The sequence below is a fragment of the Taudactylus pleione genome, unplaced genomic scaffold (assembly GCF_031769625.1).
Source record: "Taudactylus pleione unplaced genomic scaffold, aTauple2 ptg000434l, whole genome shotgun sequence".
Taxonomy (NCBI): domain Eukaryota; kingdom Metazoa; phylum Chordata; class Amphibia; order Anura; family Myobatrachidae; genus Taudactylus; species Taudactylus pleione.
In genome coordinates, this window is record NW_028284836.1 from 5,452,243 (window position 1) to 5,950,846 (window position 498,604).

Sequence of the window (498,604 nt, forward strand, 5' to 3'; positions counted from 1 at the left end):
TTATTATTACTATCCAGTATATATAAAGTGCTGTCCCTGTACTCTTATTACTACTATCCAGTATATGTAAAGTGCTGTCCCTGCACTCTTATTATTACTATCCAGTATATATAAAGTGCTGTCCCTGTACTCTTATTATTACTATCCAGTATGTATAAAGTGCTGTCCCTGTACTCTTATTATTACTATCCAGTATATATAAAGTGCCGCTCCTGTACACTTATAATTACTATCCAGTATATATAAAGTGCCACTCCTGTATGCTTATTTCTATCCAGTATATATAAAGTGCTGTGACTGTACTCTTATTATTACTATCCAGTATATATAAAGTGCTGTCCCTGTACTCTTATTATTACTATCCAGTATGTATAAAGTGCTGTCCCTGTACTCTTATTATTACTATCCAGTATATATAGAGTCCCGCTCCTGCACTCTTATTATTACTATCCAGTATATATAAAGTGCCACTCCTGTATGCTTATTTCTATCCAGTATATATAAAGTGCTGTGACTGTATTCTTATTATTACTATCCAGTATGTATAAAGTGCTGTCCCTGTGCTCTTATTATTACTATCCAGTATGTATAAAGTGCTGTCCCTGTACTCTTATTTTTACTATCCAGTATATATAGAGACCCGCTCCTGCACTCTTATTATTACTATCCAGTATATATAAAGTGCCACTCCTGTACGCTTATTACTATCCAGTATATATAAAGTGCTGTGACTGTATTCTTATTATTACTATCCAGTATATATAAAATGCCACTCCCGTACGCTTATTACTATCCAGTATATATAAAGTGCTGTGACTGTATTCTTATTATTACTATCCAGTATATATAAAGTGCTGTCCCTGCACTCTTATTATTACTATCCAGTATATATAAAGTGCTGTGCCTGTATTCTTATTATTACTATCCAGTATATATAAAGTGCCGCTCCTGTATGCTTATTATTACTATCCAGTATATATAAAGTGCTGTGCCTGTTCTCTTATTATTACTATCCAGTATATATAAAGTGCTGTCCCTGCACTCTTATTATTACTATCCAGTATATATAAAGTGCCGCTCCTGTATGCTTATTATTACTATCCAGTATATATAAAGTGCTTTGCCTGTACTCTTATTATTACTATCCAGTATATATAAAGTGATGTCCCCGCACTCTTATTATTACTATCCGGTATGTATAAAGTGCTGTCCCTGCACTCTTATTATTACTATCCAGTATATATAAAGTGCCGCTCCTCTACTCTTATTATTACTATCCAGTATATATATAAAGTGCTGTCCCTGTACTCTTATTATTACTATCCAGAATATATAAAGTGCCGCTCCTGTACGCTTATTATTACTATCCAGTATATATAAAGTGCTGTGCCTGTACTCTTATTATTACTATCCAGTATATATAAAGTGCTGTCCCTGCACTCTTATTATTACTATCCAGAATATATAAAGTGCCGCTCCTGTATGCTTATTATTACTATCCAGTGTATATACAGTGCTGACCTTGTAGTCTTATTATTACTATCCAGTATGTATAAAGTGCTGTCCCTGCACTCTTATTATTACTATCCAGTATTAATAAAGTGCCGCTCCTCTACTCTTATTATTACTATCCAGTATATATATAAAGTGCTGTCCCTGTACTCTTATTATTACTATCCAGTATATATAAAGTGCTGTCCCTGCACTCCTATTATTACTATCCAGTATATATAAAGTGCTGTCCCTGCACTCTTATCATTTCTATCCAGTATATATAAAGTGCTGTCCCTGCACTCTTATTATTACTATCCAGTATGTATAAAGTGCTGTCCCTGTATCCTTATTATTACTATCCAGTTTATATAAAGTGCTGTGCCTGTACTCTTATTATTACTATCCTTTATATATAAAGTGCTGTCCCTGCACTCTTATTATTACTATCCCATATGTATAAAGTGCTGTCCCTGCACTCTTATTATTACTATCCAGTATATATAAAGTGCTGTCCCTGCACTCTTATTATTACTATCCAGTATATATAAAGTGCTGTCCCTGTATGCTTATTATTACTATCCAGTATGTATAAAGTGCTGTGCCTGTACTCTTATTATTACTATCCAGTATATATAAAGTGCTGTCCCTGTACTCTTATTATTACTATCCAGTATATATAAAGTGCTGTCCCTGCACTCTTATTATTACTATCCAGTATATATAAAGTGATATCCCTGCACTCTTATTATTACTATCCAGTATGTATAAAGTGCTGTCCCTGTACTCTTATTATTACTATCCAGTATATATAAAGTGCTGTCCCTGCACTCTTATTATTACTATCCAGTATATATAAAGTGCCGCTCCTGTATGCATATTCTAACTATCCAGTGTATATACAGTGCTGATCCTGTACTCTTATCATTACTATCCAGTATATATAAAGTGATGTCCCCGCACTCTTATTATTACTATCCGGTATGTATAAAGTGCTGTCCCTGCACTCTTATTATTACTATCCAGTATATATAAAGTGCCGCTCCTCTACTCTTATTATTACTATCCAGTATATATATAAAGTGCTGTCCCTGTACTCTTTTTTTATTACTATCCAGTATATATAAAGTGCTGTCCCTGCACTCTTATTATTACTATCCAGTATATATAAAGTGCTGTGCCTGCACTCTTATTATTACTATCCAGTATATATAAAGTACTGACCCTGTACTCTTATTATTACTATCCAGTATATACAAAGTTCTGTGCCTGTACTCTTATTATTACTATCCAGTATATATAAAGTGCTGTCCCTGTACTCTTATTACTACTATCCAGTATATGTAAAGTGCTGTCCCTGCACTCTTATTATTACTATCCAGTATATATAAAGTGCTGTCCCTGTACTCTTATTATTACTATCCAGTATGTATAAAGTGCTGTCCCTGTACTCTTATTATTACTATCCAGTATATATAAAGTGCCGCTCCTGTACGCTTATAATTACTATCCAGTATATATAAAGTGCCACTCCTGTATGCTTATTTCTATCCAGTATATATAAAGTGCTGTGACTGTACTCTTATTATTACTTTCCAGTATATATAAAGTGCTGTCCCTGTACTCTTATTATTACTATCCAGTATGTATAAAGTGCTGTCCCTGTACTCTTATTATTACTATCCAGTATATATAGAGTCCCGCTCCTGCACTCTTATTATTACTATCCAGTATATATAAAGTGCCACTCCTGTATGCTTATTTCTATCCAGTATATATAAAGTGCTGTGACTGTATTCTTATTATTACTATCCAGTATGTATAAAGTGCTGTCCCTGTGCTCTTATTATTACTATCCAGTATGTATAAAGTGCTGTCCCTGTACTCTTATTATTACTATCCAGTATATATAGAGTCCCACTCCTGCACTCTTATTATTACTATCCAGTATATATAAAGTGCCACTCCTGTACACTTATTACTATCCAGTATATATAAAGTGCTGTGACTGTATTCTTATTATTACTATCCAGTATATATAAAGTGCCACTCCCGTACGCTTATTACTATCCAGTATATATAAAGTGCTGTGACTGTATTCTTATTATTACTATCCAGTATATATAAAGTGCTGTCCCTGCACTCTTATTATTACTATCCAGTATATATAAAGTGCTGTGCCTGTATTCTTATTATTACTATCCAGTATATATAAAGTGCCGCTCCTGTATGCTTATTATTACTATCCAGTATATATAAAGTGCTGTGCCTGTTCTCTTATTATTACTATCCAGTATATATAAAGTGCTGTCCCTGCACTCTTATTATTACTATCCAGTATATATAAAGTGCCGCTCCTGTATGCTTATTATTACTATCCAGTATATATAAAGTGCTTTGCCTGTACTCTTATTATTACTATCCAGTATATATAAAGTGATGTCCCCGCACTCTTATTATTACTATCCGGTATGTATAAAGTGCTGTCCCTGCACTCTTATTATTACTATCCAGTATATATAAAGTGCCGCTCCTCTACTCTTATTATTACTATCCAGTATATATATAAAGTGCTGTCCCTGTACTCTTATTATTACTATCCAGAATATATAAAGTGCCGCTCCTGTACGCTTATTATTACTATCCAGTATATATAAAGTGCTGTCCCTGTACTCTTATTACTACTATCCAGTATATGTAAAGTGCTGTCCCTGCACTCTTATTATTACTATCCAGTATATATAAAGTGCTGTCCCTGTACTCTTATTATTACTATCCAGTATGTATAAAGTGCTGTCCCTGTACTCTTATTATTACTATCCAGTATATCTAAAGTGCCGCTCCTGTACGCTTATAATTACTATCCAGTATATATAAAGTGCCACTCCTGTATGCTTATTTCTATCCAGTATATATAAAGTGCTGTGACTGTACTCTTATTATTACTATCCAGTATATATAAAGTGCTGTCCCTGTACTCTTATTATTACTATCCAGTATGTATAAAGTTCTGTCCCTGTACTCTTATTATTACTATCCAGTATATATAGAGTCCCGCTCCTGCACTCTTATTATTACTATCCAGTATATATAAAGTGCCACTCCTGTATGCTTATTTCTATCCAGTATATATAAAGTGCTGTGACTGTATTCTTATTATTACTATCCAGTATGTATAAAGTGCTGTCCCTGTGCTCTTATTATTACTATCCAGTATGTATAAAGTGCTGTCCCTGTACTCTTATTATTACTATCCAGTATATATAGAGTCCCGCTCCTGCACTCTTATTATTACTATCCAGTATATATAAAGTGCCACTCCTGTACGCTTATTACTATCCAGTATATATAAAGTGCTGTGACTGTATTCTTATTATTACTATCCAGTATATATAAAGTGCCACTCCCGTACGCTTATTACTATCCAGTATATATAAAGTGCTGTGACTGTATTCTTATTATTACTATCCAGTATATATAAAGTGCTGTCCCTGCACTCTTATTATTACTATCCAGTATATATAAAGTGCTGTGCCTGTATTCTTATTATTACTATCCAGTATATATAAAGTGCCGCTCCTGTATGCTTATTATTACTATCCAGTATATATAAAGTGCTGTGCCTGTTCTCTTATTATTACTATCCAGTATATATAAAGTGCTGTCCCTGCACTCTTATTATTACTATCCAGTATATATAAAGTGCCGCTCCTGTATGCTTATTATTACTATCCAGTATATATAAAGTGCTTTGCCTGTACTCTTATTATTACTATCCAGTATATATAAAGTGATGTCCCCGCACTCTTATTATTACTATCCGGTATGTATAAAGTGCTGTCCCTGCACTCTTATTATTACTATCCAGTATATATAAAGTGCCGCTCCTCTACTCTTATTATTACTATCCAGTATATATATAAAGTGCTGTCCCTGTACTCTTATTATTACTATCCAGAATATATAAAGTGCCACTCCTGTACGCTTATTATTACTATCCAGTATATATAAAGTGCTGTGCCTGTACTCTTATTATTACTATCCAGTATATATAAAGTGCTGTCCCTGCACTCTTATTATTACTATCCAGAATATATAAAGTGCCGCTCCTGTATGCTTATTATTACTATCCAGTGTATATACAGTGCTGACCTTGTAGTCTTATTATTACTATCCAGTATGTATAAAGTGCTGTCCCTGCACTCTTATTATTACTATCCAGTATTAATAAAGTGCCGCTCCTCTACTCTTATTATTACTATCCAGTATATATATAAAGTGCTGTCCCTGTACTCTTATTATTACTATCCAGTATATATAAAGTGCTGTCCCTGCACTCCTATTATTACTATCCAGTATATATAAAGTGCTGTCCCTGCACTCTTATCATTTCTATCCAGTATATATAAAGTGCTGTCCCTGCACTCTTATTATTTCTATCCAGTATGTATAAAGTGCTGTCCCTGTATCCTTATTATTACTATCCAGTTTATATAAAGTGCTGTGCCTGTACTCTTATTAATACTATCCTTTATATATAAAGTGCTGTCCCTGCACTCTTATTATTACTATCCAATATGTATAAAGTGCTGTCCCTGCACTCTTATTATTACTATCCAGTATATAAAGTGCTGTCCCTGCACTCTTATTATTACTATCCAGTATATATAAAGTGCTGTCCCTGCACTCTTATTATTATTTTTCCAATATGTATAAAGTGCTATCCCTGCACTCTTATTATTACTATCCAGTATGTATAAAGTGCTGTCCCTGTACTTTTATTATTACTATCCAGTATATATAAAGTGCCACTCCTGTACGCTTATTTCTATCCAGTATATATAAAGTGCTGTGACTGTACTCTTATTATTACTATCCAGTATGTATAAAGTGCTGTCCCTGTACTCTGATTATTACTATCCAGTATGTATAAAGTGCTGTCCCTGTACTCTTATTATTACTATCCAGTATATATAGAGTCCCGCTCCTGCACTCTTATTATTACTATCCAGTATATATAAAGTGCCACTCCTGTACGCTTATTACTATCCAGTATATATAAAGTGCTGTGACTGTATTCTTATTATTACTATCCAGTATATATAAAGTGCCACTCCTGTACGCTTATTACTATCCAGTATATATAAAGTGCTGTGACTGTATTCTTATTATTACTATCCAGTATATATAAAGTGCTGTCCCTGCACTCTTATTATTACTATCCAGTATATATAAAGTGCTGTGCTTGTATTCTTATTATTACTATCCAGTATATATAAAGTGCCGCTCCTGTACGCTTATTATTACTATCCAGTATATATAAAGTGCTGTGCCTGTACTCTTATTATTACTATCCAGTATATATAAAGTGCCGCTCCTGTACGCTTATTATTACTATCCAGTATATATAAAGTGCTTTGCCTGTACTCTTATTATTACTATCCAGTATATATAAAGTGCTGTCCCTGCACTCTTATTATTACTATCCAGAATATATAAAGTGCCGCTCCTGTATGCTTATTATTACTATCCAGTGTATATACAGTGCTGATCTTGTAGTCTTATTATTACTATCCAGTATGTATAAAGTGCTGTCCCTGCACTCTTATTATTACTATCCAGTATTAATAAAGTGCCGCTCCTCTACTCTTATTATTACTATCCAGTATATATATAAAGTGCTGTCCCTGTACTCTTATTATTACTATCCAGTATATATAAAGTGCTTTCCCTGCACTCCTATTATTACTATCCAGTGTATATAAAGTGCTCTCCCTGTACTCTTATTATTACTATCCAGTATATATAAAGTTCTGTCCCTGCACTCTTATTATTACTATCCAGTATGTATAAAGTGCTGTCCCTGTATGCTTATTATTACTATCCAGTATATATAAAGTGCTGTGCCTGTTCTCTTATTATTACTATCCTTTATATATAAAGTTCTGTCCCTGCACTCTTATTATTACTATCCAATATGTATAAAGTGCTGTCCCTGCACTCTTATTATTACTATCCAGTATGTATAAAGTGCTGTCCCTGTACTCTTATTATTTCTATCCAGTATATATAAAGTGCTGTCCCTGCACTCTTATTATTACTATCCAGTATATATAAAGTGCTGTCCCTGCACTCTTATTATTACTATCCAATATGTATAAAGTGCTATCCCTGCACTCTTATTATTACTATCCAGTATGTATAAAGTGCTGTCCCTGTACTTTTATTATTACTATCCAGTATATATAAAGTGCTGTCCCTGTACTCTTATTATTACTATCCAGAATATATAAAGTGCCGCTCCTCTACTCTTATTATTACTATCCAGTATATATATAAAGTGCTGTCCCTGTACTCTTATTATTACTATCCAGAATATATAAAGTGCCGCTCCTGTACGCTTATTATTACTATCCAGTATATATAAAGTGCTGTGCCTGTACTCTTATTATTACTATCCAGTATATATAAAGTGCTGTCCCTGCACTCTTATTATTACTATCCAGAATATATAAAGTGCCGCTCCTGTATGCTTATTATTACTATCCAGTGTATATACAGTGCTGACCTTGTAGTCTTATTATTACTATCCAGTATGTATAAAGTGCTGTCCCTGCACTCTTATTATTACTATCCAGTATTAATAAAGTGCCGCTCCTCTACTCTTATTATTACTATCCAGTATATATATAAAGTGCTGTCCCTGTACTCTTATTATTACTATCCAGTATATATAAAGTGCTGTCCCTGCACTCCTATTATTACTATCCAGTATATATAAAGTGCTGTCCCTGCACTCTTATCATTTCTATCCAGTATATATAAAGTGCTGTCCCTGCACTCTTATTATTACTATCCAGTATGTATAAAGTGCTGTCCCTGTATCCTTATTATTACTATCCAGTTTATATAAAGTGCTGTGCCTGTACTCTTATTATTACTATCCTTTATATATAAAGTGCTGTCCCTGCACTCTTATTATTACTATCCCATATGTATAAAGTGCTGTCCCTGCACTCTTATTATTACTATCCAGTATATATAAAGTGCTGTCCCTGCACTCTTATTATTACTATCCAGTATATATAAAGTGCTGTCCCTGTATGCTTATTATTACTATCCAGTATGTATAAAGTGCTGTGCCTGTACTCTTATTATTACTATCCAGTATATATAAAGTGCTGTCCCTGTACTCTTATTATTACTATCCAGTATATATAAAGTGCTGTCCCTGCACTCTTATTATTACTATCCAGTATATATAAAGTGATATCCCTGCACTCTTATTATTACTATCCAGTATGTATAAAGTGCTGTCCCTGTACTCTTATTATTACTATCCAGTATATATAAAGTGCTGTCCCTGCACTCTTATTATTACTATCCAGTATATATAAAGTGCCGCTCCTGTATGCATATTCTAACTATCCAGTGTATATACAGTGCTGATCCTGTACTCTTATCATTACTATCCAGTATATATAAAGTGATGTCCCCGCACTCTTATTATTACTATCCGGTATGTATAAAGTGCTGTCCCTGCACTCTTATTATTACTATCCAGTATATATAAAGTGCCGCTCCTCTACTCTTATTATTACTATCCAGTATATATATAAAGTGCTGTCCCTGTACTCTTTTTTTATTACTATCCAGTATATATAAAGTGCTGTCCCTGCACTCTTATTATTACTATCCAGTATATATAAAGTGCTGTGCCTGCACTCTTATTATTACTATCCAGTATATATAAAGTACTGACCCTGTACTCTTATTATTACTATCCAGTATATACAAAGTTCTGTGCCTGTACTCTTATTATTACTATCCAGTATATATAAAGTGCTGTCCCTGTACTCTTATTACTACTATCCAGTATATGTAAAGTGCTGTCCCTGCACTCTTATTATTACTATCCAGTATATATAAAGTGCTGTCCCTGTACTCTTATTATTACTATCCAGTATGTATAAAGTGCTGTCCCTGTACTCTTATTATTACTATCCAGTATATATAAAGTGCCGCTCCTGTACGCTTATAATTACTATCCAGTATATATAAAGTGCCACTCCTGTATGCTTATTTCTATCCAGTATATATAAAGTGCTGTGACTGTACTCTTATTATTACTTTCCAGTATATATAAAGTGCTGTCCCTGTACTCTTATTATTACTATCCAGTATGTATAAAGTGCTGTCCCTGTACTCTTATTATTACTATCCAGTATATATAGAGTCCCGCTCCTGCACTCTTATTATTACTATCCAGTATATATAAAGTGCCACTCCTGTATGCTTATTTCTATCCAGTATATATAAAGTGCTGTGACTGTATTCTTATTATTACTATCCAGTATGTATAAAGTGCTGTCCCTGTGCTCTTATTATTACTATCCAGTATGTATAAAGTGCTGTCCCTGTACTCTTATTATTACTATCCAGTATATATAGAGTCCCACTCCTGCACTCTTATTATTACTATCCAGTATATATAAAGTGCCACTCCTGTACACTTATTACTATCCAGTATATATAAAGTGCTGTGACTGTATTCTTATTATTACTATCCAGTATATATAAAGTGCCACTCCCGTACGCTTATTACTATCCAGTATATATAAAGTGCTGTGACTGTATTCTTATTATTACTATCCAGTATATATAAAGTGCTGTCCCTGCACTCTTATTATTACTATCCAGTATATATAAAGTGCTGTGCCTGTATTCTTATTATTACTATCCAGTATATATAAAGTGCCGCTCCTGTATGCTTATTATTACTATCCAGTATATATAAAGTGCTGTGCCTGTTCTCTTATTATTACTATCCAGTATATATAAAGTGCTGTCCCTGCACTCTTATTATTACTATCCAGTATATATAAAGTGCCGCTCCTGTATGCTTATTATTACTATCCAGTATATATAAAGTGCTTTGCCTGTACTCTTATTATTACTATCCAGTATATATAAAGTGATGTCCCCGCACTCTTATTATTACTATCCGGTATGTATAAAGTGCTGTCCCTGCACTCTTATTATTACTATCCAGTATATATAAAGTGCCGCTCCTCTACTCTTATTATTACTATCCAGTATATATATAAAGTGCTGTCCCTGTACTCTTATTATTACTATCCAGAATATATAAAGTGCCGCTCCTGTACGCTTATTATTACTATCCAGTATATATAAAGTGCTGTCCCTGTACTCTTATTACTACTATCCAGTATATGTAAAGTGCTGTCCCTGCACTCTTATTATTACTATCCAGTATATATAAAGTGCTGTCCCTGTACTCTTATTATTACTATCCAGTATGTATAAAGTGCTGTCCCTGTACTCTTATTATTACTATCCAGTATATCTAAAGTGCCGCTCCTGTACGCTTATAATTACTATCCAGTATATATAAAGTGCCACTCCTGTATGCTTATTTCTATCCAGTATATATAAAGTGCTGTGACTGTACTCTTATTATTACTATCCAGTATATATAAAGTGCTGTCCCTGTACTCTTATTATTACTATCCAGTATGTATAAAGTTCTGTCCCTGTACTCTTATTATTACTATCCAGTATATATAGAGTCCCGCTCCTGCACTCTTATTATTACTATCCAGTATATATAAAGTGCCACTCCTGTATGCTTATTTCTATCCAGTATATATAAAGTGCTGTGACTGTATTCTTATTATTACTATCCAGTATGTATAAAGTGCTGTCCCTGTGCTCTTATTATTACTATCCAGTATGTATAAAGTGCTGTCCCTGTACTCTTATTATTACTATCCAGTATATATAGAGTCCCGCTCCTGCACTCTTATTATTACTATCCAGTATATATAAAGTGCCACTCCTGTACGCTTATTACTATCCAGTATATATAAAGTGCTGTGACTGTATTCTTATTATTACTATCCAGTATATATAAAGTGCCACTCCCGTACGCTTATTACTATCCAGTATATATAAAGTGCTGTGACTGTATTCTTATTATTACTATCCAGTATATATAAAGTGCTGTCCCTGCACTCTTATTATTACTATCCAGTATATATAAAGTGCTGTGCCTGTATTCTTATTATTACTATCCAGTATATATAAAGTGCCGCTCCTGTATGCTTATTATTACTATCCAGTATATATAAAGTGCTGTGCCTGTTCTCTTATTATTACTATCCAGTATATATAAAGTGCTGTCCCTGCACTCTTATTATTACTATCCAGTATATATAAAGTGCCGCTCCTGTATGCTTATTATTACTATCCAGTATATATAAAGTGCTTTGCCTGTACTCTTATTATTACTATCCAGTATATATAAAGTGATGTCCCCGCACTCTTATTATTACTATCCGGTATGTATAAAGTGCTGTCCCTGCACTCTTATTATTACTATCCAGTATATATAAAGTGCCGCTCCTCTACTCTTATTATTACTATCCAGTATATATATAAAGTGCTGTCCCTGTACTCTTATTATTACTATCCAGAATATATAAAGTGCCACTCCTGTACGCTTATTATTACTATCCAGTATATATAAAGTGCTGTGCCTGTACTCTTATTATTACTATCCAGTATATATAAAGTGCTGTCCCTGCACTCTTATTATTACTATCCAGAATATATAAAGTGCCGCTCCTGTATGCTTATTATTACTATCCAGTGTATATACAGTGCTGACCTTGTAGTCTTATTATTACTATCCAGTATGTATAAAGTGCTGTCCCTGCACTCTTATTATTACTATCCAGTATTAATAAAGTGCCGCTCCTCTACTCTTATTATTACTATCCAGTATATATATAAAGTGCTGTCCCTGTACTCTTATTATTACTATCCAGTATATATAAAGTGCTGTCCCTGCACTCCTATTATTACTATCCAGTATATATAAAGTGCTGTCCCTGCACTCTTATCATTTCTATCCAGTATATATAAAGTGCTGTCCCTGCACTCTTATTATTTCTATCCAGTATGTATAAAGTGCTGTCCCTGTATCCTTATTATTACTATCCAGTTTATATAAAGTGCTGTGCCTGTACTCTTATTAATACTATCCTTTATATATAAAGTGCTGTCCCTGCACTCTTATTATTACTATCCAATATGTATAAAGTGCTGTCCCTGCACTCTTATTATTACTATCCAGTATATAAAGTGCTGTCCCTGCACTCTTATTATTACTATCCAGTATATATAAAGTGCTGTCCCTGCACTCTTATTATTATTTTTCCAATATGTATAAAGTGCTATCCCTGCACTCTTATTATTACTATCCAGTATGTATAAAGTGCTGTCCCTGTACTTTTATTATTACTATCCAGTATATATAAAGTGCCACTCCTGTACGCTTATTTCTATCCAGTATATATAAAGTGCTGTGACTGTACTCTTATTATTACTATCCAGTATGTATAAAGTGCTGTCCCTGTACTCTGATTATTACTATCCAGTATGTATAAAGTGCTGTCCCTGTACTCTTATTATTACTATCCAGTATATATAGAGTCCCGCTCCTGCACTCTTATTATTACTATCCAGTATATATAAAGTGCCACTCCTGTACGCTTATTACTATCCAGTATATATAAAGTGCTGTGACTGTATTCTTATTATTACTATCCAGTATATATAAAGTGCCACTCCTGTACGCTTATTACTATCCAGTATATATAAAGTGCTGTGACTGTATTCTTATTATTACTATCCAGTATATATAAAGTGCTGTCCCTGCACTCTTATTATTACTATCCAGTATATATAAAGTGCTGTGCTTGTATTCTTATTATTACTATCCAGTATATATAAAGTGCCGCTCCTGTACGCTTATTATTACTATCCAGTATATATAAAGTGCTGTGCCTGTACTCTTATTATTACTATCCAGTATATATAAAGTGCCGCTCCTGTACGCTTATTATTACTATCCAGTATATATAAAGTGCTTTGCCTGTACTCTTATTATTACTATCCAGTATATATAAAGTGCTGTCCCTGCACTCTTATTATTACTATCCAGAATATATAAAGTGCCGCTCCTGTATGCTTATTATTACTATCCAGTGTATATACAGTGCTGATCTTGTAGTCTTATTATTACTATCCAGTATGTATAAAGTGCTGTCCCTGCACTCTTATTATTACTATCCAGTATTAATAAAGTGCCGCTCCTCTACTCTTATTATTACTATCCAGTATATATATAAAGTGCTGTCCCTGTACTCTTATTATTACTATCCAGTATATATAAAGTGCTTTCCCTGCACTCCTATTATTACTATCCAGTGTATATAAAGTGCTCTCCCTGTACTCTTATTATTACTATCCAGTATATATAAAGTTCTGTCCCTGCACTCTTATTATTACTATCCAGTATGTATAAAGTGCTGTCCCTGTATGCTTATTATTACTATCCAGTATATATAAAGTGCTGTGCCTGTTCTCTTATTATTACTATCCTTTATATATAAAGTTCTGTCCCTGCACTCTTATTATTACTATCCAATATGTATAAAGTGCTGTCCCTGCACTCTTATTATTACTATCCAGTATGTATAAAGTGCTGTCCCTGTACTCTTATTATTTCTATCCAGTATATATAAAGTGCTGTCCCTGCACTCTTATTATTACTATCCAGTATATATAAAGTGCTGTCCCTGCACTCTTATTATTACTATCCAATATGTATAAAGTGCTATCCCTGCACTCTTATTATTACTATCCAGTATGTATAAAGTGCTGTCCCTGTACTTTTATTATTACTATCCAGTATATATAAAGTGCTGTCCCTGTACTCTTATTATTACTATTCAGTATGTATAAAGTGCTGTCCCTGTACTCTTATTATTACTATCCAGTATATATATAAAGTGCCGCTCCTGTACTCTTATTATTACTATCCAGTATATATAAAGTGCCGCTCCTGTACGCTTATTATTACTATCCAGTATATATAAAGTGCTGTGCCTGTACTCTTATTATTACTACCCAGTATATATATAAAGTGCTGTCCCTACACTCTTATTATTACTATCCAGTATATATAAAGTGCCGCTCCTGTATGCTTATTATTACTATCCAGTATATATAAAGTGCTGTGCCTGTACTCTTATTATTACTATCCAGTATATATAAAGTGCTGTCCCTGTATGCTTATTATTACTATCCAGTATATATAAAGTGCTGTGCCTGTACTCTTATTATTACTGTCCAGTATATATAAAGTGCTGTCCCTGTACTCTTATTATTACTATCCAGTATATATAAAGTCATGTCCCTGCACTCTTATTATTACTATCCAGTATATATAAAGTGATGTCCCTGCACTCTTATTATTGCTATCCAGTATGTATAAAGTGCTGTCCCTGTACTCTTATTATTACTATCCAGTATATATAAAGTGCTGTCCCTGCACTTTTATTATTACTATCCAGTATATATAAAGTGCCGCTCCTGTACTCTTATTATTACTATCCAGTATATATAAAGTGCCGCTCCTGTACGCTTATTATTACTATCCAGTATATATAAAGTGCTGTGCCTATACTCTTATTATTACTATCCAGTATATATAAAAAGTGCTGTCCCTGCATTCTTATTATTACTATCCAGTATATATAAAGTGCCGCTCCTGTATGCTTATTATTACTATCCAGTATATATAAAGTGCTGTGCCTGTACTCTTATTATTACTATCCAGTATATATAAAGTGATGTCCCTGTATGCTTATTATTACTATCCAGTATCAATAAAGTGCTGTGCCTGTACTCTTATTATTACTATCCAGTATATATAAAGTGCTGTCCCTGTACTCTTATTATTACTATCCAGTATATATTAAGTTCTGTCCCTGCACTCTTATTATTACTATCCAGTATATATAAAGTGATGTCCCTGCACTCTTATTATTACTATCCAGTATGTATTAAGTGCTGTCCCTGTACTCTTATTATTACTATCCAGTATATATAAAGTGCTGTCCCTGCACTCTTATTATTACTATCCAGTATATATAAAGTGCCGCTCCTGTACGCTTATTATTACTATCCAGTATATATAAAGTGCTGTCCCTGCACACTTATTATTACTATCCAGTATATATAAAGTACTGAGCCTGTACTCTTATTATTACTATCCAGTATATACAAAAGTGCTGTCCCCGTACTCTTAATATTACTATCCAGTATATACAAAGTGCTGTGCCTGTACTCTTATTATTACTATCCAGTATATATAAAGTGCTGTCCCTGTACTCTTATTACTACTATCCAGTATATGTAAAGTGCTGTCCCTGCACTCTTATTATTACTATCCAGTATATATAAAGTGCTGTCCCTGTACTCTTATTATTACTATCCAGTATGTATAAAGTGCTGTCCCTGTACTCTTATTATTACTATCCAGTATATATAAAGTGCCGCTCCTGTACACTTATAATTACTATCCAGTATATATAAAGTGCCACTCCTGTATGCTTATTTCTATCCAGTATATATAAAGTGCTGTGACTGTACTCTTATTATTACTATCCAGTATATATAAAGTGCTGTCCCTGTACTCTTATTATTACTATCCAGTATGTATAAAGTGCTGTCCCTGTACTCTTATTATTACTATCCAGTATATATAGAGTCCCGCTCCTGCACTCTTATTATTACTATCCAGTATATATAAAGTGCCACTCCTGTATGCTTATTTCTATCCAGTATATATAAAGTGCTGTGACTGTATTCTTATTATTACTATCCAGTATGTATAAAGTGCTGTCCCTGTGCTCTTATTATTACTATCCAGTATGCATAAAGTGCTGTCCCTGTACTCTTATTTTTACTATCCAGTATATATAGAGACCCGCTCCTGCACTCTTATTATTACTATCCAGTATATATAAAGTGCCACTCCTGTACGCTTATTACTATCCAGTATATATAAAGTGCTGTGACTGTATTCTTATTATTACTATCCAGTATATATAAAATGCCACTCCCGTACGCTTATTACTATCCAGTATATATAAAGTGCTGTGACTGTATTCTTATTATTACTATCCAGTATATATAAAGTGCTGTCCCTGCACTCTTATTATTACTATCCAGTATATATAAAGTGCTGTGCCTGTATTCTTATTATTACTATCCAGTATATATAAAGTGCCGCTCCTGTATGCTTATTATTACTATCCAGTATATATAAAGTGCTGTGCCTGTTCTCTTATTATTACTATCCAGTATATATAAAGTGCTGTCCCTGCACTCTTATTATTACTATCCAGTATATATAAAGTGCCGCTCCTGTATGCTTATTATTACTATCCAGTATATATAAAGTGCTTTGCCTGTACTCTTATTATTACTATCCAGTATATATAAAGTGATGTCCCCGCACTCTTATTATTACTATCCGGTATGTATAAAGTGCTGTCCCTGCACTCTTATTATTACTATCCAGTATATATAAAGTGCCGCTCCTCTACTCTTATTATTACTATCCAGTATATATATAAAGTGCTGTCCCTGTACTCTTATTATTACTATCCAGAATATATAAAGTGCCGCTCCTGTACGCTTATTATTACTATCCAGTATATATAAAGTGCTGTGCCTGTACTCTTATTATTACTATCCAGTATATATAAAGTGCTGTCCCTGCACTCTTATTATTACTATCCAGAATATATAAAGTGCCGCTCCTGTATGCTTATTATTACTATCCAGTGTATATACAGTGCTGACCTTGTAGTCTTATTATTACTATCCAGTATGTATAAAGTGCTGTCCCTGCACTCTTATTATTACTATCCAGTATTAATAAAGTGCCGCTCCTCTACTCTTATTATTACTATCCAGTATATATATAAAGTGCTGTCCCTGTACTCTTATTATTACTATCCAGTATATATAAAGTGCTGTCCCTGCACTCCTATTATTACTATCCAGTATATATAAAGTGCTGTCCCTGCACTCTTATCATTTCTATCCAGTATATATAAAGTGCTGTCCCTGCACTCTTATTATTACTATCCAGTATGTATAAAGTGCTGTCCCTGTATCCTTATTATTACTATCCAGTTTATATAAAGTGCTGTGCCTGTACTCTTATTATTACTATCCTTTATATATAAAGTGCTGTCCCTGCACTCTTATTATTACTATCCCATATGTATAAAGTGCTGTCCCTGCACTCTTATTATTACTATCCAGTATATATAAAGTGCTGTCCCTGCACTCTTATTATTACTATCCAGTATATATAAAGTGCTGTCCCTGCACTCTTATTATTATTTTTCCAATATGTATAAAGTGCTATACCTGCACTCTTATTATTACTATCCAGTATGTATAAAGTGCTGTCCCTGTACTTTTATTATTACTATCCAGTATATATAAAGTGCCACTCCTGTACGCTTATTTCTATCCAGTATATATAAAGTGCTGTGACTGTACTCTTATTATTACTATCCAGTATGTATAAAGTGCTGTCCCTGTACTCTGATTATTACTATCCAGTATGTATAAAGTGCTGTCCCTGTACTCTTATTATTACTATCCAGTATATATAGAGTCCCGCTCCTGCACTCTTATTATTACTATCCAGTATATATAAAGTGCCACTCCTGTACGCTTATTACTATCCAGTATATATAAAGTGCTGTGACTGTATTCTTATTATTACTATCCAGTATATATAAAGTGCCACTCCTGTACGCTTATTACTATCCAGTATATATAAAGTGCTGTGACTGTATTCTTATATTACTATCCAGTATATATAAAGTGCTGTCCCTGCACTCTTATTATTACTATCCAGTATATATAAAGTGCTGTGCTTGTATTCTTATTATTACTATCCAGTATATATAAAGTGCCGCTCCTGTGCGCTTATTATTACTATCCAGTATATATAAAGTGCTGTGCCTGTACTCTTATTATTACTATCCAGTATATATAAAGTGCCGCTCCTGTACGCTTATTATTACTATCCAGTATATATAAAGTGCTTTGCCTGTACTCTTATTATTACTATCCAGTATATATAAAGTACTGTCCCTGCACTCTTATTATTACTATCCAGAATATATAAAGTGCCGCTCCTGTATGCTTATTACTACTTTCCAGTATATATAAAGTGCTGTGTCTGTACTCTTATTATTACTATCCAGTATATATAAAGTGCTGTCCCTGTATGCTTATTATTACTATCCAGTATATATAAAGTGCTGTGCCTGTACTATTATTATTACTATCCAGTATATATAAAATGCTGTCCCTGTACTCTTATTATTACTATCCAGTATATATAAAGTCATGTCCCTGCACTCTTATTATTACTATCCAGTATATATAAAGTGATGTCCCTGCACTCTTATTATTTCTATCCAGTATGTGTAAAGTGCTGTCCTTGTACTCTTATTATTACTATCCAGTATATATAAAGTGCTGTCCCTGCACTCTTATTATTACTATCCAGTATATATAAAGTGCCGCTCCTGTACTCTTATTATTACTATCCAGTATATATAAAGTGCCGCTCCTGTACGCTTATTATTACTATCCAGTATATATAAAGTGCTGTGCCTGTACTCTTATTATTACTACCCAGTATATATATAAAGTGCTGTCCCTACACTCTTATTATTACTATCCAGTATATATAAAGTGCCGCTCCTGTATGCTTATTATTACTATCCAGTATATATAAAGTGCTGTGCCTGTACTCTTATTATTACTATCCAGTATATATAAAGTGCTGTCCCTGTATGCTTATTATTACTATCCAGTATATATAAAGTGCTGTGCCTGTACTCTTATTATTACTGTCCAGTATATATAAAGTGCTGTCCCTGTACTCTTATTATTACTATCCAGTATATATAAAGTCATTTCCCTGCACTCTTATTATTACTATCCAGTATATATAAAGTGATGTCCCTGCACTCTTATTATTGCTATCCAGTATGTATAAAGTGCTGTCCCTGTACTCTTATTATTACTATCCAGTATATATAAAGTGCTGTCCCTGCACTTTTATTATTACTATCCAGTATATATAAAGTGCCGCTCCTGTACTCTTATTATTACTATCCAGTATATATAAAGTGCCGCTCCTGTACGCTTATTATTACTATCCAGTATATATAAAGTGCTGTGCCTATACTCTTATTATTACTATCCAGTATATATAAAAAGTGCTGTCCCTGCATTCTTATTATTACTATCCAGTATATATAAAGTGCCACTCCTGTATGCTTATTATTACTATCCAGTATATATAAAATGCTGTGCCTGTACTCTTATTATTACTATCCAGTATATATAAAGTGATGTCCCTGTATGCTTATTATTACTATCCAGTATCAATAAAGTGCTGTGCCTGTACTCTTATTATTACTATCCAGTATATATAAAGTGCTGTCCCTGTACTCTTATTATTACTTTCCAGTATATATAAAGTTCTGTCCATGCACTCTTATTATTACTATCCAGTATATATAAAGTGATGTCCCTGCACTCTTATTATTACTATCCAGTATGTATAAAGTGCTGTCCCTGTACTCTTATTATTACTATCCAGTATATATAAAGTGCTGTCCCTGCACTCTTATTATTACTATCCAGTATATATAAAGTGCCGCTCCTGTACGCTTATTATTACTATCCAGTATATATAAAGTGCTGTCCCTGCACTCTTATTATTACTATCCAGTATATATAAAGTACTGAGCCTGTACTCTTATTATTACTATCCAGTATATACAAAGTGCTGTCCCCGTACTCTTAATATTACTATCCAGTATATATAAAGTGCTGTGCCTGTACTCTTATTATTACTATCCAGTATATATAAAGTGCTATCCCTGTACTCATATTACTACTATCCAGTATATATAATGTGCTGTCCCTGCACTCTTATTATTACTATCCAGTATATATAAAGTGCCGCTCCTGTACGCATATTCTAACTATCCTGTATATATACAGTGCTGATCCTGTACTCTTATTATTACTATCCTGTATATATAAAGTGATGTCCCCGCACTCTTATTATTACTATCTGGTAAGTATAAAGTGCTGTCCCTGCACGTTTATTATTACTATCCAGTATATATAAAGTGCCGCTCCTCTACTCTTATTATTACTATCCAGTATATATATAAAGTGCTGTCCCTGTACTCTTATTATTACTATCCAGTATATATAAAGTGCTGTCCCTGCACTCTTATTATTACTATCCAGTATATATAAAGTGCTGTGCCTGTACTCTTATTATTACTATCCAGTATATATAAAGTACTGACCCTGTACTCTTATTATTACTATCCAGTATATACAAAGTGCTGTTCCTGTACTCTTATTATTACTATCCAGTATATATAAAGTGCTGTCCCTGCACTCTTATTATTACTATCCAGTATATATAAAGTGCCGCTCCTGTACACTTATAATTACTATCCAGTATATATAAAGTGCCACTCCTGTATGCTTATTTCTATCCAGTATATATAAAGTGCTGTGACTGTACTCTTATTATTACTATCCAGTATATATAAAGTGCTGTCCCTGTACTCTTATTATTACTATCCAGTATGTATAAAGTGCTGTCCCTGTACTCTTATTATTACTATCCAGTATATATAGAGTCCCGCTCCTGCACTCTTATTATTACTATCCAGTATATATAAAGTGCCACTCCTGTATGCTTATTTATATCCAGTATATATAAAGTGCTGTGACTGTATTCTTATTATTACTATCCAGTATGTATAAAGTGCTGTCCCTGTGCTCTTATTATTACTATCCAGTATGCATAAAGTGCTGTCCCTGTACTCTTATTTTTACTATCCAGTATATATAGAGACCCGCTCCTGCACTCTTATTATTACTATCCAGTATATATAAAGTGCCACTCCTGTACGCTTATTACTATCCAGTATATATAAAGTGCTGTGACTGTATTCTTATTATTACTATCCAGTATATATAAAATGCCACTCCCGTACGCTTATTACTATCCAGTATATATAAAGTGCTGTGACTGTATTCTTATTATTACTATCCAGTATATATAAAGTGCTGTCCCTGCACTCTTATTATTACTATCCAGTATATATAAAGTGCTGTGCCTGTATTCTTATTATTACTATCCAGTATATATAAAGTGCCGCTCCTGTATGCTTATTATTACTATCCAGTATATATAAAGTGCTGTGCCTGTTCTCTTATTATTACTATCCAGTATATATAAAGTGCTGTCCCTGCACTCTTATTATTACTATCCAGTATATATAAAGTGCCGCTCCTGTATGCTTATTATTACTATCCAGTATATATAAAGTGCTTTGCCTGTACTCTTATTATTACTATCCAGTATATATAAAGTGATGTCCCCGCACTCTTATTATTACTATCCGGTATGTATAAAGTGCTGTCCCTGCACTCTTATTATTACTATCCAGTATATATAAAGTGCCGCTCCTCTACTCTTATTATTACTATCCAGTATATATATAAAGTGCTGTCCCTGTACTCTTATTATTACTATCCAGAATATATAAAGTGCCGCTCCTGTATGCTTATTATTACTATCCAGTATATATAAAGTGCTGTGCCTGTACTCTTATTATTACTATCCAGTATATATAAAGTGCTGTCCCTGCACTCTTATTATTACTATCCAGAATATATAAAGTGCCGCTCCTGTATGCTTATTATTACTATCCAGTGTATATACAGTGCTGACCTTGTAGTCTTATTATTACTATCCAGTATGTATAAAGTGCTGTCCCTGCACTCTTATTATTACTATCCAGTATTAATAAAGTGCCGCTCCTCTACTCTTATTATTACTATCCAGTATATATATAAAGTGCTGTCCCTGTACTCTTATTATTACTATCCAGTATATATAAAGTGCTGTCCCTGCACTCCTATTATTACTATCCAGTATATATAAAGTGCTGTCCCTGCACTCTTATCATTTCTATCCAGTATATATAAAGTGCTGTCCCTGCACTCTTATTATTACTATCCAGTATGTATAAAGTGCTGTCCCTGTATCCTTATTATTACTATCCAGTTTATATAAAGTGCTGTGCCTGTACTCTTATTATTACTATCCTTTATATATAAAGTGCTGTCCCTGAACTCTTATTATTACTATCCCATATGTATAAAGTGCTGTCCCTGCACTCTTATTATTACTATCCAGTATATATAAAGTGCTGTCCCTGCACTCTTATTATTACTATCCAGTATATATAAAGTGCTGTCCCTGCACTCTTATTATTATTTTTCCAATATGTATAAAGTGCTATACCTGCACTCTTATTATTACTATCCAGTATGTATAAAGTGCTGTCCCTGTACTTTTATTATTACTATCCAGTATATATAAAGTGCCACTCCTGTACGCTTATTTCTATCCAGTATATATAAAGTGCTGTGACTGTACTCTTATTATTACTATCCAGTATGTATAAAGTGCTGTCCCTGTACTCTGATTATTACTATCCAGTATGTATAAAGTGCTGTCCCTGTACTCTTATTATTACTATCCAGTATATATAGAGTCCCGCTCCTGCACTCTTATTATTACTATCCAGTATATATAAAGTGCCACTCCTGTACGCTTATTACTATCCAGTATATATAAAGTGCTGTGACTGTATTCTTATTATTACTATCCAGTATATATAAAGTGCCACTCCTGTACGCTTATTACTATCCAGTATATATAAAGTGCTGTGACTGTATTCTTATATTACTATCCAGTATATATAAAGTGCTGTCCCTGCACTCTTATTATTACTATCCAGTATATATAAAGTGCTGTGCTTGTATTCTTATTATTACTATCCAGTATATATAAAGTGCCGCTCCTGTGCGCTTATTATTACTATCCAGTATATATAAAGTGCTGTGCCTGTACTCTTATTATTACTATCCAGTATATATAAAGTGCTGCTCCTGTACGCTTATTATTACTATCCAGTATATATAAAGTGCTTTGCCTGTACTCTTATTATTACTATCCAGTATATATAAAGTACTGTCCCTGCACTCTTATTATTACTATCCAGAATATATAAAGTGCCGCTCCTGTATGCTTATTACTACTTTCCAGTATATATAAAGTGCTGTGTCTGTACTCTTATTATTACTATCCAGTATATATAAAGTGCTGTCCCTGTATGCTTATTATTACTATCCAGTATATATAAAGTGCTGTGCCTGTACTATTATTATTACTATCCAGTATATATAAAATGCTGTCCCTGTACTCTTATTATTACTATCCAGTATATATAAAGTCATGTCCCTGCACTCTTATTATTACTATCCAGTATATATAAAGTGATGTCCCTGCACTCTTATTATTTCTATCCAGTATGTGTAAAGTGCTGTCCTTGTACTCTTATTATTACTATCCAGTATATATAAAGTGCTGTCCCTGCACTCTTATTATTACTATCCAGTATATATAAAGTGCCGCTCCTGTACTCTTATTATTACTATCCAGTATATATAAAGTGCCGCTCCTGTACGCTTATTATTACTATCCAGTATATATAAAGTGCTGTGCCTGTACTCTTATTATTACTACCCAGTATATATATAAAGTGCTGTCCCTACACTCTTATTATTACTATCCAGTATATATAAAGTGCCGCTCCTGTATGCTTATTATTACTATCCAGTATATATAAAGTGCTGTGCCTGTACTCTTATTATTACTATCCAGTATATATAAAGTGCTGTCCCTGTATGCTTATTATTACTATCCAGTATATATAAAGTGCTGTGCCTGTACTCTTATTATTACTGTCCAGTATATATAAAGTGCTGTCCCTGTACTCTTATTATTACTATCCAGTATATATAAAGTCATTTCCCTGCACTCTTATTATTACTATCCAGTATATATAAAGTGATGTCCCTGCACTCTTATTATTGCTATCCAGTATGTATAAAGTGCTGTCCCTGTACTCTTATTATTACTATCCAGTATATATAAAGTGCTGTCCCTGCACTTTTATTATTACTATCCAGTATATATAAAGTGCCGCTCCTGTACTCTTATTATTACTATCCAGTATATATAAAGTGCCGCTCCTGTACGCTTATTATTACTATCCAGTATATATAAAGTGCTGTGCCTATACTCTTATTATTACTATCCAGTATATATAAAAAGTGCTGTCCCTGCATTCTTATTATTACTATCCAGTATATATAAAGTGCCACTCCTGTATGCTTATTATTACTATCCAGTATATATAAAATGCTGTGCCTGTACTCTTATTATTACTATCCAGTATATATAAAGTGATGTCCCTGTATGCTTATTATTACTATCCAGTATCAATAAAGTGCTGTGCCTGTACTCTTATTATTACTATCCAGTATATATAAAGTGCTGTCCCTGTACTCTTATTATTACTTTCCAGTATATATAAAGTTCTGTCCATGCACTCTTATTATTACTATCCAGTATATATAAAGTGATGTCCCTGCACTCTTATTATTACTATCCAGTATGTATAAAGTGCTGTCCCTGTACTCTTATTATTACTATCCAGTATATATAAAGTGCTGTCCCTGCACTCTTATTATTACTATCCAGTATATATAAAGTGCCGCTCCTGTACGCTTATTATTACTATCCAGTATATATAAAGTGCTGTCCCTGCACTCTTATTATTACTATCCAGTATATATAAAGTACTGAGCCTGTACTCTTATTATTACTATCCAGTATATACAAAGTGCTGTCCCCGTACTCTTAATATTACTATCCAGTATATATAAAGTGCTGTGCCTGTACTCTTATTATTACTATCCAGTATATATAAAGTGCTATCCCTGTACTCATATTACTACTATCCAGTATATATAATGTGCTGTCCCTGCACTCTTATTATTACTATCCAGTATATATAAAGTGCCGCTCCTGTACGCATATTCTAACTATCCTGTATATATACAGTGCTGATCCTGTACTCTTATTATTACTATCCTGTATATATAAAGTGATGTCCCCGCACTCTTATTATTACTATCTGGTAAGTATAAAGTGCTGTCCCTGCACGTTTATTATTACTATCCAGTATATATAAAGTGCCGCTCCTCTACTCTTATTATTACTATCCAGTATATATATAAAGTGCTGTCCCTGTACTCTTATTATTACTATCCAGTATATATAAAGTGCTGTCCCTGCACTCTTATTATTACTATCCAGTATATATAAAGTGCTGTGCCTGTACTCTTATTATTACTATCCAGTATATATAAAGTACTGACCCTGTACTCTTATTATTACTATCCAGTATATACAAAGTGCTGTTCCTGTACTCTTATTATTACTATCCAGTATATATAAAGTGCTGTCCCTGCACTCTTATTATTACTATCCAGTATATATAAAGTGCCGCTCCTGTACGCTTATAATTACTATCCAGTATATATAAAGTGCCACTCCTGTACGCTTATTTCTATCCAGTATATATAAAGTGCTGTGACTGTACTCTTATTATTACTATCCAGTATGTATAAAGTGCTGTCCCTGTACTCTTATTATTACTATCCAGTATATATAGAGTCCCGCTCCTGCACTCTTATTATTACTATCCAGTATATATAAAGTGCCACTCCTGTACGCTTATTACTATCCAGTATACATAAAGTGCTGTGACTGTATTCTTATTATTACTATCCAGTATATATAAAGTGCCACTCCTGTACGTTTATTACTATCCAGTATATATAAAGTGCTGTGACTGTATTCTTATTATTACTATCCAGTATATATAAAGTGCTGTCCCTGCACTCTTATTATTACTATCCAGTATATATAAAGTGCTGTGCTTGTATTCTTATTATTACTATCCAGTATATATAAAGTGCCGCTCCTGTCCGCTTATTATTACTATCCAGTATATATAAAGTGCTGTGCCTGTACTCTTATTATTACTATCCAGTATATATAAAGTGCTGTCCCTGCACTCTTATTATTACTATCCAGTATATATAAAGTGCCACTCCTGTACGCTTATTATTACTATCCAGTATATATAAAGTGCTGTGCCTGTACTATTATTATTACTATCCAGTATATATAAAATGCTGTCCCTGTACTCTTATTATTACTATCCAGTATATATAAAGTCATGTCCCTGCACTGTTATTATTACTATCCAGTATATATAAAGTGATGTCCCTGCACTCTTATTATTGCTATCCAGTATGTATAAAGTGCTGTCCCTGTACTCTTATTATTACTATCCAGTATATATAAAGTGTTGTCCCTGCACTCTTATTATTACTAGCCAGTATATATAAAGTGCCGCTCCTGTACTCTTATTATTACTATCCAGTATATATAAAGTGCCGCTCCTGTACGCTTATTATTACTATCCAGTATATATAAAGTGCTGTGCCTGTACTCTTATTATTACTACCCAGTATATATATAAAGTGCTGTCCCTACACTCTTATAATTACTATCCAGTATATATAAAGTGCCGCTCCTGTATGCTTATTATTACTATCCAGTATATATAAAGTGCGTGCCTGTACTCTTATTATTACTATCCAGTATATATAAAGTGATGTCCCTGTATGCTTATTATTACTATCCAGTATATATAAAGTGATGTGCCTGTACTCTTATTATTACTGTCCAGTATATATAAAGTGCTGTCCCTGTACTCTTATTATTACTATCCAGTATATATAAAGTCATGTCCCTGTACTCTTATTATTAATATCCAGAATATATAAAGTGCTGTCCCTGCACTCTTATTATTACTATCCAGTATATATAAAGTGCTGTCCCTGCACTCTTATTATTACTATCCAGTATATATAAAGTGCTGTGCCTGTACTCTTATTATTACTATCCAGTATATATAAAGTGCTGTCCCTGTACTCTTATTACTACTATCCAGTATATACAAAGTGCTGTCCTTGCACTCTTATTATTACTATCCAGTATATATAAAGTGCTGTCCCTGTTCTCTTACTATTACTATCCAGTATATATAAAGTGCTGTCCCTGCACTCTTATTATTACTATCCAGTATATATAAAGTGCTGTGCCTGTACTCTTATTATTACTATCCAGTATATATAAAGTACTGACCCTGTACTCTTATTATTACTATCCAGTATATACAAAGTGCTGTGCCTGTACTCTTATTATTACTATCCAGAATATATAAAGTGCTGTCCCTGTACTCTTATTACTACTATCCAGTATATATAAAGTGCTGTCCCTGCACTCTTATTATTACTATCCAGTATATATAAAGTGCCGCTCCTGTACGCTTATAATTACTATCCAGTATATATAAAGTGCCACTCCTGTACGCTTATTTCTATCCAGTATATATAAAGTGCTGTGACTGTACTCTTATTATTACTATCCAGTATGTATAAAGTGCTGTCCCTGTACTCTTATTATTACTATCCAGTATGTATAAAGTGCTGTCCCTGTACTCTTATTATTACTATCCAGTATATATAGAGTCCCGCTCCTGCACTCTTATTATTACTATCCAGTATATATAAAGTGCCACTCCTGTACGCTTATTACTATCCAGTATACATAAAGTGCTGTGACTGTATTCTTATTATTACTATCCAGTATATATAAAGTGCCACTCCTGTACGTTTATTACTATCCAGTATACATAAAGTGCTGTGACTGTATTCTTATTATTACTATCCAGTATATATAAAGTGCCACTCCTGTACGTTTATTACTATCCAGTATATATAAAGTGCTGTGACTGTATTCTTATTATTACTATCCAGTATATATAAAGTGCTGTCCCTGCACTCTTATTATTACTATCCAGTATATATAAAGTGCTGTGCCTGTATTCTTATTATTACTATCCAGTATATATAAAGTGCCACTCCTGTACGCTTATTATTACTATCCAGTATATATAAAGTGCTGTGCCTGTACTATTATTATTACTATCCAGTATATATAAAATGCTGTCCCTGTACTCTTATTATTACTATCCAGTATATATAAAGTCATGTCCCTGCACTGTTATTATTACTATCCAGTATATATAAAGTGATGTCCCTGCACTCTTATTATTGCTATCCAGTATGTATAAAGTGCTGTCCCTGTACTCTTATTATTACTATCCAGTATATATAAAGTTCTGTCCCTGCACTCTTATTATTACTAGCCAGTATATATAAAGTGCCGCTCCTGTACTCTTATTATTACTATCCAGTATATATAAAGTGCCGCTCCTGTTCGCTTATTATTACTATCCAGTATATATAAAGTGCTGTGCCTGTACTCTTATTATTACTACCCAGTATATATATAAAGTGCTGTCCCTACACTCTTATAATTACTATCCAGTATATATAAAGTGCCGCTCCTGTATGCTTATTATTACTATCCAGTATATATAAAGTGCTGTGCCTGTACTCTTATTATTACTATCCAGTATATATAAAGTGATGTCCCTGTATGCTTATTATTACTATCCAGTATATATAAAGTGCTGTGCCTGTACTCTTATTATTACTGTCCAGTATATATAAAGTGCTGTCCCTGTACTCTTATTATTACTATCCAGTATATATAAAGTCATGTCCCTGTACTCTTATTATTAATATCCAGAATATATAAAGTGCCACTCCTGTACGCTTATTATTACTATCCAGTATATATAAAGTGCTGTGCCTGTACTATTATTATTACTATCCAGTATATATAAAATGCTGTCCCTGTACTCTTATTATTACTATCCAGTATATATAAAGTGCTGTCCCTGTACTCTTATTACTACTATCCAGTATATACAAAGTGCTGTCCTTGCACTCTTATTATTACTATCCAGTATATATAAAGTGCTGTCCCTGTTCTCTTATTATTACTATCCAGTATATATAAAGTGCTGTCCCTGCACTCTTATTATTACTATCCAGTATGTGCAACGAACGGTGACTGATGGAAAGTATAACAGGATAATGGTGGACAGAGACAGGGCTGACTAAAGCTTATCTGCAAAGCAGAGCATTTAGAGCCTGACTCAGCAAGGATTGCAGTTGCTAATATGCACACAAACGGGCGATTGTTGCGTACTGCGCATGCGTACGTTTGAATGCAGTCACAGGGGCGTGCATAAATGATCCACTGCGATGCCATACACAGCCTGAGGCCTGATAGCGTGCGTGGAAGTTAGCAATTTCTCAGTAAGGTCAGAGCTTGTGCAAGCGTGCGTGAGGCTGCGATGGTACTCGATTTCGCAGTCTTGCTAAACATTACGGATGTGTGTAAGGTAAAGTGGTCGTCCTAATGTAGTGCTGCGGCGGCGGCATAGCGATCGCAGTGGATTAGCATACTGTCGTAGTTGAACTGTGTGCGTGATCGCTGTTGCATTCGCAGTTGCGTTCTGTAGTGAATCAGGCCCTTAGTTATCGGAGAGAATATGGGGACAGTCTGCAGTGAGGGTGTATTGCCGAGATGTGCGCCGACCATCTGTATCATACATAGCTACCCTCCCGGAAGTCGCCAGAGGCTCCCCCCCCGCATCCCTGGTAGAGTAGGCATTTCTCCCGCATTCCTGCTCACTGCCTAGTGAAGTGGGTAGAATGGGGAGAATTTCCGCTGCGATCGCGGGTTCCCGTGTAGGGGGCGGGGCTTAACGATTAATTGTCTCCACTCCCTTTTTAAATTTGCACGTATCGTGGAAATTTACCGTGAGGGGGTGGGGCTTAATGTTGCTGACCGTCATGTCCCGCCCCTTCATTGCCATCCAGCTTTTTTCTCCCGGGGAGGAGAAAAAAATAGTCAGCAAGTATGTTCTGTATCTGCTTCCAGGTTTTAGATCTGGATTTGGTTTTGCCTTGCCCTTGCCTGTTTTGGTTTTGGATCTGGATTTGGTTTTGCCTTGCCCTTGCCTGTTTTGGTTTTGGATCTGGATTTGGTTTTGCCTTGCCCTTGCCTGTTTGGTTTTGGATCGGGATTTGGTTTTGCCTTGCCCTTGCCTGTTTGGTTTTGGATCTGGATTTGGTTTTGCCTTGCCCTTGCCTGTTTTGGTTTTGGATCTGGATTTGGTTTTGCCTTGCCCTTGCCTGTTTGGTTTTGGATCTGGATTTGGTTTTGCCTTGCCCTTGCCTGTTTGGTTTTGGATCTGGATTTAGTTTTGCCTTACCCTTGCATGTTTTGGTTTTGGATCTGTGTTTTCTTCAATCTTTTATAAAATCAGCAAAAATCACATAATTTGGGCCTGTTTTTGCTCCTGCAGTGTTGTATTATTAACCTCAATAACATTAATTTCCAGCCATTTCCAGTCAATTTTGATCACTTCACAGCTCACAATTTAGTTCACCAACATAGGCCAAAGGCTGGCCGGCTAAACTAAGCAACCAACAGGGCAGCGGCACCAACACACAGCAGTTATTAATGTATTAGCAATAACCAATCACAATAACTCACAAGTACCTTCAATAGAAAACAACATAGAAATGTACTAATAATCGTACGTGGAATATCCTTGCTCAAAACAAGTAGTTGTAGTTAACAAGCAGCAAACAAAAAACAAAACCCTGTATAAATAGCAGAAGCTACACCTTTCCTTTTTGCTTCAGTTGGCATGAGATGCCAGCACGGCTAAGAGGCACCACGACAAGTAGCAATTACATAGATCCCAATTTTTTTTTTCCTGCAAAACTATTTGTATTAAGTATCAGATTAAAGTAGCAAATTTTAAGAAAATCACAAAGCGTAGCTAATTCACAGGTTTAAAGGCATGGCACATATGGCTAGATATTAGGAAAGGTGTATGTGGACACATCTGTATATAGATAGATAGATAGATAGATAGATAGATAGATAGATAGATAGATAGATAGATAGATATGAGGTAGATATGAGATAGATAGATAGATAGATAGATAGATAGATATGAGGTAGATATGAGATAGATAGATAGATAGATAGATAGATAGATAGATAGATAGATAGATAGATAGATAGATAGATATGAGATAGATAGATAGATAGATATCCAGTATATATATGCTCCGGGGACAGTGGCAGGTGGGGAGTTTGACTGGGGCGTTACACCTGTCAAACCGTAACGCAGGAGTCCTAAGGCGAGCTCAGGGAGGACAGAAACCTCCCGTGGAGCAGAAGGGCAGATAGATAGATAGATAGATAGATAGATAGATAGATAGATAGATAGATAGATAGAGAGCTAGATAGATAGATATGAGACAGATAGATACAACAGATAGATACTGTAGATATAAGATAGATAGGTAGATAGATAGATAGATAGATAGATAGATAGATAGATAGATAGATAGATATGAGGTAGATAGATACTGTAGATATGAGATAGATAGATAGATATGAGATAGATAGATATGAGATAGAGAGATAGATATAAGACAGATAGATACTGTAGATATGAGATAGTTAGATAGATAGATAGATAGATAGATATATAGATATGAGATAGAAAGATATACAGCTAGATATGAGACAGATAGATACTGTAGATATGGAATTGATAGATAGATAGATAGATAGATAGATATGAGACAGATAGATAGATAGATAGATAGATAGATAGATATGAGATAGATAGATATGAGACAGATAGATACGACAAATAGATACTGTAGATATAAGATAGATAGATAGATAGATAGATAGATAGATAGATAGATAGATAGATAGATAGATAGATAGATAGATAGATATGAGATAGATAGATAGATAGATAGATAGATAGATAGATATGAGGTAGATAGATACTGTAGATATGAGATAGACAGATATGAGATAGAGAGATAGATATAAGACAGATACTGTAGATATGAGATAGATAGATAGATAGATAGATAGATAGATAGATATGAGATAGAAAGATATACAGCTAGATATGAGACAGATAGATACTGTAGATATGAGACAGATAGATACTGTAGATATGGGATTGATAGATAGATAGATAGATAGATAGATAGATAGATATGAGACAGAGATAGATAGATAGATAGATAGATAGATAGATAGATAGATAGATAGATAGATAGATAGATAGATAGATATGAGATAGATAGATAGATAGATAGATAGATACTGTAGATATGAGATAGATAGATATTGTAGATATGAGATAGATAGATAGATAGATAGATAGATAGATAGATAGATAGATAGATAGATAGATAGATAGATAGATAGATAGATAGATAGGTAGATATTAGATAGATAGATATGAGATAGATAGATAGATAGATAGATAGATAGATATGAGGTAGATAGATACTGTAGATATGAGATAGATAGATATGAGATGGATAGATAGATAGATATGAGATAGAGAGATAGATAGATATAAGACAGATAGATACTGTAGATATGAGACAGATAGGTATGAGATAGAAAGATATACAGCTAGATATGAGACAGATAGATACTGTAGATATGAGAGATAGATACTGTAGATATGGGATTGATAGATAGATAGATAGATAGATAGATAGATAGATAGATAGATAGATAGATACTGTAGATATGAGATAGATAGATAGATAGATATTGTAGATATGAGATAGATAGATATTAGATAGATGATAGATAGATAGATAGATAGATAGATAGATAGATAGATAGATAGATAGATGGATAGATAGATAGATATGAGACAGATAGATACTGTAGATATGAGATAGATAGATATGAGATAGATAGATAGATATTGTAGATATGAGATAGATAGATATTAGATAGATGATAGATAGATAGATAGATAGATATGAGACAGATAGATATTGTAGATATGAGATAGATAGATATTAGATAGATGATAGATAGATAGATAGATAGATATGAGACAGATAGATACTATATATATGAGATAGATAGATAGAGTCTGTTCCGAATGCAGGAACAGTGGGCACCGGGCAGCTCGCTCTAACGGCTCCCACTATTAGACAGACCTAGCACTGCAGGACCCAGCCGACCACCAGGGGTAGGTATGGGAGCAGGGGACGGGAAGGAGCAGAATGGGATGGGGGTGAGCAGCAGTTAGAGCTGCAGAAAGAAAGGGGTGGGTGGGGATAGAGCGAGGGGCGGGGCCAGTGAAGACCAGGTCCTTTTACTAGTATGGTTGAATAAGATGGGATGGTAAGGATGGCATCTGACGGGCACAGAGTAATATTACTGTGCAGCTGATTAATCCTGAGAAAGGGACAAATCTTTACAACCTGGAATTGTGCAAAGACATTAGGGAGAGTCGGTAACTATGGATTATGACCACGTTATATTTCTGAGTTAATTACTGCTTAAACATAGATATAAGTAAAATAAGTGCTGGGTTTGTTGTGTATAAATTCACCAAAAGGAAAGTGCAAATCTCCTCAGCTGCTGATACCAGAGGATGTAAATATTTTGCACATTGATGACGCCATACAGGCCAGCCATCTGGACCACCTAAGCCGCTGGTTTCCCAACGCTCCGGGAAGTAGCGCAGGACGTGTTTGGCAGGAGAATTTAGTGAACGGGTATATGAATTATTCTACTGTCTAATCATTGACAGTCCCTTAACATTGTCATTAATTTAAGGCCGTAATGGGCTCATAGGTTTATGTACGTACATTATGCACCCATACCCCAAGCTGGGGCAAGCAGACGAGGCAGCTGGCTTGGGTATCAGGGAACTTTAGGCCACAGACCTAGCAATGTCAACGCTGAAATATCCTGCTTTTCTAATGTAATATCTAGGTGTCAGATCACAGTAAGGAATCTATGAAATGTTCATAAAAATGTCAGTGTTTTAGATTACATTTAATTAAATTGAGTTGGGAAATTCAAAAATGTTCATTCAGTTCGTAATGTCGACCTGAGAATGTCGACATTATCGTAATGTCGACAGTGAACATGTTCATAATGCCAACAATGTCTACTTGAGGTAAGTCTAACTCCCATGCTAAGCCCTAAAGCGAAGCCTAAATGCTGATGTAAACACTTTCACTGTCGGCATTTCATATGCCGATATCCTGCCCATGTCAACATTTTCCAGGTGTGATCATTGCCATGTCGACAGCATAACTGGTAACAATCTGGTGTTGACATTATGAATGTCGACATAAGAACCGTCAACTAGATGACTGCATGCCATCTCAATCTCTTTGCGGGATAATTTTCCCCTCCCTTTTTTTTATGACTTTAGGTTGGGTTTTTGGCTATTTTGTGCCCGAAAAAGATGGGAGAGCAACGGCCCGGGTGCACTTGGTCTGTTTTTGGGTGCACTCACCTTGATTGAAGTCTGAACGGCCGCGCAGTGGGACAGCACCACCATCGTACTTGGTGGATTGTTATAATGCAAGGTTGTGCTGGATGCCCTTCGTTTGTGGTGAAGGCGCCCATAGGGCGATCTCTGCCCGTAATGCATGTGTTGGTTAGTGCATTGGTGCTCTGCTCTGATTACTGGCCGTCCTTCCTATGCCACCATTAAGGTTTACCATTTGTCAATCAATTCAATAAATAGCTGGCCTTTTAATGCCATTTCTATATATCTCTCATTACTTTAAATTTAAAAAAAATATATGACTTACACACAAGACACACATCAGCCATTAGTAGGTTTAAAGCCAAAACCAACCTGGAATTCCCTTTTAATTTATTGCCGCTTTAAGAATACAGGCTAAATTGACAAAATGGCGCCCCTGCCTGAAACTCATGGGCTGTTAAATAAGAGCCTAAATAAGAATCATTAATTTCCACTGACTGAAGATCAACAGTCTAATCAATATTAGCATAAGGTACTAGATTAGGTCTGTAAACATTTTATGAACAGTGGTGTAATTACCTGAATCACCCACGTTAATGAGTCCTCCAGGTACCCTGTTAAATAGATAACCCCGCACTCCTGAATAATGATTTACATTTCAAAGCGTCATAAACTCATTAAACGTCCTATCACTCATTCAGTTCATTGAAAATGCATTCCCAGAGTTATTATTTTGCATTTGTAAAAGATTAATTATGTTGTATATTCTATTATTTGGCCAACTTTCCCATCCCCTATAACTTTTGAGTGGGGCTCAAAGATTGTTTGATTGGCTATTGTTAATTACTTAAAATATCGGTACCACTTATTCAGCAAAAGTAAGATGACCTTTTATTGATCTATGGTCAGGCAATTATATATATATACTGTATATATATATATATATATATATATATATATGTGTGTGTATGTATGTATATATATATATGTGTGTATATATATATATATATGTGTGTGTATATATATGTGTGTATATATATATATATATAGTGTTCCCTCTAGCTCCGGTGGCAGGCAGGGTGCCGGAGCTAGAGAGGGCAATGTTGTGCGTGCGCCGAAGGCGCGCGCGCGCCCGAAAAGGGGGCGTGATCATGAAAAGGGGGCATGTCTATAAGACACGTCCCCTTTTCGTCATACTTGGGGGCGTGCCCGGCGCTTACGGACATGCCGGGCAGCCCCCAAGCACTGCAGAAAGGGAGAATAGACGCCAGGCGCATGCGCCCGGCGTCTATTCTCCGGCGGTGACCGGGTCACCGCATGTTTGTCCACCCGCAGGACACTGCGTCCCGCGGGTGAGAACGGCTCCCGCAGGCTGTTAGGGCAGGGCGCTTTTTGCCCTCCTCCTGCAGGGCAGGGTGCTTTTTGCCCTCCAGAAGGAGGGCAGGGCGCCGCGCCCCGCTAAAACAGCCTAGCGGGAACGCTATATATATATATATATATATATATATTGATAAATCAACAGTTTTATATTTTAATTAATCTCCTTTAAATGGAAGGAATCCTTGTAATGGTACATTGGTACAAAAGAAAAATCTACTGGGTGCAATAACATTATCAGTAATATAGCTCATACAAGAGTGAAAATGTATCCAAAACAGCAAATGTTTTAACCATGCAGTTCGGGAAGAATTAAGTTAAAAATATTGAATCTTTTTGGGCAATAGATACATTTTGGAATCCTTTCTGGAGAAAAATATGTCAATAGTTATTTTCCTGTGAGTTGGCTTCAACAATCTGGCATATAATTACATATCCCAATATTAAAATATGCAACACCAGGACTAAGTAAGAACCACCCCAGTTCTGATCCCAATCTGCATAAAACTTTGGGTGAAGCACTACTCTCTCTAATATGTGCTGCTCCCCACTATCTTCTCAGTTCTATGCAGGTAGAATTCAAACCCTAAAGCTGCCCGTCCACTAGCAGACTTGTCTTTGAAAGATGAAAGATCAAAAGATCTTCACAAATCGTTCATCAATTTATTGTTCATGTGCATGAACGATTTGTGAACGGTTGCACAAAACGACCAAAGACCATAGACCAACAATTTTCATACCAGTTGTTGGGCTGAAATTTTGATTTAAATCTATATATGTTTATATGCTAGGTCGTTGGTCTTTGGTCGTTGGTCGTTCCGGCATTGAAAATGTGAGAGATTGAACGATAACGATGTCCAATAATGACGGATTGACGGGCAAAACAGGACGACTGGAACGACCGTCGTGATCGCGCATCGCTGGTCGTTTAGGGCATTGTACTACACGATTTGCACAGGATTTTCAAGCGATTGAGCGATTACGACTGTCGTTATCGCTCTATCGCTAGGTTTAATCGCCTAGTGGATGGGCAGCATAACTGGTGATTATGTCACAAGGGAAGGACAGATACTATTTAGCTGTTAGGAGAATGAGTCAACCTGCCGAGAACGCCTAAATATCACGGGCAACTTAAACACTAACTGAATGATATATTGGGGTTTGTTTGCTGTGGTTATTACAACATCATTGACATCAACAAGCCCCCCACCCCAAAAAAAAAGAAAGACAATATTTAAATAGCAAAATATGTAAAAAACAAATACAAGTTGCATGTATGAACTTCACTTATATACTGGCCACAGATCCTATCTTTTATTATCTCCTCCATCGCTGTGATACAGTAAGTATAATTTTTTTCCATTGATATCATTGGTCAAACAAACTTTTGTCCAAAGGGTTTTGATGGGTGTTATAACTTGTAAGCATATTTTGTTATGCTGAATCCAAATAAGCAATCAGAATTTTCCTATTGGGCTTAGTTTTGGCGCCATGCTTGTTTTCCTCATTTAGAATAATCAGGGGATAAAACCATATTCATATATTTTAATTATTTGAATAATAATCAGAATTTGCAGAATTTATAATGCTGGCAGGATAGGATGTTAATGCAGTCATGGGGGCTCTTAGTCAAAAACACAATGTTTATAATGGAAATAAATTACCTTCTGTACTTAGAATCATTCGTCAACATGAAAGAGTCGTACGTCAGTATGAATCTGCTTTTATTAAAGGTTCAGTATCAGAAATATAAGTGGAATATCTGTGGTGATCTAAAGGTCATTGCAGTGTTGCTAAGATTGCTGCTTGGTTACACTAAGTATTGTTGTTCAGTTTGCTAAGGATTGGCCACAACTCAGCTCACTTCCTCCAGGTAAGAAACATGTTGTGAACCGTTCACTTGCTGACCCTGATGAAGTCCACCTTCCTTCTATGGGGTGTGGATTGAAAGATCCACAGTAAACAGGTAGACAATGTCTAGATAGACACCAGATGTTAGACAGTCAATAGGTCAACAGGTACAAAAGGTCAACAGGGCCAAAAGGTCAACACACTAAAGGTCGACTTGTAGGAAGGTCGACAGGTACAATGGTCGACCGGGTCAAAAGGTCGACATGAAAAAAGTAAACAAAAATGGTCGACACGTTTTTGTTTTTGTTTCTAACTCTAATCTTCACCCTACCCCTCCCCTTGGTGCCTAACCCTAACCCTCCCTCCTGGTGCCTAACCATCAGGGTAGGTGACTGACCCTAACCATCCCTTCTAGTGCCTAACCTTCCCTCCTGGTGCCTAACCGTCAGGGTAAGTGCCTAACCCTAACCATTGGGGTAAGTGCCTAAACCTAACCCTCTGGTAAGTACCTAACCCTAAACCTAACCGTAAACTTAACCCTTAAAAAAAAAAAGTGTTGACCTTTAGTGCGTCGACCTTTCGTCCCTGTCGACCTATTGACGGTCTAACATCTGTTGTCTATCTAGACATTGTCTACCTTTTTACTGTAGATCTTTAGACAGGATCCCCCTTATATGCACATCAAGCTTGGACTTGAAAAAACTTTTTGAAACTGATGGATAACACACAAACTGGATTATTTACTTGAAAAATAAGTTTCCCCCGATCGGTGATGCCAAGATTAAAGAAGGTGATTCTGTAGGCCAGAAAATTGTTCATTAAGAGATGAGAGATGTGAAGGAGAAGCTGAATGAAGATGAGAGAGCTGCGTGGCGGAGTTTCAAAAGTGTCTGCCAAATTGTTGTTGGAATCATAAGGCTGGAACCTATTCTGAAATAGTGGGTGACCCTTTTACAGCTTACAATGGATGGGGTGTAATAAGTCATTAAACTGTCACTTGAGGAGAAATGCATCAATCCTTTGCCAGAGACAAGGTGGAGCAGTTGTCCATAGCAACTCTACGATCTGTCAGTTATCGAGCACAGCCTGTAAAATGACAGTAAGAAGCCGATTGGTTGCTATCTCTCTCCCAAGGATTGATACATCTTCTCTTGGACTTTTTTGTTTCGGTAAAAAGTGTTTGCGGTGAGGGATGAACATGGTGATCGTTTTCAACAGGACATTTCTATCATAGAAAAGGGTTACAAAGGCAAGCACAGCCCCAATGTGCTGGCTGACTACTGCTGAGGCAAAGTACAGCAGCAGAAAACCAAACAAAGATACTTTTTATAACTACAAGTTTTTGTTTTTGATAAAAATATAATAAGTACGAAACTATATGGGCTTTAAAAAAAAAAAAAAACTACATGTTGCTCAAAAAACTTACCTGATTGTGACATTTCTCTAACATATTTGAATTTAGCATAAAAAAAAATTTCTAGGCTATAAGATTCAGGTCTTTTCACTCTTGGGACACAAACCATTTCGATGCATAGGACGTGTGATCCTGAGCCTTATTACCGTGGAAAAATACAATTTTCCCCGGCAATAGAGCTCTTCAACCTCCTGTAAAAAGGACCTGATTCAGACCCGGTCGCTATGAGCGTACGCTCGCTCGATGCGTATGCAAATATTTGAAAGTGACGCAGCAGGGAGCGATCGCTCGCCAAGGCATAAGCACGCCCATCTGACCTGTATGAGCTTTCGCTTTGTGTATGCAGACTCCCCTTAGCGAATGCAGTGACGCCCACTGCCCCATGTCATCGCCTTGTGAAAACATTGGTACATCGACCACTATCGGGTGTGAGCGCAGCGCTTGTGGTAGCTTTTTTCTACCGCAACAATTGCGAGGGAAACAGAGTAAAAAAATGGCTGGTGACGTGTACTATGACGCTGCCTGTTAATTATGCACGCCTCTAAAACGGCGTTGAAACAGTCAGGCACGCCTGCGTTCGCACCTCCACTCCCCTGTTTTTACTGGCCTGCCCCTGTTACCACCCACAAACGGCCTCTCCTGTCACTCACTCTGCTGCTCTGGCTGTGTTGTGCGAGCGAGGGATCTGCGAACGCACTGTGTAGTTTGCCCACGCGCTCTGCGATGCATACGCATGCGCAGATTAGCGACCATCGGCAATAGCGAGCACAGTGCGGATAGCGTCCGGGTCTGAATCAGGCCCAAAGACCTCAGTACCACCAGTGCTGGCTGCTGCTTTGGTTGGCCACACTACTCCTTACACTTTGACTTATTTATGTTACCTATAACTGTTGATGTCTTCAGGTCTACTAGTTATTTGTGGTGTTCCACAGCCATGAATATTGCTTACTACATGGGGGCTTGCATGCACTAGTGTCATATGCTGAGCTTCGCTAGACACAGGGAAGACAGTGTAAAAATATAGGCCCTGATCCAGAGCCGTTCGTAAGCGGCCACTCGTTCGTTCTGACCGATGTTCGCACATCTGCGCATGCGTACGGATTTTAATACGCATGCGCGAACCAGTCAGTGCGGCCGAAAATCGTTTGTTCGCTATATAGCGAATGCCTGCTATTTTGAGTGACAGAAGGAGGCGTATGTGGGTGGTAACAGGGGAAGGTGCTTGAAAACGGGGGTGTGGAATTCGAACGCAGGCGTGCTTAAAGGTCAAAACGGGCGTTTTAAGGGAGTGCATAATTAATACAGCAGCGTCACTGACCAGGTCACTTGTTTTTTTTTTACTCAGAACTGCTCGCAAAATAGCGGTTGAAAAAACCAGCCACAAGAATAGCGAGCAGTTCATACGCTGTTCGATGTACTCGATTAATCTAATAAATAGCGGACATGACGTATGCTGCGAGCGGCAAGGGGGCGTATTTTTCAAAATTACAACCGCAAGTTTTGCTCGCTCGTTCAGACTTAGAGGCATGAACAGACCGCAATTAGCGAACGGTTCATTTGAATAGCCACCCCTTGTTTTAGAACGAACGACCGCAAATAGCAAGCGGCTCTGAATGAGGGCCATAGATCCCTAACACCTGTGCTGAGCACAGTCATATAACCTCATGAACTGAACTCTGACAATACATAAACTACTCTATTCCAAACTGAAGTTTAATTGTGTATTTTCTTGTGCAGTCGCTTCAGTTTTGGCAGTCTGTGCATATTCTGTATTTAACGGACCATGAAACCCTAAAACTGTAATTTTCAGATAGAAAGAGGTAAAAAATTTGTGTATAATTTACACCTGAAATTTAACTTCGGCTCCGCTGAAAAGCAAAGTGTTACCACCCCACACGTTTATAGACTGCTGAAGCTCCTCCCACATATTTGGAAAAGGGTCCTGACGGGGTTTCATTTAAAAAGAAAAAAAAAAGCTTTCTTGAGAAGTGAGTTGTTCTGACAACATTATTGGCCCCACCCCCTGTAAATGAATCCACCAATCCACGCAGAGTATTTTTTACGCAGCAAGTCCACAAAACTGCCACGCAATCATCGCCTGCTCTGCTGGAGAAGCACCTTCCTTGTAACACTGTAACTTGCAGCAGAGATAGCATGGCAGACATACAGTATTTAGTTAAACATAGACAGGATTGTTTAACTCAGTGATACATGGACTTATATATTAATTTTATGTCAAATTAGACTGTACCTTTAGCTATGTGTATAGTGATGGCCATTATCAACGTGACTATAGAAATTGCTTTCAAATGTCAGCAAATATCGACTACGTCAAATGTTCATTATACAACAGATTCTGCCTTTCTCGATGGAGACCAATGGCAGCATTTTGTCATAGCGTTCCTTATCGGATGGTAACACAGACAGGTGCATTATATTATCTGTGACTTATTCCCCGGCACAGGCACGGATACAATATATCAGCCTCTTTGTCAGTTCTTTGTACAGGACCTCTCTGGTGAGTCGTTACCTTCAGAAATATTTTGCTTTTGTAGCAACTTCAAGAACGTTTTATAGGTCATCCATCATTTTTACTAACAGCCATAATACGACACTCGGCGCATAATCAACATCTATAGTCATGTTAAGTTATATAGTGATGATCTTTAGGTTTCCATCGGACCTTAGGAGCTCATTCAGACCCGCTCGCTAGATGCGTTCGCTCGCACTGAGCGTATGCAAATATGTGAAGGCAGAAGATCGCCTGGCAAGGCATTAGCACGCCCACTATGTCCTGGCGTGCGATCGCTTTGTGTATGCAGACGCCCACCAACCAGTCTTAAGATGCCCACTTGTGCACATCATGTTCAGGAAGTGAATGCAACCATCGGTACATCGGGTAACATCGTATGCGATCGCAGCGCTTGTAGTTGACTATACCCTGCCGCAAACACTTCAGTGTAAAATCCAGCCAGGTGACGTGTACTATGACGTTGGCTCTAAATTATGCACACCTCTGAAACTGCGTGAAGACGCTCAGGCACGCCTGCATTCGCACCTCCACTCCCCCGTTTCTACCGGCCAGCCCGTCACCACCCACAAACGGCTTCTCCTGTCACTCACTCTGCTGGGCAGTCTATGCGCAGTGAGTGAACGCTTCCCGATCTCTCGCAGTGGTTCATACGCATGCACAGATTGCGACAATCGGCCAGCTACGAGCGAACGCATCCTAGCGAGCGGGTCTGAATCAGGTCCTTATTTCGAACTCCAGCACCTTTACAAGGCAGTCATTTTACTACTGAAGTCACCTTATTCCTGTGACTTATAGGGGCTCAGTCACACGCTAAAGCTCACACAGCAGCGTCTATTGGCGGTCACCTTTCTGCGAGCTTACACAGATGCCACTACAGGCTCCTTCCCTTTTTGTGTATATCTGTTCGGCTGAATGTATAAGATCAGAGACATCCACTGTACTGGTCCGTGCACGCTGTAATACCAATTGGCACATCCTTATATGGAACGTTGGGAAAAGTTGGGGGGAGCAATCTCATAGCAGGGCAGCGGGTGAATAGATGCCATCTTCACAGCGTGGGGAAAGCCTGGGGGCAGCTTAGCATCTCCAGGAGTGGTGGGCATGTGCGATGGAAACGGGGGCATGCCACAAGACCAGGCTCTCTTCCCACGAGGCCACATCCCCTTTTTGTGCCAAAGGCGCACAGGGTCCCAAATTTTACTTCCATATGTTGAGAGGTATATATATGATATATCGTTTTATCATTATATTATACCAAATTGGAACCTAATAATGAAAATAATAAAACTGGGAGTGGAGGGGGCCGCCATTAATGACATGTCTAGAGACGGCCTGACCCCTAAATCCGTCCCTGCCTTTGTACAACGTATTCTGTGTAATCCATACACCGTTGGGGTTTTCATCGCATGCGCCATGGCGAAAAAATTGCTCAACTACGTGAACATCAGAGCGTAGATTTCACATGGCTCTTAATCGGGCCCATAAATAGAGTTTTAGGGTTTTCAGTCTTTATTATTTTAGTGATCTTTTTTTATTATAACTGTTTTGTTTTAGTTTTTTTTCATGTGCAAAAAATTTGTGTAATTCAGTGTTAATGGTTCATTCTCTATTAATATTGCTAAAAGTCAGAATTGTCCTGTAGGTCCTATTAGAGTCTGGGGGTTACCCACTGAAATTGTACCTATTATGGCTATAAGTATGAAGTGATTTTAGAGTCCTCACTGATTGTGTTCAGCGTCACTCGGTGACCTTATATGTTGTTTGTATACGAGGGGCTTTCCGCTTGTGCTTGCTAATTTGTGGTCCTTTAATGAATCTCCTGTTTGTGGCTGGGACGGGTGTATGGTTTAAACACACGAGCGTGCTCTGAAAACTAGGTGAATTCCGTTCCCAGGGTGTAGCACGTATTGTGGGATATCTAGCACGAGCCATACTAATAGAAAAAATAAATAAATGTTTCGAAGAATAAGTATCCTGTAACAATTCCAGAAAACGTCCCTGTTTATATTTCACCAATGCCTGAAAGAGTCTTTCTTATTTCCCATTTTTTCATAGGAATGTGTCCTCCTGCATTGTTGCTGCAGTCGCGGCAAACAGCCCCTCTCGGCGCCACTTTTTCGCCCCAAAAATGCGTCTTAGGCCGAGTACACATTAATCGATATATTGGACAATACTGTATGTTGTATTGCGGCAAATTGGAACGACATGTCATACACATCGCATAGTGTGTACGCTCAATCACGCGTTCACGTGCGTCGTTTCATCGCATGGGAAAATGTTGTGAACTATGTGATGCACATTGTGCAGTATGTACGCTCAACCGGAAGACCACAAGATACATTGGTCCACTCTTTCCTCCAAAGTCATCACCTGATCTGCCAGTGATCTATACAGTAATCGCATAGTGTGTACAGGAGAAAAGATTCACTGGACACAATGCTCTGACATGATATATCATGCAGTCATTCGGAAGATTGCACAGTATGTACACTCTATATCAGGTGTTGTGGGACGAAGGAAATTAGAACAACCATCTTGTCTTTTGAACGTTGTTCTGAAGTGTACCCGGCCTTAGTTGCAATGTGATGTGACTAAGAACATCAGAACGACGTGTATCCTAGCTGAAGGATATATCAGGCGGTTGTACATACTGCGCGATCTGGTGTACGACCTCGCAATATAACCTTCCATCCCCCATGCACCTGCATGCCGTCATCAACGTGGTTGGCCCATCTGACATACATACAGTACACCAGACGGGATGACCCCGCTGACGAGGCCCGTGAACGTGAGACTGAGAGTAAACTTGAGCAATATGGACAATATGTAATTCCAATTTGCCTCAAAAGGACATATCATCCAATATATCACTTGTCTTTTCTCCTTATCATCACAGAAAACCAAACTCCAAACAGGGCTGTGAAGTCGGTGCTCAAAACCTTCAACTTTCACTCCTCTATTTTAATTCTGTCCGACGACTTAAAAAATGGCAAATGTACAGTAATGTATATTAATAAATAATAACACATTGCAGCTAGTTTTTTTTTTCCCCTGTTTTGAACAAAACTTTATTGCTTTTAGAAAAGCGAGCAAACATTGCTGTGCTGGTCTTTGTGTTTTTTTGTCTTGATAAACAACACTTTATTGGCTTTCTCCTCTAGCCATTTACAAGACAAGTATTGTAGGACTGATCTGGAGGAGGACCTGGGAAATGGGGAATGATTAGTCATAGGTGTCTGTACATGCGTTAATGTGATCACTGATATTTATATCTATTATATAATCAAGTGTGGTGTCTGTCTTGCTCAAAGTAGTAGGCACCATACACACAGAGGCCCTTTGGTGGTGAAGGCTAAAGAAAAGAGAGACCACACAACCTGTAGTGATACACCACAATTGCTGGCGCTGTTGTTGTGTGTATATATATATATATATATATATATATATATTATATATATGGACAGCACAGACGGTGTAATGGTTAGCGTTACTGCTTCATAGCACTGAGGAAGTTGGTTCGATTCCCACCACAGCCCTAACTGTGTGGAGTTTTTATATTCTCCCTGTGCTTGTGTGGGTTTCCTCCCACACTCCAATAATATATTAGTAGGTTCATTGGCTCCAAACATAAATTAACCCTAGTGTGTATGTGTGAGCATGTGTTAGGGAATACAGAATGTAAGCTCCACTGGGGCAGGGACTGATGTGAATCCAAATATTCTCTGTAAAGCGCTGCGGAATATGTGTGAGCTATATAAATAACTGGTAATAATAATTATATATATATATATATATAATATAAACTTGATTAATACCTGCTACAAGTGGTATTATGGTCTAGTTAGGACACATAAAATACGAAAATCTCCAAAAGCAATGAAAAAACAATGGCCCTCATTCAGAGCCGTTCGCTATTTGCGGTCGTTCGTTCAAAAACAAGGGGTGGCTATTCAAATGATCCGTTCGCACATTGTGGTCTGTTCACACCTCTAAGTCTGAACGAGCGAGCAAAACATACGCTCGTTTTTTTGTTAAAAACGCCCCCTTGCCGCTCGCATCATACGTCATGTCCGCTATTTATTAGATTAATCGAGTACATCGAACAGTGTCTGAACTGCTCGCTATTCTTGTGGTTGGTTTTTTCATCCGCTATTTTGCGAGCAGTTCTGAGTTAAAAAAAAACAAGTGACGTGGTCAATGACGCTGCTGTATTAATTATGCACTCCCTTAAAACGCCCGTTTTGACCTTTAAGCACGCCTTCGTTCGAATTCCACACCCCCGTTTTCAAACACCTTCCCCTGAAACCACCCACATACGCCTCCTCCTGTCATTCAAAATAGCAGGCACTCGCTATATAGCGTACAAACGATTTTCGTCCGCACTGACTGGTTCGCGCATGCGTACTAAAAACCGTACGCATGCGCAGATGTGCGAACATCGCTCGGAACGAGCGTACTGCCGCTAACGAGCGGCTCTGAATCAGGGCCAATAATCACTGCACTGGTAATAACTATTCACTACTTAGTAAATATTTGCAATTCGTTTGATGGATGTTTTGCTCTCTATTATATAAACAGGAGGCTTATTTAATCATACCAAACATAGGTTTTATTTAAAAACGTAAATATATATCTCAATAAAGATAAAACTCACACAAATAGTAGCAATAATCTCTTTGAACAATAATACCCAATTACATAAAAATAAAAATATATATAGACGCTTAAGACACTGTAAAAATTTATTAAGCTATCCAGAATCATGTGTCACATCAGGTCACTGTAATTAGTAACAAATCTGCAACATGGTTGTTAATTTGTCTGGTTAGTAAACATGTAGAAGATATGTTGCTTATTTAAAAGAATTTCATCAAGCGAATCAGACAAGCCGGCCAATTGTTAGTAGCTGTTAGGCGCAGAGTCTGTTAAGTACTGGCGTCCCAGAACATATGGTTTAGTTTAGGTGTCCAATAGATCTCTTTACACACAGTTAATTACCTCTCTCGTAAGCCAAATACACTCATGTGCCCTTTATGGTACTACAGTCCGCTGTAGTTGGGTGGCCACACTGCTCCGCGGGAAGTTTCTGTCCTCCCTGAGCTCGCCTTAGGAAACCTGCGTTACGGTATGACAGGTGTACCGCCCCAGGTGTACTCCTGTCCCTGCAGGGAGCGATGGCTGGAAGCAGTCACAAAACTGATGGTGAATTATGGTAGCTGCCACAAGCCGTTCCTTTGCGCCGGAGGTCAATGATACAGGGAGTGGCCGGAGCCGTTCATTTGTGCAGGACAGTAGGGTGCGGCGATCTCACCGAGGTAAATGACACAGCAAGTGACCGGAGCTGGAGTATATTTGGAGGGGTTTAAAGGTCAACGTGTTTCGTCCCGTGGAATGCCGGGACTTTCTCAAGATTGATTCTGGATAGCTTAATGAGTTATATTTACAGTGTCTTTAGCTTCTATATTTATTTCATATACTGTATATTTTTATACCATTAGGTATTATTGTTCAACGACATTATTGCTGCTATTTGTGTGAATTTTCTCTTTATTGAGATATAAATCTATGTTTATAAATAAAACCTATATTTGTTATGCGTAAATAAGCCTCTTGTTTATATAACCGTCTCACCACCGCCCTGTTATCACCCGATGCATCCATATCAAGGAAAGTGCGGTCCATCGACGGACGGATCAATCCATTCGCATAAGTGATCTCCGTCAATGAGAGCGCACGGGTGTTCCTGCAGTCTCCGATTTCCCTTTGTCTTAGGCTAAGATGCGTCTGTATCTGCGGATACGTCCGACTCTGAATCAGGGTGAACATTGACCATTCCATAGGTATAAATGGAACGAGACAGCTACACAGAGAGCTTACCTCCCCCAACGCTCTGCAGCACCAGTCACACACCTCTGCTACTCTGACTCTGAGCTTCAGCTGGGACCAGTGGCGTAACGAGAGTGGGGAAAGCAGGGCAAGTGCCCTGGGTGCCAATGCAAAGGGGGGCACCGACACAGGGACCTAGTTATGCCACCATAGGAGAAGACACAAGCAGTTGCCAGGTGCACAGCTCAGGGCTGTAGCCTGTAACCACATGTCTGCGCTAAGAACATTCTTCACAGGACCTCCGCTAGTGATGCAACATGATGTACTTGGCATCTCATTCATTCAGTGAGCCCACAATTGGGGGCAGGACCGGCGCTTCCATTAGGCAGCTACCTAGGGTGCCAATACATGTGGTGCGCTGATGACCACATAAGTTAAGGATGTCTCTGACATCCATGTCCTAAATAAAAGCTGTGGCTTGGATTATCTGACAAGCCTCCCCTGGCACCGCACTTGCACTCTCGCCTGTCAGATCAGTCAGTGCTTAGAGCCGCACAGGCAGTGTGGTCGCTACACCCCTTCCCTCCTGTTCTCTCCTTCACTCAGATTCCAAGTACCGCAAAACCCAAGACTACATGAGGTAGAGACAGACATCGGAAGCCCAGCGTCAAATGGTTGCCAGGCTTTTGAAATCTAAATGTGTAACGCGATGGTTACTAGCCATTTCATCATAATCATACACTGGTATAGCCATCGATGCTTATATTGTGCGCACATGCACATCAGCTGAGCTGCAGACATCTCCGGGTGCAGGCAACTGATTTTAAACAGTCAGCCACCAGATGGACATCGGAAGCAGCATCCGATGTCTGGCAACCATCGCAAACCCAACAGTGAAAGGCATCAGCTCCCCTGGACCAGGGGAGACGAGGTCAATTATTTGAGGGGAGTGGCTACACCCGCCGCCGCTGAGGAAAATAAGTGGGGATCATCTTTTGCAGTCTAACTGATATTGGGAGGATGAGCCCCACGTTATACCCCAACCTGCTTTTCCCATCACACTAGACTGTTTATTTAAATTCTCCTTTCCACAACAGTGTGGGGCGTGGTACTCATTACTGTCATACCCTAACCTGTGCTTCCATTGTGTGTTTAGTTAAGTGCCAATAACTAAAGGGCAGGCATTTCTGGATTTCCCCAGGGCGCAATCAACCCTAGTTACGTATCTGGTTGGGACCAGAATGTTCTCTTATAATCGGGATGTAGTTGATATCCCGACTGTCGGGATGCCAGGGCTCAGAATGCCAGCAACAGAATCCCGACACCAGTCAGATTCCCGGCGCCAACATCCCGACCAATGGCATCCCGACAGTGTAGGGTTACGATTAGGCACTAGAGGGAGAGTTACAGTTAAGAACTAGGGGGGGTAGGTTAGGTTTAGGGTGCAGGGGGGATAGGTTTAGGCTGTGAGGAGGGTGGGTTACATTTAGGATACTTACCGACAGGTGTCGGTATCCTAATCCTGTCAAGATGCCGTCATCCGGATTCTGAACGCCAGCATCCCGTACCCAACACTTCTAATCATGCTGCCTGGCTCAACCTATGGAATCGTGCTACATTGAGCAAGGCCCTCAGCAGAAGGTCCGATGTTATATTGTGACTGATTCCCATACAGAGATTAGAACACAATGATTGACAGACACAGTACAACCCCTAACTCCCCCCCTCCAAAAATCAGCATCTACGGTCCACCACCACCACCAACCTGTAACCACCACCACCATCAGCAACTGTAACCACCACCAACTGTAACCACCACCATCAGCAACTGTGACCACCACCAACTGTAACCACCACCATCAGCAACTGTAACCACCACCAACTGTAACCACCACCATCAGCAACTGTAACCACCACCACCACCACCTGTAACCACCACCATCAGCAACTGTAACCACCACCACCACCAACTGTAACCACCACCATCAGCAACTGTAACCACCACCACCACCAACTGTAACCACCACCATCAGCAAAAGGTAACCACCACCACCAACAACTGTAACCACCACCATCAGTAACTGTAGACCCCCCCCAGCTGTGAATTGATAGGCACGGGTTGCGCCCACCTCATTGTGGATTGGCAGCCACTAGCGGTTCATACTGAAAAAAATAAGTGATCATAGCGTCCAGGCCTCACCTTGCTGGTGTACTACCTTTATACCCCTGATGGCGTCCCTGACACTGGGCACAATAGTTAGTGACACTGTGAACGATGGGTCCAAAATACTAGTAATATTATATGTTTTTTATTTTGAAGCTATATAAACAATAATAATTTATTTTTGAATGGGTAACGATGCTTAAATTGTACTTGTTAACGAGTTTGCAGAACATTGACAGTTCCATCATGCTCAGCACTGACCTGCTCTGCAACAGTTTCCTGTGTACGCATGTATATATATATATATATATATATATATATATGCGGAAAAAGTTTGCATTCGATCTGTTCTGTGCCAGTTTATAGCACCAGTGCAGCTCAAACAGAACCGCAGTCACTGGTAGAAACCGAAGCGGCGCGCTTGAACCTCCGGTTTTCCTTGTTAATGTAAAGGCATGAACCAGAGGCTTAAATGGGTGCAGGGTGTGCGGTGCATACAGGCCCCTGAGACTGGGGGGTGGTCCACACTGCACACTCTGCACCCATTTATTCAATATTTACCTTTCCGGTAAGTGGGGTTCGTCTTTTGTAGCTGCAGCCATTTTTCCAGCATTTTGCGCATGCGCAGTAGGGAAATCATTGTGAAAATGGCTGCCGCGCCATTTTCCTGGTGGCCAGCACATGCGCAGTAGACTCTGGCACAGACTAGTACCCAAAGTCTACTGCTGCCGACTGTTTAGGTAGCATGAACCTGGTAAGGTTGGAGAAGGGCGAGTTCTCGAAATGGGAGGGTGGTCTGGCATAGGACCCCCATGGCTCTGCTAGTTGTTGCTGAAGGTGGACGTCATTTCAGTGGAAGTTATCGTGTGTGGAGTTTTTTCTTTAGGACGTGAAATGAGCCGCTGCAGTTTTCCATTAGTTGAGGGAAGCAGATTTTTGTTGCTCGGTACGACGCTCACGAGGTGTCTTCAGATGGGTTTTTTTTCTCTTCACACTTTCAGTTAAAAGTATAAGTGTGAAACTAGTTAATTTCAAAGTAGGGCAGCCATGCAGACATGCTCCAAGCAGCGCAGCACTCAGGGGTCTTCTTTAATTTAGGTTTGTAATCAAATTCCTCTGTAGAACATCTGTCTTTTTCTTCTCGCTAACAGGATTTGAGTTCGGGGAAATAGCCTTATTTTACACACGACGGTCGTCGCTTTTTAGTACCTATACGTTTTTTTTCTCTTCAAAACAGTCGTCACCATCTTGCCCGGCCGAGGATGTAGGCCGATATTTTAGATAGGAGTTAAATTGCCCCCCAAATTACTTTCTTGCGCATCTTGTGTACTGGTCCAAGAATGTAGTCTAACATACTATTTATTAATTATCAGATGGCTAACGGGGGGGACTGTAACAGATATCTCTAAGAAGTAATGGTGCGTATCCACTACGCGATATTGATGGACAACTGAATGATAACGACATCGTTATCGTTCAGTCGTCCATTAATCGTGCACAACAATGTCGGAAACGACCAGCGATGCGCACTCCCGCTGGTGGTTTCCGACATCAATCATCGGCTGAACATGTCGGTCAATCTGCCGATAACGACAGATTGACCATGTTCAGGGATGACGGAGGGTGCCTACACTGAACGACTAATTGGGGAACGACAGTACGATTACGATGTCGGTAACATCGACGCAGATCGGGCAGCCATCCAGCATATGCGGTAAGTCTGACCTGTCTCAAACACAGCGTCTCTCCTCACACGCAGAGAGCTCTCATGCTGCGAAGGAGATTGCACTGGCTAATTTATGCACGCGTTTAAACAGCCAGACCCGCCTGCGTTTGCCTAACCACCCCCCCGTTACCTTCCCCAAACACTGACTACCTGTCACTCACTTTGCGAATGAATCCTCTGTGCGAGCGTAATTGCAAATCAACTGCTGTGCGTGCGGTGTACACACATGGCTTACAATTGTTCGTCGTTGTGCGTAAATATCGCTTTGTGCCCATTTTTTAATCAGGCCCACAGATTACAGCAAAAATATTTCTAATACCTTTTTATTTTATTTATTCTGTTTTTATTTTAATGGGGGTTTTTTGTAATAAATGGAATGGTGCATGCATTACATTAACTCTGACCACTTTGGGCTATGGGCCTGATTCAGAGCCGGACACAATTAGCGCTCGCTCATCCAGAAAATAGGGGTGGCTATTCAAATCAACCGTTCGCTCTTTGCGGTCTGTTCACGTCTCTAGGTCTGAACGAGCAAACAAAACTTGCGGACGTTTTTTGAAAAAATACGCCCCCTGGCCGCTCGCATCCTACGTCATGTCCGCTATTTATTAGATTAATCGAGTACATCGACCAGGGTATGAACTGCTCGCTATTCTTGGGGTTGGTTTTTGCTACCACAATTTTGCGAGCAGCTCTGGCTATAAAATAACCCAGTGACGTGCACAATGACGCTGCTGTTTTAATTATGCACACCCATAAAACGCCCGTTTTGACCATTTGGCACGCCAGCGTTCGGATCTCCACTCCCCGTTTTCAAGCACCTTCCCCTGTTACCACCCACATACGCCTAATCCTGTCACTCAAATTATCAGGCATTCGCTATTTTGCGAGCACATGAATTTCGGCCGCACTGACTGGTTCGCGCATGCGTATAACGATCCGTACGCATGCGCAGTTGGGCAAACATCGCTCGGAGCGAACGAGCGGCCGCTTGCGAGCGGCTCTGAATCAGGCCCTATTTTTTTTTATATGTTGATATCATTGATATTGCCGCTTTTTAATGAATAAGTCCTGGCATAAGAACTAGTCCAAGAGCTGTGGCACTTTTTAAGCCTTTAGTTATTCCCTGCCTTATCCCTAATATGCTCTCACACCCTAATTTAATCAGTGTAACTGAAAATGTTCTAAAAATATATATATATATTACCAGTTATTTGTATAGCACCCACATATTCCGTGGCGTTTTGCAGATATATATATTATTTGAAGATCAACCTGCGTTCTGTTATGGTAGGATCCAATGACTTCAGATGTCATGTTTTCCTGGCCTCTAATGCTGGGTACACACTGGCCGATATATCTGCTGGCCGTCGGCCAGTTCACAGACATATTGCATTGGCTGTGCTGCAGATACAGTATATCTGCAGACATATCTGTCCATCGGCAAGTGTGTACGGGCGTTCTACAGACCGCCCGTACACACACAGCGGCAGCTGCGGGGAGGGGGGCGGTAGCCGCGGGGAGGGGACGGCCCCGCCCTCTACCCGCCTCCCTGCCAGCGGCACTTGCGGCTGCCGGATAGATGATGGCCGTTCAGTGTGCATGAACGACCATCATCTAAAGATATATCTGCAGCTCACTCGATCTGTAGATATATCTTTCAGGTGTGTACCCACCATAAGACCCTCTCGGTGGTATCGGCTCTGCCGCCACGTCTCCGGCAAGCATGGGGAACATGTGTCCAGCAGCGAGCAGCAATAGTACGTTGGACATTAAACAAAGATGGCCGTTTAGTGGACTGCTCATCTGACATGACTGATGCAATATTGGCACACTAAGGCTGCGATTACGCATGCACTCTCACTGCGATGATATGCTAATCCATTGTGATCGCTATGCCCCAGCACTACATAAGGATGCCCACCTTACCTTACACGCATCCATAATGTTTAGCAAGACTGCGATGCAGTCATATTGCTGGTGGACGGAATGCTGGGCGTCGGCCCAAATCCCGCCGCCCGGCAATATGCCGATATCCCGAAAGTGAACAGGATATCGATATCGGCAACTCGATGCGATGGAATCCCGATTGTCCGGACGGGTAAGTAACTGCTCTGTCCCCGGTGAAGGGGAGCTTAGGTTTAGCCAACCTTGGGGGGAGATTAGGGTTAGGCACTCCCCGGGGAGGGTTAGAGTTATTCTAGGGAAAGGAGGGGTTAAGGTTAGGCACCACTGGGGGGAGGTTTGGGTTAGGCACCCCCCGGGAGGGTTAGGTTTAGGATGCGGGAAGGGGCGGTTAGGGTTAGGCACCACTGGGGGGAGGTTAGGGTTAGGTACTCCCCGGGGAGGGTTAGGCTAGGTGAAGGGGCGGTTAGGGTTAGGCACCACTGGGGGGAGGTTAGGGTTAGGCACCACTGGGGGGAGGTTAGGGTTAGGCACCCCCCGGGAGGGTTAGGTTTAGGATGCGGGAAGGGGCGGTTAGGGTTAGGCACCACTGGGTGGAGGTTAGGGTTAGGCACTCCCCGGGGAGGGTTAGGCTAGGTGAAGGGGCCGTTAGGGTTAGGCACCACTGGGGGGAGGTTAGGGTTAGGCACCCACCGGGAGGGTTAGGTTTAGGGTGCGGGGAGTGGGGGTTAGGGTTAGGCACCACCAGGGAGAGGTTATGGCATCGCAGTGCCTAATTTATGCATGCCCCTGCAACGGCATTGAAACGCACTGGCACGCCTGCGTTTTGCTGACCTCCCCCCGTCACCACCCCCTTCCTGTCAATCACTCTGCGATGTGTCTGCGTAGTCACTGCGATCGCCGTCCCGATCGCATTGGCTGGTTCGTGCACTGTGATGCATATGCATGCGCAGAACGCAATAATCGGCTTAATGCGTGCGTAATGGCAGGTGCGGTCCTTGCTGAATCAGGCCCATAGGACTGGCCTGTCTGATACATTTCTCCTATTAACTTTTCTCACTAAGTGGATGTAATTTATAATCTCTTTACAATTTGTATATATATATTAGATATAACTCAGAGGATGCGCATAGAACATATACTGTATTGTGAACAATGAGTCTCACTTGAGTCCAGCAATGAAACTGAAAATGTCAGTATCCAATTTTCTTTAAAAAACACACCAGGTCCTAGTTCATTTGTATAAGGATCGCAGTTCTCCTTTACCAAAAGACCGGATTCCAGGTCCAAAGCAATCTGTCAGAATATAATAGAAAGAGAGCGCTCCATGGTACAGATAAAAAACACTTTTTAATAACACATAAAGATAGTTGCAGACACTTATCATCGGAGGTGCTGCTCGTACCGTGTGGGCTGGTTACCACGTGGTGTAAACAAGAATACTCCACCGGACAATCTCCGACTCGCGCACCAGGATCCGTCGGGTGCACACACCCCGCCGCTGGACGCTGGCAACAGGCCGCCGCTGCTCGGACCACGTCAGTCCTGGACACGCTGCCAGGGAAGCCGGGGATCAGTTCCATACGCGTCACGAAGCCCCGCCCTAACGCGTTTCATCGTAGACTTCATCAGAGGGCCCTCTGGTGAAGTCTATGACGAAACGCGTCAGAACGGGGCTTCGTGACGCGTACGGAACTGATCTGCGGCTTCACTGGCAGCGTGTCTATGACGAAACGCGTTAGGGCGGGGCTTCGTGACGCGTACGGAACTGATCCCCGGCTTCCCAGGCAGCGTGTCCAGGACTGATGTGGTCCGAGCAGTGGCGGCCTGTTGCCAGTGTCCAGCGGCGGGGTGTGTGCACCTGACGGATCCTGGTGCGCGAGTCGGAGATTGTCCGATGGAGTATTCTTGTTTACACCACGTGGTAACCAGCCCACACGGTACGAGCAGCACCTCAGATGATAAGTGTCTGCAACTATCTTTATGTGTTATTAAAAAGTGTTTTTTATCTGCACCATGGAGCGCTCTCTTTCTATTATATTCTGATACAGTATATATATATATATATATCTCTCTATACAATATACGTCAGATAGCGTATTTAGAAAGAATTTATCAGGACAGAAACAACAGATTGCAGAATAACTTGGTATCAAGTCAAAAGGAGCTTAAGCTTTTTGCAGGGGAGCAATTCGCTTGCTTGAGCGATTGTCTTGAGAAAAACAGCCCCATCTCCCCGACACACAGGAGAAGAATCAGAAATAGCCATGTTTTCACTCAGCGCAAAGCGTGCTTCCTATTAGCTGCCAAATGCAGGAAAATGGTTATTCCAAGAACCTCTATTAATCTGAACGCACCAGGGCTCTATATTCTAGGAAAGCAAATTATATTTCCAAGTGGTAGGAATTAGGACAGTTCTTGGAAAACCTATACACACAATACAGATATATATATTAGGGGTGTGCACCGGCCACTTTTCGTGTTTTGTGTTTTGGTTTTGGATCTGGATCTTTCTTCGTATTTTGGATCTGGATTGGTTTTGCCAAAACCACCCTTCTGTGTTTTGGGTTCTGGGTTTTGTGTTTTGGATCTGTTTTTCTTTTTTAAAAAAGCATAAAAACAGCTAAAATCTCAGAATGTGTTGGTTTTTCTGCTCCTATGCTATTATTAACCTCAATAACCTTAATTTCCACTAATTTCCAGTCTATTCTGAACACCTCACACCTCACAATAGTGTTTTTATGTCCAAAAGGTTGCACCGAGGTAGCTGGATGACTATGCTAAGCGACACGAGTGGGCGGCACAAACACGTGACCCATCTAGGAGTGACACTGCAGTGGCAGACAGGATGGCAGTTTCAAAAACTAGGCCCCAAACTGTACATAATGCAAAGAAAAAAAAGAGGTGCAAAATGGAATTGTCCTTGGGCCCTCCCACCCACCCTTATGTTGTATAAACAGGACATGCACACTTTAACAAACCAATCATTTCAGCGCCAGGGTCTGCCACACAACTGTGGCTGAAATGATTGGTTTGTTTGGGCCCCCACAAAACAAGCTGGCAATTAATCTGTCCCTGCACAAACTGGCTCTACGGAGGCAAGATGTCGTCCTCATCCACCGATTCCTCACCCTCTTCAGTGTTGTGTACATCCTCATCCTCACAGAGTATTAACTCATCCCCACTGGAATCCACCACCACAGGTTCCTCTGTACGTTCTGGAGGCTGGTCTCCCTGGAAGAGTTGATAATTCATTTTTATGAACATCATCTTCTCCACATTTTGTGGAAGCAACCTCCTACGCCTTTCGCTGACAAGGTTCCCGGCTGCACTAAACACTCTTTCGGAGTACACACTGGAGGGGGGGCAACTCAGGTAAAATAGAGCCAGTTTGTACAGGGGCCTCCAAATTGCCTCTTTTTCCTGCCAGTACAGGTATGGACTGTCTGACATGCCTACTTGGATGCTGTCACCGATGTAATACTCCACCATTCTGTCAATGGTGACAGTATCATATGTAGTGACAGTAGACATGTCAGAAATTGTTGCCAGGTCCTTCAGTCCGGACCAGATGTCCAAACTTGGTCCTGCCTGCCCTGCATCACCGCCAGCGGGTTGCTTAGGATACCTAAGTTTTTTCCTGGCAGCCCCATTTACGGGAGAAAATGAAGAAGGAGCTGTTGACGTGTCAAGTTCTGCTTCAGCTGACAGTGTGTTCACCAGCAGGTCTTTGTACCTCTGCAGGCTTGTGTCAGCCGGAAAGAGAGATACCACATAGGCTTTAAACCTAGGATCGAGCACAGTGGCCAAAATGTAGTGGTCTGATTTCAACAGATTGACCACCCTGGAATCCTGGCAAAGCGAATGAAGGGCTTCATCCACAAGTCCCACATGCCGAGCGGAATCGCTCTGTCTTAGCTTCTCCTTCACTTTCTCCAGCTGCTTTTGCAAAAGCCTGATGAGGGGAATGACCTGACTCAAGCTGGCAGTGTCTGAACTGACTTCACATGTGGCAAGTTCGAAGGGCTGGAGAACCTTGCACAACATGGAAATCATTCTCCACTGCGCTTGAGTCAGGTGCATACACCCTCCTTTGCCTATGTCATAGGTGGATGTATAGGCTTGAATGGCCTTTTGCTGCTCCTCCATCCTCTGAAGCATATAGAGGGTTGAGTTCCACCGCGTCACAACCTCTTGCTTCAGGTGATGGCGGGGCAGGTTCAAGAGTGTTTGCTGGCGCTCCAGTCTTCGGCACGCAGTCGCTGAATGGCGAAAGTGGCAAGAAATTTTTCGGGCCACCCAAAGAGTCTTCTGCACGCCCCTGTCGCTTTTCAGAAAATTCTGCACCACCAGGTTTATTGTGTGAGCAAAACATGGGACGTGCTGGAATTTGCCCAGATGTAATGCCCGCACAATATTGGTGGCGTTGTCAGATATCACAAATCCCCAGGAGAGTCTAAGTGGGGTAAGCCACTGGGCGATGATTTCCCTCAGTTTCTCTAAGAGGTTGTCGGCGGTGTGCCTCTTACTGAAACTGGTGATACACAGCGTAGCCTGCCTTGGAACGAGCTGGCGTTTCTGAGATGCTGCTACTGGTGACGTTGCTGCTGTTGCTGCGTAAGGTGATACATCTACCCAGTGGGCTGTCACAGTCATATAGTCCTTAGTCTGCCCTGTTCCACTTGTCCACATGTCCGTGGTTAAGTGGACATAGGGTACAACGGCATTTTTCAGAACACTGAGGACACTTTTTCTGACGTTTCTGTACAGTCTCGGTATCGCCTGCCTAGTGAAGTGGAATCTAGACAGGATTTGGAACCGGGGACACACTACCTCCATCAATTGTCTAAATCCCACTGCACTAATGGCGGATACCGGACGCACATCTAACACCAACATAGCAGTCAAGGCCTCAGTTATATGTTTTGCTTCAGGATGACTGCTGTCGTAATTCATCCTCCTCGCTAAGGACTGTTGGAGGGTCAATTGTTTAGTAAAAGTAGTGGTGTTCCTACTTCCTCCCTATTTATTTCATCTTTACATATGGTACATATGGCAAGACAGTTGTTGTCCGGATTTGGATAGAAATATTGCCAGACCAAAGAGGTGGAATGTTTGGTCTTCTGCCCAGGCATGACCGTGATGGGCTTTTTCATCCCACGGACAACAACTGTCTCCCCCGGAGCCTGATTTAAACAAACCACATCACCATCAGAATCCTCCTCGCCAACTTCCTCCTCAGCGCCAGCTACACCAGTATCCTCATCCTGTTGTACTTCAACTGTGACATCTTCAATTTGCATATCAGCAAGTGGACTGTGGGTACTCCTTTCAGCACTTGCAGGGGGCGTGCAAATGGTGGAAAGAGCCACCTCTTCCCGTCCAGTACTGGGAAGGTCAGGCATCGCAACCACCACCACACTTGGACTCTCCTTGGGGATTTGTGATATCTTCTTAGAACGCACAGTTCTTCGCTGTGCTTTTGCCAGCTTAACTCTTATGATTTTTTTAGCGGGAGGAGGGCTTCCATCGTCATGTGAAGCTGAACCACTAGTCATGAACATACTAGGGATCGACCTTAGCCATTCCTTGCCACTCCGTGTCGTAAATGGCATATTGGCAAGTTTACGTTTCTCTTCAGATGATTTAAATGTTTTTTACAAGGTCATTTTCCTGAACTTTGCCATTTGGGATGTATGTGCCCTCTACTATGACATTGGGCATCGGCCTTGGCAGACGACGTTGATGGCATGTTATCGTCTATGTCATGACTAGTGGCAGCAGCTTCAGCACTAGGAGGAAGTGGTTCTTGATCTTTCCCTATTTTATTTTTATCGGAGAAAGTTTGGTCCTCCATTTATGTTATATTGATATATATACGTGCGGCTAAGGCGCACACAAACACAGAAAATAATTTTTTATTTTTGTTGGAGACTAGTGCACTTTGTGGGTTACACCAACCTTTAAGAAATGAGCCAGTCGGCCCTTTACTTATGGGACACAGGCGCACGCTTGGCGCTGCTCCTTTGTTGATGCACGTGCAGCCACAGTGCACACAATTCACAAACACAGAAAATATTTTTTTATTTTGTTTGGAGTGTACTTTGGGGGTTACAGCACCCTTTAACGGTCAAGCCAGCCGGCCCTTTACTTATGACACAGGCGCACGCTTGGCACTACTTTGTTGATGCACGTGCGGCTACTCCGCACACAATTCACAAACACAGAAAATATTTTTTTATTTTGTTTGGAGTGTACTTTGGGGGTTACAGCACCCTTTAACGGTCAAGCCAGCCGGCCCTTTACTTATGACACAGGCGCACGCTTGGCACTACTTTGTTGATGCACGTGCGGCTACTGTGCACACAATTCACAAACACAGAAAATATTTTTTTATTTTGTTTGGAGTGTACTTTGGGGGTTACAGCACCCTTTAACGGACAAGCCAGCCGGCCCTTTACTTATGACACAGGCGCACGCTTGGCACTACTTTGTTGATGCACGTGCGGCTACTCCGCACACAATTCACAAACACAGAAAATATTTTTTTATTTTGTTTGGAGTGTACTTTGGGGGTTACAGCACCCTTTAACGGTCAAGCCAGCCGGCCCTTTACTTATGACACAGGCGCACGCTTGACACTACTTTGTTGATGCACGTGCGGCTACTGCGCACACAATTCACAAACACAGAAAATATTTTTTTATTTTGTTTGGAGTGTACTTTGGGGGTTACAGCACCCTTTAACGGTCAAGCCAGCTGGCCCTTTACTTATGACACAGGCGCACGCTTGGCACTACTTTGTTGATGCACGTGCGGCTACTCCGCACACAATTCACAAACACAGAAAATATTTTTTTATTTTGTTTGGAGTGTACTTTGGGGGTTACAGCACCCTTTAACGGACAAGCCAGCCGGCCCTTTACTTATGACACAGGCGCACGCTTGGCACTACTTTGTTGATGCACGTGCGGCTACTGCGCACACAATTCACAAACACAGAAAATATTTTTTTATTTTGTTTGGAGTGTACTTTGGGGGTTACAGCACCCTTTAACGGTCAAGCCAGCTGGCCCTTTACTTATGACACAGGCGCACGCTTGGCACTACTTTGTTGATGCACGTGCGGCTACTCCGCACACAATTCACAAACACAGAAAATATTTTTTTATTTTGTTTGGAGTGTACTTTGGGGGTTACAGCACCCTTTAACGGACAAGCCAGCCGGCCCTTTACTTATGACACAGGCGCACGCTTGGCACTACTTTGTTGATGCACGTGCGGCTACTCCGCACACAATTCACAAACACAGAAAATATTTTTTTATTTTGTTTGGAGTGTACTTTGGGGGTTACAGCACCCTTTAACGGTCAAGCCAGCCGGCCCTTTACTTATGACACAGGCGCACGCTTGACACTACTTTGTTGATGCACGTGCGGCTACTGCGCACACAATTCACAAACACAGAAAATATTTTTTTATTTTGTTTGGAGTGTACTTTGGGGGTTACAGCACCCTTTAACGGTCAAGCCAGCTGGCCCTTTACTTATGACACAGGCGCACGCTTGGCACTACTTTGTTGATGCACGTGCGGCTACTCCGCACACAATTCACAAACACAGAAAATATTTTTTTATTTTGTTTGGAGTGTACTTTGGGGGTTACAGCACCCTTTAGCGGTCAAGCCAGCCGGCCCTTTACTTATGACACAGGCGCACGCTTGGCACTACTTTGTTGATGCACATGCGGCTACTGTGCACACAATTCACAAACACAGAAAATATTTTTTTATTTTGTCTGGAGTGTACTTTGGGGGTTACAGCACCCTTTAACGGTCAAGCCAGCCGGCCCTTTACTTATGACACAGGCGCACGCTTGGCACTACTTTGTTGATGCACGTGCGGCTACTCCGCACACAATTCACAAACACAGAAAATATTTTTTTATTTTGTTTGGAGTGTACTTTGGGGGTTACAGCACCCTTTAATGGTCAAGCCAGCCGGCCCTTTACTTATGACACAGGCGCACGCTTGGCACTACTTTGTTGATGCACGTGCGGCTACTGCGCACACAATTCACAAACACAGAAAATATTTTTTTATTTTGTTTAGAGTGTACTTTGGGGGTTACAGAACCCTTTAACGGTCAAGCCAGCCGGCCCTTTACTTATGACACAGGCGCACGCTTGGCACTACTTTGTTGATGCACGTGCGGCTACTGCGCACACAATTCACAAACACAGAAAATATTTTTTTATTTTGTTTAGAGTGTACTTTGGGGGTTACAGAACCCTTTAACGGTCAAGCCAGCCAGCCCTTTACTTATGACACAGGCGCACGCTTGGCACTACTTTGTTGATGCACGTGCGGCTACTGCGCACACAATTCACAAACACAGAAAATATTTTTTTATTTTGTTTGGAGTGTACTTTGGGGGTTACAGCACCCTTTAACGGTCAAGTCAGCTGGCCCTTTACTTATGACACAGGCGCACGCTTGGCACTACTTTGTTGATGCACGTGTGGCTACTGCGCACACAATTCACAAACACAGAAAATATTTTTTTATTTTGTTTGGAGTGTACTTTGGGGGTTACAGCACCCTTTAACGGACTAGCCAGCCGGCCTTTTACTTATGGGACACAGGCGCACCCTTGGCGCTGCTCCTTCGTTGATGCACGTGCAGCCACAGTGCACACAATTCACAAACACAGAAAATATTTTTTTATTTTGTTTGGAGTGACCTTTGGGGGTTACAGCACCCTTTAATGGACTAGCCAGCCGGCCTTTTACTTATGGGACACAGGCGCACGCTTGGCACTACTTTGTAGATGCATGTGCGGCTACTGCGCACACAATTCACAAACACAAAAAAATATATTTTTTTATTTTGTTTGGAGTGCCCTTTGGGGGTTACAGCACCCTTTAGCGGTCAATCCAGCCGGCCCTTTATTTATGGGACACAGGCGCACGCTTGGCACTACTTTGTTGATGCACGTGCGGTTGCTGCGCACACAATTCACAAACACAAAAAAATATATTTTTTTATTTTGTTTGGAGTGCCCTTTTGGAGTTACAGCACCCTTTAACGGACAAGCCAGACGGCCTTTTACTTATGGGACACAGGCGCACGCTTGGTGCTGCTCCTTTGTTGATGCACGTGCAGCCACAGTGCACACAATTCACAAACACAGAAATTTTTTTCTTTTTTTAGCACTTGGGGGGAGCACCCCTGACGGACAGAGCACCCCCTGGGCAACACTACAGCACCCCTTTAGTACTGGGACACTGCACAGGACTTTGGAGTGGACACAGCCCCTATGGACAACTGACTGCACAACACAGTCCAGCCAGCCCCTATGGACTTTGAAGTAGTGGACACAGCCCCTATAGACAACAGCGCAGCGCAGCACAGCACAACACTGCACTACACTACACTACAACACTACACTACACAGCCCAGCCAGCCCTAACTCCCACCCTCCCTCTTCACTGTCCACAGCCGAGTGAGAAAATGGCGCCGACGCGGGTACCTTATATAGGATCCAAAACCCGCGAGACCCAAAAGGCGGGATGATGACGTTTTGCCTCGATTTCAGATCCGAGTCAGGCGGGAAAAGTCGAGCCTGACTCGGATCGGCCTCGGATCGGGGGGGCTCGAGGGGGGTTCGGATTTCAGAAATCCGAACCTGCTCACCCCTAATTAATATATATTATATACACAAGGTCCAAAGTAGGTCCGCACTCACATTATGTTTAAAACCTTTTGCTGGGGTGACCAACCAATATAGGACATTGGACCTCATTCAGAGTCGGTCGAAGCGGTCGCACGGTCGTACGCCACCGTTGTTCGTTATACTGCACATGCATAAAGTTCGCAATGCGCGTGCGCAAACTAGCCGCTACGATCAGAAATTTCTCTCTCCTTGAACACAGCCAGGTCGGTAGTTTGAGTGACAGAATGAGGCATTTGTGGGTGGTAACAGGGGAAGGTGCTTGAAAACGGGGGAGTGGAGATCCAAACGCAGGCGTGCCTCATTATGCGAACTGCGTTTTATGGGAGTGCATACGGATTATGGGAGTGCATAATTAACAAAGTAGCGTCATGGCACATGTGACATGGGAGGTTTTTACACTGACATGATCGTAGAGCTTAAGAGAGGGTATGGTCAACCTTAAGCTCTACAACCAGTTCCGATGGTCTCGATTAATCTTTATGTGCCCGGAGATGACGTGCAATGCGTACGAGAAGGGGGCGTATTTTTTTGGCTTCCGACCGCTTCCTCCCCTTGGTCGGTCAGCTACCGATCCGAACTTAGGGACGCAACTTGCGAGGGAATCATTTGCATATCCGGCCCCTTTTCCCGTACGACCGTGCGGCCGCTTCGACCGACTCTGAATGAGGTCCATAGTCCCATTCTCTCTTATAAATCATGTATATATATATATATATATATATATATATATACACACATAGTATATATATATATTTTTTTTTTTTTATTGTGACACAGTCAGGATAGGGGACCCTCTCCTCGGGTAGATGGGTTCCCTCGTTAAAAACATACGGCAGCCATAGAAACAGGACACAAGTCTGGGGTTCTCGTACAAACTGGTCGGCGACAGTCTTTATTGTGCCAAATGAATATAAACATAAACAAAACATAAACATAAGTCCTAGCCCGGCTCGGCACTAGCTACACAGCAGATTCCCACTCTATAATAATGGCAGGGCCTATTGCCCTCACCATCAACAAAACACATGCACAGTACTTACAAGGAAAGTAGCCAAGTGTCTCTGAACAGGCTAGTCTGCCTGTTCTCCCAGGTGTGAGACACTCAGCCACAAACAAACCCATCTTATATTAGCCATTTCCAGCTGTAAGCCCTAATAAGCATGTTACCAGGTTGAAAGGCCCAAATGCTGGAGTGGCCTGTGGATGGAGCCCTCCCTCTCCTCACATCCACACCCCCAGGACCCAAACCGGCTTTTCTCTAAAGCCGACATTTCTAGTCTGTTTTTCCCAAACAGACTTCTCCTGGGGGTTTCAGAACACGTATGACAGGAACCTAGGACATACATAGAAGCCATTTCACACTTCTCCAGTGCTTCTATCACATATCCCCCCCTTTGTTTCGAACTGTGGGGCGGAACAACTGCAGCCCCCAAACAATGGACACGTGACAAAGCATCTGCATTGGCCAGCTGGCTTCCTGGCCTGTGTTCTACCGTAAATGTAAAGGTTTGTAATGCCAAGAACCATCTCGTTATACTGGCATTACTGTCCTTGTTTTCTGACATCCACTTCAGAGGAGCATGGTAAGTGATCAATCTGAACTTTCTTCCCACCAAGTAGTACCTGAGAGTTTCTAATGCCCACTTTATGGCCAACGCTTCTTTCTCGACCGTAGCATAGTTCTTACATGTACATTTAATTTCTGGCTTAAGAAAAAAATCGGGTGTTCTTCACCCTCTTTGCTTTGGGACATGACCGCTCTGATGCCTACATCTGATGCATCGGTTTGTACAACAAACTCTCTGTCAAAATTAGGGGTCATCAGAACTGGTTGGGTACATAACGCCATTTTTAACTCCTGGAAAGCCTTCTGTGCTTCAGGACCTCATTCCACCATGACTTTCTGTTTGCCTTTGGTAAGGGCAGTCAGTGGGACTGCAATGGTGGCAAAATTGGGTATAAATCTCCTATAATACCCAGTAATCCCTAAGAAGGCTCTCACCTGCTTCTTATTCAGGGGTCGTGGCCAGTTTTGGATTGCCTCAATCTTATTGAGCTGTGGCTTTATCAAACCTCTGCCAATGATGTACCCAAGATATTTTACTTCTTCCATCCCCAAACAACACTTTTTTGGGTTGGCTGTCAAACCTGCCTTATAGATGGAGTCCAACACTGCTTGTACTCTGGGCAAGTGAGACTGCCAATCAGGGCTATGAATGACCACATCATCCAGATAAGCAGCAGCATACTGTCTATGGGGCCTTAGAATCCTATCCATCATTCTTTGAAAGGTAGCAGGTGCCCCATGTAGCCCAAAGGGCAACTTTTTGTTATGAAACAGCCCCTCTGGTGCAGAAAAAGCTGTCTTTTCTGTGGCATTCTCAGTTAACGGCACTTGCCAATACCCTTTGGTTAAGTCAAGAGTAGTTAAATATCTGGCTGTCCCCAGCCTTTCAATTAGTTCGTCCACCCTAGGCATAGGGTAGGCATCGAACTTTTACACACTGTTCAATTTACGCAAGTCATTCCAGAATCGCACACTCCCATCGGGCTTAGGAATGAGCACAATGGGACTTGACCACTCACTATGCGATTCTTCAATTACACCCAACTGTAACATTTTTTTAATTTCCTTCGACACTGATTCTCTTTGGGCTTCTGGTAACCTATAGGGTTTTAGATTAACCTTAACCCCTGGGTCAGTGATTATGTCATGTTTGATGCCCGTGGTTTTCCCTGGTAGGTCAGAAAAGAGAAATTCCTTAACTTCCTGCTGTTGACTGGCTGACAGGGTTTTTGCCACTGTCACTTCGGGTGCCATGGGCCCTGGGTTTACTGGAGGGGCTGGGACGGCTGACAGTGCTGCTCTATCCTTCCAGGGTTTTATAAGATTTACATGGTATATCTGTTCTGGCTTTCTTTTCCCCGGCTGGTAAACTTTATAATTGACCTGCCCCACTTTTTCTAAGATGTCAAAGGGTCCTTGCCACTTAGCCAAAAGTTTACTTTCTACTGTGAGAACCAACACCAACACTCTGTCCCCAGGAGCAAAGTTGCGTAACTGAGCATTGCGGTTGTATACCCTCTGATGTGCCTGTTGGGCCTGTTCCAAGTGCTCTCTCAGTATCGGCACCACAGCAGCGATTCTTTTTTGAATTTGAGAAACATGCTCAATAACGGACTGGACTGCCCCTCCCATGTCTCTTTGGCAATGTCAAGTAATTCCCTTGAATGTCTCCCGTACAATAAATCAAAGGGGAAAACCCTGTGGAGGATTGGGGAACCTCTCTTATGGCCAACAGCAAATAAGGTAACAAGTAATCCCAATCTCTACCATCTTTGTCCACTACTTTCCTTAGCATGTGTTTTATGACCTGACGGGTTTCCTCGATGGTGACTTGTTGTTGCCTCTGGGCTGCCTCCAAGGCCAATAGTTGCACCTGGGTGGATTCCTGCTGAGCCCTGGTAGCTTCCTGCTGAGCCCTGGTAGCTTCTTGCTGAGCCCTGGTAGCTTCCTGCTGAGCCCTGGTAGCTTCTTGTTGAGCCCTGGTAGCTTCTTGCTGAATTTTGTTTGTTTCCTGCTGAGCTGCCGTAGCTTGGAGCAAGGCTTTAACAATGTCCTCCATTTTGTCCTGGGGTGTAGGTTGGAAGCAGAATCTGGCTTCCTTAAGCATCTACGGATGCCACCTCCATGGACTTCAAAGGACACAACTTTATATCCACACTGACGAATTGGTGTCTGTCCCTTTAAATTTGAAACGGAAAATTTTTCCTTGCTGCAATTTCAGTGTGTGATTGCCCGCATTCTCCACCAAATGTGACACAGTCAGGATAGGGGTCCCTCTCCTGGGGTAGATGGACTCCCTCTTTACACACACAGCAGCCATAGAAACAGGACACAAGTCTGGGGTTCTCGTACAAACTGGTCGGCGCCAGTCTTTATTGTGCCAAATGAATATAAACATAAACAAAACATAAACATGTGTCCCAGCTGGCTGGGCACTAGCTACACAGCAGATTCCCTCTCTAATAATGGTAGGGCCTATTGCCCTCACCATCAACAAGCCACGTGCACAGAACTTACAAGGAAAGTAACCAAGTGTCTCTGAACAGGCTAGTCTGCCTGCTCTCCCAGGTGTGAGACACTCAGCCACAAACAATCCCAGCTTATATTAGCCATTTCCAGCTGCAAGCCCTAATGATCCTGTTACCAGGCTGAAAGGCCGAAAACCTGGAGTGGCCTGTGGAAGGAGCTCTCCCTCTCCTCACATCCACACTCCCAGGACCCAAACTGGCTTTTCTCTAAAGCTGACATTTCTAATCTGTTTATCCCAAACAGACTTCTCCTGGGGGTTTCAGAACACATATGACAGGAACCTAGGACAAACATAGAAACCATACCACACTTCTCCAGTGCTTCTATCACAATATCTATATATATATATATATATATATATACATGACTCATCTAAATAATCTAGTGCCGTGGCTTGATGAAAGCACCTAGGGCTGGCTTCCATGTGGCACGTTGCAAACAAGTGTATTTCATCTACAAGAAACATTTGAAGAATTCGCTGCACCTGAAAGATTCCACTTTGTAGAGCAGCCTAATAAAGTTAGTAAAAGCCATTACAGATGGAGATAACATTATGAGTCACATTTGCACAGTGTTCTCTAGATAAGCTAATGACTCATGAAGGAGCCAGTGCTGCACAATAAGATGAGAATAAATGGTTTGCTTGTGAAATGGCATATAGCTTAGTGGGAGAAGTGCTTTTAATGACAAGATAATAGTAACGTCCTTTCATATTAATGGATAAATGCATGCAGCACATTCCACTCGAGCAGTCGGCTTCCAGTATGTGCTGCTCAGAGCACAAGGCCACCAGCAGAGGCCCGGCATTGCCTTAGCACTGGATGAAAAAGAGTTTTGTTAGCTGTAATGGTGAATTCAGAGGGGACATAAAAGGAGAGATTTATCAAACCGTCTAAAAAGGAGGTGTTGGCCCGTAGCAACCAATCAGATGTCAACCATCATTTTATAGAATGTACTAGATAAATGACAGCTATAATCTGATTGGCAGCGATAGGATACGCCTCCGTTAGTCCTCTCCAGAAGGTTTGACACATCTCAAGAGTTATTTCGAAAAGTGCAAGCGTGCAGTACATTTTAAGGTCATCACATGGTGGTCTTCTAAGTAGCGCAGTGTTCGTTTCGTGGCAGGGAGGGGGGCAGCAACGGCCTCCGTTTCTCAATACGGAGGAGTGTCGTCGCTTTTTTTGGGGGGGGGGGTGGAGAGGCCAGGGTCTCTGTCGGCTGATGGAGATTTCCTGGCCTCTTTTCAGCATCTGCAGTGGCCGGCTTGAGAGACCCCAAGGTCACTCAGCCGGCCGATGGACATGCAGATGATCTGATGTGACGATGCATTGCCATATTATTATTATTATCATTTATTTATATGGCGCCACAAACAGAGCCGGCCCTAGCCACTTTGGTGCCCTAGGCAAAATTTGGACTGGTGCCCCCTAGCAGATAATCCCACCAGCAAACTTATGTCGGGTACACACTAGACCAGGGATGGGGAACCTTAGGCCCGGGGGCCGTAAAAGGCCCCGTAACCATTGGTCTGGCCCTCGGAGCTTTTTTCTAGAATGGCCCCCTGCAGCCAGAATCTATGCAGCAGTGCCACCTGGAGCACTATTAGGACGCTTCAGACGGTCACACCGCTGCCCTTACAGCTCCCCGTAGCATCCTCAGGATGATCCGGGCATTGCTGTAATCACTGTCAATTAAGGCCTAGCCCCCATGTGACTTTCCACGGAGGGGTGTGGTCTGCACTAGGCCCGTGAATAATGTTATATATATATCAAAATGTCCCTCGGCAGAAAAAAGGTTCCCCACCCCTGCACTAGACGATGTCTAGTATACCCGACCTAGTCAGCTACTGGACCCCGTGGGGGAGCCGGCATCGCCAAGTGCAATACACACTTGCAGATGCCGGCAGGCCCTGATGGAGGATGTCTCTGATGACATATGGCTATAAAATACATATAAACAAAATCTATTATGGAAGGTGTTGTGGCTCTGTGTCAGGCTCCTTAGGAAATTGCACCCCGGACGTTGGACAAGTATACGGAATGCCAATCAACAATTTGTGTGTATACAGTTTATATATATATATATACACACATGCACACACACACACACATATATATATATATATATATACATACATATACACATATATATATTCATACATACATGCACATATATATATATATTATATATATATAAACATGCACATAAATAAATATATATATATATATACACACATATATATACTTGCACACATATATATATACACATGCACACATATATATAATATATATATATATATATATATATATATACACACAACACACACACACATATATATACACATACACATATATATATATATTCATACATACATGCACACACACACATATATATATATATACACATATACATATAAACATGCACATAAATATATATATATATATATATACACACACATATATATATATAAACACATATACACATACCCTACCACGGCCATCTTGTAGGGTCCTCCTGTAGCCTAGACAGAATGAGCTTCTGTGTAGAAGCTCATTCTGACCTGGCTCACGCTGCGCTGCCCGATCGGAGCTGATCTGAGCTCCGATCGCGGCAGAGGCAGGTGAGGGGCAGCTGCCACCGGCCGTGGGAGGTATTGAAAAGCATCACGCTATAAAGGAGCAGTGGCAGGCAGGGGGGCTGGGTAGCTGCAGAGCCTGGATGCCCCCTAGGCATTCAAGTAGCCCCTAGGCATTGGCTTATTATGCCTATGCCTAGGGCCGTCTCTGGCCACAAATGTTCCGCAGCGCCTTACAAAGTACATAAACAAGTTGTAGGCAAGCGACTTACAGAACAATACAATACAGGACCAGGACATGGATAATATATATTGCTACATTAGCGACCATAACACCCACATAAGCAGCCAAGTGTTAGGTGCCCTAGTGGGGAGTAAGAAGTAGATGAAATTAAAGTATGGAGAAGCACAAGAGGGTAGAGGCATAGTTGCCGACATTCAGCTCCCTCCTTCCGGGAGGGAGCTGAATGCCTGAACACAGCGGGGGGCGTAGCCGGGCACTGACTCTGCATGGGGGTGGGGCCAAAGGCGTGAGAGCACGATCATGTCATCATGGCCCCACCCCCTCTCTTCACATTGCCAGAAAAAAAGGCATTGTGAAGCGGGGGACGGAGCCACGATTTTGTGCGAAACGCGTCATCGTGCCCCCCCACTGGGTTTCTAGTTGTGGTCGGGGGGGGGCCTGACAGCAGCCAGGAGGCTTGCCTGTCTTTCCACGGGGTCAGGAGCGGCACCTGAAATTCGGGAGGCTCCTGACCAAATCGGGAGGGTAGGCAAGCCTGGGTAGAGGGCCCTGCTCGTAAGAGCTTACATTATATTACAGTTATTGCAGCTGCTAATACAGTATGTTAGCAGCTGCAATAGTAACTCCCTCCTGATGCTGAATCACCCCCAGGGTCAGTATCACCTCATTTGTATGGATAATATAGGCAAATAAATTAGGCAAAATTTTAGGTTACAAAAAAAAGGGGAAAATCTATCTGAAATAAATGGTTCCGCTGTACATTGGTAGAAGGCAGGACTACCTGAACTTTTGCATAGTGACTCACTGGAGATATTTCCTCCTTTGCACACCTGGATGCACTTTTAGTGGTGTTCTGCGGGGTGCTACTTTACGTAACACCTTAACCTGTAAGCTTTAGTTCTACCTTAAAGTATGAAGTTCTGTGTCGCCTTCTGGAAGGTCTAGCTGGGGGATGGGGTGGTCTGTCAACAAAATGGCATAATATTAGGCATTGTGCTGTGGGTACTGGGGTCATAATGACGCGGTTCGCCACTTTTCATGTCGTTGAGCCCCAGGATGGCTCACCTCACTCGGGCAGAGGACAGACTTCAGGAGGCTGCTTTACACACTTGGGAGAGCGGAGTGTCTCCCCGAAATACAGGAGTATGCAAGCATGGAAGACATTGGAATCTTTTCATTAAAATCATATTTATATACATGGGAAATAGTTAATGTGTAGTTTAGTGAATGAGGCACGAGAGTAAATACAGTTATGTAAGAAAATAAATTACCGCAGAGTGGTGGATGATACCCCTCGGCCTTGGCACATGGGAACCCGACAAGAAAAGTCGAGGTTTACTGAATCCATTAGAACCAAAACATTCCTTACCTCGCATTACATGATAAATAAATCAGCTGTTATATACTGTCACATACGTATACAAACTGCAGATTTGATCTCTATAGTTACAGCAGTTGGCAGGATTTTTATTTCAGAGAAAAACTCATTTTTGCAGAGCATTTTACCTATACGTGCCGCCCTAGAGAGGAACAAACCTGCAACCAAATAACTCAACTTTGAAGACATGCAAAGTTCCGGTGATGCAGTCTTTTAGGCAGGGATGAAGTTAGGCTTTTGTCACCCAGCAAAGACTCAACTCAGTGCCTTCCCTCCCTCCCTCCCTACAGATATTAGTCATCCACTACCTATATATCCACCATATAATGCAGAGAACATCAGAGTGGCCACCATACAATACAGAGAGCATCACAGTGACCGCAATATAATGCAGAGAAATCACAGTGACCATCATATGATACAGAGAATATCACAATGACTGCCATGTACTAAATAGAGGATCGCAGTGTTCACCACATAATACCGAAAGTATCACAGTGACCACCATACAATACATAGAGCATCACAATGACCGCAATATAATGCAGAGAAGATCACAGTGACCACCATATGATACAGAGAATATCACAGTGACTGCCATGTACTACATAGAGGATCGTACATAGAGCATTGTAGTGAGCATCACAGTGACTGCAATATAAAACAGAGAACATCACAGTGACCGCCTTATAAGTTATAATAGATATAATATCACAGTGACTGCCATATAATACAGATAATATCACAGTGAGAGTAATAAAATCTAAAGTGTTACTCTTTGTTAATTGGAGACCCGAATTTAAGGAGAATATGGAGGACATTTGTTTTAGTCTTATAAATCAAGTATGATGAGTTTTTTTAAAGTGTAAAAGCCCTGCTAATGTCTGTGACCCATGACCTGGAAGTTCATCAGACTAAGGGTATATAAGAGGATCCTTTGGAGCAATGTCACACTGCCTCGAGGAAGGGAGCTGCTGTCTCTCGAAACGCGTTGGGTTAGTGTGACAGGGGATACCCGGAGATTCACTTGGACAAGAACTGTGGATGAGGTTTCCGGAGACCTCCATCAGATTACAAACTACAGGCCCTTTTCAAAGAGACTTCCGGTAATTCTCCTACTTTATAATCCATGTGGAATTTGCTCATATCTAAAGTTTTTTCTTCAGTCAGCTGCTATTTTTGTGTCGGTTGTGCCCGGGGTACGCCAGCATTTTTTCTTATAGAGAGTTAGATTAAGTTTAGGGATAGTTGGAAAATAGTGTTCAACATGCCAGTGTTGACAATTGACACGTCAACGTCCCTTCCACCTTGACATTCTGAATGTCGTCATTCAGACCATATGAACATTTCTGGTGTCGATATTCTGACTGTCGACTTTCTGTTAAAGATGAGCGGCTTTGCTAAAAACCGAACACACCCGAACTTTCGGGTTCCGTGTTGAACGGAGTTCCAGCTCTGATCACTTTGGGGTTCCGAGTATTACCAAGTCCTGACTCGTGTCTTCTCACCAAGTTTGGAACTCGGGTCTAAAAACTGGTTCTTGCGTGTTTTGGATTACATGTAAGTCCCTCCCTGGTGATTTCAGGCGCCATTTCCCACAGGACAGTGCATGGAGAGGGTGTGGGCTGTAGTTCATGCTGCAATACTATATATCAGGGACGTAACTAGGGGTTGCGAGCAGTGCGACCGCACAGAGCACAACGCTCTGTAGGCGGCACCGCCACTCACCCACAGCTCCTGCATCTGGCTGGCAGGGTGCCTGTAACAGCCACAATCTCTGCAGCACTGCTGCCTTGAGTGTCCTGATGATGCTGCGGACATTGCTGTAGTCACCCGCTCCCGGGAGCAGGCAACACCCCATCCGAGTGACGTCATACGGAGGGGCGTGGCTTGTGACGGGCGCCGGTTGCGGTAGCTACGGCATTGCTACATACTAATCACCATTAGAGAGAGCTGGGGGTAGATGGAGTGGTTGGGAAGCGTGTAATAGACTGCAGGTATCTTTGTCACTGTGTACGTCTGTTTGTCAGACACTCGCTAGCACCTGCAACAAAGGGAAAGCAGGCTCTTGTGTATGCTTGTTAGACTTGAACTTCAAGTGAGCTGCACTTACTTACAATTGTTTTTCATAGAAGTGCTAAATTCTTTTATACTACCATGATTGTGCTGCCGCTCTATCGCTTAGTTTAGACAGCCAGCTCGTTGCAGTAAGGATGGCTGTCGATGGACTGCCTATCGATTTTCACCGTCGATGGTTCCTTCTGGGTTTGCCGTCGATGGCACAAAACCATCTGCGATGCACCATCTATGGCTTACACACCACTCGATGGTCACCACTGGGGGGGCACGGCAGGCCAATCAGCATTGGGGTCCAGTCTTAGCGGGCCACAGGGGGATGGGGCTAAACTCTCTGCTGTTGGGTTTAGAAAATACCATCGGTTCACAGTTAACCATCAACGCCGGAGAACTATTCGATCTATGCCATCGATGGCAAAATCATCAACCATCGGTAGTTAACCATTGATGGTTCTTAACTATTAATGGTCAATGGCCATCCCTAGGCTGCAGCCTTTGGACAATATTGGTGAAAACAATATTGTGACATGGTCAAATATGACAGGAAATGAATGGTATTGATTTTAATAATACTTTAGGAACACAGGGGGTCATTCAGACCCACTCGCGAGCGGCAGTACGCTCGCAAGTGGGTCGATGTTCCCCACTGCGCATGCGCACGACGGAGGGAGCTCCGTCGTGCGCATGCGCGAGACCCGGCGAGCGACGGGCTTTCCATCGCTCGGGGTCTCGCACCAAAGGGGGCGTGCTGTCGATGTTGATTGACAGCACGCCCCCTTTGGTGGGCGTGCCTGCCAGACGGAGGCGTTCCCTTGGGAACGCCTACTGTCTGAAGCCGGCCCCACTGACATCACTAGTGATATCAGTGGGAGTGATTTTGGCTCTGATAGAGCCAAAATCACTCCTGGGCTTGCGGCTGGAAAACCCGACCGCAGGGTTTCCCTCGCAAGTCCGACCATCTTATTGCACGCTCGTATATGCTGTGGGTGGTGACCCACAGCTATACGAGCGTCCAAGAGGACGCTCCATTTTAATGGAGGAGGGCCCTGATTCAGAGCGAGCGCTCTGGTCAGAGCATCCGGCTCTGAATCAGGGCCACACACAGGTCCAAGTTACATGATTTTAGCTGTTTTTATCCATTTTTAAGGAAATCCGGTTCCAAACCGAAATCTAAACACTTCAGGGTGGTTTTGCCAAAACCAAAAAACATTGATTTAAAACAAAATCAAAATACGGAGATCTGCGCACATCTCTACTTTTTGTATCACATCCATAAAAAGACTGGCTAAATATTCATGCAGCTTACACAGACTTTTGTCATTTTGTATACTAGAATGAAATCTAGGGCAGCAGGGCCACAGTATGTTAGTTATATAGTTATTTCATCTTGGATGTCATCTCGCCACCTGAAACTTAATATTTCTAAAACAGAATTAATTATATTTCCACCGGCCAACAACAGTTACCAACCTGATCTCTCTATCACTGTTGATAACGCGACAATCCACCCTGCCCCACAAGCTCGCTGCCTTGGTGTCATCCTTGACTCTGAACTGTCCTTTGTTCCCCACATTCAATCTGTCTCAAAATCATGTTACATACATCTAAAAAACATATCCAAAATTCAACCATATCTCACACAAGACACTGCAAAAACTCTAATCCATGCACTTATTATTTCCCGCATTGACTATTGCAATAGTCTCCTTACTGGTCTTCCCAAAAACAGGCTATCGCCATTACAATCCATTATGAATGCAGCTGCGAGGCTTATCTTCCTTGCCAAACGTTCATCGTCTGCTGCCCCGCTCTGTCAGTCCCTCCATTGGTTGCCAGTTTTCTACCGTATTCAATACAAAATACTCTTACTTACACATAAGGCCATTAACCAAACCACACCAACATACATCTCTTCACTCATCTCAAAATATCTCCCTACCCGACCTCTCCGCTCAGCATAAGATCTGCGTCTCTCATCCCTATGCATTACTTGCTCCCACTCACGGTTACAGGACTTTCTTCGGGCTGCACCCACTCTATGGAATGCCTTACCACGCACAATACGACTTTCCTCTAGTCTCCAATCCTTCAAGCGATCCCTGAAAACTCACCTCTTCAGGCAAGCTTATCAGATCCCAGAACCGCCCACATAACCTTCATAGTTTCCATATCTAATTACATCCTCTTCACAGTCCACACACAACATCACACATCGTCTTTCTCTCACATCCTCATGACATTTGGCTGACTTTCCAGGTGTGAATGGATCATGCAGCCCACCAAGTAACTGTGCATTGTAGCTGGACCAAAATGCAATATATAGCACCTATCCTTGTGTATCAATGCCTATTTTCCTATAGATTGTAAGCTTGCGAGCAGGGCCTTCCTACCTATATATCTGTCTGTTATTACCCAGTTTTGTTCTATTAATGTTTACAATTGTAAAGCGCAACGGAATATGCTGCGCTATATAAGAAACTGTTAATAAATAAATAAATTATATAGGTGGCATGTAGTTGTCAGACTGGCGGACGGCATGCCGACACTATGGGCCAAATGTAATAGGGTGAGAATTTAGAAAATGTGAGAGTTTAGCAGTAAAACTCTGACACTAATACATTGATCGAGTTGTAAATTCAAAACGGGAAACACCTGGATGAGAGTTTAAATCTTGAGAGTTTTTTGAGTCTGAAAAACATATGTTATAGGACTTTGGGGCTTATTCATCATGTTTAACTTTCACAAAAGCAGGTGATAATTAGGGATGTGCGCCGGACCATTTTTGCCGGATTTGGATTTGGATTTGGTTCTAATTCGTCACTTTGGATTTGGATTTGCCAAACTGCGGTGACTGGCTTTGGATTTGGATTTGGATTTGGATTTTTTTACAAAAATTGACAAAAAAAGCTAAAATCACATAAATTGGTCTTTTTTTTCTTCCTAGAGTATTATTAACCTCAATAACATTAATTTCCAGTCAATTTAGACCATATCACAGCTTATAATATTGTTTTCAACATTATTGGCCAAAGGTTGCAGTGAGCTGACTGGTTACTAAGCGACAAAGCAGCGGCCCAACGACACAGACACCACAGTATAAAGCACATCTATGACACATTGCCACACAGCAGTGGCAGAAATGAAAAGTAGTGCACCCACCCAGTGGGGTATGGCCAGCAGAATCACAGTAGTTTACATAGTGGGCTACGGCCCAAGGAGTCACAGTGCACAATCTTATTCACATTACACCGCACATAGGGCCTGATTCACATTACACCATAAAGTAGTGTCTCTTATTTATGTTACGACACACAGTAGTGCCCCTTTTACACAATGCCCACAGTAGTGACCCTTTTACACAATGCCCACAGTAGTGCCCCTTGTACCCAATGCCCACAGTAGCGGTGTCCCTTACACAATGCCCCCAGCAGTGGTGCCCCCTATGCAGTCCCCTTAGTAGTAGGGTCCCCTATGCAGTGCCACCCAGTAGAATGCCCCCCAGTAGTATGCCCCCCATTAGCAGGCCCCCCCAGTAGTATGCCCCCCATTAGCATGCCACCCAGTAGTATGCCCCCCATTAGCAGGCCCCCCCAGTAGTATGCCCCCCATTAGCAGCCCCCCCAGTAGTATGCCCCCCAGTAGTAGGCTGCCCAAGTAGCAGGCCCACCCAGTAGTAGGCTGCCCAAGTAGTAGCCCCCCCTGTAGTATGGCCCCCCCAGTAGCAGCCCCCCCCAGTAGTAGTAAGCCCCCCTGTAGTATGCCCCCTCCTGTAGTAGTAAGCCCCTCTGTAGTATGGCCCCCCCAGTAGTAGGCTGCCCCAGTAGCAGCCCCCCCAGTAGTAGCCCCCCCCAGTAGTAGTAAGCCCCCCCAGTAGTATGCCCCCCCCAGTAGTATAGGCCCCTCAGTAGTATGGCCCCCCCAGTAGCAGACCCCCCCAGTAGTATAGCCCCCCCCAGTAGCAGGCCCCTCAGTAGTATGGCCCCCCCAGTAGCAGGCCCCTCAGTAGTATGGCCCCCCCAGTAGCAGACCCCCCCCAGTAGTATAGAACCCCCCAGTAGTATAGCCCCCCCCAGTAGCAGGCCCCCCCCAGTAGTATGGCCCCCCGCACCACCAGTAGCAGACCCCCCCAGTAGCAGGCCCCTCAGTAGTAAGGCCCCCCCAGTAGCGCCCCCGGCCCTTGCACAAGTAACAAAAATAAAAACTTACCTGATTCCCCGCTCCCGCGCCGTCCGCTCTGCTGTCACACGCTGAGGAGGGAGCCAGAAGACGGAGCTCATGTGTGAGCTCCAGCCGGCTCCCTCCGTGCAGCAGCCAATGAGAGTCTGTGTGACTCTCATTGGCTGCTGTAACAAACACACAGCTGCCGCTGGCGGCTGTGTGTTCGTGTCTGTGTAGGGCAGAGTGCTATCACAGCGGTCTGCCCTACACAATAGGAGCCCTGATGTCGGATTCTCTAGTGAGAATCCGACATCAGGCGGCCGCCGTTCGGCCCCGAACGGGGATCCGAGTCAGGCGGTGAACACCCGAACAGGGTTCGGGTGGAAACGGATCCCCAATGTTCGGAGCGGTTCGGATTCCACAGAATCTGAACCACTCATCTCTAGTGATAATGCACATTTTCATCTGCAATTGTAAAAATGAAGTTATGGGTCCATTCATCAAGAAGGTAAAGCAGGAGATATCACAGATATACACCTCACACACTAGTATCACAGATATCTCCTGCTTAACTTTCTCTCGCGGAATGTCCCGCTGTCCCCATACACTAGTATCACAGATACCTCCTGCTTACCTTTCTCTCCCGGAATGGCCTGCTGTCCCCATACACTAGTATCACAGATATCTCTTGCTTACCTTCCTCTCCCGGAATGGCTGGTGTCCCCATAGACTAGTATCACAGATACCTCCTGCCTACCTTTCTCTCCCGGAATGGCCTGCTGTCCCCATACACTAGTATCACAGATACCTCCTGCTTACCTTTCTCTCCCGGAATGGACTGCTGTCCTCATACACTAGTATCACAGATATCTCCTGCTTACCTTCCTCTCCCGGAATGTCCCGCTGTCATCATACACTAGTATCACAGATATCTCCTACTTACCTTCCTCTCCCGGAATGGCCCGCTGTCCCCATACACTAGTATCACAGATATCTCCTGCTTACCTTCCTCTCCCGGATGGCCGCTGTCCCCATACACTAGTATCACAGATATCTCCTGCTTACCTTTCTCTCGCGGAATGGCCCGCTGTCCCCATACACTAGTATCACAGATATCTCCTGCTTACCTTTCTCTCGCGGAATGGCCCGCTGTCATCATACACTAGTATCACAGATATCTCCTGCTTACCTTCCTCTCCCGGATGGCCGCTGTCCCCATACACTAGTATCACAGATATCTCCTGCTTACCTTTCTCTCGCGGAATGTCCCGCTGTCCCCATACACTAGTATCACAGATATCTCCTGCTTACCTTCCTCTCCCGGAATGGCCTGCTGTCCCCATACACTAGTATCACAGATATCTCCTACTTACCTTCCTCTCCCGGAATGGCCCGCTGTCCCCATACACTAGTATCACAGATATCTCCTACTTACCTTCCTCTCCCGGAATGGCCCACTGTCCCCATACACTAGTATCACAGATATCTCCTGCTTACCTTCCTCTCCCGGAATGGCCCGCTGTCCCCCTACACTAGTATCACAGATATCTCCTACTTACCTTTCTCTCCCGTAATGACCGCTGTCCCCATACACTAGTATCACAGATATCTCCTACTTACCTTCCTCTCCCGGAATGGCCCGCTGTCCCCATACACTAGTATCACAGATATCTCCTGCTTACCTTCCTCTCCCGGAATGGCCCGCTGTCCCCATACACTAGTATCACAGATATCTCCTACTTACCTTCCTCTCCCGGAATGGCCCGCTGTCCCCATACACTAGTATCACAGATATCTCCTGCTTACCTTCCTCTCCCGGAATGGCCTGCTGTCCCCATACACTAGTATCACAGATATCTCCTACTTACCTTCCTTTCACGGAATGGCCCGCTGTCCCCATACACTAGTATCACAGATATCTCCTGCTTACCTTTCTTTCGCGGAATGGCCCGCTGTCCCCCTACACTAGTATCACAGATATCTCCTACTTACCTTTCTCTCCCGTAATGACCGCTGTCCCCACACACTAGTATCACAGATATCTCCTGCTTACCTTCCTCTCCCGGAATGGCCCGCTGTCCCCATACACTAGTATCACAGATTTCTCCTGCTTACCCTCCTCTCCCGGAATGACCCGCTGTCCCCATACACTAGTATCACAGATATCTCCTGCTTACCTTCCTCTCCCGGAATGGCCCGCTGTCCCCATACACTAGTATCACAGATATCTCCTGCTTACCTTTCTCTCCCGGTATGGCCCGCTGTCCCCATACACTAGTATCACAGATATCTCCTGCTTACCTTCCTCTCCCGGAATGGCCCGCTGTCCCCATACACTAGTATCACAGATATCTCCTGCTTACCTTCCTCTCCCGGAATGGCCCGCTGTCCCCATACACTAGTATCACAGATATCTCCTGCTTACCTTCCTCTCCCGGAATGGCCCGCTGTCCCCATACACTAGTATCACAGAAATCTCCTGCTTACCTTTCTCTCCCGGAATGGCCCGCTGTCCCCATACACTAGTATCACAGATATCTCCTGCTTACCTTTCTCTCCCGATATGGCCCGCTGTCCCCATACACTAGTATCACAGATATCTCCTGCTTACCTTCCTCTCCCGGAATGGCCCGCTGTCCCCATACACTAGTATCACAGATATCTCCTGCTTACCTTCCTCTCCCGGAATGGCCCGCTGTCCCCATACACTAGTATCACAGATATCTCCTGCTTACCTTCCTCTCCCGGAATGGCCCGCTGTTCCCATACACTAGTATCACAGATATCTCCTGCTTACCTTTCTCTCCCGGAATGGCCCGCTGTCCCCATACACTAGTATCACAGATATCTCCTACTTACCTTCCTCTCCCGGAATGGCCCGCTGTCCCCATACACTAGTATCACAGATATCTCCTGCTTACCTTCCTCTCCCGGAATGGCCCGCTGTCCCCATACACTAGTATCACAGATATCTCCTACTTACCTTCCTCTCCCGGAATGGTCCGCTGTCCCCATATACTAGTATCATAGATATCTCCTACTTACCTTCCTCTCCCGGAATGGCCCGTTGTCCCCATATACTAGTATCATGGATATCTCCTACTTACCTTCCTCTCCCGGAATGGCCCGCTGTCCCCATACACTAGTTTCACAGATATCTCCTACTTACCTTCCTCTCCCGGAATGGCCCGCTGTCCCCATACACTAGTATCACAGATATCTCCTACTTACCTTCCTCTCCCGGAATGGCCCGCTGTCCCCATACACTAGTATCACAGATATCTCCTACTTACCTTCCTCTCCCGGAATGGCCCGCTGTCCCCATACACTAGTATCACAGATATCTCCTACTTACCTTCCTCTCCCGGAATGGCCCGCTGTCCCCTTACACTAGTATCACAGATATCTCCTACTTACCTTCCTCTCCCGGAATGGCCCGCTGTCCCCATACACTAGTATCACAGATATCTCCTGCTTACCTTTCTCTCCCGGAATGGCCCGCTGTCCCCATACACTAGTATCACAGATATCTCCTACTTACCTTCCTCTCCCGGAATGGCCCGCTGTCCCCATACACTAGTTTCACAGATATCTCCTACTTACCTTCCTCTCCCGGAATGGCCCGCTGTCCCCATACACTAGTATCACAGATATCTCCTACTTACCTTCCTCTACCGGAATGGCCCGCTGTCCCCATACACTAGTATCACAGATATCTCCTACTTACCTTCCTCTCCCGGAATGGCCCGCTGTCCCCATACACTAGTATCACAGATATCTCCTACTTACCTTCCTCTCCCGGAATGGCCCGCTGTCCCCTTACACTAGTATCACAGATATCTCCTACTTACCTTCCTCTCCCGGAATGGCCCGCTGTCCCCATACACTAGTATCACAGATATCTCCTACTTACCTTCCTCTCCCGGAATGGTCCGCTGTCCCCATATACTAGTATCATAGATATCTCCTACTTACCTTCCTCTCCCGGAATGGCCCGCTGTCCCCATACACTAGTATCACAGATATCTCCTACTTACCTTCCTCTCCCGGAATGGCCCGCTGTCTCCCTACACTAGTATCACAGATATCTCCTACTTACCTTTCTCTCCCGTAATGACCGCTGTCCCCATACACTAGTATCACAGATATCTCCTACTTACCTTCCTCTCCCGGAATGGCCCGCTGTCCCCATACACTAGTATCACAGATATCTCCTACTTACCTTCCTCTCCCGGAATGGCCCGCTGTCCCCATACACTAGTATCACAGATATCTCCTGCTTACCTTCCTCTCCTGGAATGGCCTGCTGTCCCCATACACTAGTATCACAGATATCTCCTACTTACCTTCCTCTCCCGAATGGCCCGCTGTCCCCATACACTAGTATAACAGATATCTCCTGCTTACCTTTCTCTCGCGGAATGGCCCGCTGTCCCCCTACACTAGTATCACAGATATCTCCTACTTACCTTTCTCTCCCGTAATGACCGCTGTCCCCACACACTAGTATCACAGATATCTCCTACTTACCTTCCTCTCCCGGAATGGCCCGCTGTCCCCATACACTAGTATCACAGATATCTCCTACTTACCTTCCTCTCCCAGAATGGCCCGCTGTCCCCATACACTAGTATCACAGATATCTCCTACTTACCTTCCTCTCCCGGAATAGCCCGCTGTCCCCATACACTAGTATCACAGATATCTCCTACTTACCTTCCTCTCCCGGAATGGCCCGCTGTCCCCATACACTAGTATCATAGATATCTCCTACTTACCTTCCTCTCCCGGAATGGCCCGCTGTCCCCATACACTAGTATCACAGATATTTCCTACTTACCTTCCTCTCCCGGAATGGCCCGCTGTCCCCATACACTAGTATCACAGATATCTCCTACTTACCTTCCTCTCCCGGAATGGCCCACTGTCCCCATACACTAGTATCACAGATATCTCCTACTTACCTTCCTCTCCCGGAATGGCCCGCTGTCCCCATACACTAGTATCACAGATATCTCCTACTTACCTACCTCTCCCGGAATGGTCCGCTGTCCCCATATACTAGTATCATAGATATCTCCTACTTACCTTCCTCTCCCGGAATGGCCCGCTGTCCCCATACACTAGTATCACAGATATCTCCTACTTACCTTCCTCTCCCAGAATGGCCCGCTGCCCCCATACACTAGTATCACAGATATCTCCTACTTACCTTCCTCTCCCGGAATGGCCCGCTGTCCCCATACACTAGTATCACAGATATCTCATACTTACCTTTCTCTCCCGGAATGGTCCGCGATCCCCATATACTAGTATCACAGATATCTCCTACTTACCTTCCTCTCCCGGAATGGCCCGCTGTCCCCATACACTAGTATGACAGATATCTCCTACTTACCTTCCTCTCCCGGAATGGCCCGCTGTCCCCACACACTAGTATCACAGATATCTCCTACTTACCTTCCTCTCCCGGAATGGCCCGCTGTCCCCATACACTAGTATCACAGATATCTCCTACTTACCTTCCTCTCCCGGAATGGCCCGCTGTCCCCATACACTAGTATCACAGATATTTCCTACTTACCTTCCTCTCCCGGAATGGCCCGCTGTCCCCATACACTAGTATCACAGATATCTCCTACTTACCTTCCTCTCCCGGAATGGCCCACTGTCCCCATACACTAGTATCACAGATATCTCCTACTTACCTTCCTCTCCCGGAATGGCCCGCTGTCCCCATACACTAGTATCACAGATATCTCCTACTTACCTACCTCTCCCGGAATGGTCCGCTGTCCCCATATACTAGTATCATAGATATCTCCTACTTACCTTCCTCTCCCGGAATGGCCCGCTGTCCCCATACACTAGTATCACAGATATCTCCTACTTACCTTCCTCTCCCAGAATGGCCCGCTGCCCCCATACACTAGTATCACAGATATCTCCTACTTACCTTCCTCTCCCGGAATGGCCCGCTGTCCCCATACACTAGTATCACAGATATCTCATACTTACCTTTCTCTCCCGGAATGGTCCGCGATCCCCATATACTAGTATCACAGATATCTCCTACTTACCTTCCTCTCCCGGAATGGCCCGCTGTCCCCATACACTAGTATGACAGATATCTCCTACTTACCTTCCTCTCCCGGAATGGCCCGCTGTCCCCACACACTAGTATCACAGATATCTCCTACTTACCTTCCTCTCCCGGAATGGCCCGCTGTCCCCATACACTAGTATCACAGATATCTCCTACTTACCTTCCTCTCCCGGAATGGCCGCTGTCCTCATATACTAGTATCACAGATATCTCCTACTTACCTTTCTCTGTCCGGCTCCTTCCGCCTGATGTCGGGGCTCTTGTGCGCATGCGTGACCTGTAGGTCGTCCATGCGCACTCCTGTCACTGCTCCGACAGGAAAGGATTCACTGCTCTGAAAAGGAGCAGTGAAGCCGCTCGCGGGAGCAGCGGCGAGTTACAATGTTGATTATTGGGGTCCGTTTGGACCCCGATAATTAACATGATGAATAGGCCCCGATATTACATTGACTGAGTTTTCTCTCACATTTTATAAACTCTCACCCTATTTATTACATTTGGCCCTAAAAGTTCGTTACGGGACTTAAGACAGGCGTCGAAATACCAACGCCTATCTTAATCCCGATGCCGGAATCCAGAAGGACGGCAGCCCGAACAAGGTAAGTCCGGGGCGGACTTAGCTGTCAGCCCCGGGGGGAGGTTAGGTTTAGACAGTGTAGCGGTGTTAGGGTTACGTGTTGGGGGGAGGTTAGGGTTAGGCACGCCTAGGGGGGAGACTTAGGTTTAGGCACTAACGGGGAGGGTTATGATGCATGGTGGGGAGGGTTAGGGTTAGGCTACAAGAAGGGAGGGTTAGTGGGAGATAAGTATACTTACCCGACCTCTGTTGGGATACCAACCATCAGGATGCCGCTGTCTGTATTTTGGAAGGAGGCATCCCGCCAGCCGACATTACATACCCATTCCCTATAGGTTACCGTTTACACCCCTTTGTTTTTCAATCCAATTCAATGAAGAAAAACAAATGCAAATTCCAGTTCAGTACTGCTGGCAATAAGAGGGTTAATATATTACTTCTGAAGCAGAATTTACGCTGTAATACATGTACAATAAGCTGCCAGAATAGGATAATATTAATCAGCTGTGTGAGTAATAGCTGGGATGGAAGTAATGGCCAAGTTGTCTCTGTTTTATGATCCAGCTTTTATGTTATTTTACATTTGCAAAAAAAATATTTAAGGAAAAATATTATCATCGCAATCAATGAATCAACCCAGATGAATTAGAAGGAACAGTCATTTTGCCTCACAGGCAGGGGAGTAACTACAGAGGATGCAGGGGGTGCTGCTGCTATGGGGCCTGGAGGTATTGGGGACACTCTACCCCCTCCTCACTGGACGCTGTTTGTGGGGTGACTCAGCTTAGTATGGAATTGCAAAGCTGTATGCAGGCAGCTCTGCAATTCCGTCCTTGCAAATATGCAAATGGAGCAGGAGGTGTCTGACACCCCCTGTCTGACACCCCCTATATGACACCCCCTGTCTGACACCCCCTGTCTGACACCTCCTGTCTGACACCCCCTGTCTGACACCGCCTGTCTGACACCCCCTGTCTGACACCTCCTATATGACACCCCCTGTCTGACACCCCCTGTCTGACACCTCCTGTCTGACACCCCCTGTCTGACACCTCCTGTCTGACACCTCCTGTCAGACAACCCCTGTCTGACACCTCCTGTCTGACACCCCCTGTCTGACACCCCCTGTATGACACCTCCTGTCTGACACCCCCTGTATGACATCCACTGTCTGACACCCACTGATGCATTTGTGATCGAGGTCGAAGGCAGGGATAACCATCGCGACCATCGGAATGGTGGACAGCGCCAGGCCACCGGCCATCTGAGTAAGCCTCAGCAGTCAGGCCGGCTTGCAAGGCCAGGAAACTGCGTCCCCGCACCGCCCCCTTAAATGCCTCAGACAGCAGCATAGCAGTGGCTGCGTGCGACCACGCAGCACCCGTTCTGCACATTCGCAGAACGGGTCCTGTGCATGCGCAGATTCACGATAATCAGAAAAATCCCCGATTAGCAAATTTATTGCTTTTATATTTATCGGTAGTGAAACATTCCAATTATAGGGCGTGGTTCAGAGATGCACGCAGTGTCGATGCTGCTCGACGGACGAAATCCCGACCGCCGGCTTCACGACTGTCTAATCCCGGCAAGGTACTAATGACAGGCATCGAAATCCTGATGCCTGTCATTAGACCTACGCCAGAAGCCCGACACCCAGCATACCGATCGAAGGTAAGCCGGGTTCCGGGAGCGGACAGCCGGGGGGAGTAGGGTTAAGGTTAGGGGTTCCCGGGGGGGGCTTAGGGTTAGGCACTCCCACAGGAGGGTTAGGTTTAGGCTAGGGGAAGGGAGGGTTAGGGTTAGGCACTCCCGGGGGGAGGTTAGGGTTAGGCACCTCCCCGGGAGACTTGGGGTTAGGTAGCGGTAAAGGGGGGTTAGGTTTAGGCACTTACAGGGGGGGTTAGGGTTAGGCACTTGGGGGGTTAGGTTTAGGCACTTAGAGGGGGGTTATGGTTAGGCACTTTGTGGGGAGGTTAGGGTTAGGCACCCCTAAAGGAGGGTTAGGACAGGGAACTAGGGCCCTCATTCAGAGCCGTACGCTCTGAGCAGAGCGCACGCTCTGAATGAGGGCCGCCCTCCATAATTATGGAGCGTCCTCCTGGACGCTCGTATAGCTGTGGGTCACCACCCACAGCCTATACGAGCGTGCAGTTTGATGGCCGCGATGGTCGTGACCATCGCGACCATCGCCACTGCGAGCCGGAGCCTGCGGTTGAGGTTTTCAACCGCAAGGCCCGGAGTGATTTTGGCTCTATCAGAGCCAAAATCACTCCCACTGACATCACTAGTGATGTCAGTGGGCCGGCTTTTGACGGTAGACGTTCCCTTGGGAACGCCCCCTTCAGGGAGGCACGCCCCCGGCACGCCCACCAAAGGGGGCGTGCTGTCAATCAACATCGACAGCACGCCCCCTTTGATCAGACACAACGAGCAAATGAAAGTCCTTCGCTCGTTGCGTCTGGCGCATGCGCACGACGGAGCTCCCTCCGTAGTGCGCATGCTCAGTGCAGACCAACGACCCACTTGCGAGCGGACAGCCGCTTGCGAGTGGGTCTGAATCAGGCCCTAGGTTAGCTATACTTGCCAGAATGAACGATCGGGATCTCGGGCTGCCGCTGCCGGGATTGGAACCGCCAGCCATGCAGCTTCCGGGTTTAGAACCCGGGAGTCCATCTACGCATGTGCAGAGTGACGCGGCGGCCGCGGGGCATGCTGGGAGGATCCCTCATACCAGACCCATAGGCTTCTATAGGGTAACGCCAACAAAAGCTGGCGTTACCCTCCGCATCGGAACCCCGGCGGCCAGGCCAATAGTGCATATGGAAAATGCGGTAAAACCCCGGAAACGGGGGTTATATTGCATTTTTCACTTAGTGCATCTCGCCCAGGGGCTGATTGGTTGGTATCTCATCTCCATCCATTTTATCTCCCTCCAAGGCTTAGTACATAGACCCCTAAATCCTTAGTTGCAGTAACTGCATTTTCAAACAGTATAGAGGGCCTGATTCAGAGCCGCTCGTAAGCGGCCGCTCGTTCGCTCCGAGCGATGTTCGCACAACTGCGCATGCGTATGGGTTGTAATACGCATTGCGGTCGGAAATTGTGTGCTCGCAAAATAGCGAATGCCTGCTAATTTGAGTGACAGGATGAGGCGTTTGTGGGTGGTAACAGGGGAAGGTGCTTGAAAACGGGGAGTGGTGATCCGAACGCAGGCGTGCCAAACGGTCAAAACGGGCGTTTTAAGGGTGTGCATAATTAACAAAGCAGCGTCATCGACCACGTCACTTGGTTCTCTTTTAGCCTGAACTGCTCGCATCATTGCGGTAGGAAAATCCAACCACAAGCACTGCGAGCAGTTCATACGCCTTTCGATGTACTCGATTAATCTAATAAATAGCGGAGATGACGTAGGATGCGAGTGGCCAGGGGGCATTTTTTACAAAATAGCGAGCGCATGTTTCGTTCGCTCGTTCAGACGTAGAGGCGTCAACAGACCGCAAAGAGCGAGCGATTTATTTAAATATCCGGCCCCTTTTTCTGAACGAGCGAGCGCAAATAGCGTCCGGCTCTGAATCAGGCCCAGAGTTACCAGATGCCGGATTTGCTCCTTCACCAAAAAGAGAAGGAACCTGGGACAGACTGAAAGCTGCGGCTTCCGGAACACTCATCGAGGGCACATAGAGGTTAGGCAGGCCGGCCAGGAGCCACGCTGGGCCCTGGTAAAAAAAAGGGGCGTGGCCTTATTGCGGAAGGTGTGGCCATGACCCCTTAGATTAAAAAAAAAAAACAGTTTTGCAGCGCCGCTGCGCTGTGAGCCCCCTCAGCCCGGCGCATAACCAGTGGGGGGCGCCATCAGCTTGATTGTTCCCCCCACAGGCATAGGAGACTGCTGTGGCTGTGTCTTAGCAGCTGCTGGGCAGTCTCCCAGTGCAGCCCAGCACACAGCAGCGTGTGCTGGGCTGCTGTGATGTAATGATGTAAGACGGGGCGGGGGGGTGTGGTTGCCCCCGCCGGGCCCTCCAGCAAGCCCGGGCCCGGGTAATGAGTACCCGCTCCCCCCCCCCTATCTGCGCCCCTGAGGTTAGGTTCACATTGAGGACACTGGTTAAACCCTAGAGCAAAAATGGTGTAGTCAGTTCCTGGGCCCGCACCCAGCCTTTATATTAGGCTCAGGCTTACTATGGGTTTCTTCATTGGTGATTAGATCCATATTATTTTTATCAGAGAGATTCTGTATGTGACTATACAGAAGACGCTTTTCACATGGATAATGACAGGTTCGATCTGTAGCACGGAAACGTCTAGTTTTGGGGTTACAAGAACATCATACAAGGCCGGGTTCAGATTTGGATCAATTCATGGCTTGGACAACTGTCTGTATGAAGAGCCACCTCGTAGAAGCAACATTTACCCATACAGTACATAACTTTTCCTGGCAATGTCCTCTGTAATCCTAAAACTGATTCTAACCTTTCCCCTGCCCTGCAGCCTATCTCTAACCCTCCTCCTAGTGCCTAACCCTAACCATCCCACCCGTAGCCCAAACCAAACCTCCCCACAGACTAACCCTTCCCCTGCCCTGCAGCCAATCTCTAACCCTCCTCCTAGTGCCTAACCCTAACCATCCCACCCGTAGCCCAAACCAAACCTCCCCACAGACTAACCCTTCCCCTGCCCTGCAGCCAATCTCTAACCCTCCTCCTAGTGCCTAACCCTAACCATCCCACCCGTAGCCCAAATCAAACCTCCCCGCAGCCTAACCCTTCCCCTGCCCTGCAGCCTATCTCTAACCCTCCTCCTAGTGCCTAACCCTAACCATCCCACCCGTAGCCCAAACCAAACCTCCCGGCAGACTAACCCTAACCCTTCCCCTGCCCTGCAGCCAATCTCTAACCCTCCTCCTAGTGCCTAACCCTTAACCCTCTCCCTAACTCCAATACTTACTATCGGGATGCCGACCATCAGGATGCCAGCACCTGGGAAGCCAGCACCGGGATTCTGGCTGGACTGGTGTCTGGATGCCGGCTCTCAGAATGCAGCCGCCGGAATCACGACATTTACAGCCGGGATAGTAACTACATTCCCCAGGGGCAGAACGTTGCATCGCCTGGTCCTATACAAACTTGCAGGGATCACACATGCACAATGAAAGACCCAAATAGAGCTTAACAGTGCATGCGCCAGGCTGGCACATGTGTAGTAGAGGCCACAGCATCTGCCCCAGGAGGGTGGTAGCAGAATTGAGTTAGGCAAAAGTTGACCTTTGATTGGGAAAGTTGTTCTGGCATTCATCTTGCAGATGACTACTGTACAGCATATGTAAAATATAATATATAAATGGCAAACACATACTGTAACAATTGTCCAGACCATGGGAATGCTCTGTCCTTGCCACCGTTGGCCAGAAATGGCTGTAGATTAGCTCAAGGGATTTAACCCCCTTTAAAAATGTAATTTCACCAAATCTTCACCCCAATAATAGCACATTGTTGGGGGGTCTCTCCCATATGACCGCTGCCAAGCAGTGAGGGTCCAATGCACCAGGATCCCTGTTGATCACCTTTAGATCTTTTCTACTCAGTGGAGAGAGAGAGAGAGAGTGAGAGAGGGACAAGCAGAATGACAGGGGTCCCTGCAATATGGGGGTGCTAGGACCCTGTTACATGCAATGAATAGTTTTATGTGACTGTGGAGGGACCCCACAAAAGTAATATTAATGGGAAAGGGGGATATATAGTAAATCTGATCTTCCTTCTTTGAATAGAAAGCCCTTTACACACAGTCAGTGCTTGCTTACGGTGCTTTCTGTTGTATTCACTCCCTAAATCTTCAGTTCATCTCTATGTACAGAAAGCTGTGACCTGCACAAACACAATGAACTTTAAATCGCTATAGAGTTGTGTGTTCTCATGTATCGCTTATTACAGCCAGACTGTGAAACCTTATAATAATAGTATTCATGCAAATTACAGTTTGTCGATTCATCTCAAAATTAATCTGTTCTGTTCACGCCCATAGCGTCTCTACGTGCTGCAATCGATTTGGAATAATGAATTTAATTAATTATTGTCAGAGAAAATCGGGTACTTTTTTTTTTTTAATGCGGCAGCATCCGTGACATTACTGCACAACAGCAACATAACAAGTTCCGATCGGTCATTAAAAGGCATCTCTCGTCTCATGGTATAATTTCCGACGCTTTTATTTGACAATTATTCAGCCACAGGAAATTTGAAAAGGGGGCAGTCGGTGTCAGTGAGGTGGCTCCAGGCCGTCCGGTCACATGACACCTTCACCCAAAATGGTACCCCCCCTCCTTTTCAAACTTTCCTTGACCCAATTGTTGTCAAATTCGGCATTCAGACTCTGCACTGATTAAGGGGTAGAAATTCTTTAAAGTAGTGCCGTAGTTCACCCCTGAGTCCCCTCTTGCAGCGATTAGCCGTCTGTACTACATATTATGGCGTGTTTAGCAGGAAAATGTGTGCTGTACATTGCATAAATACATAACTCTCTGATGTGTTATTAGAACTTGCAGTAACCTGTGGAGTGACCCCTCGTACCCCGGATTATGCCATCCTAGCACGTGTAATTGTTTAATTTAATTGGACTCTTTTTTTTTATAACTAGAAAAGTGCGGCTCATCCTATTTCTCCTAATTTCCTCCCATAGATCTCAGTAATTGATGCAATACCTCCTGCCACAAGATTTCTATTAGAGCCTGTCGATAGGAGATCAATGAACCTCTTTCCTGCTGCTATACGGTCTCACCTCCTCCCTGCAAGTCAATTAGCCGACCAGAGTTTTTCCCATGAAGCCAGCTTCGGCTCCTCAGTGCTAGAGGTACGTCTCCAGGTCTGTGGGCTGCTGGGAAGTTGATATGTTTTGGCCTCATTTGTGCATTGAAAAATAAAATAAAATAGAGAGAGGCACGTGTGATTATTGAGCAAACCGTCAGCAGAAAAAAAAATAATAATTTAAATTTAAAAAAAAAAAAAAATTCTATAATTGGAAATAAAATACGGTGATGATATCGTAATAAATCAGGCTGTTTACTGTTTACTCTGTGGGGAAACATTGTTTGACTTTTATCGCTATTATCTGCATTGGAAATATGACCCGCTACACGATACATAAATCACAAAACAACGACAACATATTGATCGCGTTTTCATTTTCTCTTTTTACATCACAGCGAAGATGGTTTTGTTCTCGGAAACAAAAAATGTGTTTTAGGCAGGGACGGATTGTAATTACGTTCTAGCGGCACGACAGCGAGAATTGGGGACCGTTTGCAAGCTGCATGCTCCGATCTTCTTGCATCTTAGATTTGTGCGAGTAGTTTTCAGGAGCGGATTTACACCGTTCTATGTTATTATTTTCATTGTTTGGTTATAATACCTCATTTGGCGATTACCAGTTTAATATAATATAATTACAAAAAAAAGGAAGGCATGAGATAGGACTTATTTTTATTTTTTTATTATTATTTTAAGAAAAGGCTCTTATCAGGACAGCAGGCCTCAAGTGGAGTCTGTCCCAGCGAAGAGCTTACTGTGCCCGCCCTGATGCTGTGCATGCCCAACCACTGGGGATTATGAGGAAGGTGGATAATTCGCCTAACACAGTAAATATCTGTTATCAGAGATGTACAGTAGCAAATCTTATAAGGGGGTCTATTTACTAAGCAGTGTTAGGAGACAGAGTGAAAAGTGATAAGGTACCAGCCAATCAGCTCCTAACTGCCATCTCACAGGCTGTGTTTGAAAAATGACAGTTGGGAGCTGATTGGCTGGTACCTTATCACTTTTCACTCTGTCTCCTAACACTGCTTAGTAACTAGATCCCTAAGGGGTGAAGTTGCCTGTAACAACCAATCAGCTCCTACCTAGTATTTTACTGACTGTACTTGATAAATGCTAACACAAAGTTGATTGGTTGCTATGGGCAACTTCCCCTGCCCTGGTCCTCTTCTCCAGTCTTTTCACTGCTTCATACTGTACATCAACTAATCTTTTTTTATCCCACTGTGAGGAGAAGCAGTCATAATACAGGTTCCCGCATGCAGCTTTAATAACCAGTTCGGTAGCCGAGATGACACAGGTGAAGTGGTGCGAGACATGTATAGGTGCCAGAAGATGGCCGCCAGACCAGTTCACTCTGACTGTCAAATTGTATTTGCATCCCCTAAAGCAGCTTGTAGCGTTGCAGCATCGCAAGTCCAAACGCCTCTTAGTGGCGATAACAGATTGCGCTCGCTCGCATTAAAGTCTCTCAGGGCTCCTATAGCAACAGGCACTAAGCCGCTATCTCTATGGTGTCCGACTCTCAGCCACATTTCACACTCAGACTGCCCAGGACTGTCTGTTTCTCCTGAGCTGCCCTATCAGTCCTGGGGTAGTGTTTCCGAGCTGTCACTGTCACAGTCTCGGGGGCTCTCTCTCTCTCTCGTGCCTCAGAGACGTCTCTTTCATGTGGTTACACCGGGTCAGCTGCGCTCTGCAATTCCAGGCACCATGAACTTATGCTGGGTACACAGTGGACGATATATAAAAATCGCCCATGCCGTCAGCCGGGGAGTACACACGGGATGTAGTTAGGAAGCCGTCGGTCAAAATGCTGACCGTCGTCTTCCCGATTGTGAAATCCCAGAGTGGGACTAATGATAGGCGTCTAAATATTGGTGCCTATCATTAGACCCTCGCCGAAATCCCAATGCCCGGCATACTGATCATAGCTAAGCCAGGCGTTGGGAGCGCTTAGCCGTGGGGGGGAGGATTAGGGACTCCCGGGGGAAGTTAGGGTTAGGCACCCCCCCGGGAGGGTTAGGATCAGGCTAGGGGAAGGGGGTTTAGGATCAGGCACCACCAGGGGGAGGTTAGGTTTAGGCGCCCCCCGGGAGGGTTAGGTTTAGGGTGCGGGGAGGGGGGGTTAGGTTTAAGCACTAGGGGGGTAGGTTAGGGTTAGGCACCCCTAAGGGAGGGTTAGAGTTAGGGGGGAGAGGGGTAGGGATAGCCTACTTACCTCCCCTGTCGGAATCTTCAGCTGCCGGCACAGCCGCATTCTTGCCGAATCGGTCGGTCAGTCGACTCTCCCTCATCAAACTGCGAACCCCACAAAACTCTGTTTGGATCACGTCACTCTACTGCCACGTGCGGGAATCCCACCTGCTCATATGGGGCTTTCGCACTTTAGCGCTGTGACAGTGTAGGCGCGTCCCTTAGCAGGACGATACTTCTGTCTTCCTTGCCCTTGTGGTGGCTCTCCCCTGTGTGTCACCAGAAAGAGGGGCCTAGAGCTGCGTTTCTCATAATCGGCCCTAAGGACCCCAACACTTGATGTTTTCCAGACCACCGGTGGCTCTTTAGAATGTGTCAGATGCACCATATCTTTCAAAATGTGGCATTTAGTGATGAATACACCTGTGCACCAGCTAGGCAGACTGAAATAGCGTGAAATAGCGTGAACACTGGCCTAGACCTACAATGTGATGGGTTGTTACCTTTATTTATAAATGATAATCATTATTATTATTACTAGTTATTAATATAGCGCACACATATTCCACAGCGCTTTTACCGAGAATATTTGGCCATTCACATCAGTCCCTATCCCAGTGGAGCTTACACTCTATGGGCTGTATTCAGAGGCGGTTGTACGGTCTACGACCGCACGGCCGCCTTGATGTTTGTCTAGTGCGCATGCACACGAGGGAGCCGGCTCCTTCGTGCGCATGCGTGAGACCCGCTACGACCGACAGCGCTGGTCGTAGTGGGTCTCTTTCCAAAGGGGGCGAGCTGTCGATGTTGATTGACAGCTCGCCCCGTTTGGAAGGCGGGCCGGGGGGGTGGCAGCCCAAACAGAGGCGTTCCCATGGGAACGCCTGCCGTTTGGGGGAGGCCCCACTGACATCACTAGTGATGTCAGTGGAGAGCTTCCGGCTCTGACAGAGCCAGAAGCTCTCCGGGGCTTACGACAAGTGAGACCCTACCCTAGGGTCTCGTCGTAAGCCCCGATGGTCGCGATGGTCAATGTCCATCGCGACCATCACCCTAGCGGTCGTTAGAGCTGTGGGTGTTTCTGAGCGACCGCTTGCATCCTCCGACCGCTTCTGAAGGAGGCCCAATATTCCCTATCACATGTACATGCACACATATGCAGTACAATCTGACATATCTTATTAGAATTACAGATATATGAAATTGCATTTACATTTGCTGTGTAAGTGAATGTCGCTATCGTTCTTGGGTATATCAGCAGTGTTTGGATAAAGGAGGCTTAAAGGGGCTTAATGTGACAGAAAGTCGTCTGTATGTAACAAAATTATGATCAGAACTTTTCCTGCAAAATTTCCATCAGTGTGATTTACCTGTTTAAGCAACCGAGCGCCGTAATCTCAGCCTAACCTGTGTTTGCTTTGTGCCTATTAAAGTTTATGGTTAATGAAAATAAACAGCGGAATGTCAGCTATTTCTATAAATACCCTGCAGGTTTGTATAGAGCTTGCAAATTTACTATGAGAATTCAGCCATGTATATATCACAGTCTTGAGGCCTGTACCAGCCTGACTGTGCCACCAATATTATATTATAATACATGAGTAACCAGGGATCATGGTCACTATGGTGGAGGTAATTGGGCGGATAGGACATCAGAACCGCCATAATGGCGTCTCACACCAGCACAGCCTCTGGAGAGCAGAGTGTCCGCATCACATGTATATTGTATGGAGCAGTGGAGGGTCTGGAGTATTCCTCTCTAGAGCACATTTATGCTGGTGAGGTATATCCAGAGCCACTGGTTATCTATGGGGACCAGTTACCAGGGGGCATAGCAAAGCATATGGGGGCATGACCACACTGTTGTGAATAAATGAGCCCCCTTTGCAATGCTGACAAGTGAGTGGCCATGCTGTGCAGCGTACCCTTATCTGTGCAATGGGTGGAGGGTGGATGGTGAGGTTCCTCATGTAACTGACTGGCACTGTGAGTACCGTTGTGCAGTTATGCCTAGCCACAGGGATGTTTCTGTGTAATTGATGGCTGGCGCTGGAGGGAGGGGGGAGTGATTATGCTTATTATACAAAAAATCACATATCGCTGCTATTTAATAAGAATACTTTTCATAAAGTCATGCCCAAATGCCCCAGCGTCACTGGCCTCAAGTTGTAAGCGTTAACGTATCACTGTGCCTGGCCGGTGGGCCTGATTCAGAGATAGACGCAATGACAATGTTTTATCGGTAATCTGCGCACGTATATGAGTCACACTGTGCATGTGTCAAGTTTAATTTCCGTTGTCACTCGCAGGGTCGACCCAATTAACCGCAATGTACTCGCGGGTGCGAGTGATCATAGCAACTGAATTTGCACAAAACCTACAGGGGTGCGAGCTAATTGGTGCGAATTCGGGCTGAGAGTGGGCCGCGAATCACGCGAGATGCAGTGCCGTTGAACGTCATTGTAACGGCAACTCACACCCAATTTGCACGCCTCACAGCTAATTGGATTTACCTCAGTGATTGACAGACAGGGACTGTTTGTCATTTGGGAGGTGGCGACTGAAACGCCGGCGTGTCTTGACCATTGCGGGGAAAGCCTGCAACTGCGATCCCATACGCAGTGAAAATGGCTCCAGCGTCTCAGCTCCTGCGGCCATTCTGCATTACCATAGGGTCAGTCAGAAGTCCGATAATCGTCTGATCTGCGAGCGATGCTCCGTCTTTGTACGCAATCGCTTGGATTTGCGAAGCCGCCGGGTGGGTGTCTCAATCCAAATCTTAGCGGCTGCGACGTTTGCATATTTTTGCACAGTCGCTGCGTACAAATTCACCGCTGCGGCAGCGCCATTAGCGGCCATCTCTGAATCAGACCCTGTGTCTCCAATTATGGGCATGCGCACCAAGGCTTGAGAGTTTTGGGCTTTTAAATAAAAAAAAAAAAAAAAGAGATACAGACAGGATAAAAAGATGAAAAAAATGTTTGAGAATATTGCGTTAGTGACCGGAGGGGCCCAAGATGGCTCCTCTAGGCTTCAAGATGGCATTTCTAGCACCCTGCATGCTGGTGCCACAGCAACGGGGGAGTAATGGTACCTCCCCCTAGGCGCTGCGCACTGGGCAGAGACACCTCTCATCCACCACTAGTCACGGCTCTGGTATTTTGCTCCTTCAAAATTGTGCCCTTTAATACCCACAATACTGCAGAAAATAACTAGGAGTCCATGACAGGCGGTGGTTCAAAAGGAGCCTCGATCTCCCAAACCTGGCTCCTGCTGCATACAGTATATTCCCTCTGCATACTGCATATCTGCCAAATACAAGGTAGGATTTGGGTTGTGCGTAGCTACAATGTCGGACATTGATGATGGAATGAGACCAGCTCGAAAAGTTCCAGAATAGACGCCTCACGTTGCTGAGAAATGGCCTCAGCAGCAAAGGGCTTAAATAATAATGATCAATAATTGTTCATTATTTATTGTGTAACTGACCTTTATGAAAGGAATCTCACCCGTCAGTTATTCATAAGTGGTTGGATGCAGGTTTTCCAAATATAAACGTACAGAAGTTGTGCGTTTCCCCCAAGCTGGCAGAAAGAGGAAGAGCAGATTCACCAAACTCCTCTCACATCCTTCCCCTCTGCAAGCAAATCGCCAGATGGCCAATGCAAACGTACACAAATAGCAGTGACACAAACCACAGTTATAAAAGGCACTAACATGTGTGTAAGGTGTAATCTCAAAACCTGTGGCTGTCCATTTACACCTCCCCTCGGGCTCTCTTATCTACTTATTATTTCAATATAATAGCTGAAATAATGTTTACTCATTTCCAGGGAGACTAAAAATTTATATTACACCTCTGCACAGTGCAGGCGGCCATTTTATAGATTAAAACAATAGCCTTGATAATGAAGCCTAGCTACGATCAAATCACTAGAAAATAGTGCTATCACTTACTGTAGGCTATTACATAGTACACTAGTGCTATCACTTACTGTAGGCTATTATATAGTACACTAGTGCCATCACTTACTGTAGGCTATTATATAGTACATTAGTGCTTTCACTTACTGTAGGCTATTATATAGTACACTAGTGCCATCACTTACTGTAGGTTATTATATAGAACACTAGTGCCATCACTTACTGTAGGTTATTATATAGTACACTAGTGCCATCACTTACTGTAGGTTATTATATAGTACACTAGTGCCATCACTTACTGTAGGTTATTATATAGTACACTAGTGCCATCACTTACTGTAGGCTATTATATAGTACACTAGTGTCATCACTTACTGTAGGCTATTATATAGTAAACTAGTGCCATCACTTACTGTAGGCTATTATATAGTACACTAGTGCCATCACTTACTGTAGGCTATTATATAGAACACTAGTGCCATCACTTACTGTAGGCTATTATAAAGTACACTAGTGCCATCACTTACTGTAGGTTATTATATAGTACACTAGTGCCATCACTTACTGTAGGTTATTATATAGTACACTAGTGCCATCACTTACTGTAGGCTATTATATAGTACACTAGTGTCATCACTTACTGTAGGCTATTATATAGTACACTAGTGTCATCACTTACTGTAGGCTATTATATAGTACGCTAGTGCCATCACTTACTGTAGGCTATTATATAGTACACTAGTGCTATCACTTACTGTAGGCTATTATATAGTACACTAGTGCCATCACTTACTGTAAGCTATTATATAGTACACTAGTGGCATCACTTACTGTAGGTTATTATATAGTACACTAGTGCCATCACTTACTGTAGGCTATTATATAGTACACTAGTGTCATCACTTACTGTAGGCTATTATATAGTACACTAGTGTCATCACTTACTGTAGGTTATTATATAGTACACTAGTGCCATCACTTACTGTAGGCTATTATATAGTACACTAGTGCTATCACTTTCTGTAGGCTATTATATAGTACACTAGTGCCATCACTGAGGCTGTTATATAGTACACTACTGTCATACCGGAGGCTGTTATATAAAACACTAGTGTAATTACAGAGGCTGTTATATAATACACTAGTCATCTCTGAGGATGTTATATAATATAATACACTACTGTCATACCGGAGGCTGTTATATAAAACACTAGTGTCATCACTGAGGATGTTATATAATACACTAGTGTAATCACTGAAGAATCGGATGTTATATAATACACTAGTGTCATCACTGAGGATGTTATATAGTACACTACTGTCATATTAATATAATACAATAGTGTAATCACTGAGGCTGTAATATAATACACTAGTGTCATCATAGAGGCTGTTATATAGTACACTACTGTCATATTAATATAATACAATAGTGTAATCACTGAGGCTGTAATATAATACACTAGTGTCATCATTGAGGCTGGTATATAGTACACTACTGTCATACCGGAGGTTGTTAATATAATACAATAGTGTCATGACTGAGGATGTTATATAATACACTAGTGTCATCACTGAGGATGTTATATAGTACACTACTGTCATCACTGAGGCTGTTATTTAATACACTAGTGTCATCATAGAGGCTGTTATATAGTACACTACTGTCATATTAATATAATACAATAGTGTAATCACTGAGGCTGTAATATAATACACTAGTGTCATCATTGAGGCTGGTATATAGTACACTACTGTCATACCGGAGGCTGTTAATATAATACAATAGTGTAATGACTGAGGATGTTATATAATACACTAGTGTAATCACTGAGGATGTTATATAATACACTGGTGTCATCACTGAGGCTGTTATTTAATACACTAGTGTCATCATTGAGGCTATTATATAGTACACTACTGTCATACGGAGGCTGTTAATATAATACAATAGTGTAATGACTGAGGATGTTATATATTGCACTAGTGTAATCACTGAGGCTGTTATATAATACACTAGTATAATCACTGAGGATGTTATATAATACACTAATGTAATCACTGAGAATGTTATATAACACACTAGTGTAATCACTGAGTATGTTATATAATACACTAGTGTAATCACTGAGGATGTTATATAATACACTAGTGTAATCACTGAGGCTGTTATATAATACACTAGTGTAATCACTGAGGCTGTTATATAATACACTAGTGTAATCACTGAGGATGTTATATAATAGACTAATGTAATCACTGAGGATGTTATATAACACACTAGTGTAATCACTGAAGTTGTAATATAATACACTAGTGTCATCATTGAGGCTGTTATATAATACACTACTGTCATACCGGAGGCTGTTAATATAATACACTAGTGTAATCACTGAGGCTGTTATATAACACACTAGTGTAATCACTGAAGTTGTAATATAATACACTAGTGTCATCATTGAGGCTGTTATATAATACACTACTGTCATACCGGAGGCTGTTAATATAATACACTAGTGTAATCACTGAGGCTGTTATATAATACACTAGTGTAATCACTGAGGATGTTATATAATACACTAGTGTAATCACTGAAGTTGTAATATAATACACTAGTGTCATCATTGAGGCTGTTATATTGTACACTACTGTCATACCGGAGGCTGTTATATAATACACTAGTGTAATCACTGAGGCTGTTATATAATACACTAGTGTATCACTAAGGATGTTATATAATACACTATTGTAATCACTGAGGCTGTTATATAAAACGCTAGTGTCATCACTGAGGATGTTATATAATACACTAGTGTAATCACTGAAGAATCGGATGTTATATAATACACTAGTGTCATCACTGAGGATGTTATATAGTACACTACTGTCATCACTGAGGCTGTTATTTAATACACTAGTGTCATCATAGAGGCTGTTATATAGTACACTACTGTCATACCGAAGGCTGTTAATATAATACAATAGTGTAATCACTGAGGCTGTAATATAATACACTAGTGTCATCATTGAGGCTGGTATATAGTACACTACTGTCATACCGGAGGCTGTTAATATAATACAATAGTGTAATGACTGAGGATGTTATATAATACACTAGTGTAATCACTGAGGATGTTATAGAATACACTAGTGTCATCACTGAGGCTGTTATTTAATACACTAGTGTCATCATTGAGGCTATTATATAGTACACTACTGTCATACGGAGGCTGTTAATATAATACAATAGTGTAATGACTGAGGATGTTATATAATGCACTAGTGTAATCACTGAGGCTGTTATATAATACACTAGTGTAATCACTGAGGATGTTATATAATACACTAATGTAATCACTGAGAATGTTATATAACACACTAGTGTAATCACTGAGGATGTTATATAATACACTAGTGTAATCACTGAGAATGTTATATAATACACTAGTGTAATCACTGAGGATGTTATATAATATACTAGTGTAATCACTGAGGCTGTTATATAATACACTAGTGTAATCACTGAGGATGTTATATAATACACTAGTGTAATCACTGAGGATGTTATATAATACACTAATGTAATCACTGAGGATGTTATATAATACACTAGTGTAATCACTGAAGTTGTAATATAATACACTAGTGTCATCATTGAGGCTGTTATATAGTACACTACTGTCATACCGGAGGCTGTTATATAACACACTAGTGTAATCACTGAGGCTGTTATATAATACACTAGTGTATCACTAAGGATGTTATATAATACACTATTGTAATCACTGAGGCTGTTATATAATACACTAGTGTAATCACTGAGGATGTTATATAATACACTAGTGTAATCACTGAGGATGTTATATAATACACTATTGTCACCACTGAATCTGTTATCCTAGAGGGACGGGCCACTTTCTGCCTTATGCTTTAGAAATGTCATGAGTTTCTAGTAAATTGAATATCTACTCAGCCCACAAAATGGCTGCCTCTGTGCAGGTGACTGACCCACTTTAAAGTGGAATAAACTTTACACCGAACAGTCAAAACTCCTTTAGAAATGTGGCTTCGTTGCTAATACTAACCAACCTATCGCTTAATGGACCACCAAACTCAGTCTGGTTCTTTGGGAATGATTTGCTTCTTGGTGGGTTGAGCTGTGCTGAGTATAGAATATGTACTATGTACTTTAATTCAAATGTCTCTCTTTGGTGACGGTCCCATGGTCTTGTTTTAGGGTCTTAACAGATAATCTGAAAGCAATGTCGATTGTAAAAGGAAGAGGTGGGCGAATGTGGGTCTGAAGCCCACCATGGTCATTCTGTGAAGGTCGCGGTGTGGAAGGCCGTGGTATGTCCTGTGTGGTGGGCCAATACCGAACAGTGTAATGGACGTGCCACACTTCTACTAAACTGCGAGGAGTTGGACTTCACCACCACTGTGTGGGTAAATTAGAGTAATAAAGATAAAACAGAGGATTACTTTGGGCTGTACCTGAGAACTGATTAACTAACGAGTCTCCTTTTCTTCTAATCATTGTCCCATCCGTCTCTAGTGTCAGTGAACAATCCAACGCAGTCCCTATTCAATCATTTAAAGCTGGACTACCACCTAGTAAACAATGGGGGGAGATGCATCAAACCTTCTAAAGGGTGGAGAAGTGGAGATATTGGCCTAATATCAACCATAACAGCTTCTACCCATCATTTTATAGAATAAACTTGATAAATGCTAGCTAAAAGCTAATTGGTTGTTATGGACAATTTGTCCACCTCTCCACCCATTAGAAGGTGTAATACATTTCCGCCCATTATATTACTAAGGTGCCCCTCCAACTCGCCAGACCTCGGGGGCTGCTCAGTGCAGATGTTCTTCTCCGAGGCTTCTCCTTTCCTCTTATAGCCCTTTTGGGAAAACTGTGGTGGGGTCGGTGGTTTTGAGCCTGAAGAACTAATCACAAGCGTCAGTCATTGCTGTGGTGGATTAACAATTGCTGCACATCTCATCACCGCCACCACCACCAACCCCAGCTGAATGCAGAGGTGGTATTGCAGCAAATGAGGTTCTGAGGTAATAAAATGGTTGGAGCACCGTCATTGCCACCTTTATTATATTGAATAGTGTGTCGACCTCACTGTAATCCAACTGTCCTCTGAAGGTGGAGGGACCATCTCTATGGTCGGATAGTTTGGTTGATTAACCAGTACACCTCCATGGGGTGCGAGGGAAAAGCAGAGAACATGGGTGGTTACGTGGTGCACTCAGCGACTGTTCTGGTGGCGCTACGTGGCCAATGCAGACAATTGAGTGCTCACTGTAAGGTTGTGCCCCACTGTAATCTGTTGTCTATAGACACATTCCTAGTTGGTCAGGTCTGCCTCTAGTAAATCTCGGGAGGGAATATATTAAGTTGAATAATTGAAAAGAGCATTTGTCACATTGCTGTAAGTTACTATTTATTGTTTTGATAACGCTAAAAGGAGAATAACGTGTGTCCCGCTTACCAGATACATTCAGTGCATAACTGTGTACTCTCCTGATCTGCGTTTATATACAGTACACTCCCTCGGAAAACCTGTCGATCCGGTTACAAAGGTGAAAATGCAGCTCGCCGTCTACTGTTTGTTACTTTATTTAGTCACCTATGTCCTGTATTCGCACTGTCTTGCTTGTGGCCCTCTCTGTACAACATCCTATGTTACCGTGTTGTCGTTGCAGGTAGTTTTCCATAGCACGAGGATCATTTTCAATAACAGTCAAATAAAATTCATCTGACAGTATACAGTAGCTAGGGGAAGAAATATATAAGCAAGTACTGTAAGAACCCACCACCATCAATACCAGACCTTCTATATCCTCCTACTGAGGGAATTTGTGGCTGAAACGCTGAATTCAAAAATACTGCTAGTCATCTGTACTGTATTTGGTGCTTGTAATTCTTGTGTACGAATTGTTGTAAAACCATAAAAACTATGGGCACCATTTAATAGCGAGTGATAAGGCTATGGGAGCCTGGGGCAATAATTAATGTGTGTTTGTTTTTCTATGGCGACTATTGTATTTTATTTATTTTTTACTGTGAGGGCCAATGTGTTTTATTTGTATTTTTCTTTGAGGGCTAGTGTGTTTTAATTTTATTTCCCTGGGGGACAATGTCTTTGTTTTTGTTTTTATTTCCTTTGGAAACCAATGTTTTTTATAAATATTTTCTTTTGTGGGATCAATGTGTGTTTTTTTTTGTTGTTGTTTATCTGAGAGGTCCATTGTGTTGTATTTTTAACGTGGCAGCCAGTGTGTTTTATTTTTTTTTCTGTGGGGGCCAATGTGTTGGGGTTTTTTTTGGTTTGTTTGTTTTTTGTTTGTATTTCTGTGGGCCCAGCATGTTTCAGTTTTCTACAGTGTATTTTATTTCTTTTATTTACTTTGAGGCCAATGTTACTTTGTTTTATTATTTTTTCTGCCAGGTCAATGTGTTTTTTTTTTTTTTTCTGTGGAAGCTAATGTCTTTGTTTTCTTTCTGTGGGGTCAATGTTTTTTTATTTATTTTTTTCTGAGGAGGCCATGGTTTTTTTTTTTATGTGGATGCCAATGTGTTTTCTTTTTTTTACTGTGGGGGCCAATGATTCTTTGTTTTGTTTTTTTCTGTGTGGGACAATGGAGCTCATTCAGACCCGCTGGCAAGTTGCGGTCGCTCGCTGTCAAAAAGGGGCCGGTTATTTAAATGAAGTGCTCGCACTGCGTCGCGTAAGGATGCCCACTATGTTTTAGTGAGCTACGACAAAGTGCGCTCGCAAGTGTATGAAGACGCCCCCTTGCCACTTGCAACACACGTCATCTACGGGAAATTAAGGATTAATCGGGACCATCGTGAGCCATCGGAGTTGCTCGCAGCCCTTGGGGTTGCCTTAACCTGCCGCAAGCACTGCGATCAGTGGTGGCTGAAATACATGCAGGTGACATGTACAATGACGCTACTTTGCTAATTATGCATGCCCTTTAATCGGCATTTTGGCGGCCTGACACGCCTGTGTTCGCACATCCACTCCCCCGTTCACAAGCACCTTTCCCTGTTACCTCCCACAAACTGCACTATCTGTCACTCAAATCAGCGACCTGATAGTGGCTTACGAGTATCCAAAATGAGATCGTAACGAATGGCTTGCGCATGCGCAGATGGGCAAAAAATCGCTCAGAGCGAGCGATCGCGCCTTAGTCTGAATCAGGTCCAATGTCTTTGTTCTTTTTTCTGTTTAGGCCAATGTTTTATTTTTTTAACTGTGGGGGCCAATGGGTGTGTTTTAATGGCTGGCTACTCGCCACTGGTCGGATGGCAAGCGACTGTCCACTCCATATAAGTGGGCCTCTGTGATTGCATTCCCTTGGTGTGCCCTTTATGCCCCAGTCCAACACTGCCTATGTCCAGGCTCGGACTGGGGGGCCGGAGAGCCGGGTAATTCCCCGGTGGGCCCCACTGCTTCAAGACTCCACACTCTTGGTGAGGAGGCGGAGCATAGCGGTCCACGATTGGTGGGGAGTGTAACACAGTCCAGCATGTTCTGGCTGTCCACTTCCCCATAGGCTTACCAATGAGTCACATGACTATTGTCATGATCTGCGCTGGCCACTACTGACTGTCTCTGTCTCTGCTTCTACCATTGCCGTAAACTCCGCCCCTTCTCCTCCGTGAGCCTCCGCCCCTTTCTTCCCTGTCTCTGTCCTCCTCCTCTAGCCGCCTCCTGTAGTCCTTGCCCCATCCTCTCCTCTACCTGCCAGGTCCTGGTGTATCCTCCTCCTGCTCCTCCTTCGGACCTCTGCAGTGTGCAGCTTTCTTCGTGGTGATGTAAGTGCATGAGGAGGGTAATGGGTAAATGAATGCAATAAGGGGGTGGGGGGATTGATGTTATTGTCATCTGGCGGCTTGTTTATGTTAATGGGATTGGGGGGGTGTATTAATATTATAAAGGTATTTTGTTATCAGGGTGCATATTGAAGCTGTTTTGGGGGTATAGTAATACTCAGTGTGGGTAATAAGGGTGTAGTAGTGGGATCAGCTGCAGATGTGGTAAGGTATTAATGTTTTCTATATAATGTTTCCCGCGGCACCCCCAGCACTGCAGTGCAGCTCCAGGTAGCCGCGGCTCTGTCCCCCAGTGTCCTGATCACTGTGGCCACAGTGCTGCACTGGAGCCACGGCTACCTCTGCCCCCAGTAGCCCTCTGGCACTGCCAGTCCCCCACCCAGCTCAGCCTGCCCCCCTCCATCCCGTCCCCCCTTGCTCTATTCCGCCCATTTACCCCACCACTAATACAGTAAATAATTTAGTTTTTTTAAACTGTAAAATAATTTTTTTTAATTGTCCCCAAAATTCTCATTTTTTCTTCTTTATCACATTATGTAAATAATAGATATTTAAACTTGATTTAGCATAAAAAAAAAAATTATGTTGAATCAGGTTTAGCTATTGTTTACATAATTTGATAATAATAATAAAAAATCGACAATTTTGGGGACATTTCTGGAAAAATATTAGCCAGTTAAGTGGTTAAATAACTATTTTTTTTGCTATGTACTGTATGAAAATTGCCTTATTAAGAATCTAAATATAATTCTCCAAGTTTTATGGATATTACTTGAAGTGCTGGTCTTTTGACATCATGTTGGATGCATTTATATGTTGCATGTGTGCGTATATAAAATAAGTAAGATGAAACCTCCAGTATTGCACTATATACTGTACTAAAAGAGTTGTAACTAAGAAGTGCAACTTGTACCACTGCCAAGGGTCACTATTGCCATTAGCAAATTTGTGTGTGTGGGTGGCGGTGTGTGTGTGTGTGTGGGGGCTCCGGTGTGGTCTCTCGTCTAGGGCAGTAAAATGTTTAGTTACAGATTTGTAACCGTAATCTTCTGTATCCCAGTTGTATGTTTTAACTGTATAATACTAGAATTGTTCATTTTTGTATTTATATTATTTATATTAACGTACGAACTCCACATACACGAAACCCACACCCCATAACCGTTTACGTCGGTGAACGACATATCGCGTCGGCCCTGCAGCGCAGTCAGTGCCCGATAAATGTGCAGATATATCTGCACATACGGCTGTGTGCACTGGCAGTCCTCCAAGTCGGTGTTTGGGCTGTGTGTTTATCTTCATTTTTGTATGTTGTGTGGTGCAATGGGTCAGTGGTACACAGATGCCAGTGCATCCTACCCAGTGCTGTGTCTGCATATCTGAGACTGCATAGTATTATTCCGTATTCTTTGTTTGATGGCTGCACTCAGTGGCTGGCCACGCCCCCTCAGCGGGCCCCTGCTACTGCATTCCCCTGGTGGGCCCTTCATGCCCCAGTCCGACACTGCTTATGACTAACTTTAAATCAGCGCCAAACTCGTATAAATACAGCCACTCATGTAGCCATCAGTTTGCTGGAGAGCTGCAGCCATTTTCTTGTAGCACACATCCTCCTTTATAATTCTCCCCACTATTTCCTCCGTGGTGGGGGGGGGAGAGTGGTGGCATCATCGTTGTGCTTAGGGATGGACATCGGAAGCCCAGCATCGAATGGTTCCTGGGTTTCCGACATCAAATCATGCAATGCTATAGCAGAAAGATATCGGATCGCAACAATTCGACGGGTGTGGATTAAAAGATAGACAGTAAAAAAGGTAGACATGTCCATATAGACACCAGATTTAGACAGTCAATAGGTCGACATGGACACAATGACGACAGGGACACAATGTCGACACACTAAAGGTTGACGTGTAAGAATGTTGGCAGGTACAAATGGTCAACAGTGTCAACAGGTCAACATACAATGGTTGACTTTGTTTTCCCTAATCTTAACCTTAACCCTGCTCTTGGGGCATAACCCTCCCTCCTGGTGTCTAACCCTACCTGTCGGGGTAGGTGCCTGACTCTAACCATCCTTTCTAGTGCTTAACCGTAACCCTTCGGAAAGTGCCTAACCCTAACCCTCCCTCCTGGTGCCTAACCCTAACTGTTGGGGTAAGAGCCTAGTCATAACAGTTGGGGTAAGTGCCCAACTCTCCAGTAAATGCCTAACCCCCCAAAAAAGTGTTGACCATTTTTTTTATCAACCATTTTCATGTCGACATTTTGACCCTGCCAACCATTTGTACCTGTCGCCCTTCTTACATGTCGACCTTTAGTGTGTCAACCTGTTGTCCCTGTCAACCTTTTGTCCCTTTCGAACTTTTGACTGTCTAATATCTTGTGTCTATCTAGACATTGTCGACCTTTTTGCTGTCTATCTATAGACTGGATCCCCAATTGGACAGTATAACCATCACTATGGTTATAGTACGACACAAAAAGGGACGGGCCTGTGGGAAGGGGGTAGAGCTTTGTGGCACCCCTGCCAACGCACTGTGGGTGCGTGCCCATCACTCTCCGAGATGCTGGGCTGCCCCTAGGCTCTCCCTACACTGTGTGTGCGCACGCCATCTATTCTCATCCTGCTCACCCGCTGCTGTGCTATGCAGAGCAGCGGTGTGTGCTCCCCCCTCCACAGCCAGCCATCGGATGGGCATCGGAAAGTTGCATCCGATGGCTGGCGCCCATCGAATTCCTGGCATTCGATAGAGAAAGTATTTCCATCAAATCGGAAACATTGATGGTTGCCAACCATCGGCTTCCGATGTCCATCCCTAGGTGTGTTTTTCTCCCCCAGCCTGGCCTCAGGGAGATTGCTAGACTTCTCAGGATGTTGGGGAGATTACTACTATTTCAGGGAGAGTTTACAAAGTAACATAGGAAACAAATATATATATATATTTTCATGTTACACAGCTTCTGCATTCTTCATAACAGAATGAATTTGCTGCCTGTCAGGACACAGCTTCATAAAACCATTTTAGTCAGTGAGGAAGGGTTGAGGCTGAGGACAACGCTGATATTGATTGTGGAAATTGGATTAGTATCTGGAAGAAGCATTCATTTTTATCTATCCAAGCGCCCATCCGTCTCCTGAGATGCACAGCAGTATGTTAATGCATGCTTCCATTCCGGCCGGCACAAGCTAAGTGATCCAGAGATCCTTGATGTCAGAGACGGAATCGGTGTACACAGGGCCTCAGGGTCAAGCCACTTACAGCCCCTTCACCGGATTGGAGACATAAGGGCCGGGCTAAAAGCACAACTGCGTTGTTTATTTACGAGCAGCGATATATGCCAACACGCAGCGCTCTATGTTTTAGGCTCGTGCACCCAAATCTCCGCTTTCGGAAGGCACCCTTCTTTCAGTTCAGCTATTTAATTGTTTTCCCCTAGAATACACATTTTGGGGTTAATCCATTTAGGTGCGAATTGCGAGAAGCGAGTTTGTTTCGACTTCGCACGAATGCGCGCTCCAGAAAATTCTACAATGTAATTAAAAATACCTACTCGCAGCGGAGGTTTGCGATTTGACCGCTAAATGCCATGTGAGAGAAGTGCATGAAAAAGTTATGAGACCATCCTGGACCCCCCCTCCCCCCAAATCGATAATTTCATTAGCAGGCCCACAAATAGAAGACTGTTTGTGGGCTTTAGGAAAGTACTGAAGGTTTTTAATTGTGTCACATGGCTGATTAGTGTTTTTTTTTTAAATGCAAAAAAATTATAAAAAAAAACTGTTTTCGTTTAATCTCAAACTAATTAAACAAACATATATATATATATATTGTTGTTTGTTTGTTTGTTTAATTAGTTTGAGATTCTATATTTTTTTTTATTTTTTTTAAATTTGTAATTAATTTTGGGTTGCCTAAACTATTTACAAAAATAAATAAATTTGATTTTGGGGTAATTTGAGGGCAAGAAAAATGACATGTAATTATTGGACTACTTAAACTAATTGGAATCTTCTTATTGTTTAATTAATCATTAGAGGCGGTGTACAAGGTGTTCAGCACAGTGTCCCGACATTTTAACCTTAAAATAATGATTTTCCTCTCCATCTCTCACCCTCAGGGAGGTGCGAATGGAAAAATGCGAATTCACGCGAATTCACTCGCACCTAATTGTATTAACCCCTTTGTGCGTGTCAACAGCATGGCGTCTATAGAGAGAGTGAGAGATGATACAAAGCTACAAAAGATTTATGTATTACGTAAAGTACATTCCAGTTATCACATCCAGCAATCACCACCAGTATTCAAGCACCTGCATGTTGGCTCTTTATAACTAATGAATAATACTATTCTCAGGGCCTGATTCAGCAAGGAACGCACTCTAGCAGACGCATGCACCCGGCCGCTGCGAGAATATGCTAATCAATGCACACGCACGGCGACGGCAGCACAAGAAGCAGACACCCAGCAAAACATATAGCCGCCCACTTATGCCGTGATTGTCAGCGTAAACATCGGGAACATCGAGTGCCATCGAAGCTGCGTGTAAGCTAAGGGTAGACCTGATCCTGCCGCAGAAATTGAGAGCCGTAATGGCGCCTGCGTTCGGCCAACCACCCCCCTGTCACCACCCACAAACGGCACTTCCCGTCAATCAACATCGGAGGTCTCTGCGGGCTCCCTGCGTACTCGGAGAGAGCCCTTACTCAGCAACCTGTTCGCGCACGTGCGATGCATATCGCAAACATCGGCTCACACCGTGCGTTCTCTCACTTGCGTTGCTTGCTGAATCAGCCCCTCAGTCAGCCCTGCCTTATAGAAGGGCACAGACGAGTTTTGTATACATTTCTGGGACTTTACTATAATAAGTAAGTGAGAAAGTTGCTCTGTTTAGTATTTTGTGCTGTGTGTCTGCATTTTATACAGGGAGTACAAATGGACATTGACATTAACTTTGTATCCATTGGATAAATAAATGTAAGATATATACATTGTTACGTATTTCAGACATCGCATCGCCTGTAATGCTATTATGGGGTCTGGAATAATGAGCGGATCTATTGGGAAGAACGTGATTTAATAGCAATATATTATCTAGTAACGGCAACCTGTGGCGTTTTCAGGGAAGTGTATAATGAGGGTCTCATCCTCCCAGACTTCCACTGGGTCTCCCTAAACTTGTTATCTAATCCCAGGACAGACAAGGGCCGGCTGCTGAAAGCCAATCACAGCTCACGGGGGGAGGAATTCTCCCTGCAACCGAAATGCTGATACTGTATATTTTAGTTTATTTTATCTATACAAGGCAAACAGACCAAGGGCCCGATTCAGCAAGGAACACAGGGGGTCATTCAGACCCGCTCGCGAGCGCAGGACGCTCGCAAGCGGGTCGATGTTGCCCCACTGCGCATGCACACGACGGAAGGAGCTCCGTCGTGCGCATGCACGAGACCCGGATAGTGACGGTCTCTCCGTCGCTCTGGGTCTCGCACCAAAGGTGGGCGTGCCGAGGGCGTGGCTGCCAGGCGGAGGCGTTCCCATGGGAACGCCTACCGTCTGAAGCCGGCCCCACTGACATCACTCTGATAGAGCCAAAATCACTCCAGGGCTTGCGGCAGCGAGACCCTACCGCAGGGTCTCCGTCGCAAGCCCGATGGTCGCGATGGTCTTGACCATCGCGACCATCATCATGGACGCTCCATTTTCATGGAGGAGCGTTCGGCTCTGAATAAGGCCCACAGTTGCTAATGCGCACGCAAACGGTCGATTGTTGCGTACTGCGCATGCGTATGTATCGCAGTGCGCGCGTGCGCGTACTAGCAATTGCGTTCGGAACTGCGATTTCAGAGGCTATGCAGACCCAGAGCAGAGTGATTGACAGGAAGTGCCATTTGTGGGTGGTGACAGGGTGGGGGCGGGCGAACGAAGGCGTGCCGGTGCGTTGCAACACCGTTGCAGGGGGGTGCATAAATTATCTGCTGCGTGGCCATAAGCATGGATGTGAGCGATTTCTGAGTAAGGTCAGGGCTTGTGCAAGTGTGCGTATGGGTCCAATGTGATCGCAATGCGAATGCAAACATTTAAGTAGCACCGTTAATATTAGCAACTGCGGTGCGTGCGTTTAAGCAGATTTGCGATCCGTAGTAAATCAGGCCCCAAAGCCGCTGTCAGTCATTCTTTATAGATAGAAAGAAAACAAAGTCCCAATATAGGAGTATCCCCTGGAGATCTGCAAACTGCGCATGTGGCGTAGAAAGGAATCACAGACTTTGCATGCGCCCACATCAAGCATGCGCACATGGACGGAGACTGAAAGAGCGCGCAGTCTTATCCGTCTGTTGACAGATGACTCTTTGGTGGGAATTCAATTAGGCTCGGGGTTGTTGCACGGGGAAAAGCACCCGATGCAATTCGATTCATCTGCAATTTCCCCGCCTGGCAAACCATGGGTTGATGCACGCTAACCCATCGCTTCCCATGGAGCACAAGTTCCGCGCTCTTTTGGAGCATACGGATACACATGGTCGGTCTGTGGGGGTCATTCAGACGTGCTCGCGAGCGCAGGACGCTCGCAAGCAGGTCGATGGCGCCGAAAACGCGCATGCGCAATTCGGGAGCTCCGTCGTGCGCATGCGCGTGACCCGAATAACGACGGCCAAGCCGTCATTATGGGTCTCGCGCCAAAGGGGGCGTGCTGTCGATGGTGAGTGATGGGCGTGCCGGGGGCGTGGCTGCCAGACGGAGGCGTTCCCATGGGAACGCCTACCGTTGAGTCCGGCCGCACTGACATCACTAGTGATGTCAGTGGGAGTGATTTTGGCTCTGAGAGAGCCAAAATCTCTCCAGGGCTTGCGGTCACCGAGACCCTACCGCAGGGTCTCGTCGCAAGCCCGATGGTCTTGATGGTCTTGACCATCGCGACCATCATCATGGACACTCGCTATAGCTGTGGGTGGTAACCCACAGCTATGCGAGCGTCCATGAGGCTGCTCCAAGTTGAGGGAGGAGGGCCCTGATTCAGAGCGAGCGCTCTGGTCAGAGCGTCCGGCTCTGAAACAGGCCCTGTGTCCTTTGCACCCAGCATTGGGTGGGTATAAGCGCCAATACTAATGATGATGGCTGCTGCTACAGACGGGAAAACAATGGGCAGGCCGCCATCCGCATGAAGACTGACGGATAATCAGCAGGTGAATTCTCACATTAGAATAACATAGCGAGCAGCCAGCCGTGCCCGGACGGAAAGGTGGCCGCAGGCGCCTCCGACTCAGGATCAGGCCCAAAGTATACACTCAGGGAGCGCGTAGCTAATCAGCGACTGAAACGGCGCCTCGCTCATCACTTTCATCATTGTTAGAGTCACCGGGAGCCGGCAAAATAATCGTTCAAACTTTGGTAGCAAGAAAAAGTACATTCTTATTTTGTTTTTGCTTTTACTTTTGTCCAAGGCAGCCGCCTGTGTCATAAGCTCTCTTATACCCCTTTTACACCAGAGCAAAAACCTGGGTTTTTGCTGGGTCTACCCGGGTCGCAGCTCAGTGTAAAAGGGTCCCTGAAAAATAACCTGGGTCAAGTGACCCTGCAATCCAACCCAGGTAGCTACCAGGGTTGGACCCAGGATGGACCCAGGTAATGGTGCAGTGTAAACGGTGCAACCCGGGTTATCTGACCTGGATCATGCCTAAAATTAGCGGATTGGTGGTTGTGGAGCATTCACCTCCCACTTTTTATGACCTCACAGGTTTAACAGGGCAGACCTGAGTTCAGTGTGAACAGGGCTGACCTGGGAGTAACCCAGATCAAAGGTGCAGTGTAAATGGGTCTGACCTGGGTCTGACCAGGGTTGGAACCATGTCCAAAAACCCAGGTCGGACCTGGGTTTTTGGTGGAAAAGAGGTATTATCCTCACTACGTTCCTGATGTGTCCCTGAGAAGGCTAAAAGTAGGTGGATAGATAATTAGAAGACTGAGGGCCTGACTCAGTAAGAATCGCTACTGCGACTGCAACGCCGTAATCGCACGCAGGACTGCTGCGAAAATATGCTAATGAATGCTATCGTACTGCCAGCATAGAGACGCCCACTGCCTCCCACTACCACTATCCCACATCCGTAATACCTCGCAAACATCCACAAACATCGGTAACATCGAGTACCATTGGTCCCTCAGAATTACAGCAGTCCTGCCCTTATTTAGAAATTGCTAACCTCATTGCACGCAGTGAGTACTCAAGCTGCGTACGCAATCGCAATGGCTAATTTATGCACGCCCACGCAATGGAGAGATAACGCCTGCGTTTCTCCAACAACCCCCCATCACCACCCCCAAATGCTCACCGCCTGTCCTTCACTCTGCGATTGCTCTGAGTGGTCTGTTTGATTGTAGTGCTACCACAGTGGTCCTTTCACGCACGCGCGCTGCGATGCCTACACATGCGCAGTACCCAACAATCGGCCAACTGCGAGCGCTGTTGCGATCCTTAATGTATCAGGGCCCTGACTTTGCAGTTTTGACTACAGTGCTTAAGATTATTTAAAAAAAAATAAAGTTTTCTATCTTTTAATAGACTTTACAATTTGGAAGGACAACATCCTATATTACACTAACCCGTGCTTGTTAATTATTTGCGTGATCTAATTACTCTCTGTCTGCACCTGTGTTCCCCTTGTGGCCAATTAAGGAAGTTCCCTGGTAATTTAAACCTCCCAGTCTCACACTACCCTCTCTGTGCGACAGGTTACTGTGCTGAGCAAACAAGCAGAAAAATATTTCCCTGCCACCCAAATATAGCTAAAGTTGAACAGGAGCTGAACATAGCATCGCGGGACCCCATAGTAATATTGAGGAGACTCCAGGGTTAAAGCTCTCCCAAGTTCGGGCTCCACTCTCTCTTCTGTATTTTGAGCCTCTAGCAGCCAAACCTCCAAAAAGTGGCAGTAATCCTGCTACCGGCAGCACAGTGGGTAGCATTGTTGCCTCACAGCACTCGACACTGGCTCGATTCTGACCAGGGTCCATTATGTGTGTAGTTTGTATGTTCTCCCTATGTTTTCATAGGTTTCCTCCAGGCACCCCCGTTTCCTCCCACAATTAAAAGACAGGTTGTTAGATAATTGGCCGGTGACATACCTAGTAACCAGAGGTACTAATTACATGGGCTTGTTCTAAGGAACTTATTCAGACCCGCTCGCTAGATGCGTTCGTTCGCACCCAGCATATGCAAATCCTGCGCACGCCCAGCAAGGCAGGCCATCGCATGGCAAGGCATTAGCACGCCCACTATGTCTTGGCGTGCGATCACTTTGTGTATGCAGACGCCCACCAGCCTTTCATAAGACGTCCACTTGTGCAGGTTATCTCCTGGAAGTGCTTGAAACCATTGGTACATCGAGCACCATCGGATGTGATTGCAGCGCTTGAGGTCAACTATACTCTTCCGCAAGCACTTCAGTGTGAAATACAACCAGGTGACGTGTACAATGACGCTGTCTGTTATTATGCACGCTTCTGAAACGGCGATGAGACGCTCAGGCACGCCTGCGTTCACACCTCCACTCCCCCGTTTCTATTGGCCCTGCCCCTGTTACCACCCACAAATGGCCTCTCCTGTCACTCATTCAGATGGGCTGTCTATGCTAGGCGAGTGAGCGCTTCCCGATCTTTCATACGCATGCGCACACTGCAAACCATCGGTAGCTGCGAGCGAATGCTACTTAGCGAGCTGGTCTGAATCAGCTCCTAAGGGCCGTGCCAGCTGTTTAGCTGTCATTATGTGCATGTATAATGGACAGATTTCTGTGTGATTGCGCTAGTTCATGGTTCTTCTGCCCAGAATATGTTGTTGTTAGTAAGTAAGGCCTACATTTCACCTGTCCCCCTATTATTTCACTTCTGCTTTTCTCCCTAAAGACTACATGTATGATCTTTCATATATAAGAGTCACTTATGTATCATAAAAAATCCATATCCATATGGGATCGGTATGAACTACCGCCGGACCCATGTCCATCGGTTCAAATCCAGACGCTGGTAGACCGGCAGCAGTGAAGATCCCGACAGGGAATTAAGGTAAGTAACACTAACCTTATTCCCCCTCTAACCCTAACCCTAACCCCCTCTTAGGGGTGCCTAACCCTAACCTCCCCCCTAGTACTTAACCCATACCCCCCCATAAGTCCCCCCCGAGAGTCCTTAACCTAGCCCTCCCCCCCCTGCACAGGTGTCCGCGCCCGTTGCCCGGCTTACCTTTGTTCGATATGCCAGGCGTCGGGCTCCCAGCGTAAGGATAATGATAGGGGTCAGGATTTCGATGCCTATCATTAGTCCCCTGTCGGGATTGCACAGTCGGGAAGCCGGCGGTCGGCATTTCGGCCATCGGCTTCCTGACTGCATCCCATCCATTCTACTGCTGTATTTGTGCAAGTGCTCCTACTTGTCCACTAACGCGTTTCACCCAGAATCGCCAACTTCCTCAGATGGTAGGTATGACAGTCTAATAACTACCCTCTGAGGAAGCGATGATGCTGGGACAGCTTTAATGTGTTTCCCCGTAATCACCGGTGAAATACATTAAGGTTGTCCTGCATCACATGATCTGTTACTTGCTACACGCTGGTGTCCATCATACACCATCCGCTAATTACCATTATTTTGCGGAACGGATCGGCTCTTTGCCTGCACCTTTCAGACCGGCGGTAGTATAAATATCTGTCATGCGACACTGCAGCCGGAATCTGTGCACGGTTAGTTCACATCCAGGACTCAGGCGTCCACTGTCATCATCTGATTTCATTTATTGCAAGAACTACACTGGGGTTCCCCCCATAAGGAGTGGTGAGCTTATATTGGGGGAGATGTATTAAGCCTTGTAAAAAGTGAAGAAGTGGGCAGGTGGAGACGTTGCCCATAGCAACCAATCAGCTTCTACCTATCATTTTGAAGAATGTACTTAATAAATGCTACCTCATAGCTGATTGGCTACTGTGGGCAACTTCTCTACGGCTTCACTCTTTAGGAGACCTTACAGGCACTCTTCCATAGGGAACACAGGTGACCTGTACTTTACTGGAGGGAATCCATTCACTGAACCATATAGTTTCTTTGGTGTCAGACACGGCTATAAACTTTATTGCCATTTACAGCTATGGCAGTCTGGACTGGCAGTGCCAAGGGAGTAAACACCTCCCCCTGGTACTGCCTGTTCAGCTGTGATTAGCAGGGAGCTATTCCAATGGAATGTCACTGCCACTGCAAGGCGGTCCCTGATCTGACTAAGCATGGTCGCCGAGGGCAAGAATTTCGGCAACCCCCAGCCTCTCCCAGCACTAAACGGGCACAGAGCCCCTGAATTCACCCACTATCCGCTGGAATTGGGATGTTTGGGGGGTATGTAAATGCCTTAACACCAGACATGGAAGAGAATATAGCGTCATAACTCTATAGAGGAAAGACAAGCTCAGCAACCCCGTGCCACTAAAGGGCCTCAGCGACCGTGCTCATTCACCACGCCAAGGGTCGCATACGCCATGCCCATCCAACCAACCAGCCACCAGATGCTCTGTCCCAATGCAAGACATAATACCAGGGAGTAATGACCCATTTTGTGGGACGGGAGCCCCTCTTCATAGACCCATAATTCACCCACTGCCCCGTCCCTGTTAGCTCTCAGCTGCATCTAAAGTCTTGTTCTTTGCTTCAATAGGAAAATATCCATTTACTATGTTGGGATCAATGTATAAAAATTGATATATTCTTTACTTGTTGCCCTAGAATTGCCTCCTTCTGCGGGGTTTGCTGTCATCCATTTTCTCACATACAGTACCTCCCGGTTGTCCCTATTATGTTCAGACGGTCCTGAATCTCGAACCTCAAAATGAAATGAGGTCCAAGAAATGAAAATGTGAGCTATCACCCAAAATATGGCGTTCGGGGTGTGAGCGGATCCAGGCCGAGGCTTATTTCTCCCTGCAATGTCTCATCGCTGGGCGCTATGAAGGTAACCATACACCAATGGTACAGCTTTCTGCAGAATTACTTCCCCTGCATGTGGCTGAGCCAGTGGCGTAAGTCCAGACGCCCGGAGGCAAGTTATAATTTGGTGCCCCCCCCCTGTCACAGCCGCTGGCACTGTAGTCTAGTAATTTGCATGAAGACAGGCTATAGATAGATGAAGGCAGCAGCTGATGGTCTGACATGGAGCTCTCCACTAGTGTATGGTGGCTTCTCAGGTGCCGGGAAGGGGTGCCATGTATTGGGCGGCCATGACGGTACACTCTGGGTACATAGTTACAGCCCTAAGTGAGGTGAATATGTTGTGGACAATGGAGGAGGTGCCCCTTCAGAGCTGGAGCCCGGCGGCAGGCGCCTCCATTGTCTCCCATAGTCCTGCCCCTGGGCTGAGGCTCTGGTGCTGTACATTATTATTCTAGAAAAGAAAACAAATGTAATCTAAATAACAGAATTATCCATGCTGGCAGTAGTGTTCCCTATGTGGCTTTAATAATAACGAGTGATGATGGCGGCTGCACCCGCAGGGAATTCAGATCACCAAAACCGCTGCCGCAGGGGGAGGTGTCTCAAAGCTTCCAGTAGAGATAATGTGGAGAAGTTGCCGTAGCAGCCAATCAGCTTCTGTCATTTATCTAGCACAGTTTATACAATGACAGTTAGAAGCTGATTGGAGCTTTGGGCAACTTCTGCAGTTTATTTCTCTCCAAGGCTTGATACAACACCCCCACAATGTTTTTAAAGTCACCTTACACTGCTCTGCACAAATAACGAAGGCAGCAAATATTTTTAAGTGTTTTTATGGGGCAAAGGAGCCGCAGCTACAGACTTGCGCATGCGACCGCCTCGATTAGGTCGTAAAAAAAAAAAAAAAATTTACTTTTTTTGGGAAGTAAAATTCTGCGTTCTCGGTGGCGTCGGGCTGTGAATAAGTCCCTTAATGATCATCCTTAATGCCTTTCAAGTGTACTAACGCTCTCCAGCCCCCGCCGCCTTTATACCACGCGGCCCCCTCGTTAATATATTCAGGTTATTGACAGATTTTGTCTGAAATCAGCCCAAGAGCCTCAGTGAGAAGGGCATGACATGAGTCTGAGCTGGTCCTGGCTGATCCTCGCTACACCCTTACCATGTAGAAAGATGCAGACAATGGCCCTCATTCAGAGCCGTACGCTCTGAGCAGAGCGCACGCTCTGAATGAGGGCCGGGCTCCATGAAAATGGAGCGTCCTCCTGGACGCTCGTATAGCTGTGGGTCACCACCCACAGGCTATACGAGCGTGCATTGTGATGGCCGCGATGGTCGTGACCATCGCGACCATCGAAATTGCGAGCCGGAGCCTGCGGTTGAGGTTTTCAACCGCAAGCTCCGGAGTGATTTTGGCTCTATCAGAGCCAAAATCACTCCCACTGACATCACTAGTGATGTCAGTGGGCCGGCTTTTGACGGGAGGCGTTCCCGTGGGAACGCCCCCGTCAGGGAGGCACGCCCCCGGCACGCCCACCAAAGGGGGCGTGCTGTCAATCAACATTGACAGCACGCCCCCTTTGATCGGACACAACGAGCGAAGGACTTTCCCTCGCTCGTCGCGTCTGGCGCATGCGCACGACGGAGCTCCCTCCGTCGTGCGCATGCTCAGTCCATAACATCGACCCACTTGCGAGCGGACAGCCGCTCGCGAGTGGGTCTAAATCAGGCCCAATGGCTTTTATTGTACCTGTTTGTGTTGTAGCAATTAATTAGCATTAACATAAACCTATGCTATGCGCTGTTGCGAGGAAAGAGCATTAATGTAATAAGGACAGCGTGTGTTTTCCTTCAACAGTTTCTCATTTGTCATTGTCCCCCGGAGACTGGCTGCTCAGCCTTATGGGTAATCTTTCAACGGCACAATATACGCGGCTTAATGTGATTCATATCTGCAGCGACCACGTTACGTGGCTGCTCCGTGAGATGTACACTGTAACTGGAGCTAAGCTGAGGCTTCACTTCTCCTAACTTCCATCCTTACCCTGCACACATTATAAATACACGATGATAATCTGGCAAAATCAAAAGTCCAGGAATTCCAGGGGAGAGCGGTGACTATGGGGCCTATTTATCCCAAAGCGCACATGGGATGAGATCAATTTGACACACAACAAAAATGAATATTTTCACTTGAATGTAGAAAACTTTTCTTGCCAGTAACAGGCTCCGATAAGAGCTGGAAGCAGCCGCTATCGCTATCGTGTTGCTTTTGGTATCGGACCCTGTGAGCATAGAGCGCATGTGCGGCGGTCAGGCTGCAGAGGCATCAGTGGGGGCAGACAGGGAAGGATACAAAGTATCCCTCTATCGTAACAAATGGGTAATAGAAGCCCATAGGCTGCTATGTGCTATACCATCAGAAGATGGCGTTTGTTACTGGGGCAAAGCTAGGCTGCTATAGGTTATGCCATCAGAAGATGGCATTAGTTACTGGGGCAAAGCTAGGCTGTTATGGGTTATGCCATCGGAAGATGGAGTTAGTTACTGGGGCAAAGCTAGGCTGCTATAGGTTATGCCATCAGAAGATGGCATTAGTTACTGGGGCAAAGCTAGGCTGCTATGGGTTATGCCATCGGAAGATAGCGTTAGTTACTGGGGCAAAGCTAGGCTGCTATGCGTTATGCCATCAGAAGATGGCGTTAGTTACAGGGGCAAAGCTAGGCTGTTATGGGTTATGCCATCGGAAGATGGAGTTAGTTACTGGGGCAAAGCTAGGCTGCTATGCGTTATGCCATCAGAAGATGGCGTTAGTTACAGGGGCAAAGCTAGGCTGTTATGGGTTATGCCATCGGAAGATGGAGTTAGTTACTGGAGCAAAGCTAGGCTGCTATTGGTTATACCATCGGAAGATGGCGTTAGTTACTGGGGCAAAGCTAGGCTGCTATGGGTTATGCCATCAGAAGATGGAGTTAGTTACTAGGGAAAAGCTAGGCTGCTATGGGTTATGCCATCGGAAGATGACGTTAGTTACTAGGGCAAAGCTAGGCTGCTATGGGTTATGCCATCAGAAGATGGAGTTAGTTACTGGGGCAAAGCTAGGCTGCTATGGGTTATGCCATCAGAAGATAGCGTTAGTTACTGGGGCAAAGCTAGGCTGTTATGGGTTATGCCATCAGAAGATGGCATTAGTTACTGGGGCAAAGCTAGGCTGCTATGGGTTATGCCATCGGAAGATGATGTTAGTTACTGGGGCAAAGCTAGGCTGCTATGGGTTATGCCATCAGAAGATGGAGTTATTATTATACAGCGCGTATATGGACTGTATATGGTCACTGGATCTCACTCATCCATACCAACTGTTGTAGGGATAACAAGGCTGCTTCAGTATCATTACTACCATTTGGCTTGTTCTAGCCCCAGGATAGATGCTGGCAACCCTCACAAGGCCCTATTACTCATGGCGAAAGGAGACATTGCATTTGTAATGGATGCGTCCGCCTCGTCCACGCATGAAACGCTCCATGCCACAAGCTGTTATGTAACATTAAGCTGATTTATGTCTTTAAGCTGTAGAATTATCACCAAATTCCTGCCTACCATGTGTTTGTTATATGAATGGAATAAGTGGTTACCGTGACAACCGGAGTGCAATAGAAGAGCAACGACTGGGCTCATAGCGACCGTCATGTGCTCTCCTTCTTAGCTCACTTCATCTGCAAATAAATATATGTCTTATGTTTATTTAGTGAGCGAGTCTGCAAACAGCTGTCACCTCTCTAGCTGACCCTCAGATGTTGTAGGATCCGCGCGCATTGACTTTGGAGCGTTTCTGTGATTTCATACTTTACATACAGTGTGCTTCTAATACGCCAATCCATTAACGTGATTGGGAATCTGGAAACAGGAATAAAATATAAAAACGCTCCTAATACACCTGTCTGTGTGGAATTCTGGGGAAAAAATTGTACATTCTCCCGGACATCAATCGTCTGAATCACGTGAATTTGCACTCCGCATGCTAAGAAAATTAGCGCACGCAAGAACGATATTGCAGACTCAGAGCCACATGTACTAAGCTCTGGAACATGATAAAGTGGAGAGTGATAAACTACCAAATAGTCAGCTCCCAATTGTCATTTTTCAAACACAGTCTGTAACATGACAGTTAGGAGCTGAGTGGTTGGTCGTTTATCAATTTATCACTTTCCAGAGCTTAGTACATCTCCCCCTCAAGCATTTTCTGATAGCATCTCAGTTTATGACAAGAGTGGCGGAAGGAGGGTGTGAAGGAGCGGTCTCACCTACGCAAAGTTCACTTACGCCGCGCCATGCAGACCAGTGTAGTGTGCAAGCAGATATGTACACCTGGTAGGACTTAGGAGACGCATACCTCCCAACTGTCCCGCATTTAGCGGGACAGTCCCGTTTTTCTGGGACTGTCCCGCCCGCGGGCCGCATTGTCCCGCGGTGGGGGGGAAGTTGGATGAAGCATTCACGCTGCTCTGTTATGCATAGCAGCATGTATGCAGAGCTAGAATAGACGCTGTGCGCATGCGCGCAGCATCTATTCAGAGTACGGGGGGAAGCCCGGTGGCTGCCCAGCATCTCGGAGATGCTGGGCACGCCCCATTAGTGATGTAAACGGGGGGTGTCATCAGACCACGCCCCCTGTATGCTTAGCCCACGCCCCCTTTTCGGGCGCGCGCGCCTTCGGCGCACACAAGTCCCGACTCCCTCCCAACAAATGTTGGGAGGTATGGAGACGTGTCTTTTGCACCCAGTATAGAGGTGAGGGTAACCGACCAGCGATACTCACCAGGAGCTTACCGGATCCCCCTGACTAGGTAAAAGCTTGCTGTGCCTTAAACTCTCTCTATATTGTGCATTATTTTGGCGGTGGACTTTATGGGTTTGGTGTAAAAGATCTACAGTGAAAAGATAGACAATGTCTAGATAGACCCCAAATGGTAGACAGCCAATAGGTAGCAGGGAGAAAAGGTTGACGGGGACAAAAGGCCGATACACAAAAGGTCGACGGATGAATATGGACAGGTAGAAAAGGTCGAAAGGATCAATAGGTCAGCACTGAAATGCTCGACACAAATATAGTCTCTAACCCTAATCTTCACCCTAACGTCCCTCCTAGTGCCTAATCCTAAACATCAGGGTAAGTGCCTAACCCTAATCTTCCCTCCTAGTGCCTAACCCTAACCGTCGGGGGAAGTGCCTAACCCTAACCATCCCCCTAGAGCCTAACCCTAACAGTCCCTCCTAGTGCCTAACCCTTATCGTCCCTCCTAGTGCCTAACCCTAACCGTCCCTCCTAGTGCCTAACCCTTATCGTCCCTCATAGTGCCTAACCCTAACTGTCCCTCTAGATAGACCCCAAATGGTAGACAGTCAATAGGTAGCAGGGACAAAAGGCCAATACACAAAAGGTCGACATGGATGAATATGGACAGGTACAAAAGGTCATAAGGATCAATAGGTCAGCACTGAAATGCTCGACACAAATCTAGTCGAAACGTAGGTTTTTTTCTCTAACCCTAATCTTCACCCTAACTCTCCCCTTGCTGCCTAACCCTAACCATCAGGGTAAGTGCCTAACCCTAATCTTCTCTCCTAGTGCCTAACCCTAACCGTCCCTCCTAGTGCCTAACCCTAACCGTCCCCCCTAGTGCCTAACCCTAATTGTCCCTCCTAGTGCCTAACCCTAACCGTACCTCCTAGTTTCTAACCCTAATGTCCCTCCTAGTGCCTAACCCTAATGTCCCTCCTAGTGCCTAACCCTAATCGTCCCTCCTAGTGCCCAACCCTAAGCGTCCCTCCTAGTGCCTAACCCTAATCGTCCCTCCTAGTGCCTAACCCTACTCGTCCCTCCTAGTGTCTAACCCTAACCGTTCCTCCTAGTGCCTAACCCTAACCATCGGGGGAAGTGCCTAACCCTAACCATCCCCCTAGAGCCTAGCCCTAACCGTCCCTCCTAGTGCCTAACTCTAACCGTCCCTCCTAGTGCCTAACCCTAACCGTCCCTCCTAGTGCCTAACCCTACTCGTCCCTCCTAGTGCCTAACCCTAACCGTCTCTCCTAGTGCCTAACCCTAACTGTCCCTACTAGTGCCTAACCCTAATCGTCCTTCCTAGTGTCTAACCCTAAACGTCAGGGGAAGTGCCTAACCCTAACCATCCCCCTAGAGCCTAACCCTAACCGTCCCTCCTAGTGCCTAACCCTCACCGTCCCTACTAGTGCCTAACCCTAACTGTCCCTCCTAGTGCCTAACCCTCACCGTCCCTACTAGTGCCTAACCCTAACTGTCCCTCCTAGTGCCTAACCGTCCCTACTAGTGCCTAACCCTAATCGTCCCTCCTAGTGCCTAACCGTCGGGGTAAGTGCCTAACCTGCGGTCATGCATGTGCAAAGCCGCCGGGAAGGTATCAAGGAGGCGGCGGATGGATCCCTCTTCGCATCCCCGGAACTCCTTCCCATAGGAAGGAGGGGGGATCCGAGAACAAGCGCCGTCTGAAAACTTTCAGTTTTCGGAGTTTGCTGAATATCAGGTGGTCCTAATTGGACCACCAGTAACCTAAATATGCGTTTCCGCATGGTTATTGGGCCATTTATCGTTTGATGAATAGGCCCCTTTGACCCTCATTTGTCAACAAGTGATAAAACTCGTTGCGTATGATAAATGGCGCTTCAATCAATGCCTAACTGTCATTTTTCAAACCGATGACAGTTTGGAGCCGATCGGCTGGAGCACTATTATCATACTCAACAAATGTTATCACTCGTTGTGAATGATAAAACTCATTGATAAATGAGGCTCCTAGGGGCCTATTCATTAAACCTAAAAATTCTCTGGAGATAATTAGCTTTAGAACTCTCATGGAGTTCTAGCTAATTATAGGTGGAATTCATCATTCCACCTCTCCATAAGTATCTATTCCGAAAAGCTGTCATTTTTGCGATGACAGCTTTTCGGGAAATAGATACTTTTCCCTGTCTACACTAACTTATCGCATCTGGAAACAGTGCTACGCATGCGCTGTTACATCTGTAAAACCAGCGCATGCGCAGCACTGCCTACAGATGCGTTAAGTTTGTGTACCCCCCCCCGACCCCCCCACCCCCTCCGCTCACCTCCCCCCCCGACTTACCTGTCCGCGCAGCAGCCTCCGGCTCCGTCCTGCTGGTCTGTCATGTGGTTTCCCAGCAGACCACATGACAGATTAGAAAAAAAAAAAAACTTTTTTTTTTTGTCTAAACTTTCTTGTGCTCTGCTGGGGAGCACACATGACAGACCAGCCTCCGGAGCCTGAGGACGGAGCAGAGCGCCGGAGGGACTCGTCGGGGGACCTGCACACGATGATACAGGTAAGTTTCACCTGCTATTCGCCACCTCACAGTGGCGAATAGTAACTACATCAAATTCCGAAAATTGATAATTTTCGGAATTTGATAAATACCATAATTTCCACATCCCCATACTAATGTACTAATGTACTAATGTATGGGGAGTGTGGAAATTAACGCAGGGGATCTTAGCAAGGCGATATCTGTGATATCTCCTGTGCTAAGTGGCTACATGAATACCAAAATAACATTATTTAAGGAAAATGTCCTTAAAAACGTTATTTTAGTGTTGATGAATAGGCCCAAGTTATCACGATCTGCACCTCAGAGGCGGATGTGATGAGATAAATTTGGCAGGATTCACAATGCAATATTTCAAGGATGAAATACCGCGTGCAGGGACAGAGCTTGCGGCAAAGCTGCGTCCCCGCGAATCCTCTCCGAACACTTCTTAGGGTATTTTTTCACAAATATATACAGAGCATGATTGTGCGCAAGTGCAGCGGCTCACCTGAATCCCCCTGCCCCACCCCCGCCCCATCGGGAGTCTGTCTTACTCTACCCATAAATGTCCTGATGCCGTGTGAGTCCTATACTAGTTGCTGTAGGTTATCTTTATATAATTTGAGTACAGTAACCACATTTTTGCGCACTTGCAAGCAGATGCAGACCGAGACAAGTGCGCATTTACGCCTGAGATATTATTATCAATTGTGGCACCTCAGGGACAGGGCTGGTAAAGATGGAATGTAAATATATATATACAGTAATAGCCACTTACTTAAGAATGACTGTGTTCCTCAATTAATGATGCTATCTAAGCTATACCTGTATGTCTATTGGAAGACTCTGAATTTAAATTTAGACACGCAGATATTTATCTTATGCAGCATCCAGACATGCGGCTCGATCCAATTAGAGGCGAAAAGTCGGAAAAGTTTCGCCTGTCCAACTTTCCGCCTCTTTCGCCTGTTTCAGAGGCGAAAACTTTTCGTGCGCGTCCCCGCTTTTCACCCTATCCAATTCCAAAACAGGCAAAGACGGAAACCGGCGAATGCGGAACAGGCGGAAAGTGCTGTCGGAAGTGGGGAAATCAGTCTGTACCCCCCAAAAAAGATGCACTAACATATGGAATCAATGTAGATGTGTACTAATAGCCCTAATAAATGTGTTTGGGGTACTTAAGTAGTTTAAATTTCTTCTTATTAGCGTCTTTTAAAAAGTGGTGAAGAATGGCGTAAAGCTGTATTTTTTTGTAGAAATAAGCAGTCCAGTCAAATTTGGGGTACTTGAAAATGGGTACTAGCATATCTCTATGGGGTCTATTTACTAAGCAGTGTTAGGAGACAGAGTGAAAAGTGATAAGAAAGTGATAAGGTGCCAGCCAATCAGCTCTCAACTGTCATCTCACAGGCTGTGTTTGAAAAATGACAGTTGGGAGCTGATTGGCTGGCACTTTATCACTTTCTTATCACTTTTCACTCTGTCTCCTAACACTGCTTAGTAAATAGACCCCTATGTCTTTAAAGTGAACTTTTATAAAACGTCAAAAACGCACCTGCGGCATGCACCTGACATTCTTGACCATCGCGACCATCGGACTTGTGATGGAAACCCTGCGGTAGGGTTTCCCAGCCACAAGCCCTGGAGTGATTTTGGCTCTATCAGAGCCAAAATCACTCCCACTGACATCACTAGTGATGTCAGTGGGGCCGGCTTCAGACGGTAGGCGTTCCCATGGGAACGCCTCCGTCTGGCAGGCACGCTCCCGGCACGCCCACCAAAGGGGGCATGCTGTCACTTTCCATCGACAGCACACCCCCTTTGGTGCGAGACCCGGAGCGACAGCTTGGCTGTTGCAGTCCGGGTCTCGCGCATGCGCACGACGGAGCTCCCTCCGTCGTGCGCATGCGCAGAGGGGAACATCGACCCACTTGCGAGCGTACTGCCGCTTGCAAGTGGGTCTGAATGACCCCCTGAGTTTCCGCTTAGGCAAAATCGTCCTGGAATTTAATATGGAGATACTTTAAAAACAGACGGAAAGTCCGAGTCCGCAAAAACTTTTTCGCCAGACGGCACTAATTGAATATGGCCCATAAGGTCTGATGCTGAATAGAGCACAAATGCAATAAAAAAAAAAATCCTCTATAATACAGCAGGTATAATCTTCCTTCTCGTGTATGAATGAAAGTAGCAAAAGAATTCAGGCCCTGATTCAGAGCCGGACCCTCTGACCAGAGCGCTCGCTCTGAATCAGGGCCATCCTAGTTCAATTTGGAGTGGCCTTTTGGACGCTCGCATAGCTGTGGGTTACCACCCACAGCTTCTGCGAGCATCCATGATGATGGTCGCGATGGTCAAGACCATCGCGACCATCGGGCTTGCGACGAGAACCTGCGGTAGGGTCTCGCTGCCGCAAGCCCTGGAGTGATCACTAGTGATGTCAGTGGGGCCGGACCCAGACGGTAGGCGTTCCCATGGGAATGCCTCCGTCTGGCAGCCACGCCACCGGCATGCCCACCAAAGGGGGCGTGCTGTCACTCACCATCGACAGCACGCCCCCTTTGGTGCGAGACCCGGAGCGACAGCTTGGCTGTCGCTATCCGGGTCTCACGCATGCGCACAACGGAGCTCCCTCCGTCGTGCGCATGTGCATTTGGGTACCATCGACCCGCTTGCGAGCGTCCTGTGCTCGCGAGCGGGTCTGAATGAGACCCTCAATTTTAAATATGCCGACAAAGACGTGATATCGGCACAAGCAGTGAAGAAAGCCCTATCAACTTCAGAGATGATTCCGCAATCGGCCAATCAGAAACAGCTATCTAGTTCTGTCGCCGCCATCATCATGAATGCGTATTCGCAATAGGCCCCCTCAAGTGACACTGTTACCGACAGGAGTATATGCGTCTCTGTGCGGGTCTGCTTCAGTCGGAAATTGCGCAAGTGTGCCATTACTTTGCTCAGACTGCGTTTGCATTTTTACCCTCAATCGTACCGTAGCATTACCCCCCGTCCCCGTCCCCGTAGCGTAAAAAGGCGCAAGTATCAAATTTGCATGTGGACATAGGTGTACGCCTATTTTTCTAGGGAGCACGCGCAGTTCACATTTGCATATTTTACGCTATGTAAACAGGTGTATGACCAAATCAGCATGAGCCCCACAATTATTTAGTTCCTGTACTGCAGATAACCCCATCACTGTATGTACTGCGCATGTTAGTGTACAGCTAACTCCTTTAGAGAATGAGCCCTCACCTTCTCTATGCTATCCATCAATACACGCAATTTTTTCCGTCATTTTTATTTCTTGCTCTATTTTCAGAAAATACGTAACATAAAACAACGATGGCACCTTGAAAATAAAAATAGTAATCAGCGCACCCCACTCACACGTCAAACATGACACCACCAATATTCCATAAAGCGAGGAGAGGTAACGGTATACGGCTGTAAGTTACGTACCAGGCCTCCAAATGTAGCTCTGAATAATTATCTGGATGCCTCCCCGATGGAATGTTGGCTGCCAATTAATTAACACAGTATCAAAATGCAGCCTTGTCTAATAATAGAAGGGAGCGCAGTGGCAGCTGGTGGCACTCTAATAGGCGGGCTGCAGACTGCCCAGACTCAGAGGGTTTAAGTAGGGGGCATGTAAGCCACACGAGACAGCTCCGCACCTTGGCAGCCCCCAAACCTCTCACGTTGGTCACGTGTGGGGAGCAGTAACTGGGGTACTAAATATGTTGCCTAACAGAACAAAAGTCTTTCTAATAGGGACATTCCATGTAAATATGTCATTGTTCCCATGTGTGTGCAGTGATTTTACTCTCCAGTAGGGACAGCACGCACTTGATGTCTGCGACAAATTGAGCTCATGCTAAATAGGAGGAAATTGGCATCGGACTCAAGAGCGCCAAATGCGTTCTGAGAATAGGCACATTTTGAGCGGCTTCTTGAGCAGTAAACGCAAGACGCAGCCAGCTCAGCACGACCAGCTCTAACTTTACGCCTGCAGATAACATGACTGCAGAATAGGGATGCCCATTTATAGCCGATGTCGAATACTTTTACCATCAATGGGGGAGAACCAGATGGTTTCCCTCCATCGATGACACAGCATAACCGAATGGGTTTTTTTTACAAGGTGCCCTGATACAAAGCATAGCTCCGCCCCTGACACTCACAAAGCCCCACCCACAGGTTCTGATTGGCCCACGGACCAGTCAGTTGAAGAACAGGTATGATCATTGGTTGGTGAAAAACATCGTTGGTCATCCATTGCATAGTTGGTAACCATTGATGGCCACTTGCTATATCACCATCGATGGTAACCACACCGATATCCGTCCCTACAGCGGAACAGATGCTCATTTTACTGTGATCCTGCAGCAATATTTTTCAGACATTAGCATATATATGGGAGGAACAGCCAATCAGACATGGTCGCTTCCCTGCATACAGTAACTCTGCTGCGAATGACCTAACCCTCATTGATGAGTGCAGACAGAGGTGGGGCTTACATGAAAGTGGGTGGGGAAGTGAACCTGTTGGGGTGCAGCAGGAGGGGAAGTTTTGCATTAAATAGGGGCACATGTTGCATGGAATGGGGACGGGTGTGAATTATTTTGTGTGGGTAAATGTTGGGAGCTATGGTCTTTGGCTGCACAGGCTGCCATGGCATGCTGGGATTTGCAGTTCCACAATAAGTGTAGCTCCTCAATAATCCTACTTACTGACCAGGTCGGTGCAGCAGGGAGGGCGGGGGCGGTTTAGGCAGTTACATAATGCCGATATTGCCGGAAATGATAAAGCAGGGGGCGGTGCTACGGTGACACGATTCAGCGAGAATCGCGTCATCGCACCCCGGGACCGCCCACTTTTTATTGTATCTCTGCAATAAAAAATTATCACTATCCCCGCTTCTTAAATAAGCCCCTTAATTACCTATTTCCCTCTACTAAGAAAGATTGCAGGAGGGTTACTGTCATATTAAATACAGTCCTGCATCACCAAGGCTTTGATCTGCCTCCGGGCATACCACAGCGTCCCGGTCATGCTTGCCTTAAGTTACAGTTAGAAGCGGTGTAAAACGATTCCACCAAGCCGCCGCGTCCCTGACCGCATAGCATTATCATAATAGACCAGGCGGTGGGTTTCCACGCTTGAGAAAGTTACAGGTCGTCACGTATTGCAGGGAAGAGACATTAACGTCTCAATAGTGTTTATTTTTCCCCGTCACATAAAGTTCAGAGAAGCGCTGTAACTGTGATACGATGCTGCCAGCAGTTACATGGGGTTAATAGGAGCCTGTACAGTCAGTGTACAGTGAGCAGTCTCCTCCCTCCCTGGCTGTACTGCGCTGTTCCCAGCTCCGCTCACCCCCCCTCCTCCGCCCCATGTCACTGTGATGCGTCTGCTCTCTGCCCTGTGGCGGTTTGTTGTGTAATAGATACTGTAAGCAGTATTTGTATTATCTAATCTTATGTAACATTTCTCAGGCTCGGCGTGCTGTTAAATATAGTACTTGGGCTGCGTTAGTGCTCCGTCTTGGAGACGGGCAATGTTGGACTCGGCTTTTACACGACACGTTTTGTTTTGCAAGGATTAATACGCTAATAGTTCAGTCGTGTTCTTGGATTTTGCAAAACCTTTTCCTTTAATATTATGATGCAAATCATTCGGATGCATTTTTGAGGCGTAAATAAAAAAAAAAGAAAATTACTTTTAAAAGACTGTTAGCCTGAAATCCAGTGGGGGTGTATTTACCAAACGGCGGGGATCGCAAAGCAGCCGATTATTGGGGGTTTTGGCAGCTGAATTCAACACAGCAATTGTATTAAAATGCTAAATCAGGCTTGTTATTGCTACTGCTTAGTAAATATATCCCCTGGTCTTAAAGCCCCCATATATCAGAGATTGGTTGCAGCAATCGTGCAGTTTGCAATCGATTGTGTATAAAAATCTTTCCCTTTTTTAATCGATTCTCCAATTCTCCAATCTGCAATCGATTGAAAAAGGGAAAGATTATTATACACAATCGATTGCAAATTGCACGATTGCTGCAACCAATTGCTGATGTATTGGGGCCTTCAGTGTAAAATACCATCTAACATGATTCACAAAGTTTGTGGGCTCTATTCATCGTGTTAATTATTGGGGACGCCGATAATTAGCATTCCATCTCAACGCAAGCGCCGGAGCAATTCATCATTGGTATCCGGTGGTGGGGGCGCAGTCGCTTCCCGCATATAGGACCTCATTCAGAGACGCTCGCAAGATGCGAGCGCTCGCTCTGAATGAAGGCGGACGCTTTTTTTTTTTCAAAAGCCGGCCTCCTGGACGCTCGCTAAGCTGTGGGTGACCACCCACAGCTTTTGCGAGTGGCCAGGTGATGGTCGCGACCATCGGGCTTGCGACGAGACCCTTGTGGTAGGGTCTCATCTGCCGCAAGCCCCAGTGAGCTTCCGGCACTAATAGAGCCAGAAGCTCACTACTGACATCACTGGTGATGTCAGTAGGGCCGCCCACCAATGGCAAGCTTTCCTTCAGGAACACCTCCGTTTGTCCAGCCACCCCCCCTCCCCGCCTACAAAATGGGGCGAGCTGTTGATCAACATTGACAGCCGCCCCGTTTGGAGCGAGCCCCGGAGCGAGTGAATTTTTCACTCGCTACGGGGCTTGCTTATTGCGCACGCCGCGCGTGCGCAATGCACAACCATCGACCCGCTTGCGAGCGGCTCTGAATCAGGCCCATAATACAGGGACATAATACAGGGACAGCGTGACAGCAGCATGTGTGGTCGGCTGGGGAGAGAGATTGCAGCAGCAGCAGTCAGTCCTCTCTCTCCCTGCCTGAACTTAAGTAGTGGCGGTGGCAGGATGCAGGAACCGGGCCCCCGCCAGGCCCCTCCAACAGGCTCTGTAGTGAAGTAGTAAAGTGAAGTAACTTGTGCTGACCTGTCATCCTAAGGGTCAGTTATGTGGTGGGTGACAGGTTTGGACAGGTTTGCACTTCTGTTATTCCACATATTTACATTACATTGACCATAAATAATTTGATTTGGTGCTGGACCACCAACCTGAGGCACCCCTGCAAGTGTCCCGACTCGAGGTACCCCAGGGTGCCGAGGCGCACAGTTTGGGAACCACTGCCTTAGTGTGCTAATGAGTGGGCTTGGCACACCACATGTCGCAAGCAGGGACGTGCAGTCAGGGTAGGCATACTCCCTCCCCTATCATTTTTCCTGTCATGCTCCAGAGTTTAGACATAAAAACGGTGTTTCTATAACACGTGTGCCTCCCCAGCCATTGTGCTCACCACACGTCACTGGTCGCCAGGCCCGTTAGAGTAGTGTGGCCATACGTGGGCACCGCCCCCATAGGGAGCGCAGTGTGACCGCTGAACTTCTGACCCGCTTGAACCTCTGTCTAGCCTGGGCCGCGCTGGGCTCATCTACAGACGCGGCCCAGGCCAAAACCCACCATTGACTTGGCTGGGTGACCTCGATGAAGTCAAGCATGGCACTGAGAGTGAGGAGGGTGGGTAGCGGCACAGTACAGACAGCCAGTTGCTGACGCCCGCTGCTGCCCTGGAGAAACTTCTGTTCCTCTCCTACGATCTTCTGATCAAAGTGACATTTTCAGCAGCGGCACCTGCAGCCTTCGGAAGATGCCAGCCTCCCACCTCCGTTGCAGACCCATCAGAACCTCTAACATGACCCCTTCCATCATGTACACAATGCTCGGCTCCTGGGCTTCCCTCTTGGGGGGAGATGTATTAACGGCAAAAATGCGGTTTTGCCGCATCCCCCTTAAGGGCCCGTTTCAGGCCTGCTCGCAAGCGCATAGCCCCACGCGGTTTTACCGCATCCCCTTTAAGGGCCCGTTTCAGGCCCGCTCGCGAGCGCATAGCCCCGCGCGAGCCCCGGAGCAATTGAGAACTTCACTCTCTCCGGGGCTCGCTACAAAACGGGGCAGCTGTCGATGTTGATTGACAGCTCGCCCCGTTTTGTAGGCGGGGAGGAGGGGTGGCTGGACAAACGGAGGCGTTCCTGAAGGAACGCCTGCCGTTTGTGGGCGACCCTACTGACATCATTCGTAATGGCAGTAGTGAACTATCTGCTCTATTAGAGCAGAAAGTTCACTCGGAAATCGAGACCCTACCACAAGGGTCTCGTCGCAAGCCTGATGATAATCGCGACCATCACCAGGCCGCTCGCAAAAGCTGTGGGTGGTCACCCACAGCTATGCGAGCGGCCTGGAGGCGGATTTTTTTTTTTTTAAATCCGCCCTCTTTCAGAGCAAATAGTAAGCGCCTCTGAATCAGACCCTAAGTTCCAATAGCGAATTGAATCTGCCCCTATGTATGTGGGGGTGTTTTCTGTAGGGGGCATATTCCTTTGATAGTATGTACACATAGACTCTTGCGAGTAGATTTGGAGCCGGCCCTGACCTGTCACACATATGCTCTGTCAGTATATGAAATCCTAAACATTTGGTTTTTAATGGGTATAAGAGTTCTGGACATACAGAACCGTTTATGTGGTACATCCAAGTCACGGGTCTATGGGCTCCATGTAGCAACGATCCTTATTACCGGCAGTATAATACGCTTAGTATCACAGTTATACTAACGAATATGCCGCCGGTATTTAATATAACTTACCTCTCCGGCGAGGTCCCACGGTGTCCTACACTCATACTTGCCTACTATTAAGTTGTCCTCCCTGGAGAAAGAAGCCCGGGGAGGACAAGCAGGTGGGCGGCGTTGGGGGCAGGGCCTGACGGTTCGTGTCATTAAGTCCCGCCCCTTCGCTGCAAATTGCCACGAATATCGCATAATAGGGTTCAGGGTCAATTGATGCGATTCTTGAAGAATCATGCCATTGAGCTCCGCCCCCTACTCCGGGACCCCCGATCTCTGTGGAAATTCTCCCCATTATGCCCACTTCACTAGGAAGTGGGCAGGAGTGCGGTTGAAGTGCCTACTCTACCGGGGGTGCGGGGGGTTACTCGAATAATGGTGAGCCTCCCAGCGACTTCCGATAGAGTAGGCATATATGCCTACATTGTGTCGCCAGCAACCTATCCCTGCCGGTGACGGGTAGCAGAGCTAAACGCATGTGCGATGGCCGGCTGTGCATACCCATTACTCTTTCACTCGGCGGAGACTAGGCAAAGCCTCGAAGGCTTCCCTGAAGCCAGACAATGCCGACCATGGGGACTGTACCACTATGGCCATCTATGGATGGTGTCAGATAAAGGCTGTTTGCTAAGAACATAAGAGCTCATGACTGCATCCAGTGCACTTTATACAGTAGCTCAGTTCTGCAGAATTCTGGGAGACCCTGCCATGAGGCCGCCACAGTTTCTGTGGACCAGCCTCCCGAGTCCTACCTGCTTCCCCACCTTCATGCCATACCTCCGGTAATCAGTGCCTGGGACCCTGCCATTTGAGAACAGTAACTGCAGCAACCAAGCAAGAACTAGCTTTCACTGATAAAGTGCAAGACCGCCAATGGAAGCAAATATCTGATTGGTCGCTGCGAGTTATGACGCATTTCGACTTCGCTAACAAATAATCACCGTGAAAACACTGTGTTTATTATTTAAATTGATCATCGAGACTAGTAAGGACAATCAGCAAATAAGATCAGCGGAATGAGGGACCGGGGAATAACATAAGTGCAGCCAGCGTGCGTGTTGCTCTGCGCCATGTGCACAGGAAGACGGAAGGCGCTCGGCCTGGCGTGCATGATTTCGGTGTGTGTCCGTGTCCAGCTCACTGTGAGTAGCAGCTGCCATGTCCTGTAAAGCTGCTCAGGGAATTAGTAACGCTTGGCCGAGTCCAGCTCACACGTGAGCCCCTGCTAAACGCATTGTATATAGTAGGGGTCCCAAGACAGAGAGAATTTACTTTCAAGTTTATTTAACAGTGGAATGGCCCTTTAAATTGTATAGTGTTGCTGCATGTAATACAGTCCTTATTATATTGAAGAGATTCTTACTGTGTGAGCCCTGGCACAGTACTGCCTACACCCCAAGGGGCGATGGGTTCAAGCCCAGCCTTGGAGGGGATGTTGTGTTGCAGACTCTCCCTGTGCTCCCTTCAGGTTTATTCCCACGGTCAGAAGTCGTGCGGGTCGGTCAGTCGAATAAATTGACCAGCGTTGGTTTCTGAAAGGAAATTAAATTGTAAGCTCTGATGTTGAACACGTCGGCCCGGAATGAATAAAGGACTTTAATAAATCAAGGGTGGCGGCTACTGAACGTCCCTAGAGGCCGAAAAACATCTCCAGAGTTTCCCCCCTATTAATAAGGGTTTATTTATTTCTCTCGTTCGACTCCTTTTAAAGCTTTCCAGTAAACCCGTTCATCTCATGGAAAGGAGTTTGCAGAGGTTTATTTTCTGTTTGAAGTGCTCCAAGGCTCCATTCACCTCCTGTCCATGTGTTTACCTTCCCGTCACTCGCACTCGCAGGCGCCTTTTAGTAGCAAAAACATTTCTGAACAAATTGTTTTTGTCGTGCGGCTCAAACAGCTCAACGTTAGCTCCTGGAATTCAGCAGAAATGCCGACTTTTATCCCACTTGTCAGAAGAAAAAAAAGTGACGAAAGTCTTTCACCTCTCTTCATTCCACCCTCATATATCTCAGGAGCTTGTAGAATAAAGTTACGGTGGGCCTGATTCATTACGGATCGCAACTGCGATGACGCACGCAGACGGGTGATTGTTGCACTCTGCGCACGCGTATGCATCGCAGTGCGCGAAGGCAAGATCGCAGTGACCACGCAGACCTGTCGCAGAGTGAATGACAGGATGTGAGCGTATGGGGCATGCATGCCTACTCTCCCGATTTGGCCGGGAGCCTCCCGAAAATCGGGTGCCGCTCCCGGCCCCCCGGAAAAGTAGGCAGTTCTCCCGACTTCTTCAGTCCCCCTGCAATGTAGCGCTAAACCCCCGCTGCGGAGGGGCTGATGACGCGATTCGCGTCATCATAACCCCACCCCCTGCCTTGCAACATACATGCCTACCCTCCCGGTTTTCGCGGGAGGCTCCCGATTTTTCGGGTAACCCCCCGCACCCCCGGAAGGGTAGGCATTTCTCCTGCATTCTGCCCACTTCCTAGTGAAGTGGGCAGAATTAGGAGAATACCCAAGGCAATCGCGGGTCTCCGTGAAGGGGGCGGGGCTTAAGCTGTGATTCTGCATGAATCACAGCATTTTGCCCCGCCCCCTATGTAAATTGTGCCCAATCGCGGCAATTTGACCGCGAGGGGCTTAATGACGCCAATCGTCAAGTCCCGCCCCCATCGGCCCCCTGCTGCATCTCTTATTCGGGCTTCTCCCGGGAAGAGAATGTTAAAGGTAGGCAACCCTGCCTTGCAATGCCGGAAATATCGGCATTGTGTAGCGGGGGCGGAGCCTAAATGACGCGATCGTGTGGCTCGGCCCCCAACCCCGCCCTAAACACTGGTAATGTGTCCGGCCACGCTCCCTCTATACAGGCCCCGCCCCCCCTGCTAAACCGACCTGGCTGCTTCCTCCCGGAGGAAGCAGCCAGGATGTAGGCAAGTATGGTATGGGGGTGTTGATGGGGGAAACGCAGTCGTGTCAGTGCGTTTGAACGCCGTTACCAGGGGTGTTTCTAGAGAAGAGGGGGCCCGTGTGCAGTCTCCAACACAGGCCCCCTCCTCGGCGGCCGGCAGCGCACTGAGCTGTGTGCGGCCAGCGCCGGAGTTATAGACTCTGGGCACTAGAGTGTGCCCAGAGTCTATAGTGTATGCACAGGTCACCGGGAAAATGGCCACGGCAGCCAATTTCCCTGTACTGCACATGCCGCCGCTGCCATTTTCCAGTCGTTTTACAGCACCGGACCCTGTGTCAACGTGGGACTCCGGAGAGGTAAGTAATATTATGGGTGCAGGGTGTGCAGCGCGGGCCCCCCCTGGACCCAGGGGCCCGTGTTGCCCGCACACCCTGCACCCATTATAGATACGCCCCTGGCCGTTACAGGGGCGTGCATAAATTATTCACTGCGATGGCGTACACAGCTTGAGCTCCAACTGCGTGCGACGAGGTTAGCAATTGCCGAGTAAGGAAAGTACTCGATGTTACCAATGGTTTTGCAGACTTGCCCAGTATTACAGATGTGTATAAGGTATGGTGGGCGTCTTTATGTTGGCCTGCGACGGCATTGTGTTTGCAAACATTATCAAATTTTCGCAATAGCAATCCGTAATGAATCAGGTCCTGGATTGCAAATCCGCATACATGTGGCTTTGCAATTTTCGTCTTTGCTAAAATGCAAATGTGGCAGGAGAGGGGGTCTGATGCCTCCTGCTGCATCTGCGATCCCAGTGCTGCAACCGAGGTCGCAGACTTGGATCACCATCGCGACGTTGGACGGCGCCAGCAGAGTAAGCCTGAGTAAGCCTCAGTTTACGCAGGCTTGCCAGCATACAAGGCCCGGAATCTGTCTCCATGAACGCAGATCCTGGCCCTGCCACTCCCAGAAAAAGGGGACGGCACGCCCTCGTTTCTGGGAACATAGGCCGCCCCCCCCAACCGCTCTGTAAACGCCTCTGCCTGCATACGGGGTTCCTACGTGCAATCAAGCAGGGCCCATGCACAGAACGGGTCCTGTGCATGCGCAGATTCCCTATAATCGTAAGTGTACAGGCCCAGAGAACTACCGACATAATAACACGTTTAGGGCTCTATTTACTAAGCAGTGTTAGGAGACAGAGTGAAATGAGATAAGGTACCAGCCAATCAGCTCCTAACTGCCATCTCACAGGCTGTGTTTGAAAAATGACAGTTGGGAGCTGATTGGCTGGCACCTTATCACTTTTCACTCTGGCCCTGATTCAGAGCCGGACGCTCTGACAGAGCGCTCGCTCTGAATCAGGGCCGTCCCTCCTGGCCGCTCGTATAGCTGTGGGTGACCACCCACAGCTATAGCGACCGGCCAGGAAGATGGTCGCGATGGTGAAGACCATCGCGACCATCGGGCTTGCGACGAGACCCTTGTGGTAGGGTCTTGTTGCCGCAAGCCCTGAAGTGCTTTCGGCTCTATCAGAGCCGAGAGCACTCCCACTGACATCACTTGTGATCTCAGTGGGGCCGGCCCCAGATGGTAGGTGTTCCCATGGGAACGCATCCGTCTGGGCAGCCACGCCCCTGGCACGCCAACCAAAGGGGGCGTGCTGTCACTCACCATCAACAGCACGCCCCATTTGTAGCGAGACCTATAGCGACGGCTTGCCTGTCGCTATGCGGGTGTCGCGCATGCGCGCGACGGAGCCGGGTCCGCCATGCGCATGCGCACTGGGCCAACATCGACCCGCTTGCGAGCGCTCAGCGCTCGCGAACGGGTCTGAAATAGGCCTTCTGTCTCCTAACACTGCTTAGTAAATAAACCCCTTAGTGTTAGTAATAGTGGGGTCTATTTATCAAGCAGTGACAAGCATGGAGAAGTGGACCAGTGGAGAAGTTGCCCATAGCAACCAATCAGCTCCTACCTATTATTTGATAGACTGTACTTGATAAATGCCACTTGAAAGCTGATTGGTTGCTATGGGCAACTTCTCCACTAGTCCACTTCTCCACGCTTTTCACTGCTTGATAAATAGTATACCATACATTTACAACCAATAATACCAGCCTATACTTAGGGGTCAATTCAATTAGACGTGACTTATTCATGGCCGCGAGTAAGTGCAGCTATGTGACCAAATACAGTTATTCATTAGTTTTGTTACAGTAGTGGAACCAAATGACTTTTCAGATCAGCGACAAGTAAATCTCCCACCAGGCGCGTATGCTTAACATGCATGTTTTGGCTACAAACGACATTATAACTAAATATATATAGACAGCCAACGTGATATGTGGTAATGTATAATCAGAATGCGTTATGTTGTGATATATAAACCACCGTGCAGCACACCTTCATCTGTTTTGTTGACAAAGTAAAGTTGCATCAAGTTTAAACCGACCAGTAAAAGCTGTAAAAAAGTCGTAGATGACAAAATGTATATTACTCCCTGGTTTCACTTTCTACCACACATTATTATTGCTCATTTCATCAGGGATTTGTGCATAACGAATTTACATTACAGCATACCTATAACGTTCAACAAAATAATAGTAGGTCCTATATTAGAGCGAAAACAGGACACCCTCCTCTCTCTCTCCCCATTCCCTCATTCACCCTTCTCTCTCACGTGTCACCCTCTCTCCTCTGTGGCTGGGTCAGACCGCCCTTCCTACACTCAGTGCCAATAGGGCTATTACTGGGAACTTACCTACTTTATTCAGCTCCTCTCCAGGAGAAGCCCGGGGCCGCAGCTGGTTACTTCGGGGGGGCAGGGAGCTCGCTTCATTAGGCCCCGCCCCACAATAGCAAAATGCCGCGATTCGAGGGGAGGGGGCGGGGCTAGCTTATGCAGTGTCACGTCATTTTAGCCCTGTCCCCTCCATACGGACAGCAATTCCCATTTTCTATCTACTCCATACTACCCAGGTTACTAGGAAGAGGACGGGATGCGGGAGATCCGGCCACACTTCTGGGAGTGCGGGGGACTACCAGAAAAAATCGGGAGCCTCCTGCAACTTCCAGGAGAGTAGGTATGTACTGTATGTATTAATGTAATATGGGGCTGGGGGGGTTATATGATTTAGTGGCTTCTAATGCAGTGTGGGGTGTCTGTACTACATATTACATTATATTAATTTGATCAACGCATTGAAAGGATTAACTGGGTGTGGCCCACAAACCAGCCTCTGTATAGATGTTACCCTCTATACCTGAGGGGTTAGTCAGGGCCGAAACTAGGATTTTTGTCACCCGGGGCAAGACAGTAATTTGTCGCCCCCCCTGGTAATTCCTCCATAGTAATGCCCCTTGTAGTAGTGCCCCTATAGTAATGCCCCCTTCAGCAGTGCACCTATAGTAATGCCCCCTGAGGTAATGCCCCTGTAGTAGTAGTGCCCATATAGTAATGCCCCTGTAGTGGTGCCCATATAGTAATGCCCCTATAGTAGTGCCCATATGGTAATGCCCCATAGTAATGTCCCTGTAGTAGTGCCCATATGGCAATGCCCCCATAGTAATGCACCTGTAGTAGTGCCCATATGGTAATGACCCCATAGTAATGCCCCTGTAGTAGTGCCCACATAGTAATGCCCATATGGTAATGCCCCCATAGTAATGCACCTGTAGTAGTGTCCATATGGTAATGACCCCATAGTAATGCCCCTGTAGTAGTGCCCATATAGTAATGCCCCCATAGTAATGCCTCTATAGTAGTGCCCATATGGTAATGCCCCCATAGTAATGCCCCTGTAGTAGTGCTCGTATGGTAATGACCCCATAGTAATGCCCCTGTAGTGCCCATATAGTAATGCCCACAAAGTAATGCACCTGTAGTAGTGCCCATATGGTAATGCCCCTGTAGTGTCACTTACACAAAAAACCCCAATACTTACCTTAAACCCCGCTCCTCGGAACTATGGCAGAGATGTCATGACGTCTCTCCCATAGTGCCCGTGGGGAGAGCCGGAAACTGGAGTTCAGGAGAGAACTCCAGCCTCCGGCTACCGCAGCGCTGCAGGGAAGGAACCGGTCGCCCGCTGGTAATAAAATCTCAGCGGGCGTCCGGCTTGGAGCCCCCCTGCGGACACTCCAGCACCCCCACTAGTTGCAGCCCTGGGTTAGTGCATTTAACGCTACTTTCGGGAGGGAGCAGTCAGGTCGGCATAACGGGGGGGGGTGGCGCGGCATATGAGGGGAGTGGCCGAGGACATTACCCGGCATTAGGTGCTCATGCCGCTACACATTGCCATGATCGCCTGCATTGTGAAGCAGGGGGCGGGACGTGATTACGCGTTTCAACGCAATTCATGTCATCACCACCCCTTCCCCACTGCTGCAGGTGTACGGGGGGGGGTGTCCTGGGGTACACGTCCGGCAGGGTGACTAGCTCGCTTTTCCAGACGGCCGGGAGCACCACATGATTTTTGGGAGCCTCCTGGCCGTTCCAGGAGAGTACTGTAGGTAAGTATGTTTTAACTGCACTGTAATAGTGTGTTGGACATACTGTATATGCTGGTGTAGGACTTGCAGGGAGCTGGGTTCCCTTGACGAAGAGCTGCAAGATTAAATGTTTTTGATCAAAATAAGAACAAAACCCCCATTTGCTTTTATTTAGCTAAGTACACCCAGATTTGTAATACACTAATGTTAGCTCTAATAACACAAGTCTTTCTGTTCTGTATACATATATAGCATTAATATTGCCATGCAGCTGGTACAATACGGGTAACACAGAGTGTGGGCATATTTATTTTCTGTTATATTCATTTCATGTCTGGGCTACTGATTCAATGTCTGTGATGAGGACGGGTAGGTGGCCAATCTAGAATATAGTCTCTCTCCTATTATTATTGAAGTATCCGAAAAACAAATACCAACATGAATACACCAAAAAATATAGCCGTAAATGTCACATAGGGCGCCGATGTGCTCCAAAAACACTGCGGGATCAATTCAATTAGTGGTGTTGGGCGGGCGATGTACGTGCTGTGCTGTTGGAGCACCTTACCTTGTCCCAAATTCATTGAAAAATCACCCATAGGGCTGCTATAGAAAATGCGCAATTTCGAGGCTAGCGCATACTGCGCGTCACCCGTACATTGCGCATCACGCCCATTGCACGCATCACACGTAAGTGAATTGACCCCTGTGAATTGTATCCTTATTAAATATATTGCACAGTTTTCGCAATATAAATGTATTCATTTTCATTTCGTACAGCCCATTGAAACTAATATTCTATTGTAAAGCTGGTCAGTTTCCTTTAGCTGGGCATGCAATCTATAGCGATAATCATTGAGGAAGTTCCCTTCTCGAAGTTGCTTCTCTGTTGTGTATTTGGGGTTGATAAAAATTCTGCACAGCAGCTCACGTCCACGGTTCCACCTCTACCCTCTGATTGGGGGCCGCAGACACACCCCTGCTAAACGCTGATCTGCTGAATAGTGCCCGTTCCCCGCATTCCTCTCTTATTTACAGTAACTCAGGATGACTTGCAGCCCCTCTGAACACGCTTTCAGGCCCAGAGTAACCTAAAACCATCATTTCATTTCATTTATTTGCAAATGAAATGTACAGTAGTTCCCAGAGCTGGGATGTGAAATGCTCGTAGTGTCAGGTAATGTACAGTAAACACGTCTTTGTTTCGGCTCGACGCCGGCTGGGAAACGATGAGATAACAGGGGTAGACTTGATCATCGCAGTCTGTTTATAAATATAAAGGCGAGTTATGGCTGTAAGACGTCTGCATACGTATAACGGGGAGGAAATCTGAATATAATGGGCCTATTTACTGTGTCAACCTTTACAGCCACTTAAGTCCTGCACGGAAACAGCAGTGATTTTAGCATCTCAGTTTTTTACGAACGGCTAAACCCAGGACCTTTCAAAGTTACGATACGAGTGAGCCGCGTCGTGCGCCGCGCCACAAATCTGTGTGGTTAATCCGAGACTTTAAACCAATAATCCTAAATTCAGGACCGCAACGAGGTCTCTGAGAGACCTGAGCCGGCTCCGCCCCCTTTGCGCATGATGTCATAATGACTGGAGCCACCAGAACCCAGGAACTGCAACAGTGTCTTGAAGACACTACCGTAAGTAAATAAGCACCTATAAGCGACTTTGGATGCATTCATATGCAGACAGCACGTTCCACAGTGTAAATCGCAGGAACACACTAAGGGGTCTAGTTACTAAGCAGTGTTAGGAGAGTGAAAAGTGATAAGGTACCAGTCAATCAGCTCCTAACTCGTACTTGCCGACATTCAGCTCTTTCCTTCCGGGAGGGAGCTGAATGTCTGTGCACAGCGGGGGGTATGGCCGGACGCTGTTTTAGGGGCCGAGCCAGGGCGGGGCCACGCGATAGCGTCATTGTGGCTCCGCCCCCTCTTCACAATGCCAATAATATTGGCTTTGTGAAGCAGGGGGCGGAGCCACGATGACGCGACACAGCGCGAATCGCGTCATCGGGCCCCCCGCTGTGAGGCTTTCTTGTAATAGTTGGGGGGGGGGCGGTGGCAGCCTGGAGGCTCGTCTGCCTTTCCGGGTGGTCAGGAGCGGCACCCGATATTCGGGAGGCTCCCGACCAAATCGGGAGGGTAGGCAAGCCTGTCCTAACTGCCATCTCACAGGCTGTGTTTCAAAAATGACAGTTGGGAGCTGATTGGCTGGCACCTTATCACTTTTCACTCTGTCTCCTAACACTGCTTAGTAAGTAGACCCCTTAACCCGATACACTATTGCATTCGCAGTTGCGGTCGCAAATAATGTGCGAAAATATATAATGCCTACTTACTTATTCCTCGAGTAAGTCCTGGGCTCCGCAGATTCTTGGTCAACTTTATCTCTAAAATTGGCCTCTGAGACTGTGTTTCTGCGATTGGGACCGCATCTGCGAACGCCGACACATCCCCGGCCTCTTTTTTGCGAACACTTTCGGACAACTCCCCGAAGGGTCTCCTTAGGACCTTGCAGCCACTGAGAACTTGCGAATTCCGCGTAAAACCACACCTGGCGATTGCGCAGTGACACTTTCCTCTGCATTTCGTACATGAGCAGAAGCAGGAAAATCGCTCTACTGCGCGGACATGGGCATAGCGTACAATGCTGAGCCAGGCCCTAGCCGCAGTACAGTCATGCGACACGTAGAGTCCATGTGTGTTTGGAATGACATGGCTGATCAGTAAAACATCTCCCAAGTTGGCCGATTTATCATGAAGACGCGAGAGTCAAATCCTACCCTAGGACCCCTTACCCAGCCAGTCCCCTGCTCAGGCATCTGCATTAAAGGAGGTGCCCACAATCCACTGATGGCACATTTTTGCACAAAGAACCACCACGTCACTTGTATGGCTCATGGCCAGGTCGCCCATATTTGGGAATCCCATTCATCGTCTCGTTAACTTAACTGGTCAATAAAACTTGTGCAACTGCAAAAGAGCATATCAACCAATCAAACACAGGGTTTTACTGTGCAGGGCGCAGAAGCTGAGAGACTGATCATTAGGTTAACAAATAGCCAACAGTGGGACTGATTCAGAAATGTATATTCATCCAACGATGAACGTTATCTCCGATTGTTAGGGGTCTGTGTCTGCCCGTTTCCCGGGGAGGGACGAGGCCAGGGTTTTTACGTAGCCATCACCCGGTCAGGTTGCGGGAAGATTCAGCACCTGCAGCCTGACCAAAGAAGCAGCCATCGCGACTATTAGTCCGATGGTGATCCCAGCCTGCCATGTTGGTCGCGGTGTTGGGATTGCAAATGCAGCAAGGCGGTGTCTGACACCTCCTGTATTTGTATCAGAGAGGGATGGATTAGCACAGCCGCTTGTGTGCGCCTCTGCAAATCCGTCCATCCCTGTATACAGTGCTTAAAGTGGTCCTGGAGAGGTGGTGGAACTCATCTCCCACGCCATCTACTCGCTTGATTCTTTCCTTACCTATATGCTGGTTTCTCTGAAATGAGAGACCCCTAAAGACATTGAGACTCCCTAGGCAGACAGAGAGTGGCTCTCTGGCCCTGATTCAGAGCCGGACGCTCTGACCAGAGCGCTCGCTCTGAATCAGGGCCGTCCTATTTAAATGTGGAGCGGCCTTTTGGACGCTCGCATAGCTATGGGTTACCACCCACAGCTTATGCGGGCGTCCATGATGATGGTCGCGATGGTCAAGACCATCGCGACCATCGGGCTTGCGACGAGACCCTGCGGTAGGGTCTCGTGGCCGCAAGCCCTGGAGTGATTTTGGCTCTATCAAAGCCAAAATCACTCCCACTGACATCACTAGTGATGTCAGTGGGGCCGGACCATGGGAACGCCTCCATCTGGCAACCACGCCCCCCGGTACGCCCATCAAAGGGGGCGTGCTGTCAGTCTCCATCGACAGCACGCCCCCTTTGGTGCGAGACCCGGAGCGACAGCTTGGCTGTCGCTGTCTGGGTCTCGCGCATGCGCACGACGGAGCTCCCTCCATCGTGCGCATGTGCATTGGGGGTACCATCGACCCACTTGCGAGCGTCCTGCGCTCGCGAGCGGGTCTGATTGAGACCCTCTGTCTGTGGGACTTTTGTGCAGGGACTTGGTGGAGGTGGAACTAGTTCCACCTACCATTAGAGGTGACGGAACTCAGTTCCACCCCGTTCCTGCCCACTTTAACCCCTGTCTGTATACGCCCATCTCTGGTCTATAGAATTAACAGCCTTCCAGTAAACAAAATATTATACATGTGTGATGCCCGGCAGTTGCATTTTAAAATAAAGATGATTTAAAAAAGTTGGAGGAGTGACAGTTGGAGCTGTGAAGCAGCCGAGAGGCTGATAAAAAAAATATAAGAGTGGCTGGGACTTGCAGTGCCACAGAAAGCCAAAGCTAAGTGTTCTGTCCAATTATTTGCTGTGGCTACATTATCATTTGGAGGGTAAAGATGGGTACAAACTACAATATATTGTCCGTTCTGTCGACCGAACGATATATCGTTTGCAGATCGGCATGTGTGTACTGACGATATGTCTGTGAAGGACATCGTTCACAGACATATCGCATTGGCCCTGCAGCACAGCCAATGCTCGAACTATCTGCAGATGTATTGGCGTATCTTCCTGTGTGTATGGGTGACCCGCTGACCGCCTGTACACTTGCTGCAGGCACCGCCGGTGATTGACACCTCAACTGGGCGTGTAAATTCAAATGCCCGCCCAGTTGAGCTGTCAGCGCAGACACACCGAATGGCCGATCAGTAAGTGTGTATAGCTTGCCTGATTGGTCGCTGTGTTGGCGCGATGGCGTGTCGGCAGATAGTTCTGCCAGGAGTGTGACCACCATAGGTCGCATCCTGATTTAGGCTCTCAGATTTGGTGAGAGAAACACTTTAAGGGCCCCACCGTGTGCGCAAAGAGTTAACCAGAACCCGAGATCATTATCAATGATAATGATATCTCGTCTGTATTAGTTCATTGGGAGTTTCTACTAATGTGTAAAGGACTTTGCTCATTTAGTATAGGGAATAGTAAATTAGAAAAACTATGATAGCTTTTGGTATTGCAATTTATGTGATTAACTGTGTGTTTATTGAAGCAAACCTATTATTCTATAACAGTGACCCGTTCCAGTAAGCTTTGGGTTACTAGAAATAAATGTAGATTGCATTCGCATAAGTTTTGTCTCCCATTGTCTATGTCTGGTTGGGGAACCCTTGCCTCTCTGCTGGGTGTGGACTGAGGGCCTGATTCAGCAAGGAACTTATAAATATGCAATCGGCCGATTAATTCGCACTGCGCGTACATATGCATCGCAGTGCGCAAGTCAGACACTGCGAGCGGGAAAGCGATCGCAGAGAATACGCAGACCGATGGCAGAGTGATTGACAGGAAGCACCGTTTGTGGGTGGTGACGGTGGGGGTGGTCGGGCGAACACAGGCGTGCCATAGCGTTTCAACGGCGTTGCAGGGGCGTGCATAGATTAGCCACTGCAATACCATACGCAGCCTGAGGCCTAATAGCATGCGCTGAAGTTAGCAATTCCTGAGTGAGGTCTGACCTGCCTTACCTGTGCGTATGGGTCCGATGTTACTTGATGTTACCGATTGTTTCACTATGTAGCGTAAGTATACGGATGTGAGTAAGGGGAAGTGGGTGTCCTTATGTCAGGCTGTGATCGCACTGCAAATGCAAACATTTACACATCACCGCTGATATTAGCAACTGCGTTGCATGCGTGTAAGCAGAAGAGCGATCCGTAGTTAGGAATTGCCATCAGCACCACACCATATGTACATAGATATGTGTGTGTGTGTATGTATATATATATATATATATATATTGTGACACAGTTAGGTTAGGGGGTCCCTCTCCTGGGTAGAAGGACTCCTTTCTTACACACACACAGCAGCTGGGAAACAGTACGCCAGACTGGATGCAAGTACAAGCTGGTCGGCGCCAGTCTTTATTGTACAATGTCCGAAACAAACATAAAGAAAACATAAACATAAATCCTAGCCCTGTCGGGGCACTAACTTCACAGGTAGTTCCCTCACTACCAGAACCTGGCAGGGCCTAATGCCCTCACCAGCAACCAAGGCACAGCACAACACTTACAGTTAGGTTTTCAAGTGTCTCTGAGCAAACTCCCTGCCTGCTCTCCCAGGTGAGACAATCAGCCCTCAACACACTAGGCTTATATTGGCCACTCTCAGGTGGAAACCCTAACAAGCCTGTTACCAGGCTAAGAGAACCAAAACCTGGAGTGGCCGTGGGTGGAGCCCTCCCTCTCCTCTCACCCACAACCCCCAGGTCCCAAACCGGCTTTTCAAAAAGCCGAGACTGAAGGCTGCTACACTGCAGACTTTCTCCTGGGGGTTTAAAACACATAAGACAGGAATCTGGGACAAATGTACCTGTCACAGACCACTTTACCAATGATCCTATCACAATATATATATATATATATATATATATATATATATATACACACGTGTGTGTATATATGTGTATACATATATATATCAGTTTGCAGCTGTTTAATAATCATGTTACAGCTCCAGAATATCCCTGATGCAGAGCTTTCTCGCTGCTCTTACACTGTACAGCTCCCAGGGACAATCCAGTTATTTCCTCAGCCCAGGTAATGGGAGCAGAGCCTCTAACCCTGTTATATAAGAACACTTAACCTCATTAACTGTGTGCAGCAGCTGCCAAAGGTGGAAGGAGAAGGGTCTTATAACACAGGAGCATTTGTAACAGCAACAATATTCCTCTCACTCAGGGATCTGCCCATTCTCTTATATTCACTTTTTATGTATTTGTGGTACGGCAGCATCTGGTAGATTATTATTATTATTATTATTATTATTATTATTATCTGTTACATATATGGCCTACACCAGGGTTCTGTAACGCCGCATACCCAACAAAATGACATCCTGTAAGTGCATTAGAAAGTTGCAGACAGAAATGTAGAAGTGTATAATAATTATATCACCCATAATTACATAAAGGAGTCAGTAGGTGAGAGGACCCTGCTCGTGAGAGATTACATACTTCTCTAACAGGGGAGGGGGGGATTGGAGGTGGACAAAAAGAGAACGAGGGTACAGATTTGGGGAATGCGGAAGACAGAGTAAGAGCGAGGGGTGCTAGGTTTGTCCCTCTCCTCCCCTCGCCCACCTCTGGCTGGGAGACTGGATGAGGAAGGACATTCTACAGGGTGAGGGCAACATTGGAGTAATCTTGAAGGCAGGGATGGGGAGAGGTAATTGGGAGGACACAATTGGAGAGATGTATTATAGCGCCACACGCCACACATCATGCCGCTACAGCACTTCCGGCTTCGCCTCTTTACCGAGGAGCAGCAGGAAGCCCTACCGATGAGGTGTAAGAACATCTCGTCTGCCAGAGTGGGGGAGTGAAATCTCCCTCCTCCGGCGATCCCTGCCTGAGCGCCTAGTGCTGTCGCCCTGTGTCTCACCTCCCGGCCGACTTTACTGGGCATGTGCGAGATCTCCCGTGCAGTCCTGCAGCTGCCGCAGCCAGGGCCGGCGCACGATTGGGGGGATAAAAGAGAGAGCAGAGACTTCCATGACATCCAGGCAGCGGGATCAGAGGAGGGGGCGGTGGTGTCGTCATAGAGAGGGGACCCTGACATTAAAGGGTCATTTTATTCATAAATGATATCTGTAATAAAGATATTGGGCCTGATTCAGAGCCGGACGCAATTAGCGCTCGCTCGTCCAGAAAATAGGGGTGGCTATTCAAATGAACCGTTCGCTCTTTGCGGTCTGTTCATGCCTCTAGGTCTGAACGAGTGAACAAAACTTGCGGTCGTTTTTTGGAAAAATACGCCCCCTGGCCGCTCGCATCCTACGTCATGTCCGCTATTTATTAGATTATTCCAGTACATCGACCAGCGTATGAACTGCTCGCTATTCTTATGGTTGGTTTTTGCTACCACAATCTTGCGAGGTTCTGGCTATAAAATAACCCAGTGACGTGGTCAATGATGCTCCTGTATTAATTATGCACACCCTTAAAACGCCCGTTTTGACCTTTAAGCACGCCTGCGTTCGGATCTCCACTCCCCGTTTTCAAGCACCTTCCCCCGTTTCCACCCACATACGCCTCCTCCTGTCACTCAAAATAGCAGGCATTCGCTGTTTAGCGAACAAACGAATTTCGGCCGCACTGACTGGTTCGCGCATGCGTATAACGATCTGTACGCATGCGCAGTTGGGCAAACATCGCTCGGAGCGAACGACCGGCCGCTTACGAGCGGCTCTGAATCAGGCCCATTGTCCCAAGTTTCCATGTCTGTGTTTTATTCCTGTGAGCTTCTGTGAATACCTGTCAAAGTGATACATTGCAGGACGGTGTTCCCAATATAGCCTTCAGTGTGGTTCTAAGGATGTAACAATTTGTGGGGAGTATTCATCAAACGATGAAGAGCCTGCTGTTACCAATGGAACTTGTTATCACTTTATAAAAATGGGTTTCTGCCAGCCTAAATAATTATGGTGGTGGTACTTGTATACCGGCAATACCTGTCCTGTTATCACCATTTCTGGTTGGCCATGATAATAAATATTGAAAAAGTCCTTTTTCTAGCATTTCTATGCACAGTATGTCTAATAGCAAGCACAGTCACACCGCCATTGCCTGTCAGCTCCAGTCACTATAATGGAGCAGGCGTTACCAAGGAAGCGGACGCTCTCAGCCTATCAGCGGGTGCTGTCATCAGCCAATCAGCGGCCAATGTCCATGAAAACCGGCCGCTGATTGGCTGATGGCAGCGGTCGCTGAATGGCTGAGACCGGCCTCTTCCATGGTAACGCCTGCTCCATTATAGTGGATGGAGCTGACTGTCAATGACCTTTTTCATTTCGGGTGGCAGCGGGCTTTCTCGTATTCTAAGAAATATTATTTTTTAATTATTTCCATCTATTATTATCACCATCCTGAGATGGCCCATAGCAGAAGAAATATTGCAAAATGAATTATTAAATAGGTTATTATAGGTTAAATAGGTTTTCCCATGTAAAAGTGGTGACCGTTTTGGCTGAAAAGGGGGGGGGGTGGCCTTATGGCATAGGGCATGGCATAATGGGGAAAGCTGAACCCACCAGCCACACCCTCGTTTTCTGCATGCCCAGCGCTCCGACTCTGGGCCTGTTTCAGAGCCGGACGCTCTGACCAGAGCGCTCGCTCTGAATCAGGGCCCTCAACTTGGAGCGGCCTCATGGACGCTTGCATAGCTGTGGGTTACCACCCACAGCTATAGCGAGCGTCCATGATGATAGTCGCGATGGTCTTGGGCTTGGGACGAGACCCTGTGGTAGGGTCTTGGTGACCGCAAGCCCTATAGTGATTTTAGCTCTATCAGAGCCAAAATCACTCCCACTGACATCACTACTGATGTCAGTGGGGCCGGACTCAGACAGTAGGCGTTCCCATGGGAACGCCTCCGTCTGGCAGCCACGCCCCCGGCACGCCCACCAAAGGGGGCGTGCTGTCACTCACCATCGACAGCACACCCCCTTTGGTGCGAGACCCATAACGACGGCTTGGCCGTCGTTATTCGGGTCTCGCGCATGCGCAATTCGGCACCATCGACCCGCTTGCGAGCGTCCTGTGCTCGCGAGCGGGTCTGAATGACCCCCTCTGTACGCAAACACTCGCTGCTGGAATACAGTATGTGGTAAGAGATTCATCTGACCCAGAACCAGGCAGATTGTACTCTAACATGTATCATAAATGAAGGGGTTGCCGTCCTCAGAAAGCTTGTATGTGACCGTCTGCGGATTCAGGGGAATCCTCAGCCATATATTTCTATCAGTCAACACTCTTTGACTTAAGGTGGGTATACATATACACCATACAATGGAGCGACACAGCAAAGGTACGATGCGATGGAACGACACGCCGTACAAACCGCGCAATGTATTGTGCACCGCGTCGTTTATTGCATTGTCCCGTCTGACGTGAACGACGGGTCAGGCGTACACCTTATACAATGAGTAAAATATATCGTTCCGCTCCATGACGGATGGTATAGTGTGTACTCAGCTTTAGTTACTCCTGGAAACAACACGTTCTCCTGCTCTCTCTGCCCTGGATATAATCGTGTCATAAAGAGAGCAACCTTGTGCTGTAATGCAAACCGCTCTGCCAGCCTATATAAGTGTGAATAGAGGAGAGATAGATAAAATGGCGAATAGAGAAGGGAAGGGGAACGATTTGGGTTCAGGCCTGCACCCTCAGTGTTGGCTGGGAGGTTGTTTATGCTGCACGTGGACATTAGGATATGATGCATACATATAACAGCTGTAAAAGCAAATCTGCTGTGTCGCATGCTACAGTGGAAGGGTATTGATGCAAGTCATTGACTTTAGATGTGTGTGTGGGACATTTGCAGATATTTACCAGTGTGCAGTGAGCACCTAGTTAATAACTTTCTGAGTAAACGGAGACATTTTCCGAACAGGCCCTCCCTATCTGCAACACATTATTCAGGATTAATTCCGCTGTAAATAGCACTGCACAATTTGTCAGATACTTTATACCAAGATAATAGCCCTACTGTAAGTCAGTTATCGCAAGGTGACTCCGCGGTGGCTGTAATAGCATGCATGTCACTTGATGAATGCCAGAAATATGTTGGTTATTTGCAGTGTGATCCCCTGAAGCTGCTATTTTGACATCGGATCAATCATTAAAAATAAATACGTTTTTGAAGTGATTGATGGCAGTAATCAATCATCCCAAATACATTTAGAAAAATATTTTTGCATGATCACTGACTATCTAGGAAAATGTCCTTCCCCTCTCCCACCAGTCCAGTGCTGGCCCGTGCTTAGGCCATGGTCAGTCCTTTTGAAACTTTAAATAAGATTTTTGCCTGAAATTGTCTGCTTAGAACCGAGAAACACACTGGCAGCAAAAAACATTTACAATAATTACTATGCAGTTGGGTTTCTAATAGAGCGCTCCTCACTGCTGCTGCACCTGACACCTGCACCTATCAGCCAGATGCTTAGATTAAAACATAAAACAAAGTAACAACTTCTGTGTCATATAGCAGCGCTGCGTGTGTGATGTTCAAAAAAGAGGCAAACAACTTCAGTATATGCTGTTCTTCCTGAACAGAGGGTCTGATTCAGACCCGCTCGCGACCGCTGAGCGCTCGCAAGTGGGTCGATGTTGGGCCAGTTTGCATGCGCACGACGGACCCGGCTCCGTCGTGCACATGCGCGAGACCCGGATAGCGACGGGCAAGCCGTCGCTATGGGTCTCACTACAAAGGGGGCGTGCTGTCGATGGTGAGTGACAGCACGCCCCCTTTGGTGGGCGTGCCGTGGGCGTGGCTGGCCAGACGGAGGCGTTCCCGTGGGAACGCCTACCGTCTGGGGCCGGCCCCACTGACATCACAAGTGATATTAGTGGGAGTGCTTTTGGCTCTATCTACCACAAGGGTCTCGTCACAGCCACCATGTTTTTGGCCGCTCACTATAGCTGTGGGTGGTCACCCACAGCTATGCGAGCGGCCAGGGGGGCGCTCTTAAATTCAGAGGGACGGCCCTGATTCAGAGCGAGCGCTCTGTCAGAGCGTCCGGCTCTGAATCAGGCCCAAAATGCGATGGTGCTTCTCAAAGAAATATATATTGGATAATATAAAAAGTCTATAAATGTGATGGTAATACTAGCCAAAGGCCAAAGTCTCAAAGATGCTGTTATTCAAACAAAATATATATATATAAAAAATTGGTTACAATCTCTTTAAAAAATACGGTCTCCTCCAAAAAGGAACTTTTTATATATTCCACGATGTAAAATCTGTACATGCAAAAACAGATTGGCTTACCGGACCTGCAGGGACCCCACAGGCTTGGCACAGTGTGTATTAAACAGGTAAGTGTTAGTCCTGAAGAAATCCTATACCTGGAAAAACCAGGATGGTATATCTCCCAGACGATGGATGTAATATAGGGTTCGGCTCTCACCCGAGACCTGCCCGAACCTTCAAGCACTTACTCCTGCGTACTCGTGACTCTCACTCACGGATACTCACGGCTCTCACCTGCGGCTAGTAGTACGTGTGCAATCAATAATGTAAGGGTCCCACTTGTCAAGGCATAGCTGACCTGAAACCTTTTACGTTCCCTACAGATCCGGTATACGGTACATGTTCCCAATACCTTATACAAATATAGGGGGTCATTCAGACCCACTCGCGAGCGGCAGTACGCTCGCAAGTTGGTCGATGTTCCCCACTGCGCATGTGCACGACGGAGGGAGCTCCGTCGTGCGCATGCGCGAGACCCGGCGAGCGACGGGCTTACCATCGCTCGGGGTCTCGCACCAAAGGGGGCGTGCTGTCGATGTTGATTGACAGCACGCTCCCTTTGGTGGGCGTGCCGGGGGCGTGCCTGCCAGACGGAGGCGTTCCCATGGGAACGCCTACCATCTGAAGCCGGCCCCACTGACATCACTAGTGATGTCAGTGGGAGTGATTTTGGCTCTGATAGAGCCAAAATCACTCCTGGCCTTGCGGCTGGGAAACCCGACCACAGGGTTTCCCTCGCAAGTCCGATGGTCGCGATGGTCTTGACCATCGCGACCATCTTTTTGCACGCTCGTATATGCTGTGGGTGGTGACCCACAGCTATACGAGCGTCCAGGAGGACGCTCCATTTTAATGGAGGAGGGCCCTGATTCAGAGCGAGCGCTCTGGTCACAGCGTCCGGCTCTGAATCAGGACCTTACACATTCCAGGGAAATGATCTTACTATAAAAACAGCATTCTCATAATAAAACTGTGCATGATATTTATACAAATGACACTTGCATGAAACAACTACAATAAATCAATTTCTAACCTGCAATAGTAGCAACATTGTATATGTAATGTAGCTGTAATAAACAATATGTTGGTAGATCTAGTCGTCCCTTTAAGATCCGAATGTCAGAGCATCTGAGACATGTACGTAAGGGCTTATGGAGCATACACACGGTCAGATATGTCAGATTTTCCTTCAGATATGAACGACTGAACGATTTTTAAATCGTTATCGTTCAGATCTGAAGGAAAAATCTGACCGTGTGTATGCACCATTAGAGACCCATCATAGGGCATCACATTTTAAAGATATACACAGCTGCTCTATTGAAAATATAGTAAGTTTTAAAGTAATTGAAAGTGTGGGAAAAAAAAGTTGACACAAGGTGATCCAAAAACCACATTAGCTAAAGCTGAGATGAAATGGATCCATGAACTCAGAACCTAGAGGGCTTAATGGAGATTTTGAGACCAAATGGTTTATGTGACACTTCACCAGTTATATTTTGGAAGCATTTTTTCTGATCTGTCGACACTTTTAGAAGATACGTAATTACCGCTTTCATATAATAAATTCAGAGCTGGTCACACATAGTCAGATGTAACAGCTATTTTTATGACCATATGTCGTTCACAGCTTATTACAAAGATGTAGAAGACATAAGAGTTTTTTTTAGTAACTGATTTTGTGTACATTCATATTTTAGAGGGGTCACCTTGGTTTCTCCATTAAAATAAAAGATCTGTATAGATTGTTGAGATCACAGCGTAGAGACCACACAAGAATTGTCCAGTTGTTTCATGCAAGTGTCATTTGTCTAAATATCATGCACAGTTTTATTATGAGAATGCTGTTTTTATAGTAAGATCATTTCCCTGGAATGTGTATATTTGTATAAGGTATTGGGAACATGTACCGTATACCGGATCTGTAGGGAACGTAAAAGGTTTCAGGTCAGCTATGCCTTGACAAGTGGGACCCTTACATTATTGATTGCACACGTACTACTAGTCGCAGGTGAGAGCCGCGAGTATCCGTGAGTGAGAGTCACGAGTACGCAGGAGTAAGTGCTTGAAGGTTCCGGCAGGTCTCGGGTGAGAGCCGAACCCTATATTACATCCATCGTCCGGGAGTTGTACCATCCTGGTTTTTCCAGGTGTTATAGGATTTCTTCAGAACTAACACTTACCTGTTTAAAACACACTGGGGCAGATGTATGAAGCTCTGGAAAGTGATAAAATGCAGAGTGATAAACGACCAACCAATCAGCTGCCAACTGTCATGTTACAGGCTGTGTTTGAAAAATGACAGTTGGCAGTTGATTGGTTGGTCGTTTATCACTCTGCACTTTATCACTTTCCAGAGCTTCATACATCTACCCCACTGTGCCAAGCCTGTTGGGTCCCTGCAGGTCCGGTAAGCCAATCTGTTTTTGTATGTACAGATTTTACATCGTGGAATACAGACAAAAGTTCCTTTTTGGAGGAGACCGTATCTTTTAAAGAGATTGTAATAATTTTTATATATATATATATATATATATACTGTATATATATATTTATTTTGTTTGAACAAGAGCATCTTTGAGACTTTGGCCTTTGGCTAGTATTACCATCAGGTTTATAGACCTTTTTTATTATTCAATATATATTTCTTTGAGAAGCACCATCGCATTTTGTTCAGGAAGAACAGTATACACTGAAGTTATTTGCCTATTTTATGAACATCACACACGCAGCGCTGCTATATGACGCAGACGTTGTTACTTTGTTTAAGCAAAATAAAAATAACAGCCTCCCCACAGTGCAAAAGCACCTTTGTGCTTTGATAGGGTGCATAGTATAGAAGCAAGTTACCCGCATGTTTGAAGGGGGAGAGTGCTCCCAACAAAATACAGAGTAGACTTCACAGAACATTATAGAAATGTAACTCCAGCTCACACGTACTCACACCCATGAGATAGATGGGTGGAGTACAGACTCTTTACTGTGCAGATGAGCTGACAGTCATCTCCAGTCCATACAAGTGCCACATACGCCTATACTAAAACTTGCACCAAATAGCCCCATTTGGCGTGCCGCAGACTTTGCGACAGTGCAGCCCTGAGACGCCCACTTTTAGCGCCCGTGCATGCTGTACCACCGCCGGTGGTTCTTGACACCTCACTATCGCAGGTGCAGTTTCTCCGCCAGAACATGGCCTCTGTTGAAGAGACTATGGGCGGGATGTATTAAAGGAAAAATGCGTTAAAAACACAATTTTCGGGGTTTATACCACATTTCCATATGTACTAAGCCCCGGCCACCCTATTATAGGTGCGGAGGGTAACGCCAGAAAAACCTGGCATTACCCCATAGAAGCCTATGGGCTTCTTACCGCACCCAACGCTTAGCCGCCACCCCTGCCGTCGCCCATTAATGGCCCCCACTCACCTGACCATGGTCTCCAGCCGTGCTCCTCCTGGGTCCTCCGCCTACTCCTCCTAATCTTCCGGGTGCAGGGAGGGTGAGGAGGAGCCCGGGACTTCCTGCACAAGTTCAGCGGGTTTGGAGGGGGCGGGGTCCCACAGAGATCCCCTCACCCGGCGTCGGCTGCTTCGTAAAGGGCAGCTCTTATCGCAAGAGCTGTCCTTTGCGATACTAATCGCTTATGTTAGTACATAGGCGATTAGTAAGGTTGCGGTGACTGGCACTGCAACCTTAGTACATCCCACCCTATACCTCTACGAACGCAGCTGATTTCAATGGGACACCGGCGGCTCTCCCATCACAAGCCCACAAGACTTATATTTCTGCGTTCACTTCAGGTCACCCCGTAGTCTTCGCCCATCATTTTGCCCCTTGGTTTCTGACCATCAGTCCCATAGGGAACATCACCTTTTGTGCGTACAAACGAAAAAAATCCAGAAAAAAAAAGTATGAAAAGTTGGGAAATCGCTAGCCGCGGCGGAGCGTATAAGTTGAGCCAGGTGTCTCTCACAATATGGCGCAAAAAGGATGCAGTAGATGTACAGTACAGAACACATCTGCAATTTTTGCAACAGTTCTCGAGGAGATGGGACCTTATCCTATAATATGACTCCTAGTTTGCAGTAGTAGAATAGATGTGCATCTTGAAGGGTGCTGGTCGGCGTATCGCTCTGATTTGATAATTAATGATGAATGGACCTTGTACTTTTTTTGTACTATCGTTTGGTTAATTAGATTGTTGATGTTGACATCCCCAGGACTGCTGTCACTTCTCCTTTGGAAGCGACGTTGGTGTTTCCTGCGCCCACGAGACGATAGGAAAACATGAAGGCTTCCAGATTGTGGTTTTAAGTCCAGAGCAAGGACGTAAAAAAAAAAAAAAACAAGCTGTAAGAGGCTCCTAAAATCTATGGTGATAAAGCTGAACGATACTGGGATGTTCGTTAAGTGGATAACTTAGTGCTTCGCCCAACCAGCTTCAGCCTTTATAGGCTCTCGCATGCGCAGCAGGGAGGAATGGCTGAATTTGGGATTTCAGTTCCACCCATAAAACCATTTAAAAAAAAAAAAAAGTTAGACAAAAACAGATAACATAATAAAAAAAAAAATAGTTACGAAATCTTTAAATATTGCACAAAAAGATTTTAGAAGCATTTTATTTTACTATATTTTCATCTGTTGTCGCCATCCTGAAATGGCAATAACGGTACTTCTATATAGGCGGGGAACATACTGTATCGCCTGTGAAACTGATGAATGCTTTGTTGGGTAAAATTTTAAATAAAAAAATAAAAGCCCTTTTGCAGGGAATAAAAAAAAATCCCCATTTTTGCTGGCAATAGGGAAATACGGCATTCAATAAGTAAGCTCCATAGTCCTCCAGAGGTGAAGGCATTGTAGACCCAGTGCCAGCCTATCCCCACGCCCCCATACAGACTGCCAGGGAGCCTGCAGGTGAGCTCCATGCTTGCATTCTGGATAATGTTTTGCCAGCGGGCAATTTGCGCGCGCCCTCTGTGTATCGCAGCCTGGGAATCCGTCACTCACGATTTAAGCCCCATCTGTGCTCTCCATTCTCCCTGTTTCACAGACCAGCTGCTGAAACCGTCTGGATTAGCGCTAGCTGGAGGTTACTGGTGGGCTACGTTTCTAAATAGACCATTCTTTGTCCAGCTCCAAAGCACCAATGAGTAGATGCTGCGATTACTAGACAAGCATAGGCCATAGAGCAAAGTCAGCCCTCTAAAGGGATAAGTGGGATTTTTATATGTGCAAATAAAATGACACATTGCTATCTATACTGTACCATCATTCTCCTTTCCCAGAAAATGGCAGCGGGCACCAGTGGGTTAAGTGCCTCCCTCCATGCACAGGAGGACAGGACCCCCCCAAAATTTACATGAGCAACTCTTACCCCCCTCCCTCCCCAGTCTTGGATTGGCCTGAACCTAGGAAGCAATTAAGAGAAATTAAAGATATATCTGCCGCCGGCTCTGGGAAAAGACAATTATCAGAACTGTGATATCAATTAAAATGTTTCCATTCACATTCGCAATAGCACCAAAGCAATGGCTAAGGTAATATGTGTTACAATATACCATCCAAACAATGTATTATTAAAGGTATGGAAATTAGATTGTTAGCGTCAGACTCTTATGCTGGGTACACACTATAACGAGGGATCGGTCAGCAGACCGATCTGCCGTCTCAGAGGCCAATTGGTAAGCTGTACACACTTACAGGGGCGTATTGGACCACCAGGACAGCAGGAAAGTTCCTGATTAGCCGGTCCCATCCTCCCCTCTGCCGGGCCGGCAGCCGTGCTTCCTGGACTTACGTTCCACCAGAGCCGTAACTAGACTTTTTGGTGCCCTGTTCCAGAAAGAGCATTGGCGCCCTCCTCATATTTCAAAGGGACATAATGCACCCAAAAAAGGCCCATGGCGTCATGGGGAAGGGTCAGGGAAGAGATAGGGGAGGCCAGGAGATGCTGGGGATGAAATAAGAGGAAGCTACAAGTGAGAATGATAATAAACAGAAATATGACAGGCCCAAACAGCGCCCCCTGACCTGTGGTGCCCTGTGCGATGGCACCGGCCGCACTACCCTAGCTACGGTCCTGCGTTCCACTGTGGAATCTCCCTGCATCCTCTAGTGAGCGGTAGCAGCGACAGCATCAGGAACCAGGGACTCTGAGTCTCAGCCTGGAGACAATAGAGGCAGCAGCCATGGGAATAGGGATCAAGAATGATCATCATAACCCAGGGAGGCAGTGATATGCTCTTCAGCTGCACTATATATAACGCTGCTATATCGTATGTTAACAAAAAAAAAACTGTTTGGTTTCAAGGTAAGTAATGCGCGTACATTTAATAAAAATAATCACACTTTTATCTAAATTTCACTTCAACCAGTGGTGTGATGAATCAGGACCCAACCTTTTATAAGAACTCCGATTTCAGATATAGCCCTGCACCAAAAACAAAACCAGAGAGAACTCATAGGGTAGTATATCACAACCGTATAATTTTAAAAATATGGGTTAAGAAAATGTACATAAAAACCATTTCACACAATGCATATCAAAGAAGTGTAATTCACCGAAACCAGGATCTGGGCAGTTCAACCAGAGTGGTATCAAATTCTGGGAACGTCTGACATCCGTGGTACATCCTCAGTGGGTGTGGACTTGAGAAACTGTGAGCAGGAACCACCAACGCGTTTCGTTTGAACCAAACTTCCTTAGGGAACCTTTTAGCAGTGCGTGTATGAATGATGTGAGTGTATCAGGTGACAGTGTGCGTATGAATGATGTAAGTGTATCAGGTGGCTGTGTGTATATATAAATGATGTGAGTGTATGAATAATGTGAGTGTATCAGGTGGCAGTGTGTATATATGAATGATGTAAGTGTATCAGGTGGCAGTGTGTGTATATATAAATGATGTGAGTGTATGAATGATGTAAGTGTATCAAGTGGTAGTGTGTATATATGAATGATGTGAGTGTATGAATGATGTAAGTGTATCAAGTGGTAGTGTGTATATATGAATGATGTGAGTGTATGAATGATGTAAGTGTATCAAGTGGTAGTGTGTATATATGAATGATGTGAGTGTATGAATGATGTAAGTGTATCAAGTGGTAGTGTGTATATATGAATGATGTGAGTGTATCAAGTGGTAGTGTGTGTATATATGAATGATGTGAGTGTATCAAGTGGTAGTGTGCATATATGAATGATGTGTGTGTATGAATGATGTAAGTGTATCAGGTGGTAGTGTGTATATATGAATGATGTGAGTGTATGAATGATGTAAGTGTATCAAGTGGTAGTGTGTATATATGAATGATGTGAGTGTGTGAATGATGTAAGTGTATCAGGTGGCAGTGTGTATATATGAATGATGTGAGTGTATGAATGATGTGAGTGTATGAATGATGTGTATATATGAATGATGTAAGTGTATCAAGTGGTAGTGTGTATATATATGAATGATGTGAGTGTATGAATGATGTAAGTGTAACAAGTGGTAGTATGTATATATGAATGATGTGAGTGTATGAATGATGTAAGTGTATCAGGTGGCAGTGTGTATATATGAATGATGTGAGTGTATGAATGATGTAAGTGTATCAAGTGGTAGTGTGTGTATATATGAATGATGTGAGTGTATCAAGTGGTAGTGTGCATATATGAATGATGTGTGTGTATGAATGATGTAAGTGTATCAGGTGGCAGTGCGTGTATGAATGATGTGAGTGTATGAATGATGTGAGTGTATCAGGTGGCAGTGTGTATATATGAATGATGTGAGTGTATGAATGATGTAAGTGTATCAAGTGGTAGTGTGTATATATGAATGATGTGAGTGTATGAATGATGTAAGTGTATCAAGTGGTAGTGTGTGTATATATGAATGATGTGAGTGTATCAAGTGGTAGTGTGCATATATGAATGATGTGTGTGTATGAATGATGTAAGTGTATCAGGTGGCAGTGCGTGTATGAATGATGTGTATATATGAATGATGTAAGTGTATCAGATGGCAGTGTGTGTATATATAAATGATGTGAGTGTATGAATAATGTGAGTGTATCAGGTGACAGTGTGTATATATGAATGATGTAAGTGTATCAGATGGCAGTGTGTGTATATATAAATGATGTGAGTGTATGAATGATGTAAGTGTATCAAGTGGTAGTGTGTATATATGAATGATGTGAGTGTATGAATGATGTAAGTGTATCAGGTGGCAGTGTGTATATATGAATGATGTGAGTGTATGAATGATGTGAGTGTATCAGGTGGCAGTGTGTGTATATATGAATGATGTGAGTGTATGAATGATGTGAGTGCATCAGGTTGCAGTGTGTATATATGAATGATGTGAGTGTATGAATGATGTAAGTGTATCAGGTGGCAGTGTGTATATATGAATTATGTGAGTGTATGAATGATGTGAGTGCATCAGGTGGCAGTGTGTATATATGAATGATGTAAGTGTATCAGGTGGCAGTGTGTATATATGAATGATGTGTATATATGAATTATGTAAGTGTATCAGGTGGCAGTGTGTGTATATATGAATGATGTGAGTGTATGAATGATGTGAGTGCATCAGGTGGCAGTGTGTGTATATAGGAATGATCCTTGCTGCAGCTAACTGCGGGACACTGTTAAGAGCAGAGGGGACAGGAGATCATGTAAGAGGGTTAGGCTTAGGGTTCCCTGGGGGGACTTAGGGTAAGGCACCCCCCGGGAGTTTAGGGTGGGGAAGGGGGGGCTAGGTTTAGGCACTTAGAGGGGGGATTAGGGTTAGGCACTGGGGGGAAGGTTAGGGTTAGGCACTCCTTAGGGAGGAGTAGAATAGGGTAGGAAATACCTTGGGACAATCAGGATTTTCACTGCTGCCGGGATGCCACTGTCGGGATTTGAACGGCCGGCCATACGGCCAGCAGTCAATCATACTGAATCCGTCTTATGTTATTAGTAGTATACTATTGTCTTATTCTAGGGTTATACAGCTGTCTCATGTTATAGTATTATACTATTGTCTTATTCTAGGGTTATACAGCTGTCTCATGTTATAGTATTATACTATTGTCCTATTCTAGGGTCATACAGCTGTCTCATGTTATAATATTATACTATTCTCCTATTGTAGAGTTATACAGCTGTCTTATGTTATAGTATTATACTATTGTCCTATTCTAGGGTTATATAACTGTCTCATGTTATAGTATTATACTATTGTCCTATTCTAGGGTTATATAACTGTCTCATGTTATAGTATTATACTATTGTCCTATTCTAGGGTTATATAACTGTCTCATGTTATAGTATTATACTATTGTCCTATTCTAGGGTTATATAGCTGTCTCATGTTATATTATTATACTGTTCTCCTATTCTAGGGTTATACAGTTGTCTCATGTTATAATATTATACTATTCTCCTATTCTAGGGTTATACAGTTGTTTCATATTATAGTATTATACTGTTCTCCTATTCTAGTGCTATATAGCTGTCTTATATTATAGTATTATACTATTCTCCTATTTTAGGGTTATACAGCTGTCTCATGTTATAGTATTAGACTATTCTCCTATTCTATGGTTATAAAGCTGTCTCATGTTATAATGTTATACTATTCTCCTATTCTAGGGTTATATAGCTGTCTCATGTTATAGTATTATACTATTCTATTCTAGGGTTATACAGTTGTCTCATATTATAGTATTATACTATTCTCCTATTCTAGGGTTATATAACTCTCTCATGTTATAATATTATACTATTCTCCTATTCTAGGGTTATACAGCTGTCTCATGTTATAATATTATACTATTCTCCTATTCTAGGGTTATACAGCTGTCTCATGTTATAATATTATACTATTGTCCTATTCTAGGGTTATACAGCTGTCTCATGTTATAGTATTATACTATTGTCCTATTCTAGGGTTATACAGCTGTCTCATGTTATAATATTATACTATTCTCCTATTGTAGAGTTATACAGCTGTCTCATGTTATAATATTATACTATTGTCCTATTCTAGGGTTATATAACTGTCTCATGTTATAGTATTATACTATTGTCCTATTCTAGGGTTATACAGCTGTCTCATGTTATAGTATTATACTATTCTCCTATTCTAGGGTTATATAGTTGTTTCATATTATAGTATTATACTGTTCTCTTATTCTAGGGTTATATAGCTGTCTCATGTTATAGTATTATACTATTCTCCTATTCTAGGGTTATATAGTTGTTTCATATTATAGTATTATACTGTTCTCCTATTCTAGGGTTATACAGTTGTCTTATGTTATTGTAGTAGACTATAATCCTATTCTATGGTTATACAGCTGTCTTATGTTATTGTAGTAGACTATAATCCTATTCTATGGTTATACAGTTGTCTTATGTTATTGTAGTAGACTATAATCCTATTCTATGGTTATACAGCTGTCTCATGTGATAGTATTATACTATTCTCCTATTCTAGGGTTATACAGTTGTCTCATATTATAGTATTATACTATTCTCCTATTCTAGGGTTATATAGCTGTCTTATGTTATAGTATTATACTATTCTCCTAGGGTTGCAGTGTGTATATATGAATAATGTAAGTGAGTCAGGTGGCATTTTCTTCTACTCCTTACTCCCCATAAGGGCACCTAACACGTCTCTGCCAACTCCCAGCTGCTTACTATGAGTGCTTTAATCACTATTGCAGCAATGTATATAAGTCGTGTCCTTGTCTTGTACTGTAAGTTACTTGTTTCTTGTTCACTTACTAGTTCTATGTACTGCTGAACACTTGTGGCGCTATATAAATAAAGGATAATAATAATATTAATAAAAATAATAAAAAGGTAGGGTTATGGGGAGAAGGGGGAGGGTAAGTATACTCACCCGACCCTTGTTGGGATACCAACCATCAGGATGCCGTTGTCGGTATTGTGACAGGAGGCATCACGACAGCCGGCATTACATACCGATTCCTTAGGGCTATATAGCTGTCTCATGTTATTATAGTATTATACTATTGTCCTATTCTTGGGTTATATAGCTGTCTCATATTATATAATAACATGTTATACAGCTTCCTTATTTTATAGTGTTATACTACTGCCTTATTATATAATGTTATACCGCTACCTTATTCTATAGTGTTATACAGCTTCCTTATTTTATAGTGTTATACTTCTGCCTTATTATATAATGTTATACCGCTATCTTATTCTATAGTGTTATACAGCTTCCTTATTTTATAGTGTTATACTTCTGCCTTATTATATAATGTTATACCGTTACCTTATTCTATAGTGTTATACAGCTTCCTTATTTTATAGTGTTATACTTCTGCCTTATTATATAATGTTATACTGCTACCTTATTCTATAGTGTTATACAGCTTCCTTATTCTATAATGTTATACAATATCCTTATTGTATAGTGTTATTCTGCTGCCTTATTCTATAATGTAATACATGTCATTATTTTATAGTGTTATACAGCTTCCTTATTCTATAATGTTATACAATATCCTTATTGCATAGTGTTATTCTACTGCCTTATTCTATAATGTTATACAATGTCCTTATTGTATAGTGATATTCTGCTGCCTTATTCTATAATGTTACACAGCTGCCTTATTCTATAATGTTATACAATTTCCTTGTTTTATAGTGTTATTCTCTTGCCTTATTCTATAATGTTATACAATTTCCTTGTTTTATAGTGTTATTCTGCTGCCTTATTCTATAATGTTATACAATTTCCTTGTTTTATAGTGTCATTCTGCTGCCTTATTCTATAATGTTATACAATATCCTTATTGCATAGTGTTATTCTGCTGCCTTATTCTATAATGTTATACAATTTCCTTGTGTTATAGTGTTATTCTGCTGCCTTATTCTATAATGTTATACAATTTCCTTGTTTTATAGGGCTCTATTTATTAACATTATTTTTACTAAAATAAAGTGAAAAAGGGTGATTTCACACCCTTTTCACATTATTTTAGTTTCACCTGTAGTTATTACAGGGCAATTGGAGTAGAATTAGTAAAATTCTACTCCAACCCCCAGTATCACTTATTTTTAGTAATGCAGATCGCATTTCCCATAATTGTAATGGGAAATGTGATCCGACCACAGTTACTAAAAATAAATTGTAAAAAAATACCGGGGGAAGCCCTGTGATAATAACGCCACCTGGAGGTGGCGTTATCCAGGGTCTCCCCCGGTTACCGGGCTCCCACTCTGCTCTAACGGGGAGAGCAGAGGCGGGAGCCGGTACCAGTAATCAGCTATGTGGTCTAAGCAGACCGCAAGCTGATTACTGTAAAAAAAAGAAAAAGAAATTAAACATTTTTTTTTTTACTTACCTGAATCCAGGGACCGGTGATCGGGCCTCCGGTGATGGCTCCTCTCCGGTCAGCTGGTTTCCCATAGTACACTGGGGCCCGGTCATCAGGTGATCGGGCCCCAGTGCAGTATGGGAGATCACCTGATCAGGAAGCCCGGAGAAGATCACCGGAGGCCAGGAGGATGCAGGTAAGTGTAATGAAGGGAGGGGGGGTCGCGGGGGTCCGTGATCGCGGGGGGCGGGGCTTAGTGCCGGGGCGGGGCTTAGCGTCGGTGGGGGGGGTAGCAGCGGTGATCTGTCGGCGTATGCGCGAGCTCTTAGTCGCGGCATTTTTTCCGAAAATACCGCGACTAGAGTGCGGATGGGATCCGCAGGGACAGAGCTTTATCGCAAGCTCTGTCCCTGCAAGGGATTTATAGTAAATCCCTGTGATATTGCCTGAATTCGCAATGCGAATTCACTCGGTAATATCACACTACAATCCGCATTCAATATGCGGATTGTAGTAAATAGAGCCCTTAGTGTCATTCTGCTGCCTTATTCTATAATGTTATACCATGTCCTTATTGCATAGTGATATTCTGCTGCCTTATTCTATAATGTTATACAATTTCCTTATTGTATAGTGATATTCTGCTGCCTTATTCTATAATGTTATACAATATCCTTATTGTATAGTGTTATTCTGCTGCCTTATTCTATAATGTTATACAATATCCTTATTGTACAGTGTTATTCTGCTGCCTTATTCTATAATGTTATACAATATCCTTATTGTATAGTGAAATTCTACTGCCTTATTCTATAATGTTATACAATTTCCTTATTGTATAGTGATATTCTGCTGCCTTATTCTATAATGTTATACAATATCCTTATTGTATAGTGATATTCTGCTGCCTTATTCTATAATGTTATACCATGTCCTTATTGTATAGTGATATTCTGCTGCCTTATTCTATCAGGGCCTATTTATCAAACCATATTTGTGGGATATTCCATAATAAACACCAGTTTCCTGGGGATTCCCGCAAATCTTATTTTTCCCCCACATCTACCATGTAGGAACTCCATATCTGCTGTGGTCCCTCCATGTTCGTCAGCAGACGCAGCCGCCATCGGTTTCTGTGCAGTCTGCAAAGCTGTCAGATTTGCCAAGCTCCGAAATGAAAAGCATTCCCGGAGTTTGGGCCCAGACGCTGCTGCTGCGGTCACTTCACTCCGAACACATCGCAGTGACAGGATCCTTTCGGAGCCCCTGTCCCCACATGTGACTCTTGATACATTCCAGCGTTATATAATATAAATGTCTAAACCCGATAATTGATAAAGATGCCCCATAGTGTTATTTAGCTTCCTTGTTTTATAGTGTTATACTGCTGCTTTATTCTATAATGTTCTACCACTTCATTATTCTATTACGTTATACTGCTGCTTTATTTATTTATACTGCTGCTTTGTTCTTCAGTGTTATATTGCTGCCTTTTCTATAGTGTTATACAGCTGCCTTATTTTATAGTGTTATTCTGCTGCTTTATTCTATAATGTTATACAATTTCCTTATTTTATAGTGTTATTCTGCTGCTTTATTCTATAATGTTATACAATTTCCTTATTTTATAGTGTTATTCTGCTGCTTTATTCTATAATGTTATACAATATCCTTATTGTATAGTGATATTCTGCTGCCTTATTCTATAATGTTATACAATATCCTTATTGTATAGTGTTATTCTGCTGCCTTATTCTATAATGTTCTACCACTTCCTTATTCTATAACGTTATATTGCTGCTTTATTTATTTATACTGCTGCTTTGTTCTTCAGTGTTATATTGCTGCCTTTTCTATAATGTTATACAGCTGCCTTATTTTATAGTGTTATTATGCTGCTTTATTCTATAATGTTATACAATATCCTTATTGTATAGTGATATTCTGCTGCCTTATTCTATAATGTTACACAGCTGCCTTATTCTATAATGTTATACAATTTCCTTATTTTATGGTGTTATTCTGTTGCCTTATTCTATAATGTTATACAATTTCCTTATTTTATAGTGTTATTCTGCTGCTTTATTCTATAATGTTCTACCACTTCCTTATTCTATAATGTTATACTGCTGCTTTATTTATTTATACTGCTGCTTTGATCTTCAGTGTTATATTGCTGCCTTTTCTATAGTGTTATACTGCTGCCTTATTTTATAGTGTTATAGTGCTGCCTTATTCAATATTGCAGAGATACTCAAACTCGGTCCTCAAGACCCCACACAGTTCACATTTTCCAGGTCTCCTGACAGGTGCACAGGTGTACTTACTGACACATTTTAAAGGATCCACAGATGGAGCTAATTATTTCACCTGTGATTCTGTGAGGAGTCCCCGAAAACATGCACTGTTTGGGGTCCTGAGGACCGAGTTTGAGAACCTGTGCAGTAATGGTATACTGCTGCTTTTTTCTATAATGTTATACAGCTTTCTTATTCTATAATATTATACCGCTGCTTTATTTTATGTAATACCTTTTATTCTTCAGTGTTATACAGCCGCCTTCTTTTAGTGTTATACTGCTATCTTATTCTTTAGTGGCACATTGCTGTCTTATAGTGTAGTGTTATAGTGAGGCGTTACTGTTGTGGGGCTGACGTTGTATTAATGACCTTGGAGTGAGAGTTGGTGGTAGCAGTGTAAATGTTTAATCTGGAAGTATCTGGCAGGTTGTAGTGCAGGAATGCGCTGCATGTTTAAAGGGAGCAAGGAGAGGGACAGGGGAGGAGAGGGGCAGGGGAGGAGAGGGACAGGAGAGGAGAGGGACAGGGGAGGAGAGGGGCAGGGGAGGAGAGGGACAGGGGTTTCAGGACCGCTTAAGGACCGTTAATGATTTATGAGACCATCAAAGGCAGAAGCTCTTGTTAATGATTTGTATATGGACATGTTTGAAGATTAAATTGCAAGCTCTGCTGCGTACCATGCTGCACCATTGATGTCTGTATAAATGGAATGGAATGCATTTTCTCTACTTTGATGCTGAATATTTAAACAGGCTTCTTACAAATCAATATCTAATAGCAGGGAGGGACGTCGGTACATCTCTGGCCATTTGGGTTGGTAGGCCACTTGTTTAAGACGTATTAATCTGTGTTAGATACGTGGCATAAGAAACATTCACATTGTCACAGTATACCGTGGATGTAGTATGTTACGTTGCCAGTTCTCATGTCGACATGCAAAAGGTCAACATGAAGCCTTCTGCCCCGCAGCCCTACCCTATCCCTCCCCCCTAGTGCCTAACCCTCCCGGCAGCGCCTAACTTTAACCATCGCCATACGGAGAATGCCGACATTTCAGATTGTCGACATTGTGAACAAGTCAACATTTTGACAATATGAATATGGTGCCTTTTGATGTGTTGAGCCATGTCAGCATTCTAGTGTTAACATGGTGTCGACATGATAACTGTTGACCATGTGACCAGATACCATTCTATTATACATAGCGTAATTCTGGCTTAAAATGCCTGCGCTTCATTTAAGGGGATCGACATTTTTTTTATTAGTATTTGTAATGTTTAGTGTTTGTACCTGACGCTGGTTTTAAACAGCCGATTATCTGCAGAACAGACGCTGATGTCCCAGCATTGCATCTGAGACAGGAGCAGTTTATAATTGTCTCACACAGATCTGGCGCTGGCACCTAGTAATGATGGTACCGCTTCACCATCACTGGCGTACCGCTGGACAACAGCAGCTGTTGTCCCCCGCCCCGGGGACAGTGGCAGGTGGGGAGTTTGACTGGGGCGGTACACCTGTAAAACCGTAACGCAGGTGTCCTAAGGCGACCTCAGGGAGGACAGAAACCTCCCGTGGAGCAGAAGGTGGGGAACGCCTTTAACATGAAATGACCTGCTCCTATATGACATAAGCAATAACAACCAATCAGATTCTTACCATTCTATCACAATTCAGTTAAATAAAATGTAAGCTTACATCTGATTGGTTCCTGCATTTGCACATAGCACCATTGTTAAACAAGGGCAGACCGGCCATCTTGCTTTTTCTGGCAAATGCTAGAGGGGCCCATGAGCCTGTGGGGCGGCCTGAAGGCTTGGGCTAGCAGGTCGGCCTCCTGGAGGTCTGCTCAGCCTTTATGCTGAGATGGGGGGAGTGCTGCGAGGCCAAGACACAGCGAGCTGCATCATGCCCCATGGTGTGTAGCCACACCCCTTTTCCTGTGTGCGCACGCCGCTACGCAGAATGCTCGGACTGATTCTCGCCTGCACTCCATTCCTGTTCACCATCAAATGATGACGGGGTGTCTTTATCTTCTATCACTGATGGTCATGATGGTTGCAGTGGTGATCCCAGGCTGAGACCTCGGTCGCAGGGCTGGGGTCGCAGATGCAGCAAGGAGCTGTCTGTTTCCTACAGCTAACGCTGCTACTTACCTCAGACTCTACGTTAGTCCAGTCAGTCAGGAATGTGTTTGGCGGGGATGTAGATTAAATCCCGGCATGCGGGACACCAGCACTGGAATCCCGACACCAGTCAGAATCATGCCGCCCGTATTCCGACCGCGGGCATCCTGACAGTAAGTAGTGGGTTACGGGGAGGGTTAGGTTTAGGATGCAGGGGGGGAGGTTAGGTTTAGGCAAGATGGGGGGCATACTTGCTTACCCTCCCGATTTGGTCGGGAGCCTCCCGAAAATCGTGTGCCGCTCCCGACCTCCCGGGAAGGCAGGCAATCCTCCCGGCCCCTGGGATGTGTCCGCACTCCCCCACGCTTTTAAGTAAAAACCCCGGCAGCAAGGAGGCCAGTGACGCGATTCGCGCTGAATCGCATCATCGTGGCTCCGCCCCCGGCTGCACAATGCCATTAATCAAGGCATTGTGAAGAGGGGCAGAGACACGATGACGCGATCACGCTGTCACGCCCCATGCTCCGCCCCCAACGCCGCATCAGGTGCCAGGCCCCGCCCCCTTTGGCCGCGTCATGCCCCCAGCCCTGTAAGCCCGAAAGCTCCCTCCCGGAAGGAGTGAGCTAAATGTCGGCAAGCCTGATGGGGGGGAAGGTTAGGTTTAGGGTGCTGGGAGGGACAGGTAGGAGTAGGGGTAGGTTTAGGATACCTACCAACAGCTGTTGGTATCCTAGCCCTGTCGGGATGATGGCGGTCAGAATCGTGGTCTTCTTTTCTCTCACACAATGGTCTCGTCTCCAGCGTGCAAGACGAGACCAATCTATGATTATTATGTGTGTTTGTGCTATCGGCAGCTTGTACAGTAGTAAGCTGTATTTGATGATGTACCTGAAAGCCTGCAGACATCTGTGCATGTCTCTGAAAGCAAGAATAAAGTGCACCTTTCTATTACACACCTCAAGTGTCCCTCTTGGGCTGGTGAAGTACTGTGAGCTGTGTACAGTAACTGCGCAAACACCCACAGGAGAGCCAAGGCCAGTCACTCTCACTTCTTCATGGGATTCTCCCCAGCGACTCTTATCCTGTGAGCCTGGTGACACTTTGGCGCCGATGCCTATAGGCCTGATTCAGGGTTGCACGCGATGGCAAAGTTTACGGATTTCAGCCATTATCAGTAAACCGCGCAGACGTCTAAGTCGCACAGCTCATGCATCAAAGTACGTTACTGTAGCTGTACGAAGCGACTTTTTACTCGCAGTGTGATTGGCAGTCAGGGAGCGTTTGGGGGAGTGAACGGCGAGTGGCGGCAAAGAACGCAGGCGACATTTGCATATTCTGGCATATCAGCTGCGTACACAGACGCGGCAGTGGCGGCGACATTATCATTCAAGTCCGAATCCTGCCCTATTATCTGTTTTTTTTTGTGTGTTACTAATATGTACTGCCATGTGATAAATGACTTATACGTGCGTATTTTTGTACAAAAACATATCTGCGTAGAGCGTTGCGGAATATGTGCGCGCTGTATAAATAACTGGTAATAATAATAATAATAATAATAATAATATATTTATTGGGAGGAGATGAGTATTGTGAAGAGAAGGCAAAGAATGGAAGTGATTTAAAGGAGGAGCTATGCCAACACCATTATGGAATGAGTAACCGGTACACCGTACCCCTTACCGCCCGCGCCATTAGCTGCATCGCCGTATTAGTCACAGCGCTTGGCGGTAAGACTGACCCTGGGCTGTGAGTGACCGGAGGCAGCCCAGCAGTCCCCGAAGCGCTGGCCATGCCCACAGAGTGATGATACACAGGGGGCGTGTAATGTGGCCATGCCTATTTTCCATGCGTGCGCCGAAGAAGTGCCACTAAAAAAGTGAAACTATTTGCACCACTGGGCCAAGCTCTGAATAGCAAAGCTTTTCTTGAGCTTGGTAAATTGGACATTGCCGCAGTCACTATAAAAAACTAGAGGGACTGCTGTGGTGAAGATATCATGGGTCCTTCCTCTTGCACGGATGTATTTATTAGACTGCCGGACAAGATGCCGCTGGTCTAAATGCCGACGGTTCAAGCCCGACACGGGACTTAAGTTATCTTAATTCATACTTGCCTACCCTCTCGATTCGGACGGGAGCCTCCCGAAAATCGGGTGCCGCTCCCTGCTCCCCGGAAAGGCATGCAAGCTTCCCGGCGGCCGCTGCCCCCCCTCCGCAATTACCTGTGAAACCCCTGCAGTGGGGGGTGGGACGGTGACGCGATACAAGCAAAATCGCGTCATTTTGGCCCCGCCCCCTGCTTCACAATGTCTGTAATATCGGATATTGTGTAGCTAGGGCTGGGCCATAAATACACCATCACGTGGCCCCGCTCCGCCCACAAATGACCATCATCTGTCCGGCCACGCCCCCAGCCCTGCCGATCTGGCTGCTCCCTCCCAGAAGGGGCAGCCAGAAAGTCGGCAACCATGTCTTAATCCCGACGCCAGAATCCTGACAGACGCCATCCCAAACGAGGTAAATCCGGGCGTTTTAGGATTTAGCCATGGGGGGGAGGGTTAGGTTTAGGCACCTCCGGGAGGGACTTAGGGTTAAGCACCTTTAGGTTTAGGGGGGGTAGTGAGGGGAGGGTTAGAATACTTACTAGCCGGCGTCGAGATCTCCTCCTGTCGGGCTTCCACAGCCAGGATTTGTGCCGCCGGTATTTTATCCCCATTCCCTCTTACACGCCTTCCTTTTTGCTGTTGGCTCCATGTGGTTTTTTGGATTTTTTTATCGCTTTTTATTTAAGTTTCACATCAATTTACAAATATTGAGAATAATATATCAAAATATATAAAAACAAAATAGGAAAAACATAAACATGTTCGTAGTCGTATACAGACATATACAATAATGTACATAAATGTGGCCATACATATGGCTAATACGCCCAGCACCATTTGTTGGGTCTATGTTTAATCGGGTCCCTACTCTTCCTGCTCTGGTCATGGCACCTTTTCAGGCTGCCACAGAAGTGCTGCCAGCGTGGTAACCAGTCACGGTGGGACCTCGATTGTCAATAATGACGAAATCAGAAGGCAGGGGAGACCTAGCACTCCCAACTTTTTCAAATAATGACCTGTGACTCCTTGCATAAAAAAAGGGGGGTCTTGAGTCCACAAGGCCACGCCCCTGGTCCACGATATTCTGGGGGCGAGATCGCGTGTTACGCCCGTTTCTCAATATGCAAAGAGCTTGCGCACATCATCAATGCCATGCAGAGCAGAGTGTAACAGAGTGCACCTTCCCCCAAACTCCCCCTGCCCGCAGGACACTGCGGCAGTGGGACTGTCCTGCTGAAATATAGACGATTGGGAGGTATGCTCCATGATAATAACCCATCTGTATAAAATACACTCAGGGGTATATGCATAAGTAATAGGGTGCGATTTCCGTGGCCCAGAGTAATCTCGACGATTGAGCCTGTAGATTTCAATTACCAGGTTGGTTTTGCATTTTAAGTTATTGCCACTTTAAATCTACAGGCTTAATGCACCGATCAGCACCAGGCTGAGATTGTACCGATCCACGAAAATCACACCCTATTACATATAATTCACCGTCTTTACCGGACCCGTGGTTAAAGCTGCATAATATGCAAATAATAAATTATTAATGTACATAATGAAAACCGTTTTGTTCAAATATTGCCCTTCCGCAAAACCAAATTCTCACTACAAGCCAACGTATAGGAAAGAGGATGCTCTAGGGCACCATATTATTGTCTGCAATAACTAAGGGCCTGATTCAGATCAGCTCGCGAGTGCATAGCACTCACAAGCGGGTCGATGGCTGGGCAGTGTGCACACGCAGCGTGCGCGAGCCCCGTAGCGAGTGAATTTTCACTCGCTGCGGGACTCACTACAAGACGGGGCAGCTATCGAGTGTGATTGACAGCTCGCCCCGTTTTGTAGGCGTGCAGGGGGGGTGGCTGGACAAACGGCCGTTTGTGGGCGGCCCTACTGACATCACCAGTGATGTCAGTAGTGAACTTCCTGCTCTATTAGAGCAGGAAGTTCACTGGAGCTTGCGGTGGACGAGACCCTACCACAAGGGTCTCGTCTCAAGCCCGATGGTCGTGATAATCGCGACCACCACCAGGCTGCCCGCTAAAACGGCCCACCCTGATTCAGAGCGAGCGCTCGCAAATAGCGAGCGCCTCCGAATCAGGACGTAAATGTGAATTCTGGTGACAAATCTGTGTACTCCACTGTCCACATACTGGACCTCATTCAGAGTCGGTCGAAGCGGCCGCACGGTTGTACGCCACCGATGTTCGCTATACTGCGCATGCGTACAGTTCGCAATGCGCGTGCGCAAACTAGCTGCTACGATCAGAAATTTCTCTCTCCTTGAACACAGCCAGGTCGGTAGTTTGAGTGACAGATGGAGGCGTTTGTGGGTGGTAACAGGGGAAGGTGCTTGAAAACGGGGGAGTGGAGATCCGAACGCAGGCGTGCCTCATTATGCGGACGGTGTTTTGTGGGAGTGCATACGGTTTATGGGAGTGCATAATTAACAAAGTAGCGTCATGGCACATGTGACATGGGAGGTTTTTACACTGACATGATCGTAGAGCTTAAGAGAGGGTATGGTCAACCTTAAGCTCTACGACCAGTTCCGATGGTTCCCGATGGTCTCGATTAATCCTTATATGCCCGGAGATGACGTGCAATGCGTACGAGAAGGGGTGTATTTTTTTGTCTTACGACTGTTTCCTCCCCTTGGTCGGCCAACTACCGATCCGAACTTAGGGACGCAACTTGCGAGGGAATCATTTGCATATACGGCCCCTTGTGCGTACGACCGTGCGGCCGCTTCGACCGACTCTGAATGAGGTTCACTGTCATTTATTTGTTCACTTCTATATATGTAGTTACAGCTTTACAATGAGACTGGGAATTAACAGACAGACAGACGGAAAGGTAATGAGTTCTGTCCTATAGCAGAGGAAAGAAGAGCACAGGGCTTGTTTTCTGGCCTTCTCCATCTTTTCTCATTTCTGAACAGGTTGGGAGTAAAATCCGTGGTTCAGGGTTGCACTGAACAGCAGATTCTTTAAGCAGTCTTTCCAGGATTTGCTATTATTGGATTATTGGATTACTCTTTGGACTATTTCTTTAGCCATATTTCTACAATGGCATTGCGTGGCCAAAGAGCGCGTCTAGCACACAATTATAGTGTTATATTTGCCTCCAATATTGGGGCTGATTCTGAGTCGCACCCACGATGGCGACTTATTTTACTGTTCTGTAGCCTCTTAAATGTACTTTTCATTTGTTTTCCATGTACAATACTGTTGTCACTGCGTTATCGTATCTCTGTAATAACATTACCACTGAGAGAAAACAAACTTCATAGGAGGCGTACGTTCGGTGATCAGGGAATCCGAGAAGTTGTCAGCGGCATTTCCGTGCGTTAACGGTCGGCTGCAGAGAATTCAAAGCTATGGATGATACGGGATGTAGTTATGAGACCGGCGACCACGACGCCGCTGGACTCAATCCCGATCTGGAAGCCTGACAAGGGACTTAAAATAGGTGTCGAAATACCGACGCCTACTTTAATCCCGAATCCAGAATCCAGGAGGACGACAGCCCGAACGAAGGTAAGTCGGGGCGCTCTTAGTGTTAGCCGCGGGGTGAGGTGTTGGTTTTGTGTGGGGGGGAGGTTAAGGTTAGGCACCCCTAGGGGGGAGGGTTAGGGTCAGGCACCACTGGGGGGGTTAAGGTTAGGCACTAAGGGGAGAGGGTTAGGGTTAGGCACTGAGGGGGGAGGGTTAGGCAGGAAGGGGGGAAACTAATGGTGCCCATACATCTGCGACGGATTGTCGCGATGTAGCAATGCGATCGGATATGCCGACCGCCCACCATCGATGTTCAGCGATCCGTCGCACATAATGGCTGATCTGCATTGGCCGCACTTACTGAACTGCACCCACGTCTTTTCCCTCTCCTGTCCCGCCTCATCGCGGTAAGGTTTCATCCGTGCGGCTCGGCCTGGACGCTCATTATGAGCGTTCGCTTTCTGAGCATGCACGCAGGGAAAATACATAAGACGCGCTGCGCAATCTGGCACCTCTGCGCCAGGCCTATGGTCAGTAGCGCACTTCTGGAGTAGGCCGCTGTGGATATTCTCTGTACAATCTGCTGCTGTGTGCAAGCGCAGCCCCACCATAGGCCTGGGGAGGCGGGAGGCGAGATATACTGGTGCCTCGCATTTCTACATTATTAATGACTGTTTCCAGAGTAGCCCAGACAGGTTTAGACGAGTAGCCGCGCTGTACGGTGTCAATAAAATGTATTATAAAGACGCAAGCCCTCACCCATCTAACACATTCCCCAACCTCACTGTATACACACGGATGACAAATGGTGAGCTGAGGGATTTTGTCTGTGCCGTTTACATTTTCTGTTTGCTCCGCTGACAAGGAGTCCCCGGCTCTGTGTAAACTGCTATACGGCAGGCGAGGGTCAGCTGAGGTAACGGAGAAACGCAGCCACTCTCCCAGTACAGAGAACAGGTGCGGACACGGGCTCGTTATATATCTCCTGTCAGACTCATAAAGGAAAATGTATAGGGCAGGGGACTCACAGGCCGGCCATGTCTTCTGCACACATTGGGCCTGATTCTGCAAGGAACGCAGCAACGAATACGTCGATGTTTGCATTCTGCGCAATGAGCACGCAGTCCCCTCACAAAGTGATTGCCAGGAAGTGGTCGTTTGTGGGTGGTGACGGAGGGTGGTTAGAGAAACGCAGGATTGCAAGTGCGTTTGAACGCCATTACATGAGCGTGCTCAATTAAGCCCCTGCGTCAGAAAACGCAGCTTGAGTACTAGATGCACACAGGAAGCGGCCTAAATCCTGAGTGAGGTCAGGTCAAGCACTATGATGCTAATGGGTTTGATGGTTCTCGATGTTACCGGTGTTTTCGCTGTATAGCGAGGTATTGCGGATGTGAGTAAAGGGAAGTGGGCGGCATTATATATTAGTGGGCGTCTGGTTCTTGCAGAGCCGGATTTAGACCACATGGGGCCGTAGGTAAGATACCGGTTTGGGTCCCCCCTGTCTCAAACAATTTTGTGCATATATTACAGTCGGTGTCGCTGGAGCAAGATACACACATCATTATATATATATATCTGATGGGAGACGCGCCTTCAGAACAACAGTGGCTCGTGCTTTTCCACAGCGCACGTGCACGCCTCCACAACACAAGCTGCGGACTGTTACAAGAAGACCCCACCTAGAATGTCACAGGAGAAAACGGGAAAGAACAGAGGGAAATGGGAAGAAAGGGGGAAAAATAGGGAGATATGGGAAGGAATGGGGACGAACAGACGGAGACGGGTGGAAAAGGGGGCAGAGGGAGACGGGAGAAGGCGGGGGAACAGAAAAGAAAATAAACACATGTATATATGTGTATGTATGTATATATATATATATATAATATATATATATATAATGTATATATGTGTGTGTGTATGTATATATAATATATATATATATATAATGTATATATGTGTGTGTGTATGTGTATATATACATATATATACGTATACATACAGGTAGAGAGGGCTATGTTATTTAACACTATGTGCGGGATGCAGAACGATCCCCACAAAGGACCGCTCTGACGGTAAGAACTGCCCTTTGCGGCGGAGGGGCTTCCAGTTCTATGACCCAGAAGCCCCCCTGGCATCCTTCTGCGCATGCTGCGCGGGGTGTGCTGGGAGGGGTCTGATTTCAATCCCTCTATCAGTACTCTAGAAAGAGATCCCCGTAGGCTTCTATGGGTAACACCATCAGGAAGTTGGTGTTACCCACCGTATCCAAGTCCCGGAGGGCATCGCCCTCTGGGGGTTTGGTGCATATGAGAAATGCGATCAAACACACATTTTTGGGGTGTTACTGCATTTCTCGGCTTGCTGCATCCTGCCCTATAAAAAAACATTATCAGTTAAACTTACCCAGAATGCCATCTCTGTGTCTGTGCTGTGTCATGTTGCTGCCCCTGATTTGTTTAATCGGCAGAAGACCATTGTGCTGCGTAACCATGGTGATTCTGGTGAATGGAAGTCACCCGTGGTTCCCACATCACAAGGGTGGTTGACTGCAACACACAGTCACACACCTACGGGGGGGGGGGACTCCAAGACTGCACTGGAGAGGACTAGCTACAGCAGTGCAGGTGGGGGGTGGTTGGTTGGAGGGGGCTAGCTACACTGTGCGAGGGGGGGAGGGGCAGCGATAGAGGAGGACGCTGGCTCCACTCTGTGTGACTGCTGGGGGGGGGGGTCTGGCTACAGTAGCGCAGGCTGCAGGGGGAGGGGTAGTTGGAGGGGGCTTGCTAGATCAGCGCACGTTGCAGCTCACACTGCACACATCACGGGGGTGGAGCTGATTGGAGGTGAGGACTGAGGAGCAGGAAATGGATCCGCGCTGACATTGGTCCTCTACAGGCAGAAAATAAACTGTGGATGGGGGTAGGTTTAGGCTGTCTGGTAGAGGTTAGGGTTAGGCTGTGGCGGGAGGTTAGGGTTAAGCTGTGGGGGGTAGGGTTAGGCTGTGTGGCGGAGGTTAGGCTGAGGGGTGGTAGGGTTAGCCTGTGTGGTGGAAGGTTAGGGTTAGGCTGTGGGGGTTAGGGTTAGGCTGTGGCGGGAGGTTAGGGTAAGGCTGTGGGAGGGTAGGGTTAGACAGTGGTGGGAGGTTAGGCTGTGGGGGGGTAGGTTTAGGCTGTGGGGGGAGATTAGGGTAAGGCTGTGGGGGGGTTAGGCTGTGGGGGGAGGTTAGGGTTAGACAGTGGTGGGAGGTTAGGCTGTGGGGGGGTAGGTTTAGGCTGTGGGGGGAGATTAGGGTAAGGCTGTGGGGGGGTTAGGCTGTGGGGGGAGGTTAGGGTAAGGCTGTGGGAGGGTAGGGTTAGACAGTGGCGGGAGGTTAGGCTGTGGGGGGGTAGGTTTAGGCTGTGGGGGGAGATTAGGGTAAGGCTGTGGGGGGGGTTAGGCTGTGGGGGGAGGTTAGGGTAAGGCTGTGGGGGAGGGTAAGGTTAGGCAGTGGCGGGAGGTTAGGGTTAGGCTGTGGGGGGCTAGGGTTAGGCACTAGGAGGTGGGTTAAGGGGAGGGATTAGGGTTAGGGATAGTGGGAAAATGGTCACCGGAATGCCGCTGCTGAGAGATCCGGGCCCGGAAGAAGGTTAGGTAACCAGGGACAGTTCATCATGTCGACATATCATCTATATAGACATGATGAATGTTGACTTGGTCACTGCCGACCAGTCGTACCCAACACCAATGCTCAATGTCTGGTGATAATGTCCCGTCATTGTATACGGTTACTAGAGCCAGTGCATATAAATGACTCCCAGTGCTAAATCTCCAAAAACAACCCCATACTGTTTGTCTTTAGCGCCCCATTTCCCCAATATACCTCTCAGACCTCCATCATTCCTTTAAATGCCTCTGAGCCTTTATTATGGCATAAGGTAAAATACCAATGAGACATAACGCGGGGAAGAGAGAGGCCTGGCGCCCGCCTGTTGCCCGTCACTCATCTATCCCCAGAGTAGAAATCAAAATGTCCATTTTAAGCCCCAGTGGGAACATCTGCATCTAGATGCCCATTCTCAGTCAGTCAGCTTTGGCCAGAGATGTGGGTGACCACATTATACGCCTCTGGGGGACTTGACGTTATGTTCAACAGCAAACTAGATTTTCCACCTAGTCTTGATTGACATTGGGTCAACCAATAACACATCACTTTGGGAAACTCAGTCAGTATACTTAGTCCAGTTCCCGCCCTCCTCTTCCACGCCGGTCTGTCTTGCCCCGCTCTGTGCTTGCTGCTCTGTCCCGCCCCAATACTTTCCTTCTGTTCCCAGTGGCCTGGCGTGCGGTCCTGTCTAGCTTGGCCAGGTTCTGTCCTGTCTTCATAGCATTGTACGGCTCCCACTGCGCATCCGTGTTGGAGACTGGACAAACGTTTGCAGTTTATTATATAGATGTTATATTATTTATCCCACAGATATGCGTTCCTAATCATGGGAATATGTAACGGCAGGAGTACAACCATACTGTATACTGCGGGGCGGTATTTGTATGTACTGGTAATCGATAAACCACATCTTTACGCCTTTTTTTTCTCAAATGTACAATTTCCAAACGCTTTGCCTTACAGTAAATCCTTTATTTCGTGAGAACATGGTGACAGGAAGCCGTGGAGGAAGTGATGCGCTGTAATGCATTCATGTGGTTTCCAGGGCCCGTGTCAGGGACAGAGACAGCGATTGAATAAATAGATAAATAAAACTACACGGCGAATTCAGCTTCATTTGTACTATGCTCATCTTATATTTTGTGGTGGTGACACAGCTCAAAGTCTTCAGACCACAAACTCATGTGATTTTTTTTTTTTTATTCAGCAGCGTTTGCGAAATACGGTTTTAAAGACTCCGTAAATCCAACACCTGTTTCTCCTGTTTTCAAGGTTTAGAAACACTTTAAAGTGACAGCCAATTCATTAATGAGGCACGAGGCTCAATTTTAATGGCCTCCTGTTCAGTCACTGGGAACTGGTGACATCGGTGATCGGCTGCATTACTAATAAATAATGTCTGACTCCGCTCGTTTGTCGATGTGGAAATGCACACTACAAAGTGTGACAGAAGTGTGTTATGTACCTCAATGTGTGAAGCTGCACTTCTCTTTGGAATGTGCACGAATAACGCTAAAGTTTGAAAATACCTCAGAGTCTAGTGAGCCTGGGCTTAGGTGGTGAGTACACAAATCTGCAAACATATGGCCACCAGTCACAACAAGGGGCCTCTGGGCTTCATTCAGAGCCGCTCGTAAGCGGCCACTCATTCGTTCCGAGCGATGTTCGCACATCTGCGCATGTGTACGGATTGTAATACGCATGCGCGAACCAGTCAGTGCGGCCGAAAATCGTGTGCTCGCTAAATAGCGAATGCCTGCTATTTTGAGTGACAGGATGAGGCGTGTGTGGGTGGTAACAGGGGAAGGTGCTTGAAAACGGGGAGTGGAATTCCGAACGCAGGCGTGCCTAAAGGTCAAAACGGGCGTTTTATGGGTGTGCATAATTAATACAGCAGCGTCATTGACCACATCACTTGGTTGTTTTATAGTCAGAACTGCTCGCAAGATTGCGGTAGGAAAAACCAACCACAAGAATAGCGAGCAGTTCAGACGCCGTTCGATGTACTCGATTAATCTAATAAATAGCGGACATGACGTATGATGCAAGCGGCCAGGGGGCGTTTTTTTTCAAAATTACGATCGCAAGTTTTGTTCGCTCGTTCAGACATAGAGGCGTCAACAGACCGCAAAGAGCGAACGGTTAATTTGAATAGCCACCCCCTTTTTCTGAACGAGCGAGCGCAAATAGCGTCCGGCTCTGAATCAGGGCTTCTGCTCAGATGATCCTACACTACATAATAATAGCACCACTTTGGGTGATATATTCATGTGTTTCTAAATTGAGAGCCAACTCACCTGGAGGCACCAAATACCTGTTATTATGCGTGCTGCTCTCAGGCATGTCATATACAGATGTGTCCACATACATCTATCCTTCCTGCGCTACAAGTCGCATTACACAATTACACATAATGCTTGAGTGCCGAGTGACTCTGTCGCGACGATCTTTCGTGCAACTTTTTTACCTTCGAAAGCAATTTATTCATACAGCCGTGCATATAGAATGCACAAGCAGCTTCTGCTGATTAAAATGATATGCGGCATGCCTATGTTCTGTGTGTGAATGCGGGTATATGTGTATGCAAAATGCTACGTTACAGTGTCACAGCGGCTGTGACACTATAACGTAGCATCTCACATGCACATACACCCGCAGTTGCTTACAGAACATAGGCATGCCTCATATCATTTTAATCAGCAGAAGTTGCTTGTGCGTTCTATACGCACCGCTGTGTGAATATGATGCATTTGAAGATAAAAAGTCGCACAAAAATACACTCGGCGCTAGCGAGCTGCTTTACGCGCAAGAAGGCTGGATGTATGTGGACACATCTGTATGTCAGACGCTATAGAAGCTAACGATTATGTCCTCTCACTGTCATGATATGTTTAAGACACAAATGAGATTTGACTAAGAATTACTTTAGCAGAAAAACAGGGAGTGAAACTAATGAAGAGGGAGTTCCTGCAATAGCAGTAGATGGGCGTTGTCATGCTCTGCGCCATGCGCATTTCCAGTCGGTCATGGAAACGGTCACAGGGAGATTCAGAATAAGGCCCGTATTCAATTAGCCGTGAAAAGTCAGAATCCGCGAAAAAGTATCGCCGACTGCGACTTTTCACCAGGCCGAAATTTATCTCCGTATTCAATTGCAAAACACTTTTCGCGTACGTGAAAATGCAATGCAATGTAATAGGATAAAAAGATTCGCCTCGGAATGGGTGGAGAAAAAAAGTGCAAAGTCGCTATTTTCGGGTGCAAAGGTGGGGAAACCACTCAGCACCCTTGCAACAGCCCCCCCCCCCAAAAGGATAGCTGTGTCAAAAAAAAAAAAAAGAGAAACACCCCAAAAAAGCACTTTGATAATGGGGGCGAAAAAGTACAAAGTTGGGGTAAAAACTAGCGAAATAGACTTTTGAGGGGTCTGCAAGTATGGGTGAGGTGTTCTTTGGATTGCAGGTGTTTGCTGAAGGTGCGTTTTTTACGTTTCTTATAACTTCACTTTAGCGACTTTTGAATATGCTTGCACCCATTTTCACGTACCCCAAATTTGACAGGACTACTTATTTTAGCCCAAAAATACTGCTTTATGCCATTCTTCACCAAAGTGTTTCATTAGGGCTAATCGGGCACTACTACATTGATCCCCAATGTTTCTGCATCTTTTAGTGGGGTTCAGGCTGATTTCCCCGATTCAGACACCATTTTTCGCCTGTTCTGACTTCGCGTGTCTGTGTTTTCGCGTCTGTTGGAATTTAATAGGGCGAATCGCGGGTACGCGCTCGCTAAGTTTCCGCGGATAAAATACGCGATGTAGGTGAAAACTCCGGCTGGTGAAACTTTATTGTGTACGCAAAGCTAATTGAATACGGGCCTAACAGTGGGTTCTCAGATGCGTATTACGGAGGGCCCCTCTGATGAAGCTACGGCATGTATGCTGACGGGGACACGGATACCAGGCTCCTGACTACATGCACGCTTCCCTGCCAGATTTAACTGGCAATATTTTGTCCGCCATTGAGTATAGGATGATAATGCTGATTATATCATCATATATATATATAATTTTTTTTGTTACTGTTTTTAGAATTTATTTGTTAACGAAATTGGGGTGGGGGCAATTATTTTCTATCCTGAGCCCCCTATCATAATTTTAGCCCACGTCGCTGGCTTCTCCTGCCGTCTGCAGCGCTATAGTTTCTCTATGGGTTATACAACGGGCTAAATGTTTCCTGAAATGGATGAAGCCAGGAGAGTAATAGTCTGTGCAATTTACCATTTGACGTATTTTTCTTCATAACAATTTCCCCTGTCAGCATCAATAGTCGCGCTGGAAGCAGAACGTTATCATGCTTACTTATATCACTTTTTTTGGCATACTTTATGTAGAATTTTAATTTGGGTTTTCGGCAAGGCAGTAAACACAAATTACTGTTACACCACTGGGGACTCGGCTCCGGCATCGAAATTATAATAGGCCATAAATTCTCCTGAACGGTTTTGTCATGTAGCTTGGGAGATCATTCTTATCTCGCATCCCTTAGACAAGTGACTCTTTGCCTAATTAAAAACCATAAGGGGGATGGGATTGGCGTGTAAAACAGAGCGATATTATTAGCTACAGACAATACCCATTTCTCTGTTTGTCTGATACTTTCTATGTTTAGGTTTGTAATACAGTTCAATTAGAAATACTTGTCTGGGAGAGGTAGACTTTTGCAGACCAGAACAAAATAGACTATGAATCAGAATTAATTGTAAAGTGGTCTTAAATGGCTGAAAGCATCAAATGGTTTTTAAATAACGGGTAGACACCATCGTTTGTAAGGAAGCGAAGGTGGTAAATGTTTCGCCTTTCGATGCTGCCCTACCGATGGCCATTCCTAAGCAGAGGCAGGTTTGCGCTTGAAAAGCCCCCACCCCCACCATGACACGTGCATTCCCCCATGCAATGTATACAAAATGCTGACACTATAGCCGACTACCACCATCCCCCACAGACCAGGGGCCTGATGATCGTACATCTCCGATGGTTAGGGGTCTGCACCTTGAGTTGAGTAAATGGTGCCTAGTACAGAGGGGGGGGGGGGGGGGGAGTTTGCCTACTTTACCTCCACTCTATCATTGTATGAAAGAACAGTTTTTTAACTCACAGCTTCCACACACCTGACCCTGCTGGCCAATGGAAAGCCTTAGGGGTCTATTTACTAAGCAGTGTTAGGAGACAGAGTGAAAAGTGATAAGAAAGTGATAAGGTGCCAGCCACTCAGCTCCCAACTGTCATTTTTCAAACAGCCTGTGAGATGACAGTTGGGAACTGATTGGCTGGCACCTTATCACTGTCTTATCACTTTTCACTCTGTCTCCTAACACTGCTTAGTAAATAGACCCCTTAGCCTCTAAATGCAGCCTCATATTGGCCCACATGGGCACAACCCTCATACTGGCTGGAGCCACGGGGGGCAATATTCACAGTGACCAGGTCCCAGGCACTCCTGGGCAAAAAAGTCAGAAGGGCACCCCTAAAAAAATGTGTTATTGGCATTATAAAGTGGGCATGAGTACAGGAGGGTGATTCAGAGGTGGACGCAGTTGCAGTAGCAACTTTTGTTATGCTAATGCCGCGGCTGACGGTCGTCCTATTGAGACGCCCACGGGCTGCGCTGCGAATCCGCCTATGTGCGTACAAAGATGGGATATTGCACCTGCCTATTGCAGACGCGGAGTATCTGAGTGACCACGGCCGCTGGTGTCAGTGCTTCTGTGTTTATAGACTCAGTCACTCACATTGACGCGCCTGCAACACGCCTGCGACTGACAGCCATTGGTTACTGCCCAGAATGACATCCAATGAAATTCTATCTCAGCGGCTCCATAAATGCCCGGCCGCCATCTATTTATTCCTCTAGGTGTGATACTTGGGCTGTACTTTTTGAGCTGAAAGCGGTCGGTTCTGGCTGGGTGACACCGCTGCAGAGTGCTTATGTGTGACTATTTAAAATAGCTGTTTTTATGCTTATGGAGAACAAAAAATAAGCTCAACTTAATTAAGAAAACTGACAACGTAATTCCCATTGCACTTAGGAGCTGTAGCCGCCTTCTGCTGCGCTGGCAGGTTTCTCCACCTGCCAGCCGGCCTGCAGTGAGATCACGCCCCTCGCTGTCTCCCTCGCAGTCTAATGTATTGTTGGGCTGCTCGCAGAAAGCATCACATGCTGCATTTTATGTGGTTTTGTTGTTTTTTATCGTTGGGGGGGAATTAACCAGTCAGGGCCTGTTTTACCATCCGTTCAAATAAATGTTCTGCGGCCAAGGGAGCAGATGAGTAACTTCCAGCAGCAATAGATAAAATGCCACAATTCTCGCTAACATATAGGCTACATGATAGATGTCATACGACTCATAGGGCCTGCTTCAGCAAGGATCGCAACCGCGAGTACGCACGCAGTCGGCTTATTGTTGCGTACTGCGCATGCGTGTGTATTGCAGAATGATCGCAGTGGCTACGCAGACCCATCGCAAAGTGATTGACAGGAAGTGCCGTTTGTGGTAGGTGAGGGGGGAGGTGGTTGGTGAAACGCCAGTGCGCTTGAACCTCGTTGCAGGGGCGTGAATAAATTATCCACTGCGATGCCGTATGCAGCCTGAGGACTCATAGCGTGCGATGAGGTTAGCAATTCACAGTTTGTGCAAGTGTGCGTGAGGCTGCGATGGTACTCCATGTTACTGATGGTTTCGCAGTCTTGCTAAACATTACGCATGTGTGTACGGTAATGTGGGCGTCCTTTTGTTGTGCGATCGCAATGGATTAGCATATCATCGCAGTGAGACTGCGTGTGCGTAATCGCTATTGCAATCGCAGTTGCGATCCTTACTGAATCAGGTCCATAGTCGGATCATACAACCAGGTGCTCCTAAATTACCATTAACCAGACATGTAAATCGATGCTTCTTGCTGGTCTGCCATAGTCGGCACTAGAAGCCAGGAGGAGGTCGGAGAGTCGCTGGCCATAAATGATGCCAGGCGTAGTTGTATGATTTTTTTTGTAACTGCGCGTGCGTTTAAGTCTACCCGTCCATGCGCTCCAATTGTGTTGGCACAGAGTCGCAGTTGCGATATTCAGACTTGCGCACAGAGAAGTACATTGGTAATGTATTGGGCGTTCCTGGGCAATGACAGGGAGGTGGATATTCGGACGCACAGACATTGCCCGTCTTATGGAGTGACGTGGGCGTGTTGCTGAAGTGTTTGCCTATCCAGGTGATTTATGGCTCACATAGGAAGCCATATTCAGATGGACAATCTGCACCTGACGCACTTACCTACTCCACTGGAATGGCCGGGAGGCTCCCGAGTCTCGGGCGGTGCCCCCAGCTGATCAGATGAGTATTTAAGTCTTGTAGGTCCGGAGCTGCTGCTGCCCACGTCCGCTCGGCGCCGTCTGCTTCTCAAGTGTAGTAACCTATGACGCAATTCGTAGTAAATCGCCAAAAAAATTATCACAGTGGTAGAACGCTTATGCGAAGCTGGATGATGGTCTTGGAGATGAGTATATGGAGACTGGACCTTCAGAATATGAATTTGCCATTCAGCACAAGAAAAAGAATGGTTGGCACTGTGAGCCGTCAGACTGAGCTGCCTTATTGTTCTCAAGTACGAGCACTTTAGCTTTTGGTAGCCATTTCTATTTAAGTCAGCATACATCTTCTTAGTAGAACCTTCTGGCCTCTATATGTGACTGACTGGTTACTGAGGTCTATGTGATCTTATTTTTCCAGCCATGGACTCCACTCAGAGAGGACTCCGTCACTGCCTGATGTTTCAGCTCACTCTACAGTCCACAATACAATGTGCACTTCAAAGTTCTACATGGTCTGGAGCAGGCTGGAAGGACTCCAGATGCTGGGCCACCATGCAGAGCTCAACATTCTCTTGGATGTCATTAGTAGATTTTCTCCTAAAGTCTTTCCCAAGCAACTTCCTACCCAAAAGAGGAGATGAAATAATGTGTCTTCTGCAAAGTGGATATAACACGCAAAATCAGATATCTCCAGGAGCTTCAGGGTATGCAAGATAAGGTGTCTTCACACAAATAACGGACGTCTTCCTTCTTCTTTTTTTATTGTCCATGAATCCCTACGTATTTAGTTATCTACAATGTAACCTCCAGTATCTAGATTAAGAGAGTCAGATGCACCGGCGATGCCCAGATTATTTTATTTGGTAAGCCTCAACCCCAAAGATGCAGTTCCCAGAGCAGATTCTAGGTCCCTAGTTGGGGTCCAATAACCAGGTAGATCTCCTCTGGGTTAGACCCTAATATGGTCCTTGGAGGAAGCTGAAGAAGCTTCCAGCGACTCCCAGTTGCCTATGGAAGTCCGCTGCGCATTCCAGTCACCTTTCTACAATAAATAAACTCTAAATTGGTGGCTGATTATTTCCGCAAGAATTAATTCCATTTAGTGGAACAAATGGCGCTCAACATAATACAAATGACATTACCAACCATCTAATAAAGGGACAGAGGACGTATCAAGCAGGGGCTGGAGGTATGAACCCCCCTAAGCTCAGGGCCCCATAGCATTTATTGTCTAAGCTGCACAAGCAAAGAGAGAAACCTCACTACGGTTATCCAAAGCAATATAATACGGATTTCAATGGGAGAATGCTAGTATTGAACGCTTCAGACATTTGGGCAAAAGGCTGCTGTCGGCATATTGAAAATTGCGCGAGCAATTGCCTCAATAAAATGCATTGTACGTACTTTTTGTTCTCCCCCCTCCCCTTCTCCTTTGTTGCTGTTTTTCGTTTCCCATAGGACAGAATTTATGATCCTTAGGGTATTAATTTGCAGCCTGGTGGGGCTGGTCGGAGACCGATGGCATGTGAGAGTTCATTTGTTAGGAATTACGAATTATGCTGTAAATTTATTTTTATTTAAATTTTTTTTTTTTTCAATCCATGGTGGTCTCAGATTATACTCAATCATATTCTGCTCATATAATGACTGTACCTGACATGTTATTGTATTTCTTGTTTATGTTCTGTTTTTGTCATAATAAAAATTATAATAAAAAAAATATATATATATTTTATTTATTTTTTTGAAAGTCCTTTTCACTAGTAGAGATAAATGATTCAGTTTGGAACAATTGCAGACTGTGCATCAAGGCCCTGATTCAGTGCGGATCTGTAATCGCACGCAATGCTGCTGTGAAAGTCCTGCGTATACATCGGTAACATCGGAGCACATCGTCCCGTCACGCACAACTACAGCATGTCTGACCTGTCTCAGGTATTGCATGTCTTGTCGCACGCAGTGAGTACACAAGTTGTGTATGCAAACGCAGCGGCTAATTTATACACGCCCATGCAATGGCGTTCAAACGGACAGGCACGCCTGTATTTCTGCAACCACTCTCCCGTCACCACCCCCAAATGCTTACGGACTGTCATTCACTCTGCTACGGATTCCTGTGTGCGTGCAATCGCCACTTGCACCTGCCCTATGACAAGTCTGAGAGCGCAGCCGTTTTCACTGACACACCCACGACCCTTACTTAAAATACCTACAGAAGAGATTTTTTTTTGCAGTTACCTCAGGCCACCTCCGAGTCACTACCCAGGAGCGTCCATGGTTTTCCCTCATCAGTCCTGATAACACACTACAGCGCATTAGGGCATAAACTCAAGGTATTGCATGCGCCATGGGGGTTTTCAGAAATATATAATTGCCCAACTACGTGAACATCGTCATTGCTTGTGCCTCTGAGTCAGACCTTTAGGTCATTTTGCCACCTTTTTTTTCCCCTTTGATCTTTGCGTTGACCTATTGTATAAATGCTAATATTGAACACACTATATACATAGAGGAGCCTTGACGATGACCCGGCGCTTATTCATATATTTCAAATGTATGCTACTAATACCTCTGAATCTCTATTATCATGTAAGATTTAAGAATTTTTTGCTGACATTGCTGCAGAGTGCTGGAGGGAAAATCCCTTTTTTCTGTGTTCAGTGTAAATCCCCCCCTTTGCATGCACCTGTGCTATGTCATTGAGCTGATATGAGCGACCACCATACTTTTTGTTTTTAAATGCTAATAGTGATAATAATTCACCACTCGTATGCATTACCATAGTACTGTAGCCCCTCCTTGTCCTTGATGCAGCCCACCATCCTTTGTTCAGTCCTGGCTATTACAGAAAGTGTGTCGGCACTGCTAGCCATAGGCTGCACGATAGTCGCCGTGCCTCCATTCGATTTATGGGCACGATCTTCGCTATGCTGCATAGAATCAGCTGAACGGCGGCCTGCACGATCGGGCATGTTTCGTAATCCAATCATAACCCATTCAAAGGATCCCAACTGTTTGTTCTGCCCTTTACAGGTGTGGAACAACTATCGTGTCCATGTACTACGTTAAGCACTGACGTTCATTGGCCTGATTTGAACGATTACTGTTCAGCGCATTGCCAACTTATGCGCGGGTCTCGCAGAGAATGACTTCCCCCCTACATAATTAATGCCCTCACATCCTTCGTCTGTCACTGACATTATGGGCCTGATTCAGAGCCGGACGCAATTAGCGCTCACTCGTCCAGAAAATAGGGGTGGCTATTCAAATCAACCGTTCGCTCTTTGCAGTCTGTTTGGAACAATTGCATCTAGGTCTGAACGAGCAAACCAAACTTGTGGTCGTTTTTTGAAAAAAACGCCCCCTGGCCGCTCGCATCCTACGTCATGTCCGCTACTTATTAGATTAATCAAGTACATCGACCAGGGTATGAACTGCTCGCTATTCTTGGGGTTGGTTTTTACCTACCACAATTTTGCGAGCAGTTCTGACTCTAAAATATCCCAGTGACGTGGTCAATGACGCTGCTGTTTTAATTATGCACACCCATAAAACGCCCGTTTTGACCTTGAAGCACGCCTGCGTTCGGATCTCCACTCCCCGTTTTCAAGCACCTTTCCCCTGTTACCACCCACATACGCCTACTCCTGTCACTCAAATTATCAGGCATTTGCTATTTTGCGAGCACATGAATTTCGACCGCACTGACTGGTTCGCGCATGCATATAACGATCCGTACGCATGCGCAGTTGGGCAAACATCGCTCGGAGCGAACGAGCGGCCGCTTACGAGCGGCTCTGAATCAGGCCCTATATCCAGCCTCCTTACTAATGACTGAGAGGAAGGGTCACATGGACGTATTTGGGCCTCATAAGCCAAACCGATCTCTGCCCATAGGTTCCTCCTTTGCATCTCGCGCTGCAGGTGGTTTGTGACCCTTCACTGTAAATGTCCCATAAAGGCTGATTTCATCTCTGTGTGTACACAAACACATGCAGAACTCAGCAGACAAGTTCATCAAGCTCCCGGATACTTTTATTAGAGGCGATGGCAGGAAATAGGCGCAGAGTCTCCCACCGAGAGAGACCTAACAACAAAATCATTGCCTGTCATTACTACATACACAGGCCATTACCAGTGAGTGCGCCTTGTGCCCGGCTTGCAGATGCTGAGACCTTTTGCAAACAAATGCAGCTCTCATTGTGTTGTTTTGGTGACATTTATTCTTCTAGGTCACTATAACCTCATCTCCCCTGGCAGAGAGTACTGCTGACAGCCTCAGCCCTTACAGAGCTTGTCAGCTGCAGGCAATTCATCGGCTTGGTAGGTAATAGGCCTGGCATGGGCTGGTACCGAGTGCTTGTCCTGCCCAACACTCACTTTGCAGCTTTTGTGGTAACCAAAATTAGCCATAACACCCTTTCAGTTCCATTACACAGCATATGGGAATACGTGAGGAATGTAATATAATGTGGGGGGGGGGGGGGGTTTCTCTACTTACCTCACTAAGGGGTCTATTACTAAGCAGTGTTAGGAGACAGAGTGAAAAGTGATAAGGTGCCAGCCAATCAGCTCCCAACTGTCATTTTTCAAACACAGCCTGTGAGATGACAGTTGGGAGCTGATTGGCTGGCACTTATCACAGACATCACTTTTTACTCTGTCTCCTAACACTGCTTAGTAAATAGACCCCTAACAGTAGCTATTTCATCTAGTTCACTTTTCTCTACAATATGTATTGTTCTCATAACTACAGCCGGGGAGGATCAATAAGCTTTTATATCATTTTTGCAAAATATGTTTTCTCCCTCTCAGTTTACATGCACCGGGCCTAATTCTGAGACGCAGGCCGCTCTGGCGAAATTGCGCATGCCGGCCGCTAATGGGAATGTAATGAGCTTGTTGTCACGGGTCGCCCGCGGCCCTGCTTACGCTAAAGAGGCTGTGGTATAGTAGGTGGACATTCACAATGTTGGCACCAGTATTATAACATAGGGGGTCATTCAGACCCGCTCGTGAGCGGCAGAACGCTCGCAAGCGGGTCGATGTCCCCCACTGCGCATGTGCACGACGGAGGGAGCTCCGTCATGCGCATGCGCGAGGCCCGGAGAGCGACGGGCTCTCCATCGCTCCGGGTCTCGCACCAAAGGGGGCGTGCTGTCGATGTTGATTGACAGCACGCCCCCTTTGGTGGGCTTGCCGGGGGCGTGCCTGCCAGACAGAGGCGTTCCCATGGGAACGCCTACCGTCTCAAGCCGGCCCCACTGACATCACTAGTGATGTCAGTGGGAGTGATTTTGGCTCTGATAGAGCCAAAATCACTCTAGGGCTTGTGGCAGCGAGACCCTACCGCAGGGTCTCCGTCGCAAGCCCGATGGTCGCGATGGTCTTGACCATCGCGACCATCATCATGTACGCTCGCATAAGCTGTGGGTGGTAACCCACAGCTATGCGAGCGTCCATGAGGACGCTCCTAAAACAGGTAGGAGGGCCCTGATTCAGAGCGAGCGCTCTGGTCAGAGCATTCAGCTCTGAATCAGGCCCATAGTCTGAATGTCGACGTTCAGAAGTCTACATGTCGCCCTGTGCACAATGTCAAAACTGACGCAATATCTACTGTACGTTGCCAGAATGTCGACATATATGGCACATCGACAATGCAATGTTACATACACTTTTAATGTAAGCATAACCCTAACCTTTAAAAGCAGCTTAACCCTAAATTAACACTAACCTTAAAATCCATCTGTCGCATTCAGGCTGTCGACGTTGACAATGGCGACATCCTGACAGTGCCTTTATGACATGTGGAACGTCGACAGTCTGCCCATGTCGACATTCTGAGCGCCAGGTGCAAGGGATACGACTGACGTAGGCGTCCACGAGACTCAAAATATGGTGTCGCTCCGGCTATAGGCCCGGTACACACCCACAGGTTGGTCTCTTATATGAGAACGCCCAGTTTCATTCCATTTCACGGACGGCGACAGATACGTCCATACCACAACTGCTCGGGGATACACAAAGGTTTGTATGTCCCCTACGGAATATGGGCCTGATTCAGAGCCGCTCGTAAGCGGCAGTACGCTCGTTCCGAGCGATGTTCGCACTTCTGCGCATGCGTACAGATCGTAATACGCATGCGCGAACCAGTCAGTGCGGCCGAAAAATGTTTGTTCACTATATAGCGAATGCCTGCTACTTTGAGTGACAGGATGAGGCGTATGTGGGTGGTAACAGGGTAAGGTGCTTGAAAACGGGGAGTGGAGATCAGAACGCAGGCGTGCTTGAAGGTCAAAACGGGTGTTTTATGGGTGTGCATAATTAATACAGCAGCGTCATTGACCACGTCACTGGGTTATTTTTAGGGGTGTGCACCGGCCACTTTTCGTGTTTTGTGTTTTGGTTTTGGATCTGGATCTTTCTTCGTGTTTTGGATCTGGATTGGTTTTGCCAAAACCACCCTTCCGTGTTTTGGGTTCTGGGTTTTGTGTTTTGGATCTGTATTTTTTTTTAAAAAAGCATAAAAACAGCTAAAATCACAGAATTTGTAGGTTTTTCTGCTCCTATGCTATTATTAACCTCAATAACCTTAATTTCCACTCATTTCCAGTCTATTCTGAACACCTCACACCTCACAATAGTGTTTTTATGTCCAAAACGTTGCACCGAGGTAGCTGGATGACTATGCTAAGCGACACGAGTGGGCGGCACAAACACGTGACCCATCTAGGCGTGAAACTGCAGTGGCAGACAGGATGGCAGTTTGAAAAACTAGGCCCCAAACTGTACATAATGCAAAGAAAAAAAAGAGGTGCAAGATGGAATTGTCCTTGGGCCCTCCCACCCACCCTTATGTTGTATAAACAGGACATGCACACTTTAACAAACCAATCATTTCAGCGCCAGGGTCTGCCACACAACTGTGGCTGAAATGATTGGTTCGTTTGGGCCCCCACAAAACAAGCTGGCAATTAATGTGTCCCTGCACAAACTGGCTCTATGGAGGCAAGATGTCATCCTCATCCTCCTCATCCACCGATTCCTCACCCTCTTCAGTGTGTACATCCTCATCCTCACAAAGTATTAACTCGTCCCCACTTGAATCCACCACCACAGGTCCCTCTGTACCTTCTGGAGGCTGGTCTCCCTGGAAGAGCTGATAATTCATTTTGATGAACATCATCTTCTCCACATTCTGTGGAAGCAACCTCCTACGCCTTTCGCTGACAAGGTTCCCGGCTGCACTAAACACTCTTTCGGAGTACACACTGGAGGGGGGGCAACTCAGGTAAAATAGAGCCAGTTTGTACAGGGGCCTCCAAATTGCCTCTTTTTCCTGCCAGTACAGGTATGGACTGTCTGCCATGCCTACTTGGATGCTGTCACCGATGTAATCCTCCACCATTCTGTCAATGGTGACAGTATCATATGCAGTGACAGTAGACATGTCAGAAATTGTTGCCAGGTCCTTCAGTCCGGACCAGATGTCCAAACTTGGTCCTGCCTGTCCTGCATCACCGCCAGCAGGTTGCTTAGGATACCTAAGTTTTTTCCTGGCAGCCCCAGTTGCAGGAGAAAATGAAGAAGGAGCTGTTGACGTGTCACGTTCCGCTTCAGCTGACAGTGTGTTCACCAGCAGGTCTTTGCACCTCTGCAGGCTTGTGTCGGCCGGAAAGAGAGACACCACATAGGCTTTAAACCTAGGATCGAGCACGGTGGCCAAAATGTAGTGGTCTGATTTCAACAGATTGACCACCCTGGAATCCTGGCAAAGCGAATGAAGGGCTTCATCCACAAGTCCCACATGCCGAGCGGAATCGCTCCGTCTTAGCTCCTCCTTCACTTTCTCCAGCTGCTTCTGCAAAAGCCTGATGAGGGGAATGACCTGACTCAAGCTGGCAGTGTCTGAACTGACTTCACGTGTGGCAAGTTCGAAGGGCTGGAGAACCTTGCACAACACGGAAATCATTCTCCACTGCGCTTGAGTCAGGTGCATACCCCCTCCTTTGCCTATGTCATAGGTGGATGTATAGGCTTGTATGGCCTTTTGCTGCTCCTCCATCCTCTGAAGCATATAGAGGGTTGAGTTCCACCGTGTCACAACCTCTTGCTTCAGGTGATGGCGGGGCAGGTTCAAGAGTGTTTGCTGGCGCTCCAGTCTTCGGCACGCAGTCGCTGAATGGCGAAAGTGGCCAGAAATTTTTCGGGCCACCCAAAGCGTCTCCTGCACGCCCCTGTCGCTTTTCAGAAAATTCTGCACCACCAAGTTTATTGTGTGAGCAAAACATGGGACGTGCTGGAATTTGCCCAGATGTAATGCCCGCACAATATTGGTGGCGTTGTCAGATATCACAAATCCCCAGGAGAGTCTAAGTGGGGTAAGCCACTGGGCGATGATTTCCCTCAGTTTCTCTAAGAGGTTGTCGGCGGTGTGCCTCTTACTGAAACCGGTGATACACAGCGTAGCCTGCCTTGTAACGAGCTGGCGTTTCTGAGATGCTGCTACTGGTGACGCTGCTGCTGTTGCTGCGTAAGGTGATACATCTACCCAGTGGGCTGTCACAGTCATATAGTCCTTAGTCTGCCCTGTTCCACTTGTCCACATGTCCGTGGTTAAGTGGACATTGTGTACAACGGCATTTTTCAGGACACTGAGGACACTTTTTCTGACGTTTCTGTACAGTCTCGGTATCGCCTGCCTAGTGAAGTGGAATCTAGACGGGATTTGGAACCGGGGACACACTACCTCCATCAATTGTCTAAATCCCACTGCACTAATGGCGGATACCGGACGCACGTCTAACACCAACATAGCAGTCAAGGCCTCAGTTATACGTTTTGCTTCAGGATGACTGCTGTCGTACTTCATCCTCCTCGCTAAGGACTGTTGGAGGGTCAATTGTTTAGTAAAAGTAGTGGTGTTCCTACTTCCTCTCTGGGATGATGAACGACTCCCAGCAGCAGCAACAGCAGCAGCGGCAGCAGTAGGCGTAGCAATGCAGGATCCTCCAGAGGAATCCCGGATAGGAGAGTCAGTCATGCCAGTGACATGGCCTGCAGGACTACTTCCGATCCTGACTAAGGAGGAAATTGACGAGGAGGGAGTTGACGGTGTGGTTTGCAGGCGCTTGGATACAACAGGACAACGGGATTTAGGTGTCCCTGGACTGCTTACGGTCTTAGCCAAAGTTTCTGAACTTGACAGTAACTTTTTATGAACGCGCTGCAGGTGCCGTATAAGGGAGGATGTTCCTAGGTGGTTGACGTCCCTACCCCTACTTATTTCACCTTTACATATGGTACATATGGCAAGACAGTTGTTGTCCGGATTTGGATAGAAATATTGCCAGACCAAAGAGGTGGAATGTTTGGTCTTCTGCCCAGGCATGACCGTGATGGGCTTTTTCATCCCACGGACAACAACTGTCTCCCCCGGAGCCTGATTTAAACAAACCACATCACCATCAGAATCCTCCTCGCCAACTTCCTCCTCAGCGCCAGCTACACCAGTATCCTCATCCTGTTGTACTTCAACAGTGACATCTTCAATTTGCATATCAGCAAGTGGACTGTGGGTGCTCCTTTCAGCACTTGCAGGGGGCATGCAAATGGTGGAAAGAGCCACCTCTTCCCGTCCAGTGCTGGGAAGGTCAGGCATCGCAACCACCACCACACTTGGACTCTCCTTGGGGATTTGTGATATCTTCTTAGAAAGCACAGTTCTTCGCTGTGCTTTTGCCAGCTTAACTCTTTTGATTTTTTTAGTGGGAGGAGGGCTTCCATCGTCATGTGAAGCTGAACCACTAGTCATGAACATACTAGGGATCGACCTTAGCCGTTCCTTGCCACTCCGTGTCGTAAATGGCATATTGGCAAGTTTACGTTTCTCTTCAGCTGATTTAAATGTCTTTTTCAAGGTCATTTTCCTGAACTTTGCCATTTGGGATTGTATGTGCCCTCTACTATGACATTGGGCATCGGCCTTGGCAGACGACGTTGATGGCATGTTATCGTCTATGTCATGACTAGTGGCAGCAGCTTCAGCACTAGGAGGAAGTGGTTCTTGATCTTTCTCTATTTTATTTTTATCGGAGAAAGTTTGGTCCTCCATTTATGTTATATCGATTTGATATATACGTGCGGCTAAACACAGAAAATAATTTTTTTTTTGGTTTGGACTGGAGTGTACTTTGTGGGTTACAGCACCCTTTAACGGTCAAGCCAGCCGGCCCTTTACTTATGACACAGGCGCACTCTTGGCACTACTTTGTTGATGCACGTGCGGCTACTGCGCACACAATTCACAAACACAGAAAATAATTTTTTTTTGGTTTGGCCTGGAGTGTACTTTCGGGGGTTACAGCACCCTTTAACGGTCAAGCCAGCCGGCCCTTTACTTATGACACAGGCGCACTCTTGGCACTACTTTGTTGATGCACGTGCGGCTACTGCGCACACAATTCACAAACACAGAAAATAATTTTTTTTTGGTTTGGACTGGAGTGTACTTTCGGGGGTTACAGCACCCTTTAACGGTCAAGCCAGCCGGCCCTTTACTTATGACACAGGCGCACGCTTGGCACTACTTTGTTGATGCACGTGTGGCTACTGCGCACACAATTCACAAACACAGAAAATATTTTTTTTTTTGGTTTGGACTGGAGTGTACTTTCGGGGGTTACAGCACCCTTAACGGTCAAGCCAGCCGGCCCTTTACTTATGACACAGGCGCACTCTTGGCACTACTTGGTTGATGCACGTGCGGCTACTGCGCACACAATTCACAAACACAGAAAATAATTTTTTTTTGGTTTGGCCTGGAGTGTACTTTCGGGGGTTACAGCACCCTTTAACGGTCAAGCCAGCCGGCCCTTTACTTATGACACAGGCGCACTCTTGGCACTACTTTGTTGATGCACGTGCGGCTACTGCGCACACAATTCACAAACACAGAAAATAATTTTTTTTTGGTTTGGACTGGAGTGTACTTTCGGGGGTTACAGCACCCTTTAACGGTCAAGCCAGCCGGCCCTTTACTTATGACACAGGCGCACGCTTGGCACTACTTTGTTGATGCACGTGTGGCTACTGCGCACACAATTCACAAACACAGAAAATAATTTTTTTTTTGGTTTGGACTGGAGTGTACTTTCGGGGGTTACAGCACCCTTAACGGTCAAGCCAGCCGGCCCTTTACTTATGACACAGGCGCACGCTTGGCACTACTTTGTTGATGCACGTGCGGCTACTGCGCACACAATTCACAAACACAGAAAATAATTTTTTTTTTGGTTTGGACTGGAGTGTACTTTCGGGGGTTACAGCACCCTTAACGGTCAAGCCAGCTGGCCCTTTACTTATGACACAGGCGCACGCTTGGCACTACTTTGTTGATGCACGTGCGGCTACTGCGCACACAATTCACAAACACAGAAAATAATTTTTTTTTTGGTTTGGACTGGAGTGTACTTTCGGGGGTTACAGCACCCTTAACGGTCAAGCCAGCCGGCCCTTTACTTATGACACAGGCGCACGCTTGGCACTACTTTGTTGATGCACGTGCGGCTACTGCGCACACAATTCACAAACACAGAAAATAATTTTTTTTTTGGTTTGGACTGGAGTGTACTTTCGGGGGTTACAGCACCCTTAACGGTCAAGCCAGCCGGCCCTTTACTTATGACACAGGCGCACTCTTGGCACTACTTTGTTGATGCACGTGCGGCTACTGCGCACACAATTCACAAACACAGAAAATAATTTTTTTTTGGTTAGGACTGGAGTGTACTTTCGGGGGTTACAGCACCCTTTAACGGTCAAGCCAGCCGGCCCTTTACTTATGACACAGGCGCACGCTTGGCACTACTTTGTTGATGCACGTGCGGCTACTGCGCACACAATTCACAAACACAGAAAATAATTTTTTTTTTGGTTTGGACTGGAGTGTACTTTCGGGGGTTACAGCACCCTTAACGGTCAAGCCAGCCGGCCCTTTACTTATGACACAGGCGCACTCTTGGCACTACTTTGTTGATGCACGTGCGGCTACTGCGCACACAATTCACAAACACAGAAAATAATTTTTTTTTGGTTAGGACTGGAGTGTACTTTCGGGGGTTACAGCACCCTTTAACGGTCAAGCCAGCCGGCCCTTTACTTATGACACAGGCGCACGCTTGGCACTACTTTGTTGATGCACGTGCGGCTACTGCGCACACAATTCACAAACACAGAAAATAATTTTTTTTTTGGTTTGGACTGGAGTGTACTTTCGGGGGTTACAGCACCCTTAACGGTCAAGCCAGCCGGCCCTTTACTTATGACACAGGCGCACGCTTGGCACTACTTTGTTGATGCACGTGCGGCTACTGCGCACACAATTCACAAACACAGAAAATAATTTTTTTTTTGGTTTGGACTGGAGTGTACTTTGGGGGTTACAGCACCCTTTAACGGTCAAGCCAGCCGGCCCTTTACTTATGACACAGGCGCACGCTTGGCACTACTTTGTTGATGCACGTGCGACTACTGCGCACACAATTCACAAACACAGAAAATAATATTTTTTTTGGTTTGGACTGGAGTGTACTTTCGGGGGTTACAGCACCCTTAACGGTCAAGCCAGCCGGCCCTTTACTTATGACACAGGCGCACGCTTGGCACTACTTTGTTGATGCACGTGCGGCTACTGCGCACACAATTCACAAACACAGAAAATAATTTTTTTTTTGGTTTGGACTGGAGTGTACTTTCGGGGGTTACAGCACCCTTAACGGTCAAGCCAGCCGGCCCTTTACTTATGACACAGGCGCACGCTTGGCACTACTTTGTTGATGCACGTGCGGCTACTGCGCACACAATTCACAAACACAGAAAATAATTTTTTTTTTGGTTTGGACTGGAGTGTACTTTCGGGGGTTACAGCACCCTTAACGGTCAAGCCAGCCGGCCCTTTACTTATGACACAGGCGCACGCTTGGCACTACTTTGTTGATGCACGTGCGGCTACTGCGCACACAATTCACAAACACAGAAAATATATTATTTTTTTAGCACTTGGGGGGAGCACCCCTGATGGACAGAGCACCCCCTGGACAACACTACAGCACTCCTTTAGGACTGGGACACTGCACAGGACTTTGGAGTGGACACAGCCCCTATGGAGAACTGACTGCACAACACAGTCCAGCCAGCCCCTATGGACTTTGAAGTAGTGGACACAGCCCCTATTAACAACAGCAGCACAGCACAACACAGCCAGCCCCTATGGACTTTGAAGTAGTGGACAACAGCAGCACTACACTACACTACACTACACAGCCCTAACTCCCACCCTCCCTCTTCACTGTCCACAGCCGAGTGAGAAAATGGCGCCGACGTGTGTACCTTATATAGGATCCAAAACCCGCGAGACTCGGAAGGCGGGAAGATGACGTTTTGCCTCGATTTCAGATCCGAGTCAGGCGGGAAAGTCGAGCCTGACTCGGATCGGACTCGGATCGGGGGGGCTCGGGGGGGTTCGGATTTCAGAAATCCGAACCCGCTCACCCCTAGTTATTTTATAGTCAGAACTGCTCGCAAATTTGTGGTAGGAAAAACCAACCACAAGAATAGCGAGCAGTTCATACGCTTGGTCGATGTACTCGATTAATCTAATAAATAGCGGACATGACGTAGGATGCGAGCGGCCAGGGGGCATAGTTATCCAAAAAACGACCGCAAGTTTTGTTCGCTCGTTCAGACCTAGAGGCGTCAACAGACCGCAAAGAGCGAACGGTTCATTTGAATAGCCACCCCTTTTTCCTGAACGACCGTCCACAAATAGCGTCCGGCTCTGAATCAGGCCCTATATTCAGTCTGCGGGGGGAAAAAAAAACCCTCTAGATGTCGGTGCTTTTGGTCTCGTGAGCGAATGTGAGTCAGACGACAAAGTATATAAAGGAAATGGAAGTGCGGATCACTTAAGAAAAGTGCGAGCTCCTGGAAGACAGGACTGAGGCGCACATAGGGCCTGAGGTGCACGCTAACTGCATGCCAATATCGATGTTAACCCAGTTGAGTGATTATTTGCTGCTCTGCACATGCGCAAAATATTCATCATACCCTAAGATTCATGCGCTGCTTGTCTGTTCCCACCCTAGGGGTAGGCTGAAACTAGCATTTGTGTATTATCACCGCCGTGGTGCCGTAAACTGACGCAGCCACAGCGGTGACTGCGTGCAACCGTGAATCAGACCCTTAGTTTGTATTATTATAATAATGAGCATTGATGTCGGGATATTTTCTTTATATATGTGAACTTTTTTGGTCGCTGTCTCTGCGTTCCCGGCCATTTTGCAGGTGTTGTTTTTGAAGCTGCTTTTGTCTCTCACAGGGAAGTTGTAAATTAGAGGGTCTGTAATCTGCAATTAGACCCAGGAATAGTTAGGTTAATGACATCTTAGTATAAGTGGGAGTGAAATTGGAAATAAAGATAATCAATGAGAAAGGTCCCTCCGAGACGCTTTTATTTCTTCTCCTCCATAAATGTGAAAATAAATCGCCCGGTTCCTGTCAGATTGCTGCAGATTGTGTCAGTCAGCGGCTCGGTCTTATACCCAGAGCCGTCGCTGTGAGCGCTCGTTATGTGGGTTTGTGTGGACATCTCAGGGTCGTTGGGCTATTGGCCAAAACCTCAGACTCAGCCCAGAGCGCCGTACTCCATGGTTTTTTAGTTTTCACCAACTTTCACTGATCCTATGTTTTACAACTACTGGCAGCTGTTTGATCTTGTGGTTTTCATATTTATAAGACAAAAAAAAAATAAAAAAATGAAATACCTACTTAATTCACTTGCGTGACGTTTTTATTAAGTATATAAAAACATACTATGTACTTTCATTTTAGGACAGAAGTTTCAAGAAAATACCGAACATTTATGTACGGTAGATATAATGTTAAAGGCTTTCTGTTGTAAGGGGCTAAACTATACCGATGACCGCCCTGTAGTGGGATCACGCCTCCCAACTGTTCTGATTTAAGGAGGACAGTCCCGTATTTAGCTGACCTGTCGCTCCCCGCTGACGCTACGGGCTTTCGTCTTGACTGTTGGGAGATGTGTCCCGCTTGATCCAGGTGCCGGATACGCTTTCCCACTACGATTTAGGAGTGCTTTTCAGAAGAAGAGGGGGCTGGGGTTGACCTAGCGCTTCAGAACGCCATGGGTACGCCATACTACCAGCATGATGCGAATGAGCCCCGTTTTTCACAGAGAGGGCTTTCACTGTTTTAATTCTCCAAAATCAAATGATGGGAGGTATATTGAGATAAGAGATTAATTGCACATTTGTGCAATCTTTTCTTTTTTGTAGGCAATTCAGGATAGAAAATGCAACTGCGAGCTGTTTAATGAGGTCTCGAGAGAAAGAGTTTATACAAGACATTTTTCTTAAAAAATCATAAAAACAGCTAAAATCACATAAAATAGGACTTTCCTTCGCTCGTTGTGTCTGATCAAAGGGGGCGTGCTGTCGATGTTGATTGACAGCACGCCCCCTTTGGTGGGCGTGCCTCCCTGACGGGAGCGTTCCTAAGGGAACGCCTACCGTCAGAAGCCGGCCCACTGACATCACTAGTGATGTCAGTGGGAGTGATTTTGGCTCTGATAGAGCCAAAATCACTCCGGGCCTTGCGGTTGAAAACCTCAAGCGCAGGCTCCGGCTCGCAGTTTCGATGGTCGCGATGGTCAAGACCATCGCGGCCATCAAACTGCACGCTGGTATAGGCTGTGGGTGGTGACCCACAGCTATACGAGCGTCCAGGAGGACGCTCCATAGTTATGGAGGACGGCCCTCATTCAGAGCGTGCGCTCTGCTCAGAGCGTACGGCTCTGAATGAGGGCCTAAGTCACCTGTGCTCAAACATGGATATCCCTAAAACGTGGACTGTAATGGCGGACTTTGGGAACCTCTGCCTTAGATAATCCTGTCCCCGATCCATTAAACCCCTTGTTATAGACTGCAAAAGATTCTCGCTCCTGCAGACTGGTCCTGCAATGGACGGCATTACCCATACAATCAGGTACAGATGCAACGAGTCACTCACCGCAACGTTTAGTGGCGCTGCACGTTTGTACTTTAATCAAAGACCCTTTACACATTGTAGGGGCTTAAGCTGTTTTTAATGAGAGATGTACTGCATTTCTTATTCAGACGAGAACCACTGAATGAGCTGCATCTGTCAGTTAGGTTTTATGTCCTGGCTGAGGGCCTGATTCAGAGCCGCTCGTAAGCGGCCGCTCGTTCGCTCCGAGCGAAGTTCGCACATCTGCGCATGCGTATGGGTCGTAATGCGTATGCGCCAACCAGTCAGTGCGAACGGAAATCGAGCGCTCGCAAAATAGCGAATGCCTGCTAATTTGAGTGACAGGATGAGGCGTTTGTGGGTGGTAACAGGGAAAGGTGCTTGAAAACGGGGAGTGGAGATCCGAACACAGGCGTGCCTAACGGTCAAAACGGGCGTTTTAAGGGTGTGCATAATTAACAAAGCAGCGTCATTGACCACGTCACTTGGTTGTTTCTTAGCCTGAACTGTTCGCATGATTGCGGTAGGAAAATCCAACCACAAGCACTGCGAGCAGTTCAGACGCCTTTCGATGTACTCGATTAATCAAATAAATAGCGGAGATGACATAGGATGCGAGCGGCCAGGGGGCGTCTTTACAAAATAGCGAGCGCATGTTTCGTTCGCTCGCTCAGACATAGAGGCGTCAACAGACTGCAAAGAGCGAGCCCTCTATTTTAACTAGCCGGCCCCTTTTTCTGAACGAGCGAGCGCAAATAGCGTCCGGCTCTGAATCAGGCCCTGAGTGTCAGGTCGCACAGGTGACTGTTCTCTAGCTGAGAAGTATGCAGACAGGGCTTCCAAGCTGGTGTTTTCTCCTGTCAGATCTGCCAACTAGTTAATTACTTTCTCTGACTGTTTACCTGGCTAACCACAAATACGCTGTGTACTGTGACTGCCAGCGACCATGATTAGACAGTCATTGAGTCAATCACTAGATCAACACTAATATAATCTCGTACACTCCAACTGAATAGGCGCAATAAAAGCTACCTCACGGTGACAATGTGGAACTCTCGTACCTAGGAAGTATCATTTCCCCTATTGCTTCATGTTTCTTTTTCTCCTGATTTTACAGATGTGGATTTCGGGCTCGATTCTGTACCGTACGCAATTTGCGAATATGCACGCAGTCGACCAATTGTTGCGTTCTGCGCATCCGTGTGCAAAATAGCTATTGTGATCGGGACTGCGATCGCTAAAATTACACAGACACCCCATGCCAGTGAGTTCGCACTCCGTTGCAGGGGCGTGCATTAATTAGCCACTGCGATGCCATACGCAGTTTGAGGTCTCATAGCGTGCGTTGCTGTTAGCAATTTCTGAGCTTGTGCAACTGTGCGTGAGGCTGCGATGGTACTCGATTGTACCAGTGGTTTCGCTATTCTGCTAAGTATTACGGATGTGCGTATGGTAAAGTGGGCGTCCTTATGTGGTGCTGAGTTTGCACTGCGATCGCAATGGATTAGCATACTTTCACAGTTGAGCTGCGGGCATACGCAATATTGCGAGATGTAGTGAATCAGCCCTTGTGTAAGGTAAGGTAGGCGTCCTTAAGTAGTGCTGCGACAGCATAGCGATCGCAGTGGATTAGCATATCATCGCAGTGAGACTGCTGGCGTAATCGCAGTTGCTGTTCCATCATGAATCAGGCCCTTTGTCATTTAGGGGGAGGTGTATCCAGCAGTGAAAAGAGTAGCGTAGAGGACTAGTGGAGATGTTGCTCATAGAGTCAATTAGCTGTGACATACTGTAGCATTTATCAAATACAATCTATAAAATAATAGCTGCTGGTTGTTATAGGTAACTTCTCTCAATTCACTGACTTTATACTAGGGATGTGCACGCTCGTATAGGTTCGAGTTTGCACGTGGAGTTCGGATTTTTCCCTAAAAAAAAACGGAACTCAGAAAGAGGCAAAACGTCATCTTACATGGACGAACATCATCATTCCTGGACAAAAGTCCAGGAATGATGATGTTCGTCCATGTAAGATGACGTTTTGCCTCTTTCTGAGTTCCGTTTTTTTGGAGGGAAAAATCCGAACTCCACGTGCAAACTCGAACCTATCCGAGCCTGCACATCCCTACTTTATACATCTTAGTATTTTGTCAGAGTAGCTTTTAATGCTGTGATGTAAGGGACTTACCTATAAACATACGTTTGTTTGTCGACATACCGACGCCTATGTTAATCCCGACACCAGAACGCCGAGGACACAGGACCGATCGTCCTCTCTGCCGGGTAAGTATACACCTAGCCAGGGGATGGGGGGGTTAGATTTAGGGACCCCCTGGGGGGGATTTAGGGTTAGACACCCCACCGGGGAAGGTTAGGGTCAGGCTAAGGGAAGGAGGGGTTAGGGTTAGGCACTAGGGGGGGAGGTTAGCGATAGGGACAAGAACCGCTGTTATTTCAATCTCATTCTGCACAGAGAGGGATATTGAGACACTGATCACATCGCAGTCCCAAACTTTTAGATCATTGGTATACAGTACAGAGTCCTGTCTTGTAGAAAGTATACAATACAGAGTCCTGTCTTGTAGAAAGTATACAATACAGAGTCCTGTCTTGTAGAAAGTATACAATACAGAGTCCAGTCTAGCAGAAAGTATACAATAGAGAGTTCAGTCTTGTAGAAAGAATACAAAACAGAACCCAGACTTGGAGAAAATATACAATACAGAACCCAGTTTTGTAGAAGGTATACAATACAGAACCCAGTTGTAAAAAGTACAGAGTCCAGTCTAGTAAAAATATACATTACAGAACCAAGTCCAGTAACAGTATACAATATGAAGCCTAGTTTTGAAGAAATTGTACAATACAGAGTCTAATCTAGTGAAACGTATACAATACAGAACCTAGCCCAGAAAAAAGTATACAATACAGAACCTAGTCTAGTAAAAAGTATACAATACAGAACCTAGTCTCGTAAAAAGTATACAATACATAACATAGTCTAGTAAAAAATATACAATACAGAACCTAGTCTAGTAAAAAGTATACAATACAGAACCTAGTCTAGTAAAAAGTATACAATACAGAACCTAGTCTAGTAAAAAAGCATACAATACAGAACCTAGTCTAGCAAAAAGTATGCGATATAGAACCTAGTCTATTAAAAAAGTATACAATACAGAACCTAGTCTAGTAAAAAAAGTACACAATGCAGAACCTAGTCTAGTAAAAAGTATGTGATACAGAACCTACTCCAGTAAAAAGTATACAATACAGAGCCTAGTCTAGTAAAAAGTATACAATACAGAGCCTAATCTAGTAAAAAGTATACGATACAGAACCTAGTCTAGTAAAAAGTATACAATACAGAACCTAGTCTAGTAAAAAAGCATACAATACAGAGCCTAGTCTAGTAAAAAGTATACAATACAGAACCTAGTCTAGTAAAAAGTATACAATACAGAACCTAGTCTAGTAAAAAGTATACAATAAAGAACCTAGTCTAGTAAAAAAGCATACAATACAGAACCTAGTCTAGCAAAAAGTATGCGATAAAGAACGTAGTCTATTAAAAAAGTATACAATACAGAACCTAGTCTAGTAAAAAAAGTACACAATGCAGAACCTAGTCTAGTAAAAAGTATGCGATACAGAACCTACTCCAGTAAAAAGTATACAATACAGAGCCTAGTCTAGTAAAAAGCATACAATACAGAGCCTAGTCTAGTAAAAAGTATACAATACAGAACCTAGTCTAGTAAAAAAGCATACAATACAGAACCTAGTCTAGCAAAAAGTATGCGATATAGAACCTAGTCTATCAAAAAAGTATACAATACAGAACCTAGTCTAGTAAAAAAAGTACACAATGCAGAACCTAGTCTAGTAAAAGTATGCGATACAGAGCTTAGTCTAGTAAAAAGTATGCGATACAGAACCTACTCCAGTAAAAAGTATACAATACAGAGCTTAGTCTAGTAAAAAGTATGCAATACAGAACCTACTCCAGTAAAAAGTATACAATACAGAGCCTAGTCTAGTAAAAAGCATACAATACAGAGCCTAGTCTAGTAAAAAGTATACAATACAGAGCCTAATCTAGTAAAAAGTATACGATACAGAACCTAGTCTCGTAAAAAGTATACAATACATAACATAGTCTAGTAAAAAGTATACAATAGAGAGCCTAATCTAGTAAAAAGTATACGATACAGAACCTCGTCTAGTAAAAAAAAGTATACAATACAGAACCTAGTTTAGTAAACAGTATACAATACAGAACTAACAGTAGTCTAGTAAAAAGGTATACAATACAGAACCTAGTCCAGCAAAAAATATGCAATACAGAACCTAGGGCCTGATTCACTACCGTACACAACTGCGTATGCCACAGCGATTATGCACGCAGTTAAACTGCGATAGTATGCTAATATACTGCGATCGCTATTCTCTTGCAGCACTACACAAGGACACACACTTTACTTAGCACACATCTGTAATGTTTAGCAAGACTGCGAAACCATCGGTACAATCGAGTACCGTCGCAGCCTCACACCCACTTATACACAAGCCCTGACCTTACTCAGAAATTGCTAACAACCACGCACACTACTGTATGAGACCTCAGACTGCGTAGGCCATTGCAATGGATAATTTATGCACGCCCCTGCAATGGTGTTGAAATGCACTGGCACACCTGCGATTGGCCGACCACCCCCCCATCACCGCCCACAAACGGCACTTCCTGTCAATCACTCTGCGATGGGTCTGTGTAGTCACTGCGATCGCAGTCCCGATCGCAATAGCTAGTTCGCACACTGCGATGCATGCGCAGAACACAACAATCGAACACAATACCTAGTCTAGTAAAAAGTACACAATACAGAACCTAGTCTAGTAAAAAAGCATACAATACAGAACCTAGTCTAGTAAAAGAGCATACAATACAGAACCTAGTCTAGTAAAAAGTATACAATACAGAGCTTAGTCTAGTAAAAAGTATGCGATACAGAACCTAGTCTAGTAAAAAGTATACAATACAGAGCCTAGTCTAGTAAAGAAGCATACAATATAGAACCTAGTCTAGTAAAAAAGCATACAATACAGAACCTAGTCTAGTAAAAAGTATACAATGCAGAGCATAGCCTAGTAAAAGTATACAATACAGAGCCTAGTCTAGTAAAAAGTATACAATACAGAGCCTAGTCTAGTAAAAGTATACAATACAGAGCCTAGTCTAGTAAAAAGTATACAACACAGAACCTAGTCTAGTACAAAAAGTACACAATGCAGAACCTAGTCTAGTAAAAAAGCATACAATACAGAGCTTAGTCTAGTAAAAAGTATGCGATACAGAACCTAGTCTAGTAAAAAGTATACAATACAGAGCCTAGTCTAGTAAAAAGTATACAATACAGAGCCTAGTCTAGTAAAAGTATACAATACAGAGCCTAGTCTAGTAAAAAGTATACAACACAGAACCTAGTCTAGTACAAAAAGTACACAATGCAGAACCTAGTCTAGTAAAAAAGCATACAATACAGAGCTTAGTCTAGTAAAAAGTATGCGATACAGAACCTAGTCTAGTAAAAAGTATACAATACAGAGCCTAGTCTAGTAAAAAGTATACAATACAGAGCCTAGTCTAGTAAAAGTATACAATACAGAGCCTAGTGTAGTAAAAGTATACAATACAGAGCCTAGTCTAGTAAAAAGTATACAACACAGAACCTAGTCTAGTAAAAAACTACCGGTTACCGGGCTCCTACTCTGCTCTAACGGGGAGAGCAGAGCCAGGAGTTGGTCCCAGTAATCAGCTGTGTGGTCTAAACAGACCGCAAGCTGATTACTGTAAAAAAAAGAAAAAAAAAATTGTAAAAATTCTTTTTTACTTACCTGAGTCCAGGGACTGGTGATCGGGCCTCGGGTGATGTCTCCCTTCCGGGCAGCTGGTCTCCCCTAGTGCACTGTGGCCCAGTCATCCAGTGATCGGGTCGCAGTGCAGTATGGGAGATCACCAGATTGGAGGCATGGAGGACATCACCGGAGGCCCGGATCATGCAGGTAAGTGTAATTAAGGGAGAGGGGGGATCGCGGGGGGGCCGCGATCGCGGGGGGCGGGGCTTAGCGCCGGGGGGTACAGGCGGCGGCCAGTCGGCGCCTGCGCGGGCACTTTGTCATGGTATTTTTTTTCAAAAATACCGTGACTAGAGTGCGGAGGGGATTCACAGGGACAGAGCTTTATCGCAAGCTCTGTCCCTGCAAGGGATTTGTAGTAAATCCCTGTGATATTGCTTGAATTCGCAATGCGAATTCAGTCGATAAAATCGCACTACAATCTGCATTCAATATGCGGATTGTAGTAAATAGAGCCCTATATCTTTTATTGATAAATAAAAATAGGAGGTTATCCATCGCTGACATAAGCCGTGATAAAAAAAACAGCCTGTTAGGATTTCATGTTTTTTTTTTCGGAGTTCTCCTATATAATGATAAGATTTCAGGGGAGACTCAAGTCTGCAAATCTGTGTAAACCTTTTCATGACTGTTTGCAGAAGGATTTAGTCAATTCAGCAGCTTATAACTGAGATGTTTGATAACTTTGCTAGCTGTGTGTTGTGTTAATTCCCCCGTGTTAGGTGGTATTAACCTCTGCTCTATAAAACGCACTGTGCCACATCCCCCCTCCCCAGTGCCTCCTGTCCCTTGCTGCAGGTAACGTAAAGTGTCACCCGTCAGCTATCTGTCCCCGACCTCCGACCACTGGATCACCAGCTTCATGACCCCCCGGAGGTATTCTCATCCTGAGCATCCACCAGCCAGTTGTCCTGTCGCTGGCCCAGTGTTTCTACACAGCACATACTGTAGTGTCTATAGTATATACCTTTTATAGTAACAGCCATTCTCTTAACCTTTGGAAGGATAAACGTTGTGTCACAAGATCCCGGCCCCTGTGCTCCAAAACTTTGTGTCATCATTATTCCAAATCAATCTTCGTTACATTGTTACACTCTCTAAGACGCTGTATGCGCAAAGTTTTTTGTAGTCAAGTAATATTTATAGAGAAGAGGCCTCCTATCTACAGCTGCGCTGCAATTTCCCATGATTTGATCTGTTGAATTTTTTTTTGTAGCGTAAAAAAATATGCAAAAACGCCGAGGTAAGAGGCCCCATGTGCGCGTGTACTTTCCTAAGCAGTGTGGCTTACGCACATGCGGAATGGCTAACCATCTGCCTAAATATCGGTATTGCGTACATGGCTGAATCAGGCCCTGTATCTGCAGACTTGGTGGTGTTAGGCCGGACATAGATGCAACAAATGTTCATATTCTGGCTTTATGTACAATTAGATATATTATTATTTGCAGGACATGCGCTGTTATGTGCAGGACACGTGCTATTATGTGCAGGACATACTCTATTATGTCTAGGACATGCTATTATGTGCAGGCCATGTGCTGTTATGTGCAGGACACAGGTTATTATGTGCAAAATATGCTCTATTAGGTGCAGGACACGCTCTATTAGGTGCAGGACACGTGCTATTAAGTTCAGGACATGCGCTATTATGTGCAGGACACGCTATTATGTGCAGGACACGGGCTAGTATGTGCAGGACATGCTCTATTATGTGCAGGACACGGGCTAGTATGTGCAGGACATGCTCTATTATGTGCAGGACATGCTATTATGTGCAGGACACGGGCTAGTATGTGCAGGACACAGGCTATTATTTGCAGGACACAGGCTATTACGTGCAGGACACAGGCTATTATTTGCAGGACACAAGCGATTATTTGCAGGACACAGGCTATTATTTGCAGGACACAAGCGATTATTTGCAGGACAAACTTTATTCTCCCAAAAGCTCAGATGTATGTGTGTATATGTGTACAGTGTTGATCTGGGGCATAAAGGGGCCCACTCGGGGAATGCAGTGATAGAGGCCCATGCTTGAGGTTTGTGGTCATCCAGCACAGAGGGGGTGTGGCCAGCCAGCACAAAGGGGGTGTAGTCATCCAGCACAGAGGGGGTTTGGCCAGCCAGCACAGAGGGGGTGTAGTCATCCAGCACAGAGGGGGTGTAGTCATCCAGCACAGAGGGCAGTGTGTTCATCCAGCACAGAGGGCAGTGTGTTCATCCAGCACAGAGGGGGTGTGGCCAGCCAGCACAGAGGGGGTGTGGCCAGCCAGCACAGAGCGGGTGTGGCCATCCAACACAGAGGCTTGCATAAATAACTATTAGAGAGTGCATGGTCCGGGCCACTTTATAAATAAATATAGTATGCATGACATGCTGTACCTGCCAACTCTGCCGGGACAGCCGTGAGCCTCCTAAAAATCGTGTGGCACTCCCGGACCACCATAAGAGTGGGCAATTCTTCTGGCTGGCGTCACCCGCCCACACCCACCGCTGTTTTTTTCCCCCGCCCCGGGGGGAGCTGATGACGCGTTTCGCGCTACACAATGCTGGTAGTCTCAGGCATGTATGGAGGGCTGTGGCTGCGATGACTTGGTCGCGCAGTCACGTCCCCCCTGTCCCGCCCGCAAATTCACGTCACTCTCCCCTGCTGTGCCGATCTCCCGCCAGGAGGCAGACAGATTGTCAGCAACTATAATGTACCAGACTGATAACAGCAATGCACTGTAGTGATTACACCATAATCCTGGGAATAATGCAACATATGTATAATAATTAAGCAAATGATGTTGATCATATCTATATATACCTCATACTATACCACATAATGTACATGTGATAGGGACCCCAGTACTGACAGCCCGCCAGTGTGTACAACTCAATAAGAACTGCATTAGGTCTAGTAAGGGAGAAATACATACATGTCACTGTAATAACAACATTCATCTATCTGAGCTCTTATTACTGGGGTGACCTAACTGTAGGCTAGTTAGTGAATGAATGCAGAGATACGGTGCCATTCCAGTCACTGTCAGGAACTCTGGGCCCGATTCAGAGCCGCTCGTAAGCGGCCGCTCGTTCGCTCCGAGCGATGTTCGCACATCTGCGCATGCGTATGGGTCGTAATGCGCATGCGCCAACCAGTCAGTGCGGTCGGAAATCGTGTGTTCGCAAAATAGCGAGTGCCTGCTAATTTGAGTGACAGGATGAGGCCTTTGTGGGTGGTAACAGGGGACGGTGCTTGAAAACGGGGAGGGGAGATCCGAACGCAGGCGTGCCAAACGGTCAAAACGGGCGTTTTAAGGGTGTGCATAATTAACAAAGCAGCGTCATCGACCACGTCACTTGATTGTTTCTTAGCCTGAACTGTTCGCATGATTGCGGTAGGAAAACCCAACCACAAGCACTGCGAGCAGTTCAGACGCCTTTCGATGTACTCGATTAATCTAATAAATAGTGGAGATGACGTATGAAGCGAACGGCCAGGGGGCGTCTTTGCAAAATAGCGAGCGCATATTTTGTTCGCTCGCTCAGACACAGAGGCGTCAACAGACCGCAAAGAGCGAGCGCTCTATTAAAATATCCGGCCCCTTTTTCCAGAACGAGCGAGCGCAAATAGCGTCCGGCTCTGAATCAGGCCCTCTGCTCATTACGTTAAAGCCTACAGCCAACCAGAGGAGGGGGCCGGGGAGTGTTGTGACCACTACTTTGATTAGCAGGAGGGCGAATCTTGGTGTAGTTTCTATCAGGGCTGGTTTAAGGCTTGTGGGGGCCCTGCGACAACTAAATTGTGGGGGCCGTCACCAAACCACACAGAGAATACGCCCCCCCTCCACACACACACACACACACAAACTGAGCCTCCCCCCTCTTCCCTTGCCTTCTGGCTCTGTGTTGTGAATGCAGCAGCACAGTCAGCGCAGAGCGGCTCCTGAGGCCCAACGTCAGTGATCAGCGTCATGTGATGTGTCATGTGACGCTGATGAGGGGATTCGGGAGCCGCTCTGCGCTCTATACACGGCAGCCCCCATCTGGGAACATGTGCCACTGGATACCTGTTCTTGGCAGGGTCACACCGATCCTGTGTGGGCAGGGGCAATTATAGGATTATCGGGGGGGGGGGTTTACACACACACACACACGTAATATATATATAGCAAACGTATATATTATATATGACATACTAACATACACATATAAAGTATACACCATAGTTGCCTACCTTTAATTTCTCCTCCCCGGGAGATGTCCGGGGAGGAGAAGCAAGTGAGTTGTGACGGGGGCGGGGCCAGACGGTTCACATCATTAAGCCCCACCCCCTCCATGATAAATTACCGCGATTTGCACACATTTACATAGGGGGTGGGGCGAAATGAAGCGACTCATTAAGAATCACGTCCTTAAGCCCCGCCCCCTACACAGGGACATGCAATCGCAGCGGAAATTCTCCCCATTCTGCCCATTTCACTAGGAAGTGGGCAGAATTTGGGAGAAGTGCCTACTCTTCCAGGGGTGCAGGGGAGTACCCAAAAAATCTGGAGCCTCCTGCGAAAACCGGGAGGCATGTATGGTATACACACACATACATACACACTAACACATAAATAACCGAGGTTTGCATAGAACAGAGGGCATATAAACCTCTAGCCAGGGATGGATGGGGTTAATAATGTGAAAGGAGTGGTAATTTAGGATTGACAGTTGCTAAGTTACAGGGATAGGTTGTTTGTCATTAAGGGGGGAGTGGTTACTGCGCTTATGGGTAATGTTTGTAGGTTAGTCAGCCTCTTTGATTCTGATCTCCCACCCTCCCTTCCCTATTGTGTCTTGTGTCGGCTTTATTTCATGGCGGGGAAAGACCGGCAATCTGTAAAGCGTCCATATTGCTGCAGTAAGGGCGGTGCACACCCGTTCAATGCACGGGTTAGGCTGACTTCACCCTACTGGGGTCAGCAGCGCCTCTCATCCGGGAGGGCTAAAATCGTGCATCGGTTTGGGTGTTGGATACCGTCTCACTTGCTAGGAAGGGAGAGTTGGCCCTTGCAAGTATTATATTGACATGGGTGTCTTACTTGCTTAGAAAGGGAGAGTTGGCCCTTGCAAGTATCTCACTTACCATTGTGGGATAGTTGGCCCTGGTAAGTTGGGCACATCTTTTGTCTTTTGCCTAAGTCAAGCTGGCGCCGGTGGTTTGCCGTTCTTTCCTCTGCCAGCATACTCATTATTGTAATAAATAAAGCTGACCTTTTATTTTCAAATGGCATTAACTTGGTCCGTGTCTTTATTTTGGAAATAGTGTGGTGTAAGATTATGGTTACATCCATCATCTGACAATAGAGGTTTAATACATACACAGTAGTAAAAAATTGATTGAAAAACTGACACAAGCGCTACCTCTTTAACCAAAAAAGTTCATGATAGATGATGATAAAGATGGTAGAATTACTTATGTAACTATGGCCCTCATTCAGAGCCGCTCGCTAGCGGCAGTACGCTCGTTCCGAGCGATGTTCGCACATCTGCGCATGCGTACGGTTTTTAGTACGCATGCGCGAACCAGTCAGTGCGGCCGAAAATCGTTTGTACGCTATATATCGAGTGCCTGCTATTTTGAGTGACAGAATGAGGCGTCTGTGGGTGGTAACAGGGGAAGGTGCTTGAAAACGGGGGTGTGGAATTCGAACGCAGGCGTGCTTAAAGGTCAAAACGGGCGTTTTAAGGGTGTGCATAATTAATACAGCAGCGTCACTGACCACGTCACTGGGTTATTTTTAACTCAGAACTGCTCGCAAAATAGCGGTTGAAAAAACCAACCACAAGAATAGCGAGCAGTTCATAGGCTGTACGATGTACTCGATTAATCTAATAAATAGCGGACATGACGTATGGTGCGAGCGGCCAGGGGGCGTTTTTATCAAATAAACGAGCGTATGTTTTGCTCGCTCGTTCAGACTTAGAGGTGTGAACAGACTGCAATGTGCGAACGGATCATTTGCATAGCCACCCCTTGTTTTTGAACGAACGACCGCAAATAGCGAACGGCTCTGAATGAGGGCCAATGTCTGGTACATTTAAAACAATCATAGGGTGTACACTATTTATTGACATGGAACATATAAGTATAAAACACAATACATATGACACATAAAAACTTCAGTTTGGTAACTCTGATGTAAATAACTATGTCACCAAGAAATCACAGATGCATGACATATATAATACATATAAGTCCAATCCCGGTGTTTATAATATAAGGTGGCTGCTTTACCAGAATTATGCAGGTCATGGGCATAGGTGTAAAAAATTGCGGAGAGGTAGTCCGGGTCCCTCAAATCCACAGGTCCATTGATTCTCCACAATCCTGGTGCTGCAGTGGTTCTAACTCCCTCCTGCCAACGCGTTTCGGTACTCCGTGTACCTTTATCAAGGCCTGGAGGTGTAGATGATTGGGCTCTCTTGCAACCTGGTAGGCTACATATCCAATCTGCCAGGGGAGGTGCATCCAGCATCAGAGCACCTCCAGGCCTTGATAAAGGTACACGGAGTACCGAAACGCGTTGGCAGGAGGGAGTTAGAACCACTGCAGCACCAGGATTGTGGAGAATCAATGGACCTGTGGATTTGAGGGACCCGGACTACCTCTCCGCAATTTTTTACACCTATGCCCATGACCTGCATAATTCTGGTAAAGCAGCCACCTTATATTATAAACACCGGGATTGGACTTATATGTATTATATATGTCATGCATCTGTGATTTCTTGGTGACATAGTTATTTACATCAGAGTTACCAAACTGAAGTTTTTATGTGTCATATGTATTGTGTTTTATACTTATATGTTCCATGTCAATAAATAGTGTACACCCTATGATTGTTTTAAATGTACCAGACATAGGCCCTCATTCAGAGCCGCTCGTTAGCGGCAGTACGCTCGTTCCGAGCGATGTTTGCACATCTGCGCATGCGTACGCTTTTTAGTACGCATGCGCGAACCAGTCAGTGCGGTCGAAAAACCTTTGTACGCTATATAGCGAATGCCTGCTATTTTGAGTGACAGAATGAGGCGTATGTGGGTGGTAACAGGGGAAGGTGCTTGAAAATGGGGAGTGGAGATCCGAACGCAGGCGTGCTTAAAGGTCAAAACGGGCGTTTTATGGGTGTGTATATTTAAAACAGCAGCGTCATTGACCACGTCACTGGGTTATTTTATAGCCAGAACTGCTCGCAAATTTGTGGTAGCAAACACCAACCACAAGAATAGCGAGCAGTTCATACGCTGGTCGATGTACTCGATTAATCTAATAAATAGCGGACATGACGTAGGATGCGTGCGGCCAGGGGGCGTTTTTAACAAATAAACGAGCGTATGTTTTGCTCGTTCGTTCAGACTTAGAGGTGTGAACACACTGCAATGTGCGTACGGATCATTTAAATAGCCACCCCTTGTTTTTAAACGAACGACCGCAAATAGCGTGCGGCTCTGAATGAGGGCCATAGTTACATAAGTAATTTTACCATCTTTATCATCATCTATCATGAACTTTTTTGGTTAAAGAGGTAGTGCTTGTGTCAGTTTTTCAATCAATTTTTTAGTTCAAAGTTTATTAGTCCTTGGGGGGACTGAGATCTGACTGTTAGCTGCTCACTTTCAGGTGTAGCGCTGTATAAGAATTCCCGTTTTTCTTGCTACATACACAGTAGTGTTCACTCTAAGTCTGGCAGCAGGCAGGGCGCTGGACCTAGAGATTGGGCACTTCTGTGGCTTGCCTGGCACTTACGGACATGCCAGGTAGCCTCCAAGCGCATGCGCCCGGCATCCATTCACCGGCGGTGACCGCTGTGCCGCCGTTTTGACCACTCGCAGTGTGGAGACAGAACCCGCAGGCAGTCTCAGCGGGAGAGCCGCGCTGGAGGGCAGGGTGCTTTCTGCCCTTCAGAAATAGGGCAGGCGCAGCGCCCCGCTGAAACAGCCTAGCGGGAACGCTACTCAGTATATACACACTAACACATATATACATATTAACATACATACCCATACCCAGTATACACACACACACTAACACATACTGTATATACAATAACACATACACATACATACACAAATATCCAGGTCAGTGCGGTCCGTGGCACTACACACTGTCGCCGGGTAGTACATTCACTGACAGTGAGTGTACATACCAGTGGCGGCGTGTTTGTTTTAGCAGCCAATAAGATTTAGACAGACTCTCATTGGCTGCTGCACCCAGGGCCGGCGCCGGGCTGGAGCTCACTAATGAACTCCGCACTACTACTGGGGGCACTGCATAAGAGGCACTACTGGGGGCACTGCAAAAGGGGCACTACTGGAGGCACTGCATAAGAGGCACTACTGGGGGCACTGCATAAGTGGCACTACTGGGGGCACTGCATAAGGGGCACTACTGGAGGCACTGCATAAGTGGCACTACTGGGGGCACTGCATAAGGGGCACTACTGGAGGCACTGCATAAGAGGCACTACTGGGGGCACTGCATAAGTGGCACTACTGGGGGCACTGCATAAGTGGCACTACTGGGGGCACTGCGTAAGGGGCACTACTGGGGGCACTGCATAAGGAGCACTACTGGGGGCACTACATAAGTGGCACTACTGGGGGCACTGCATAAGTGGCACTACTGGGGGCACTGCGTAAGTGGCACTACTGGGGGCACTGCGTAAGGGGCACTACTGGGGGCACTGCATAAGGAGCACTACTGGGGGCACTGCATAAGGAGCACTACTGGGGGCACTACATAAGTGGCACTACTGGGGGCACTGCATAAGTGGCACTACTGGGGGCACTGCATAAGGAGCACTACTGGGGGCACTACATAAGTGGCACTACTGGAGGCACTGTATAAAGAGCACTACTGGGGGCACTGCAAAAGGGGCACTACTACTGGGGGCATTAAGGTGAATATGGATGGAAAGGAATGTCCCCAGAGTGACGAGAAACGGTGGCGTGTCATGTTGACACATCCCAATTTTTCCGTAATCGCGCCCCTTGAGGCATGTGGCCACGTCCACATTTTTACGCGTGCGCACACAGTTGAGGGGGCGCCATTTTTCATATTGCCCTGGGCAACCAAAGACCCTAGTTACGCCATTGCCTCTCATTCCTTTTATCGTTCATTTCAAGCATCTACATTTGCTACATCAGACTGTTTTTATCCAGTTTTAGCTCGTGTGTACGGCCTGGCTGTGTACATTGGCCATCAGCGCCCAGCAATATTTCCAGGAACAAACTCTTTGAAATCAGGGCCTGCCACTAGACATTGAGGACAGTTGGCAACTATGATGTAATACCTACTTGTCAGTACCAGTCCCCATGGCCCCCATCAGTACTGCAGAACGGGCTGAAGGCTAGTCATTGGCCTGGGATGTGCCAGGACTTGTCCCCATACACTCACTCTGTGTCACAGTCTGTGCTAATCCCTGTATCAGCATAAACACAGCAACACTTTCACTTTCGCTGCAGCTGCCCTCTCACAGATGCTTGTGGTCTCACCACCCTCTCGTTGCACAGACACATGCCATTATTAATCATTGCAATGATACTTTGTATAGTACATGTAATATATTAGCTGAGACATGTATTTCTTTGGCGAATGGAGTTTACTATCTAAACGAGTAGTTAGAAGATTGGCCTGCACAACCGGCATCACATTTAGGCTCGTATTCAATTTGAGGCGAAAAGCTGGAATCCGCGGAAAAGTTCGCCGATGACGTCATTTCGCCAGGCGGAATAGTATCGCCGTATTCGATTTGAAAGACTTTCCGCCTAGGCCACTGGTCGGGGAACAGGGGTAAATTACCCCACATGGGGTAAAAATGAAATTCCTGGGGGTAATGGACGGACAGCCGGGCATGCATATTAATCATTGCATGCCCGGCTGTCCGTCCATTACCCCCAGGAATGGAGGTCACTGGCGCCGGGTGAGGCACCAGTGTCCTCCAGCCCGGCGCCGCTGAGATGTTATTACCAGCGGGCGCCCGGCTCCTTCCCTGCAGCGCCGCGTTAGCCGGAGGCTGGAGTTCTCTTCTGAACTCCAGCTTCCGGCTCTCCCCATGCTCAGTATGGGAGAGACGTCATGAGGTTTCTCCCATAGTTTTGAGGAGCAGCCGGGCGGACAGGATGGTGGCGGATGCAGGAGCGGGGATTAAGGTGTTTTTTTTTTCTTTGTACAAGCGGCACTACAGGGGCACTACTAAAGGGGCATTATATGGGGGCACTGCTACAGGGGCATTATATGGGGGCACTACTACAGGGGCCCTATATGGGGCCACTACTACAGGGGCCTTATATGGGGGCACTACTACAGGGGCCTTATATGGGGGCACTACTACAGGGGCATAATTATGGGGGCACTACTACAGGGGCATAACTATGGGGGCACTACTACAGGGGCATAACTACGGGGGCACTTCTACAGGGGCATTATATGGGGGCATAACTACGGGGGCACTACTACAGGGGCATAACTATGGGGGCACTACTACAGGGGCATTATATGGGGGCACTACTATATGATTTTCTTCCCTTCAAATCAAGGGGGTAACACCGGCGTATCTAAATATATTTTGGGGTAAAAGGTAAAAATGTTCCCTGGCCTAGACGGAAAGTCAATGCAATGTAATAGGCGGAAAAGTTTCTCTTATGAATAGCAGGAGGAAAAAAGTGCAGAATTGGGGTTTTGGGTGCAACGTTGCCGGAACCCCCGTGCAGCCTTCAGACAGTGCCCCAAAGGTAATCCGTGTCAAAAAATAAAAAAAAAACACTTAAGAACACCCCCCAAAAAATCACTTTGAATTTGGGGGAGAAAATAAAATTGTTGGGGGACATGTACTTTTCTGCCTACAAACACGCGATTTAGGCGAAAAGTCTGGGAGGCGGAAAAGTATCGCGGGTCCGCTCAAATTGATTACGGCTTTTAGCTGAGATTGTGATTGAAGCAGCATTTCCACCAAATCTATGTCTGTCCTCTGGGTATGATGATGAATACACCTTACATTAATGGTTATCCCCCGGGGGTGTACTTAGGGCCTGATTCAGAGCCACTCGTAAGCGGCCGCTCATTCGTTCCGAGCGATGTTTGCACAACTGCACATGCGTACGGATCGTAATACGCATGCCCGAACCAGTCAGTGCGGCCGAAAACCAGTGATGTCAGTGAGAGAGCTTCCGGCTCTATTAGAGCAAGAAGCTCTCTGGGGCTTGCGGCCACGAGACCCTACCACAAGGGTCTCGTCGTAAGCCCTTTGGTCGCGATGGTCTTGACCATCGCGACCATCATCCTGGCCGCTCGCAATAGCTGTGGGTGGTCACCCACAGCTATTTGAGCGGCCTGGAGGCCGCAACTAAAAAACAGCGAACACCCTGATCCAGAGCGAGCACTCGCTTTTTGCGAGCGCCTCTGAATCAGGCCCACAGTGCAGGCCCATGTGCTGTACACAGTTCTGCCCCATGTACCCGGTGCTTCCCCATTTACACAGTTCTGCCCCATGTACTGTACACAGTTCTGCCCCATGTACACAGTGCTTCCCCATGTGCACAGTGCTGCCCAATGTACTGTACACAGTTCTGCCCCATGTACACAGTGCTGCCCCATGTGCACAGTGCTGCCCAATGTACTGTACACAGTTCTGCCCCATGTACACAGTGCTGCCCCATGTAAACAGTTCTGACCAATGTACACAGTGCTTGCCCATGTATAGTTCACAGTTCTGCCTCATTTACACAGCACTGCCCCTTTAACACAGTGCTGGCTCATGTACTGTACACGGTGCTGGCCCCATGTACACGGTGCTGCCCCATGTACACAGTGCTGCCCCATTTACACAGTGCTGATCCATGTACTGTACACAGTGCTGCCCCATGTATTGTACACAGTGCTGCCCCATGTACTGTACACAGTGCTGCCCAATTTACACAGTGCTGCCCCATGTACTGTACACAGTTCTGCCCCATGTACTGTACACAGTTCTGCCCCATGTAGACAGTGCTACCCCATTTACACAGTGCTGCCCCATTTGCACAGTGCTGATCCATGTGTACACAGTGCTGCCCCATGTACTGTACACAGTGCTGTCCAATTTACACAGTGCTGCCCCATGTACTGTACACAGTTCTGCCCCATTTACTGTACACAGTTCTGCCCCATGTAGACAGTGCTACCCCATTTACACAGTGCTGCCCCATTTACACAGTGCTGCCTCATGTACACAGTGTTGGCCCATGTACATAGTATTTCTCCATGTACACAGTGCTGCCCCATCTACACATGTGCTGTCCCATGTACACAGTGCTGCCCCATGTAAACAGTTCTGCCCCATGTACAAAGTGCTTGCCCATGTATAGTACACAGTTCTGCCTCATTTACACAGCACTGCCCCTTTAACACAGTGCTGGCTCATGTACTGTACACGGTGCTGGCCCCATGTACACGGTGCTGCCCCATGTACACAGTGCTGCCCCATTTACACAGTGCTGATCCATGTACTGTACACAGTGCTGCCCCATGTACTGTACACAGTGCTGCCCAATTTACACAGTGCTGCCCCATGTACTGTACACAGTTCTGCCCCATGTACTGTACACAGTTCTGCCCCATGTAGACAGTGCTACCCCATTTACACAGTGCTGCCCCATTTGCACAGTGCTGATCCATGTACTGTACACAGTGCTGCCCCATGTACTGTACACAGTGCTGCACAATTTACACAGTGCTGCCCCATGTACTGTACACAGTTCTGCCCCATTTACTGTACACAGTTCTGCCCCATGTAGACAGTGCTACCCCATTTACACAGTGCTGCCCCATTTACACAGTGCTGCCTCATGTACACAGTGTTGGCCCATGTACATAGTATTTCTCCATGTACACAGTGCTGCCCCATCTACACATGTGCTGTCCCATGTACACAGTGCTGCCCCATGTAAACAGTTCTGCCCCATGTACAAAGTGCTTGCCCATGTATAGTACACAGTTCTGCCTCATTTACACAGTACTGCCCCATGTACACAGTGCTGCCCCATGTACTGTACACAGTGCTGCCCCATGTACATAGTGCTTCCCCATGTACTGTACACAGTTCTGCCCCATGTAAACAGTGCTACCCCATTTACACAGTGCTGCCCCATTTACACAGTGCTACCCAATGTACACAGTGCTACCTCATGTATAGTTCTGCCCCATGTACATAGTATTTCTCCATGTACACAGTGCTGCCCCATCTACACATGTGCTGTCCCATGTACACAGTGCTGTCCCATGTACTATACACAGTTCTGCCCCATGTACACAGTGCTTTCCATGTACAGTCGTGCCTTGGACATGTGCCTAGTTATGCCTTTAGCACCTAACACAATTTCAATGAAGCTAAGAACGTATGTTAATCTTGTTAAAGTAATTTTAAAATGAGCTACTTATAGCTAGGATCCAACAAACCACCGGCATCCCGATGGTAAGTATTGGGGTTAGGGGTTGGGCTCTAAGGGGAGGGTTAGGGTTAGGCTGCAAGGGGGGTGTAGGGGTTAGGTTGCGGGGGGGAAGGTTAGGTTTAGGCTGTGGGGAGGGTTAGGGGTTGGGGTAGGGTCATACTTAATGACTTTGAACAGTCTCTCTCCGGGAGAGCTGCTTCTGCTGGCCAGATCAGGGGGCGGGGCCGGACTGTAGACATAAATAGGCCCCGTCCCTTTCCCAGGAAAGGCCGCAATTTGCGTGTCTGTAAGGGGGGGTGGGGCTACACAACGCGATTTGCTTAATTTAGCCCCACTCCCTCTCTACAGGTACGCAAATGACCCATTAAATATCCCCATCCTGCCCGCTTCACTAGGAAGTGGGCAGGATGCGGGAGATCTGCCTAGACTTCTGAGGGTGCGGGGGGCTACCTAAAAATTCGGGAACCCCCCCGACTTCTGGGAGTATAGGCAAGTATGGGTAGGGCTAGGATACTGACCGACAGGTGTCGGTATCCTAGCCGAGTCGGAAAGCCGGTGTCGGGATTCTGACCGCCGGGATCCCGAGCATCGGCTTCCCATACCCAACCGAACTCACTTATGTTCTTTGTGATATGTGGGCACCAGACTAAATAAGGGAGAATGCAGTACACCGCCCCTTACATTAGGTCCTACCCACCATCGTGAATTGCAAAATCTTGAAAAAATAAAGTCCCACCTCCAATCTGCTGAATCCTCACCCACCCCATATCCATCCGCACACTACAATACAGTGCATGTATAATATACACCACACTACAATACAGTGCATGTATAATACACACCACACTACAATACAGTGCATGTATAATACACACCACACTACAATACAGTGCATGTATAATACACACCACACTACAATACAGTACATGTATAATGCACACCACACTACAATACAGTGCATGTATAATACACACCACACTACAATACAGTACATGTATAATACACACCACACTACAATACAAAAAGTATGGTGGTCGCTCACATCACCTTAATGACATTGCTCAGGTGCTTGTAAAGGGCGGGGTTTACACTGAACTACAGAAAAAAGGGATTTTCCCTCCAGCACACTGCAGCAATATCAGCAAAAATACTTGAATCCTACATAATAATATAAATAATATTAGTTACATACATTTGCAAATATATGAATAAGCGCCAGGCCAATGTCAAGGGTCCTCTATACCGGCGTCCCTAACATTATGTGGTTCACGTCCGAGGCGCAGGGAACCCCAAAAGAATCTAGCCAAGGACCCTCCCCAGGGCATCACATGAAAAATGGAAGAGAGGTGATAGTGAAATGTAAAGTATAGATGTGTAAGGATAAATCAATAAGTGTTAATATAATGAGAAAAAGTTAAAATTACATAACTAATAGACAAACAAATATAAAAGTGATGAAAAAATATCTATGTGAATTAAGTGGTGGTGTCCTGAAAAAGGCCCAGCGGGAGCAACTCCGGGCGCCCCACGCCCAAACGCTCACCCCGAAATAATTATTGCTACTAAATAGTAGCACCCACTCTGGGTCATATAATTAGAAATGAATGTACTGCATGATAACAGCACATGTATAAGCCGAGAGCTGACTCACCTAGGAGGTACCCCAGAAACCTCCAAATGGCACTATACGGACCAGCACATCCTCCTAATTCTGGCTCCCTTCATGCCTCGCAGAACTGCAAATAGAAAGTATGGTGGTCGCTCACATCAGCTTAATGACATCACACAGGTGCTTGTAAAGGGCGGGGTTTACACTGAACCACAGAAAAAAAGGGATATTCCGCCCAGCACACTGCAGCAATATGATAATAGAAATTCAGAGGTATTAGTTACATACATTTGCAAATATATGAATAAGCGTCGGGCCAGCGTCAAGGCTCCTCTATACCGGCGTACCTAACATTAAGGGGTTCACGTTTGAGGAGCAAGGCATCCCAAAAGAATCCAGCCAAGGACCATCCCCAGGGCATCACACGAAAAAAGGAATAAAGGTGATAGTGAAGTGTAAAGGGGTGTTTTATTATTCAATGTTTCGGGGGTCGAATCCCCTTCCTCAGGACAATAAAACACCCCAGCTAGAGGTTTTCTTCACTGTAAATTTAGTCTCCGAGTGCCGCCTTCTATGTATTTTCTGTTGAATATTGAGGGTGCTGTCCCTCTAGGAAGGCACAGGAGCAAGCCATGTGGATTTACAGTTGAGTGCCGGGGAATTTCTGCATTTTATATATATATATATATATATATATATATATATATACAAACACATCTAAATATTTATTTATGCCCCCCGCCAACCCAAATCACGTTGATATATACGGCCACCCCACAGGTGTTCCCACTGTCCAGTAAGCACCACCCCTTTCAAGTCATCAACTGGTACGATCCCTGCAAAACCAGTGGTGTGTCTAGTCTAATGAATATTCGGTCAGCCCACGGGATGGCTGCTTCCACTTTCTGTAAGCAGCATACAGTAGCTGTAATGTAACACACATTTTCATACTGACTCTGGTGTAGTTGGAGGTAAAATTCTGACGTCTGCAATTTGTTAGAGTCATTCCCACCGACTTGCCCGGACCTTGAGAAATCCGCAGTGCAGTAGCAAGTGGGAGACAGCAGCGTGTCTGGGGACACATGAAGGCAATAATTCATCGGCTCTCGTGACAGGTGCAGTGTACCTGCACACAATTTTGTAGTCCACCGACAGTAATGGGAAATAAAACACATTATATTATTCCTGTATGCCTGCAAAAGACTGATGAGTTTATTAACTAGTTAACTCTGGTCAGAATGTACCTGTAACGCATAATAAGAGCTCTGAATATTCTTAATAAAGCACTTGTAATGAATAAAGGTAGGTCGGATGAGGCTACAGTCCGCACATGCTGTATCGCTGCCCCATCGGTCGCTGGTTGTTCAGGATCAGAAGTTAATTGTAACACAACAGCTGTCAGAGCAGCGTAATCTGCACCCGTGTAATTGATTGATTGATTGATTGATTGACTGATTAAATGATTGAAGAGTTAACATTAGCGGCCAGTCAGAATGACATAAAAGTTATAGTTAAAGTTATCTAAGGTAAATACATGGAATTCATCTTACAATTGGAGGATATATACTACGTAGCTTCCCAAAATGATTTCCATTCATCTGTCTTATTATTCAGATTGTATTTTCCCTTTATCATCATCATTAACAACTAAAATGTCATTATCATTACTGGTTTACCATAGTCATCATTATCAATAGTACTCTGATACCTACTCTTACATCATTTCCATAATTCTCCCTCTCCACCATGTTATTATCATCATTATTCCTTCATCCTACCCTCATTTCCATCTCCCCATGTCATATTATCATTACTATCCCCGAATCTGTCATCATTTCCTTCCCCTGTCATAGTTATTATACCCACTCCCCACATCATAGTAATAATTCCCAGCCCCATGTCATATTATCATTACCAGACCCAACACTGTTATCATTCCCTTCCCCTATGTCATAGTTATTGTACCCAATCCCCACATCATAGTAATTATTCCCAGCCCCATGTCATATTACCATTACCATCCCCAACACTGTCATCATTCCCTTCCCCCATGTCATAGTTATTGTACCCACTCCCCACATCATAGTAATTATTCCCACCCCCATGTCATATTATCATTACCAGACCCAACACTGTTATCATTCCCTTCCCCTATGTCATAGTTATTGTACCCACTCCCCACATCATAGTAATTATTCCCACCCCCATGTCATATTATCATTACCAGACCCAACACTGTCATCATTCCCTTCCCCATGTCATAGTTATTGTACCCACTCCGCACATCATAGTAATTATTCCCACCCCCATGTCATATTATCATTAACACCCCCAACACTGTCATCATTCCCTTCCCCATGTCATAGTTATTGTACCCACTCCCCAAATCATAGCAATTATTCCCAGCCCCATGTCATATTATCATTACTATCCCCAAATCTGTAATCATTTACTTCCCCTGTAATAGTTATTGTACCCACTCCCCACATCATAGTAATTATTCCCACCCCCATGTCATATTATCATTACCATCCCCAACACTGTCATCATTCCCTTCCCCATGTCATAGTTATTGTACCCACTCCCCACATCACAGTAATTATTCCCACCCCCATGTCATATTATCATTACCATCCCCAACACTGTCATCATTCCCTTCCCCATGTCATAGTTATTGTACCCACTCCCCACATCATAGTAATTATTCCCATCCCCATGTCATATTATCATTACCATCCCCAACACTGTCATCATTCCCTTCCCCATGTCATAGTTATTGTACCCACTCCCCACATCATAGTAACTATTCCCACCCCCATGTCATATTATCATTACCATCCCCATGTCATAGTTATTGTACACACTCCCCACATCATAGTAATTATTCCCTCCCCCATGTCATATTATCATTACCATCCCCAATACTGTCATCATTCCCTTCCCCATGTCATAGTTATTGTACCCACTCCCCACATCACAGTAATTATTCCCACCCCATGTCATATTATCATTACCACCCACAACACTGTCATCATTCCCTTCCCCATGTCATAGTTATTGTACCCACTCCCCACATCATAGTAATTATTCCCACCCCCATGTCATATTATCATTACCATCCCCAACACTGTCACCATTCCCTTACCCCATGTCATAGTTATTGTACCCACTCCCCACATCATAGTAACTATTCCCACCCCCATGTCATATAATCATTACCATCCCCAACACTGTCATCATTCCCTTCCCCCATGTCATAGTTATTGTACCCACTCCCCACATCATAGTAACTATTCCCACCCCCATGTCATATTATCATTACCATCCCCAACACTGTCATCATTCCCTTCCCCTATGTCATAGTTATTGTACCCACTCCCCACATCATAGTAATTATTCCCACCCCCATGTCATATTATCATTACCATCCCCAACACTGTCATCATTCCCTTCCCCTATGTCATAATTATTGTACCCACTCCCCACATCATAGTAATTATTCCCACCCCATGTCATATTATCATTACCACCCCAAACACTGTCATCATTCCCTTCCCCCATGTCATAGTTATTGTACCCACTCCCCACATCATAGTAATTATTCCCACCCCCATGTCATTATCATTACAGACCCCCAACACTGTCATCATTCCCTTCCCCATGTCATAATTATTGTACCCACTCCCCACATCATAGTAATTATTCCCACCCCCATATTATCATTACCACCCCCAACACTGTTATCATTCCTTTCCCCCATGTCATAGTTATTGTACCCACTCCCCACATCATAGTAATTATTCTTACCCCCATGTCATATTATCATTACTATCCCCGAATCTGTAATCATTTCCTTCCCCTGTCATAGTTATTGTACCCACTCCCCACATCATAGTAATTATTCCCACCCCCATATCATATTATCATTACCACCCCAACATTGTCATCATTCCCTTCCCCCATGTCATAGTTATTGTACCCACTCCCCACATCATAGTAATTATTCCCACCCCCATGTCATATTATCATTACCACCCCCAACACTGTCATCATTCCCTTCCCCATGTCATAGTTATTGTATCCACTCCCCACATCATAGTAATTATTCCCACCCCCATGTCATATTATCATTACCATCCCCAACACTGTCATCATTCCCTTCCCCCATGTCATAGTTATTGTACCCACTCCCCACATCATAGTACTTATTCCCACCCCCATATTATCATTACCATCCCCAACACTGTCATCATTCCCTTCCCCCATGTCATAGTTATTGTACCCACTCCCCACATCATAGTAATTATTCCCACCCCCATGTCATATTATCATTACCACCCCCAACACTGTCATCATTCCCTTCCCCTATGTCATAATTATTGTACCCACTCCCCACATCATAGTAATTATTCTGACCCCCATGTCATATTATCATTACCACCCCCAACACTGTAGTCATTCCCTTCCCCCATGTCATAGTTATTGTACCCACTCCCCACATCATAGTAATTATTCCCACCCCCATGTCATATTTTCATTACAGACCCCCAACACTGTCATCATTCCCTTCCCCATGTCATCATTATTGTACCCACTCCCCACATCATAGTTATTATTCCCACCCCCATATTATCATTACCACCCCCAACACTGTCATCATTCCCTTCCCCCATGTCATAATTATTGTACCCACTCCCCACATCATAGTAATTAATCCCACCCCCATGTCATATTATCATTACAGACCCCCAACACTGTCATCATTCCCTTCCCCTATGTCATAGTTATTGTACCCACTCCCCACATCATAGTAATTATTCCCACCCCCATGTCATATTGTCATTACCACCCCCAACACTGTAATCATTCCCTTCCCCATGTCATAGTTATTGTACCCACTCCCCACATCATAGTAATTATTCCCACCCCCATATTATCATTACCATCCCCAACACTGTCATCATTCCCTTCCCCCATGTCATAGTTATTGTACCCACTCCCCACATCATAGTAATTATTCCCACCCCATGTCATATTGTCATTACCACCCCCAACACTGTCGTCATTTCCTTCCCCCATGTCATAGTTATTGTACCCACTCCCCACATCATAGTAATTATTCCCACCCCCATGTCATATTATCATTACCACCCCCAACACTGTCATCATTCCCTTCCCCCATGTCATAGTTATTGTACCCACTCCCCACATCATAGTAATTATTCCCACCCCCATGTCATATTATCATTACCATCCCCAACACTGTCATCATTCCCTTCCCCCATGTCATAGTTATTGTACCCACTCCCCACATCATAGTTATTATTCCCACCCCCATATTATCATTACCACCCCCAACACTGTCATCATTCCCTTCCCCCATGTCATAACTATTGTACCCACTCCCCACATCATAGTAATTATTCCCAACCCCATGTCATATTATCATTACAGACCCCCAACACTGTCATCATTCCCTTCCCCTATGTCATAGTTATTGTACCCACTCCCCACATCATAGTAATTATTCCCACCCCCATGTCATATTGTCATTACCACCCCCAACACTGTAATCATTCCCTTCCCCCATGTCATAGTTATTGTACCCACTCCCCACATCATAGTAATTATTCCCACCCCCATATTATCATTACCATCCCCAACACTGTCATCATTCCCTTCCCCCATGTCATAGTTATTGTACCCACTCCCCACATCATAGTAATTATTCCCACCCCCATGTCATATTGTCATTACCACCCCCAACACTGTCGTCATTTCCTTCCCCCATGTCATAGTTATTGTACCCACTCCCCACATCATAGTAATTATTCCCACCCCCATGTCATATTATCATTACCACCCCCAACACTGTCATCATTCCCTTCCCCCATGTCATAGTTCTTGTACCCACTCCCCACATCATAGTAATTATTCCCACCCCCATGTCATATTATCATTACCATCCCCAACACTGTCATCATTCCCTTCCCCCATGTCATAGTTATTGTACCCACTCCCCACATCATAGTAATTATTCCCACCCCCATGTCATATTATCATTACCATCCCCAACACTGTAATCATTCCCTTCCCCCATGTCATAGTTATTGTACTCACTCCCCACATCATAGTAATTATTCCCACCCCCATGTCATATTATCATTACCACCCCCAACACTGTCATCATTCCCTTCCCCGATGTCTTAATTATTGTACCCACTCCCCACATCATAGTAATTATTCCCACCCCCATGTCATATTATCATTACCAACCCCGAACACTGTAATCATTCCCTTCCCCCATGTCATAGTTATTGTACCCACTCCCCACATCATAGTAATTATTCCAACCCCCATATTATCATTACCATCCCCAACACTGTCATCATTCCCTTCCGCCATGTCATAGTTATTGTACCCACTCCCCACATCATAGTAATTATTCCCACCCCCATGTCATTTTATCATTACCATCCCCAACACTGTCATCATTCCCTTCCCCCATGTCATAGTTATTGTACTCACTCCCCACATCATAGTAATTATTCCCACCCCCATGTCATATTATCATTACCACCCCCAACACTGTCATCATTCCCTTCCCCTATGTCATAATTATTGTACCCACTCCCCACATCATAGTAATTATTCCGACCCCCGTGTCATATTATCATTACCACCCCCAACACTGTCGTCATTCCCTTCCCCCATGTCATAGTTATTGTACCCACTCCCCACATCATAGTAATTATTCCCACCCCCATGTCATATTATCATTACAGACCCCCAACACTGTCATCATTCCCTTCCCCATGTCATAATTATTGTACCCACTCCCCACATCATAGTTATTATTCCCACCCCCATATTATCATTACCACCCCCAACACTGTTATCATTCCCTTCCCCTATGTCATAGTTATTGTACCCACTCCCCACATCATAGTAATTATTCCCACCCCCATGTCATATTGTCATTACCACCCCCAACACTGTAATCATTCCCTTCCCCCATGTCATAGTTATTGTACCCACTCCCCACATCATAGTAATTATTCCCACCCCCATATTATCATTACCATCCCCAACACTGTCATCATTCCCTTCCCCCATGTCATAGTTATTGTACCCACTCCCCACATCATAGTAATTATTCCCACCCCCATGTCATATTGTCATTACCACCCCCAACACTGTCATCATTCCCTTCCCCTATGTCTTAATTATTGTACCCACTCCCCACATCATAGTAATTATTCCCACCCCCATGTCATATTATCATTACCACCCCCAACACTGTAATCATTCCCTTCCCCCATGTCATAGTTATTGTACCCACTCCCCACATCATAGTAATTATTCCCACCCCCATATTATCATTACCATCCCCAACACTGTCATCATTCCCTTCCGCCATGTCATAGTTATTGTACCCACTCCCCACATCATAGTAATTATTCCCACCCCCATGTCATTTTATCATTACCATCCCCAACACTGTTATCATTCCCTTCCCCCATGTCATAGTTATTGTACTCACTCCCCACATCATAGTAATTATTCCCACCCCCATGTCATATTATCATTACCACCCCCAACACTGTCATCATTCCCTTCCCCTATGTCATAATTATTGTACCCACTCCCCACATCATAGTAATTATTCCGACCCCCATGTCATATTATCATTACCACCCCCAACACTGTCGTCATTCCCTTCCCCCATGTCATAGTTATTGTACCCACTCCCCACATCATAGTAATTATTCCCACCCCCATGTCATATTATCATTACAGACCCCCAACACTGTCATCATTCCCTTCCCCATGTCATAATTATTGTACCCACTCCCCACATCATAGTTATTATTCCCACCCCCATATTATCATTACCACCCCCAACACTGTTATCATTCCCTTCCCCTATGTCATAGTTATTGTACCCACTCCCCACATCATAGTAATTATTCCCACCCCCATGTCATATTGTCATTACCACCCCCAACACTGTAATCATTCCCTTCCCCCATGTTATAGTTATTGTACCCACTCCCCACATCATAGTAATTATTCCCACCCCCATATTATCATTACCATCCCCAACACTGTCATCATTCCCTTCCCCCATGTCATAGTTATTGTACCCACTCCCCACATCATAGTAATTATTCCCACCCCCATGTCATATTGTCATTACCACCCCCAACACTGTCGTCATTCCCTTCCCCCATGTCATAGTTATTGTACCCACTCCCCACATCATAGTAATTATTCCCACCCCCATGTCATATTATCATTACCACCCCAACATTGTCATCATTCCCTTCCCCCATGTCATAGTTTTTGTACCCACTCCCCACATCATAGTAATTATTCCCACCCCCATGTCATATTATCATTACCACCCCCAACACTGTCATCATTCCCTTCCCCATGTCATAGTTATTGTACCCACTCCCCACATCATAGTAATTATTCCCACCCCCATGTCACATTATCATTACCATCCCCAACACTGTCATCATTCCCTTCCCCCATGTCATAGTTATTGTACCCACTCCCCACATCATAGTAATTATTCCCACCCCCATGTCATATTATCATTACCATCCCCAACACTGTAATCATTCCCTTCCCCCATGTCATAGTTATTGTACTCACTCCCCACATCATATTAATTATTCCCACCCCCATGTCATATTATCATTACCACCCCCAACACTGTCATCATTCCCTTCCCCTATGTCATAATTATTGTACCCACTCCCCACATCATAGTAATTATTCCCACCCCCATGTCATATTATCATTACCACCCCCAACTCTGTAATCATTCCCTTCCCCCATGTCATAGTTATTGTACCCACTCCCCACATCATAGTAATTATTCCCACCCCCATATTATCATTACCATCCCCAACACTGTCATCATTCCCTTCCGCCATGTCATAGTTATTGTACCCACTCCCCACATCATAGTAATTATTCCCACCCCCATTTCATATTATCATTACCATCCCCAACACTGTCATCATTCCCTTCCCCCATGTCATAGTTATTGTACCCACTCCCCACTTCATAGTAATTATTCCCACCCCCATGTCATATTATCATTACCATCCCCAACACTGTCATCATTCCCTTCCCCCATGTCATAGTTATTGTACCCACTCCCTACATCATAGTAATTATTCCCACCCCCTTGTCATATTATCATTACCATCCCCATGTCATAGTTATTGTACCCACTCCCCACATCATAGTAATTATTCCCACCCCCATGTCATATTATCATTACTATCCCCGAATCTGTAAACATTTCCTTCCCCTGTCATAGTTATTGTACCCACTCCCCACATCATAGTAATTATTCCCACCCCATATCATATTATCATTACCACCCCCAACACTGTCATCACTCCCTTCCCCCATGTCATAGTTATTGTACCCACTCCCTACATCATAGTAATTATTCCCACCCCCATATCATATTATCATTACCACCCCCAACACTGTCATCACTCCCTTCCCCCATGTCATAGTTATTGTACCCACTCCCCACATCATAGTAATTATTCCCACCCCCATGTCATATTATCATTACCATCCCCAACACTGTCATCATTCCCTTCCCCATGTCATAGTTATTTTACCCACTCCCCACATCATAGTAATTATTCCCACCCCCATGTCATATTATCATTACTATCCCCGAATCTGTAATCATTCCCTTCCCCTGTCATAGTTATTGTACCCACTCCCCACATCAAAGTAATTATTCCCACCCCCATGTCATATTATCATTACCATCCCCAACACTGTCATCATTCCCTTCCCCCATGTCATAGTTATTGTACCCACTCCCCACATCATAGTAATTATTCCCACCCCCATGTCATATTATCATTACCATCCCCAACACTGTAATCATTCCGTTCCCCCATGTCATAGTTATTGTACTCACTCCCCACATCATAGTAATTATTCCCACCCCCATGTCATATTATCGTTACCACCCCCAACACTGTGATCATTCCCTTCCCCTATGTCATAATTATTGTACCCACTGCCCACATCATAGTAATTATTCCCACCCCCATGTCATATTATCATTACCACCCCCAACACTGTAATCATTCCCTTCCCCCATGTCATAGTTATTGTACCCACTCCCCACATCATAGTAATTATTCCCACCCCCATATTATCATTACCATCCCCAACACTGTCATCATTCCCTTCCCCCATGTCATAGTTATTGTACCCACTCCCCACATCATAGTAATTATTCCCACCCCCATGTCATATTATCGTTACCATCCCCAACACTGTCATCATTCCCTTCCCCCATGTCATAGTTATTGTACTCACTCCCCACATCATAGTAATTATTCCCACCCCCATGTCATATTATCATTACCACCCCCAACACTGTCATCCTTCCCTTCCCCTATGTCATAATTATTGTACCCACTCCCCACATCATAGTAATTATTCCCACCCCCATGTCATATTGTCATTACCACCCCCAACACTGTCGTCATTCCCTTCCCCCATGTCATAGTTATTGTACCCTCTCTCCACATCATAGTAATTATTCCCACCCCCATATTATCATTACCACCCCCAACACTGTCATCATTCCCTTCCCCCATGTCATATTTATTGTACCCACTCCCCACATCATAGTAATTATTCCCACCCCCATATTATCATTACCACCCCCAACACTGTCATCATTCCCTTCCCCCATGTCATAGTTATTGTACCCACTCCCCACATCATAGTAATTATTCCCAGCCCCATGTCATATTATCATTACCACCCCCAACACTGTCATTATTCCCTTCCCCCATGTCATAGTTATTGTACCCACTCCCCACATCATAGTAATTATTCCCACCCCCATGTCATATTATCATTACCACCCCAACACTGTCATCATTCCCTTCCCCATGTCATAGTTATTGTACCCACTCCCCACATCATAGTAATTATTCCCACCCCCATGTCATATTATCATTAACACCCCCAAGTCATATTATCATTACTGTCACCAACACTATCATCATTACCTTCCCGCATGGTCAACGTTATTATACCTTAATGACATCATTATCATTGTTATTCCCTTTATTTTAGTGATTGTTCTCATTCACTATTTTACTTCCCATCTCTTGCTCCATTGTTTTATAATATCATTATCTCTCCTCCCCAATGGCTGGATTTAGGACATTGGGTCCCCATGGTAACTAAATGGAGGGGTCCCTAGATATAGAAAACAGATTTACATTCATATGACAAGCTCGGCTCTTGATCAAACTCTGATGGTGAAGGTCTGTAGGAAACTCTCCTCTTATGGCCTGGTACATGGTCGGTCACCTTAAGTGTAGAGGTAGTTATTGTGGCTCTAGGTAGCTACAGACATGTCAAATGGCCGGGATGGAGATAAATTGAAGCAGCGCCTTTGCAGCCTAACGGGTGGGTTTACAATAGCTGGGCTTTGGCTCACCAGGACTCCAGAGAGCCCCCCAGGCAACTGTTGAAAGAATGATTGCTGAGTAGTTCGCAATGCAAGCATAAGAAGCTGCAATACTGCTGAGCTCATGAAAGCTGTCTCTGCTTGCTTACGCTGTCACGTCCCCATTGATCCGCAGCTCAAATTAGAAGGTGGCTGGTTCCTGAGAGTGCTGGCGGCCTCCAGACAACCCCAAAAGTCCACCAGCCAATCTGTCACTGGATGTCGCTAAATGTGGGGCCCAGAGCGACCGCCCCAGCTGCCCTGCTCTTAATCCGGAACTGCACTTCCCCCATGTTAAATACCGCTGTTTTATAATACTCCATTTGTTAATATCCTTTCCATGCCTCTCCTCCATGTTATTATGTCAATTATCCCCACTATCAGGGCCGGTTTAAGGGAGGGGCGACAGGGGCGGTCGTCCCTGGGTCCCCAAACACAGAGGGGCCCCCACTAGCAGCGGTGCAGCCGGTGGCTTCACTCACCGCTAGCTCCTCCGGTAGTGTAGTGTAGACTGCGCAGTGACCGTGGCCACACTACACAGTGACATACAGCCGCCAGCGACAGCTGTGTGTATGTTACAGCAGCCGATGAGAGTCACACAGACTCTCATTGGCTGCTGCTTCAATGGAGGGAGCCGGCAGGAGCTCACTCATGAGCTCCGTCTTCCGGCTCCCCCCGGGTGATGATGGGAGTGACGTCATGACGCTGACGTCTCCCCCATAGTGCAGTAGAGGAGCAGGAGCAGACAGCGGTGGTTGTGTCAGGAGCGGGGACTTGGGTAAGTTTTTTTTGTGTGTGTGTGTGTAAGGGGCACTGCATAGGGGGGCGCTTCATGGGGGTACTGGGGGCAATGCCTAGTACAACTACTGGGGGCAGTGTATAGGGAGGACTACTGGGGTCACTATATAAGGGGCACTGCATAGTGGGGGACCACTACTGGGTCTGGGGTCACTATATAAGGGGCACTGCATAGTGGGGGACCACTACTGGGTCTGGGGCACTATATAAGGGGCACTGTATAGGGGGACCACTACTGGGGCATTAAATAAGGGGCACTGCATAGGGGGGACCACTACTGGGTCTGGGGGCACTATATAAGGGACACTACTGGGGGCACTGTATAGGGGGACCACTACTGGGGCATTATATAAGGGGCACTGCATGGGGGGGGCACTACTGGTCTGGGGGCACTGCATAAGGGGACCACTACTGGGGGCACTGCATAGGGGGGAACTACTACAGGGGCCCCCACAAGTTTGTTGCCCAGGGGCATCCCACAGACCTTAATCCGGCCCTGCCCACTATATTTACCCATTCATTCCTCATCCACCACATCATCTTTTATCTCCTCTCCCCACTCATCCCTGTCTTACTATCTTTCTTGGGGATGTAGTTAGAATACCTCAGGATGCCGGCAATGTAGTTAGAATACCGACAACCAAGATACCAGCGATTAGAATGCCGGCCCCGGAATCCCGACGGTATGTAGTGGGGTTAGGGATAGCCACTAGGGGGAGTTAGGGTTAGGCACTAAGGGGGAGAGTTAGGTTTAGGGTGTGGGGGAAAGTTAGGTTTAGTCACTAGGGGGATGGGTTAAGTTTAGGCAGCGGGAAGAGAGGGCTAGGGTTAGGAGTAGGGAGAAGGGGAGGTTTAGGATACTGACCGACAGGTATCGGTATCCTAAACCTGTCAGAATGCAGGCGTCGGGATCCCTAGTGCCGCCTTCCCATACCCAACCCCTTTCTCGTTCCTCATCATCAATGTCATTTTTATCACCTCCTCAATATCATTATACCTATTATATTAGCCTGTCCGCCTAACTATGACATTACATGTTTGTGTTTCTCATCATCTTCAGCCTCTCCTCTTTACCCTTTACAATGTCCTTATTCTTCTCTTATCTTTTTTGTCCACCTTCCATGTCTTATCCTTTGTGTCTTTCACCCCATGTCCCTAACGTATGCTCACTTCCTCTCCCACACAAATATTGTAGACGTCTCTTCTTCTCCAGGTCATCTTCTGGCCAAATTATTACATAACACTACTTTATCTTCAGATCACGTCACCTCCCTGTATCATTAACATTGTCATTTTCTCCCCAGCATGTTATTAACCTATTTATCTCCCCTTTAATCATACTTTTCATTTCTACTTCAAAGTATCATCTTCTCTCCTCCCATATATTTCTTGTCTCCTCTCCTCATTGTCATCTTTACTATCTCTATACTGTTATCTTCACATCTCCATCCTCGTCATCTTCTTCTGTCCATCTCCCCATATTATTATAATTCTTGTCTCTCGTCCTCTATATCTTCATTTCTGACCACTTCCTCTACACATATCAGTGTCCTCCTTGTCTGCTTTCTCCATATCTGTTTCTGCTAATCTCTCCTTTTTTATGTCTTGCTTCCTGCACATCATCATACAGCAGTCTATCTACTTTCATATAAAAGCGTTAGCCTTCTCTTCTGGCCTCCCAATGTCATCTTCTTTCCACCTCTCCTCATTTTGTCATTATACTTTGTGTTTCTCCTTTCCATATTGTCTTACTTTCATCTCTTATTACCCTGTTTTCCTCTCATCTTTCATATTACATTCTCCTCTTCTGTCCACCTCTTCTTTTCATGTCATCTTCTGTCCACCTCTCTACCCAAGTCCACCTTCTGTCCACCTCTTCTACCCATGTTGTATTTTGTTCTTGTCTCCTCCCCATGTTATCTTCTGTCCACCTCTCCTGCCTATGTCCTCTTCTGCCCACCTCTCCTTCCCATGTTGTCTTCCGTTCATATCTCCTCCTCATGTCATCTTCTGTTCATCTCTCCTGCCTATGTCATCTTCTGTCCACTCCTCATCCCTGTGACATCTTCTGTACACATCTTCTGTCCATCTTATCTTCTGCCCATGTCTCCTCCCCATGAAATCTTCTGTTCACCTCTCCTACCCATGTTGTCTTCTGTCCATGTCTCCTCCCCATGTGTTTTTCTGTCCATCTCTCCTGCCCATGTCATCTTCTGACTACTCCTCCTCCCCGTGACATCTTCTGCACACCTCTCCTGCCCATGTCATCTTCTGTCTACTCCTCCTCCCCGTGACATCTTCTGCCCTCCTCTCCTGCCCATATAGTCTTCTGTCCACCTCTCCTCCCCATGCCATCTTCTGTCCATCTCTCATCCACCTCTCAGGATTACTGCTCTGGGCCAGTATCGCTATGACAGCTGCCAAGATTACCTCTCGGGGCCAGTATCGTTATGGCTGCTGCCAAGATTACGGCTCTTGGGCAGTATCTCCATGACTGCTGCCATGATTACCACACTGGGCCAGTATCGCCGTAGCATCTGTCCAAGATTAAGGCTCTTGGGCAGTACCACCGTGGCTGCTGCCAAGATTACCGCACTGGGCCAGTATCGCCGTAGCATCTGTCCAAGATTACCGTGGGGCAGGTTCCAAGATTAGGGCTCATGGACAGTATCTCTGTGGCAGTGGTAGATGGTTAAACTGCCACAGTTATATATTCTTTACATTGCATAGATTTTATGAGGACCACAGTTGCCTTTGTCAGTACAATAGTCAGGAGCAATAAGAGGCACCATATTACTTTGTTTTTTAGGTAAGTTTATAAGTGAGTGGTACAACTAACATCAGCCGGGCCCCTTAGTTCATTGATGATCTGGGAGACTGTTCTGTGTAGGAGAGAGACTGTAAACCTAATGTCTGTTGTCTACATGAAACTAGCCAAACATTTCAGAGCAAATAGTCTAATCTTTGCCTTATAAGTAAACTTTGCTTTTTCTTTTGTGGCAGCAATAATAAAAGTGCCGGATTAACTCTCTCTTTGTTCCATAGGCGCTAACATGCAAAGGACTGACCTCTCCGTCAGATTCCAAGAGATACTTATCGCCTTCTATGATAAGCCTAGTACTTTACAGCAGGCACTTGTTTAAAAGCCAAAGACTGGATTTGAAGGTTAAAAAATATATTTCTTGAGGAAAATCGGACACTTGTATTAATCCCAGCAGTTTATTCTACGGCTGGGGCATGCCCCGTGTGGATGGGCACCGTACCGCCATCTGTTTACATACTAACATTTACGCGACTGATTAACTATCTTGTGTGTGTGAAAATACTGCCTGCTTATAGTTCCATCCTCCACATGAAGACATTTTGGGAGTGAGTGGGGGGTAGATTGTTTAAATTATTATTTGTAGAGTAAACATAATGCAGAGCTATTAGAGACTATTACATGGGGCCTTGCTTCATCGGAGATTATACTCTAAATCCCCCACTACACGCACTGTATGGTCCATTTTGCTGGGCCTTAAGGAGGGGCATGCGCGAGGGCAGCCGCATATGGGGCAATGCCGAAGAGGCAACACGGTCGCTACTCCAACAGCGCCCTGGAGAGGTACTCTGTCCCCCTTTTCTATCTTGCGGAGTTCATAGAGAGGCACCCCGTTGCATGGGAAACAGCAACATGTGTCATTAGCAAGTAGCCAGCAGTAATCTTTCAGTTAATAATGCTCCCCCAGCGCTTGCTGTGTGACATTACTGTTCACGTGGGGCGGGCTGCCAGCCCATGGCACAGAAACACCCTGCTATATATGTAAAGTGTGGGAAGTAATCAGAGCAGCCACATGAACATGTGAAGAATATACAAACTCTACACAGATAGGGCCTTGGTTGGAATCAAACTCTTGCCCCTAGCACTGTGAGCCAGCAATCCAATGTCCTGCTGCATTGCCACCCCCTGCTCTTTCTCTCCCACTCCCCAACCCCCTGAGAGGAATGGTCTTATAAGAAAGTAAAGCAATTCTATTCACATTACACCGCACAGTAGTGTCCGTTATTCACATTACACCGCACAGTAGTGTCCGTTATTCACATTACACAGCACAGTATTGTCCGTTATTCACATTACACCGCACTGTGACATTACACCACACAGTATTGTCCGTTATTCCCATTACACCATACAGTAGTGTCCGTTATTCACATTACACCGCACAGTATTGTCCGTTATTCCCATTACACCATACAGTAGTGTCCGTTATTCACATTACACCGCACAGTATTGTCCGTTATTCCCATTACACCATACAGTAGTGTCCGTTATTCACATTACATCGCACAGTAGTGTCCGTTATTCCCATTAAACCGCACAGTAGTGTCCGTTATTCCCATTACACAGCACAGTAGTGTCCGTTATTCACATTACACCGCACAGTAGTGTCCGTTATTCCCATTACACCGCACAGTATTGTCCGTTATTCCCATTACACCATACAGTAGTGTCCGTTATTCACATTACACCGCACAGTAGTGTCCGTTATTCCCATTACACCATACAGTAGTGTCCGTTATTCACATTACACCGCACAGTGACATTACACCGCACAGTAGTGTCCGTTATTCACATTACACCATACAGTAGTGTCCGTTATTCCCATTACACCGCACAGTAGTGTCCGTTATTCACATTACAACGCACAGTATTGTCCGTTATTGACATTACACAGCACAGTGGTGTCCGTTATTCCCATTACACCGCACAGTATTGTCCGTTATTCCCATTACACCGCACAGTAGTGTCCGTTATTGACATTACACAGCACAGTAGTGTCCGTTATTCCCATTACACCATACAGTACTGTCCGTTATTCACATTACACCGCACAGTAGTGTCCGTTATTCACTTTACACCGCACAGTAGTGTCCGTTATTCACATTGCACAGCACAGTAGTGTCCGTTATTCACTTTACACCGCACAGTAGTGTCCGTTATTCACATTACACAGCACAGTAGTGTCCGTTATTCACTTTACACCGCACAGTAGTGTCCGTTATTCACTTTACACCGCACAGTAGTGTCCGTTATTCACATTACACAGCACAGTAGTGTCCGTTATTCCGATTACACCGCACAGTAGTGTCCGTTATTCACATTACACCGCACAGTAGTGTCCGTTATTCCCATTACACCGCACAGTAGTGTCCGTTATTCCCATTACACAGCACAGTAGTGTCCGTTATTCCCATTACACTATACAGTACTGTCCGTTATTCACATTACACCGCACAGTAGTGTCCGTTATTGACATTACACAGCACAGTAGTGTCCGTTATTCCCATTACACTATACAGTACTGTCCGTTATTCACATTACACCGCACATTAGTGTCCGTTATTCACTTTACACCGCACAGTAGTGTCCGTTATTCCCATTACACCGCACAGTATTGTCCGATATTCACATTACACTGCAGAATAGTGTCCGTTATTCCCTTTACACCGCACAGTAGTGTCCGTTATTCCCATTACACAGCACAGTAGTGTCCGTTATTCCCATTACACTATACAGTACTGTCCGTTATTCCCATTACACCGCACAGTAGTGTCCGTTATTGACATTACACAGCACAGTAGTGTCCGTTATTCCCATTACACCGCACAGTAGTGTCCGTTATTCCCATTACACCGCACAGTATTGTCCGTTATTCCCATTACACCATACAGTGGTGTCCGTTATTCACTTTACACCGCACATTAGTGTCCGTTATTCACCTTACACCGCACAGTAGTGTCCGTTATTCCCATTACACCGCACAGTATTGTCCGTTATTCACATTACACCGCAGAATAGTGTCCGTTATTCACTTTACACCGCACAGTAGTGTCCGTTATTCACTTTACACAGCACAGTAGTGTCCGTTATTCCCATTACACCGCACAGTAGTGTCTGTTATTCACATTACACCGCACAGTAGTGTCCGTTATTCACTTTACACCGCACAGTAGTGTCCGTTATTCCCTTTACACAGCACAGTAGTGTCCGTTATTCCCATTACACCGCACAGTAGTGTCTGTTATTCCCTTTACACAGCACAGTAGTGTCCGTTATTCCCATTACACCGCACAGTAGTGTCCGTTATTCCCTTTACACAGCACAGTAGTGTCCGTTATTCCCATTACACCGCACAGTAGTGTCCGTTATTCACTTTACACCGCACAGTAGTGTCCGTTATTCCCTTTACACAGCACAGTAGTGTCCGTTATTCACATTACACCGCACAGTAGTGTCCGTTATTCACATTACACTGTACATTAGTGTCCGTTATTCACATTACACCGCACAGTAGTGTCCGTTATTCCCATTACACCGCACAGTAGTGTCCGTTATTCACATTACACAGCACAGTATTGCCCGTTATTCCCATTACACCGCACAGTAGTGTCCGTTATTCCCATTACACCGCACAGTAGTGTCCGTTATTCCCATTACACCATACAGCAGTTTCCGTTATTCACATTACACAGCACAGTAGTGTCCGTTATTCACATTACACCTCACAGTAGTGTCCGTTATTCCCATTACACAGCACAGTAGTGTCCGTTATTCCCATTACACAGCACAGTAGTGTCCGTTATTCCCATTACACAGCACAGTAGTGTCCGTTATTCACATTACACCGCACAGTAGTGTCCGTTATTCACTTTACACCGCACAGTACTGTCCGTTATTCACATTACACCGCACAGTAGTGTCCGTTATTGACATTACACCGCACAGTAGTGTCCGTTATTGACATTACACAGCACAGTAGTGTCCGTTATTCCCATTACACCGCACAGTAGTGTCCGTTATTCACATTACACCGCACATTAGTGTCCGTTATTCACTTTACACCGCACAGTAGTGTCCGTTATTCCCATTACACCGCACAGTAGTGTCCGTTATTCACATTACACCGCACAGTAGTATCCGTTATTCCCATTACACCGCACAGTAGTGTCTGTTATTCCCATTACACCACACAGTAGTGTCCGTTATTCACATTACACAGCACAGTATTGTCCGTTATTCCCATTACACCGCACAGTAGTGTCCGTTATTCCCATTACACCGCACAGTAGTGTCCGTTATTCCCATTACACAGCACAGTAGTGTCCGTTATTCCCATTACACCATACAGCAGTGTCCGTTATTCACATTACACAGCACAGTAGTGTCCATTATTCACATTACATAGCACAATAGTGTCCGTAATTCCCATTACACCATACAGTAGTGTCCATTATTCCCGTTACACCACACAGTAGTGTCCGTTATTCCCATTACACTGCACAGTAGTGTCCGTTATTCATGTTACACAGCACAGTAGTGTCCGTTACTCCCATTACACCATACATTAGTGTCCGCTATTCCCATTACACCGCACAGTAGTGTCCGTTATTCACGTTACACCGCACAGTAGTGTCCGTTATTCACGTTACACCGCACAGTAGTGTCCGTTATTCACGTTACACCGCACAGTAGTGTCCGTTATTCACGTTACACCGCACAGTAATGTCCGTTATTCACTTTACACCGCACAGTAGTGTCCGTTATTCACGTTACACCGCACAGTAGTGTCCGTTATTCACGTTACACCGCACAGTAGTGTCCGTTATTCCCGTTACACCGCACAGTAGTGTCCGTTATTCCCGTTACACCGCACAGTAGTGTCCGTTATTCCCGTTACATCGCACAGTAGTGTTCGTTATTCACGTTACACCGCACAGTAGTGTCCGTTATTCACGTTACACCGCACAGTAGTGTCCGTTATTCACGTTACACCGCACAGTAGTGTCCGTTATTCACGTTACACCGCACAGTAGTGTCCGTTATTCACGTTACACCGCACAGTAGTGTCCGTTATTCACGTTACACCGCACAGTAGTGCCCGTTATTCACGTTACACCGCACAGTAGTGTCGTTATTCACATTATACCGTACAGTACTGTCCGTTATTCACATTACATCACAAAGTATCCCAAACTCCTTATACATGTTACGCCACACAGTTCTGCTCCTTATTCACATTATAAACATTATGCCACAGAGTAGTGCCCCTTACACATTATGCCCACACATTAGTAGTGCGTCTATCATATTGCACCTGATGGTTACTCACCCAACTTCCTTAGCATAAGAATTGTGGGAGCGGAGGAGAGACGTCAATGGCCACTGCTGTTGGGAGCACGCCTGGCCGCTGGAGGAGAAGCTAAGCTCCATCCTGTTACGGGGATTAAAAAAACATTGGCCCCCACTCAACCATTGATGATGGAGAACCAGAACTAGTTATCATCGTCCGGTCACCATCAATGTTTTGAAATCATCGATAGTCAATGGCCATCCCTAATTAGAAATTGCGGCGAGCAGACGGTTCCACCCTCAGGGCTGTAGCGCTCTGTGCTGTGGCACCGGTCGCACCGCCCTAGTTACGGCCCTGATTCCATATCCTCTTTTTCAGCTGCACAAAATGTTGCTTTTTGTAGTTAAGATTTTAGGTTTCAGTTATAAGGTACAAGTACAAGATTCAATGTGCTCAATCTGATTACCTCTCCCCCGTACGCGAGGCGGGCGAGTTACCATTGCAATGGCGTGTAAACACCGGCAACCTCATCGTAACTCGCCCACCTCAAGGCCCTATTGCCCCAAATTAGCGGATCTTTGTACACAGCCCTATGGGGCTGCAAGCAGAGATCCACAAATCCGGCAGTGCCGTAAGTGCGGCACATAGGCACACCTACTCACGGGGGTGAGAACATGGCACCGGCTGCAATTGGATTGAGCCCAATGACTCCAAGTGTAAAAGGTTTAGAAGAATCGCGATGATCAAAAGGGAGAAAACAGATTTTCATGTCACTTTTCTTCTATGTATATTTTGCTTATATAGGGCCTGATTTATAGTTTGGCATTCAGAGTTAGGGGGAGATGTACCAAGCCTTGGAAAGAGATAAAATGGAGAAGTTTCCCAAAGAACCAATCAGCTGCTATCTGTCATTCCATAGACTGTGCTAGATAAGTGACAGAAGCTGATTGGCTACTTTGGGCCACTCCTCCACTGTATCTCTTTCCAAGGCTTGGTACATCTCCCCCTTCACTGTCCAACTGCAACCCATGAGAATGCACTTTGCTGCGTACCCCAACGCTGGATCAAGGGGCGGGCAGGTGTACAGCAGTAGTGATGCAGCTTTGATGGGTCTCCAAACCCCTAACCCTTTACCTGTAGAGAATAGGACAACGGGCATGATTCAATGACGTACTATAAACTGATAGCGCATATCTCCAATGTTTTGCGGTCCACACATGCGCAGGACGGGTCCTGCGACCTCGCTCGCAGACCCTTCCCAAGCCCTAGCATGATTGACATGCTGGGCGTTTGAGGGGCGCAGAGAGGGGCGTGTCTGCTCACTGTTCCCGGGGGCGTGCCGCCCCTGTGTTCCGGGAGGGACGAGGCCAGGGTCTGCGTCGGTGGACGCAGATATCCTGGCCTCTCAAGTGACCGGGATCCGGTCAGGCCGCGATAAGCTTTAGCTTCCGCAGCCAGGCCAAAGGAGAGACCATCGCGACGGATGATCACAATGGTTCCGGAGGTGACGCCAGGTTGTGACCTCGGTCACAGTGCTGGGATCGCAGATGCAGAAAGGACGGTTCTGCTTCCAACAGACACTTCCTGCTGCATTTGCATTTTAGATGGATGGAATTGCGCAGCGGCTTGCGAGCGGCTCTGCGATTCCTTCCATCTCTGTATCAGGGCCCCATGTCAGCTACGTTCACCTTGGGATCCTGGTCGAATTATTTTAATACCCGTGGAACAGTCTTTGGAACTAATAGATTGTAATAATATCCAATTAAAAGGGAGACATGCCACCCGATAGCCGCCCCTGCCATGTTCCCCGTATATAGAGTGGAGTCCATACCGGCTGTATATAGGAATGCTAAATTTGCGCAGCCCTTTCTGCCGCATATTTCAAGTAACGGTGAAGCATAAACATTAGGGGACGGATCCAGAGCAGCTGAATGTACGCCCATTTACGTAGCGGTGTTTACGTGATTTCAAACTGCGCATGCGCAGAAAATGGGCACATGCAAATAGGAGAATGCAGAGCTCAATGCATTACCGAGAGGCGGAATGGGGGTGTGAAGGGGCGTACTTTAGTAACAACGTTCAGTAAGAGCGCAAATGCGGCACATGTATAAGGTGTAAGTACAAGGTGTTTGGAGGGGTTCTGTTTCTTTTGCGTCCATCATAGGGCAGGTGCGAGTACTTGCTGACGGTGATGACTTGTAGTAAACCAGGCGCGCATGCCGCCCATGAGTAGGTGTACGCACTGCGGAATATGCATAGCTCTGCATATATCCAGTTTTCCACTATTTTTCCTTTTAATACAATTACACCCAGTTTACCTCTAGCTCTGTCTCTATAATTGGATCAGTCCCCTGCACATTATTTTGGGAGCTATCACCAGGACTACATTGTCATTGTGATGCTTTACACGGGGTCCGGCGATTTTCTGTGTGCAGGTAAATTACATTTACAGTATTTTTTTTTTTTTTTTCAGGGGTGATTAGATCTTTTTTTCTGGTATCGTAGATCCAAAAACATTTTTTTTTTCAATTTGTAGACATTTTATACTGAAAGGGAAAATCATTAAAATAAAGGGGTATATGTATCAAGCCTTGGAGAGAGATAAAGTGGAGTAGTTACCCTAGGCGACCAATCAGCTTCTGTCATGTCATAGACTGCGCTAGATAAATGACAGTTAGAAGCTGATTGGTTGCTTAGGACAACTTCTCGGCTTTATGTCTCTCCAAGCCTTGATACATCTCCCCCAGAATGCTTTATTTTTTTTCCCCCCTTTAGTAACTTTTACAAAATGCAGTATACTGGTTATTTTAGCCTGAGGCTCCCAGCGATTGCAGGGGCACCAGTTACATGCACTTTATTGGAGGTGCGGCGTATGAATTGTGCCATAATTTTTTTTTTTTTTTTTATGTGAAACTTGTTTGTGGGTTTTTTCCACTTTCTTTACTTTCTCTCTCTCCTTGACGATGGCGGCAGCTTAAACATTCTGGTGTTCGCATGTTGAATATCGACATTCTGAACGTGTTGACATTTTAACCATTTCGACCTAATTGTATGTCGACATATTGGTTGTCAACCAATTGCCCATGTCGATGTAATGACTGCCAACTTTCCGAATGTTGACAAGTCATACCACACCCTGGCCCTGATTCAGAGTCGGACGCTCTGACAGAGCGCTCGCTCTGAATCAGGGCTGTCCTATAGCGAGCGGCCAGGAAAATGGTCGCGATGGTCAAGACCAACGCGACCATCGGGCTTGCGACGAGACCCTTGGGGTAGGGTCTCGTTGCCGCCCTGGAGTGCTTTCGGCTCTATCAGAGCCGAGAGCACTCCCACTGATATCACTTGTGATGTCAGTGGGGCCGGCCCCAGACGGTAGGCGTTCCCATGGGAACGCCTCCGTCTGGGCAGCCACGCCCCCGGCACGCCCACCAAAGGGGGCGTGCTGTCACTCACCATCGACAGCACGCCCCCTTTGGTAGGAGACCTGGCTCAGCGCTCGCAAGCGGGTCTGAATGAGGCCCCCTGTCCCATAGATAGACGTGACCTCTCTCAAGTAAAGGTGCCTACACACTTACCGATTTTTTTACACGATATGGCCGATTTCGAAGCATTGGAACGACAGATCGTGTAAAAAATGCCCAAACCGTGAGTTATCCACTCACGATCACGATGCGATGCGCGTCCCCACTGGTCGCACATGGCATCGTCAGATCTGCCGTGCTGTAGGGCAGATCTGGCAATCTAGGACACAAATGCACTGGAAAAAGTCTGGATGCACGATAGAGCGTTTGTAAATTGGATACTTTAAACCCCAAATTGTGTGCAGAGCTGCCGGGGAGGAGTTTCAAGGTAAATCGTACACAATGTCGGATCGTGTGCAGATCGGTAAGTGTGTAGGCACCTTAAGTTTCTTTGCAGAGGTAACTCAAGTACCTCTCGGCTAAAAATAACAAAAAGTAAATGAACATGTAAAACTGCAGCCTAATGGCCTTTATCCAGGCCCTTATGCCGTTTTATAATTAGCCCTAAACCTGAACCTGCCCCAAGATTCAACCTAGTCTTAATATAAACCCAAATCCAAACAGAGGCTGTGATCTCACCTCCCATATTCTATATATGTAACAGGCACGCACGCACGCACGCACGCAGCATCTTCTGTACCAGTAAAGACTAGGGGGAGCTTCTGTACTCCAAGGTTCCCCCATTGTGTTTTTACTAGGAAGCCCCAAACAAAGTCTCAGGGGTATTTTTACAATAGTGAGAGTTTTTAAGCAACGGATCTGTTGCCCATAGCAACCAATCAGATTCTACTTAACATTTAACTAGCACCTTCTAGAAGATAATAGCTGGAATCTGATTGGTTGCTATGGGCAACATCTCCACTTCTAGAAACTCTCACTAGGCGCAGATCAAGGTGCAGTTTTAGGGCTCGTTCACACATACACACAACGCTGGAAAACCGGTAAAAATCCACAGAAACGGAAACGCGTTTCCGCGTCTTTTCCATGTGCTTTTGATTTATTGCGCTTTCACCAATGCAACCTGTTGCACCGGTGGCGGCCACTAGCGCATTCGAAGTAGGTTGTTCTATATTCTAAAAAATTCAATACTGTAGAACTTTCTCCTGTAAAGAGCAAACGCTTTGCTTAATATTCCCATTATACGGACACTCCCCATCCACACAGAGGGCCTGATTCAGAGCCGCTCGTAAGCGGCCGCTCGTTCGCTCCGAGCGATGTTCGCACATCTGCGCATGCGTATGGGTCGTAATGCGCATGCGCCAACCAGTCATTGCGGTCGGAAATCGAGCGCTCGCTAAATAGCGAGTGCCTGCTAATTTGAGTGACAGGATGAGGCGTTTGTGGGTGGTAACAGGGGGAAGGTGCTTGAAAATGGGGAGTGGTGATCCGAACGCAGGCGTGCCAAACGGTCAAAACGGGCTTTTTAAGGGTGTGCATAATTAACAAAGCAGCGTCATCGACCACGTCACTTGCTTGTTTCTTAGCCTGAACTGTTCGCATGATTGCGGTAGGAAAATCCTACCACAAGCACTGCGAGCAGTTCAGACGCCTTTCGATGCACTCGATTAATCAAATAAATAGCGGAGATGACGTATGATGCGAGCGGCCAGGGGGCATCTTTACAAATTAGCGAGCGCATGTTTCGTTCGCTCGCTCAGACATAGAGGCGTCAACAGACCGCAAAGAACGAGCGCTCAATTTAAATAGCCGGCCCCTTTTTCTGAACGAGCGAGCGCAAATAGCGTCCGGCTCTGAATCAGGCCCAGATACCATTCCAATTAGTGCCTAACAAATACCGATTGCATAAACATAAGTGAATTGTGAATACTTTTAAAAGATAAAAAAACAAAAAAACAATTATTAATTGGTAGAGAATCCTCAGTTGGCAGCTCTTCCAGGCACAATTATATTACATCCGAGACTCCCAAATGCTTTGATATACTTTAAAGAGTATCAATTTCCAAACTACTCGTTTAGTACCTGTATATGGTATGGGGGCAAAGTTACATTTCTAATTTGGCTTTTAGAGACAGTTTTTTGGTTTTTATCACTGTGTTCATGTTTATCGCATGTATTTTAGTAATCTTATAATTGTGTTCTTATCATGCTATGGCGCCTTAATAATAGTAATAATACGTGTTTATCACTAAAGTCATTCTACTAATGCTGTATAAGAGCATAGAGGAATATTTAGATGCTAGACAAGGGCCTAGACCGTTATTTTGTCTTTGGCAACATTGATTATGAAAACAATCTGTATAACGTCCTTAAATGATTAAAGTGTTTTAAATCCCCTCATCTCAGGATAATGTTAGACATTGCTGTGATACTGTATGTAATATATATATAGCTTTAAAGGAATGTATATTGACTAGACTTATATATCAACATTATTATTTGCTCAGCAAATTCTGTCGCACTTTGACTTTCAATTATATGTTATCACCACCCGCTAACACAACATATCTACCCTAATGTGAGTGACACGTCTCGCTGACTCTGGGCCTGATTCAGAGCCGCCCGTAAGCGGCCGCTCCTTCGCTCCGAGCGATGTTTGCCCAACTGCGCATGCGTACGGATCGTAATACGCATGCGCGAACCAGTCGGTGCGGCCGAAAATCGTTTGTTCGCTAAATACAGAATGCCTGCTATTTTGAGTGACAGGAGGAGGCGTATGTGGGTGGTAACAGGGGAAGGTGCTTGATAACGGGGAGTGGAGATCCGAACGCAGGCGTGCTTAAAGGTCAAAACGGGCGTTTTATGGGTGTGCATAATTAATACAGCAGCGTCATTGACCACGTCACTGGGTTATTTTATAGCCAGAACTGCTCGCAAGATTGTGGTAGCAAAAACCAACCACAAGAATAGCGAGCAGTTCATACGCTGGTCGATGTACTCGATTAATCTAATAAATAGCGGACATGACGTAGGATGCGAGCGGCCAGGGAGCGTATTTTAAAAAAAAACGACCGCACGTTTTGTTCGCTCATTCAGACATAGAGGCGTGAACAGACCGCAAACAGCAAACGGTTCATTTGAATAGCCACCCCTATTTTCTGGACGAACGACCGCAAATAGCGTCCGGCTCTGAATCAGGCCCTCTTTTCAGACATGTTTTCATCACTTTCCACCCTGGTTGAATGTACTGCAGAACACAGGACATGTCAGAAAGTGTCCGTATAGTATGTTATATTTTTACAGGTAACTGTATATTTATAAATTGTTTTTTTTTTTTTTTTACTTAATGGCCAAAATTTTGGCTCATTTTCATAACGTCAATAATTGGGAATCACAATTAGCGCGTTGGCTTCAGATATAGAATATACTGTCTCAATTCTCTCTGGCAATATCGCCAGAAAAGAATGAAGTGCAACTTGCAAGCAGGTACATAGTTCCTGACCTGCCCTGTGCCCCCTCCAGTCCAGCCTTCCCTGCCCTGTGCCCCTGCATTAAGGTCTAGCTCCCTGTGCCACCCCCCACCATGTCTAGTCATTCCTGTGTTCCCAATAGGTCCAGTCTTCTCTGTCCTCCACTACCCCTAAGTTTATCCCTCCCTGCCCTCTGCCCATCCCCCAAGGGGGTGACTTTTGACCATCCTTTTCTTTACATTTTAATGTGTTATACACATCGCAGATGCAGCGAAACACGAGAAAGAGACAGACCGGGATGTACTAAGGTTGTGGTGACCATTCCGCCAGTTACCGCAACCTTACTAATCGCATATGTATTAACATAAGCATTTAGTATCTCAAAGGACAGCTCTTGCGATAAGAGCTGGCCTTTGCGAAGCAGTCGACGCCGGGTGAGGGGGTCTCCGTGGGACCCCGCCCCCTCCGAGCCCCGGGAACTTCCTGCTGGTGACCTGTTCTAGGAAGCCCCGGGCTCCTCCTCCTCCTCCCTGCACCCGAAGATTAGGAGGAGGCGGAGGATGGCAACCATGGAGAGCAAGTGAGTGGGGTCCAGTGCTGGGCGGCGGCGAAGCGTCGGGTGCTGGGTGCGGTAAGAAGCCCATAGGCTTCTATAGGGTAACGCAAGGTTTTTCTGGCATTACCCTCTGCACCGATAAAAGTGCGGCCGGGGCTTAGTACATATGGAAATATGGTAAAAACCCCGAAAACGGGGTGTTTACCACATTTTTCCTTTAGTACATCCCGGCCATAGTGTAGCCGAGAAGCCGGGCTGCGGCTTTATCCACACTGGAATTAGTTTTAAACATATAGAAAGTGGCAGATGACGCACCACGGAACTTGGCGTGAGAGAAAGCCGCGGTCGCGGCATCGCAGCCCTTTATACTAGGGGTGTGCACCGGCCACTTTTCGTGTTTTGTGTTTTGGTTTTGGATCTGGATCTTTCTTCGTGTTTTGGATCTGGATTGGTTTTGCCAAAACCACCCTTCCGTGTTTTGGGTTCTGGGTTTTGTGTTTTGGATCTGTATTTTTTTTTAAAAAAGCATAAAAACAGCTAAAATCACAGAATTTGTAGGTTTTTCTGCTCCTATGCTATTATTAACCTCAATAACCTTAATTTCCACTCATTTCCAGTCTATTCTGAACACCTCACACCTCACAATAGTGTTTTTATGTCCAAAACGTTGCACCAAGGTAGCTGGATGACTATGCTAAGCGACACGAGTGGGCGGCACAAACACGTGACCCATCTAGGCGTGAAACTGCAGTGGCAGACAGGATGGCAGTTTGAAAAACTAGGCCCCAAACTGTACATAATGCAAAGAAAAAAAAGAGGTGCAAGATGGAATTGTCCTTGGGCCCTCCCACCCACCCTTATGTTGTATAAACAGGACATGCACACTTTAACAAACCAATCATTTCAGCGCCAGGGTCTGCCACACAACTGTGGCTGAAATGATTGGTTCGTTTGGGCCCCCACAAAACAAGCTGGCAATTAATGTGTCCCTGCACAAACTGGCTCTATGGAGGCAAGATGTCATCCTCATCCTCCTCATCCACCGATTCCTCACCCTCTTCAGTGTGTACATCCTCATCCTCACAAAGTATTAACTCGTCCCCACTTGAATCCACCACCACAGGTCCCTCTGTACCTTCTGGAGGCTGGTCTCCCTGGAAGAGCTGATAATTCATTTTGATGAACATCATCTTCTCCACATTCTGTGGAAGCAACCTCCTACGCCTTTCGCTGACAAGGTTCCCGGCTGCACTAAACACTCTTTCGGAGTACACACTGGAGGGGGGGCAACTCAGGTAAAATAGAGCCAGTTTGTACAGGGGCCTCCAAATTGCCTCTTTTTCCTGCCAGTACAGGTATGGACTGTCTGCCATGCCTACTTGGATGCTGTCACCGATGTAATCCTCCACCATTCTGTCAATGGTGACAGTATCATATGCAGTGACAGTAGACATGTCAGAAATTGTTGCCAGGTCCTTCAGTCCGGACCAGATGTCCAAACTTGGTCCTGCCTGCCCTGCATCACCGCCAGCGGGTTGCTTAGGATACCTAAGTTTTTTCCTGGCAGCCCCAGTTGCAGGAGAAAATGAAGAAGGAGCCGTTGACGTGTCACGTTCCGCTTCAGCTGACAGTGTGTTCACCAGCAGGTCTTTGCACCTCTGCAGGCTTGTGTCGGCCGGAAAGAGAGACACCACATAGGCTTTAAACCTAGGATCGAGCACGGTGGCCAAAACGTAGTGGTCTGATTTCAACAGATTGACCACCCTGGAATCCTGGCAAAGCGAATGAAGGGCTTCATCCACAAGTCCCACATGCCGAGCGGAATCGCTCCGTCTTAGCTCCTCCTTCACTTTCTCCAGCTGCTTCTGCAAAAGCCTGATGAGGGGAATGACCTGACTCAAGCTGGCAGTGTCTGAACTGACTTCACGTGTGGCAAGTTCGAAGGGCTGGAGAACCTTGCACAACACGGAAATCATTCTCCACTGCGCTTGAGTCAGGTGCATACCCCCTCCTTTGCCTATGTCATAGGTGGATGTATAGGCTTGTATGGCCTTTTGCTGCTCCTCCATCCTCTGAAGCATATAGAGGGTTGAGTTCCACCGCGTCACAACCTCTTGCTTCAGGTGATGGCGGGGCAGGTTCAAGAGTGTTTGCTGGCGCTCCAGTCTTCGGCACGCAGTCGCTGAATGGCGAAAGTGGCCAGAAATTTTTCGGGCCACCCAAAGCGTCTCCTGCACGCCCCTGTCGCTTTTCAGAAAATTCTGCACCACCAAGTTTATTGTGTGAGCAAAACATGGGACGTGCTGGAATTTGCCCAGATGTAATGCCCGCACAATATTGGTGGCGTTGTCAGATATCACAAATCCCCAGGAGAGTCTAAGTGGGGTAAGCCACTGGGCGATGATTTCCCTCAGTTTCTCTAAGAGGTTGTCGGCGGTGTGCCTCTTACTGAAACCGGTGATACACAGCGTAGCCTGCCTTGTAACGAGCTGGCATTTCTGAGATGCTGCTACTGGTGACGCTGCTGCTGTTGCTGCGTAAGGTGATACATCTACCCAGTGGGCTGTCACAGTCATATAGTCCTTAGTCTGCCCTGTTCCACTTGTCCACATGTCCGTGGTTAAGTGGACATTGTGTACAACGGCATTTTTCAGGACACTGAGGACACTTTTTCTGACGTTTCTGTACAGTCTCGGTATCGCCTGCCTAGTGAAGTGGAATCTAGACGGGATTTGGAACCGGGGACACACTACCTCCATCAATTGTCTAAATCCCACTGCACTAATGGCGGATACCGGACGCACGTCTAACACCAACATAGCAGTCAAGGCCTCAGTTATACGTTTTGCTTCAGGATGACTGCTGTCGTACTTCATCCTCCTCGCTAAGGACTGTTGGAGGGTCAATTGTTTAGTAAAAGTAGTGGTGTTCCTACTTCCTCTCTGGGATGATGAACGACTCCCAGCAGCAGCAACAGCAGCAGTGGCAGCAGTAGGCGTAGCAATGCAGGATCCTCCGGAGGAATCCCGGATAGGAGAGTCAGTCATGCCAGTGACATGGCCTGCAGGACTACTTCCGATCCTAACTAAGGAGGAAATTGACGAGGAGGGAGTTGACGGTGTGGTTTGCAGGCGCTTGGATACAACAGGACAACGGGATTTAGGTGTCCCTGGACTGCTTACGGTCTTAGCCAAAGTTTCTGAACTTGACAGTAACTTTTTATGAACGCGCTGCAGGTGCCGTATAAGGGAGGATGTTCCTAGGTGGTTGACGTCCCTACCCCTACTTATTTCACCTTTACATATGGTACATATGGCAAGACAGTTGTTGTCCGGATTTGGATAGAAATATTGCCAGACCAAAGAGGTGGAATGTTTGGTCTTCTGCCCAGGCATGACCGTGATGGGCTTTTTCATCCCACGGACAACAACTGTCTCCCCCGGAGCCTGATTTAAACAAACCACATCACCATCAGAATCCTCCTCGCCAACTTCCTCCTCAGCGCCAGCTACACCAGTATCCTCATCCTGTTGTACTTCAACAGTGACATCTTCAATTTGCATATCAGCAAGTGGACTGTGGGTGCTCCTTTCAGCACTTGCAGGGGGCGTGCAAATGGTGGAAAGAGCCACCTCTTCCCGTCCAGTGCTGGGAAGGTCAGGCATCGCAACCACCACCACACTTGGACTCTCCTTGGGGATTTGTGATATCTTCTTAGAAAGCACAGTTCTTCGCTGTGCTTTTGCCAGCTTAACTCTTTTGATTTTTTTAGTGGGAGGAGGGCTTCCATCGTCATGTGAAGCTGAACCACTAGTCATGAACATACTAGGGATCGACCTTAGCCGTTCCTTGCCACTCCGTGTCGTAAATGGCATATTGGCAAGTTTACGTTTCTCTTCAGCTGATTTAAATGTCTTTTTCAAGGTCATTTTCCTGAACTTTGCCATTTGGGATTGTATGTGCCCTCTACTATGACATTGGGCATCGGCCTTGGCAGACGACGTTGATGGCATGTTATCGTCTATGTCATGACTAGTGGCAGCAGCTTCAGCACTAGGAGGAAGTGGTTCTTGATCTTTCTCTATTTTATTTTTATCGGAGAAAGTTTGGTCCTCCATTTATGTTATATCGATTTGATATATACGTGCGGCTAAACACAGAAAATAATTTTTTTGGGGGTTTGGACTGGAGTGTACTTTGTGGGTTACAGCACCCTTTAACGGTCAAGCCAGCCGGCCCTTTACTTATGACACAGGCGCACGCTTGGCACTACTTTGTTGATGCACGTGCGGCTACTGCGCACACAATTCACAAACACAGAAAATAATTTTTTTTTTGGTTTGGACTGGAGTGTACTTTGGGGGTTACAGCACCCTTTAACGGTCAAGCCAGCCGGCCCTTTACTTATGACACAGGCGCACGCTTGGCACTACTTTGTTGATGCACGTGCGGCTACTGCGCACACAATTCACAAACACAGAAAATAATTTTTTTTTTGGTTTGGACTGGAGTGTACTTTCGGGGGTTACAGCACCCTTAACGGTCAAGCCAGCCGGCCCTTTACTTATGACACAGGCGCACGCTTGGCACTACTTTGTTGATGCACGTGCGGCTACTGCGCACAAAATTCACAAACACAGAAAATAATTTTTTTTTGGTTTGGACTGGAGTGTACTTTCGGGGGTTACAGCACCCTTTAACGGTCAAGCCAGCCGGCCCTTTACTTATGACACAGGCGCACGCTTGGCACTACTTTGTTGATGCACGTGCGGCTACTGCGCACACAATTCACAAACACAGAAAATAATTTTTTTTTTGGTTTGGACTGGAGTGTACTTTCGGGGGTTACAGCACCCTTAACGGTCAAGCCAGCCGGCCCTTTACTTATGACACAGGCGCACGCTTGGCACTACTTTGTTGATGCACGTGCGGCTACTGCGCACACAATTCACAAACACAGAAAATAATTTTTTTTTGGTTTGGACTGGAGTGTACTTTCGGGGGTTACAGCACCCTTTAACGGTCAAGCCAACCGGCCCTTTACTTATGACACAGGCACACGCTTGGCACTACTTTGTTGATGCACGTGCGGCTACTGCGCACACAATTCACAAACACAGAAAATAATTTTTTTTTTGGTTTGGACTGGAGTGTACTTTGGGGGTTACAGCACCCTTTAACGGTCAAGCCAGCCGGCCCTTTACTTATGACACAGGCGCACGCTTGGCACTACTTTGTTGATGCACGTGCGGCTACTGCGCACACAATTCACAAACACAGAAAATAATTTTTTTTTTGGTTTGGACTGGAGTGTACTTTCGGGGGTTACAGCACCCTTAACGGTCAAGCCAGCCGGCCCTTTACTTATGACACAGGTGCACGCTTGGCACTACTTTGTTGATGCACGTGCGGCTACTGCGCACACAATTCACAAACACAGAAAATAATTTTTTTTTTGGTTTGGACTGGAGTGTACTTTCGGGGGTTACAGCACCCTTAACGGTCAAGCCAGCCGGCCCTTTACTTATGACACAGGCGCACGCTTGGCACTACTTTGTTGATGCACGTGCGGCTACTGCGCACACAATTCACAAACACAGAAAATAATTTTTTTTTGGTTTGGACTGGAGTGTACTTTCGGGGGTTACAGCACCCTTTAACGGTCAAGCCAGCCGGCCCTTTACTTATGACACAGGCGCACGCTTGGCACTACTTTGTTGATGCACGTGCGGCTACTGCGCACACAATTCACAAACACAGAAAATAATTTTTTTTTTGGTTTGGACTGGAGTGTACTTTGGGGGTTACAGCACCCTTTAATGGTCAAGCCAGCCGGCCCTTTATTTATGACACAGGCGCACGCTTGGCACTACTTTGTTGATGCACGTGCGGCTACTGCGCACACAATTCACAAACACAGAAAATAATTTTTTTTTTGGTTTGGACTGGAGTGTACTTTCGGGGGTTACAGCACCCTTAACGGTCAAGCCAGCCGGCCCTTTACTTATGACACAGGTGCACGCTTGGCACTACTTTGTTGATGCACGTGCGGCTACTGCGCACACAATTCACAAACACAGAAAATAATTTTTTTTTTGGTTTGGACTGGAGTGTACTTTCGGGGGTTACAGCACCCTTAACGGTCAAGCCAGCCGGCCCTTTACTTATGACACAGGCGCACGCTTGGCACTACTTTGTTGATGCACGTGCGGCTACTGCGCACACAATTCACAAACACAGAAAATAATTTTTTTTTGGTTTGGACTGGAGTGTACTTTCGGGGGTTACAGCACCCTTAACGGTCAAGCCAGCCGGCCCTTTACTTATGACACAGGCGCACGCTTGGCACTACTTTGTTGATGCACGTGCGGCTACTGCGCACACAATTCACAAACACAGAAAATAATTTTTTTTTTGGTTTGGACTGGAGTGTACTTTCGGGGGTTACAGCACCCTTAACGGTCAAGCCAGTCGGCCCTTTACTTATGACACAGGCGCACGCTTGGCACTACTTTGTTGATGCACGTGCGGCTACTGCGCACACAATTCACAAACACAGAAAATAATTTTTTTTTTGGTTTGGACTGGAGTGTACTTTCGGGGGTTACAGCACCCTTAACGGTCAAGCCAGCCGGCCCTTTACTTATGACACAGGCGCACGCTTGGCACTACTTTGTTGATGCACGTGCGGCTACTGCGCACACAATTCACAAACACAGAAAATAATTTTTTTTTGGTTTGGACTGGAGTGTACTTTCGGGGGTTACAGCACCCTTTAACGGTCAAGCCAGCCGGCCCTTTACTTATGACACAGGCGCACGCTTGGCACTACTTTGTTGATGCACGTGCGGCTACTGCGCACACAATTCACAAACACAGAAAATATATTATTTTTTTAGCACTTGGGGGGAGCACCCCTGATGGACAGAGCACCCCCTGGACAACACTACAACACTCCTTTAGGACTGGGACACTGCACAGGACTTTGGAGTGGACACAGCCCCTATGGAGAACTGACTGCACAACACAGTCCAGCCAGCCCCTATGGACTTTGAAGTAGTGGACACAGCCCCTATTAACAACAGCAGCACAGCACAACACAGCCAGCCCCTATGGACTTTGAAGTAGTGGACAACAGCAGCACTACACTACACTACACTACACTACACAGCCCTAACTCCCACCCTCCCTCTTCACTGTCCACAGCCGAGTGAGAAAATGGCGCCGACGCGGGTACCTTATATAGGATCCAAAACCCGCGAGACTCGGAAGGCGGGATGATGACGTTTTGCCTCGATTTCAGATCCGAGTCAGGCGGGAAAAGTCGAGCCTGACTCGGATCGGACTCGGATCGGGGGGGCTCGGGGGGGTTCGGATTTCAGAAATCCGAACCCGCTCACCCCTACTTTATACACAGAGTCAGACTCAGTCGCACACAGATATACAAATGTCGCACGTCAAACTGATCAGTGTAATCTAGCAATGTAGTTCTGTCGCTCCCAGTTATAAGTAATAAGACTCACATTCCACATTGCACTTGGAGCGTCCGGCTGTCCGGGGACCGGGCGCGCCGAGAGGGACTGTTTGGCGTGTCTGAGGCCTTGCCGTATGAGGACACGTGCGTAGCATGTGGTTATTACCAGATGGGTTTGCGCACTTGTTGCTGCTGCCGTGTGTGCGTCTGTCACTGGGGTTAGAGAAATCACAGGCAGCAAAATGATGGAAAGAGTTAGAGGGAGCGGCTGTACCCTGTCACAGTGGGGTGCGGTGTACGGAATGGGGCGCAGGGGTGGTGTGTCTATAGGAGGCAATCTAAGATTCATCATTATCATCTCACTGCAGGAGGAGAAGGGGGGTTGGCTGTTGGGGTATGCAGTCGGGAAGCCGGCGGACCTAATCCCAACTGTCATATCCCGGCAAGGGTCTATAGACAGGCGTATATATGCCGATGCCTGTCATCAGACATACGCCGGGAGCCCGACGCCCGGCATCCCGATCGAAGGGACGCCGGGCGCCGAGCGCGGATAGTGGGGGGGGTTAGGTTTAGGGTTCCCAGGGGGGACTTAGGGTTAGGCACCCCCGGGGTGAGGTGAGGGTTAGGCAGCTATCACCGGGGGACTTAGGTTTAGGCAGCGGGAAAGGGGGGGGTTAAGTTTAGGCACTTAGAGGGGGGATTAGGGTTAGGTACTGGGGGGGGAGGTTAGGGTTAGGCACCCCGAAGGGAGGGTTAGGGTTAGGGGGTAGAATTAGGTTAGCTAATACTTACCTGAGGACGATCGGGATTTCCTCTGCTGCCGGGATGCTAGTGTCAGGATTATATTGGGTAAATCATACCGATTCCGTGTGTTGGGGACTAAATAGATTTAAAAAAAAATTTAAAAAAGTGAAATAATTATTTGACATAACTAGAATGTGAACTATGTAACAAACTAATTTGAGAAATAAATAAGAAATGAGATCGTCAGTAGTTAATGAGCAGCAGTCAGTAATATACATGTATGGTACAGCACTGTGCAGAAGTGACAGGAGGTGTGTGTTTGTGTGTTTGTTAGGCAGGGGCAAAGCCCGGTGCGCCGATTGGTCTGTGGAGCCGCTTGTCAACCGTAGCCCCGCCCCCCCGAGGCGCGTCACCTGGCTGCCAATGTATATTAGCGTGACAGGAAGGCGGGCCAATCTGTCCTCTCCCCAGCCCGTTCACACCCCCCTGCTCTCATTGGCTCTGCTGCCCATCCAGCCCCGGCCGCCTACAAGCCCTGCCACACCCTGGATAGCAGAAGCACCGCCTTACTTGCCATGCCAAGCACCGCCTTGCACATTCACCTCCCAGATGCCCAAACTCCAAAGCAATGCCCATTCATCCAGCTGTCTAAAAAAATCCCATCCCCAGCCCGCCGTAGCCCCGCCCACTGTGGCCCCTAAGACCCGCCCCCATGCCATTTAAAGCTCTTCGTGCATTCACTTCCACCTAATCCGTCCCTCAGCAACTCAGTTGGTGGCACCTGGGCACTGAGCTGCCTAGAGAAGTACAGATGGATGATATCCCACATGGGAACCGGACAGCTGTCACCATCAGTCAGGTGAAGTCAACATGCATCCAACAAGTGAGTGTAATGTCTGGTGCTGCTGCCCTGTGTTATAACCGTCCCCTAGTACCAGGGCTGTAGCTAGGGCAGTGAGACCAGGGTTGCTGCTATTTCCTAGTTGGAGAAAAGAGCTCTGTGACGTATCCACCACGTGACCGCTGCAGGAGGCTGGACCGCTCCTGTGTTACCATCCACTAGGGCATAGAGGTGGAATAAATACTTGTGGCGAGCGCAGCGAGCCACCGTGCCCGAATCTTGGCGAGCGCAGCGAGCCTGCGAGGGGACACTTTTGGTCCCCCGTTAGCATCCCCGTCCTTCCCCCTTTCAGGCCGGGTCACGTGGGTGTGATGTCACAGGTCCATCTGCGCTGTATAGTCTAGTCCTAACCGTGAGACCAGTGCCATGGCACAGGGCACCGCAGGGCAGGGGGCGCTGTTTGGGCCTGTCAATTTTCCTGTTTATTATTCTCACTTGTAGCTTCCTCTTCTTTTATCCCCAGCATCTCCTGGCCTCCCCTATCTCTCCCCTGGCCCTTCCCCATGAGGTCATGGCCCTCTCTCAGGTGCACTATATTATGTCCCTATTTATCCCCAGCATCTCCTGGCCTCCCCCATCTCTTCACTGGCCCTTCCCCGTGAGGTCATGGCCCTATTACAGGTGCATTATGTTCCTATTTAAAAAATGGGGAGGGGGGGCGCCAATACTTTGTTGCAAATCCTTTGCATGCAATTATAGCCTGAAGTCTGGAAACGGCTTAGACATCACCAGACGCTGGGTTTCATCCCTGGTGATGCTCTGCCAGGCCTCTACTGCAAATGTCTTCAGTTCCTGCTTTTCTTGGGGCATTTTCCCTTCAGTTTTGTCTTCATTAAGTGAAATGCATGCTCAATCAGATTCAGGTCAGGGGATTGACTTGGCCATTGCATAACATTCCACTTACTAGCCTTAAAAAACTCTTTGGTTGCTTTTGCAGTGTGCTTCGGGTCATTGTCCATCTGCACTGTGAAGCGCCGTCCAATGAGTTCTGAAGCATTTGACTGAATATGAGCATATAATATTGCCCGAAACACTTCAGAATTCATTCTGCTGCTTTTGTCAGCAGTCACATCATCAATAAATACAAGGGAACCAGTTCCATTGGCAGCCATACATGCCCACGCCATGACACTACCACCACCATGCTTCACTGATGAGGTGGTATGTTTTGGATCATGAGCAGTTCCTTTCCTTGTCCATACTCTTCTCTTCCCATCACTCTGGTACAAGTTGATCTTTGTCTCATATGTCCATAGGATGTTGTTCCAGAACTGTAATGGCTTTTTTAGATGTTGTTTGGCAAACTCTAATTTGGTCTTCCTGTTTTTGAGGCACAGCAATGGTTTAGATCTTGTGGTGAACCCTCTATATTCACTTTGACACATATAAATCTACCTCCTGGAGAGTGTTCTTGATTTGGGCAACTGTTGTGAAGGGGTTTTTCTTCACCAGGGAAATAATTCTTCTGTCATCCACCACAGTTGTTTTCTGTGGTCTTCCGCGTCTTTTGGTGTTGCTGAGCTCTCCGGTGCGTTCTTTCTTTTTAAGAATGTTTCAAACAGTTGATTTGGCCACACCTAATGTTTTTGCTATCTCTCTGATGGGTTTGTTTTGATTTTTCAGCCTAATGATGGCTTGCTTCACTGATAGTGACAGCTCTTTGCATCTCATATTGAGAGTCGACAGCAACTGATTCCAAATGCAAATGTCATTCCTAGAATCAACTCCAGACCTTTTACCTGCTTAATTTATAATGAAATAACGAGGGAATAGCCCACACCTGTCCATGAAATAGCTTTTCAGTTATTAGTCCCATTACTTTTGGTCCCTTAAAAAGTGGGAGGCACATATAGAAACCGTTGTAATTCCTACACCGTTCACCTGATTTAATTACCCTCAAATTAAATCTGAAAGTCTGCAGTTAAAGCACATCTTGTTTGTTTATTTCAAAGCCATTGTGGTGGTGAATAGAGGCCAAAATATGAAAATTCTGTCAATGTCCCAATATTTATGCACCTGACTGTATATGTATATATATATATATCTATATATATCTATCTATCTCATAGCTATCTATCTATCTCTCTATGTATCGGGATACGTTTAGGAAGCCGGCGGCCGCAATCCCGACCACCGGCTTTCCGAATCCTCTAACCTGCCTAGGCTTAAATGACAGACGGCTAAAATCTAGATGCCTGTCATTTTCCTGATGCCGGGAGACAGGCGCCCGACATCCCGATCGAAGGGATGCCGGGTGCCGCGAGCGGACAGCCGCAGGGGGGGAGGGTAAGGTTTAGGGCACCCGGGGGGAATTAGGGTTAGACACCCCCCCAGGAGGGTTAGGCTAGTGGGAGGGAGGGTTAGGCTAGTGGGAGGGAGGGTTAGGCACCCGCGGGGGGAACTTAGGGTTAGGCACCCCCCCGGGGGACGTAGGTTTAGGCAGCGGGGAAGGGGAGGTTAGGGTTAGGCACCCCTAAGGAGGGTTAGGGTTAGGGGGGTTGGTTAGGTTAGTAAGTACTTACCTTAGGGACGATTGGGATATCCAGCACTGTCGGGCTTCCGCTGCCGGGCTGCCGCAGCCGGGAATCGAACTGCCGGTCATGCGGCAGCCGGCTTTTCATACCGAATGCCTATCTATCTATCTCTCTCATCTATCTATCTATCTACGTTTATAATATGTATATTTTTCCTGAGTGCTGCACCTTTGATGTATGTATGGATTTATTGTGGGGGTATAAGTTTGTATGGGAGTGCCAGACCTGCAGCACATACATACATACATACACAGACACACACACACTATCCCTCTCTATTCGCTCTTCCGCACACGCTGCCCCCATAGCCTCACACACACACTGCCCCCATAGCCTCACACACACACTGCCCCCATAGCCTCACACACACACACTGCCCCCATAGCCTCACACACATGCTGCTCCCATAGACGCACACACACACTGCCCCCATAGCCTCACACACACACACTGCCCCCATATCTTCACACACACGCGGTCCCCATAGCCTCACACACACTGCCCCCATAGCCTCACACACACACTGCCCCCATAGCCTCACACACACACACTGCCCCATAGCCTCACACACACACTGCCCCCATAGCCTCACACACACTGCCCCCATAGCCTCACACACACACACACTGCCCCATAGCCTCACACACACACTGCCCCCATAGCCTCACACACACGCGGCCCCCATAGCCTCACACACACACTGCCCCCATAGCCTCACACACACACTGCCCCATAGCCTTACACACTCACTGCCCCATAGCCTCACACACACACTGCCCCACATAGCCTAACACACACACTGCCCCCATAGACGCACACACACACTGCCCCCACAGCCTCACCCACACACACTGCCCCCATAGACGCACACACACACACTGCCCCCATAGACGCACACACACACTGCCCCCATAGCCTCACGCACACACACTGCCCCCATATCTTCACACACACGCGGCCCCCATAGCCTCACACACACACTGCCCCATAGCCTCACACATGCATGCTGCCCCATAGCCTCACACACACACACTGCCCCATAGCCTCACACATGCATGCTGCCCCATAGCCTCACACACACACACTGCCCCCATAGATGCACACACACACTGCCCCATAGCCTCACATACACACTGCCCCCATAGCCTCACACACACACTGTCCCCATAGCCTCACACACACTGCCCCCATAGCCTCACACACACTGCCCCCATAGCCTCACCCACACACTGCCCCCATAGCCTCACACACACACTGCCCCCATAGCCTCACACACACACACTGCCCCCATATCTTCACACACACGAGGCCCCCATAGCCTCACACACACTGCCCCCATAGCCTCACACACACTGCCCCATAGCCTCACACATGCATGCTGCCCCATAGCCTCACACACACACACTGCCCCATAGCCTCACACATGCATGCTGCCCCATAGCCTCACACACACACACTGCCCCCATAGACGCACACACACACTGCCCCATAGCCTCACACACACTGCCCCCATAGCCTCACACACACACTGCCCCATAGCCTCACACATGCATGCTGCCCCATAGCCTCACACACACACACTGCCCCATAGCCTCACACACACACACTGCCCCATAGCCTCACACATGCATGCTGCCCCATAGCCTCACACACACATGCTGCCTCATAGCCTCACACACACACTGCCCCCATAGACGCACACACACACTGCCCCCATAGCCTCACACACACACTGCCCCCATAGCCTCACACACACACTGCCCCCATAGCCTCACACACACTGCCCCCATAGCCTCACACACACACACTGCCCCATAGCCTCACACACACACTGCCCCCATAGCCTCACACACACTGCCCCCATAGCCTCACACACACACACTGCCCCATAGCCTCACACACACACTGCCCCCATAGCCTCACACACACGCGGCCCGCATTGCCTCACACACACGCTGCCCCCTTAGCCTCACACACACGCTGCCCCATAGCCTCACACACACACTGCCCCACATAGCCTAACACACACACTGCCCCCATAGACGCACACACACACACTGCCCCATAGCCTCACCTACACACTGCCCCCATAGACGCACACACACACACTGCCCCCATAGACGCACACACACACTGCCCCCATAGCCTCACACACACACACTGCCCCCATATCTTCACACACACGCGGCCCCCATAGCCTCACACACACTGCCCCGATAGCCTCACACACACTGCCCCATAGCCTCACACATGCATGCTGCCCCATAGCCTCACACACACACACACACTGCCCCATAGCCTCACACATGCATGCTGCCCCATAGCCTCACACACACACACTGCCCCCATAGACGCACACACACACTGCCCCATAGCCTCATACACACTGCCCCCATAGCCTCACACACACACTAACCCCATAGCCTCACACACACTGCCCCCATAGCCTCACACACACACTGCCCCATAGCCTCACACACACACTGCCCCCATAGCCTCACACACACACTGCTCCCATAGCCTTACACACTCACTGCCCCCATAGCCTCACACACACACTGCCCCCATAGACGCACACACACACACTGCCCCACATAGCCTCACACACACACTGCCCCCATAGCCTCACACACACACTGCCCCATAGCTTCACACACACGCGGCCCCCATAGCCTCACACACACGCGGCCCCCATAGCCTCACACACACATGCTGCCCCCATAGCCTCACACATGCTGCCCCCATAGCCTCACACACACGCTGCTCCCATAGCCTCACTCATGCACGCTGCCCCCATAGCCTCACACACACACTGCCCCCATAGCCTCACACACACAAACTGCCCCCATAGCCTCACACACACACACTGCCCCATAGCCTCATGCATGCACGCTGCCCCATAGCTTCACACACAGACACTGCCCCATAGCCTCACACACATGCTGCTCCCATAGCCTCACACACACACTGCCCCCATAGCCTCATTCATGCACGCTGCCCCATAGCCTCACACACACACTGCCCCCATAGCCTCACACAAACTGCCCCATAGCCTCATTCATGCACGCTGCCCCATAGCCTCACACACACACTGCCCCATAGCCTCACTCATGCACGCTGCCCCATAGCCTCACACACAGACACTGCCCCCATAGCCTCACACACGCAGCCCCCATAGCCTCACTCACACACAGCCCCCATAGCCTCACACACACACTGCCCCATAGCCTCACACACACACACACTGCCCCCATAGCCTCACTCACACACACTGCCCTCATAGCCTCACTCACACACACTGCCCCCATAGCCTCACGGGTTCTAGACTGTAGATATACAGTAAATAGTTAGACAATGTCTCGATAGACCTCAGATGTTAGACAGTCAATATGTTGACAGGTACAAAAGGTCGACACACTAAAGGTCGACATGTAAGAAGGTCGACAGGTACAAATGGTCGGCATGAAAATGGTCGACACAAAAAATGATCGTCACATTACTCCGCAGTGTGCACTATGGGGGAGACGTCTTGACGTCCCTCCCATAGTTCCAAGGAGCAGCCAAGAGCGTGGATTATGGTATGTATTGTAAAAAAAATGTTGTATGAGTGTGTGGCACTACTGCAGGGGGCATTACTTCTAAAGGGGGCACTACTTCTAAAGGGGGCATTACTGCAGGGGACATTTCTATTGGGGGCATTTACTTCTACAGCGGGCATTTCTTTTACAGGGGGCATTACTTCCAAAGGGGCATTACTATTGGAGGCATTACTGCAGGGGAAATTACCGCTGGGGGCACTACTACAGGGGACATTTCTATTTGGGGGCATTACTTCTGCAGGTGGCACTAGTACAGGGGGCATTACTACGGGGAATTAGTACTGGGGGCATTGCATAGGGGGCAATGCAAAAGGGGCACCACTCCTGGGGGCACTGCATTAGGGGCACTACCACTGTGGGCACTGCATAAGGGGCACCACTACTGGGGCACTGCATAAAGGGCATCACTACTGGGGGCACTGCATAAGGGGCACCACAACAGTGGACGTTGCATTAGGGGCACTACTACTGTGGGCATTGTATAAGGGGCACTACTACTGTGGGCAGTATGTGTTTCTACTTCAGGGTCCATAGGGGTCCACAAGGTGACCTTGGGGTATAGCTGGATCCTGGATCCTCGGGCACCACGGAGTTAAAGCTTTTAGCTGCTCCCAGGATGCACTTGGGTCCATCCTCCTCTATACCCCGCCCCCGAGCCACAGGCACCTCAGTTTAAGATGGTGCCCGGCTGGAGTCGGGTCACCCTGCGGGGGGGGGACTGCAGGAGCAGCCCCCTAAAGCTTTTCTTTTTTAACAGTTAAATTTATTTATTTATTTTTTTAACTATAGTTTTTTTCTCCAGAGCGGCAGCAATGGGCTGTCTGTACAGACGCCCACGCTGCCGCTCCTTCTCCCTGCTGGCGCCGCGACGCCAGCACTGAACTGGGGATCGCGGCGGGGGAAGCCAGAGTCTGTACTAGCCGGACTCTGGTTTCCCCCGGGACTGCTGCCGGAAACGCCGGGGAGAACAAGGTAAGCCGCGCACCGCTGATTAGCGGCGGTTAGCGGGTTCCTCTTAAATGCAGTCCCATGCCCCCGGTTCTAGGGGACAGACCGGGGGCACTAGCGGTGGCGGCGGGCTCCCCCTCCAGTGGAGGCATACCCCGCCAGACCACTAGACCACCAGGGTGAATAAAGCGGCAAGCGGGATGCCGGCAACCTTGGGGGTTAATATGCTAGCCAGGGGAGCAAGCCTTCCCTGTCTAGCGGCTCCTCCCCTCAGCTCAGCGCGCCTTTCAGCACGTAGTCTGGCGTCGCTGAGCTGCAGATACTCGGGCCACTCCTCCTCTGAGGTCTCCAGCAGCTATTTTCTCTGTGGCGGCACAGATCTCCAGGGAGCACCTGCCCAGACACTAAATCTGGGCAGGTTGATTGTAGTGGAAAGGTGCAGTGAGTATATCTTCCTGCATGGTATGTGACTTTTGCTAGTGCTGCCTGTCTGTGCTAATTTCTACTTACTGTCAGCCTATACCTATCCCTTTCCTTCTCCTACAAGCCCTACAGGTGTGCGGGGAGGGGCGTTTCTACAGACCTCGCCTATATAAATCACGTATTTGTGAGGTCCGTCACATACAGTGGTGTGCTACACAGTACCATATTGTGGGCAGTTGTCCAGCACACGGGTGAGTGCGCACGTTTTCTTCCTAAGTCATGTCTGAGGAGGAGATTGAGCACTCCATGGCTCCGGTATTGTTCTCCTGCAGGCGCTGTTCTGCAGGAGTGGATAGGGAGGATTTGTCGCAGGACGGCCTGTGCGGACGGTGCCAGGCGATCCCTGGTGCGTCTAAACCTCCTATGTCGCAGGAGCCACCATGGGCGATGTTTTCCCAGGTGCTGGTGTCCATCGCGGACCGTCTGTCGGTCCCGACTGCCGTCCCTACTAGGGCGTTGCCCCAGCCTACCATCCCCCATTCCCCGGGTGTCCCACAATTATTGCAGACTCCTCCGGGGTCTCAGCCTGTTGGTCCCTATGCGGGGTTGCCAATGTATATACAGTCCACCCCTGTGGCGCAGCAGGCTGTGGTGCCGTTTCAGGCTCCTGTGGCAGCTAATCCACCCTGGGTGGATGCGCTTTCCCACACTGTCCAAGATTTGGCGGCAGCATCTTCGGCTTTTCAGTCGATGTTGCGCAGTGACGTGCCCTCCGGGGCATCTAAACGCACAGTTATGGCGCAGGCTGCACATTTTTTGGACTCTGAGGGGTCCTCGGATGATGGTGAGGTGCAGGATGACTCAGCCTCAGATGCCTTAGTCCAGGAGGTAGACACTAAGTCTTCCATCAATGTGCGGGCTCTGGTTAGGGCGGTGCGGGCCATTCTTCTGATTGAGAATGAGGCACCCGCTCCCAAGTCGAGGTATCCTAGTTTTAAAAAAGCTAAGGTTACCTCTGCAACGTTCCCCTTGTCTGATCACATGGCGGTGGCCTGGCAGACACCCAGTAAGCGATTCCTGCCACAGAAGCGGTTGGCGTCCAATTATCCGTTTCCGGAGGCGCATTGTAAGAAATGGGAAACTCCGCCTGCGGTTGATTCCCATGTAACACGCCTCATCAGGAGTGCTACTTTGCCATTGCCGTCTATATCCTCGCTGAAGGATCCTACGGACAGGAAGGTGGAGACTTGTCTAAAGTCTATTTATTCTCTCTCAGGGGCTGTAGCCCGGCCGTACATGGCCATCTCCTGGGTGGCCAAGGCCATTGAGGGTTGGGCCAACGCCTTGGAGGATACGTTTCCGGATGAAGCTCCGGATGTCCAGAGGGCATTGTTAGGACAGATGAGAGATGCTGCTTCCTACATTGGAGAAGCATCTTTGGATGCTAGCCTGCTGACCTCTAGGGTTTCGGCGGCAGCAGTGTCTGCTCACAGATCCTTGTGGTTGAGGTCTTGGAGAGCAGACGCTGATTCAAAGAAAGGCTTGGAGGCCTTATCTGTTAATGTAGAGTTACTATTTGGTCCGGACCTGGACAAAATAGTGGATACCCTGGCAAAGTCCAAGTCAGCCTTCCTCCCTTCAGCTACGACACCTGCTAAGGTCCGGAGCTCGGCCTTTCGCTCCTTTCGGGTTCAGGGCAAGGCAAAGGGTCAGTCCTTCCCGAGGCAGTCCGCAACCAAGACCGCCTCAAAGCCAAAGAAGCAAGCCTGGAGTGCTAGGCGCCCTTCTTCCAAGCAAGAAGATAAGCCTTCTGCATGATGGGATGGGCCTCCCTCTGGGGGACCCCAGAGTGGGAGGCCGACTTCTTCAATTCGCCCAGTGCTGGCACAATGCCACCACGGATGCCTGGGTGCGAGCAGTGGTCTCCCAGGGGTATGCCCTGTCTTTTCAGCACAGGACGCCTCGCCAGTTTTTTTACACGAGTCCTTCTCAGGACAAAACCAAGGCCTTGCAGGTTCAGGAAGCCATAGAGGCCTTGCTGATGGCGGGGGTCATTATACCCGTACCACAATCTCAACGTGGTATGGGGTATTACTCTACGCTGTTTCTGGTGCAGAAACCCAATGGCTCTCATCGCCCCATCCTCAATTTGAAGTCCCTGAACAGATTTCTCAGGGTTCCCAAATTCAGGATGGAAACTTTGCGTTCCATCATTCCGGCGATGCAACCGGGGGATTATATGGTCTCCCTGGATATCCAGGACGCCTACCTCCATGTGCCTATAGCAACATCGCACCAACGGTTTCTGCGGTTTGCTATTCTCCACAACCACTACCAATTCAGGGCTCTACCCTTTGGCCTCTCCACGGCACCAAGGGTATTTACCAAGGTGATGGTGGTCATGGCGGCTCACCTTCGGAGCCAGGGGATACGGTTGCTACCGTATCTAGACGACCTCCTCTTGCTGGCAAGCTCCCCGGAGGTACTGATCCAGCATCTCCACCTGACAGTCGCTTGTCTACAGGCGCACGGGTGGTTGATCAACTGGAAGAAGTCCTCCCTCATCCCATCACAGCGGATGGTTCATTTGGGGGCCCTGCTGGACTCTCGTCAGCAACGGATTTTTCTGACTCCAGAGAAGGTCTCCTCCTTACAGCTGCGGATTCACAGTTGTCTGAGCAGTGGCAGAGTGTCGGTGCACTCAGCGATGAGAGTTTTGGGGTTCATGGTGTCGGCATTCGACATGGTGGAGTTTGCCCAGTTCCATTCCAGGCCCCTGCAGAGGCTGATTCTTTCGGAATGGAACGGATTGCCACACAGGATCCGCTCTCAGATGCTGGTGTTGTCCTCGGAGGTGCGTCTGTCCCTGGCCTGGTGGCTACAGACGGCTCATCTCCTCGAGGGGCGCCCCTTTTGGATCCCGGAATGGGTTCTGCTCACGACAGATGCCAGTCTCCGGGGTTGGGGAGCGGTGACAGGCTCCTTGTCACTTCACGGTCGTTGGTCGGCCGAGGAAGCGATTCTTCCCATCAACATCCTGGAACTGCGGGCAGTGTACAGAGCCCTGCAGTCGTCCGGTACCGCTCTTCACGGAAGGGCCGTTCAGGTGCAGTCGGACAACGCCACCACGGTGGCGTACATCAATCACCAGGGAGGGACTCGCAGTCGAGCTGCGATGTCGGAGGTGTCCTGCGTCCTGGCTTGGGCGGAGCGCTATCTTCCAGCTCTCTCGGCAGTCTTCATCCCGGGAGTCCTCAATTGGGAGGCGGACTTCCTCAGCCGTTACGACGTGCATCCCGGGGAATGGTCGCTTCATCCAGGGGTATTCCAACTGCTCGTGGACAAGTGGGGGCTGCCAGAGCCCTTGGAGTCAGTGGAGCTCAAGTGGCTAACTTTTAAGACTGTTTTCCTCTTGGCAATTGCTTCTGCCAGGAGGGTTTCGGATTTGGGGGCGCTTTCCTGTTGTTCCCCTTTTCTGGTTTTTCATCAGGACAGAGCGGTGCTTCGCACTCGTCCTGATTTCCTGCCTAAGGTGGTTTCCAGGTTCCACATTAATCAGGACATTGTTGTACCAGCCTTTCAGTCGCCTGATCTTTCGGCTGGGGAGGCTTCTTTAGTTTGTCCTCTTCGGTTTTCACAAGAGGGGTTGGCCTGCCAACAAACAGACTCTAGCCCGTTGGCTTCGTTCTGTTATTATTGAGGCTTATATGCAGGAGGGTTTACCTGTTCCAGCCTCTGTTAAGGCTCATTCCACTCGGTCTATGGGCCCTTCTTGGGCTGCTAGCCGTGGCGCCTCTGCTGTTCAGCTGTGTAAGGCGGCCACCTGGTCTTCCATTCAGACCTTTTTGAGGTTCTATGAGTTTGACACCTTTGCCTCTCAGGATGCATCCTTTGGGCGCCAGGTTCTCCTATCAGCACAGGAGCGTCCCCACCCTTAGTTGGACTGCTTTGGGACATCCCCAAGGTCACCCTGTGGACCCCTATGGACCCTGAAGTAGAAAACAAGAGATATGGTAAGAACTTACCTTTGTTATCTCTGTTTCTACGAAGTCCATAGGGTCCACAGGGCACCCGCCCTGACGCACCTGGCTTCATATGGGCTCTGTGACTGGTCACCGGTTTTCCGTCTCCCATTTCTGTGAGTATGATTCTTGTGTGTTCCAGTCTTCCTTCTCTCTGTTTCGTCTCCTCCTCCGGCCTGGGCTGCTTACCAACTGAGGTGCCTGTGGCTCGGGGGCGGGGTATAGAGGAGGATGGACCCAAGTGCATCCTGGGAGCAGCTAAAAGCTTTAACTCCGTGGTGCCCGAGGATCCAGGATCCAGCTATACCCCAAGGTCACCCTGTGAACCCTATGGACTTCAAAGAAACAGAGATAACAAAGGTAAGTTCTTACCATATCTCTTGTTATTAGGGGCACTACTACTGTGGGCATTGTATAAGGGGCACTACTACTGTGGGCTGTATGTGTATTAGGGGCACTAATGTGGACATTGTGTATAAGAGGCACTGCTGTGTGTCATAACATGAATAAAGGACGTTACTATGTGGTGTAATGAGAATCAGGGGCACTATGGCCCTCATTCAGAGCCGTTCGCTATTTGCGGTCGTTCGTTCAAAAACAAGGGGTGGCTATTCAAATGATCCGTTCGCAAATTGCAGTCTGTTCACACCTCTAAGTCTGAACGAGCGAGCAAAACATACGCTCGTTTATTTGATAAAAACGCCCCCTGGCCGCTCGCACCATACGTCATGTCCGCTATTTATTTGATTAATCGAGTACATCGTACAGCGTATGAACTGCTCGCTATTCTTGTGGTTGGTTTTTTCAACCGCTATTTTGCGAGCAGTTCTGAGTTTAAAAAAACCAAGTGACGTGGTTAATGACGCTGCTGGATTAATTATGCACACCCTTAAAACGCCCGTTTTGACCTTTAAGCACGCCTGCGTTCGAATTCCACTCCCCCCTTTTCAAGCACCTTCCCCTGTTACCACCCACATACGCCTCATTCTGTCACTCAAAATAGCAGGCACTCGCTATATAGCGTACAAACGATTTTCGGCCGCACTGACTGGTTCGCGCATGCGTACTAAAAACCGTACGCATGCACAGATGTGCAAACATCGCTCGGAACGAGCGGCTCTGAATGAGGGCCCATGTGCGGTGTAATGTGAATAAGATTGTGCTACTCTGTGTTCTCATTTGAATTGGGAATACTATTGGGTGACCACGCCCCTATCTTTTGAGACCACGACACCTTTTTTTCGGCGCGCACCTACGACACGCACTGTCTCTTTATTATAGAAATGCCGAGGGGGGGGTTAGCTCCACCACTTCTCTGGGACCAGTTTAAGCAATTAAGTATATTATATAGAAGTTTTGATACACAATTATCACTGGGCTAAAACTACAAGGAAGGAATAAAAACTAGGAAACCGTAAGAGTGAAAAACACCTGCAAAGAGTCTCATACTTGTAAAGGTTAATACAAGTTATTCAAAGTATGTACAAGACATTTTCTGGTTGTGTTGTATCTTTCTTATAACAGATTATAAACTGTATAACAAATCACAGCAACCAATGTGCACAGGTGTGAACCTGCTACACAATTTCTATTATCCTATTTATTTGGCGCTGCCAAATTCTTCGGAGGAAAACCCCCGATTACAGGGGCAAATCGAGGCCCATCTGCAATCCGGCGTTCCCAGCATTTTCCTGGTGATTTATGTATTGCGCATGGCGGAAGTCTTCGGGAAGATGTCATTTTCCCGGAGATTTCTTCAGCGGCGGCTGAAAGGTATTGGTTATAGGCCCCTCCGTACCGCGCACCCTGCACCCATTGTAGATTTGACCAATGCTTATAAGAAATATCACTTCGACGGACACATTTACATCCATTGCCTGGTATGCAGACATATGCCTGTATGGCGCCCTTGTCGTTTCTTTGCGTTTTCACAGATCTCCTTACTGTGCACTGAGCAGGTGTACATTGGGCCTGATTCAGACCCACTCGCGAGCGGCTGTACGCTCGCAAGTGGGTCGATGGTCTGCACTGAGCATGCGCACGACGGAGGGAGCTCCGTCGTGCGCATGCGCCAGACACGACGAGCGAAGGACTTTCCTTCGCTCGTTGTGTCCGATCAAAGGGGGCGTGCTGTCAATGTTGATTGACAGCACGCCCCCTTTGGTGGGCGTGCCGGGTGCGTACCTCCCTGACGGGGGCGTTCCCACGGGAACGCCTCCCGTCAGAAGCCGGCCCACTGACATCACTAGTGATGTCAGTGGGAGTGATTTTGGCTCTGATAGAGCCAAAATCACTCCGGAGCTTGCGGTTGAAAACCTCAACCGCAGGCTCCGGCTCGCAATTTCGATGGTCGCGATGGTCACGACCATCGCGGCCATCAAAATGCACGCTCGTATAGCCTGTGGGTGGTGACCCACAGCTATACGAGCGTCCAGGAGGACGCTCCATGAAAAAGGAGCCCGGCCCTCATGCAGAGCGTGCGCTCTGCTCAGAGCGTACGGCTCTGAATGAGGGCCATTGTCCTGTGCTAGGAGGCGGCCATTTTTGCTGTGTTTGTATTACTCACTTATTTAATTAATCTTAGTTATTATCAAGCATCTTTCTCACTATTGACTGCCTAATCTCTTTTGCGCTATATAGTGAGAGAGAGTTTACAAGGGGAAGACTGCTTTACATTATTGCTATAATTATGCAATTTTTGAAGTTTTTGAATGGTTAAAGTAATACAACTACAGTCGTAAAAAAGCATACAAATAATATAGAAATATGTATACATACTATATATATATAAATATAAATATATATATATATATAATGTATGTATATGTAGTTACAGGTTGAGTCTCCCATATCCAAAATGCTTGGGACCAGGGTATTTTGGATATCGGAATATTCCGTATTATGGAATAATTGCATACCATAATGAAATCTCTTGGGAATGGGACCCAAATCTAAACAAAGAATGCATTTATGTTCTATATACACCTTATACACACAGCCTGCAGGTCATTTTATACAATAGTTTTAATAATTTTGTGATTCCAAAAAAGGTTGTGTACATACATGAAATTCATTTATGTTTCATATACTGTACACCTTATACACACAGCCTGAAGGTTACTTTATACTGTATATTAATAATTCTGTGCTTTAAACAAAGCTTGTGCACATTAAACTATCAGAAAGCAAAGGTTTCACTTTCTCAGTCATGCCGAAAATATTCCGTATTTCGGAATATTTGGCTATGGGAGACTCAACCTGTACAGCATCGGCCTGATCTAACAGAAAAGTGACCGCGTTCTGTACGTTCCCAGACTACAGTAATGGTGCGTACACACTGGGCGATTAAAGTGGACGACTGAACGATAACGACATCGTTATCGTTCAGTCGTCCACTTTATCGTCCATTTTTAACACAAAAAAGATGAACGATGACGACGACGCGCGTTCCGGCGGGTCGTTCGTCATCCTCGTTCATCGGGCTGACATGCAGGCCAACCTGACGACCTCGTCAGGTTGCTGCATGTCAGGGAATGGGGGAGAGAGCCCGGCGCTGAACGATATCGCTAATGATATCGTTCAGCGGCTGTGCTCAATGTCATGAACGACATTGAGCACAGCCTGCCGGGGACAACACTAGACGATATCGCTCAGGGAGCATATCGCCCAGTGTGTATGCACCTTTAACCCTGAACTTTCTCTCTCCCAGCGACAGAGCGAGGCTGGCCCTTTAAAAGGAGGGGAACTGCCAGTTCTGTGATGCAATTGTAAACACTATGAGAAGGAACTTGTGTAGCCAGTTTACCCAGAGTTCTCTGGGAAAGATCTCTGAAAAAAAAAAAAAAAAGCTAAACGTTGAGAAGGAAGCAATATATACAGGACAAGCCTCAATGACAAAGCAGCCTGCCACTGTCCGTGATCCGCTCACCTACCTGGGCAAATGTAAGATGCACGTTATTTCGCTGCATTTATTATTATTATTATTATTATTATTATTATTATTAGACCTCCCCAACCCCATTGTCTCTCTGTTGCACTAATTATTTTGCATTGTGGTGGAGGAGCAGACGGAACGTATGGAAAGGGGTAAAGTCTACTTTGGGGCCATGTTTATGCCGCTGGCCGCAATGCATTGGCCGGGGCCAGGCGCTGGGAGAATTGCAATTATTATTTATTTATTTTTGTTCTTAACCGTTTCATGGCAGCGATGGCCAGGTCCTGTCTTTGCAGAAGGAGCCTGACCTCTCGGCTGAGCGTGGGTTAAGGGGTGGACGATGTGGAAAGGTGCTGTTCGCTGCGCTCTGGAATCGCGGGCAAAACGCAGGTCGCCGCAGGAGTTAAGGGCCGGCGATGAGTTTTAATCTGGGAGGGGAGCTCCGGGCTTGGGTCTGGCTGTTTGGGATTACCCCGTGCGCGTTGCAGGTTAATCTGCCTGGGATCTGCAGACCGTTCGCACGCCGCTCTGTCTCCGCCGCTGCAGGGTATGCCGTATTAGATTCACATGCCGGCCACAGCTGCAGGGCTCTGGAGAAGACGTGCCCACCCACCGTAGCCCCCTTTTTTGTTTTATTTTAATGGCAGGGCTGTAGGGGCTGTGTGGCGGGCACAGCATGCATTCTTAACCCCTTCCTTGATGGATTACTCAGCAGCGTGCAGGGCTAGTGGAGATTATTAACGCTTTAGATCCTGGCCGAGGCGTGCAACCCCCCCCCCCCCCCCCCCCCCTCCCCTCCCTCTTGTGCTGTGACTTGCAGGCCCCCCTACCCTCCCCTGGCAGAGGAAGGCGTAAGTAGGCCAGTGCCTCGTTTCCAGAAGATTAAAGTATTTTTTTTTTGGAATCCTCTCCAGCACCCAGTTTAACCTGTGCAGCACCGGTCTGGCCTGGCTGCCCTGATGGTGCACTTGCATAAGGAGAGTCTTTAGGCTGCGGTGGCTGCGGTGGCACGCTGAGCACCAGTTTGCTGAACGCCTTTTTCCTGTGCCGGAGATTTCCCCCGCTCACGACTGTATTTGATCCATCCATCACCCCTAAAACCCAATGAGCGTGCTGCAGAGATTCCACACGACAGCGGGAGTCGGGGTTCGGTCAGTCACTGCTGCGCCTGTGGATACGTTTATGCCGTTCTCTACGGGCTCGGTGAACTTGAGCAATGGTCATGCTTGTTGTACCACTGCCGTGACTGAGGCTTCCCTCGCTGTCACTCCTAAATTCTGTCAACTTCTGCATGGTGTAAGCCGGCGCCTTGCAAAGCAACTTTTTCTTTTTTTTTTTTTTTTTAACCCCCACGGAACCCACCTCTCTTCTCTTTAGCAGGACAGAGGTTATGGAAATGGATAATGATTTTTTTTTTTGGGTGCAAACGTATTGAGCAATTTCCTGCTGTGCTGTGCTGTGCTGTGCTGTGCTGTGCTGTCATGCATGATGTTCAGTGGGGTTCTCGCATTTTATTTTTTTTGATTGTCTATTTCTCAAAACGTAACACCCGGTGCTGGTGCTTCAACACTTAATAGGAAATCCTAAATATAAAACATGGTCATTTGTCGTGGCGGGATGTGTACAGACCTCACCGTGTGTCTTGTCTCCTGTACTCTGCCCCTCAGATTCAAATAATGGACATGTTTATTAATGTCTGCATCCACACTTTTATATCTGTATCGTATAATATATCAATGTGTGAGTATGTATATATGTGTGTATATATATATATATATATATATATATCTGTATACATATAACTATACAGGTGTGTGTGTATATATATATATATATATATAAATATATAAAAAAATATATATAATTGTGTATGTTTATATACAATTACATATGTTTGTGCATATATATATATGTATGTGTATATATATATATATATGTGTGTGTGTGTATATATATATATATATATATATATATAGGCGTGCATATATTATAAGGGTACATTCAGCCTTATATTAAAGCTGAATCGAATAAACTGAATATATATATAATTACCTGATAACATACATTTGCAATTTGTTATGGATCCTGTGGCCTTTCTGCTTGGAAAACGAGTTCTTGTGAGCTCACAACTTTAGCTAACATCTGTCGTTTCACTTTGAAAAGAAAACTTTGGGCTCAACTCTCCCCTTCTCCTCCTTTCTGTTTTTTGCTCCAATACAATTTGGAGCTAGGGTCAGTCTTATACTCCTATTAAATAATGCCGCCGTTCCCTGCGATACAGACCGATGGCGAGTTGTTTGTGCAGCGGGGAAGCTGAGAGGCGTCGCAGATTGGTTTTCCCATACAGAACACACTGGGAGAACGGCTGCGCGCTTGCTGCGTTGGGTCAGTGATGCGTTCTGCATGCGCCTCTCGCGAGGTCTGTCTGTCTTACTTTAGCGCCTTATCACCTGAGAGATGTTGGATGCGTTCTAAAATGCTAACTGGTGAGTTGCTCACAGAATGTCACCTGCCGACTGTCACTTGATGAATTCCAAATGAGCTTTTAAAAGTGCTAAGACAGCAGGCCTGGGCGAGCCCTCGGATGTTGATTTGTTTAACCACAAGACGAGAAACATGAACCGTTATCGCAGATGATCTGTTCAGCAATTGGAGAGAGTGTTAATTGTTCTGGAAGACCCCTGTCTGCCACTTTGCTGTCCGTTTTTGTCACTCAGGGTTTTATTGCAAGCTTTTGTGATGTGCGTACATTTAACGATCGCCCGCTGCCTTCGCACAATGGTGGTAGCCATACTGTAGGCCGAACCAAACGTTCATAAGAATTCAACCTGCAAGTTATCAAGAATCATTGACAGTATAGAAGCCCTTAGTCATGGCTGGCATAAGACCTCGTGGAGCCAACTCCTGCCCTCTGAAGTGATACCCCCACTCATTGCTCCCACTCCCCACTGATCTTTATATTAGCAGATGGGAGATGGAGTGGTATCTACTGCTCCACTGACTGGAAATGTGGCGCTAGGCTGTGACCTCATAGGCAGATGCCACTCACCCAGAGTAGAAATAACGTGTTAAGGCTCAGCGGGGGCATTAATAACACTAGATGGTTTTTAGTGACCCCCCCCCCCCTTCCCCCCAAACATTGCACCTAAGGCAACCCCTAGGTTCGCCTTTTTGTGGCTCCACCTCCGTCCTTATTGTTTAATATTCATGAGACCTGACTAATATTCATGAGGTGCTGGTTCCAAGGGAACGGAAAGGCCCTCTTCTGATGAGTGTTGTAGCCAGCCTACAATATGACAGCTTCCACTGTGTCTAGCGTTAGGTGCTGTGCAGGTTACCGCGACCCTAACATGGTGACATGTAATAAAACTGCATCAGTGGAGAAAATGGATAGCTGCGCTGGCTTTTACGGTCTACTGGGGGCCTAATTGGTAGTAGTCATTTTATTATATTGCATTAACACAATATGGGAATTTATCAAGCCTTATCCCTGGGTAACTGATCACTTTTTTTTTTTAGGCATGTTCGTTGAGGCATCTAGGAAGATTTAAATTCAATAGTTACATTTATTTAACAAGGGAGCAAACATTTCCAGGTACATGGTTTTTAGGCTTTTTAACTGCTGTTGGGAAAACGCCAGTGATCGTGCATGTCAAACATAATTACATATGAAGTGCTTTACTAACCAGTGGTAGCAATTGTTTTTGGGGGTGTGGGTTTGTGTGTTTAGGGGGGGGGGGGTCGGGGGTCAGGCAGTGTAGAAAGAGGTCTTCAGCGCGGATGGGTAGGGGGCCTTGCCTTCCAACTTGTTCCCCCTAAAACCCGGAGGTGGTGACAGATTGCAGTAGGTATAGGGTAGCTGCAAATTGCCTGTGGTTTGGTTTGCGGAACGCTACAGCGCACAGATCAGATATAGGTAAAGGAATTTGAGAATTATAGTTTGAGTTGTATCCTTTCCAGCTGTCAGGCTGTAAGATCATATTTTGCTGTGTCACAAGGGGGTTTTGGGAGTGGTAAATCTGAGAGATTTCCTGTCTTGCTTGATTTTCCCTTGGTGAGGTTTTAAGGCATTGTTGGAGGAACTGTGGAACTACAAGTTCCAGGACAGCTGCTACATGGTACAACAGGCGGGGCTGAAAGCCCTCATTTTAGTGCAGCACAGACGTAACGGGGGGTTAATAAGCAAAAATGCATTTCATGCTAAACACGTTCTGTCGGTATTAACCCCACATCTGCCGGCTGGGATTGTGCATTCCCTCCTTCAGTCCGCTTTTAACTCTTTCCTGACCAGTCTGAGGATGCAGCTGGCTCCGGGTCACCAGCAAACTGCGCCTTTGGGATGACAGCTGCATCTGGCCGACCGTTTCAGAAATCCTCTGGGTGTCTCTACTGTGCATTAGTCACTCGTGGTTTTGGAGAGAGATTGATGCGTTTTCTGTCCAAGCACATGTGGGAGGTGCAGTTGGACGGACTCGGGAAGCGCGCACAGAGCAGCGCGGACCCTCCTTTGCTGTGCACGGTCATGTCTGCGGGTCTTTGCCGGTCTTCCTTCCAGCATGTGCTGTTACCTGGCTGACTGCTTGTATTATGACACAGCTCCCACATATGTGTTGCCAAGCAACCTTTGCAGAGGCGTTTGAGTTGCATGCTTCTTAATGCATTGGACAGCGGCCTTGGGGAAAATCCCTCGTAAAAAAAGGGTTTTGGAAGCTGAAACGTGAGCCGTGCAGTTTGCGTCCAGAATCTGGATAGTTGCAGGTCATTCACCGGGTAATACAAATAGAACCGGTTTTAGGCCAGGCCGTAGATAGTCATGGAAGTGTACAGTATGCCGCAGTGCGATTTGAGTGTACATCTGGCATCGTGTAGGAAGAGAGTGGAACAGGACTGGGGAGGTTGTGTCAGTATAGGTTGTTTTCTGGACCTTTACACAGAGCTGGGCAAACAAGCCATATGCTTAGGGACCTCAACGTCACGGGGTCGCACGGAGCCACAAAGTGTTCGGTTCGGATGTTTGTTTCGTATTCATAAGGATGGGTACACACCTGATAGATAGATCTGCAGAACAGTTGATCTGCAGGAAGTCTGACCGATCCATCGAGACTGACCTCACAACAGGGCGGGCATTTACATGCGCCCGCCCAGGTGAGCTGCCAATCACCGCCTGCCCGTGCAGTAAGTGTATGGGTGGTCAGCTGATCACCCATACACACAACATGATACACCAGTATATTGGGCATCGGCTGTGCAGCACAGCTGACGCGATATATCTGTGAGCGATGTCGTTCACAGACGTATCGCTGGTACACACTGGCCGATGCACACACGATATATCGGCCAGTGTGCACCCAGCATTACACATGTATTCTATCTGTTAACATTGTTACCTGCCATAACTGGCCAAACTAAGCAATTAATATAACATGCTTAAGCCCCACAGGATACCATTATCCACAGGACGGATCAGCACCTACAGGCATGCGCTGCAAATGTGACTTTTTCTTTTTAATTAATAGTTGCATGTGTAATATAAAGTGCAGAACAACATTATTACGTGTGTGTTTGTGTAGCGGAGGACTCCTGGCTGTTATCTATAGACCTTTGTGCAGGGGACATGTACGTGTTTTGCTCGCTCAGACTGTTGTGCCCGGGTCCATGTTCCACATGGTACATTACGCTTAGCTGCAGTACAGAGAACCGCACTTACAAAGCGCTCTGTGGGGCTTATTCAGAGTCGGGAGGTTGGGAGCGAAGCTGCAGTGCGAGGGGTGCAAGTATAGTTGTTGTGTTTTTTTTTTTTTTTTTTCATGCAGGGTAAATACTGGCTACTTTCGCATGTAGCCCAAAAATGCTGGACGCTACAGTTTAGAGCAGAGGTTCTCAAACTCAGGACCTGATTCAGCCAAGATCGCAAGTGCTAAGATGCACGCAGTCGGCTGATTTTCGCGAACTGCGTGTGCGTATGCATAGCAGTGCGCGTGCGCGAACTATCCAAAGCGATTGGGAATGAGATCGCAGTGCGTACGCAGACCCATAGCAGAGTGATTGACAGGAAGTGCTGTTTGTGGGTGGTGCTGGGGGGTGGTTGAGCGAACGCAGGCGTGCCAGTGCGTTTAGCAAGAAAAAAAGGTTATAGTCACAGGCGCTGAACTAAGGAGAACTATTATACTCAATTATAATGACAAGGGGTATAATACCACGCTGCTGCCAGAAGAAAGACACACAAAAGAACAGACTAACAGCGCTGTGGAAAACCCAAATGAGTAGCTGTACATAATTGTGATTGTATATATGGCTATGTGCCACACACAATGTGTTGGAAATAATAAATCACCTATCATAAATAATGACAAATAAATTAAATAAAAAAACAGTTATGCCATAAAGCTATAAATAAATATATCAATTCAATAATTATACGATATCCGTATCAATGCATAAAGAATAATAATACATCAAAAAACATATACAATATATATAAAAAGAAAGATAAAAGTAAATAAAAAATGACACTGATGTGAAATGAATCAAAAAATATATATGCCCAAGATTTTAGTGTAATGAGAGCACTGCAAGGAATAAATAGAAAACAATTTTGTCAGAACAGTCAAATTGTAACCGATTGTAGGAGGCTGAAAAGAAACAATGTTGATTCTTCAACATATTAAGCTGGTAAAGATGGTAAAGTTTTATCAGCAAATGTGTTTCTTTAGAATCCGCTCTGATCTGCATAATGTAGGAGACAGCACATTTTAAAAACGCTCAGGTAATACCTGAGTAGATGGTCAATTTAATACAGTGTCCAGAATTTGACCAACAGGTGATATGTCTAATCCTGAATATAGATAATCGCTATACCCCACACACTCACTGGGGGGTTAGTGAAATGTTAATGGGTGCCAGTGCGTTTCGACGCCGTTGCAGGGGCGTGCATTTAATTATACACTACAATACCATACGCAGCCTGAGGCCTTATAGCGTGCGCTGAAGTTAGCAATTCCTGAGTGAGGTCTAACCTGCCTTACCTGTGCGTATGGGTCCGATGTTACCGATTGTTTCGCTATGTCGCCAAACTATACGGATGTGAGTAAGGGGAAGTGGGCGTCCTTATGTCAGGCTGCGACCACATTGCAAATGCAAACATTTACACATCAACCCTGATATTAGCAACTGCGTTGCGTGCGTGTTAGCAGAATAGCGATTCTTGCTGAATCAGGCCCTCAGTCTGGTGCCTCTCCAGGTACTCTGCAGTCTGGTGCCTAGCCAGGTACTTTGCAGTCTGGTGCCTCTCCAGGTACTTTGCAGTCTGGTGCCTCTCCAGGTACTTTGCAGTCTGGTGCCTCTCCAGGTACTCTGCAGTCTGGTGCCTAGCCAGGTACTTTGCAGTCTGGTGCCTCTCCAGGTACTTTGCAGTCTGGTGCCTCTCCAGGTACTTTGCAGTCTGGTGCCTAGCCAGGTACTCTGCAGTCTGGTGCCTAGCCAGGTACTTTGCAGTCTGGTGCCTCTCCAGGTACCCTGCAGTCTGGTGCCTCTCCAGGTACCCTGCAGTCTGGTGCCTCTCCAGGTACCCTGCAGTCTGGTGCCTCTCCAGGTACCCTGCAGTCTGGTGCCTCTCCAGGTACCCTGCAGTCTGGTGCCTCTCCAGGTACCCTGCAGTCTGGTGCCTCTCCAGGTACCCTGCAGTCTGGTGCCTCTCCAGGTACCCTGCAGTCTGGTGCCTCTCCAGGTACCCTGCAGTCTGGTGCCTCTCCAGGTACCCTGCAGTCTGGTGCCTCTCCAGGTACCCTGCAGTCTGGTGCCTCTGTAGGTACTCTGCAAGGTAAAATAGTACCGTAATCTGCCCCTGCATGTAATTCTCCCAGGAACTCTGTTACTCTAACACTGTACTCTCGGTGCTTTGGCCGGTCGGTAGTGGATATGGCAGATTGTGTATATATTCTGCTGCACTGGTGTAAATGTATTTATTTATTTATTAAGTTTCTTATATAGCGCAGCAAATTCCGTTGCGCTTTATAATTTGAATCAACATTAACATTATACTGAATTGTAAAAGATATACATACATACATAAGGGTAAGAGGGCCCTGCTCGCAAGCTTACAATCTATAGAGCAGTTATCATTTGTACAGCGCTGCGCAATAAGCAGGCACTATAATAGTGCACATAAATAAGTCCATTACATGGTTAGTAGCTGTGGACGTGATAAGGAATGAGAGGAGTAGCAGCGGGCGGGCGGCAGCGTTATCTCTGGGTCAGGGTAAAGGTACAGCTCCTTATCTGGGGGAGTGTGTGACAAGGCCTCAGAGACTGTGAGAGGAGTCTCACCTCCTCTGTGTGACACTGTTTGCCTACTACAACATCAATACTCAGTGAGCAGGAGAGTGACAGAGGACCTGGGCCTATGGTGTGCCACCAGATCAGGGGCCATTTTACGGCCTATTAACCTGTCATTCAAGGAGAACAAACCTCTGTGGAGCTCAGCACAGGAGCAAAGGGACCAGATCGGCTATAAAACGCGTCCAGCAGGGTGGCACTAATGGAATTTAAAGGAGAACCGCCCTTGTTAAAAAAAATATTAATAGCAAAGTTATATTTGCCTTATACTAACCCCTTTAAGACCAGGGGCGAGATGTATCAAGGGTAAAAAATATGATGCCCTCCAGGGCTTGGTTGCGGTGGGCAGCTCCATCTTCCTGATGGCGTTACCCAACTATGGGCTTCTCTCCGCCGAGTGCTGATAGAGGGATCCCTCCCAGCACCCCCCCGCGGCACTCGCATCGTTATGCGCATGCTCACAGACCTGGAAGTCCCTCCACCACAAAGGGCCGCCCTTACCGTCAGAGCGGTTCTTTGAGAAGATTGTCATGCATGCCGGCATTGCCAATGCAGGCATGCATGCGATGACCGGCGGAATGCATCGCGAGTGCTATGCGTCCATGCATCCTGCCCCAGAGGAGCCTCATTCTCCTGTAACCAGGCCCACGTTAATGGCTTCACCAGTAATTCCACTAGGGCGACAGATCGGCTGTCCAGCCAATCCGCCGTCCTATCTGACGATTGGTAAGTGCATGCACACTTCCCAACCGTCAGCCTGATGCGCCATGCCAGTAATTTACATATGCCCGCCCTGTTGTGATGTCAGTCACCCGCGGCTCACTGCTCATACACACGGCACAATGAGCCGATATATATATATATATCTGCAGATTTATCGGCCATCGGCTGTGCTGCACGGCCGACGCAATATGTCTGTAAACGACACAGTAGATTCAGGCACCAATCAGAATTTACTGCGCTGCCAGATTGGAGGGGACCCACACTGAGTCTGCACACGGGCCCTCTCCTTAAAATGCCCCTGCATGTGGGTGTGACCAGTGCTATCTGGGTGTGACCAGTGCTATGTGGGTGTGGCTAGTGCCCTGTGGGAGTGTACACCTTTACACTGTCAGCCCCAATGTCTCCCTAAATAAATACAAAAATTGCATAATTTTGTGGGAAAAAAAAAAAACCTACATTAAACACAAATTTAAAACCATGTGGCTGGCTGGTCATCAGCATGCTGTCGTCATGACGATGGGCCTATTTTTATGTAGAAGCCTGGACATGGAGCTCCATCCGTCCCATTGTTAATTTGGAGGGCGGGTTGGCTGGCACGGTGTGTGTGACATGGTGGGCATGCTGATCCTCATTGGCGGCAGTGGGAGCTGAAAGTGTTGGGCGGACGGGGGTTCGCGTTTGGTCCGCAGTCTGGCTCTCACTGCGCATGTCAAAGTCAGACACCTCTTTACGAATAGCTGATATCACCGCATTATATTTGCCTGGATTTCTGTAGGTAATATATATACAGTAAGTTATCCGTATTAATAGGCTATCACATTCCTAAAGTGTTACACTGCTATAATCCTACTATGCGTTGTGGGCACGGCTTAGAAATTGCCGTATTCTATATCTTGATTCTTCCTCTCCGCCCTAGTGTATCCTGTCACATGATATCTCATGCCACTCCCCAAAATTTTTGATTGATAGTCAACTTTTCTAAAATGACCTTGCGGCCGCCATTTTAGTTGGATTTCTGTTTCGCACCCTCATGAGGGCGTGAGAAGAAATCCTTTAGTTGACCTAACATCGCGCTGAATTGAATATCTCCAGAACAAACTTCCCAGCGCGGTATACAGTCGAGAAGCTGGCGGACCTAATCCCGACAGTTGGCTTCCCGACTGTCATATCCCGGCAAGGCGTCGATGTGCCGACGCCTGTCATTAGACGTACGCCGGGAGTCCGACGCCCAGCATCCCGATCGAAGGGACGCTGGGCGCCAAGTGCGGATAGCCGTGGGGGGGGGGAAGGTTGGGTTTAGGGTTCCCGGGGGGGACTTAAGGATAGGCACCCCCTCGGGAGGTTAGGGTTAGGGTAGGGGAAGGGGGGGTTAGCGTTAGGTACCCCCGGGGGACTTAGGTTTAGGCGGCGGGAAAGGGGGGATTAGGGTTAGGCACTGGGGGGGAAGGATAGGGTTAGGCACCCCTAAGGGAGGGTTAGGGGGTAGAAATAGGTTAGCATATACTTACCTTTGATGATCGGGATATCCTCCTCTGCTGTTATGCCGCTGTCGGGATTCCAACCGGCGGGCATGGGTCTGGCGGTAACTCATACTGATTCCCCCAGTGCTATTCAACTCGCGCTGAATTGAATTGCTTCCAATGTGTTCTGACTGCTGGTAGCCGCAATCAAAGGCCGCGGTTTTTATTAAGTAAAAGTTTTGCGCCTATACACAAAATATTTAGCATATAATGGCACGTAATTGCCTCAGCCGCAGCTAAATTATGGTCGTTTTAGATTTCAAAAGATAGAAATTACCAAAAAATGTAAAGCCTTACGAAGGGAGCGTGTCAGACTTCCGTCTGCGCCAAGCGAATTCAATTACACAGTGAAAAATAAAACCTTTTATAGAGCCTTAAATCCACCGCTGCGAGCCACAATCCAGCGTTGCATGTATTTCCCGTTCCCAGACCCTCATTATGTGTTGATATAAACATTGTAATTAACGTTTGCACAGTCCCTTGAGGTTTCTGTGGCCTCCCTCTGTGACAGCTACTACTGGGGAACTGAAATCCCTCTCTGCGACTAATCTTAATATAAAAACTAGCTGATTTTATTCTGCAAAGACTTTGGCTGTTGAGTTTGTTTGATTGATAGGACAGATCGATAGATATGAGATCGATCGATTGATAGTTATGAGATAGCTCCGTTGCGGAGACAGATTATATGAAAATCAACTGTCTCCGCGAGCAGATTCACAGCTGCTTTCGGAGCAGTAAATCCTGTCTCTGATCCGAAAGACAAGTGCGCATGCACACTATAGCCCTGACGTCTGACGGAAGGAGCCGGACAGGGACGGAGGGATCCGAAAGCATCCCCCTTTGCAACCCGGGAGTCCTTCCCATAGGGAAGGAGCGGGTTGCGAGCGGGAGTAAACGATGGTGAATGCTCCCGCAGCTTTCATGAATGACCCCCTTTAGGTCCAAACATGGTATTTTATAATGAAAATTTAGGGGTCTCTGTATTAAACTGCCACCAAAAATATATAGACCCCATAGTCACTATTGACTCTTTTGGGGGCCTAGTTATTCAGCTAAAAAAATGCTGTAAAACCACAGAAAACGACTGTTGGTTTTTATTCTTGAAGATCGACGCATTTTGACGCATCGGGAGTGTTTACAAATGAGGTATCGCAGCGGATATTGGACATATTCAGCAGTCTCCTTACTGCAAACATGTCTCATTTCCATTCCCAAGTATTCAGGATATGTGAGCCAGCACCTGGATATCCAGTATTCAGTACTTTAGCCATGTTGAAATGTATATAGTAGATTCGTACAACTGATTGGTTTGGATTTTCAGAAACTGAAAGCAGCTCGCTAGATGGCTTCCTGTGCGTAGGCGCTGGGTACATTTTAATGTATTTTTGGAGGTTGGGATTTATGTCTCTGGAATGCGAACTAATCAATAGATTAACAGTGACCATTTCCATGTAACGTTGTGTAAGATCCTTTTTTTTTTTTTTTTTTCTTTCTTTCCACTACCTCATCCCTCGATATAAAACTTTTTCATCTTCAGGATAGACTGGATTACAGATGTTTTTAATTTTGGATGATAAAATCAAAGGCTTAAAGCAAAAACGTAGTCTGACAGGAGATATTCAGCCTTTCACATGAAAGTCGGTTACCAGCGAGCCGAACCTGGTGAATGTTACCGATACCAGAATCCTAAACACGTGTGCCCTCTCCCACTTTGACCTCCACGCATTTCGCACATCCACCTCATTATGATACAAACCAGGAACAGACGTGTGTAGACATTCATCATTTAAAATTGCGGTTGTATGTAAAGTCGCAAATTGAGCCTACTGTGCATGATTTAACTGTTTTGGAATATTTCATGACTACATCGAAATCCCAAACGTACAATTCCTGTACAATCTCACACAGTTTTCAGTTTTCCTTCATTTACAATAAAGGACTTTTTTTTTTTCTGCTATTTTTTACCTCTAGGTCGAGTTCAGATGTTTAGATTGGAGTGATTATACATTCATCAAAATTCAACATGTATCAACAGAAACAACTAAACGTAAAAAAAAAAAAATCAAACTATTTAGTGAATTTGAGGGATGGATCTGATTGGGTAGATTGCTTATAACACAAAAAAAATGTAGGACCTGTCTTTCAATAATTTTGTCTTGATTTGGATTGGTCCAATTTGGCCATAATCGGAAAAGGATCCTGTCACTGAGGCCAACTGGTGGGCCAGCTTCGGCCAGCGTAACATTCATACATTGTTGGAATCACTTGTCCCTACTAAGCCAGGGATCTCACAGTATAAATGGCCTTTAATGATGCTAGCTGTAGATTACAAATATATTATAAGTAGACCATATAGGCTGATACTCAGAAAAGCACTGTTAAAGTTGCTTCTTCACTGGAAACTACACTTTTAATAGCCAAACTTAACTGCTGTTATAGGTACAACATTGGAGTTATACATTTGGAATCCAGTCTGCACCCTACACCCATCATGTTGCCAACACAACTCAAATCCGTTGTTGTTTTGTTGGCAAGACATTCAGTGTAAGGACTGTGTGACCGAGATTTCCTGAATTGGAAATGAGAGATTGCGGTGAGATTTTACGCGCACCAGGCTGTGATGTTCCACCACCACAATTTCAAAGGCTGAATTTAGGTCCGTTCTCTCTCCTCCATGTTGTGTTTAGGGCAGGACTGGGGACACGTAAGGTCAGGTCCCACCGGTGAAAGGTGCAACATTCTCCAGCCGAGCACAAGTTAAAGGTTTGCGGACGATAACATGTCGCACATCCCTAGTCGGAAAACCTCCTCTTAAGATTATTTTACTGTTGCCCAAATGAGCTTTACTTCGCCCCTTCGCACCGCTGTTACTCCTGAGGCCTGTATACAATAACTGCTAATAGCCAGTTCCTTAAGAAGCACAAGGGAGCAAGGAGCTTGGAAGCCAACGTTTTACGTCACCGATAAAATCCTTTACGTCAAGTTTACTTTGAGTCCATTGGGTCCTCCCGGGCAATAACTGGGGGCAGCAGTGTGGCGTTACTGTGATTTTGCTTATTAGGTTCTTAAACTAGATCTGTAGAGATGAGGACCTCTCCATTTACCTCAGAGTTACGTTTGGTCTGCAGGACGTAGGTGTGAGGATCGTTGGTGTCCTCGTTACTTGTTTTGCTCTGATCTCAGGGGTGCAGTCTAGATAACGATGTGCCCCAGGTTAATTAGAGAACTCGCTGTGAGTCCTCTAGGACTATCCTTAGAGCGCACTCATCGGGGGCCGTGATGTTTGTTTCGGATGTTTATCAAACAAATGAGCCCTTGTCTAGGACTCTTGGGGTTTGGGATGAAAATGCATCACAGTAATTGAACGCCTACTGGCTTAGTTTCTGACTTGGAACATAAACACACCCACAGATTACCAGGGGTTGTAAACTATGGCGGGCAAATACGTGTGTGTTAAAATACAATATATATTTTGACCAATGTTTCTGCTGTATTGCTCCTTCAGGCCACACAGTGGAATGGTCATTAGGTGGGGCTACGAGTGGTACCGCTTTAAAGTTTGCGGTGTGTGGTTATACAGAGGCAGGAGGATGAAGCTACCTCGGGCTGAGGACAGGGGGCATGTTAGTGGGACTAATACCATAGAAAAGTAAGATTGTGAGACTGAGCAGAATAAATGGTCGGGTTGGGAGAGCCCAACATTCTGGTACAGGGAACAGTGGGCCTGATTCAGACCCGGTCGCAAGCGCTGAGCGCTCGCAACCAGGTCGATGGTGGCCCACAGCGCATGCGCACGACGGAGCCGGCTCCGTTGTGTGCATGCGCAAGACCCCGCGTCGCTCCGGGTCTCTCACTAAAGGGGGCGAGCTGTCAATGTTGAGTGCCAGCTCGCCCCCTTTGGTGGGGGGGCCTGGAGGGGTGCCTACCCACATGGAGGCGTTCCCATGAGAATGCCTGCCATTTGGGGGGCGGCCCCACTGACATCACAAGTGATGTCAGTGGAGAGATTCCGGCTCTGTTAGAGCCGAAATCTCTCTGGGGCTTGCGGCCACGAGACCCTACAACAAGGGTCTCGTCGCAAGCATGATGGTCGCGATGGTCTTGACCATCACGACCATCAACCTGGCCGCTCGCTATAGCTGTGGGTGGTCACCCACAGCTATGCGAGCGGCCAGGAGGCCGCACAAAAAAACCCAAAACGCCCTGATTCAGAGCGAGCGCTCTTTCAGAGCGTCCGGCTCTGAATCAGGGCCAGTATCCACGAGAGGAGAACTTGCGACGTCCCCACAGTATAAAGGCTAGTTCTTTGGGGCAAAACAACAACGCATGTTATTTACGTTAGTGCAGGAGGTGTGAGTTAATTGTGGATTTATTGCCATTGTTGTACAGCTTGCTGGTAACTGTGTTTATATGTACCGATGATATCCCAACTTTCCCTTGTTTTAAAACTTTTACAAAGACCTTTTTGTTCAAAGTTACAGGTGACATAACCCCGGGGTACAGCGTGTGGACTAGCCAAGGCTCCGTCCCTAAAGAGGTACCTCCTACTTGTCCCAAATTTGCACCGATATAAAGATTTATTTTTCCTCTATCCCCGTTCCCTGTTAAGTGATATAAATCTTCCCGTACATCCCAGGTTTGACATGTAAAACAGGGACAAAATAAGCTCCTTCCCTGAGTCGGCAAATTTGGGCCAAGTAGGAGGTTTCTGCACAGATACCGCCTACGTGGAAACGGGAATGCGCTGTGGTTATATATGGATCTGTTCATCTAAATAGTTTTACAACTAATGAACAACGCATTTTATGGAGTGCCGCCTCAATGGCAACACGGTACTAGAATACATTTTTGTAGCTGATTTGCTCAGGTTAGGTTGACAAGTTTGTAGTCTGGAGAAGACGACATGGCCCAGAATTTTGTACTGTCTGACTGTGAGCAGGACTAGCTGTGGCAGGGTTCGCTCACCAGAGGCCCAGGCCTTTCTTGGGTATGCAGGCCCCGTGTGTGTTCTCCAGTTTGGCAAGAGTCTTGCGTGGCAAAAAGATCTCCAATGTGAGGGACGAAGGTGACACGAGAAGAATTGTCCAGCAGCCATAGTAAGAGAGGGCCTGACCCATAGGTGCCCGCCCTTCAAAACCTCCTTGAGTGTCACCTTGTGGTGCTAGTGATATGTTAACTGCGATTGCTGTAAAAAATCAAATGATATCAAACTGCAACTCTATACTGGAACCGTATCACAAGAGACCAATGGGGTCCCATCACTATTGGAAGGAGACAAATATCTAGTTCGGGAATTTGATTGCTCATATCACTGGGAGGACTCTCTGTACTGGACAAATTGGGTATGTGTATGAAAATTAGTGTCCATGACCCTCTTTTTGAAATGGTGCCATGATTCTAGGGTCTGGGGTGTCCGGCTTGATACGTCCTTCAGCCCTCAGGCAGAAGGCTCCCAACACCACAGTGTCCATCACCTAGACCGTGCATGGCCGTAGAACCGTACTATTGTTTGCTGTGTTACCACTGTTGCAGGGCAAAAATAAACCATGTTTCACAATAGGGTTATTTCTCTCTAACGGGATCATGTAAAATAACGAGACCCGAGACTCCTCGTGATCATATTGCCCAACATCATATTGTGTTGGAGATCACCTCTATAGCAGGCGTGCTGTGGATTTCCTCCATGCGGCTGCCGTACCCTGTACTGATTGCATAAAACACTGGATGGTCACTTATAGTAGTTTGTAGGGAATAACAGGCCTCTAGAATAAAAAAGTCACGTCTCTGCCCTGCCTGGCTCACGTAAAGTGCCCCTTGTCACGGGTCTGACCTCTGCTGGCTGTGGGCCTGATTCAGAGCTGAACGCTCTGACCAGAGCGCTCGCTCTGAATCAGTGCCCTCCTACCTGAAAATGGAGCGGCCTCCTGGCCGCTCGCATAGCTGTGGGTGACCATCGCGACCATTGGGCTTGCGACGAGACCCTGCGGTAGGGTCTCACTGCCGCAAGCCCAGGAGTGAGACCCAGAGCGACGGAGAGCCCGTCGCTATCCGGGTCTCGCGCATGCGCACGAAGGAGCTCCCTCCGTCGTGCGCATGCGCCATGGGGCAACATCGACCCGCTTGCGAGCGTCCTTTGCTCGCGAGCGGGTCTGAATGACCCCCTGTGTTCCCAAAGGCTTAGACTGGCCCCGTGTCCAGGAGTAGGAGGACATAGTAACATGCGGGAGCATTTATTCTATTGGTGTTTTCTTTCAAATATTTATTTTCACTTTGTATTTCAATCTCATAGTCCTAGGACAAGCTGTATGTCCTATCAGTTATGCAAGAACTCCATAATATAAGAACATTAACACTATGCCTTTATGTTACTGAAACAGGCACAGTGCATGCACCTACTGAAAGGGAGATGTCTTCATATTGTGACCATTATATTTGGTGTCCACCGGCTTCTGTCACTGTGTCAGGCTTCAACTGTCTATTAAATGACAGTTAGAAGCTGATTGGTTGCTTTGGCAACTTCTCTACTTTAAGTCTCTCCAAGGTTTGATACATCTCCCCTGTGGGACTCTGACTGCTACAGTCTGCTCCCATGTTAGCAAGGAACACAGGTCACCAAAATACAATCGTGGCTAGATCGCAGTTATGGTATATTTGGCATTTTCTGCCTGTCCTGGGGCCCGATTCAGGTTGGATCGCCGCTGCGATTACGCACGCTATCGGCCGATTGTTGCGTTCTGCGCAGGCATCGCAGTGCGTCTGCGTGAACTAGTCACTGTGATTGCAGCGACTACGCAGACCCATCGCAGAGTGATTGACAGGAAGTACCGTTTGTGGGAGGTGACGGGTGAGGGTTGGCGAACCGCAGGCATGCCAGGGCGTTTGGGCGCCATTGCAGGGGCGTGCATAAATTATCCACTGTGATGGCATATGCAGCTTGAGCTCTCACTGCGTACCGGAAGGTTAGCAATTTCTGAATGAGGTCTGACCTTGTGCAAGTGTGTGTGAGACTCCGATGTTACTCGATGTTACCGATGTTTTCGCAGTCTTGCAAAGTATCACGGTTGTGTGTACTAATTTAAATCAAACTATGCCTCCTCTAAGGTTGTGCGGTTACGTCACGCTGGTGGGACATTTGTCAATGGGATTAGGTTTGGGATCCCGGCGGTCTGGGTACCACCGGTCAGAGGGGGTCATTCAGACCCGCTCGTGAGCGTCAGGACGCTCGCAAGTGGGTCAATGTTCCCCACTGCGCATGCGCACGACAGAGGGAGCTCCGTCGTGCGCATGCGCGAGACCCGGGGAGCGACGGGCTTTCCATCGCTCCGGGTCTCGCACCAAAGGGGGCGTGCTGTCGATGTTGATTGGGTCCTGTGATCTCGCTTGCAGATCCCCCAAGCTGCAGCATGCTGCGGCCTTTGGAGGGCGTAGTGGGGAAGTGCCTGGTCACAGCCCCCGCAAAGCGGAGGCGCGTCGCCCCCGTTTACCCCGAGGGACGAGGCCAGGGTCTGCGTTGTTGGATGCAGATTCCCAGCCTCTTACATGACCAGCACCCAAACTGAAGCTTCCTGCAGCCTGACCAAAGGAGCAACCATCGCCACCATCGGAAAGACAGTGACGCACCTACATAGGAGGCCATACTTGGACGCGGCGGCTTCTTTTGCCGCAGTCGCATCGTTATGCTAATGCCACTATAAAGCCGTTCCCTGGTGTACATCTGTGTGTCCGAATGTACAAGGACTGAGACGCCCATTCGCATAGTCTTGCATTACCGCCTGGTGCGCCTTCAGACGCCACCATCGCCCGCACCATCGAAACTTTAACCATGGCAGGTGCAGCTTTTCCATCTGAGCATGGCCCTCCATGTTGGCGGTTCACTGTCTTTCTGATTCGGAGACGGACGCAGCGGCGATGCTAACATACGGTGGTGCAGAAGGAGGCATCTGTAGGAATAAGGTGCCTCCTGCCAGCGTCTGCGATCCGAGTCCTGCGTCCGAATGAGCAGCATCGGGTCACCAGCACGGCCATCGGTTGCGATGGCCGCAAGTGATCGCCCATCTGAGTAAGCATGTGCCACCCCATGTTACCTCCCAGTCTCGGTACAGGAACGTCCCTTACATTTCTGATACCGTGCTTCCAAATCTGTACTGCGACTCTGTACGTACAAAGAAATCGGGACGCCATTGTATCTGACCCAGAATCGGGCCCTTTGTGACCATGCAAAAGTACCAGGCTTTTGGTTGAGCGATTTTATACAGGTCCCAGATATCGGTGCGACGTCTAATACCCCTTCTCACTTACATACATTGGGGCGGGTGAGATTATTCCTTATGACGCACGTTTCCCTAATAGACACTGGAGCGATGACATCAGGACTCGCCATTTGTACAGATACTGTCCGCAGAGGTTATACACCTATATAAAATACTGCTGGAGGGTTTCTGCTGCGTCTTGTTACTGTGGGGTCATCTGAGGCCGCTGTTTATTTATGTCTGAGGAGGAGAGTATGGATACGGCGGCGTTGGGCACGGAGCTGCAATGCAGATTTCCAGCCTTTTTTTGTAGCTAGGGATTTCAGCTGAGAAAAGCCCTCACATCACAAAGGGAAGGAGCCCAATCGTGTCCTAGGCGACCGGGCAGCGCTCTCCGGTATTCGTCAGCGCCGCGGAGAGGCAGCCCTGCTTTCCACTTCATTAGGCAACTAAGCGAGGCAATCTCTTCCCGCTTCCATTCATTGACATGGACGGGATTGCTTTAACACCTTCCTGCCCAGCCTGCACTCTCCCTGACCACTGACTGACTTCACAACAATACATGGTGTTCCCCTTTGGAACGTCATGGGAACAAAATGTGTCGTTTGGGTAGGTGTCCTCTGGTTCGGGGCTGGAAGGAGACCGGGACCATCTTCATTCCAGCTCCAGTTAGCGATGGTCATCAGAAACCAATGGTTGGCTACTATCGATGTTCCCGACCCGATGGAAATGCCTTTCCCATTTGATTCCGTCATTGCGAACCGTCACATGCCTATAATTGATGCTCATCCAATGGCTGCCGGTTTCCATTCTGATGCCGACACCAGGGAGGAGCGTCCACAGCAGAGCTCTTTTGCGCATGCGTGAACTTTTGGCGATTGGATGGATAAACCAGTGAATGGTTACCTGGCAGTGACTACTTGCCATGGCAATGCAATGCCGACACTATCCGATACCCATTATGCAATGACCATCCTTAGCTCATGTATGGAAATGTCCTAAGTTACCACAGCCAAGTCAGGCCTTATCGACTGCCGTTGATCTGCGCCTATTTTTGGCAGGATTAGGAGTATTGAGTTTCCAGTCGAAAATGGTGACCTGTATGGCCTGACCCAGACTACAGATAAACGGGTCTATTTACTATTAGTGGTGATTAGGGTTAGTTTTTGTTTAATTTAATGCTGGAAAAAAAAAAAAAAATTTTTCAAATGATTTTTTTTGGGTAGTTTAAACATGGAGTTCCAAATTTGGGAGATGGTCCTAATACCCATGCATTCCAAATAAAAGCTCCCTTGCGTCTTCCATCGATGCACCAAATATTTGCCAGCTGGTGCCAAGGCATGAGGCAACCTATTTTTATTATTTATTTATTTTATAAGGTGCCACAAGTGTCTCCATAGCGCCGTATAAGGGGACAAAACTGACAGGCTACATACTGTAACTACAGACAGCATATAGATTCCTATAGAATACATAATTAGTGTGTAATTATGTAGCGACACTATTGCAGCATTGCAACGTTATATATACCAGCACAATGCTTGTTCCATTAGATGAAAAGCTTTGGAAATTGGCTTTGTACTTTAAATAAGTTTTACAATAAATAGAGTTGTCGTTTTTTTTTTTTTTTAATTATTTCCCCAAATTGTTTTTTTTTTTACTTCATTCTTTTTTAATTTGTAGAACTGAAAACCAAAATCTGATCTTTAAGTTCAACTGCAATTACTCAAACTGGGTAGAAGTCTTCCACTTGCCCGTATGAGATAAGGGTAGCCTGGTGAAGCCGCCCGTTAGCCCTGAACGCTATGGGTCATTACCGCTCAGCTGCCATTGCAAGATGTTTGCGTTGCTGATCTTAAGATTTCTAGGGTTCTTCAATAGCCCGTGTCTCGTATCACTAATGAGGGCCTATTTGCTGTAGGGCCTGGAGTTGTGGTTTTGTTGCCCCCTTTGTGAATCAGCCTTAATTGTATCCAGTGTTTTTTATAAAGAAATGACCTGGCGTGTGTAATATTCTCACCTGTGTGACCTGAGCGATTGGAAAGTTATTTGATTCTCCCAGCTGTTAAAGAATCATACATATAATTATTGCAGACATTAGAACAAGCCGACAGGGGATTGCTGTGATTTTATACATGATCCTGTACTTGTCACTTTCAGATAGTGGAAGCTGCCGTTCCGTTTGTTGCTGGCAGATGGCTGGGCGCCCTTGGTTATATCAACCAGTAACTGTGATACATCTATCAGTAACACTGCACCGTTCCGGGAGAAGAATCCTGATACAGTACTTTAAAATAGTCCATGGTGCCGCATGGCGTCTCTTTAACAATCTGGCGGTGGCTACCCTACATTAATAAGATTGGCGCAATTGCACCGGTGACAGATTTGACACTTTAGAAGTGCGCGCATGTACAGTAGAGGTTATAAGCAGAGTATGCTAACAAAATAAGAACTTTTACTGCGAGGCGACAGACACGTGCGCAGTCAAAATCGCTGGTGACAATGACATTGCGTGCAACCCAGAATCCAGCCCTTAGGGTGAGCAGATGCTCTCCATTCCATTTCCGTAGAATGGAACAGAACGCAGCCCGCTGAGACTTTAATAATGGGATCACCGGCACCTATGAGAATGGAAAGGCCTCGCATACATAACCTCAACACGAGGAGGAGGAACGTTTCCCCAGGCAGCCGTGTGACCTTTGAGGGATCAATGATCCCAGTTTTTATTTTAAAACTTCTATTAGAGCCGAGTTGTGTACAGAAGTGTAATGCTGCCCACACAGAGGGCCTGATTCAGAGCCGGTCGCTCTGACAGAGCGCTCGCTCTGAATCAGGGCCGGGCATTTTTTTTTTTCAGAACGGCCTCCTGGCCTCTCGCATAGCTGTGGGTGACCACCCACAGCTATAGCGAGCCGTCATGATGATGGTCGCGATGGTCAAGACCATCTCGACCATCGGGCTTGCGACGAGACCCTTGTAGTAGGGTCTCGTTGCCGCAAGCCCCAGAGAGATTTCGGCTCTAACAGAGCCGAAAGCTCTCCCATTGACATCACTTGTGATGTCAGTGGGGCCGGCCCCAGATGGTAAGCGTTCCCATGGGAATGTCTCCGTCTGGGCAGCCACGCCCCTGGCCCGCCCACCAAAGGGGGCGTGCTGCCACTCAACATCGACAGCACGCCCCCTTTGGTACAAGACCCAGAGCGACGGTTTGCCCGTCACTATCCGGGTCTCGCGCATGCGCACTGGGCCACCATCGACCCGTTTGCGAGCGCATAGCGCTCGCTCGCGAGTCATAATCAGGCCCAGAGGCCAATGCCTACGCTATGACCAAACGCCCAACCGCAGGGTCCATTTCCAGTTCGTCCGCTCACTGACGCAGTTTCGGCACTTGGATGCAGATTGAATTCGTCTTTGTTATGGGAGAAGATGGGTAGAGGGGCTGAGAGCTGCCACCAGGGCTCTCCGCCACACCCCAAAATGGATTAGATATAGATTGAAATCGTTCCCGAGTCCACGTCCGCAGCTCTGCAGTGCGGGCGCCACTGGCTTACACGACAATCAGTTGTAAAACGATCCACGCTTCACTGTAGTGAATGACAACCCCCCATGCAGTATGCGTGCGTTATTATTTTAGACGCATGCCCTACTCTCCAGCTAAAAAGCAGCCTGGCTCAAAACAGTGCCCCCCTAGGGGACATCAAAGATGGACACAACACTCAGCATAGTTATGTGCTATCTTTTGGCAGGGATGCCCCCCACACCCCACATACGCACACACACACTTTTCTAGAACTCTGGAAAAGTTTCACTTTGTTTGGCTGCGCCTCTGAGGCTGCAATGGAAGCTGAGCTCGCCCTCTTACCGCTCATTACATTACGCTTCATGTCCTCACTTGCTGCACCTGTCTGTCAGGAATCTGCTGCATCCTGAGTCTGCCCATTTCATTGCTGGCTTACGGAGATCCTGCGCGCACACTAATCGCATCCTAAAAATACAGAGCGCGGTGCAGGCAAAGTAATCCCCGGGTAACTCTGTGCAAACACCCTGCAGAGCTGTGGAGATGACGTGTCTATGAGGATACACCTCACCTGCAGAGCTGTGGAGATGACATGTGTATGAGGATACACCTCACCTGCAGAGCTGTGGAGATGACGTGTGTATGAGGATACACCTCACCTGCAGAGCTGTGGAGATGACGTGTGTATGAGGATACACCTCACCTGCAGAGCTGTGGAGATGACGTGTGTATGAGGATACACCTCACCTGCAGAGCTGTGGAGATGACGTGTCCTATGAGGATACACCTCACCTGCAGAGCTGTGGAGATGACGTGTGTATGAGGATACACCTCACCTGCAGAGCTGTGGAGATGACGTGTGTATGAGGATACACCTCACCTGCAGAGCTGTGGAGATGACGTGTCTATGAGGATACACCTCACCTGCAGAGCTGTGGAGATGACGTGTCTATGAGGATACACCTCACCTGCAGAGCTGTGGAGATGACGTGTGTATGAGGATACACCTCACCTGCAGAGATGTGAAGATGACGTGTGTATGAGGATACACCTCACCTGCAGAGAAGTCAGTCTGAACAGGAGGTGACCTCAGGGGATGAGAAGTACCTTCGCCAACAGGAGACTTTTATCATCCGCCGGCACTTGTGGTGACGGATTAGAGCAGGTTACAGCACCTACAGCTAATGGCTGAGTACAGGCCGCAGAGCGGTATCAAAGGCCCTCGTGTGCTTTAGCTCGACAAGAGCAAAATGAATCCAATAGCTGTGACTATAGCTGGGATCAATGGAGCCACTGTGTCAGGATGCAGCTTGGGATCGGCCGCGATTGGCATCTTGGGGCTCCTAAGAGTCCGGACGTCATCCGTGGTGACAGGTAGTGGCTGAGTATTCTGCCCAGGGACTGCCTGAGCTATCATGTGTGTATCCTGGTTGCTGCAGGTCCTGGGCGCCGCCATGTTGGTTCATGTCATCTGATCAGCATCCTCCTATGGTAGTTCTGCGGTTGGTCAGCTGAGGTCTCTGGGCTTGATTCAGAGCTGGACGCTCTTTCAGAGCGCTCGCTCTGAATCAGGGCCCTCCCTCTCTTTTTTTTTTTAGAGCGGCCTCCTGGCCGCTCTAAAAAAAAACCCACAGCTATAGCGAGCGGCCATGATGATGGGCTTGCGACGAGACCCTTGTGGTAGCAAGCCCTGGAGTGCTTCTGACTCTAACAGAGCCAAAAGCACTCCCACTAATATCACTTGTGATGTCAGTGGGGCCAGCCCCAGACGGTAAGCGTTCCCATGGGAACGCCTCCGTCTGGGCAGCCACGCCCACGGCAAGCCCACCAAAGGGGGCGTGCTGTCACTCACCATCGACAACACGCCCCCTTTGGTGCGAGACCCATAGCGACAGCTTGCCCGTCACTATGCGGGTCTCGCGCATGCACGCGACGGAACCGGGTCCCTCGTGCGCATGCGCACTTAGCCAACATCGACCCGCTTGCGAGCGCTCATCCTGAATCGGGCCCTCTGCTCAATGACCAGCTACCAAGGGATATTTTAGGGCACTTCCTGCAGCCGGAAGTTCCCTGTACAAATTCGCTCCTATAGTGGTTTCTACTGTGACGGTGTCTCAGGCTCCGCAGTGTTCCTTCCCAGTGAACCTTCCTTGTGACTACCACAGCTGTTCAACTATTCATACCTAGTACTCATTGCCATCGATTCCCAGTGTTTCATGTCAAGTGCTGGCTACCATCGCCACTCAGCATCTCATACCAACCATTGATCACCATCGATTCTCAGTGCCTCATTCCAAGTGCTGACTACCATCGATTCTCAGTGTTTCATACCAAGTGCTGACTACCATCGATTCCCAGTGTTTCATATCAAGTGCTGGCTACTATCGACCCCAGCTTCTCATATCAACTATTGATCACCATCGATTCTCAGTGCCTCATTCCAAGTGCTGACTACATCAATTCTCAGTGTTTCATACCAAGTGCTGACTACCATCGCCACTCAGCATCTCATGCCAACTATCGATTACCATCGGTTCTCAGTGTCTCATTCCAAGTGCTGACTACCATCGTCACTCAGCATCTTATACCAACTATCAATTACCATCGTCGCTCAGCGTCTCATACCAAGTCTTGATTACCATCGCTATTTAGCATCCCATACCAGGTGCTGATTACCAGTGCAACTCGCATATCAGCCTTTGGAGCATCATCCTTGCTCATCTGTGCTTATATAGGGCCTGATTCAGAGCCGCTCGTAAGCGGCTGCTCGTTCGCTCCGAGCGATGTTTGCCCAACTGCGCATGTGTACAGATCGTTATACGCATGCATGAACCAGTCAGTGCGGCCGAAATTCGTTTGTTCGCTAAACAGCGAATGCCTGCTATTTTGAGTGACAGGAGGAGGCGTATGTGGGTGGTAACAGGGGAAGGTGCTTGAAAACGGGGAGTGGAGATCCGAACGCAGGCGTGCTTAAAGGTCAAAACGGGCGTTTTAAGGGTGTGCATGATTAATACAGCAGCGTCATTGACCACGTCACTGGGTTATTTTATAGCCAGAACTGCTCGCAAGATTGTGGTAGCAAAAACCAACCACAAGAATAGCGAGCAGTTCATACGCTGGTCGATGTACTCGATTAATCTAATAAATAGCGGACATGACGTAGGATGCGAGCGGCCAGGGGGCGTATTTTTCCAAAAAACAACCTTAAGTTTTGTTCGCTCGTTCAGACCTAGAGGCGTGAACAGACCGCAAAGAGCGAACGGTTCATTTGAATAGCCACCCCTATTTTCTGGACGAGCGAGCGCTAATTGCATCCGGCTCTGAATCAGGCCCTGAGTCCTCCAATATCTATCTCTGTAAATTTCTCCATGTACCAGCCTCAGGGGCTGTAACCTGTTCACTTGGTGCAGCGAAACCCACATTCCGTTTGCAGGGGTCAGTGGTGAATACCATTGAGTGGACTGTAGTGAATGGTGCTTCATTCACATCTCAATGTACCATCCCCTAATCCTATCTGTAATCACTGCTTATGGTGCACACAGCGTTCGCTGTATTGATCTTGTAATAACACATAGGCAGCCCAGGGCTTCGTATTTTAATATTCGTCCAGAGAAATCATTATTAACTGGCTCGGTAATGTCTCTTCTGGTAAAAGCCACTCTGAGGCTCTCTTCTGATTTACTATGGGGGACAGGGGGCTGAGGGAGCTCGTTCAGTCACATTAATCTCCTCCTTGTGACAGGATCATCGCACAGCGAGGTATCATTTATCCGACAGCGGCTTCATTGCAAATGGTATGTACCAGCAATTCAAAGCAGACGTCTGTACCTTACACGCCCGTCGCAAAATACAGGAATCTACTTAAGCAGAGTTTTTTTTTTTTTTATTAAGGTTTTTTTATTTTAGTTTTTATCTGGTCCTGATTTTGTGGCACATGGTGATGTTTGTCCACTGACCACCAAAAGGCAATTTCTTATAGTTAGCGGGACAGCGAGCTTGTGGAGGTCTCCTTAGTTGTTTGTAACGCGTTTTCACCATTTGCTGTAAATCCCCTATTGTGTGGCGCAGTCTGGAGGCTGCCATCTTGTCTCTGTGATGTAATACGAGTCAAAAGGCGGTGCGCGCCTAAGTATAATAGCATGTTATCGCATTGTCTGCACTTTCTCATGGCCATAGAACACGCAATAACCGATGGGCTATTTAGAGCAACCTCGGAGCTGGGACACTGAGCTTTGTCTTGAATGGAGAACCACTTGACAACGGCTCTTTGTCCTGGCGTGAAGTGTTTCTGTATTTAAACCCCTGGTTGTTACGTAATGTTATGAATAGGAGACTCTGCATACCATGAAATAAAAGGTCTTGTTATCTATCATTGTGTCATGTACTTGGATGAGGTTCGCTCACTGGCATTGTAGAGTAGAACGGAACACAACTAGATTAGTCCTGTTTAGAAAATGCATCTAGTCAGGTCCTTGTAAGGGATAAAGGTGGGTACACATTACACGATATGTCACCCACTTCGGCGGATCGGGGCGACATATAATGTACATCGGCAAGTGTGTACGCTCTATGGGCCTGATTCAGACCCGCTCGCAAGCGGGTTGATGGTGGGGCACTTCGCACGCAAGCCCCGTAGTGAGAGAGAAATTCCCTCGCTCCGGGGCTCGCTACAAACGGGGCTTCTGTTGATGTTGAATGGCAGCTCGCCCCGTTTTGTAGGCGGGGTGGCCGGACAAACGGAGGCGTTCCTGAAGGAACGCCTGCCGTTTGTGGGCGGCCCTACTGACATCACTCGTGATGTCAGTAGTGAGCTTCCTGCTCTATTAGAGCAGGAAGCTCACTGGGGCTTGCGGGAACGAGACCCTACTGCAAGGGTCTCGTCGCAAGCCCGATGGTCGCGACCATCACCTGGCCGCTCGCAAAAGCTGTGGGTGGTCACCCACAGCTTAGCGAGCGGCCAGGAGGCCGGGTAATAAAAAAAAAAGCGGCCGCCCTGATTCAGAGCGAGCGTCCGCTTTTGAGAGCGCCTCTGAATCAGGCCCTGTGTCCGACCATGCGCGCTTTTGTGGGGTCATTCATCGCGTCGACTGATCTGCCGTTCATGCTACTCACTGTCAATTAATGACCTCATGCATTTGGATGCGGCTACTGAACAACCTATCGTCCGGTCGTTCAACAGATCGTGCGATGTGTACGGACCGCACAGTATGGCGTCCGCCTCATCGTGCATCGCCTGGGTACACAGGTCGTCTAATGTGTACCCAGCTCAAGAGTGTTAGCTGGCCCGTGCATTGAGCGGCAAAATCCAGTTCCGATTCAGTCATGCTACTGTATTTATGGGCAGATGGCGAGCCAATGGGGCGGACTCTCACGCGATTCACGGTGCACATTGATCTTGTGTATTTCTATATACAGTATACTGCGCGCATGCGCCAAAAATGGCGATCGGCCTCTGCGCGTGCAAATGATCAGGTATCCGCACACAGACTGGAAACATTAGTGCGTACAGATACAGCCATCTGTCAGCTGACCACACTTTCCATGAAATGAACGTGGCGGCCACATGTTGTCTCGGTTTATGGGCATATCCAAAACATAATCCAATCGGTTTTGATCACATCATTCCCAGGCATTGCACTTCCATTTACGGGTCACACAGTCACCGTCACCTTTCTGATATCGCCACTGAAATCCACGTGTGTGTTCAAGAATAGCGCAGCGTGTACCAATGAATTCGCTTTTAACTGACAGAGCCCCAAAACTTGAAAGCAAAGTTCTCTTAATACATTGCACAGAAGTTTGGAAGAGTTATTCAGATTTTTATTTTTTTTATTTTAAGCAAATCCGTGATCGAAAACATCTTTAGAAGAAAAAAAAAAAAGAAATTGAACCATCTGGATCGGTACTTAAATTAGGCCTCGCTCTCGCTGCCATATCCGATGAAGGGTAAATGATTTGAAGCATCTGTGACTATGACAGCGAGAAATATCTGTCACGCGTTTATTTTGTCAAGGGTCCCTAAATTCTGGTTACACAGTAAACATTGGAGCAAGCTGAGCGTCCTCACCCAGCATTGGCCGGAGAGAGGATGTTCCGTTTTCACCGCCTGCGGCGAGACGGTGTGCGCCTGCATTGCCCGATGTCCTCTTAATGTGTACTATACCTGCGGATTAATTTTAGACCAATTTTAGATTTATTCAGACGGTGTGCTCGGGGGCCTATTTTATAAGTCAATGCCACTTTTTTTTTTTTATAACGGGGGAAATTTACTAAAAAGAAAACCGAATGCAAATAGTTTTCAATGGCGGCAGTGATCTGCGCTAAATTAGAAAAGCTTATTTTCTTTTAGCTTGACCCCCAATTGCTAACGCCAACTTCTGATGGCAGTTTCACTGCAGAGGTATCTTCGAGTTCCACGGCGGCAGCCTGGATTATGCGCCTGTGCAGTACAAACGCCGTATTCGCCACTGCGCTAAACAGGCACGGAAGGAACTGTTAACGGAGCAGTCATGGCCAGGACAGGTCTATACCCCTCCACTCCATTTCTCTGCTTACAGGACTTCTGTTTCCCTTTAATTCTGTGATTCATTTGCTGAACATTTTCTGTACCATTACATGTACAAATATCTGATATCCAGTAAGATGCTCCCCCTCATTGCTGGCAGTCCCAGCTTACCTTCATTTTCGGGTCAGAGGCCGCCAGTAATCTCTGTGTTGGGTCGTTATGTCATTTGGATAGTATGAAAATTCCTGCTTTGTGTTTTTTGGCTCTTCTTAATGATAATGCCCCATAAGACATTCATTAGTCTTGTCTCCAAATTATTCCCCTTTTTAAATATTTAATAACGCACAGCCCCATGTGTCCATTTCTTTATCAGCGTGTCTATTGTAAATGAACATGTAATATATAAAATATAGATCTGTATCATACACGTCTATGTAACCGAGAGCATTTGCTGAATACGACAAGTAGGTCAGGAGGAAACGTAAAGCAGGTAATTCAGGGTGCTTATCACAAGGCATGTAATAAAACACCCCATTTACTCTTATTGATTCCAGTCCATTAGCTGGGACTGTGCGCGGGAACTGGCGTATAAGTTCTCCCCTGACATCGCAGGCCTCGTTCCTTCACTTCCAGCGAGCTTTAGGGGGGGGGGGGCTCTGTCACTCCTTTTGCCCAGAGTACCATGTAACCCCCTCAAGCGAGACACGGCAGACATTAGGGTTTCCATTTAACTAATACCTATAAAAGCAGGGAATAGTCAGAAAGTGGGATCTTACAGCATGCGGTGACAGACAGGAATGAAGATAATTTAAGGAATGATTTGCCGAGAGCTTTGGCACAAAAACCATATTCCCCTAGATATGGGAAAAAGCTGCGTTTTATAATTGTGCCGTTGAAGTGACAGCAGCTACCTATCATTTACTAAGAGCTATAAATGTCACTAGTTCCTTTATATCTTACGGCTCAGTGATGTCATTAATTCCCTCATAACTCAGTGACATCACTAGCTCCTTTGTACCTAATACCTCCAGTGACATCACTAGCTCATTTGTACCTAATACCTCAGTGACATCACTAGCTCCTTTGTACCTAATATCTCCAGTGACATCACTACCTCCTTTGTACGTAATACCTCCTGTGACATCACTAGCTCCTTTGTACCTAATACCTCAGTGACGTCACTTGCTCCTTTGTACCTAATACCTCCAGTGACATCACTAGCTCCTTTGTACCGAATACCTCCAGTGACAACACTAGCTCCTTTGTACCTAATACCTCCAGTGACATCTCTAGCTCCTTTGTACCTAATACCTCAGTGACGTCACTAGCTCCTTTGTACCTAATACCTCCAGTGACGTCACTAGCTCCTTTGTACCTAATACCTCAGTGACGTCACTAGCTCCTTTGTACCTAATACCTCCAGTGACGTCACTAGCTCCTTTGTACCTAATACCTCCAGTGACGTCACTAGCTCCTTTGTACCTAATACCTCCAGTGACATCTCTAGCTCCTTTGTACCTAATACCTCAGTGACGTCACTAGCTCCTTTGTACCTAATACCTCCAGTGACATCACTAGCTCTTTTGTACCTAATACCTCCAGTGACGTCACTAGCTCCTTTGTACCTAATACCTCCAGTGACGTCACTAGCTCCTTTGTACCTAATACCTCAGTGACGTCACTAGCTCCTTTGTACCTAATACCTCAGTGACGTCACTTGCTCCTTTGCACCTCATGCCTAGGGGGATGTAGTCAGGATGCCGGCGGTCGAAATGCCGACCGCCAGAATCCCGACCCTGAAAGCCCGGCACTAGGTGATAACATTAGTTCCTTTGTACATTCTATCTCAGTGACGTCACTAGCTTCTCTGTACCTCAGTGACGTCACACTCCTTTGCACCTCATGCCTCGGTGAGGTCATTTGCTCCTTTGGAACTCACGCCTCAGTGATAATAGCTCCTTTGTACCTCATGCCTCAGTGAGCTAACTTCATAGTACCTCATGCCTCATTTACATCACTACCTCCTAGTAAGTTCATTGACATACCTCCTAACTGTACCGATTCCAGGGGACATATATATATGTGTGTGTGTGTCCCTCCCAGCAAATGGGGGTAAAATGGTGGTCATCGCTGTGTGTGGGTGGAGTCGGCTTTGTAAACCTCCCTTTTGACTTTTTCTGTTTCTTGAATAGACATTGAGGTGTACTGAACGCAGCAGATGCTGCTTATTAGGTATATTGCGTGCCAAGTCTTCAATAGTATTTGGTTTCTTTGATCTGAATGCAGATGGAGGGTACAACCTGTCAGGCCAGATTTAGCGCAGTCAGTCTTATGTAACCAGAAAATACACAAAATCTGTTCTTAGTGCTTCTAGCAAAAGAAACCAGCTCTCAGGAACCGGCTGGTGTTGGTCTAAACTGATGTGTTTATTACAGGCACTTAAACTTCTATAAAGGTCTCCCATAGAAACCAATCAAATTCTACCTGTCATTTTATAGCATGCACTGGATAAATGGGAGCTGAAATCTGATAGGTTGATATCGGCAACACCTCTTATTCTCCTATTTTTTTTATAAATGTTAGTAAATCTTCCTTCTAAATCTCTTTCGTGATGGAGATTGGTAGGCTTTTTCAGTCTTTTCACTTTTGTTTGTATGTTCTACACAGTGGAGGATGCCATTTTGTCAGCGGAGCCATGGGAACGCAGCTTAACCAGTCCGCTTAGAACCATGATTGAGTCATGAAACCCTTTGTGCCTCGTGCCTCATGCTTATCACTAAATTTTAGTGAATTGATAGTCCTAACATTAGTTCAGGCCACAAAATGGCCGCCTATGAGCATTGTTGCTTCCTGTGCCGCTTATAACGTTATAACATCACAATTTTGGGGTTTTTGAAGGAGGGGAGGGTTGCATGAGCAGTTGAGTCACCCATTAGGTATATGAATATTCCGAAATTACCGTTTCAGCGCTAAATGTTTCTCGTTTTTTCTTTCTATCCACAGGTGTGAAATAGGTCAAAATGAGTGGACTTGGGGACAGTTCAAACGACCCTGCTAGCCAGGAGCGCAAAAGGAAAGCCTCGCCATGTGACGCCATACAGAAGTGAGTTATTCCGCTGAACACTGCTTTATCTGCCACAACACACACCAACCCCTCCTTCTGTATCACAAGTTGTGTCGCTAATGTTATGTAAATTCACTGACAAAAGAAAAGCAGGATGAAAACCTCCAGATAAATCACCATATTGTCTTTAGGATTCAGTATAGTGTTCATGGCTCATGTGTGGAGAAAGGCTGCATTCACTGTGTGGTATACATTAAACGTCCATGCCACGCCTGATTAGCTCCCAGTGTGTGAGAAAGGAGGTCTGGCTATGGGTGCCAGGCAGCTGCTGTGCTCCCAGGATACAGGCCATATGGTAATATTGTGGTGTAATGTCTATCTGATAGCAAACTGCTTTCCAAAGCCCGGGGAAAAGATGGAGGACGTCTCTGAATGACTGTCAGATAGGGAGGCCCCGGTGCAGCCTTCGGGTGCTGTGACCCTTGTTCATGGGAACTTGAGATGGATGGTGTAAAGGAAATTGATGACTCCTAAGACAGAGGTTTCCAACTCTGCCATTACAGCCCATGTTTTCAGGATATCCATGCTTGAGCACAGGCGACTGAATTAGTACCTCAGTCAATTTGATTTAACCATCTGGACTCCAGGGATATACTGAAAATCTGGACTGTAATGGGAGAGTTTGGGAACCTCTGCTCTAGAACATTACAGGGGCAGGATGCTATCTTTATTTCTGGTGAGGCCGGAAACGCCATGTGCCAAGCCGGTATAATGCGAGTACGCAGCAGATTCGCCCCCATTCCAGATTCTCCTGATCCTTTTCTGCAAATGTAAAACATTTTGAATATTTTGGTCTTTAGAACACCCCCCTTAGTTAAATAGAGGGGTTGTGACCAGGTCATTTTTTATTGGGTTGCTACCCACTATGTACTTTATAGTCAGTAATAGCACACCCGCTATGCACATTATAGTCAGTAATAACACACCCGCTATACACTCTATAGTCAGCAATAACACACCCGCTATGCACTTTATAGTCAGTAATAACACACCCGCTATGCACATTATAGTCAGTAATAACACACCCGCTATGCACTTTATAGTCAGTAATAACACACCCGCTATGCACTTTATAGTCAGTAATAACACACCCGCTATGCACCTTATAGTCAGTAATAACACACCCGCTATGCACCTTATAGTCAGTAATAACACACCCGCTATGCACCTTATTGTCAGTAATAACACACCCGCTATGCACATTATAGTCAGTAATAACACACCCGCTATGCACATTATAGTCAGTAATAACACACCCGCTATGCACATTATAGTCAGTAATAACACACCCGCTATGCACTTTATAGTCAGTAATAACACACCCGCTATGCACATTATAGTCAGTAATAACACACCCGCTATGCACTTTATAGTCAGTAATAACACACCCGCTATGCACTTTATAGTCAGTAATAACACACCCGCTATGCACTTATAGTCAGTAATAACACACCCGCTATGCACTTTATAGTCAGTAATAACACACCCGCTATGCACTTTATAGTCAGTAATAACACACCCGCTATGCACTTTATAGTCAGTAATAACACACCCGCTATGCACTTTATAGTCAGTAATAACACACCCGCTATGCACTTTATAGTCAGTAATAACACACCCGCTATGCACTTTATAGTCAGTAATAACACACCCGCTATGCACTTTATAGTCAGTAATAACACACCCGCTATGCACATTATAGTCAGTAATAACACCCCTCAAGAGCTGTTTATTTTTTCCATGACCCTGTTTGCTCAGGAGAGAACACTAGCTGACGCTATATGCGCTATGGCCAGGAACTATGGCCTTCTGCAAGAGACCTATGAGATATAGGGCAGCCAGCACAGGAGCTAGCACTCTTATGTCGGCAGAGCAGACTGACTCCTCTTCCCAGAAGTGTTAGGCGTCTTACCAGTTCCTAATGAGGGGAACCACAAAGAAGCGTCCGGCTGCAACTCTCCCCACAAGCATCTGAACACAGGGGTGACAGTCTGGGAATTCCCCCCGTATGGCAGTGTTTAGGGCCAGAACTTGGGATAAGGCAGCGCAGCCTCTCTGTGGTGCTCTTGCCCCGGTTTTCCAGCGGAGGACTACAGGGGTCTGTAACAGGGAATAGTTCGCCGCATACACCTCACTCAAGTGTGAGCGCCGGGAAGGAGCAAGCACACAACTGAGAATATTTCCCTAGCTTCCACCAGTAGCGTGAACCCACCAGCGCACTGACCCTAACAACAACCTATCCTCTGTAAAGCGCTATATACATAACTGGTAATGAATAATAATACTAATGTCGTTCTCAGCAATATCCGCTACTAAACTGTCTGCAAGTGTCGCCTACCACCCTGATGTCGATGGGGTCACTGTTGACCATGTGACCGGATGCCCCCCTAGCTGTCGGTACATTTAAAGGCACAATGCATTGCAGTACAACACTGACAGGTGGCAATGCAAACTAGCAGCGCCATAAGGGGATCCAGTTGGGCCCCAGGGAGGTTCTTATGCCAAATAAGTATCTGGGGCCTGAAAACCCTAATCACTATTAAAATATAATTGGTGGGAGAACGGCAAAGGGCATTACTGGCTGGAAAAGGGGCCTCTATAGCCTTAAAACCCCATGGTGCGTAGTGTGCTGGGCCTGAGGCCCAGTGTAACAGACTGCAGAGGAAGCCCCAGGCCTAATGTCTGTAATACGCGCCTAATGCATAGAGATACTGTACATCAGTGGTGCTTTAGGGGCCTAGATGAAGGTAAAGCCTAATGCTTCTACTCGGGGTCTAGGGGCATCGGTGGCTTGTCCTGATGACAAAGTTGGGGACAGGAATAAAATGACTTGCAGTACCTTCATCCTTCTGGGGGGATCTCCATTTACTGCCCTCCTCCCCCAGTGCCAGCATGTCCTGCTCCTGGGGGTCTCCCCCTTGGGGCACTATACACAGAAGCAGGTAGAGAGTATAGCACATAAACCGTGCGCTGGATTTATTGCCCTCTCCTCTCCCAGGGCCACTGGGGTGCTGTATTTGCTAACTACAAACTGTACAATGCCTTCTATAATAAATCACTAACCCGGTGACCGATTCTATTGCATATATATTTCTATAACACGTGGCGGAGGACAGAACGTGCTGCACAAAAGCTTTCACTGTGGTACAGTAGGCTGCGTTCTCATAGGCGCCATGGTTAGTCTCGCCTGCAGGAGACGTGATGGGATTCATACTCTTCCCTCCTCATCTCCTCCCCAATTAAATCATTTTCTTGCACCTGTCCTGTATGTATCCCTCATTTTTATACTTCAACGTATAGGTTTTTTTTTAGTTTTTAATCCCAGTTCCCATAAACATCCACACAAGTGCGCAGATGGATCATCCAGCAGGAGCAGTGTCGGACTGGTGCATGAAGGGCCCATCGGGGGATTGCAGTGATAAGGGCCCATACTTAGGGGTGTGGCCAGCCTCCAGAGCAAACTTGCCTACCCTCCCAATTTGGTCGGGAGCCTCCCGAAAATCGGGTGCCGCTCCCGACCTCCCGGGAAGGCAGGCAAGTCTCCCGGCAGCTGCCGACCCTTCCTACCCCCCACCGCAATTACAAGAAGCTCCCCGGCAGCGGGGGGCCTGTGAAGCGATTCACGCAGAATCGCGTCATTTTGGCCCCGCCCCCTGCCTGTAATATCGGCAGTGTAGCGGGGGCGGGGCCAAAATGACGCGATCGCGTAGCTCCGCCCCTGCTCCGCCTGCAAACTCTTGTAGTCTGGCCGGCCCCGCCCCCGTCTGCTGGCCACGACCCCCCCACTCAAGCCGATCTGGCTGCTCCCTCCCGGAAGTGGCAGCCAGGTAGTTGGCAAGCATGCTCCAGAGGGGGTCCCCTTTAAATATATATAGTAAATCTGGGCCCCTTTAAATATTTATATTAATTACTGCTAGTGAATGCATGATAATGTACCAGATTAATAACAGCAATACATTGTAGAAAATACACAATAGTCCTGTGCAGTATAATTCAAGTGCACAGTCTGGAACCTGATCCCTAAAGAAGGGGGTGGGCCCTCAGGCACTGGGGCCCACTGGGGGTTTACCCTGTACCCCTGTGGGCCAGTCCGACCCTGAGCAGGAGTTATCTACTTGTGTCACCTGGTAATCTGTACCCTATATAATCTGTTCCTGACAGGCAGCAGGATAATTAGTCTAATAACCATATTCATGTCATTATCACTGGGCCGGTTACTGCGCAGCCTGACGAGCGCCCGCTTGCAGCGCAGTGCCTCGCCTGTGGGTATCCCTGTTTCATATGGAGAATTGATCTGTATCCTCCAGTGGCTTTCCGTGTTGTCATGACAACCGTCCCTGTCTGAGTCTCTGCCATGCTTCAGCTGACTCGTTATTGGCTGTTTACCATGATCATCAGCGTCTGTCTCATTCCGGGGGGAAGATAATGAATTGGTCTGCTAGCTGGATACATCTATATTTATTAAAGGGCCACTAAAGCTAATCTGCAGACTGATCAAATATGATGCGAGATCTGGTGATAATTACAGACATGCTTCCTTACCATGGTAGGAGTGACTTTTGTTCATCCTATAAAGCTGTCCAGTTGGCTATAATATATAGTGACGCGTTGTGCGGCAAGGCTATTAAAGCCCCTGCCACAGGATAGGGGATGCAGTTAGGAAGCCGACGGTCGAAAATGCCGACCACCGGCTTCCCGACTGTGTAATCCCGGCAAGGTACTAATGACAGGCGTCGAAATCCTGCGCCTGTCATTAGACCTATGCCGGTAGCCCGACGCCCGGCATACCGAACGAAGTTAAGCCGAACGCGGACAGCAGCGGGGGGGGGGGGGGGAGGTTAAGTTTTTATGGCTCCTGGGGGGACTTAAGGTTAGGCACCCCCGTGGGAGACTTAGGGTTAGGCTGCGGGGAAGGGGAGTAGGTTTAGGCACTTAGAGGGGGGTTAGGGTTAGGCACCCCTAAAGGAGGGTTAGGGTAGGGAGTAAGGTTAGCGATACTTACCAAAATGAATGATTGGGATCTTCACCCCTGCCGGGCTGCCGCTGTCGGTGTTACATACTGATACAGGATAGTGCAAATCATGGCAGCGTGAAATTTATTACTGCAACCCCTGCACTTTCCACCTAGACTTCCGGTACGTCATGGGTATTTAATATTCTCACTAGTTAAAGGACCAGAAAATATATATATTTCTGGATGTTATTAGCAGCAAGTTTCCATACCTTGCTAGAATTATATATATATTTTATTATGCAGCTATTGTTCGCTGTTATCAGCTTTTTTGGGGTGGTTGAACTGCTGGCCAATAGGATTGCTGACAGAAAATTAGGAAATGGTTCCTATCATGATCACAATTAAGGTGTATATTTATCATTGTGCAACAATAATACAGATTTTCTATTCCCATTATTTAGCAAAATAACATCCTGCCCTTCTGAGTAGCTCCTGTAACCTTGATGTGTTTAGTGCCGATTTATCAACGGAGGTTGCCCCGATAATTGTGTGCAAACAGGGGTCCGACTCACATGAGGACGGTATTGCAATGCCGTCCAGCTAAATGCAAATACAGCGAGAGGTGTCTGTAGGAAATAGACACCACCTTTTGACACCTGCGATCCGAGTGCAGCGTCTGTAGACCCCGCGTCATATCACCGTCGCTACCATCTGCCAGAGCCAGGAAGTCTGCGTTCGAAGATGCAGACCCTGGCCTTTGCCCTCCAACAAAACCAAGGCGACACACCTAATGACTAACGAGTCCGTTTATAAGGGGAGATGTATCAAACCTTGGAGAGGGATAAAGTGGAGTTGACCAAAGCAACCAATCAGCTTCTAGCTGTCATTTCATAGACTGTGCGAGATAAATGACAGTTAGAAGCTGATTGGTCCCTTTGGGCAGCTTCTCATCTCTCCAAGCCTTGATACATTTCCCCCATACTGTATGGGGACGTTTTCGCTGGCTCATTCTTTCCAATGAAAAGAGGCTCCAGAGTGCAAAGAGGGATCCATTTATACCCATCCACCGCTTACGCCTCTCACCGTGAGCATGTGTGACCTGAGGATGTGCATTCGCCATAACACCCGACGCGTAAATGTTCGCCGCTGGCATTAGCGGCTAGTATAATGGTTTTTAAGGGGTCTTGACATTCGCAGGGGCAGCAGCTTTTCTCAAGCGCTGGCACGCCAGTTGCACAATGATAAATTGCTCCCATAACAGTGTTGGTTTTTTTTTCTGGCGAATTGCGTCAAAATGGGTTAAAAAAAGTACCACAGACTTTTTTGATACGATTGATAAATCGGCCCCTAGAGCTGTGAATGCAGTTAGTAGCTCTATTCTGTAAGACGACTTGTCCTGCTCACGTTGGCGGTCCTCGATGTTATATATAGATTGGCCAGCAGCCAAGAAACGCCTGAAAATGAGGCCCAGACCTTGCGCAGGTCTCGGGGATATCAAAGAGAGAAATGCCAAGTGGACATTTTCTATGTTTGACCTCTATAGAGAAGGATCGTATCTTATATTAAAAAACATAGCCCCTACTTCCCCCCCCAAATAACCAATGTCTGACTTGTGCTTTCGGTATGCCCGCCATTGCAGCTATGTAGCTCCGCAGGACGCCTGCTCTAGGAAAGTTACCCATGTTATTCATTGTTACGGCTCTCAGGACCTGTTTCATGGATGGATGTACAAAGCCGTGGAGAGAGATCAAGTACCAACCAATCGGCTCCTGTCACTTTTCAAACACCGTCCGTAAAATGGCAGTTAGGAGCTGATTAGTTGGTATTTTATCTCTCTCCAAGGTCTTAGTACATGTCCCCTTCAGTAACGGTCTAACGATAGTCCCCGATCCGGATAACTCCTGGTACTGTGATGTCGGTGCACTGCCAGGCCAATGTTGGGTGCTGCCGTTGCGCTCGTTAGCTCTTTATTCAGGCCGCCGTTACATAAGGCAGGGCGCCAATGATGTATAACACAAGGAGTTTGTGGTCACTCCCTAGTATATACTGCGGCCGACCTGTCCTGGCAAATAGCTGGAGCTGGTAATCCACCCGCCCGGCAGTAACATCCAGCCGCTTACCTGCCGGTGATACAATTACATGCGCCAATTCTCTGTCATCTCTCCGGGGAAAACGCACCAGCAGCCAGCAGGGCTTTCCTCAAAGTCCGCCACCTCCATTCCAGATCCAGTATAACCCAGAGCTATAGCGTCACTGTCAGTGTGCATTTGTAGTGAGTCTTCTTTTCTGATTTTGGGGTCTATTTACTAAGCAGTGTTAGACGACAAAGTGAAATGAGATAAGGTGCCAGCCAATCGGCTCCCAACTATTTTTCAAACACAGCCTGTGACATGGCAGTGAGGAGCTGATTGGCTGGTACCTTATCTCATTTCACTTTGTCGCCTAACACTGCTTAGTAGATAGACCCCTTTGTGTTTTCTTAGAGCTGGTTTCCAGTTTACTAACATGTGGCCGTCGTCTTGTACTTCAAATCTACAATGTTAATAGGTCTACTTAAATCAGGCTTATTTCAGAATGTTTATAAGGAGATCACTTATCTCTGATATAGGGCAGTATAACTATCATAACCGTGAGAACCCTGAGAATATACAAAAGTAATACAGGGCCTGGCTATAGATATGATGTTTGCACGCAGGCTATAGATATATGATGTATGCACGCAGGCTATAGATATATGATGTATGCACGCAGGCTATAGATATATGATGTATGCACGCAGGCTATAGATATATGATGTTTGCATGCAGGCTATAGATATATGATGTTTGCACGCAGGCTATAGATATGATGTTTGCACGCAGGCTATAGATATGATGTTTGCACGCAGGCTATAGATATGATGTTTGCACGCAGGCTATAGATATGATGTTTGCACGCAGGCTATAGATATGATGTTTGCACGCAGGCTATAGATATGATGTTTGCACGCAGGCTATAGATATGATGTTTGCACGCAGGCTATAGATATGATGTTTGCACGCAGGCTATAGATATATGATGTATGCACGCAGGCTATAGATATATGATGTATATACGCAGGCTATAGATATATGATGTATATACGCAGGCTATAGATATATGATGCATACACGCAGGCTATAGATATATGATGCATACACGCAGGCTATAGATATATGATGCATGCACGTAGGCTATAGATATATAATGCATGCACGCAGGCTATAGATATATGATGCATGCACGTAGGCTATAGATATATAATGCATGCACGCAGGCTATAGATATATGATGTATATACGCAGGCTATAGATATATGATGCATGCACGTAGGCTATAGATATATAATGCATGCACGTAGGCTATAGATATGATATGACGGACATCCTGGCCTCTTCCCTCCCCCCCAACGGCGGCGACACGTCTCCGTTTCGGGTAACGGAGGTCGTCTCCGCCCCCTCCCCGCCCCCAAACGGCAGCAGACTGTCAATCGCTGACCGTCTGCTGCCAGTTTGCAAGCGGACTCGCAGACCCGCTCTGCACATGCACAGAACAGGTCTGGCGTCTGCGCAGATTCCCAAACATCGGGAATTTGCGTTCACTGCTGAATCAGGCCCACAGTGCTGTGTATTTATATGCGTAATGTGACAGACGTATACCCACCTGTCCTGGGTAAGGTGCAGGCATATATTAATCTTATTTTGCTGCTTCTACACTACAATAACAAGGTCAGCAGGAAGCTAAAGACTGAGAGTTATATAGTGGGAGGAGCAGGGTCCCCAGCAGCACAGAGTATATCAGGAGATGAGTGATGTCTTAGTGAGGACAGGGCTGCATGTGACAGGGGCAGTGACAGGATGTGAGGAGGGGAATGGAGGCAGCAGGAAGTCATAGACTAAGAGATATATAGTGGGAGGAGCAGGGTCCCCAGCAGCACAGAGTATATCAGGAGATGAGTGATGTCTTAGTGAGGACAGGGCTGCATATGACAGGGGCAGTGACAGGATGTGAGGAGGGGAATGGAGGCAGCAGGAAGCCACGGACTGAGAGTTATATAGTGGAAGGAGCAGGGTCTACAGCAGCACAGAGTATATCAAGAGATTAGTGATGTGTCAGTGAGTACAGGGCTGCATGTGATGTGAGTAGGGGAATGGAGGCAGCAGGAAGTCACAGGCTGGGAGTTATATAGTGGAAGGAGCAGGGTCTACAGCAGCACAGAGTATATCAGGAGATTAGTGATGTGTCAGTGAGTACAGGGCTGCATGTGACAGGGGCAGTGACATGATGTGAGGAGGGGAATGGAGGCAGTAGGAAGTCTCAGAGTGCCAGCAAGTTCCTCTGCGTACAGAATGGACCCTAATTTTCGAAGCATTTGGAAAGTCATATCTGCACAATGGAATTCTGAGCCAATGTTCCACCTATAAAGTCACTGACCTGATGATCTCTCTGCTGCAAAGTGCCTCATGCTTCTTGATTATACCATTATATAATGATAGCCTGTAGCAGAGTGGCTGCCACCATATGTACGTGACAGGTACAGTTTTACCAGTCTAGTGAGCAGATGTGTGATGACAGTGTTAGTGCATGGGACTATTGGCGTCCTGTTATTACGTAAACCTTTTATAGATTTCCAAACAAGCAATTGTTCCACTATAGCGAATGCACAAATTGGATTAGCTGTGCGTGTCTGATGTGGGAATGAGCATATGCTATATCAGATGATCACTGCTTTCTGGGGCACACGATCAGCAGCTTACTCACCTCTGTCCTGCATTACTGGGCTGGCCCTGAACCGTGCACAGACCGCTGGGGGGACGAGGCTTGTGAACTGGTCAGCATAGGCAGAGGTCAGACTCTAAGAGTACATTGATCCTAATTGGGGGCCCCACATAGCACTGACAAAAATGTAATGTAGTGACATTTCTCATATTCACAAGGAGTCATCAAATCTCCTTTATTGTCTCTGGATTTGAAGGGAACTTGAAATGAATGTCACTCAGTTGCATTGCATGATTTAAAGAGCCAGCATGCCTAGTTTGTGCTCTCATGAGTTTATTATAGAGTGAGTGGGGACGCCCGGGTAGAATGTGTCCATATTACATGTAATTGGTGATATTAGACTCAGAGTTAGGGTTAGGCAGTACAGGCTTTTGCCTATGGGCTGGAGAGGCTAAGAGGCTACATCTCCCTGTACGGTGCATATATTCTGCTTTTGGATAGTGTTGGGTAGTGTGTCTATATTCTGTTCTGTAAGACACTTGGTGAAGCTACAGGTGGAGATGTACCAAACCTTCCAGAGAGAGAGAGTGGAGAATTGCCCTAAGCAACCAATCGGCTTTGAGCTGCCATTTTATAGGCTGTGCTGGATAAACGACTGTGAGACACTGGTTGCTAGGAGAGTCTTCACCACTCTTATCTCTCTTGAAGGTTTGATGCACCTCCCCCTGCAGAATGTTCTGTGAGCAGTTTGTAAAAAGGGGCTTGGGCACAGGATTTAGGGCCCCAACATGTGATTTATTTATTTATGAAATTCTGATCCTATAGGCATAACCACCACAGAAGCATCATGGCATCTAGCTGTTGGGACTCCATCTCTCATGACACAGCCCCCATATGTACATACATGGGGCCTTGTTGCAATGGGCCCACTCTACTGAAGACCCTGGTCCTTTTTATTTCTTATTTGTATTCCCCTGTACTTCAGCAATGTTACACAACTAATAACTGAGATCTAATGCTAACTGACTTGCCTGCTAAAGTGAGATCATTATTACAAGTCATACATTAGTGCTGAGGTCCAGGTAAGATTTGCATTATGCACTGTGTTACCCGGACATCTTACATCCTCCATAGATGCCGGTGCAGTGTGGCTGGAGCATCATGGGAGTGCAGGAACTGGCTGCAGCTGTTGTGTAGGCCGTCAGCATCAGGGGTCACTTTCTCACTATATTAAGGGTTCTGGGGCAGATGTCCTGTAAGCTCTAAAGGGTGGCTCGAGGGGGAGATGTATCAAACTTACTAATCCTTATGTCTTTGTTTATTGCAGCAATGAGAAGCGTCGGCGGGAACAAGAAAACAAATACCTGGAGGAGCTGGCGGAGCTGCTATCGGCAAATATCGGGGATATAGACAACCTGAGCGTCAAACCGGACAAATGCAAGATCCTGATCAAGAGGATGGACCAGATCCAGCAGCTGAAGAAGAAAAAGCAGGGTAAGACGATGACCGAGGAGGCACCTTATAGGACTGGTCTGGTGACCTATTGAGCATTCGCTGATCGTCTCCACACAATGGAGGGGGTGGGGGCAGCCATTTTGTGGGTTGAAACAATATTTGTGCTAATGCAGCCTAGGAACTGAGAGACTGGTTCATCATCCCACAACATGGCCCGCTGCAAAGTAGAGAGGACCTTGGTGTCTCTTGACTTGTATGGATGCTGTCTCCTGGCTTGTATGGATGCTGTCTCCTGGCTTGTATGGATGCTGTCTCCTGGCTTGTATGGATGCTGTCTCCTGGCTTGTATGGATGCTGTCTCCTGGCTTGTATGGATGCTGTCTCCTGGCTTGTATGGATGCTGTCTCTTGGCTTGTATGGATGCTGTCTCTTGGCTTGTATGGATGCTGTCTCTTGGCTTGTATGGATGCTGTCTCTTGGCTTGTATAAATGCTGTCTCTTGGCTTGTATAAATGCTGTCTCCTGGCTTGAATGGATGCTGTCTCTTGCTTGGCTTGTATGGATGCTGTCTCTTGCTTGGCTTGTATGGATGCTGTCTCTTGCTTGGCTTGTATGGATGCTGTCTCTTGCTTGGCTTGTATGGATGCTGTCTCTTGGCTGGCTTGTATGGATGCTGTCTCTTGGCTTGCTTGTATGGATGCTGTCTCTTGGCTTGCTTGTATGGATGCTGTCTCTTGGCTTGCTTGTATGGATGCTGTCTCTTGGCTTGCTTGTATGGATGCTGTCTCTTGGCTTGCTTGTATGGATGCTGTCTCTTGGCTTGCTTGTATGGATGCTGTCTCTTGGCTTGCTTGTTTGGATGCTGTCTCGGCTTGCTTATATGGATGCTGCCTCTTGGCTTGCTTGTATGGATGCTGCCTCTTGGCTTGCTTGTATGGATGCTGTCTCGGCTTGCTTGTATGGATGCTGTCTCGGCTTGCTTGTATGGATGCTGTCTCGGCTTGCTTGTATGGATGCTGTCTCTTTGCTTGTAGAGATGCTGTCTCTTGGCTTGTATGGATGCTATCCTATATCTTGGCTTGTATGGATGCTGTCTCTAGGCTTGCACAGATGCTGTCTCTTGGCTTGTATGGATGCTATCATATATCTTGGCTTGTATGGATGCTGTCTCTTGGCTTGCATGTATGGATGCTGTCTCGGCTTGCTTATATGGATGCTGCCTCTTGGCTTGCTTGTATGGATGCTGTCTCTTGGCTTGCTTGTTTGGATGCTGTCTCGGCTTGCTTATATGGATGCTGCCTCTTGGCTTGCTTGTATGGATGCTGTCTCGGCTTGCTTGTATGGATGCTGTCTCGGCTTGCTTGTATGGATGCTGTCTCTTTGCTTGTAGAGATGCTGTCTCTTGGCTTGTATGGATGCTATCCTATATCTTGGCTTGTATGGATGCTGTCTCTAGGCTTGCACAGATGCTGTCTCTTGGCTTGTATGGATGCTATCATATATCTTGGCTTGTATGGATGCTGTCTCTTGGCTTGCATGTATGGATGCTGTCTCTTGGCTTGCATGTATGGATGCTGTCTCGGCTTGCTTATATGGATGCTGCCTCTTGGCTTGCTTGTATGGATGCTGTCTTGGCTTGCTTGTATGGATGCTGTCTCTTGGCTTGTATGGATGCTGTCTCTAGGCTTGCATAGATGCTGTCTCTTGGCTTGTATGGATGCTATCCTATATCTTGGCTTGTATGGATGCTGTCTCTTGGCTTGTATGGATGCTGTCTCTAGGATTGCATAGATGCTGTCTCTTGGCTTGTATGGATGCTATCCTATATCTTGGCTTGTATGGATGCTGTCTCTTGGCTTGTATGGATGCTATCCTATATCTTGGCTTGTATGGATGCTGTCTCTTGGCTTGTATGGATGCTGTCTCTTGGCTTGTATGGATGCTGTCTCTTGGCTTGTATGGATGCTGTCTCTTGGCTTGTATGGATGCTGTCTCTTGGCTTGTATGGATGCTGTCTCTTGGCTTGTATGGATGCTGTCTCTTGGCTTGTATGGATGCTGTCTCTTGGCTTGTATGGATGCTGTCTCTTGGCTTGTATGGATGCTGTCTCTTGGCTTGTATGGATGCTGTCTTTTGCTTGGCTTGTATGGATGCTGTCTTTTGCTTGGCTTGTATGGATGCTGTCTCTTGGCTTGTATGGATGCTGTCTCTTGGCTTGTATAGATGCTGTCTCTTGGCTTGTATAGATGCTGTCTCTTGGCTTGTATGGATGCTATCCTATATCTTGGCTTGTATAGATGCTGTCTCTTGGCTTGTGTAGATGCTGTATCTTGGCTTGTATGGATGTCGTCTCTTGGCTTGTATAGATGCCGTCTCTTGGCTTGTATGGATGCTGTCTCTTGGCTTGTATGGATGCTGTCTCTTGCTTGGCTTGTATGGATGCTGTCTCTTGCTTGGCTTGTATGGATGCTGTCTCTTGCTTGGCTTGTATGGATGCTGTCTCTTGCTTGGCTTGTATGGATGCTGTCTCTTGCTTGGCTTGTATGGATGCTGTCTCTTGGCTTGCTTGTATGATGCTGTCTCTTGGCTTGGCTTGTATGAATGCTGTCTCTTGGCTTGCTTGTATGGATGCTGTCTCTTGGCTTGCTTGTATGGATGCTGTCTCTAGGCTTGCACAGATGCTGTCTCTTGGCTTGTATGGATGCTATCATATATCTTGGCTTGTATGGATGCTGTCTCTAGACTTACACAGATGCTGTCTCTTGGCTTGTATGGATGCTATCCTATATCTTGGCTTGTATGGATGCTGTCTCTAGGCTTGTATAGATGCTGTCTCTTGGCTTGTATGGATGCTATCCTATATCTTGGCTTGTATGGATGCTGTCTCTTGGCTTGTATGGATGCTGTCTCTAGGATTGCATAGATGCTGTCTCTTGGCTTGTATGGATGCTATCATATATCTTGGCTTGTATGGATGCTGTCTCTTGGCTTGTATGGATGCTATCATATATCTTGGCTTGTATGGATGCTATCATATATCTTGGCTTGTATGGATGCTATCATATATCTTGGCTTGTATGGATGCTGTCTCTTGGCTTGTGTAGATGCTGTCTCTTGGCTTGTGTAGATGCTGTCTCTTGGCTTGTGTAGATGCTGTCTCTTGGCTTGTGTGGATGCTGTCTCTTGGCTTGTGTGGATGCTGTCTCTTATGGCTTGTGTGGATGCTGTCTCTTATGGCTTGTGTAGATGCTGTCTCTTGGCTTGTGTAGATGCTGTCTCTTGGGTTGTATGGATGCTGTCTCTTGGGTTGTATGGATGCTGTCTCTTGGGTTGTATGGATGCTGTCTCTTGGGTTGTATGGATGCTGTCTCTTGGCTTGTGTGGATGCTGTCTCTTGGCTTGTGTGGATGCTGTCTCTTATGGCTTGTGTAGATGCTGTCTCTTGGCTTGTGTAGATACTGTCTCTTGGGATGTATGGATGCTGTCTCTTGGCTTGTATGGGTGCTGTCTCTTGGCTTGTATGGGTGCTGTCTCTTGGCTTGTTTAGATGCTGGATTTGTCACTTGTGTCTAGTCGCTTGTTGAGATCAGAGAGGCCGTACCGCCATTCTTTTATCGCAGTCCGATTGCAAATAGGCTGGAGGTCTCTGTAAATATGAGAATTTGTAAGTTGGCACCATATTACTGTAACAATGGTAAGAATATTACTGTAACGTGTGATCAGGATCCTCCAGCAGGAGATAAGTGAGGAAAAAATGCAAGCGATCTAGAAGAAAGATGGATGACATTTTGTAAATTTTTGAAAAGTGCTCCCATACTTATAGCAGTGTCTTGTGGCCCAGCTAGCTGAGCATCTACCGCTGCTATTGGAACCTGAAGGTTGCACTGAGCAGTGGGGACAGTATCTTGGGCTAGGCTTGGCTCAGTCATGGCCCAATACAGGTGCAGTCCGCGGAGCTGGCTGACGTGCCAGGAAGTATTCCGTTACTCTTGGTGTAGTCTGGAAGTGAACCATTCAGGTCCCGGTTTGTGCGCTGTTTGCTTTTCCTCTCCCTCCATGAGCTTATGTTTGCTGCCAGGCTGGATTATTTTATTAATGAGAAGCAGCGAGGGCGAGATGATGTTCTGTATACAGGGAGATTGTTTTCCAGAAGCGTGCGCTGAGTGTTGGGCCTATAAAAATCTGTGAGGAAGTCGCCACAAGCTTGTCTCTTCCTTGGCTGCCATCCACCCTCCCGAAAAAAAAAAAAAATGTATTTGCTCTCTGATTATTAAAATCAGATCTGGCAGAACCTCGCCGTCACTTTAACCTTCTGATGCATCTGTGCCCAGCATACGGGCGGCTTGTTTTAAATGTCAGCAAACGCTGCACCTCTAATGTGGTCGTTCTAGAGGAGGGGGTAGTGCAGGGGTCTTCAACCTTGGCCCTCCAGCTGCAGTGGAACTACACATCCCAGCATGCACTGCCATAGTTTTAGCATGCTGTTATATCAAAAAGGTGGCAGTGCATGCTGGGATGTGTAGTTCCACAGCAGCTGGAGGGCCAAAGTTGAAGACCCCTGGGGGGGTAGTGTGTAATTCGGAGAATATCACGCAAGAACTTCAGGTCAGGTTGCCGGTTGCACCGGTGCAGAGTAACCGGCAAGTGGTCCATCGTTACGTTTCTGCTTAACTGTTTCCCACCATTTACCCTTCATGTCGCGGCAGTGAAGATCGCCCATTACTGGGTGTCAGTACTCGGAACAGTTATTTCAGTGCAAATCCCCTGCAGGTGGTGGAATAGCTAATTACTGTAGGAACAGACAAAAGACAGTGTGTTCTGTACATTTATTAAAGAGTACTGTAATGCCTTGACTGCTACAGTATAAGAAAGGCGTATTGATAATACTGTATTAATATTGTATTGATAATGGACGTGTGAATGAGGCCTCCCCAGGGCCCTGTGCTACGTACCGATGTGAGGATTACTGTATAGCGAAGTAGTTGAATTGTTTAATGGGATATATAGACAATAGGTCAAACCAGGCCATTACCAGACACTCGGCAAAGTCTGTAGCACGGTTTATTCAAACAAAGGCAAGAAGATATTCTATTATTCTGTCATTTTCTCCATTTTCCACAATAACAGAGGTTTCTATTTCTTACTATTTAATGTTTGTTTTAGCCATTGATATTTTGCACGCCTTGTGATATTGGGCCGAATTCAATTCAACGCAAATTGAATAGCGCCGGGAAGGAGCTCCCGACTCTATTCAATTCAGAGCGCTGTTTTGTCGGGGAAAGCCCGTTCTTGCGGCCCTCGCACCTTAAACATGGTGTTTAGTCGCGAGAACGGGCATTCTCCGACTAAACTGCTCAGCGCGATGCTGTTTCCATGGCGCTACGGACAGAAAACGGCATTGCGCCTGTAGTTTTGTCGGACTTCTGCTCGCATCCCCAGGGAGGTGCCAGAAGAAATCCTTTAGCCGCCCAAACAGCGCGGTGTATTGAATAGCTGCGGGGGCTCCCTCCCGTTGGCGATTCAGCTCCGCATTGAATTGAATTCGGCCCATTGAGTCGGTAGGAGAAGCATAATGCTCTGCAATTAGATTCTTTACAAAACGAAAAAATAAAAGTGATAAAGAAGCTGCAGGATTTTAGAACCTAGGGCGCCGATTCAGACGTTATTCCGATGTATTCGCAGTTCAGCAATGTTTCGCAAGTGCGCATGCGCAAAAGTCCAGGACTCCATTGCTGCATACACGTGAACACAAGTGTCCTGTGCCGTTTGGTATCGCTAAAGGGGGGTATCCACTAGACGATAAAGTTGAACGATAATGATAAAATCGTTTGATAATCGTTCAAACATCGTTTGAACATCGTTTGCAAATCGTGCAGTAATTGTTTCTAACGATGTACGATGCGCGCTCCCGCTGGTCGTTTGATCGTCTCCTCCATCGACTGAACATGTAGGTCAATTTCACTTGATTGCTTACAAATTGTTTACACATCGTTTACACATCGTTCAAGCTGAACGATCAAACAATGAACCACTGTCTGCCCACTATAGCTGAAAGCTCTCAATCACAGATTGAAACAACATAGTTTATCGTTAGATCGTTTGCAAATCGTTCAGAGTGGAAGATCATGTTTCAAGGGAAACTTCAAGGGAAAATCGTTAAGAGGTTGGACAGGGATAAAATAGTCTAGTGGATGCCCCCCATAACACTTGAGAAGGGGTCTGCGATTCCTGGGTGTATCAGGGTGGAGACTGGGAGGTGACCTAAAGTCGTTGCAAAAAGGGGCAGTCTCATGGTCGTGTTAGGGGGGTGTCACAGGTGTGTCTGGGTTCCCAATCGCCAATCCAGAGCTTCAGAGCCCATATTTAGTTAGCGGAGAGTAGTTAGAGTATACCCTGGGCTACCACAAATTTCGATGGTGCGACCAATTTTGCGTCGATGTTGGTATGTTTACATAGACCATCGCCATAGTCTCAGCGCTCGCACACTCCATCGCACCGTCCCGTGCAAAGGGAAGGCTGAGATTAGCTTCTGTATATTCCCGCCACCGCTATTGCGAGAGGGGCGGCGGCCGCGTCGCCATCACCAGCCATTTCTGAATCAAGCCATTGGTCAGGTATATATCGAAAATGATGGTTTTGTCTGTGTGAAAAATCTGGTTATTTGGTGCCCAACAGGGATCTGTGATGTCATTGTCCATCCTTAGGGGAGAGGGGGTGACTGGCGGAGAGTCCGAGCCGGGGCCACCTGCCAGATCACCGTGTTGCCAGATCTTTATGGTAAATATGCAAGTAATGTACCTGTCTTGTGATGAGCGGTAGAAATGCCTGTCTACGCTGCACAGTTAGGTAAGGTATTACACTGGTGATAGAGCTGTAATCGTCTTATTTCTATCATTGTTGGAATAGGTGTTTTATTTGGCTTTAGTAGCTGGTGTTTCTGGGAGTTGGTCCACAGATGATAAGAGGGGACCATCTTTCCTGAATATTAGTGTCTCTGAGCGTGGAAATCGTCACTGAGGGGCGTAGTGGCGGTTTCGGACATAGTGGAGCCATGTTACTTGTATGCGCACGTGTACTGCTTTTGTACGGATTTGGACGCCCGGTAGCAGAAACGTAAGGGGCGTTCCTGGACGTTAACGGGGGGGGGGGGGGGCGACCAAAAAGACGCACAGAGATGCTAAGTCTTATGAGAATGTCGCAGGCGTGTCGTGGGAGTGTCACAGGAAGCCGCAGCGTACAAAGCCAATGAACCGCTCACATAAGAGTCCATGGTCAGACGGAGATCTGCTCCTGCCATAGGGCTGGTGCTGATTTTGATGGTTTGACCGATGATGGCGTCTACAAAAGCACCAATCAGTAGTTCAGCATCTACGCTGGCTGTCATTGGGCGTCTCAGTCCTGGCACACCGGCATCTTTGGTTGCACAGATTCACAATCTGACTTTGTAGCGGCATTAGCATAAAAACGCGGACGCAACTGCGGCAGAATACGCGGCTGGGTCTGCGTCAGGCTATGAATCAGCCCCTGAGTATATGCAGTTACCAACAACTGACTGTGCCACAGATGCCACGCCAGTCTTATTACGCTGGCACGAACGTCACTTCTAGCGCAGCCATGATATAACGTTGCTATGCATTTACAAGTGTTGCATAGTGTATTGCCCTGTGTACGGATTCTGTAGCCATTGACCTCTCAGCCGCCCTATTAGTTGTAATCTGGATTTGCCTCCCCCAAACACCACCACAGCGGCCGGTTATTCCAACTGCCTCAACAGCAAATGAAAGGATCCTGGTGTCCAGGATACTGCAGGAAATCCTGGGAAACGGTGTCTTCCTCTACTGCTATTATTCCACCATTAATAGGCCTGGATTACGCCGGATTCATCTGTGTTAGCAGCAAATGCTCCGGACTGCGAGCACTGCCAGCCCGCAACCTGCAGATTACCGCGGCTGGGAACAGGACCAGACCCAGGATGTTGGCATAACGGTCACCCAACCATTAAAGTGTCTCCTTTCCGTCCTCCTCTCTGTTACTTCAGCAGCTTTTAATCTTCCAGCAACTTTTTTTTGTTTTGCTTTTGTTTCTCCATTCACAATTTTATTTTTTTCTTTCCTTCTTGGCAGTTCCGCTCTGAGCCCCAGCTACTGTACAATCCCCGCTCTATTAATGTTTATCTGCGAGCGGCGGGGACACAAGCCAAAGACGGGAAGGAGCCATGTCAGAGGCTTAGCCGTGCTCATGTGAACCTCACCCAGCCGGCACGCAGGGTTCCTGTTATTTAAAGTAGGAAGCTGATGCTTTTAGGGAAAGAAGGGCCAACTTTGGGTGGCTTCCAGTGCGAGTAATGTACAGTTGGCAGAGACGGCTTCTCGCATGGATGTGGCAGGATCCTGAGGTTCTCTTGCCAAGGCCGGGGAACAGGAGCCAGAGGGGAGGGCCGGGCCGCTAATTTCCAGGCCTCCCGTGTCTTGCCGGAGGTTTGCTCTTTGAGGTAGTGGGGAGGCTGCCTGCTGCTTTTCACCAGCTCCAGCCGAGCCTCCTTCTGCCGGCCAGCGAGGCGAGAAAAGAGCCAGCGCCTGTCCTCCAGCATGAGGGGAGCGTAGCAGAGGGCGGCCTGCATGGGGGACCCCAGCTGGCCCAGTCCAAGTGTGCTGTGATCGGAGCGGAGCTGGGGCAGTTGTGGAGATTGGTGCACAGGAAAATAAAGGTGCTGTAGTCTGCAGTAGCCAATCAGACGTTTGCTTGTCAACTCTGGGCGGCACTAGAGTGGTCAGGGTACATGTGACAGCTGCACAGTATCACTTCTCTTGTTCTGTATACAGGGTGTAATTCTCATGACCTGTTATTATGCTATACCTATGGCACCTGCGCAGTACCACTTCTCTTGTTCTGTATACAGGGTGCAATGCTCATAATCTGTTATTTTATGCTGTGCATGTGACAGCTGCACAGTACCACTTCTCTTGTTCTGTATACAGGGTGCAATATTCATAATCTGTTATTTTATGCTGTGTATGTGATAGCTGCACAGTACCACTTCTCTTGTTCTGTATACAGGGTGCAATGCTCATAATCTGTTTTTTTATGCTTTGTATGTGACAGCTGCACAGTACCACTTCTCTTGTTCTGTATACAGGGTGCAATGCTCATAATCTGTTTTTTTATGCTGTGTATGTGACAACTGCACAGTACCACTTCTCTTGTTCTGTATACAGGGTGCAATGCTCATAATCTTTTTTATGCTGTGTACGTGATAGCTGCACAGTACCACTTCTCTTGTTCTGTATACAGGGTGCAATGCTCATAATCTTTTTTATGCTGTGTATGTGACAGCTGCACAGTACCACTTCTCTTGTTCTGTATACAGGGTGCAACTCTCATAATCTGTTTTATGCTGTGCATGTGACAGCTGCACAGTACCACTTCTCTTGTTCTGTATACAGGGTGCAATGCTCATAATCTTTTTTTATGCTGTGCATGTGACAGCTGCACAGTATCACTTCTCTTGTTCTGTCTTCAGGAAGCAATTCTGAGTCTGTTCATATTCTGTACATGTAAAAACTGAACAGTGTTGCTTCTTTTGTTCTGTATGCATGATGCAATTCCCAGGATCTGTTTTTCTGCTGTGTATGTGATAGCTGCACAGTACCACTTCTCTTGTTCTGTATACAGGGTGCAATGCTCATAATCTTTTTTATGCTGTGCATGTGACAGCTGCACAGTACCACTTCTCTTGTTCTGTATACAGGGTGCAATGCTCATAATCTGTTTTTATGCCATGCATGTGAAAGCTGCACAGTACCACTTCTCTTGTTCTGTATACAGGGTGCAATGCTCATAATCTGTTTTTATGCTGTGCATGTGACAGCTGCACAGTACCACTTCTCTTGTTCTGTATACAGGGTGCAATGCTCATAATCTGTTTTTATGCCGTGCATGTGACAGCTGCACAGTACCACTTCTCTTGTTCTGTATACAGGGTGCAATGCTCATAATCTGTTTTTATGCTGTGCATGTGACAGCTGCACAGTATCACTTCTCTTGTTCTGTCTACAGGAAGCAATTCTGAGTCTGTTCATATTCTGTACATGTAAAAACTGAACAGTGTTGCTTCTTTTGTTCTGTATGCATGATGCAATTCCCAGGATCTGTTTTTCTGCTGTGTATGTGACAGCTCCACAGTACCACTTCTCTTGTTCTGTCTATAGGATGCAATACTTAGGAGGTATTTCAATTGTGTTATAGGGTGCCTAAACTAATGGGCACACGCCCATTAATTTAGGCGCCCTATAATACAATTATTGTAGGCGGCCCACAACAATTAAATTGCTCCCTTTGGCAATCAAACGCAAAAACGATCGTATCGCCTTAGAGTCTGTTCTTATACTGTACATATAACAACTGCACAGTACCACTTCTCTTGTTCTGTATACAGGGTGCAATTTTCAGTAGCTGTTATCTTGCTGTATATATGACTGCATCACAGTATCACTTATTATGTTTTTCAATAAGGGTCGTACTGTACTGTATACAGGGTGCAATTCTCAGTATATGTTCTTATGCTGTACATGTGATAGCCGCACAGTTTCACTTCTCGTGTTCTGTATACAGAGTGTAATTATCAGGATTTGTTCTTGTACTGTACATATGGCAGATGCACAGTATAACTTCCCTTGTTCAGTATACAGGGTGAAATTCTAATGATCTTTTCTCATGCTGTACACGTGACAGCTGCACAGTATAGCTTCTCCTGTTCTGTATACAGTCTGTAATTCTCATGACCGGTTCTTATGCTGTATATACAGTATGTCAGCTTCACAGTATAACTTCTCTTGTTCAGCATACAGGGTGCAATTCTCAGGATATGTTCTTATCCCGTACATACAGCAGCTGCACAGTAAAACTTCTCTTATTCTGTATACAGGGGGAAGGCAGTTCTCTTGACCTGTTATTGTGCTGTTGCTCCGCAGTATCACATCTACTCTCTGTATACAGGATGCAATTCTCAAATCTGTTCTTATGATATACTGTACATATGACAGCTGCACAGTATCACTTCTCTTGTTATCTATACAAGGGATAATTATAAAGGTCAGTTATGCTGTACATATGACAGCTGCACAGTATCACTTCTCTTGTTATCTATACAAGGTATAATTATCACTTCTCATGTTATGTATGCAGTATTCTATTATCCTGATCTGTTTGTGTGCTGTACATTTTGGCATCTGCACAGTATCACTCTATATACATAATGCAATTCTCAGGGCCAGTTCTAATGCTGCACAGTATCACTTCTCTTGTTCTGTATACAGGATGCAATTCTCAGGGCCTGTTCGTATGATGTACAAACAGTAGATGCACAGTATCAGTATATATTGTTCTGTATATAGGATGCAATTCTCAGGGCCTGGTTTTAATTATGCTGTACATATGGTAGAGCTGCACTTGTCTTCTCGTTATACAGGGTGCAATTCTCAGGACATGTTCTTATACTGTAGAGATTCAGAATCAGGTGGTCACTGTACTTCGGTTCCTGATCACTGACCTGAGGATTCAGTAATGGTTCTGTGGATCCGCAGCCCGGAATCCATATGGACGACACGTGCGGCGCCTCTGGTGGGGGTAGTGGGCCTTGTGATGCGTCCCTAGCGTGTTACCCGTCACGTCTATAGTGACCCTGGCCAGCGCACAGTTGTTTTACTTAGACGTTGGCATCAACGCATATAAACTGTGCCCCTCACTCCAGCAGCACAGAACCGGTTAATATCTGGTCTCTACGTTTACTGTGGCTTCATTTCAATGTAATCTTGTTAATAATTAGAAAATGTGACTGGCTGGAATCCAGAGGGCGGGGGGCTCCTCATTCCGCAGCTTATAATTGGCCCGAAGCGATCCTGCCGCGTATCCCGGCGGCCTAGAGGAAAACCCGGCCCGGGATCCTCGCCCCAGCCACCTAGCCACAATTCTGCACAAATACCGGGAGCGGTTCCTCTAAAAATAATACAGTTGTTACAGGATGTTTTCCTAGAAATCGGCAGCTTGCCACGGAGCCTGCGACCGTTCCAACAACAGGTCTATGTTTAAACTGTTTGGGAGGCATCCCGCAGAGCCAATAATAGGTTCTGTATTAATTCCAGGTTTTACATAAATCACCAGCAATCACAAGTCAGTCAGCGCAGCCAAGATCCACCATCCTATCTTCGGAGCACTGGGCCAGTGAGTACTTCATCCCGGGTCATGTTACATAACACACACACAGGCCAATATATTAATAAACTCCACTTCACAGGCGCTGTGCCGTCCGCCTGGAGGAACACTGAGAACGAGAAGTCCACTTCGCAAGGTGCGATCGGTGCCAGCTGCAAGTCGTACTCTGGGTACACTGTGAGCCGTTGTGTGGGCTAAATGTTGGCGTAACGTAAGGTTGTGACGTAAGAGCGCCCTGTTGTATAGCTGCGAGCTAATCGGTTCACTAAATAGACCTAAATAACGATCAGATCACCATTCATTTCTTGTTATATCGGGCTCTGCAATAATTAAAGCTCCGGCCACGGATGTTTAAAGGGGGTTGAGTATTATTCCCCAAGTGGGATGATCCGCTTGGGCTGAGCACTATTCGGGGGCCACCTAGGAAGTTGGCACTCTGAGTAACACTGTGTACTGTGCTCTATTGTACCATGAATGGATTACGCCCAACATTATAGAGACCAGAATAACTTGCATTGGGAGCACTTTTCTCATTCGTCAGAAGAATGGGCGTTCAATTAGAATTCAGTCGGGAGCATCATGCAGATCTTTGGGCCTGATTCAGAGCCGCTCGTTCGTTCCGAGCGATGTTTGCCCAACTGCGCATGCGTACGGATCGTAATACGCATGCGCGAACCAGTCAGTGCGGGCGAAAATCGTTTGTTCGCTAAATGGCGAATGCCTGCTGTTTTGAGTGACAGAATGAGGCATATGTGGGTGGTAATAGGGGAAGGTGCTTGAAAACGGGGAGTGGAGATCCGAACGCAGGCGTGCTTAAAGGTCAAAACGGGCGTTTTAAGGGTGTGCATGATTAATACAGCAGCGTCATTGCCCACATCACTGGGTTATTTTCTAGTCAGAACTGCTCGCTAGATTGTGGTAGGAAAAACCAACCACAAGAATAGCGAGCAGTTCATACGCTGGTCGATGTACTCGATTAATCTAATAAATAGCGGACATGACGTAGGATGCGAGCGGCCAGGGGGCGTAGTTATCCAAAAAACGACCGCAAGTTTTGTTCGCTCGTTCAGACCTAGAGGCGTGAACAGACCGCAAAGAGCGAACGGTTCATTTGAATAGCCACCCCTTTTTTATGAACGAACGACCGCAAATAGCGTCCGGCTCTGAATGAGGTCCTTTGTCCCCTATTTATCAGCAGGGCCGGGGTGCCGATGACCGCTTTGGGCATTGACTACAGATCATTTAAAAAGCATAGGCCATTATTGTGTTGGACGCTTCATTAAAGATATCAAAGGCGTTTTGTTGATTTTACCAGTGTTACATTTAAGTGCACAGTGTGAAAGGAACCACAGCGACCAATTAGTCGCTCACCTGTCTAATGGAAAGGAGATCACGAAAGTACGCGTCTCATTGGCTGCAAATGTTGCACCTGGGTGTAATCTTAGTAGCTGAGCATTAATGGTTTAACATTTCGCAACAGAACTTCCCAAATTATCAGAGGCGTGGGTTTACCCAGAACCCCACGGGCGTTCATCTAGGTCCCGTAACACAGTGCATAATAAATTATTAATGTTCATTTTGGAAGTGGTAGAACACTGGATTGTCCTGGTTTTTTTTTAGGAAGGATAAAACAAGAGAAGCCATGTGAAAATTGTGTAGTGGGGCTCGTGGCCACATATACTGCGATTACAGCGTGAAAGTGCTATGCACAACGGGGCTTAAACTGCGTTTAGTGAGTGTCGAGGCTTTCAGGTCCATTGCGCCTGAGAGAAGTGGCTAGCTGGGTCATTTATGCGCATATTCACTCAGAATGGCGGTGCATGAGCCCTTAGCGCTAAATGGTTTTGTGGTTTTTTTGGAACAAACCAGAACATTGTGCTGCCCATTTTTTGCTCCATACGCTGCAGAAATCCCCCATGTAGATTGGATTCGGACTCTTATTTGGGTAAATCTTTTTGGGGTTACGGCGTGGCCGGCAGAGGAATCGGAGAGTTAAATCTTCATTCTGGATGGAAGTGAAAGTTTTGTGCCCTCTGTACAATGTGTGATTGTGTGACGCACTCTCAGACTATTGTTTGTAAGCACTACTGGAGTGTCTGTGGGGGGGAATAACTGGCTAAATATAGGCTTAAATAGCTAATTATAGAGACCCTAAAACTCGTCCAAGTCCCTGAGTGTCTCACTTGTAGAGATGAGGAAATTGCTGCATAATTGTGCACTGACGGAGTCTGACACAAGAACATGCTGAAGAATCCAAAACTTTTTGTTTCCGGTGAACCTCAATGACTGCGCTCACGTGTAAATCCTTCTGTTAATGTTAGCCGTCTTTAGGCGTCTATGTATTAATAATCGTGGTACTGCCGCGATTATTAACGGTCCATCTCGCAGGGGACATTTTTAATTTATTCATAAAAATATCCCGGCTATGTACTACTGGGAACTCGCAGAGTTGCGGTAACCGCTGTCCCCGCAAGTTATATCCCCGGCATTTAAGAGAAGTCTTTCACAGAAGCGAAAGACTCCTTCGGGGGGAAGCTGACACTGCGCATTCGCACAGCGTCAGCTTCCGGAACAGCTTCGCTTTTTGAAGTTTAGTATATAGGGGACAGATCGTAGTCCCCATTGATAATAACGGGGACTGCGATCTGCAGCGCTAAATAGCACTTTGCCGGAGATTTCTGTGAAATCTCCTGCATTGTACTGTTAGTACATAAGATGGATACATAAAATTATGCAGAAACTGCAGTTTCTTCATAATTGTATGTAAAAATCATCTTGAAACATCTGCCCCTCAGTCATTGGACATTAAATAAGTCAACAACACAAAAAGTGTGACAAAAGCCTTGTGATGTATTCACTGTGTGTAAAGTTTCTTTGTCTGGATGAAGCGATGACCATTATTGCACTATATAATAAATTCTGCTGTAACACAACAAACATAGCACACGCTACAGCTGTCACATTACTCACGTGTACTTAGCAGGCTGGGTTTTTCGCGGTCTCTGTAGTGCAGGCTCTGTTCTTGGAATCCAATACCGTTATAATGGGTTAAAGTGCTCAGCAGTATTTATTTATTCATACACTAAAGAGGAACTTATGAAAAGTTTGCACCCCCAGCATAGTCAGGTATATTATTGGGGAGTGGAGGACAGGTCATTCACAGTGAAAACACCTTTCCTCCAGGTGTTGACCCAGCGGCAGGTGTCCCCTCGTCATGGTCCATTCGTCTTCCTCTAATGGTGCTCTACGGCAGCTGTGCCTGGTGCGATGTTGCGTGGTACTAGAATGCTACAGACTGAAAGGTCACCTCTGATTGGAGGTGCCAGCACACAAGCTCTAGACAAGATGGCCACACTGCTCTGTACAGATGGCACAGCCACTTCCAGGTCAGGAGACTGCCTGCATTGATTTCCTGTACAGACGGCATAGCCACTTCCAGGTCAGGAGACTGCCTGCATTGATTTCCTGTACAGATGGCACAGCCACTTCCAGGTCAGGAGACCTGCCTGCATTGATTTCCTGTACAGACGGCACAGCCACTTCCAGGTCAGGAGACCTGCCTGCATTGATTTCCTGTACAGACGGCACAGCCACTTCCAGGTCAGGAGACCTGCCTGCATTGATTTCCTGTACAGACGGCACAGCCACTTCCAGGTCAGGAGACCTGCCTGCATTGATTTCCTGTACAGATGGCACAGCCACTTCCAGGTCAGGAGACCTGCCTGCATTGATTTCCTGTACAGACGGCACAGCCACTTCCATGTCAGGAGACCTGCCTGCATTGATTTCCTGTACAGATGGCACAGCCACTTCCAGGTCAGGAGACCTGCCTGCATTGATTTCCTGTACAGACGGCACAGCCACTTCCAGGTCAGGAGACCTGCCTGCATTGATTTCCTGTACAGATGGCACAGCCACTTCCAGGTCAGGAGACCTGCCTGCATTGATTTCCTGTACAGACGACATAGCCACTTCCAGGTCAGGAGAATGCCTGCATTGAGTTCCTGTACAGACGGCATAGCCACTTCCAGGTCAGGAGACTGCCTGCATTGATTTCCTGTACAGACGGCACAGCCACTTCCAGGTCAGGAGACCTGCCTGCATTGATTTCCTGTACAGACGTCACAGCCACTTCCAGGTCAGGAGACTGCCTGCATCGATTTCCTAGATTATGAAATAAGACCTGATCACAGGCTGTCAGAAGAGGGCGAGTGCTATGTGACCCCCATTTCCCAGTGCGTAGGGTCACCTGGTGATTTGGCACTGTAGATGGGAGCAGTCGGTCAATCTGGAGTCTGGACAACCAAATCTGTGCACTTTTGGCCACCCACACTCGCAGCCATTGTGCAATTCACTCAGGAACGGGGACAAGTTTTACTATGGGCACGATTCTATTCAACGCGAAGTGAATAGCGCCGGGAATCAGCTCCCAGAGCTATTCAATTCATATGCGCTGCTAAGCCCGACTAGGATTTCTTCTCGCATCCCTCCCAGGGATGTGAGCAAAAATCCGACAATAGTCCAGGCGCAATGCTGTTTTCTGCCCTTTTCGCCGGGAAAACAGCATCGTGCCGGGAAGTTTAGTTGGAGAATGCCAGTTCTCGCGCCTAAACACCCTTTAAGGCGCGAGAACGAGCCTTCCCCGACCTAACTACTCACAGAATTTAATAGCTCTGGGAGCTCATTCCCGGCGCTATTCACTTTGCATTTAATTGAATCGTGCCCTATGTCTCTATTATCATCACTGAGCTGGTGAAGCCGTCTTTATCTCATTATCTATACAGAGTTTAACGCAGCACGTTACGTCTCCCCCTCATCCCCTGCGCGTTACGTCTCCCCCTCATCCCCTGCACGTTACGTCTCCCCCTCATCCCCTGCACGTTACGTCTCCCCCTCATCCCCTGCACGTTACGTCTCCCCCCTCATCCCCTGCACGTTACGTCTCCCCCCTCATCCCCTGCACGTTACGTCTCCCCCCTCATCCCCTGCACGGTACGTCTCCCCCTCATCCCCTGCGCATTACGTCTCCCCCTCATCCCCTGCACGTTACGTCTCCCCCTCATCCCGTGTGTTACACCCCCCATCTCCTGTGCATTATGTCTCCCCCCTCATCCCCTGCACGTTATGTCTCCCCCTCATCCCCTGCACGTTACGTCTCCCCCCTCATCCCCTGCACGTTACGTCTCCCCCCTCATCCCGTGTGTTACACCCCCATCTCCTGTGCGTTATGTCTCCCCCTCACCCTCTGCCTTCACTTCCCAGAATCCACCTAGCAGCCGCCGCTTTTGAGGCACGATTATTCTTCAAACGCAAATTTAACAACTGTCATTTTACACCTCAAACCTACTGCAAAATCAGGAGCTATTTGTGTGTTGGCTCTCGGCACCCAGGTCAGGAGGCAGAAAGCTGAGGATTTTAGCTGGTTAACAGCAGACTTTTACCTGCAAGGACGTCTCTGATAGGCTGTGATTATAAGGGGCAGGGGGTCTCTCCGCCAGTTATATGGCAAGGCACCGGGAATGACCGTTCTCACTCCCAGCATAAACTCCTGCTGGTCCGTCACAGCACGGCTCTGCCGTAAAAGTTTTAAAAGCTGCAGCTTAAATACACTCCAGTTCTGTTCTATTATTATGGAAATTGACGGCAATTTAAAATGCATTGTACGCCTACATACGGTACTGCCATTTTTTTCTCATTTAACTACTTGTGAGCTGGAGATGTTAGCCATGTAAGGGTCATATTTAATATTGGTGATATTCTTGGTATCGCTCAAACCTTAAATGGTGCTCCAGCCAATCAGCTCCTAACTGTCATGTGTTTGAAAAATGATTGATTGGTTGGTACGCCATTTAAGATTAGTAACGAGTAATAACAACAATAATAATTGTTAATAAATATGTCCTTAAGTTTCCTGGACTTTAACACCGATCCCAATAACTACGGAAAGGCACGGCAAGTGGCTGCAACTATTCCTGCCCCATCCTTACATTGTTGCTCCACTCTGCAGAATGGTGATCACCACGTGTGTTGCAGCTATGCTGGTAGGTTTCTAAGTGACCGTATTTCAGCCATAAGGCCTTGGAAGATTTAATGACAATCTTATCTACTGGGGAGCAAAAAAACAGAACCGTGCTCTTCCCAGAATTTTTTTTCCAGCCGGGTGGCATCAAGAAGCAGCTGGGTGGGGGCCTTCGCAATAAAAAAAAATGTTTTAAACCCTGACATTATGATTTAAACTTGAAATAATATTTTATATATTAATTTTCCTCTTCTTGTTAGAGGCCCAGTCGTCTGATTATGACAAAGCTGCAAAGTTTGTAGGATCTGGTCCTTTTTATACAGCTCCCAGATACTGTCCCCACTTGCAGGCTCCCAAAGTGCCGGGCGGTAGGTGTTTTTTTTCCGTGTGGTGCACCCGCCAAAAACAGCCTGGGGAGAACACTGCAAAAAGTGGTCATCTAGTGTAACCATGATTAGTCATTAGGGCTGATTCTCAGTCAGATACATCTATTTTCCCCGGAGGCTAATAGCGAGTACAGGAGCAAATTAATGCATTTTTGCGTAGATTCGGCCAAATCTGAGTCGGACGGATCTGTGCCGGATCTCGCTTTGCGTGAAATGGGCGGATTTGGGGTGGGATCCGGGCGGCGACGATATGATCACATGGAACTGTTCTGTGTTGTGGGTGTGACGTTGGTGTGTAGCTAGAGTTCCATGTTATCCTGAGTCATGCGTAAGGATGGGAAAATAGTGGACGGCGTGCCTTCTCGTTTGAAGCCGCACGCAGTAGCCCAGGAAACTTGCATTAGTTAGTAAATCGGCCTTTCGTAAAGGTTTCTTTTTTTTTTTTTTACTTACAAAGGAACCAGGACCTGATTTAGATTTGCACGCGATGCCGATGTTTTTACAAATGATGCAGTTTTTTGCCACTGCGCACGCATCAAGGTAGATTACCGTAGTCGCACGAGGAGTGTCAGCTAAAAACGCAGGTGTCTCCTCCGGCACCTGCACGCGGGGAACAGGGGCCTGGGGTCTCCATCTCAGTGACCATAGACTCATTCATTCAAGGCGTCGCTGTTTGCCTGATCTGCGTCCAATCCTGTGTATGTGGGCGCAGTTGCGGGCTGCTCCGATGGCTTAGGTGGACATCGCAGTGCAAGTCCCGGCGGCTGTTGCATTGGCATATTTAGCAGCTGCGGGAGCAATAGCGTACAGCGATGAATCGGGCGCCAAGTACAACAGCAGCGAAAGGTGCGATGAGCACATGGCTAATATCAGTCCTGTCCTGTGGTCCAGTGTCTTTATGTTACATCAAAGTATGGCAACCTTTTACCAAGGGGCTATATTCTACAATCCTGTCCTGTAATAAATCTGTCCTATGTCTTTTGTACAGGCTTTAGCGGTTTTAACGTTATTTGATATGAATGACTTGCGCATGCCCTCCAGCAACGTTTACAAAGTATCTTCCTTTATATTCCTGGCTGTTGTCCTTGCTTTTCACCAATTCTTTTATATCACCATGAACTCGCTTTCATTGGCCAGCCACACAACACATCTCTGCAGTGCTGCGCGTGCTGGATTCAGATAGAACCAGAGAGCAGGATTGTGTGCCTTATCCTAAAAAAAATAAATAAATCTACTTTTGCCAAATACATAAAGGCAAGGCTGAAAAGCACAGATGGAAGCTGGGACGATAAAGCATTGTACTTAAAGTGGAAAGGGTGGCAAACTCCTTCCGTGTGTATATGTGTGTGTGTGTGTGTGTGTATATGTGTGTGTGTGTGTGTGTGTGTGTGTGTGTGTGTTTGAATAAGGGTACTGATTGCTGTGAAGGGTGTGACATTTTTTTTTGTGAGGCACGAGGCATTGCATGTCTCAGTGATGTCACCAGTTTCTAGTGAATGAATAGGCTGCAGATTGGTTTAGCGCACAACATGGCAGCTACCTCTGTGTAGATGAGAGAGGTTCAACTTAACAAACTGAGGGCCTGATTCAGAGCCGGACGCTATTTGTGGACGGTCCTTCAATAAAAGGGGCCGGCTATAGAAATTGAGCGCTCGCTCTTTGTGGTTTGTTGACGCCTCTATGTCTGAGCGAGCAAACGAAAAATGCGCTCGCTATTTTGTAAAGATGCCCCTTTGCCGTTCGCATCACACGTCATTTCCGGGATTGTAGATTAATCGGGTACATCGAAAGGCATCTGAACTGCTCGCAGTGCTTGTGGTAGGTTTTTCTTACAGCTATCACTGCGAGCAGTTCAGGCTAAAAGACAACCAAGTGATGTGGTCGATGACGCTCTTTTACTAATCATGCACTCCCATTAAACGCCCTTTTGACCGTTTGGCATGCCTGCGTTCGGATCTCCGCTACCCCGTTTTCAAGCACCTTCCCCTGTTACCACCCACAAACGGTACATTCTGTCAATCAAATTAGCAGCCCCTCGCTGTTTTGCGAGTGCACGATTTCCGACCGCAATGACTGGTTTGCGCATGCGCATTACGACCCATACGCATGCGCAGTTGTGCGAACATCGCTCGGAGCTAACGAGCGGCTCTGAATCAGGCCCTGAGTCCCTTTTAGTAACTCTCCACCTTGGGCTTGTTCTATCCGTTTCCAAACAACGTACCGTGTTACTGTATAGGATGCGTGTTTCTTTAAGCCATCCAATCTGCATTGAGGAGCCACGAGGTATAGAAATAACAGTGAGCTCACCTCCCTCCAGGCAGATTCCGTCGCTGTGGAACGCTCAGAACATTCCATCCTAGCAGAATGTATCTCTCATCCTGGCAATAGGGACACAAAGTGCCCTTTAATGTACATGCGTCCAAATAGCAGCAGATTTACAACCACCTGTATACCCCCCCCCCCCCCCCCCCAGGGAAACCGCGCCTGGCAAAAATGTCCAAGGACCGTATTATTAGAACATGTGTCATGACGGGGTTCACATAACATTGGTCTGACAGGGATTAGCCAGGCGGATAAATTGCTACACCTGCTCGGCCTTTTCTGGCTGTGTCCCCAAAGGGGGTAGGGGGGTTAATAAATATTTATTTTTGTGAGAAGAGTATTCACCCCCTTCTCATTAAGCATATCCACGATAAGAGACCGCCGCCGCATCTCCTCGGGGAAATGCCAATCTTGCCACACTGATCCATTCATTAAAAAGATGGCTCATGAATGATACATGCCAAGCCGACAATACTAAAAGCAGGGCAGTCACATCCTGATGCTCGGAGGTAGACCCTGAGTGGCAGAGAGTCCTCACAGAACAAAACCAGGTACAGCCGATTTGGAGCCGTATTCAATATGAGCCGAGCCACGATACTTTTTTGCGGCCCGGACTTTCCGCCTACTTCACCTGTTCTGCAGGCGGAAAAGTATCACACCCGTGCCGGCTTTACCCCGTATTCAATATGGAAGTACGCGAAAACGGGACCCGGCGGAAAGTGCTGTCAGTTTTTGGGAAATCACCCTGACACCTCCCAAAAGATATCACAAAAGGGGAGGATACAATCGGCGCTCAACCAATGAGGGTATGGAACAATATTGTATAGCGTAGGAATCAATGAAATAGATCAACAATGATGTGCCCATATAAATGTGAATCAAAGTCCTGAGGACGCCGCACGCAAAGCAGGAAGAGGAGACTGAGCACGGGAGGAAAAGGGATCCAGCCACACGCAGCATCAGGACAGGTGAGTCTCCGTACGGAGGGGGACGCGGGCAGTGATCGGGCACGGTTGACTCCAGCTTTTTCCCCTCCAGTGACAGGGGACCACCAGGGTTAGCATCCTGAGTGTGGGATAGGTCTTTGGTTAGATACATCACCCGCTCGGGAACTAGCCGATGGGACCCAGTCCGGAGTCCCTGCACTGACCTACTGTGTGTTTTTTTTCTCCTACCCGGGCAGAAGACCAAGTACACCTGCAATAAGTTATTTCCACTTTATTATTGACTTATTACATAGATCATCTATTTACAACAGTTCACAGCAGCAGATTAATTCACCAGCGGGACGCCGCTATTGGACATAATTTACTTTCATCCTCGGTCAATAGGGTCTCATTATCATCTACATTGTGCTGACGGACGATCTGAGCACAGAACATTTGTGGTTGCTACTAGCAACATCATATACCATCATTTGAGTCTGTCCTACGGATTCAGCAGGCGACTTTTTCTTATTGTTTCATGTGATTATATTGCATAATTTATAGTAAAGTTTTTTATATCCATAATACCATCTACTTTGATTCACATTTATATGGGCACATCATTTTTGATCTATTTTCATTGATTCCTACGCTATACAATATTGTTCCATACCCTCATTGGTTGAGCGCCGATTGTATCCTCCCCTTTTGTGATATAATTTAAGAGGGAAGACACTCCCCCTTTCTTACTATCAGCAGCTCACCACAAACAACTAGTTAAGAGCCCAGTGCGCAGTGTTGTATTTTTTGTTTACCTCCCAAAAGATGCTCTGACATGGGGGTTCCCTATGGTACCCCCCGATTTGGCTTGCTGAAGGTATTTGGTGTTTTTAAACGGGCTCAATAGCTGCTAAATAGCGTTTTTGTATACGTGGTGCAGAATAGTATTCTGGGGTATTTTATCCAGAAAATAACTTATCCCAGCAAATTTGGGGTACTTGGAAATGGGGGTCAGCATATTTAAAAGTTGCTAAAGTGAAGTTGAAAAAATCGTGAAAAATCCACCTGCCGCAAGCACCTGCAATGAAACAAACACCTGGGGCATACTTGGGGACCCCCCCAGAGTCAAGTTCGCTAGTTTTTAAGTTTGTACCCCAACATTTATTTTTTTCGCCCCCTTTTTCAAAGTCATTTTTTGGGGTGTCCTTCAGTGTTTTTTTTTTTTATTTTGACGCAGTTTACCTCTAGGGGACTGTCTGAAGACGGCACGGGGGTTCCTGCAACTTTGCACCCCAAAACCCAATTCTGCACTTTTTTCCGCCCCCCATTCATAGGCGAAACTTTTCCGCCTATTACATTGCATTGATTTTCCGCCTAGGCGGAAAGTCTTTCAAATTGAATACGGGGTAAAAGTCAAACAGGCGAAAATGACGTCATCGGCGAGAAGTTTCCGCCAAAAACACGCGGAAACGTACTTTTCACCTCAAATTGAATACGGCCCTTAATTGAAGTCAGGGTGATTGTGATGCTTATTACAGTACGGGTTCTTGGATGTCTGCCCGGCTGTGGAAAATAAGCCTTTTGTGGCGGCGATGGAGGCAGCGAGGTTCTTTAGGCGCGGCCCGTCTCAGGTGGCCTGCTGCCCCTCTTCAGTGTCATCCCCCCGAGCTTTAGCTCTGAGTGGGCCGAAAAATACGGTCATTAAGCGTGTGCGCTAACCACCACTCAGCGGTCCTACGGCGAGTCGTACCCGCCTTTCAGGGAGAACGTCACTGCAGCACCCACAGAATGCGCGCTGCGCTGCAGAGGGCGTGTGCTGCTCCGCCCTGAGAGACACGCCATTAAAAAGGAGCCCCAAAGCCATCACATAGTTAGGCGCGTATAAACTAAGAAGTCTAATCCCTGAGCAGCACGCAGGCCCGAACGCGGACGCGTTCTGAATGCAAATAGGTTACAATTTAAAGGGACGGCACCGGAACTTACCAGTTATGAGTTATGATCGCCGACCTCCAACATTCCTATAGAAATAAGCTACAGGAGGAGTTTAAACGTGTATATTGATATACAGACAAAAATAAAAGACAGAATAAAGTTATAAATGACAGAGAATGTGGCGGGCATTTAGTATCGCTTCCGAGAAAATTTGGGAACTACGGTGTATTTAAGAAACAGATGTTTACAGATGTAAAAAAAATAATAATAATCTGTGTAAATCATATAGATGCAGCCGGGCAGCTGACACAACATCGGAAGCTGTGGGATAACATTTAGCATGTTGAACAAATTAATTATTCTAGTATCATCACGCAGGATTTTCGGTCTTTAGTCGCCGAGATCCTGACAGTGTGATGTTACTGCTAGCGCTTTACCTGTGTGTGCGCGTGTGATTACAGTTATAGGGGGAAATGTACTAAGCCTTGCAGAGCTATAAAGTGCCGATCACCACTTAATGGTGCATACACACGGTCAGATTTTTCCTTCAGATATGAACGAGAACGATTTAAAAATCGTTCAGTCGTTCATATCTGAAGGAAAATCGTTCATATCTGACATGCCTGAATGATGGACGATCAACGATGCGCGTTCCCGATGGTCAGATAACGATTTCTGACATCTGATGGGTTTGCAGTCAGACTTGAACGATTCCATTCATTTTAATGCAGTCAAAAATCGTTCAAATCGTTCAAAACTTTGGTAAAATCGTTCAAATCGTTTAATCGTTCATCTGACAAATCTGACAAATCTGACCGTGTGTATGCTCCATAACTGTCACTTTACCGGAGCGTGTTTGAAAAAAATGGCAGTTAGGAGCTGATTGGTTGGTACTTTAGCTCCACCACTCCAAGGCGCTTAATACATCTAACACACAAAAGGCATAAGATGCTCAAAGTTACATTACACCCATGTTGGGATGCCGGCGCTGGCAATGTCCCGTACCCCACCCCTATTTATCAATCGTCCTCTTTTTCTGCTGAGAAAAAAAATGTATTGTGGTGATGAAAACAAGCCCTTATCACCGCAATTTATCAAAAAATATACAGCCGAGGCAATTGAGCGATATCTACAATTATTTTTATAACAGCATTTCGGCACCGTTATCTTATAGCCCTCAACCATTAGACTGGCCGTTTGCGAGCCTCTACAGTCTGAGTCTATTGCAGGCCAGTCAGTCAGGCTGGTATTCTGTTACTCGCTCTCTGCTACGCTCATCATCAATCTCCTTTTTTTTTATTCTGTTGTTATCTCCGCAGTTGGCGGCGTAAGAAGTGCTGTTTCGGCGTTGGGCGGCTCGGGGAGATAATCCTTAAACGACAGCGCTAAATTAAAATGCTCTTTAGTCCTGGAGAAGCAAACAACACAAAAGCATCAGGGAAATTAAAGTAGGAATCACAAGGAGTCCCTTTATGTCTGATCTCCTTGAGCGGATTAATGGACGGACTTGGTTTTATGCATTTGCACTCAGAATTTGTAACTACGCAGTTGGGCTCATGTCGTTTGACTCCTCTAATTGAGATAAGACTTCCACCATTTGGAGGATCATAGAGGGAGGTGGGAGTGTGTGTGGGGGGCCTGCAACCTATACACAAGTCAAAATGTCCCCATTGTACGCAGCAGGTGCTCAGGCAGAAAGATTATGTAAATAAGAGCGACCTTTTAATGTATGGGTTCACCTGAAGGTAAACGGCACGGCGCCGGCGCGGTAACGAAGCATATGTTTTTCTGTAATGCAAAACCTTCCCATTAGCCGGTGCTTCAAAAAACGTAAACATCACGCCGGGCTAAGACGGGAAGGCAGCCGAAATGTCAATCAGCTTTCAGATTTTTAAGTTAAGCTCGGCCGCATAAGTGAGTCCATGGTCCTATTTATCCAGCTCAATGTGGTTGTGCAGATTCGCCCATTACAAGTGTTGCCTGCATCGCAGGTTGGACTTGTTAAGAACGGGGACCGACTACTGTTTAAAATGTACCCAAGACCTGCGCACAGCGGTGGTGGCCATTTTGCGGCTTGAACAAATATTGCCGAGGAGAGCAGGCGGCCATTTTTCTAGTTCCATCTCATGGATATTGGTTCGGCCTGGGAACACGACGGCTTTTATAAAGATGTCACTGGTTCTTTCCCTCTATCCCTTATAAATTGTCATCCTCCGACATGTTACCGGGTCCTTGCGGATTTGAACCCAGCCTTTTATAAATATTGGTTCCAAACTACAAAATGGCTGCCTCTGTATAGGTGCCAATGTCTTACCATCTTATACATCATAATATAATACTGTAAAGCACTCACGAAAGGAGGTTTAGCAGATGTTTTGTCACTATAGAGGGGTAATTGCCGCAGGTAAAGTGGCTTAATTATCTTGCACCTCTTTTATGGACGTATGTGCAAGACTTTCTTACCACATTTCCAATGTTTAGGAATAGGTCTGGCTGGTGACATCTGTAGACTTGCAGTGTATTAAATACATTTACAGATGTGATGTCACTATCTCATATATCACTGTGTTATAAATGTCCCTCAAGGTGCCTTATAGAAAAGCATATATACTGTGCATTTAATATTACCCCCTACCGTTACTTTATAGCGTGTGTTATGTTTACTTCAGCGTCACTTCATATCTCGCCCTCGATTTCATGGTTGACCGGCTCTGTCCAATATTACAGTTACTATTAAAAAAAAAAAAAAAAAAAATTAGTTATAGAGAACAAAAAAAAAAAAATAATAAAAAAAAAAATCCCAGCAGCAATTGCACATAGATCTCCTCATAACATGTGGAATTTAATATATCTTCACACTGAGCCGCACTCCTGAAGCGGGGGAAAAAAAAATGATATTATAGATCCTGAGAGCGCGTCTCCGCGCACAGACACCAAATTATATCTCAAGGTAAAACTACTCAGTCAGATTATTCTCTGCAGTGGCTGTAACCTGCAATAAAATATATACTGGTAATTTACACCTCTACTCTGCAGTGATTATTTGCAGATGTACCATGTCGTGTTAGAAAAAGGATAGTACAGGGGCTCGGCGCTCGCTGTACCTCGCCACCATGTTGCTTTCGCTCTGACTGGATCTTCTATATCTTCTCCTCTAGTTCGAGGAACCAGAGGTGTTGCGAAAATGAAAACCTTTTTTTTTTGCAGTGTCCCCCAAAGAGGACACACTAACTAATATAATAAATAAGTAATATTATTTATTTTTTGTGTGCAAATATGCAAAGTAATAGAACCATTAATGTTTTTTATTTTTTTATTTTGTTTATTAGATTATAAAATCTTTAAAACAAAAAATAATCAACTCTGATAGTCTAAGACATAGGGGGAAAAATAAAATAAAGATAAATGTTTTTTTACAGTACACATGGCATAGGCACCCCCAGTGTTTTGTTTTACACATGAGTACCATATACAGTAATTAGTTACTACTTTGCATACAGTGCATGACATTGCTATAAAAGATTTGTGGTTACTCGTTCACAAGGTGTACAGTAATATTACTAGAAATGATTTGCATATTTAATGAGTAAAGTCACATGGCGCTATTCTTTGTTTAATCCATCTTCTCTTGTTACCATGAGTGTGTATTGGCTGAATAATAATACGCATACTGTGTAATAAGAAGCCACCTGCATCTATTATACTGACTGCGCCGTTTTCTGCCCAGTTTTAAGTGACTCCAACCTGCACTGCTCAGAGGAGACAGTGGCCCTGATTCAGAGCCGGACGCTCTGAGCAGAGCGCTCGCTCTGAATCAGGGCCCACCTCCATTAATATGGAGCGTCCTCCTGGACGCTCGTATAGCTGTGGGTCACCACCCACAGCATATACGAGCGTGCAGGATGATGGTCGCGATGGTCTTGACCATCGCGACCATCGAAACGGCGAGCAAAAGCCTGCGGTTGGGTTTTTCAACCGCAAGGCCAGGAGTGATTTTGGCTCTATCAGAGCCAAAATCACTCCCACAGACATCACTAGTGATGTCAGTGGGGCCGGCTCCAGACGGTAGGTGTTCCCTTGGGAACGCCTACGTCTGGCAGGCATGCCTCCGGCACGCCACCAAAGGGGGCGTGCTGTCAGTCACCATCGACAGCACGCCCCCTTTGATGAGACACTCCGAGCGAAGGAAAGTCCTTCGCTCGTCGGGTCTCGCGCATGCGCACGACGGAGCTCCCTCCGTCGTGCACATGCGCAGTGGGGACCATCGACCCACTTGTGAGCGGACAGCCGCTCGCGAGTGGGTCTGAATGAGGGCCAGATTTAGGAGGAATTCTGGTGGTGTATAGCGCATGCACACGATCAGATTTGTTGTCAGATATGAACGATAACGTTTGTAAAAATCGTTTGATCGCTCATATCTGAAAGAAAATGTGACACGTGTGTGCCTGCAACGATGAACGATGCACATTCCCGCAGGTCAGAGTACGATATCTGACATCGTCTGTGTTTGCAGTCAGATTTTGACGATTTCATTCATTTTAATACTGTCTGAATCGTTCAAATCGTTGGTAAAATCGTTCATCGTTCATCTGACCGTGTGTATGCACCATTAAGAGAAAAATCGCCTGTAAATAGTTTTATATCAGGCACATTAGCAGTTCAGCCGATGAGGAGTCCCCCAAAACAACCAATCCGATTATAGCTACCATTTATCTTGTATAACTCTGTAAAATGACAGGTAGAATCTGATTGGTTCCTATGGTTTTATAAATCTCTCCCTTGTCTATGACATTTGTGCAGCTGTAACTCTGCTTTTCCTGTCAGCAAACCCACTGACACTGTGCATTCAGGACGAGACCTCTTAGTGTGTTTTGTTATTGCTCAACGTGGTACAAGAGTCGCTCACTGGTTTAAAGCTAGGTACACACTAGACGACTTGCCATGGTCGTCTAGATTTCCCTTGAACTCCCGGACAAACGATATAGTGCATACACTCTCTTCCATCTAATAAATGACCGAACAATATATGTTGCATTAGTTGGTGGTTAGATTGTTAACTATATAATGGAACCATATCGCCTGGTCATCCGGTAGTGCATACACTGGCCCTGATTCAGAGCCGGGCGCTCTGACAGAGCGCTCGCTCTGAATCAGGGCCGGTCTTATTTTTTTTTTTAGGACGGCCTCCTGGCCGCTCGCTTAGCTGTGGGTGATCACCCACAGCTATAGCGAGCGGCCAGGAAGATGGTCGCGATGGTCAAGACCATCGCGACAATCGGGCTTGCGACGAGACCCTTGTGGTAGGGTCTCCTTGCCGCAAGCCCCAGAGAGATTTCGGGTCTAACAGAGCCGAAATCTCTCCCACTGACGTCACTTGGCGTTCACATGGGACCGCCTCTGTTTGGGCAGTCACTCAACATCGACAGCACGCCTCCTTTGGTACGAGACCCGGAGCGACGGATTGCCTGTCGCTATCCGGGTCTCGTGTGCATGCGCTCTGGGCCACCATCGACCCGGTTGCGAGCGCTCAGCGCTCGCGAACGGGTCTGAATCAGGCTCACACTTCACAATTTGAGGGGAATCGTTAACGAGATTGACAGATTGAGCTGCATTTAGGGAGCGCTCGCTCTGAATCAGGGCTGTCCCCCTTAATTTAAGAGCGGCCTCCTGGCCGCTCGCATAGCTGTGGGTGACCACCCACAGCTATAGTGAGCGGCCAAAATGATGGTCGCGATGGTCAAGACCATCGCGACCATCGGGCTTGCGATGAGACCCTTGTGGTAGGGTCTTGTCTGCCGCAAGCCCTGGAGTGCTTTCGGCTCTATCAGAGCCAAAAGCACTCCCACTGACATCACTTGTGATGTCAGTGGGGCCGGCCCCAGACGGTAGGCGTTCCCATGGGAACGCCTCCGTCTGGGCAGCCACGCCCCGGCACGCCCCCCAAAGGGGGGCGTGCTGTCAATCACCATTGACAGCACGCCCCCTTTGGTGCGAGACCCATAACGACGGCTTGGCCGTCGTTATTCGGGTCTCGTGCATGCACACGACGGAGCCACCTCCGTTGTGCGCATGCGCACTTGGCCAACATCGACCCGCTTGCGAGCGGGTCTGAATCAGGCCCTATATCCCAATTAACCTAATCACATTCATATAAGAAGGGCTTGACAAATTTCTGGAGCTAGTTAGAACATTGGACCTCATTCAGAGTCGGTCGTAAGCGGCCGCTCGGTCGTACGCATCCGATGTTTCCAAACCACGCATGCGTACGGTTAGTTGTGGGCACGTGTGTACGAGACCTTGCGATCCAAAATGCTGTAGATTGTACGGCTTACGAGCAGGAAGTGGCTTCCGAGAGTTGATTGACATGAAACGCCGTTTGTGGGTGTTGACGGGGGTGGTGGTCTAAAAACGCAGGCGTTCCTCACCGTTTTCAGGGCGTTTTAGGGGCATACATAAATTACCTACTACGACCGACATAGAAGGCCGGAAGTAGTAAAACGTCACTCTGCGAGCAGGTTAGAGGCCTGGCTGATCGTACAGCTTGAGGTTGGGTACGTGCTCTCTCAAGCCCCAGAGTACAATCGATACTATCGAATGTGACTGATGTTATGTTTGATGTTTCTATTTTGTGCCACACAATGCAAGCAGCTAATAATAGTTTGTTGTTGCTAATAACACTGCTAATTGGCTTGTAATTGATTCAGCTGCGTTTGCATTAGCGAATAATGAGAATAAATAAATTTCATGGGGATGGCTTATTCTATGCGTTTTTTTGTTATTTATTGGTGTAATTTGCACACAACACAAGCGGCCGCAACCATCAGAAGAAAATGAACATACAGCGACTGACAACGATCGACTCGATTGCTAGCACTTGCTAGCTAGAGGAGGTGCATTGTTCACGTATGGGCGTCAGTTTGGTTGCGACTGACCGGCCGTGCGATTGCTTCCTTTTTCAGTTTTGCGGTCGTTAGGTGTACGACCGAGCGGCCGCTTACGACCGACTCTGATTGAGGTCCATTGTGCTTAAAAAATTACTGCTGGTAATTAAGAAAAAAAAAAAAAAGTATGTCTTGTAGAAGGTAGGTTGCTCACTGCACACTGCCATACTGTTGTGATATTTAGGCTCAGCTGCCTTTTTTTTCCCCCTTCTTCTGTATGTTTAATTCCAGTATAGAAGAATGGAAACTGCGTGCATTGCAGTGCACGTGCGCAAGCGGATCACTGCGAACGGGAAAACGATTGCAGAGATAACGCAGATTCATTGTAAAGTGATTGACAGAAAGTCCCGTTTGTGGGTGGTTACGGGGAGTGGTCGGCCGAACGCAGACATGCCAGTGTGTTTGAACGCCGTTACAGGGCTGTGCATAAATTAGCCACTGCGATGAGTGCTCACTGCGTACAGGAAAGTTAGGAATTTATAAGTGAGGTCTGATCTGCCTTAATTGTGCGAGTGACTCCGATGTTACCGATGGTTTGGCTGGATTACAGGGTATTACGGATGTGCGAGAGGGGAAGTGGGCGTCTGCAATTGCAGATATTTGCATACTCTCGCAGCAGACTTGCGTACGCGTTTGCAACCGCGATCGCATTAGCGATCCTTGCTGAATCATCCTCTATCCCACCCTATGGCTCCCCTCCTGGGATGTTAAATGGCAGACGTCCCTTTTTGGAGTGTCATGGTTTGCAGCGAGTGAAGCATCCGGTCGCTTTGCCAATAGATGGAGGTGTAAATATAGCACAGGGACAAGGCGAGCGCTGGGGAGAGCGAGGTGATGGCCGCCACAAAACACTTTTCTTGATTGTTCCTTTTATTTCTGTGCTGAAATGAACTTGTTCCCGTCATACAGCAGACACTGCTCCTGGTACAGTGCGTTGTGGCGGTTTGCTACAAGCCAGTAACTTCTTGTCTGTGACCACTATTACCGGTGCTGCTTGGCCAAACCAGTCACCCGCTACACACCTCCATAGCGCACCCAGGTGTAGGTGGGTACCGCTATCAGCACCTGGAACCACTTACTCCCCTGAGTAGCTGGTAGCTGCTCCTAGCATAAGCTCCAAACCGAGACTGAACGCGGAACCCAGGGGAATTGTCCCCTTTCTGCTGCTGCGGATTAATGGCGCTTTGCCTCCAAGGATTCCTCGAAGTCAACAATCCTTCTATACTCGCCGGCCTATCCCCGTCCGGGATGTCTTATCCGTAAACCTATTATCCTGACAGTAAATTACTGCACCGGTTATTTTCGTCATACAAACAGACGTGACCACCAAATGTACGGTTACTAATATTTAAAGCAGCGATCTCACAGAAATATTTTTTTCTGTAAATGGCAAGTTCCATTTTATAGCGTGCTCCTATAAATCTTTTATCTCCTTTTCAAAATCTCTCTGGAGGGTAGACGAGTTTGTGGCAGCCATTCACGCGCAGGTCGCAGGGAAGGGGGGAGATGGACGGGGAGGACGGATGTCACCGTCAGATTTTATGAAACTACGCAAGCGAGACATGTTGCATTATATTGCAAATAAGAACACCCTTGGCCTATCCAGCAACACCCACTACTGAAACCTGTTCCAGATATGGGCAGGAGTTTCATCAATATATGTCTACGGGGGCCGCAATTAGAATTAGCGCTAATATCCGACTGCTCGGTCAGTAAACCAAAGAACGTGACAACATTTCCAATCCGTGTTCCATTTTAAAGTGCATTTCCTACACGCTCAATAGCAATGCCCTCACCGGCTAAATGCAAGACAGAACGGCGCCAAAACTCATAATTAAGAACTGGCCAATGTCTCCGGTTTCCTTTTCCTATGGCGTTTTTGCAATGTTCCCATCTCTCATTAACGGCTCTCATCGATATTCTTATAAACAGCCCTTGAACCAGGGGCGCTGCTGGGAGCTCCGCACTTTAGCTGGGCTCAGCCTTACGGGACGTCTTGCTGAAAGGCTTAGTGTATAGGCAGCAGTTCTGCGGGTTGTATTTTCAGGGGGGGTTATTGGTGTGTTCGATATGGTGGCTTGCGGTCTTCCTGTGTTACAGTATGCCGGGAAGCCAGCCAACCCTTGGCAGTAAATTATATTTCCCCACTAAGAATGCACTGTGATTTTCCACGCTCTCTATTAGGTTACGTGTAAGACACCTGCGCTTCTGTGTATTACCATCCCATGGGCAGATGACAGGAAGCCTAATACAGCAAGCTAAGGATATTGCTATTAATGCTTCTTACAGGCCATTAGCCGAGAAGTGAGGAGCTGCAGCTTACAGGCACCTGAAGGCACTTTAAGTGCTGCCGTTTTCCTGCAATATCCAAGCTACGGTCACACGACTAGGATGCAGCGCAGATTGTGCTTTGTGAATTCAGGGCCTGATTCAGAGCCGGACGCTATTTGCGCTCGCTTGTTCAGAAAAAAGGGGTGGCTATTCAAATGAACCGTTCGCTCTTTGCGGTCTGTTCACGCCTCTATGTCTGAACGAGCGAACAAAACTTGCGGTCGTTTTTTGGGAAACTACGCCCCCTGGCCGCTCGCATCCTACGTCATGTCCGCTATTTATTAGATTAATCGAGTACATCGACCAGCGTATGAACTGCTCGCTATTCTTGTGGTTGGTTTTTCCTACCGCAATCTTGCGAGCAGTTCTGACTATAAAATAACCCAGTGACGTGGTCAATGACGCTGCTGTATTAATTATGCACACCCATAAAACGCCCGTTTTGACCTTTAAGCACGCCTGCGTTCGGATCTCCACTCCCCGTTTTCAAGCATCTTCCCCTGTTACCACCCACATACGCCTCCTCCTGTCACTCAAAATAGCAGGCATTCGCTATTTAGCGAACAAACGATTTTCGGCCGCACTGACTGGTTCGCGCATGCGTATTACGATCCGTACGCATGCGCAGTTGTGCAAACATCGCTCGGAACGAACGAGCGGCCGCTTACGAGCGGCTCTGAATCAGGCCCTCAGGACATATTATGTCTCTGCAAAATAAATCGGAGGTAGATGTGGTTACAATGAACCCGGACCCAAGTACTAACCAGTCGGCTCCTGTCACTTTTCAAACAGAGGGGTCTATTTACTAAGCAGTGTTAGGAGACAGAGTGAAAAGTGATAAGGTGTCAGCCAATCAGCTCCCAACTGTCATCTCACAGGCTGCGTTTAAAAAATGACAGTTAGGAGCTGATTGGCTGGCACCTTATCACTTTTCACTCTGGGCCTGATTCAGAGCCGGACGCTCTGACACAGCGCTCACTCTGAATCAGGGCCGGCCTTCTGTTTTTTTTAGAACGGCCTCCTGGCCGCTCGCATAGCTGTGGCCACAGCTATAGCGAGCGGCCAGGAAGATGGTCGCGATGGTCAAGACCATCGCGACCATCGGGCTTGCGACGAGACCCTTGTGGTAGGGTCTTTTTGCCGCAAGCCCTAGAGTGCTTTCGGCTCAAAAAGACCCGAAAGCACTCCCACTGGCACGTTTCAGTTAGGAGCTGATTGGTTGGTACTTTATCTCTGTCCATTTTATCTCTCTCCAAGGGCCAAATGTAATAGGGTGAGAGTTTAGAAAATGTGAGAGAAAACTCTCACAGTTTTAGGCCCGTATTCAATTTGAGCGGACCCGCAATACTTTTCCGCCTCCCGGACTTTTCGCCTACATTGCGTGTTTTGCAGGCGGAAAAGTATCGTGCGCGTGTGCCTGCTTATCCCCGTATTGCATTTGAAAGTACGCGAAAACGGGACCCGGCGAAACGTAAACAAGCGGAAAGTACTGTCAGATTTGGGGAAACCAGCCTGACACCCCCCAAAAGATGCTCTGACATGGGGGTTAGCTCTGGTTACCCCCGAATTGGCTTGCTGAAGGTATTTGGTGTTTTTAAACGGGCTCAATAGCTGCTAAATAGCGTTTTTGTATAAGTGGCGCAGAATAGTAAATGGGGGTCAGCATATTTTACAGTTGCTAAAGTGAAGTTTAAAAAATCGTGAAAAATCCACCTGCCGCAAGCCCCTGCAATTAAAAAAACACCTGGGGCATACTTGGAGACCCCCTTAGAGTCTAGTGCGCTAGTTTTTAACTTTGTCCCCCAACATTTTATTTTTTCGCCCCCAAATTCACAGTGATTTTTTGGGGTGTTAATTATTTTTTAGAATTATTTTGACACGGATTACCTTTGGGGGACTGTTTGAAGGCTGCACGGGGGTTCCCGCAACGTTGCACCCCAAAACCCCAATTCTGCACTTTTTCCGCCTGCTATTCATAGGCGAAACTTTTCCGCCTATTACATTGCATTGACTTTCCGCCTAGGCGGAAAGTCTTTCAAATTGAATACGGCGATACTTTTCCGCCTGGCGAAATGACGTCATCGGCAAAACTTTCCGCGGATTCCGGCTTTTCGCCTCAAACTGAATACGACCTTAATGTCACCCAGTGTAATAAAGTCAGAGAGCAGGAAACTCGCATGTTTTTCAGACTAAAAAAACTGTGAAGATTTAAACTCTCATCCAGGTGTTTCCTGTTTTGAAAATACAACTCGATCAATGTAATAGTGTCAGAGTTTTACTGCTAATCTCTCACATTTTCTAAACTCTCACCCTATTACATTTGGCCCCATAGCTTAGTACATCTCCTGTTATGTGTTTTAGGGCGGGATGTACTAATCTTGCGGAGTACATCCCGCCGTGCATCGCAGCCCTACCCTTTGCGATCTGCCCTGCGCTGTAGACTTCCGGGTTTATGACCCGCGAGTCCATCTGCGCATGCGCAGAGTGAAGTGGCGGTCGCCAGGGCATGCTGGGAGGGATCCGATCGGATCCCTCGTAAACCAACGCAATGCGGTAGAAGCCAGTAGGCCTCTATAGAGTAACGCCAGCAATAGCTGGCGTTATCCTCCACATCGGAGCCTCCGGCGGCCAGCCCATGATATATAATATGGAGAATGCGATAAAACCCCGAAAACTGGGCTTTTACCGCATTTTCCATTTAGTACATCCCGGCCTTAATAAAGGACAGTTATAGGCTAAATTGTACTGTAAGTGCTCAGCTTCGGTACACTCCTCATGCTGCTCCCGTCAGATCATTTAGGATTATTTGGTTTAAAGTGATCAGATTGAATGATGAGACTGTGACTTGTGTGTGATTAGATTTGGGGTTGAGCCCTATTGATCTGTAAGTGGTGGTTCCGATACCTTGGTCATACCCTAAAGAGAAGGTCACCCGGGACTCCCGAGGTGAGAGATTATTGGATGACCATAAGTACCGACAACTTGGGTGGCGTTTAAAATGTAGTGACATTTATTGGTTTATATAGTCCCGAACTTTTCAAATACACTTCCCGTGTATCTACAATTTGCCTTTTTAAACGATTAATAAATGTCAAAAGTCATAAAAAAAAATTAAATAAACCAGTCCCTACTTTCTATAAGTTGTACAGTAAATGCCCACCTCTTCCTACGACCCCACTTTACATGCGTGTGTTGTGACGTGTCCTGCTGACTCCGGACTCCCTTCAAGATCCGCCAAGGTTTCGCACGGGGAGCTTTTGCGCCCCCTCCAGGAAGGGGACCTCAGAGGTTTTGGAGTGGGGTGCCCTAATAACCACACCATTACCCAGTCATTTTCCAGCACCCCCGGGTCACTTTATCCAGGACATTTTGCTGCGCTTCTAAGGCAGTATGGACCTCATTCAGAGGCGGTCGTTAGATGCAAGCGGTCTCTCTGAATCAGGGCGGCCGCTTGCATCCTGAACGGCCGCCTCCTTGTCGATCATTAAGCTGTGGGTTACCACCCACAGCTTAACGACCGACCAGGTTGATGGTCGCGACGGTGGTCACCATCGCGACCATCGGGGCTTACGACCAGACCCTAAGGTTGGGTCTGGGCACTCTTAAGCCCCAGGGAGCTTTCTGCTCTGATGGAACAGGAAGCTCCCCACTGACATCACTGATGATGTCAGTGCGGCTGCCCACAAAACGGTAGGCGTTCGTAAAGGAACGCCTCCGTTGGAAATCACCCCCCCCCCCCGGCCCGCCTACCAAACGGGTGCAACTGTCGATCAACATCGACAGCCGCCCCTTTGGTAGCGAGCTCCGGAGCGACAGAGTTCCTCTGTCGCTCCGGGGCTCGCGCACGCGCAGTGCGGCCGCTGCGCGTGCGCAGGCCTAACCATCGAGTCGGTTACGAGCGCATCGGCGCTCGCGACCGACTCTGAATGAGGTCCTATGTCCATTATGAGAGGCCCTGGTCTCCTAGGGTGCAATCACAGCAAGAACCATTTATTAAGGCTCCGCTTCCCTTGTGCGGCCTCTGCTGAACCAGCGGCAGGATGCCGGCACTGGACACTGTTTAGTACAGCAGCAGCGACGTTACGCAGGGAGGGACTTTAATACAAAACAGAACGGTGTTGAATTTTAGAGAACAATATAGAGGAGTCTGCAAATGGCATTCAGACAGTGTATTACATAAACGGCACATTTTATTGCTTACTGTTTTCCTATGTAAAGATCACACCCTGCCAGCACACACATACAATATTTGGGGCTAAAAGAATGCAGACATTAAGCGCCTCATTTATTTCCCCATTCACTAGTCCCCCCTCCCCACACACGCACTGTGCTCTGATGCCCGTGTGCAGTCCTGTACGTCAGCCAGGGCTATTCAGATGACGGGCTGCTCTTATGAGAGCAATCCGAAGGCTTAAGGCAGGAGCAGGGCCCCCAAGAGTGGGCGCCACTAAGCTCCAGCCCCCCCCCCTACCCCAAGCGGCATCAACCCAGCCATTGTCAGTCTTCAGATATAATAATCTTTTACTACAGTGGCCAGGCAGGGACACACCTCATCTATGCCGTGTAGTCCCGATAAAGATAATTTGTGTCACACTTGTTTATTACGTGCGATTGAACAATACTTTCGGTTTTCTGCTTAATACTTGACTTCCTCTATCTGGCTGACCTTAGTCAGACCACACTGGCAGCAGTCGTGCAATAGACCCGCCTGGAACCGGTACAGCGTGTGAGCGCTCTGTCCTTCCACTCCTGTCATAACTCATTACATAACTAAAGAAAATGTTATGTATTCCACACAGAGTGACACTAGCAACACTGACGCCTCACTTAGGTAATCACAAACTGCTACTCGTGTATTATAAGCAGCGATTCATCCCAGGGGCATAACTAGGTATTTTAAGGCCCCATAGGAAAAGTATGTAAGGGCCCCTATGTACCACCCAGTGGTGGAAAATGTATATAACAAATGTAACTTTGCCAAACTTTTGCAGTCTATGGTAGTTACGCCAATGATGCATCCCATCGGGTGTAATGTCAGGACATGAGAGGTCACCTGTGGGGCCCGATCCCTGTATACAACCAGTTATCTTCTATATGGGAACAGAACTGCTCTAACTCTGCTAATTTTCTTTGATTTGGCAGCAGGGGGTACTTTACTCCAGTAGGGCGTGTCTGTATGTATGTGTATATATATATATATATATATATATATTAGCTGAGGTACCCGCCATTGCCCGTTAAATCCATTATGTGAAGTTGTCCAAATCCATCCAGTGGAGGAAGGCCCAGAACAGGCTCCCTCGGTCAAAGTTCTGCCCAGCGTACACCAATGGGGAGGTCCGACCAGTACCCCAACCACTCCGTTAGGCATCCCTAACCAATTGCCACCCCTCTGAAGTTTTCATCCAAATCCATCCAGTGGAAGGCCCAAAACAGGCTCAAGGTTCTACCCAACGTACACCAACGGCAGGTCCAACCCGGGTCCTCGACCCCCTAATATTTCTTCTGGGATCCAATGTTACCACTCTGTGAAGTTTTAGTCCAAATCCATCCAGTGGAAGGCTCAAAACAGGCTCCCTGGATCAAAATTCTGCCCAGCATACACCATGGGGAGGTCCGACAGGGACACCCTAACCTCCCCCCCAAAAATCTGTCCAGGATCCAACTGCCAACTTGCGTTGGTTTCATCCCAATCGGTGCAGGTGTGTCCGAATGCATGATCAGACAACAAAGGGACCAATGGATTTTATATATAAGATATGGTGTGCCTTCGTATCTCCTTATAGCTTTCTCATGCACCTTTTGTGTGCTTCCAATGTTTCCATGAACAAATCACTGTAATAATCCCCCCCCCCGATCATGAATATAATGCCGTGAGTTACAGCATTACCCAAGTTTTTCTTAACATGCAAAAAAAGAAAAAACTGTGTTTTTAAAGAACATTTTTATAGCGCAGGGTCCCTATAACTTGTCGATACTGATGCCTCTCTGTGTCCGCCTGTGCTGGCAAAATGCCACGCTAACGCTTTTCAGACTGTTTAATTAATGCCGCTTGAAAGCGTTCACACTGCTTAGCCGTACTTAGTGCTGCCTGCAGTTAAGGAATAAAAGAATCACTGATTTATTTAGCTAAAGATAGACCGTCTCTGCCCTACTTTGTCCCACCTCCCTTAATTAGCCTCCCAGCTCGGCGTGATGTAACCGATCCTCCGCTATTGCATTACCAGTCTCCTTTAGCGCGGCGAGGCTCCCTAGGTGCACTAATTGCTAATTGCTGCGACTTTGCTCTCCGCGGGCTCACGTTCCCCCTCCTTTTATGTGTTTTCTTTTCTTGAAAATGAAAAAGCTCATTAAGGTTAAACATTCTCTTTACACCGGCAGCCTCACTAGCAATAATAATTAGTGGTTTCTGCACATCAGGGAAAAGACTTCTTAAAATATGTATGGCGGAAAAGTATGGAGGGTGGGTACGGCCTAGCTGGGGTCACTGATTGTTTGCTCAGAGCGATGGCCGTCACTGTGTCGGATAGGCTTACTAGGTTTAAAGAAGAAATGCCCCCAATTCAGTTTTCAGTGCATTTAAGGCCCATGTTGGCTTTGCAGTGCGCATGGGGCACTTGTGTTGAATTTCGAGACCTTTCATGTCTGGTAAACACAGAGGGCGCGATTCAGAGTGCCGATGCCACACACAAGCAGCCGATGTTCATTCGCCCCAATGGGTACTGCTCTCAGTTGCGGATCGAAATTGCGTACAGAGGGCCTGATTCAGAGCCGCTCGTAAGCGGCCGCTCGTTCGCTTCGAGCGATGTTCGCACAACTGCACATGCCAATGGGTTGTAATGCGCATGCGCCAACCAGTCATTGCGGCCGGAAATCGATCGCTCGCAAAATAGCGAGTGCCTGCTAATTTGAGTGACAGAATGAGGCGTTTGTGGGTGGTAACAGGGGAAGGTGCTTGAAAACGGGGAGTGGAGATCCGAACGCAGGCGTGCCAAACGGTCAAAACGGGCGTTTTAAGGGTGTGCATAATTAACAAAGCCGCGTCATCGACCACGTCACTTGGTTGTTTCTTAGCCTGAACTATTCACATGATTGTGGTAGGAAAATCCAACCACAAGCACTGCGAGCAGTTCAGATGCCTTTCGATGCACTCGATTAATCAAATAAATAGCGGAGATGACGTATGATGCGAGCGGCCAGGGGGCGTCGTTACAAAATAGCGAGCGCATGTTTCGTTCACTCGCTCAGACATAGAGGCATCAACAGAACGCAAAGAGCGAGCGCTCAATTTAAATAGCCGGCCCCTTTTTCTGACCGAGCGAGCGCAAATAGCGTCCGGCTCTGAATCAGGCCCAGAGAGCGAGATGCAATTTACCGATGGCCGTTCCTGGGTGGTAACAGGAGTGGCTAGCAAGACGCAGGAGTGCCACGGTCAGCGACTTCGTCTAAACACGCAGTCGCACTAAGACAGACGCCCATGTTCAGAAGTTGATTCTGCGTCTCCGTGTGGCTCAGTCTTCTATGGTGCAAACTGATGGCGCGTTTCAATACGCACAGTAAAAGATTGGCTCAGCAGGAACAGCAGTGGCAGGAGCATTATCCCAAAGATGGAGCTGAGGCATAAGGAGCAGTAGTTGCCGCGGTAACTGCATCCACCTCCGGAACAGGCCGGAATCAGGTGAACGTTTGCTGAGGTCAACCCTGGTTCCCTGTTGGCAGATGTCACCTCACACTTTTTCACGCTGCCTTCTGGGGCAGGTTATTGCGGCCACCGCCCCATGTGACATAATTGCACATTTCACGTGATGATGGAGAAGTGGGTGCGATCTGTGAGGACCAAGGGCCTGATTCAGACCCATGCGCTATGTGCGTGCGCTGGCAAGCGGCCCGATGTTCTGCGTACGTGCATGGGCGCGCTTCGTTCTGCGCATGAGGCGAACTACTCACTGCGATGGCATACCGCTCGCTCGCCCTGCAAAGACAGCCCAGTGTAATGAGCGACAGGAGAGGCCGTTTGTGGGCGGTAACAGGGGCGCAGGGCACTAATAACGGGGGGTTGGAGATGCGAACGCAGGCGTGCCTGGGTGTTTCAACGCCGTTTTAGAGGCGTGCATAATTAACAGGTAGCGTCATAGTACATGTCACATGACTGTTTTTTACACTGATTTTTTCGCAATGCTTGCGGTAGGGTAAGCACTGCGTTCACGTCCGATGGTGCTCGATGTACCAGTGTTTTAATACACTTCCTGGAGATGACGTGGTGCTGGTGGGCGGATCTGCCTGTGCGAATGGGCGTACGCTCAGACAAAGTGGCCGCTCGCTAAGACATGGTGGGCGTGTTATGCCTTGGCGAGCGGTCGCTTCACGTGGCGTCACTTTGACAAACTTGCGTACGCATCCAGCGAGCATACGCAGATAGCGAATGGGTCTGAATCAGGCCCCAAGTTTGAGAGTCTTTTGGAACTTCTCGGAAGCATGGCCCATCTGCTGCAGGGTTCTTCCGTCATCGCGGCCAACGGTACCACTATAGGCTAACACCTGCCTGCGTGGTCTGTTCAAGGGGATCTATACAGTAAATAATGCACCTTTTTACATATTATGCCCGCTCGCCGATATCAGCATTAATGTGATATTTCTGTACCGAGCTATAGTAGAGGGCAGGACATAATTATGCCGGTGAGACAAAGTGGACGCCGGCGTTTACTCGAGCGTTCGGTTGCCTACTTACAAACTTATATGGTGGGGCTGACCATTGCGCCATAGAATGGAAACTAACAAAATGAATAACAACGTAACAGCGTTGATACATCTCGCCAACTGTGTGCAGTTATACCAGATACTGTATGTGTAACGATGAGAAAACGAGTTTCCGGCCTGCGCCCAGCAGCTGTTATATCCGCTCTTGTAATGTAAAGCCGCGCTGGCCCACTCCCCCCCCCCCCCCCCCCCCACACCCCATTGGTGACACCGCAGTGTCCTTGGTTGAACTGTCACTGTGCCATATACCCTCAGGGCTACAGTCTCATGCTCTATCCATGGGGAGATGCAGGAATGATTATATTGCCTTGCATTGTGCAAATGGCATGGGCTTTAAATAGGCTGCAGGATCCAGAAGGCGCGCACAGAGCCAGCATTTACATTGACTCCTGCTGAACACTGAGAACGGCTGGTGGGTTCGCGTGAATCGCTGCAAAGAGGAAGATTGTGCTGGACAGAATGGTCGCAGGTTCACCGCAGAGCACAACATGTCATTATGCTCAGGTCAGGCTCTGCACTGGCTGTGTTCTGCCCGCGGTGTCTGGCATTCTGTCCAGGACATTAAGAATTTAATTGCACATAATAGCGTGGGGGATATTTTCTATATAGTTGCAAATGTGCCTACTTACAAACTTATATGGTGGGGCTGACCATTGCGCCATAGAATGGAAACTAACAAAATGAATAACAACATAACAGCGTTGATACATCTCGCCAACTGTGTGCAGTTATACCAGATACTGTATGTGTAACGATGAGAAAACGAGTTTCCGGCCTGCGCCCCAGCAGCTGTTATATCCGCTCTTGTAATGTAAAGCCGCGCTGGCCCACTCCCCACCCCCCACCCCATTGGTGACACCGCAGTATCCCATGGCCACTAATCACACGGGTGAGGCAGCGCAATGCCAGGGCCCATAGCAAAACCTGGATAATGATTCTGGCATAGCCTACTAGGCGTCACAGGAAGGGCCGGCGCAAGTCAACAGAGGGATACGCGCAATTTAGTATCACTGGGCACCTCTCACCCCTGTGCCTGCAGTGGGCACACCCTCTGCACCAATGGTAGCTACACCACAGCAGTCCATGTGTAACTTACATTAGAAACCCCCCCCCCCCCCCATGCTTTGCAGACTATTGGTACGGCCTATTGTACTGTATGTTTACAATTCCTCAGTCGATAATTCTGCTGTGACTGTAACTTATAGGAAACCGTGCAAAGCGAGACCGGAAAACGCACATTCAGCAGCAGGATGTAGTCAAACGAGTCTGTACCCAGACAGCGGTAATCAGGCTCTTTAGATATTAAGTGGGGAACCTCACAGTGGTATATGTTTCATTTTTTAGCTATTTTACATCTTCTTATTGCCTAAAGCGAAATTCCCATCATTATAATATTTTCGTCGTACAATTTTTTTTTTAATTATTTTTTTATGATGACACAGCTTTAACTCATAGGGCCATATTCAATTAGGAGCGAAAAGTCCGGACTTTTCGCTGTCATCGGAGGTTTTGCCGGCGAAAACTTATCGCACGTATCCCCATATTCAATTGCAAATGTGCGAAAACGGGACCCGGCGAAACCTAAATCGGCAAAGTCCAGTCATTTTTGGACACCCCCTAAAGATGCCAGTCATCCTGACACCCCCTAAAGATGCTCTGACATGGGGCTACCCCCGATTAGCCCTGCTAAAGGTATTTGGGGTTTTAAATGGTCTCATTAGGCGCAACCTAAAACCCTGATTCTGCACTTTTTTCCGCCGGGTATCCATTGGCAAAGCTTTACCGCTGGTTACAGTGCGCAAACTTTTCGCACCGGCAATATGTCAGACAAATTGAATATGGGGATAAATGGAATCGGCGAAAATAACGTCATTGGGGGAAAAAGTTTCGTCTAAATCTAACATCTCCCTATCTTCCCTTTATATAATTGTGCCTGAAGGCAGCGGGGTAGAAAGATTCCCCTGAATGATACAAAGACGTGGCTGTAGAGCACAGATGGAAGGTAGATGGAAGGATAACTCGTCTTATATATTTGAAGACATAGAAAGCCCATACAGTTACAGTTATGTAAAGGCGGAAGACCCCATAGGCTCTTTTCCGTAGACCAGAATATGTGCGTCTTATACTGGAGGTCCTATTGTCGCGGTGATATTAATAATGGAGGAGGGGTTGCTGGAGAGAAGGGGGATAGCACGTCGGGTTACTAATTTAGGATACTCAAAGCGTCCGCTCCAGATTTGGCCCAGCCCCCAGTTTTGGTTATAAAATAGGGAATTTGCGGCAGCTCTCCCCCTGCCATAGGCCGCCATGCACAGACTTCCCTCCGTGCATGTGGCGCTTCCTCTTGCTGGACGGGTTTTCCGCAGGGCCACATATTCCTGGCCACCCTGTGTTGTATTCCCAATCCTCACATTGTGCTGTCACAACAGAGCCGCCTTCCTGAAGTGCCTTGGCAGCTGGCAGGCCGCTGTGTGCTCAGTTATGTAATGAGCTGGCATGTCCCAGGGCCTGATCTGGCTGCTGCCTCACAAGCTGCTCCAAGTGGTTTAAAGATCCCGCAAGATATAAAAAGGAGAAGATCACACAGCCAGACAAATAATCATTATTACACTATTATTACAGTGAGTAAACAGTTATGTGGCAGCCTCTTGTAGGGAACAGCTGCGGAAGCGCAGCCCTTGTGTCCGGGAGGCGTTCAGTGATGGCAGACTTCTCGGCGTGTCTGGCTGACTGATCTCAATAAACAGACACACTGAGGGGCCAAATGATCATGGCCACCGGGCTAGTACTTTGTTGGGCCACCGTTTGCCTTTAATATGGCTTGAATTCTTCTAGGTATGGATTCTACTAACTGTCAGTAGGGGAGGCGGTCAGGAAGCCGACGGTCGTAATGCCGACCGCCGGCTTCCCGACTGTCTAATCACGGCAAGGTACAAATGACAGGCGCCGAAATCCCGATGCCTGTCAGGATTTGAACCGGCCGGTGGTAAGTCGTACTGATTGCGTCAGTATGTCTCGTGGGGTATATTAGCCCACATGCGATGACCTGCATCTCTGTAACGTTGCACAGGAGGGAGCCATGCTTTAGTGCTGCGTTCTCAGTCTCCTCACCCTGCTGTCTGCCTGGTGTGATTGGTCAGATCACATCACCCGTTTCCAGTCATTTACTGTCCATTTCCTGGGGTTCCTGAGCAAACTGGAGGCGTCTTACCCTGATTGCTGCAGATGCAGATAGAGGCGGAAGGCTTGTCTGTACGCCATTGCTGAGTCCCATAAAATGTCATTCGCGGCGCACTGTTTGTTGCGAAGCCATGAATTGGTCCCAGATACCCATTATTAGTATTGTGATGCACCACTCCAGCATACTGTACCAGATTACCACCACAGTCCTTGCACAGCTACTGTGCTTATAATCTGGTGATCATAGCGATTTGGCCACTCTGTGTAAGTTGTCGGACACAAACCAGTTAGGCTATTAATCACTTATACATTTTTATATTATTTCTTTTTATATATATATAGCCTGTGTGCATACATCGTATATCTATAGCCTGCTGTATACATCATATATCTATAGCCTGCGTGCATACATCATATATCTATAGCCTGCGTGCATACATCATATATCTATAGGTTGCGTGTATACATCATATATCTATAGCCTGCGTGCATGCATCATATATCTATAGCTTGCATGTATACATCATATATCTATAGCCTGCGTGCATACATCAAATATCTATAGCCTGCCTGTATACATCAAATATCTATAGCCTGCCTGTATACATCAAATATCTATAGCCTGCGTGTATACATCAAATATCTATAGCCTGCGTGTATACATCATATCTATAGCCTGCATGTATACATCATATCTATAGCCTGCGTGCATGCATCATATATCTATAGCCTGCGTGCATGCATCATATATCTATAGCCTGCGTGCATGCATCATATACCTATAGCCTGAGTGCATGCATTATATATCTATAGCCTGCCTGTATACATCAAATATCTATAGCCTGCGAGTATACATCATATCTATAGCCTGCATGTATACATCATATCTATAGCCTGCGTGCATACATCATATATCTATAGCTTGCCTGTATACATCATATATCTATAGCCTGCGTGCACACATCATATATCTATAGCCTGCGTGCACACATCATATATCTATAGCCTGTGTGCAGCTTTGCAATTGCGATCCTTGCTGAATCTGGCCCTGGTTCGGTGCATGCCCAGTTGCCAATTTCTTTCCGCAAACCCACTTTGTTCCGACACAGAATCAGGCCCAATGGGACTATTCTAAAAACGCAATTATATATATCGTTACTAATTATATTAGCAGCTTCTATTTTGGGTATTATGATCCTTTTACCATTATTTTAAAACAATTTTATGACCTAGAAATTTTGGCTGATATAACAATTTATTATTATTATTATTGTAACTTCTTTAAAACACCTAACATAGCAAATGGCTTTTAATATTAAATAGTACATGGACGATTGTGCAGGGAAATCCGTGCCTAACGTCTTATTAAACCAGGCTGGAAAAATGTATCAAAACCGCCGTCTGTTTCCATTGATCTAAATAAATGCAAATTTGGAGCTGTACATAGGTCACTTTGACATGTCATCGTGGTGTATTGAACATCTCTAAGCAAAATGAGAGGAGGTGTTATTTCCCTCTATTCTGGGGTGCTGGGAGTTGTAGTTCTTTAAGTACCAGCGGTTGCCTAGCAGTGAGAAGACATCAGAGTGCTAGCCAGGCCTATTGTGTGTAATGCACGCTGCCTGTCTCTCCTGGGGATTGCAACAAGTGCTCTTAAAAGGAAGAAAGTTACAGAGTGGGAGCTAATGAAATTTAGCATTTAAGCCCATTACTGTAAGTGGCTGTCGTCTGTGTGAGAGCTGCTGTCCGAGGCTCATTAGAATGGCGGCTTCTGGCTGTCTCTCCAGCATTGCCTGGAAACGGGGAAAGTAGTTCTATAGGTTCACTTTAATATCTATACGGCACTTACTGGCTTCTGGGACGATGGAGGAGGATGAGCGCGTTTCTCTTCAGCTGTTTGCTCCTAGAATATGCTTTTGTCTACATTGTAATTACAGTATGTTATAATTAATGTCAGCTGGATATTTGTTTCAGTTAGTGGATGCAGGCTCTCACACACACATGTATTGTATGTAGCGCGTGTGTGTGTGTGTGTATGTAGCGTGTGTGTGTGTATGTAGCGTGTGTGTGTGTGTGTGTGTGTGTGTGTGTGTGTGTGTGTGTGTGTGTGTGTGTGTGTATGTAGCGTGTGTGTGTGTGTGTGTGGTGCCAGTTATATTATGTACTGGAATAAAAAATAAACTAAACAGAAAATTCCAATGTCATGTACAGTACATAGCTCTGACTGTTCCTGTATGTTAGTGATACAGCAGAAATCCTGGGGGGAGCTGTAGCCTTCATTTAACCTTAAAAAATTGGACTTGAATCAAAGGAGATTATACATTTCTCACCAAGCAAAGATTGGATCACTGTTGCTAGGCTAGATAGATAGATATTAGATAGAGAGAGAGATAGATAGATATTAGATAGAGAGATAGATAGATATTAGATAGAGAGAGATAGATAGATGATAGATAGGTTTTAGATAGATAGATGTGAGAGAGATTTATATGAGATAGATAGATATGAGATAGAAAGATAGATATGAGATAGATAGATATGAGATAGAAAGATAGATATGAGATAGATAGATATGAGATTGAAAGATAGATATGAGATAGATATGAGATAGAAAGATAGATATGAGATAGATAGATACTGTAGATAGAAATATATGAGATAGATGGATAGATAGATATGAGATGGATAGATATGAGATGGATAGATATGAGATGGATAGATATGAGATGGATAGATATGAGATGGATAGATATGAGATGGATAGATATGAGATAGATAGATATGAGATAGAAAGATAGATATGAGATAGATAGATATGAGATAGAAAGATAGATATGAGATAGATACTGTAGATAGAAATATATGAGATAGATGGATAGATAGATATGAGATGGATAGATATGAGATGGATAGATATGAGATGGATAGATATGAGATGGATAGATATGAGATGGATAGATATGAGATGGATAGATATGAGATGGATAGATATGAGATGGATAGATATGAGATGGATAGATATGAGATGGATAGATATGAGATGGATAGATATGAGATAGATAGATAGATATGAGATAGAAAGATAGATATGAGATAGATAGATATGAGATAGAAAGATAGATATGAGATAGATACTGTAGATAGAAATATATGAGATAGATGGATAGATAGATATGAGATGGATAGATATGAGATGGATAGATATGAGATGGATAGATATGAGATGGATAGATATGAGATGGATAGATATGAGATGGATAGATATGAGATGGATAGATATGAGATGGATAGATATGAGATGGATAGATATGAGATAGATAGATATGAGATGGATACTGTAGATGGATATGAGAGAGATGGATGGATAGATATTAGATAGATGATAGATAGATAGATAGATATGACATAGATAGATAGATAGATATGAGATAGATAGATATGACATAGACAGATATGACATAGATAGATAGATAGATATTAGATATATAGATGATAGGTAGATATTGGATAGATAGATATTAGATGGATGGATAGATAGATATGGGATAGAGAACTATGAGATAGATATTAGATAGATAGGAGATAGCTATGGGATAGAGAAATATGAGATAGATATTAGATAATAGATATTACTACAGATACATAGATACTGTAGATAAATAGATACTGTAGATAGATACTACAGATACATAGATACTGTAGATAGATATATAGATGGATATAGATAGAATTATATACATTTATATGTTTTCCATTATTATTAAAATGTATATGATCCACTATAGAGTTTGTGGACCTTATCCATGAGGAGCGGTCATTGCTTGTCAGTGCTGGGTGTATGGGGACGGACGATGGACACTGCCTAATACTGATGTATGATGGACACTGCCTAATACCGATGTATGATGGACACTGCCTAATACTGATGTATGATGGACACTGCCTAATACTGATGTACGATGGACACTGCCTAATACTGATGTATGATGGACACTGCCTAATACTGATGTATGATGGACACTGCCTAATACTGATGTAAGATGGACACTGCCTAATACTGATGTACGATGGACACTGCCTAATACTGATGTACGATGGACACTGCCTAATACTGATGTATGATGGACACTGCCTAATACCGATGTACGATGGACACTGCCTAATACCGATGTACGATGGACACTGCCTAATACCGATGTACGATGGACACTGCCTAATACCGATGTACGATGGACACTGCCTAATACCGATGTACGATGGACACTGCCTAATACCGATGTACGATGGACACTGCCTAATACTGATGTACGATGGACACTGCCTAATACCGATGTACGATGGACACTGCCTAATACCGATGTACGATGGACACTGCCTAATACTGATGTACTCTTTTGTTGCAGAGAAAGTTCCGGGCGCCGATGACGACGTCCAAAAATCTGACATCTCCTCCAGCAGCGGGGGCGTGATTGAGAAGGAGTCTCTGGGTCCTCTCCTCTTAGAGGTATGTGAAGTGAAATATACATATTTATAATGTGCACACAAGAAGCTCACAATGGAAAATATATACATTAATGTATTACACTGTCCCAAACGCTATACAAATGCATGTACTGAACGCCCGTGGGTAGCTGAAGTGATGTAAGTGTTACTGTGAAGCACACATGGCTGCTGGTCCTGATGTGATGTCTGCGGTCTCCGTACTATGACGCTGGGTGCACAGTACCCAGCAGTGTGCCGCGTGCTGTTGGGTTTAACGAGCCAGCATGAGGCCGACAAGCAATTCTGAAGGATGTTGGAGAGATCTGAGATCTCTCCTGTTACTTTGTATCGCATCCCAGTCTGGGGAAGCAGTGCGGAATGGAACGTTGCCTAGCAACCAGCATCGTCAGCAAGTGACTCACGGACATGTTTCTAGTGACTGTCACACAGATTCCTCACTAAGTGCTCGCTGGGTTATTTCTTCTATGTAATGTCTTACATAACATGATATAGGTGTGTGTCACGTGTAAGCAGTGGTGATTATGAGGCATGTCACTCACATGTTTGGTATAATATCTATCTATCTATCTCATATCTATCTATCTATCTATCTCATATCTATCTATCTATCTCATATCTATCTATCTATCGGATACAGGGCCTGATTCAGACCCGCTCGCGAGCACTGAGCGCTCGCAAGCGGGTCGATGTTGGCCAAGTGCGCATGCGCACGACGGAAGCGGCTCCGTCGTGCGCATGCACGAGACCCGAATAACGATGGCCAAACCGTCGTTATGGGTCTCGCACCAAAGGGGGCGTGCGGTCGATGGTGATTGACAGCACGCCCCCTTTGGTGGGCGTGCCGGGGGCGTGGCTGCCCAGACGGAGGCGTTCCCATGGGAACGCCTACCGTCTGGGGCCGGCCCCACTGACATGACTAGTGATGTCAGTGGGAGTGCTTTTGGCTCTGATAGAGCCAAAAGCACTCCAGGGCTTGCGGCAACGAGACCCTACCGCAAGGGTCTCGTCGCAAGCCCGATGGTCGCGATGGTCTTGACCATCGCGACCATCATTTTAGCCGCTCGCTATAGCTGTGGGTGGTCACCCACAGCTATGCGAGCGGCCAGGAGGCCGCTCTTAAATTCAGAGGGACGGCCCTGATTCAGGGCGAGCGCTCTGTCAGAGCGTCCGGCTCTGAATCAGGGCCACAATATTTCCATTATAAACAGTCAATGCAGACACACCTGGATATATACTGTACTATATGTATCATATGACATATTACCATAGTGACGTCACTAAACTCCAGATTTAAGTATGTATTTAACAAAACTGTAATGTACCATTATGGGGCCCAATTAAAAGTAGTAGACTATGCTCATTCCATGATCCAACATATAATCTAAAGCTGGTTACACACTGACAGACACATTGGCCGATCAGTTTATCTGCTGCCCGTCGGGCAGTGTGTACCCGCTATATGTCGGTGAACGTCGGCGTTCACCTACTTATCGCAGTGGTTGTGCTACACAGCCGATGGACAGATATATCTGCAGACACATCTGTCCATCGGCAGGCCGACCTCCCGTACACACACAGCGGCAGCCGCGAGGAGGAGGGCGGTACACGGGCCCTGCGAGCTGGCACAGATGACGGTTGTTCAGTGTGAACGAACACCCATCATCTGCAGATATATCTGTATAGTGTGTACCCACCTTAAGTATACTTTATAGCCATAGCCTTTATTTAACGTTATATGCAAACAGGTTTTTGCACCACGCTTTTTGCTCATTGTCACGTTTCTCCCATCCGAAGCATTACCTTCATGACTTAATGTATAATTTCCTCTGTCATTAGTTCTAGCATATTATTATGAAATATACAGTATCTTATCATTACCCGTAAACCATCGTTTCCCCGTCTGACACCTCTTTTTCGTCACAGCCTTTTTGAGCGGCAATCATACATGAGCGTGTGCGTGGCAGCCCTTTGCCCGGTACATATACCACATGTGGTGCCCAGCCTTTCAGTTTTATCATTTGAAAAGGAATGTTCTCACAGAAGCAGAAGTTTATGGCCTCACACCCCTGGATAAGCAGCCACCTAGCTGTCCCAATTGTCACCCTTCGTTAATAACGTTATCTGACGGCTTCATATTAGTGCTTCCCGACGTTAACAGCTTAATGTGCTACTCTGGCAAAGAGAGGTTTAATCAGGGCATGTGTGAAGGACTATTATTACAAATAAGATGTACTCGTCTGTACATAGAGGACACAGTCAACAGGTGCAAGGCAGCTGGGTGATAGGAGATTTGTCCTTGAGTCCGAACTGCATATGTTAATGTCCCCAAACAGTGCACGACCTTGCCTGCTGCTGCTGGTGGTGGTGGTGATTATATTACTGCCTCTATCTCTGGAGGTAAACAGGTGTTAGTAGAGGTGTCGCTAATCTCCGTAGACAGGTAGCCCCGCCAGCTGCACATTTAAAGCAGACTCCCTAAATTTTGGAGGAGTTCATATAGATCTCATTGGGAGCAGCTGTTTTGTGGCTCATAAATCCGTACGACTAACTCCTAAGGTGCACTTGATTCGCACAATCCTAGGCAGAGAGAAATGTATCTAAAGCCCTAATTGATATATGTGTGATTTGTGTGTTGTGCAGAATTGCCAGGGGTTAAAACGTGAACTAAAGATCTGTCTGCTCGTTCTTTGGCAATACTATTAGCCGCAGTAGGTAAACTCCAGCCTTCTGTAAAACGCGTCGTACTAACCCTGAGGTAGACAAACTGTGGCTGTTGCGGAACTACAAGTTCCAGCAGATCCTGATAGCCTGTCTTAGCACTAGAGTCCCTCTTTTGAAGACAAATTCCCAAGCTCTTATTTCTTTTAGGTTTCATATATATACAGATAAGCTCGTCCATTCACTTTGCCATGTCTGGCCTTTCCAGAGGCGTGTGTGGAAAAAAGGTAAAAGTAATCTTAAGGTGTAGCTGTCGCCTACACACCATAAGGGCGGCCATTTTGTGGGCTGCAGTGATTGCTGTGAGAGTATAGCCTATCAATTCATTAGGAACATCACCAGGCCTCAACTCAATAAGTACAAGCCGGGCCTCATGAATATTAGGCACTGATCCAACAAAATCACTAGTTACTAGCACATGGATCCAAATACCACTCAGCTTTAAGGTCAAAACAACCTCATATACAAGTTGTCGTATGTAAAAGAGCTACTTATAACATTCGCAAATCCACGTACATGTACCCATAGCATACTTGAGATAGGTAATATTCTATTTAGATTGCATATGTAGCTAAGTGCTAAATAAATCCTAAGAGGATGCAGTGTCCTGAACTGGGATTGCGGACAGGAAGTCTGCTGTGCGTAGGAAAATGCCTCCCCTCGCAATCCTAATTTATGGGGTGTGTGTGTGAAACGCGTGTGCTGGTTCCATGGTTTTCTAGTGATCTGCTCAACCCATGAGCAGTTTATACAGTCACATAATGCTCATTGTATATGACTGATTCATTTGCACAGAAGGGCACGGATTAGTCAGATTTATGTGTCATGTTTATTCTGCGTGAAGATTTTATTATATATTTCTCCATCTGTCGAACGAGCTGCCACAAGAGAAGAGCAGAACTCTCAAATAGACTTTATTATGGAGGTGTTGTGTGTTTTACATCTACTGTCACACAACGTAAAGCAGGGTCTGATCATTCAGAGAAATAACATTTCTGTGTTACTGAGATTTACACAAGCAAAACTAGTAATAAAGACGGGCTCTGTCTCTCAGCTTTGTCCCAGTCAGGACGAAATGTTGGGATGTATGGCCCATTGACCGAGCAGCGGTGAAGGGGTACCGCGCACTACTCAAGTGGTGTCTATTGGAAACGCGGGTCACTCCCCCATTACACGAGACCACGCCACTGTTATGCCTGGCCTCCCCACTTCTCATGCAAAGTTTGGTTCAGACCACAAAATGGCACTCCCGCTCCTTAATGCCATTGGTTCCAAGCAAATTATTGAACTGAATATGGTCCTCGTCTATTATGTGAAAATAATTCCAGCCCTGCTATCGGTATCCAGAGCGAAGCTAGATGATGAATAAGTCAACAGTCAATGGGTCGACATCAGATGGTCAGCATAAACAAAATGTTGACAGTGTAAACAGTCGTCAGGGTTAAAAGGTCGACATGTTCAAACAGTCGACACAAAAATGGTCAACACGTGTTTGTATGTTTTTTTTTCAACATTTTTAAAGTTAGGGTTAGGCCCTTAAGGGAGGGCTATTCTAACGGATGGAAGGGTTAGGGTTAGGCACTAGGGGGAGGGTTAGGGTTAAATTACAAAATAAAAAAGTCGACCAATTGTAATTCGACCATTCGAACCTCTCTGACTTTTAACCCTGTTGACCTTTTGTCAGTCAAACTTTTGTGCCTGTCGACATTTTGTCCCTGTCAACCTATTGCTTGTCAATCATTTGTCTATCTATGAGCTGTCGACCTTTTTATTGTCGATCTATTATACACCCCTCCTATCTCTTTTATATTTCTGCCTTATTTATAACATTGGCACTGAGGGCCTGATTCAGAGACTGACGCTCTGAACGAGCGCTCGCTCTGAATCAGGGCGTTTGTTTTTTTAGTTCAGCCTCCGGGCCGCTCGCATAGCTGTGGGTGACCACACACAGCTATTGCGAGCAGCCAGGTTAATGGTCACGATGGTCAAGACCATCGCAACCATTGGGCTTGCGACGAGACCCTTGTGGTAGGGTCTCGTGGCCGCAAGCCCCAGAGAGCTTCCGGCTCTAATAGAGCCGGAAGCTCTCCCACTGACATCACTGGTGATGTCAGTGGGGCCGCCCCCAAACTGCAGGCTTTCCTTCGGGAACGCCTCCGTTTTTGCCAGCCACCCCCCCTCCCCTACCCGCCTACCAAACGGGGCGAGCTGTCAATCACCATCGACAGCTTGCCCCTTTTGTTGCGAGACCCGGAGCGACGGAGCACCCGTCGCTAGCCGGGTCTCGCGCATGCGCACGACGGGGCCGGCTCCGTCGTGCGCATGCCCAGTGGCCAAACATCGACCCGGTTGCGAGCGCTCAGCGCTCGCAACCGGGTCTGAATCAGGCCCAGAGTCCTTTACTTACTGGCGAGGCCAATTGAAACACTGGCGAAGTTGCTTTTCCACGAAACGGCAGCCTTCATATGTGTAGTCAAGAGAGGTGCTAAATGGGCAAGTCACATACCCAACACAAAAGGCCAGTGACACACAGTTACATACACTCATATATTGCCGGCTACAGAAAGAGCCAGCAAGTCAGGACACGGTACAATCTATAGAACGGTGTAAATATGGTAACGTCCCCTTCCCTAGTCACAAATATCTCCAGGGCTGTTCTATAGAGAGCTGCTTATCTCAGCAATTGTGGTCTGTGGCTATCTATAAGTTCTGCAAACAGTGTATGTAGCTGCATGGGCTGATAACTTGGTGCCACACCCCAACGATTAGCCCACAGGGGACAATACGACTTTGCCTAATGCAAAACCTGTTGATGGTGATAATAGCAAAATGTCCACTGCTAAAGCATTGTTTTTGCTGGGTGTGATATATGCCCACTTAGTGTGCAATATAAAAGTGTATTACAAGGTGCCCTGTAACCATATAGCAGTGTATTGTGTGTGTGTGCGCGCACACGTTTACGACTGTCAGCCATACTTGTCTGTCCTTCAGAGAGATTTTGAAAAGGTGATAAAGATTTGTAGCATGGCTTAAACTGGGTACACACTGAGACGATGGGCATTCATGCCAACATCGGAACGAATGCCCTTGAACGGGGATTGCTCGTCCACACTTGAATGAGTTAACGACGCACCAATCATTGGGCCTGATTCAGACCCACTCGCAAGCGGCTGTCCGCTCGCAAGTGGGTCGATGGTGTGCACTGCGCATGCGCACGACGGAGGGAGCTCCGTTGTGCGCATGTGCCAGACACGACGAGCGAAGGACATTCCTTCGCTCGTTGTGTCTGATCAAAGGGGGCGTGCTGTCGATGTTGATTGACAGCACGCCCCCTTTGGTGGGCGTGCCGGGGGCGTGCCTCCCAGACGGGGGCGTTCCCAAGGGAACGCCTACCGTCAGAAGCCGGCCCCACTGACATCACTAGTGATGTCAGTGGGAGTGATTTTGGCTCTGATAGAGCCAAAATCACTCCGGGCCTTGCGGTTGAGAAACTCAACTGCAGGCTCCGGCTCGCAGTGGCGATGGTCGCGATGGTCAAGACCATCGCGGCCATGAACCTGCACGCTCGTATAGGCTGTGGGTGGTGACCCACAGCTATACGAGCGTCCAGGAGGACGCTCCATAATTATGGAGGACGGCCCTCATTCAGAGCGTGCGCTCTGCTCAGAGCGTCCAGCTCTGAATGAGGGCCTTTGTCCCATCCTCCGTTAACTTTCCATAGGTCACTAGCGGGAGCGCGCATATTAAGTGTACACACTGAGCAATGTAGGCGTTTTGTCGTTACGAAACGGCAAATCGGCCCGACAAAGCTCCAGTGTGTGTACCCAGCTTTAGAAAAATCAAATGCATACTTAAAAATTGCTATTATATATATATATATATATATATATATATATAAAAAAAGGCTATGTGAAATTGCTGCTTAAGTTGTATTTAAAAGAACAAGGACAGGATGCATGAAGCCCAAAATGCGATCATAATTCTGAAAACTGCTGTTTTGTTACTATAGAAGTATATAGATAGATAGATAGATAGATAGGAATGTATCTTATGCAATACAAGTACATTAAATATGGAAATGTAGGATTTGCTTGCAGAAGCCTTTCTCGTTTCACAAAGATACAATGCAATATATATTTCAGTATTCTGTGCACGTTTAGCCAATTAAAGGCACTTAGTTATTTATGTATATAAAGATCGGATTCGTTTGCAAATACAAATGTATTAGTGTGAGTGGTCCATTGTAACGAAAGTCCTGAGTTAAAATGAAGTATTAGTGGATGGCCACAGAATGCTGCCACCTAGTGGCCAATAAACTTTAAAAAAAATATATATAAACAAAAATGATTAATAGGGGTATTCAATTTGGGTGCGATAACATCGTCTTTTGCGTTAATATCGCACTTTTTAACGTTTTTGCATTAATATCACTGGTTTTAGTTTTACACCATATTCAATTTCAAAGACTTATCGCAGTTTTGAAAAGTCTTTGATAAAAAACGGGGATAACTTTTCATCATTGAATAGGTGTCGAAAAAAAGTGCAGAATTGGGGTTTAGGGGTGCAGGCTTAAAAAAAATAGCCTGCACCCCTGAGACTGACATTTAAAAAAGAACTGTGTCAAAAAAAATTTTAAAAAAAAAATAGGGACACCCCAAAAAATTAATTTAAAAAATGGGGTGCAAAAAAAAAAATGGGAAAAAATTGTTAAACAATAGGGAAATAGGTTCAGGGCTATTGTGCATGTATGCGGCAGGTGTATTCCAGAATAGAATTATAGCGGCAGGTGTATTCCAGAATAGAATTATAGCGGCAGGTGTATTCCAGAATAGAATTATAGCGGCAGGTGCACAAATGCAGAATTTTTAAAAACTGACTTTAGGGACTTAAAAATATGCTAGTACCCATTTTCATGTACCCCAAATTTGATGGGACCACTTAAAAAAACAAAAAAAATAACCTGAGTGCTCTTCTGCATCACTTCTTCAATGTCGGGAAAAAAACACCTGCTGCGGCTATTTAAATCCCCGACTTTCAATTAAAGGCTAAAACGGGGGTACCCATAGTGTTCCCCCATGTTTTTACAACTTTAGGGGGGTCTTACAATTATTTTAAGGAAAAATTTGTAACTTTACGCAAATCCAACTTCGGAGTTTCCCGTTTTCGTTAATTTGATATTGAATACGGGGATAAGCGGGAGCGCGCACCACACCTTTACGCAGAAAAAAACTCCGATATGAAACGTTAACTTTGCCAGGGAAGTTAACCTTTCATATTGAATACCCCTATAAATGTCTTAAATCTAGTACCGTATATGCCGTATTTCAGATTCATTTAAAACTCAATAATATTTTTCAATTAAATGTTCCCTTTTGAGAAATATATGTAGAAATAGCTGTTGCTTTTATATAATCAGGACGTGGATAGTGCATGGCAGAGGAATGGTTATGTAGTGTTTATTCAGTGAGACGTACAGCTAATAGGCAATAGTACGGGCACCTATTGTTCTCAGCACAGTGGAACATGAGGCGCCATTGGCTCTGAAGGATACAGTAATAGAAGTAACAATTACAGCCCAATGTACAGACATTAGGCCCAAGGATAAATCAGCTGCAGTCTCCTCAGCGGGGTGACCTGTGACCGGGAGTTGATGACCTGCTGCATCTTACGGAGGATGGCGCTACTGGAACCCGCTGTCCTAATACGCTTCATTTAACATCATTAGCGGAAGTTATTTCCTATGAGCTGTTATAACCTTCACTGGCGGCGCTGCAGAGCCGTTGGCTGCACCCATTGTGGGCTGAGAGTGCAGCCGCTCTTATACAAAGACTATGGGTGCATACACGCGGTCAGATTTTTCTTCAGATCTGAACGATAACGATTTAAAAAATCGCCCATATCTGGAGGAAAATCTGACATATCTGACATGTCTGAACGATTAACGATGCGCGTTCCCGATGGTCAGATAACGATATCTGACATCTGATGTGTTCGCAGTGGACGATTCCATTCATTTTAACGCAGTCAAAAATCGTCCGTAATTCAAATCATTGGTCAAATCGTTCGTCTGACAAATCTGACCGTGTGTATGCACCTTTAGTGACACTTCAGTGACATCACTGCGGCATGAGGTGCAATGCTTCCAGTGAACTGACCCTTGATATTGGCGTGTAGATGGCGGTTACACAAGGCACCTTGGGGTAGATGTATTATAGCGGCACTTAACGTGCCGCTATAACGCTTCCCGCTTCGCCTCTTTACCGAGGCGAAGCAGGAAGCACTACCGATGAGATGTATAAACATCTCATCGGCCTGGAGAGGGGGAGCGTTAACGCCCCCCCCGGCGCTACCCGCTAGAGACAGCAGCGCATCAGCCTAGTGCTGATGCGCTGTGTCTCTCTCCCGGCCGGCTCCACTGAGCATGCGCGGTATCTCGCAAGTATCGCGAGATCCCCGCGTGGAGCCCTGGAGCCGGCAACCGCCGCAGCAGGGACAGCGCTTTCCCTGCTGTGGGGATAGGCTAACGCCAGGCTGTAGCTGTCGATAACGACAGCTACAGCCGGCCAGAAGGTCATGCGTTATGACTGTTCGTACATGGCCCTGCCGTCGGCGCTTTTATCTTATAGATAGCAGCGCCGATAATGACAGGGGCGCAAAGCGCCCCTGTCATTTACCGCCCAGACCCCCGATCATACATCGGGGAGAAGCGGTATCAGCGCACATAACGTGCGCTGATACCGTTTCTGGGCTTCGCACATCTCCCTCCATATCTGTCCAGGTTTTCAGGACATCCCTGCAGTAAGCAAGCTGATTGAGGTGCTAATTAAGTCACCGATGCATATTCATGGATGTCCTTAAAAATCTGTTAAGGTGCTTTGAGGGCCGAGTTTGGAAACCCCTGCTTTAAGGCTTCGCACGTCTCATGGCTGCTGTTTTTCTGTTTCAAAAAAAACATTGGAACCCTATTTGCAAACCAGGAGCGGGATAACGAGGGCGGCACCTTTTTGTTTCGTGCGCGTGCATGTTTTCTGGTCTTGCTACTCTACAACTTGGCGGTTGGATGTGCGTCACGGGAGTGTGTGGGCAATGTGGACGCGAATCGCAGCCGCCATGAAGATGCCTGAGGGAGAGGTGACTTGCAGGTGAAAGTTGCGAACTGACGATGATGACCGCTGATGAAAGCTGCGTGTGATTGGGCAAGTGACTAAAACACACCCATTAATGGAAGCAGACTGTGAAACAGCGGCTGTCTTCTTTTAAAAGACCAAATTACACTGCACTGAATTGTACATAAAAATGTACGTCTCCTATTCCGTCAGGGGACGGGAAGGCCGTTTTCTCAGTGTTGTCATAAAAATAACAAAATTACATTTGCGTCTCCTTTTATTAGTACTTCAGATGCTCCAAGCCACTTCGGCGCTTATTATCTGCCCTGTGCGGCCATTTACTGTAATGTGTATGTATTACGTACTGCGATTTTTAGCTTTTACGCCCTCGCATTGTAGCCACGCCTCCTGATGTATTCCCTGACTCTGAATAGGCTGCAAAAACGTGACTGGCTTTCAGGCGCACGTTGTGATTACGAACGGGTCCAGCTCTGAAAAAAAAAAACCATCCAGATGCTGGAGCTCTGGTAACCTGTATACAGGAGATGGCTGCCGGCCTATGGCCCAGGAAACAACCGGGAGTAACACGTGGCGCCTCCGGGCTCACCTATAGATAGAGATATAGGTTGCGGATGGGAAAAAAAATGCAGATGTACTGTAATTAGACCCAATGATGTTTTAGCAGCTGAATACTCCCAAGCTGAGGATCATGGCTGTCACTTGACCCCCTTTTGGATCACGTAACCACCATGGTGACATCCCGAAAACTGCTTGTTTGTCCAGCTGCTGCTCATGAACTACAACACGCGGTGTGTCCTGCCGGGCCACACGCCCGCTGGACCCTAAACATACTCAGTCTTTCTGTATCACTCCACACAGTGCGTTGGTGCGTTTGGAGCATGCCACGTTGTCTGTTGTGTAAGATATGAAAACATCCCTCGCTCTCTGCAGGAGTCATTGAGAGAAATCTGTTTTATACTAGTAGGGGAGAGGAATGTACATTCCGGTAACTTAAAAAGAAAACACAAAGTCATTAATGCCTCCAAAAGAAATGTTTATCTGCCCTCTCTGTGCTGCGTTCGGAGCCTGTGGAGGAACCCGATAGAGACATAGCCCTGACAGGGTGACCGGCTTATCTCCATCTAGGCCGCAGTGGGAGGTCATTAGGAAGATAAGGGGGGGGGGGGGGGCTCGGAGGGCAATGGAAACATGTCCCAGAGTTATATCTGTTGCCTCTAAGACATTGCACGTTGTGTATGATCAGAAACTATGATGCTGGGGCATTTGTGCCAAAAGGCCAGATAGCCCCCCCTGATTAGCCACCAAATTGGCCACTGACATGGGCGCTCGGACGAGCAGCCGCCCTCGCCCGTGCGTGGCTGACTTTACGGACAGACCCGGAATGGCTAAGAAATGGTTTCTATGTGGTCACGGTGGGGTTTAACCAGAAAATCTGCAGGACTAGGCAGTGGCTGGGTGCTAGGAGGGACTGTCAGGGATGAGTACGGCAGCGATGGGGTTAAATATAGTACTCCCATCATTTGTGTAATAAGTGATGGTTTCTTCAGGCAATATACAGTCTTCTTTACAGTCCTCAAATAAAGTGAGACCGTTTAATCCCGTCATTTTGGGGGGCGTCGGGACTCTGAACGATCAAAGTACAGTATAATTCAGGTCTGTCCTAGTCAAATCTGCAATAAGGTGCACTAAGCCTTGTGGTACATGTGCCAGTGACGGTGTCCTGGAAAGGAATGTCAGATACCAGTATGGCAGTGATGGGGTTAAAGCCATAGAGGTGGATTAGGCCATGCAGTGTCAGCTGCAAGACATTTTGTGCTGGGATTGGATGTCAGTGCAGTGGGGCAGTGATAGGGTTAAGCAGGCAATCAGGTGGAGTAGGCCTCGCGGTTCCCCTAGCGAGCGGCTGTGTGCTGGGAGTAGATGGCAGAGCAGTGGGGCAGTGATAGGGTTAAGCAGGCAATCAGGTGGAGTAGGCCTCGCGGTTCCCCTAGCGAGCGGCTGTGTGCTGGGAGTAGATGGCAGAGCAGTGGGGCAGTGATAGGGTTAAGCAGGCAATCAGGTGGAGTAGGCCTCGCGGTTCCCCTTTGCAAGCGGCCGTGTGCTGGGAGTGGATGTCAGAGATTTCTTTTCACAGTTTAGCGTAGTTTTCATATTTCCTGTTTTGGCTGTGGCACTTGTTAATAATTACCGTGGTACATTAGATGCTGTTGTATTAGGCCCCCAGCCAGACAAACAGCCAGCATTGCTGATCAGAGGCCTGGAAGGGTAACACGCTGGTGTTCCAGGCTGTTCCCAGCCATGACATAACAGGGATGTATGCTGGCACAGCAACAAGGACCGTCTTACAGTGACGGAGGAGTGCGGTGAACAGCTGCGCGCAGTAAGTCATGTGGCTGCGCACCGAGGCACGTGGTGGCGCTTAACCCCAGCCGGGCCGGCCTGGCATGTGACCCGCGGCCCTCTCTCTATGACAGCACTTCTGCAGCGGATCGTCACCATTAGAACACGTGTATATATACGGTGTGTTCTAGGAAAAGCTTCAAACCGTGCAGAGAAATCTCTCAGCAGAAACCCTGCTGCTTCTGCCGCCGTTGTATAATAATGGTCGTTACATTTTCCCTTGCTGTTTGACTATCTGGAAATTCCCCTTTTAGGTGGATTATTAGTGATATGCTGTAGTTCTTGTAGAACTCGCCGCACAGTGAACAGTGGGCCTGATTCATTACAGATCGCAACTGCGACAGTGTACGCAGATCAGCCGGTGGCGCGTACTAAGCATGCTTGTGCACCGCATTGCACGTGCGTGAGTTAGCTTTTGCAATCGCACTGCAATTACCTATGGAGATAGGAATCCATTTCAGAGTGAGTTACGGGATGTGAGCGTTTAGGGGTGGTGACGGGGGAGTGGTCGGTGAAACGCAGGCGTGTTTGTCTGTTTGAACGTCGTTCCAGGGCGTGCATAAATTATCCATTCCCTGATGGTCAGTGTGATATACAGAGCCCATTCCCTGATCATCAGTGTAATATACAGAGCCCATTCCCTCATGGTCAGTGTAATATACAGAGCCCATTCCCTGATGGTCAGTGTAATTTACAGAGCCCATTCCCTGGTCATCAGTGTAATATACAGAGCCCATTCCCTGGTCATCAATGTAATATACAGAGCCCATTCCCTGGTGGCCAGTGTAACATACAGATCCCATTCCCTGATGTTCAGTGTAACATACAGATCCCATTCCCTGATGTTCAGTGAAATATACAGAGCCCATTCCCTGGTCATCTGTGTAATATACAGAGCCCATTCCCTAGTGGTCAGTGTAACATTCAGAGCCCATTCCCTGATGGTCAGTGTAATATACAGAGCCCATTCCCTGGTCGTCAGTGTAATATACAGAGCCCATTCCCTGATGTCAGTGTAATATACAGAGCCCATTCCCTGGTGGCCAGTGTAACATACAGAGCCCATTCCCTGGTCATCAATGTAATATACAGAGCCCATTCCCTGGTGGCCAGTGTAACATACAGAGCCCATTCCCTGATGGTCAGTGTAATATACAGAGCCCATTCCCTGGTCATCAATGTAATATACAGAGCCCATTCCCTGGTCATCAATGTAATACACTGGCCACCAGGGAATGGGCTCTGTATAACATACAGATCCCATTCCCTGATGGTCAGTGTAATATACAGAGCCCATTCCCTGGTCATCAATGTAATATACAGAGCCCATTCCCTGATGGTCTGTGTAATATACAGAGCCCATTCCCTGGTGGTCAGTGTAACATACAAAGCTCATTCCCTGGTGGTCAGTGTAATATGCAGAGCCCATTCCCTGGTGGTCAGTGTAATATGCAGAGCCCATTCCCTGGTGGTCAGTGTAATATGCAGAGCCCATTCCCTGATGGTCAGTGTAATATACAGAGCCCATTCCCTGATGGTCAGTGTAATATACAGAGCCCATTTCCTGGTGGTCAGTGTAACATTCTGAGCCCATTCCCTGATGGTCAGTGTAATATACAGAGCCCATTCCCTGGTCATCAGTGTAATATACAGAGCCCATTCCCTGATGTCAGTGTAATTTACAGAGCCCATTCCCTGGTCATCAGTGTAATATGCAGAGCCCATTCCCTGATGGTCAGTGTAATATACAGAGCCCATTCCCTTGTGGCCAGTGTAACATACAGAGCCCATTCCCTAGTGGTCAGTGTAACATTCAGAGCTCATTCCCTGGTGGTCAGTGTAACACACAGAGCTCATTCCCTTGGTGGTCAGTATAACATACATAGCCCATTCCCTGATGGTCAGTGTAATATACAGAGCCCATTCCCTGGTGGTCAGTTTAACATACAGAGCCCATTCCCTGGTGGTCAGTGTAACATTCAGAGCCCATTCCCTGATGGTCAGTGTAATATACAGAGCCCATTCCCTGGTCATCAGTGTAATATACAGAGCCCATTCCCTGATGTCAGTGTAATTTACAGAGCCCATTCCCTGGTCATCAATGTAATATACAGAGCCCATTCTCTGGTCATCAATGTAATATACAGAGCCAATTCCCTGGTGGCCAGTGTAACATACAGAGCCCATTCCCTGATGGTCGGTGTAATATACAGAGCCCATTCCCTGGTCATCAATGTAATATACAGAGCCCATTCCCTGATGGTCAGTGTAATATACAGAGCTCATTCCCTTGGTGGTCAGTATAACATACAGAGCCCATTCCCTGATGGTCAGTGTAATATACAGAGCTCATTCCCTTGGTGGTCAGTATAACATACAGAGCCCATTCCCTGATGGTCAGTATAACATACAGAGCTCATTCCCTTTGTGTTCGGGGGGAGGGTGGCTAGTGCTTCCCTCTACTCCCTTGCCGGGTCCTAGAGCTGCTTCCAGATTATTCTGGTAGACCTGCTGTTACCTCTGCTACACCTGCTATCAGCCAATCAGAACAGGCCCCTAGAATTTAGTTTCTTGCCATAAGTCCACTGCCAAAGTTTAGTGTATGTGAGAAAATGGGGCTTATTAGCATATAGTATTTCTCATCTCTGAGACACATTCGGAGCGCGGCTGTTATGGCAAATGGGGGCATTTAGCAGCAGAATGTGCCCCTAAACTCGTGGGAGGCGTCTGTGTCCTAAACCGCTGTTACTTCTCTACTTTGACACAATCATGGGAATGGCCAAAGACATTAAGGGGGGTATTCAATTTGATGGCGAAAAGTCAGAGGTCGGACTTTTCGCCATCATCACTGATTTTTCTTGGATAAAGTATCGGCCACCTGCCCGCTTTATCCCAGTATTCAATTAGGAAACGGCGAAAACGGGACCCGGCGGAAAGGTAAGTATCGGGGAAAGTGCAGGGAATTTTCGGGAAATCATCCTGGGACCCCCCCTAAAGATGTCCAGACATGGGGGATCACTATAAGTACCCCCGTTTTTGCTTGCTGAAGGGAGTCGGGGGTTTTAAATAGCCGCAGCAGGTGCATAAATGAGCCTGTGAAGAAGAGCATTTATCTTTTTTTTTTAAATAACTATGCCCATCGTATTTGGGGTAGATGAAAATGGGTGCAAGCATATTTTTAAGTCCCTAAAATATTATTTTTTTAATTCTTAAAAAATGCACCTGCCGCTACTACCCGCATTCTTTAAAACACCTGCCGCATACTTGGGAACCCCTTAGGAATCTATTCTGCTAGGTTAGAAGCCTGCACCTCTAAACCCCAATTTTGCACTTTTTTTCGCCATGTAAAACATGGTGAAAAGTTAACCTCGTTTTTTAACAAAGATTTTTCGCACCGGTAAAAAGTCTTTAAAATTAAATACGGGGATATTTGAAACAGGTGAAAATTACGTCACTGGCGATAAATTGTCACCGATAACGGCTTTTCACAGCCAAATTGAATAACCCCTTATGTACTAAAAGAGGACCAAGAGCAGGCTAACAAGTGGTTAGACACAATGCTCGGTGCCTTCTCATACCGCTAGTGTGCTAATTATTTGCCATGCACTTTCCCTAGTATCAGGCACATTTAAGCAAGCGTACATTAGAGTGCCTTTGTGAGTAATGCATACAGGATCATCTTTATTGTATTGATAAACAGTTACATAGTTTACCCCATTTTCTCTTTCATTCTTTTTTTTTTTTTTTTTTTGCCATTTGTATAATTTATAATTCGGAGAATGAGACCCAAATCCCACAAAAATTAAAAAATATTTCTGCACAGTAGTGATCAGCGATAATTCCTATTTTTGTCCACATAAGTTTGTACTTTACAGCCAGAATAAAGGACCTCATTCAGAGTCGGTCGAAGCGGCCGCACGGTCGTACACCACCGATGTTCGCTATACTGCGCATGCGTAAAGTTCGCAATGTGCTTGCGCAAACTAGCCGCTACGATCAGAAATTTCTCTCTCCTTGAACACAGCCAGGTCGGTAGTTTGAGTGACAGATTGAGGCGTTTGTGGGTGGTAACAGGGTAAGGTGCTTGAAAACGGGGTAGTGGAAATCCGAACGCAGGCGTGCCTAATTATGCGAACGGCATTTTATGGGAGTGCATACGGTTTATGGGAGTGCATAATTAACAAAGTAGCGTCATGGCACATGTGACATGGGAGGTTTTTACACTGACATGATCGTAGAGCTTAAGAGAGGGTATGGTCAACCTTAAGCTCTACGGCCAGTTCCGATGGTTCCCGATGGGCTCGATTAATCCTTATATGCCCGGAGATGACGTGCAATGCGTACGAGAAGGGGGCGTTTTTTTTTTTAATTCCGGCCGCTTCCTCCCCTTGGTCGGCCAGCTACCGATCCGAACTTAGGGACTCAACTTGCGAGGGAATCATTTGAATATCCGGCCCCTTTTCCCGTACGACCGTGCGGCCGCTTCGACCGACTCTGAATGAGGTCCAAAGTCCCTTAGTAAATAAGGATGTTAAGAATGACAGCTTGTGCGACTTTTGCACTCTGGAAACAAAGTTTTGTTGTCGATTTTTTCTTTTTCGTTTTTTTTTTTATTATTATTGTTGAAGCATCCAAGGTACATTTATGTGACAGTGATATCAGCCTGGGAGGATGAACTTTGGAGAGTCTACCACTGGGTCTGCTACTTGGAGCAGTATTCTGTGGAAGGAAATGGGAATCTGTGATAACAGCCACCAGACAACCAGTTGGTGAATAGCACCAGGCAGCTCCCGGTACAGTGGTTTCTGATTGGCTTCCGGAGTGATCTTTGGCGCTATCTAGCTCTTTTTACCAGTGACCGGACTGGGAGGGTAATCTATGTTGCTATGACAGATGCCTGACGCTTCCCCTGACAACAGACGAGGAACCTCTGCGTTAGGCGCGTGTGAGGGAACACAGGGTGAAATATGACCTCTCTTTCCCAAAATGAGAGTGATTGCAGGTGATTAGGAAACAAAGGGTAATATTCGAATAACACCACGAGAAACCAAAAAATTATAATGTTGGTGTGGAATCCTATCCACTTTCTAGAGTTATTACAGTGCTCTGTAAATACTTATCCTATGTTCCAAAAAGAAAATATTTTTTTTTTAAATGTGTAAAATAGATGTTATACAGTAGTGTTAAGGTACACAAGGGCAATGGTCGGCAGCACAGTTTGTCGCACAGGACTGGGTTCATGAGTTCAATTCCCAACCAGGGCCTTGTCTGTGTGGAGTTTGTATGTTCTCTCCATGATTATTCTAGGTCAGTGATTCCCAACCTCTGTCCTCAAGGCACACTAACAGTCCTGGTTTTAGTTATATCCATGATTGTGCACAGATGGTTAAATCAAAATAACTGAGGTACTAATTAAGTCACTTGTGCTCAAGTATGGCTATCCCTAAAAAATGGACTATTAGTGTGCCTTGAGGACCGTGGTTGGGAACCCCTGTTCTAGGTGCTCCAGTTTCCTCTTCAATTATACGCCCCAGTGGGACAGAACCTGGTGTGCATGACAGTTATTCTCTGCAGGGCTGTAACAAGACTTTTTGGTGCCCTGTGCCAGAGAGAGCATTGGCGCCCCACCATTTTTTAAATGGGGACATAAGATAGTGCACCTGAAAAAAGGGCCATGGCCTCATGGTGAAGGGTCAGAGAAGAGACAGGGGAGGTCAGGAGATGCGGGGGATAAAAGAAGAGGAAGCTACAAGTGACAATGATAATAAACAGGGAAAGTGACAGGCCCAAACAGTGCCCCCTGCCCTGCGGTGCCATGGTGGCACTACCCTACTTACAGCCCTGATTCTCTGTGCAACAATGCATAAAAGTGCTGTCTGTATATAAGTAAAAAATAATATGAAGGGTCGTGTCCTGGACATCTCTCTTGTACAACAATCACAGCCCGAGCTTTATAGGAGTTTTGTTGATACTGGATAAGTGACAATGCATTTGATGAAGATGCGTATTGTGTTTGCACAGTTTTGCCATGGTTGGTTATGGTATGCATCCTATAGTATGTCCCTCTTAATGGTTCTGCTATAGCTTACAAACACTGTAGTGAAAAGTGGTGTCTTCACACAGGGGAGCGAAACGCGTGACAACATGTGCAGTAGCAATGACCTTATGCCAGCAAAAGTTGGCAAAAGATACAAACAATCAAAGTTTTGTTCAGTTCATCTTACAACTCATTTTCTCTCTGTCCTTTTTTTTTTTTTGTGCCAGGCTTTGGACGGGTTCTTCTTTGTCGTGAACCAAGAAGGCCGGATTGTCTTTGTCTCGGAAAATGTCACCAACTACCTGGGATACAAGCAAGAGGAGCTTATGAAGGGCAGCGTGTACAGCATCCTGCATCTGGGGGACCACGACCAGTTTGTTAAAAACCTGCTCCCCAAATCTCTAGGTAAAAGCCATCAGAAACCCTTAATACTTTTTGGTGTTTTTTTGTGTCCTTTCAAAAACAGTGATGTCAGCAGTGAGGCAGAAAACGACTTGGGCCTCGTTCACACAAATTGTCATTAGGCATTTTTTTTAAATGGATGGAATGCCTTTTATCCGTGGCTAATCTGCCATGATTGTAATTAATCTCATTGGCCATTTAAAAAAAACAAATGAACAATGTTTATAAAAACAGATAATAATCGCTTTTGTCATTTGTATTTGTTGCATACTGGTAAAAAAAAAAAAAAAGCTGCTCACAGCATCTTCGATACCTGTTACCATGGTAAAAGACACACCCTCTTTCTTACTAAAATCTCTCATCGGCTTTTACTGCAAACTACTCAGCAGAAAGCAAAACGCGTCAGTGGAACGAGCACTCAGTGATGTCACTAATTGCCAGTGAGTGGATTTGGTACCTGTTACCATGGTAAAAGACACACCCTCTTTCTTACTAAAATCTCTCATCGGCTTTTACTGCAAACTACTAAGCAGAAAGCAAAACGCGTCAGTGGAACGAGCACTCAGTGATGCCACTAATTGCCAGTGAGTGGATTTGATACCTGTTACCATGGTAAAAGACACACCCTCTTTCTTACTAAAATCTCTCATCGGCTTTTACTGCAAACTACTCAGCAGAAAGCAAAACGCGTCAGTGGAATGAGCACTCAGTGATGCCACTAATTGCCAGTGAGTGGATTTGATACCTGTTACCATGGTAAAAGACACACCCTCTTTCTTACTAAAATCTCTCATCGGCTTTTACTGCAAACTACTCAGCAGAAAGCAAAACGCGTCAGTGGAACGAGCACTCAGTGATGTCACTAATTGCCAGTGAGTGGATTGTCTTCCTGTGGCCTACACTGTCGCCAGGACAATGCAAGCTACCCATGTGCCTAAATACTGTTTCAGCCTAGAGAATTCTGTTTAATAACTGCATCTGCTGCTTCTAATACACAGGTGGAAACAGAGCCACGGTCCGTGAAATAGGCCTAAGTGATTCCAGTTTATCAGTGTTTGTATAATTATGATGTCTTTCAATGGCACCTGTTTTTTGTCTTGTACTTTCCACATGATTATCACAGGATATTCCTTTCTCTGATAACAATATATGCCCTGTGTGCTTTTTCTCATGTCAACGTCAAGGCCATAAGACGTATGAGAAATTCTGATAACAAACATACGTGTCGGTAACGTGTGGGAGCAGTGCTCCTTCCTCACTACACTGACACAGTTGCTGTGTGAATCGTTGGGCCACGTCCTGTTAGCATAATTACCGACTATCACAAAATTTAGTGAAAAAATTAAATAAATGAAAGTAGCTAAAAAAATTTGTAATCGGTTAGATTTACAGTATTTAAATGGATCTACGCCCCTCCAGGCGTGTTATATATTTGCGAATAATTAATTCACAGTCTGGTTCCGCAATATACTTCAGCCATTTTCCAGTTCAATATTTGTGACTTATCGATGTCTCTTCTGCAATACGAACATATGATTATATGGAAATGTTATATATAATGTTCTGTATCCAAGTAGGCAAACTGATGCACGACAGCTGTTGTGGAACTACACATCCCAGCATCCCCTGCTACAGTTTTAGCATGTCCTAACAGCAAAACGGTGCTAGGGAATGCTGGGAGGTGTAGTACCACAGCAGGTGGAGTGCCACAGGTTGCCTACCCCTGTTCTATATAATGTTATGTTGTGAAACGCTCTAAAAAAAAGTGTAATGCTGATATTATATATCCGTTGATTTGTTTTTGTTTTATTTTAGTTAACGGAGTCCCGTGGTCCCAGGAAGCCAACCGGCGGAACAGCCACACGTTAAACTGTAGAATGCTGATCCGGCCCCCGGACGACCCAGGCGCAGAGAACCAGGAGGCCAGGCAACGGTACGAAGTGATGCAGTGCTTTACTGTGTCCCAGCCTAAATCCTTCAAGGAGGAAGGAGAAGGTGAGGCCCCTGGCTCTGTCTGCTGAGCTACGGAGGAACCTGGTGTCATTTATGGGCTTTGTGGTTGTAGTGTATTTGTTTGTTCAATCTTTTTTTTTCTTTTTCTTTTTTTTTTTTTAATATATAAGTCACCAGCAATCATTTGTTATGACATCGATGAGAAACACCTCCACATAATAGACGTTTTAGTACATTTCTCCCTAAATGTTTGAAATTGAGACTTTTGCATTAATTAGCATTTATATAAAAACAATTATTCCCTGCAATTTGCTATCCTCTAAAACTCACCCTCCAGGCGGATTTTCCTCCCTACAAGTCTGTCTGCACATACTCAATAAGTAGTTATACACCAAATCAGCGGAATGCCAAGCACCCACCCCACCCTCAGTGTCCTATAGAGGCTATGGCCCTGATTCAGAGCCGGACGCTCTGACAGAGCGCTCGCTCTGAATCAGCGCCGTCCCTGTTCCTTTTTAGAACGGCCTCCTGGCCGCGAGCGGCCAAAATGATGGCCGGGCTTGCGTCGAGACCCTGCGGTAGGGTCTCGCTGCCGCAAGCCCTGGAGTGATGTCACTAGTGATGTCAGTGGGGCCGGCCCCAGACGGTAGGCGTTCCCATGGGCACGCCTCTTTCTGGGCAGCCACGCCCCCTGCACGCCCACCAAAGGGGGCGTGCTGCCAATCATTATCGACAGCACGCCCCCTTTGGTGCGAGACCCATAACGACGGCTTGGCCGTCGTTATTCGGGTCTCGCGCATGCGCACGACGGAGCCGCCTCCGTCGTGTGCATGCGCACTTGGGCAACATCGACCCGCTTGCGAGCGCTCACGAGTGGGTCTAAATCAGACCCTATATTCAATATATATGCACATGACACATTGGCATAATATAGCTGTATGTTTACTAAGCGACATCGCTTGAATCACATCTGCGCCCAAATTTCTGATTCAGCGTCATGGCGGTCACTTCCTGCCCTTTGGCCCCGCCCACAACATGGCTCCCTCTGCTGTGCTCTAGTGAGCTGTAGTTTTCAATGTTCCAGTTTCTTGACCGTAATCCTCTGCAGCCCCTGATCTGCGCCAATCCCTCCGCCGTGCCGGGGCATAGTACCCACGTTGCAGACGTCCTGGCATGTCCTTCATAACTAAGCAGAAGTGCGCATAACATTTACAGAGAGCAGAAGTGTTTGTGCCGACTTCGTCCACAGCGAAATTAATTTGCAGAAAGTATGCAGAGTTTAGATACACGCGTCGTGTTAAATCAAAGCTTTTATCAACAAACCCGCATAATATAGACAAGCCTGTGCAGGCTGTATATGGTAACTCCAGCTGAAATACACATGTTTTGTATATATCTATGCGAAAGCTCTGTAATAACGGCATCATGAGCCGTTTGTTTTTCACTTTCAATTTAATTCACGCACATGGTGCCGACGGTGAGTCACGTTTAATTTCAGGCTATTATTGGCATCTACAGATGGCACCGTGCCACTTCCTATGTGGTAAGCACATTAGCAGGCGTACCAATATGATAGAAATACAGAAGTGAGCTGCAAATTAGCGGAACTATAAGGTTACTAGAAGTCAGGTGTTATGTAACATTACAGAATTACTCATCCGTTATAATGTCAGACAGTGACGGCCCAGTCACAGGGCCAAGGCCCTGGTGCGTATTAGGGCTCAATAGCCAATAAGCAGATAGAAACTGGAGGCTTGCGCCCGGACTGCGGATGCGCAGGTGGTTTGCTGAATGCTGGAAATCAGGGATCATTGGCTCAGTATGCCTTGTGCAATCTGTCGCTGCAGATATGATATCCCACCCCCAAACACCCCTCCATGGATGCCGGTGGCTGAAATAGATGGGAGGGGTATTTAAATAAAGCGTCATTTATCAGGTAATCACTGCGTACTTATATATCATAGTAGCTTGTTGTTTTATTGGAATAGACATTTGTTAAGTCTTTGTTAACGCGCTGTCTTGCTTTATTATGAGTACAAGTAGTATTCTGGCCCAGTATAAACAATGTAAATAAGTGCAGGAAATAATAATAATTGTATTTATTTAGCGCTAGTCTTCCAATAGGACTTATTCTGATTTGGGAGCAAAGCCCCACCAAAAAAAAGGGCAAACCATGTTGCATTTCTGGGGTGCTGATACATGTATAATGTTTGCATGCAGGGTAAATACTGGCTGCTGTTGCATGTAGCCCACAAACCCTGGACAGCTTTATTATTACACTGTAGTTAGGACACAGCCCTTCCCAATGCTAAGGGGTCCATTCAAGTTCAAACTGCGCACGGTTTTCCGCAAACTCTGCATCCTCCGTAAACGGCAAACGCTGTCCGTGCATGCCGTGTGAGAAAGGTCCGCAGTGGCTAGTAGCTCTAGTCGTGTTGGATGACGGGAGGACATACAGATGTGTCCTCATACATCTGGCCTCCTTGCGCGTTAAACAGCCCTTGTAATCGTGCCATGCCGTGGCGCGACTGTTGCGCTGAGCGTCTTTCATGTGACTTTTTACCTTTAAAATGAGCCTTTTTAGCACAGTGATGTGAATACAGTAGTTAGCACAAGCAGCTTCTGCTGATTAAAATGATATGCGGCATGCCTATGTTCTGTGTGTGACTGTGGGTGTATCTGCATTCAAAACACTACGTCACAGTGTTACAGCCGCTGGCACGGTAACGTAGCGTTTCACATGCAGATACACCGGCACTCGCTCAGGCCAAACCTTAAAACGATTGTACAAAAACGTATTCTAAGGGGCAGATTCAATGGTACCGCACGGCTAAAGCTCCAGGTTTAACACCAGGAGCTATTCAATTATTAGACAATTTCCCCGCGTGGTAACCCATGGCTGTCGCGTATTATTAACCCATAGATTCTGGCTTACTTGCCCGGAATCTATGGTTTACCCCATGCGGTAAGCCTCAGAGGGGGCATTTAACACTGATTTTCCCTTGCAGCTCCTGAGTACACCCTCTGGGGCTATCGCACGGTTACTTGCCCGGAATCTAGTGGCTCGGGTTGACAAGCTCAGGGCTATCTGTGTTTGTGAGTTGATTAATGCAGTTTAATTTAGTTTAGTTCCATCTAGCTACAGTAATATTGGGGGTTCATTTATTATAAATAGTTCAAAGCAAAAAGGGACGCTATTTTTCTAGTGCAGTTTACAGAAGGACAGCACGCCCCGACTGGTTGCTCAGGGCGACCACATTTTTCCTTGTGCACCAGCTTCAATAGATGTCCCTTATTGACTAGAAATTTGCTCCATCGTATTGTTTCCTGGTCTGTCAAAGTTTCCCACCGCCAACATTTATACCTGCCAAATCGGGATCAAATAAGCCACGCCCCCGATTCGGCAAGACTCCTCCCCGAAATGGTCACATTTGTGCCAAACTCAGCCCATTTTCTCATAAGCACCGCCCCTTTCACGGTCTGCAAATCAGGACAGCTGCATGGTGTGGAGTGCCTGGTACCTTCATCCACTAGCTCTGTGTCATAGGGGTCTATTTACTAAGCAGTGTTAGGGGACAGAGCGAAAAAGTGATAAGGTGCCAGCCAATCAGCTCCCAACTGTCATCTCACAGGCTTTGTTTGAAAAATGACAGTTGGGATCTGATTGGTTGGCACCTTATCACTTGCTTATCACTTTTCACTCTGTCTCCTAACACTGCTTAGTAAGTAGACCCCGTAGTAACATGACGTCACTGAACCAGTATTGTCTATTGCTGGAGATTGCACAGTACTGGAGAATTTGTGCTATTTTGATTATTATTATTATTATTATCATCACTTATTTTTAAGGTGCCACATGGTTTAGTCAGAGCTGTAGAGCGAATATATAAAGTAACACTGAGATTTGAGACATCAATAGAACAACACAGAACAATGAACCTTATATGCCTAAATTCTGCGGAAACAGCCATTTCTTGATAAATAAGCCGTATAGTCAGGATACGGAGGGTTGATGACATAGGTTTCTATCGCCTACCCTACAGCCAATCCCAGCATTACTTTACTTTTTTACTTTATTAGTAAATATAAATAGTGCCGTATATTCCATATAGTTCAGATGCTTCTGTTATACCCCGATATCCTGGGTATATGAATATGACTTGCGTCCTGGCGCAGCTACTGACATGATGCTTTGTATGTTTGTGTGAGCGGTTAATCAGTCTCTATGTCGTTCCATGCGCAGATTTCCAGTCCTGCCTGATCTGCATTGCCCGGAGATTACCTCGCCCAACACCTATCACCTCGTTGGAATCCTTCATCACCAAGCAAGATGCTACAGGTGCGCTCTCCGCAGAAGCGCGTTTCGCCGCCATGTCGGTTTGATATATTTTATATCCTGTTCTTCAGGGTCATTCTCATTTAGACTGTATTGAGAGCATCAAGGCTGTTTTTCTTTTATATTCGTAGTCGTTGACTTGTGTGTGAATAATTAGGCATTTGTTGCAGAACGCCATCAGTTATGGTTTCACTGGCAGCCAAGCTTAAAATAAGTTTATAGGTAAAATTCAGAGTTTTTAGGATCATGCCCTTGATATGTACTAATGTCACACAACGGGTTACTGGCCCACCAAGCTGTCAGCTGCGTCATGGCCATACCTAATTGGGACACCATTAACCGTGTTCAGAAGATTTTGGCAAGTGACCATTTGATAGCACCGGTTGCTCTGTAGACAGGGATGAGTGCTGGCAATGACTTCAATGTTCATTTCTTTTCACCGGCCCGGTGACAGGGTGCGTAAACCCTTCACTTAGAACCTTACCCCAGATGCAGAAACGCTTCCTCCTAGCAAAGCCATATCCAGCCGATGTTATTCGTCATTATGGTTGATTGTGGAAGACCGTGTTGTCATTTTTGTACTGCTGCTAATGGGAGCTTCTATGCAGAAGACAAGCAGACTGTGGGGTAAATTTACTAAGATGGGAGTTCTATTTAAGAAGTGATGTTGCCCATAGCAACCAGTCAGATTCTACTCAGTTATCTAACACCTTCTAGAAGATAATACCCGGAACCTGAATGGCTGCTATGGGCAACATCACTTCTTAATAGAACTCCCATCTTAGTAAATTTGCCCCCTAGTGTCTCTTTAGTACAGTGACCTGGATGTTTTTTTTTTCTCTTTTCAGGAAAAATCATCTCCATTGACACAAGCTCTCTCCGAGCCTCGGGCAGCACGGGGTGGGAAGACCTGGTCAGGAAATGCATTTATTCCTTCTTTCAGGCTCAGGGCACAGAACCGTCTTACGCCAAACAGCTGTTCCAAGAAGGTGAGTCTGTATCTGTCTCCCTGTGTGGTGCGAGCTTCGCTGATCATCCCACTTTGATCGTTCCGATCAGTTGCATGCCGTTCTCTTCATCCGGGGGGGTTACCTGCACTGGATCCCCTCACTCTGCGCTGGTAATACCCCTAATGAAATCAGAGCTCTGCAATGGAGTTTGTAGAACTGCAGAAGCAGAGGTTACTGTCCTGCTCTCCTCCTGTAACACCATGCTGTTCTCCACCGTCTCAATGCTCGCCACCCTAATTCCGGTGTGCAAGTCCCATGGCTACTAGATACTGCTGGAACGTGCTAGGACTAAGCCAGTGTTTAGAAAAGTCCCTGGGCGGGATGTACTAAGGGGTAAAATGTGGTCAAACTTCAGGGGGGAGTTTGACCACATTTCTCATATGTACCAAGCTCCGGAATGCTATACATTCTGGAGCTTTGACCCGGTGGGTAACGCCATCTTTAGATGGCGTCGCCCAGTAAAAGCCTACGGGCTTCTTATCTGGTTTCCTCCTAGAGGGATTCAATGGGATCCCTCCCAGTGTCCTCCGCGGTGGCGCACACCGTTCTACGCATGCGCAGGGTAACTTTTGGGTAACAAACCTGGAAGTCCCTCTGGCATGTAGGTATCGCAAAGGTCCGCTCTTATTGGGAGAGCTGTCCTTTTGCGATTTTAAACGCATTTCTTAGTATATACCAGCGTCATTACCCGATAAGAGGATAAGATTGTGGATGCGATGCTCAGTACATCCCACTGTCAATATAATCTACAAGTCTCATTAATGAAGTGTAACCTCCATCTTTATTATAGTATAGCTCTTATTTTCTATGTCCACCTTTCAGCAAAGCGCCATTCTTCTGGTCTCTGGGCCTGATTCAGACCCGCTCGCGAGCGCTGAGCGCTCGCAAGCGGGTCGATGTTGGCCCAGTGCGCATGCGCACGACAGAGCCGGCTCCGTCGTGCGCATGCGCGAGACCCGTATAGCGACGGGCAAGCCGTCGCTCCGGGTCTCGTACCAAAGGGGGCGTGCTGTCGATGGTGAGTGACAGCACGCCCCCTTTGGTGGGCGTGCCAGGGGCGTGGCTGGCCAGACGGAGGCGTTTCCATGGGAACGCCAACCGTCTGGGGCCGGCCCCACTGACATCACAAGTGATGTCAGTGGGAGTGCTCTCGGCTCTGATAGAGCCAAAAGCACTCCAGGGCTTGCGGCGACAAGACCCTACCACAAGGGTCTCGTCGCAAGCGCGATGGTCAAGACCATCGCGACCATCCTCCTGGCCGCTCGCTATAGCTGTGGGTGGTCACCCACAGCTATACGAACGGCCAGGAGGCCGCTCGAAAAATTAAGAAGGACGGCCCTGATTCAGAGTGAGCGGTCTGTCAGAGCGTCCGGCTCTGAATCAGGGCCTCTGTCCCATAATCCCCGTTATTTCCTACTACAGCTTTCTTTCCCGGCCAACTTGTGATGTGCCTCTCAGAACTCGAAGAGCTCAAGGGTGCATCCTAGTGGCGAGTGCTGTGCATGACATTTTGGGGGCGGCCACAGGAGAGAGAAGGTTAATGACCAGAGTGTTTCCAACCAAAGACTTCGGTAGCGTTTATTGCTCCCTTAACGGTGCTTATGAAACCTCTCTTTAAAGGAACATTTTAAATTGCATTCGGGCTAAGAAAGTTAATTATTCCCCAGAGGAGAAGTGGAATTGTCTACAAATGTAACAACTTTCGTCTCTTGTGGTTCTCCGCAGTGATGATGAGGGGGACGGCCTGCAGTCCATCGTATAAGTTCACCCTGAGCGATGGGACGGAACTGAGCGCTCACACCAAGTGCAAATTATGCTGCCCCCAGAGTCCAGACATGCAGCCCTTCGTCATGGGAATCCATATAATCGAAAGGTGATGGAAGGCGTTGTTACGTTTCCCAGCCGTTCTTCATTTAAAGGGGGCCCCCCGCCTTCAGTCATGTTTTGCCCTTTTATTATATACGACGACCGATAAGCTCAGATCTGTAGAGTGGATGCAGTTACATCCAATCTGTTATTGCATGTAATATAGGGCCTGATTCAGACCCACTCGCGAGCGGCTGTCCGCTCGCAAGTGGGTCGATGCTCTGCACTGAGCATGCGCACGACGGAGGGAGCTCCGTCGTGCGCATGCGCCAGACGCGACGAGCGAAGGACTTTCCTTCGCTCGTTGTGTCTGATCAAAGGGGGCGTGCTGTCGATGTTGATTGACAGCACACCCCCTTTGGTGGGCGTGCCTCCCTGACAGGGGCGTTCCTAAGGGAACGCCTACCGTCAGAAGCCGGCCCACTGACATCACTAGTGATGTCAATGGGAGTGATTTTGGCTCTGATAGAGCCAAAATCACTCCGGGCCTTGCGGTTGAAAACCTCAACCGCAGGCTCCGGCTCACAGTTTCGATGGTCGCGATGGTCAAGACCATCGCGGCCATCAAACTGCACGCTCGTATAGGCTGTGGATGGTGACCCACAGCTATACGAGCGTCCAGGAGGACGCTCCATAGTTATGGAGGATGGCCCTCATTCAGAGCGTGCGCTCTGCTCAGAGCGTACGGCTCTGAATGAGGGCCATGATACAGAGTACAAATCTGCCTGGAGACGATGTTACCCCTAGGCGGAGTTCCCCTTTAGCACCCAGTGTTTCTTTTCTGCTGTTAGTAGAATTAATCTTACAAGGTCTCTCTCTCTCTCTCTCTTTTAGGGATCAAAGCTCTCTTTGTACACAAGACAACACTAACTCAGGAATGTCACTACCCCGACTCAGTCCCTCCGTTAACGCTACCATCTCGCCAGCTCCAGGGATGCCCTACTCTTGTACCCCCTCCCCATCCAGTGGCAGCATGCTGACCTCCAGTACAAACCAGCAGCCAGTCACTGGCCTGCACAGCATCAGCAGTTCCAACACCAGCCAAGCAAACTATGGATGTTCTCCTGGAGGTCAGATTGGAACCAATGTTGCCTTAAATATGGGGCAGGCTGGACCCCAGAACAATAACAATCTAAACCTCAACAGTTCCCCCATGAGCAGCCCAGGGATCAGTCCACCTCAGTTCATGTCCCCAAGGCCACGGAGTAGTCCAGGGTTGGTGTCACGGCCTAGAGCTTCAGGTAATCCCTTCTCCCCCACAATGCCCACCATGCACTCCCCCGGTGGTATCTCAAGCAGTGGTTGTAACAACAATAACAGACCATTCTCCAATGTCCCCCCAAACTCCATGCCAATGCTGAATGAAGGACCTATGACTCCTGTAGGATATTCCTCCCCATCGCCGGGCATGGCGGGCGGGGGTTGCACCAACAACAATGGTAGGCTCTTTTCTAATAACCTAATGAACCCTCCCGTTCAGGCCATTAACGAAGGACCTAATAACCAGGCAACCTATTCTACGACGTCTCCTGTTCTGCGGCAAGTCAATTCCCAGAGTTCCCCTGGGAGGCTCAACATGCAGCCCGTGAAAGTGGAGCCCAAGGAGAACAATATGGGGAATAATAATGACAGTAGGGCCGGGGATGGAGACAGCAAAAGCTCACTGGCTGCTTCAAGCCAAAAACTTGTCAAACTTTTGACCTCGACGGCGGAAAGCAAGCTGCGGGATGGGGACCCCAGTTGCCGGGATCCGCTGACTTGCCAAGTTGTCTCCAATTCCGGCTGCGGGAGTTCGGTGAGTGGGACTTGCCCCTCGTCTCACAGCTCCCTGACCGAACGGCATAAGATTTTACACCGGCTTCTTCAGGAGGGGAGCCCTTCTGACATTTCTCTGTCTATGGACCACGACAAGAAAGGCTCCGGGTCTGGCAACTGCCAGACTCGGGGGAGCACATCGGAGGTGAAAATGGAGCCTTACAGTGACAAGAAAAAGGACTCCAAAGATCAGCTTATCCGCGACCTGCTGGACAAGGACGAGAAGCGCTCCCCTGCTCTGAGTCTGGATGATGTGAAAGTAAAAATGGAGAAGACTGGGCCGGTCGATCAGTGCAGTTCCGCCCCGGCCGCCGCCGCTATGGTTAAGCCCATCCAAGAAGACATAAAACTGGAGACACAAGACCAGGTGAGTGATTGGTTTTCTTTAGTGGAAAATGAAGCTACTTGCGAATGAAAAGCCTGATTCAGAGATGGGCGCTATTGCGCAGCGGCTGAGACTTTGTAAGCGGCGTCTGTGCAATAACATGCTAGTGCCGCAAGAGACGTCTTGTGTAAACAGACGCCTCCTGTCGGCTTCTGTGATCCGCTGCTGCGTCCGAAGACTGCGTGAACATCGGCCATCTGAGTGACTCCCAGGTTACGCAGGATGGCCAATGTTTTCACGCTGACTGGGCCAGCGAAGCTGCGTCGCCGCCCCCAAATGGTCGCAGCACGTGAGTTCTCGCTGAACGAGATTGGAATACAGTGCTCAGGGCGGACAGGGCGCCGGACCTAGAAGACGGGAGCACTCCTACGGGGGCGCGCCCGAAAAAGGGTCGTGTTCCGAGAAAAGGCGGGTTGTCTTTAAGACACGCCCCCTTTTCAACACCCTTGGGGGTGTGCCCGGCACTTACGGACATGCCGGGCTGTCCCCGAGCTCTCCTGTCTGTGTGTATAGATGCCGATCGCATGCGCCCGGCATCTATTCACCGGCGGTGCAGCCCGCGGGTGTTTGACGGCCCCCGGCAGGTTGATTTAGTGGGGCGCCGCCAAAAGGGCAGGGCGCATTCTCCCCTTTTGAAATTGGGCAGGGCGCGGCGTCCTGCTAAAACAGCCTAGCGGTAACGCGATGCCTAAGTGCAGTGCAGCACCTGCGCATGCCTTGATCTCACGCCATCGGAGATGTACGCAACACATCGGGTTAATCAGGGCCCTTAGAGAGCAGAACTTGGGATGTTTGTTAAGCTGTTTCAGAGAATAGGAGGTGACGTAACCCATAGCAACCTAACATTTGCTGTTATTGTCTGAAAAGCTGGACCTGGATGCTCTGGGTTACAGCACCAAACTTCACTGTATCCCACATTTCTATAAAGAGAAACAGACTATAAACATAGACGTAATCTCTGAGGTGAAGGAAGCCTGAACATTGCAAGAGGGGTATATTTAAAGGTATTATTACTTACACCTAGGCAAAGTGGGAAACGTTTGTATGGCCAGCGCGGATGGTGCAGTGGTTAGCATTATTACCTCACCGCTTGTCAATTCCCCTTCCTATCACAGGGGTGTGGAGTTTGTATGTTCTCCTTGTTTGCTCCAGTTTCCTGGCAGGTTAATTGGCTACTGACAAAAAAAAAAAAAAAAAAACCTCACTGTGTGTATAAGTGTCACAGGGAATACAGGGCCTGATTCAGAGCCGGACGCTCTGACAGAGCGCTCGCTCTGAATCAGGGCCAGCCCTCTGGTTTTTCAGAACGGCCTCCTGGCCGCTCGCATAGCTGTGGGTGACCACCCACAGCTATAGCGAGCGGCCATGATGATGGTCGGGATGGTCAAGACCATCGCGACCATCCGGCTTGCGACGAGACCCTTGTGGTAGGGTCTCGTTGCCGCAAGCCCCAGAGTGCTTTCGGCTCTAACAGAGCCCGAAAGCACTCCCACTGACACCATGGGAACGCCTCCGTCTGTGCAGCCACGCCCCCGCCCACCAAAGGGGGCGTGCTGTCACTCAGCATCGACAGCAAGCCCCCTTTGGTACGGGACCCGGAGCGACGGTTTGCCCGTTGCTATACGGGTCTCGCACATGCGCACAACGGAGCCAGCTCCGTCATGCGCACTGGGCCACCATCGACCCGCTTGCGAGCGGGTCTGGACCAGGCCCACAGTGTGTAAGCGCCAGTGGGACAGGGACTGATGTGAGTGACTGATATATTCCCTGTAAAGCGCTACTGAACATGTGTGCGTCCCCTATCATGGCCGGTGTAAGGTCTCTCCGCACCCAAGACAAAACTTCAGCCTATTGCCCACCTACACCACCAATACCTATTTCCCAACCCTCAGGGAAGTCGATTCTTATAAGTTCCACGGCCGTCGCCTGCAATGAGTAAAACTGTGACTCCCCCAGATCCCAGCACCTTAGACAGCTGCCTAATGGTAGAGCCGGCCCTGTGCGCTATATAACTATCTGTTAATAATAATTCTGTATTACTCAGTGTGTTTGTTACTGTGCCACAACTATGAGCTTGGATGTGTCCTTTTATAGATATAGCGACAATAATCCATTTCTCCAACTTTTGTTAAGGGCTCATTGTAACATATATGCTGGGAACATGGGGTAAAGCGCGTTAGAGCAAATGGCCGTTTTAGTCGTGTTTTTTTTTTTTCACGTGTTTTCTTTGCACTTATCACGCGTGGCTTTTTTTTATACCAACAAATCTATTGTCCTGATAGCACACACCTTACCGCAGGAGAAGTAGGGCGTCCTGCATTCTAAAACGCTATATGCACGCAGGTGATGTGAATGGCGCAGTCATCTATAATTGAGCTACTTACAGCAAAGGCTCTGACAAGTGACCCACAGCCTGGGTGTAAAAAAAAAATCCTCCCCATCAGCTGCTTGTGATTGCGGAGAGCTCTGCGGCGTCAGAGAGTCTTGTCAGTATCAGAGTGGGGCCCCTTCGTCGGGCCGGTGAGGGGCGGGATTGGCAGGCCAGGTATTGGATTTCCGTGCGATGCAGCAGTGCCGTGCAGCATTTCTTTGTCTCTTGTTCCAGTCCAGCTCACAGCCAGCTGGGAGAGGAGTGAACTGTACGGCACTCCCAGCGCTGGTAACCGGATACTGCGCCTGAGACACTCTCTCTGCTAAGTGCAGGCAGGGGATTAAGCGCAGAAGCTCCGGTGCCATTAAATGGCTGATTGGTGACACGGGCTACAATAAACAGAAGTTGGAGAATTGTGCCTGTATGACAATTAGGATAGGCAAATGCTCTGTTACTGTTCCCGAAAAATTTAGCAAGATTCCACCCTTCATCTATTGGCCTCTACGTGTCGTACTGTGACTTTATCTAATACTGTACCTTACTCGCTCTGCCTGGGTGGCTTTTTGCATTTATAATTATTATCATTTATTTATATGGCGTCACAAATGTTCTGCACCACCTTACATTGGCCCTGATTCAGAGCCGGACGCTCTGACAGAGCGCTCGCTCTGAATCAGTGCCGTCCCTTTGAATTTTAGAGCGGCCTCCTGGCCGCTCGCATAGCTGTGGGTGACCACCCACAGTATAGCGAGCGGCCAAAAAGATGGTCGCGATGGTCTTGACCCATCGGGCTCGCGACGAAACCCTTGTGGTAGGGTCTCGTTGCAGCAAGCCCTGGAGTGCTTTCAGCTCTATCAGAGCCGAGAGCACTCCCACTGACATCACTTGTGATGTCAGTGGGGCCAGCCCCAGATGGTAGGCGTTCCCATGGGAACGCCTCCGTCTGGGCAGCCACGCCCCCAGCACGCCCACCAAAGGGGGCGTGCTGTCACTCACCATCGATAGCACGCCCCCTTTGTAGCAAGACCCATAGCGACGGCTTGGCCGTCGCTATGCGGGTCTCGCGCATGTGCACGACGGAGCCGGCTCCCTCGTGCGCATGCGCACTTGGCCAACATCGACCTGCTTGCGAGCGCTCATCGCTCGCGATCGGGTCTGAATTAGGCCCATAGTACATAAACAAGTTGTAGACAAGCGACTTACAGAACAATACAATACAGGACCAGGACATGGATAATATACAGTCAGGTCCATAAATATTGGGACATTGACAGAATTTTCATATTTTGGCCTCTATTCACCACTACAATGGCTTTGAAATGAAACAAATAAGATGTGCTTTAACTGCAGACTTTCAGATTTTATTTGAGGGTAATTACATCCAAATCAGGTGAACGGTGTAGGAATTACAACTGTTTCTATATGTGCCTCACACTTTTTAAGGGGCCAAAAGTAATGGGACTATCAACTCAAAAGCTATTTCATGGACAGGTGTGGGCTATTCCCTCGTTATTTCATTATCAATTAAGCAGGTAAAAGGTCTGGAGTTGATTCTAGGTGTGACATTTGCATTTGGAATCAGTTGCTGTCGACTCTCAATATGAGATCCAAAGAGCTGTCACTATCAGTGAAGCAAGCCATCATTAGGCTGAAAGATCAAAACAAACCCATCAGAGAGATAGCAAAAACATTAGGTGTGGCCAAATCAACTGTTTGGAACATTCTTAAAAAGAAAGAATGCACCGGAGAGCTCAGCAACACCAAAAGACCCGGAAGACCATGGAAAACAACTGAGGTGGATGACAGAAGAATTATTTCCTTGGTGAAGAAAAACCCCTTCACAACAGTTGGCCAAATCAAGAACACTCTCCAGGAGGTAGGGGTATATGTGTCAAAGTCAACAATCAAGAGAAGACTTCACAAGAGTGAATATAGAGGGTTCACCACAAGATGTAAACCATTGGTGAGCCACAAAAACAGGAAGAACAGATTAGAGTTTGACAAACAACAGCTAAAAAAGTCATTACAGTTCTGGAACAACATCCTATGGACAGATGAGACAAAGATCAACTTGTACCAGAGTGATGGGAAGAAAAGAGTATGGAGAAGGAAAGGAACTGCTCATGATCCAAAACATATCACCTCATCAGTGAAGCATGGTGGTGGTAGTGTCATGGCGTGGGCATGCATGACTGCCAATGGAACTGGTTCCCTTGTATTTATTGATGATGTGACTGCTGACAAAAGCAGCAGAATGAATTCTGAAGTGTTTTGGATTATATGCTCATATTCAGTCAAATGCTTCAGAACTCATTGGATGGTGCTTCACAGTGCAGATGGACAATGACCCGAAGCATACTGCAACAGCAACCAAAGAGTTTTTTAAGGCTAAAAAGTGGAATGTTATGCAATGGCCAAGTCAATCCCCTGACCTGAATCCGATTGAGCATGCATTTCATTTGATGAAGACAAAACTGAAGGGAAAATGCCCCAAGAACAAGCAGGAACTGAAGACATTTGCAGTAGAGGCCTGGCAGAGCATCACCAGGGATGAAACCCAGCGTCTGGTGATGTCTATGCGTTCCAGACTTCAGGCTGTAATTGCCTGCAAAGGATTTGCAACAAAGTATTAAAAAGTGAAAGTTAGATTTAGGTTTAGTTTGTCCCATTACTTTTGGCCCCTTAAAAAGTGGGAGGCACATATAGAAACCGTTGTAATTCCTACACCGTTCACCTGATTTTAATGTAATTACCCTCAAATTAAATCTGAAAGTCTGCAGGTAAAGCACATCTTGTTTGTTTCATTTCAAAGCCACTGTGGTGGTGAATAGAGGCCAAAATATGAAAATTCTGTCAATGTCCCAATATTTATGCACCTGACTGTATATTACTACATTAGTGACCATTACACCCAGATGAGCAACAGAGCATAAGCAGCCAAGTGTTAGGTGCCCTAGTGAGGAGTAAGTAGTAGATGAAAGTAAAGTAGGGAGATGCACAAGAGGGTAGAGGGCCCTGCTCATAAGAGCTTACATTCTAAAAGAATTCATATCATTCTAGAAGATATGACTTAAAATCACAGCAAGAAAGATAAAAGCGTGTGTATTTACTAATGATTGTTGGCTGGCGTGGAGAATGGTGTTGATGGTGGACTATAGCTGGATTTCTGTGTACAGAAGCATCAAATGATTTATGGAGACTGGAGCAGCTGCCATGACACCACATGGCATGATAACGTCAAAGCTCGAACCGCTGATACCTTTTTTCTGCAGCATCGTACCAGGCTAGCCGCAGTGAGAACCACAGCTTACACCGGGAGGGGGGGGAAATGCTAACTGTAAGGGGACAAAAAGTAAAACGGTTTATTCATTTGAAATGAATGAATCGTCAGCGAGTATGGACCGAGGGGCGGGAACATTCAGTCACTGAATAGCAGAGCACTGAGGACCGAGACCCGCGCGCTAGGATGCGTTCGCTCGTAGCCGGGCCAATTTTCGCACTGTGCGCATGCATACGCATCGCAGTGCGCACTCGCGAACCAGTGCAAGAAATCGGGAAGCGTTCGCTAACTGCGCATAGACTGCCCAGCAGAGTGAGTGACAGGAGAAGCCATTTGTGGGCGGTAACGGGGTGGTCATTAAAAACGGGGGAGTGTAGTTGCGAACGCAGGCGTGCCTGAGCGTTTCAACGCCATGTCAAAGGCGTGCATGATTAAAAGGCAGCGTCATAGTACACGTCACCTGGTGGGATTTCTCTCTGAAGTGATCGCAGTGCTTGCGGCAGGGTATAGTCAACATCAAGCGCTGCGATCGAATCCGACGGTGCACGATGTACCAATGTTTTCATGCACTTCCAGGAGATGACGTGCGCAAGTGGGCATCTTAAGAATGGCTGGTGGGCGTCTCCATACACTAGGTGATCGCACGCCAGGACATAGTGGGCGTGCTAATGCCTTGCCGTGCGATCGCCTGCCTGGCTGGGTGTGCGCTGGATTTGCATACGCAGGGAGCGAGCGAACGCATCTAGTGAGCGGGCCTGAATGAGCTCCAGTGTGCGACTACAAATGCTATATACAAAAACATCACTTATGGATGGATAAAAGCGTTATCAGCAGTATATTAGGTATATAAAAGTTACAGGAACTACCACTTTGGATGTTTGAGATAAAAGTGGGGGAGCTCGTTTAATACGTACATCACTGTCCACCGAGTACCAAAAATATCAGGGACAGATGTTTAAAGGAAAGATGACAAAAATGTGGCACTAAAAATGATAATATACAAAGTTGCACAAATATATTTCTGAATATATCTTATGGTGCATACACACGATCAGATTTTTTCTTCAGATATGGACGATAACGATTTAAAAATCGTTCAGTCGTTCATATCTGAAGGAAAATCGTTCATATCTGACATGCCTGAATGATGGACGATCAACGATGCGCGTTCCCGTTTGTCAGATAACGATATCTGACATCTGATGGGTTTGCAGTCAGACTTGGACGATTCCATTCATTTTAATGCAGTCAAAAATCGTTCAATCGTTCCATCGTTCAAAACTTTGGTCAAATCGTCCAAATCGTTCAAATCGTTAAATCGTTCAGTCGTTCATCTGACAAATCTGACAAGTCTGACAAATCTGACCGTGTGTACGCTCCATAAAGCTGCATACACACACAACGATTTTTTTAATGAACGATTTTAGTAAACGATTGTTTCCCTTGAAAAAATTAACTAAAATCGTTTACTAAAGTTGTTCATTTACTAAATGTCATGAACGATTTTTATGAACTACAAACGATTTTTGCATATTCCCTTAATGAAAATCGTTGAGTTGACAAGTCTGACTGAACTACAAACGACAAACTACAAACGTGAACGCGCATGAACGATAATCGTTCATCGTTTCACTCAGAAAGTGAACGATTTTTGCAAACGATTATCGTTAAACGATATCGTTTAACGATAATCATTAAAAAAATCGTTGTGTGTGTATGCAGCTTTAGTGACCGTTTGTTTCAGACCAATTTATTAACTACTTTCTGTCTTAGCGGCGATTTAGTGGATGCATGATTACCCTATAAGACACTTTTTGCGCCCCCTGTCGGTATAGCAGCAGCTGGCTCCCACCTATTGTCCATGATATCATAGTACGTCGTGTGCTTTTCTGCAGTTCTCGGCGGAGTTTGACCAGCTGGACCAGTTGCTGCCTACACTGGAGAAAGAGATACGGATGCCCGGGTTTGGGGCTTCTGACCGGACAGAATCTGGGTTACCCATGAAGCCCAAATTATTGCCGACGTCTCTGCAAACAGGCACTGTTGCCAGGACGCCCACAGGACTGAACAGTAAGTGTATTCTTACAATGCAAACAATATTTATTTGGTCAGAAACAGACATTGCCTATATGAAATCTCTGTCAGTCTATATGTACCCGAGACACAGACCACACCTGCTTGTAGTATGGTATCACGTCCTATGACATTATATTCAGTGAACGTGAAACACATGGTGTTATGAAGCGTATGGTGATGTATACACACGATGGGTGGTAATAATTATTGGTTACGAATCTGTGCAAGCTTCAGGTATTTCATATATTCATTACTATTGGACACGTTGACGTTCCTGTGTGAGGGTATTATACCGTTGCCGGGAGACCTCTTGCAATGCCCAGCTATCGTTTGCACATTGAAATATTGAGGTAAAGCCAGTTACGTGGCCGCTGGAATCGCTCCTCATGAAATGGGCTGTATTTACAGCTGACATTGCCATAGGTACAGTAAGTAATTACACCCTCATTTAAACCCTAATTCTACAAACACACTTATTAATGCAGCAACAACCCTTACTGGGAAAATATGTATTTATACTGGTCTTACTGAGAAAATATGTGTTTAATGAATATAAAAGTAGCATATAAATCATAAGCGGGGGACGGGAGATGACAACATGAAGAGTGCCCCTGAGGGGCAGTGCCCCGGGCTTGTGCCTACATTGCCTGGGCTGTAAGTCACAGAAAAGTCAGGATTTTAATATGATCAGTTTGGCCAAACATTGGCCCTCATTCAGAGCCGTTCGCTATTTGCGGTCGTTCGTTCAAAAACAAGGGGTGGCTATGCAAATGATCCGTTCGCACATTGTGGTCTGTTCACACCTCTAAGTCTGAACGAGCGAGCAAAACATACGCTCGTTTATTTGATAAAAACGCCCCCTGGCCGCTCGCACCATACGTCATGTCCGCTATTTATTAGATTAATCGAGTACATCGTACAGCGTATGAACTGCTCGCTATTCTCGTGGTTGGTTTTTTCAACCGCTATTTTGCGAGCAGTTCTGAGTTAAAAAAAACCAAGTGACGTGGTCATTGACGCTGCTGTATTAATTATGCACACCCCTAAAACGCCCGTTTTGACCTTTAAGCACGCCTGCGATCGGATTTCCACTCCCTGTTTTCAAGCACCTTCCCCTGTTACCACCCACATACGCCTCATTCTGTCACTCAAAATAGCAGGCACTCGCTATATTGCGTACAAATGATTTTCGGCCGCACTGACTGGTTCGCGCATGCGTACTAAAAACCGTACGCATGCGCAGATGTGCGAACATCGCTCGGAACGAGCGTACTGCCGCTAGCGAGTGGCTCTGAATGAGGGCCATAGTCTGTATCTAAAGTAATTCCTGTGAGCATATTATGCTTCATCCCCCATTCTTGGACCTGCGTCCTCATTCCCACCTATATTGTTGATTTGCTAAACTGTGCCCTCACTACTCTTGTGCAATTATACTACCACTACTACTAGTACTACTACTCCTGTGCAGTTACACCACTACCAGTACGACCAATACCAGTACTACTACTCCTGTGCAATCACACCATCACTGCTACCAGCACTACTACTCCTGTGCAGTTACACCACTACCAGTACGACCAATACCAGTACTACTACTCCTGTGCAATCACACCATCACTGCTACCAGCACTACTACTCCTGTGCAGTTACACCACTACCAGTATGACCATTACTAGTACTACTACTCCCGTGCAATCACACCATCACTGCTACCAGCACTACTACTCCTGTGCAGTTACACCACTACCAGTACGACCAATACCAGTACTACTACTTATGTGCAATTACACCATCACTACTACTAGTACTACTACTCCTGTGCAATTACACCATCACTACTACTAGTACTACTACTTCTGTGCAGTTACACCACTACCAGTACAACCATTACTATTACGTCTGTGCAATTACATCATAACAATTACTAGTACTAATACTTCAAGACAATTACATCATAACTACTACTAGTGCTACTACTCCTGTGCAGTTACACCACTACCAGCACAACCAATACTAGTACTACTACTCCTGTGCAATCACACCATCACTGCTACCAGCACTACTACTCCTGTGCAATTACACCATCACTACTACTAGTACTACTACTCCTGTGCAATTACACCATCACTACTACTAGTACTACTACTCCTGTGCAATTACACCATTACTACTACTAGTACTACTACTCCTGTGCAATTACACCATCACTACTACTAGTACTACTACTCCTGTGCAATTACACCATCACTACTACTAGTACTACTACTCCTGTGCAATTACACCATCACTACTAGTACTACTACTCCTGTGCAATTACACCATCACTACTACTAGTACTACTACTCCTGTGCAATTACACCATCACTACTACTAGTACTACTACTCCTGTGCAATTACACCATCACTACTACTAGTACTACTACTCCTGTGCAATCACACCATCACTGCTACCAGCACTACTACTCCTGTGCAATTACACCATCACTACTACTAGTACTACTACTCCTGTGCAATTACACCATCACTACTACTAGTACTACTACTCCTGTGCAATTACACCATCACTACTACTAGTACTACTACTCCTGTGCAATTACACCATCACTACTACTAGTACTACTACTCCTGTGCAATTACACCATCACTACTACTAGTACTACTACTCCTGTGCAATTACACCATCACTACTACTAGTACTACTACTCCTGTGCAATTACACCATCACTACTACTAGTACTACTACTCCTGTGCAGTTACATTATAACTACTACTAGTACTAATACTCCTGTGCAGTTACATTATAACTACTACTAGTACTAATACTTCTGTGCAGTTACACCACTACCAGTACAACCATTACTATTACGTCTGTGCAATTACATCATAACTACTACTAGTACTAATACTTCAAGACAATTACATCATAACTACTACTAGTGCTACTACTCCTGTGCAGTTACACCACTACCACTACGACCAATACCAGTACTACTACTCCTGTGCAATTACATCATAACTACTACCAGTACTACTACTGCTGTGCAATTACGCGATCACTACTACTAATACTACTACTTTTGTGCATTTACACCATAACTTACTAGTACTACTACCGCTGTGCTATTACATCATCACTACTACTAATACTACTACTCCTGCGCAATTACATCATTACTAGTACTACTACTTATGTGCAATTACACCATCACTACTACTAGTACTACTACTCCTGTGCAATTACACCATCACTACTACTAGTACTACTACTTCTGTGCAATTACACCATCACTACTACTAGTACTACTACTCCTGTGCAGTTACACCACTACCAGTACGACCAATACCAGTACTACTACTCCTGTGCAGTTACATTATAACTACTACTAGTACTAATACTTCTGTGCAGTTACACCACTACCAGTACAACCATTACTATTACGTCTGTGCAATTACATCATAACTACTACTAGTACTAATACTTCAAGACAATTACATCATAACTACTACTAGTGCTACTACTCCTGTGCAGTTACACCACTACCACTACGACCAATACCAGTACTACTACTCCTGTGCAATTACATCATAACTACTACCAGTACTACTACTGCTGTGCAATTACGCGATCACTACTACTAATACTACTACTTTTGTGCATTTACACCATAACTTACTAGTACTACTACCGCTGTGCTATTACATCATCACTACTACTAATACTACTACTCCTGCGCAATTACATCATTACTAGTACTACTACTTATGTGCAATTACACCATCACTACTACTAGTGCTACTACTCCTGTGCAATTACACCATCACTACTACTAGTACTACTACTCCTGTGCAATTACACCATCACTACTACTAGTACTACTACTCCTGTGCAATTACACCATCACTACTACTAGTACTACTACTCCTGTGCAATTACACCACTACCAGCACAACCAATACCAGTACTACTACTTATGTGCAATTACACCATCACTACTACTAGTACTACTACTCCTGTGCAATTACACCATCACTACTACTAGTACTACTACTCCTGTGCAGTTACACCACTACCAGTACGACCAATACCAGTACTACTACTCCTGTGCAATTACACCATCACTACTACTAGTACTACTACTCCTGTGCAATTACACCATCACTACTACTAGTACTACTACTCCTGTGCAGTTACACCACTACCAGTACGACCAATACCAGTACTACTACTCCTGTGCAGTTACATTATAACTACTACTAGTACTAATACTTCTGTGCAGTTACACCACTACCAGTACAACCATTACTATTACGTCTGTGCAATTACATCATAACTATTACTAGTACTAATACTTCAAGACAATTACATCATAACTACTACTAGTACTACTACTCCTGTGCAGTTACACCACTACCAGCACAACCAATACAAGTACTACTACTCCTGTGCAATTACATCATAACTACTACCAGTACTACTACTGCTGTGCAATTACGCGATCACTACTACTAATACTACTACTTTTGTGCATTTACACCATAACTTACTAGTACTACTACCGCTGTGCTATTACATCATCACTACTACTAATACTACTACTCCTGCGCAATTACATCATTACTAGTACTACTACTTATGTGCAATTACACCATCACTACTACTAGTACTACTACTCCTGTGCAATTACACCATCACTACTACTAGTACTACTACTCCTGTGCAATTACGCGATCACTACTACTAATACTACTACTTTTGTGCATTTACACCATAACTTACTAGTACTACTACCGCTGTGCTATTACATCATCACTACTACTAGTACTACTACTCCTGTGCAATTACATCACTACTACTAGTACTACTACTCCTGTGCAATTACATCATTACTACTACTAGTACTACTACTCCTGTGCAATTACACCATCACTACTACTAGTACTACTGCTCCTGTGCAATTACATAACTATTACCAGTACTACTACTCCTGTGCAATTACATCACTACTACTAGTACTACTACTCCTGTGCAATTACATCATTACTACTACTAGTACTACTACTCCTGTGCAATTACACCATCACTACTACTAGTACTACTGCTCCTGTGCAATTACATAACTACTACTAATACTACTTCTCCTGTGCAATTACACCATTACTAATATTAGTACTACTACTTTATAGATAGGGTGAGCTTCCATAACCTCCTTGTAGAGAGCTGTGTAAGACAAAACCTGTGACATTTCTGCTAGGAATGGAGAGAGGTGGCTCTTCCAGCCTTGTCTGGTCTGGGTTATTTACCATTCGTGAGTGATGATGCTGTTAATCGTGTCCCTCTCTGTAATGCAGGGGCTGTAGGGTATGGTTTATCTCACACGGTGAATGCTATGAGTGACCTGCTAAGAGGAATGAGCATTAATACTGCTTTTGGCTGACTTTGGAGGACATGCTGATGAATGGCTGAGCAGGGAGGGAGACAGTGGTGATATATTATATTGACTGAGCTGAAGGCTGAGCCCTTCTTTCACCCTTCCAGTCTCCGCTCTGTTTCCCCCCCCCACCCAAAGGGTCATAATTTAGCAGTAAGACTGGCAGGTCTGCTGTGCATGCTCTGCAGGGTCCTCGTGCTGTTCTAGAACCTGAGGATGAAGCTCTGCAGCTCCAGCCTACATCTGGTGTATGTAACACCCACCTCTCCTGTGCTCAGCAGGGAGACACGGTCCCGCACCTCACATGGACTCGTCTGGGTAACCAGTCACATGCTGTATATTATCATTTGTGTTAGCAAATCCCCTGGGACCATATACTGATTTATTCCACCGTAAAATAAACATACATCATGGATCACCGGGGCTGCAGTGTGATGGTGACAGCCTAGTAAGTGCTGCGGGGCTTATGCAGAGTTGGGAGAAAACAAAAGGAGCGATTTGCTCTTGGAACAAACCACAGTGCAGTGCAGGGGGTGTTGGCTGCCTCTGCCGTCAACACAAATCCTGGTCAGCTTTGTGTTTAGCATGAATCTAGGATACGCCCCTCCCCTATATAACTCTCTCTGCGCATTTCAGGGCTCATCCTCAGCTGGGGCCTGATTCAGCAAGGATCACAATTGCAAAGCTGCACGCAGGCTATAGATATATGATGTATGCACGCAGGCTATAGATATATGATGTACACACGCAGGCTATAGATATATGATGTACACACGCAGGCTATAGATTTATGATGTATGCACGCAGGCTATAGATATATGATGTACACACGCAGGCTATAGATATGATTTATAAACGCAGGCTATAGATATATGATGTACACACGCAGGCTATAGATATGATGTATAAACGCAGGCTATAGATATATGATGTATGCACGCAGGCTATAGATATATGATGTACACACGCAAGCTATAGATATGATGTATAAACGCAGGCTATAGATATATAATGTATGCTCGCAGGCTATAGATATATGATGTAAACACGCAGGCTATAGATTTATGATGTATGCACGCAGGCTATAGGTATATGATGTATACACGCAGGCTATAGGTATATGATGTATACACGCAGGCTATAGATTTATGATGTATGCACGCAGGCTATAGATATGATGTATAAACGCAGGCTATAGATATATGATGTACACACGCAGGCTATAGATATGATGTATAAATGCAGGCTATAGATATATGATGTATGCACGCAGGCTATAGATATATGATGTACACACGCAGGCTATAGATATGATGTATAAACGCAGGCTATAGATATATGATGTATGCACGCAGGCTATAGATATATGATGTATACACGCAGGCTATAGATATATGATATATGCACGCAGGCTATAGATATATGATGTACACACGCAGGCTATAGATATGATGTATAAATGCAGGCTATAGATATATGATGTACACACGCAGGCTATAGATATGATGTACACACGCAGACTATAGATATGATGTATAAATGCAGGCTATAGATATATGATGTATGCACGCAGGCTATAGATATATGATGTACACACGCAGGCTATAGATATATGATGTATGCACGCAGGCTATGGATATATGATGTATACACGCAGGCTATGGATATATGATGTATACACGCAGGCTATAGATATATGATATATGCACGCAGGCTATAGATATATGATGTACGCACGCACGCAGGCTATAGATATATGATGTACGCACGCAGGCTATAGATATATGATGTACACACGCAGGCTATAGATATGATGTATAAATGCAGGCTATAGATATATGATGTACACACGCAGGTTATAGATATGATGTACACACGCAGGCTATAGATATATGATGTATGCACGCAGACTATAGATATATGATGTATACAAGCAGGCTATAGATATATGATGTACGCACGCAGGCCATTTGATATGATGTATGCACGCAGGCTATAGATATGATGTATACACGCAGGCTATAGATATATGATGTATGCACGCAGGCTATAGATATATGATGTATGCACGCAGGCAGCTTTGCATTTGCAATCTCAGCACTATGACTGAGGCAGAGGCATTCAAGGCCTAGCATGCGTCTTAGCAGAGCCCATTCTGCACACTCGCCGAATGGGTCCTCCACATGCGCAGATTCCCGATAATCTGGAATCAGGCCCTTGGTTGGATCTGTGCGCATGGCCGGAAACGGCGAGTTGTTGTATACAGTCCATGCGCAGAAGCGAAATTACGCAAAATGATGAATTTTTGCGTATGTCCGTCCTATTCTGAGTCGGACAAAACTTGTCTAAATACTGCATGTACTGTATATATAAGGGATGAATGTATAAGTACTGTATGTACTGTATATATAAGGGATGAATGTAGAAGTACTGCATGTACTGTATATATAAGGGATGAATGTATAAGTACTGTATGTACTGTATATATAAGGGATGAATGTATAAGTACTGTATGTACTGTATATATAAGGGATGAATGTATAAGTACTGTATGTACTGTATATATATGTGATGAATGTATAAGTACTGTATGTACTGTATATATAAGGGATGAATGTATAAGTACTGTATGTACTGTATATATAAGGGATGAATGTATAAGTACTGTATGTACTGTATATATAAGGGATGAATGTATAAGTACTGTATGTACTGTATATATAAGGGATGAATGTATAAGTACTGTATGTACTGTATATATAAGGGATGAATGTAGAAGTACTGTATGTACTGTATATATAAGGGATGAATGTAGAAGTACTGTATGTACTGTATATATAAGGGATGAATGTAGAAGTACTGTATATATAAGGGATGAATGTATAAGTACTGTATGTACTGTATATATAAGGGATGAATGTATAAGTACTGTATATATAAGGGATGAATGTATAAGTACTGTATGTACTGTATATATAAGGGATGAATGTATAAGTACTGTATGTACTGTATATATAAGGGTTGAATGTATAAGTACTGTATGTACTGTATATATAAGGGATGAATGTATAAGTACTGTATGTACTGTATATATAAGGGATGAATGTATAAGTACTGTATGTACTGTATATATAAGGGATGAATGTATAAGTACTGTATATATAAGGGATGAATGTATAAGTACTGTATATATAAGGGATGAATGTATAAGTACTGTATATATAAGGGATGAATGTATAAGTACTGTATATATAAGGGATGAATGTAGAAGTACTGTATGTACTGTATATATAAGGGATGAATGTAGAAGTACTGTATGTACTGTATATATAAGGGATGAATGTAGAAGTACTGTATGTACTGTATATATAAGGGATGAATGTAGAAGTACTGTATGTACTGTATATATAAGGGATGAATGTAGAAGTACTGTATGTACTGTATATATAAGGGATGAATGTAGAAGTACTGTATGTACTGTATATATAAGGGATGAATGTAGAAGTACTGTATGTACTGTATATATAAGGGATGAATGTAGAAGTACTGCATGTACTGTATATATAAGGGATGAATGTAGAAGTACTGCATGTACTGTATATATAAGGGATGAATGTAGAAGTACTGCATGTACTGTATATATAAGGGATGAATGTAGAAGTACTGCATGTACTGTATATATAAGGGATGAATGTAGAAGTACTGCATGTACTGTATATATAAGGGATGAATGTAGAAGTACTGTATGTACTGTATATATAAGGGATGAATGTAGAAGTACTGTATGTACTGTATATATAAGGGATGAATGTAGAAGTACTGTATGTACTGTATATATAAGGGATGAATGTAGAAGTACTGTATATATAAGGGATGAATGTAGAAGTACTGTATGTACTGTATATATAAGGGATGAATGTAGAAGTACTGTATGTACTGTATATATAAGGGATGAATGTAGAAGTACTGTATGTACTGTATATATAAGGGATGAATGTAGAAGTACTGTATGTACTGTATATATAAGGGATGAATGTAGAAGTACTGTATATATAAGGGATGAATGTAGAAGTACTGTATATATAAGGGATGAATGTAGAAGTACTGTATGTACTGTATATATAAGGGATGAATGTAGAAGTACTGTATGTACTGTATATATAAGGGATGAATGTAGAAGTACTGTATGTACTGTATATATAAGGGATGAATGTAGAAGTACTGCATGTACTGTATATATAAGGGATGAATGTAGAAGTACTGTATGTACTGTATATATAAGGGATGAATGTAGAAGTACTGTATGTACTGTATATATAAGGGATGAATGTAGAAGTACTGTATGTACTGTATATATAAGGGATGAATGTAGAAGTACTGTATGTACTGTATATATAAGGGATGAATGTATAAGTACTGTATATATAAGTGATGAATGTATAATTATTGTATGTACTCTATAAGCATATATATTGTATGTACTGTGTATATAAGTGCTGCATGTATAAGTACTGTCTACTGTATATTTACTGTGTGTAGAGTATAAGTACTATACTGTATGTACAAGTCTTGCATGTCCTCTATAAGGGCTGTATCTAAAAGTGCTGAATACGTTGTATATGTACTGTATAAGTAGTGTATGTACTGTATAAGTACTATATAAGAGTACTGGATGTATAATGTTTTATATACTGTATATTTACAATATGTATAAATGCTGTATGTACAAGTATTTATGCACTTATGTATTACTGTATGTATAAGTACATTATGTATGTATGAGTACTGTATATGTATAGAATATGTACTGTATGTATTGAGTACTGTATATGTACTGTATGTATGAGTACTGTATATGTATAGAATATGTACTGTATGTATGAGTACTGTATATGTATAGAATATGTACTGTATGTATGGGTACTGTATATGTATAGAATATGTACTGTATGTATGTACTGTATGTAAGTACTGTATATGTATAGAATATGTACTGTATGCAAGTACTGTATATGTCTAGAATATGTACTGTATGTATGAGTACTGTATATGTATAGAATATGTACTGTATGTAAGTACTGTATATGTCTAGAATATGCACTGTATGTATGAGTACTGTATATGTACTGTATGTATGAGTTCTGTATGTATGAGTACTGTGTATGTATAGAATATGTACTGTATGTATGAGTACTGTGTATGTATAGAATATGTACTGTATGTATGAGTACTGTATATGTACTGTATGTATGAGTGCTGTATATGTATAGAATATGTACTGTATGTAAGTACTGTATATGTCTAGAATATGTACTGTATGTATGAGTATTGTATATGTATAGAATATGTACTGTATGTATGAGTTCTGTATGTATGAGTACTGTATATGTATAGAATATGTACTGTATGTATGAGTACTGTATATGTATAGAATATGTACTGTATGTATGAGTACTGTATATGTATAGAATATGCACTGTATGTATGAGTACTGTATATGTACTGTATGTATGAGTACTGCATATGTATAGAATATGTACTGTATGTATGAATACTGTATGTATGTGTGACTACTGTATATGTATAGAATATGTACTGTATGTATGAGTACTGTATGTATGTGTGACTACTGTATATGTATAGAATATGTACTGTGTATGAGTACTGTATATGTATAGAATATGTACTGTATGTATGTGTGACTACTGTATATGTATAGAATATGTACTGTATGTATGAGTACTGTATATGTACTGTATGTATGAGTACTGTATATGTACTGTATGTATGAGTGCTGTATATGTATAGAATATGTACTGTATGTATGAGTGCTGTATATGTATAGAATATGTACTTTATGTATGAGTGCTGTATATGTATAGAATATGTACTTTATGTATGAGTACTGTATATGTATAGAATATGTATAGAATATGTACTGTATGTAAGTACTGTATATGTCTAGAATATGTACTGTATGTAAGTACTGTATATGTCTAGAATATGTACTGTATGTATGAGTACTGTATATGTCTAGAATATGCACTGTATGTATGAGTACTGTATATGTACTGTATGTATGAGTTCTGTATGTGTGACTACTGTATATGTATAGAATATGTACTGTATGTATGAGTACTGTGTATGTATAGAATATGTACTGTATGTATGAGTACTGTGTATGTATAGAATATGTACTGTATGTATTGTATGTATTAGTACTGTATATGTCTAGAATATGTACTGTATGTATGAATACTGTATATGTACTGTATGTATGAGTACTGTATATGTATAGAATATGTACTGTATGTATTACTGTATATGTATAGAATATGTACTGTATGTATGAATACTGTATATGTACTGTGTGTGAGTACTGTATGTATGTGTGACTACTGTATATGTATATAATATGTACTGTATGTATGAGTACTGTATATGTATAGAATATGTACTGTATGTATGAGTACTGTATGTATGTGTGACTACTGTATATGTATAGAATATGTACTGTATGTATGAGTACTGTGTATGTATAGAATATGTACTGTATGTATGAGTACTGTATATGTATAGAATATGTACTTTATGTATGAGTACTGTATATGTATAGAATATGTACTGTATGTAAGTACTGTATATGTATAGAATATGTACTGTATGTAAGTACTGTATATGCATAGAATATGTACTGCATGTATTGTATGTATTAGTACTGTATATGTCTAGAATATGTACTGTATGTATGAATACTGTATATGTACTGTATGTATGAGTACTGTATATGTATAGAATATGTACTGTATGTATTACTGTATATGTATAGAATATGTACTGTATGTATGAATACTGTATATGTACTGTGTGTATGAGTACTGTATGTATGTGTGACTACTGTATATGTATAGAATATGTACTGTATATGTATAGAATATGTACTGTATGTATGAGTACTGTATGTATGTGTGACTACTGTATATGTATAGAATATGTCTGTATGTATGAGTAGTGTATGTATAGAATATGTACTGTATGTATGAGTACTGTATATGTACTGTATGTATGAGTACTGTATATGTATAGAATGTACTGTATGTATGAGTACTGTATATGTATAGAATATGTACTGTATGTATGAGTACTGTATATGTATAGAATATGTCTGTATGAGTAGTGTATGTATAGAATATGTACTGTATGTATGAGTACTGTATGTATGAGTACTGTATATGTATAGAATGTACTGTATGTGTGACTACTGTATATGTATAGAATATGTACTGTATGTATGAGTACTGTGTATGTATAGAATATGTACTGTATATGTACTGTATGTATGAGTACTGTATATGTACTGTATGTATGAGTACTGTATATGTACTGTATGTATGAGTGCTGTATATGTATAGAATATGTACTGTATGTATGGGTACTGTATATGTACTGTATGTATGAGTGCTGTATATGTATAGAATATGTACTTTATGTATGAGTGCTGTATATGTATAGAATATGTACTTTATGTATGAGTACTGTATGTATAGAATATGTATAGAATATGTACTGTATGTAAGTACTGTATATGTCTAGAATATGTACTGTATGTAAGTACTGTATATGTCTAGAATATGTACTGTATGTATGAGTACTGTATATGTATAGAATATGCACTGTATGTATGAGTACTGTATATGTACTGTATGTATGAGTTCTGTATGTGTGACTACTGTATATGTATAGAATATGTACTGTATGTATGAGTACTGTGTATGTATAGAATATGTACTGTATGTATGAGTACTGTATATGTATAGAATATGTACTTTATGTATGAGTACTGTATATGTACTGTATGTATAGGTGCTGTATATGTATAGAATATGTACTTTATGTATGAGTACTGTATATGTATAGAATATGTACTGTATGTAAGTACTGTATATGTATAGAATATGTACTGTATGTATGAGTACTGTATATGCATAGAATATGTACTGCATGTATTGTATGTATTAGTACTGTATATGTCTAGAATATGTACTGTATGTATGAATACTGTATATGTACTGTGTGTATGAGTACTGTATGTATGTGTGACTACTGTATATGTATATAATATGTACTGTATATGTATAGAATATGTACTGTATGTATTACTGTATATGTATAGAATATGTACTGTATGTATGAATACTGTATATGTACTGTGTGTATGAGTACTGTATGTATGTGTGACTACTGTATATGTATATAATATGTACTGTATATGTATAGAATATGTACTGTATGTATGAGTACTGTATGTATGTGTGACTACTGTATATGTATAGAATATGTCTATGTATGAGTAGTGTATGTATAGAATATGTACTGTATGTATGAGTACTGTATATGTACTGTATGTATGAGTACTGTATATGTATAGAATATGTACTGTATGTATGAGTACTGTATGTAAGTACTGTATATGTATAGAATATGTACTGTATGTATGAGTACTGTATATGTATAGAATATGCACTGTATGTATGAGTACTGTATATGTACTGTATGTATGAGTTCTGTATGTGTGACTACTGTATATGTATAGAATATGTACTGTATGTATGAGTACTGTGTATGTATAGAATATGTACTGTATGTATGAGTACTGTATGTATGAGTACTGTATATGTATAGAATGTACTGTATGTATGAGTACTGTATATGTATAGAATATGTACTGTATGTATGAGTACTGTATATGTATAGAATATGTACTTTATGAGTACTGTATATGTACTGTATGTATGAGTGCTGTATATGTATAGAATATGTACTTTATGTATGAGTACTGTATATGTATAGAATATGTACTGTATGTAAGTACTGTATATGTCTAGAATATGTACTGTATGTATGAGTACTGTATATGTATACAATATGTACTGCATGTATGACTACTGTATGTATGAGTACTGTATATGTATAGAATATGTACTGTATGTATGAGTACTGTGTATGTATAGAATATGTACTGTATATGTACTGTATGTATGAGTACTGTATATGTACTGTATGTATGAGTACTGTATATGTACTGTATGTATGAGTGCTGTATATGTATAGAATATGTACTGTATGTATGGGTACTGTATATGTACTGTATGTATGAGTGCTGTATATGTATAGAATATGTACTTTATGTATGAGTACTGTATATGTATAGAATATGTATAGAATATGTACTGTATGTAAGTACTGTATATGTCTAGAATATGTACTGTATGTAAGTACTGTATATGTCTAGAATATGTACTGTATGTATGAGTACTGTATATGTCTAGAATATGCACTGTATGTATGAGTACTGTATATGTACTGTATGTATGAGTTCTGTATGTGTGACTACTGTATATGTATAGAATATGTACTGTATGTATGAGTACTGTGTATGTATAGAATATGTACTGTATGTATGAGTACTGTGTATGTATAGAATATGTACTGTATGTATGAGTACTGTATATGTATAGAATATGTACTTTATGTATGAGTACTGTATATGTACTGTATGTATAGGTGCTGTATATGTATAGAATATGTACTTTATGTATGAGTACTGTATATGTATAGAATATGTACTGTATGTAAGTACTGTATATGTATAGAATATGTACTGTATGTATGAGTACTGTATATGCATAGAATATGTACTGCATGTATTGTATGTATTAGTACTGTATATGTCTAGAATATGTACTGTATGTATGAATACTGTATATGTACTGTATGTATGAGTACTGTATATGTATAGAATATGTACTGTATGTATTACTGTATATGTATAGAATATGTACTGTATGTATGAATACTGTATATGTACTGTGTGTATGAGTACTGTATGTATGTGTGACTACTGTATATGTATATAATATGTACTGTATATGTATAGAATATGTACTGTATGTATGAGTACTGTATGTATGTGTGACTACTGTATATGTATAGAATATGTCTGTATGTATGAGTAGTGTATGTATAGAATATGTACTGTATGTATGAGTACTGTATGTATGAGTACTGTATATGTATAGAATGTACTGTATGTATGAGTACTGTATATGTATAGAATATGTACTGTATGTATGAGTACTGTATATGTATAGAATATGTACTTTATGAGTACTGTATATGTACTGTATGTATGAGTGCTGTATATGTATAGAATATGTACTTTATGTATGAGTACTGTATATGTATAGAATATGTACTGTATGTAAGTACTGTATATGTATACAATATGTACTGCATGTATGACTACTGTATGTATGAGTACTGTATATGTATAGAATATGTACTGTATGTATGAGTACTGTATATGTATAGAATATGTACTGTATGTATGAGTACTGTATATGTATAGAATATGTACTGTATGTATGAGTACTGTATATGTATACAATATGTACTGCATGTATGACTACTGTATGTATGAGTACTGTATATGTCTAGAATATGTACTGTATGTATGAGTACTGTATATATATATAGAATATGTACTGTATGTATGAGTACTGTACATGCACTATATGTACACAGTATGCACTGTATTAGTGTTCCCTCTAGCTCCGGCGGCAGGCAGGGCGCCGGAGCTAGAGAGGGCAATCTTGTGCGCGCCCGAAAAGGGGGCGTGGTTATGAAAAGGGGGCGTGTCTATAAGACACATCCCCTTTTCGTCATACTTGGGGGCGTGCCCGGCACTTACGGACATGCCAGGCAGCCCCCAAGCGCTGCAGAAAGGGAGAATAGACGTCGGGCGCATGCGCCCGGCGTCTATTCTCCGGCGGTGACCGGATCACCGCATGTTTGTCCACCCGCGGGACACTGCGTCCCGCGGGTGAGAACGGCTCCCGCAGGCTGTTAGGGCAGGGCGCTTTTTGCCCTCCTCCTGGAGGGCAGGGTGCTTTTTAAACCAGCCTAGCGGGAACGCTACTGTATGTATTAATATATTAATAGTGCATATATGAATACTGTATGTACAACTACTACACTGTATATACGTTTTGTATATGGGGATGCATTCAGGATACCGGCGGGTGCTATCCCGCCCGCTGATATCCCGACACTGACAGCCTGACAGGGGACTAAAGATAGGCGTCGAAATCCCAGCGCCTATAATTAGCCCTACTACGGAATCCCGACACCCGGCTTACCAAACAAAGGTAAGCCGGGTGTCTTAGCGTCTCGCCACGGGGAGGGGGGGATTTAGGGTTAGGCACCCCCCCGGGAGGGTTAGGGTAGGGAAAGGGGGGGTTAGGGTTAGGCACCACTAAGGGGGGGGGTTAGGGTTAGGCACCCCCCCTGGAAGGTTAGGTTTAGGGTGTGCGGGGAGGGGGGGGTTAGGTTTAGGCACTAACAGGGGGGAAGTTAGGGTTAGGCACTACTAAGGGAGGGTTAGGGTTAGGCACCACTAAGGGAGGGTTAGGCACCACTAAGGGAAGGTTAGGCACCACTAAGGGAGGGTTAGGCACCACTAAGGGAGGGTTAGGCACCACTAAGGGAGGGTTAAGGGGGGAGAGGGAAGGGTTAGGTTATTTACCAGCCCCAGTCGGGAATCAGGTCTGTCGGGGTTCCGCTGTCGGATACGGTGGCTATTCAGCCGCTGGCATTAGATACTGTTTCCCAGTATATGTACTTCATGCATAAGTACTGTATCTGGTCTGTATGTATAAGTACTCTATGTGCAAGTATTTATTACTGTATGTAGGAGCAAAAAAAGGAGCAATTTGCACCTATGTAATCCATGTTGCATTGCAGGGGAGCAGATTTAGGATTTGCAGAGAGATATATAGAGTCCGGAAGGGGCGCGTTCTAGCTTCATTCTAAATTTCAGTGTAAAAATAATGCTGCCCAGTATTTGTCTGCTAGGTGCAAATGTGGCTGGTATTTACCCTGCATACAAAAACATAAATGCATTTGCCCCCCCTTGCCTTGCGGCGTGGTTTGCTTTTGTCTTAACTCTGAATCATTCCCTATATGTATTAATAGGAGTGGGTGGATCTCCCGCTTCCTGAAACTTCCTGGTGAAGTGGGCAGGAGGGGGAGATGATATGTGAATCGCAGTCTGTAGGGAGAGGGTGGGGCTAAAATGGGGTGAATCCCGTATGTATTGAGCAAGTACTTATGCATAAGCACTGTACAAGTACTGTACATAAAGTATAAGTACAGTATACATACTTTATAAGTATTGCAGGTGTGAGTACTGTATGCACTGTGTATGTCCTGTATGTATAAACACTGTTTAGGTACTGTATGTGTAAGAACTGTATATACAGTATTAGTACAGTACCCATAAGTATTGTATGTGTGAGTACTGTATGCACTGTGTATGTCCTGTATGTATAAATACTGTTTAGGTACTGTATGTGTAAGAACTGTATATACAGTATACGTACAGTACCCATAAGTATTGTATGTGTAAGAACTGTATATACAGTATAAGTACAGTACCCATAAGTACTGTATGTGTGAGTACTGTATGCACTGTGTATGTCCTGTATGTATAAATACTGTTTAGGTACTGTATGTGTGAGTACTGTATATACAGTATTAGTACAGTACCCATAAGTATTGTATGTGTGAGTACTGTATGTACTGTGTATGTCCTGTATGTATAAATACTGTTTAGGTACTGTATGTGTGAGTACTGTATATACAGTATACGTACAGTACCCATAAGTATTGTATGTGTGAGTACTGTATGCACTGTGTATGTACTGTATGTATAAACACTGTTTAGGTACTGTATGTGTAAGAACTGTATATACAGTATTAGTACAGTACCCATAAGTATTGTATGTGTGAGTACTGTATATACAGTATAAGTACAGTACCCATAAGTACTGTATGTGTGAGTACTGTATGCACTGTGTATGTCCTGTATGTATAAATACTGTTTAGGTACTGTATGTGTAAGAACTGTATATACAGTATTAGTACAGTACCCATAAGTATTGTATGTGTGAGTACTGTATGTACTGTGTATGTCCTGTATGTATAAATACTGTTTAGGTACTGTATGTGTAAGAACTGTATATACAGTATACGTACAGTACCCATAAGTATTGTATGTGTAAGAACTGTATATACAGTATACGTACAGTACCCATAAGTACTGTATGTGTGAGTACTGTATGCACTGTGTATGTCCTGTATGTATAAATACTGTTTAGGTACTGTATGTGTGAGTACTGTATATACAGTATTAGTACAGTACCCATAAGTATTGTATGTGTGAGTACTGTATGTACTGTGTATGTCCTGTATGTATAAATACTGTTTAGGTACTGTATGTGTGAGTACTGTATATACAGTATACGTACAGTACCCATAAGTATTGTATGTGTGAGTACTGTATGCACTGTGTATGTACTGTATGTATAAACACTGTTTAGGTACTGTATGTGTAAGAACTGTATATACAGTATTAGTACAGTACCCATAAGTATTGTATGTGTGAGTACTGTATATACAGTATAAGTACAGTACCCATAAGTACTGTATGTGTGAGTACTGTATGCACTGTGTATGTCCTGTATGTATAAATACTGTTTAGGTACTGTATGTGTAAGAACTGTATATACAGTATTAGTACAGTACCCATAAGTATTGTATGTGTGAGTACTGTATGTACTGTGTATGTCCTGTATGTATAAATACTGTTTAGGTACTGTATGTGTAAGAACTGTATATACAGTATACGTACAGTACCCATAAGTACTGTATGTGTGAGTACTGTATGCACTGTGTATGTCCTGTATGTATAAATACTGTTTAGGTACTGTATGTGTGAGAACTGTATATACAGTATTAGTACAGTACCCATAAGTATTGTATGTGTGAGTACTGTATGCACTGTGTATGTCCTGTATGTATAAATACTGTTTAGGTACTGTATGTGTGAGTACTGTATATACAGTATTAGTACAGTACCCATAAGTATTGTATGTGTGAGTACTGTATGTACTGTGTATGTCCTGTATGTATAAATACTGTTTAGGTACTGTATGTGTGAGTACTGTATATACAGTATACGTACAGTACCCATAAGTATTGTATGTGTGAGTACTGTATGCACTGTGTATGTACTGTATGTATAAACACTGTTTAGGTACTGTATGTGTAAGAACTGTATATACAGTATTAGTACAGTACCCATAAGTATTGTATGTGTGAGTACTGTATATACAGTATAAGTACAGTACCCATAAGTACTGTATGTGTGAGTACTGTATGCACTGTGTATGTCCTGTATGTATAAATACTGTTTAGGTACTGTATGTGTAAGAACTGTATATACAGTATTAGTACAGTACCCATAAGTATTGTATGTGTGAGTACTGTATGTACTGTGTATGTCCTGTATGTATAAATACTGTTTAGGTACTGTATGTGTAAGAACTGTATATACAGTATACGTACAGTACCCATAAGTACTGTATGTGTGAGTACTGTATGCACTGTGTATGTCCTGTATGTATAAATACTGTTTAGGTACTGTATGTGTGAGAACTGTATATACAGTATTAGTACAGTACCCATAAGTATTGTATGTGTGAGTACTGTATGTACTGTGTATGTCCTGTATGTATAAATACTGTTTAGGTACTGTATGTGTGAGTACTGTATATACAGTATACGTACAGTACCCATAAGTATTGTATGTGTGAGTACTGTATGCACTGTGTATGTACTGTATGTATAAACACTGTTTAGGTACTGTATGTGTAAGAACTGTATATACAGTATTAGTACAGTACCCATAAGTATTGTATGTGTGAGTACTGTATATACAGTATAAGTACAGTACCCATAAGTACTGTATGTGTGAGTACTGTATGCACTGTGTATGTCCTGTATGTATAAATACTGTTTAGGTACTGTATGTGTAAGAACTGTATATACAGTATTAGTACAGTACCCATAAGTATTGTATGTGTGAGTACTGTATGCACTGTGTATGTCCTGTATGTATAAACACTGTTTAGGTACTGTATGTGTGAGTACTGTATATACAGTATTAGTACAGTACCCATAAGTATTGTATGTGTGAGTACTGTATGCACTGTGTATGTCCTGTATGTATAAATACTGTTTAGGTACTGTATGTGTGAGAACTGTATATACAGTATTAGTACAGTACCCATAAGTATTGTATGTGTGAGTACTGTATGTACTGTGTATGTCCTGTATGTATAAATACTGTTTAGGTACTGTATGTGTAAGAACTGTATATACAGTATAAGTACAGTACCCATAAGTACTGTATGTGTGAGTACTGTATGCACTGTGTATGTACTGTATGCATAAATACTGTTTAGGTACTGTATGTGTAAGAACTGTATATACAGTATTAGTACAGTACCCATAAGTATTGTATGTGTGAGTACTGTATATACAGTATAAGTACAGTACCCATAAGTACTGTATGTGTGAGTACTGTATGCACTGTGTATGTACTGTATGCATAAATACTGTTTAGGTACTGTATGTGTAAGAACTGTATATACAGTATTGGTACAGTACCCATAAGTATTGTATGTGTGAGTACTGTATGCACTGTGTATGTCCTGTATGTATAAATACTGTTTAGGTACTCTATGTGTAAGAACTGTATATACAGTATTAGTACAGTACCCATAAGTATTGTATGTGTGAGTACTGTATGCACTGTGTATGTACTGTATGTATAAACACTGTTTAGGTACTGTATGTGTGAGTACTGTATATACAGTATTAGTACAGTACCCATAAGTATTGTATGTGTGAGTACTGTATGCACTGTGTATGTCCTGTATGTATAAATACTGTTAGGTACTGTATGTGTAAGAACTGTATATACAGTATTAGTACAGTACCCATAAGTATTGTATGTGTGAGTACTGTATGCACTGTGTATGTACTGTATGTATAAACACTGTTTAGGTATTGTATGTGTGAGTACTGTATGCACTGTGTATGTCCTGTATGTATAAATACTGTTTAGGTACTGTATGTGTGAGTACTGTATATACAGTATACGTACAGTACCCATAAGTATTGTATGTGTGAGTACTGTATGCACTGTGTATGTCCTGTATGTATAAATACTGTTTAGGTACTGTATGTGTGAGTACTGTATATACAGTATACGTACAGTACCCATAAGTATTGTATGTGTGAGTACTGTATGCACTGTGTATGTACTGTATGTATAAACACTGTTTAGGTACTGTATGTGTAAGAACTGTATATACAGTATTAGTACAGTACCCATAAGTATTGTATGTGTGAGTACTGTATGCACTGTGTATGTCCTGTATGTATAAATACTGTTTAGGTACTGTATGTGTGAGTACTGTATGCACTGTGTATGTCCTGTATGTATAAATACTGTTTAGGTACTGTATGTGTAAGAACTGTATATACAGTATAAGTACAGTACCCATAAGTATTGTATGTGTGAGTACTGTATGCACTGTGTATGTCCTGTATGTATAAATACTGTTTAGGTACTGTATGTGTAAGAACTGTATATACAGTATAAGTACAGTACCCATAAGTATTGTATGTGTGAGTACTGTATGCACTGTGTATGTCCTGTATTTATAAATACTGTTTAGGTACTGTATGTGTAAGAACTGTATATACAGTATTAGTACAGTACCCATAAGTACTGTATGTGTGAGTACTGTATGCACTGTGTATGTCCTGTATGTATAAATACTGTTTAGGTACTGTATGTGTGAGTACTGTATGCACTGTGTATGTCCTGTATGTATAAATACTGTTTAGGTACTGTATGTGTAAGAACTGTATATACAGTATTAGTACAGTACCCATAAGTATTGTATGTGTGAGTACTGTATGCACTGTGTATGTCCTGTATGTATAAATACTGTTTAGGTACTGTATGTGTAAGAACTGTATATACAGTATACGTACAGTACCCATAAGTATTGTATGTGTGAGTACTGTATGCACTGTGTATGTACTGTATGTATAAATACTGTTTAGGTACTGTATGTATAAGAACTGTATATACAGTATTAGTACAGTACCCATAAGTATTGTATGTGTGAGTACTGTATGCACTGTGTATGTCCTGTATGTATAAATACTGTTTAGGTACTGTATGTGTAAGAACTGTATATACAGTATACGTACAGTACCCATAAGTACTGTATGTGTGAGTACTGTATGCACTGTGTATGTCCTGTATGTATAAATACTGTTTAGGTACTGTATGTGTGAGTACTGTATATACAGTATTAGTACAGTACCCATAAGTATTGTATGTGTGAGTACTGTATGCACTGTGTATGTACTGTATGTATAAACACTGTTTAGGTACTGTATGTGTGAGTACTGTATATACAGTATAAGTACAGTACCCATAAGTATTGTATGTGTGAGTACAGTATGCACTATGGGCCTGATTCCTGTGTACGCAGGAGGAGGAGTCTGTATGAGATAGACGCCTCCTTGCTGCATTTTCGATCTGTAGACGCTGCCTCAGATCAGACGGTCGCTTCAGTGGCCAGGCTGCGTAAGCTGAAGCCTGACTGCTGTCCGGTCACTTGTGAGGCCAGGAAATTTGGTTCACCGACACATACCCTGGCCTCATCCCTCCTGGAATACGTGGACAATACACACCCATTTCCGGGAACTGTGGCCAGCCATGCCACTGCTCCACCCCCCAAACTCCGCAGCATGCCAGTCATGCTGCGCCTACGGGTGACTGCGATCGAGATCGCAGAACGGGTTCAGCACCTGCGCAGACCCCTAAACATCGGAGATGTACGCCAGGGCTGTAACTAGCTATGGGGAACTGGTGCTCTGTAGTTTGTACCAATGGGCCCGATTCAGATCCGTGCGCAAATGCCGATGTTTATACAGGTTGACTGATTATTTGCCATTGAATTGCAATTACACTTGCACTGAGGATTTACTTGGAAACTGAGTGAGCGGTAGTCGGCGTTTGGGGGAGGTAACGGGGGGTGGCTAGAGAAACGCAGGCGTGTCAGGACCGTTTAAACGCTGTTTTCTGGGAATGCATAAATTAGCCGCTGCATCCTTGCTGGCAGCAGGATAGCCCATCCTTGCTGGCAGCAGGATAGCGCTGTGTATGTCTTGAGACGGCTGTGTCTGCGGCAGCTTACACTTACTGCATGCATTAATGATCTGAGCTGCGCCCTTGCTGGCAGCAGGAGAGCTCTCTGTGTGTCTGGAGAATCGCTGTGTCTGCGGCAGCTTAGACTTACTGCATGCATTAATGATCTGAGCTGCAACCTTGCTGGGAGCAGGAGAGCCCTCTGTGTGTCTGGAGACTCGCTGTGGCTGCGGCAGCTTAGACTTACGGCATGCATTAATGATCTGTGTTGCGCCCTTGCTGGCAGCAGGATCGGCATCTGTGTGTCTGGAGACCGCTATGTCTGCGGCAGCTTACACTTACTGCATGCATTAATGATCTGAGCTGCAACCTTGCTGGGAGCAGGAAAGCCCTCTGTGTGTCTGGAGACTGCTATGTCTGCGGCAGCTTAGATTTACTGCATGCATTAATGATCTGAGCTGCGCCCTTGCTGGCAGCAGGAGAGCCCTCTGTGTGTCTAGGGAATCGCTGTGTCTGCGGCAGCTTACACTTACTGCATGCATTAATGATCTGAGCTGCGCCCTTGCTGGCAGCAGGAGAGCTCTCTGTGTGTCTGGAGAATCGCTGTGTCTGCGGCAGCTTAGACTTACTGCATGCATTAATGATCTGAGCTGCAACCTTGCTGGGAGCAGGAGAGCCCTTTGTGTGTCTGGAGACTCGCTGTGGCTGCGGCAGCTTAGACTTACAGCATGCATTAATGATCTGTGTTGCGCCCTTGCTGGCAGCAGGATCGGCATCTGTGTGTCTGGAGACCGCTATGTCTGCGGCAGCTTACACTTACTGCATGCATTAATGATCTGAGCTGCAACCTTGCTGGGAGCAGGAAAGCCCTCTGTGTGTCTGGAGACTGCTATGTCTGCGGCAGCTTAGATTTACTGCATGCATTAATGATCTGAGCTGCGCCATTGCTGGCAGCAGGAGAGCCCTCTGTGTGTCTGGGGAATCGCTGTGTCTGCGGCAGCTTACACTTACTGCATGCATTAATGATCTGAGCTGCGCCCTTGCTGGGAGCAGGAAAGCCCTCTGTGTGTCTGGAGACTGCTATGTCTGCGGCAGCTTAGATTTACTGCATGCATTAATGATCTGAGCTGCGCCCTTGCTGGCAGCAGGAGAGCCCTCTGTGTGTCTGGAGAATCGCTGTGTCTGCGGCAGCTTAGACTTACTGCATGCATTAATGATCTGAGCTGCGCCCTTGCTGGCAGCAGGAGAGCCCTCTGTGTGTCTGGAGAATTGCTGTGTCTCCGGCAGCTTAGACTAACTGCATGCATTAATGATCTGAGCTGCGCCCCTGCTGGCAGCAGGAGAGCCCTCTGTGTGTCTGGAGACTCGCTGTGGCTGCGGCAGCTTAGACTTACTGCATGCATTAATGATCTGTGTTGCGCCCTTGCTGGCAGCAGGATCGGCATCTGTGTGTCTGGAGACCGCTATGTCTGCGGCAGCTTAGACTTACTCAGAAGGCTGATGGGCGCCCGATCTGCGTCCCATGTTTCCGGTTCTGTGCGTGAGTGGCGGATGTGAGATGCTTTCAGTGGGCGTCTAAGCACTGGACAAGCGTATAAGTCATTAGCATATTTTCACAACAGCGATCCGTGAGAAATCGTAGCTGCGATGGCATTTGCATACAGATCTGTTTTGAGGCCCTGTGTTGGCATTTATATCTCTGGCTTTCCCCTGCCATCCGGCATCACAGAGCACCCCGGAGCCTTACAATTCAACAGCAATAATAATAATTTGTAGGATGCGCTGATACGACGCTGGGTTTGGGCCCTCAGTTCTCCTTTCTACGAATTGTGACTGTCCACATTCCCCAACCTCACACTGTGTGCTGGCCACCAATAGGTTAACATAGCAGATATAAAAATCTTGATGGCTGAGAATAAACAGAGGAATGTCAAAAGAATCTTTGGCAAGTTTTTTCATGTTCTGGGGGGGTGGGGTAGGGGGGGGTGTAATTAAATTTTGGGTTACTTCCAAATGCAACGTAAGCCGTGTTCTGCCTGATGTTAATGGGCTTTTGTGAAGCACAGGTATTGCCAGCAGACAGCCCGGACTCCGTGCCGGTCTGCTGCCGGATCAGCAAAGACCACCAAGTGAGTCTGATGGAGGCCTGTCACTCGGCTCCTTTCAAGTCTTTGAGACTGCCAAAGGAAGGAGTGAGAGGGTCGGCTGTAACGGGGTGACGTTTCCTATGCAGTGAGTGAGCTGTGACAGCCCTGCGTATGCATCGCTGGGACATCCGTCAGTCCTGGGCTCCTTTAACATTGAGCAGAGGTGTCCGAGCAGCCCGTCCACTTCATACGGAGCCAAAAATTGTATTTAGGCAGTCTCCATCATTTATGGTACATGTGTGTACTGACAGACGGTGAACGGCAGCTAATAGGGGCTGGCAGCATCCTTCACATACCAAAGGTCATTTAGGAAAGTGCAGAACGTGGGGAGGGACCCGAGCCGTGGGTTTTGGCTCCTCATACACACATAGGTGTTCCAGGTTTTGGAATCTGTCCCAGAAAATCCATCACAGCTTGCCTGCAGGATTGGTGGGAGGAGTGAGAGTGACAGACAAGCGGCGTGCGTTATTATTACATGTGTCACATTGTTTGGGGTCTGTTACGTGGATGAAACTCAATGGTAGACGTGCCACAGTGCACCGGGACTCCGCCACCCTTAAATACGTGTCAACTTCAAGGTCGTCTGCGCAGATAAAAATGTCCCGGATCAGCTCACTCAGGAGGAAAGCTCCCAAAATGTGGATTCTCCATCTATTGAAAATAGTTTAATAATCTCGCCTAGCAAAATGTAATATAGCAATGCTTGGGGTGCATTAAAACAGGCTCCATTACACCTAACAGGGAATGCCCAGAATTATCCAGCTTCTCGCAGATAAAGAAGTGTTTTACCATCAGTTTCTTGTGAAAAATCCAGACGCGTGGCTGAAAATCTGACACATTTGCACTGAAACAGGCGCAGAATGGCAGATGCACTGCGGGAAGAACAATACGATTATCTGATCCACATATAGTATGAAACCTTTAGTGCACTCACACAGGACCTGATTCAGACCCGCTCGCTAAGGCGCAATCGCTCGCTCTGAGCGATTTTCTCCCATCTGCGCATGCATATAATTCGCAGTGCGCGTGCGCAAGCCATTAGTTGCGATCAGATTTTGGTAGCTCGTAAGCCACTATCAGGTCGCCGCTTTGAGTGACAGCGCCGTTTGTGGGTGGTAACAGGGGAAGGTGCTTGTAAACGGGTGAGTGGATGTGCGAACGCAGGCGTGTCTGGCCGCCAAAACGGCGTTTAAAGGGTGTGCATAATTAGCAAAGTAGTGTCATTGTACACGTCACCTGCATGTATTTCAGCCAGCGCTGATCACTGTGCTTGCGGCAGGCTACGGCAACCCCAAGGGCTGCGAGCAGTTCCGATGGTCTCGATTAATCCTTAATTTCCCGGAGATGACGTGTGTTGCGAGCGGCAAGGGTGCGTCTTCAGAAGTTTGCGATAGCACTTTGCCGTAGCTCGCTAAAACATAGTGTGCGTCCTTACGCGACGCAGTGCGAGCGCTTCATTTAAATATCCGTCCCCTTTTTGCCAGTGAGCAAGCAGGTCTGAATGAGCTCCACAGCTTCAAGACTCTTGTTCTATACCAACCCAGGACTTCTAAATACAGACATCCCGTCCGCTCTCCACGCTACAGAATACGGTTTTATGCGGTGTTAGTTTTATATGCGTCACTATTTATTCCTCTCAGGAGATTGCATGTATTTGTGTGCATTGCATGTCACATTTAAAATCCACAAGGCTCTGGTAGGTGAATGATGAAGGGCATATGATCGCAGAGGTGTCTACAAGATGTGACTAAGAACGGTCCTATATGTTTTTTTTGTGTCCTCCTCAGATTTTAACGGCATCAACTCAAGTCAGTCCCCATTTGTATTCTGTGACTCTCTAGATCCAGATCTGAACCCGTTCCCCGCACCAAATGACACCAGTCCTCGGTCAGGGCTGACGCCGGAGCAGGGCCGCGGATTGATGACGGGGGCACCAGCCTTTCAGACAGATCCTGGTAGGTGGCACCATCTGCTATAGTAACACAATATTTCATACATTGAAAAACAAATTTTATTTTTTTTTCCTTCTGTGGTAATGGGTGACATCAGCACGTGAGAAAATAGCTGCTGTATAGTCCGAAGCTCCTCCTACATCTGTAGGACAGTGTTGAAATGAGATTGCGACAGGCCAAAAAGCTGAAATTTCAGTCGGTTAAGCTGCCACAATCCACTCAGGGCCTTTTTGCAGTATGTATGACTGGCACAGCAACCGCTGTCTACGAACCAGTCTCGCCCATTGTGTTTTACAGTGTGACCCCCCCCCCCCCCCCCCCGCGCCATACACAGAACTCTTCCAGCACTGTTGCCTGCAATCGGCAGAGCTTGCAGTCTAATTAGGGAAGCGCAGACAGAGTAATGGATAGCGTTACTGCATCACAGCACTGAGGTCGTGGGTTTGATTCCCACTATGGACCGAACTGTGTGGAGTTTGTATATTCTCCCTGTGCTTGCGTGGGTTTTCTCCGGGTACTCCGGTTTCCTCCCACACTCCTAAATATACTGGTAGGTTACACGGTTCCCAACGAAAAGTAACCCAAGTGCGTGCATGCGATAGGGAGTATAGATTGTAAGCTCCACTGATGTGAATGGCCAAATATTCTCTGTAAAGCGCTGCGGGATATGGGCCTGATTCAGAGCCGCTCGTATGCGGCCGCTCGTTCGTTCCGAGCGATGTTTGCACAACTGCGCATGCGTACGGATCGTAATACGCATGCGTGAACCAGTCAGTGCGGCCAAAAATTGTTTGTTCGCTAAATAGCGAATGCCTGCTATTTTGAGTGACAGGAGGAGGCGTATGTGGGTGGTAACAGGGGAAGGTGCTTGAAAACGGGGAGTGGAAATCAGAACGCAGGCGTGCTTAAAGGTCAAAACGGGCGTTTTATGGGTGTGCATAATTAATACAGCAGCGTCATTGACCACGTCACTGGGTTATTTTATAGTTAGAACCGCTCGCAAGATTGCTGTAGGAAAAACCAATCACAAGAATAGCGAGCAGTTCATACGCTGGTCGATGTACTCGATTAATCTAATAAATAGCGGACATGACGTAGGATGCGAGCGGCCAGGGGGCGTAGTTTTCCAAAAAACGACCGCGTGTTTTGTTCGCTCGTTCAGACCTAGAGGCGTGAACAGACCGCAAAGAGCGAACGGTTCATTTGAATAGCCACCCCTTTTTACTGAACGAGCGAGCGCAAATAGTGTCCGGCTCTGAATCAGGCCCTATGTGTGCACTATATAAATAACTGGTGATAAATAATCTGTGCATACATAGGAGAGTGGTTGGCCTGAAGCTTACAAGCATTTGTACCAGGGGGGGTATTCACTCTGATTCCTCTTATCATGGGCCTCATCCTCCATCACATCCCTGTTGCTCTGCGCCAGTCGGATGTGCGTAACTACAGCCCTGGCTGATTATGACACTTATCTGTAATTTGCATGCTGCATGCCCGATCACAGCGCAACCACATGGGGCCGCAGCCCGCCCTATCCAAGCTGCTGCTGTTATCCGCCGAATGGAAATCTGTTGTGTGACTAAGGTACATATGTGTGTGTTAGCGTGAGAGCTGGCAGTTCGGGGGGGCTGACTCCCAGCAGCCATGGGAGCTACGTGTACAGCCCATACTGTGCCTCTACGCTGCAGAAAGGCTCTCAGAGATCTACTTGCCGTCTTGTATAGTAATCTCAGATATGACATTAACAGCTGTTGCCAAAGGAGAAAATTTCTGGGCAAAACAATATTTTCTCTTAAAAAAAACACGTCCGTGAGGGAGAAAGTCCCTGATTCCTGCCTCATTAGCATTCCTTCATTCTGTCTGCCGCACTCTCTCCACCTTGACGACGGGGCCCTTGGTTACATGTGTAATTGTGCCTCGTTTGCCCATTTCCCCCTGTGTTTGATAGAGAGTGGGTCGGAGACAGCTCAGTGGTTAAGAGCACAGACTGTAGCACAAAGAACACTATGGGCCCCGTGCAACGTGCACAGGCTTGCGGAGCGTAACTTGCGTCTATTCGCATTAAGCACGCCCAGCACGCAAGTACGGCGATACAGAGCCACGCACATTTTGCCCACATCAAAATTTACGGCCGGAAGGGGGCTGTGAATGGGCGTTCTCGTGTATGCAAGGTGCAGATATGGATGAAAGCGATTTATACCGCTGACGTTTTCTTTACACCTAGTATGGGTCAGGTGTTGTAGCCTCAACTGCTGATAGCTTGTAGCAAACCTGGCGCATATGCGCACACACACCGGAAGCAGCGTATCTCGCCCTACAGCTCTGCATATGGGCGAATGTACGTCCAGCATACTGCAAATCTCCGTACACTTGCTGGGCTCCCTGGTTCGGCTCTGCGCAGTTTTGTCACTCGCTCTCCTAGTCTGACAGAGAATGAAATTAAGATCAGTTGTATGTATCTTAATGTTTATCCGATGTGTATCAATAAATTGAATTACATTTATTGTCACTATAAAAAGATTCCAAAAATGCATTTCATTGAATTACATTGTGATTCTTATAAAACTTCCAGGTATAAAAATATAAAAGAATAAACTAAAACAATAAATTATAAATTCAATCTAACAATCATCGATGGGGGAAATAATATTTCTCAACCTGCTGGTACGGGTTCTAATACAGTTGTAGCGGTTTTTGGAGGGCAGTATAGAGAATAAGGAGCGATATGGATGACTGGAATCAGTAATCATCTTATTTACTTTCCATAAACTCGTCCTTAGTACAAAAGATCTGTTTCCTAAATAAGCAGATTTTTATCACACTACAAACTGGGACATAATTATATAACAACGCCTGTGTAGTGCTCGAGACAAGTACTTCTACTTACTAATCTGTCCGACCTGTAACCTGCCCTGGGAGTAACTGGCTTGCAGTCTCCTTGTTAACACAAATGTCTGAACAGATAACCTCTCGTCCCCTGTTACATAGGTTGCCTTATGTCACTGTATCAATGTAAATTGTCGCAATTATTGGCCATTCAATATACAGTGATTTAGTTATGCCAAAGAAAGTGCTGCTGCTGTCGCTCTCCTCTCCTCGCTGAGTCCGGCGACAATGCAAAGTGCAGCGTATAAGTGCTCGGGGGTGTAAGACAGGCACTGGCCGAACCAAGATGATGGCCTTGTGATTGTAGTGCACTTTAATCACGTGGAATATTTTTACGGATTGGGATAACAAATAGAGGGTACGTATGTGGTACTCGCCCCAGATCATACGTTTTTTATATTGACCTCATATTTTCCACATTGTGGCCTGGAAACTGCAAAGCCATACAGCAGTGAATCTAGCGCCACCTGCAGGTTGTCACAACGTATTGAAGAGGTGTAGACTGTATGGAATATGTAGTTAAGAACCTGTGAATTAACGCCGCCAGTATCCAGAATCAAAGACGGTCTAACTAATACAGATGGCCCCTGTGCCATAATCTGTTTAGTATCACTGTATGCTTTGTGTCCGTTTTCTGCCTTGCTATGTCTTATTGCACATTATTACCTCTATCAAAACAGTACGTGTATAATAACCTGCCGATCAGCCTAACCATATTCTCTTACCACTCTCTCCTGTGTCTATTAGGTCTGCCGGACTCTGACCTGGGAATCCCAGACCAGTTTGGACAGTCGGGCATTGTCGACCAGATGCCCTGGTCTGATAGCTTAACATTACTGAACCGCGTGGCCCCAAGCGCCCAGGATGAGTGAGTACCCTCCGAACGTCGTAGGCTGTGTACATTCACAAATGGGTTGGCGATGGGTGGGCACTGGTTTTTTTTTAAACTACCAGAACGCTGTATCCTCCCTATGGCTGGCACACAATGGCAGTTACCGCTGGCAGGCCAAGATAAATTGACGTAACCGTGTTGGTATCTGGTTTGCATGTGTGGTTTTTTTATTGTTAAGGAGAAGCCTGTGCATTGTGATGGTCGTGTATTCAGCAGGGCTGACAGTCTTTGTGGTTACTAACTGGAGCGTCGGGGCAGGGCGTGCTCCAAAAGAGAAAAAGGGCAGGTGGTTCAGTGCGGATAATCCCTCTGATCAGATTCCGGGTATCCCGAGCCCACCAGCACCTTGCTGGAATAAAACCACACAAGTGGAACCGACCAGATCCGACTCCCGCCGCCGCCGCCTGGCTTGTGTTCAGCCGCAGAGGTTTAGGAGACTTTTTTTTTTTAAATGGCTCACAAAATACAAATGTTATCCTAGTACAAAGCGCCAGGATTGAAGGAAATCTCTCTGCAAAGTGTTTTCAGCTGTCAGAATGCATTGCAATAACCTGAGTGTGTATATCTGAATATTCATGAAGATATATGATGGCCTGCGCTCCACTGAAAATGTTTCCTTACAGAGTCCATAGTATTTTCTAGGTCTGTCCCAGCCCTTTGCTGGGCCCCAACCATATGTTGTCCTTTAAACCCTGTAACTGCTAGAGGGAGGGCAGGACCAAACTTATAGGGATCTGCAAGCTGCACAGATCAGTGTCTCCATAGCGTTCGTGCCCGCCACACGAGACAGCCTTACAACAAGTGTTTAGGCGGAATATATATATATGTATGTATGTGTGTGTGTGACTCTGTCCACCTCGTCACTGGGGTCTTTTAAGGACACGGAGCATAAAACATCGCCTGCCTGCGCGGCTATTTTTAGTAAGCTTACGGCTGCCTGTTATTCTTTAGGTTTTTTTGCTCCTTAAAAAGCTTTGAGAAGTTCCTGGGAGTTTTGTGCAGACCAATGGGATCACGTGTTGTCCACAGGAGTACAAAGCCCTAATCCCCTTCAGGCGGACTTCACTCCCCTCCGGTGCTTTTAGGGGAAATCAAAGGCACCTGAATTCCCAGGCATAACAGGAGCGTTGCAGGGTTTGGAATGCTTTTTTTTCTTTTTTTTGGTTTGCATCATTTACAGTAACCGGCTTATTGGGCTGCTCCGTACAAGAGCTGACACCCAGTGGCCATTCGTAGGCTGGCTAGCATGCGGGGTGACAATGAAAACATTCCAGGTGTTTCCATTAGCTGACTTATGCAGCGGCTTGCAAAAGTGTTCAACCCCCCTAAAAAAGTCAACAGATGTGTCTGTACTACAGACAGATAAAATTGCTGCTGGCATAAGTATTCAATCCCTGTGCTGTGGAAGCTCCAAGTTTAAGCAGATAAAAGATGTTGGCCTAACTATTGGCTCTCAATTACCTGGGGGTCATATATATATATAAAAAAAAAAAAAAGTTAATATTTTGCGGATAAAAGACTCCTTAAGTCAAATAAGCATTGGTCATACTGTGATTCCGAAGGCAAGAAGTGAAAATGAAGACCAAAAGCGTTCTAAGAAAATTAGATAAAGTTAAGCCGCATACACACTGGACGATAATTGTGAACGATAACGATATAGTTGCACGATATATCGTTCAGTGTGTATGCAGTAAGCAATGGACGATGCGATATTCCCAGTCGTTTGAACATGCAGCTCGATCTGGGGATATCGTTAGCGATGCCATACTGCTGAATGGCCTGGCCCCGCTTCCACCCACAACCCCCGCCCCCCCTGCCATCGTTCATCGTTGCCGGCATCGGCAAGTGTGTACGCACTTACTGATGCCGGCACCCCCCGCCGGGCCCACCGATGTCGCTAACTGGACTATTCATCTAGCGTGTTTGCGCCCTTACAAACACGCACAAGATAGAAAAAGGCTACAATATAATATCCAAGTGCTTGGATGGCGAGGAAATGGAAGACACGGCCTAGACGGGCCCATCCCACAACGCTCAGCGTCAGAGCAAGAAGGAGACTGGTGTCTCTCTTGACTTTTTAGGGGTTGAATATTGTTTCCACTGTATATGGTCGCTACGTGTTCCCAGGTCTATTTAAGGGCAACAAACACTTAGGTGTATATATACTAAACTGCAGGTTTTTAAAAGTGGGGTTATTGCCCATAGCAACCAATGAGATTCTAGCTATTATCTTCTAGAACAGGCCTGGCCAACCTGTGGCTCTCCAGCTGTTGTGAAACTACAAGTCCCAGCATGCCTTGCCAGAGTTTTAGCATTCCCTAATAGCAAAACTGTGCAAGGCATGCTGGGACTTGTAGTTTCAACAGCTGGAGAGCCACAGGTTGGCCAGGCCTGTTCTAGAAGGTGCTAGATAAATGATAAGTAGAATCTGATTGGTTGCTATGGACAACAACTTCACTACTAAAAACCTGCACTTCAGTAAATATACCTCTTAGTTATAAACAGGTTATTTTTCTCTCTATATCTGAGAAGCACTTGGGCCCGGGTCGGTCTGTGTTCCACATATCGCTGCTCTAGAAATACACCAAGTTGCACGATTTAGCGATAAAATATTGCCAGGGTTCCTGAGCGCTAAGCGTTCCCTTACTGCTCCACCAGGCCGATCCCCAGAGAAATGCGTGACCTGGCGTGACTTATGTTCTTCGGTGATTCTCTCCATTTTATAAATAAGCCGACCAGTGTTGTATCGTGTCACTAGCATGTAGGTGACGTAACCCAGGAATACTGTGAGCAATATGTGGGGTGCAGGTTCCTATAGAATTGATGAGCTGCATTACCATCGGTCCACATATTAGTTACATTCTGCATGTGATATACATTTATGTATTTGCTTATTATAGAAGAACTACAAATTCTATTCCAAACATTTAGGTGTCTATTTACTAAGCAGTGTTAGGAGACAGAGTGAAAAGTGATAAGGTACCAGCCAATCGGCTCCCAACTGTCATTTTTCAAACACAGCCTGTGAGATGGCAGTTGGGAGCTGATTGGCTGGTACCTTTCACTCTGGGCCTGATTCAGACCCGGACGCTATTTGCGGACGCTCGTTCTTAAAAAAGGGCCGGATATTTAAATTGAGCGCTCGCTCTTTGTGGTGTGTTGACGCCTCTACGTCTGAGCGAACGTCCGAAAAATGCGCTCGCTATTTTGTAAAGACGCCCCTTTGCCGTTCGCATCACACGTCATCGCCGTTATTTATTAGATTAATCGGGAACATCGAAAGGCATCTGAACTGCTCGCAGTGCTTGTGGTGGGATTTACTTCCCGCTATCACTGCGAGCAGTTCAGGCTAAAAGACAACCAAGTGAAGTGGTCGATGACGCTCCTTTACTAATTATGCACTCCCATTAAACGCCCTTTTGTCCGTTTGGCACGCCTGCGTTCGGATCTCCACTCCCCGTTTTCAAGCACCTTCCCCTGTTACCACCCACAAACGCCTCATTCTGTCACTCACATTAGCAGCCCCTCGCTGTTTTGTGAGCGCACGATTTCCGACCGCAATGACTGGTTGGTACATGCGCATTACAACCCATACGCATGCACAGTTGTGCGAACATCGCTCAGAGCGAACGAGCGGCCGCTTACGAGCGGCTCTGAACCAGGCCCTCTGTCTCCTAACACTGCTTAGTAAATAGACCCCCTAGGTTTACCCTGGGCAATGAGGTGAGAAATAAACCGTATCAGAGCATACAGAGGAGAGATGTGAGAGAGCCGCGCAGTCAGTATATTGCGCAGGTTAACTGCCTCATGTCGTCGCCGCAGGTTGCGGGAATCTCATCCCCAGGACCCGTTAAGAAAGATGCCCGCTAAAAATAAACCAGAATATAGACGCAGCTTCATCATTATAAGGTGATATATTATCCCGCCAGTTGTGCAACTCACATGGGGCTCAGCCAGGAGCTAGCTGGCATTTTATCGCCTCTAACACATCGTCCTGGCAGCCACAAAAAACTAGGACATGTAACAAGGGTCCAGAGCACTTATTCTGAGACTTCTTTTTCTTTGAATAGTTATTAAAGTTATAGAATATTAGCATAGTATAAGCCCAGATACACTGTGTAGTGTCCTCCGATTATCTCAGCGCCGCCGATGCTCCCGCCCTGCGCGGCTGGTACGAAGGCAGCGATGGAGTTAACCCAGAGCGAAGGCTGGGACGTATCTGTTCCACCTTACGCTGCCGCTGCTGCTGCGTTTGTTTTTGTATTTCCAGCTCTGGGCTCCCACATCTGGTACTCATCTATCACTAAAAGGATAAATATTTCTAGTCTGGGGGAACCGCGCGCTCCGCGTATTCGCTATCAAAGCCGCCTTCTGTTTTCCTAGCACGTTGCAGTATTTTATTAGCCAAAATGATCCTGGGTGTAATTAGATTTTTTTTTTCTCTTCTGGAGCCTTCTACCTCCTATTCGGCACACACAGGAACTCCATAGACTGTGGATGTTGTTGTGTAGGAGCTCCCAGGCCCCTGGGTCAACTGTGACCTATTTAATTCCTTACATATGATGATTTATATGCGTCTCACAGAATGGACAGAAACCTGGTCTGCCGCAGTAACGCGGTTAACCCTCGCAGTCCGGGAGAGAGTGCCTTTTCTGGGGGCGTCCACGGGGTTACTTATCTGAGATTGATGACATGTGGCGTTAATGGGGCACTAAAACGGGCCCCTGGGTAATATAGGGGTTTTTGTATCAAGCAGCGAAAAGCATGGAGGAGTGGGCCAGTGGAGACATTGCCCATAGCAACCATTCAGACCCTACCTATTATTTTATAGACTATACTTAATAAATGCTACTTCAATGCTGATTGGTTGCTATGGGCAACTTCAGCCCCTCCTGTCATCTGTGTAACACATCTAACACCTACAACACTAACGGCCTCACCATCATAGCAGCAGAGTTACTCCAGTCTCTAGGAGTCTTTACCTTGACCGCTCTCCCTTCCTTAGTAATGGGTGACGGGAGAGTCTCTCAGGTGCTGGGCAAATAGGAAGGGTTGAGACACGTGTTGGTGGGGATGGCGTTACTCACATGACGAAGACATTTGACCGCAGCACATGTATATATCCCACATGAACCGTTGCGCATTTGTGAGATTTCACAGCTCGACAGCGGCGTAATGTAAATCTCACGTGTGACTAAGCCCACAAGCCCTGGTAATGCTGCTGATGTGGAAAATTCGCTGGTAATAATCCATTTCTCTCATTGGTGCCTCAGTAGATGTGTTTCCCCCCGCACCGTGACTTGTGGCTGTGCACCGCATTGCCGGGAGGCCGGCGGGTTACTACATAAGCCTCATGCACTGTAATCCTTTGCCAGGTATTACACTACGGGTGGGGAGATGTATCAAAGCTTGGAGAGCGATAAAGTACCAGCTAATCAGCTCCTCTCATGTTACAGGCCGTGTTTGATAAAATGACAGTTAGGAGCTGATTGGTTGGTACTTTATCTCTCTCCAAGCTTTGATACATCTCCCCCATATTCGCTGCTATTTGTAGTGCTCGGAGACTGCAGGCACATGACTTTAGAACATATTTTGGCTTGCCACGTATGTAGTGACGGGCAACATGCGGCCTGTCGGCCCCCAGCTCATCCTGCTTTACGTGACATCGGCCCCAGGTCTTGTTCTCAGCTTTGTGCCCTGACAAGCTGCATCCAAGTGGTGGGGGATCTTTTAAGGGAAGCAGGAGGTCTGAGAGAAGTGTTGGGGTAAAGGGGGTTCTAAAGGGCAAACTGGGGTGAGGGAACATGTAGGGATTTGGGGACGTGATGGGTGAAAGTGATAAGTCATGTCTCTGTCTTTGGTTACAGAGCTGTAGGGTAAGGTGTGGCCATTTTGTAGTCAGAGGGACGGCCATGCGGTCCTGCAGTGTATCAATGACCTTATTCCTAGTATAATGATAGGCTTTCCAAAATTAGGTTAGCCCACAAAATGGCGGCTTCAACTGTATGAAGGTTACGGCATGCTTGCAGAGACTCCAGAATTATGGAGAATGGACACTGGGCAGAGCAGGTCATGTTCCCGCATTCCTTCCACTTCCTAGTGAGATGGCGGTGGCTGGCATGATAACTCAATTCTCAGCGAAACGCGTCAGTACAGCCCCGACTCCTCTGTGTGATGACCTCATTCGTGTCCCACAGTGGCCACTGTTTCTCCCCTCTGGGAATTCTCCTGGAAGGCAAAGAAAAAAAATCTAGGCAAAAATCGGTGACCAACACAATGTAATAAATATTTATTCCTTTTAAAGCCCAGTGATAGAGGTTTCCTGGTCGTGGGGGCTTCCGGGGGTATCTGCTACAGTCTGCAAAGTCATTTGCTTGGTCGTGTTTTTATTTGTTTGTTTTTGTATTTTTAAATATTTATTTTAGGTCGAGGTTTGTTTTATGTTTTTGCCAGCAGTGATTTATGCTATAAAGACAAACGATGTCATGTTTCAAAAATAAATAGAAATACCAGTAAGTTGCGTACAGTATGTACTATAGTATGTGCACCTTGAATACACTGCCTAAATAAAATGAGCAGAAACCTGATATAAATGTATCCCACTTTTTCATACAATGTTAGCGGCATGGCGAATAGCCGATATATCCAGCCGGTCTCACTGAATGGCGTAGAGCTCCTTATTTCGCACTTCTTGCACCCGTTCACCGCACCAATCAGACTAAAAACCACATCGTCTCTCTCTGTAGAAGCCGGCAGCTCATGCCATAGAGCGTGGGGGTGGTGACTTCTGCCACGTTGGCTGTGCCCGCAGCTCCCATACATCTGTTGTTTTCTCTCCTCCAACTGCAGGATTGACGACTTTCTGTGCCCTCCGACCACCATGGAGGGGCAGAACGATGAGAAAATCTTACTGGAACAGCTGGTATCCTACCTCAATGGCAAAGATGAGAATGAGCTGGCCGAGCTAGACCGAGCCCTAGGGATTGACAAGCTGGTTCAGGTATGGAGGGTCTCTTTGGGTGGGAGCTGGTGGGTGTGGACAGGCCTCTGTTGGCATGGTGGCGTTGGATAATGGAAGAGCAGGAAAGAGTGGTAATGTGTGGCTCCTGTCACACTCTTACTGCAACATTATTTATAGATGACATCACAACTATCTCATGACATCACTGCCAGCTACACATAACAATATTAAATTTTGACCCTCACTCTTGTGTTGTATGTATAGCATAAGTGCAGTGGGTGGTAGTTGCTTGAAATCTCTAATAACGTTGGCGTTTATGTTGTGTTCCGTAGGGAGGGGGTCTGGACGTCGTCAATGACCGGTTCACCCAGCAGCCCTCTGTAGCTCCAGTCCTTATGGATCAGAAGCCTGGATTGTATCCACAGCCCTATCCCTCTGCCTCCCCAAACCCCGGCCTTCCCGGCCCTTTCTCCAGCATGGTCAGACAGAAGACCACATATGGGCCTGTGCCGGTCCAGGGGCCGCCACCTCCACAGCGAGGGTCCTATCCAAATAGCATGAACATGCAACCTCGGCAAACGCTGGTCCGGCCGGGGACGGCCTCCAATCAGCTCCGCCTGCAGCTGGCGCAGCGATTACAGGGACAGCAGCAGGTAATGTCACTCAATACAGCAACTGCCTTCAAACCTTGGAACTGGGATTTGTAGTTCTCTGTGAGCGCACCATATGGGGTCGACGTTGTAACGCAATGTGACGTCTCACGGATATCCTCCCGGCAGCCAGGATGGTATCTTGTTTGGAATAGTTGGGTCTGATAGCCCATGCTTGGTGATGGATATGCTATTATATTTATGTATACTATATGTATATTAATGTGGATCTGAGAGTAAGGGGTACATTTACTAAGATGGGAGTTCTATTAAGAAGTGATGTTGCCCATAGCAACCAATCAGATTCCAGGTATTATTTTCCAGAAGGTGCTAGATAAATGAGAAGTAGAATCTGATTGGTTGCTATGGGCAACATCACTTCTTAAATAGAACTCCCATCTTAGTAAATTTACCCTACCTGTTATTATAATGACTGATAGATTCAGTGTACTTTGTGTATAGTAATTAAAGTCTCCTAGAAAACCTGTGACCATATTTTACCCTGAAGGAACCCCTCTATGTCCCACCTGTAAAGACTGATGTCCCCGTATCGGGGTCCTGGGGTCCGGTAATGTGTCTGATGCTGAATTCTCAGTATGTTTGTTTTTCCTTTTAAAGATTGTGCACCAGAATCGGCAAGCCATACTCAATCAGTTTGGTGTCGGAAACGCGGTTCCCATGGTGATGAGACCTGGCATGCAACAAGCCATCGCCCCCCAGGTAAGGCCAGGGGACCCAGCTGGTGTGCCGTCTGTGGCCTAACGGCAGTCTAGGACCTGTACTCCCACTAAAGCTGGGCATGCCACAGGTTGTGTACCTCTACATTAAAGGGGCTGCATTTGTACATGTTCTGCAGGCGAGATTTAAATGTAAAATATATGTAGACCGTTGCCATTTGCATAACCCTTCCCATAATTCCCAGCCGCACAGCAGATTGTACCGGTCGGGTGTCTGCTATGAGTTTAGAAACTCATAGCAGACATCTGATTTAAAGTAAAATGACGCTTTGGTAAACAAAACCGGCAGCAAATCTATCAGTCGTTTTACTATTGGTTATTATAAAAGAGGCCGTGATCCATTTACTATCACGACTTCTACCTTTAAAATTTGAGACATAAAGCCATATCTAAATAGCTCCGAACACTGGGCCTGATTCCGGCCCCGGTCGCAAGCGTTGAGCGCTCGCAACCGGGTTGATGGTGGCCCAGAGCGCATGCGCACGACAGGCAATCCGTCTCTCCGGGTCTCGTACCAAAGGGGGCGTGCTGTCTATGTTGAGTGTCAGCACGCCCCCTTTGGTGGGCGGCCCGGGGGAGTGGCTGCCCAAAGGGAGGTGTTCCCATGTGAACGCCTCCGTTTGGGGGCGGCCCCACTGACATCAATAGTGATGTCACTGGGAGAGATTTCGGCCTTGTTAGAGCTGAAATCTCTCTGGAGCTTGCGGCAATGAGACCCTACCACAAGAGTCTCGTTGCAAGCCCGATGGTCGCGATGGTCTTGACCATCGCGACCATCTTCCTGGCCGCTCACATTAGCTGTGGGTGACCACCCACAGCTATGCGAGCGGCCGGGAGGCCGTTATGAAAAAAAAAAAAAAACGGCCCTGATTCAGAGCGAGCGCTCTGTCAGATTGATCCCCGCGATTGGCGAAAAACGGGGATTTTTTTGCCGATAATCCCCGATTTTCGCCAATATTTTTTTCCTCCCTATCCTATTAATTTGGGCGAATTAATAGGATAGTTTGCCCGTTAACACATAGGAGTCGCGATAAGCTCGCCTTTATTTGGGCGAAAAAACGGCGCTTATTGTGGATCATTTTTCGGGACACATCAGGTCCCGAAAAAAAACCCCTGCTAAGTGCCGTTGTCAGGCCGACTTCGGGGCTAATTGGATAGCCCCGAGCGAGCAGCGGGGGAGCTAATTAGCCGCGGTAATTGACCGCGGCTAATTGGATATGGCCCATAGATTGATTTAGACAAAATCAGGGTCCTATATGGGGCGTTGTGCACTATGTTAAGATACAGTCATGGGTTTTATACACCTGGGGCACCTACCTACCAATCCATCAATGGTCCAGCTCTGCCTACACTTTCACTGCTAGTCTGATTCAAGCAAGCAGCGGTTGTGTCGATGCCCCTCCCCTCTGTGCTTCTAGGTGCGTGTGGATGGGAAGGTCAAAGGGGAGGGGCATTGACAACACTGTACTGGGACAGAGCACCATTGTGGAGGAATCGGTGGGTTGGGAAACGCAATGCTGGTAACCAGGTTTGAAGTGGGTCTTGTATGTGCTTTTCTCTGCAGCCACCGCTAAACGCTCAGATGCTCGCTCAGCGCCAACGGGAACTGTACAGCCAGCAACACCGCCAGCAGCAGCTCATGCAGCAGAGAGCCCTACTGATGAGGCAGCAGAGCTTCGGGAACAACCACCCAGCGGCGGCGGGTCTCCCCGTCACTATGGGGGCTGCCAGGCTCCCACAGGGACCCCCACAGCAGTTCCCTTACCCCCACAGCTATGGTACAAACCCTGTGAACCCGCCCCCGTCAACCAGCCCCTTCTCACCTTTGGCCACCACCCCGGAGGCCTCGCTGCCAAACCGCGGAGGCGCCAGCAGAGGCGGAATAGTGAACAGAGGCATGATGGGAAATGTTGCAGGGCAGTTTGGCTCTGGGATGAATCCTCAGATGCAGCAAAATGTCTTTCAGTACTCGACAGGTAATACAAGGGGCACTTACATAATACAGCTATTCTCCTTCCCATATAGTGCTAACAGAGAGTATCGCGTTGTACAAGGTGGATTACATGTAAATACCGCATGTTTTGGTGATCTTTTAATCATACACTTACTGCAATTGGTAAAACGTACGATTAGACATGTTTGTTTTTATATTTGTTACATGGCGTTCTAGGCGGCAAAGTTGAACATAATTTGTCGCTGTTTGTGGCGCAGTTGAGCTCGCGGCCTATATGTTTACGGCCTAGTACACCGGGAAATGGTGCGTGGAAACGGGGGTTTACAGCAGTTCCGTTACCGTGTCATTCTCACAGTATATACAAGTGCAGTAACATCATCCATAGCCAAAGGGGCCCAGGATAAGAGGAGGCTGGGGTCTGGCTGCAGATTGATATAGGGAATGTATGCCTATAGCTTGGGATACTACGTCACCTCGCTTGGATGGAGTTCCTCTGTTGGACATTGAGTTATGAGCAGTCACAGTGCAGAGTTCCTTATACTAAGGCAGCGTTTAGGTCTACCCCTGAGGGTGGGTGTAACTGCATCCATGCAGTATAACAGGGCTGGTTCCCATTTTACATGACGTATATATATAATATATGTGTGTGACCTTTAGGGAGGTGGGTAAAGGCAGCGCTGCTCATGTTAACCCTTTCAATAATTATTAGAATATTGCTGTTACCGACATAAGTTACCACAGAGCTCTGTCCTGTCCTGTCCGCCGTTGTAGATGTCTGAAGGTGATGGCGTCCTTGTGATCTTAAAAGTCCGTCTCTGTCACCCCGCAGGTATCAGCCAGCAGGGGGATCCTTCCTTCGCACCGTCTCTGAGCCCCACAAGTCCCTTGATGTCCCCTCGCATCACCCCTTCACAGAGCCCCATGCTCCAGCAGACGCCGTCCACACCCGGGTACCAGTCGCCGGACCTGAAGAGCTGGCAGCAGGGCACGATGGGAAGCTCGAGGTATGAAGAGGGGGCACGAGCTACGTGCTGGCTCCATGCGCCAGTGATGCCTCCAGGGGTCTACCAAAATGGCCGCCCACATTGGTAATAAGGCGGACTCTAACACTATGTAGAGCAGTGATTGGGCGCGAGGGAACGTCTATTGCAGAATGATGGGGGTAAAATGTTAATATGCTTGTAGTAAAGTGACCACAGTTCCCAAATGGGATATTAAGTATTCGTTTCATTGGATACCCTGACCTGGAAGTCCGTGTGTATAACCTGTAAGTCCTTCTATAACCAGCATGTGGTCGCTAAGTAACGCTGGATGTAGTTATAATCGCATCTAGTTATCCAGCGCATCCAGCTGAGAGGGGACAATCAGGCTGGATTCTATATCACTGCTGGAGTCCAGAGAGTCAGGCACAGGACTGTGGCTCAGGATAAACCAACATTACACGTCTCCTGTCCGTCATTGTGTTCCTCCAATACTGTAATATAACAATACTATGTACATCTTCCATTCATAGCATCTTTGCGCAGTCGGGGCAGAGCCAGCCCACACCGGGCCAGCAAGGAATGTACAACAACATGAGCATCACAGTGTCTATGGGTGGAGGCAACAATGGGGTCCAGAATGTCAACCAGATGACGGGACAAATGCAGATGAGCTCCCTGCCAATGCAGACCATGGGCAACCTGTGCCCGGATCAGGTCAGTGCCAGGGACTGGTGTAACGTGTAATAACGTATGTATCAGTAATAGGGAGCTGCATGTGATGTATAATATGTAGACCATGGGCAACCTGTGCCCGGATCAGGTCAGTGCCAGGGACTGGTGTAACGTGTAATAACGTATGTATCAGTAATAGGGAGCTGCATGTGATGTATAATATGTAGACCATGGGCAGCCTGTGCCCGGATCAGGTCAGTGCCAGGGACTGGTGTAACGTGTAATAACGTATGTATCAGTAATAGGGAGCTGCATGTGATGTATAATATAATATACAGGCCATGGACTGCCTGTGCACGGATCAGGTCAGTGCCAGGGACTGGTGTAACGTGTAATAACGTATGTATCAGTAATAGGGAGCTGCATGTGATGTATAATATGTAGACCATGGGCAGCCTGTGCACGGATCAGGTCAGTGACAAGGACTGGTGTAACGTGTAATAACGTATGTATCGGCAGTAGGGAACTGCATGTGATGTATAATATAATATACAGACCAGATCAGGTCAGTGACAGGGACGGGTGTATGTATCCTTATTGCAAACAATGTATAAAATAAAATGCAGAACAGGCAAAAAAAACAAACTGCAGGCTGAAATCAAAATGTGTATTACATTGAAAGTAAGTGACATTCTGCAAAACTGCATTTCCAGTGAAATGTTTGTGGCATAAGTTACGCACTGATTAAAGTATACGCTTTTTAAGACAATACATATTTCCCAGAACATTCAGGTTGAATTACTCTTTACAAAATAACTGTGACTAATAACAGAAAATATTTCTCTGAATACAAACTGGGTGGCAGTGTATCCATGGTGACTGTATCCATGGTGTGATGTATCGAGGGTGGCAGTGTATATATGGTGTGATGTAGGGGGGGTGGTAGTGTATACATGGTGTGATGTAGGGAGGGTGGCAGTGTATACATGGTGTGATGTAGGGAGGGTGACAGTGTATCCATGGTGTGATATAGCGAGGGTGGCAGTGTATCCATGGTGTGATGTAGCAAGGGTGGCAGTGTATCCATGGTGACTGTATCCATGGTGTGATGTATCGAGGGTGGCAGTGTATCCATGGTGTGATGTAGCGAGAGTGGCAGTGTATATATGGTGTGATGTAGGGAGGGTGGCAGTGTATATATGGTGTGATGTAGCGAGGGTGGCAGTGTATCCATGGTGTGATGTAGCGAGGGTGGCAGTGTATATATGGTGTGATGTAGCGAGGGTGGCAGTGTATATATGGTGTGATGTAGCGAGGGTGGCAGTGTATATATGGTGTGATGTAGCGAGGGTGGCAGTGTTTATATGGTGTGATGTAGCGAGGGTGGCAGTGTATATATGGTGTGATGTAGGGAGGGTGGCAGTGTATATATGGTGTGATGTAGCGAGGGTGGCAGTGTATATATGGTGTGATGTAGGGAGGGTGGCAGTGTATATATGGTGTGATGTAGGGAGGGTGGCGGTGTATATATGGTGTGATGTAGCGAGGGTGGCGGTGTATATATGGTGTGATGTAGGGAGGGTGGCGGTGTATACATGGTGTGATGTAGCGAGGGTGGCGGTGTATATATGGTGTGATGTAGCGAGGGTGGCAGTGTATATATGGTGTGATGTAGCGAGGGTGGCAGTGTATCCATGGTGTGATGTAGCGAGGGTGGCAGTGTATCCATGGTGTGATGTAGCGAGGGTGGCAGTGTATCCATGGTGTGATGTAGGGAGGGTGGCAGTGTATCCATGGTGTGATGTAGCGAGGGTGGCAGTGTATCCATGGTGTGATGTAGCGAGGGTGGCAGTGTATATATGGTGTGATGTAGCGAGGGTGGCAGTGTATCCATGGTGTGATGTAGGGAGGGTGGCAGTGTATATATGGTGTGATGTAGCGAGGGTGGCAGTGTATATATGGTGTGATGTAGCGAGGGTGGCAGTGTATATATGGTGTGATGTAGCGAGGGTGGCAGTGTATATATGGTGTGATGTAGCGAGGGTGGCAGTGTATATATGGTGTGATGTAGGGAGGTTGGCTGTGTATATATGGTGTGATGTAGGGAGGGTGGCAGTGTATCCATGGTGTGATGTATCGAGGGTGGCAGTGTATATATGGTGTGATGTAGGGGGGGTGGTAGTGTATACATGGTGTGATGTAGGGAGGGTGGCAGTGTATACATGGTGTGATGTAGGGAGGGTGACAGTGTATCCATGGTGTGATATAGCGAGGGTGGCAGTGTATCCATGGTGTGATGTAGCAAGGGTGGCAGTGTATCCATGGTGACTGTATCCATGGTGTGATGTATCGAGGGTGGCAGTGTATCCATGGTGTGATGTAGCAAGAGTGGCAGTGTATATATGGTGTGATGTAGGGAGGGTGGCAGTGTATATATGGTGTGATGTAGCGAGGGTGGCAGTGTATCCATGGTGTGATGTAGCGAGGGTGGCAGTGTATATATGGTGTGATGTAGCGAGGGTGGCAGTGTATATATGGTGTGATGTAGCGAGGGTGGCAGTGTATATATGGTGTGATGTAGCGAGGGTGGCAGTGTTTATATGGTGTGATGTAGCGAGGGTGGCAGTGTATATATGGTGTGATGTAGGGAGGGTGGCAGTGTATATATGGTGTGATGTAGCGAGGGTGGCAGTGTATATATGGTGTGATGTAGGGAGGGTGGCAGTGTATATATGGTGTGATGTAGGGAGGGTGGCGGTGTATATATGGTGTGATGTAGCGAGGGTGGCGGTGTATATATGGTGTGATGTAGGGAGGGTGGCGGTGTATACATGGTGTGATGTAGCGAGGGTGGCGGTGTATATATGGTGTGATGTAGCGAGGGTGGCGGTGTATATATGGTGTGATGTAGCGAGGGTGGCAGTGTATCCATGGTGTGATGTAGCGAGGGTGGCAGTGTATCCATGGTGTGATGTAGCGAGGGTGGCAGTGTATCCATGGTGTGATGTAGGGAGGGTGGCAGTGTATCCATGGTGTGATGTAGCGAGGGTGGCAGTGTATCCATGGTGTGATGTAGCGAGGGTGGCAGTGTATATATGGTGTGATGTAGCGAGGGTGGCAGTGTATCCATGGTGTGATGTAGGGAGGGTGGCAGTGTATATATGGTGTGATGTAGCGAGGGTGGCAGTGTATATATGGTGTGATGTAGCGAGGGTGGCAGTGTATATATGGTGTGATGTAGCGAGGGTGGCAGTGTATATATGGTGTGATGTAGCGAGGGTGGCAGTGTATATATGGTGTGATGTAGGGAGGTTGGCTGTGTATATATGGTGTGATGTAGGGAGGGTGGCAGTGTATCCATGGTGTGATGTAGCGAGGGTGGCAGTGTATATATGGTGTGATGTAGGGAGGGTGGCAGTGTATCCATGGTGTGATGTAGGGAGGGTGGCAGTGTATCCATGGTGTGATGTAGCGAGGGTGGCAGTGTATCCATGGTGTGATGTAGCGAGGGTGGCAGTGTATCTATGGTGTGATGTAGGGAGGGTGGCAGTGTATCCATGGTGTGATGTAGGGAGGGTGGCAGTGTATCCATTGAGTGATGTAGCGAGGGTGGCAGTGTATCCATGGAGTGATGTAGCGAGGGTGGCAGTGTATCCATGGTGTGATGTAGCGAGGGTGGCAGTGTATATATGGTGTGATGTAGCGAGGGTGGCAGTGTATACATGGTGTGATGTAGCGAGGGTGGCAGTGTATATATGGTGTGATGTAGCGAGGGTGGCAGTGTATACATGGTGTGATGTAGCGAGGGTGGCAGTGTATCCATGGTGTGATGTAGCGAGGGTGGCAGTGTATCCATGGTGTGATGTAGCGAGGGTGGCAGTGTATATATGGTGTGATGTAGCGAGGGTGGCAGTGTATCCATGGTGTGATGTAGGGAGGGTGGCAGTGTATATATGGTGTGATGTAGCGAGGGTGGCAGTGTATATATGGTGTGATGTAGCGAGGGTGGCAGTGTATATATGGTGTGATGTAGCGAGGGTGGCAGTGTATATATGGTGTGATGTAGGGAGGTTGGCTGTGTATATATGGTGTGATGTAGGGAGGGTGGCAGTGTATCCATGGTGTGATGTAGCGAGGGTGGCAGTGTATATATGGTGTGATGTAGGGAGGGTGGCAGTGTATACATGGTGTGATGTAGCGAGGGTGGCAGTGTATCCATGGTGTGATGTAGGGAGGGTGGCAGTGTATCCATGGTGTGATGTAGCGAGGGTGGCAGTGTATCCATGGTGTGATGTAGCGAGGGTGGCAGTGTATATATGGTGTGATGTAGCGAGGGTGGCAGTGTATCCATGGTGTGATGTAGCGAGGGTGGCAGTGTATATATGGTGTGATGTAGCGAGGGTGGCAGTGTATCCATGGTGTGATGTAGCGAGGGTGGCAGTGTATCCATGGTGTGATGTAGCGAGGGTGGCAGTGTATCCATGGTGTGATGTAGCGAGGGTGGCAGTGTATCCATGGTGTGATGTAGCGAGGGTGGCAGTGTATACATGGAGTGATGTAGCGAGGGTGGCAGTGTATCCATGGTGTGATGTAGCGAGGGTGGCAGTACATGCATGGTGTGATGTAGCGAGGGTGGCAGTGTATCCATGGTGTGATGTAGCGAGGGTTGCAGTGTATCCATGGTGTGATGTAGCGAGGGTGGCAGTGTATCCATGGTGTGATGTAGCGAGGGTGGCAGTGTATATATGGTGTGATGTAGCGAGGGTGGCAGTGTATCCATGGTGTGATGTAGCGAGGGTGGCAGTGTATCCATGGTGTGATGTAGGGAGGGTGGCAGTACATGCATGGTGTGATGTAGTGAGGGTGGCAGTGTATCCATGGTGTGATGTAGCGAGGGTGGCAGTGTATATATGGTGTGATGTAGGGAGGGTGGCAGTGTATATATGGTGTGATGTAGGGAGGGTGGCAGTGTATATATGGTGTGATGTAGCGAGGGTGGCAGTGTGTCCATGGTGTGATGTAGCGAGGGTGGCAGTGTATCCATGGTGTGATGTAGCGTGGGTGGCAGTGTATATATGGTGTGATGTAGGGAGGGTGGCAGTGTATATATGGTGTGATGTAGGGAGGGTGGCAGTGTATATATGGTGTGATGTAGCGAGGGTGGCAGTGTATCCATGGTGTGATGTAGCGAGGGTGGCAGTGTATCCATGGTGTGATGTAGCGAGGGTGGCAGTGTATATATGGTGTGATGTAGCGAGGGTAACATTGTAGGTAGTCTGAGTGTATGGCGATGATATCAGTGGTGGCGATACGGATGCTTATACACAGACACTGAGGATTTTGTTCCAGCTGTAACAGGGAAATGACCTGACAATGATTTATATGAGGTGGAGAGAGAAGACCAGACTGTGATTTCTCTCCCTTACAGCAGCTTTAGTAGCGTCTGGGTAGTTTAGCCATTGCATGGTTTGTATAGTTAGTATGGAGCACGAGCGGCAATGCTGTCAGCCCCTCACTGACTGCCCTGGTGTCTTTATCACAGCAGGTGAATGATCCATCCCTGAGGCCCGGCGGACTCTACTGCAACCAACTCTCCTCAACAGATCTGCTGAAAACGGACCCAGACACAGGGCAGGTAACTGTCTCGATGGGGAACTCGCCGACCACTGGCCTGCACAGTTGCTTATCCGTTATACACGGAATAAGACATAAACCCTCCCACATCCTCCATCTCTTGTCCAGTTCTTCAGCCACTATACTCTAGAGCAGTTATATAGATATAGAGCCCTATTTTGTGCATCTCTTCCTGTCTAAGTCCCCCTCTTCTCCTTTTTCTGTCAGCAGGTACAGCAAGTGCAGGTGTTTGCAGATGTCCAGTGCACAGTGAACCTCGTGGGCGGGGATCCCTACCTGAACCAATCAGGATCCATTAACACTCAGAAGACCACACCCGGATCCCAGACGCCTCAGTCCCAGCAGAAGAGCCTATTGCAACAGCTCCTCACCGAATGACAGCTTGTCCAGATCAGACCTTGTGATGCAGACAAGTAACACAGACGCGTTATAGAAATACATATATATATATATGCATCGTATATATGTTCTCTATTTTTGCCGAGATATTGGATTATCTCTTTAAACTGCAGCCCTCCCTGTGAGACGGAAGACTGCGATGTGGAGACGTTGTTAACTGTCAGAAAAGAAGAGGTAGAAAAGAAAGAGACGATGTTTGTCGGTGGTTTGGGTTTTTTTTCAATCCCCCTCAAGCCCCTCGCCCTCTTTGGATGACGCTTAAACTTGCGTTGGACGTTTGGAGGGAGCCGCGGGGCCGGACCATCGGATCGATGGTCCCCTTTCGAGCCAAATGACAGATGAAACTTATTTTTGTACGCAGTTGCTGTGATGACACTGAACGGAACGGGCGCAAGTTTTTTTTTTTCTCTAGCGCCCGAAGAGAATGTCGCAGAATGTCAGTTTCAGCTGGTTCTGTCACTGATGCGGAACCCAAGGAAGAGAAGAGAGGAGGGTTCTGGGTAATTTACGGGTGGTGGGGATCGGGAGAAAAAAAAAAAAGAGAAAAGTATATTATATATATATATTATACCGAGGTAAAGCTCCTATTTGTTGCAGCTACGGTGCATTTGTAGAGCTATTTCTGGCTTGTATGTACAATCATGTTTTTTAAGTGTGAGGCCTGCTTTGCGCTCCTTTTTGTAGGGCCTGTTTTATAACCCTTCTCGCTGCTGGAGCAGCAGAAACGGCAGCCCGCAATATTTTCCTGACGTTTGACAAATCTCTTGGAGAAACAGTGAAAAATCTTTTCTCGGCAGCATAAAATCACGGAGTTCACTAAAAAGTGATTAAAAAAAAAATAAAAAAATAAGAAAAAAATTCTGTCATCGCTGTATACAGGAAGGAAGTCGCTGAAATCCACATAGGGCGGCCTCCGCTCTGCACCCCTCACTATATAAATCGGTATTCAGACACTGAACAGAGGCGTAGCCTGTCGATGTGGCCTTGCCATATTACCTCGGCAAAGCCGACAAAAGCCAACTGCAGTCTTTGTTATGTTTTTTTTTTTTTTTTTTTTTTATTAAGACACAGGTAGGCCAAAGCCCACATTAAAGTGAGACTGAGCACGCGACTGCCCACAGCATCCTGTATGTGAACGGCCATCTCCTTTTATGTAGAATATCACACGTCAGCCCTAATTTCCTCATTTCATACATGCTGATAGAATTTAGCTGATAGAACATGCACTATGGGTTCTGCTGATTTGGGGATCTATAAAGTTGGACATCTGTGAAAACTGACTGGAATGCTTAGAAGTGACTGGAGTTGGCAAATTCCAGGAGAGCCGACATTAAGGGTCTCATGATAAGTTCTTTAGCCTTCGATGATTCACCACCGATTTTCCTGTCTAACTAATCGGAGCAGCCCCGGTGTCTTTACCTCGTTACACAGTAGCTTTTTGAATTTCAGTATTACAACAGACACAATTTCCATACAATGCTTTCCTTCCCTGGCGATTCATTCCATGGAGGAAAAGGCCACAAAAATGTACCAAAGTACCCCACATTGCCACGTTTTATGGTCACCTATTGTGTCCTAGACCAGCTGTTGACAGACTCCAAGGGTCACATCTATAATAGTGGGTGACAGTAATGCTAGTCTCACCTATTCCTCTTAGATTACAATGCAGTGACTTCAATTGGTACAGTTGATTTGCTGGATTTTTTTTTTTTTTCATTTTAGAAATGAGTTTTAAGGATACTTCTCCCAAAAAGTCTTTGTTCATTTCCCCAGTGAAAATAGCGAGAGGCATCTTACCACCCTCCATTAACGATAGCTACATGATATTATATAAAAAGTCTCATTTTAAGTACCTTAACCCAACAAAGTTATCCAAATCATAGTTAATAAAATCAGCAACCCCCCCCCCCCCCAGAAAAAAAAAAGAGTATTGAGTGTTTCCGCCCTGTACACCTCTATACCTTAGGTAGTTCAGAACCAGATAAGCGGATGTTGATGCCATGAATTTCCCATTGTAACGGAAACACCACGTGTAGTTTTCGATGAATTTCCCATCGTAACGGAAACACCACATTTAGTTTTCGATGAATTTCCCATTGAAATGGAGACACCACATTTTTAGTTTTCAATTAAATTCTTCTTTAGTACATTAAATCAAACTCATTTGGGAGAAGATAAGATGCCTCCCACTGAAAAATGTCAGCTGCTGAGGTGCGCCTGGGACACTGCTGGAATCCAGCTGCATTCTATGGAACAAATATATGGCGGATTCACTGACTTCAGGACACACAAAAACATTTCATATGGGCTCATCCGGGCCTAGACTGCCACGTGTGCCGCTGTTGCAGCAGAAAGCGGCACAGCGACCTATTAATGGGCAGGTTCGGAACCCCTTGAAGGTAAAATATGCTGCAGGCGGGAGAGGGGTTGAGCTAATAAACTTACTGATAACCTGGTGTACATACATACGTACATATATACCCGCCGGCGCTAGCCGTGCTGTGGTCTGTCAGCAAAGAGTTCCTCATTGTCAGTCTGACCCTGCCACTATGCATTAACCAACACAAAACGGAGTGGCTCATGTTCTATACCCGCTAGCGGCGTTCAGACTTCTAGTAATTGCTTTAACCTGCTGCTAGGATGTTGTATACCCTCCAGATTCGCCATTACTAAGTCCATAACAATGTAACCTATACTCAGGATATTCCTACTGCCTGTACCACGCAGCAGGAATCTGTATATTTTTATGTTGCTTTTTCTTAAGAACAGGGGCCTTCAACTTTTTGTTTTATTATTTTTTTTTTTTCCATTTACATGGAAGGAAATCTGTATTTACACCAGTATTTTTAATTTTTTTCTTTGCTCTTGTTTTTAATTAGTTAGATTTCGGAGAAAGTATAAAGGACTTGTAATAGTCAATGTGTACATATTGTTTTTATTCTGTGTTTTGATTGTTAAGAGGTGCTGCTTTTTGTGTTCTCAGTTTCCTTCTATTCCAAATGCTTATAACATAGATCAGCTAGTACGGAAATATTACTAGAGGGGTCCGCACTGGGCTGGTCCTGTTGCCAAAGAGGGAACGGATAAGAGACATATAAACATCAATCCAGTCTGAACCTCAACATGATCATGCATTTTACCTACAGTAGTTACATGGGGAAACCTTTGCAGTGAGCTGGTCAGCTCACCACTGCATATATGTGTGTGTGTGTGTGTCTGTGGTACCCCAAATAAATTTATAGTAGATATTAAAGGTCCGTTGTTACCAGGATGTGGTGTGTTGGCAGGAATCCACTCTTGCTCCGACACTCTGACCTCGGCAGCAGGCTGCTTCTTCCCTCCTTCACGCCGCAGCAGAGAGGCAAGGAAAACCTACCCTTTCCCAGACAGACAGAATGTATACAAAAGGATTATTTTATTTATTTCTAGTGACTACAAATACAGACTAGAATGAGCCACTAGAATTAAAGGAACAGATGGCAAGCATTTCTTAATGCACACTAAATATAGGATTCACTAGTGTAATATCACATACGCCTACGTCACACTTCTTACTAAATATTCCCTCACTGGCTATACAGCAAATGCAAAGTAAGCCCTACAGATGTATCATTAATTCTCACAGCAATTCATACTTAACGGTTCTTAATCATCTCTACTTAGCAGTTCACAGTTATACTTGGGTTTTTAACCATATAGATTCCTATACACTCTTTATCTGGTTTGGTTCATTGAACATTCTCCTTAAATGGATGGATGGTCTCTCATGCTATATGGCAAAGTCCAGGATACAATATACAGAACTAATAAAGTAGCTTTACTTTCTAACCTGGGTTGTTATGGGGATTGTTGCACTGCTGGGGCCCTTAATTGGATGTATGCCTACAATAATATCTGTATGTAAATGGTATCATTGCAACACTGTTATACATACTTTAAATGGAGCAATGCCTCTCACATGCAAGCTTCCCCTCCAAAAGATAGCCTAGCATACACTGGAACCCTTGGTCTGGTGGTGGCATCACAAGTCTCAGCAATCTCGTTAATGCAGATTGTCCATTTGAACACTGTCTTTCACATGCAGCTTGTCTCACTTATTTCTTGTTCCTCTCAGTTACCTTCCATGTTTTCACACTTACCTCTCTTGTAATAAAATTTGCTCATGGTCCCCGTCAAACATTTTTAAGACCTCTTACTGTGCATGAGGTTTGCGTTCATTAAAACATCAACGGACAATTTGATGCAAGTGAGGAAAAGAGTGAATTTATCATCACACACACACACACACACACACACACACACACACACACACACACACTGCACATCTGTGTATCTATGCTCCCTTTTCTCGTGTATGGCCCTATTGAGATACAGCCCAATCTCTAGCTGTACGTTTGCGTTCCGGCAAAAAAGTTTTATCTATATCACTTTCCTGTGGATTTATAATTTATATGAAAGTGTAGATCTTCCTGTAAACTGAAAAGCCTAAAAATGGAAACCTACTTTAAAATGAATGACACTTGCACTTTATTTCTCTAAATTCGCATATCCGCCTCTAATCATCGAAAGGTACATTCGGAAACTTTAAATATTTGGAACATCACATTTCTGGGATCCGAAAGTCTCTTCCTTGTAGGCAGGTCTCACAAAAATGTATAGAAGTCTATATAACGTCTCATCTTTGGCAACAGATTATATATATATATATATATATATCTAAAAAGCAGCACCTATAACAGCGCTTCAGTAACTAACCTTATGTTTGTTGCTGCAGATAAAACAATAGGCTTTATATAATGCTCTGGATATAAATGCTTTATATAATGCTCCAGATACAACTACTTTACATTATGCTCCGGATACAACTACTTATTGTTTTCCTTCTAATGTGGTGGGCGCCTTTCACTTTATCCAAAACCTGACTTCTGAAACTTGTAAAATAACCAGCATGTCGAGATGTTTTTATTATACTGTTTTTTTTTTTTTATTATTTTATTTGCTCTAGAAAGGGCCTTTCCAAGTCCTACTGCTAAATATTACTATTAAAAATAAAATTTAAAAATATAAAGTTCAAGGCCCTTACCTTTTAACATTTCGGTAAATTGCTATATACAATTTTATTCTTACATTTTAAATTGAGATTCTTTAGCCAGCTGCTTTTTCGTAATGTAATAAGGTAAGGAGATCAGTTTAGAATATTTTTTATCACGATTGTTTCTTAAGAAAAAGAAAAAAAATAGTAAACATCGGGATTTTTCATATTTCTCCCCTTAACGGAAAAAAAGAAAAAAAAAGTTATGCTGTTTTCTGCTAAATAAAAATGTGTTCCCTTTAAAAAAAGAAAAATGTTTTATATATTTTTTTTTTTTAGATAAACGCTGGCTATTGTAATGGACGGAGATAATTTATTGTAAAAAAACAAAAGAAAAAAAACAAAAATAAATAACTGATCTTGCTTTTAATTTCATAAGGAAAAACTGCATAGCAAAATAAAAAAATTCAAGGTTTTGCTTCTATTTTTCTCTACGTAAACTTTGTTAGGAGTAAAGGAAAAAGAATGTACTGTAAGATGGAGAGCTGAATAAAACCATGCATCTGGCGGATATGTCTCTTGAGGTGTTTGCCAATCAATGGAATTTTTTTTTTTTAGGTTTGCTCTAGAAAATGACAAATCTATTTTACAGGACAGTAACTTCTTCTAGAAACACATAACAATGCATTCAAGGAAGTGAATGTAAGGTGCCCTATGAACTCACCAGAGTCCAGATACCTGTGGCATGTTGCTAAAAACAGTCATTTAGTTCGGAACACCTTCCCTGCCTGTACTGTTTTTGCAAACCCCACACCTTGCAGATCCTCCAGGCAGTGAAGTGGTTAAATAATACTGCTTTGTGCTGTTTATATTATTGGCTTGTTCAATGTTTAATTATTCTGTTTATTGTAAATAAAGTCATTTAAAATTCTGATTTTCATTTGATTTATTGAACAAAAACTTAATTTAAAAAAAAAAAAAAAAATTTAACTCATCCCATAGTCCACTTATGTTGATGTGAAACTATATTTGTCCCAGGAACCTGAGAGTTTCCAGCTATATTCCTTGTCGAGGGTGTCTGAGCTGACCTGTGTTTCTGACCGAGACAGACTGCCTCAATACTGTAAGTTTTTAGAATTGTTGCCCATAGCAGCCAATCAGATTCTAGCTATTATCTTCTAGAAGGTGCTAGACAGATGTTAAGTAGAATCTGATTGGTTGCTATGGGCAACATCTCAATTTCTAAAAACCTGCACTTTAGTAAATATACCCCTTAGCATAGCCGGATTTACACTTCATGGGGTCCTAAGCAAGTTACTGGTCTGGGGCCCCCCTCACCCGTCCCTACAAGAATAAAATAAATAAAAATTCAACATAAAAGATGTTAATCTGCTGAAAGAACAGGTACTGTGGTGATATAAGTACCGCCATAATACCGGTGCTGTTCATATAGGGCAGCTTCACTCGCCAAATCTGCCATATTTTACTGCCAACAGGGTTTTTCGCCCAAAGAGACAGCTAGGAAGGAAGCCCCCTTAGAGAGGCAGCAAGGAAGGGAGCCCTCTAGAGATAATCAGCTAGAGAGGGAGCCCCCCAGAGAAAGCAGGTAGAAAGGGAGCCCCCCAGATACAGGCAGCTAGGGATATTGGGCCCGATTTAGCATGGATCACAAGTCTGCACACGCATACTCCCGGTCGCTGCGAAAATATGATAAATGCATACGCACCGCTGCCGTAGCACGAGATGCAGATGCCCAGCACTATATAATGCAGCCCCCTTTCCTGTACTCACAGCCTGAGAAGTTAGCAAGACAGCGAAAACATCGGTAACATCGAGAACCATCGTACCCATACGCACAATAGTGGTTGACCTGACTTAATTCCGGATTTGTGCCACTTCCTGTGTGCAAGTAGACCTCGGGCTGCGTATGCCGCCGCACGGGTTTAATTATGCACGCCCCTGTAACAGCATCCAAATGCACGCCTGTGTTCGGCCGACCACCCCCTTGTCACCATCCACAAATGGTCACTTTCTGTCACTTTGCGCTGGGTCTGCGTATAGCCTGCGATCGCTTCTCGATTTCAGCGACCGGTCCTGTATGCGCAGAGCAAAAACATCGACCAACTGTGTGTGAATTTGCGACTGTGTTCCTTGCTGAATTACGCCCATTGACCAGAGTTGTTTAGTAAATACTGATGATTTGATTCTGATTGTCAATGTTTTGCCATCAATGGCAGAGTTCCAATGTTAATGCACTTTACCCATCTCTTAGCCCCACCCTCCATCTCTGATTAGCCCTCCAAGGTTAAGTGTCCACACTTGTGCCCCCACCCATGATAAACCACTCTGTCCATCCGTACCTTCGAAGGAGAGTTAAGCAGGGAGTTTTGTGGATTTAGACAGCAAGGAAGTGAGCCCCTAGAGCCTCACAGAGACAGACAGCTTGGAAGAGAGTCCCCATATTAAGACAGCTAGGAAGGTATCCTCCAGGGAGAGACAGCTAGAAAGGGATCCCCCAGGGAGAGACAGCTAGGAAGGGATCCCCCAGGGAGAGACAGCTAGGAAGGGATCCCCCAGGGAGAGACAGCTAGGAAGGGATCCCCCAGGGAGAGACAGCTAGGAAGGGATCCCCCAGGGAGAGACAGCTAGGAAGGGATCCCCCAGGGAGAGACAGCTAGGAAGGGATCCCCCAGGGAGAGACAGCTAGGAAGGGATCCCCCAGGGAGAGACAGCTAGGAAGGGATCCCCCAGGGAGAGACAGCTAGGAAGGGATCCCCCAGGGAGAGACAGCTAGGAAGGGTTCCCCCAGAGAGAGAGCTAGGAAGGGTTCCCCCAGGGAGAGAGAGCTAGGAAGGGTTCCCCCAGGGAGAGAGAGCTAGGAAGGGTTCCCCCAGGGAGAGAGAGCTAGGAAGGGTTCCCCCAGGGAGAGAGAGCTAGGAAGGGTTCCCCCAGGGAGAGAGAGCTAGGAAGGGTTCCCCCAGGGAGAGAGAGCTAGGAAGGGATCCCCCAGGGAGAGACAGCTAGGAAGGGATCCCCCAGGGAGAGACAGCTAGGAAGGGATCCCCCAGGGAGAGACAGCTAGGAAGGGATCCCCCAGGGAGAGACAGCTAGGAAGGGATCCCCCAGGGAGACAGCTAGGAAGGGTTCCCCCAGAGAGAGAGAGCTAGGAAGGGATCCCCCAGGGAGAGACAGCTAGGAAGGGATCCCCCAGGGAGAGACAGCTAGGAAGGGATCCCCCAGGGAGAGACAGCTAGGAAGGGATCCCCAGAGAGAAACAGCTACTGTAGGAAGTCAGCTCCCCTCTCTCCCATCTGCCAGCAGTGCTATCACAGCAGCCTTACACACTGCGCCAGGGAGGATAACGGGCAGGAATAACAGGAGAGGGGGCCTGGTGGGGGATGGGGAGCGCCGGGGACAGCAGAGGAACAGGTCACGTACCATGAGCTGTGCTGACTCCAGAGTGATGGCAGAGCAGCACGGCACCCGCTGCCGAGCACCGCATCAGTTACAGGCAATATTACTATGATCTCAGGCAGCAGTCACAACGACGGGGCCCGGGTTAGGGCAGAGATGGGCTGATGAGAGATCCACAGCACAGGTATCCATGCTGGGGGCGGGCATCACTGCACCCGCCCCCAACTCATCATCATTGCTGATAACTCCGCCCCCTAACCCCCCCACCAAAGGCAGCAATGACAGCTTGCATCAGCGGGGGATTCACTACCACAGAGCAGCGTGAGTTAGAGAACTGACAGACTGCCGGGCCCGAACGTATACAACAAGCCCAGGGCAAGAAAAAATGCTGCCTATTTTACAGCCCTGTCAGCGGGCCCCCTGGGACCCGACGGGCCCTAGGCAACCGCTTGTGTTGCCTAGCGGTAAATCCGCCACTGCCCCTTAGACTACAATGGTGCTAAAAAGTTTGTGTACTTTTTAGAATTTTGGAGATGTGTTCTGTCCTTCAAAGATATAAAAATATAGACTTATTATTATTATCGTTTATTTATATGGCGCCACAAGTGTTCCGCAGCGCCTTACAAAGTACATAAACAAATAGGTTAATTTACAGTGATTTACAGAACAATACAATACAGGACATGGATAATATACATTGCTACATTCGCAACCATAACACCCAGATAAGCAACAATGCAAAGCAACCAAGTGTTACGTGCCCTGGTAGAGAGTAAGAAGTAGATGAAGGTAGAGTAAGGAGAAGCACAAGAGGTTAGAGGGCCCTGCTCATAGGAGCTTACATTCTAAAGGGGAGGGATGGACAAACAGGTGTGACACAGATGGGGTAGGCAGGGAGGAAGGAGTATGTAGCAGCAAGTTAAGAAGAGAGCTGGAAGGCTTTGATGAAAAAGTGGGTCTTGAGAGCCCGTTTGAAGGATTGAAGAGAGGTGGAGAGTGATGGGAAGTGTGAGAGAGTTCCAAAGGTCGGGAGCAGTGCGGGCAAAATCTTGGGAGGCGGGAGTGGGAAGAAGTGATCAATTGGCATGCATTTGTTGAACGAAGAGGGCGGACAGGAGAGTGAAGGGAGAGGAGATCAGAGATGTAAACGGGAGAGGAATGGGTGAGGGCTTTGTAAGTGAGTGTGAGAACCTTAAATTGGGGTCTAAAAGGGAAGGGGAGCCAGTGGAGAGCTTGTAGGAGAGGGGAGGCAGATGCAGAGCGTTTTGAGAGGAAAATGAGCCTAGCAGCAGCATTGAGGACAGACTGGAGAAGGGAGTTGGGGAGGCCAGATAGGAGGAGGTTACAGTAGTCCAGTCTGGAGATGACCAGTGAGTGTATGAGAGTTTTAGTGGCATCCTGGGTGAGAAAGGGTCTAATCTTGGAAATATTTTTAAGATGGAAGCGACAGGACTGTGAGAGATTCTGGATATGTGGTTTGAAGGAGAGGGAAGAGTCCAGGATAACTCCAAGACAGCGCACTTTGGGGCTAGAGGAGATAGTTGTGCCATCAATTGATAAAGAAATGGAAGTGTGGTTATTTATGTAGGGGGGTGGGAAGATGATTAGCTCAGTCTTAGACATATTAAGTTTAAGAAATCTCTGGGGCATCCAGGAAGAGATGGCAGAGAGACAGTTGGAGATACGAGTGAGGAGAGATGGAGAGAGGTCGGGGGAGGAAAGGTAGATCTAAGTCATCGGCATAGAGATGATATTGGAGGTCAAAAGAGCTGATGAGTTCCCCTAGTGAGGATGTATAGAGTGAGAAAAGGAGAGGTCCAAGAACAGAACCTTGGGGAACACCTACTGCAAGAGGCTGTGGGGGAGAAGAGGAGACAGAGAAGGATTGGTCAGAAAGGTAGGAGGATAGCTAGGAGAGGGCAGTATCACGTAGACCAAGGGAGTAAAGGATTTGCAGAAGGAGAGGGTGGTCCACAGTGTCGAAAGCAGCAGAGAGGTCAAGGAGAATGAGAAGAGAGTAGTGGCCCTTGGATTTAAGCAGCAAGGAGGTTATTGCTGACTTTTGTGAGGGCAATTTCAGTGGAGTGAAGAGAACGGAAGCCAGACTGAAAAGGGTCAAGGAGGGAGTGGGAGGAAAGAAAGGTGGTAAGGTGGTTGTAAACAACACGCTCAAGGAGCTTGGAGGCAAAAGGGAGGAGAGAGATGGGACGGTAGTTGGAGAGAGTGTTAGAATCAAGGGTAGGTTTTTTTAGTATGGGGGAGACAAGGGCATGTTTGAATGCAGACGGGACAGTGCCTGATGATGGGGAGAGATTGAGGAGGTGGGCAAGATGGGAGCAGGCAGGAGAGAGGTAGCGGAGATGTGAAGGGATAGGGTCAAGGGGGGAGGTGGAACGGGGGGAGGACTGGATGAGGAACATTACTTCCTCTCCAGATACAGGGGAGAAGTAAGAGTTGGTAAAATGGAAGGAGAGGGGTGATCTGGGAAAAGAGGAGGTGGATGGCATAGGGACTGGTGGGATATGATGTCCTGACATATGGAGTCAATTTTAGATGTAATGGAGGTAGCAAAGTCAAGGGCAGAGAGCGAGGAGGGGTGGGCGGAGGAGGGAGTTGAAGGTGGTGAAGAGAATTGGGGATTTGAGGACCGAGAGGAGATGAGGTTCTTGAAATATGACTGTTTAGAGAGAGAGAGCAGCACTATAGGATGAGAGCATAAATTTGAAATGGAGGAAATCAGCCTTAGAGCGTGATCTTCTCCACTGTCGCTCGGCAGTTCGCAAACACTTTTGCAGGTATCTGGTGCATTTGGAATGCCAGGGTTGAGGTGTAATTCTGCGAGGGTGAATAGTGTTTGCCGGAGCAACAGAGTCCAGAGCAGAAGTAAGGGAGGCATTGTATAGGGAAATGGCTTGTTCAGGGCAAGAGAGAGAGAGAATAGGGGAGAGAAGTGAATCAAGCTGGGAAGAAAAATAAATAGCCTCAATGTTACGCTTAGTGATGGTGGCCTTACGAGGTAGAGGAAGGGAAGGAGAGAGGGAAAGGTTAAAAGAGAGGTGATGGTCAGAGAGGGGGAATGGGGAATTGGAGTAATCAGAAATATCACAACGGTGAGTGAAGACCAGGTCAAGCGAATGCCCACTCACATGTGAGGGTGAGGAGGTCCATTGGGAGAGACCAAATGAAGACGTGAGGGTAAGGAGTTTGGAGAAAGAGGCTTCTGTGGGAATATCAATAGGAATATTGAAGTCACCTAAGATAATAGAGGGAAGGTCAGAGGAGAGAAAGTGAAGGAGCCAGGAAGCAAAGTTGTCAATGAATTTGGAAGGAGGGCCAGGGGGACGGTAAATGACAGCTACTCTAAGGTGAACTGGTAAAATAGAAAAATATAAAAAATAGAGACTTAAAACCCAATAAATCAAATCACACAGAAAAGAACATTATTTCTCATTTAAAATGACCAGAAAATGTGTACCTATGCTTTCAGTAGCTGGTCTGACCCTTTCCAGCAGCAATATATTCAGTCAGTAATTGTTGATCAGTCCCGCACATGGGTTTGGAGCAATGTTGGCCCATTCCCCCATACAGAACGGCTTCACCTCGTGGCTGTTGCTGGCTTTCTTGTATGTACGCCGCACTTAGGATCCTGCCACAACATGGGATGAAGGTGTGGACACTGACGTGGTCATTGAAAAAAAGTGACATTCCTTATGACTGTCATTGCTTTGCAGGCTGACCTGTATGTTTAGCGCAGAGGTTCCCAAACTCTGTCCTCAAGTCACCCTAACAGTCCAGGTCTTAAGGCTACACATGCTTGACCACAGGTGACTTAATTAGTGGATACGTCAAGTTTAATTTTCGTTGTCGCTTGCGGTGAGGATTTATTAGTGGTTGACAGGCAGGGACCTTTTGTGGGTGGTAAGGAGGCCTGGTGTTGAAAACGCAAGTATGTCGCAACCGGTTTCAGGACGTGTATCAACATGCGACTTCTCTCAACCCGTCGTAAAATGGCTCCGCCATCACAGTTACGGTGGCCTGTGGTCGAGCTGCGTCTTTGAACAGTTGCTTGGATTTGTAAAGCCACCGGTAGGCATCTCAATACCAATCCTGGCGGCTGCAACGTTTGCATATTATCGCACAGGCGCTGAATATAAATTCACAGCTGCGACAGAATCAGCGTAGATCTCTACATAAGGCCTTCGGTCTCAGAAGGACCGTATAGTTATGTTTCCTACCGCTGAGCCCTTTCACTCGCTACATAATTGGAGATTATCTTTTTTGTATAGACGTGTTCAGTTTACATCCAAGTATCAAACATGGCGTTTGTTAGTCATTTCCTGTCCATACTTGGTGGGTCGCCTGCCATGTTTTCCCCATTCAATGAATTGGTGTTTCGGTGGGGTATAGATTTTGGTTGCCCATGCTACGTCACAAATATTTCATAAGCCTCTTAATGGGCGATGCCCTCCCCCCATGTGTCATTAACCAGCTTGTGACCCAAAATAAGAGATATACAGGAGTTTGGCAAGAGAGAAGTTCATTAAATATCTAATTGTTTGCCGCGTGCCTTCTCTGACGCTGCACCACCCAGAGGCAGCGCCAATTCCTCCTGGGTACAATCTCGGACCGGAATATTTTCACCTTTAAAGCTACGCTTAACTTCTGCTATCTCCTAACTTTCTACTATGTATCAAGGCTATTGATTTGCTTTTACTATGTCAGGTGAATTATGATTACATCCAGCAACTCAACCCTCTTGATTGCCTTTTGCCTTCATTTCTCTTTCATCCATGGGGGAACACTTGGGTGTAGATTGCAGTATCGAGAGTGTTGGTGCTTTTAGATTTACCGATAAAAGCTCAGGGGTGGCAGGTGCCCTTATGGAGGGGAGAGAACTGTTAGAAGCTGGTCAGCACGCAGGTGCCAGGGTCTGCATGGGAGGAGAGGTCGCTGGGCTGCCTGTTGTAGTCCCTTACTAGGCACAGTATATCCAGAGTGGCAGAACCTTGATGACAGCGATCCCTTAGTCCCGAGCTCTCCTCCCTACAGCGCTTCCTACTTGGTGGGCTTGCCCGTTTGGGAAACTCGTCAAAAGAGAGGACATCTAAAGCGGAGTACACACTAGCCAGTGGTGTCAAACGCGGGCCCTTCAGCGTTTGTGGGACTACATATCCCAGCATGCCCTGCCAGTTTTAGCATGCCCTAATAGCAAAACTGTGGCACTGCATGCTGGGATGTGTAGTTCCACTGCAGCTGGAGGGCCCGAGTTTGACACCGCTGCACTAGACAATGTGTGTGCCCAGCGACGAGGCAATATATTGGGTAGTCTGTACACACTGCACGATCTGGCGTACAACTGCCCCATATATATCGATGCCCTCCAGCATCCAGAGGCATGGTGTCTAGTCGCAGGATCAGATCAGTAGATGCAACCAACGAAGCACCAGAGCGTGCAATCACCGGTACACACTGAGTGATGTGGCCGATACATCGTTCTGATCTGCGTTGGGCCAATATATCATCCGATATATCGCTTAGTGTGCACATACCTTTTCCCCAGGTACGCGATTGGTGGCTGCATATTACAGCTCTCACTAATAGCTAAGTGATGAGGAGCCTAGCCTCTATACAGAGAGTACAGTAATGTGTAGGTAGTTACATTCCCTCACTGTGTGTAATATGGGGATTCCCTATAGCGAGAGGAAATGTAAAATAAAAAAATAAAATTGTACTGCACCACAGATCCCCATGTCAGCAGTCTAAAATGTATTCATAGTAATGTATCTACCAACCACCACCTTCACGTGATTACTGTGCAGTATGGCTACATAGGGGCCCATTTATCATTGTATATTTCAAGTATAACCACTGAAAACACCAGTTTTCGGGGGTTAACCACATATATTAAGTTCCCCCCACATTCATTAAGGAAGGCCATGCTGCCGAATGCAACATGGCCCCCGCCGTCGCTGCCTACAAGTGTCGCTTACGAGGTCTGTACACACTAAACATCTGCTAGTGTGTCTGTGGCTTCCTGCTGCCTCCATTCCCCTCCTCACATCATGTCACTGCCCCTGTCACATGCAGTGATGTTCTCACTAACACATCACTCATCTCCTGATATACTCTGTGCTGCTGGGGGACCCTGCTGCTTCCACTATATAACTATCAGTCTGTGACTTCCTGCTGCCTCCATTCCCCTCCTCACATCATGTCCGTCACATACAGCCCTGTCCTCACTGACACATCAATCATCTCCTGATATACTCTGTGCTGCTGTGATTATTTCTATACGACTACAAGACATTCGGACCAGCCATAAAACAGGGTGCAGATGGACAAACAGTGGATGAGTGATGAATACCATCTAAGCGTTGGCTGTTTAAACTGTGATGAGATATTGGTAATAAATCCCCTACGGTTTGGCGCAGTCAGACAGTCCCGGCAGAGCAGGCAGCGTGTGACCACCTCATGCTGCTAGCAGACCTTTCCTTCCTCACCTTTATATAAAAGTGTCCCGGTCTTCTGCACAACCTGGATCCAGTGTTCTGCCAATCCGTCACCTAGAACAAGTGCAGAGCTGCCTAATATTCATGAGGTCATTTCCGGGCAAGCCGATAGGCTGCATTTCTCTTCCGCCCACATACTGGCTCGCCCCTGAATGGCCGGGAGCCAGGAGGTGTGTCACTGTCAGAAAGGGGAGGAGCTAGTGTTGCAGACAACAACCTTCTCTGACAGGGCCAACAAACTGCGTCATCTCTAAAGGGACATTGTAGAGAGAGGTGAAATGGAGACATTGCCCAGAGCAACCAATCAGCTTCTAACTCATTTATCTAGCACATTCTATAGAATGATAGGAGGAAGCTGATTAGTTGCTATCAGCAGTGTCTCCACTTTACCTCTCTCCAAGGTTTGGTGCATCTCCCCCATAGGCATGACCATTCTTACAGCATCAGCAGCTTAGGAGGCGTACGATGCCCGCTGGCTGTGTGACAGATATGCAGGATAAAGGTGACCTCTAGGTACGGTGCAGAGCGGTTCTGCTACCCCTCCTATGCAGGAATGAGGACACTGAAGCCTTCTCCATCTGCTGATTTGCCTCATACATAGATATTTTTGTATTATCCAAAACATAAAATGTTACTTAAACCTTATTTTTTTTACAAAAGGGATTATAATTCTGCATTCTGTCCTTACTCAGTTTCCCTCGTATGCAGATCAACGGCATAAATGGACTTTAGGATTTCTAGGTATCAACATTCATATAACACCCCTGTCCGTCGTCATTCTGTGTCACCGCTTCCTAGAATGCTCCTGTCCTCAAGACAAGAGCGGGGAGCCGTGGCCTGCTGACCAGGGACGGGTCCAACACCACGGGAGGCTGGCACAGATGGCATTGGTGGGGCACAGTCTGGCTGAGAAGGGATTGAAAATCAGACTGGGAACACACTCACACACACTATATCTGCGGCTCTCCGGAATACAGCATTAATGCACTATAGTATGGGCGTCAAATTTGGCTTTCACCGTTACATTTGGTAGAACATGTATGTACTGGGAGGAACCGCGCCATTAGCCCCCGTCTATAGCAGTTTCCCATGCCGAGCGATCACTTGAGCAGCTTGAATTTCCGCAGGTAGGGGTGCACCTCTTCTTTGGGGTACGGCCTGAGGGCCAGGCAGGTGGCGATGTTCTCAGGCTGCTCGATCCACAGTTTGTGATCCACGCTGGCCAGCTTCAGTGTCTCGGCTAACGTGGTCAGAGTCACCTCGTCAGGAACCTGGAGGACACAAAGCAGAGTCTCAGATCCGGGCTCAGGAAATGACACAGTTATATGAATAAAACCACATTCAGCGCGTCACAGGGCACAATGCAGACATGGAGGCAAGTCAGTCCAATGTTACCCCCCAAACAAAGCCCCCGCCCATGTATGCAGAGCTGGACACATCCTGACAGCAGAACACAGGACCTGTCCTCAGTAACATAATCACATAGGGGACAGGCCACTGCCTCCCACAACATAAACACACCCATGTCCTGAAAGACTTGGTGCTGCTGTGAACAATCTGATTGGCTACAAGGTGTTTTACTTTCACTCTAGAAACAAGCTGGACCTGTACGCTGGCAGGGTGAACAGAAGAGTGCAGGCATGTTGGCTGTAAGGTATACAAGGCACATGGCAGTACGGCACAGAGTACATGTATAATGCACAGGCATATGGCAGTAAGGTTCAGTATAAAGGGATATGGTACAGGGCATTGAGGTATATAGCAGGGGCACAGTATATGGGAACAATGCAGAGAGCTTGGAGGTATAGGATTATTAGGTGCAGGGAAGTGAGATTTATCTCAGGAGGGCACAGTAACCTATGTTAGAGCACGGTATCTGAGGAGGTAGACGACGGTGCAGGCACGGTATCTGAGGAGGTAGACGACGGTGCAGGCACGGTATCTGAGGAGGTAGACGACGGTGCAGGCACGGTATCTGAGGAGGTAGACGACGGTGCAGGCACGGTATCTGAGGAGGTAGACGACGGTGCAGGCACGGTATCTGAGGAGGTAGACGACGGTGCAGGCACGGTATCTGAGGAGGTAGACGACGGTGCAGGCACGGTATCTGAGGAGGTAGACGACGGTGCAGGCACGGTATCTGAGGAGGTAGACGACGGTGCAGCCACGGTATCTGAGGAGGTAGACGACGGTGCAGCCACGGTATCTGAGGAGGTAGACGACGGTGCAGCCACGGTATCTGAGGAGGTAGACGACGGTGCAGCCACGGTATCTGATCAGGTAGACGACGGTATAGGCACTGTATATAATTAAGTATATGGCAGTAGGGCACAATATATGGGGATAGGGTATAATGATGTATATGGACCTGTGGCAAGGCACAGGGGCATTAGGTATAAGGTAGTAGGGCACAGTATATGATGAGGTAAATGGCAGTAGGGCATAGTACATGGTGAGGTACATTGCAGCAGGACACAGGGCAGTGAGGTATATGGCAGCACGGCACAGTAAATGGTGTAGTATATGGCAGTAGGGCACAGAATATGATGAGGTGTAGGGCACACGGCAGTATGGTATATGGCAGTAGGGCACAGAATATGAGGTGTAGGGCACACGGCAGTATGGCATGAGGGCACAGTACATGGTGTGTATGGCAGAAGTGCACACGTAGTAAGGTATATGGCAGCAGGGCACAGAATATGATGAGGTATATGGCAGTAGGGTGCAGAGCAGTATGGTATATGGCAAAGCAGTATGGTATATGGCAGTAGGGCTCAGAATATGAGGTGTAGGGCACACGGCAGTATGGTATATGGCATGAGGGCACACAGCAGTATGGTATATGGCAGCATGGCACAGAATATGATGAGGTATATGGCAGTAGGGTGCAGAGCAGTATGGTATATGGCAGAGCAGTATGGTATATGGCAGTAGGGTACACGGCAGTGAGGTATTTTGGCAGCAAGCCCCAGGTCAGGGGGGAGAGGCACAGTCACAGGCGCCCTCTCACCTCCAGCACCACCTTGTGCATGGTGTCCAGCTTCTGCAGGTAGGCCCGGGTCTGCGGGTGCTCGTAGTGCAGGTGGATGGCAGCTGTGGCCGCATGACACGCCTGAGCCACCAGGGCTCCCAGGGGCCACCCCAGCCCGGCCTGCAGATCCCTCCGGAGCACAACGTACTGTACCAGCGCCGCCATCTCTCCTGCAGCCGGCCGGCGTTACTCACAGTCACAGTGTATCGTGTTCTCCTAACCCGTGCTAATAAAGTTATGTGAGTGAGACCGGCAGCGGCATGCGCACGTTCGTTGAGCGCGGCCGGTGACGTCTTCGCACACCCACCCCTACCGCATTCTAATTGGCTATGCGTTTCCTGACTGCCAATCACAGCACAGGGGCGGAGCGGCGCCTTTCCCGGAACAAATGCCAGTCTCCTGGTGAACTGCGTTTGGTCAGACACTAGGGAGCCAACTGCAGCTCCCTCCTCTGTCTCCATTCCCGCAGCTGCTATGCGCAGGCCCGCCTGGTGACATGGTCTCCGAGGAAATGGCCGGAGCGGCATTATTGCAACCCCAGTGACGGAGACAGATCATAACATTGGGCTGTTCTTCTTGTGACCAGTAAGTTACCGCCTGGGGAGCTGGGCTCTGTCTGACAGAACCACTGGCGGCAGATATGTATCCGATTACACCGCCGCTGAGGTGAGGTACGATCAGATCGCGGGGCCCGGTCTGTGGGTGGAAGCCTCCTGCTCTCCAACTGTTATGGAACCACAAGTAACAGCATAACCTCCCAGTTCACTGTATCTGCTGTGGTATTACAGGCCCCAGCATACTCCCGAGGTCTCGCCAAATGATATAGGACTACAAGTCCCAGCATGATCTCTGATTGTTATAGGACTACAAGTCCCAGCCTGCTCTCCAAATTATATAGAACTACAAGTCCCAGTCTGCTCTCCAAATGATGATCTCTGAATGTTATAGGACTACTAGCCCCAGCATGCTCTTTGAATGATATAGGACTAAAAGTGAAATCCCAGCATGCTCTCCACATTATATAGGACTACAAGTCCCAGCATGCTCTCCACATTATATAGGACTACATGCTCTCCATATTATATAGGACTATTAGTCCCAGCATTCTCTCTGAATGATATAGGGCTACAAGTCCTAGCATGCTCCAATGAAATAGAACTACAAGTCCCAACCAGCATACTCTCCCAGTGATAGAACTAAAAGTCCCAGCATGCCACCCATGTCTCACTAGCAGTTGTGGAACCACAAGTTTGTGGAGGCATGCTGGGACCTGTAGTTACACAGCAGGTTGACTGTTTTACATTTTGTCATGTGCCCACTTGTTAATCAGAAATTGGTGCCTATGTGATGCCTGTCTGACGCGGCTCCTGCTCTTCCCCTTCCAGGTGACTCTCGGCAGCAGACGGGCACCTCTGGGGGGGCGCTCTCCTGACCAGTCACCATGGAGCAGGTCCAGACTTTCTTCAGGGAAGGTGAGACCCTGCAATTGTGCTTCTCCATAGCTGGTTGCATTCTCAGTCTTGTGTATGACATCATACTGTAGAAGTGACACACGCGTGTTACATGTCCGCTGGCTCCGTGGTGTCTCTAACTCTGTGTCTTGCCCGGAAAGGTGTCCAGTCCCACCTGGAGCAGCTGGAGACCCTGTCTCACTCCCTGGCGGTGAAGCAGGAGCAGCGCCAGGGGCAGGCGGACGTCCTGCAGAAGAAGGAAGCTTCCGTTCTCCAACTACAGAGGGAGCGAGATGAGCTGCTGGCCATGACCAGGCTGCAGGCGGAGGAGGTGAGTGACGCGGGGTCGCCGGCGGTCTCATACTAAGTGTAAAAGCCACCAACACGGCTTGATCGGTACCCTAGCGGCCATATCACATTGGTGCTTTCCCCGCCCTAAGGGTTAGTATGCTGACATTGCATATAAGGATTGTATGGTTCTCAGGCATGCAGATAGTTACGTGTGCCACACGTGTAGAAATCCTCAGGCGTTTGGTTGGCACCATCGCACATATGACCGACATAAATGTCCGTTTTATTCGCCCTTCCCGCTCTGCCGCTCTCGTGTGCATTGTGGGGGTTTTTTTTTTTTAGTCTTCCTTTTTTAGGATGCTAAGATCCGGCCCGTGACCGTCTCTCGTAGAGCTTATGAGTTACCATACACCATAATGCTCGCCCACTACTCCTCGCCGGTGAGACTGACTCGCCTTCAGCAGTTATCGCGTCCTGAAAGAAGCGCTCGTTTCATACATATTCGCAGAGGCAGTGATGGAAACTGCTTGTATCTCCAGATCCAGGCACTAACCGCGGAGGCAGACGGCAGCCCACGTCCAGGGCAGAGCACACGGGGAGTCTTGCAGGAGATGCGGATGGATGAAGTGAGGAGCATCTTGGAGGCACTTTGGTTCACAGGTACAGTGCACATCACTTACATTGTTTGGAGCTCAGTGGGGGCTAAAACTCAACCCTCCCATTATCTACAACATCCCTAATTCAGATTCTGTACGTATTTCACAGCATCCACTAATTATCCGTGTTTAAAAAAAATACAATAGCAAAAAAAACAGCGATTTAGGGATAGCCAATTAGGTTTGGAATTCTATGTCATATGAAAATAACCCCATATGGATGGATCTTTAAACCTAACACGCAGGTTGGCTATGCAATGTATGAACCTATGCAGGGACCACACTATGGGGTCTATTTATCAAGCAGTGAAAAGCTTGGAGAAGTTGCCCACAGCAACCAATCAGCTCCTGCCTATTATTTTATAGGCTGTACTTGATAAATGCTACTTCAAAGCTGATTGGTTGCTATGGGCAACTTCTCCACTGGTCCACTTCTCCACACTTTTCACTGCTTGATAAATAGACCCCCTATGTCCCCTGTCGTCTCCTTAGATATGCTTGGGTCTAACAGACCTGTAGGTAGGAGTAGCCCTTTAAAGAGAAGTAAGAGATAGTACAACCACTCTTGGCGCAGAAGAGAGGATTACAAGCTGCCAGTTTCCAATCAGGGTTAACACCCTTTAACCCAGGGGTTTCTTCAACCTTGGCCCTCCAGCTGCTGTGAAACTACACATCCCAGCATGCACTGCCATAGTTTTAGCATGCTGTTATATCAAAAAGGTGGCAGTGCATGCTGGGGTGTGTAGTTCCACAGCAGCTGGAAGGCCAAGGTTGAAGACCCCTGCTTTAACCCAAAACATAGTATATCAATAAAAAGAATGAATGGAATTCCGGCGCTAATCCTCCCCAACAAATTCACTCTAATATAACACTTCCCTTCTTCTGATGATATTCTCTTCCGTATCCCAATTGGAAGCGTTAGAAGTCGCGTGTTGCTATGCTTCGTCTATGAAAAATATAAAACGTAAAGCCGCAACGTAGTGCAATAAAATAATGTAATATGAGCAAAGAATAAAACAAATATGTTTCCAACTAATTCCAACAGTTGCCACACAGGTAATGAAATGGAGACGCTTACCAGAGAAAAAGTGATATTCGGGCTTATAGATGGTGAAATAAAGGCGTTCAGGCTCCGGAACCCTCAGCTCACTGCCTCTATCACGAGTGCCTGGTTCTGTCTCCACAATCACCTTTCCAAGGGGGATCCTTCTGTCACAGACCAACGCGTATCGAGCAACGCTCTTCCTCAGGGCAAGTGACGGAAGTGGCCAGCTCTCCTCTTAAATAGCATGGCTGTAAATCTCTTCCGGGTCAAGGTTCATCAATATTTAAAAAATCTTTTTATAGGTACTACATAACATTCCGAATGGCATTGCATGCAGTAACATGTTCCATCTATCAATCCCAAATGGAATGCCTCGTTTATATAGAAGGAACGAGGTATAGCGACAGTCTAGTCCACTTAAATGGTCATAACACGGCATTCACTTCCTATGTGTGAGCCGCATAAGTCCCGCACCAATGGCGTCACACAGGGCACGTCGTCAGCGACCACCGAGGCACTGCATGGAGTTATCCTCTGCCCAATGTATGGACCTTCCGCGTTTCTCGCTTCCTGTGTATGGAACGCACGGATATCCTGTGTTCTTTTGTGTTGGAACGCAATATAAAAATCATGGTAGATCATAAAATATTTCTCTGGATAAAAAAAATATGAATATCATATATTTATGACTAGATCGATAAAAGTAAAAAATGAATGTTGTTTTAAAATATAAGACTTAATACTCCATTTTAGAATATCTTCCCATTTACATAATTACAGCATAAATAGAGTAAAAAAGAGCTAGAGAGACGACATAAGTAAATAGGAGTAACACTTTGACCTCCTCAACATGGCTTCTGTGAATTTCCATTATTATCTGGGGCCGGTCACCCCTCCCCCTGAAGGAACACAGAAAGTGGAGCCTGCTAGCAGCTGGGGGAGCCGGCATCTTGGGTAGCCCCGGTGCCTGGTTATTGATACATATGGACCTGGTGTAGTGAAGTTGGGCACAGAGAGGACTGAGACTGCATGCTGCCCCCCCAGGATTCTATGCTCTGAGACTGTTTACCCCAATGGGAAGTTGCCCCTTGGCCACCTCTGCATGCACTGTGTGTAGTTACATTAATCCAACCAACGCACCTCCACATCGTCTAACACACTAGAGAGAATTTCTGTACCGGGTACCAACATTGGGCAACCATGGAACAATTGGGCAGAGTACCCTCGCAGTGTGCCAGTTGAATTTGCTGAGTGCTGACAAGGCTTGGGTTGCAAGTGTGAGGGAGAGCTGCCCTAGATCTCTCTATACAACTGGTTATACTCCCTGTCATGCCTTCCACATATCTCACTCCTATTTGCTCCTCAGGCTTCTGTGGGACTGTGTGTTATTAGATAAAGGAGATTGCAGGCAGAGCCTAAGCTCCAAGAGAGGACCGTTGTCATTCAGGACCCTTCCATGGGGGTTCATCTAGATCACAGAGTTGAGGAGGGGTCTCTTAGTGGAATGTCTGCCAGAGATTTTCACTATCAGCATCTCTAATCCAGTCCTGCAGTTTGGAGGTCTTGGGGCGTTTTGAGGTGTAAAGTTGTATAATTGGGATCTTACAGGGCAGTCTCTGAGGAATGACGGCGTGTTACAGTATTCTGTAATCAGAAGGTGTTTCTATGGCCAAGACCTGGTCCTGCCCATCATGCAAAGAGCGGAAATGTACAATGAGGAGATAATCCCTGTATTTTATCTACTGTCTGAAGGGATCAGCGGGAAGAAGACGGACAATGGAGTCTGTATCTGCATCAGCACGGCCTTTGAGGGCACTTACCTGGACTCTTACTACCTGCAAGTGAATAATCTGGAGAACCCAAAGATCGTCCGTCACTCCGTGCCAGCGTTCATCCCCCTGGGAGAAATCTCCAAGACTCATCTACAGGAGGACCTGAAGAAATTCCTCTCTGTTCTATTCGATCATTTAAATGCCTACGAGGGGAGAAAACAACAGGCGGACCGCCTCCAGGTAATGACAGCCGCCAAATCCTGTCCTGGATTTATCACGTCACCAGTCACTCGCATAATCTTGCAAGAAGATTATTATCCTTTATTTATATGGCGCCACAAGTGTTCCGCAGCGCCCTACCCAGTACATAAATAAGTGAACAAGAAACTAGTGACTTAAGCTGGCCACACACTAGACCAACTTACATCCAACCAGCCAATTTGTTGATTGGTTGGAATGAAAATCTGGTAATGTATGGGAGTAACAGATGACCAGCAATTTGCTCCTAAATGCCAGAAAACAGATGAAAATGGTCGTCAGACAAGTTTGTTAACTGTTTGATCTAAACTATTTGTTCAAACAACAGTTTTGGTCCATTTTCCAGCGTTTGGGAGCAAATTGCTGATTGTATTCCTTACCAGATTTTCATTCCAACCAATCAACTAGTTGGCTGGTTGGACAGATAATCTTTAGATGTGTGGCCATCTTTACAGTACAATACAGGACAAGATATGCTGCATTAGCAATCATAACACTCAAATAAGCAGCAGGGAGTCAGCAACCAAGTGTTAGGTGCCCTTGTGGGGAGTGAGGAGTAGATTAAAGTACAAGTAAGGAGAATCACATGAGGGTCCTGCTCGTGAGAGCTTACATTCTGAAGGGGAGGGTAGACAGACAGAGGTTACACAGATGGGGTAGACAGGAAGGAAAGGAGCTTGTAGCAGTGGATTAGGATGAGAGCTGGAAGGCTATGATGAAGTATTGTACCTTGGGAGCCCGTTTGAATATTTGTAGAGAGGTGGAGAGTCTGAGAGGGAGAGAGTTCCAGAGGTAGGGAGCAGCACGGACAAAGTCTTGGAGGCGGGAGTGGGAGAAAGTAATTAGTTGGCAAGAGAGGCGGCATTTGTGGGGCGAAGTGAACGAGCAGGAGTGTGAAGGGAGATGAGGTCAGAGATGTAAATGGGAGAGGATTGGGTGGGAGCTTTGTAGGCGAGTGTAAAACCTTGAATTGGGTTGTGAAGGGGAAGGAGAGCCAGTGTAGGACGTGTAGGAGAGGGGAAGCAGATGTAGAACGTTTGGAGAGGAAGATGAGCTGAGCAGCAGCACTGAGCACAGACTGGACAGGAGAGAGGTGAGAGACTGGGAGGTCATATAGGAGAAGGTTACAGTAGTCCAATCTGGAGATGACCAGTGAGTGTATGAGGGTTTTGGTGGCATCCTGGGTGAGAGAGGGTCTGATCCTAGAAACGTTTTTGAGATGGAAGTGGCAGGGCTGCGATACAGTAGGTGCTGAATGTGTGGTATGAAGGAGAGGGAGGAGTCCAGGATAACTCCAATACAGCGCTACTTTGGGGCTAGAGGAGACGGTTGTGCTGTTAGTTGATAATAAAATTGGGGGAAGTGAGGTTATTTGGGAGGGTGGGAAGATGATCAGTTCAGTCTAAAGGGGCCCATCCACTAGCAGACATGAAAAGGACTACACATTACGACATTGTAATGGTGCAGTCGTATGTCAGTCTGTGATGAGCCTGCACTGAACGAGCAGTCATTCAGTGCAGGCTCATCAATCATCTGCAAACATTCTCAACCTGACGTTATCATGTCAGCATGTTTGCACGATGATAGAGGTCTAAACGACCAGCGGGAGCGCGCATCGCTGGTCGTTTTAGACATTTTTGCAAACGACTGAGCGATTGTTATCGTTCAATCGCTCGACTTAATCGTCTAGTGGATGGGCACCTTTAGACATACTGTAGTAAGAGTAAGAAATCGCTGGGACATCCAGGAAGAGACGGCAGAGAGACAGTTGCAGATACGAGTGAGGAGAGAGATCAGGTGAGGAAAGGTAGATCTGAGGAACGTCAGCATAGAGATGATAATGGAGGTCAAAAGAGCTGATGAGTTCACCTAGAGAGGACATATAGAGGGAGAATAGGAGAGGACCAAGAACAGAGCCTTGGGGGACACCTACTGTAAGAGGCTGTGGGGGGGAAGAGGAGAGGAGACGGAGAGGTAGGAGGACAACCAGGAGAAGATATTCGACAACTGATTCTAGGAAAGTAAACGGATTGTAAGCTCTTCAGATCAGGGACATTTTATTTTAATGTCTCATATCTGAGGTAATAGTATTATTATTGTATTTCTAGTCTGTTGTGTAACTTTATGAATGTTTCTTTATCCATACACATGGGAACGCCATCACCCACTTTTGCAAAGATAATATTGGACCTCCGATGTATTGGTGATTACTGGAGTATATTAAGGGGTCTAGTTACTAAGCAGTGTTAGGAGACAGAGTGAAAAGTGATAAGGTACCAGCCAATCAGCTCCCAACTGTCATCTCACAGGCTGTGTTTGAAAAATGACAGTTGGGAGCTGATTGGCTGGCACCTTATCACTTTTCACTCTGAGGGGTATTCAATATGAAACGTAAACTTCGCTGTCGAAGTTTACGTTTCATATCGCGCGCCCGCATCCCCGTATTCAATATGAAATTAACGAAAACGGGAGCCTGCAAAGTTGGATTTGCGTAAAGTTAGGAATTTTTCCTTAAAAAAAATTGTAGGACCCCCCTAAAGAAGTAAAAACATGGGGGATCACTATGGGTACCCCCGTTTTAGCCTTTAAATGAAAGTCGGGGATTTAAATAGCCGCAGCAGGTGTTTTTTACCGATATTGAAGAAGTGATGCAGAAGAGCACTCAGGTTATTTTTTTCGTTTTTTTAAGTGGTCCCATCAAATTTGGGGTACATGAAAATGGGTACTAGCATATTTCTACTTCAGGGTCCATAGGGGGTCCACAGGGTTGACCTTGGGGTTATAGCTGGAACAGGATCCATGGGCACCACACAGTTAAGCTTTTAGCTCCCAGGATGCACTTGGGTCCTCCTCTATACCCCGCCCCCGAGCCACAGGCACCTCAGTGTAAGCTGGTGTCCGGCCGGAGTCGGTCACCGCGCAGGGGGGCTGCAGGAGCAGCCCCCAGAAGCTTTTTATTTTAAGTTAGATTTTATTTATTTTAATCTTTTTACTACAGACGGCAGCGAAGGGCTGTCTGTACAGACGCCCACGCTGCCGCTCTGATCCCCGACTGGCGCCGCGACGCCAGTACTGATCTGGGGATCGCGGCGGGAGGGCAGAGTCCATACTAGCCGGACTCTGTCTACCTCCCAGGACTGCTGCCGGAGTCGCCGGGGATTCAGGTAAGCCGCGCGTCGCTGGCTAGCGGCGGCGCGCGGAATGCCTTAAATGCAGTCCTTTAGCCTCCGGTCCTGGGGACAGACCGGAGGCTGCTGGCAGTGGCGGCGGGCCCCCCCATAACCCGTGGGACCACTAGACCACCAGGGATAAAGGGGCAAGCGGGAAGCCAGCATCCGTGGGGTTATGGCCTGTCAGCGGCTCCTCCCCTCAGCTCAGCGCGCCTTTCAGCACGCAGTCTGGCGTCACTGAGCTGCAGTTACACGGCCACTCCTCCTCTGAGGTCTCCAGCGGCCATTTTCCCAGTGGCAGCGCAGATCTCAGGGAGCACGCGGACCGGTCCCCCTGTGTACCTCTCCCCTGATTAAGGACAGCGTACACAGCACTATAGCCCTCCCAGACACTGAATCTGGGCAGGTTGATTGTAGTGTAAAGGTGCAGTGAGTATATCTTCCTGCATGGTATGTGACTATTGCTAGTGCTGCCGTCTGTGCTTATTTTCTACTTACTGTCAGCTTATACCTATCCCTTTACTTCTCCTACAAGCCCTACAGGTGTGTGGGGGAGGGGCGTTTCTACTGACCTCACTTATATAGATCACGTATTTGTGAGGTCCGTCACATACAGTTGTGTGCTACTCAGTGCCATATTGTGGGCTGTTGTTCAGCACACCGGTGAGTGCGTTTTACTTCTACCCTGGTGCCAGATATATAATATATTCTGTCATGTCAGACGAGGAGGTTGAGCGCTCAGTGGCTCCGGTGTTGGCCTCCTGCGGACGCTGTTCTGCAGGAGTAGATAGGGAGGATTTGTCACAGGATGGCCTGTGTAGTCGATGCCAGGTGGCTCCTGGCCCATCCAGACCTTCTCTGGCGCAGGAACCACCGTGGGCGATGTTTTCTCAAGTGCTGGTGTCTATTGCGGACCGTCTGTCGGTCCCGACTGCTCTCCCTACTAGGGCGGTGCCCCAGCCGACCATCCCCCATTCCCCGGGTGTCCCGCAGTTATTGCGGAGTCCTCCTGGGTCTCAATCAGTAGGTCCCTATGCGGGGTTGCCTATGTATATACAGGCTTCCCCTGTGCCGCAGCAGCCTGTGGTACCTTTTCAGGACCCTATGGCGACTCCTCCACCATGGGTGGATGTGCTCTCCAACTCCGTGCAAAATTTGGCGGCCGCTTCCTCGGCTTTTCAGTCAATGTTGCAGACTGACATGCCTTCTAGGATTTCAAAACGCCCACTCATGACACGGGCTGCTCAGGTATCGGACTCAGAGGGTTCCTCAGATGATGGGGAGGTCCCTGATGACACTGACTCGGACGCCTCGGTCCAGGAAATGGATACCAAGTCGTCCATTAATGTGCGAGCACTAGTTAGGGCGGTGCGAGCTATTCTTCTTATAGAGGATGAGGCACCGGTTCCTAAGTCGAAGTTTCCTAGTTTCAAAAAACTAAGGTGGCTTCTGCGGTGTTTCCCCTGTCGGATCAGTTGACGGATCATATGGCGGTAGCTTGGCAGGCGCCCAGTAAGAGATTCCTTCCTCAGAAGCGGTTGGCTTCTAATTACCCCTTCCCTGAGGCACATTGTAAAAAATGGGAAACTCCACCGGCGGTGGATTCCCATGTCACCCGTTTAACTCGGGGTGCCACCTTACCATTACCGTCGATATCCTCGCTGAAGGATCCCACGGACAGGAAAGTTGAGACTTGCTTAAAGTCTATTTACTCCCTCTCCGGGGCGGTGGCCCGACCGTCCATGGCCATCTCCTGGGTGGCCAAGGCCATTGAGGGGTGGGCCAATGCATTGGAAGATACCTTCCCAGACGACGCTCCGGATGTCCAGCGGGCGTTGTTGGGACAAGTGAGGGACGCTGCTTCTTACATTGGTGAAGCTTCTTTAGATGCTAGTCTGCTGACCTCACGGGTATCGGCTGCAGCGGTGTCTGGCCGCCGATCCTTGTGGTTGCGGTCCTGGAGAGCGGACTCTGATTCAAAGAAGGGTCTGGAGGCCTTACCTTTCAATGGGGAATTACTATTTGGTCCGGACTTGGACAAAATAGTGGACACCCTGGCTAAATCCAAGTCGGCCTTCCTTCGGCGGCACTGCCTGCTAAGGTTCGGAGTTCGGCTTTTCGTTCTTTTCGGGTTCAGGGTAAGGCGAAAGGTCAGTCCTTCCCGAGACAGTCTGCGAGTAAGACTGCCTCTAAACCCAAGAAGCAAGCCTGGAGTGCTCGGCGCCCTTCTTCCAAGCAGGAAGATAAACCTGCGGCCTGATGGGACGGGCCTCCCTCTGGGGGACCTCAGAGTGGGAGGCCGACTTCTTCTATTTGCCCAGTGCTGGCACAATACCACCACGGATGCCTGGGTTCGAGAAGTGGTCTCCCAGGGGTACGCCCTGTCTTTTCGGCACAGACCACCCCACCAGTTTTTCTGCACAAGTCCTTCTCAAGACAAGACCAAGGCGTTACAGGTTCAGGAGGCTATAGAGTCCTTGCTGAAAGCAGGGGTCATTGTTCCCGTTCCTCTATCACAACGAGGGACGGGGTATTATTCGTCTCTGTTTCTGGTGCAGAAACCCAATGGTTCTCATCGCCCTATCCTCAACTTGAAGTCTCTGAACAAATTCCTCAGAGTTCCCAAGTTCAGGATGGAAACGTTACGTTCCATCATTCTGGCGATGGAACCGGGGGATTACATGGTGTCCCTGGACATCCAGGACGCCTACCTCCATGTTCCGATAGCATTTTCACACCAGCGGTATCTGAGGTTCGCTATCCTTCAACACCACTATCAGTTCCGGGCGCTACCCTTTGGTCTCTCCACGGCACCAATGGTGTTCACGAAGATTATGGCGGTCATGGCCGCACATCTTCGGAACCAGAATGTACGGCTGCTGCCGTATCTGGACGACCTCCTGTTGCTGGCGAGCTCCCCGGAGGTACTGCTTCAACATCTCCACCTGACGATCGCTTGCCTGCAAGCACACGGGTGGTTGATAAATTGGAAAAAGTCCTCCCTGATTCCATCACAGCGGATGGTTCATTTGGGAGCCCTGCTGGATTCGCGTCAGCAAAGGATCTTCCTGACTCCGGAGAAGGTCGCCTCCCTACAGCTGCGGATACACAGTTGCCTGAGCCGTTGCCGTCTGTCGGTCCATTCGGCTATGAGAGTTCTGGGGTCCATGGTGTCGACATTCGACATGGTGGAATTTGCCCAGTTCCATTCCCAGCCCCTGCAGGGGCTGATTCTATCAGAATGGAACGGGTTACCTCACCGGATCCGCTCTCAGGTGCTGGTGTTGTCTCCGGACGTTCGGCAATCTTTGGCTTGGTGGCTTCAGACAGCTCATCTGGTCGAGGGGCGCCCATTTTGGATCCCGGACTGGGTCCTGCTCACGACGGATGCCAGTCTCCGGGGTTGGGGGGCAGTGACCGGCTCTTTGTCGCTTCAGGGTCGTTGGTCAGCGGAAGAAGCACTTCTCCCCATCAACATCCTGGAACTGCGGGCAGTATACAGGGCCCTGCAGTCGTCCGGCCCCGCTCTTCACGGAAGGGCGGTACAGGTGCAGTCCGACAACGCCACCACGGTGGCGTATATCAACCACCAAGGCGGAACTCACAGTCAGGCAGCGATGTCGGAGGTGTCTCGTATCCTGACTTGGGCGGAGGGTCACATTCCGGCGATCTCGGCGGTCTTCATCCCCGGAGTCCTCAATTGGGAGGCGGACTTCCTCAGCCGTCACGACGTGCATCCCGGGGAATGGTCGCTTCACCCAGAGGTGTTTCAGCTACTCGTGGACAGGTGAGGACTGCCGGAGCTGGACTTGATGGCCTCCCGTCACAATCACAAGTTGCCCGTTTACGGGTCAAGGACAAGAGACGCAGGCGCAAGTCTGGTGGACGCGCTGTCGGTGAAATGGACGTTTCACCTGGCGTATCTGTTTCCTCCGCTATCCCTGCTTCCTCGGGTTCTGCGGAAATTCAAGCAGGACGGCGGCATGCTCGTGCTGGTAGCTCCGGCGTGGCCCAGACGTCCTTGGTACTCCGATCTCAGGAGCCTCTCCATCGACGCTCCGTACCTTCTTCCTCAGCGTCGGGACCTGTTGTCTCAGGGGCCCTGCCTTTACCCGGATCTGGGTCGGCTGTCTTTGACGGCGTGGCTCTTGAGACAGCCGTCTTGAGGTCTCGGGGCTTCTCCAGTTCGGTTATTGGTACCATGCTCAGGGCACGCAAGCCTGCTTCAGCACGGATTTATCACAGAGTGTGGCACACTTACTTTCAGTGGTGTGAGTCCAGACATTATGATCCTCAGGTGTTCAGAGTTTCCAGGATCTTGGAATTTCTTCAGTCAGGATTGGATCTCGGCTTACGCCTTGCATCTCTGAAGGTTCATGTGTCCGCCTTGTCCGTGTGGTTTCAACGGCGGATTGCAATACTACCAGACGTTCACACCTTTTTCCAGGGTGTTCTCAGGATCCAGCCTCCCTTTGTGCCTCCTGTGGCTCCTTGGGACTTGGCGGTGGTGCTACGGGTCCTGCAGGGTCCTCCGTTTGAGCCTCTTGAGGCGGTGGAGCTCAAGTGGCTGACATTTAAGACGGTTTTTCTCCTGGCAATTGCTTCGGCCAGGAGGGTGTCTGAATTGGGGGCGCTTTCCTGTCGCCCTCCTTTCCTGATTTTTCACCAGGACAGAGCGGTGCTCCGCACTCGTCCTGAGTTTTTGCCCAAAGTGGTCTCGAAGTTCCACATTAATCAGGAACTTGTTGTGCCAGCTTTTCAGTCCCCTGATCTTTCAGCTGGTGAGACTTCCTTAGATGTGGTCCGGGCGCTTAGAATTTATGTAGACCGGACGGCTTCGGTTAGGAAGTCTGATTCCTTGTTTATCCTCTTTGGTTTTCACAAGAGGGGTTGGCCTGCCAACAAACAAACGTTAGCCCGTTGGCTTCGTTCCGTTATTTGTGAGGCTTATGCACAAGAGGGTTTACCTGTGCCAGCCTCTGTTAAGGCTCATTCCACTCGTTCTGTGGGTCCCTCTTGGGCTGCTAGAAGTGACGCTTCTGCTGTTCAGCTGTGTAAGGCGGCCACTTGGTCTTCTATTCAAACGTTTTTGAGGTTCTATGCGTTTGACACCTTCGCCTCTCAGGATGCTTCCTTTGGGCGCCGGGTGCTCCTTTCAGCACAGGAGCGTCCCTGCCCTTAGTTGAACTGCTTTGGGACATCCCCAAGGTCAACCCTGTGGACCCCCTATGGACCCTGAAGTAGAAAACAGGAGATATGGTAAGAACTTACCTTTGTTATCTCTGTTTCTACGAAGTCCATAGGGTCCACAGGGCGCCCGCCCTGACGCACCTGGCTTCAAATGGGCTGTGTGGCTGGTCACCGGTTTTCCGTCTCCTATTGCTGTGAGTATGGTTTCTTGTGTGTTCCAGTCTTCCTTCTCTCTGTTCCATATTCTCCTCCGGCCTAGGCTGCTTACCAACTGAGGTGCCTGTGGCTCGGGGGCGGGGTATAGAGGAGGACCCAAGTGCATCCTGGGAGCTAAAAGCTTAACTGTGTGGTGCCCATGGATCCTGTTCCAGCTATAACCCCAAGGTCAACCCTGTGGACCCTATGGACTTCGTAGAAACAGAGATAACAAAGGTAAGTTCTTACCATATCTCCTGTTTTTTAAGTCCCTAAAGTAAGTTTTTAAAAATTCTGCATTTGTGCACCTGCCGCTAATAATCTATTCTAGAAAACACCTGCCGCATACTTGCAGAATAGCCCTGAACCTATTTCCCTATTTAACAATTTTTTACCATTTTTTTTTTTTCACCCCAATTTTTAAATTATTTTTTTGGTGTGTCCCTATTTTTTTTTTTTTTTACTTTTTTAGTTCTTTTTTAAATGTCATTCCCAGGGGTGCTGGCTATTTTTTTTAAGCCTAAACCCCAATTCTGCACTTTTTTTCGACACCTATTCAATGGAGAAAAGTTATCCCCGTTTTTTATCAAAGACTTTTCGAACCTGCGAGAAGTCTTTGAAATTGAATACGGTGTAAAACTAAAACCTGCGATAATGACGTCATAGGTGCGATATTAACGCCAAAACGGACTTATCGCTCCCATATTGAATACCCCTGTCTGTCTCCTAACACTGCTTAGTAAATAGACCCCTAAATCCGTTAACTGTCCAAGTATATAAACCTTCAATGTATTTCACTAGGAAAGAAAAACAAATAAGCTGATTGACTGCTGTGACACATTAATGCCTATATATCGCTGTAACTAGATAATGGGTTAGGGGCTATTTCTGCACTAATGGACCAGCAGCTAAATTATCCACGATGTTCCCTAGCTGCGCGTGTCACGGATTATTACAGCAGCGCACATCTCTTTTACAGCGCACCGCTATGGGGGCGCTAGGTAAACGGAGCAAAGTCGTGCCTGCGAAGTGCTGCCCTTGCCAGCTTTTCCACGCCGTATCAACTGCGCACCTCGGGCATCGGGTTTAATGGAATTGCCCCCTAATTATTTTATTTCATCATTGGAAAATGAAACGCCCAGTTGGATGACTGTCGGCTGCCGATAGACCTGTCTGATTATTGTAACCTGTGCCGATAGATCCATACGTAAGTGTTCATTCTAGCGCCCTGCACCCGTCATGCCCCGTGCAGTTCCTCTTTCCTGACTGAGGTGTCGCTCTATGCTCTGGTGCTTCTAGCACACTCAGCTGATGCCACAAACTGCTTAGACACAGACCAGAGTGTCCTAGAAGCACTAGAGCAGAGAGCGACACCCCAGGCAGGATATAGGAACTGCACGGGATGTGACAGGTGCCGGGTTCTGGCATGAACACTATATAACGAGCCGCTTCTGCCGTGCGGCATGTGTTATAAGTAATATGTTGTCTCAGACACACTGTTTGCATGTACAGGAAGCAGAGGAAACGTACATCTCCGGGACCCTGCACAGCAATTCTCTCTATACGGTGCTGTCCTTCAGCTACTATGCCAACGTGGACGGCAGGATGTGCTGCTTTGCCGCAAAATTACTGTACGGTGACGTTACTCGCGTTTTGCCAACAGAGGCGCAGATCACATGTTCAGGTAACGGTGGCCACAGAACAGAAGTTTATACACTGCCATGTACACTGTTTGGGGGGGGGGGGGTATACACTTCTGGGGGGTTTTGTGGAACTGGCGGAGAGACAGGGGTTCTGTGCAGCATCTTCACCTCCGTGACGGATTATTCTTCGTTTCTACGTTTCAGATAATAGCGCAACTCGCAGAGACACGATGGCGTCCCACTCCGCCCTATTCTGCAGCAAAGCTCTTCACAGAGCAGCGGAGTCACTGGGGTCTTAGGGAAGGATTGGGACCTGCCTCCCTCTTTGCTGGAACTATAGAAACCCCTTCCTGCGTCTCTATGATGCGGGGCCCCTGAGCGGCTGCAATGTGCGGACATGATGGACTGATAACCCTGCAAGGCTTCACTGTCCCTTCCAGCCTCTTGTGCTTAGATCATAAGTGACCATTATTTGGCGAATGTGATGTAACGCGTACAAGGTTACCAAGCTGAGAAATCTTCCATCAACCAGAAGTTATAATGGAACAGTCTCTTCAGTGGCATTGCAGGGAGCGCCCTCTTGTGGCTGCATTGCAAACCATCGGTTGCACGTTTTCATCACTTGCTATTGTATTACATACCAGGCTTTGGGGGGAATTTTCATACATATTTCATGGCCTGGGAGACCTAAAGAGGATGTATCGGAGCTGAGCTGTGGAGTTAGACTCTTATACATATATCTTTTAAACCTTGCTTTTTATATTGAAAAATAAATCTATTTCTACATTTAGTTTGTGCTTTTCCTTTAGATCAAGTCTGTGTTCCAGGAGTAATGATGGAGGACTTAGAGTAAAATAATGTTCTTTAGGTGCTTCTACCTGTTAAGTGAAACTTAAAATAACAACTTGGGAGCCTGATGCTGAGGTGGGAGTAAAGCAGAAAAGAGACAGTAACCTTGCCCCTTGGTAAAACCATTCTGCGCTGCAGGCAGGACAGATGTAATATGTGCAGAGAGCATTACACTGGGTACACACCTAAATGATGTGATGCGATGATACATAGCGTTGCTGTACACACTATACAATCCGGCATATGACGGCGCAATGTATTGTTGCATGCTACATGTAACAACACCACGTGGCCGTGGCATCGCCATATCTGATGTGATGCACAGCAGATGGGACCATTTAATGAACGACGACAGTGGACAACGGTTTAGGCATAGACAATATATGATCTGCACGATATATCGTCCTGATCCGAGTCTAATTGATATATTGGACGATAGATCGTATAGTGTGTACCCAGAGGGGCCTGTCCAAGCTCAAATCTAAATTGCACAAACCTGTCCAGCATTTGCGGGCTGTATGCAGAAGCAGCCGGTAATTTAGCCTGCATGGAAAACAGTGAATGCATTTGCCGGAATGGGTATGAAATACCGCCGTCCGCATGGCCGGCGGTTCGATTCCCGTCAGCGGCAGCCCGACAGGAGCAGAGTGCGACGCAGCGGAAGCCCGACAGTGCTGGAAATCCCGATCGTGGATAGGTAAGTATCCACTAACCTAACCCTCCTTAGGGGTGCCTATCCCTAACTTCCCCCCCAAGTGCCTAACCACCCCCTTCCACGCTACCTAAACCTAAGTCCCCCGGGGGGGTCCCTAACCCTAAGTCCCCCCCGGGAGCCCTAAACCTAACCCTCCCCGCTCGCGGCGCCCGGCATCACTACGATCGTGATGCCGGTCTCCCGGCGTTGGGGAAATGCGGGCGTCTACATCTAGACGCCCGGCATTTCACCCTTGCCGAGATAAGACAGTCGGGAAGCCGGCTGCCGGTATATAGGCAGTCGGCTTCCCGATTTCTTCCCCATTTATTGGCTTTTTTTTTTATTTTTGCTCCCATCTCAGAATCAGCCCATTACTGTGTAAAGCTGGGCATCCACTATACAATTATCTGTCCAATCTGGCTGGTTGGTATGAAAACCTGGTAATATATGGGAACAAATGACAATACATCATTTGCTCACAAACACTGGAAAACAGACAAAAATGGTCGTTCAGACAAATTGGTTAAAATGCATGAATTTAACCATTATGAACAATTGTTATTTGTCCTTTTTCCAGAGTTTAAAACCATACGATGGATTGTCATTTGTTCCCATACATTACCAGGTTTTCATTCCAACCAGCCAGACTGGACAGATATCTGACAGATAATTGTATAGTGTATGCCCAGCATAAGGAATAAAATCTATACAAGACAATTTACAATGTATATTTTTTTCTTTCGGTCCCAAATGAAACTTGTGTGTTAAGTTTATAGAACAGTGTAGGTACCACGAGAGACACTGACCAATACATCCCCCTCTCTGGAGCTCAGGGCCTGATTCAGAGGCGCTCGCTCTGATTCAGGGCAGGCGCTTGGTTTTTAAGTTGCGGCCTCTTGACCGCTCGCATAGCTGTGGGTTACCACCCACAGCCTTATGCGAGCGGCCATGATGATGGTCAAGACCATCGCGAGCATCGGGCTTGCGACAAGATCCTTGTGGTAGGGTCTCGTGGCCGCAAGCCCCAGAGAGCTTTCGGCTCTAACAGAGCCGGAAGCTCTCTCACTGACATCACTGGTGATGTCAGTGAGGCCGCCCACAAACGGCAGGTGTTCACTTGGGAACGCCTCCGTTTGTGAAACCACCCCCCAGCCACGCCTACAAAAGGGGTCGAGCTGTTGATCAACATCAACAGCCACCCCATTTGTAGTGAGTCCCGGAGCGAGCGCACTGGACCACCATCGACCCGGTTGCGAGCGCACAGCGCTTGCGACCGGGTCTGAATCAGGCCCTCAGTGCTGCGTTTAAGGGGTATATCGACTAAAGGTCTATTTTAATCGATTTAAAATCGATCAACATCAATGTTGTGTATCAGGCTATAAATCACACATTTTACTAACACATAAAAAAAAATTGTCTATTAGTAAATGTGCGATTTAGCCCCAGAAACACAACATCGATGTTGATAATTTTCAGCGATTTTAATTTGATTAAAATTGACCTTTAGTGAATATACCCCTGAGACTCGCTGCTCTCTGTTACCACAACTCTGCAAGTCCGCACCGCTAAGCGGAACAGACAGACATTCGCGATCTCCCCCCTGAAAACACTGCAATGGCTGCTGCCTGTCAGTCATGCCGATGGCGCCTCGCCCCCTGTTAATGAAATGGGGGATGGGTGATCTCTGAAGGTTCCTGGCACTCCGGGACCAGACAATTGGCCGGGTTATCTGCCCAGCTGACGGAGTGGAGAAGCGAAAGCAGGTGGAAGTAGTTATGGAGGTGGTGATTCTAATATAATATAATATAATTTATGTATAAAGCACTATGCTATGAGGCAGCTCTGTACAGTGATGGGATCATGGTACGAGTTACTTACAAAGGCGAGGAACAGAAGGAAATATGGTTCTGCATAAGCCTAGGTTATATCGCTTATACCTGTTCATCCTTCTTTCCATACTCACTTCCTGCTGCAGGACAACTTGGGGCCAGTCTAATAATTCCATCAAACTTGGTGTCCTTAATGCGTACAAATCAATTACAATTCCTGTCACCTACGTAGAGTTTCTGTCTCTTCCAGCACAAAATTCATCGCTGGTCCTCGGGCCCAGTTCAGCCCAGGACGTCGTCTGCGCGGCGCTTGCATATGTTTACTCTTGGTGCTCCGTTCCCTCCCAGTAGGTCGCAGAGGCTATGGGGTATCTGTGTGGTCGTGATGGGAAAGTTAGATTGCAAGCTCTGCTGGGGCAGGACTTCCTCCTATTATTACAACACTGCAATATGCGCACCGAGTAGAGGAAAGATGAAAGCGTCAGCCAATGGGGTGACCCCCTTTTCCATAAACCAGAACCGACCCACGTCCCTAGGGAAAATGCCAGATTCTAGAGCCACCTCCACTGTCCACCAATGACCTGATGTCATTCTGGGTTTGACCCTGGGACTCCGGGATATTGGTTGATCTCAGAATTCGCACCCAATAGGATCATTCATCCCTGGATCTCGGATAATTATTATTATTTAGTCTTCCTGCTGTTGGGTAACTCCATCTGTATATTACAATGACTGACAGCTGTTGCAGCCTCTATATTTATGTGCTTTTCCCATTCACTAAAGCACGATACACAACCATATTCTGGCCACGGTTTCAAGAAAATATTGATCTCCACCTTCAGACGTTCCCATCTGCCAGGCTGGTTTTTGTATTGTTTCAACGGCCATTGGATACAATAGATAAGCCCAGGTCTGTGTATAGGGAACAGCTGCGCATGACGTATCTAAGGGTGACAGAATAATTTCTGTTTGGAAGACAAAAATAACTGAAGGTGGAAGGGATCCAGTCTTATTGATCAGCTCTGATCCTAAGCTCCTTCCCTATGCCCCTCGCTCGTTGTCTCTCCCCTTCTGTTTCCCTTGTCTGCCCCTCCCCGATAAACTGTAAACTCTAATCCTAACCCCCCTGCTCTGTGCTCCCGGCTCACTGTCTCCCCTCTGTGTCACTTGTTGGCCCCTCCCCATTAGAATGTAAGCTCACACGAGCAGGACCCTCTTCCCTCATGTGTTTTCCTTCCCCCACTTATACCATCTCCTCCCTAGTGCCCACTATGATGCTAAACATATGGGTTCAGCCGCCGCTGCTGTTATGGCCATTATGACTGGACATTCAGCAGAGGTTATATAGCCTGTATCCCATGTTCTGCAATGTTTTGTTCTGTACATATCTATCTTGTTTTGTTTGCACTATTTCTGCTTACAGTATGTACTATATTAGGCACTGCGGGACCCCTTATGGCTCCTTATAAATGATAATAATAATACTATATTAGGCACTGCGGGACCCCTTATGGCTCCATATAAATAAATAAATAATAATACTATATTAGGCACTGAGGGACCCCTTATGGCTCCATATAAATAAATGATAATAATACTATATTAGGCACTGAGGGACCCCTTATGGCTCCATATAAATAAATGATAATAATACTATATTAGGCACTGAGGGACCCCTTATGGCTCCATATAAATAAATGATAATACTATATTAGGCACTGAGGGACCCTTATGGCTCCATATAAATAAATGATAATAATACTATATTAGACACTGCGGGACCCCTTATGGCTCCATATAAATAAATGATAATAATAATAATACTATATTAGGCACTGCGAGACCTCTTATGGCTCCTTATAAATAAATGATAATAATAATACTATATTAGGCACTGCGGGACCCCTTATGGCTCCATATAAATAAATGATAATAATAATAATACTATATTAGGCACTGCGGGACCCCTTATGGCTCCATTATAAATAAATGATAATAATACTATATTAGGCACTGCGGGACCCCTTATGGCTCCATATAAATAAATGATAATAATAATACTATGTTAGGCACTGCGGGACCCCTTATGGCTCCTTATAAATAAATGATAATAATACTATATTAGGCACTGCGGGACCCCTTATGGCTCCTTATAAATAAATGATAATAATAATACTATATTAGGCACTGCGGGACCCCTTATGGCTCCATATAAATAAATTATAATAATAATACTATATTAGGCACTGCGGGACCCCTTATGGCTCCATATAAATAAATGATAATAATAATACTATATTAGGGACTGCGGGACCCCTTATGGCGCCTTATAAATAAATTATAATAATACTATATTAGGCACTGCGGGACCCCTTATGGCTCCATATAAATGATAATAATAATACTATATTAGGCACTGCGGGACCCCTTATGGCTCCTTATAAATAAATGATAATAATACTATATTAGGCACTGCGGGACCCCTTATGGCTCCTTATAAATAAATGATAATAATAATACTATATTAGGCACTGCGGGACCCCTTATGGCTCCATATAAATAAATTATAATAATAATACTATATTAGGCACTGCGGGACCCCTTATGGCTCCATATAAATAAATGATAATAATAATACTATATTAGGCACTGCGGGACCCCTTATGGCTCCATATAAATAAATGATAATAATAATACTATATTAGGCACTGCAGGACGCCTTATGGCGCCTTATAAATAAATGATAATAATACTATATTAGGCACTGCGGGACCCCTTATGGCTCAATATAAATAAATGATAATAATAATACTATATTAGGCACTGAGGGACCCCTTATGGCTCAATATAAATAAATGATAATAATAATACTATATTAGGCACTGCGGGACCCCTTATGGCGCCTTATAAATAAATTATAATACTATATTAGGCACTGCGGGACCCCTTATGGCTCCATATAAATAAATGATAATAATAATACTATATTTGGCACTGCGGGACCCCTTATGGCTCCATATAAATAAATGATAATAATAATACTATATTAGGGACTGCGGGACCCCTTATGGCGCCTTATAAATAAATTATAATAATACTATATTAGGCACTGCGGGACCCCTTATGGCTCCATATAAATGATAATAATAATACTATATTAGGCACTGCGGGACCCCTTATGGCTCCATATAAATAAATGATAATAATAATACTATATTAGGCACTGCGGGACCCCTTATGGCGCCATAAATAAAGATGATGATAATCACATGCACCTGTATTGCACATTAGACAGTGCTGCATGATATGTCCGGGTATAGATAAAGGATACAGATATTATTACTAATCATCTCAGACGCAGCTGAATTATAACGTTCCCAGCTCTGCTAATGACGCAATCACAAGTGCAGTCTTCTCGCTGTTATGTAGTCGGTGACTTCCATCTACGCCCAACTTGTAGAACTGTGAAGGTCCCATGCCAAGGGCTCCTGCTGCCCAGTTGTTGGTGTCGGGGAGTGAAATGGATGGAGTGTGCCATCTAGAGTCAGGTGTGTTGTGTTAGGATTATAGAGCTAACATTATATAGTTAGGTTTATTGCATTAGTATACAGAGCTGAGATCATAGAGCCAGGTTTATAGAGTCAGGTGTGTTGTGTTAGGATTATAGAGCTAACATTATATAGTTAGGTTTATTGCATTAGTATACAGAGCTGGGATCATAGAGACAGGTTTATAGTGACAAGATGAAGAATTAGGATTATAATTAGGATTATAGCGCTAGGATCAAAGTGTTGAAAGCATCAGGTTCATTGTTTTAGGGGGATGTTCATATCCCGGCTGTCGGGATGCTGGCACTCAGATTGCCGGCACCAGCATCTCAACATCAGTCAGAATCCCGGTGCCGGCATCCCAGCGGTAAGTATTTGGGTTAGGCACTAGGGAGAGGGTTAGGTTTAGGGGTAGAGTCTGAGATAGGGTTAGGATACGTAACTGCAGGTGTTGGTATCCTAACCCCGTTGGGATGCCAGTGCCAGGGTTATAGAGTCAGGATTATAGTGTTAGGGTTATAGAGCCAGGATTATAGTTGTAGGGTTATTGTGCCAGGAATATAGTGTTAGGGTTATAGAGCCATGATTATAGTGTTAGGGTTATAGTATTGAGGTTACATAGCTAGGATTATAGTGCTAGGGTTATAGAGCCATGATTATAGTGCTAGGGTTATAGAGCCATGATTATAGTGTTAGGGTTATAGAGCCAGGAATATAGTGTTAGGGTTATAGAGCCAGGATTATAGTGTTAGGGTTATAGATCCATGATTATAGTGCTAGGGTTATAGAGCCAGGATGATAGTGTTAGGGTTATAGAGTCAGGTTTATAGTGTTAGGGTTATAGAGCCATGATTATAGTGTTAGGGTTATAGTATTGAGGTTACATAGCTAGGATTATAGTGTTAGTGTTATACAGCCAGGATTATAGTGTTAGGGTTATAGAGCCAGGATTATAGTGTTAGGGTTATAGAGCCAGGATTATAGTTTTAGGGTTATAGAGCCAGGAATATAGTGTTAGGGTTATAGAGCCATGATTATAGTGTTAGGGTTATAGAGCCAGGATTATAGTGTTAGGGTTATAGAGTCAGGATTATAGTGTTAGGGTTATAGAGCCATGATTATAGTGTTAGGGTTATAGTATTGAGGTTACATAGCTAGGATTATAGTGTTAGTGTTATACAGCCAGGATAATAGTGTTAGGGTTATAGTGCCAGGAATATAGTGTTAGGGTTATAGAGTCAGGATGATAGTGTTAGGGTTATAGAGCCAGGATTATAGTGTTAGGGTTATAGAGTCAGGATTATAGTGTTAGGGTTATAGAGCCAGGATTATAGAGTCAGGTTTATCGTGTTAGGGTTATAGAGCCATGATTATAGTGTTAGGGTTATAGAGCCATGATTATAGTGTTAGGGTTATAGTATTGAGGTTACATAGCTAGGGTTATAGATCCAGGATTATAGTGTTAGGGTTATAGAGCCGCGATTATAGTGTTAGGGTTATAGAGCCAGGTTTATAGTGTTAGGGTTATAGAGCCAGGATTATAGTGTCAGGGTTATACAGCCATGATTATAGTGTTAGGATTATAGTGTTAGGGTTATAGTATTGAGGTTACATAGCTAGGATTATAGTGTTAGTGTTATACAGCCAGGATTATAGTGTTAGAGTTATAGAGCCAGGATTATAGTGTTAGGGTTATAGAGCCAGGATTATAGTGTTAGGGTTATAGAGCCATGATTATAGTGTTAGGGTTATAGTATTGAGGTTACATAGCTAGGATTATAGTGTTAGTGTTATACAGCCAGGATTATAGTGTTAGGGTTATAGTGCCAGGAATATAGTGTTAGGGTTATAGAGTCAGGATTATAGTGTTAGGGTTATAGAGCCAGGATTATAGTGTTAGGGTTATAGAGTCAGGTTTATCGTGTTAGGGTTATAGAGCCATGATTATAGTGTTAGGGTTATAGATCCAGGATTATAGTGTTAGGGTTATAGAGCCGCGATTATAGTGTTAGGGTTATAGAGCCAGGTTTATAGTGTTAGGGTTATAGAGCCAGGATTATAGTGTCAGGGTTATACAGCCATGATTATAGTGTTAGGATTATAGTGTTAGGGTTATAGTATTGAGGTTACATAGCTAGGATTATAGTGTTAGTGTTATACAGCCAGGATTATAGTGTTAGGGTTATAGTTCCAGGAATATAGTGTTAGGGTTATAGACTCTGGATTATAGTGTTAGGGTTACAGAGCCAGGATTATAGTGTTAGGGTTATAGTATTGAGGTTACATAGCTAGGATTATAGTGTTAGGGTTATAGAGCCAGGATTATAGTGTCAGGGTTATAGAGCCAGGATTATAGTGTTAGGGTTATAGAGCCAGGATTATAGTGTTAGGGTTATAGAACCATGATTATAGTGTTAGGGTTATAGTATTGAGGTTACATAGCTAGGATTATAGTGTTAGGGTTATAGATCCAGGATTATAGTGTTAGGGTTATAGATCCAGGATTGTAGTGTTAGGGTTATAGAGTCAGGATTATAGTGTTAGGGTTATAGAGCCAGGAGTATAGTGTTAGGGTTATAGAGCCAGGATTATAGTGTTAGGGTTATAGATCCAGGATTATAGTGTTAGGGTTATAGAGCCAGGATTATAGTGTTAGGGTTATAGAGTCAGGATTATAGTGTTAGGGTTATAGAGCCAGGATTATAGTGTTAGGGTTATAGAGCCAGGATTATAGTGTTAGGG

At 45.8% G+C, this 498,604-nt stretch overlaps 3 protein-coding genes across 10 annotated transcripts; 2 read left to right on the forward strand and 1 right to left on the reverse strand.

Moving 5' to 3' along the window:
- The first annotated feature begins 91,272 nt into the window (after positions 1 to 91,272).
- NCOA1 (nuclear receptor coactivator 1) lies at positions 91,273 to 461,251 on the forward strand. 4 transcript variants are annotated; one of them, XM_088447565.1, is made up of 21 exons: positions 91,273 to 91,368; positions 307,304 to 307,403; positions 318,443 to 318,609; positions 367,978 to 368,078; positions 386,587 to 386,764; positions 388,577 to 388,756; positions 392,958 to 393,053; positions 393,899 to 394,039; positions 395,786 to 395,933; positions 396,761 to 398,108; positions 405,673 to 405,847; positions 433,353 to 433,520; positions 437,151 to 437,271; positions 444,145 to 444,295; positions 444,589 to 444,909; positions 445,525 to 445,626; positions 447,208 to 447,619; positions 448,427 to 448,601; positions 449,111 to 449,294; positions 454,795 to 454,887; positions 455,094 to 461,251. In XM_088447565.1, exons 2-21 carry the CDS (start codon positions 307,321 to 307,323, stop codon positions 455,262 to 455,264), a joined length of 4,515 nt encoding a protein of 1,504 aa, XP_088303691.1. In that variant the 5' UTR covers positions 91,273 to 91,368; positions 307,304 to 307,320; the 3' UTR covers positions 455,265 to 461,251. The 4 variants fall into 4 exon arrangements, with proteins under 4 accessions (XP_088303691.1, XP_088303690.1, XP_088303692.1 ...); XM_088447564.1 differs by lacking the exon at positions 91,273 to 91,368 and adding an exon at positions 275,299 to 275,460; XM_088447566.1 differs by lacking the exon at positions 91,273 to 91,368 and adding an exon at positions 275,299 to 275,460 and having other exon boundaries at positions 455,097 to 461,251.
- A 9,571-nt stretch (positions 461,252 to 470,822) lies between these two features.
- PTRHD1 (peptidyl-tRNA hydrolase domain containing 1) lies at positions 470,823 to 473,573 on the reverse strand. The gene is made up of 2 exons (XM_088447573.1): positions 473,251 to 473,573; positions 470,823 to 471,511 (listed from the first exon to the last, which is right to left on the reverse strand). The coding sequence occupies exons 1-2, from the start codon at positions 473,434 to 473,436 to the stop codon at positions 471,341 to 471,343; spliced, it is 357 nt and encodes a 118-aa protein (XP_088303699.1). The 5' UTR covers positions 473,437 to 473,573; the 3' UTR covers positions 470,823 to 471,340.
- CENPO (centromere protein O) lies at positions 471,876 to 489,732 on the forward strand. Of its 5 annotated transcripts, none has more exons than XM_088447572.1 (7): positions 471,876 to 471,894; positions 474,657 to 474,743; positions 474,884 to 475,053; positions 475,553 to 475,673; positions 478,467 to 478,726; positions 488,812 to 488,983; positions 489,147 to 489,732. In XM_088447572.1, the coding sequence occupies exons 2-7, from the start codon at positions 474,713 to 474,715 to the stop codon at positions 489,239 to 489,241; spliced, it is 849 nt and encodes a 282-aa protein (XP_088303698.1). In that variant the 5' UTR covers positions 471,876 to 471,894; positions 474,657 to 474,712; the 3' UTR covers positions 489,242 to 489,732. The 5 variants fall into 5 exon arrangements, with proteins under 5 accessions (XP_088303698.1, XP_088303697.1, XP_088303695.1 ...); XM_088447571.1 differs by lacking the exon at positions 471,876 to 471,894 and adding an exon at positions 473,778 to 473,856; XM_088447569.1 differs by lacking the exon at positions 471,876 to 471,894 and adding an exon at positions 473,866 to 473,937.
- Positions 489,733 to 498,604: the final 8,872 nt, after the last annotated feature.

Coding starts and splice junctions, on each gene's coding strand:
- PTRHD1 (XM_088447573.1), bottom strand. CDS start 473,436: ATGGCGGCGCTGGTACAGTACGTTGTGCTCCGGAGGGATCTGCAGGCC. Junction 471,512..473,250: donor TGCACAAGGTGGTGCTGGAG/GTGAGAGGGCGC, acceptor TGTGTCCTCCAG/GTTCCTGACGAGGTGACTCT.
- NCOA1 (XM_088447565.1), top strand. CDS start 307,321: ATGAGTGGACTTGGGGACAGTTCAAACGACCCTGCTAGCCAGGAGCGC. Junction 318,610..367,977: donor GCTGAAGAAGAAAAAGCAGG/GTAAGACGATGA, acceptor CTTTTGTTGCAG/AGAAAGTTCCGGGCGCCGAT. Junction 405,848..433,352: donor GACGCCCACAGGACTGAACA/GTAAGTGTATTC, acceptor TGTCCTCCTCAG/ATTTTAACGGCATCAACTCA.
- CENPO (XM_088447572.1), top strand. CDS start 474,713: ATGGAGCAGGTCCAGACTTTCTTCAGGGAAG. Junction 475,054..475,552: donor CCAGGCTGCAGGCGGAGGAG/GTGAGTGACGCG, acceptor TTGTATCTCCAG/ATCCAGGCACTAACCGCGGA. Junction 488,984..489,146: donor GGCGCAGATCACATGTTCAG/GTAACGGTGGCC, acceptor TCTACGTTTCAG/ATAATAGCGCAACTCGCAGA.